Source organism: Panthera onca, chromosome A3, assembly GCF_046562875.1.
Source record: "Panthera onca isolate mPanOnc1 chromosome A3, mPanOnc1 haplotype 2, whole genome shotgun sequence".
Lineage (NCBI taxonomy): Eukaryota > Metazoa > Chordata > Mammalia > Carnivora > Felidae > Panthera > Panthera onca.
The window spans coordinates 78823905-79372217 of record NC_138341.1 but is presented as its reverse complement, the minus strand read 5'-3'; the positions used below and the strand labels follow the sequence as shown (position 1 = coordinate 79372217).

Genomic DNA, 548313 nt, shown 5'->3' with positions numbered 1-548313 from the left:
TTTAGATGATCTGTCCATTGTTGTAAGTGGGATGTTGAAGTCCCCTACTATGTATTGTTATCAATGAGTTTCTTTATGTTTGTGATTAATTGGTTTATATATTTGGATGTTTCACATTTGGAGCATAAATGTTTACAATTGGTAGATCTTCTTGGTGGATAGACCCCTTAATTATGATATAATGCCCTTCTTCTTCTCTTGTTATAATTTTTTAAAAATCTAGATTGTCTGATATCAGTATGGCCACTCCAGCTTTCTTTTGTTGACCATTAGCATGATAGATGGTTCTCCATCCCCTTACTTTCAATCTGAAGGTGTCTTTAGGTCTAAAATGGGTCTCTTGTAAATAGCATATAGATGGATCTTGGTTGTTTTTTTTTTTATCTATTCTGTTACCCTATGTCTTTTGATTGGAGCATTTAGTCCGTTGACATTCAGAGTGAGTACTGAAAGATATGAATTTATTGCCATTATGTTGCCTGTAGCGTTGGAGTTTCTGGTGGTGTTCTCTGGTCCTTTCTAGTCTTTGTTGCTTTTGGTCTTTTTTTTTTTTCATCTTTTCTCTCCTCAGAGAGTCCTCCTTAAAATTTCTTGCAGGGGTGGTTTAGTGGTCATGAACTCCTTCAATTTTTGTTTGGGAAACTTTTTATGTCTCCTTCTATTTTGAATGACAGCCTTGCTGGAGAAAGAATTCTTGGTTGAATATTTTTCTGATTCAGCACATTGAATGTATCCTGCCACTCCTTTCTAGCCTGCTAGGTTTCTATGGATAGGTCTGCTGCAAACCTGATATATCTTCCCTTGTAGGTTAAGGGCTTTTTTTCCCTTGCTGCTTTCATGATTCTTTCCTTGCCTGAGTATTTTGTGAATTTGAATATAATATGCCTTGTTGGTGGTGCCTGGTTGGTTGGTGGTGCCTGGTTGGTTTTGTTGAGTCTACAGGGATTTCTCTGTGCTTCCTGGATTTTGATGTCTGTGTCTTTCCCCAGGTTAGGAGTATTTTCTGCTATGATTTGCTCACATAAACGGTCTACCCCTTTTTCTCTCTCTTCATCTTCTGGGACCCCTATGATTCTGATGTTATTCCTTTTTAATGAATCATGAGTTCTCTAATTCTTATATTTTGTTCTTTTGCCTTTGTCTCCCTCTTTTTTTTTTCTGCTTCATATTCTCCATAAGTTTGTCCTCTATATCGCTGATACACTGCTCTGCTTCATTCATACTTGCCGCCATGGCAGCCATTCGAGATTGCAGCTCAGTTATAGCATTTTTAATTTCATCCCTACTTGCTTTTACTTTTACCCTGTAGGAAGGGATTCTAATCAATTTTCAACCCCAGCTAGTATTCTTATTATAGTGATTCTAAATTCTGGGTCAGACATCTTGCCCATATCTGTGTTGATTAAGTCCCTGTCATTACTTCCTGTTCTTTCTTTTGTGGTGAATTCCTTCATTTTGTCATTTTGAAGGAAGAAAAGGAATTAATAAAGTAAAGAAAAATAAAAATTAATATTAAGAAATTAAAGGAGCACCTGGTTGGCTTAGTCAGTTGAGTGTCTGGCTTCAACTCAGGTCATGATCTCGCAGTTCGTGGGTTTGAGCCCCATGTTGAGCACTGTGCTAACAGCTCAGAACCTGGAGCCTTCTTCAAATTCTGTGTGAATTTGCCCCTCCCTGCTCAGGTTCTGCCCCTCCCTGCTCAGGTTCTGTGTCTCTGTCCCTCAAAAATAAATAAACAAAAAATTTTTTAAAAATTAAAAACAACAGAAAAAAATTAAATAAAGGATGCTAGATCCTAGGTGTGTTTTGAACTGGTTGTCGAAAGAAGCTTGACAGATTAGAGAAAAAAGAGAAAGATAAGAAAAGAAAAAAAGGAAAAAAAGAAAAAAAGGGAAAATGTTTGAAAATTTGAAAAAATGAATATAATAGAATAGAATGAAATGATGGAAGTAAAATAGAATTTTAAAATATTTACAAAAAGGTAAAAAATATAGTAGAAAAAAGTAAAGAAAAATCTTTTTAATAACAATGGAACATAAAAATAAATTTTTTTCCTTTCTGTATTCAAGAATAAGAAAAAAAGAAAAAAGAATTGAATAGATAGACCACTTGAATAAAATGAAATATGATTGAAATTATATCCAGATTTCCCTGAAGTCAAACTGTGAAGCACTTTACAGTCTTGTAAACTAAGCAGGTGGAGAGACTCGTGGTTTTCTCAAGAGCGTGGTTGGCCCAGTTGGGTGGGGCTTAGTGTAATGGCTCTGTCCTCCACTAGATGGCGCTGCTTAGCTTACTGGGGTGGATTGTTGTGGCGCATGTAGGTGTGTATGCATATGCACGGGAGGGGTGAAAATGGCATCACCCAGCTACCTAGTCTCTAGTAGCAGAACTGTGTGCTCTCCTCAACTGGCAATCTAGCACTCCTTTGTCTCCAGCTTCTGTCCACTCCCTGCCTCTACACTGTCTGTGACCACGCTGTCAGGCTGCCAGGCAGCACCTCCCTCCTCAGTTTTATCTCAGATGGGGCAGTGTTTCCCAATCCCTCACTTTTGAGGGACTTTGGCTTTGACTTGTTCTGACCCTTTGAGGGAGGGTCTTGCTTAGCAATGGCCGGGTGCCTGCCCACCTCCAGGAATGTTCGTGAGACCATGCCACTGCCACTACCCAGAGGCTATGGCTGGGCACCAGCCTGCCCCAGAAAAAATTATGTAGCAGCCACATTTCAGGGATTATGGAAAATCATAACACATTTGGCTCTAGGCTTCACCCTTAACTTCCTCGTTCCAATACCAGCAAATGTGGCCGTCCTCTGGGGTTTGCCTGTGGGGAAGCTGCACAGCCTCTACCAAATGTCCTCCCAGCAGGGAAACTGCCTCTCTCCATGTGGCCTGAGGACCCCTCAGACCTTGCTCTCTGCTCCCAGGGATTTGCCCTTCCCACTAGAGCACCACCAGGTATCAAATAAGGAGTTTCAGACTCTGCATTCCCCCATTTACAGAATCTTAATGGAATTTAAACCGTCTTCTTTCTCCTTTCTCCCTTTTTTGTTCAGTCCCTTTTTATTCAGTGGCCATTTCCACTCTTCTTCTTTCTCTCCAGCTTCTTTGGGAGGTGCTGCTTTTCCCATATTCTCCCTGTCTCCATCCTCTCTCTGCAAGCAAAAACAGCTCCCTGACTTCTGCAGCTTCTGTCTCCCCCAGTTCACCTCTCCATGCCATGTGCCTGCTGAAGTTCTGTGGTTCATGTTGTGCAGATTGTTGTGTTAATTCTCAAGTCATTTTTCTAGGGGTGTAGGTTTAGTGTTGATCTGTCTGAATTTCAGGGACAAGAGTCTCAAAAAAAACTTCCATACTGTTCCTCCATTGGCCCCTCCCCCTGATTATTTTATTTTCTTACAATTTATTTTCTTATAAATTAATTTTGCCTACCTGGAGACTTATAAATAGAATCATAGTGTATGTATTCTTCTTTTATTTTTTTTTATTTAATATTGTGTTTTTGAAATGTACCCCTATTGCTAAATTACTCCTGTAGTTTCATTTTGTTCATTTTCATTACTCCATTGTACAAATATGACACAAGTTATTCATTCTTCTGGAAGTGGGCATTTGGATTGCTTCCTAATTTGGATTCTTAAGAATGATGCTACTATAACATTTGTGTGCGTGTCTCTTGGTGCACACGATATATCTAGAAGTGGAATTACTGTGTTAAAGAGTGTACACATTAATAAGAGTTTTCACATTAATAAATAATACCAAACTGTTTCCAAAGTATTTGCATTAATTTACACACCCACCAGCGCAATGGGAATCTAAGGGAGTTCACAATGCCCCACAAGCTTGGTATGGTCTCTCTTTTTATTTTTTGTCACGGTGGTGGGTATAAAGTGGTGTTTCACTGTGGCTATAATTTGCATTTTATTAATGTCTTAATGTGGTTGAACACCTTCTCAGATGCTTATTTCCTAATTGGTATAGTATTTGTGAAGTTTCTATTCCATGTCTTTCACCTAATTTTCTGTTGAGTTTTCTGTCTTACTAATTTATAGTTCTTTATATATTCTATATACAAGCACAGTACCTTCTGCTGAGGCTTGCTTTTCACTCATTTAATGGTGTCTTTTAATAAACAAATTCTTAATTTTAATAATGTCCAATTTATCAATGATTTCCTTGATGAATATGCATTTTTTCTGTCCTGTTTAAGAAATTTTTCCATACCTTAATATCATAATGATGTCTCATATTCTCTTCTATAAACTTTTTTGGTTTTCTTGTTAATTTTGCAACTATTTTCCATCTGGAATTGATTTTTGTGTACAATTGAGGTAGACATTGAGATTTTTAAAAATTCCATTTAGGTTTCCAACTAATTCAGCACCATTTATTGAAAAGATGGTCTTTTCCCCATTGGTATGCATCACTACTTGTCCTATCACCTATCCAAATTTGTGTGGCTTTGTTTTGGGGCTCTATTCTATTCTATTGGTCTATTTTTCTATCTGACAAATACACCTCATTGTTTTAGATACTGTAGCTTTACCATGAAGTTTTGCTATCCACTAGAGTGTATTCCTTCAAGTTATTGTTCTTCAAAAGTATCTTGGCTGTTTTTGCTTTTGCATTCCTACATAATTTAAAAATCATTTAGTGAAATTCCGTTTGAAACCTGTTAGGATTTTTAAATGTATGGAGCGAAATCTATGAATACATTTGGAGAGAATTGGCATCTTTATCATATTGAGCCTTCTAGTTCATGAACATATATTCTATTTATTTGATTTTTCTCAATAACATTCATAGTTTTCTGTGTTGAGATTGATCCACAGATTTAAAAATATTTGTCACTAGGTATTTGAATTTTTTGGTGCTTTTGTTAATGAGTACATATCATTTAAAATTTTTTATTTTTTGATTCTTGCTGATGTATAAAATTCATTTGATTTTCATATTTTCACCATGTACTCTACTCAGCAACCTTGCTAAAAGTCACTGTCTTATTCTAATAATTTAGTGATAAATTCTTTTGAATTTCCTGCATATTTAATCATATCATCCATGGAAAATAATATTTTTATTTTGTCACAATTCTTATACTTTTTATTTTTCCTTGAGTTATTAGTACACTGGATAGGATCACCCATTTGAAACTGAATAGAAGTGGTGATAATGGCACTATTGTCTTCTTTATCACTAAAGAGGGAAAGGTTTTAACATTCCACCATTACATATGTTTTCTATTAGTTAGTGTTCCTTTTTTTAAGGTGCTATTTAACAGATTAACAAAGTTAACTTTAATTTCTAATTCAAGAGGTTTAATCCTGAATGGATGTTGAAATTTATCAAAAGGTTTTCTGCAATATTTTGATCATATTCCTTTTTCCTTTATTATGTTGATGCAGCTAATTTATGTTGATTGATTTTTAAGTTGTAATTTAACCTTGTACTCCTGGAATAAATTCAACTTGTTTTTTACATGTTAACCTTTTCATATATTGGTAGATTTGATTTGCTAATATTGTGTTTGATATTTTTGCTTATTAATTAAATTGAGTATAAATTTTCATTCTTGCAAAGGCTTTATCGGGTTTTGGTATTAAGACTAAGCCAGCCTCCAAAAATGAATTAGGAACTATCTGTTTTCTGGGATAGTATTATAAGAGTTGTAAAGCCATCTGGGCCTGCAGTTTTCATTGTGGGAAGGTTTTCAATTACAAATTCATTTTTTAAAATAGTGATAGGACTATTCAAATATAATCCTTCTTAAATCAGTTTTAGTGTTTTGATTTTTTTAAAGGAATTTGTCCATTTAATCTAAACAAAATTTTAGACATAACATTATTCATAAAATCCTGCAATTATCTTTTTAATATAGCAGGATCTATAATGATGTCCCTTTCTTCATTCCTGATATTGACTACTTTTGCCTTTTTTCTCTCATTTTTTTCTCAAAGTCAATCTCAACAGGAATATAACAATTTTATTAGTCTTTTCAAAGAATCAGTTTCTGGCATTGTTGATCATTTTCACTGTGCTTTTTGTTTTCTATTTTACTACTTTCTTCTCTTTTCTATTCTCCATTTTGAGGATAATTTGTTGTTTTTTTGTCATATTCTTGAGGATGGATGTGTATATCAGATTTTCGGTCTTCTTTTCTAATATATGTGGTTTTGAACAGAATAAATTTTCCACTGAGGCAAAGTATTTAGGTGCATCTCACAAGTTGTGATAGATCATATTTTCATTGATGACTAGTAAAAATATTTCATAATCTCCATTGCAATTCCTCTTTGACTCATGGATTATTTTTTAATTATACTGCTTATTTACCAAACTTCATTTTTTTTTCATTATACCCATTCTTGTGGGTGTGTACTGGCTTTGATTTAAATTTCCCTGATGAATAATGATGTTGAACATCTTTTAATTAATTTAGTAGCCATTCATGTCTTTAGAGAGATGCCTGTTCTATATTTTGCCCACCTTTAGTGGGGTTATTTTTTTATTATTATTGAGTTATGAGAGTTTTTATATATTCTGCATACAAATACCTTATCAAAATACAATTTTCAAATATTTTCATTGTCTTTTTACTTTCTTTTTCTTTAAAATAGTTTATGGTGATTCTAATGTCAGTTTGCTGAACAAAGGTTCTAGTGACATCTATGATATACTATGAAATTCTCACATGAATAGGTAGTTTTGGAGGCAAAAAACACTGGTCTAGCTGCTTACTGCCAACACTTACAGAAAATTCATTTATGCTGTTATTTATGTAACATTTTGTCATACTTTATATGTATTCATACAGATCTATTAAAAGATATCTGCTATAATGATTTCTGTACAATATGGTACAATTAAAATGTATTTTAGGGGCGCCTAGGTGGCTCAGTCGGTTGAGCGGCTGACTTCGGCTCAGGTCACGATCTCGCGGTCCGTGAGTTCGAGCCCCCCCCCCCCCCCCCCCCCCCGTCGGGCTCTGTGCTGACAGCTTGGAGCCTGGAGCCTGTTTCGGATTCTGTGTCTCCCTCTCTCTGACCCTCCCCCGTTCATGCTCTGTCTCTCTCTGTCTCAAAAAATAAATAAACGTTAAAAAAAAAATGTATTTTAAAAGAAGATGAAAGTTGTACCATTCATCACTCTTTTTTTTTAATGTTTTTATTTATTTTTGAGACAGAGGTAGACAGAGCATGACCAAGGGAGGGGCAGAGAGAGAGGGAGACACAGAATCTGAAGCAGGCTCCAGGCTCTGAGTGGTCAGCACAGAGCCCTATGCGGAGCTCGAACTCACCACGAGATCATGACCTGAGCTGGAGTTGGATGCTTAACTGACTGAGCCACCCAGGCGCCCCATTCATCACTCTTTTTACCTTCTTAATGATATACTTTGAAACACAAAAGATTATGATTTTGATGAATTCCAACGTATCTTCCTTTTTATCACTTGTGCTTTCAGGTGTTATATGTAAGAAATCAGTGCCTAACTCAAGGTCACAAAGATTTACTCCTGTGTTTCCTTCTAAGAGATTTATAGTTTTAGCTCTTACATTTATGTCTATGATCCACTGTGAGTTAATTTTTGCATATAATGGAAAGAAAAGATTTAAATTAATTCTTTAGCATATGGATATCCAGTTCTAATAACATTTGTTAAAAAGACTATTCTTTCCCCATTGAATCATCTGAGCGTTATTGTCAAAAACCAATTATGAGTGTTTATTTCTGTATTATCAATTCTGTTGCCTTAATATATATGTCTCTCCTGTGCCAGTACCACACTGTCTTGATTTCTGTAGCTTTTCAATAATTTTTGAAACCAGGAAATGTGAGTCCTCCATCTTTGTTCTCCTTTTTCAAGATTATTTTGACCATTTTGGGTTTCTTGTATTTCCATGTGAATTTTAGCATCATGTGAATTTCTGATCAGCATTGCATGAAATCTTTAAGTCAGTTTGGGAAGTATATCCATATTAACAATATTTAGTTTTCTGATCCATGATCATGGGATAACTTTCTGTTTACTTAGGTCTTAATTAATTTCTTTCAATAACGTTTTCCAGTTTTCAGTGTACTACTCTTATGCTTATTTTGTTAAATTTATTTCTATATATTTCATTATTATTTTTTAATGTTTATTTTTGAGAGACAGAGACAGAACGTGAGCAGGGGAGGGGCAGAGAGAGGGAGATACAGAATCTGAAGCAGGCTCCATGCTCTGAGCAGTCACAGAGCCTGACACGGGGCTCAAACTCACGAACTGTGAGATCATGACCCGAGCCAAAGTCGGACGCTTAACTGACTGAGCCACTCAGGCGTCCCAGTATTTCATTATTTTTGATGCTACTATGAAGTGGATTGCTTTCTTAATATTGTTTCAGATTATTTATTGCTAGTGTATGGAAATATAATAGATTTTTGTTTATTGGCCTTGTATACTTCAACCTTCTCTGACGTTTTTCTTATTGGTTCCAGTAAGTCTTTAGTGGATTTCTTAGGATTTTCTGTCTGCAGAATCATGTCATCTGCAGATATACATTGTTTTACTCTTCCTTTCAAATGGATGTCTTTTATTACTTTTACTGGCCAGTTTCCCTGGCTAGTACTTCCAGTACAATGTTGAATAGAAGTGGTGAGAGTATTTTTGTTCTGATCTTTTTTTTTTAACATTTATTTATTTTTGAAAGACAGAGAGAGACAGAGCACAAATGGGGGAGGGCTAGAGAGAGGGAGACACAGAATCCAAAGCAAGCTCCAGGCTCCAAGCTGTCAGCACAGAGCCTGATGTGGGGCTTGAACTCACGGACCATGAGATCATGACCTGGTCCGAAGTCGGCTGCTTAACCGACTGAGCCACCCAGGTGCCCCTGTTCTGTTCCTGATCTTAAGGGGAAAGCATTTAGCATTTCATCATTTAATATGTTAGCTGTAGGTTTGTAACAGATTCCTTTTGTCAGGTTGAGAAATTTCCCTTTAATCCCTAGTTTGTTGAGTGTTCTTATCGTGAAAAAGTGTTGGATTTTGTCAAATGCTATTTGTCCTTTATTCTATTAATATGATTTATTGCATTGATTGATTTTCCTATGTTAAACCAACCTTGCATTTCTGGATAAATTCCACTTATTCATGGTGTATAATCCTTTTTATATGTTGCTGCATTGATTTTACTAGTATTTCATTGAGAATTTTTGCATTATTCATAAGGGATATGGTCTTTAGTTTTCTTTTCTTTTGTCATTTCTGTTTTTGGTAACAAGGTATTATCAACCTCATAGATAGAGTTGGGAAGTGTATAGGAATGTTTCTTTTCATTAGGCATTTAGTTTGTTGGTATTCAGTTCATAGTATTCCTTTATAATCCTTTTTATTTCTGTAAGGTTGATCATGATGCCTTTTTTATTCCTAATTTTAGTCATATTTTTTCTCAGTCAATGTGGCTTAAGATTTATCAGTTGTAGGGCACCTGGGTGGCTCATTTGGTTAAGTGTCTAACTCTTGATTTTGGCTCAGGTCATGATCTCATGGTCATGAGTTCAAGCCCTTCATTGGGCTCCACACTGAACATGGGAGCCTGCTTGGGATTCTCTCTCTCTCTCTCTCTCTCTCTGCCTTTCTCCCCCACTCACATGTACACGCTCTCTCTCTCTTTCCCCCCAAATAAATAAATATTTAAAAAAATTGTCAGTTCTATTGATCTTTTCAAAGAACCAACTTTTTAAAATCAAATATAGAAAATTTGCATCCATTATTCCTTCAAATATTTTAAAATTTCTTCTCTCTATTCTCCACTGGGAGTCTAATAATATGTATGTTAGAACACTTGATATGCCTCACAGGTCACTAAGGCTCTGTTCAATTTTATTTTTAGTCTAATTTCTCTGTTTTATTTTAGTTAAATTCTATAGGTAGGCCTTCAAATTCACTTGTTTTTTTCTTCCACAATGTTTAGTCTGCTGTTAAGCCCATCTAGTGAATTTTTAATTTCAGATAATGTATTTTTCACTTTGAGAAGTTCCATATACACACCCACAATGAACAAAGGAATAGATGGGACAAACAGAAAACAAATAACAAGATGGTAAATCAATCTCTCATCTACCAAGAAAGAATGAAAGCTAGCCTGTTAGTCTTCTGCCAGAACCATTGGATGTCTGAATGTGAAATCAAATACATTCTAAATGGTTCCATCTTTTCATTTTACTGATAGGAAAACTAAAGTTTAGGAAGTTTTTGAAACTTGCCTACAGATAGGCAACTATTTCAGGGCTGAGCCAAGTCTAGGGCCAGAGCTCTTTTTACTAACATTAATACCACTTACATTGATTTTACCCTTCACAATTTAGGTAGCACCTTCTCATGCTTTTTGACCTTGTTTATTATGTCATATCACTCATCCTATGGAGATGGCATTTCCCACTTTTCTTTAGGAGAGAATCTTGGGAGATTTTTAAATATTTGTTTCTTAGAACGCCAGTGGTTCTGAAGCTGATTCTACCTTATGTTAAAAAAATTATAGGAAAAAAACCATAGCAAGTCTCCCTATGTTGTCCTACTGCAGGCCACACATTGGTAGTCACAAGAGAAATGGTCTTGTTTGAGAATTCCCATTCTGCCTTTGTCACTTCAACACAAAAGGGCTCAGAAGTGATCTTATACTTTCAAAGGGGCCTGGGATTGTTGGTAGTTTACTCTTTAATGACTCTCACTTTGATAAGGAATAGAAAGGTTGGGTTGTCATTCTGCATGTAAGTTTTTGCAGTGATTCCTTCAGAGTATGAAGACCTATTCATATTTCTTCCAAGAGTTTTTCCTTCTTTTTATTTTCCTTTTTTTGTAAGGTTACTATCTTAAAGTACATACACAGTTGTAGATATAATAAAAGATGAAATTGTGTGAGGAAATCAAACAAAATATCTAAAACAACTCATCAGATATTAAAAATTTAAACTCAGGGATGGGGCATAAAATGATATATTCTTTTCAACCTGATGTAAAAGCTGTTACATACAGTCCAACTGTCTCAAAAATGGGAATGAAAAAGATAAGACACCAATTCAGTTGCAGAACAAAGCTGTAATCTTGGATTTACAGCTTTTAAAGTATTAAGAAATTCGCTGGCCATCTAATACCTTCTCCTGAGTAGGCCAAGGAGGATAATTTTAATTCAGTTGTTAATTCATCACACTGCTGTCTGGCTAGCAGTTCATGGAGAGACATGCTGTCATGTGAGTGTATCCAGTTTTTTCCAGTCCAGTCATAACATTTGAGCCTACTGGAAGGAGAAGACAACCAGATTCGCTTTTGGTCTCCCTGTTGATCATGTAGGTCCTCAGATCACAAGTTAAACCACTGGATAAATATCTAGTCAAAACTCCCAAATTAAATATGATCCTTAAACATGTAAAGTTTGTCTGCAAAGTCTTTAAAGAACTCTCCTAAAAAGTCCAACATGTCTTCTGCCAGTCGTTCACAGGAGTATCACCTAGAGATACTTGATCTCTCAAAGTTTCTGTTTTCCTTAAATACATCAAATGGTCATTTGGCTTTTTGATATTTAGAATCTGGTTGAGGCAGAACAGGTACCAATTGGACTAGCTGTGGATGTTTGCAGCATGCAGTATCCCTGCTGACCACGCCCACTCCTCATCCATTTTCAGTTTTTATATATTAGCTCATTAAGGCTGCTGTAACAAAGTACCACAAACTGAGTGGTTTAAACTATATAAATCTATGATCTCATAGTTTTGGAGGCTAGACATCTGAGGTCAAATGTGGGTGGTACTGGTTCCTTCTGAGGGCTGTGGGGCAAGAAACTATTCCCTGCCTCTTGCTTAGCTTCTGGTGGTTTACTTCATTCCTTGGTTGGTAGAAGCATTGCCCTGATCTCTGCCTTTGTGTTCACATGGTGTTCTCCCTGTGGGTACATGTGTGTGTGTCTGTGTTCAAATGTCCTCTTTGTATAAGGACAAAGACTGGGGTCCACCTGACTCCAGTATGATCTCATCTTAACTAATTATATCTGCAACGACCCTTTTCCAAATAAGGTCACATTCAGAGGTACAGGTGGTGAGGATTTCAACATGTGAATTTTGGTGAGGACACAAGTCAACCCATAACTCTCTGCTGGGGTGGTTCTAGGGTATAGTTAATCCAGGGAAAGTTCAGCCCCACTACTAAGGGGTGCTTCCCAGAATAAGCTGTATAATCTCCAAAGACACTCCCTTCTGGTTGGTCAAAGCTTGCCTATATGCTTGATCTGTGTGAGTACTGGGAATTTCTCAGCTTTTAACTCATATCATCCTTTGCTCAGCTTTGTGGAGCCTCACTCTATGCGTCTATGGCCTGGTACAGAAGAGACTAGGTTTCTGGAGCTCTTTGCCCCATGGCTCCCTCCTTTCCAGAACTCTGTCCTGAAAATTCCAGCGTCTTCAGCCTTTACTAATTCTAAGTTCCATTTCTCTTTTAAGCAAGGCTGCCACCTCTGTCTGGAGTCTTTCTGTCTGTACAGCCCCAAAATCACTTTCAGGCAAAGCCAAGGTGATCAAGGATCCTATGCTACCTATATTTAAATGTCTGAACATAATTGTCTTATATCTTTGTTCCAGTTTTTTAGTTATTAAGTCTGGTCCTTCTTACACCATTGTACTCCAGGGCAGAAATTCAGGGTGAACTTTAAAAAAAAATTTTTTTTAAACGTTTATTTATTTTTGAGAGACAGAGCATGAATGGGGGAGGAGCAGAGAGAGAGGGAGACACAGCATCTGAAGCAGGCTTCAGGCCCTGAGCTGTCAGCACAGAGCCCGATGCGGGGCCTGAACCCACCAACCGTGAGATCATGACCTGAGCCGAAGTCGGACGCTTAATCGACTGAGCCACCCAGGCGCCCCTGGGGTGAACTTTTAAAAGCTTTTACTTTTATAGGGCACCTGGGTGGCTCAGTTGGTTAAGCATCCGACTTTGGCTCAGGTCATGATCTCCCCCTCCGTGAGTTCGAGTCCTGCGCCTGGCTCTGTGCTGACAGCTTAGAGCCTTGAGCCTGCTTTGGATTCTATGTCTCCCTCTCTCTCCACTCCTCCCCTGCTCACACCCTGTCTCTCTGTCAATATCTCTCAAAAATAAACATTTAAAAATAAAAGCTTTTACTTTTAAAGCTGAGCTATAAAGTCATCTGTGTTGTAAAATTCACAACTTTTAGAAGTCTTTGGAGGATCAAATACTGGGATGTGCTACTTGCTCAATATGGCCTAACTAAAAGGACTGCAGAGCCACCTTTGAGAAGCTCATTAATGACGTTAATCACAGATCTTCTCTCAGCCATAGCCTGTTTGTGTACGAGTAAGTAGGAATGTGTTAGTTTAGCTAAATTGGTTCTCAGGCCACAGGAGGAAGGTAAGTCATAGGAGACAAAGGGGTGGCATCCCTAAGCTTCAGGCAATCGCAGAGAAGCTTGGGACTCAGCTTCACTATATGAAGCTCACACAGCTGACTGGTTTGGTTTTTTGTTGTTTTTAAATTTTTTTTAATGTTTATTTATTTTTGAGACAATGCGAGAGACAGAGTGTAAGCAGCAGAGGGGCAGACAGAGGGAGACACAGAATCTGAAGGGGGCTCCAGGCTCTGAGCTGTCAGCACAGAGTCCGACGCAGGGCTCAAACCCACAAACCGCAAGATCATGACCTGAGCCTAAGTCGGATGCTTCACCGACTGAGCCTCTCAGGAGCCCCCAGCTGGCTGGTTTTAATATTATGCACCATAGGCTGAAAAGAAATACATTTAAGTTTCTACCAAACATTTGAGTTCAGAACCACCAAATCATCTTAACCCAATTATCAGAATCTCCAAAATCTTTATAATGGAAAGGAGGAGAGGCCCCATACTTACTTATTTTATTTATTTATTTATTTATTTATTTATTTATTTATTTATTTATTTATTTTTCTAGCTTTAGAGCTAGACCAGGTTAGGTCTGAATTCTGTCTTCTTCAATCGTTAGCTATGTGAACTTCGGCAATCCCCTCTGAGTTTCCTAACTCCTGAAATGGAGATATTTATTTCATAGGTGGATTGTGAGAATTAAATAGGAACATGTGTCTACCATTAAAGCCTGAAGTATGACTGGCTCATGGAAAAACAGCTTGGGCTTGGTGTTGTGGTGGGAAGTTACTAGAGACCTGCACCCCAGCATCTGCTCCCCCAATGCCGTCTGGTGGTTTTTACCCATAGGCATGTATTTTCTAGAGCTTTTACTTCAGAATTAAAAAAAATTACACATACCCTTATTAAACGGAGATAGAGGCAGGAATAGGGTAAGTCAATACTTGTCATTTACATCTTTGAAGGGATTGGTTTATTAGCATGTTGGTTTAACACAGGTGTAGGGCACCTGCAGAATAAGTCTCTGAACTGCAAGACGACTCTAAGTGCATCAAAAATGAGCTTCCCTTACATCACAACTTTGCATAGGGCCGGCGCTCCCTGTGCAATTTTGCATAGAATAAATGCAGATCAGGCCATAGGAAACTTACCTATAAAAATACAGTCAATAAGAACTTTCATATACACATGAAATAAATCAGACTCACAGACATTTGAAATGGGAAGAAATCATAGAGATGGCAGTGAAATGATTAGCAGTTGTTTGGAGAGCTATCATGTCAGCAGACACCATTCTATTTCTTTTAAGGAAGTCTCCAAGTCTACCTAAGGCGTCATAGGCACAGTCAGTGGATACATCATTTCCACTTTCCTGTTTTTCCATGGAAACAATGAAGAAATTATTCCTCATCCTACTTTCACTCCAAACACTATTTTTAGTGTCAGCATTTGCTATGGAAACATTCACTTAGTTCTTTCACCTAATGTCATATCATTTCACTGATAGAGACAAGGGGAGCCTCTCCAGCAGTTTCCAGAAGAGAGCATATGTTTTGGGTACCAAACAACTGCTTTATGAACATGTTTTTGTTTATAACTCAGTCAAAAATAAGGAACTGCCCAAATAGCGACAACGTTCCATGATTTTTTTAAAAAGTACATTTCCTTTTTTATATTTGTTTATATTTTATCTTTTATTTATAATCTGTCAAATGAATAACATCTATCAAATGTTGCTAATTTGTTCTACTAAGAAGATCAGCTTTCTGTCAGAATATTACTGGTGATTACCAGAGACTAAGGAAGCTACGGAGTGAGAGGTGGGCAGGTGCATAATACAGCCTCTTTTAGAGGCAGGTGTGAGGCGTAGCTCAGTCATCACTGCATAACCTGTGGCTAGTTGCCCAACGTGGCCCCCATACAGTGGGACTGAAAAACATGATCTCTAAGACCCTGGACAGATCTCGCCTTCCAAATTTGAATTTTAGTCACGTAGCACATCATGCTGAGGAGGCAAGACAAGCTCCAGGAAGCTCCATCTAAATGAAAATCGTGAACCGCATTGGGTACTCAGAAACACAGCAGTGTGTTCATTGGCAGAGATTATCACTCTTATTCAGTGCCTTACATTTATACTCCCACATTTGTTCTCCTTGCTTCTAAATTAGTCAGTGTAAAGACTTTTAAAAGATTAGCTGATTTAAAGCCACATTTGCAAAAGAAGCTATGTGGGCCAGCACATAAATCAGATATATGCTTGTTTTATCTCTCTGCCCAAAAGAAAAGTAGCAGTTTAGACTTTTTCTTCATAAGCTTAATTAAAGTTCTCATTTCTCTTATTTAAAATATGATTGCATACAAACATAAAATGGGGACTGTTATGGGCATTGTGCCAAAATAATCTTTCAGAGTCATCCCCAGTCCCGGAAGCTGATAACTGGGCAAACAAATATTTGTTAGGTTAGAATAAGACTTTTATGGAAAGTAACAATATTAATGTTAAAAACCAGCAAAACTATGATTCTTAGATGGCATAATGAACACACTTTGTTTTAGAGGGAAGGACTAAAAATAAGTCTTACAAAATTTGGCCAGGTTAAAATCAAAAGTATTTTTGAGTTACCAGAAGATACTGTTTGGACATTTCTGAAAGGTCTCTAAATTGCTGAAAGGTATTAAATGGCTGCCCAAGTGTCCAAAATTTCAGACTATTAGTGTTTGGCATTTGTGGGAGGAAAAAAGTGGGAATGCCTGGAAGAGATTCAGCTAAGAGTCTGAGTCCCTTTAGTGCAGTTTGAATGATAACCTCCATTTAAAATATTAAAGTTCTTCAGCTGGAATTCAGCCAAGGCGTGTTTAATGGGACCTCTGCTATAGACTGCGTCAGTAAGTAGGGATGGAGAAGTGGGGTTTCCAGTAATGAGTAAGGAATTCTAAAATAAATTTTGTATTAGTTTCCTATTGTTGCAGTAACAAATCACCATTAATTTAGTGGCTTAAAACAGCACAAATTAAAATTCTAGGGGTCAGAACTCTGATATGTGTCTCATTAAGCTAAAATCCAGGTGTCAGCAGGATTATGAATCCATTTCCTTGCCTTTTTGGGCTTATAAAGGCTGCCCACTTTCCTTGGCTTGTGGCCCCACACCTCCACCTTCAAAATCAGCAATATTGACCTGAGTCCTTCTCACACTACCATCTCTCTGGTCCTCATCCACCTCTCTCTTCCATTTTTAAGCATTTCTGTGATTACATCGGGCCCACCCAGATAATCTAGGAAAATCTCCCTATTTTAAGGTCAGCTGATTAGCAAACTTATTTCCATGCTTGGTAACTTTAATTTTCTCTGAAGAAGGAAACAAAACCATCTGTTCAAAGGAGTATGATGGGGACAGAGAACACACGCTGCATGAGAGCAGTCAGGGCTAGTTGCTCTGGAGAACAGGGGAAGAAGCCACCCACAAACAAATAAAAGTATTGTCCAATTGTGTCCTTTGGGTCTTCTACCTCTGATTCAATCAGACTCTCAGACCCATTCATAGCCATTGACTCAGGAATTCCTCCTCTGGATCTCTCCTAAGGATATAATTATGAATGCAGACAAATTATGTACACAGATATTTGTCAAAGAATGGTTTGGAATACTTTGAAGTTGGAAACTGCACCAGGGAAATGGTAAAACAAATTATGATATATCTACATAATGGACTATTAGCCAGTTATTAAAATTTATTTTTACTTGGTTATATACTTGATTAACATACTTAGCTATCACATGGAAGATACTTGTGTTATAATGTAGTTGCAAAAAAAAAAAAAATCGGGACTCAGAATTGTGTATTTGGCTTCATCTCAACTATGCAGAAGACATTTGGTTTTGCAGGCTAGCTCCAATGCCTTTTTTTTATAAAAGAAAAACTGGAAGGAAAACAATAAAATGGCAACAGTGATTCCTCTGGGGTTGGAATATTTCCTTCGTCCTTATTTTATGTATTGTCCCACTTGTTTTTCAGAGAATGCTTAAAGGTATTACAGCCCACATAAAACTGGAGACTATAAATGCTTGTGGTTTTGGATTGCATGGTTCTGTGATTTTCCTTGCATGGAAATTTCTGGCCATAGGAAGAGAGGAGGTTGATGCTGAAAAGCAAGGCAAGCCACAGACTAGGTGAAGGTATTTGGATATTTGTTCTCTCTCTCTCTCAATACATACACACACACACACACACACACACACACACACACACACACACACACATATATATATTTCAAATACATGAATTATATCTAGAATATATAAGGAGTTCCTACCAACCTATAAATAAAAGATTGCTCAATAGAGAAGTAAAGGACATGAATAGGCACTTCACAAAAGAGGATATCAAAATAGCCAATGAAAAATGAAAAGATGCTTATCATTAGGTATCAGAGAAATGAATATTAAAACCAAAATGAGATACCACTACAATACCCATTGGAATGACTAAAATTAAAAGGCTGACAATACCGCATATATATTGAAAAGATATGAACAACAGAAATTTTACACTAATCATGGTAATGTAAATTGTTCCAACAACACCAGAAAAGTGTTTAGTAGTATTAACTAGTTACACATGCATGTGACCCAGGATTCCACTCTTGGGTAATACCCAGTAAAATTGCTTATGCCTACCAAAAACATGTATGAGAATGCTCATAGCAGATTTATTGTAGTAGCCCAAACATGGAAACAATCCAAATGCCCAGGAAGAGTAGAATGGGTAAAATGCAGGTATATCCATACAATGGAATACTACACAGCAATAAAAAGGAATGAATACACACAATAAAGATGACTCTCACAGACATCATGTTGAGTAACAGAAGTTAGACACAAAAGGGGTGCCTGGCTGGCTCAGTCGGTTAAGCGTCTAACTCTTGATTTTGGCTCAGGTCATGGTCTCATGGTTTGTGAGTTTGAGCTCCACATTGGGCTCTGTGCTGACAGTGCAGGGCCTGCTTATCATTCTCTCTCTCTCTCTCTCTCTCTCTCTGCTCCTCCCCCACTCTCTCTTTCAAAAATAAACTTTATTTATTTTTTTTTTACAAGTTACTTTATTTTTTATTTTTTTTTTTAATATGAAATTTATTGTCAAATTGGTTTCCATACAACACCCAGTGCTCATCCCAACAGGTGCTCTCCTCAATGCCCATCACCCACTTTCCACTCCCCCCCCACCCCCATCAACCCTCGGTTTGTTCTCAGTATTTAAGAGTTCCTTATGGTTTGCCTCCTCCCCTCTCTGTAACTTCCGCCCCCCTACTCCTCCCCCCTGGTCTTCTGTAGAGTTTCTCAGGATCCACATAAGAGTGAAAACATATGGTATCTGTCTTTCTCTGCCTGACTTATTTCACTTAGCATAACACTCTCCAGTTCCATCCACATTGCTACAAAAGGCCATATTTCATTCTTTCTGATTGCCAAGTAGTATTCCATTGTATATATAAATCACATCTTCTTTATCCATTTGTCAGTTGATGGACATTTAGGCTCTTTCCATAATTTGGCTGTGCTGTTTGAAAGTGCTGTTATAAACAGTGGGGTACAAGTGCCCCAATGCATCAGAACTCCTGTATCCCTTGGGTAAATTCCTGGCAGTGCTATTGCTGGGTCATAGGGTAGATTTTTTTTTAATTTTTTTGAGGAACCTCCACACTATTTTCCAGAGCGGCTGCACCAGTATGCATTTCCACCAACAGTGCAAGAGGGTTTCCGTTTCTCCAACTCCTCTCCAGCATCTAGAGTCTCCTGATTTGTTCATTTTAGCTACTCTGACTGGCGTGAGGTGGTATCTCAGTGTGGTTTTGATTTGTATTTCCTTGATGAAGAGTGACATTGAGCATCTTTTCATGTGCCTGTTGGCCATCTGGATGTCTTCTTTAGTAAAGTGCCTTTTCATGTCTTCTGCCCATTTCTTCACTGGATTGTTTGTTTCTCAGGTGTGGAGTTTGGTGAGTTCTTTATGGATTTTGGATACTAGCCCTTTGTCTGATATGTCATTTGCAAATATCTTTTCCCATTCCGTTGGTTGCCTTCTAGTTTTGTTGATTGTTTCCTCTGCAGTGCAGGAGCTTTTTATCTTCATGAGGTCCCAATAGTTCATTTTTGCTTTTAATTCCCTTGCCTTTGGAGATGTGTCAAGTAAGAAATTGCTGTGGCTGAGGTCAGAGAGGTTTTTTTCCTGCTTTCTCCTCTAGGGTTTTGATGGTTTCCTGTCTCATATTCAGGTCCTTCATCCATTTTGAGTTTATTTTTGTGAATGATGTAAGCAAGTGGTCTAGTTTCATTCTTCTGCATGTTGCTTTCCAGTTCTCCCAGCACCATTTGTTAAAGAGACTGTCTTTTTTCCATTGGATGTTCTTTCCTGCTTTGTCAAAGATTAGTTGGCCATACATTTGTGTCCAATTCTGGAGTCTCTATTCTATTCCATTGGTCTATGTATCTGTTTTTGTGCCAATACCATGCTGTCTTGATGATTACAGCTTTGTAGTAGAGGCTAAATTCTGGGATTCTAATGCCTCCCACTTTAGTTTTTTTCTTCAATATTACTTTGGCTATTTGGGGTCTTTCGTGGTTCCATACAAAATTTAGGATTGCTTGTCCTATCTTTGAGAAGAATGCTGGTGCAATTTTGATTAGGATTGCATTGAATGTGTAGATTTCTTTGGGTAGTATTGACATTTTAACAATATTTATTCTTCCAATCCATCGAAAGAGTAAGATTTTATGAAACTTAGCATCTGTGATAAATTTCTCACAACTGGAACTTCCCAGGCCCAGCCAACACTAAACCAGGATTATTGAGTATTCCTATTTCACTAACCTGAAATACCTAAGTACAGATCAATAAACTGGCCCCACAGGATAAAAAGTATCTAAGGAAATGCATTCCACCAGGGAAAATATAGAATGCTCTGAACTTATTCTGAACATAAGTCCATTTGGTTTTATAATCTGCCACCTATTAAAAAATGTTGTAAAGATTTATGAGAAAACATTCAGAACCATGGAAATAAAGATATGATCTAAATGCAGAGCCTCATGACTGTTAGAATTGTCTTGAAAAGAGTTAATCACTAGTTAGAGCTGAAATGCACACTGCTGCTCGATTGTGTGAACAAAACTGTACCTGCCTGGATGTGTGGTGACAGATGATGCCATGTAAATAACAGGTAAGGAAGTAGGAAATATAAAAGAAAGCAAACAGGTGCTCAATGCCTGACTAAATGTTAATTGAATTTCTTAGAACAAAGCATCAACATCAAATGATGTAGATGAGAATCCCTGCCTGATCTCTAGACCACATTTCCAGACTCACATGAAAAATGGGATTATGATGGACCCCCTTTCAAATTTGTAAAAATTCAGCCCTGTATGTAGGAAATACTTAGAAATACTATGTAAATGTCAAGACTTTAGAGTCATATCTGGGCTCTGACACTAAGTCACAAGAGAAATTCAAATGGGGATCTTGGAAAGCAACTAGTATAGTACGATGTATAATAGGTACTCAGGAAATGATAGGTATCATGATCATATTTACATATTTAATCCATCTTCCTAGGTGCTAATCTTGGAGGAAGGAGGTGCAAGCCAATCTTATTTAAAATTTAAGAGTCAGGGAGATACCATCTTACATCTTGGTACAGAGATAAGTGTTGTTGGGGTGGGGGTGGGACACTGAGAAAGTTCAGTCCTGATAACTTTAATTTTCTCTGCAGAAGGAAGCAAAACCATCTGTTCAAAAGAGTATGATGGGGACAGAGAACACACGCCGCATGAGAGCAGATAGGGCTAGTTGCTCTGGAGAACAGGGGAAGAAGCCACCCACAAACAAATGAAAGTATTGTCCAATTGTGTCCTTTGGGTCTTCTACCTCTGATTCAATCAGACTCTCAGACCCATTCATAGCCATTGACTCAGGAATTCCTCCTCTGGATCTCTCCTAAGGATATAATTATGAATGCAGACAAATTATGTACACAGATATTTGTCAAAGAATGGTTTGGAATACTTTGAAGTTGGAAACTGCACCAGGGAAATGGTAAAACAAATTATGATATATCTACATAATGGACTATTAGCCGGTTATTAAAATTTATTTTTACTTGGTTATATACTTGATTAACATACTTAGCTATCACATGGAAGATACTTGTGTTATAATGTAGTTGCAAAAAAAAAAAATCGGGACTCAGAATTGTGTATTTGGCTTCATCTCAACTATGCAGAAGACATTTGGTTTTGCAGGCTAACTCCAATGCCTTTTTTTTATAAAAGAAAAACTGGAAGGAAAACAATAAAATGGCAACAGTGATTCCTTTGGGATTGGAATTACTGAGGGAGGGAGGGGCAGAGAAAGAGGGAGACACAGAATCCGAAGCAGGCTCCAGGCTCTGGGCTGTCAGCACAGAGCTCGATGCGAGTCTCAAACCCATGAACTGTGAGATCATGACCTGAGCCAAAGTCGGAGTCTTAACCAACTGAGCCACCCAGGTGTCCCAAATGTTTGTGGTTTTGGACTGCATGGTTCTTTGATTTTCCTTGGCAGCATGGAAAGGCCTTGCTGTAGGAACAGAGGAGTCTCATGTACAGGTGGGGTTTCAACCAGGAAGGCAGAGCAGGAGGACCAAGAGATGATAGCCCTGGGCGTGCGGAAGAGAACAGTTGGGGTAATATCCATGGGGATCAGGGCTGCAAAGGATACATGCTGTGCAGGTATGACTCTTAGGACAAGAGAACAAAGAGCAGAAGGTCCCTGGAAGGCGAAAGAGCAAGAGGTTTGGAAACAGGGAGCAAGACCAGGGTGGGAAAGAGATGGGAAGAGAGAGTGGGTACTGTAGATTAATGCATTTGAGGTAGATAGAGCAATCCAAGGTTGTGACGAATCACTATGGGAGTTGATGGATTAAGATATTATCAAGCAACTACTATGTAGCAGCACTGTGCTAAGTGCTGGATATGTAACAAAAATGTTCAAAACAGATACAGACTCTGCCCTCTGGGAGTCATGCTCTGCTGGGGCAGTTCAGTATGGAACCAAAAATGACCCCCTACAAAGTGTGATATGTGCTCTAAAGAAGAGGTGCAAGTGGGAAATACAGGCCAGAAAAAAAGACCAAAGGAACTGAAACTCAAGTTAAAACCTGAAGGATGAAAGGGGTGAGGGTAACGTGAAGGGCAGGGGCAAAGCATTCCAGGAGAGGGGGCTGCTCAAGCAAGCACATCAAAGGAGGTAAGAAGTTGAGCTTTTTGGAAACTGGAAGAAGAGCAGTTTGGCTGCTGTGCGGTGAGCAGATGGTGGCACTGAAAGGAAGTCTATGAAAGACATGGGCAAGGAACAGACCAGACCCTCTTAAGGGATTTGGATTTTCTCCTGACTGGATGGAAGCTACAGAAGGGCTTTGAAAGAGGGAAATGACATGGTCACTCATGATTACTGGAGGAGATTGGGAGGGACAGGGGCTGAGATCTGGATACTGCTGGACAGCCAGCCAGTGGAGAAAGTCCCTCAGGAATAGGGTTCATGTGGCCTCTGACTGTGAGGTGGTTCAGTTTGACCCCTGTCACCAAGACTCACCGGGCAATAGGCCTCTTGTCATGAGAAGGATAGTATCGCTTTTTCCTAGATGGTTCCTGGCTGTTCCTTGACTCTAATTCTCTGCCCAGGTAGGGATGCCTATACCTATGGGGTCTGAATTTTTGGAACCCAAAGAAAGACAGGCAGTTTGTCTTATGAAGATCCAAGAGCAGAATCCTGGGATGAAACACTAGACTTAAATACTGTTGTTTTCTGATAATTCCATAGGATTCCTCTTCTGGAGTGTGGGAAGGGCTACTCCTCCTTTCTTTTCTAAACTAAAAGGCAGTTTTCAGTTTGCAGAATTAGTTGCCACTTTTAGAAAGGCAGCCTGTTTTGGTGCTGAGGGTGCAGACTGGGGGTTCAAATCCTAGTTCTGCCACTACTTCCTGCATGAGCACATTACTTGCCATTTTCATGCCTGAGTCTTTTCATCCACAACATGGAGATAATAGCAGAACCTCATATGTAAAGTGGGGGTAATGGCTGGTCTCAGCTCAGGGTTCTTCTGGGAACTGAATGATTTAAACGAGTGATTAATTGCAAATGGCTTAGAACAGTGCTTGGCATTTGATAAAAATGTGTCCCCAGATGAGGTGCAGTATACTTAGAAATAGTATAGTCTTTCTTTTGCCAGATCAGTGAGGTTCTCAGGGATAGCTGTGAAAGGTTTCCTGAGACTTGGAGAGGGAAGGAGGGAGGGACAGAAATAAAACAACAGCTATGCTCTTAGCTTTATGGTTGTCTGTACAGGCTTCTAGAAACTGTACATGGTTCTCGTTTTCCTTTGAACCTTTAGGAAAGCCTTGCTAATATTTTTAGACTTTTCTCCACCCAGCTTCAAGGTTTGGTCCAAGAAGCATTAAGGAGGTAAAGAATTCTCTTGAGCCACATGGCAGGGCCCTGGGGACTGGAGTTCTCAGCAAGAAGGTGCAAGTGCCTGGGAGGTGGGAGAGGGGACATTTTTAAAGGATGAAGGTGACTGCTCTACTAGGTAACAGATAATTTCCCATTTCCCTAACCTATTCACATAGTTCCCTACCACTTTTTAAAAAATGTTTAGTTATTTTTGAGACAGTGCGAGTGGGGAAGGGTCAGAGAGCAAGAGAGACAGAGAGAGACAGAGACAGAGGATCCAAAGTGGGCTCAGCAGCAGCAAGCCCGATGCAGGGCTCGAACTCACCAACCATGAGATCATGAGATCAACCAACTGAGCCACCCAGGCACCCTCCCTAACACTTTCTATTTTGGATGTTGACACCATGTTCGTTCTTTCTCAGCCTTAGCTAATCACCAAGAACTTTGGCTTTTGTTCTCTCAAAACCAACAGTAACTTCAAAAGCCACCCACAGTGCATGCAAATAAAGCTAAAGGCTTAAGATAGTCTGGAACAAATAAAATTCTAAGGTGGAAAGGTGACTTACAGAGTCGATAAATATTTAGTAGTTACAACCCCCAAAAATGTGATTTTGAATAGGAAGGAGCAGAGACTTAAGGTGAGAGAAGGGTGTGTGTAGATTTGCTTATAGTTGTTCAGTTTAGTTTGAGGATTTTGAAAAGAGGACACACACCAAAGTCATTGTCCTGAGGGTGATGAGTCATCTATTTTGAATGCAGGTGATTAACTTGGGGTCCGTAGACTGATTCCCAATATATATTTATTGCTTTCATGCAAGAAATTTATAAAGCTCTTAACCATCAAAACGGTGCCTTTAAGCAAATAGCTTGTGCTAAAAGGATTATAAAAAAATTTTAAAGGCAACTTCTCTTTATATGCTCAAGTGAGTGGGATGTGTCTTTAGCCTTTTTTCCCTGTCTCTTCTTGTATTTGGGATTTTGATCCCACTTAAAGCCAAAGGTGTAGAATGCCTCTTCCAGGGTTCTACCCTGGCTCTTCTGCAACTAGTCGTGCAGACGTCGGCTTCTCGGGTCCTCAGTTGTCCGTCAGGATGTGGTGCAGATTCCGGGTGGTCCCCACATAACAGCGCTGTCAATGATAATTCAGACGTCAGATAACACCCTCTGAACGTTAACTTTTTCTCTTCTAGCTGGAGTGTGAAAGTTTCTCGCGTGTAAGCTGTAGTGGCCTAGGTCTCTGCGGGGATACAGTTCACGTTCATCTTCCTCCTTGCAGGAAAAGCTCCCTGCTCTTGCTCCCTGCAATCAGCAGACCAAGACTTCCATGAGGGCTCTTTAGTTGATTAGCTGAGCGACCACCCGAGGCCAGCACGTTTCCTAAGACAATCTCCTTAAAAGGACCAGCCTGTCTTTAAAAGGAAAAAAAAGGGGGGGGGGGCAGGGGGTAGCCAGCGAGCCTGAGAAGTCATCAGCAGCCTTTCTTCCCACACTTGTGGTATCACAACAATGATTCACCTCAACACAGGGCGGCAGCTTCCCTAATTAGCCTGGAGACGCTCCGGACCCACACGGTTATAAAAAAACAACTTTTACTTTTATTCAAATGTACAGTTCCCACCCACTGCGCCCACTCCCTCCAGCCCCGGGCCCGCGGGCCGCCTGCTTTGCCGGGCGGATCAGGAGCCCCCTAGGCCCCGCGCCGTCGGGCCGCGAAGCCCCCTGGTGACCTGGAAGGTTGAGCCTGGAGTTGGGGCCGAATCCCTCTCGAGGGTATTCAAGTGAGCCGGAACGTGAACGCCTCGTCCTCCAGGCCCGTCGGGGTCGCTGGTGGACCCCGGCCTCGCCAAGGTAGGGGTGGCCTGGCCCGGAGCCCCGACAGCGTCGCCGAGTGGGCCGGCCAAGGAGGGGGCGGCGGGAGCAGCCGCGGGGTGCGCAGGGGTCCCCGCCCGGCGCGTGGGGACAGCCTGGGCCCGCCGGCGCCTTCCCCCACGAGCTGTGGGCAGCGACTCAGGCTGTTGGGTGGCGGCGGCGGCGGCGGGAGCGGCGCGCCGCGGGGGAGGTGCGCGCGGCGGCCGCGGGCGAGCGGAGCCGCGCGGCGTCCGCCCCCGCCGAGCCGAGAGGAGCCGAGCGGAGCCGGCGCGCCCGGGGCTGGGAGCGCGCGCCGAGGCAGGCTGAGGGCCGGCAGCGGGAGCGTCGCGCCCGCGCCCCGCTCTCAAGACCCCGACCGGGGCCGTGGCGAGGCCAGCTGACACCTGCTGCGTCGGGCCGCGGGCCGCAGCGTTCCCGCGCGGGTGCCGGAGCGGTTTCGGGCGGGGGCCGCCGGGCGCGCGCGCCCACGGCAGGAGCGTTCCCCGCACGCTGCGGACGGTGTTCCTCCAGCGCTTCGCCGAGCCCGGGCCACGCTCCTGAGCCAGGTACCCGGGCGGTCTGCAGCGGGCTGGCCTCGAAGCGTGCGTGGGCTGGCGACCGGTGGCGCGGGGAGACCTGGGCGGGGGCGGCGCGGACCCAGTAGCGCCCCGACGTCTGCCCAGGTGTGTGGCCGGCCAGGGCAGAGCCCACGCGGCCAGGTGCCCCTCGGACTGGGGGTTGGGGGTGGTGGGGGGGCCGCGTGGGGCAGCGCGGGCCTGGGCGGAGATGAGCCAGACACGCTCACGCAAGTGCCCAAAGTTTCCCTTTGCTCACTTTGCTGGACTTAACTTTGAATTGTGAGGTGAAGCATAGCAGTTTCAAGCTTTAAGAGGGAAGTCGATCTTGCTGAGTCTGGATCGTTAGTATACGAAGTATTTGTGCCTGCTGTCTCTAAAGGCCATGGCAGGAGAAATTAGTGGACAAAGTCACTAAATGCCTTTTTTATGTGTTAGTTAATGGTTTATTTGTAGACAGGTTTTAGGCTTCGGTTACAAGCCACCAGTAAGGGATTCTGGGTTCCATGTAAGAAATATTCAAATTGGGGGGCGTTGTCTTAAAAAAATTATAGTTGACATGCAATGTTGTATGAGTTTCCAGGGTATGATTTGACAGTTCTATAAGTTACGCAGTACTCACCACAGTGTTCAAAATTTAAATCAACAACATATATCTTGAACAGATGCTTCATATCTGGCAGGGCTTTAATTTGAGGTTAATAACAGCATAGGTAGTTACTCAAATGAGCTAACATTTGGCTTTGAAATGCAGGGAAAAAGGAATGCCACCGTTTGAATCGGACTTGTGTAGGTACAGGCTGACAGCTGGCATCGTGTCACTGCTGAACACTTAATTTTGAGCCAGGAAATCTCTCCAGTGAGAGACAAGCAGCTGTGTGATCTTTTTAGAGGATCACCCCATACCTTCTCAAGCTATCTTAAAATATCCTCCCTTATTCAAGCCTGCAAGCTTTCTTCATTTACATAACGCAGGCAGTGGACCATGGAATAGAATCTATTTAGACCCCTGGTATTCAATCTGGAACTCAGTCACCTCATCCCCCACACACCTGGAATTATGGAGCAGGGGGGTCACTCCTGAGAGCCCTTTGAGGTTATAAAATTGTGGGGGGAAACATCTGGAGAGGGCCCCGCAGTGGTGTCTGGGATCCCTGCCTTTGGGAGCTGGTGGAGAAGGGTTGAACTGGCTGGCTTCCTGGCTCTGCCCCAGTCCTGTGCTGAGCCATGTTGGAGCCTGAGGCAAAAGGAAAAATCACTAATCTGGATCCTGTCTTTAGTTAAAATTGTAATATTTAGCACGACATAGATTTTGTGTTTATTTGGACGTTTTAAAACACTGCATTAAGACGTTTGCCTTGTGGAGCTTTAAATTTTGCGTCTGAGGTGAATGCCTCACTTGCCTCACCGTAGTTCTAGACTTGCCTGTGAGTCCAGGTGCTTAACTTCTGCAAGCATCAGTTTCCTCACCTATAAAATAAAAAAAAAAGTAGACCCTCCATGGATGTTGTACAACTAAAGCGTAGCATCTGGCTGTTTACATAGGACTAGGCATATGGGGACCATGAAAGGGTGGCTGTCCTATTTGTATTTTTCCGAATCTTCCTGAGTTTTGGTTTGCACTCAGCAAAATGGGAGTAATAATAGCCAATTCACAGGGATGCTGTCAGGGTTAAATGAGAGAATGTGTGTGAAGGCGCTGGCCCTCCTGGAGGGTAAGTTTTCTGTGATGGCTTGGTGGGCCCCGGATTTGCCTTGCAAGGTCACAACCACTTCCTTTCCCCTCTGGACGTTAGCCTTGTGCCTTGTCATGCACAGACACTCATAAATTCTGTTTGTGTTGCATTGAGACCCCACAGAAGCTTTTGAATCAAAGTAGAGATGTTTCTTGCCCAGGACTTATTTTGGAGTGGTGAAGTTCACCAGCCACAAGTTGTAGTTAGCAAAATGTTTTATAAATGAACTTAATTTTGCTACTCCAAACAAACGACTTTGGTTCCCTTTTGGTATATTTAGTCCTTGTTTATGATTGTGATTTTCCTGAGCCTAAGTCAAGTGATATTATCTCAGTCACTAGCTTAAGGCAGCTTGGTCCCTTGAGAGTCAGTCTCTCAGTCTCTCTAGGTTACTCTTGGGGGCCCCTTCTCCCCACAGGTGGTCTCTGGGCACCAGGACAAGGTTGGCATTATGTAAAGGTGTGTGGGAGAGTGGCCTCTTGCTGGCCTTCTATTCCTCTTGCTGATGCATTTCCCATCACCACCACTGAGCCTTCTTTTCCTCCTCCACTGAGTGTGGTCCAGCTGGGTGTCACTGGGGTGAGCTACAGCTGGGACCTGGCTCCTGCAACTGGCTGTGAGGTCGGCACACTCTGGCTCTCTTCTAGGTCTCTCCTGGGCACCCGAGAAACTGCCCGGATCATGTGGCACTATGTTAGGCTTCCATTTCTGCTCTACTGAGTGGTCCTCAGTGTTCCCAATAGGAAGCAGGACAAAAACTTCCCATGTTTTGTGTTCCCCTCAACCTTCCATGGATTTTTCTTCCCTCACCACCTCTTCTCTAGGTGGTGCAAAGCGGTGGGGGGCGGGGGAGGGTGCTCAGTCCCTTCAGCTTCCCCTTTTCTTAGTACTGGAAGAGTGTTTTTTTTTTTAAGATTTTATTTTTAAATAATCTCTACACCCAACATGGGCTCAGACTTACAACCCTGAGGTTGAGTTTCATGCTCCACTGACTGAGCCAGTCAGGCACCCCAAGAGCTTTTTTTTTTTTAACCTGTGGGGCAAGAGTCTTAAGTCATATCTTCTGTTCTCTGTGCACTATGACTTAGAATAAAAAAAGAATTAAACATCATCTCACCTCCCCACACCCCCCCCCCCACCTTTGAAAAATCAGATGCATCCTGATGAGGTGGGAAGGAGGCAGGGAAGAACAAACTGGGAAAATAGGGAAAAAGTTCCCTTCCTCTCCCTGCTCTCCGTCTTTCTGGCCACGCTGACCTGGGTTATGGGCACTGGACTTCTTAATACATGAAAAATACTGGGAAAGATATAGAACCTGCTGGAAATACCAGTCACAGGCTGGGAGGAAATGGGGAAAGAGCAGCTTTGAAGCTTTGTTGGTGGGTGGGAGAAGAGACTAGTTTTCTGCTATACATTACTGAGTCCAGCCCAGTAAACCAGTTTCAGGTGGATTAATGTCTTTCAAACCATTACCCCCTATTTATGCTGCTGTTTCTTCATCATCAGAATGATCCACTGTGTGCTTTGCATTTACTAAAAGCATAAGAGAAACAGAAAAATCCAAGTCATAATTAGTTGCTTCTTCAGGGTGCTTAGGAATTATTTGAAGAATAAGATTAGCCTTTAGGAAGTCTAAAGCTGTAAACCCAAGCTCTGGGTTTTGTTTTCACACTCAGTGGTTGGAAGGTGAAGTGGTCAGGGAAGGCTTCTTGGAGGGGGTGACTTTAAGTAACATTAAGACTTTGCCACATGGATGTGAGATGAAAGAGAGCTTTCCATGAGAAGGAGCTCTTGAGTGCCTAGAGACAGAAAGGCCTTCCCAGGGGTGGCCTTTCAGGATGTGCTCATGGCTTGACCCTTCTTGGTGTCATGTTTATCCCTTTTGTTGTCTAGGTACCTGTAAACACTGGCACAGTTACTGTCATCTGTAGGTAGGACAACAGGAGTGGTCAGCTCTCTAAATTCCTTGTGTTTTCCCAAACTAATGGAAATCAGAGGTGTTTTCATCTACCCTGTTTTCTTAGATATTTGCACCTGGAAAATAATTTCAAGCTTTTGGGTCAGGTCAGTGGTCCTTGAGATATGTTTGTGATTCTGATGAGTTAGTTACCTTGGAATTCTTTGTATTGCTTTAACGTGCTATAACCCATAATTCTGAGCTCAGTGGGTCATGAACCAGAAGATGCCATGTGAGTACTCATGGAATTTAGTGGCTAATAGACAGGGAACAGTGAGACAGGTGTGACCATGCACCCAGGGGCTCCTTCTCATTGGTGTCTACCCCTGACTCCATGCAGACACTTGTACTTTTCAGATGCAGATTCCTGGTAGGAAGGACTCTCAAATATTTTTCTTATGATTAAGGTATCTGTGAAAAGAAATTACAGAAGATCTTTTTGAAAGGTGAGGAGTAGACAGTTATTTAGTTGCTCAAGCCTCTTCCTATCCCTGGTGTGTGAGGCTAATTTGTAAATGTATGAAATTTGAGAACTTCTGGAATACTTGGCCTCACGTCTGAGGTCCATTCTCCAGTCTCTGCATCCTTTCTGACCCCCAAATTCTCATGTTTGTGGGAGGCAATAGAAGCATTAGCTGTGGTGTGCGATTTTCCCAAGAAACTGCTCTCTGAATGTGGCATATGAAAATGTCAGAGGTGTTTTGCTTTCTTAAAGTAAGTGATCCAGCCAAGGGGGGCAGTCAGGGCGCTGGTTTCAGCTGTGGCACTTAAGAGTCCCTGTGACCTCAGGCACCCCAGAGAATGGGGGGGGGGTTTACTCATATGCACACACACACACACACACACACACACACACAAGCATTACTTGAGGTATTGTATCAGCAGAAGAAATGCTTCATAAATTATTTATGACTATTCTTCCATTTCCTTTCTTAGAACGTGAAGAGTACTTATTATAATTCCCAATTAGGACCCCTAATAAAGTACCCTACAGCAATAAAGGGTCCTTCTGCATCTGAGATCTGATGGCATTTAAGGAAAATGAGCAAATGTGCTACAGAGTGACCCTGAGAAAAGTTAGTGGTAGATGTCATGTGGGGAAAGGCCTGGATGCAATTTAAAGCACACAGTGAGAAGTGAGGGGAAAGCGATGGGAAGGGTAGCACAGGTAGGATAGGGTGAAAGTGGGTGGAAGACCTTCAGCATCTGGGTCCTGGGGTACACTGTGGTCATGGGCTCCATCTCTCTCTACAGCATTAGCTGTCCCTGCTAATATGTGGTTACAAGGACCAGTTAAAGTACTAGCGGAAGGGCCATAGATGGGACACACACACACACACACACACACACACACACACACACACACTTGTTCTATTGGTGAGACTCATAGGGACATTCTGCCCTGCCACATCTGTGGCTCCTCAGTGAGCCTGATGAACAGCCATGGATTAGAAGATCAGAATGGGTGTCACCAATGGGTAACCAAATTGCAACCAATATTAGGTTCCTCTTATATATTTAATGTTATACATAAGAATACGTCATGAATATTTAGTACCTTTTCAGCAACCAATATTAGGTTCCTCTTATATATTTAATGTTATACATAAGAATACGTCATGAATATTTAGTACCTTTTCAGCATTTAGTGTATCATGAATATTTACTGCCCAGCTACTTTGGGTATATTTAGTACCTCATGAATATTAGGTATCTCTTGTCCTTCCACACCTTTCTGTCTGTTTGATATACACATGTTCTCTTTACTGAGTTTTATCTATACTAAACATATCTTATAAGTCATCCATCCCCTTTGCTGTCTTTTCTTTAGAATTGAATATTCTCAAATAACATGACAAATGTACACCAGCCTAGTCTCTTAAAATAAATTTCCAGGTTGTATATATTTTTGTGAAGCCATTGTCCTATCAGGATGGGTGTCTGAGGTGTGTGGGGGCCTCTGGGACCGGGTGTAGGTCTGTATAGGCTGATAAAGCTTGCTCATGTGCACTTCAAGTTTGCAGATGGACAGTGAACTGTGTGCTCAGGGCTAGTGTCTGCTCTTGGCCCCTCAGGAAAGAAGTGACCATGGGAGAATGTCCATCCGAGAGGCTATACCTGTTGTTTTGAGCCTTGCGCAAGCTGGTCTCAACTCTTAGCTCTTTTTGGTTGGGTGCAGCTGTGTGGCCAGGCACAACATCTGCACCAGCAGGGACAGGGACAGGAGCATTGGATGTGGGGTCACAGTTCACCTGGGGCCTAGGCTCAGCCCTGGGCCTCTTGAGTTCTCCTCCCTGGTCTGCAGCTGATGTGGGCAATGCAGAGCTGCTCTGGAGCACCATCCCCTCTCTGCACCTGCTGTTCCAACCTGTGTCTAATACCACACTCCTGGTCCAGAGGTTCCATCATCTTGCTTTAATACATTAATTACTCCCCATTTCTTCCCCTCTATTCCCTGAAAAGTGGTAGCAGGAACTTTTTCATGGGTCCTTTCTGCATGGACAATTTGTAACATGGAAGCGACAAGCGCGAACCCTGCTGATGGAAATGGGGAGGAGGATGGGATTTGGGGGCGGGTCAGGCCCACGCACTGGACATCGTACCACTTCACCTGGTGCTTTGTTCTCTGTGAACTGGGCTTATTTCCTCAGGAACTGAAGTGGTCACGTATGTTTGGATGGTTGCTGGGTGGCAGCTGCATGCTCCATTGGAAATCAGATCTTTAAATCACCATGTATTAGCGTTTCCAGTATACCGTCTGGGTGAAACAGGCTCTTCACGTACAAACACAAAACATTTTGCAGATCTGAGTCACTGTTTTCTGAGGCTTGGCCTGTGTCATCTTGTTTTCATCATGGCCTCCATGAGCAGAGATGGTTCTTTCAGCTGAGGTGTTCGTGCTAGCAAGGCTTCCCTGGTACCACGTTTAGAGATGAAATTACTGGTTGTGTTTCATGGGCCCTGGGGCAGCCCAGAGGCATCCCTCGATAGTGGAGGAACCACTGCAGGCAAGACTCTGCCAGGCCAGCAGGCAGGGAAGGCCCAGAAGGTCGTGAACTTGGCGTGGGGCAGGCCTGCCAGCCGCCCAGAATGCCGACCAGACGTGTGATTTGTCTCGTCGCAGTCAGGCTGCTCCTTGGCTGCTCCCTTGTGTGGCACAAGGCCAGGTGCGGCACAACAGACTGGCTCCACCACGAGGCAAAGCCGAGGGCAGAACGTGAGTGGGCGTCTTGCTAGATCTGGGGGCACGTCCTCCCAAATTTTTGTCTGTGCTATACCGAATATTCACGTGTGTGTGTGCACGCAAAAGTACCTGTTTAATATGAAGAGGTAATATCTACATTGTTTCGTGCTGCCCTTTTTTTCTTTCTTTCTTTCTTTCTTTCTTTCTTTCTTTCTTTCTTTCTTTCTTGTATATGTCTTTATTTGAGAAAGACAGAGAGAGTGCGCATGCAAGCCGGGGAGGAGGAGAGAAAGAGGGAGGGAGAGAGTCCCAAGCAGGCTCTGCACTGTCAGTGTTCAAAGCCCGATGCAGGGCTTGAACTCACGAACTGCAAGATCATGACCTGAGCTGAAATCAAGAGTCAGATGCTTAACCAACTCAGCCACCCAGGCGCCCCTGCCTTTTCAAAATTAGTATTGTGTGTTGAGTCTCTTTTCCACATTGCTAGATATTCTTTCTTAGTATTGGTTGTGTGGCTGTGAGGAGCTCCCATAGGATGGGCAGGCCCAGCCTACTTAACCCAAGTCCTCTGTTGGATCGATGTCTACTTAAATTATTTTCAACCCTTAGCCACTTAGTAATGGTAGGACGGTGAACATCTTTGTCATGCTTATAATCCAAACATTTGTCTGGTTGGTTCCTTCCAAGTACTATCTCATAAGTAGATTTCCTGTGTATGTACATGCCTCCTCCTTTAATATGCCCTGCCTGGAATAATTTTTTTTTTCACACCAAGGTGTGTGTGTGTGTGTGTGTGTGTGTGCATGTGTGTATGTATGAGAGAGAGAAATTTCCCTCCTCTTGGCCAACAGTGTCTTCAACATCTGTGTTATTCAGGATTTGCTTGAGTTAGTTTAGGCAGAAGAGGATTTAATGCAGGAAATTCAGGGCCAGCAGAATCATTGGAAGCTTGGCCCTTGGCCAGACCTACAGGAGTGACCCCCAGAACAACACTGCAGGGCTGGCTGGACAGAAGCTGCTGCCTCCAACCCCAGACCCATTCCGTGGAGGGTCCCTCCTGCTCAGTGTACATCCATGAAGCTGGGGACAAGGCTGTGGGACTTCCACACCCTTCTCCCCGCATGGAAAAACCTGATGCTTCTGCGGAGGTGGTGGTGTCTGTTAGCAGAGATGCACAGGAGACTCTTCCACGTGGGGAGCCTGGTAGGGAGGGAGGCTAGGAAGTCAATTTATGAACTATATTTCTCCTTGGTTTTCTAGCCTCTAGCAGGCAGTGAACAAGCCAGGGAGTGTGAACAGAATCTCAGCCTTTATTTGTTTTTCTAATGTTGTCCTTTTAGTGTTGTATCTGAAGCAGGCAGAGGTGAGGTTCACAGAATGTAGCCACAGGTATGGTGATGGGCCTGGGTCCCTGTCTCACAGAATCAGTTGTTCTGCTCTCAGAGAAGGCCCAGAATCTTTCACGGATAAGGTTTTCATTTCAGTTGCCTTGGACATGAGCCCCAGTCCCCTTCCTACTCACTCTTAGAAACCAGATTAGAAGCTTCTCCAGCCTGAGCTTTGTGCAGATAGGTGACAAAACAACATGAAGCCATGTACCAATAGTTCCTGCAGACTTGCCTTTTCTATGAACCATGTATTTGAAAATCAGATCCCTGGAGACCTGCCTCAGTGGGAAGGGTGTGGGTTGTCTAGTTGTTTTCTCTTGACATTGGAGACCCTTTGCTCTCTCCCCCTTTCTTGGTGGTGTCATGTTAATGTTGAACAGCCCTGTTATTAGGCATGGGGAGGAAGCAGGAGTTAGCGTACTGTCAAGTTAAGACTCAGATTTTTTTTCATGAGCCATAATTGATCAGCAGTCAATTTATGAACTATATTTCTTCTTGCCTCTCCAAAGAGGCTTTTGTGCATAATTACTGTGAATTCAGGTGTCTGTATAGTGCCAAGTTCCCCCTCTGAGTGGATTACTGCATTTTCAGTTGTTCAGGAAAAGCATTGCTGAGGAAGGGTTCCAGGAAAGACTGTGTCTTTAGCAACCCTCAGCCCATGGGTGGCCCATGGTGTTTTGGTGACTGTGGGGGTCAGCTACCAACCTGATGTGCACACCTTTCTGGCCCTAAACAGGCCCTCCACCCCTTACAGTAAATGTTACCCTTCATAGATTGACTATTTAAAGCAACCTGATGGTCCCTAACTCAAAGCTCTGAGGGAGATGCTGGGGGTGAGGAAAGAAGGAGCCCAGCTTCCTCCCAACTCCAGATGGGATGTGACAGCCTTTGGGACCAGTTCTTGGAGGGTCCAAAAGATCATTATTTTAGAAACCCATCAGAGAAACCCATATCTTTTACAAAGGAGAACGTATTGGTGATTTGATATATCCCAAGTGATTCACTTCGGGTTTCAACAGCACCTTCCTTCTGTAAATTAAAAATAGAACTTGACAGAGCCAGTCACTATATGGTAAAACCTTGGTTTGCGAACACAATTCATTCTGGAAAACATGCTTATAATCTAAAGCTCTTGTATATCAAAGCGAATTTCCCCATAAGAAATAATGGAAACTCAGATGATTCATTCCACAACCCAAAAATATTCATGTAAAAATGATTACAATACTGTAATATAATATAAAGAAAATACAAAATATAAAGAGAAATAAACAAATTAAGCTGCTCTTACCTTTGAAAACCTTCGTGGCTGATGTGAGGGAGATGAGAGAGGAGGGTTATTGTGTAGGATGACTTTTACTATCGCTAACGGAATCACTGCTGTCTGTTGGCTCAATGGAATCTTTTTCTGTATGGAGGCAATTGGATAGTCTCACATTGATATTGACTACAGTACAATATTAATAAGCACTTGTCATATACTGTATTTAATGTAACTGGCAATAGGCAGTAGAGGAAAGGGTCTGTATCTGCAGGAAGCCTGACCTAGAATGAAACAAAGCATCCCAAGCTTACTTGTGTATGGAAAAGCAAAGGACAGTTCATTGGTGCTTTGAAGTGACAAAAAATACACTAGTGCCAGTTGTGGGCACTCTCCAACGTTCTAAAAAGTCACTGATTTCTGCCAAACACTGGGGCCTGAGACAGAGCATCCTAGCATGGGAGATCACCTGTAATCCCACAGAGAGAGAGAAAGAGAGAGAGAGAGAGAGAGAAACCATTGGCTCAGTTGTGATCATGTGATGTTTGGCATCACATTCTGCTCATATCACAAGACATTGCTCATTTATCAATTTAAAATTTATAGAAATATTTGCTCATCTTGCAGAACACTCTCAGAACAAGCTACTTGTAATCCAGTACTATACTTACTACCTGTTGAACACTGGGCACCATTTTGGGTATTTCCCCTTCATCACCTCACTGAAGCCTGTGATCACGCTGTACATTTTATAAATAAGGAAACTGAGGCCCCGAGAGGTGAAGTAACTTGGCCAGGGTTCCTCAGCTAGTGAGTGAAAGAGCTGTGAACCCAGCTCCACTCACTGCTCCCCCTGTTTCTCTCAGAAGATGATTTCCCCTTGAAAATAGCCTCTGTTTCCGAGGATGTGGAGAAACAGGAACCCTCTTGCACTGTTGGTGGGAATGCAAACTTGTGCAGCCACTCTGGAAAACAGTGTGGAGGTTCCTCAAAAAATTAAAAATAGAACTACCTTATGACCTAGCAATTGCATTACTAGGAATTTACCCCAGGGACACAGGAGTGCTGATGCATAGGGGCACATGTACCCCAATATTTATAGCAACACTGTCAACAGTAGCCAAATTATGGAAAGAGCCTAAATGTCCATCACCTAATGAATGGATAAAGATGTGGTTTATATATACAATGGAATACTACTTGGCAATGAAAAAGAATGAAATCGTGCCATTTGCAGCAACGTGGATGGAACTGGAAGGTAATATGCTGAGTGAAATAGAGAAGTACAGATATCATATTTGTCACTCATATATAGATCTTGAGAAACTTAATGGAAGGCCATGGGGAAAGGGAAGGGGAAAAAATAGATACAAACAGAGAGAGAGGGAGGCAAACCACAAGAGACTATTAAATACAGAGAACAAACAGGGTGGATGGGGTAGAGGGGAAAATGGGTGATGGGCATTGAGGAGGGCACTTGTTGGGATGAGCACTGGGTGTTGTATGTGAGCCAATTTGACAATAAATTATAGTAAAAAAACCTGTTTCTCTAGTGTGCAACTGAGGTACTTACCCACACAAGCGCTGTGTGGTTGTTGGCTTTATTGCTGTTACTATTTAGCGAACATGCCCAGATGCTGTCATGATTGCTTTACCCTCACTGTTTTTATCCCGATTTTACAGAGGAGCAAACTGAGGCACAGGGAGGTTATGGGACTTACCTAAATCACCAGTACCCAGTGGAGCGGGGATTTGAACCCAGTGTCCTTTCCTTGTTGCCCTGCTTTTAACCTGTCTTGAACTTTTAACTTGCAATGACTGGGAAGTGTCCTTATAACTCCCCCAGGGTTTTACTTAATGGGAGGGAACACTCTTGGAAAATCAGTCCTGTTGGTGTTCACAGAGCCTGGAGGGTCTCCTTACTCCCCAGTCAGATTCCTTCTGAGCCCACCTCCCTGACATTCCAGCCACAACTGGAGTCTAGGTGGAGACCTTTCTTCCCTCCTGCCTCTCTCTCTCGGCTGCCTGCAGCAGATTTTGCAGGAAAGGAGAGGAGGGGAACGTCACGGATGGAGGTGGCAAGGGCACAGGCACAGGCTGAAGGCTGGGCTAACCACACCCTGGCAGACCCCTGGCTGTTTGGGTGACCTTGAGGACAGCCTTGATCTCACTTTCCAACTGCACGCACTGGGAGATTGAGATACGTGCCTCCCAGGGTTGTTGGGAGAAGAAAAGGCAATAGTTTATGTGGAAATGGCAGACGTGCTGTAACCAGTGTATAAGAGTGAGTTAGAAATGACATTTTATTTTAATTGTTATTATAATTTAGCCCTTTTTATTAATACATTTCTAGGAAGAGTAAGGCCTCGTGACTGGGGGCTCTGGGCACAAAGCCTAACTCTCCTGTTCTCCAGCCTCATGGTCTCTCAGTGCCTGGGTTCCCCATGGGGGTGGGACTAGCATCCCTAGGATTCATGTGGGGACTGGCTGGAGTGCTAATGTCCCAGGGCAAGCACGTACTTAGCCCCAGCTCTTAAGTACTTGCTCACCTGAAGGCCTGCAAGTTAAATGGCTGCCATCTGTGAGAATAAAAACCAAAGTGGCAGTGGGGGAGAACGGATTGGAGCCACCAATGGTTGAACAGGTATGTCTTCCAGGCACTATTAGGCACTTATATGACCTCACTAATTCTGCGAATAACCTTTAAAAGTAGAAATGATTGTCACTCTTTTGAGGTGAGGAAACTAAAGCTCAGGGAGGTGAAGGTGATGTGCGGGTCCCCATCACAGGAGACCCAGGGGGCTGCATTCTGAGTCTTTCTGGCTCTATGGGGCTATTCTAAGTGAACTGTTCACCATGTACCAGCATGATTAACTGCAGGAACAAATACTTCCCCCAAAATCATCTGTTCTCGTTTCTCCCCCATTCCCAGATAAACACTGCTGTTGTGGCATCGTGTTATGCTCTCCTAGTTCTTTGCTCTTCTGATGGACATAGACAGAGTCTTTTGTGCAAAGTGGCAGTTTAAACCCCTCACGGCCAACCAAACTGGAATTCCCATCTGAACTCACGTCAAGGAGCAGTATCCAGGATGGCTGCCGTGGTGTTTGGTTTCTTAAAGGCTGTTGGTTCTCCCCTAAAGCTAGAGTGCCTGGTCTTTCTGAGAATGAGGGTCCCTTTGTAACATTGAACAATTTGGGAAACCTTTCACATGACAGTAACTGTATTTTCATGAGCCATCAAGAAGTGTCACTGCTCAGTATAGCTTTAGTATTAGAAATATACAGGTCATCAGGGCGCCTGGATGGCTCCATTGGTTTAGCATCTGAATCTTGATTATGGCTCAGGCCATGATCCCAGGGTTGTGGGATCCAGCTGATGCTCAGCATGGAGCCTGATTAAGATTCATTCTCTCTCGGGGCGCCTGGGTGGCGCAGTCGGTTAAGCGTCCGACTTCAGCCAGGTCACGATCTTGCGGTCCGTGAGTCCGTGAGTTCGAGCCCCGCGTCAGGCTCTGGGCTGATGGCTCGGAGCCTGGAGCCTGTTTCCGATTCTGTGTCTCCCTCTCTCTCTGCCCCTCCCCCGCTCATGCTGTGTCTCTCTCTGTCCCAAAAATAAATAAAAAACGTTGAAAAAAAAATTAAGATTCATTCTCTCTCTCTCTCTCTCTTTCTCTGCCTCACTCATGTGCTCTCTCTCTCTCTCTCTCTTAAAAAAAAAGGGAGAAAAAAGAAAAGGAAAAAAAAGAAATACACAGGTTGTCTTAGCCACGTAGGGACCCTGAGGCACCTGAGACCCCTCTCTTCTACATGGACTCTAACAGAAGGCTCTGGGACTCTTGCAGCCATGTCTTTCCCTCAGTAACCCAGTCTCAAAGGGTGCCTTGGCCTCCTGTCTACCTGTGAGAGATAGCCAGGTATTGAGCTAATTTGAATACAAAATCTATAGCCAGAAGAAAACCAGGCAAAAGTCCCTGAGACAAACTTGTCAGTTTAACCAGTCCCACTGGTTAAAGTCCTTGTCTGTTTATTCAGTGTTCCTTCAGGACACACTTATTAAGGCCCCTGTGAAGCTCACAGTCTATACAGTAGCTCTAGATATAAAGGCATAAGTGCAGTGAATGTGACAGGTGAGGGCAGTGGATTCCACTGAGGCAGGCTGTGCAGGGTCTGGGTTGTAGAGACACTGGCCAGGCTTGAGCTGGGTCTTCCACAGGGAGTTTGCAGGGAACCCTGCTGGGCTCATGGTAGGATGGAGCTGACTGGCCCAGTAGCTATGGGAGGCTGAGAGTCCATAATAGTTTTAGGGCCCAAAACAATGTTTTAATTTTTAAAATCCAAAGGAAAACATGAACTTTAGGCTCAACAAAATGTGTTAATATATAATAACATCATCTTTATGCTGATGCAACTGTAACATATACTTTTTAAATTTTTCTTTAATAGAGGAAGGGGCCAATTAGGCAAAGGTGCCTAGAGCCCAAAACAGTCATAATGTGGCAGGATGGCAGAGTGACCTCCTGACCCAGGGAACTGCCTGAGCTGAGTCACACAGGCAGGGATGACCCAGGTTAGGAAGGGACCGCTCAGAGGCTTGGCTTAGCAATGCAATGGGGTTGGGGGAAAAGCAGAGACCCTGAAAAGACCGTCTCAACTTTGGCCACAGCCTGTTCATTGAAGGCAAACAGCCCTTGGTTTTGCAGGCTCAGGACCAAGTGTTTGGGTGCCTCAGCCTTAGGCATCACTGAGAGGTAGATGCGAGGGAATTTTAGGACCTTCAGAATATTAGCTAAACCCAGAAAAGGTTGGATTTCTCAAATGTGAGGTATTTGCGGCGGCGGGGCGGGGGAAGGGGGTTCTAGTCCCACCCTGGTCACTTGGGGTTGAGGCTTACACCTTTGAAAACATTTCCTCATCTGAAAGCTGGGGCAGTAATTCATACAGTTTTGCTGAGGGAATTAGATAGCACATGTCGAGTGCCTTCCTAGCCCAGTGCCTGGCCTGTAGGCACTGTCAAATGCTGGTTTCTTCTTTCCTTGTATACTTGGCCTCATTCAGGGCAGGCCAAGGAGATGGAGGTGTGCTTACCTGGGCCGTGCCTTGGCCTGGTACCAGCACCACTTGTGGCTGCCCTAGCCTTACCTACCAGGCTGACTCAGAAGGTCTGGGTGGGACCATAATTTGTGTTTAACAAGCTTTACAGGTGTATCTGCTGTGTGGCCAGGGTTGAGGGCTTTGGCCTTCACCTGAGCATGTCTGTGCCACGGTTTGGTAGATTTGATTTCCAAGACCGAGGCTCCCACCTTTTTGAGGGAGGGAGGAGCCTGAGGCCTCGTGTGGGGAGAGTCCAAGAGCGCAAGGCTGGGCTGGCCTGGGTCCCATCCACCCTGAAGAGGCACAGGCACTCCTTTGTCCTCGGCCCCACGGGCCTCCCCTTCTTCCTGGAATACTTCTTTCTTTTGGCTTGAGGAATGAACAGAGCTGAGTGGCTTTTCTCCACACTGACGTTTCCAGTTTCCCTCATCTACTTTGTCAACACACGTTTGTTGCAGCCATGTGCATGGCACAGTGATTTGAGGCAGGACAGCTTAGATGTGGGCCAGGCCTTCATGGCACCACCTGATAGAACACAGATGTGTGCCTCTTATCATAAAGTAGACTAAAGTAAGGGCTACTCCACAAGGTGCACACCCTGTGGGGATTAATGAATTGAGATTACGGAGGCAGCGTTGATGGATCTGGAGGAGTGAATGCCACTTCTACGGTCAGGGTAGCATGTCCAGTTGGAGGGAGAGTGTGGCATGTGTAGGACAGGCCGTGTCTGATGGCACAGGACACGGACGGTATGGAGGGCTGAAGAGGGCAGCAGAGTTTAAAGAAATGGGCTGTGGCTGGACTAGGAAGGCTGGGCATCCCACAGGAAAGTGCTGGCACTCTTGAGTGGTCATGTCCCTGGGGGCTTGTGGAGGCGACCACTCAGTAAGGGCTTTGGAACCAGCTGTGCTTGGCTCAGGAGAAGTTGTAGAGACAGTGCTTACCCACAGAAGTGTGTGCCGTGAAGCCTCTCTGCCTGTGAAAAAAAAAAAGTCAGGAAATGTGATGGAGAAGCTGTTCCCTTCACTATAGAATCAAAGATGGAACACCTAGGAAAGGCACTCATAGGAAATGTGTAGAACCTGTATGCAGAACACGATAAGGTTGCCCTGGAGACACAAAAGAGCAATTGTATAAATAAAAATGTTCAGCATGCTTCTGGAAGGGAGGGGTCAATATTTTACATATTTAAGTTGTTCCCAAATTATGGATTTAATGCAACTCCCAGCCAGAACCTGGATGGATAACCTACCAGATATTGAAACATTATAAACTTAAATGAAACATTTTGATATTGGGATGATAATATCATGGTAAACATATCCATGAAACAGACTAGAAAGTCTGGAAAATAGAAGTTAATAGATTTAGTTAATATTTAACCCCTTGGGAAACCATCAGGTCTTTTATTCGTATCAAACCTCAAAATATACTCCCTGAAATATATAAATTTTAAAATGAAATGATGAGGGGCGCCTGGGTGGCTCAGTCGGTTAAGCATCCGGACTTCGGCTCAGGTCATGATCTCACGGTCTGTGAGTTCGAGCCCCGCGTTGGGATCTGTGCTGACAGCTCAGAACCTGGAGCCTGCTTCAGATTCTGTGTCTCCCTCTCTCTCTGACCCTCCCCCGTTCATGCTCTGTCTCTCTCTGTCTCAAAAATAAATAAACATTAAAAAAAATTTAAAATGAAATGATGAAATTCACTTTAGCTAAGTATTTGAGAAATTATCAGATGAGAAACATCTTTTTACATGTGATACCAGAGACAGGAGGCACAAGGCTAGAATTGTTTTTGTTTGTTCATTGGGGAGAATAAAAACTGTAGTACACCAATAGGAGAAACCCAAAAGCAAAATCAAAAGTCAATTGATAAACTAAGAAAAAATTCCTGCAATGTGTGTGACACATACCCTCTTACATAAACAAATCATCATTGATATGGAGAAGTGTTATTATGAATAAAGTTGCCAGTAGGAAAGTGGGTAAAGGGTATGAATTTGTTTTAAATGGCAGCAAATGTGAGAAAGAAGGTCAATCTTACAGTAATTAAATAGGTACATATTAAAATTAGATACTACTTTTTTGCTATCAAATGAGCAAGTTTTGGGTGTGTTTTTTTTTGTTTTTGTGAATGATGGTGCTCAGCACAAGTGGAGATGTGTGGCAAGGGCTCTGTTGTGCCTTTAGGAGGGGAAAGTATAAGCGCTCTGCCAAGCAGCTTTGGCAGAATGTCCCAAAACCTGTAAAGGAATACATCCTTTATCCTGGTGATTCTACTTTTAGGAATTTTCCCCAAGAAAACAATGAAATATGCAGTCAGAAAGTTTCTATGCAAGGATGTTCCTCACAATGTTATTTATAAGGATGAAAATTTGGAAGCAATTTAAACATCCAATAATGGGGAATGAGTCATTCGCATGCCAGAGAGCAGTGGAGCCCTTGAGAGTGTTTCTGAGGATGTTTAGTCAAAGGAACTTCATGGTCTCAGGCTAAATGAAGAAGGCAGGAAAGATGGCAGCCAGAGCTGAGAGATGATGGGTGTTCAGGACCCCGGAGGGAGAGAGCCAGAGCGAGGAAGGGAGAAGTTTGGGTGAATAGGCCAGCCTTCACATTTGTTTACATTCCCTTCAGCGACTTTTGATTGAACAGGTACTGGGTGCATGGCATTGTCATTTTGGTTCTATTTAGAGCACAAGAAAGTTTGGGTGGACTGATCGAAAGGAAGGGGTGGTGATACTCTCAGAGGCTCAGGCAGGCTCTCACTCAGGGTCACAGACCCGTGTCCCCCCAGCCCCTCCAGACAGGCTCTGCTGTTCTACCCCTCTCCTGGCTGCTCCCCCCTTCCCCAGGAGCTACTTTTTCCTACTTCTTCTTCTCAGTGTGCCTCAGGGATGGGAGTTTAAAACAAAACAAAACAAAACAAAACAAAATCTGAAAAACCCAAACAAACAAAAACTCAGGAGGTACAATTTTAAATTAAAAAAAAAATCTTTCTGAAAAAGATATTGCCTTCTACATAAAAAAAAAATTTACATGTTATTTATGTATGTGTATAGGGAAAGTACTAGAAGCAAACATTATTAAAATGTTTCTGGTCAGCTCTGACAGAATTATGGGAGATTTAATATTTTTTTTTGTATTTTTTCTTATAATCAGCATGGATGACTTTCTTTAAAAAAAAAAAAGCAGCTGTATGGAGATATAATTGACACACAATGTGCACACGTTTAAGTGCACAATCTGATAAGTTTTGACATATGTACACACCCATAAAACCAACACCACAGTCAAGACAATGAACATATCCATCACCCCCAGAAGTGCCTCATGCCCTTTGTAATCTCCTCTCTCTACTCCTGCAAGACAACCACCCATCCACTCTCTGCCACTGTTACCCAATTAACATTCCCTGGAATTTTATGTAAATTGACTCTTGCAGTATGTAGTCTCCTTGTCTGACTTCTTTGAGTCTCTAATTGTTTTGTAGTTCATCCATATTATTGTGGGTATCAGTGATTTAGTCTTTTTTATTGCTAAGTAATATTCCATTGTGTGGATACAACAGGTTTTTTTTGTTTTTTTTGTTTTTGTTTTTGTTTTGTTTTGTTTTTTACAGCCCAGCGAATTACTTTTGTAATGAAGAAAAGCCCCATTTTTCTAAGCATACCCTGAGATTGGATAGTGTTGTGAGAGTTTGGGTTCCTGCTATCCATCCCTCTCTGGAAGCTTGGGGCAGTTTTCCAGTCCTGACACAGTGACTTTAAGGGCAGCAATCTGGTAAGCCCCGAGGGACCATATGCTATCATTTGCCAAACAAAAGCTTGGCCAAGCCTTTGAACACTTGTGCTGTATATGGTCAGAGTTTGATTTGGGTTCTAAGGAGACTAAGTTTTGGTTAGCAAACATTTTAAAGACCTGCCTTTGTGCTTCACCTCAGTTGTAGAGTTGGAGAAAGCTTTGTTGAAGGAGCTTGACCTCTTGTCACAAATTGGCGTTGAGTTTGTAACTTTCACATGTCACATGGACCCTGGCTGTGCCGCTACCCATCAATGACCGCTCTCCCCCTGTCCCTGCAGCCCTTCTTTTTTTTTTTTTTTTTCAATATATGAAATTTATTGTCAAATTGGTTTCCATACAACACCCAGTGCTCATCCCAAAAGGTCCTGCAGCCCCTTCTGTGCCCCACCTGCTCAGTGCAGCCCCCACCCCATCTCCCTGCCGCTCCTGTCCTTCCCTCAGACAAAGCTGACAGCCCTCTTCCCTCTGCTCTCGGGTGATTTTTGCAAGGTCTCCCTGTCTCCTAGTTTAACACAAACCTACACAGCTCCTGTAGGACTCCAGACTCCCCGAGGTCTTGGGACAGTCATTTGTTAGTCATCACTAGTCCCTGTGGGCACAGTGACAGACAGACACTGGCATGCTCTCACCCCATTTGTTGCTGTGCTCATCACTGGGGGTCCTGGAAGGGCCTCTAGAGTGCTTGGAAGCCAGTCTACTGTGATACTCTGCTCTGGCCTCCTCTAGACCCTTCTAGGCCCAAAGGAAGGACTTAGCTACTCCTGTTTCTGTGCAAAAAGGAGACACAGCAAGGGGTAGCCCTTCTTCTACACTCTGTAAAGCTCCTTGTCCCTGGGCCTGAGTTTCCTAATGTCTGTCATGTGATATCCTTTTCTTTTCTTATCATTCTGAGTAAGGGTTAGACCCAGTCCCTGGGCTAGGCCAGGATGTGGACCCTCCCATCCTGCTGACCTCCTTCCCCCTATTATTACTCTACCCTGAGGGCCCCCTGTCAACTCCTTTACCAAAACCACCCACACTGAAAGAGACCTATGACCGACCAGGTAGCTGATGCCCAGATGCCTGGGTCCCCTGCTGTGGATTGCACCCCTTTGCCCACTGTGCACCTGCTAGTCAGCAGACATGTCTCAAGGGGCTGGGGCCCTGCTCTGGGAGCAGCATCAGGGGCTGAGGGTCACCCTCCCCTTCCTTCTCTCTCAGGGGTCTTACATTCCAGGCATGAGACTGGCAAACAAACACCAGGAGGATGGGTGGCTGGCTGTGCAGGACCTCCTCTTGGAGGGGTGCTGGCTAATGGTCACACCTGCACTCAAGACCACCCTGCCTCCTCCCACAGGGGCCCTCCTGTTAGGAGACAACAAGGGTCCTGTTGGTGGCGAGGGCCCAGGTTTCCTCCTGGTGAACAGTTGCCTTTGTGAACTAGGCACAGCTCCCCAGAAGGTGGAGGAGGGGTGGGGGCAGGGCTCCCCTCTTTCCAGCAGGGACTCCTATTTTTTTTAAAGTCTCCTTCAAGAGGATGAAAACAAACAGTAGGTTTGCCTGGACCATGTCCAGCTCGTGTAATCTTAGAGCCACCGTGGGTGGCGGTGATAGGAGCCAGCCTCTGTAACCCGAGCCCAGAGCCACTCAGAGGCAGCTTGTTGGGGATGCTCCAGCAGGTTCCCGTGGATATCTTTGTCTCTACCGAGTAGTGATGCTGCTTGCCTACCTACACACTCAGGAGCCTTGTGGGCCAGGACATTCAGGGCACCTGGGGAGGTGGCCTGTGCATGGGGAAGCCAACCCAGTGGGCCAGGGGCTGCCCTTAGCCTCAGGGTGGGCAGGACCCTGCTAGGTTTCTCAGGGAGCCCTTCTTTGTGTCTGAAGATGCCCAGGTGTGCCTTTTACACATATTTATACCAGCAGTGCCCACATGCACATGGGTACCATGCCCTGTGTAGAGAGGGGACCTTCCCCCTGGAAATCTGGCTCTGTGACACTTTCTGCCTAGGGTGGAGGTTCAGAGGCCACCTTGAGTAAATTCCATGCTGCTGTTTGAACTGGCTGGGTTGCTGTGTGGTGCTGGAGGAGACCGGGGGATGTGGCCAACTTCTGAAGTGGAAGGTTCGTTAGAGGAATTCCAGGAACACAGTTACCCAGGCTCTTTGGCTTATGCTGCCTTCCCTCTGGCCTGTTCTTGACTTTGAGTCCTGGCTCCTGACCACGAGCAGGGCATGTGTACTAGCCTGTCAGCCCCACACTGGCCAGTGGGTCACGGGCAACAGGACGATAATAAAAGTCTGTGGTACAGAGATGATTTCTAAGCCTGTTAACAGGGCACATATTATTCCTATATTATTACTTACTATGGCTCTGAGGTACTAAGTAATCTTCCCCAGGTTGTCCTGGTTAGTAATGGTGGAGCTGGGGTTTGGAGCCTGTCTGGCTCCTAACTGTGTATTCTGCCCATCGTGTCCTACTAGGTCACTGCAGGATCACTGGCCACAGGCCAGAAGTTTTGCCAGGGGCTTCTACATAGCTTATTTAATCCTCAAAACAGCTCTGCGAGGTAGGTTTTGTTCTGATGGTTTATTCTGATCATTGTGAGTCTCAGAGCATGTGAATTACTTGCCCTGCTGCAAACATTGGGAGGGTCTTTCTGCTCCCGAAATCCACATTCTCTGTGACACCTTAGATGCCCACACCTGCCTTTCGATAGGAGGTGCGGTCTTGTCTTTACCAAGAGGCTTGGCGTCTGGCCAGGTAACCACTTCTGATACCCGCCCCTCCCCTCACTGCCTGCAGATTGCAACTTTTATACTCCTCCAGACAGCCGCATATCCTGCTGCAGACATCAGAGTTATGTCCTTGCTGCCCACGGGCTCCTCACTTGGCCTACCCAGTGGCCTGGCCACAAGATCACTCTTTCTCCTCCCTCACCTCCTGCGCAGAAGTGACTGTCCCTGTCACTTCCCCTCTGTCACTCTGTACATACCTCCATTACAGGCAGACCACAGAAATGGCTGTCTGCCTCCCTGACAGACAGATTTCTTGCGGGAAGAGACTGTGCCTTAGGTTCTGGAAACATGCGGAAGAATAACACATAATAGGTGTTCAGTAAATGGTTTATGAATTAGGTAGAATTAAGCTTTTAGATGTAAATGTTCTTCTTTTCTGATCTAATGCTTTTTATGTTTGATGTTTAATAGGGTGAGAATTTTCCATGTGCCAAAATGGGTCCTGGTGGTAAGTGTAGGACAGGTTTAATTTTTAACTCCAAATTTTAACTGCATGCTATGTGTACTATGAGTATATGGCTATGAGCATATGAGTGTATGAATGTCAAGAAATTCATGGAGTTTAAAATTTGGGCTCATTTACTACCAGTGTGATTTGGTTGGTGTGGTAAAAGGCTTCAGATCTGCCTCTGGGTCCCACTGCCAGGTTTGGGGACCCTGGCCCTAGACTGATGGGGTGCCCAGTGGATACCTTGCAGCCTTTCTCCTGGCCCCTGCTTCTGGGTGCCTCAGAAATGAGTCAGAACATGTGCAGCGTGGGCTTGTGCGGGTGGCAGGGAGCCCAGAATTAGCTCAGCTGTGTTTTAGCAGGGCTGCAGCAGGGAGGAGGTGGCTGTGCCAGGCTGGGGGCCGAGAGGCAGGCAGCCCTTAGCTACATAGAGGTCAGCTCTCAGGAGCCATCACAGGCCTCCAGGCAGTGGGGGGAAGCCTGCTTTGTGCTTGGCACACACCCAATTGCACGTGAACAGTGGGTCAGAGAAGGAGGCCCGTGCAACCAACCACAACTAGTGCAACCCCAGCACAGCTGAGACAAATGTAGATGCCGGGTGAGCATGGCCAGGTCATTCCTGAGGAGTGAGTGGCAGACAGGTGTGGGCATCACTGTGCTCGCTGGTCACATTCTGGTAGCTCAGTGCCTTTACCTGTCTGCAGCACACCTAGTCAGGCAGAGGCCCGCTGAACCTAAGCTGATCCACCACTAGAAGGGAAGGCCTCCTTCTCTGTCTAGCGTTCTTTTACTCTTCACAAGCAACCTTTTTGTTCAAAGGGTGGGAGTGGTTAGCATGGGTATTTTAATAGATTGCAAAATGCTTTGTTTTCCCTTGCCCCTTTTCCTGCTCTCTCCAATCTCTGGCATAGGTGTGTTGCCCAGGATGCCAGTGGTTGTCACCAGAGACAACAGGGCAGTAATACCGCTCCTACTGTTCAAGTGTAAAACACAAGGGCAGGCTTCAGGCTTCCCAGGAGCAGGGAGGGGCCTGGCACTTGTGTTGCCACCAAATGAATCAGCTAGGTGGAACGGTGGAGTATTTAATCACATGTCTGTCAGCACCGTTCTAGAAAAAATATTTTCAGAGGTTCTGGTATGCAGTATGGGTACCCGATGTCACCTCTGTGGTTTCCCCACTGCCATATGAAATGCACGCGAGCAGAGTGATTGGTGTGCTTGAGATTTCAGTGGGCTTAATTAGGTGAGTTGTAGAACAGTTTGGGGAAGAAAGCAAAGCATCCAAAGGTTTTCAGGGTGGCCCAGCTTTGAAGCTCAGCAAGTGATTTCTGCCTCGGAGCCCAGGCCTGTGCTCGATTGTCTGTGTTTGTGTTCAGGAGGCCACAGTGGGCTGGCTCTGAGCATAGAGAGCCTGCTACCGGTGTCCTGTCCTGCAGAGGATCAGTGCTCCCATCCCTGAAGGCGCATCCCCCCTTCTGCCCTTGCACCAGCTTTGATCCAGCCAGCCTCATCAATGCTGGACATAGGAGGATCTCAGAAGGGATGTGATGGACCACACCCAGACCCAGCAGATGAAGGGGCAAGTCAGAGAGCGGGGGCCACGCTTCTGCAGCACACCTAGCTTTGTCCCATTAGTGCCTGATCTAGGGCTCTCCACACAGAGGTCCAGGACTCTTCCTACATGCTCGTGGGCTCACACCCTTTCCAGTCCCTCTCCTGGTACCTGGGGCCAGTCCCTGGGGACATTTGTGCAAGGGTCCCACAAGTCTGAAGAAACTTTCCTCTTGATAGAGCCATATGTTTTTTTCAAGGTACAGTGTGTACCCAGAAGTCTTGTTTGGGCCCCATATCACCTGTGAGGTGGGTGGGTCCAGGGTTAATGTCCCTCTTTGAAGGACAAGGTACCTGAGGCCCAGAGAGTGGAAAGGGCACGTGTGTGTGTTGGGAGCAGAATCACCAACATAGAGGCTCTCTCGCCTCTCACGTAAGCACCTTGCCTGGGGGCCTGCTGCCCGCCTGCTGCCCGACATTGTCCCACCAGGATGTCCTGCCAGACCGCACCCAGAACTCTGGGGTGTAATGACCCCATTGGTGAGCCTCAAACTGGGGAATCTTGGAGGAAAAATAAGATCCAGAGATCAGACAACTTCTGTATTTTCCAAATATGAACACCGAAGCCAAGAAGAGTGAAGTAATTTGCAGTAGGTTGAATGTTGGAAAGAATTCTTTTGGGAAGTTTTAAAGAAAAAAAAAATCGCAGTCAAGTTTCTAATTCTTGGCCAGCAACATCAGTATATTTGTGTCACAGCTCCTCTTAACATTGAGATGCCGCAGGCCTGGGATTTTAGCTGGATACTCCACTTGGTGGCAGCCATCTGGGTTTGAGGACAATTTCTCAACCTTTCTCGAAAAATAGAAGGTTTCTTAGATTGTTCTGATCGTCTGTGCCAAGTTTGTTGAAACCCGAGTCCTGAGCTGCCCCTTTCACTAAGAGGTGGCTGTGTACGATCTTGAGCTGACCAGCTGATCTGTATCACCATATTTAATCCTCCTGTTAACCCCAGTGAGTAGGTGCAGTGACGAGCTCTGCTTTGAACAAAAGGAAACATGGCCTTGCCAGGGTCACCCACGCAAACAGACCCAGGCCTGGCGTACTCTGAAGCCCACACCCTGACAGCGGGTGGACGTAGGAGGGAGGGACGCCCTAACTCTGAGACACTCGGCTCTGAGGCTGTTCCTTGTCTGAGGGAAATGTTCGGTTTTCACTGTGAGCCAGAGCTGATTCTGCTTCTGAGGGGTCCTCAGAGCAGTAGTTTGGGAAATGAGGAACTTCTCAGAGTACATTTTCAGAGAAAACATGCTGACTGCTCTCCTCAAAAGGCATGTGGGGTTTCCTGCCTGAGCTTTGGTCTGTCCCACAGCCCCCTTGGTGAGAGGTCTCTGAAATCTGCTTCCTGTCCATAGGAGCAGCTGGAGGAGGGGATGGAGCTTAGGCAGGGGGCAATGCTAGCCCGGGGGGACAGGGAAGAGAATTCCCACAAGTGTGCTGTCGGGGAGAAAGGACCCAATGAGGAAGACTGCTTGGTGTTTTGTTAAGCTGGAGGGTTGAGATCTGTACAACATGCAGCAGTTTCCTCCTTCAGGATTAAATTACCCCTTTATGAAAGCTGCCAGAGCTCTGCTACCCATTTCTTTTGTTGTTGTCTTCCCTCAGCCCCTTTGCTGGCCCTTTGCCATGCCCTCTCATGGGCTTTGGACCTGGGGACAGGCTCTTTGAGATTACAGGTGGCACTGGAACAGGGTTCTTCTGGCCAAAAGGGAACAAGGCAAAAGGAGCAGCTGGCCAGGTGGCTCGGGGTGTGCTCCCCAGTGGAGTGTTCAGTGCCAGACCCCTGGCTCCCTTGGGAGATCAGTCAGTCTGGGCATCAGATTTCACCTGGCCTTAGCAGAGCAGCAGCAGGAATGTGCGGGAGGGAGGAAATTCCATGTTGCATTGCCAGTGTTTGCTCATGTCATACAGCCTGATGGCTCCTTTAGCTTGCATTTGCCATTTTCATGAATGGTAGTTTGATGGCACTTTCTTGGGTCCAAATTAAATGGAAACATTCTGAACCTCCTCTGGCATCCTTGGTCTAATAATCAGGACTGCCTTCTCAGACATTTCATAGGGATTTTTCCATACCTGCCCTCCTCCTCTTATAATGCACAGCAGTTTACCTTGCACAGCTGTTACATGGAAATCAGAAGAAAATTGAACCCAGTACAGAAAATCATTTTATGAACAAACAGGGATCCCCTGAGAAGCACAGGGGCTCTAATGCAAATATCATGAAGGGGAATTTAAGAATTGGCTACTGCTGTCTAGGGCTCTGGAAAATATGAATTTCATGGTGTGCTCAGAAGCCTTACAGAGAAATTGCCTGACAGCCCTCTGCCAGTCTCTCCTTAGTCTTCATTAAGGAATCCTCATGGGACTCTCTGAGGGACCAGGGTTTCTGAAATGCTGATTTGCTGTGTGAGGCTTAAAATTGGGACACATTTATGCAGCCTGTACTCTTAGAGTTCAGATTAAGCTTTTATTTCTTTTTATTTTTAAAAAATATTTATTTTGAGAGAGACAGAGAAAGTGCAAGCAGAGGAGGGGCAGAGGGAGAGAGAGAATCTCAAGCAGCCTCCATGCTCCGCGCAGAGCCAGACATGGGGCTCGATCCCACGACCTCGAGATCAGTACCCCAGCCAATATCAAAAGTCAGACACTCAACCAACTGAGCCACCCAGGTGCCCCTCGGGTTAGGCTTTTAAACACGGGTGGGGAAGACAAGTTTCAGGTAGTGGGCTTTTACTGTTTCGACCTCTGAACCTTTAGGACTATTCTGCTAGTTGTACAGAAGAAAACAGGGACTCAGACCCAGCTGAGAGAAAATGGGTGAGGTGTAAATGAAATTAATTTCTGTGTAAATGGACTTTGAGTAAAAATTGTGAGGCTCAGTCCACTTCTCCAGGGCAGACTTTGGCCTTTCGTAGATTCTAAATACTTCATAATTCTGCTACTTCTCTGATGGAGGCAGTGACAGAGGGAGAAGGTCATTGGATCTGTAAGCTGCCTTGGAAACCAGAGCCTTTGTCTGTTGTCCGGGACAAGCGGCAGCTTGTACCAGGGAAGGGAGGGGACGGCTTTTTCAGGTATTTATCTGCCTGATAGACATTCATGGTGATAGGGTGAGTTTGAGTTTGAGTTTTTATTTGGGCTGATAAAATCTTTCTGTTCATGTTTAAACAGTTAGGTTGACAAGCCATCCGTAAGCTGTAAATGGGAGAAGCCGTGGAATCATCTAGCTGGGTGGTCGGGAAGGACTATTGGCCTCGCCCTTACTCAGACCCCTAACTGCTGTGCCAGGGCCAGGCATTTACTAGGAAAATAACTTTAGTTGGAGGATTGACTTTGTCCTGCGTTTGTAGGAGAGATAGTGTGTGACCCATTCCTGCCCCTCAGCCAAGGATTTGGAAGTCTCTAGAAGAGACCTGATACTTGAGGTTGACCTCAGAGCTCTCCAGGCCATATATTTGGGTTCCTCTGCCCTCGTGGCTAGTCTTCCAAATGATATGGCCAGTCAGTCCACTGGTTACAACTTTGAACACAGGAGGAGCTCCTGCTACAGTTGTAGCTGGGCTTGTCCAGAAAACTGTGAGAGAAGGTCGTGTTACTCCAGCCTTCAAACTGCAGGTCTGCATCTGGTGTCAGACCCAAGAACTGGCCTCATGTTCCCATGGGTTTATCTGAAGTTATGTATTTTGTTCCTGAAGTCTTGCCAGATTTGCACAGGTGTTTAACCAGTGTCAAAGCATTTGTATTTTCTGCTTCAAGAAAAACTTTATCATCAGTTCTTTTTATGTGGTCTCATGGTAGGTAATTTATTTTATAGTCTCTTCCACACAGCAGCCAGAGTCACCTTTTAAAATATAATCACACTTCCCATTCCAGCCATGATGGGGTAATAAATGTTAGATTTATTCTCCTTTCCTGAACAGTTATGATATCAGACAAAATAATATGAAACAACTGTTTCCAAGAATGGAACATCACTCAGTTCAAGTCTGTGATCCAGATGGAGTCAGGCTCCATGTTCATCCTGGCTTTCTGTTGGGGAGTACCTCTGCAGCCAAGGCATAGGGAAGTGGATACCAACAGAGAGCTGATCAGAGGAAACAGAAATCAGAATTTTGGGGTGCTGAGGCAGCTGGAGTTTGTGGAGCAGAGTGTGGAGAGTAGAGTTCTGAGCAGAGCAAGGACTTCAGAAACCTTCAGTGGCCCCCCAGACCCTTACATAATACTAATCCATGTTTATATAGGACAAGACTCCTTGAGGTTTTAAGCAGAGAACAACTCCTGGGGGCTGGGTATTGAGCTGAATGGGGATTCTGGAGGTCACATGGTGCTGGGATAGGTAGAGTTCTAACCTGCTGGAGTGAGGAGACCTTATGCACTCCCTGATCTTTTACCTGAGGCCACAAAAAAGTCACACCTTAAAAGTAGGGGTTCTCTAGCCTGGACTAAGGACCATACTAAACCCACTGTATCAAAACCTAAAAAGAAGCCTTATTAGGATAAGATGATATGCTAGTCAACTGCCTGGCAGAATAAAACTCAACACTACTTAAAGTATTATCTGTAATATCCAGCACATAATAAAAAGTCACTAGACATGCAGGATATTGTGATTGATAACAAAGAGAAAAAGGTCAATAGATATAAACCCATCTAAGCATAATGGGCAACCAGGGGTTTCAGTAGAGAAATGGAAATTTAAGAAACAACCAAATAAAAATTCCAGAACTGAAAAATACAGTATCTGAAATGAAAAATTCACTGGGTGACTCTAATAGTAGTTTGGGCACTGTAGAAGAAAATATCCATGAACTTGAAAACAGATCTATAGAAACAATTCAAACTGAAGCACAGAGTGAAAAAAAAAAAAAAACAGAAAAAAATTAACAGAGCCTCTGTGACATGTAAGAGATAACATCAAGTAGTCTAACATATGTGTAGTTGAAATTCTGTAAGAAGAGAGGTTGAGGCAGAAAAATATTTGAGGAAATTTCCTCAAATTTGATAGGAAAGAAATTCCAGTCTATAGACTCCCAAATATCAAGGAATCCCAAGCAGAGTAGACCCAGAGAGAACCACACCTAGGTGCACTGGAATTAAATTGCTAAAAACAAAAGATAAAAAATAAAAGCAGCCAAAGGAAAGAAGATGTATTACATGTAAGGGGACAAAAGTAAGGATATGGCTGACTTCTTATCAAAACAATGCAAAGCAGAAGACAATAAGATATTGTCTTTAACATTCTGAAAAAAATATCTCTTTCAAAAATAAATGTGAAATAAAGACATTTTCAGATTGACAAAAGTTGAGAGAAGCTGTTCCCTGTGAACTCGCAGAATAAGGATCATTAAAGGAAAGTCTTCAGCCTGAATGGAAGTGCCACCAGATAGACTGTGGATCCATAAGAAGGAATGAAAAGTGCCAGAAATGAGAGATATGTTGTAAACATAAAATAATTCATTTTCTTATTTTAAAATTTCCTTAAAAGGCAATTTATGGTTTAAAGCAAACATGGTAGCAATTTATTGAGGAGTTTATAACATATGTGACAGTAAAAAGTGTGTACAAGGGACAAGAGGAGGGTAAATGAGGAGTATAGACAAGCAATAGGAAATAATAAAAACAGAAGTTGGCTTTTAAAAAGATGGATAAAATTGATAAACCCCTGAGAAGACTAATCAAGGAGAGGAAACCAAATTTGCCACTATTAGCAATGAAAGAGGGCCTATAACATACATCTTATAGATATAAAAAAAGAGAATAATGGAGTATTATGAACTACTTTGTATCAGTAAATTCAGTAAATTAGATGAAATAGATAAATTCCATGAAAGGCACAAATTACTGAAATTGACACAAGAAGACTTTTTCACAAAGCAAATTCCAGGCCCAAATGGTTACACTAGTGAATTTTAGGAAACATTTAAGGAAGAGATAGCACCCATATTACACAACCTCTTTCAGAGACGAAAAGGAAAGAGGAAAACATTTTCCAAATAATTTCACAAGGCCAGCATAAACATGAGTTAAAAGGAAGGAAAAGAAGTTACTGACCAATATTTCTGGCGAACATAAGGTCACACACACACACAAAATAACAAAACACTAGCATACTGAATACAACAGTATATAAAAAGAATGATACCTCATGCCCAAGTGGGATTTCCTAGGAATGCAAGGTTGGTTTAACATCCGAAACTCAGTGAATGTAATTCACCACGTTAACTGAAAAAAAAAAAAATTATATGATATGTGCTGTGAGTAGATGCAGAAAAAAGCAATTGATAAAACTTAAAGCCTATTTATGATCAGAAACTCTCAGCAAACTCAGAATAAAAGGGAAATTCCACAATGTGTTAAAGGACATCTTTCAAAAGCCCACAGCTGAAATCCTTCTAAACTGTGAAACATTGAATGCTCTCCCCCTCAATCAGGAGTAAGGTGATGAAGTCTGCATGTGCCACTCCATATAGCACAGTACTGGAAGTCCCAGTCCGTGTAATCAGGCAACAGAAAGAAATAAAAGCCATAAGGGTTGGAAAGGAAGAAGTGAAATTATCTTTGTTTGCAGAAGACAGAATTCTATAATCATAACTAATAATTGAATTTAGCAAAGTCACAGGATATATGGTCAATTTGCAAAAATTGATTGTGTTTCTTCACATTAACAAGAGTGATTAGAAGATGAAATTGAAATGTGTCCCAGTTGTGCCAGCACTGTACCTGCAACCTTCTAATGACAACTTACTTCACTCAGAATAAAATTCAAAGTCTTGCCCATGTGCAACAAGGCCCTCTTGCCATGTGTTCTCCTCTCCCTTGGCACCCACCATGTCTCTAATCTGTCCCTGTTCCCTCCTGGCTCCCTCTGCTGTGTTCCATCCTGGCTTCCTCTGCTGTGTTCAGGGCTTTTGACTGTGTTCAGGGCTTTGCACTCCTCTGTGCCTGCATGCCCATCCCCTACATACACCCATGGCTCACTGCCTCACTCCACTCAGGTGTCTGCTCACCTGTCACCTTCTCAGAGAATGCCTTCCTGGTCACCTTGTTTAAAATAGCACCTCCCTACCTCAGTTTGGTTTGTAAAACATTTGGTTTTTAAAGGAAGGTCTTTCCCTCATCACCATCTGGCATATTGGTTGTTTTGTTTATTGTCTCTCTTCCCCCCTTCGAACATTAGAACAAAGATTTCATCTTTTGTGGTTGTTTGTTGCTGAATCTGAAATGCCCAGCACAGTGCCTGGAACTTAACAGTAGTCAATAAATATTTGCTCCATGAGTTATTGAGAACAAAATGTGCTGGTAAGGATGGGGCTTGGGGGTAAACACAAAAATGAAAGTACTTGGTGTGGTAGGCTCTTGAGTTTGCCGTTATCTTTTTTTTGAAAAATCTGTGATTTTAGTGTGAAAGAAAAAGTTTAAAATTGCGATGTCTTGCTGAGTCCTAAAGCAGGACAGGGCACATCTGTAGGGCAACTCTTGTGTACATGGCACTCCATCATTTGCAAAGTGCTTTCTGAACATTGCCACACCAGAGCCACACAGGGCCCAGTGATGCAGTGGGTAGGATGGTGAGGCAGAGAGATATAGGTACCTGCTTAGGGCTGTACAGAGCTGCTAAAACCAGAAGTCCAGGATTTCAATCTCATGTTCCTTTCCACTGCATCCTATCATGGGAAACAGTCCCTGAAACAAAGTTTTTGCGTCGTCACTTGTGAATAGGGCACCCCTGCCCCCGCCCCTCCCAGGTCCCATCTTCATGAGGCTAAATGTTCTGGTATGTCTGTTTTGTGCACATGTGCAGAAGGTGAGACAGCAGGTGGAGCAAGAGAATTTTGCAGATTTTTGTCGAGGTCTGTTTTGAAGACAGGATCTGTGAGAATGGAGGCTGGGGTCAACTCAGCAACAACGCAGATGTTTTCATTGTGAAAAGAGGCACAGGAAGGGCCCTGATAGTCCTGGGGTTGAGTGAGAGCCTCCTAGATCCAAGCCCTAAGGACTCCAGAATGTGGGTTGGCTTCAGCTACGAGGAGGAGAGCCCAGGGAGACTTTTGGAGGAGTCTGTGGGTGTGAGCATTTCTGTTGGGACCTGGCTTTTGTCACATATGCTGCCTGAGCTCTGTGGGTACCAATGGGAAGAAATAAAGGTGGCCTTTTTCTTCGCTGATTGAAATTTGTGTCAATAGACATTCATGGGTACATTGCCAAATGAAGGGGGATTGGGCATTTGTGTGTGGTATCTCATTGGATCCTCAAAATAGACAAGAAAAATGCCTTCTCTGTCTTCTCAGATGAAGAAATAGGCAGTGTGAAATCACGTGGATTTCCCAAGGTCATTTCCATATTAGGTAGCACATCTGGGACAAGGATCCAGGTCTTAGAACTCCAAGTCAAATGCTCTCTGGGAGGGCTCCACCCAAGATGCCTTGAACTTTCAACAGATTGCCAAGAGTGACAGGGACAAAGAGCGTCATATCATGACTGTAATACCACAAAAACTGCAGCAGGGAGGCTTCCCAAAGATTGTTCTCCAGGAAAGGATGAAGGAGTATGGACCCAAAATAAGGAAAGGGATTAAAATAAACTGGTGTGAGGCATGTGTGAGTAGGTAGGGACCTCGATACCTACTTATATATTCTATGTCAGCTTTCCTCAGTGGCCTCTCACTTTTTATAACTCTCTCTCTCTCTCTCTCTCTCAATCTCTCTCTCTCTATCTGGGGATCATTTTACCTTGTCCTCACCAGTATGAGGCTCTGGTCTGCACAGAGCTGACAGCTGACAGGAGCTTGGAGTATTGCTGACAGTCCTGATGGAGAGCGGCTGGGGCTCCCTTACATGAGCCTGCAGCCCTGGATTTTGCAGATGTCACTCTTGGCCCCAGAGACTGGACAGAAGAGTGCCACCCAGACTGAGGGCCGAAAAAGCTTTTAGCATTTCTGACTGCAGCAGCATTTCTAAGTGAAAGGCTACATACCCCTCTCTCTCTCTCTCTCTCTCTCTCTCTCTCTCTCTCTCTCTCTGTGTGTGTGTGTGTGTGTGTGTGTGTGTTTGTAAGGACAATGCTGGAAAGAATGTTTTTTTCCTTCATAACTTAGTGATGCATCAGAAATAAAAAAATTACTACTAAGATAAATTTCCTGAACAATTATGGGGTGAGGCATGTTTAGGATGCTTAGCTCATTGTAGGAATTTGGGGTTAATCAAAATGCCAATGTTTTTCATCATTGGTATATTGTTGCTTTAGAAAAAAAATTGTTCCTTGATTTAAGGGTTTGCAGTAGTTTAAAACTCCTCTTGGGTCCCCATGCCCACTGAGACGTGGCTTCTTCTCACAGGCAGAATTATTTTATACAGTGAAGCATTATGTCCTCTCTTATACTTCATTGAGAAAGCCTAAGAGGACTCCATTATGCTTTTGTTAGGTGAGCTTTTTGAAAGGAGAGGGAAAACGAAGTGGGTGTTCAAATCATGGAATTCTGGAAAGTAATGTGTCCCAGAGGTGGGCACCTGGCAGGTTAAGGAAAGCCAGTCCCTCTGCCTAGTCACTGCCAGGCACTTGCTGGCTTACTTGTCCTTGTGTGAATGTGCACAGTTCAGGAAGACAACGAGTGGGAGGGAGCTGCTTCTGCTTCAGGCTGTTTGGATTTGGGGTGTTACCTCTGCTGGTTTGCAGGAAGCCTTGGGGAGCTCTTGCCTGCGTCTGTGCTGTCCTGGAGATTGGGTTTCCAGAGGGAGGGAGGCTGAGCCCACCACAGAGAAGATGGGAGTAAGCACCCCTGTCTGTGAGTACAGTGCCCCTTATCTGCCGTGCATGAGGTGGGAGAGTGTGCCAGGGCAGCTGCAGAGGGACACCGCGCGGGGAAGGGTTTTGTCATCTCAGGACACCAAACTTCCCAGAGGAGACCGTGATAAAGCTGATTGTGGACACTGGGACATTTAGTACATTTTCCTAAATAGGTCTGGGAAACATGGAGCAACAAAGAATTGCTTGTCTTAGAGAAATGACCTGCAGAGCAGCGTGTGTCCTCCGAATGAAGAGGTGACAGTTGACCCAGGAATACTGAACCCATAGGTTAGGGGGTGACTTGGGGTTCCATGGTTTAGGAAGGCAGGCCATGGTAAGACCCTAGTGTTGGCCTTCTCAGGGTGCTTCTGCCCAGTGGGGAGACCCCTATCTAGTGCAAGACTCTTGGTCCTACAGAACCTTCCCTCCAACTTGATGGATGATCGGGTCATGGCAGTAACCAGGGACCTCTCCCCCACCAAGCTCTTTCAAAACTGCTTTGAAAGCCCAAAGCCTGGTTTGCAAATTTAGGATGGCAGATATGTTTACTCTGAAGACCAGCACACCCATGTCTGCGGCTCCAGAGACACCTTCTCAGCACCCACACACTTGGGGAATCTATTCGGTATTCATAAGATAAACTGTGCATGAAGTTCTCCAGTGAGGGCTTTTCACCATATTATGGAAGGGATTTTTTTTTTTTTTTTCTGGCTGTGGGACATGGGGCATCATTTGCCTTCTCCCAGGCCTAACCCTGGGTCTTGCAGGCCAGAGACTGTGTGAAGGCATCTGGGGACCCCCTCACCATAGGACGGGTGACACCCTGAGAGAGGTGAGCCCACTCCCATTTGGGTGACTGCATCTGCCCTGACTCCTTTCAGTGATGCCCATGGGAACTGACATCCAAATCTCATTTGCACGGGTTTCCAAGTCACAGTTTTGGATCGTTGAGCCTCCAATGGCAAATTCCATCATTTGCAGATCTTCATACCTTTCTATGTTGGTGTCCAGTCAGGTAACATTTTGCCAGGATTTGTTTCTCGGCTTCTCTGCTGTTCATGCCTTACTACTCTCAACTAGTTCTTGGGTTCCTTGCAAGGAGGGGCTGGATTTGATTTTGCCTTGTGCTGCTTGCTGGGTACAGCATGTTCTCAGCCAACTGTCGTTCATATGTGCTGATGCTGGATTACACTTGCTGATGATGTGCACCCACACAGGGTTCACCGATTTTGCCCATTCTGGACTCTAGTAAAGACCTAGCCCCTAACTCTAAGTCAGAACCTCTAGACTGTGTCACTTTGGTGATTCAGGACTTTAAGAAAATATGGAAGAATTCCTCATGTGGTGTGGCCCCTGTGGTCTGATGTGATGGCTTTATGTGTGATTGCATCATACATAGGCAAGCACCTTAGATAAGATGCTCAGCGGATGTGACGTCAGCCTGCGGGCCCCTGACTGAGGTGCCAGCGCTGTGTCAGGACCCCCAGGCCATGTGGGATGTCCACTTCGCCCTCCAGGGCTCTGAGCTCTTGAGAAGGAGAGCCTTGGGACTGTGCTTTTGTAGATGCCCTGTGTACTGTATGTGTATGTAGCATCAGGGTCTCCCTGAGCACCCGGGATAGGCAGACCCTTCATCAGGGGACTGCTTTCTCTGCTGTGTGGGAACCAAAGCAAAAAGCCATTTGTGTTGTGCTGGCAACTTTCCTGCTGCAGCAGAGGCTCCAAGGACTTCTCATGGTCAAAATGGTCCCCATTTACTGAGCTCTTTCTATGACCAAGCCCCATGTCAACACATCTTCATTTAATTCTCAGAGACCTTGCAAGGAGGCATGACCCCATTTCACAGATGAGAGAGCAAAGAGAGGCCACCTTGTTCTAAGTGGCAGAGCCAAGATCGAAACTCAGGGCCTGCAAAGCCCCATGCTTTTAAAGCCCTAACCCAGTGCCTCCCCTCCCCACCCACCTCTTTCCTTGTCGAACCACTCCCTGTCCAAAGTGAGGAGAGGGGTGTGGTTCTTCTTCCTGGGGAACTTCATTCCTTCACCCAAGGACTGCACCTGTCACAGAAGATGGAGCTGGATGCCAGGCTCCTCCTCAGACGAAGCTCTGTCCTGGCAGCCACCATTACAGGTGAACCAAAACCGTCTGATCGTTTCCTTGGCTGCTTAGCTCCTCCCAGCAAGGCTTTGGGAGGAGGTTTGGATCTCTCCTTGGCTGGGCTTGAGCCTTTGAGTCATTTTCGGGGTGCCAGTCAGGATGGGACAGTGTGCTTGGTCCTCCTCAGAACTTTGTTAACAGCCCACCTTCCCTACCCCACATGCACACAGTTGTCAGTCAGGCCCTGAGTCCCACCTCTGCTCTTTTTCTGTCCTGACTTCCTGCGACCTCTCTAGAAAGCCAAGGGGAGGTGACAGGCACTGGAAGAGTTGTTGCTGCCCGGGTTTTGTGGCCTGGCTCTGGCTGCCAAGGGGACCAGGGCACCCTACACACTGAGCCACCAGTCCAGCCCTTGCTTTCCCGTTGGGCCAAGATTTTGCCAAACACATTTCGGAGGGTGGGGTGGGGGTCCTAGACTCAGGCCCTCCGTCATCAGGCCTTCCCTGGCTTTTCAGCCTTTTTTCTTTCATTTCTTCCTTAGCCACACTTTTTCCTCCAGTCTGATTGGGACAGTCTGTCTGCTGACCACATCTTGCCCTTTGCTCTCAGGTGTTCCCCTGTGCTTGTACTGCCACCCCAACCCCCATTTCTTCACCCGGACACACCCTCACCTGTCCTCAGAGTACGGCTGCGGTGCAGCTTAAGAGTATCCCCCCAAGTGGTCCAGACTTAGAGCCATCTCAGCCACTGGACCATCCATTTGGCACCTGATTACGTTCTGCCTTAAGGACATTTTTTCTTTCTCCTGGAGACTTGTTTTACTTATTATGTCTGTCTTTTCCACAAAACTATAAGGTTGTACGAGGACTGTTTTGTAACTTTTGTCATACTTGGATGCTTACTAGAGATTTTTAACTTTGAAGAAAGGATTGAAGTCTTGTCTTTCCCCTTTGCGTTGCCGAGTGGCCAGTGCCATGCTGGGCCCATGGCCATTTCTTGTCAGTGGACAGACAGGCTATGTGAAGAAGAGTGGCTGCATGGAATTTTGATAGAATTGGAACGTGGGCTGAATGGACTGGCTCATGTGGCAGCAGGTGCATTTAATGTTTTCTGCCACCACTCTGCCTGGAGCAAATGTTACCCCTTCTGTACTTGGGCCTCTCTTAGGTTCAATGAAATAGAGGGCATATTTCTGGTGTCTTGGCTTTATGGGGGCCTGGTAGCCATGAGCTTGCACAGGATTTTTCCACTTACCACAAGGGCCTGGATTGTGACTGCTTTCTGGATTTCAGCCTCTGTGTTCCTCCTTTTGGAAAAAAGCACCCTTTCTGGCAGAAATTAGTGCATTCTTCTATTTAAGAAGGAAAAAAAAAGTGTGTAAAACAGACTTCTGCTGTCCTATACAGGAAAACAGTCTGCCCTTAAGCCATTTGAGCACCGTGGTGGCATTTATGTAGCATTTGGTCTTTATGGTTTGTGGTGACAAGACACAAGGCCTCCCTTCCATGCATCCACAGAGGCTGCATGCTGTGCTGCTGGGGTGGAGGAGGCAGCAGGAGGGTGTTTGGTGTCTGGAGGGCCCTGCCGAGCTCTGGACAGTGTGGTGGCCACAGGCAGGTGCTGTGTCTGGGTAGACAAGGCCTGGCCCCAGGAAGTTAGGCCCTTGGCTGCAGCAAGCCCCTCTGAATAAGGTGCATGTGTCCTGGGCCCAGAGCATGCTCACTGTGGCGAGGTAAAAGGACTCCAGCTGTGCCCTACCTGATCAAGATCCTGGAAGAGCTGGTTGGCTTCCGTTTCCCAAACTTCATGACATTTATTATCTGAGGATCACATTGGCACTCATCACATGATGCCATGCTCTGATGCTTTTCTTGTGGGCACACCTTTTTTCCCTCATAATTGCAGGGAAGTGAGGACTTAATTCTCAAATCTCTTCAAGACCCCCATATTGCCTACCAAGTTGACTTGCACATGGCCCTTTAAACGAGTAGTGATTGTTGACGGGTTTTTTTCTTTTTTGTGTAAAAAGGTGCAGTAGAGCTCCAACAGCCAGCAATAAAACTCCACATTCCAGACAAGTGACCAATAGAGAATTTTCCTTCAGCTGATACTGTGGTCTTTGTATCTTGATCTTTATAGATCAATTCTTCATCAGCTGTATGTGAATTCACCATTTGGGAAATATATGTGACAAATGGTACATCCCATATTAGCTTCCCCAAGTTGCTCAGCAAGTTTTGGGGCTCTGTGACCCACCTCGTTGATCATGAAAGCTTGAGGAGCACCGTGATTTAAATCAAACCTAAGCAAGCTGTGGTGGGGGAAGTCTACTGGCTGAAGGAAACCTCACAGTGGGCTCCACAGTTTGGGGACCATCTGGAACCTTGTCCCTTGAGGGCAGAGAGATGCACCACCTCTCTGTTCCCAGCACTGTGCTGTGTGCATGCAGGCACTCAGTAAAGTTTGGGGAATAGATTGTCAAACAAGCATGCCATTCCAGAGTTGCCTCGTAGCTCAGAATTCTATGAATAGCTGAAGACAAGAGTGCCTGTGCTCCTTCTTTCTCGTTTTCTAAGAATGGTAAGGAAAACTGGTAACTAATGCTTAACTGTATCTCCCAAGTTAGGTATGGAAGGAATTAAAGTAAAGGTTAATTGTTCTTCTTTTCACTGGGTTACAGGGATCATCCCTAACTTTAGGAGCTAAAAATGATCAAAAAAGTTATATCCAATGGAACCTTCAGGGCTTTAATGTTTTACTGATCTATTTCAGCAGAAGTCACTGATTTTCTGCGTACTGCATATTATGATTTTGATTTGCTGCTATTGGGGCACCTGTGGCAGAGAGACAACATCTTTGGCATTTATGAAGGAGAAAGTGCAGGTGATCAAAGGAGCAGAGCAACTATACATTTGCAGTGCTGTCAGTGCTTTTGTGTTTAATACCAGAAGGGTAAAAGGAACGACTATTGATTTCTGCCTCATCTGGGATGAATCTCAAAAGCATCATGCTTAGTGAAAGAAGCCAGACTCAAATTGTTATATACTGTACGATTCCATTTTTGTGACATTCTCGAAAAGACAGGACTACAATGACGGAGAGCAGATCAGTGGTTGCCAGGGATGGGGGAGGGGGAACGTGTGAGTGTAAAGGAGCAGCACGGGGAAGATTTTTGGGGGGTGATGGAACTGTTTTGTGTCCTAGCTGTGGTGGTGGCTACATAAATCTATACGTAAATCTATATATTGACATACCCATTGAACTGTGCCCCAAACCACATCAGATTTACTGTATGGTAATTTAAAAATAAAATAATAACAAAGGGGTGAGCAGTGCCTGAATTGTGTGGTCACTGACAGCAGGTTCAGGCCCCCGCTTCTCCCCCAGAAGTAACTGCCTCTGTGCTGAGAAGTTTAGAAAGATCTCCATCCCAGGGCTCACGTCTGTGTCACGTCATTTGGCGGACGGTTGTCGGGGTGTTCCCAGGGTTATGATCTGTGTTTCTCTGTTGTGTGAAAGATGGTGGCGTTTGCACCTTGGCTCCAGACTTACCCCCCAGGGTGTATGTAGGGTGTGGATTTGAGTGAGGTTTTTGACCACTCCCAGGATTTCCTTTTATAAGGGTTTATAGGAACATTTACAGGAATGTGTTTATATGAATCGACAGATTTAGAACAATTACTCTTTTTCGGCTGTTAATGTTTTTCTTTCTTTGCAAACATGCCTGTGTCCAGGACTGCATGCATCTTCATTTCTGTCTGTCCAGCACCACTGGGTCTCCTGTCTCAGGGAGTGATCTACCATCCACTCACTTGCCTGATTCTGAAATCTGGAATCGATCCTTATTATTCCTTAGCAGCCTTGCTTTACACCATGTAAAGCATGTCTTATATGTTCCGTCTTCCTAACAGCCCTCAAACTGGTCCATTGCTCTCCATGGACCTGTGCTGTCAACCCTTCCGCTCCTGGCTCAACCCTTCAACCAAGAGGATCTTTTTGACCCTCAAATATCATTCTCCTGCTGAAAATCTTGTCAAAATATAAACCAAACACCCCAATGTGGCTTAATACTCTAGAATCATCTAGCTTTACCCTGCTTATTTTTCTAGCTCAGCGTCCCTACCATTCCCTAGTCCAGAGCTCACACTTCTTACTGGGTCTTGAACAGGTTCTGTTCACTTGGGCCTCTGTGCAGAATGCCATTCCCTGTATTTGAATTGTGCCCCCCCACCCCTGAGCACACACAGCATTTGTCTGGCAAATTTTCTATTCATCTATCCATCCTCAGCCTACATCTGCTCTCTTCTGTGCTGAGCATCCTTCCTTCCTGGCCTCAGAGTTGCCTGTTCTTCTGTCCTGCCTGCCACCTGCCAAACTGGATCATAATTGCCCTCAGATCTTTGCAGGCAGGGTCCTCCCTGTGCTGTCACTGTTGTGTCCCTGGTATCGAGCACAGTGCTTAGAGCTGGAAGGTGCTGGGGAACATTTTTTACAGTGATGGACAGAGTCATTTATAAATCCCAGAATCGGCAGACCAGCAGAAATCTAATGACCTGGAGGAGCCAGTACCTGTTTTCTGAATTGCTTACGGTCTGGTCAGGGAAAGAGTAACTGTTTGTTAATCCATGTGACACAGACTCCTGATGTCACTGCAGGACAGCACAGGAACTGAAGGAGTTGAGGTGGCTGCAGACCTTCCCAGAGCTCCTCTCCCTACATCTCTCTGCCTGTTGTGTCTGCCTGTCACCATAGACTGACCCCCCCCCCCCCTTTCTCATGCTCACTAACACAGAGCCAAGAGGGCCTGCCCCTTGCCCCCTGTGTGTGGCTTTAGGGGTTTTTCTGTCACATTACAGGGGGGAATCCCATCCAGTATTCTGTTATGTGGCCACTGTGCCCAGCATCTCTCTCTCTCCTTCACACTGTGTTTACATGGTGTGCTTGTGGTGTTGCTTCTCTGCTCTAATCAATGTGGAAACACTGCATTTTGGCCTCTGGTGAGCTATCCCCCTCTTCTAGAGTGGTCCTGAGCCAAATTTCCATAGAGATGTGGTGGGGAGGGAGCATTCTCTGCCTTCTCCCTCTTCCTGCTCCTCTGTACTCATCCTACACCTAAAAGGATGGCTTTCCACTTGAGAAACACAGTGTCTTCAATCAGAGTTTGAGCACACGTATTGCTGATTAGAATTCTTGATGGGTTCCCAAAGCAGTCTCTGTCTTCTGATCTGTCCTGGAACTGTTGCTGGAAGTGCCTGTGTCTAGCTCTGTTTGTCAGGGATTTCTGGAAGCTCTGGGATTGGGTGTTTGGCTCATGTTCTCAGGCTCAATACTGAGGTGATTGTGGGGAGCTAGGCTGGGTGAACCTGCTCAGTCCCCCTGTTGGGCCCCTAGGCAGGATGGTGGGTGTACCTTGTGCACAGGGCTGGCTCAGCCATCTCTGAAGTTGGATCCAGTGCTAAGCTGAGCCAGCCTGCCTTCCTGGTCTTAACATTCCTTTGAGGAAGTTTTGTTTTGCATCTCACAGCCATCAAGGGGAAGGGCAATCCACAGATTGCTGAGAAGCTCTGCTGGCTTCACAATTCTGACAAGGCCAAGGGCATATACCTGTTCTTGTTAAAGCCTTGTCTGATTTCCTGATTAAAAACAGACCTCCAGGAACTGGGAACTTTCAAGGTCTTGGGTTATGACCACTGCCTTTGTGGCAGGACCCTTGATTTGTCCTGGCTTCCCAGTGACCACCCAGTGGGGCACATGGGCAAGTCACTGGCTTTCCCAGGTCTCTGTTTCCTCACCTCCCCAATGAGGGGTTTAGATGAGTTGACCACAGGTTCTCTCCAAAAGTTTGATGTAATGAAGGTATTGTTCCGGGGGTTACGAGTTTGGGGTGGTAGACTAGGTGCACGCATCCACTTTCCTGTCTCCTTGGTCCCAATGAAACAGTAAACAATGAGGCAAAGAGAAATGGAGTCATAATGCCCTCAGCAAAGTGGGAATGCAGAGGAATCCCTAGAAGGTAAAAACAGATTGGGTTGACAAGGAAACTGGAGCAGAAGACACAAAACAGCCCAAAACCCTAGACATGAGTCTTTCACGGGAGCCCTGGAGATGCTCCAAGCACCATAGTGTTAAATGGAATTAGAAGAGTCTTCACGGAAACATACTGCAGAGCAGCCAGGGCAAATCTTGACCCCGGGGTAGAACCCTGAGAGTATTCTCTCCACAATGCTGAAGAGACTGGGAAGTCTGCTTGGGTGGGCTCCTGGCAGTGGTGTTGGGGTCTGAGAGAGAATTGTTGCACAGCCTGAGGTGACTTCAGACCTCGAGGAGAATAAAAAAGTGAAAGATGATGCTGTCCAGGAGTAAAAGACATCACCTGCTTTCTGCCCAGGATCAAGCTGTCTTATTTTTGGCAGTTGTGAGAGAGTCCCAGGCTGCTGGCCTGTCCCACCTACCCAGCCAGAGCCCCGGGCGAGCCTCCCATTCAAAGGAGAGGCCTGAGGGAAATACACTCCAGCAAAACTTTAGGATTGTAAAGGTAAGGAATTTTGTTAAAACTTCTGGAGAGAAAAATCAGGTTGCCCACAAGAGCAGCCTCAAACTGGCAGCAGACTTCTTGTCGGCACCACTGGAAGCCACGGTGGCATCACATCTCACGTTCTGGGGAAGATGGTCTCCAGCCTAGAGTGCTGTTTCCTACTAAACTGTTAATCAAGTGCAAGGACCAGTAAAGATATAGTTTCATTCCTGGAGTAGCTCAGAACTTCACCTTTACATTCCATTTTGTGGAAAAAAAAATTAGTCTTTTAAAAAACCCTCCAGATAAAGCAAAACCCCCCCCAAACACCAAAAGACAAATACAAGGATTACATGGTGTGCATGAAACAGTGGCAGCTGATGATTCAGAACAAGTGAAGAAAGCTGAAGAGAAATGGAAATGCTTTAATAGACTCTGATTCTTGAGGTTCTGAGGTCCAATTGAAAGGGTTTCCAGTGGGCTGTCCACACCATTTGGTGGACAGTGAGTAATACTGGGGCATAATGTCAGCCCTCCCATGTCTACCTGTTGGCTCCCATGTCTTCATCTCTTCACCAAATGCTGCTGCTTCTACCTCTGCAGTGTCTCTCCAGCTCTACTAGGTGAGAAGGAGGTGGTACTGACACAGGTAGGAGAGCAAGAGATGGCTACGGGGATAGCTGGGGGTGGTTTGGGCCCTGATGAAAAGAGCAGGCCCATTGCTTCTTAACCCTGGCTGCACGTTGGAGTCACCTGAGGAGTTTTTAACACATTCTGATGCTGAAGCCCTTCCCTGCCAATTACATCAGAACCTCTGGGGATGGTGCCCAGGTGACTCTGTGCAGTCCATGAGAACTGAGGTAGATTCAGGTGGGCATGAGGATTCAGACCTTGGCCACCAGGCTCCTGCTGATGGCCTGGGTGTCCTGTTCAGACTAAGAATGTAATAAAATAGTCTCAGGAGACTTTTTTTTTCTTTTTAGTTATCTTCTAATTACATGAGTAATTTAAAAAAATCAAACACTACAGAAGCACATAGAGTAAAAAGCTATAATCTCTTTTCCAGAGATAAGCCATTGTGTATCCTTCCAGATCTTTTCTATACTTTTACACAACAGAATGTGAAAATAGAGCTTCTTCTGCATTCTTTTTTTTTTATTTTATTTTTTTAACATTTATTAATTTTTGAGACAGAGAGAGACAGATCATGAATGGGGGAAGGTCAGAGAGAGAAGGAGACACAGAATCTGAAACAGGCTCCAGGCTCTGAGCTGTCAGCACAGAGCCCGATGCGGGGCTCAAACTCACGGACCGCGAGATCATGACCTGAGCCAAAGTCGGACGCCCAACCGACTGAGCCACCCAGACGCCCCTCTTCTGCTTTCTTAACTGAGGACAGTTTTGTGGTGCTGCACAGCCCTTATTTCTACAGCATGGTGAAGTGAGAGGCCACATTGACCCCAGCCACCTCCAGCCTGCCAAAGACCTAGAACATCAGGTGGGGAGAATTTTTTTGGAGACATTATCAGTGAGCCCATTTCATTTCCTGAACCTTCCCACTGGAGAGGCAAGGTGCATTCCTGACACTGTGGGCCCAGAGGGAAGCACTCGGGAAGGATGTCTCTGTACTGATGGCACTCTTGCCAGGGGTGTGGCCAGATTGAAGGCTCCTGCAGAGCCAGAGGGGTTCCTGGAGAGTTTGGGAGTCAGTAGAGGGGAGATGGACCCAGGTCAGGGGCAATACTGATGGAGGAAGGTGGAGAGGGGGATCTCAGACCACCTGGAGGGCCCTGGCCCTAGTTGGCCTGGGCCTGTCCTTGGGGGGGCCCTTTGTCCGGGTTCTAGCCAGGTTGTGGGCCCTGCAGGGAAGTGCCCACACCCTATCCCCCATGAGCCGCTGGGCCTCCATTAGCCAGGGAGTGAAGACACTTTCTTGTGGAAAGGACTCTACCTTCTAGTCGACTGGAACTGGCAGTGCTTGATGCCAAAAATAGATGGTCTATTCATCTATTTCAGAAAGCCTGGAAAAGCTCTGGCTGAGATGTGTGGAGGTGGCAGGAACAGGTCCACAGAGTGCGTTTAGTAAGAGTGTGAGGAAGGATGCCGTAGGTTTCTGCTTTTACTCTGAGGAGTCCAGCTTGGTCTATAAGTAGTTACACTTAACACACACATACACATACACGTGCGTGCGTACACGTGCATGTATTGGGGTTCACATTTTTTGCAAAAATGAAATACTATGCGTATTTTCCTGCAGATCTTTATTTAAACTTCATAATATATTTTATAAATACTTCCATGTCAGCAAATAGATCTACTTCATTTCTTTTAACCATTTCTTTCCTTAGTATTCTAAATAATTCAGATAACCATTCCCATACCAAGGAAAATTTATAATATATGTAAATTTTAATACAGATCTGGCTGCAGGGAACATACTTGCTCATTTATCTGTATGTTTTTCTGAATATTTCTATAGAATAAATTTCCAGAAGTGGAACTATTATGCTACATTTAATATTTTGATAAAAGCTGCCAAATGGCTTTTATTTTAAAAAGGTATATAATTTTTTAACTCCTACCAGCAGCATATGGGAATGCCATTTTTCATACTCTGCCAACAGTGAAGAATATTACCTTTGAAAATTTCTGATAGTCTTGATTGTTACGTTTAGTTATTAGTGGAGTTGGCCATTTTTATACACTTACTGATTATTGCCTATCATGCCAGTTGCTTTTACATATCCTTTGCCCACTTTTCAATGGAATTGTTTGCATTTTCCATATTGCTTTATAAATCAGGAATATATATTCTCTTTCTCATAGATACTGTTTATATAGTTCTTCCTAATCTGACTCATATCTTTTAACTTTATAGAAAGCTTTCACAGTGTAGAAAAGGTTTGGAAGACATGAAATAGAATGTCACCTACTTTTAAGATGAAAGAAAAAGGTAGGGGCTTGTGATTCTCATTATAACCATTCAAACAATGTTCAACTTTACCAAATAAGAAAAAAGATCCAGGAATTACATTGTTACAAATGTACTAGATTGCTTTTGTTTCCCCCCCTTACTTTCTAAATAATTGAGATATAATTTACATATGCCAAAATGAACTTGTGAACCATCACCACAGTCTAATTCGAAAACATTTTCATCATATCCCAAAAGAAACTACATATCCATTAGTAGTCTTCTTTAAACATTTGCTGGAATTCACCAGTGAAGCCTTCTGAGCCTGGGATTTTCTTTGTGGAAGGTTTCAAAATTCCTCATTGTCTCTTTAGTTGTAATAGGTCAGTTCAGAATTTCTTTTGGAGTCATTTTTGGTATGTCTTTCTAGGAAAATGCCCATTTCATCTGGCTTATCTAGTTTGTTGGCATACAGTTGTTCATAGTATTCCCTTATAATCAATTTTATTTCTGTAAGGTCAGTAGTAATGGCCCTTTTTTCATTCTTGATTTTAGTAAGTTGAATCTTTTCTCCTCTTTTCTTGGTTAGTCTGGCTATAGTTTTGTCCATTTTGCTGATCTGCTCAAATAACTAACTTTTGTTTTTGTTGATTTTCTGTATTGTCTTTGTTCTCAATTTCATTAATTTCTTTTCAAATCTTTATTATTTTTCCCCTGCTTTCAGTTTAGTTTGCTCTTTTTTTTAATTTCTGAAGGTGTATTATTAGACTATTGAGACCTGGAGATTGAGACCTTTTTTTCTTTTTAAATATAGGCATTTATACCTATAAATTGCCTTCTAAGCACTGCTTTAGCTGCATCCTATAAGTGTTTGTTTTTAGTAAACTCAAAGAATTTTCTAATGTTTCTTGTGATTTTTTTTCTTTGACCTATTGTTGCTTAGGAATATGTTATTTAATTTATTCCAGACATTTGTGAATTTCCCAACTTTTCTTTAGTTATTGATTTCTAACTTAATTCTGTTGTGGTTGGAGAGCATAATTTGTATGATTTTAATCTTTTAAAATGTATTGAGTCTTGTTTTATGGCCTAAAAAATGGCCTATCTTGGAGAATGTTTCATATGTCCTTGAGAAGAACGTGCATGCTATTGTTACTGAGTGAGTGTTCTGGTCTTTTAGATCTAGTTGGCTTATCATGTGTTCAAGTCTTCTGTTTCCTTATTGGTCTTATGTCTAGGTTCCATAATTTTTTTATTAATTTTTTTAATGTTCATTTTTGAGAGACAGAGACAGAGCACAAGCAAGGGAGGGGCAGAGAGAGAGAGAGGGAGAATCCAAAGCAGGCTCCAGGCTCTGAGCTGTCAGCACAGAGTCCAGCGTAGGGCTTGAACTTAAGAACTGCAAGATCATGACCTGAGGCAAAGTCAGACACTTAACCAACTGAGCCACCCAGGCACCCCTAGTTGTTTCATAATTGTTGAAATGGAGCATTGAAGACCTCAACTATTACTGCCTAATCATCTGTTTTTTCCTTCAATTCTGTCGGTTTTGCTTTGTGTATTTTGGAGCTCTGTTATTAGGTGCATATATGTATATAATTGTTAAATTTTGATTAATTGACCCTATTATATAATTTCCCACATTGTCTCTAGTAATTTTTATCTTGGAGTCTATTTTGTCTTATATCAGTATAGCCATTCCAGCTCTGTTTTATTGTTTGCATGGTATCTTTTTTCTATCCTTTTGCTCTCAACTTATATGTGTCTTTGAATTTAAAGTGTGTCTTGGGCTTGGCTGCAGCACCTTACTTGACGTGTCTCCAGAGGCAATGGAAACAAAAGTAAAAATGAACTATTGGGACCCTCATTAAGATAAAAAGCTTCACACAACAAAGGAAATAATCAGCAAAACTAAAAGGCACCTGATGTAATGGGAAAAGATATTTGCAAATGACATATCAGGTAAAGAATTAGTATTCAAAATCTATAAAGAACTCACCAAACTCAAAACCCAAAAAACAAATAATCAAGTGAAGAAAGGGGCGAAAGACATGAATAGACACTTCTCCAAAGAAGACATCCAGATGGCTAACAGACACATTAAAAAAATGGTCAACATCACTCATCATCAGGGAAATATAAATCAAAACCACAATGAGATACTACCTCACACCTGTCAAAATGGCTAAAATTAGCAACTTGGGCAGCAACAGATGTTGGCGACAATACAAAGAAAGAGGAACACTTTTGTACTGCTGGTGGGAATGCAAACTGGTGCAGCCACTTTGGAAAACAGTTTGGAGGTTCCTCAAAAAATTACAAATAGAACTACCCTACGACTCAGCAATTGCACTAGTAGGTATTTATCCAAAGGATACAAAAATGCTATTTCAAAGTGGCACATGGACCCCAATGTTTATAGCAGCACTATCGACAATAGCCAAAGTATGGAAAGAGCCCAAATGTCCATCAAATGATAAATGAATAAAGAAGATGTGGTATATATGTACAATGGAATACTACCCAGCGATCAAAAAGAATGAAATCTTGCCATTTGCAACAATGTGGATGGAACTAGAGTGTATTATGCTAAGCAAAATAAGTCAGAGAAAGACAAATATCATATGATTTCATTCATATGTGGAGTTTAGGATACAAAACAGTTGGTGAATGTAAGGGAAGGGAAAGGGAAGCAAAAATAATATAAAAACAGGAAGACAAACCATAAGAGACTCTCAAATACAGAGAACAAATTGAGGGCTGCCAGAGGGGAGGTGGGTGAAGGGACGGGCTAAATGGTGATGGGCATTAAGGAGAGCACTTTTCGGGATGAGCACTGAGTGCTATATGTAAGTGGTGAATCACTAAATTCTATTCCTGAGATTATGTTAACTATCTTGGATTTTAATTAAAAAATAATTTAAAAAAGAAATTAAACAAAAGAAAAAATAAAGTGTGTCTTGGGGTGCCTGGGTGGCTCTGTCAGTTAAGCATCCAACTCTTAATTTGGGCTCAGGTCATAGTCTCACACGTGGTGAGTTCGAGCCCTGCATCAGGCTCTCCCTCTCTATCTGCCCCTTCTCTGCTCATGCTCTCTCTGTCTCTCTCAAAATAAATAAACTTTAAAAATAAATAAAGTGTGTCTCTTGTAGAAAGCATATATTTGGATCATTTATTTATTTAAAAATTTTAACATTTTACTTTTTTGAGAGATAGAGACAGAGTGCAAGCAGGGTAGGGGCAGAGAGAGAGAGGGATACACAGAATCTGAAGCAGGCTCCAGGCTCTGAGCTGTCAGCACAGAGCCTGACGCAGGGCTGGAACAGACAAATTCGAGATCATGATCTGAGCCGAAGCTGCATGCTCAAGCAACTGAGCCACCCAGGTGCCCCTATTTGGATCATTTAAACATCTCCATCCTGTCAGTCACTTTTATTTGAAATACTTAATCCATTTTCTTTTAATGTAAATATGTGCCCTTAATTGTTTTAAATAAACACTTCAGTAGAGGGAAAAGGCTTTTCACACTGAGCAAGCTCTGACTCAGGTCAGATTGGGGTTTTCTAGGGAACCACTGGAGAGGTCAAATGACAGTTCTCTGGGGATGGAGCTTAGATGAAGTTCCATCCTGGTTCTTCTAGTGGCTGCCAGGCTGCTGATCTACAGAGTGATTGTGAAGCTGTTGGCTTTCAAGGCTACCAAGGAGCTAGAGAGCAGGAGGGTGGAATAAGCTGCAAAACTCACTTCATACCAAGATTCAGTCATTTCTCTTGGTAATGCTCCACAGAGTGCTGCAAGCCTTTAGTTCATTTCCAGAGTTGTGACAACATTGATTCTAATTTTTTTTTTCACAGTTTTCTCATTGCTTTTGTGGAGGAGAGATTTTTGGGGGGGAGGTCCTTATTCCACCATTTTTAGTGATGTCACTTGCTTATGGTTTTATTATTAAGAAGTATTTTGAATCACATTGAATACTTGGCATCATCATATTTGGTTATCCAAGAGAACTCAGTTTTGGTACTACTTCACTGTGTCCCGAGGCGAGTTACAGTATAAAACCTGTCAGCCTCAGTTCCATTGCTTGAAAAATGATTAGTTGTCCAGTGAAGATGCCAGTTTTGACCACCTTTGAAATTCTGAGCTTCTAAAGGCCATATTTTCATCTACATTTTCGGTTCTGATGCAGCTGTACTGAGTTAATTTTTTTTAACTCTTATCACACTCTGTCAAGCATATTTTTGTAATAATTATTTTATTCTGAATTGTAAATATTCTTCCAATAGCATCACTGTTGCTTTTGGCTTTTATTCTTCCTGAGAAGCTACAATGCAGCTGCTATGAATTCTACTATAATATATATATATGAAAAAAGCAGTTGTTCTTCCCACCAACATCATGGTTTAGCAGCTCCTTAGCATGATGTTGAAGGAGAGGCCTTTAAATTGGCCTTGGTGTGAGGGGTGATGATGTTCAGGTCTAGAAGTAAGATGCCATGTTACCTGAGTTCTCTCTTACAGTTGCTAGAGAATTGTCACTGAGTTCACTGTCCAGCCACAGATTTTCCATCACCACCTTGACTGAATCGTCTCCATAAAGTACAGCCCCTGTTCTTGGGCTTCAGTTCCCTTTTGTTGGTCCTGTGGTACAGATGCCTAATCACATGGGCACATCCACCCTTCCCACCCTCTTATGCCTTTCTTTGCCGGGCACCCTCTCAGTGTCCTCCTTGTGAGGTGAAGTCAGCTCCATGGTCTCTTGTGTCTGGGATTCAAGGAAGGGGCACAGAGTTCGGCACTACTTTCTGGAAGGCCTAGTCCTCTCATTTTCCCCTGCGCAGGTGGCAATCAGATAATCACCCCTGTTTTTCTCTTCCCACTGAAGTGGACTGGGTGGCAGTGATGAGGCAGAGATGTCCTGGTGGTGTGGCTGGGCAGGCTGGCTGTCAGTCACTGTGGGAATGGGTGATGTTCATGTCCATCCTACATCTTTTTTCACCTGCTTCCAGCCCTGCATGTTTCTTTGTTTAAGCCCTGCACATGGGGTTGTGGTCGGTCCCTGGCTCCATCTGGCCATTGCCAGGTCCGTGTCCGTGTCTGTGCTGAGCCCCACCCTGGCTCTGTGAGCTGTGCAGGCCTCTGAGTCATCTGGCCAGTTGTGCAGGGGATTTGCTGCTGACCTGGTCTCTCTCTCCTCAGAGCTGCTTAGTGCCTGGCAGGCGGCAGCAGGTGTTCGGTTCCCCGCACGCCCTCTGCTGGCCTGTGTCTCCAGGTGGATCCTGCACCTGGGGAGCAGACTGCTCCCTGGCCACAGCACATCTCCTGTGGGCGGCACTATTTCCACATCCCAGCAAGTTAGGGACGGGACAGCCAGAGCAGGCCTTGTGTGGAGGTGGTGTGGGTGGGCGCCCATGTGCTGCATTCTGAGAGATGTCAAAAATAACCGTGAGCAGTGATCCCTCCCATTAGCTCCATACTTCCTTTATGCATTACATCATCTCATTCTGTCCTTCACAGCAGCCTGTGCGATAAGTCTTGTGATAAGTGAGAAACTGAGGGCAGGCTGGAAGGTGACAACCAGGACCCCAGTGCAGACAGCAACTTGGTGCTCTTTCTGTTCTACTCAAGCCCAAGTTCCTCCGTCTGTTTTGTTGTTGTTGTTGTTTAGTTTTTACTTAAATTCCATTTAACATACAGTGTAATATTAGTTGCAGGTGTACAATGTAGTGATTCACCACTTCCATGCATTACCCGGTGCTCATCACAAGTGCTTCCCTCTGTTTCAAGGTAGAATTTTATTACTTCTGGTTCTTTGTGCAAGTTGCACTTGGTGTGAGCATTGAACAAATGTGCTGTCCCAGAGTGGTGCAGGACCAGTGGGAGCAATGTGCAGCTGCTTCTGCCCCAGGCTGGGCTCCCCAGGGGCATGTCTCAGCCCCCAGTGTAGGTGCCTGAGAAAAAACTTGGTTTTCCCACAACTGTTTCTTTTCAGCTTTGAGCTCCTGGGGTGCATGGCCACCAACCTTAATTTCAGCCACTGGGATGTTTCTCCCAGCCGTTAGCACCCAGCGAGTAGCACCTGTGTTCTGGGAGGTTTCCTGTGGTGCTTGATATCTGGATGGGAGAAATGCTGCTTGGTGGTTGGCCTAGTACATTTGCCTGACCACCAAGACCTCTATCCTTCTGCTTCTGTGCTGGTCCCTGTGGGTGGGCATTGAGACTTCCCTGTTGTAGTCCCTTTGAGTTTGGTGACCTGCCCCACCCCAGGCCACCCCTGAAGCACAGGGGTTATTCTGCCCTGCTCCTGCTGGGGCTCAGGATGCCACATGACACATCTAAGCCTTGCTTTCCTAAACACCCCTTGTGGCTCTTTTCACCCAGAGATCTTGCTGCCGTTGCTTGGGTCCTGAGTCTGGGTCATTGTAAGGCCCTTGCCCTTCATTCTTTGCCAGATTGTTTTCCACCAGATGGAAGAGGCAAGGCTATCACGATGCAGTGGGCATGTAGAGGGAATGGCACAGAGCTTAGAATTTGCTTTTGCTGGTGACTGAGCTGTTCATTGGTGACTCTGACACAGAGGGATCATGCACTTGCCCCATGCAAATCCACAATGAACACAGTCTCCATTTTTTTTAATGTGTTTTTTTTTTTTTTTTTTAGAGAGAGAGAGAGCACGAGCAGGGGAGGGGCAGAGAGAGAGGGAGACAGAATCCAAAGCAGGCTCTAGGCTCCAAGCTGTCAGCACAGAGCCCGATGTGGGGCTTGAACTCACAAACCACAAGATCTGAGCTGAAGTCGGACGGACACTTAACCAACTGAGCCACGCAGGCGCTGAAACACAGTGTCTGTTTACTGGTACCTAGCATGTCGTTTGGCCCCACCTATCCTGGGTGCAGCTGTCTTGAAGTATACCAAATCCCTTTGTCTTATAGATCTAAGAGTAGAGCCAAACAAAGCATGTCCATGACTTCAGAGGGTTCAAATAGCTTGACATCATTCATCCAGCCCCTGTTTGCTCAGAGTATTAGTTGGGACTCTTTCTTTTGTAAATGAGGCTTGCAGAGGCTTGTCTGGCATTTAAAAATCAGACAGACTTTGTGGCCCCTGTAACTGGAACATCATGGATAGCTGCCTTTAGGAACAGCTGGATCCAGGCCTCTAAACAGAATTCCCAGGTGCATTTGCTTTTCTCTCTTCATATCTTGGTGCTTCTTTCCTCTCTAGACTCACATCCTCCCAGACCCAACAGAAAAGAAATATTTTCAACAATTCCATAAAAGCCCTGAGCCTCACTCTCCTTCGCCTGAACTAAGTCATGTGCCTGTCCCTGCAGCAACCACTCTTGCCAGGGGCTAGAACTACATTCATTGATCAGCTTAGGCCTGCGCCATAGCTGTAGCTCCTGTCTTGGGCCACACCGTGTATTAAGAGTCAGACCTTGGCAGGTTCTTACCAAGTCCCCGAGTGAACACAGTTTCCACCCTCTGAAGGAAGAGTAGCCCCCTCTGCTCAGTAGTGCCTGGGAATGGACTTGCTGCCTCAGCCGATCATTTGAAGTGGCATGCAGCCTAAATGGTCTTAACCTTCCCCTGCTTGGGCTTCTGTTCCAAGGAGGCTGCAGTCCCTCCTTTTTCCTTTGTTTGAACTTCAATGACTCAAAGGAGAACCTTTTGTTAATGGAGGCTGGAGTACGGGATGCAGAACCATGTGCCTCTCACTCCACCCCCCCATTCTGTGCTTTAGATGCATCGCCTCTACTGTTCCCAGGGGTTGGAAGCCCCCCTGGGGTTGGGAAGCATTCTGTCTCTTCCTCTAGAAGTCCAGTTTTCCAGCCCTTCTGAATGCAGCCTAGCCATGATTAGATAGATTAGGTAGATCTTTCTGGGCTCCCGTAAGCCTGTATTGTAAGAGGAAGGGGGCTGGATCCATATGAAAAGCCCTCTTCTCCCAACCAGTGAAGCTGTGTGTCCAGTTCCCACCATGAGGTCATGGACCAGGACACACTGGAGGCCGTAAACATTTCCATTGCCTGGACGGTCTAAGCACCACGCTTGTGGCAGTTCCTTGTCCTTGTGGGCGAACACCATATCCTTACATGCCTCAGCTGAAGGCTCACCTAATGATCTGAGGGCCACACCCAGAGGTCTTGAAGTACCTCCAGAGCAGTGATTCTCTACCCTGGCTGCATTGGAAATCATTTTAAGAAAATACTGATACCTGAGTCCCACTGTCAGCGCAGGGCTGGGGCATGACCTGAGTATCAGGAATTTTAAAAGCCCTCCAGGTGATTCTGATGTGCAACCAAAGTCGAAAACAACCAATCTTAAGCAGTGGTTCTCAAACTTTGACACACAGAGGAATCATCTGGGGGTCTGGTTCCAGTGGGGATTCTGAGCCCATAGATCTGGGTGGAACTCAAGAGTGTGCACTGCTAACCAGCTCTCAGGTGGTGCTGAGGTTGCTGGTCCCCAGGGGCAGTCAGTAGGTACAGATGGGTCTTTCCCTTGGCAGTGGGTATGTCAAACATGGCCAAATGGTGAGCTGATGCAGGTCCCAGAGAAAGCGCTGGTGAGGGAGTTCTCCAGCACTTCTATCCTCTCTCAGACCCCAGTGTGACGGTCTGTCAGGCATTCTGGGTCACTTCTTGCTGCAACACTTTTACCCTTGGAGAGAAACTAGGCGGGGACAGAGCAGAGCCTCCTCACTATGCAGCCATCCGATGTGCTGCCAGAGAACTGGGACCCCGTTAGGGCCGTAGAAGCAGGTACCCAGCAAACACACTCAGAAGCAGCAGTTCCATGGTCTGTGGGCTCATAGGTGTGGAGACCTTGGGGCTCCACCTCTGCCCCATGCCTGTGCTGGTGCTTCCTGCTTTTGCCAATTGCCTCTGGTGACTCTTTCTTTGATTAACGACTCAGTTGCCTGGCATGGATGAAATACTCATAGTAATCAATTCAGTTAACATTTAAAGAGTAAACTATATGAACTAATCACAGCAGTTCTTGGCACATGCTAAGCTGCCGTCATCATTAGGCTTTGGCTCCCTGGAAGGTGGAGTTTGAGAAATCCCCAGTGTCCTCACTTGTTCCTGAGATTTTGCCTCATCAGCATGCCTGCCTTTCTGTGGTCACTTTCCCATTCATCAGCCAAGTAAGGAATGAGTGCAGTGCTCCCTTAATGACTCCATTGCTGTGTTCACTGTTGTGTCTGCAAATGACCCTGGCCAGTAGGAGGAGCACATGGTTTACATGCTGCACCGTATTCATCATAGTGCACTTTTAAGCACCTGCTGCACACTTGGCACCTGGGGATATACAGAAAGAACCACATTTATTGGTATTGTTCTCAGAGAATTCACACTCTGATTGAGGAAGCCAGCTCTGACCCAGGAGACTGCAAAAGTCATTAATTGTTCAATGTTGCGGGGCCTCTATGTACTATAGCCAACGCCCTGGAGATATTTCAGAAAATGCGGATGTTGCTGCCTTTTTAAGGTCTTCCAAATACAGAGAGGCTGGAATAATTTGGAATATTAGACGTCTTCACGTAACCAGCCAAATGTATGTTCGTATTGCTGCATGTCCTTACTCTCCAAGTGTCGTGTCTCCAGATTACAGCATGGGAAGATATTTACGTCAAACCCAACCAGCCCCCACAGCTGAATCACACAGGAGCACTTTGTCAGAGGATCTTCCCAAATGGCTCAATAAAATCAACTACTTGAGAGTATTTTTGTTTTCTTAGACATTCCAAAGAAAGTTAATAAAGTGAAGGGCCTTCTTCAAAGTGATTATGGGCTTGTTACCTCAGGAATGCTGCCTTTGGATTTTATGTACATCGGGGGTGAGGCTCACTCATTCAGAACATATTTACCAAGCACCTACTGTGTGTAGGTAGGAAGGCTACAGAGATAAGAAGATCTTGTCTCTGCCCTCAAGAAGCACAAGGTCCAGGAGTGGAGATGTGTGTGGAATAATGTGATGACCAGCCAGGGGCTCTGAGGAAGGATGCAGGGTGCCTGGCAAGCACAGAGATTTCCCAGGGTTCCCAGGGTGGTGGTAGAAGTTGCTGTTGCGTGTGGGAGGTGAAGAGCAGGAATTCCCTGCAGGTGTGCAGAGTCTCCGGTGTGACTGTGTGTGGGCAGGTGCAGAGAAGGTGGGAGGTAAGGCGGTTGGGGCAGGAGGGGCCTTCTGTGGTGTTACCATTGCACTTCAGTTTCTGGATCACAAATAAGCAGCACACTGAGAACTCGATGCTGAAAATGTATTTTCAGTATACTTTGTCCTCAGCTCAAACGTGTTTTTTATGTTGTCTGACTAACACATCTTCACAGAAAGAGGAATTTGTGCCAATTTTACAGACCTTTATTTTTTCCAGAAGTAATTTAATGGACTATTAGGTATCAGACATGAGTCCAAACCACTCATGTCGTAAGCAAGACTGAGGCCCAGAGAGGGAAACGATTCATTCCAAGTCACTCAGCTGGTTAGTAGCTAGTTAGTGGCTGAACCAAGGCTAGCACTGTTCTGTAGATTTATTGCCATATCTGCCAGTGGTGCTGCTGCCCCAAACAACTGGCAGTAGCTTCCTGGAGTCCTGTGTGGGGAGCAATTCTGATAATGATGCTGTGGTTGATTACTGATGTCTGCCAAGGGCAAGCGGTAGGAGAGTGGCAGCAAGGGTACCCAGTGTTGCCATTCCACCTTATCTTTCTTTGTGATGATAAAAAGGAAGTAGCAGAAACAGCAGAAACCGTGGTTAGTGATAACTTAAACAGTTAGACTTCCAATACATTCATGTAAGTCAGTAACCATTCATTGGGATCTAACATGTGCCCTCAGTGCTTGTAAACACAAAATCTCATCCCACATAGGCTGGCCCATATTACTAAGCTCACAGTCTCAGGGCCAATGCCGTGTTTCATGAGGAATGGCAGCAGCTTGCAACAGAATGGGAAAAATGGGGAAAGTAATTTAACAGATTTATGCTCAGTGGTGCATTTGTAACTGGTTGTCTAAATAAATAATTTTTTAAGTTAACTTAAAAATTAAGTTAGGACCTTTTTAGTAGCTAAACTGGCAAGGTGATTTTAGACCTATAGAGGCATTAAAATAATATTATGTCTGTATCTTTACTCAATTAAAAAAAATAAAGGCAAACAAGTCCACATATAGAATTTGTTTTCACTAATTTTACAGTATTCTCAGATCTTCACATCCAACTCCAAACCTGAATGTTCTCCAATTCAGAAGGATTGCTGGAGCATTCTGGCTTTTGCTTTCAAGAACAAGAAGCTAGTTTGGGGGTTTGTGGCTTAACCCAGGATCAAGCTGGCTGATGGACTATCTGAGAATTGACCTAGAGGCAAGTGAACAGGCCAGCAGAACACATTTGTGTGGTGACAAAAGGTGTCATGCATGCCCATGAAGGCAAGTCTTGGCTACTCAGGTCTCCAAAGTGCAAGCCTATCAGGGGCAAAGGTGTAATTTCATTGGATGTCTGGTTCTGTTTTTTGTTTTTTTTTTTAAATATTTTTATAAATGCAGATACTTGCACCTCTTTATTTCTGTTAGCACGGCCAAAGCCCATTTCCTTCATCATTAGTGGTGTGTTATTTCCAGTGATTCTTGATGCCCCATGTTGATTCATTTATGTGTGTTATTTCTTAGGTCACCTGGTCCTTGAGCAAGGTGTGCCCAGTGCCTTCCAACTGCTAGCATGAATGGGATAAGAGCTCACTCTCCCGGGTTTCTCTGTTCTTTCCTGTGCTGTCCCTCTCGTCTGGGACCTTCCTCTCTTCCCTCTGTCAGAGATAGCAGGGACCTTCCTCATCACAGCTGAGCGGCTTCTCTTTGTATCCCTGGGAGTTGGGAGGATGGGCCAGGGCATGCTGAAGGTGACCAGCCCCAGGTGGCCTGAGGTGGAGTGACTTCTTCCCAGCAGCACGCGCAGAATGCCTCCTGACTCTCAGGGTATTGCCCTCGGGTGTCATTTTGCAGTTTCCACAGAGTTCTGCTCAACTGGAAAGAACTGTGAAGAACCTTCAGTGGTGCAACAAGATCTGTGGCTGCTCTCTTCTGGGTTTGTTTTTTGTTTTGTTTTTTGGTTTTGGTTAAAATCAATGTAAATCATGATGGGGGTTGGATTCTTTATAATGTCACTCTTGGATAGCAAGCAAATAACAGATCACAAACGTGGCACTTACCGCTTTGTAAAGGTTAACTCTGAACAACACACAGCAAAGGAAAGATTTTGGAGTTGCCTAACTTATTGCTGACCCTGGAAAGTAGCTATTCTAAGTAATTTAAGGGCTCAGTTGAACTTTGGGGCATTAATTGTTTGGTTTGACTGCCTTTGTGGCTGAAAATAATTTATTGATGGTGAACCCATCTTTTCTATTTGGTTTAAACAGCCTGAGTGTTTAAAATAGTACATGAGGAAAAGCACATTTTGATATTCTTAAAATCCCAGGAGGTCATGAGGGTTACTCTTGAGGCATGGAGAGACTAACTGGCATGTCGTGTGGGAATCCAGGCAGATTCCCGGCAAGCCCTCAGAGACCCCGGTTCTGTAACCCTGTCCCAGGCCAGTTCAGCGGGGGACTGTTCCCCACCTGGGGCACGGCATGGCGGTCCCTGTGTAAGAGGTAGCAGAGCCAGAGCGTCCTGTGACAGAAGCTCCCTGTGGGCCAGCCCGCACTGACGTGCCTTGCAGCGTTGGCTGAGACGTTTGTCTTCCTTGCTGTTCCATGCTCTGTAGGATCCACGGGTGGTCCTCCAGCTCTGACACAGAAATGATGTGGAGACATGGGGAACAAGACCTCAGGAATGACAGAAACAGCCTCTCACAGACAAGCTCTTGGTTCCAGTGGCCCAGCAGGCAGGGTGGGGGGGGGGGGGAGGGGGGGGGGGAGGAGATCTTGCAGAGAGCAGGAACTTTCCCTCAGAGCTGCCCAGGCTCTCACACTCCCCTTCCTCACACTGTCAAGTCAGGACAACCGAGACTCAGGGAGGGGAGGTCACAGCTCCAGACCCCGGGCCCCAAGTCCTGGTCTAATTACAGCCTCTGTCTTGTCTTCAAAAGAAACTATTGGAACCTCTCCTAATTACGAGCAAAATACATTTTCAGTCAGAAAAGCTGTAAAACTTAGAAAAGCACAAAAGGGAAGGTTAAAATACATATAATTCTGTGACCCAGAAATAGCTGCAGGTCACATGTTTTTGTGGTTCTTTTTGTATTTCTCTTATGCACCCAGAGACTTTAAAAAAATAATGGGCTTTACTGCACACAATTTGTTATAGCATGCTGCTCATCAAAAGAGAGTCCATGGGCAGCGTCATTGCCATCACCAAGGGACTTGTTAGAAATATAAGACTCTTGGGGCACTTGGGTGGCTCAGTTGGTTAAGCGTCCAACTCTTGTTTTCAGCTCAGGTCATGATCTCATGGTTCTTGAGTTCAAGTCCTGCATCAAGCTCTGCATGGAAAGCACAGAGTCTGCTTAAGATTCATTCTCTCTCTCTCTCTCTCTCTCTCTTTCTCTCCCTTTCTCTCTCTCTCTCCCTCCCTCCCGCCACTCCCCTACTTGTGTGCTCTCTCAAAAGAAATAAACTTTATAAAAAGAAAAAAAAAAAGAAATACACGACTCTCAGGCCCCAACCCAGACTTCAGCAGAGTCTGTTCTACAAGCCTTCAGATGACAGGTCTGCGCAGCCGCTTGTGGAAGCACTGCCATCAGCCACTCCCCACCCCTCACCCCCAGGCTGCAGTGCACTGGGGGCACTCTCCTATGTCAATCACTATTCTCCTGTAATGTGACTTTTTGTGACTATGGAGAATTCCCTCATATGGCAGTATCCCAACACCATCACCCATCTCGGGTTGATGAGCCTTTCGAAGTGTTCCCAGGGTGCCGCCATTAACAGATGCTTGATGATCTCCTGAAGGCAGGTTCCCCAAAGCACAGTTACTGGATCTGCAAGGGTTTTGAGGGCCACCAGACTGCCAGCCCAGAGAAGATGTAGCTTGACTGTCAGTTGAACTCTCGAATGCTTCTTAGGAGGCAACTGCTCTCGGGGAGAGCTCACACCTGGGTGAGGTACAGGCCTTGATTTGAGTCAGATTTTCCACTTCCTGGTTCTGTGATCGTGGACTGGTTTGTTTTCTCACCTGCAAAAAGGAGATTTACCGTTTAATTCAGAGGGGATTGTGAGCCTTGAATGAGAATATAAACCATCTGGGACCTGGGACCTGCTTTATTCTCTTCCTTCTGAATGAAATGAGCCCAGGGGCCTGACACAAAGCCCTTTGGTTTCCTTGCTTGAAAATTTTTCTGTTGGGATTTCTAAACTGCATTGTAATAGGAATGCATCAGGAGTGTTACTGACCTTTTAGTTTGGTTCTCCCATGTCCCAAGGGGTGTATGGCTTGGGCACTCCAAAGGACAAGGAGAGTGTCAAAGAAAGGAAATTCCTGAGCATTTTTCTTGAAATTGAGCAGAGATTTAAGAGGTACAAACTGTGCCGTGGAGAGCACACTGGGAGGAGGTGCAGAGGCGGGCGTGTGCAAGCAGGCTGGAGTGCATCTTCCTCGCCTGCTCCTCAGTGTACCTCTCTGTCCCTGAGACATCCAGCACCGCGACCCCATGATGGACTCACATAGCAAGTGGCAGGGTGGGCTCCAGTCTCAGTGTGGCTGATGGATGCCGGCCTCAAGCATGAGTGGGTTGCTACTGTGGGTGGGTCCCTCTGGGTTTGACCAAGCTCATGCCTCTGGAGGAGTGCTGCTCACTGGGACATCAGAGAATCAGCCCTGAGGCTGTCTCTGACCTTCAGTAGTTCACTCTACCACCTGGGCCCGTGAACTGCCTACAGGAGACACAGGAGACCCCTCCCCCATGTTGTCCCTCTTCTGGGAAAAGACTATTCTGTTAGCAGCCAACTCCTCCTGCCAGCATTGAGGCAGCTGGCCTTCAGCCTCTAAAGTGCACAAAGGCGAGTATATATATAAAAACCTTCAAAGGTCTTAGTGATTGTTTTCCAAGTTCTCTAAAACTCACTACTTTCTTTTATCACTATCAAGAGACAGTGGTCAGGCTTTAATGTTTAAGTTATGAACCATCTAACTAGAATTTTATATAGATGTATTTTGGAAAACAGAAAAGCAAGCTAGGACATTCTTAGAACCATCTTCAGAAGTCACCCCCTCCCCCTTGCTGCCCACTTGCTCCTTGGTTTCAGTGATAATACAGAATCACACCTGTCATCTAGAGCCTTCTGCCAGCCCTCCAGGCGTTGCCTGGAAACTGCTGATTGTCCCGGGTTAACAGCCTTTAGACTCTGGACAGATTTGAGGCAGGTGGCACTGCGAAGCTGGGTTGCTGGGGTCCATCGCTTGTAAATGGCTCAACTGAAGGTATCAGAGAGGACATCACCAGGGAGGGCAACTTTGTGCCTGGGAGAGTCCGGGGAGCCTCATCACACAGGCTGCAATTGGTGATTTCTCTCCAGTGGTGTGGTCTGTGCACCTGCCAGGTGTGGTGTCTAGCAGGGAGTATTGGGAATCCTCTCACCCTACAGGGAGCAGGGTGAGCAGGTGCCCCACTCCCAGAAACATTTGGAAGGTCCCAGGAAAGCATTCACAAAACATATCATGGATCCAGGATAACATGATAAGCCTTTAAGAACAAATAACAAGAAAGCCAGAGCTAAGGAGCACATGTTCGGTGGCAGAGATGAGTGTGTCCCCTACAGTGACCCCTCACTCCACAGGTAGTAAGTGCACTTCAAGGAGGGCAGGACTGAATGGATGTGCTGTGTGTCCCTGGTGCTGGAAGGAGAGGGAAGCGTAGGACTTGGCTGTGTTAGGCTCAGAATTTGTTTGGGATTTTTTCAGCATCAGATCTTATTTCTCCCCGGGATCAGCCCTTAACCTAGATAGGAAATGCAACCTTATCCCGTCATTGCCCTTTGCCTGCTTCTGTGGCGAACCCAGTAAAACAAAGCCCAGGTTTGTCATTTTTCATCCTCAGCAATTTGGCAGCGACTCCACTCAGAGGGAGGCGGGTAACAGCTCCAGACCAACTGCCTGCCGTGTCAGGTCATCTCCACACGTGGCCTTCCAGAGTTGGGGTGAACGAAGCAAGTGTATGTGTTTCTTAGCTTTTACTGCTCTGTGCTTCACACCTCCCTCCGGAGTGGCTGTGGTCCGCAGAGGCCCCACTTTCTCGTGCCTGAGGAGGTGGGGGTGCTGCCAGGCCCAGTGATGCTGCTTGGGGAGACAGAGAAGAAGGCTCTGGATCAGCACCCAGTGGTGTCCACTGTGGAATGTGGGGGATGGGACAGGGAAGGCCCTCTCTTCTGGCCCTCTCTGCTGCTGGTTTCCAGCAGGATGAAAGTGCAGGAGGCTTACTCTACATCCAGAGGGTGGCTTCCTTTTAGCAGCGCCTCAGGCCTGAGCCCCCAGGTGGGCTTCTGAGCGCAGAGAGATGGGGGGAGGGGAGTGCCACAGGGACCACCCCTGGGGCCAAAGAATAGACTCTCAGAGTCTATTATCATGTGTTCTAGTAAGTTTATGACCTCCTTCCTTACAGATGTTAATTTATCTCCTGGGATTGTGGCCCCACCCCTGCCCCTGCCCTGAGCCTCACTCTCTTCTTTTGTTCCAAAGGGACAGCAACCCAGCAATTTAGGATTCCTTGTGAACCCAAGCCTTTGTGCTGTGTAAAGCCCTGCGCATGGACGTCCTCATCATTACTGTCTCATAAAAATCTTTTTACTGATAATTACTCAACCTCAGTGTCTGAGTCTGCCTATTTTGCGTGGGCCAGAATGAGGGGTGGTGTTATGTCTCCTTATTAATAGTCCTTGGAGCATGACTTCCTACCAAAAGAAAAAAAAAAAAATCTCAGCTCTGCATCTGCCGTGCTGCAGAAGTGCCAATCACATATGTAACATCCCAGATAAATTAAGCTGTAAGAACTTGCTTCGTGTCATTATTCTTGGTATATGTGCATTTAAAAAGAGAGTTTATTATCTCAGTAAACTGATGAAGTTAAACATGAACCAGCCTGGGATCCAGTGCCCTGTTTGTCAGGTGTGTGTGCAGTAGTCTGCACAAGGTGCACCTCTCCAAGACTGAAGGTTTTAAGTTACATAAGTTACATCCTGGCAAGGTATCCCCAGCACTAGAGTGAATTTGTATTATATTTTTCCAAGAATTATGCAAATACAATTTCTAAATTAAGGCTGCAAAGTTCGAAGCTCTTATGCTTACCTATTTTTGAAATAATGGCTTTGTAAAAGTCCCTAATAGAATTTTTTTTACTCTAATAACCTGAGAATTCTAAACTAATGTTCTTCAAATCTCCTGTGAAAGCATTCACTCCTGGATGTGTGAAAATAGGTTCCTCCTGTGAGAGCTGTCATGCATCACAGTCTGAGGCATGAGATTTATTGAGTATTTGTGTAGGCTCAGGCTTCATGTGTGAACACAGGTGCATGTGCACGTATCTACATATATACACCGCACTGTATGCATTCCCAGCTAAGTAGCTTATCAGCTTGCCCATTTACAAGAATTCAGAATACCGTGAAATCAATTGTTATATAAGTTTCAGAAAATGGTGTAGTTTATCTTACGTAAGGTACTTGTTTATATGCTTATAAACTGTGCTATTTTTCGTGTTGATGATGGAGTTTGTTTGGATGAAGCTATGTTGTTTATTTGTAAAGAAACAGCCCAGTGAATTGTGGCTCACTGCCTCATTCTTTCCAGATGCCCTTGCTGTTGCTGCCCAGCCTATAGCCAAAGGGAAGCTTGAGGATGGGAACAAGGCATCTGGAGCAGGGATGTCCTCTGCATCCATATTCCTTTACTCCCGAAGACCGTTGAACTTCTGCTCTGCATGGTTGTCCCTAAGAAATGTCTAAAGGAAGACAGTGGACAAGCAGAACCCAGGCTGGAGAAATGTGGCATAGTTTAGCTAAGTGGAGTGCTAGATGGCCTTGGGATCTGAATGGGTAGTTGATGCTGTCTCATTTTTATCAGAGATTAGACAGATTCATTTTTCTAGTGAGTATTATAAGTGCCTCTGGTTCATTTGTTCATTCATTCATTCAGCAGTGTTTATTGAGTACCTATTGTATGGCAGTACCATCCCGGTACATATTCCTTATCCTCAAGGAGTTAGTCTTCAAGTTTTACACACTTCACAAGACAGGGGATGATTTGCCTCTCTAGGTCAAGCCTAATTTTAGTTTTTCATGAGATAAGCGAGTCCAGGATACTGGGAACTTCAAAACTTGACCACCCAGTATGCTCTTTTACTCTCTCCTCTTGCTCCATTCAGAGCAGTATGACTCAGTATCCGAGTTCTCTGGTTTTAGCCCTTTGCTTGTAAGACTTCTTGGCTTTCTTTTCCCCCCAAATGTCAAATTAGATCTATCCCTTTCTCCTCCCTGTCCTTTCTGACAGTAGACAGAGAAGGTTTTGTGCACTCATATCTAGGTGTCTGCTTTTTTTTTTTAAAGGGTAGGAGGTCCTCTAAGCACTTCAAGAGAAATGGCTGGCTGTGGTGAGTCCAGCGTTGACACCCCTGTCACTTTGGGGTGGATGCAGTGGTCAAGTCCTTTGCTCTGGAGGATAATAATATCTATCATGAATCACTAAGCTGCCACAATTTTTGAAGAGTGATTTCTCACAGGAACTTTGCGAGCATTACACATCTCATTTGCCTCAGTAACGTGAAACTTATTTTTCTAAAAAAGGTACAGGCAGATCCTGGTGTGACTCACTAGAGAACAATAGTTAAGTCACAGTTTATTTTCATCTTTTCCCCCGAGAAAAGGAAAAATTGATTAAACGTATAGGAATGTAAGCAGGCTTAAATCTATAAAGCAGAACTGGATCAAAGAGTCATGCAAACACAGTTAAGATTAAAATTGGCAAGTTCTATGAACAAAAGGTGCGTTGCGGAGGTCCTAGGTCATCCTGAAGGGGCACATCAGTCTTCTTGGGGAAGCAGAATTGAGGTTGACATTGCAAGGATAAGTAGGAGTTAATAAGAAAAAGGTAGGGTGTGAGGGCAGGGAAGAGCATGTTTGAAGCAGAGGGAACATCTGCAAAGGCCCTGGGCCAGAAGGAAATGGAATGTTTTAGGGAGGGAGAGCAGGCCAGGGCACACATTTGTGCTACTTGTACTCAGGGCCTGTGGCTGAAATCCAGACTGCCTCCCCCTCTTGTCCACATTGAGATTTACCCACATGAGTATTGCTCTCCATCCCTCCAATCCTACCCACACCTCCAGCTTTCATCTAAGATCATACCCGTCTTCTTTAATATTTTAGTGTGGAATTGCTGGAGACAAATTTTATCATGTCTTCTTTTCCAAAAACCTCTTTGTTTCACCTTTTTTTTTTCTAGTAACACTTTTTTTATCCAGGAGTTTTGATGACATGTAATTTATATACCATAAACTTCACCTGTTTAAAGTACACCATCAACATATATTTCTAGTAGTGCAACTATGAGCATAATCTAATTTCAGAACATACTCATCTCACCCAAAAGAAACCTTGTGCCCATTAGCAGTCACTTCCTATTCCACCTCTCCACACCCCCCCCACCCCGCCCCGGCACCCCACTCCACAGCCCTAGTCAATCACTAATCTATTTTCTGTCTCTAGGGCTTTGTTCTGGATGTTCCATAGTGTTTGTGTCTGGCTATTTTAACTGAGCAGAGTGTGTTCACGGCTGATCCATACTGTAGCATGTATCAGTACTTTGTTCCTTTTTGTGGCCAAATAATATTCCATTATGTGAATATGCCACATTTTGTATCTGTTGATCAATTGGTGAATATTTGGGTTATTTCTATGTTTTGTTTTTATAAATAATGCTGTGAACATTGGTGTACAAGTTTTAATGTACACTTTTTTCATTTTTTTATTGTTATAAAATATACATAACAGCAAAGTTCATCATCTTAACCATTTTTAAGTGTACAGTTCAATGGGACTAAGTACATTCATATTGTTGTACAACCATCACCACCATCTATCTCCAGAATGCTTTTCATCTTTTTTTCAAGTTTGTTTATTTTGAGAGAGAGAGAAAGAGAGAGAGAGAGAGAGCACACTTGCACAAGCAAGTAGGGGAGGAGCAGGAAGAGAGGGAGAGAGAGAATACCAAGCGGGTTCCTCACTGTCAATGCATAGCCTGATGCGGGGCTCTAACCCATGAACCGTCAGACCATGACCGGAGCTAAAGTCAAGAGTTGGACACTTAACCATCTGAGCCACCCAGGCGCCCCAAGAATGCTTTTCATCTTGTAAAACACAAAGTATATAGCCATTAAACAATCACTCCCCATTACATCTTCCCTCAGACCCTAGAAACCACCATTCTACTTTGTCTCACTATAATTTTGACTCTTCTAAGTAGTGGAATCATACAGCATTTGTCTTTTTGTGACTGGCTTGTTTCACTTGCATAATGTCCTCAAGGTTCATCCATGATATAGCTTATTTCAGAATCGCCTTCCCTTTAAGGCTTACCTAATGAGGAGAGACTTTCTTCTGTCATTTTGCTTTTTTATTCTATACTTTATAGTTTTTTTTATCACTGATTTCATGCATTACTGTCTTCTTTTGAGTTTAGCTGATTTTTTGGTAGTGAAACATTTCAGTTCCTTTCTCCTTTCCTTTTGTATATATTCCATAGCTATTTTCTTTGTGGTTCCCATGGGGATAAATAACACTTAACATCCTAAAGTTGTAACACTTTAATTTGGATTTAAACCAACTTAACTTTAGTAACACAAAAACCTCTGTCTCCTTACATGTCTGTATCCATTCTTTTCAGTTGTTTATATCACAGAATAATGTCTTTATATTTTTTACGTGTCCTAAAACATAAACTAATAATTTTAAAAAATGCATCAATCTCTTATATAGAAAACAAAATGTGGAGTTACAAACCAAAGTTACAATACTGCTAGCTCTTAGGCTACTAATTGCTTTTTAAAAAATGTATTAAATTCCAGTTCTTTCCTTTTGCCACTGTGGCCATTTCCATGAGTATGATTAGGCTTTAGAAGAGGCTTACCTCTGGTGTCTTCCATTGTGGCAAAAAGGTCTGGTTGGTCCCCATTAGAACAATGTAAGTACTAATGCCAACTCCCATCAGCAGATCTGGAAGCTGATCAAAGATGGGCTGGTCATCCGGGAGCCTGTGACTATCCATTCCTGGGCTCAGTGGCAGAAAAACACTTTGGCCCTGCCAGAAGGTCAGGCTTATGGGCATAAGGAAGTGAAAGGGTACTGCCAGTGCTGGATGAGGAGGATAAGAATTCTGCACTGACTGCTCAGAAGATAGTATGAATCTAGGAAGACTGACCACCTCAAGTGCTTTGAAGAGTGGCTCCAGGCCAAAAAGGAGGAAATTATGATGGCTGTGTCCAAGGAGGAAGAGGCCAAGAAATAAAACTCCCCCTCTTTTGTTTATACATACTGGCCTTGGCAGTTATATAGATCAATCATTCAATAAAACAAACCCTTATCTGCCAAATTACATATATATATATATATATATATATATATATATATATATATATATATATCTCATAAATCTAATATTTTATATTAGGTATATTAGATCATATATATATATATATATATATATATATATATATATATGTCTCAAATCACATAGAAAATAAAAAGTGGAGTTGCAAACCCATGTGCCCATGTGTTTACTTTTACTGAGAGCTTTATTTATTCATATGGCTTCAAATTACTCTTGGGGCACCTGGGTGGCTCAGTTGGTTGAATGTCTGATTCTTGATTTTGGCTCAGATTATGATCTCACAGTTCGTGAGTTCAAGCCCCACATCGGGCTCTGCACTATTAACACAGAGCCTGCTTGGGATTCTTTCTCTTCCATCTGCTCTCTCTCAAAAATAAATAAATAAGCTTTTTAAAAAAATTACTGTCTAGTGCCCTTTTGTTCAACCTGCAGGACACCCTTGAACAATACTTGTAGGGCAGGTCTAGTGGTAATGAACTCCCTCAGGTTTTGTTTATCTGGAGATATCTTAATTTATCCTTCACTTTTGAAGGACAGTTTTGCTATGTATATGGTTCTTGGTTGACATTTTTTCCTTTTAGCACTTAGAGTACATCAGCCCACTGCCTTCAGCCCTCTAGTTTCTGAGAGAAATCTGCTTTATTGAGGATCTCTTGTGTGTGTTGATTGGCTTCTCTCTTGCTGCTTTTGCGATTCTCTTTGTCTTCGGCCTTCAACAGTTTGATTATAATGTATTTCAGTGTGGGTCTTTTTGAGTTTAGCCTACTTGGAGTTCATTGACCTCTCTGGATGTTTATATTCATGTCATCAAATTTGGGAAGTTTTGGGTCACTATTTCTTCAGATATTCTCTCTGCCTCTTTCTCTCTCTCTTCTCAATCTGGGACTCCCACAATGCATATGTTGGTCTACTTGGTGAAACCCCTTATGCTCTATTCTTTGTACTTCAATCTTTTCTCTTTCTGTTCCTCAGACTCAATAATTTCCACTGTCTTCAATTTTTCTGATTCTTCTGCCTGCTGAAATCTGCCTTTGAATCCCTCTAGTGACTCTTTCAGTTATTGTATTTTTCAGCTCCAGATTTTTTTGTTGTTGTTTCTTTTTAGGTTCTCTCCTTTATCCATATTTCTGTTTTGTTCATACATTGTTTTGTTGACTTTCTCCACATCTTTCTTTAGTTCTTTGAGCATATTTAAGACACTTGTATTAAAGTCTTTGTTTAGGGGCACCTGGGTGTCTCAGTTGGTTGAGTGTACAATTCTTGGTTTTGGTTCAGGTCATGATCTTGTAGTTCTGGGATCAAGCCCTGCATTGGGCTTTGCACTGACACCATGGAGCCTGCTTGCAGTTCTCTCTCTCTTCCTCTGTCTCTGCTCCTCTCCCTCACTTGCTTTCTCTGTCTCTCTCTCTCTCTCTCTCAAAATAAATAAACTGAAAAAAGTATTTGCCTAGTAGATCTGCCTTGGGTCCTTTTTTTAGGGATAGATTCAAAACTGGATATTTGACTCTAATAATGTGGTAACTTTGGAAATCAGATTCTCTTAGGATTTGCTGGATTTTGTTTTTATTTTTATTTTTTCAATTGCTGTAGGCTGTCTCTGTGCCGAGGATCAGCCATTAAATTAATTGATTTTCATATATTAAACCAACCCACATTCCTGGGATAAATCCCACTTTTATGTTTGCTGGATTTGATTTGCTAGTATTATCTTGAGAATTTTTGTGACTATACTCATAAGAGATATTGTCTGTAATTTTCTTCTGTGAGGTCTTTGTCTGGTTTGGGTATCAGAATAATACTGGCATTATAGAATGAATTGGGAGTTGTTACCTTTTTTTGTGTTTTGGAGAACAGTTTGGGAAAGGAAAGTTTGCCATTAATTCTTTAAATGTTTAATAGAATGCAACAATGAAGATATCTGGGCCTGGGCATTTCTTTGTGGGAAATTTTAAGTGACCAGTCCCTTTTCTTACTGTAAGTATGGTCATATTTTCTATTTCTTATTGATTCAAATTCAGTGGTTTCAGAAATTGTCCATTTCATCTAAGTTATCTATATTTTTGGAATATAATTATTCATAATATTCCTTTATAATCCTTTTTATTTCTGTAAGGTCAGTAGTGATACTCTTTGATTTTTGGTTTTAGTAATTTGAATCTTCTTTCCTTTTGTTTAGTTGAAGGTTGATCAATTTTGTTGATGTTTTGAAGAACTGACTTGTTTCATCGATTTTCAAAATGTTTTCCTATCCTATATTTCATTAATTTTTGCTCAGATATTTATTATGTTCTTTTTTCTGTTTGCTTTCAGTTTAGTTTGCTCTTCTTTTTGGTTTCATATGGTGGAAAGTTATGATATTGGTTTAAGATCTCTTTTATATAGGTGTTTGTAGGTATAATTTTTCCTTTAGGCATGTATCTTACATGTCTTGGTATGTTGTGTTTTTATTCATCTCAAAGTATGTTATAATTTCTTTTGTCATTTCTTCTTTGACTTCATTGGTTATTTACAGTGCATTGCATAATTTATACATATTTGTAAATTTCCCCAAATTCTTTCTGCTCTTGATTTCCAATTTATTTCCATTGTGGTTGGAGAATATAATTTATTTTTTTCATGGAGATATATATATGTATGTGTATGTATATATATATATATATATATATATATATATATATATATATATATGTTCAAATTGGTTTATACAATTGCTCAAGTCTTTTACGTCATTGATGAATTTCTGCCTATTGTTTTTTTGAAAGTGAGGTCCCCAATTATTGAAATTACTAGTATTATTATTGAATTGTCTGTCTTCATTTTATCAATTTTTGTTGCATGTATATTGAGACTCTGGTTTTAGGTACATACCTGTTTATAACTGTTATGTCTTCCTGATGGATTTACCAATTTATCATTATAAAATGACTCTATCTATGGTTATAGTTTTAAAACCTGTTTTTTTTCCTGACATTAATATAGCCATTTCATTGGTTACTTAGGAAAGTATTGTTTAATTTACACATATTTGCGACTTTCCCAAATCTCCTCTCACTTATTTCTAATTTCATTCCACTATTGCCAGAAAGCATACTTTCTGTAATTTCAAGCCTTTTAAATCTCTCTAGGCTTGTTTTATAGCCTATCTGTGGTCTATCCCATAAAATCTCTCATGTGCACTTGAGGAGACTTTTTATTCTGTTGCTGGGTGGAGTGTTCTATAGATTTCTAGTTGGTTAATGTTATTCTTTCAAATCTTTCATTTCTTTGTTGATTTTCTGCTTAGTTGTTCTGTCAGTTATTGAAAGCCGGATATTAGAATCTTCATCTATTACTTTTGAATTTTATATTTCCATCAGTTTTTGCATCATGTAGGAAGAAAAGCTAGCTCTAAGACTCTGAAGTCTCTCTCAGTGTTATCTCATTTTTAGGACATTGAAATGTAAAAGACTCCAGTGATTAGATGATACTTTCAAGGCATATATTTGGAAATGGTTCTAAGATTTTCAAATGATTTGGCACATGAACACTGGTATTCAGACTTGTTCTCATTTGCTTTTAAACAACGTAAACTGCATTTGTGGATCTGTGATTATTGACTTTAATTTTTTTTTTAAAGTTACTTCATTGTAATTGTCATCACTCACCCTCAGAATCTCAGGTATAACCACACAGGTGTAGGTAGAGTCAGCTTTCTCCAGGACATGGTGACTCCAAATCAAAGCAGCCACAGACACTGGAAAAAGTACAGGAGAAGCACACATAGATTTGGCCTTATGAAATACTATCACCCGGCCCAAATTTAGCTCTGTTTTTAATCTTTTCAAAGTCATGTTGCTCTGTAAATAAAATATAGTTTCCTTCAATAAGGATTATTTATTTTTTACAAAGTCAGGTTTCAATAATTCTCTGGAGAATTTCCCCAGCCTTAAATTGGGTTATAAAAATAGATCTATTTCAGGAACCAGATGATTTACTGCTTTTCATTTTACTGGCCCCTGTGTCAGTCATCTACAGAAGCCTCTCTCATTTTGTCAACTGTCTTGTTCCTATGTTGTGTTCAGTTCCTTGCTCCAGGCACTGTCCTAGGTGCTGGTAGGACCGCAATGGACACAACAGGCACAGAGCTCACCCTTCCAAACTTGAAGTCTTGGAAGGGTGGGGAATGCTAGACAGATATCTTATAAACAAGTCTTTGTTAACAGTGTTGGTGTTAATTTTTTTAATGTTTATTTAGTTTTGAGAGAGAGAGAGAGGCAGGGCATGAGTGGGAGAGGGGAAGAGAGATGGAGACACAGAATCTGAAGCAGGCTCCAGGCTCTAAGCTGCTAGCACAGAGTCTGACTCAGGGCTCTAACTCATGACCTGAGCTGAGTCGTCTGCTTAACCAACTGAGTCACCCAGGTGCCCCAGTGTGGGTGGGCATTATGGAGAAAGGTGCAAGTGCTGAGAAAAAATACCACTGGGATATGAATATGGCCTGAAAGATATTGTGGGATTAATAGGTCTGTAGGGATGTGCATGATTATGTGATCAGGGTATGCAATCAGTTTATAGATATTTTTCTTTGCCTTGTATAGGTAAATATGATAGATTGGAACCTTTAAGATACCATATTAAAATCTATTCTCATTCTTCATGTGAATAAACCTTTGTAGAATTTTTCAATATAAGCTGCAGCTAATGATGAAATTCTTCTATAAGCTAGAAAGAAGCCTGTGGTTACAATTAGGTTTCATAGAGAGGGAGTGGGGCAACCCCCACAGGGAGCCTTCACTGGATGTAGAACTCCCCTAGATTCTGTAGGTGCCCAGATCACACTGATGAATGCTGTGAACTACAGAGGGAGCTGGAGGCTCAGCCCCCTTTTGAGTCAATGAGAACCCCTGAAGAGACCCCCTCAGGTCCAGATTTAAAGAGTAAGTTTTCCTTTATTTGGACTTGAGCTGTCAGAACAACAGGTTTGGGGTTGGTGCAAGAAGGCAGAAAGCTGGAGATAGGCCTGAATTGCAATCTACTTTACTCTTAGGATTGCCTTTGCTGCATCCCAAAGGGTTTTGACTGTCGTGTTTTCATTTTCCTTTACTTCCATGTATTTTTTAATTTCTTCTTTAATTTCCTGATTAATCCATTCATTCTTCAGTAGGATGTTCTTTAACCTCCATGTATTTGAGGGCTTTCCAAATTTTTTCTTGTGGTTGATTTCAAGTTTCATAGCATTGTGATCTGAAAATATGCATGGTATGATCTTGATCTTTTTGTACTTGTTGAGGGCTGATTTGTGACCCGGTATGTGATCTATTCTGAAGAATGCTCCATGTGCCCTCGAGAAGAATGTGTATGCTGGTGCTTGAAGATGAGATGTTTTTAATATATCTGTTAAGTCCATCTGGTCTAGGATGTGAAAAAAGCCATTGTTACCTTATTGATTTTCTGCTTAGTTGATCTGTTCATTGTTGTACGTGGGATAGTAAAGTTTCCTACTATTATCAAAGAGTTTCTTTATGTTTGTGATTAATATATTTATTTGGGTTCTTCCAAGTTGGGGGCATAAATATTTATAATTGTTAACTTTTCTTGATGGATAGACCCCTTAATTGTGATATAATGCCCTTCTTCATCTCTTGGTACAGTCTTTGTTTTAAAATCTAGTTGGTCTGATACAAGTATGGCTACTCTGGCTTTCTTTTGACTCCATTAGCATGATAGGTGGCTCTCCATCCCCTCACTTTCAATCTGCAGGTGTCTTTAAGTCTAAAATGAATCTCTTGTAAGCTGCATATAGATGGATCTTTGTTTTTTTTCCCCCCATTCTGATACCCTATGTCTTTTGATTGGAGCATTTAGTCTACTTACATTCAGAGTGATTATTAAAAGATACGAATTTAGGGGCGCCTGGGTGGCGCAGTCGGTTAAGCATCCGACTTCAGCCAGGTCACGATCTCGCGGTCCGTGAGTTCAAGCCCCGCGTCAGGCTCTGGGCTGATGGCTCAGAGCCTGGAGCCTGTTTCCGATACTATGTCTCCCTCTCTCTCTCTGCCCCTCCCCCGTTCATGCTCTGTCTCTCTCTGTCCCAAAAATAAATAAAAAACGTTGAAAAAAAAAATTAAAAAAAAAAAGATAGGAATTTAGTGTCATTATGTTACCTATAGAGTTGGTGTTTCTGGTGATGTTCTCTGGTCCTTTGTAGTCTTTGTTGCTTTGGTCTTCTTTTTTATTTTTTCCTCCACTAAGAGTGCCCCCCCTCCTTAAAATTTCTTGCAGAGCTGGTTTAGTGGTAAGGCACTCCTTTGGTTTTTGTTTGTCTAGGAAACTCTTTATCTCTCCTTCTATTCTGAATGACAGCCCTGCTGGATAAAGGATTCTTGGCTGCATATTTTTCCTATTCAACACATTGAATATTTTCTGCCACTCCTTTCTGGCTGTCAGAAAGGCTGAAATTAACAACTCAGGAAACAACATATGCTAGTGAGGATGTGGACAAAGGGGGACCCTTTTGCACTGTTGATAAGAATGCAAACTGGTGCAGCCACTCTGGAAAACAGTATGGAGGTTTCTTAAAAAGTTAAAATTAGAACTACCCTATGACCCAGCAATTGCCCTACTAGGTATTTATCCAAAGGATACAAAAATGCTGATTCAAAGGGGCACATGCCCCCAATGTTTATAGCAGCATTACTAACAATAGATAAATTATGGAAAGAGCCCAAATGTCCATTGACTGATGAATGGATAAAGAAGATGTGTGTGTGTGTGTGTGTGTGTGTGTGTGTGTGTGTGTAGACACACACACCTGTATGGATACACACGCAATGGAATACTACTCAGCAATGAAAAAGAATGAAGTCTTGCCATTTGCAGCAATGTAGATGGAACTAGAGATTATATTATGCTAAGTGAAATAAGTTAGAGAAAGACAAATATATGATTTCATTCATATGTAGAATTTGAGAAACAAAACAGATGAACATAAGGGAAGGGAAAGAAAAATAAGATAATAACAGAGAGGGGGCAAGCCATAAGAGACTTTTAAATACAGAGAATAAACTGAGAGTTGCTGGAGGGGAGGTGGGTTGGGGGGTTGGCCAGATGGTGATGGGCATTAAGGGGGGCACTTGTTGGGATGAGCACTGGGTGTTGTATGTAAGTGATAAATCACTGGGTTCTACTCCTGAAACCAATACTACACGATGCTAACTATCTTGAATTTCAATAAATAAATTTAAATATATATAATGGAATATTAATCAGCCACCAAGAAGGAAATCTTCTAGATTTCTAGAGCTAGAATGTACTATGCTAAGTGAAAGTGAAATAAGTCAATCAGAGAAAGACAGATACAATATGATTTCATCATATGTGGAATTTAAGAAACAAAATAGATGAGTATATTGGAAGAGGCAAAAGGAGAGGAGAGAGAGAGAGAAACAAAACACAGTAGACTCTTAATGATTGAGAACAAACGGAGGGTTGATGGAAGAAGGGAGGTAGGAGATGGACTGATGGGTACTAAGGGTACTATGGGTACCCTTAGATGGGTGATGGGTACTAAGGAGGGCACTTGTGAAGAGCACTGGGTGTTGTAAGTGATGAATCACTGAATTCTGCTCTTGAAACCAATATTGCACTGTATGTTAACTAACTAAAATTAACATTTTTTTTAAAAGGGAGAAAAAAGAAAGCTAAGGTTGAGGGTGTTGGGGTAACCTGACTTGAACTTTGAGTTCAAGCAGAAGGGGTGCTGGGAGTTATGGGGTGTTTGCCACATTGCCTTTCTCATTATGGTTTTCCTTCTTCTGGCTTGTCATTGAATTTTATAGGGAGGGTGGGGGAGGTTGTGTGTTTAGAAGGGCAAGTCCTTGGGCCCAGTAGAGAAGACATTCCATGGTGACGGTTGTGGAATGTTTCCCCCTGGAGTGTCAATGAAGAGGATGTCCTAGGTCTGCACACTCCACAGTCTCAGAGGGCAGACATTCCTCTGTGGCCTGGAATGTGTTCTTACCAGTTACCTGGCAGTGGTTTGATTCACCTTGCTGTACACGGTCCTTCAGGCTACAGGACTTTGGGAAGCACAGGTGTCATCTGGGAATCCAGGATCTTTGGCTGATAAAGTTGGCTCTAAAATGAGCTACTTGCATAAGGAGACTATCTTCGTGAGACAGAATCGAACTCACCTGCTACCAGATGTGCTGGTTGTGTGTGCTCTTATCTACATTTATGCAAAGACTTACATAAGCATGCAGTGAGGAACAAGCTTCAGAAACTGACAGCTGTTCTCAGCAAGGGCTTGTGTGTGCTGTGTTCTCAGTCCATTTAATTAAAGTATTACTATCCCCATTTTGTATATAAGAAAACTGAGGCTCAGCACTGGTATGTGGTAGAGTGAGGCTTCAACCCCAGGGCTGCCTAATGTCCCAGGCTTTGCCCTTTTCCTCTGTACTATATTGTATTCTTATTGGTTTGAAGATGTTTGGAACAGAAAAAATGAGCAGGTTTTAAAACTCCTCATGTGAGGTGAGCCTGATTCCCATGTGGTCCCTTCATCTGTGGAGTGACTTTTGCCTCCATCAGTCCATTAGCAGCCTTGGCATCAGGTAGTGCTGTCTGTATCTGGGCCCCACCAGGATGTGCCTTACAGCAGGGTGAGGACTGGGTCATTCTCTTGGGCCTCTCCCCTCCCACCTACTCCTGAACCTCTGCCCTGTGTCACTTCATCACAGCCACATTGTTCAAGCCACGCAGAAGCAAGTGTGAGCATCTAGATCTGCTCCACACTCAGTGGGATGTGGCGCCCTTCTGTACCCCAACCCGTGGGGCATGTGCACGCACTCTCACATAAACCTGCACATCATGACTTCTCAAGAGTGACAGTAGACATATAATGACAGCCTCAAACCCCTTCCCCCCAAACTAAGACCCAGAGGATGGTCTCCTGAGGCCCCTTTAGCTTCTGGGCCCTGGCATGTTCCTGCACAGGAGCTGCTTGACAGACAGAGCCATTTCAGGTGGATACTCGTGTCCTTTGGATTTCCTAGCTTCCTATAAGCCCCTCAGAAGACAGCTCAGGACTCTCGCCTTCAGTGGGTCAGCACCTGCAACAGGCAGGGAGCACATCGATCTCACCTGTCACTGTGTCCCCAGGCCTCAAAAGTGTCTGCCCCTGGTGGATGAACAGTCACACGAGTATACAGGTTGGTATATACTGCTTTGCTACTTTAAACCAGTTAATATGCTTATTTGATATATGTTCTCAATCCCAAAATGTGAATACTAAAGATTCCTGGGGATTAAATGAAGTAACTCAAATGATACACTACATGCTTGATAATTAATTACAATTGTTGTGGTTAACTCCAAATTCAAGCAGTAGAAAGCTCTTGCTCTTGTATTTTCCAGTTCAGTGGCAGCCTTAACAATGGCACCAAGGGTAATCATTGGCTACTTTTAAGCAACTCTTACCATTTTCACTCTCCTTACTACTTCTGACATTTTCCTGCTTTTCCTTCTCTGCTGCCTCTTCTTTCAAATGCCGTGGTAGCTTCTTCCCCCTGCTCCCATCATAGTATCAGAGAACAGCAGGACATTATGGGATCAGGAAGTTTGCTAGGAGTTGCATTGCATCTGTAGACTGCTTTGGGGACATCGTAACAATTAAGTCTGTTGATCCGTGAACATGAGATAGCTTTCCTTTTTTTTTTTTTTTTTTTTGTATCTTCTTTAATTTCTTTCAACAACTGTGTATAGTTTTTACTGTACAAGTCTTTTGTCTCCTTGGTTAAGTTTATTCCTGAGTATTTTATTCTTTTTGATGCTATTGTAAATAGAATTGTTTTCTTAATTTCCTTTTCAGATTGTTCATTGTCCGTGTACAGAAACAACTGATTTTTATGTGTTCATTTTGTGTCCTGCAACTTTTCTGAATTCATTTATTTGTTCGAACAGTTTTTTAATATGAAATTTGTTATCAAATTGGTTTCCATACAACACCCAGTGCTCATCCCAAAAGGTGCCCTCCTCAATACCCATCACCCACCCTCCCCCCCACAACCCCCCATCAACCCTCAGTTTGTTCTCACAGTTTTTTGTATGGGGGAGGGGCAGTCTTCAGGGTTTTCTACATATAAGATCATGTCATCTGTGAATAGACTTACTTAACTTTATTTCTTCCTTTTCAATTTGGATGCTTTCTAGTTCTTTTTCTTGCCTAATCTCCCTGGCTAGAACTTCTAGTACTGTGTTGAATAGAAGTGGTGAGAGGACTCTTGTCTTGTTCCTGATCTTAGAGGAAAAGCTTTCAGTTTTTCGCTGGTGAGGATAATGTTCATTGTGGGTTTGTCACATGTGGCCTTTATTATGTTGAGTTTCCTTCTATTCCTGGGTTTGTTTTTTGTTTGTTTGTTTTGTTTTGTTCTTAGTATTTTTATCATGAAAGGGTGTTGAATTTTGTCAGATATTTTTTCTGGATCAATTGAGGTGATCATGTGGGTTTTTTTCCCTTGATTCTGTTGACCAGATATTTTTAGGGAGCTAAATTATATGCAAACTAAGAAACAAAGCCAGTGGAGCTTTGTTCACCTTTTCAGGAATTGGCTGGTCAGAAGATGGACATTTTGGCATTATTATTAAAGACCTAAATGTTAGACCCAACTCTGGCAAAAACCAACGAGTCCTTTGCTCTGTTAAATATTTTCTTTGTATTTCTCCTATTATTTCTCATTACGCGCTGTGTACAAGTGCTAAATGTTAATTGGTTAGTTAGATATTTGAGCCCCCTTTTAAAGTCTGAGGATTCATAGTAACTGCCAATAAGAAATAGCTTTCCATATATAAATGGTGAGTTAGTATGTGTGGGGTAGAGGACACTGTTTTAAAGTCAACTATGAAAGAGGCAGGGACACAGCTTGAATTTTATTTCCATGAAGAGTCAGGGCTTTTTAATTTAGGAAGAAACCATGGAACTATGTGGATGAAATGATAATAATATCTGGGATGATTTGTTTTGAAATAACCTTGTGGGAGTGGGAGGGGGAGAAGGTGTAAAAATGAAACAAGAGTGACAATATGTTAAGTTCATTATATATTCTCTGTATTTTTGTATCTGTTTGAGATTTCTCATAATAAAAAGTTCAGAAAAGAAACTCAATGTAAATTAATGATGATGTTGCAGCTTTATATGGAAATACTTCATAGCCATTACAGTTAACACTTATGAAGAATTTTAATGATATGATATAAGAAAACCAGGAAGTCAGTCTTCCTAACAAGGTATATGTGTGCATGTACACACACATATCTGTGTAGACAAAAATATTGGAAGGAAATTCAAACATTAATCGGAGTAACCTTGGTTAAGGTGGGATTATGGATGATTTTCGTTCTCTGTACTTTTTACAGTGAATAAGAGAAAAACATCAAGGTATAACTGACGTACAGAGTTATATTAGTTTCAGGTGTACAATGTAATGATTCAACGTTTCTGTACATTGGTCAGTGCTCATCATGATAAGTGTACTGTTAATCTCCTTTATCTGTTTCACCCATGAAAAAAACAATTTCCAAAAAAGCTTTTTTGAAGGAAAGGAATCAAATCTGCATTGTATAATTTGGTCAAACATTTTTTCCAGTTAAATGTTTTCCATGAACTCTGATCAGTGATTAGATAAACACCTATGTGGCTGTTAATCTTGAGCTGTGGGCATGGTTTTGGCCTATACTGTCCTGTACTCTGCCCTGGAATCTGTCTCTGATGGGGTGTGTGCAGGTGAGGTCCTGGGCAAAAAGCAATCACCAAAACCATTTTACTCATTGTTGACTTCTGTTAAGCATGTCCCTTTTAACATGAATTTCCATTTGATTTTAGTGAACTGGATATGATCTCCACGAGGGTGATGGACATTAAGCTTCGAGAAGCTGCAGAAGGCCTTGGGGAGGACAGCACGGGTAAGGCCCTCACTTCTCCTGAGAAGAACCCATGTTTGGTTGTGGGGCAGGGAGAGGGGCTGATGGAGCCAAGCTTTTGGGGTTCTGTGTGTGGAGAGTGGGGGTTCAGTTCACAGTGTGTCCAAACACCCCACACCCTTCACTATGACTGGAGAGCACATCCAGATTATTTAAGGCCACTCAGGGCAGTACTCCTTTGCTTCTTTGTCACACACAGGGAGGTTTTAAAGTCATATTCCTCATTCCTGGAGGCAAATCCATCCCCATGTTTGGCTGACTTGAAAGCAAGGAGGAACAATTCAATGGAGTCACTTATCATCCAAGAACATCCAAAGAATCAGTAGGATGTTGGGAAAAGCATGATATGGCCTGATCATGCAGAAGAAATAATATTATCAAGACAGAGCCTTTGCTGTCTCTCTTTCATGGCTTTGATTCTCCTTCAGAGAACATTATTATACCCCCTACCAAGCTAAATACCAGGCTCCCTACCAAGCCAAATTCCGTCATCTCATTACATGTTCTCAGTGTTACCTGATTAGGTAATTGGTTCACTGTTTTCTATAAATTGCTCTTTGTCTAGACAGAGTTGCAAAATTGACCTTAAAAATTTTGATCTCCCCACAATGTACCTTCTTCTTAGGTTAGCCATTTATACTCCCCTTATCTCAGTAACAAAGATCTCCATCACTTTCTTGTTTAAAGTTAAAATGCTAAAAAGTAAAAATAAAGTTAAAATGCTAGTAGTGATTTTCTTTGTTGTACTTTAGTGGGAACAGCTTCCAATAATATTAAATCCTAGATGCTAACCCTTAGCTTCAAATACTAATTTCATTAAAGAGTCTATTTCATATATTATAGGTAGATTTTCCTTATTATTCCATATTAGAACTACTTTTCCTCTGTCACATTTTGGTAGACACCAAATAAGCCTAAATATAAGGTGAGGTTTTAAAAATTAACTCTGATGGAGGCACCTGGGTGGTTCAGTCAGTTGAGCATCTGGCTCTTGATTTTGGCTTAGGTCTGAGCTTGGATGCGTAGGTCTTGATTCCAGGTTTGTGGGATAGAGCCCCACATCAGGCTCTGTGCTGAACATGGAGTCTGCTTAGGATTCTCTCTCTCTGTCCCTTTGCCCATCTCTCTCACTCTCTCTCTCTCTCTCTCTCTCTCTCAAATAAAAATAAAAAAATAAAAATCCTGAGAGAGAAAATGGAATTTCAAAATTTCTCATATTACAGGATACTGAATTATTTCTGATTTTAAACAAAAAATACTCTTTGAAGAAGCATTTCATTAGTCATTAGTCTGAAACAACCTCCATAAACCTGCTAGTTTGGGATGGTTATGGAGGCTACCATGAAGAATCAGGTTTAAAAAAATTTTTTTTAACATTTATTCATTTTTGAGAGACAGAGTGTGAGCAGGGAAGGGGCAGAGAGAGAGGGAGACACAGAATCCAAAGCAGGCTCCAGGCTCTGAGCTGTCAGCACAGAGCCTGATATGGGGTTCGAACCCACGAACCTTGAGATCATGACTTGAGCTGAAGTCAGACGCTTAACCAACTGAGCCACCGAGGTGCCCCTTTGATAAATTTTTTAAAAATGTTTATTTTACTTTTGAGAGAGAGAGAGAGAGAGAGACAGAGCATGAATGGGGGAGGGGGCAGAGAGAGAGGGAGACACAGAATCCGAAGCAGGGTTCAGGCTCTGAGCTGTCAGCGCAGGGCCCGACGTGGGGCTCGAACTCATGGACTGCAAGATCATAACCTGAACTGAAGTCAGACTCTTAACTGACTGAGCCACCCAGGTACCCCTACAATCAATTTTTAAAAAGAAAGAGAGAAATTAAATATTCTTTTTTTCTGAACAATAGTAAGTTAAGTTATTCAGGTCAACTCCTTCCCATTTAAAATTTGAAATTCTAGATAAGCTTCAACAAATGAGGTTGGGAAAACTGGATAGCCACATGCAAAAGAATGAAACTGAATCACTTTCTTTCACATATACAAAAATAAACTAAAAAAAATCATAAAATTAAAAAAAAATAAACTCCAAATGAATTAAGGACCTAAATGTGAGGCCTGAAAACACAAAAATTCTTGAAGCGAGCATAGGCAGTAATCTCTCTGACATTTTTCTAGAAATGTCTTCTGAGGCAAGGGAAATAAAGGCAAAAATGAACTATTGATACTACATCAAAATAAAAATTTTCTGCACAGCAAAGGAAATAGTCCTTTCCTTTAGTCCAAAACTAAAAAGCAACCTACTGAATGGGAGAAGATATTTGCAAATGACATATCTGATAAAATATTAGTATCCAAAATATGTAAAGAACTGATACAACTCAATATTCACAAAACAAATAATCCAGTTAAAAAATGGACAGAAGACATGAATAGATATTTCTCTAAAGAAGACATACAGATGGCCAACAGACACATGAAAAGATGCTCAGCATCACTCATCATCAAGGAAATGCCCACCAAAACTACAATGAGATATCACTTCACAACTATCAGAATGGTTAAAATCAACAACACAAGAAACAACAGGTGTTGGTGAAGATGTAGAGAAAAAAGAATCTTCTTGCATTGTTTGTGGGAATGCAGATTGGTGCAGCCATTGCAGAAAACAGTATGGAGCTTCCTCAAAAAATTAAAAATAGAACTATCCTACAATCCAGAAATCACACTATTGGATATTTACTCCCAAAACACAAAAACACTAACTCAAAGGGATACATGCACCCCTATGTTCATTGTAGCATTATTTGAAATACACAAACTATGGAAGCAGCTGAAGTGTTCATCAATAGATGAGTAGATGAAGAAAAAGTGGTATACACACACACACACACACATATACACACATATGTACACACACACACACACACACACACACATACATACAGTGGACTGTTTTTCAGCCATAAAAAAGAATGGAATCTTGCCATTTGCAACAACATGGATAGAGCTAGAGAGTATAATGCTAAGTGTAATAAGACGGAGAAAGACAAATAATCGTGTGATCTCACTCATTTGTGGAATTTAATTAACAATACAAATGAGTAAAGGGGGAAAAAAGAGAGAGACAAACCAAGAATCAGACTCTTAACTATAGAGAACAATTTGATGGTTACCAGAGGGAAAGTGGGAGAGGGGATGGGGGAAATAGGGGATGTGGATAAAAGAGTATCATGATGGAAAAAAAAATAAAATGAGAAAAAATTTATCACTTACCATGATGAAAAAAATGAGAAAAAACTCTAGGTAAGACCATTTACCTCTTAAAAATCTTTTTAAAAGTAAGAAATAAGATAGCCAGAATTGAAAGAGAAATGGTGATCTGCAGAGATAAGCGGTCATAGAAACCACTTTTGCCCTCAGATCATTGATCAATCTTGGAAATTTTGAATTTCATTTTCATGTCTTCATGGAGTGGTAGATGAGAGAAAGGGTCAGATATCAAAGTACATGTCTGTATAAGGTGGGCTGTCTAACAGAAGACCCTCTTGACTCGAAGGTGGGAGCCCAAGGAGCAATAAAATCAGAGTAAGTGTGAATAAGAGGTAAAGCACCTCTTTATGGATTTGTAGCTTGAGTTTGTATCACTTAGGTAATTTAGAGAATCTCAACCCTTGAACTTGGCTAATATTCCTAGACTGGATGTGACTATAGGTACCTTGTCGAATCAGACAATCTTTTTTGAAGAAAAGTACCTCTACCTAGACTTCAAAATATTACAGAAAATAATATTTTCAAAAAGTTCCATGACAAACACAGTCAGTGATAACCACATATATAAAGCCATAGGGCACCATGAATGAGAAGCAACATGTTCTAGGTTTAATTAGGTCTCCCCAAAAGTCATATATTGAAGTCCTGACCCCTGGCACCTCAGAATATGACCTTATTTGGAAGTTGGGTCATTGCAGATGGAGTTAGTTAAGAAAAGGTTATACTGGAATATGGTGGGCCCCTAACCTGTGACTGATGCCGTTATCAAAAGAGGAAATATGAACATAGACACGCACACAAGGAGAACACCATATGAAGATGAAGTCATATCAGGGTGGTGGCATCTACAGGACATGGAATGTCAAAAATTGCCAGCAAACCACCAGAAGTTAGAGGATGGAATAGATGTCACGGCCCTTTCAAGGAAGCAACCATGCCAATAACACCTTAATCTCAAACTTCTAGCCTCCAGATCTGAGAGGCAATACACCTCTGTTGTTTAAGCTGCTCAGTTTGTTCTATTTTGTGACAACAACCCTAACAAACTGGCACACAGGAGAAACGGGGTGCCTGGATGGCTCACTTGGTTGTGTCCAACTTTTGGTTTCAGCCCAGGTCATGATCTTGCGGTTTGTGAGTTCGGGCCCCACATCAGGCTCTGCACTGGCAGTATGGAGTCTGCTTGGGATTCTTTCTCTCCCTCTCTCTCTGCCCCTTCCCCACTCATGCTGTCTCTGTCTCAAAATAAATGGATAAAATTTTTAATAAAAAAATACACAGCAGAAACAAGAGAAACATAAAAGATACACAAAAGAATCAAATACCAGAATGATCAAATATATGCTATAAAGCAATTGTGCATAGTAACTATGTTTAAAGATAATTTTAAAAAGCTTGAAAATATTTGGAAGGAACAGAGAACTATGAAAAAGTGTCATAACACTCAGCCAGTGCTCTAAGGGAGATAAGTAAAAGGGATACAGTTAGAAGGAAGAAGTGAAATTATCTTTATTTGCAGATGACATGATTATACAAAATATCAAAAAAGTACTTAGATCTCTTAAGCAAGGTTAGCAAGATTGCAAGATACAGGTCAATATACAAATATCAATTGTATTTCTGTATAACTAGCAGTGAAAAATTATAAAACTGAAATTTTTAAAAGTACAATTTACAATAGCACAAACAAAAATAAATACTTAGGTACATATCTAACAACATGTATGCAGGACCTGTGTACTGAAAAAAAAAATTGTTTAAAGAAAGACCTAGGTCAACAAAGACCTAAATACGTGGAGTGGTATATTATGTGTTGTGGACTGAATACTTGTGTCCCCACATTCATGTTAAAATCCGAATACCACCATGTGATGATAATTAGGAGGGTGGGGCCTTTGGGAGGTAATTAGGTCATGAGGGTGGAACCCTCAAGAATGGAATTGGTACCCTTATCAGAAGAGACCAGAGAGCTACTTGCTTTCTTTCTGCCACTTACAGACACAGTGAGAAGTTGTAATCAGCAACCTATAAGAGAGCCCCAAAAGAAGCCCACCGTGGTGCCTCCCTGATCTCAAACTTCTAGCTTCCAGAACAGTGAGCAATGAATTTCTGTCACTCATAAGCCACCCAGTCTATGGTACTTTATTAGAGCAGCCTGAACGGACTAAAACTACATTTACAGATTGGACGGTTGTGTTGCTAAAAGGTCAGTTCTCCCCCCATTGAGCTGCAGAATGGTGTGTTAGTACATGTGGGGTAGAATATACTGTTGCTGGTTGATAGGAAGATGGCGGCGTAGGAGGACGCTGGGCTCACTGCGCGTCCTGCTGATCACTTAGATTCCACCTACACCTGCCTAAATAACCCAGAAAACCGCCAGAGGATTAGCAGAACGGAGTCTCCGGAGCCAAGCGCAGACGCAGACGAGAGGCCCACGGAAGAGGGTAGGAAGGGCGGCAAGGCGGTGCGTGCTCCACGGACTGGCGGGAGGGAGCCGGGGCGGAGGGGCAGCCTGCCGGCCAAGCAGAGCCCCCGAGTCTGGCTGGCAAAAGCGGAGGGGCAGACGGAGTGTGTTCCGACAGCAAGCGCGACTTAGCGTCTGGGAGGTCATAAGTTAACAGCTCTGCTCAGAAAGCAGGAAGGCTGGAGGACAACGGGAGGGAGAGTTGCTGAGCCCCGGGATGACAGAGCTCAGTTTGGCGGGGAACAAAGGCGCTCTCCATCGCCACCTCCCTTGCCCATCTCCCAGCCAAAATCCCAAAGGGAACCAGTCCCTGCTAGGGAACTTGCTTGCTCCTCGCAAACACCCAACGCTATGCTTCTGCGGAGCCACCCCTCCAGCAGCGGGTCTGACTCCCTCCCGCTGCCACAGGGCCCCTCCTGAAGTGGATCACCTAAGGAGAAGTGAGCTAAGCCTGCACCTGTGCACCTTGCCTGCCCACCCCAGCTAATACGCCACATCCCCAGCACCACAAGCCTGGCAGTGTGCAAGTAGCCCAGACGGGCCAGCCACTCCACAGTGAATCCCGCCCCTAGGAGAGGGGAAGAGAAGGCACACACCAGTCTGACTGTGGCCCCAGGGGTGGGCTGGGGGCAGACATCAGGTCTGACTGCAGCCCCGCCCACCAACTCCAGTTTTACACCACAGCAGAGGGGAAGTGCCCTGCAGGTCCTCACCACTCCAGTGACTATCCAGAATGACCAAACGGAAGAATTCCCCTCAGAAGAATCTCCAGGAAATAACAACAGCTAATGAACTGATCAAAAAGGATTTAAATAATATAACAGAAAGTGAATTTAGAATAATAGTCATAAAATTAATCGCTGGGCTTGAAAACAGTATAGAGGACAGCAGAGCATCTCTTGCTACAGAGATCAAGGACTAAGGAACAGTCAGGAGGAGCTGAAAAACGCTTTAAACGAAATGCAAAACAAAATGGAAACACGATGGCACAGATTGAAGAGGCAGAGGAGAGAATAGGTAAACTAGAAGATAAAGTTATGGAAAAAGAGGAAGCTGAGAAAAAGATAAAAAAATCCAGGAGTATGAGGGAAAATTAGAGAACTAAGTGATACACTAAAAAGAAATAATATACGCATAATTGGTATCCCAGAGGAGGAAGAGAGAGGGAAAGGTGCTGAAGGGGTACTTGAAGAAATAATAGCTGAGAACTTCCCTGAACTGGGGAAGGAAAAAGGCATTGAAACCCAAGAGGCACAGAGAACTCCCTTCAGACGTAACTTGAATCAATCTTCTGCACGACATATCAGAGTGAAACTGGCAAAATACAAGGATAAAGAGAAAATTCTGAAAGCAGCAAGGGATAAACGTGCCCTCACATATAAAGGGAGACCTATAAGACTCATGACGGATCTCTCCTTTGAAACTTGGCAGGCCAGAAAGGATTGGCACGATATCTTCAGTGTGCTAAACAGAAAAAATATGCAGCCGAGAATCCTTTATCCAACAAGTCTGTCATTTAGAATAGAAGGAGAGATAAAGGTCTTCCCAAACAAACAAAAACTGAAGGAATTTGTCACCACTAAACCAGGCCTACAAGAGATCCTAAGGGGGATCCTGTGAGACAAAGTACCAGAGACATCACTACAAGCATAAATCATACAGACATCACAATGACTCTAAACCCGTATCTTTCTATAATAACACTGAATGTAAATGGATTAAATGCACCAACCAAAAGACATAGGGTATCAGAATGGATAAAAAAACAAGACCCATCTATTTGCTGTCTACAAGAGACTCATTTTAGATCTGAGGACACCTATAGATTGAGAGTGAGGGGATGGAGAACTATTTATCATGCTACTGGAAGTCAAAAGAAAGCTGGAGTAGCCATACTTCTATCAGACAAACTAGACTTTAAACTAAAGGCTGTAATAAGAGATGAAGAAGGGCATTATATAATAATCACAGGGTCTATCCACCAGGAAGAGCTAACAATTATAAATGTCTATGCGCCGAATACCGGAACCCCCAAATATATAAAACAATTACTCATAAACATAAGCAACCTTATTGATAAGAATGTGGTAATTGCAGGGGACTTTAACACCCCACTTAAAACAATGGATAGATCATCTAGACACACGGTCAATAAAGAAACAAGGGCCCTGAATGATACATTGGATCAGATGGACTTGACAGATATATTTAGAACTCTGCATCCCAAAGCAACAGAATATACTTTCTTCTCGAGTGCACATGGAACATTCTCCAAGATAGATCATATACTGGGTCACAAAACAGCCCTTCATAAGTTTACAAGAATTGAAATCATACCATGCATACTTTCAGACCACAATGCTATGAAGCTTGAAATCAACCACAGGAAAAAGTCTGGAAAACCTCCAAAAGCATGGAGGTTAAAGAATACCCTACTAAAGAATTAGTGGGTCAACCAGGCAATTAGAGAAGAAATTAAAAAATATATGGAAACAAACAAAAATGAAAATACAACAATCCAAATGCTTTGGGAGGCAGCGAAGGCAGTCCTGAGAGGAAAATACATTGCAATCCAGACCTATCTCAAGAAACAAGAAAAATCCCAAATACAAAATCTAACAGCACACCTAAAGGAAATAGAAGCAGAACAGCAAAGGCAGCCTAAACCCAGCAGAAGAAGAGAAATCATAAAGATCAGAGCAGAAATAAACAATATAGAATCTAAAAAAACTGTAGAGCAGATCAGTGAAACCAAGAGTTGGTTTTTTGAAAAAATAAAATTGATAAACCTCTAGCCAGGCTTCTCAAAAAGAAAAGGGAGATGACCCAAATAGATAAAATCATGAATGAAAATGGAATTATTACAACCAATCCCTCAGAAATACAAGCAATTATCAGGGAATACTATGAAAAATTATATGCCAACAAATTGGACAACCTGGAAGAAATGGACAAATTCCTAAACACCCACACTCTTCCAAAACTCAATCAGGAGGAAATAGAAAGCTTGAACAGACCCATAACCAGCGAAGAAATTGAATCGGTTATCAAAAATCTCCCAACAAATAAGAGTCCAGGACCAGATGGCTTCCCAGGGGAGTTCTACCAGACATTTAAAGCAGAGATAATACCTATCCTTCTCAAGCTATTCCAAGAAACAGAAAGGGAAGGAAAACTTCCAGACTCATTCTATGAAGCCAGTATTACTTTGATTCCTAAACCAGACAGAGACCCAGTAAAAAAAGAGAACTACAGGCCAATATCCCTGATGAATATGGATGCAAAAATTCTCAATAAGATACTAGCAAATCGAATTCACCAGCTTATAAAAAGAATTATTCACCATGATCAAGTGGGATTCATTCCTGGGATGCAGGGCTGGTTCAACATTCGCAAATCAATCAACGTGATACATCACATTTATAAAAGAAAAGATAAGAACCATATGATCCTGTCAATCGATGCAGAAAAGGCCTTTGACAAAATCCAGCACCCTTTCTTAATAAAAACCCTTGAAAAGTCGGGATAGAAGGAACATACTTAAACATCATAAAAGCCATTTATGAAAAGCCCACAGCTAACATCATCCTCAGTGGGGAAAAACTGAGAGCTTTTTCTCTGAGATCAGGAACACGACAGGGATGCCCACTCTCACCGCTGTTGTTTAACATAGTGTTGGAAGTTCTAGCATCAGCAATCAGACAACAAAAGGAAATCAAAGGCATCAAAATTGGCAAAGATGAAGTCAAGCTTTCACTTTTTGCAGATGACATGATACTATACATGGAAAATCTGATAGACTCCACCAAAAGTCTGCTAGAACTGATACATGAATTCAGCAAAGTTGCAGGATACAAAATCAATGTACAGAAATCAGTCGCATTCTTATACACTAACAATGAAGCAACAGAAAGACAAATAAAGAAACTGATCCCATTCACAATTGCACCAAGAAGCATAAAATACCTAGGAATAAATCTAACCAAAGATGTAAAAGATCTGTATGCTGAAAACTATAGAAAGCTTATGAAGGTAATTGAAGAAGATATAAAGAAATGGAAAGACATTCCCTGCTCATGGATTGGAAGAATAAATATTGTCAAAATGTCAATACTGCCCAAAGCTATCTACACATTCAATGCAATCCCAATCAAAATTGCACCAGCATTCTTCTCAAAGATAGGACAAGCAATCCTAAAATTTGTATGGAACCACAAAAGACCCCGAATAGCCAAAGTACTATTGAAGAAGAAAACCAACGTGGGAGGCATCACAATCCCAGACTTTAGCCTCTACTACAAAGCTGTAATCATCAAGACAGCATGGTATTGGCACAAAAACAGACACACAGACCAATGGAATAGAATAGAAACCCCAGAACTAGACCCACAAACGTTGGCCAACTAATCTTTGACAAAGCAGGAAAGAACATCCAATGGAAAAAAGACAGTCTCTTTAACAAATGGTGCTGGGAGAACTGGACAGCAACATGCAGAAGGTTGAAACTAGACCACTTTCTCACACCATTCACAAAAATAAACTCAAAATGGATAAAGGACCTGAATGTGAGACAGGAAACCATCAAAACCCTAGAGGAGAAAGCAGGAAAAGACCTCTCTGACCTCAGCCGTAGCAATCTCTTACTCGACACATCCCCAAAGGCAAGGGAATTAAAAGCAAAAATGAATTACTGGGACCTTATGAAGATAAAAAGCTTCTGCACAGCAAAGGAAACAACCAACAAAACTAAAAGGCAACCAACGGAATGGGAAAAGATATTTGCAAATGACATATCGGACAAAGGGCTAGTCTCCAAAATCTATAAAGAGCTCACCAAACTCCACACCCGAAAAACAAATAACCCAGTGAAGACATGGGCAGAAAACATGAATAGACACTTCTCTAAAGAAGACATCCGGATGGCCTACAGGCACGTGAAAAGATGCTCAACGTCGGTCCTCATCAGGGAAATACAAATCAAAACCACACTCAGATATCACCTCACGCCAGTCAGAGTGGCCAAAATGAAGAAATCAGGAGACTATAGATGCTGGAGAGGATGTGGAGAAACGGGAACCCTCTTGCACTGTTGGTGGGAATGCAAATTGGTGCAGCCGCTCTGGAAAGCAGTGTGGAGGTTCCTCAGAAAATTAAAAATAGACCTACCCTATGACCCAGCAATAGCACTGCTAGGAATTTACCCAAGGGATACAGGAGTACTGATGCATAGGGGCACTTGTACCCCAATGTTTATAGCAGCACTCTCAACAATAGCCAAATTATGGAAAGAGCCTAAATGTCCATCAACTGATGAATGGATAAAGAAATTGTGGTTTATATACACAATGGAGTACTACATGGCAATGAGAAAGAACAAAATATGGCCCTTTGTAGCAACGTGGATGGAACTGGAGAGTGTGATGCTAAGTGAAATAAGCCATACAGAGAAAGACAGATACCATATGGTTTCACTCTTATGTGGATCCTGAGAAACTTAACAGAAACCCATGGAGGAGGGGAAGGAAAAAAAAAAAAAAAAAAAAGAGGTTAGAGTGGGAGAGAGCCAAAGCATAAGAGACTGTTAAAAACTGAGAACAAACTGAGGGTTGATGGGGGGTGGGAGGGAGGGGAGGGTGGGTGATGGGTATTGAGGAGGGCATCTTTTGGGATAAGCACTGGGTGTTGTATGGAAACCAATTTGACAATAAATTTCATATATTGAAAAAAAAAAAAAAGAATATACTGTTGCTACGTCTGCTGTGGAAGGCTGGACCCAGATCAGTGATCTACAGCAAGAATATTGACCAGTGATCATTTATTTAATTTCAATGAAAAGTCAGAGATTTTTTTATTTAGGACAAAGCCAAATCCGTATAGATGAAGTGATAATAGTATCTGGGAGGATTTGCTTTGAAATAACCTGGTAGGGATGAGGAGGAAAAGAAAGAGTAAAGATGAATCAGTCATAATCCCAGCAGGATATTTTTCCAACATTGACAAACTGATTTCAAAATTTACATGAAAATGCAAAATAACCAGAATAGTGAAAACAGTTTTTGAAAAGAACAAAATTGGAGGACTCACATTACCTGATTTCAAGACTTATAAGCTACAATAACGAAGCCAAGTGTGGTAATATTGATGAAAAGGATGGATGTGTAGAGCTACAATAGTGTCCAAAAATCAACCCATACAAATGTGGTAAGTTGATCTTTGACAAAAATGCAAAAGTGATTCAAGGGAAAGAGGACTATCTTTTCAACATGGTTGAACATTTTTTCAGCATGGTTATCTTTTCAACATGGTGCTAGAGCAAATTAAACATCCAGTGTAAAAAAAAAAAAAAAGAACTTTGACCTCTACTTCACAGATGATACAAAAATTAATTTAAAATATATCAAGGGCATAAATGCAGCACTATTAAACCTTTCAAAGAAAACAGAAAATATTTGTGACCTGGAATTATATAAGAGTTCTTAAGACACTTCAATGCCTAAATTGGACTTCAGTACAATTTAAAACTTTTTATCTATGAAAGACCCTGTTAAGAAAACGAAAAGACTTGCTTTGGATCCTGTGTCTCCCCCTCTCTCTGCCCCTTCCCCACTTGTGCTCTGCCTGTCTCTCTCTCTCAAAAATCAATAAACATTTTAAAAAATTACAAAGAAAGAAAGAAAAGAAAGAAAGAAAGAAACAGGGGAAGGAAGGAAGGAAGGAAGGAAGGAAGGAAGGAAGGAAGGAAGAAAAAAAGAAAACGAAAAGACAGAGGCACCTGAGTGGCTCATTCTGTTGAGTGTCTGACTTTTGGTTTCCACTCAGGTCCTGATCCCAGGGTTGTGGGATTGAGCCCTGCATTGGGCTCCATGTTGAGCGTGGAGCCTGCTTAAGATTCTCTATCTCCCTCTGCCTCTGCCCTTCTCCCCTGCTCATATACACACTCTCTCTCAAATTAAAAAAAGAAAGAAAGAAAAAAAATGAAAAGACAAGTCCAAGGCTGGGAGGAAGTATTTATAAATCACCCTTGACAAGCGACTTGTATTTAGAACTCTCAAAATCGAACACTAGGAAAACAAACAACCCAAATAAAAAATAGGCAAAGGTTTTAAAGGATGCTTTACCAGAAGATACACAGATGCCAAATAAGCTCATGAAGAAGTGCTCAACATCTGTAGCCATTAGGTAATGCCAGTTAAAACTACAATGAGATACTGTTGTACATCTATTAGAATGGCAAAGCAAAACAACAACACATCCAACAGTAGCAAGTGCTGGAGGATGCAGGGCAGCTGGAACTCTCATACTGCTGTTGGGAATGCAAAATGGTATAGCCACTTTTGGAAATATTTCAACAGTTTCTTATCAAATTAAATACACTTAGTCTGTGACCCAGCGATCCTGCTCTTAGGTATTTGCCTAAGAGAAATGAAAACTTACGTTTACACAGAAACCTGTACCAACTTTATTCATAATTGCCAAAAACTGCAATGAATCCAAATGTCCTTCAACTGCTCAATGTTTAAATAAAGTGGTACATCCCTACAATGGAATAGGGCTCGGTAGTAATAAGGAACAAATTACTGCTTGACGTAACCACATGGATTGTTGTGCTGAGTGAAAGAAGCCAGAATCAAAAGGACAGATACTGTATGAATCAATCTATATGACATTCTGGAAAAGGCAAAACTATAGGAACAGAGAAGATATCAGTGGTTTCCAGGGGTTAAAGACCAGGGAAGGGTTTGGATACAAAAGGGCAGCCTGAAGGGTGATGGTATAATTCTGTATCTTGAGATCATTATGCAGCTCTATGTGTACCAAAAAGAGTAAATTTAACTTGTAATATTTAAAATAACTTAAAAAATTATATGCCAGATTTGAAAACCATCAAATGGATTTTTTTAGAAATAAGAAAAACTAGGGGCGCCTGGGTGGCTTAGTCAGTTAAGCATCTAACTCTTGGTTTCAACTCAGGTCATGATCTCATAGTTCGTGAGTTCGAGCACTGCATTGGGCTCTGCGCTGACAGCATGGAGCCTGCCTGAGAGTCTCTCTTTCCCTCTCTCTCTGCCCCTCCTCTGCTCTCTCTGTCTCTCAAAATAAATAAAACTTAAAAAACTATTTAAAAAGAGAAATAAGAATAACTGTTACAATTAGAAATTTATTGGATGAGTTTAACAGCAGATTATATCAGCTCAGGATAGATTAATCATAAGAAAGTAGACAGAAAAGGGGTGCCTGGATGGCTCAGTGGGTGGAATGTGGAACTCTTGATCTCAGGGTTATGAGTTTGAGCCCCTGTAGGGTGTAGAGATTACTTTAAAAATTTTTAAAAAGCATACAGAATATAGAATAGAATGGTAAAATGATGGGAGGTACAGAAGAGAAGAGGCATAGAGATAAGTGAAAGGATGTAATGTACATCTGAGCAGTCTCAAGAGAGGAGAGAGTAGCAGAGAATATTCTAGATTTGATTTAGAAAAAGATGACCCAATCCACAGATTCAAGAAACTGAATAAACCCCAAGAAGGATACATAAAAGGAAAATCCGTACAGAGTGAAATTATAGAAAATCAAAGACAAAATGAAAATCAGTGTGAGAAAAAAAGATTACCTTCAAAGAAGCAAAAAGCTGATGACTGACTTCTCAACCACACAACAGAAGCCACAAAACAGTGAAATAATATTTTCAATATTATTGAAAGAATAAGTTTGAAAAACTAACTGCCAACCTAGAAAATTATACCCAGGAAAAATATATTTTAGGAATGAATGAAATATAAGTCTTTTTCAGACAAACAAAAACTGAATTTGTCATCAGTAGACCCTCTCCAAATCAGATTGTAAAGGAAAATTGTCCTAGATGGAAAGTCTGGAATACAAGAAGGAATGGTGAGCAAGGAAACTGAGAAACAAACAGATATATCTGAATGAACATGGAAGAGTTTTTTAAAAAATGAAAACAAAATAGGACATATAAATAGGATTAAAGTATTCTAAGTTCCTTGTTTTGTCCCATAATAGAATGCATAGTATGATTTCTAGGGCAATTACTGAAAAAACAGAGATTAAAGACAGCTTACAAACTCATAGTGGGAAGAACAGAATAACTTTTAAAAGTCAGCTAATCCAAAGGATGGCAATAAAGGAGAGTAAGAAAAAAACACATAAGATGTAGTCTTGTTTTTATTAACGTATCAGTAATTACAGTAAGTATAAGTAGGCTAATTATATTAATTGTTCCAGTTAGACTTAAAGATCATCAGATTGGATTTCTACAACTCTAAGTCCTATATATAAAGATTCAGAAGAGTTGAGAGTAAAAGGATAGAAAAACATGTATCTTGTAAACACTAGGAAAAAGGAAGCTGGATAGATGCGTTAATAGCAGTCAAAACAAAATTTAAGGCAAAAAGCATCACTAAAGATGAAGAGGGCCATTTCACAAAAGGTTCAGTTTCCCAGCGAGATAATAATTGCAACTTTCTCTACTCATTGTAATGTTAAAAGTTATGGAGAAGAAATTGACAGTTAAATAAAACTAAAATCTGCAATCAGAGTAGGTCTTGTTTTTTTTTTGAAAGAGAGTATGAGTGGAGGAGGGGCAGAGGGAAGAGGTTGAGAGAGAATCTTAAGCAAGCTCCAAGCCCAGAGTGGAGCCTGATGTGGGGCTCAGTCTCACAACTATGAAATTGTGACATGAGCCAAAATCAAGGGTCAGATGCCTAACCAACTGAGCCACCTAGGCACCCCCAAGAGAGGGTTATTTTTAATACATTTCCATCAGTAATTTATAGAACAAATGTATTTTAAAAAATTAATAAAGATGAAACGTATTTAGACAACACAAAAAGTAAAGGGCTTGTCCTAATTGACATGTATACAACATTGGCAGAAATACATGATTTTCAAGCACACTGGGAACATTTACCAATTTATGGTAAAGGCCATGAAGCAAATCTCAACAAATTTGAATGGTTTCAAATAATATAGAGCAATTCTCTGACCACAGTGCACTTAAGCTGGAAGTCAATAACAGAAAGATAGTAAGAAAATCTCCAAGGGTTTGGAAATTAAGATCTACTTTCCTAAATAACCTCTAGGTCTAAGAAGGTATTATAATGGAAATTAGAAAATATTTCAACCAAACAACAATGAAAATCTATCAAAACATGTGGATGCAGCTAAACAAGGTTTAGGGGGAGATATATTGCCTTAAATGTGCCTTAAATATAAAATGCCTTAATAAAATAAATAAATGCCTTAAATATAAAAACAAAAAGCCTAAAAATTAATTAGCTAAGTATTCATCTCAAGAAGTTAAAAAGAAAGCACAGTACCTGAAGACGGTAGGAGGAAGGAAAGAGTAAGAACAGAAATTGACACAACAAAAAATAAACATGAAGTAGAGAGAATTAACAAAGCCAACTTTTTTTTTAAAAGGCAAATAAAGTTGACCTCTGGTGAACTCATCAAGGAAAAATGAGGCACAAATAATTAATACCAGAGCTGAGGAAGGGGGTTTTATATCAGGTGGTGTGGATGCTAAAACAATATAAGGATATTATTAATAACTATATGCCAATATAGTGAAGTTGAAAATTTAGAAAAAATAGTCAAATTCCTAGAAAAACGTAGCTTCATAAAACAGATTCGAGAAGTAGAAAATCCAAATAGTTCCTATAACCCACTAGAGAAACTGAATTTAACAGCCTAGCAGTGAACAAACCTAACACGAACAGGCCCCAGTTGGATGGCTGACTAACCAACCACTGCAATTCAGACAAGAGTGTTCCCTTCTGGATCTTTGTAGCCACTCATTTTTAACCCGGAAATACCATGTTTGACTGCATAGGGTAATAAAGCTGCACTGTGTATTCAGACCTTCATGGATGCAAACCTATTTATCAACTAGGCAAAGGTCAGATGGTATCCTAGCAAATGCAGAAAACTCTTAAAGAGTCTTTCCAAATCATAAACTGTCATTGAGAACCATCAGTTAACAACATAAGCATTATGTGATTATTAAGGTAAAGAAACTTCCACTAGAAATTAAGAAAGTTTGGCTACATGTAGGATTGATTTCCCTTTGGGCAGGGATCTGCTCCCCCTAAGGTAATATAGGGACCCCAGCTAGAGTAATCCTAAGTCATTCTGCACATTAAGGCAAGATCATGTAAACTTCCTAAGGGGACATTCAGGGGGGAAGTTAAAAAGGAGTTCAGCTCACAAAATTATTTACTTATAAAACTAATAAATTGTTTCAGCAAATGTTCAGAATACGTTAGACAGTACCCTGGTGATCTCTGATGTTGCATCCTTCTGTTGTTAGTTCTCATAAATATTCAGAAGGAGAGGAATAAAGGTCCCTGAGCTGCGAATGTGATGTCACAGGATCCTGGAGATGATAGAGTTTGTGGGTGAGACTAAAGGAGGCATCAGAGAAGAGATAACGAAATGTTTCAAAGTGTTGTAAATTCTAACAATCCAGGAAACGTGGCAGAGTGGGACTCAGTGTTTCCACCACAATTTGACATGTTTTTTTCACCCAGAGTTGTTAGCTCCTCCTGGCATCGGGCACTCCAGTGAGCACCAGGAGGCTGGCCCTCCTCTGTCCCTGGTGTGCATGTTCATGCTAAATGAAGCAGTTGAAGACTATTTGGAAAACAATAATGTGAGTTATCACATGGCCTTTACCTCACCAGGACTTTTTGCTTTTGGCTATGTATATTTAGATATTAAAACTTACTTTTGTTTGTACAGTGGAATATTATTCAACAAAGTAAGAATGCATACTAACACATGTATCATCAACGCAAAATTCGGAAGCAGTTCATGGAATGAAAGAAGCCAGACCAAAGAGTATATTCCACTCATGCAATACAGTATGTGTTATATGAATTCAAGATGATTCCACTGTATGTATGATTCCACTCATGCAATACAGTATGTGTTATATGAATTCAAGAATGGGCAAAACAACTGTGTGGTGATAAGAAATGAGTGGTTGCATCAAAAACAATAAACTAGGGGCACTTGGGCTTAGTTGGTTGAACATCCAGCTCTTGATTTCAGCTCAGGTCATGATCCCAGGGTTGTGGGATTGAGCCTCACATCAGGCTCCATGCTTGAGCATGGAGCTTGCTTAAGATTCTCTCCCTTCCTCGGCTCCTCTTCCTCCCTTGCACTCTTGATGTCTCTCTCTACAATAAAAATTATTAAAAAAAAATACTCTTTAGGAATAAATTTAACCAAGAAGGTGAAAGATCTGTTTAAAAAAAAAAGAAAGAAACCTGGTTTCAAATGAGAGAATGATTGCTTGTGGTTTGATTCTGTGATCATGCTCCAGAGCTTTCTTGGCTCTCTTATGAAATGTCCAAAATAAACAAATCAGGAATGTTTTCAGGTGTGCAAAAATGGCACTCTGTGAAGTTCCTGTACTTCTGTGTGGTAAAAGAACTTTCCAGGAGTGCATAATTGATGCACAGACAGAAATATTGCTCTCTGCCCTTCTCTGGTACACACCTTGCACATGCTTCATAAGTACTCACATGTGTTCTTTCTGCACAGGGAAGAAAAAGTCCAAGTTCAAAACATTTAAGAAGTTCTTCGGGAAGAAGAAGAGAAAGGAATCACCATCTTCCACAGGAAATAGCACCTGGAAACAAAGTCAGGCGAAGAGTGAGGTCATTGCCATTGAGTCAGGGCCAGTGGGCTATGACTCAGAGGATGAGCTCGAGTAAGTTGCCTTGTCCATCCTTCAGACACATGTGGCCCAATAAGCAGGGGTTGGGGGGAGCATAGGAGGACCCAAATACTCTGTCTCATGGTCTTGAAAATTGACTGGATTTGTGAGTATATTTCCTTCCAAGGGAATTCCACTGGAAGCTCTTCCAAGGAGGTTGTATTTTCTGTCTTTTCTTACATAGGGATGGAGAAAGGGGAAAACATGAACAGGTACCTGCTATGTCCCAGGTGCTGTATTTATTAGAAGTCTGCAACCACTATGGGATAGGAGGTCAGATCTGCCACTTTATAAATGAGCAAACCAAGCTTTAGAGACATTTTGGAGAACTTGCCCATTGTCCTGCAGCTAAAGTGGCAAGATTAGGATATACACCATTATTTTATTTGACCTAAAAATTCTCCATTAGAAGGAGAGGGGCGGAGGGAAGGTTTCTTGCTGTTCAGTCTTAGAAAAATCATCCAAAAGTATTGTTAGATATAACAGAACCAATAAGTATGAAAATTTGGGGAAATCTAGTGAAGAAATCCTTATTTTTAGAACGTGTACTTCATCAAAATATAGTTATAATACACATGCTTCCAGCAGTTATTTCTGTGAATAAAAGGGGGAAAAATTAGTTGCTATGCAAACTTTAAAAAAATTTTTTATTTAAATCCAAGTTAGTTAACATATGGTATAATAATGGTTTCAGGAGCAGAATTTAGTGATTCATCACTTACATATAACAACACCCAGTGCTCATGCCAACAAGTGTCCTCCTTTAGATCCATCCCCATTTAGCACCCCCCACCTATCTCCCCTCCAGCAACCCTCAGTTTATTCTCTGTATTTAAGAGTCTTTTATGGTTTGCCTCCCTCTCTGTTTTTATCTTATTTTTCCTTCCCTTCCCCTATGTTCATCTGTTGTGTTTCTTAAATTCCACATACGAGTGAAATCATATGATATTTGTCTTTCTCCTACTGACTTATTTTGTTTAGCATAATACACTCTTAAGAGTTCCTTGCCTGTTTTTAGAGGAGTAGGAATTACACTGACCACTTGGTGGCACCAAATGACTGAAGAGGAAAGATTCAAGGTTTTTCTTTCAGGGTTTTTGTTTTCGTTGCTGTTTTTCCTGGTGCTAGCAAGGAGCAGGGTGGACCCACATAGCACTCTATGAAGAGTACCAAGGAAGGGCTGTACACACATTTTATTAGGCAGGGTGCTCTATATCCTTGGGCTGCAAGATGTTGTCATGATCATATTGCTAATTATTAAATGTCTTCACTGGGCCAGCCCCAGGGAAATTATACTTTCCCCACCCACACCCTGTCTCTTTACCAGAACACACAGTGGCTGCTCCATCCAGGGAACAGGAACACAGCAGAGAGGCGAGCATGGTGTGTGCATGTGTGCATACGTGTGTGTGTGTGTGTTTGTGTGAGAAATGACCTGTCCACTTGTGTGTCTCCTCTTTGTCAGTGGAGCCCATGGAAAATGGGGACAGTTTCCCTTCTATCTTTATGTTCCCACCAGGGGCCAGGTCCTCAATTACTGGTCAAAGTTCACTGGAGTGATGCTAGGATAGGAGGCTTAGGGGTGGGGTCTGATGAATCCCGGGAAGTACACTGTTTTTAGAGAACAGCACAGAGGATGAGACAAGATCTGTTTTTCCCCCAACTTCATTGAAAAATAATAGATGTATAACATTGTGGAAGTTTAAGGCGGATAATGTGTTGATTTAATACACAAGCATATTAAAAAATGACTACCACCATAGAGCTAATACCTGCATCACATCACTTAATTACTACCTATTTATTGAGGTGGGAGCATCTAAGATCTGCTCTCTTAATAATTTCAAGTATATAATACAATAGTATTATCTATAACTGTACTATACAAACTGTGCTGTAGATCTCCCTAACTTCTTTGTCTTATAACTGGAAGTGTGTACCATTTCCCCCAGCCTACAGCCCCTGGTAACCACCATCCACTATGTGTTCTTATGAGTCTGACTTTTTTAGATTTTACATAAGTGAGATCATACAGTATTTGTCTTTTTCTGTCTTGCTTAATGCCCTCAGTGTTCATCATGTTGTCACAAACCACAAGATGTCCTTCTTCCTCATGACTGACTAATATCCCAGGTACATATATGTAGACACACACATGCAAACTACATCTTTCTCCATTCATCTGTTGATGGACACGTGGGTTGTTTCCATATTTTTGATATTGTGAATAATGCTGCAGTGAACATAGGAATGCAGATATCTCTTCAAGATCCTATTTTCATTTCCTTTGGGTAATACCCAGCAGTGGACTTGCTGGATCCTGTGGTAGTTCTATTTTTAATTTTTTGAGGGGCCTCCATGCTGTTCTCCATGGTGACTGCACCAACTTCTATTCCCGCCAACAGTGCAGATGGGTTCCCTTTTCTCCACATTCTTGCCAACATTTATCTCTTATGGTGATGGCCATTCTAACGGGCCTGATATTTGCATTTCCTCAATGATTAGTGATGTTGAGCATCTTTTCATGCGTCTGTTGGCCATTTATATGTCTTCTTTGGAAAAATGTCTGTTTGACTCCTCTTGGTTAAACAATTAAATCCTCTTGAATTGGTTTGTTGTTGGTTTTTCTTGCTATTGAGTTGTATGAGCCCTTTTTATATTTTGGATATTAATCTCTTATCAGATATATTGTTTGTAAATATTTTCTCCCATTCTGTAGGTTGTCTTTTCATTTTGTTGATAGTTTCCTTTGCTGTGCAGAAACTTTTAAATTTGATGTAGTCTCACTTGTTTATTTTTGCTTTTGTTGCCTTTGCTTTTGGTGTCAAATTCAAGAAGTTATTGCCAACACCAATGTCAAGGTCACTTACTATCTATGTGGTAACTCTTCTAGGAGTTTTATGATTTCGTGTCTTATGTGCAAGTCTTTAATCCATTTTTATTTTTTTATGGGGTAGAATGAAAAAATACTGAAACTGAAATTGCATGTTCAATTTCATTCTTTTGCTTGTGGCTATCCAGTTTTCCCAGCACCATTTATTGAAAAGACTATCCTTTTTTCATTGTATATTCTTGGCTGCTTTGTTATAAATTAATTGACTATGTAAGGGACAAAATCTTAGGGGCAGTCTTTAGCCCCTTTGAGAGTCTGTGTGTGTGCCTTCTAGACTCTACAGCAATTTCTCATCCATCACCATGGGCAAAAGAGTTCCATTTGCCAACATACATTAATGCTGGCAAACCACATGGGACCCTGTGGTTTCAAAACGCTGACACCCATTTATTGTGTCTGTGTTGTTAAGCTTTCTAAGCCTCTTAATCTGTAACGATTTTCCCTCTTCCTCCGCCGCCACCCTGCTTTGTTTCATGTCATTGATCTGATGGAGAAGCAGGGTAATTTTCTCTGGCCAATATCCCACATTCTGGATTTGCTTTCTCTTGGTATGATTGAACTCATTTTTATAGTCTCTGAATCTCTTGCAAAATGTTAGCTGGATCTAGATATTTATTTAGATTTAGGTTCAAGGTGGTACTGGATACTTACTGTCACATCACCTCATGAGGCACATACTCTCCGGTTGCCCCACTTCTCATGACACTAAGACTGAGCAGTGGGTTCAGGGGGTCTCTCTCAGTGTGATAGCTCTACAAACCTTCATATAGTGATTTTAACACCTGCTTATGTTCATTGCCTAGATCCATTCTTTTATTGCACAATGGTGTTTTTTCTAATCCTTTCATGCATTCTGCATGTATTAGCTGGAATTTTTTTCATGAAGGAGACCTTTCCTTCATAAATTCCTTGGTTTCTCTGACATGCAGTTTTTCCAAGAAAGGCAGAATAATACCTCATTCTCCTTTTACCAATCTACCTTCAGAGTAATGACCTGGTACCCGAGCTGGTACCCTAACTTCCAACACTGACCAATGAGTTTTGTTTTTTTTCTTTTCTGTTTTTTTTTTTTTTTTTTTTTTACTTCATTGTGAGTGCATGGATTTTTATATATTTGACTTGCTTTAAACCATGACAGTCTTTATTCATTTTTATGCTCATAGTGTCTCATCTTGCACTTTGGAAGTCACTTCAAATTAGTTCCTGGGTTTTTCTGACATGACCCCATTTGTCTTTGAATCTCCCCTGCTTTCCTGTACAATGAGAAATCCCAGGTTTATTTTGTGCATTTCCTATCCTAGACCTAGTATCAGACATCTCTTCACATGGTCCTGGTTCTTTTTGGTGTGAAATGGTCTTTAGAGACCATTCTGGCTGCTAGGGGTGATGATTGCTAGTTGGCTGTCATTGCTTCTAGACTTCTTCAGTAGGTATATTAGGAAATACGTTTTAAGAGAAAAATAAATCACTAACTCACTGGTATTTCCAGTTCAAGTTTAATAAGACAAAATTTTTACTTTGATTATTTGAATTCACTATTTTCTATACTAGGAATCTTGGTTCCTAGTGATATTAACAAAATTGTTCATTTTCTTTATTGTACAGTATACTAATAATAATTTCATTACCCTGCTTTAGGTTATAGGTTAGAGTATAGGTTACACTCTATAAGGATTGTCCTCTACTCTTTTTAAAAATAGCACTGCTAGGAATTTACCCAAGGGATACAGGAGTACTGATGCATAGGGGCACTTGTACCCCAATGTTTATAGCAGCACTCTCAACAATAGCCAAATTATGGAAAGAGCCTAAATGTCCATTAACTGATGAATGGATAAAGAAATTGTGGTTTATATACACAATGGAATACTACATGGCAATGAGAAAGAATGAAATATGGCCTTTTGTAGCAACGTGGATGGAACTGGAGAGTGTGATGCTAAGTGAAATAAGCCATACAGAGAAAGACAGATACCATATGGTTTCACTCTTATGTGGATCCTGAGAAACATAACAGAAACCCATGGGGGGGGTGGGGGAAAAGAGGTTAGAGTGGGAGAGAGCCAAAGCATAAGAGACTGTTAAAAACTGAGAACAAACTGAGGTTTGATGGGGGGGGGGGGGAGGGTGGGTGATGGGTATTGAGGAGGGCACCTTTTGGGATGAGCACTGGGTATTGTATGGAAACCAATTTGACAATAAATTTCATATATTAAAAAAAAATCAATATTACTGGGATGCCTGGGTGGCTCAGTCAGTTGGATGACTGACTCTAGATTTTGGCTCAGATCATGATCCCACAGTTTGTGGGTTAGGGCCCCTGTGTCAGGCTCTGCAGTGCAGAGCTTGCTTAGTATTCTCTGTCTCCCAATCTCTCTGCTCTCTCTCTCTGTCTCAAAAACAAATAAATAAATAAACTTTAAAAATGTTTTTAAAAATCAATATTGCTACCAATAAAACTGAGTGCAATTTCTTATTTTTGTTTTTTGTTTTTGTTTTTTTTTTGTTGTTGTTGTTCTTGGAATTTATCCTATTATGAACGTAGAGTCAAAAGCCACTTGGATGTTGAATTAAAATCACTTAAACTCATTCTTTTCTCTGTACAGTTATGCCAACAATGTGATATAAAATTAGGCTTCTTTGTTTCCGTTTGTTTTCTAGTTTTAGAGATTATCTTATTTCCCTTTTTGTTTGATTTTGTCTTTTAACTACATAAAATGTTTACATAGTTTCAAAGACAAAATTGTAAATGTACAAGTAAGTACCTGGGAACCCTGTCTCCCAATCTTGTTTTGTCCTTCCCCCTAAAGGTAACTATTTTTATTCACTTATTACTTATCTCTCTATTTTTATTTCTTAAAATATGCACAAACAACACATCTATTCACATATGTTCACCTATAGTCATACACCCCTTCCCCACATAGAACTGACATGTTGTTCTGCACTCTGCTTTATTTTTCACTTAGTGCAGTCTGGTGCTGCCTGTGTACAGAGCTCCCCCTTACCTACTTGGTCAGCTGCAAAGTTTCCATGGTTTATACAGATACCTACTGAAGGTCATTGGGTTGATGATAGTCTTTTGCTTCTATAAATGTAGCAAATGGCCTTGAACGTATGACATTTTGTGTTTTTGCCCATGTATCGTTGAAAAGGCAGAGGCCTTTTCATGCCATCTCAACTCCTACTTACACCCCCAGAGTGGAGGTGTTCAGGCAGTGGTTATGACTTCCAGTGGGCGTGGCCATGGGCTTCCCTACTGTAGGAAGGAAACCCAGGTGTGCCTGTGATCTTTGTGACAAGAGCTGCCATTGGCAGGAAGGGCCCATCTAGTTCTTTCACTTGGCCCGATGCCTTCCGAGAAGTGTAAGGACACACCCTTCTGGGAGCCATAGGTTTCCCACTTGCAGACTCACAACTGTGGGCTAGAAAGAAGTTGGAAAGCATCGTTAACCAACACAATGTGATCTGCAGTGGAGCAGGACCACCCCTAAGAGTGCTCAATGCCTCACAGAGGACAGGATGCCTGGGGCAGCCTGGAGGTGGGGGAGTGTGGAGCACAAGATGGCCAGTGCCTGTAGGGGCGGGCCTTCCTTCCTTCATCATCGGATCTCAATCATCTCCTTCCATCTATTGTTCAGGCAGTCACTGCCAGTAGGAAAATCTGACAACCAACTCTCACATCCTCTTAGGACATTTTGTGAAATGAGTCCTTTGGGTTCAGTTCTGAATTGGAGTCTTGAGCTCAGAGCTGTGGCAGAGGCTGAGATGATGATGACAGAAATGCCCACCATCTGTATTCCAGGATGTAGGCACACAGGCTGGATTGCACAAATCATATCAGGTAATGAAAAGAGGGCATGGCTTAGCAGATTTGCAATTCTCATTTCAAACCCAGCCTGTGGATGTGTGTTTTGGACCACCTTGCAAGGATGCCTCCGTCAGACAGGCCCTCAGCCTGCTGTGCAAAACAGCCTCTAGCCCACTGAGGGGCTGCATGTTGGCCCACAAGGAATGATTTCATCTTCCCTGGACATCCATGCCAGTCTTCTGTGCAACCCCCCAGCCAGCCGAGGAGCCCTGCCAACCCTTCCTTTCTACAGGCTTGCTGTCATGGACCTCACACCTCGTCAGACCCTGGTTTTCCCATTAATGAAAAGAATTCACACAGTCTTCAGATCTGTTAGGAAAATCCCTATCTCTGCAAAGCTCTTAATAGTTGACTGTGGTATTTGACAGGGTTGGGATAAACTGGAGTCAGAAGCTGTTAAAAAAGAAATGTAACCGAAGGCTTATTGTATGATGTGCCATTAGCCCCAACCCCCTTGTTCATCCTGAGCACCCCGAGGGAGAGATGGAGGAGAACAGAGTTTCACAGTGCCTCTTTTATCCTAGGGAGTCGAGGGGTGCGCTGGGCAGCCGGGCCCTGTCACATGACAGTATTTTCATTCCTGAGTCTGGACAGGATCCTACTCGACCTGTGCGGGTGTTTTCCCAAGAAAATGTGTGTGACCGGATTAAAGCCCTACAGGTAAAGTTTTCCTTGGCAGTGACACTTGGTATGTATGTCAAAGATGTATCAATAAGTTTTAAAATTATTTCTGCTTGGTTTATTTAACATATCTTAAAGTATATTTGCATTCCAGACACACCAAGTTAATTACAATTGGATCTTGATTCATGCCTAGTTATAAGCACTCATTTTCAAGATGAGAGCAAGAGAGCTAGTTGCAGACACTCTTGTGCTTCCATCTGCTACACCAGGCTACACCAGGCAGAGGTGTTGAAAGTACCTCCTGAAGGAATGAATTGGAGCAAGAAGATTTGTTGATAAAAAGTTGCTGATGGAAATAAGAGCAAATGTTCTTTATTCCAATCTAGTTAAAAATACAGTGTAATGTGAAAATGGGGCCACCCCCTCCTCCAGGGGGTCTTCCTGCCAAGCGAGGAGATGACACCGGCATGAGTTCTGAGGATGATGGTCTGCCCAGGAGCCCCCCAGAGATGTCCCTGCATGACATTGGTCCCGGCACAACCATAAAGGCAAGTGACAGCCTGAACCACCTCACAGCTTTGTCTGCACCCACTGCAGAGGACAGTCGGGAACTCTGGTGGCCCCTGTTAAGATTCCCATGGGTGGGTGTGGCCGTGGTCCATGCAGCTAGGAGGTGTTCCAGACCTAAACAGTGGGAGCTCACCGTCAGTCCTTGGACTGTATTTGTTTTCATTCTTTGAGCAGAAATTCCTGTTTTGTCAGGAGATATAGTGTTGGTAACATTTTTCATCATGGTTACAGGTCAGATACAATCAACCCTTTCCTTTACCTGGTTTTTTCTGTCTGAGCAGATGACCGGACTGGGCATCCCATCTCAAAACAAGGGAAATACCATTGTATCTGTTTTCTGTTGTCATGACATTTGGCTGGAGGGAGGAGGGAGTGGTGAACATACATGACTTCATCTAGACTCTCAGATCTGAGTTTAGGACCATGAGATCTTGTTGATCTAGGGTTAGAATGTGAGGTATGATGCAGGTAAACAGGGAAGCAGGGAAAGTTTGACAAGCAGGAGGGGTGTTTATGACCTCAGTAGGGCAGAGGAGTTGATCATGGATAACACCCTTCCCCATTAGAAAACAGGTAGAAAGGGGCACCTGGGTGGCGCAGTCGGTTAAGCGTCCGACTTCAGCCAGGTCACGATCTCGCGGTCCGTGAAGTTCGAGCCCCGCGTCAGGCTCTGGGCTGATGGCTCGGAGCCTGGAGCCTGTTTCCGATTCTGTGTCTCCCTCTCTCTCTGCCCCTCCCCCGTTCATGCTCTGTCTCTCTCTGTCCCAAAAATAAATAAAAAAACGTTGAAAAAAAATTTAAAAAAAAAAAAAAAGAAAACAGGTAGAAAACTTGAGCTCCTTCTCCTGTATAAGCTACCCTGCTAATGGTGCCACCATTTTAAGCCCATACAATGTGCTTGTACATAAATGATCATTTTTCCCTTTAGACAAGACTTGCTGAGGGCTGGGTAGAATTGGAGTTCTATGTGTAATGCTGACACTTGAAAAACAAATTAAGGCCAGAGTCCATGTTTTATAGCCACCCACCTGTCCTGTGCATTCTTGGAGCTACACTTGTGCCCTGGTCAAAAGCTGTTCCCAGTAAATCTCAGGGTTTCATTGTGAACCATCATCTTGCAGATTCTGTGCTGATCTGAAATACACTCAGTGGTCACTTCAATTTGGACATCCAGAAGCCCCCCTCCAAAAACAAGGGAAAGAATATTTACCTAATTTATGTGTAGTTGTGGGTTCCCAGAGCATCACTGATGAAAGGCAGAGGAAGGACTGTGGTATAGCTGAATGTAAGTAAGCCCCAGGGCTGGGGGTTTACTCAGGGCTGGCTAGAGAATTCTTCTCTCTGGAATTCTGCTCTAGGGTGAACCTGTCCCTGCTTTCTCCATGAGCAGAGTCTGAGGACAGTGAGCTACCCACACCTGTTCTCCCATGTCGAAGAGAAGCAAGAGAAGACAAGGAAGATGATTTGGCCTATTTCCTGGACTTTGAGCCAACCCTGTACCCCTTAATACCTTAAAATACTGGAAGGGAAGGTTTGACAGGCTATTGCTGCCTATGGTGACACATGAAAGACCCATGTTTGTACTCTGAGATGTGCAGCTTCAGGGTCCCCATCCTCAGGACCAGATGTGACTTTGTATGTTTCAGGGCCATGTGTTGGGGAGATGACCCTCACGAGCCATAGTTGACTGATTTGCCCTCACTCCATCCCACAGTTCTCTGGCTCTCACAGCACCATGGTTCTCTGCATTGAACTGGAAAAGTACAGAAGAACAGGTAGTTTCTAATTCCATTCATTAGGGCATGAGCCCAACTCCAAACCTGCAAAGCACCATGATGCACAAATTCTATCTTTAGCTGCCTGGGAGCCACTCACACTGGACAGGGCTATGGCCTCATCCTTCTCAGCGTCCCTCCTATGGTGGTTATGTTACTGACAAAACAGTGCTCTGAGATTTTATTTATTGGGTAGTATGAACAAGCCACTAGCTTCATAGGAACCTAAAATTGGAAGCTTTAAGACTTAAAAAATATATATAATCTTTATTATCAAGATTTTGAAGACACGGTGATCATATTTTATGCCCTAAAAGTTTTTTGGGCACAATGGACTGACTGAGATGGGGAAACAATGCAGCCTTTAAAGTGTTTTTATATAACACATGGTATTTGATATAATGGTACCTTAAATCCCACCAGGATGGGATTGTGAGCTGTTTAATTTTTTTCCTGTTGACGACTCCTTACACAAGCCCACATGCCTGACAGAAAAACTTAAAGATTATTTTGATACAAGGTTTCCAGGAACAAGTATTTCATGATAAGACCAAGATGATATTTCCTGATGGATGAGTTTTTCAGGAAATGCATGGAATTATTTTTAAAATCTCATTGCCACATTAGGTAGCAACTGGTGAAACTTGGTGATTTTTATGGTAAAATTACATCAAACTAGCCATCTGCTAAGTGTCCTACCATTAAGTAAGAAACACTGGGTAGAGGGTGGCAAGCTGGCAAGTTGTCTTTATCCTGGGGGATGAGGGAAGGTAACATGAAGAGACAGCATGGCTCTGGTGGAAACACACACACTGCTGTGCTACCAGGCAATGGGCAGGTTCTGTCACCTGTAGGAATCTGTGTCCTCAGAGGGTTTTGGAGAGGATTTTGTGAGACCAGGTAGGTCAGTGCCTCCCCTTCCCTCACCAGGAAAGGCCAGCTGGAGTGCAAAGCCAGCAGGCCTCTCCTGCCCAGAAAGGTCCCACTGGCTCTACTTCACGTCTGTGGCCTGTTCCTGCGTGCACCTCCCTCAGCCCACTCCTCAGTGACTGAGCACCCCCCTTCTCTCTCTCTCTCTTTTTTTTTTTTTTTTTTTTGATAGCTACTATTTGTTGGACAAGTACCATGTGCCAGGACTGAAATTTCTGTTTTCCATGTGTAACAACAGTCTTGTAAGGAAGGTGTTACTAACTAATTTAACAGGTGAGGTAATTGTGAACCCCTCTCTTTGAGGACAAACACTGTAAAGCAGCTGTCACTCAGGTTCACCCCCAAAAAAGCCTCTGAACTCCAGGCCATTTTCCCATGTGAGTCACATTCCTCCAACGAAGGGCCTCCTGTTAGACTTTTTAAATCATTCACTTCCAGAATCATCCAGAAGCACAGATTTCAGGTCAAACTGGGCAACTGGGGCAAGCAATGCAAGTGTGAATGCTTCCAGCCCACAGACTAAAATCCAGGTCAGCTTTCCCAGCCTGTACTGTACCCACAGACCTTACCCCAAGTCGCATAGTTGCTTCTCTGATCAAACGCTGGACTCACCGTTCTCCTCAGTCATGAAGGTGTTGGTCTTTTCAGGCCGTAAGAACTCTCCGAATGACAGCAAAGAGTGAGAAGTGGGAGTTCAGTGCCCTTGTAGGAAGACCAACCATGACAACTAGTGCAGGGATTTTGTGGGGACAGAGGTCATTGTGGTCAGAGTTTCTAGGAAGTTAATCTTGCCAGGATCTGCCTCCCCCACCCACTGTCACCCATGCAGGGGCCAGAGTGGGTTTGAACCCAGGACTGTCTGCTCAAACGGTGCAAAGCTAGTGGACGGGAGGCAGGGAAGGTTTTTCCTTTGGGTTAATGGGATGTGTGTGTGGCGGGGGCATTGACCACATCTCATGTCCTCACAGAAGATGTCATCATTCTCACCCGAGAGTCACTGCATTTGCAAAGCAGCTCATCTTGCCTGGTCTCTTGAGTCAGAAAAATCAACAGTCAGAAAAACACAAAAATAAGAGCCAAAATTTTACCAAGTGTATATACATTGTTCCTCTAGACAAGGGTGAAAATGAAGAAGGCTTCTCTATGTTCTTTGGAATGTACCCATTCTACCAGTGACCCTGAGGGAGGACTGCCTGGGAGAGGTGTCATCTGCCCAATCTTAGGTGACTTCCTGAGTCATCAGCTACAGCAGTGGAAGCCAAAGCCACAGGCACAGAGGAAGCTGGGAGCCCTGTGGTTTATTTTTTTAAATAATTTTTCTTGCTTTATTCCCGTAAGAACACAAGTCGCTGAAACAAGAGAACTAAAATAGATTAGGTCCGTTTATAACGCTTTCCCCTTCATTTTAGTAATTGTCTTCTCCTAGTTGGCAGGAATAAACTTAATACTTGCAGGAGAAAATACAACTTTCTGTTAACAGGGAAAATACGTTTCTCTGAGGAAGTTCCCTTGCAGGACAATCCCTGCCTCAGCTTATCTCTCTAATAGTGACACACATCTGGTGCCCCCCTAGTTTAGCAGGGGCTACTGGAGCCTACTCTGTCCAGGGCTCCAGGGCTGTGGAAGAGCTGAGCAGGATGTACCCAGACCCCTGTGAGTCCACTTGCTGCCCACATCTTGTTTGCTGCCTCCCCTGAGGAGACCATTTTCATGGGGGCTTACTAAATCATTGTGAGGTGCATAAAATTATGGTCTTAAGTTAAAATGTGTGTTCCAAAGAACACACAGCACCCATTAGGATGGCTACTATCAAAGAAACAGAAAATAACAAGTGTTGGAAAGGACGTGGAGAAATTCAAGCCCCTGTACACTGGTGGGAATGCAAACTGGTACAGCCACTGTAGAAAACAGCATGGAGGTTCTTCAAAAAATGAAAAATAAAGCTACTCTGTGATCCAGTAGTTCCACTTCTGGGTAGATACCTGAAAGAATTGAAAGCTAGTTCTTGAAGAGGTATTTCTACACACATGTTCACAGAAGCATTATTCGCAACAGCTATAATGTGTAAGCAGCCCAGGTGTCCATTGATGGATGAATGGATACACAAAATGTGGTATTTCCATACACTGGAATATCATTCAGCTTTGTAAAGGTAGGAAAGCCTGACACATCCTATTACATGGGTGGACATTAAGGACATTATGCAAAGTGAAATAAGCCAGACAAAAAAAGCAAATACGGTATGATTCCACTCAGTGTGAGGTAGCTAGAGTAGTCAAGTTCATAGAGACAGAAAGTAGAGTGGTGGTGGCCAGGAGTTGACAATGGGGGATGGTGAATTGTTGTTGAGTGGGTGCAGTTTCAGTTTTACAAGAGTAAAAGCTCTGGAGATGGTTGCACAGCAAAATGAGTATACTTAATGCCACTGAACTGTGTGGTTAGAAGTGGTCACAATAGTAAATGTTGTGTGTATAACATAAAATTTGGCAAATAAAAAACATTGGGGGGAAAATGTAAACTTGACCCTAATACTGAGCACCACAGTAGAACAGAAGTAGGTGGTAGATTTGTAACTGAAGCCCAGCACCTCCCGGATGCTCTCCCTGCTCCTCGCTCATCTGGGCTGTGTTTGCTCAGGGGTGCACGGTGGGTACCCCCCCCCCCAAACACACTATTTCATGCTGACAAATGTCTTTGTGGCAGAACCCACTTAGACCTCACTCAGTCATGGAGTTTGCCAAGTTCAGTGGGCAGGTAACAGCGTGTTGCACTCATCCTTCCACGTGACTCCCCAAATCCCCTTCCTCTCTGACAACACTTTTGCCCTTGCCTGACTTAGTGCCTCCCTGCTGAGGTATAAACTAGTAAAATAATTGTAACTACAGATGGAAACTTAAAGCCCTATGTCTCCAAGAGGACACATGAAGATACAGGAACCTTCTAGAATGAATGAAATGCAGCTGCCGCAATGCGGTGCTGGGTGGTGGGCTTGGCACATCTTTTGCCCCAGCCTGTAAAATCACACATTTGGGCCACCCTCTCAGGACCAAGGCTGCTCTTAGAGAAATCGGGTCGGTCTGTTTCACCAGAGAAAGAGGCTTTTGTCTGAATCACAGATACCTGCTTAGGAAGGTGAAGGCAGGGTTATCTCATCAAGGGTGCCTAGGACATAGGTTCTCTGCACAGCCTTGGAAATGAGTAAGTTGTTAGGGGTTGGCCCAACTTTTAAAGCTGCCAGCTTTTCTAAGGAACACTTTTCTAAGGGGGTGTCCTGGAACCCTCCCTGTTGAGAGCCAGATTTTAAATCTGTCCTTCCATGTAAAGCCCAGAGATGGTATGAGAAGACTGAGCACCATACAAGAAGGGAGTTGATGTGCTGGTGGGACCATTTCATACCACGAAGTTAATGCTTGGTGTGTTTGCTTCTTCTCCCTTGAAGGTCTCTTTAGTATCCTCATCCCGGCCACAGTCTCCAGACCAGCTCTCCTCCAGGCACGCGAGCGATGCCAGTGTCTCCCCCCGCACCTCCGACAGCAGCGTGGCACCCGTGGCTGATTTCGATTACCCTCCAGAATTTTCCTCCTGCCTGGACAATTCTGCAGCTAAGCACAAGCTCCTGGTTAAGCCCCGCAACCAGCGGTCCAGCAAAATGAGGCGGCTGTCTTCGGTAATCGGGCTTTTTCTTACAGGCAGACTTGGTGGCCCCCCACTCCCACCCACCCCCGCCTCTCTCCCCTCAGGGTCACGTGCCCCTTCCGAGAAACCCCATGGTCAGTAGGACCATCTCCAGGAGCTAGAGTTGCTCATCTTTTTCAATATACGTCAGATATGTCTCTTCCTTGCATAAACATGCCATCTGTTCTTTGGTTCTGCAGCACCTCCTGTGAAAGCTGCTACATGCTGTGGGTCCCTTGCCTTCCAACAGCACTGAGTGTAAGGTCCACACTCCAGGCCTGGCATGACCATGCCCTGCCTACCTCTGAGACCTACTCTTATTCTCTGCCTCACTCACTCAACACGATTTGGCCTGTCTCTGGCCTCAGGCCTTGATCTCTTGCTTGAGACATTCTTCTCCTGGCTGGCTCCTTAGCCTTGGAGTCTCAGCTCAGAGGTCTTCTTCCCAGATGGGCTCACTTGACCATCTTATGGAAAGCAGCCCTCCCTTCCCACCAGTGCGTTCACTTTCTTTATAGCACAGGCCACACACATAAGTGACCTTTATAATTGTGTATGCTCACTTGTTTATTGCCAGTCTTCTTGAGACCTTGTCCCAGCCCTACATCCCGCCCCTAGAGCAATGCTAACCACACAGCTGGCATTCAGTGCACATTTGTTGAATGGATGAACAGATGACATGAACCAATGACAGATAAGCTGGCACACTAGCACAGACTTCTGCCTTGGACAAGGACCTACTTATTAGCATGGGGACTGTGCCCCTGTGAGGACAGATCCCTCTTTGGTCACACTGCCTGTGTAGTTGTCAGTTTGTAGTTCTGGGTGTCGAGAACTCATTCGTGGAGTGTTTTGTCTTCATAGTACCCATAGGTTAGAGGTCCACATAGGATTGTAGACTTCTCCACTGCCTGATGCCCACAGTATTCCAGCCCTGGAGGAGCTGAGGGCAGGTGTGGGGCCAGACTGGCCACAGAGAATGAGAGTGCTGAGAAAGAGATGTTCACAGACCAACATTCTCTCCCTCCTTCCTTGGAGACAGTATTGGGGGGGTATTGATGAAGTGCCCAGGATGAGCTAGGTGCTCAGCTAGGAATGGTGGGCTGGGACTTCTCAGGATTCCGGGGACTCCCTGGAGACAGTGGGGTTTCCTTTGGGTGTGTGGAAGGTAGGTGCTTTTTAAACTCAGGCCAGCAGGGTTGACTTTAGAGGGGACTAAGGCTGAAGAACGAAGTCAGCTATGGTTACCCTCAGGCCAATAAGCCTTTGTGCAAGCTGGACACTTGTATAAGTGCTTGCACATCCAATGCATTTACAGGCTTGTTGCTGTGGGACTTGGCAAGGATCAGGAACTCGAACCTGCCTATCCTCATACTGAGTGGGACCACAGGGCAGGGACAGAGCCAGCTCCCTCTGGCCTCAAGTCTAGGGTTTATTCCCATGGGGATGTCTTTTGCTTTGGCAAGGGTACGTGTAACCAGCCACAGCCTGCTCAGGACTTTGTAGCAGAGAGAAGCCGCACTCATACTCCAGATGGGGGAGATAAAACTTCCTGCCTTACTGTCCTCTGGACAAAGCTGTACCTCTCATTCTTTCTTTACATTTAAACTTGACTTAGCTCTTGAACCCCATTTTTTAGAGTAACAGAAATTCTGATTTAGTCAGTCCGGTAAACATTCCTTGATTTAAACTCTGTCATTTACATATCTTCCTTCCTTCTTTGGTTCCCCTTCTTGGTAGGGAGCAGGCATGGATACCTTAAGTTTTTGACTGGGCAGAGGTATCTGGCCAGCGGTCACCAGAGTCACTGTTGGGTCCTAAGGCAGGGCCTCTCTCCTTCGAGTATTCATAGCCCCCTTTGCCCTTCGGTCATGAGGTCCCTCCTCCCAACCATCAGGACTTTCCTGGTACCCTGGCCCCTCTTGGGTATGTGAGGCTGCTGTGAGGGCCCAGGAGAGGAGGGGAGAGGAGGTGGCAGCAGCAAGGGAGTGAGTCTATGCATCCTTCCTGACGATCCCAGGACCAAGCTGACGATCCCAGACCAAGTCAGAAGCCACTTTGTTCCCTCGAGAGACTCTGTTCAGTGTCCGAGTCCATATTCCACACTACCTTTGTTCTGCCTGGCCCTCCACCCTTACCTCCTTGTATCTGCCAGTGGCCCAAGGTGGGACGCTCCCAGCCAGGCCTGCTTCTCAGCTTTATGCTCATTTAGTGAGGCTTACGATAGTTTTAAAGCATGACCCACATCCTAAACAGGTTTCAACATCAGTGATTTCCTGTAGTAGCAAAAGGCCCGTGACACCTATTGAAACTGTGGCTTTTGAAAATTCTTCTGTAGATTTCTTTGCACATCTTCCTCTTTTCAAATCCATGGGAATAGAATTGTGCATCTTGGCAAGAGTTCACTTAGGCGTTGTCAGAGACATCCCACTTATCTGTGTTCTGTTAGCAAGCAGATGCCAGTGGAAATGTTAAAATAACACAGCAAACAAAAACTAAAACCTACTGCAAACACTCCCTGAACGTTTCTTAACATCAAGGAAAGGAGGTCTGATGTCCTGAACTTTTTAAAAAAATTGACCTCAGGGCGCCTGGGTGGTTCAGTCGGTTAAGCATCTGACTTCAGCTCAGGTCATGATCTTGCGGTTCGTGGGTTTGAGCCCCGCGTAGGGCTCTGTGCTGACAGCACAGAACTTGGAGCCTCTTTCGGATTCTGTCTCTCTCTCTCTCTGCATCTCACCCACTTACTCTCTCTCTCTCTCTTTCAAAAACAAAAACATTTAAAAAAAATTTTTATAAAAAGATTGACCTCACACCCTCAACCTTTTGGTCATTTTCTCATGCTTTTGAATGATTCATTGCTACTTTGATCTCCTTTCCTTCCTAAGAGAGCAGCAACTGAGTTTGGGTACAGTAAGGAGGAAGTTGGACTAAATTTAAATTCCAGAGACTTCAAAAAATACAAGGCAGTATTTGATTGTCACACCGGTAGGGCTTGGGGAGAGGAGGAGCACCATAAGCTGCAGGCAATAGGCAAGACTTCCTGTTGGAGTAGAATCTCAGACTGTTCTTGGGGGTTACTGGTAGAACACCTGGAGATGTGGGTAAAGAGCAGCTGGCCAGTCACTCAGGCCCAGAGTCGGGCACATTCACTAGTGGGGGCATGGCTTGACCTGAGCAGGGACTAGGAGAAATAATTTAAGACCAGAGAATATAAGACTTCTGACTTAACTGAAAAGTTTGGACTTTATCCTATCAGCTATGCTTTTGGACTTTATCTTGTAAGCTGTGGTTTGCCTTTGACTGTGTTTGATGTGATATGAAATTACCCTTTAGGCAAACCAGTTTGCCCTCACCTTGGGGCCCATCTCTGTAGAGAGAGAGAGAGAGAGAGAGAGAGAACTGAGATGGAAAACTAGCTCTCAGGCAGCACAGGGTCATGGAGAGAGCACCAGCTTTTCACCTGAGCTAATAAGCTCAGCCTTAACCAAAGTATGGCCCTCTCTGAGCTCCCAGTACTACAAGTGCAAAGAGGAAATAATTCTTCCTTGCTGGGATGAATCAAGAGTAAATGAAATAATAGGTGTGGAGTGTAAAGCATGGCAGACACCCAGCTGATTTGATCCCCTTCCCTTTGCTCTGTAGAGCAGTGTTTGTGGCTCAGCCACTAGAACCTTAAGCACCATTTACCTAGAGGGCATAGCCCATTGTTCTGCTGAAAGCTGAACTTGTAAGGCAAGATTCCAAACAGACCAATATGGGAGTTATTAAGAGACACCCTACCCTGTGTCAGTGCCTGCTTAGGTGCCAGCTTTAGAGACACACTGTTTCCTATTATACAAAATGGGAATGTCATAGGCATTTGACATATTTGACATGATGATGCTGTCTTTGTCCTTTTTATCTCTGGCAGCGAGCACAGTCTGAATCCCTGAGTGATCTGACGTGCACCCCAGAGGAAGAGGAATACGATGATAAGTCCTTACCCAAAGTCAGCACAGAAGAGAACCCCAATTCTGCACAGCAGGATGTGGGACTGGACAGAAGCCCTGAGCCTGGAGGACTAGCCACCATGCTGCAATCTGAGGGGCCACGGGCTAGGCGGGCACGCCTGCAGCACTGCCCTGCACTCAGTGCCAGCGCCGAGGAGGAGAGCTTCCTTGGGGATAACACCTCAAGCCGACCAGCCACCCCCGAGGTCATTGAGTCTGAGTCAGGCCCAGTCCCCCGCGCGGAGTCCCCATCTCTGCCAGAAGGTTCCCCACATCACCACCATAATCCTGACAGCGAAATCCAGAGGGAGGAGCCGTCCCTGGAAAGCACAAGTCCCCCAGCCAGGGAAACAGCTGATGAGGTGATTTGTGCTTCTGGAGACATGGAGATTCGATTATCCCCCTCCATCCCCGAGGGGGACACGACGCCTCCCGAGACTGACCCTGCCATCACCTCGGAGACACCCCCTGGTCTAGATGGGCCAGACCAAAGTGTCCAGAAGGAGGTGGAGCTGACGCTGGAAGCGCCCGAGCCCGAGGGAGCAGGGAAGGGATCTCCAGAGGCCCCTGCCCCAAGCCCCTCGGCTCCCAAGAGCTGCCTGAAGCACAAGGCCCCGGCGGTGAGCGAGAGCCCCGGCGCGCCGGCCGCCTGCGAGCCGCCTGCGGAGAAGCCCGCTCCCGGTCCCCTGGACGGAGAGGCCGAGCCGCCCCGGGCCGAGCCCGCGGAGCCCCCACAGGGGGGACCGGAGAGGCTGGCGCCCGAGCGGAAGGTGGAGCGGGCAGGCAGCGAGCTGCGGGCCGTGAAGTTCTCCGTGTCGTCGGGCCGGGCGTGGCCGCGCTCGGGCAGCGCCCGCCTGTTGGAGCACGCGGGCCCCGCGGGCGCCTTGCCGGTGCGCCTGCCGCTTCTGAGGAGCAGCCTGGCCTGGAGGAGCGAGGCGGCGCTCGACGACCTGCGGGCGCCCCCCGAGCCCCACGGCGGCGGCGGCTCTCGGGACTCGGGGGACGCGGCGGCCGGGCCGGGCCGGAGCCCCCGGGACGCCCCGGGAGACCCCTGCCCGGCGGCTCGCGAGCCGACATCGGGGGAGGACAGAGGCCCCTTTGCCGTCAAGCTGCGCTCCACGTCTCTGTCCTTCAAGCACAGAGAGGCGTCCTCTGCCGAAGCAAGAGGGATAAAGAGATACAGCGCTGAAATCCGGTTAGAAAGAGGGGGGCTGGCTTTGCTCCCCAAAGACGAGAAATGTCAGGTTGCGAAGGCCCCCTCCCCTCGAGGGGCACGGTCCCCGCACGAGCAGGGAAAGGGGAAGGCTCGGCCCTCGGAGCCGCTCAGCTCCAAGCCGCCCCTGCCCCGGAAGCCGCAGCTGCAGAGCCGCCCCCTGCCGTCCCCGGACGCGGGCCCCGGGGAGCTGGTCAAGGCCGCGCTGCCCCAGGACCTAAGACGGGAGACCCGGTCGGCAGAGACGCGGTCGCAGCACAGGGCAGCTGGTAAGAGCTCGCGCCGCCTGGTGGGAAAGGGGCAGGGCCGTGCAAGTGGGGTGTCCGCAGAGTGTGCAAGATCTAAAGGCGAAAACGTCGGAATCCCTCTCGGTACCACTAACACGGTTCATCCAGAGTTATGAATAGAGACCAGAGAAGGGGGAAACAGAGCAGGATTTTGTGGAAGTTCGGAGAAGTAAGGAAAATGTAAAAACCCATCTTGGAGCATATTCCCGGAGAGGAGATGGGCTGCTCAGGGGATCGTTCAAATGCTTCTATCATTTCTTAAGATCGGAAGCTCATTGAGTTCCAGAATCTTGGGATATGTGTACTCTGGTAGAAGGAGGTACTCCTGGGGCCTACAGCACTTCTTGGTTATAAATGAAGCATCTGGCTCCTCTGTCATTTAGTGTCCTTCTGACCTTCCCCCCACCCCACTCCCCAAGAAAGAATTTTTTCCTGTTTAATAATCAGGCTCATGTGGCCCAGCCTCATGCGGGAAGCATCCCATTTATTGGAGTCACGAGCCTTTTATGTAAAAGGAGAGCCCCTCCGGGTGGGCGTTAACTTCCTGTCCCAGAAAGGAGGTGGTGTGAAGATTGGGGCTGAATGGAAGAATCTTCTAAAGCAACTGCCCTTTAAAATGAGCAGAGGCAAAATAGATGACCTTTCTATGTCTTTGACATTTGTCACTTTTTATTTATAGTGTTTCAGATGAAACAAATCTGTTGGAAATGGGTATTTGTGGTAGAGCTAAATCATCTTTCATTGCTGGGTTCTTTTATTAATGGAAATCAGTGTGCCAGAAGCGAAACTACACGGACCAGTCGTGTGTGCATGTGATGAGGGCCCTAAAGAGAAATTTTCCATGGCAAATTTTATTTGAAAAAAACCAAAACTTTCAGGATGTTTTTAAGTGGCTATTCTAAGTCCAGGACTCCACTTTAGTGCTGCATTGTGGACAGAGAGGAAATAGGATGCAGTTGTTCTAGGGACCCCACACCCTAAAAGGAAGGTGAAGTGCACACGTAAGAAAAAATTAGCTCACAGAAAGCAATGTAAAGACAGTTTTCAAAGAAACTCTTATCTTTTCTGCTTTCATCCTAGGAAGTGAAAGTGTGTATGTGTGTGTGTGTATAGTGCTTTAAATTCTTAAGGTGACGGTTCCAGGGAGTAGTGCCAGGAGAACCCCCTGAAGGAGCCCACATGCATGGCCTTCCTGATCCAAGGCCCCTTGGCTCAGCTGTAATTTTTTGCTGCTGCTACTGTCGCTACATTAGGCTAATTAGCAAGGGAGCTCTGGGAGAGGTTCAAGCTGTAGCTGATGATCCACTCTGCAGATTTCCAGCCAGGTTATTGAAGCTATTGTAGAGTGCTTCAAAAACCCATTGAAATATCAAGGGAGGAGGGGGTTTGCTCTGTGCAGATAAAACCCTGACATCAGCACCATCCACCTTCATGGCCTGGAATTGAAAATGTCTCTCAAGGGCTTGCTGACTGAATGGAACTTAAACACAGGATACTTGGGTTCATGGTCAGAGCTGGAAAAGAAGCTTCAGAGGGCAATGCTTGACATATTAATAATTTAAAACTTCCTCAGCCTAAGCTGTGAGAGTTTAGGCTTGTTTATTGTCAGATGACTGGACTGGTCTATAAGGACCTTATTTTTTTTTCTTTAATTTATAAAATACGGTATTTATTACAGCTTTACTTAAAAGTATAGTATAAAAGAATTGTGCACTTGTTAACATTCTCTAAGTGACAGAAATAGCCAATCCAGTTGAATTCCAAGGTGAAAGAATCTAGGTTACTTTAGGGCAGGGGTAGTGATTTTCATTTCAGTGCAGAGAGAGGAAGGGAAGAATTACCCTCATTCTGCTTGAAACCATCTCTCTCAAAGTGTGGGTGGTATTTGAAGGGCGAGTGTCAGGTTAGGTTGTGGCTGCTGCCTGGGACCTTGGGGTCTAGGGCCTGCCTCATGCAGACCAGAACAGAATCACAGGGTCTGTGTTGTCAAATCCCATTAGTGAAAGCAGCTTCTATCTTCCCCAGACACTGGATCTGCTTGTGGTTTAATTCATTCTTATTACTTCTACTGCCATCCTCACTTCTCCCAAAATATAACCACTGGAGGCAATTAAATTCATACAAGACATACATATAATAAAAGTTTCAATATCAGTATTATTCAGTTTTCCAGAAAGGCCTAATTACGGCTGTTTATTATCTTGTGGTGGCAGGCACTTTACCCAGAGCTCCCAGATGGGCTGCCACCCCTGTATGCCTTCCAGGGGTGCACACACCAGAGAGTTAGGTCACCAAGGTGTCCCAGATGGGTGCACAATCCTACTTTCAGGACTCAAGCACTTTGTCCCCCACACTCTGCTTATTCTTCCTCCTCTCGTCCACATTCCCACCTTCCTTCTCTGAAGGCATGAAAGAATCCTTCCGTGGGGGAGGCAGGGAGGATGTCCCAGTTGTTGCAGTAAACAGAGGAGCCCAGCTTTGCCAAGTGGGCTGGACCTCACAGGGCCATGTTGGGGCGGTTCTGCAATCCCAGTACCGTATGTGCTCATCAGTGCAAACAAGACCATTAATAGGAGGTTAACGGCCTGGGGTTACCAGCCTTGTTCACTTGTGCAGGACATTACCCATCCTCCTGGTAAGCCAGTCCATCCCAGAGTCCAAATGACAGGTCAGGAAAAAAGAGATTCTTGTGTGAGAAAATGGTAAAACGTAGGAAGTATATAGAAAAAAGCCACTACTTAGGAGTCTGTTTTCTAGATGTTATCCCTGTTGTCCTTTCCTTCTAGTCATTCTTCTCTGTGTGTGTGTAATTTTTGTTTCATTTGGTTGTGGTCACATGTTGGGTATTTTGGAGAATAGTTGGACAAATTGCCATTGTCACCCAGGAGCCTCATTTGACAATGAGCCTCAGCCTTCTGTCTAAGCTCATTCCCTCCAGACTGGGCGGGTGATACAGTAGCACACGTAGACCTCTGAACCTCTTTCTCTAGACTCTGGTACTCACTCATTCATGCGTTCATTCTTGCAAGAAATATTGCATATATTTCTGTGATACACACAGCACTGTGCTGGCTCCCAAAAGGCCATCAGGAAAAGCATGAGGACCTCGCCCTCAAGGAGCTTACCAGTCTAAAGGGCCAGGTGGCAGCTGGATGCCGCAGGGGAGTGTAGATAGATGCCCATCTTGTCTTTGGGTGTCAGAGGCATTTTCTGGAGGAAAGGAATTCAAAGAGACTGTCACCTACTCTATGACAGTTACTTTAGTTGTATTCAAGTTCATTTGAGTAGAACATAAGGGGTCTTTTTTTGGTATCATGCTAAAAAATGTGCAGTTGATCACTGAACAGTGCAGGGGTTACAGGGACCAACCCCCTGTGCAGCCAAAAAATCCACCTGTAATCCCCCAAATTTAACTACTAATAGCCTACTGTTGACCTTTTATCGATAACACAGTTAACATATATTTTGTACGTTATGTGTCTTATATAGTGAATTTTTACTATTAAGTAAGCTAGCTAAAAGAAAATGTTATTAAGAAAATCATAAGGAAGAGGAAATACGTTTATAGTATTATATGGTATTTAGAAAAATTCTCATATATATGGACCTTGGCACTTCATACCAGTGTTGTTCAAGGGTCAATTGTGTTTATATATCTTGAATTCTTAAAAAAAGAAAAGAAAAGAAAAGTCTGTTCACATCTCCTCCTCTTTTCAGCCTATCCTTCCCTTGACAGTCCCTTCCTGACCAAGTATGGTCAACATCCTGGGCCTCCATTTCTCCACCTTTCCTGTGCTTCTCCAACTGCATATATTTTCTCTTCCTTGGCTGCCTTTCAGTGCACCAAACTCTCCTCAGTGCCCCCAGACAGAACACATCTCATATTCCCACCTGTTTCTCAAGTTCTCTCTTCCTTTGACTCCTTCAGCCACAGCAAGCAGCGCTTAACCGCCTGTGGGCATCCCTGTCTTGACATCTCAACATTCATAATTATCCATACCTCCACCAACCTCAGTCAGTTTCCTTTTCAGTTACCTCATCTATCCAGATAAGCTAAAGAACTCAGAGTTATCAAAAAGATTTTAACATGGAAAAAACACTGAAAAGTCTAAAAATTATAAAGAAAAATCACTTTGTAATCCTACTTCTTTAAAATTCCTTAAAAAGGGACTTACATTTCTGACCAAGGTGGAGTAAACACACACCACCCTATGTCTCCCACTGATAAAATTTAAAAGCCTTGACAAAATGCATGAAGTGAATGTCAGAGAATTCTGAAAGGTAGGTAGGAGCTGGTGGGCTGGGCAGAGAGATCAGGACTCTGAAGACCTGCCTGCCTTGCCTCCATGGTACCAACAACCTCTGCAGACCCCCGCTCTTGTGACTCTCCAGCCCTGCTCCTCCTGCTCCCCACCACCACCAGCACCAGCCCTGTAGGGCAGTTTGTTGGACAGTCCTGGCCCTACTCCATGTGAGCACCAGCAGCTAAGCAGCAAGCCCCTCCATGTGGTGGCACAGCCTGCAGGCTGGAGCCCTTTGGGTTCTCTCATCACTGCACCAGGCAAGTGCCAGCAGCAAACTGGAACTTCTTGTCCTGGCGGCTGTGGCAATGGTATCTTTTAGGGCAAAGCTCTTTTAATCCTTCCAGACCTACTCAGATGAGCACCACCTCCATCCATAGCAGCATGTGGGGTTCAGAGCCCTTTGACTCTCTGGGCAGCATGCCAGCAGAGATCTAGTAGTGAAGCCACAGCCCCTCACAGCAGCGAGCACAGTGACAGGTTGTGCTTGTGGTGGTCCCGCAGGCTTCTTTCTCTTGCCCCCTGCCCTGCGGGGTGATGGTCACTGGAGCACACAGCAGCATAGAGGGTAAATCCTGGTTTTCTAGCTGGAAAACTGGAGAGTGGGAGTGGAAATCACAGAAGGGAGACACCTGAGGAAGGGTCCTTACCTAGGTGCATGAGGTTAAGAGCTTGTCTCTGACATGCATCTGCATGAGACTGACTAGAATCAGTACAGCAGAACCTTTGAGAATTTTAATAGGACCGAGTGTGAACAAACACTCAAAATGTCTAGGATACAAACAAAAATTGTTCAACATATCAAAGAATCAGGAAAACCTAAAAAATTTTCTAAGACACCAACCTTGAGGTGATTCAAATATTAGTATTATTAGAAAAAAACTTTAAAGCAACAATTATACCGTGATCTAAGATGTAAAAGTGAGCACTCTTGAAATGAATGGGAAGCTGGACTTCAAGCTATATTACAAAGCTGTTAATCATCAAGATAGTATGGTACTGGCACAAGAACAGGCACTCAGATCAATGGAACAGAATAGAGAACCCAGAAATGGACCCACAAACTAATCTTTGCCAACTCATCTTTGACAAAGCAGGAAAGAATATTCAATGGAATAAAAACAGTCTCTTCAGGAAGTGGTGCCTGGAAAACTAGACAGTGACATGCAGAAAAATGAACCTGGACCACTTTCTTACACCATACACAAAAATAAACTCAAAATGGATGAAAGACCTAAATGTAAGACAGGAAGCTATCAAAATCCCAGAGGAGAAAGCAGGCAAGAACCTCTTTGACCTTGGTTACAGCAACTTCTTACTCAACACGTCTCCGGAGGCAAGGAAAACAAAAGCAAAAATGAACCACTGGGACATCATCAAAATAAAAAGCATCTGCACAGCGAAGGAAACAATCAACAAAACTAAAAGGCAACCGACAGAATGGGAGAAGATATTTGCAAATGACATATCAGGTAAAGGGTTAGTATCCAAAATCTATAGAGAACTTATCAAACTCAACACCCAAAAAAACAAATAATCCAGTGAAGAAATGGGCTAAAGACATGAACAGACACTTCTCCAAATAAGACATCCACATGGCCAACAGACACATGAAACGATGCTCAACATCCCTCATCATCAGGGAAATACAAATCAAAACCACAATGAGATACCACCTCATACCTGTCAGAATGGCTAACGTTAACAATTCAGGCAACAACAGATGTTGGCAAGGATGTAGAGAAAGAGGATCTCTTTTGCACTGCTGGTAGGAATGCAACCTGGTGCAGCCACTCTGGAAAACAGTATGGAGGTTCCTCAAAAAATTAAAAATAGAACTACCCTATGACCCAGCAATTGCACTACTGGGTATTTATCCAAGAGATACAGGTATGCTGTTTTGAAGGGACACATGCACCCCAATGTTTATAGCAGCAGTATCAACAATAGCTGAAGTATGGAAAGAGCACAAATGTCCATTGACGGATGAATGGATAAAGAAGATGTGGTGTGTGTGTATATATATACACACACACACACACACACACATATATATATATATATATATATATATATATATACACACACATATATATAATGGAATATTACTTGGCAATCAAAAAGAATGAAATCTTGCCATTTGCAACTACATGGATGGAACTAGAGGGTATTATGCTAAGCGAAATTAGTCAGAGAAAGACAAAAATCATATGACTTCACTCATATGAGGACTTTAAGAGACAAAACAGATGAACATAAGGGAAGGGAAACAAAAATAATATAAAAACAGGGAGGGGGACAAAACATAAGAGACTCTTAAATATGGAGAACAGAGGGTTACCGGAGGGGTTGTGGGAGGGGGGATGGGCTAAATGGGTAAGGGGCATTAAGGAATCTACTCCTGAAATCATTGTTGCACTATATTCTAACTAACTTGGATATAAATTTAAAAAAGAAAGAAAGAAAAAAAAAATTTTTAAGAAATGAATGGGTAGATACAAATTCTCTGCAAAGAAATAGAAGCTATGAAAAAAATACATCTTAGAACAGGAAAACACAGTATCAGAAATAAGATTTATTAGAAAAACTTCTTAGTAGAATAGAGATGACAGAAGAGTCAGTGAACTTCAAAACAGATTAATAGAAAATAGCCTGAGTACAAAAAGGGGGAAAAAAGCCTCAAGGACTATTGGAACAATATGAAAAAGCGTTAACATTCATGTCATAGGAGTTCAGAAGGAGAAAAAGACTTGAGCAGAAAAAAATATCTGAAGGAATAGTGACTAAAAACTTCCTAAATTTTTGAAAAACCTGAATTTACAAGTCCAAGGAGCTCAGGTGAATTACTTTTGCACTTTTGTTTTGTTTTTAGAGCTGTATTTACATGCGTTTATTTCATCTTTTCAACAAATGATTCTGGAGCATGTGAACATCTAAGCAAAAATATGAACCTTGACTTAAGTCTCACATCACGTATCACAGTTAACTCAAAAGGGGTTCAATGAGCTAAATGTAAAGTGAGACCAGAAGATTTTCAGGAACTTAGGAGAAAATCTTTGAAACATAGGACTAGACAAAGAGTTCTTAGACTTGACATCAAAGCATGATCCATAAGAGGAAAAACTGATAAATTGGACTTCACTGGAATTAAAAACTTTTGCTCTGCCGAAGACCCCGTTAAGAGGATGAAAAAAGACAAGCTACAGAATACGAGAAGATATCTACAAACCACATATCCCACAAAGGACTAGTGTCTAAAATATATAAAGTGTTCTTAAAGGTCAACAGTACAAAGCAAAGAAATACAATTAGAACAAGCAGAAGACATGGGCAAATATTTCACCAGTGGGAATACAGAGATGGCAAATAAGCACGTGAAACATCATTAGCCATTAGAGAAACGCCAATTAAGACCATAATGAGATAGCATTATACACATATTAGAATGGCTGAAACAAAGCTAATACGACCACGCGCTGGGGAGGAGGCAGAGCAGCTGGAGCTCTCATACATTGCTAGAGGAAGTGCAGAATGGTGCAGTCACTTTGGAAAAGTTTGGCAGTTTCTTACAAAATCAAATACGCTTACCTTATAACATAGCAATCCCACTTCTAAGTATTTATCCTAGATAAATGAAAACTTAGGTTCACACGAAAGCCTGTACATGAATATTTATGGCAACATTGTTCATAATCCCCCAAAACTGGGGACACTCCAAATATCCTTCAATTGATCATCCAAACAATGGAATATTACTCAGCAATAAAAAAGAATGAACTTCCAGTACACACCGTAACATCTTAAATGCATATGCTAAGTGAAAGCAGGCAGTCTCAAAAGATTACAAACCGTATTATTCCATTTATATGACATCTGGATGAGGCAAAAATACAGAGAACAGATCCGTAGTTGTCATGGGCTGGGAATAAAGATAGGGTCCCTACAAAGGGGAGGCATGAGAGAATTGTTTGGGTGTTGACATTGTTCCATATCCTATTTGTGACTTTTTGTAAGAATCTAAGGGTATTAAAACTCCTAAAACCCTGTAACAAAAATGAATTTTACTCCATGTAAATTTTTAAATAATCTCTTAAATGATACAAAAAAGTGACAGTGACCTTCTCTCCACCCATTCTGAATATCTCAAATCCCACCCACAGAAGGAACCACCACCAGCTCTTTCCCATGCCAGTAGCAGTCAGAGCTGCATCAGTATGAACAACACACAGATGAATCCCCCCTTTTTTTAATCACAAAAATATTATACATGTTGGCTCACAATTTGATATTTTCACTCCACGATAAGACATGGGCCTCTTTTCTGATCAGAGTGAGTCACTTGACCTCATTCCTTTTAAGGGCTGCATAGTGCCTGTACCATATTTTATTTAGCCATTCCCTACTGAAGGGCATTCTGAGTGTGTTGAGGTTTTTTTTTTTTTTTCCTTTTGCTGCAGTAACCATTCTTGTCTATTTTATCTCTATGGAGTTACACTGTTCCTTCTGTAGGATAGGTTTTTTTAAAATGTTTTTTTAATTTCCTTTTGAGAGAGGGAGAGAGCGAGCAGGGGAGAGACAGAGAGAGGGAGACAGAAGATCCAAAGCAGGCTCTGTGCTAACAGCAGAGAGCCCAACACGGGGCTCAAACCCACGAACTGTGAGATCATGACCTGAGCTGAAGTTAAACACTTAACCTACTGAGCCACCTAGGCGCCCCTAGATTTTTTTTTTAATTCAAGTTAGTTAACACATAGTGTAGTCTTGGCTTCGGGAGTAGAACCCAGTGATTCCTCTCTTACACATGACACCCAGTGCCCATGTAGGACAGATTCTTAAAAGTGGGCTTTCTGGCTCAAGGGCATGTGCAGTTTTTAGCTTCAGATTGCACCCCCCCCCCCCCATAAAGGTAGTACCAATTTACACCTCTTTGCATAGAGTAGAGAACCTCTCATTAGCACTAGATGAAAAAAATCACAGGTTTTTTTTTCAATCTGATGGATGAAAAAGGTCCTCCTTGGTCAGTGGGTCCTGGCTTTATCTTAATGTGAAGTGTCTTTATCTTGCCCCCACATCAGCTCTTTTTTTTTTTTTTTATGTTTGTTTATTTTTGAAAGAGACAGAGTGTGAGTCGGGGAGGGACAGAGAGAAGGGAGACAGAGAATACCAAGCAGGCTCCAGGTTCTGAGCTGTCAGCATAGTCAGATCTCTTAGTCTTTAACCCAATGCCCACAGCACTTCCCTGCAACTCTCTCTTCCCAGGCCTGGGTCTAACCATGGAGCTTTCCTCTTTAAAACTCTCTATACCTTCCCACTGTATATGCCTTCCTGAGGGCGGGGAGGCATTTAGGGCTTTGTGGATTCTGGCCAAGGTCGACATTTCAGCCTTCTAAGTTTGCCTGCCACTCGTTCACTTCCTCTGACATCTCCAGCCCCACCTGTGTCACCAGCTTCCCTTGGCACTCTGCACACACTCCTGCTTGCCCTGAATGCACTCTGCATTTCTGAACTCAATCTTGAGCTCCCTGAGAACATCCACATTTTTGTTTTTCTCTATGGAGTATCTGTGCTTGGGGGTCTTGTGGCCTGCAGTGGGTTCCCCATGGAACCCCGCCGTGGTTTGCATGGACAGGTACAAGGGCAAGGCAGGGGGCTGGGTGGTAAGATTGAAGAGTGTGGGTTTGGAGGTTTTACTGCAAGGTCCACCTTTCAGGGGCTGTGGGATTTTGAGCAAATGAGATTCCTTAACCTCTGAGTCTTAATTTCCTCCTTTGTAAGACGAAGTTATTAGTAATGCACAGGGCAGCAAAAGCTTTGTAACTACAAAATGTGATGTAGTTTCCAACAGTACAGTCATAACTTCCTAAGGATGTACCAAAATATACTCATCTGAGCTGCATAGAACAACAGTATATGGGAATGGGATTCTCTCTGTCCCTGGTGAAACCAGTGAGGGCACCAACGAGAACCCAGAGAGAGCGTGTGAGTAGAATATTGTGAGGAGTCCACCCCACCCCCTGAGAATATACAGGGGCCCTGAGAGGGGAGAGGAAGAAGGGGGATTTGCAAAACACTTTCTTCCAGGAGCACAGCTACAGTTCTGTGAGCCCCCAGCTCAATGGGGTGGGGTCAGGAGGCCTCCCTTGTCCAGAGTCTACAAAAGGGGCCTTGTGTGGGACTTCTGGGAGAGCTGGACAGGTGTGCCCTGCAGTTGGGAGACCAGTGCTGGATTAAGGCCACCATGGCTGCCACATAACACACCTGTGCTCCCAGAGCCCTGCCTGATGGAGAGGGCAAAGGGACACAGCAGCAAGAGCAGAGGAGGAGCTGAGTCACAGCCAGAGAGGCATAGCTGCAGATGAGCATCCCTGGCTCAGTCTCAGACACCTGCCAGCCCCAGATTGGATGGAGCCCACTGAGGCAATGGTAGGAGCCAATCACAGGAGAACCCTGCCTATTCTCCCCACCTTTCCTCCTTCCCAGACCCTAAGCACTTGGGAAAGGACCTCCCACCCCAGCTCAGACACCCTGCATTCAGGGGAACAGGAGACTTAATACTGACTCAACCTAAAATCTACGTCATATTCCAAAGTGACTACAGTGACTGCTAGGACCTGAGAATGACTAGGAAGTTACTGAGAATCTTCTGGCTCTATCTGGGGAAGGGTGATGGACTGTAGGAGATCAGGGTCATGCTGTGCTTTGCTCTAAAACTTGCCAGCCCAGCATTCAGGCTCCTGCAAAGGTGCAGCCCATCTCCTAGGGTGTGGAGAGGCAGTGCCCCCCACCATCCATCTGCATGCTGCTGCCACTTCAGAGTGCACGGCAGCACTTTCTCCAGGGCAGCCATAACCTCATGTAGGGACTGAAGCCCCCTATGCACTTATCCCAGGGCTGGTGGGAGAAGAGTGCACTTGAAGAGAGACGGCAGCGTCTTCATGACAGAAGTGGGCGAGTGTCCTGGGCAGAGAGTGCCAAAAGCCTGAGCAGTAAGACCATAGTTGAGGACTGTGTGGGCATCAGTGGGGTGGTCCTGGGAGTAGATGTCCAGATACAAGGCAGGGGGCACTGGCTGATTTCAGGAGGGGAGGGTTCACCAGATCCTGGAGCGGTGGGGGGTGGAGGGTGGGGGCATCAATCAGCCCAGTTCAGGAACTGGACCACCTGGTCAGATGGGTGCTCTATGTCTCCAGAAGGCAGCATCATGGGCTCTCCAAGGCTCCCTCAGGCTGGAAGTTTGGAGCAGCATTGATATCACTGCTTCCCAGTGATGGACGCAAATTGGGGTCATCACCCCCACAGGTTCAGGTTGACGGGTGCAGGGTGAGCCCCAGACAATGGGAGTATTAAAGACTCCACAAGTGATTCTAATGTGTGGCTAGCACTGAGAACGCCTGTTCTTGGGCAGCACTTTCTCAAACTTACAAATGTTTGTGAATCTCGTTAAAATGAAGACTCTGATTCTGATGGGGACAGTACTGCTGGTGTACAGACCAACATTTGAGTAGCAAGGATCTAGATCTGCATTAACCAACATGGAACTGTTAGCCTCATATGTCTGTTTATATTACTTTATTTTTTTATGTAAACTCTCCCCCCCAACATGGGGCTCAAACTCACTATCAGTGAGTCTCATGCTCACTGACTGAGCCCACTGGGATCCCTAGCACGTGACTATTTAAATGTAAACTTGAATGAATTAAAATTAAATTTAAAACTTCAGTTTCTCAGTCATACTAGCCACATCTCAAGGACTCAGCAGCCCCATATCTCATGGCTAGCTGACAGCACAGAGATCATTTCTATCGCTGCAGAAAGTTGTGTCGGATGGCACTCTTTCAGGGCAAGTAGCATCTTCTTGACACCCTGTAAGGGTTGTGCTCTGTGCTGTTCCCAAAAATGTGCCTGCTGTCAAAGCATCATTACACTTTCACCTGTGTGTGTGTGTGTGTGTGTGTGTGTGTGTGTGTGTGTGTATGTGTGTGTGTGTCCGTCTCCCTCACTACATCAGCTTCCCTTAGTCAGGGTCTACAGTGGATTTACTCACCACACTTATACACACTCTGTATAGTGACAATAATAGTTCATGTATATTATGCACTCACTAAGTGCCAAGGCTCATATTAAATGTTTTACATTTTAATTTGCAACAAGAATCCTATTTTATAAATGGGAAAGCTGGAACTTAGGCCAAAGAACTTGCCCAAGGGAACGTAGCAGGTAAACTGTGGAGGGGAGTGTGGAGCCACGTAGACTACCTCTGCAGCCAGATGCTCTTCACTGTTATGCTATACTGTGGTGGTTCTCAAGTGAGGACAACTTTGTCCCCCGCAGACATTTGGCAGTATCTGGAGACATATTTGACTGTCATGACTGTGGTAAGAAGGAGGCACTACCAGCATCTAGTGGGCAGAAGTTAAACATACTGCAGTGCACGGGAAGGCCCCCAGCAACAAAGGATCATCCAGCCCCACCTGTCAGTAGTGCCAAAGCTAAGTAACTACTGTTTGCCACTCAGTGAGTAGATTATAACAGGGAGAAAATGGTATATAGGAAAGTTGTGGGGTCATACTCCTTACTATGAGAGGGTGTGTGATGTGGTGAATGAAGAGTAGAGGAAAAGCCTGCGTTTGGCAGTGTGACCCTGGACAAGTCCTTTACTCCATGAGATTCTGTGTTCCTGTCTCTGAAATGGGGATTGAAAGCAGGGTTGTGAGGTTCATTAGGAATATGGTATTGCTCTGAAAATCAAGACTGAATAAACCTGAGCTGTGAACCCTTCTTGGGTGGGGAGAAGTTTCCCTACCTGTTCAGGGGGAGTGAGGGCAGCCCAGAGGTAATAGAGGAGGGAAAAATCTAAGCTCTGTGTACAAGGGCTATCCCTCAAACTAATTACTTGTTCTCTGGTGACCACTTGAGAAAGATCTTGCAGAATTCCAGCTGCTCCTGGAGATCCGCAAAGAATCCAAAGTGAGGTGTTTGTGTATATTTTGAATTATAAGAGGGTGCCATGTAATATAATAGTTTTGCTACCTTTTCTCCATCATCTGCTGTAGCTAAAAATTATCTTCAAATTAACAGTGCCTTTCCATCCCCATATCCTTGTAAGGTCCCCATTATATTACCTGGCGGTTACTGGACAGCAGCTGTCTCTATGCTCAGAGATGGACTTTGGTCACTGCCTTCTGCTTAGAGGCTGTTTTAATTGCACAGACAGTGGCAGTTAAGCAAATGGACTTTGAGTCCAAGCATGTGTATCACAACTCTGTGTCCTTGAACCTGTCTCTGGCTTCCTGGGTCTCCACTTTGAGATGTAGGGATCAGGGTGGGCAGCTTGGGAATGTCTGCCAGCCTTTACATGTGAAGGCTGGGCAGCTGCACCTGAAGTTCAGCAAAGAGCCTGGCAAAGCATCAAATGCCTGGGGCACCCCCAATAAATGTGCTTGCATGTGACCAGGTTCCTGACCTCACACGTCCAAATCCCAATACGATTCACAGTCGTTTTTAAAAATGTTTAGGTTTATTTTATTTTTTAGTTTATTTATTTATTTTGAGAGAGAGAGAGCAGAAGAAGATCAGAGAGAGGAAGAGAGAAAGAGAATCCCAAGCAGGCTCCACACTATCAGCACAGAGCCTGACAAGGGGCTTGAACTGACAAACCATGAAATCAATTACCTGAGCTGAAATCAAGAGTTGGAGGTGTAACCAACTGAACCACCCTGGTGCCCGACATGTATTGATTTTTGTTTATAAATGCTTTTTCACAGATTTTGCCTATGAGCAACAGAGTCTTAAAGCAGTTATAGCTAGTGCTGTAACAAGAAAAAAACCAGGCAGACCCCAGGACCCCCCCTGGGAAAAAGACTCACATCAGTTCCCACTATGGAGGCCTGCACAAATCCCTGCCCTGGGACAAGGACTGACCACTCTCCCCTGGTGAATATGCTGTGACATTGAGAAACCTGACTCCATCGGCCCTTTCACCAGGACTGAATCACTTATACAACCATAACTTTGTTATCAGCGTTGTTTGCCCTTCGTGGGTGAGCAAGTGTAAGATGTTCCCTAGAGACTTCCCACAATACCAGGGTACAGGGCACAGTCTTGGCCTTCACAGGTTTTCACCTGTTATGATAGAAACAAGCTACCAGGACCATTTAAAACAACAGTGGCATTTTTTTTCCTGCCATGGGGTTTGAAGATCACAAGAGAGACAATCTGTAGGTCTGAAGGTGGGTTTCAGGAGCTGGGGTGAGGAGGAGACCCTGGCAGCGCCTCCTGACCTTGGAATAGGGAACAGCGGTAAGGACAGTTTGGCCCCAGTGGCCAGGAAAGAGGCTCCCAGACATAGTAGCTGCCCTCCTTGAGAGCTCCATTTTGCCAGGGGGCTGTGAAGAGAGTGTTTAGAGAGGCAAGTTCTCTGCCCTTGCTGATCTGTGGGGTCTTATTTAGGAGAGGAAATGGAGAACGGATTCAGGATAAGCCTTCAGAGGATGGAGGGAAGAGGGAGATTCGTGGGGTGATGGAGGACAGCAGTAGGAAGGCAAGTGGGCCAAGGACCTCAGGGTGCTTTTGAGGTCTGAGGGGAAGTGAAGAGGATGGGAAGCTTCTGCTGACCAGGGAGAGGGCATCCTTGAGAGAACCTTCACTCCCTCTGGCAGTAGCCTTGCCTAACTGCAGTGTGGAAATAGCTCCACAGTGCAGACTTGCCTCGTTTCTGTATTTCAACAGGGACCCGGACTCCTTCCTGGTTGCTATCCAAGCACCAAGTGAATCCCGGTTATCTTAGAGTAGTTTTTGTGGGTTGTTTTTGTTTTTGTTTTTAATTTTTACTGAAGAGTGATACATATGCAGAGAAATATACAGATCATGTGTGTCTCAGTGAATTTTCACACACCAAACACACCAGACAAGAAACAGAATGAGACCAGTACCCCAGAGGCCCCTTGTGTTTTCTGCCAGCAGGCTCTGGAACTCATTCCCAGACTGTGGAATATGTGCTAGCTATCGAAGGATCCCTCAATCTCTGATTGCCCTTGCAGGAGACCTGGTGTGCAGTGCACTGGAGAGATGTGTTAGATTAGAAACAGCCTTCCTGTCTGTAGACTCAGCACTTGCCAAAGGGCCTGGTGCCTCGTGGGCACTCACCAGGTACAGTTGATTCTCATTATGTGTAGTAGTTATGCTCCATAAAGTTGCTGTGAACAGTGAATTAGTGAATACTGAACCATTGCTCCTAGAAGAAAGAGTAGAAATCAGAGCTAGTGGGCCTCTGATTACAACATTTTGTCAAATGATCAGCAATACCCTTGTTTTATTTGTGTTTGTGTTTAAGACACTGTATTGTATGTATTGTTAATTAATTATCATCCCACTCACAGCCAACAAAACTGAAACTCATGCCTGAATGAAGTTCATTTGATACACGTATTTTCTCTGTGACATACCTAACAGCCTTTTTGTGGTCAGGAACACCAGACAGCACTTTAGCACTAGACGTGGGAGCTATTTTACAGTAAAATCACCCCCAAAACCCCATAAAAATGCAAAAAATGTGGCACCAAGTATACCTCAAAAAGGACATTTGTTCACAGTATGAGAGCAGAAACAGGAAAGAAACAGAGTCTTATCAGCTGGGACCATGCTTGTCCAAAGCCTCGAATTTTTCACTTCTCTGCACATGTCTGCAAATTACCATGAATGGTCATAAGAACTGGTGTGGGCGTTACAAATACATTATAGTGAGTAGGCAAATTCACAAATACGGAATCCGCGAACAGTGAGGACTGACTGTATTGGTTAAATGGGAAAGGTAGGAATGGCAATTAGTTCAATCTGGAGGTGGAAATAGAACACAGCCCATCACACATCATTCAGAATGGGAGCTTACTCTGTGAAAAGCCCTCACTCCCCAAACGCTCAGCACAGTTTTGAGACAAATGCTCACACAAGAGTTAAAAGCCCAAGTTCCACTGTAAGATCACCCAGCCTGGCTCGTGGACAGAACTGGTGAAGAGCGACTGCAGACTTTGCAGGCATGTATTGATCAGGGGCTATCTGTGTAAGCTGAGATGGATAATCACTCAGTAAATGCTTAGAAAAACACCAAACCCTCAGCTTTCATATAGGAAGCCTGGCATATAGGAGCGTGTGGGTGGCTCAGTCGGTTAAGCATCCTACTGTTGGTTTTGGCTCAGGTCATGTTCTCACAGTTCATGAGTTCAAGCCCCATATTGCGCTCTGTGCTGACAGCGAGGAGCCTTCTTGGGATTCTGTCTCCCTCTGTGTCTCTGCCTCTCCCCTGCTCATTCTTGATCTCTCCTCTCAAAAAAAAAAAAAAATATATATATATATATACACACACACATATATATATGTATATGTGTGTGTGTGTGTGTGTGTGTGTGTATAAACATTAAAAAAAAAAAAAAGGAAGCCTGACATAAACCCTTAACATAGATGAGGTCCCATGTGTCCCCAGAGCCCAGGACCCCACCCCCACTCCAGCAATCCCCTTAGTGTGTGTTTAGACACGTCATCACCTCCATGTAAACCAGGTCTGTGGCAGAGGACCTAAAGGGGAGGCAGAAACGGAGGATGTTTGCTGTTATTGAAACACCTAGGCACTGTTCTGGCTTCGGCTAATTATGACAGATGTTAATGATACATGCACGTTAGATCAGAAATCTTAGAGTGTAAACTCAGGCCTCTCCTTCCACAAAGAATGTTTTGCAAAGCTGGGAATGAGCCATCGATACATATTTTTAAGATATTTAAAATGACAGCATAACAGAAAAAGATTCCAAGAAGCGTGCCAAAGTGTTAGCACACTCTCCTGGGTTATTGATTTATGGGAAATTTCCTTCTCCTTTATACTTTCATCTGTTTTCTGGATTTGTACAATGTGCATGTGTACTTTTATAAACAAGGAAGACATTTTGCGAAAGGAAAAAGATTCTTAAAAATTGTGGCTCCAAAAACTTTCAAGAGACGTAAGAATCCTGCTGACCCACTGTGTGTTGGCTTAGGGCATAGATTTGCTTTATTTTTCTCAGCCAAGGGGCAGGAAATCCTGGTAGTTTACATCGTACAGCTCATTGCCTCTCACCCAGAAGACAGTCTTCATGACAACTCCCACCTTCCAGACTCAGCTGTCCTGCATATCATATGGGATGTAGACCACTGTTGGAGTCCCAGCCTCAATCCCTCAGCGGGTCCTTATAGAAGTCTTTCCAAATGAAAGAAACAGTACCTCAAGGCTGAATTGTAATAGGCACCAAAAAGGGGGGGAACCCATCACTGACTAGCAAGTCAAAATGAAGTAGTAAGAAGCATCTGCCTCACAGAGGGCTGGTTGAATATATCTCTAGAAATGGTTTCACACTGAGGATCTTCTGAATGGTTAATTTTAAGTCTTCCTGTATACAAATAGCTCGGTTAAAATGCCAAACATGTGTCCAGAAACTGTGTGGTTTTCTTCCCCATTGTATTTAGAGTTGTGTGTGATGGGGTATTTTCAGAGTGATATATATGGTAGGCTCCTGGGCAGATGGATGAAAATTGGGCTGCCATCTTGGGCAGTGTGTAGCTGCATCAGGGCCTGTCTGCTAGCCAGCTGTCCACAGGGCATAGTGTCTACAGGGAGGAACAGAGTGCTATTCCAGAGAGTGTGGCTTCAGTGGGCACTGGGTTACTTGGGCCAGGCTCGTCCATGGCCTTGTTCAGACCTTGCTGGCCTTCCCACCCTCCCCAGCCCATGTGGGGCACAGCACATGCAGAGATGGCTAGGAGGAGGCCCCTGCACTGATGGTGTGGCTCATGAGGAGACCAGGACACGCAGAGCATCAAGAGTTAGTCTGCTTGGACTATCGCAGATCATGTCCTCAGGAACCAAGAGTCAGCCCGGCCACCTGGCCCAGTTAAAGGCTGGGAGACATCCCGGTGCTTGCTTCTGTTTTCTTATCATGGGAGAGGACATTGGTAAAGGGCTCATTGGTCTCCACCATGTCCTGGCTAGGATTTGACCAAAGTCTACATCTCTTCTCAAGTGGGACTAACAACAACAAAATAACAACAGCACCCTTTGCGAGGGCAGCTCACACTCTTCAGCTTACAAGATGCCAGGCACTGTGCTAAGTGCCTTCTGTGGCTTATATCTCATTACACCTTCACCATCACTAAGGAGGTGTAGACAGCACATGATCTCTTTCGGTCTTCAGTCACATTAGGAGAGGTACACACTGCTCCTTTCCTCATTTGACACCGAAATTGAGTCACAGAAAGATTCTGAAATTTGCCCCAAAGCACCTTGCTAGCCCGAGGCCTTAATCTTAGACATGGAGGCCCCAGGGCCACATCAGTAGCTGCTCCGTTTCCTGGCCCCAAGGAGGAAGCAGTCCTCATTACCACAGCCTACTGAACCAACCACAAGAACAAACTCTTTTGGAGATGAATGCTTGAACAATAAATATACTTTTTAAACCAAACCCTTGAAGAAGGAGAATGTGTTAAGAAGAAAGAAGGAATCTGGAGAAAATCTAATGTATAAACTTCTCATAGCCTCCCTCTTTGACAGAATCATATCCTCAAAATAACAGCAACAAAAATAATTTTCCTGATCAAAAGTTGCCCTCATGTGAAATTAAGTTATTTAGGGCAAGCGTTGTGGCTGTTACAGCTTCCTGCATCGAAAGTGTTGTGTCTTCCAGAAGTTTTACTCTACATATGCTGTACAGCAGATCAAATTTGCTGTCTTCCTTTCCAGGGGAGACGTGTTTGGGGGAGTCCATCTCTTTCAGACTCTCTGTAAAGGAGATCACACAGATACAGACATGAATCAGTGGTTTCCTGTGCGTGAGAAACGCTCCTGGGCTGTTGGTTGCAAACCCAGGCACACCCAACTGCTTAAAAACCTGTTGTCAAGTGGGGAGGAGAAATTGAGATGTCAGAGCCCTTTAGCCAAATCCCCAGAAGATTAAGGTTGTCTGTGTATTGAGGCAGAAAGGAGTAAACAAAGGAGTGTTTTCAGCTCCTTTTATTTAATCTGCTGCCACATCTATATTAGCCTGGGATTAATGACATTTTGAACGTGTTTAATCTCAGAAGCTTTTTTTATGGTTGAACCTTGACCCTGAATATTCATGCAGTAGAGCGGTCACATAGTAAGATACTTGGCACCTGCAACCTGCCTTATCCTGCACATTACCTGTGTCTTCATTCCTCTCCCCTTCCTCCCCTTGTGGAGTATAGCACATGCCCCACAGTCCTTGCCCCTGCTGTGGCACCATGTGCAGGGAATGGGAGTGCAGACCAGAGTGGCCAGCTGGGCAGCTGGGTCTTCTGCCACAGAGCAGAATCGCTCTTTACCCAGCCGCTCTGCCTGCACTCACCTGGCACAGGCACTTCCATGTGGGCTCTGTGAGGCTCCAGGTGGAATCCTGGGCCTCTCTGAACCATGGTAGGAAGCTTCCTTCCCAGTGCCTGGAATTTCTCCCACCATTCCTGTGCCCTCCACCCATGAGGCTGGTCCTGAACTGTCCTGTGAAAGGGTCTGGAGGCCGTCAGGGTCCCTCTGGCCCACTCGCATTCCTGACATGACAAGGAATGAAGGGGTAAGGAGAGAGCACCGAATACCGAATACAAGGAGAGGCCACCACTCAGGGAAAAGAAATAGGAACCAAAGAAGAAAAATGGTTGCCGAAAGATCTCGGCCGTGCGCCTGGCCCAGTGCTTGGTGGCACTGCCATTGTAGGTTGTTTGATGTCACACTGGCACAGCAGGGCATGGGTGCAGAGCTCACTCTGTCCCATGAGCCTGCCCATGAATGCCTGACACAGGTGTACACACTCACACACAAAGTACAGCTGCCCACTGACAGGCAAAGCCGAGGCCAGTGACCCTTCTTTGCTTGCAAAGAAATCTGCCAGCATGCTCTCCATGTAAGGAAAGAAAAGCCACCTCTTGCCAAGCCGAACCTAGCTGCATTGATTACAAGACCGCAGTTCCTATGACCAAACTGGACAGAATAGGATTTGTCTCTGGTCCAGTGAGCTGTCAGCCTTGAGCCTGGTCTAGGAGGGCCCCCAGCCTTGCTGTAGGCCTCCATTTTATTTTATTTTTTATTTTATGTTTGAGAGACAGAGGATGCAAGGGAGTCGGAGACAGGAGGGGCAAGCGAGAGAGAGAGGGACAGAGAGAGAGAGAAGCAGGGCTCACCCAAAGCAAGACTTAAGCTCACCAATGTGGGGCTGGAACTCAGGAACTGTGAGATCATGACCTGAGCCCAAGTCCGATGCTTAACAACTAAGCCACCCAGGCGCCCTTGCTCTAGGCCCCTGATCCACATGGTCCCCAGGAATGCTACATAGCCCCTGTATAACCTTTTCCAGTGAGTTTTTAAATACTCTTTTTTGGCCCAAATAGGGTATAGAAATTCCTCAGAGCTGTCTTGTACCCTCGTGGTGAGAATGACACATGTGTCACTTGCCCTACACAGACCTGAGGGACTGGAGAGCCACCCAGAGCACTGGGAGGTGCGGGGCCACTGTGGCATTTCGTAGCTGCCATTCAGCCTCTAGGTTAAAACTTGGGATGGAAATTTTCTCTCTATGTATCTGTAGTCTTGACAGAATTATTCAGAATATTCTGTTGACTAAGGTAATGAGTTTAAACCTGTAGTAAAATCCCTCTCTCCAGTCAGCCTGTGCTGTGGCAAAGGCTCCTGAGCAGCAAGCATGTGCAGGACAGAGCAGGCAGGACGGCACCACCACACCTCTCATTCCGGCCAGGACCAAATGGAGGGCACAACTGTCATTGAGTGTGAGGAAAATATCAAAGGAGAAATGGAACGAAATCTTCTTAAGAAAAAAGTTAAAAGTCCAGGGGCACCTGGGTGGCTCAGTCGGTTAAGCGTCTGACTCTTGGTTTTGGCTCAGGTCATGATCTCATGGTTCGTGAGTTCGAGCCCCCACATCGGGCTCTGTGCTGTTGGCATGGAGCCGGCTTCAGATCCTCTGTGTGTCCCCGCCCTTCCGCCTCCCTGCCCACTGCTGCTCACTAGCGCACTCTCACTGTCTCTCTCTCTCTGTCTCTGAAAAATAAAAGAAAAAAGTTAAAAGTCTAGAAAGACCATGAGGTTTCCCTAGAATGAGAGATTGAGATTAAGGTAAGAGAAATGCAGACTTTCTGTAAAACATGGAACCACCTTCTGTGTGCTAGGCAATCACTGGGTTCTTCAGATGAGATATAAAACGTAAAACAACATCATAAATGAGCTAATATTAGGACACTACATGGTGCATAGTCTGCAGAGTGTGTCTGTTAAATAAATAAGAAGTTCTAATGACTGAAAGCATATATCAGTGAGGCAGACAGTGAGCCAAGAAGTGGGGTAAATCTCTTAAGAGAGATTAGGAGAGGGAGAGCATATTCATCTAGGCTGACCAGACAGGCTGACCAGAGTAGGCTTCATGGAGAAGGCAGCATCTGGGCAGGCCCTTCATGGGCAAGTAGGGATGATTCTGGAACAGGGTGTCTAATCCCTGTCACCTCCTGGACTGTGGCCATAGCCTCCTTCCTCACCTCATAGCCTCCTATCCCTCCCCAGTCTGACTTCCTCTCCACACAGCCTTCAGAGTGTGCCCTTGGTTCAAACCCCAGGACTCCCCATTACGGACAGGAAAAAGGCCAAGAAGACCCTTCTCAGTCTGTCCCTTCATGATCCATCAGCCCCTCTCAGCCAGCCTGCCTACTGTTCTGCCTTCTGCCCCTTCCACCTAGGAGGCCTTATGGTGCCCCTCTGTTCAGCCTGGAAGGTTCCTTCTCCAGGTCCCAACCCAGACAGCACCTCACCCACCACCTACCAGTGTTAGGCCCTTCATCCACCCAGCACTTGGTAAACTGTAGCATCTTCCAATTTCCACTACAGTTGCTTGTTTGTGTTTAGTTTCCCGCACTAGATTTTGAGATTTTGAAAGAACAGGACAATTGGCTGCTTATTTTTCCACCTTAGCATTTAGCACAGTCCTTGCACATAGGAAATGCCAAAGGGAGGGAGGGATGGAGGGAGGGAGGAAGGACAAAGGGAAGGAGAAGGAGGAGAGCAGAAATGTTGAGATCTGGCTAATAGAAATGATTGTACATTTAGAAGTAGTCTGAGCAAATCTGAGTTTTGAAGTCAAGCGTGGAACAGAGAACATTTTGAAGAAGGAGCGATGAAGGCTGAGGATCAGGAGCAAGGAGGAATTCCCAGGTTTGGGAGCAAGAGTCCGACAAGGACCCGGGGCAGGAGGGAGACACCCAAGGAGGACAGGCCTCCCAGGCAAGGTTAACACAGTTCCATCAGTACGAGGGGTAGAGCAGGTAGAGAACTTGGAGACCTCAGGATTTACAGTTCAATGGTCGGGTGGATGGAGAGAGCAGCGCTCATGTTGTGGCTGAGTCAGGCATTAGCTGAAGAGACACAGGCAGAGACCATTGGAGGTGGAGGGTGGAGGAGAACAGAGGACTCGGGCTTCATGGGGATGATGAGGCTTAGTGGCGACAGTTCTTTTCAACTGTGGGAGACCCAAGCACTTTGCAAAGCAGCAGAGAAGAGGTCAGCTGCCAGGGAGAGCCTGAAGAAGCAAGAAGGGGCAAGGGATAAATGAAAGAGATAGAGCAGGGCTCCCTGGGGACCAGCAGGGTGGAGGCTTCAGGGAGCAGCCAGGAGAAGAGTGGGAGCCATTCCCGGCTGTCCAGTCCAGGAAGAGGTCAGCATGTGAAGCCAGAGGCCCTTCTCAACTCTGACGAGAGACCGAAGCTTGCAGGGCAGGGGCTCCTGTCCCCTGCCCCTCTTTGGTGACCGGGGGGCTGAGAGAAAGACTGCAGGTTAAACTGGAGACAGAAACAAGAACAAATAGAGTAATATCCTATCACGTCAGAGCCAGGGGTGGTATATGTCAAGCCACCAAGAACGAGAGGTCATCACAGATATCTGCAGGCATTGCTGCGACATGGGCCCTGCCTTCACCTTGCTGACCAAGGTGCACTGTGTAGAAGGAAAAGCGGTCAGGGGCCAGGCATCTGGGGATACACTTCTGTCTTTGTTTTCTGAGGTAGCAGGCAAACATTCAGAAAGGCGGGCTTGTGGGGAACCTTTGGATTCGGTGTACTTTTTTTTTTTTAATGTTTCTTTATTTTTGAGAGAGAGGGAACATGAGCGGGGGAGGGGTAGAGAGGAAGGAGACAGTGGATCCAAAGCAGCCTCTGTGCTAACAGCAGAGAGCTCGATGCAGGACTTGAACTCACAAACTGTGAGATCATGACCTGAGCCGATGCTGCTTAACCAGCTGAGCCACCCAGACACCCTGGATTCGGTGTACTTTTGATATGCCTGTGAGAAGCCACTATTTAAGTCATAGATTTCCTTGAAGAGTGTAAGCTTGCTTCTTTTTTCTGTGGATAAAGATAATAAATTTTCATCAAAGAAAATATGCAAATACAGAGATAAAAAGAGGGACTCATAGAGGCTCTTAGGTGGCTCAGTCAGTTAAGCATCCAACTTTGGTTCAGATCATGATCTCACAGTTTGTGAGTTCAAGCCCTGCATCATGCTCTGTGCTGGCAGCTCAGAGTCTGGAGTCTGCTTCAGATTTTGTGTCTCCCTCTCTCTGCACCCCTCCCATACTCACACTCTGTCTTTCTCTCTCTAAAAAATAAATAAACATTAAAAAAAATTTTTTTAGGGGCACCTGGGTGGCTCAGTCAGTTAAGCATCTGACTCTTGATCTCGGCTCAGGTCATGCTCTTACATTTGTGGGTTCAAGCCCTGCTTTGGGCTCTGTGCTGACAGTACAGAGCCCGCTTGGATTCTCTCTCTCCCTCTCTCTCTGCTCCTACCCTGCTCACACTCTTTCTCTCTCAAAAATAAAAAAATAAAGAAACATTAAAAAAATTTTTTTTAATAAACAAAGTCACTATTTCTGTTCTCTCTAGAACATTAAGGAAACCAACTGTGGCTAGTTTTGGTGTCACTCTCCACAAAAGGAAGGTTATGCTTACAATTAAAAAAATAATAATAGTGTGTCTACAAAACTTCCAAGAAAATCAGGAATCACATAGTCTGTACTAGCCCAAAATGCCAGGCTTATATTAAAGAAATCTTATTTATATACTGATTTTTATCTCATTCCAGAAAGTATCCTGTGGGAGGAATGTGGCTTTTAAATGTGCATATAGGAGCAGTTGCATTTAATTTTTTGTGGCTCAGACTAGAGGAGCATCATCTCTTTGATGCATCTTTAAGTGAGAAAACCAAGTCCCCTGAAGAAAAGCAATGGTCTCACCAGAGAAGCTTCCCAGACCCTCTCTCCTCCTCCCTCATACACCCTGGCCTCCAGCTCCTCTGTGCAGTATTCTCTGTGTGGGAGAAGCCAAAGGTGAGACTGGACAGGGGCTGGGCTGTTTTGCATAATCTTGTGTCTTTACCCACAGAGAAGGGTCCACCTCCTGCAGCCGAGGGCCAGCCTGCACCACCCTGGATCACCATTGCTCGGCAGAAACGGCGAGGGACCCCCAACCAGCCCCCTAACCAGGAAGACAAGCCTGGGGTCCGTACCCTGAAGTCAGAAATAGGAAAGCAAGCCAAGGCGCCCGAGAGAGCCCAGGTGCTTAGAGCAAATGCTTTCTGTCTCTATAGATAGAGGGTGGGACCAGCCAGCTAGAGCTGAGGCCCAGCACCCCACACATTCTGCGTGTTCATTATAGAGACCCTTGCTTCTGACGATTGCTAATGGGTGCCCTCGGTGTGAGCTGGACTGTTAGAAGTGGGTGGATCGCTTAGGCAGCTCGCCGCGCCCTGCCCCCTGGGCAACACAGCTCAGCCTCTGGAGAAATGGAATGGGGTTAAAATAACTTCTCAGATGCGTGGTGACCATGTCAGCAGCTCCATCTCGGCTCGTTGCATGGTAATGGACAAGCCCTGCTTTTGCTGCTATGCTGGCCACCTGCTGGGGCTTCTTGTTCCTCACCTAGGGCTGCAGGGCTGGAACCTGGGTTTCCACTTCACACTCCGCACTGAAACAGCTTTCTCAACCCCAGGCATCTATGCTCACAAGCAGGATGAGACCCTCAGCTTCTGTATTCCCCCTAATAGCCACCATGATAAACCCATAAGCGTGTTTCAGCCATGTGAGGAAATGAGCCCCAGCCTCCAACAGCATCTGTTTTCCTTTGTTTGAACCCAAACCTCCATCGTACCCAGCCCTGAAACCCTGCATGCAGACTAAGGGAATTTCTAAAGTGAATACTAACCAATGATGTTGGTTTGGGGCATCCATGTTCATATCAGGTGTCATAAAAATTTCAAAACTATTTCCAAACAATTCATTATGACTTTTAAATGGAATCCCTGCCATCTGACACGCAGGGCTGAGGCCAGGTGTGGGGACAGGGCAGAAGCCACGACATCTGTGTGGGCGTAGCAGAAGGCCCCACACTCGCCTGAGTCTGACATTCTAAAGGCTCCTCTCAGCAAGGGCACAAATTAGAGCTCTGCCAAGAAAGTACCAGTGGCATGACTCAGCTCAGCAGAGAAGTTCTGTGGCCCCGCTGCTGTTGGTCATGTTTGCCCCCTCTCGGAGTGTCAGTGACCAGACAGAGGGTGTCTCTCTTGTGTCCTAATAGGAGCCCATGAAGCAAGCTGACTTTGTCCGCAGCAAGTCTTTCCTGATTGCTCCTGCCAAACCCACTGTGGACCGGAGGCAGGGGACAAAGCTTCGCCTCCAGGAGGGGCTGCAAAGAGGAATCTCCTTGTCTCATCAGAACTTGGGTATGAAACCTGCAAGCAGTACCAAATACAGTTAAAACCTTGTTTTGCGAGCACAGTTTGTTCTGGGAACATGTTTGTCATCCAAAGCACTCATATATCAAAGCAAATTTCAAGAACCATTGGCTCAGTTGTGACTATGTGATGTTCGGCATCACGAACTACTCATATTGCAAGACATCGCTCGTTTATCAAGTTAAAATTTATCAGAAATGTTTATTCATCTTGTGGAACACTTGGGACACTCGCAGAACAAGTTACTTACAATCCAAGGTTTTACTTTGAAATATGTTTCCAGCACTGGTCCTGCTTTTCTTGTTTTGTTTTCTGAATTACTTTGCCACATTGATTTTTTAAATGGCTTTTGCTGAGATGTCACTTCCATGTCATAACACTCACCCATTTCCAGTGTACAATTCAGCAAGTGTATATTGACAGTAAGTGTATATTTACTGACTTGTACAACCATCACAATCCAATTTTAGAACACTTCCCTCACCCTAAAAAGAAACTCATGCCCATTTACAGTCATTCACCGTTCCCAACCCCAGGGCTAGGTAACCACTAATCTACTTTCTGTCTCCATATACTTGCCTTTGGGGACATTTCTTATAAATAGAGTCATAAAATATGTGTTCTTTTATAGGTAGCTTTCTTTCACCGAGCATAGTGTTTTTGAGAATCATCTCTGCTATCCCATCAGTATTTTTAAATCTATTTTTAATAGATTTAATAGATTTAAAATCATACAACAAAATCTACCATCCTGGCCATTTTTAAGTATACAGTTTGGCAGTGTTAAGAATATTTGCACTGTTGTGCAAACTGATCTGCAGAGTTTCTGCAGTTTTATTCTGAAAGTTTCTCTTACCTCACTGTGTTGCTGGAACCATTTTGAGCCTACCGTTCTTAAGTCTTTTTATTACATAAATTATTCTATGCTTGAGTCTTCTTTACGTGTTTACACATTAATAGATTTTGTGTTTGAGACCACAGCTAAGACCTTGACGTATATTTTAAAGAAAAGCAAGAGGCTTAAGTGGAAATCCAAACTCATTTCTCATGTTTCTGTTTGTTTTGTCTTCTTTCCAGCGGCTCAGTCTGCAGTGATGACGGAGAAAGAATTGCATCAGCTGAAGAGAGCCAGTTATGCCAGTGCAGATCAGCCATCCTGGATGGAACTTGCCAGAAAGAAATCTCAAGCTTGGAGTGACATGCCCCAAATTATAAAATAGGCTGACAGCCTGCTGCTAAAGAACGTCCACTACCTTGACGGGTCACTTACTTAAAAACTGCCAGTGAATCAAGGCAAACAAACTGTGAAACCGAAGAGTGATTTTATCAAGTTATGGGAGAGCGAGCCTGGGGAAGAGGAAGGAACCAGGCCAACAAAGACAGACACACAGCCACAATCCTGGGCCAGAGGTGCCCTAAAACAAGAGCACCATTGAAAAGGGCCAGCAACAAGGTCCTGTGCCCAAAGGTATGAATATGAGTCTTTGAGAATTGCCTTCATAAAGAGGGCTTGGCAGGAAGAAAACAGAAGTGAGCAGTGAAAGCCTTAGTCGGAAGCGCCTGCAAGGACAAAGGGGAAGGTCTTCCAGGAGAACGTGTGTCTGTGCTTCCACCTGAGGTCAACTTGTGTCTCCGGGTGTGGTCTTGCCTGTGGATCCTGTCTTCTTTCAATGTTTACTATTAGGCATGACATTTTTGGTAAAACAGTGATGCCGTTTCCAAGAGCAGCTATTAAACAGTTTTCCTGAAGACAGTCTCTCTAAGAAGGAGCAGAAGGAACATAGCCGGGTTCATCAATTCATAGACTGTTTCCAAAAATAATTTTTAAACTTTTCCACAAGGCATCTGTGTCCTTAACCATTGCACAATGCATTGCCTGTTCAATAAAATGTTTCAAACATGCCTCTGTCCTATGTGTAAATGTTCTTTCTAGTCACACTTGGAGAATGTCCTCCAGCAGTGAGTGAAATGCGATGTGTGGAGTTTCAGTTAGTATATGTATCATTCAGAGTCTCAGTTGGGTTGGTTTGGGGGTTTGGGTTTTTTGAGATTCTTTTTTTCCAATAAAATTTTCAGTGTTTATTTTTGGAAATCAGAAGATAATGTAGGTTTTTTTTCTATCTTCATCTACTTGGTGCAACATCTTAAAACATAAAATTTCTAAAAAAGTTGTAATTCTTTAGCATCTAATTAATCTAACCTGCACATTTCTACCGAAAACTAGGTTATCAGTGTATTAGCCAGGATGACCCATGAATGTAGAATGTGGAAAGGCCAGCAGAGGAAGAACGTATATTTAGGAACTCAGAATTGTGTCTCAGTTATATAATACCTCTATTTTTAAAAATATTTCCAATTTGTTCCTTTGAACAAGCTCATCTTCATAGGAATATGTGCAGTTGGGGGCATTCAGCCACCAAAATCAGTGAGACTTTATAGATATTATAATTTGATTTTATACACCCTAAGTTCTACTTTCATTGTATTCTCTATCCTCGTGAGTAATTATTTTTCTAGCTGCTAGAACTACACAATGTGATTAAGCCTGCCTTTATTGGAAAAGTCCTGGGATAGCTTTATTCCTAACCAAATTGATTTATTAATTTCATTCTCTTAGAGAACATCAATACTGAATGCCATGGTGAATGTGTGCTCTAAACAAGAACTCTGTCCATCTAGAATTGCTCCAAAAGCTTAGACATGAATAGTTTTAACTAGAAAATATTTTGGTGGCTAGGATTAACCCAAACCATCATTTCCCCTATTAGCAGGACATTTCAGATGAACAATTTTGAGGCAGTGGATTTTACCATTAGATCAAAAATTTTTGGTTCAGTTTTATTCAAATAGAGAGGTTGGTATTCTCTGTGTGTCTCAGGACTTGGTCTCATTCTCTCTGGTACCTGGTAAGTTAGAAGGGTATAGATTGTTGAGACACTGGGAGAATTCACTGGGGGATGGCTCTGTATCTGCCACCCCCCTGCATGAAGGTTGTGATCTTCTGCCATAACAAGAGAAACTTAAACAGTGGTGAAAATATGGAGATACCGTGTGAAGTCTAGAGTGGCCTCAGAGATGGTAGTCTGCAGGGAATTGACAAATTTGGTTTACCTAGAAGAGTGAACAATTATTGAGTGTCTCCTGTGTGCCAGGCCCTGCTCTCAGTGCTTCATATGTGTTATTTTTAATTCTCTCCACAATCCTATGGGAGTAAGTACTTGTCTCCATTTTGCAGATGAGGAAACTGAGGCACATTAAGGTTACGGTCACCTGTCCAAGATCTCACAAGTGAGTACCTCGTAAATGACTCTAGTCTTTCAACCCTACCCTTCAGTGATGTCCCCATTTATTTTTTATTTCTTATTTTTTATTTTTTATTTTATTTTAAAGGGAGCACAAGCAGGGGAGAGGGGCAGACAGAGAGATAGAACCTTAAGCAGACTCTATGCTCAGTGTGGAACCTGATGCAGGGCTCAATCCCATGACCCTGGGATCATGACCTGAGTCAAAATCAAGAGTCAGATGCTCAACTGACTGGGCCACCCAGGGGCCCCTCCCCATTTTTAAAAAGCATTAGCATGGTGAGTCTGTGTCCTTAAAAGCATAATATAGACAAGGGGACTATGTGGGATCTTATGTGGCTGTAGACTGAATGTTTTCATCTCCCCAAAATTCATGTTAAATCCTGATGTCCAGTGTGATGGTATCAGGACGTGGGATCTTTTGGGAGGTGATTAGGTCTTAAAGGTGGATCCTTCGTAATGGGTTTAGTGCCCTCATGAGAGAGTTCCCAGAGATCTCCCTGCTCCTTCCACCATGTGAGGGCACATCAATAAGATGGCTGTCTATGAACCAAGAAGCGGGCTCTCATTAGACACTGGATCTGCCAGTGCTCTGACCTTAGACTTCCCAGACTCCATCCACATCAGTAAGAAAGAAATTTCTATTGTTTACAAACTACCCAGTTTATGGTGTTCTGTTACAGTAGCCATAACAGACTAAGACATGTGTCCTGGAGACAAGTACATACATACTGCATGATCCTTCCCTGGGTGACCACATTCACCCTTATCCTTCAGTTCCTAAGAGGGACTGGAGAGAGTATGAGGGTTCTTTTGTAATTTTTAATCATGAGTACCTTCGTGAACTATGAGATGTTTTCATTCCCCTGAGGAACAAATGGATAATAGGCCTTATAGTTGTGGGGAAGGAGCACTAAAATAAATAAACATGAAACATGAGAAAAACATGGGAAAACAGAAATACCTGCAGTGGTGGGCCATAAAACAGAGGGACTTGGTTGTGGCAGAAAAAAACTATTTGAGAGTGGGTGGTTAGGAAAGGGTTTGCTAAAGAGGTGACCTAGTTATAAAAATGAACCAGCCTTGCAGAGATCTGGGGGAAAACAGCTAGAGATGACAGCTCTATAAAGCCCCATGCCCTCCCACCGGGCATGTTCAGGAAGCAGTGTAGTCAGCATGTACAGGACAAGGGGGAGAAGCAGGTGCAGACATCAGGAAACAGTCCGGACCACTTGTGGGTGGGGTGGCTGGCAGACCATGTGGGAGATGGATTTTGTTCTAAGTGCTTTGGCAAGTCAGTGAAGAGAAGTGATGGGAGGTGATGTGCTTTACATTTTAAGAAGATGGCTGTAGCTTCTGGGTGAGAATACACCGTATGGGGACACAGGGAAACAGAAAGCTAGAAGCCTATTCCATAGTCCATGTGGGATCATGGTGGTCAGGTCTACAATAATGATGGAGGTGGCAAGAAGTGGATGGATTCAAAATACTTTTTAAAGAGAGTATAAAATCCATAATGCTGGTGGATTTGATTTGGTGTGAGAAGGAAAAGATGAAAGTACAGATGACACCTAGAGTTTTAGTTGGAGCTCCTGGATGAGTGGTGATATCACTTACAGAAATGGAGGTGGAGGGAGGATATGCCACAAAAAGGAGTTTGATTTTGGACATTTTTAAAAATTCAATTGTAATTAACATACAGTGTTCTGTTAGTTTCATGTGGACAATATAGTGATTCAACAATTCTGTACGTTACTCAGTACTCATCAGGATGAATGTACTCTTAATCCCCTTTATTCACCCATCACCCTTCCCTCTGGTAACCAGTTTGTTCTCTATAGTTAAGAGTCTGGTTTTTTGTCTCTTTTTTTCTTTGTTATGTTTGGTTTTTTTCTTAAATTCCACATATGAATGGAATCATATGGTATTTGTCTTTCTGTGACTAACTTATTTCACTTAGCATAATACCATGTAGATCAATCCATGTTGTTCAAATGGCAAGATGTCATTCTTTTTATGGCTCAGTAATATTCCAGTGTGTGTGTGTGTGTGTGTGTGTGTGTGTGTGTGTGTGTGTATCTCACATCTCCTTTATCCATTCATCTATGGATGGATGGACACCTGGGCTGCTTCCATATCTTGGCTATTATAAATAATGCTGCAATATATATAGGTGTGCATATACCTTTTGGAATTAGTGTTTTTGTTTTCTTTGGATAAATAAATATCCACTAGTGGAATTACTGGATCATATGGTAGTTCTATTTTGGATTTTCCAAGGAACCTCCATACTGTTTTCCACAATGACTGCACTAGCTTTCATTCCCACCAACAGTGTGCCAGGGTTCCTTTTCCTCTACATCCTTGCCAACACTTGTTATTTCTTGTCTTTTTGATAGTAGCCATTCTGACAGGTGTGATGTGATATCTCATTGTGGTTTTGATTTGAATTTCCCTGATGATGAGTGATGTTGAGCATCTTTTCATGTATCTGCTGGCCATCTGTATGTCTTGTTTGGAAAAATGTCTATTCATGTCTTCTGCCCATTTTTAAATTGGATTATTTGGTTTTTTGGTGTTGAGTTATAGAAGTTCTTCATATATTTTGGATATTAATATCTTATCAGTTATGTCATTTACAAATATCTTCTATTCAGTAGGTTGTCTCTTTGTTTTGTTGATGGTTTCCTTCACTGTGCAACAGTTTTTATTTTGATGTAGTCCCAATAGTTTAATTTTGCTTTTGTTCCCCTTGCCGGAGGAGACATTGTTAGAAAAAGATTTCTACACCTGATGTCAAAGAGATCACTGCCTATGTTTTCTTCTAGGAATTTTATGGTTTCAGGTCTCACATGTGGGTCTTTAATCCATTTTGAGTTCATTTTTGTGTATGGTGTAAAAAAGTGGTACAGTTTCATTCTTTTGCTGGTAGCTGTTCAGTTTTCCCAATACGATCTGTGGAAGAGATTGCCTTTTTCTCATTATATGCTCACCTCCTTTGTTGTATGATTTTGGACATCTTAAATTTGAGATTCCCATTAAACAACTAAATGGAAACACAAAATAAAGTTATACAGTTGGAAATGATCAGCATGGGATGATTTAGATGGAATAGGAATTCAGGGGTCTAGAAGAGGAAGAGAAGTGTCTCAGAATTGGTCCTAGGACACAGCAACACTTAGGGATTTAGAGACAGGAGCCAGCAAAGGAGGCAGGAAGGGTCTCTGAAGGAGGAGGAAAAGCAGGCAAGAGAAGAAAGTGCTGGAAGGAAGAGGGAGAACTCAGCTGTGTAGGCTGGGATCTTGGAGATCCAGCCAGATGGGAATGAGAGTGACCATTGGGAATGAGAGTTATAGGTGACCTTGACAGAGCAATTTCAGTGGAGTGTTAGGGACAGAAGCGCAAATAGTGAGTCAAGGGCAGCTAGCCTATTGAGACATCAGCTATGTTCAACTTTCAAAATGTTACTGTGTATGGTAGAAGAAATGGAAGTAGAGGGGAGGAGGGGCATATGGCAACAGAGCATTTGTTTGTTCATTTGTTTGTTAGAAAAGACAAACAAGAGTGTGTTTATATGTGGATGGGAGTCAATGTGTAGGAGGAAAGAAGGGAATATTGTGGAAGCAGGTCTTTCTGAAGCACACCTTGCCTTCCAGTGCTTCCCACAAGGATGAATGCCTACACCTGTAGGCTGCCCTTGGTCCTAGAAACAGGAGCCCCAGGTTTTGATCCAGCTGTCAAGGGAGACCCAGGGTGATGGAAATATCCTGAGTGTGTTCTTCCCCTGCTTGCCCTGGTCTTCCATTCCCACAGCCCCCTTCATACTTGAGACTCATGCATTTTTGTTGTTGTCTTTTCCCAGAACTTGACTCTTGGCGGTCTGCAGAAGAAATCTAGGTACACCTGGCATTCTTTGCCTTGGTCAAGTCTATTAAATATTTGATGGTGGAGTCACACAGTGTAGACCAATCCCGGAAGACATAACCCCTCCCTAGCTTCCTAGTTCCATTGTCCACCCCCACCATCAGGACAAATTTCTCTTGGATGTCTCAACCACATCAGGCCTATCTTCTTCGTTCACAGTCATATACCACTTCAAGAGGCTTAACAGAATTTCTTCAAAACAAATGGAGTCATTTTTTAAGGGAAATTTTGATGAATACATTTTTTTCCACTTCATCCAATCCTATCCTTTGATTAATGTTTAAAACCACCAGCAGCAGGATCCTGGGAAGTTCTTGTGACTCCACCCATCCTGAGTTGTCACACCTCGCTCCTCAAAGCATCCATATTATAGGACTCAGTATAAAGCCCTGGAGATACTCTCCCTCTCGACTTCATATAGGTTTGAATAAGTCTCTCCCTAAGACCACAGTCACTGTCTCTGCTTGAGTAAGGCTGCCAGTTGGAGAATAACCAAGGCTCCCTCATCCACACTGAGAGAGAACACTCATCTGTTTCATAGGACACAAGTCATCAAGAAGAAGAAAAAAATAAAAAACATAATACATAAATACATGTGCCCGTGAAATTTTAAGAAAAATATGATCAGTGAGGTGGGCTCTAGATTTGCAACAGTTTTAAATGGAAGATGGAGGAATAAACAAAAAATGGAAAAATTAATTTCTTTATATTAAATCCTAAGAGAAGACAATAGGGAAATATTTCTATGGCAGCTTCAGTGGCTTCAAAATATGTCTACAAATTCTTTGAAATTCTGCCTTCAAAAGTGGAGCCTAATTCCCCTTCCCTTGAGTGTGAGATGGGCTTTGTGCCCACTTATAACTCTAGATAATGTAGCAGAAATGAGAATGTAATACTTCTGAAGCAAGGTAATGAAAGACATTGCTACTTTTACCTTTTGGACTGTTCTCTCTGAGAGAAGCCTGTCACCATGTCTTGAGGATACTCAAACAGCCTGTGGAGAAGCCCATCGAGAAGGAACCAAGACCTCCCGTTATGGGCTGAATTGTATCTCTCAAAAGTTGTATGTTGAAGTCCTAACCCAACTCCCAGTATGTCAGAATGTGACTGTATTTGGAGACAAGAAATTTAAAGAGGTAATTAAATTTTGGAGCACCTGGGTGGCTCAGTTGGTTAAGTGTCCGACTCTTGATTTCGGCTCAAGTCATGGTCTTGCAGTTCATGAGTTTGAACCCCATGTTGGGATTTGAACTGCTTGGATTTCTCTTTCTCTCTCTTTCTCTCTCTCTAAAAATAAACTTAAAAAAAGAGGTAATTAAGTTTAAATGAGGTAATCAGGGTGGGCCCGAATCCAATATGACTAGTGTCTTTATAAGAAGAGGAAGTTTGGACACAGATACACACAAAGGGAAGACCATGTAACAACACAGGGAGAAGATGGCCATCTACAAACCAAAGAATGAGGCCTCAGAAGAAATCAAACATGCCAACACCTTGATCTCAGACTTCTACCCTCCAGAACTGTGAGAAAACACATTTCTGTTGTTTAAACCACTTAGTCTGTGTTGCTGTGTTGACAGCAGTCCCAGAAACTAACACCGCCCATCAATCACCAGCACCAACTTGCCAGCCATTTGAATGAGCCACCTTATAATTGGCCTCTGTGGCCCCAGTCAAGCCTCCAGATGAGTGCAGCCCAGTTGACATACTGACTGCAACCTCACGCAAGATCCCAGGCCCAACTGTCCAGTGAGGCTGCTCCCAATCCTGGCCCACTGAAATTGTCAGGTGACAAATGTTGAATACAGTTTTAAGCTACTACATTTTGAAGTTACATAGTAACCGGTACCTAATACAGCAGTTTCATATACTTTTTCTGGGTCTGAAAGTGAAAAGTCCCTAATTGTTTTAACGTTTGTATTTTCCTTGAGGTTAAGAATGTGACCATAAGCACAGTGTGAGAGATTTTTACTTAACGCCTCCCAAATTGCAGTCTGTCTTAGGGTCTGTGGCAGAGATAGCTGGGGTGGGGAGTGGGCTACACCAAAGACCTGTGAGACCCTTGCATAGTTTTAAGTTGTTTCTAGAAACAGATGTCCAGCCAGAGACTACATGTCCAGCCTCAGCCATCTCCTACCCAACACATACATCTACCTACACATGGGACCCTGTTGTTGAGTTCTGGCTAATGGACTGAGTGGCAGTGATGTGTGTCCCACACACAAAGCCCTAACTTTCTAGAGAGAGTTCAGGGGAAAATAACCAACATGACAAGGAAGTGTCCTGTGCAAGAGACTTTGGAGAAAGGAGGAGTTTAGCTCAGAAAAACCAAGGGGAGGCAGGAGAGGTATCTTCAGATGTTTGAAGAAAGAATTGACTTATTCTGTTTAATTCCCCAGGGAACAAACCAGGACCGGAAATGAAAGTTCAAGAGAAGGACAAAGAAATGTTCTAACTCATTGTCCAGCATGGGACAGGATGTCAGTCAGGAGTGAGCTCCCCAACACTCAAAGTGAGCAAGCTGAGAGAGGATGGCCATCACTCTGGGATGCTGTCCAGACCTTCACCCTGGAAAGGAGTTTGGATCAGGCAGCCTCCCCAGACTAGAGATACTCTGTATTTACAACATGTAGTTGTCTGAGGCAGGGCCTTTTACATTAGTTTTGTAATGTAATTACATTACATTGCTCTTAATACTAATTATTACCAAGAAGTAATCATCCATAAAATGATCCAAATGGGCTTTTATACAGAATGTAGTTGTCCAGAGTGCTCTGAAAGCTTTTTATTACCAGAAGAAGGAAGCCATGCAGAACCAGCTAGTCAGAAGATGGGGCCTTCCCAGTCCCTCCCGACAGATGAACGTGATGGGGGGAGGAATGCAGATCAGCTTCTCCAGCCGCACTCCTGAATCGTCCTGTCAGTTCTATTTAACTCCCATGTGGAGGGAAATATTTATTTATTCCTTGGAAGATGAAAATCATCTCTGGTGAATAGGCTCTTTAGGACCAAATAGCAGAAATAATGCAGGCTGAATGCATGCATTTTGGGTGATAGCACAGGTGCTCAGGCAGTGGTTGACACTTTATATGCATTGTCTAACTTCCTTCCTGCCTTCTCCATAGGGAAATTATCCTTATTAGCATGGAAATAAAGGAGAGATATGTTTGTGATGCCCAGAAGATTATTAACAACAACAGTCAGGCTGGTGGTTGGGGTGTGCTGGAGGAGTTTGCTTATTAACATCACCTAAGAGCACCCTGAAGTATTTGCAGAGAGACCAGAGGCCTCCAGACTTGCACGCCTATGAGCACGAGCTGCCCTCCCTGCCAGGTGCCTAGTTTGACAATTGCTATTACATTTGCAGAAAAACAAATTCAACATTTAGCCCGCTATTCAATAAAGAACAACTTGCATCTGAAAGATTCCCCACAAGGAAAAGAATTCCAGGATCAAACTTAGGAAAATGCAGAATTGCTACGGAGACAAAGACAACCAGAGGCAAATCACTAGGGAGGCATTTAGACAAAATAAAGCCAATCTTTCAGAAGCTGAAGCCTTTAAATTTAGACGCCCCATCTTTTTTCCCAAAGGTAGGGGAGGAGGGAAATGATCAGATTGTTTTCACTGTCACCCACCCCCGCCACCTCATCTACCATCTTGTCTGTAAGGATCAGACACTTCCACTGGGTGGGCTGCCCAGGCTCCCATGAGGCCAGAGCAGGAGGAGAGTTTGGATGCCTACAACCACAGAGTATAGCGACTCTCAGAGTGCCACCCTCTCCTTGACTGAATTACCGTGTCCCTTCAGATCTCCGAGCACAGGAAGAGCTTACAAAGGATGTGGGGCCAAGCACTAAACTCGAAGTGGTCAAATTAGGAGCCAGCTTTCCTGGTAGTGGCTGGAGCCAGACATGTGCTGGGTCACCTAGTGAACTTGGAGGTTCCAGCAGCTCCAGCCCTTAAAGGCTATGGTTCTGTGCATCTATGGGACACTTCTGCACTGGCCATAGCTGGTTTCCAGACATTCTCTTCTATTTATGATCTCTTCCCATAAGGCACTGGACTTGCAAGTTGTTACAGGCTTAACTGCATCCCCCCAAATTCATTGGTGGAAGTCCTAACCCCCAGTATCTCTAAGTGTGGTTGCAATTGGAGATAGGACCTTTAAAGAGGTAATTAAATTAAATGAGCTCACTAGGGTGAGCCAAAATCCGATATAACTGGTGTCCTAAGAAGAAAAGATTAGGGCACAGACACATACACACACACACACACACACACACACACACACAGAGAGAGAGAGACAGAGAGAGACAGAGACAGAGAGAAGGAAGACCATGTGACAACACAGGGAGACCGCCATCTACAAGCCAAGCAGAGAGGCCTCAGAGGAAACCAATCCTGCTAATACCCTGACCTTGGACTTCTATCCTCCAGAGCTGAGTGAAAATTCCTGTGGTTCTTTGTTATGGCAGCCCCCTAGCAAACTAATACACAGGTCTAGTGTGATCTATACTTAGGGGTTAGAGTTCAAGTTCACAGTGGTTTGGAAATAAGTATTGAAAAGTAGGAAGTGGAGACTTTCAGGGGCCAACATGGCAGAGAAGTAGGAGGATCCATACTTCCTGTGTCTCTCAAACAAAGAAGGGAAGAAGCCAAAGGACTTTGAACACCAGAGCCTGGGAGGAAAAGAGACTGAATCTACTAGGAAGAAAATGGGAAAGCTGGAAAAAAGATTAGTGAGTAACTACAAACTGGGGGAGATTAAAAAAAAGGCCATGGGGCATGGAGGGGAGGGACCCCCTTCTGTGGAGAGACAAAGGGAAGAGAAAGAGAGGCTAGGGAAGTGCAGGACCCTATCTGGACAGGAGGAAGACCACGGACTGAGACTGAGAGGGATCCGATCTCTAACTGAAGGGCTTTCTTTGGACTGGAGCCGGCTCCCTGTTCGTGCACCTGGGGAGGAGGGGAGCCAGCTCTGGGTGTGGTGGTAGGTCAGGGGCTCAGTCCGCGGTTGGAAAAAGTGGTTCCCTCCTGGGAAGGCTGCGCGATAGCACAGAAACTGCCTAAGTCCGCCACCCCCCGGGGGCGCAGTGTCTGGGCCCAGGGCGCAGTCTGCAGGAGGAAAAGGCAACCATCTCCCTGGAGTGCTGTGGGAAAAGACAAAGTCTGCCTGCGTCCGCCACCCCAGGGGCTTGCAGCAGCGAGGGCGGTGGCTCAGTCCACAGAAGGAGAAGGCGGTCCTCCCAGAAGTGTAGTACAAAGCCAGCCGGGACCACATATCGGGCCGCACTCAGAGGCACTTACCCAGTGCCAGAGCACACAGAGCAGGACTTTGAATCCTAGCTAAGCGCAGGGTCAGGGGAGTTGGCAGAGCGAGAAGGTCTGCCCTATCTGCGCCCGCAGCACAGTGAGGATGACTCGGAGTCCACCGGGTCCAGCTCCATGGAAAAGAGACTGGAGGATCACCATTCCCCCCCAATCACCACCACAAAGGCAGGGCCTCAGGGATCACCTCCCCCCCCCCCCCCCCCCCCCCCCGCCCACTCCGGGGCCCATAGTGGAGGTGGGTCCACTTTACGCCAAACCACTCCCCTTTGCACTGGGTAACTGCGTATCCACCGGAGCAGCACAGATCCTGGGGACAGCTCCTCGTGACAAGCGATGCAGCATTGCCTGGATTAACTCTAGGTCAGTTCTGGATTTTTAGGTATTTTCTCTCCACCCCCCAACCCCCCATTCCTCCTCCTTGTCTCTTCCCTCCACTATGCTGGTTACTCTGGTTATTGGTCTGTCTAAACAGACATATTTAATCCATTGTCTTGATACATGTTCTACACCTTCTTCTTTACACTCCTTTTCTCTCTTTCTGGAATAATTGAACCATATAGTTTCTCTGTCTGGGTAACTTTATCTTTGTTTCGTTTTCCTCTCCTCCTTCTTTATTTTCCTTTCTCTCTCTCTCTGGATTAAGCTTTTTAGTCTCTCTGCCTAGTCCAATGTTTATTTTTTCTCCCCACCGCTTCTGTCATTTCTCTCTTTGTAAGTGCTCTTCTATCAGCACCGCCTCCACCCTCTTCTTTACTTGTAGTTGGTGTTTGGGTTTTTTTTTCTTTTTAGTCTTTAGTTTTTTGTTTTTGTTTATTTGTGTGTTTACATGTTTTTGTCTCCTATTTGTCTATCTGTTTTCCTTTACAGGGATACTCCAAGGAACAAATCAAAGCACATCTGGTGGAAGGGCCAAAATATCACTAAGAGTAGGGTAATAAAATAACCAAAGTCACAACAGAGAGCAAGTAACAATCTCCGAAAAAACACCTCCTGAAGAGCCAGGCCCTGGACAGTGTATGACCCTCTTTTAATATAGCAGTGCTCACAGGTGCAGAGCACACAACAAGCTTATATTTTTTATTTTTATTTTGTTTTAATTTTTCCAAATTTTATTTTTATTTTCATTTTTTTAATATGAAATTTATTGTGAAATTGTTTTCCATACAACACCCGGTGCTCATCCCGACAGGTGCCCTCCTCAATGCCCATCACCCATTTTACCCTCCCTCCCACCCCCATTAACCCTCAGTTTATTCTCAGTTTTTAAAAGTCTCTTATGGTTTGCCTCCCTCCCTCTCTAACTTTTTTTTCCCTTCCCCTCCCCCATGGTCTTCCGTTAAGTTTCTCAGGATCCACATAAGAGTGGAAACATATGGTGTCTGTCTTTCCCTGTATGACTTATTTCATTTACACAACAAGCTTTTAAAATGCATAAGGGACAGAAAACTAGCCAAAATGATGAAACGGAAGAATTCTCCTCAAAAGAAATTCCATTAACACTAGCTAATGAAATGATCAAAACCAATTTAAGCAATATAACTGAACAAGACTTTAGAATAATAGTCATAAAATTAATTGCTGGGCTTGAAAAAAGCATAGAGGACAGCAGAGAATCTATTGCTACAAAGATCAAGGGACTAAAAAATAGTCATGATGAATTAATAAATGCTATAAATGAGGTGCAAAATAAAATGGAGGCGGCCACACCACAGATTGAAGAGGCAGAGGGGAGAATAATTGAATTAGAAGATAAAATTATGGAAAAAGAGGAAGCTGAGAAAAAGAGAAAAAAATCCAGGAGTACGAGGGGAGAATTAGAGAACTAAGTGATGCAATCAAATGGAACAATATCCATATAATAGGAATTCCAGAAGAAGAAGAGAGAGAGAAAGGGGGTGAAGGTGTACTTGAACAAATCATAGCTAAGAACTTCCCAAATATGGGGAAGGAAACAGGCATTGAAATCCAAGAGGCACAGAGAACTCCCTTCAGACGTAATTTGAATCGATCTTCTGCGTGACATATCATAGTGAAACTGGCAAAATACAAGGATAAAGAAAGAATTCTGAAAGCATCTAGGGATAAACGGGCCTTAACATACAAAGGTAGACACATAAAGGTAGTAACAGACCTATCTACTGACACTTGGCAGGCCAGAAAGGAATGGCAGGAAATCTTCAATGTGATGAACAGAAAAAAAAATATGCAGCCAAGAATCCTTTATCCAGCAAGTCTGTCATTCAGAATAGAAGGAGAGATAAAGGTTTTCCCAAACAAACAAAAACTGAAGTAATTCATCACCACTAAACCAGCCTTACAAGAGATCCTAAGGGGGACTCTGTAAGGGAAATGTTGCAAGGGCCACAAAGTACCAGAGACACCACTACAAGCATGAAACCTACAGATATCACAATGACTGTAAACCCATATCTTTCAATAATAACACTGAATGTAAATGGACTAAATACTCCAACCAAAAGACATAGGGTATGAGAATGGATAAAAAAAAAAACAAGACCCATCTATTTTCTGTCTACAAGAGACTCATTTTAGACCTGAGGACACCTTCAGATTGAAAGTCAGGGGAGGGAGAACTATCTATCATGCTACTGGAAGTCAAAAGAAAGCTGGAGTAGCCATACTTAGACAAACTAGACTTTAAAGGCTGTAACAAGCGATGAAGAAGGGCATTATGTAATAAGTACAGGGTCTATCCATCAGGAAGAGCTAACAATTACAAATGTCTATGCGCTGAATTTGGTAGGACCCAAATATATAAAACAATTAATCACAAACATAACCAAGTTTATTGATAAGAATGTGGTAATTTCAGGGGACTTTAATACCCCACTTACAACAATGGATAGATCACCTAGACAGAATCAATAAAGAAACAAGGGCCCTGAATGATACATTGGATCAGATGGACTTGACAGATATATTTAGAACTCTGCATCCCAAAGCAACAGAATACACTTTCTTCTTGAGTGCACATGGAACATTCTCCAAGATAGATCACATACTGGGTCACAAAACAGCCCTTAACAAGCATAAAAGAATTGAGATCATACCATGCATACTTTCAGACCACAATGCTATGAAACTTGAAATCAACCACAGGAAAAAGTCTGGAAAACCTCGAAAGATCATGGAGGTTAAAGAACATCCTACTAAAGAATGAATGGTTCAACCAAGCAATTAGAGAAGAAATTAAAGAATATATGGAAACAAATGAAAATGAAAATACAACAATCCAAACGCTTTGGGATGCAGCGAAGGCAGTCCTGAGAGGAAAATACATTGCAATCCAGGCCTATCTCAAGAAACAAGAAAAATCCCAAATACAAAATCTAACAGCATACCTAAACAAAATAGAAGAACAGTGAAGACACCCCAAACCCAGCAGAAGAAGAGAAATAATAAAGATCAGAGCAGAAACAAACAATATAGAGTCCAAAAACACTGTAGAGCAGGCCAATGAAACCAAGAGTTGGTTTTTTGAAAAAATAAACAAAATTGATAAACCTCTAGCCAGGCTTCTCAAAAAGAAAAGGGAGATGACCCAAATAGATAAAATCATGAATGAAAATGGAATTATTACAACCAATCCCTCACAAATACAAGCAATTATCAGGGAATACTATGAAAAATTATATGCCAACAAACTGGACAACCTGGAAGAAATGAACAAATTCCTAAGCACCCACCCACTTCCAAAACTCACGGGAAGAAATAGAAAACTTGAACAGACCATAACCAGCAAAGAAATTGAATCAGTTATCAAAAATCTCCCAATAAATAAGAGTCCAGGACCAGATGGCTTCCCTGGGAACTTCTACCAGACATTTAAAGCAGAGATAATGCCTATCCTTCTCAAGCTGTTCCAAAAAATAGAAAGGGAAGGAAAACTTCCAGACTCATTCTATGAAGCCAGCATTACTTTGATTCCCAAATCAGACAGAGACCCAGCAAAAAAAGAGAACTACAGGCCAATATCCCTGATGAATATGGATGCAAAAATTCTCAACAAGATAATAGCATATCAAATTCAACAGCATATAAAAAGAATTATTCACCGCGATCCAGTGGGATTCATTCCTGGGCTGCAGGGATGGTTCAATATTTGTAAATCAATCAGTGTTATATCATATTAATAAAAGAAAAGATAAAAACCATATGATCCTGTCAATCGATGCAGAAAAAGCATTTGAAAAAATACATCATCCTTTCTTAATAAAGACCCTAGAGAAAGGATAGAAGGAACATACTTAAACATCATAAAAGCCACTTATGAAAAGCCCACAGCTAACATCATCCTCAATGGGGATAAACTGAGAGCTTTCCCCCTGAGATCAGGAACATGGCAGGGATGTCCACTCTCACTGCTGTTGTTTAACATAGTGTTGGAAGTTCTAGCATCAGCAATCAGACAACAAAATGAAATCAAAGGCATCAAAATTGGCAAAGATGAACTCAAGCTTTCACTTTTGCAGATGACATGATACTATACATGGAAAACCCGGTAAACTCCACCAAAAGTCTGCTAGAACTGATACATGAGTTCAGCAAAGTTACAGGATACAAAATTAATGTACAGAAATCAGTTGCATTTTTATACACCAATAATGAAGCAACAGAAAGAAAAATAAAGAAATTGATTCCATTCACAATTGCACCAAGAAGCATAGAATACCTAGGAATAAACCTAACCAAAGATGTAAAAGATCTGTATGCTGAAAACTATAGAAAGCTTATGAAGGAAATTGAGAAGATACAAAGAAATGTAAAAACATTCCCTGCTCATGGATTGGAAGAATGAATGTTGTTAAAATGTCAATACTACCCAAAGCAATCTATACATTCAATGCAATCCCAATCAAAATTGCACCAGCATTCTTCTCAAAGATAGAACAAGCAATCCTAAAATTTGTATGGAACCACAAAAGACCCCGAATGGCCAAAGTACTATTGAAGAAGAAAACCAACGCGGGAGGCATCACAATCCCAGACTTTAGCCTCTACTACAAAGCTGTAATCATCGAGACAGTATAGTATTGGCACAAAAACAGGTACATAGACCAATGGAATAGAATAGGGACTCCAGTATTGGACCTACAAAATTATGGCCAACTAGTCTTTGACAAAGCAGGAAAGAATATCCAATGGAAAAATACAGTCTCTTTAACAAATGGTGCTGGGAGAACTGGACAGCAACCTGCAGAAGGATGAAACTAGACCACTTTCTTACACTATTCACAAAAATAAATTCAAAATGGATGAAGGACCTGAATGTGAGACAGGAAGCCATTAAAATCCTAGAGGAGAAAGCAGGGAAAATCCTCTCTGACATCAGCTACAGCAATTTCTTACTTGATACATTTTCAAAGGCAAGGGAATTAAAAGCAAAAATGAACTATTGGGACCTCATGAAGATAAAAAGCTTCTGCACTGCAAAGGAAACAATCAACAAAACTAAAAGGCAACTGACAGAATGGGAAAAGATATTTGCAAATGACATATCAGATAAAGGGCTAGTATCCAAAATATATAAAGAGCTCACCAAACTCCACACCCAAAAAACAAATAATCCAGTGAAGAAATGCGAAGACATGAATAGACACTTTTCTAAAGAAGACATCCAGATGGCCAACAGGCACATGAAAAGATGCTCAACGTTGCTCCTCATCAGGGAAATACAAATCAAAACCACACTCAGATACCACCTCACGCCAGTCAGAGTGGCTAAAATGAACAAATCAGGAGACTACAGATGCTGGCGAGGATGTGGGGAAATGGGAACCCTCTTGCACTGTTGGTGGGAATGCAAACTGGTGCAGTCGCTCTGGAAAACAGTGTGGAGGTTCCTCAAAAACTTAAAAATAGATCTATCCTATGACCCAGCAATAGCACTGTTAGGAATTTACCCAAGAGATACAGGAGTGCTGATGCATAGGGGCACTTGTTGTACCCCAATGTGTATAGCAGCACTTTCAACAACAGCCAAATTATGGAAAGAGCCTAAATGTCCATCAACTGATGAATGGATAAAGAGGATGTGGTTTATATATACAATGGAGTACTACTTGACAATGAGAAAGAATGAAATATGGCCTTTTGTAGAAACATGGATGGAATATGAGTATTATGCTAAGTGAAATAAGTCAGGCAGAGAAAGACAGATATCATATGTTTTCACTCATATGTGGGTCCTGAGAAACTTAACAGAAGACCGAGGGGGAGGAGAAGTGGGGAGAAAAAAAAAGTTAGAGAGAGGGAAGGAGGCCAACCATAAGAGATTCTTAAATACTGAGAACAGACTGAGGGTTGATGGGGGTGGGGGAGAGGGGAAAGTGAGTGATGGGCATTGAGGAGTGTGCCTGTTGGGATGAACACTGGGTGTTGTATGGAAACCAATTTGACAATAAATTATATATAAAAAAGAAAGAAAGAAAAGTAGGAAGTGTACTTTCCCCCTGCCCTTCCCCGCCCAACTTTAATTTTCTTGTTTTAAGAATCAAGATAATGCATGCGAGGCATCTGGCTGGCTCAGTCAGTAGAGCATGCCACTCTTGATCTTGGGTTGTGAGTTCAAGCCTCACACTGGATGTAGAGATTACTTTAAAAAAAAAAAAGAGGGATGCCTGGGTGGCTCAGTTAATTAGGCGTCAGACTCTTGATTTCCACTCAGGTCCTGATCTCACAGTTCGTGCTGACAGCATGGAGCCTGCTTGGGATTCTCTCTCTCTCTCTCTCTCTCTCTCTTCCCTTCCCCTACTCTCTCTCAAAATAAATGAACATTAAAAAAAGATAATGCAGGGTGCCTAGGTGGTTCAGTCGGTTAAGCATCTGACTGGCTCAGGTCATGATCTAGCAGTTTGTGAGTTCGAGTTCCACATCAGGCTCTGTGCTGACAGCTCAGAACCTGGAACCTGCTTCAGATTCTGTGTTTCCCTCTCTCTCTGTCCCTTCCCTGCTCTCACTCTGTCTCTCTCTCTCTCTCTCAAAAATAAATAAACACTAAAAAAAAATTTTTTTTAAAGATAATGCATGCAGTATTAAAAAATCATAATCTGTATCTTAATCCCAGCAAACTTTTTCTGTAAAAGGCCAGGTAGTAATTATCTTAGGCTTGCAGGCCATACAATATCTGTCACAATTAATAAATTCTGCTATTGTTAACACAAAATCAGCCATAGCTAATAAAAGGAGTATGACTATGTTCCAGTAAAACTTTATTTACAAAAATAGGCAGCCAGCCGGAGGCCATATTTTGCTGACACCTGAGCTACAGGATAATATGAAATTAAAAAGTAAAGCCTGGCACTCCCACAGGTAGTCCCACTCACCAGAATAACCACATTTAGCTGGTTTTGTATTCTTTGGGTTATTACACCCTAATTCTAGGTAATATGCTTATAACTCTATTTCCTGATTTATTTAATTTTTTAAAATGTTTATTTATTTTTAAGAGAGAGAGAGACAGATAGAGCACAAGTGGGAGAGGGGCAGACAGCCAAAGTTGGAAGCCCAACTGACTGAGCCACCCAGGTGCCCCTCTATTTCCTGATTTGTTAATTTTACATAGCATCTACCAAGCCCCTTATGGAATGTGAGAAAATTGCGTGACTCACATTACCTCTTCCCTCCACTACTCCCCAAGATTCATCTTCTATAAACATATGTATTTATAGTTTTTCTTTTATTTACCTTTATTACTTTTCGTTTCTTTTTCTGTTAACAGGATAGCACTCCTCTTGATTCTCCATAAGATATGATTCCTTCATCACCTTGTACTCTTCTCCATCCTTGCCCGACTACTGTCAATTCCCGTTATCTTTGCAGTACCCATGTTTTAATGTTTGCATTCCATTTTGTAAATTAACTAGGTCTTTGGTGCTCTGCCAGAAGTTGATTCTAAAAATGCAAACTAAGAAATGGCATTTACAACATTTTAATTATGTAAATATTAATCACCACATAACCAAGTAGTATGATTGGAGAAATAAATATAATTCTCTGGTACTAAATCCATCTCTTCACAGAGAATGTTCCAAGCATCAAAGCCATGTGGATTGTTTTTTCTTATACTCCGGCAAATACTCAAAATCAAATCACATCTTAGTTTGCAGTCTTATCCTGGAAATCCTATCATCAATCTTCAAGAACTCTGGTTCTCTGCTCCTTTTTTTTTTTAATTAAAAAAATGTTTGTTTATTTTTGAGAGAGAGAGCGAGAGAGAGCACATGCACACAAGTGGGGAGGGGCAGAGAGAGAGACACAGGATGTGAAGCAGGTTCTATGCTCTGAGCTGTCAGCACAGAGCCCAATGCATGGCTCCAACCCACCAACTGTGAGATCATGACCTGAGCTGAAGTCAGACGCCCAACCAACTGAGCCACTCAGGCATCCCTGGTTTTTTGCTCCTTTTCCGGGTTAACCTATTCTTGTTTCATAGAATCAGTGCTCTCACGTGCAGCTCTGAGACTGCCATTTTTTGAATCCCCTCTATCCTTTCCCTGGGAACCTCCTCTTTGGGTTTCTTGTCTTAGTTCTTCTCTTTGAAACTGTTGATTATCCTCAAGGCTATCTTTATTGTCCTTTTGTATTTATGGACAAAAGCCAGACTGGTTGATCTAGAGTGTGTGTTGCAGGTTCTTCTGCACTTGTGTAGCCCTTTTCTCCCCAATTCCCCTTCTGGAATAGGAAGACCAAGTCCATGGACAGGGAAGGTCAACTAGCAGGCTTAATTGTGACCAGGCACTGAACTGTGAATTCTGAACCTTGAGGTTTTGGGAGCCAAGACAAAGGCTCTGTTGTCAGGCAGATTTCTCTTCTGTATCTTCTGAGCTGAGGCTCATTCTGTCATTACATCTACTTTCTACCTTCCAGAATTATATCAAAATCTTATCTGCTGTTGTATCCCCTTCTGTTCTCTGCTCTCTTGTGGAATTACTCCATTTCATACTCCATTTTACAGTCTTCTCAGTGAAACTATGGGAAGGAGCAAGGTAAATGTGTGTTTTCCTCTTCTACCTTATCCTTCTTTTGCTTTTAAGCCATCAGCAGGCAACCTAGAAAACATGAAGCTGTGGGGTGCATTTGTCCAATGGTTGAAATACACAAGGTAGATTTAAGATTTGGCAAAATCTTAAACCAAATAATTCATACAAATATACAGCATGAATAAACTTAGACAGTTTCATATAAAACAATTGCTCAGATTTTTTTCATTGTTTAAATATAAGGAATAAGTACTTCTAAAAAAAGAGATTTGTCTGTGCCTAAATGTCTTTAACACAAAAGTTCAACCTGGATTTCCCCTTCTCCAAAGAGTAAGTTATTGGCCACAGTTCTTCATATTTTAGGGGTTATTTGAAAGAATATTATTAATCCTTTAGGCAAAACTGTTTTCTCCTTCCTCCCTGTGCATTGATATCATTAATCATATTATCAGCCTGGAAAGCTAAAAGCGAAGTCAGCAGACTTAGCTGCACTAAGTAAGGAGTAAGTTGATCCTATAGGAGCTTTGAGCTCACACACTGGCTCATGTGATTCCGGTGCTCAGTGGTCAGAGCAAAGGCTCTGGAAACCCTCAGTGAGCATTTGGTAATTGAATGGGTATTTTCTGAGCCAGGACTGTCTCCTTGAAGGATTCTCCCTTGGGAGAAAAGTCCTTCTAGCATCTCAATCCAGATGTCACATCCCCTTTAAGGTGTTGAAAGGGTTAATCCCTTGACCTTCTGAGACACAGAAAGCTGTGTACAAGGGGGCTGAGCAGGATGCACAGAAATGTGAGATGTGAGTCATTGGTTCCAGGAATTTAACATTCTTGATGAAGAACCATCAAAAGCAGCCAGCAGTAATGAAGGCATCTTTAAATTAATTGGACTCCTTCATAAATCTAAAGGATAAATTAAATAAATGAATTGTCTGAGGTCAGTTGATTTGCAGTTTACATTTCTTCTGGAAAGACTGGACTACAGATTTATTACTGTGTTTCTGAAGCCACATGATTTAGTGCTGGTGCCTTTTTGAGCCTTTGATAACTGCCATGATCATTAAGGCCTTAGAAGGTATACAGATGTGTTTGCCACAATATTCACTTATGTTCTCTGTACAAAAAGCATGACCATGTTGCCAAGAATGTTACTTGAAATAGGAAAAAAATGAAGACTTTTTTTTCCTTTTTAATTCTATAATTAACCACTTAAATATCGTCTGCAAATTGGGCCTGAGGATTAAAAAGCAGCTTCTAGTACTGACACAGGGACACGCCAGACAGGGAACTTTGTTTTGAACGTGCCAAAGCGTGTAGGTGTTCATGAGTTTGCATTTTGTACCAGTGTAAAATGGATACTGTCTAACTTTTATTTCAGCCCCTTTGAGGGAGAAAGCCACCATGACCTGTGATGGTTGATTTTGTGTGTCAGCTTCACTGGATCCCCAGATGCCCAGCTATCTGGTTAAACATTACCTCTGGGTATTTCTGTCAGGGTGTTTCCAGAAAGAGATTAGCATTTGAACTGGTAGGCTGAGTAAAGCAGATGGCTCTCCCCACTGTGGGCATCTTCCAATCTGTTGAGGACAAACAAAAAGGCAGAGGAAGGGTTGGATTTGCCCTCTCGCTGCCTGACTGCTGAGCTTGAGCCACAGTCTTCTCCTGCCCTCAGGGCTCCTGGTTCTTAGGCCTTCAGACTTGGACTGGAATCTCCCCACCTGCTCTCTGGCTCCCAGGCCTTGCAACTACACCACCAGCTTGTGGTGGGACTGGGACTTCACAGTCTCTGTAATCCCGTGAGCCAATACTTTAGATTAAATTCAGAAGTAAACAAACAAATCTTACTGGTTCCATTTCTCTGGAAAACCATCTACTAATACACCACCTAACAGTGATTTCAAATGTTGTATTTCAAGGGGCGCCTGGGTGGCTCAGTGGGTTGAGCGTCCGACTTCGGCTCAGGTCATGATCTCGAAGTTCATGAATTCAAGCCCCACATCGGGCTCTGTGCTGACAGCTCAGAGCCTGGATGTTGCTTCAGATTCTGTGTCTCCCTCTCTGTGCCCCTTCCCCGCTCATGCTCTGTCTCTCAAAAGTGAATAAACGTTAAAAAAAAATTTAAATGTTGTATTTCAAGGATAATAACTATCTTGTCTGTCTTTCACACATTTTATTCAGGAATGACATTGGGAAATGTTTGTTCAGACTGATAATTTACCTGCTATCATTTCCGCCCACTTTGGAAACAAGTTAGTGAAACATGGTGGACCAGAATGTGTGTTCACTAAAGGGTGAAGCCATCCCCATTCAGATGTGAGGGTGGGGGTGTGGGGCAAGAGGGGCCTGGGGAGAATGTTTGGATAACTTCCACTTTGAAACCAGAGGCAGGAACAAGGCTGTGTGCTTAATTTGACCTGGGAATTGTCTGGTTAGAAGCCAGCTTGGAGAAAGGTAAGCGTTCACCCATGGATGTGCAAAGGTTTGCCTCCTGCTCAAAAGGAAGGCTTGGGAAGAGGAGGGCATCAATCAGGACTATCATCCCTGCCTCCACCCTCCCACACACAGCTGACTGTCGTTCTCTGAGAGTGTACCTCCAGGTCCCTGAAGTGACACAAGTCTATAAAACCCAGGTGGTCATGGGCCTTCTCATGACAAGCTGTTGGAGTCTTATACCTTCATTAAAACTAAACCACAGCCCTGCAGTATTGCTGTGAGAGCCAGGCTAGAGGGGCTGTAGTCCATGATTGCTTTCTCTGTTGCCAGAAAGCCACCTGCAGGTGACTGCCCAGTGTGGGCCTCGATTGGGGCAAGAGGGTACTGGGGCACCCAGACCTTTCCTGGTGTCTCAAGGCTGTTCTCCTCCTAGGGTACTCTGGAGGCACCTTGATAGTGAGCTAGGTGTATAGCTTAATAAAGATCAGGTACGGAGGTGCCTGGGTGGCTCAGTTGGTTGGGCATCTATCTTCAGCTCAGGTCATGATCTTGTGGTTTGAGCCCCATGTCGGGTTCTGTGCTGTCAGCTCAGAGCCCGGAGCCTGCTTTGGATTCTGTGTCTCCCTCTCTCTCTGCCCTTTCCTTGCTCATTCTCTCTCTCTCTCTCCCCCCACCCCTCTCTCAAAAATAAATAAATAAATAAGTAAATAAATAAATGAACATTAAAAAAAAAGATCAGGTACAGACATTTCCTACTTGATTTGAGTAGCTGATACTGGCTTCCAGGAACCTGACAAATTCTGTTCTGCTTAGCATCTACCACAGCCACAGGTAATAAATCTGGAATGAAGAGACATTCTTTCCTGTCACCGCTGTTATAACTACCCTGAGGAATCCTTGAGTTACCCAAGGAGGCCTCATGCCAACCACCATGTCTGGCTTTCCTGCCAGAGCAGTTTATAACCCAACAGCTATGACACTTCGATGAAGCAGATCAACACTTTGTTGGGTGTAACCAAGCTGTAAATGGATGCACAATATCAAAATAATAATAAGTTGTTGCTTGAGCTCTGAAGAAAATACGTGTGAGAGCCACGAGTGAGAGGCAGGGGTAGCAGCTATGTATTTGCCCAAGGTGGGCCTGGGCAAGTTTCATGGAACGGTCAGGCTTTCAAGACAGGTTTGAGATGTAGCCAGAAAAGGGGAGGTTGACACTGAGGGAGCAAATGGGCACGTGTTCCTGGCATCTCTGGGAGCCTGGCATCTCTGAAAGTCCTCAGGCCTCCCTGAGTACACAGTCCACAGCACCCAGGAGAGACTGGCGGGACTCCAGTGACCAGATGCTTCCAACAACAACAACACTGGGAGTTGCATTCTTTGAGGCTGGCTCATGGCCTCAGAAACTCGTTTCTTTACGGCTTCTTTGGACAAGTATGTACTGACCATCCACCATGAGCTGGGTACTAGATATGCACTGGAGGACTCACAGAGGAAAGATTCAGATCCCATGGCAGAGACAGAGTGCCCCTCCTGTGCAGTGACACAATGTAACAACTGCTGTGGTGACAGAGGACCCCAGGGGGCAGGCAGAAGAGGTGTCCCTGACATTGGCTCGGGGGAGGGCAGAGGAAGTCAAGCCACATCTGGGGTGCTTGCATGAAGCCTCAAACCAGGAGTAGGAATTAGCTGAGGGGAGAAGGGGCACTATGGAGAGAATGTTCAGGAGTTTAGAATTTATTCTAAAATCCACAAAAAAATCACTGCAACGTTTTTGTTTCAATCCATGTGACAGGACCTTTGTCATAGGCTAACGACTCCCAGCTCTGTGTCTTCATTCCAGACTGCTACTCTGAACTCCATCTGCCTTCCCAGCACCTCCAGAAGCCCAGGAGACCTAGACACCTTCCCTACACACAAGTCTGGTCTTCCTAGTGATACTTCCTGTGATACTGTGATATAGTAAGAAATACATATTTGCTCTTTGTCCTGGTTCCTGGCACAAGAGCTCCTAAAACCTTACAATTTCCTGATACAGGGGAGAGGAGAGTCTTTTGCTATTTGCCATAAGTCCCTTTCAAAAGTCCCCAGAGCATGCTAGCAAAGGGACTCTCGGAGGATGGGGGCCAGTTGTCAGAGGAAGGAACCATGCACTTTCAGGCTCACTCCCAGACCTCCAGGAAGGGCTGAGGGGTGGGAGACTGAGTTCAGTCACCTAAAGTCAATGATTCAATATATCGTGCCTACATAACAGAACTCCCATAAAAACTATAAACAGCAGGGTTTGGAGAGCTTCTGAGTTAGTGAGCTGGAGGGTGGCGTGCCTGGAAAATGCACCCCCTTCCCCAAACCTTCCCCTACATATCTCTTCCTTTTAGCTATTCTTGAGTTGTATCCTTATAGTAAATGAGTAAACATAAGTAACAGAGCCAGACTGTGGTGGCTGGAGAACTGAATGGAAGGTGAAAAAGTGGCCAGTGAGGGTGATTGGCAGCAGGAGAGCTGAATGTTACATTTTCAAGAATTTTGTGAGCCAGTTGTAAAATATAGTCGGTATTAAAAATTATGTAAAAAAATTATGTAAAGTTACAGTTAAGTGAATCACATTTTAAAACAGTAATAAATACTCAAAACACATCCCTCCCTAATGATTATACTGCATTTTACAAACAGCTAGTCTCTTGAGGTCATTTTACCCCTATTGTGTCCATATAGGGACACACTTCTGTGCGTGTCTTCATACTCTGTGTTGTAGTGATATCACACTGGTAGCTTGAAATCGGGCTTGATGTGGGAGTATTCCCACCACAGAAATCTGTGGACTGTACAAATCAGAGCTTTCTAGATTCCCAGAGAGCCAGGTGTTAGGCATTCACCAGAACACCATAGGTCCCTGAGAGCACTTAATGGAGAGTCATATTGCTATGGTAGCAAACAAGAAGGAGAAAAGATGGCAACAAACACAGATGGGTTTGTGCGATTCAGGGCAGAGAAGTGAGGACTTTTTTCCTGGTGACTTCCATTCTTGTGTGTCATTAAGGGCGGAGTCAAGGGATGAGTGTGAGGGAGCCAAGGAAGAAAGAAGCATGGAACTGGAGACCCAAACCAGAGAGGCTGCAAGATGAAGAGGTCGGAGGCAGAAAGAGACCAGGCAAGAGACCCAAGGCCATCAGGAGGAATGACACCAGAGTGATGGGAGAAAATGAGGGAGTAAACTGCATGGGAGGGATGGAAGGGGTAGGGAGAGTATCTGGATGTAAGACTTTAGAGCAGTCCCTTTTGAAAGTATCTGAGAGCTGCCCATGTGCAGGCATGGAGCTGAAGCTAGTGGACACACAGTGGTGACTGAGACAGACATGTTCCTCATCCTCCTGCATTCTGGGGAGGAAGACAAGCAATGGGGGAAGACACATAACAATCACAGAATTGTGGCAGACACTATGAAGGAAATAAAAGGATGCTGTGACACCAAGTAATTGTAGGTTTACTTTTTATAGGGTGATGGCCATAAACAGAACTGAAGACTGGAAAGGAGAAATCCATTTAAAATGGCCTTTTTAAAGTAGAAGGTGAGTAAAAGTATCTTATAAAAAGTAACTCTCCCTCCCATCCCAAATGCCACACTCCAATTTCCTCTCTAGAAGGAGCTATGGTTTATTACCTCCATTTCCAGAGATATTCGAGGAAGAAGCTATTTGAAGATCCGTATGTGCAAGGGCCCTGAGGTAGAGTTGGTTGTGTTCTACTCTACCAACCAACTTGGTTCTTTTTTTTAAAATTTGTTTTAATGTTTATTTATTTTTGAGAGAGAGAGAGAGCAAGCAGGGAGGGGCAGAGAGAGAGAGAGAGAGAGAGAGAGAGAGAGAGTGAGAGAATCCAAAGCAGGCTCCAGGCTCCGAGCTGTCAGCACAGAGTCCGACGCAGGGCTTAAACTCACTAATGGTGAGTTAATGACATGAGCCGAAGTCAGAGGCTTAACCAACTGAGCCACCCAGGCTCCCCTGCTTCTCAAACTTTATTTGCATACACATCACCCAGATATCTTGTAGAAATCCTGATTCTGGCTCAGTATGTCTGGAGTAGAGTTTGAGATTTCTAACAAGCTCCAGGTAATTCTGACAGTGCTGATCCAGAAATTTCAGTCATAGTGGGAAAGTCCTGGGGGACCACTGGAGGCCAATCTAGTCAGAATGTCATGAGAGATGTGAGAATAGCTCAAGATGGGACTGGAGAGGTGGGCAGGGCATGCTCAGTCAAGACCTAGGGGTATAATAAGACGCTTGGATATTATTCTAAGCATAAGAGGAACTCATGCAGGATTTTATGCAGAGTAGGGAGTAGAAGTGGTATTACATGGCATAATTTTTGTTTCTAAATCACTCAAGCTGCTGGTTGGGTAGGCAAAGTAACAGTGGGGAGACCCATTGGGAGGCTATTGCAGAAATGTCATCCAGAGATGATGGTGACCAGAATCAGTGTGGTGACCAAAAAGATGGATAGACCCTGTCAGACTCTAAATGGATTTTGAAGGTAGAGCTGAAAGAATTCCCTAATGGGTTGGCGATGGGCAGTGAGAGAAGGAGAGGAATTAAGGATGCTTCTTGGGGTTTTGCCTTGAGCAAGCGAGTAACTGTGTTGCCATTTCCTGGGACAGAAGAAAGAGTGGTGAAGGGAGGGGAGGAGTTTGAGAAGCCCTGAGAATTGAGTGAATTGTAGTGGAGATGTCCAGGAGATAGATCTGTGTGTCTGGGGCTCAGAGGAGGCTCTTGGCTTGACATAGTGTTATGGAACTGGATCACTGGCAGAAAAACCAAGTGGCACTCAGAGATCTTGGTGGATCGGACTTTTATTTTACACTGGCGGGCTCAGAGGAGATCCTTCTCCAGAGATCTGAGTCCCCAGCACAAGCATGGGAGACAATTTATCGTCTGTTACTTCTGCATTCCGCATTAGTAGTAATTTGTTTCACACGGCAAGCAGGGCAGGAAGAAGAACCCAGAAGGAGTTCCTAAGCTAGGAACTAGACTAGCTTGTTAGTCCCATAGGCCATCTTATGGTTCATAACTTTACTTATTTTCCCAACAATGTAAATTGGGAGTTGTCCGTGTCAACATGTTTTAAGGCCAAGAGAAGGGAAGAAACCAGCTAGGAAAAGGATAGAGAGAAGAGCAGAGGCTCTAGGAAGAACGCTGAGGGACACCCACATTTGGAGACTGAGTAGAAGGGCCCACCAGAGGCAAGCTGGGGAGATGGTGTTGCATCTACTGCCCTCACAGGTTTGAAATGGAAAAGGGGCTACGGGCCTCAGGACCAAACGTATTTGCATTTTACCTTTTTTCTTTCTGGCATTCATAGAATGTGCTATGAACCAGAAGAGCAGGGCAAGAAGGTGAGCGAGGACCACACGTGGAACCCATCTCCCGGCTGTGGCGAGCCTAGCCCAGCACCTGCCCAGTGGATGCCTGTCTGTGGTAAAGATGAAACCTAAATCTGCAGGTCAGTCTCATACCAATGCAGGTGACAGGGCAGGAGAAGATGCCAGCCCCTTCCCCTTCCCGTTCTGTTCATATTCTTTGTGTCAACCTATTACTCCAATAATTTATTCATTGTGTACCACAGCATCATTTTCTTATAATTTCTTTATTACTGTTTCTAGATTTACCATTTCACATTCGATTTTTACACATGGGAGCCTAGGGGGGACATCTTTATTAGTTTATAACTTAAAATGAATATTTTATATATACATACATTTAAAATGAAGGCAGGGAAACTGTTAACCCAGTTTTATCTTAATGCTGAAATGTTATTATCACGAATTCTCAAGCCTCCGTGCACTGTGCAAACAATCCTTGAGGAAGGGATGTTATCAATTATTAAGAACAATTAAATTAGCATGGAGTTTGATTCTCCCCTAAGTTCTGTTTTGTAACTATGGAGCAGGGAGAGGACCTCTGTTCCCCACTGGGTCTCCTGCTCAGACAAAACTGAAGCCCATCCAGCAGCACCCCCCCACCCCCGGGGAGGCCAGCCCCTGACCCACAGCTACTGCCCCTATCCTGCAGGGCACCTCAGGCCTAGGACATCTTCTTGGATGGAAGAATGAACCCAACTCCCAGGAAATTCTCCACAGGAGCATGTGACCCTGATGTTTGTCACAAACTGGAGGAGGACGCTGTGTTTGGAGTTTGTCCTCCTCCTCATCTGTTAAGGACTGAATTGTATCCCCCTCAAAATTCATATGTTGAAGTTCAAACCCTCAGTACCTCAGAATGTGACTGTATTTGGAGACAGGGCCTTTAGAGACATCGTGAAGTTAAAACGTGATTGTAAACACCTGCCCTGTTCCCGGGGCATGTTTACAACAGCTGTCCCCAGCCCCAGATGGACACTGTTCTTCCCTAGAAGCCCCTTGATTCTTGACCCTGTGGTTAAGGAGTCAAACATTCCATTAAGAGCCAGATGACGTCTTTGTGAGAAGAGATTAGGAACAAATGCACAGAGGGACGACTATCCATAAGCCAAGCAGAGAGGCCTCAGAAGAAAGCAAAGCTGCTGACACCTTGATCTTGGACTTCTGGCCTCCAGAATTGTGAGAAAACTACATTCTGTTGTTTGAGTCACCAATCTGTGGTATTTGTCTTGGCAGTCTTCACAAACTAATACACAGTCTGGGCCCCCTTCCTTACCATGTTTGGTATTCTCATAAGTGTGTCAGCTTTGCTTCCAAGGAGTCCCTACCTAGGCTTGCCCTCATGTAGATCTATCTCCTTTCTCTTTTTTAAAACAGGCTCTGGGCAGCTGTGCTTTGGAGATTATTAAAGTGTAAGAGACTTTGAATAGCTTAATATATTACTCTGATGATGGCAGTGACCCAGACCAGGAAATGAAAAACCAGGTTGAGAGGTACTTTGAACCTCATCGGCTGCCTTTGAACACACAGTAGATTCGAGGGGAGCAGAGGAACCCATTTGACCTGTCCCCACCCAAGGCCATATCTTGCACCTGCCTTGTTCCCAGGGCATGTTTACAACTGCCATCCGCAGTCCCAGGTGGTCACTGTTCTTCCCTGGAAGCCCTTTGAATTTTGGTCCTTTGATTAAGGAGTCAAATAGTAACTGCAGCTAGGTGCTCCCTCAGGCCACCCCGAGTTGTTTCCTCGTCCTGGGCCACCCCATCCTAATGAAAGGGATTGGGGTCTGTTCTTGCAGTGGGGGATCTGGAAACACCCCTGGTGCGGGGTGGGAGAGAGGCTTAGGAGGACCACTCTCACTGCCCCTGCTACCATGACTGGGATAATCTCTTCACATAAATATGGATAGGGATTCTTTTTATGTTTATTTGTTTATTTTGAGAGAGAGAGAGAAATAGAGTGTGAGAAGGAGAGGGGCAGAGAGAGGGAGACAGAAAATCCCAAGCAGGCTCCATGCTGCCAGTGCAGAGCCCGATGCAGGGCTCAAACCCATGAACTGTGAGATCATGACCTCAGCAGAAATCAAGAGTCAAACGCTTAACTGACTGAGCCACCCAGGTACCCCTATAGGGATTTTTTTTACACAATATTCTACATCCTGCTGGAAAGAGCAAAGGAAAAAGCCCTAACAGTTATTTGCTTTGTGGGAATTTCTTACTCTCTGCAGGCCCCTGAACCCCAACAAAATAATCCTCAATCTGGAGAAAACACATTTCAGGAAGGGTTCTGGATATTATAATTGTATTCATCTAGTCATATCAGCATGAAAAAGCATTTTTAAACATATTCCGCCAAGCCCACACCTCCCCCAAAGTTAAACCAATTAAATGCAGTTATCATGAGGCTATGGATAGCCTTGTCAAAGAGGCCTGACCTAGAAGCGGGACAGGTGGGGAGAATTAGTTCTGGATGGCTTAAGGAGCAGGTGGAAGGTACTAACCTATTGCCTGGATTTCTGGCTCTGCAGAGATTGGGAAGAGCTGGCTACTATCACGGGATGTCTACAAGTGAGAAAACTTCCCTGACCCAGATTCAAGAGGTCACCAACATGGAATTGGCCAAACAGAGTAAAGGCAGCAGATGAAGGACTGTTCCTTTCCCCATTTAGAGTAGACTTGAAGAATAGGAGATCTAACCAGAGTCCTGACCTCTTTCCTCTACACACAAATTTTAAGACCAGCCTGGGCTTTCAAGTGCAGGATGGGGAGGTAAGTGAGGCTGGTGATGCTCAGAGCTCACCTACCTTCTCAGATCCCCAGGGATTCCTCTCTGCTATCAAAACCATGTGAGAAACAACAACAATAAAAAACATGCTGAAAAATGTTAAAAATTCAGCCACTCGGCAGCCTTGCAATAGCTAACAACTGCTAAGAGCCATTTGATAAACCCCAAACCACAAGTAGCCCTCAGCTAAAACCTGGTACTCTGTGTGTATTCTCAGGTAGGAAGGTTTAGAAGAGTCTGATGAAGATTCCACAGTTCCCCAAAAGAGCCGACTCCCTGATTGAAGCTAGGGACTGTTCTTCTTTTAATTTGTGTAGCATTCCATACACTGGGCCTTTGGCAGCAGGCCTTCCTGTTAGATATGGGGACCACTAGGACCTCTGCTGTCTTCTTAGTGCACAGCAGAGACATGGAAGAGCATGGAAGAGACATGGGCTTTGGAATCAGATTTATTTTTGTTTGTGTCCCAGACCTACAATTTAATATATGTGACCCTGAGCAAGTTAATTCTTTCTGTACCTCAGTTTCCTCATATGTAAAATGGAATAATAATGATAACTACTTCTTTTGGTATTCTGAGACCAATTTCACTGTGTGTGTGTGTGTGTGTGTGTGTGTGTGTGTGTGTAGGGCTTCCCCCACACCACCAACAAGCACTGCTCTGACACCAGCTGGATGTTTTACAATTCAACTTGATTGTGACACTATGTCCCTGGAGAAAGCCTCAGGTTCCACAGGTTAAGGGTTTGGCCCTATAAGACTTCCCACCCCCCACCTCAGGTGCCAGTTGCAAGTCCAGATTGTTACCTGTGCTTCTGACTGATGAGGGACCATAAGGCAAGCTGAGGGCCAAGCACAAGCTGGCACACCCCTGCCCCAAAATGGGATATGTGTGATATTCCTCAGGCACTCCTGGCTTCCCAAGAACAAAAGAAAGGACAGAAAATAAATGGAGTCTCCATCGGTTTACAAATATCTCACAATAGCCTAATCTCTAGGAACTCCCCACTATCTTAATGATAATGCTTTGCTAGAGGAAAAACAACCTTAGTTTGACAATAGCTAGGCTTCCAGTAATGTGTAAATCCTCTTTAGCCTCCCCCAACTACACAGTATATAAGCAGTCACTCTGCACAACCCCAGTGCAGCTCTTCCTGCCCATGGGTCCTGCCCCATGCTTTATTAAGATCACCTTACTACATCAGGGTGCCTGGGTGGCTCAGTCGGTTAAGCTTCCAACTTTGGCTCAGTTTATGATCTCACGGCTCATGAGTTCGAGCCCCATGTCGGGCTCTGTGCTGACAAGTCAGAGCCTGGAACCTGCTTCAGATTCTGTTTCTCCCCCTCTCTCTGTCCCTCCCCCACTCATGTTCTGTCTCTGTCTCTCAATCATAAATAAACATTAAAAAAATTTTTTTTAATTAAAAAAAAAGATCACCTTCTGCCTCCAAGATGTCTTCAAGAATTCTTTCTTGGCCATCAGCTCCAAACCCCCACCATCACCCCAAAACCCCGTCACTGATCGCTGGCTTTCAATCAAACAATTTCACGATCTCCTCCTTGTGTTCAATTATTTTGCTAGAATGGTCTACAGAACTCAGAGAAACATCTTACTAGATTACTGGTTTATTGTAAAAAGATATAACTCAGGAACAGCCAGGTGGAAGAGGTGCAGAGGGTGAGGTATGGGGAAAGGGCACAGAGCTCCCATGCCCTCTGGTGCATCCCTCTCCTGGCATCTTCCATGTTCACCAAACTGGAATCTCTCTGAACCCAGTCCTTTTGGGGTTTTATGGAGGCTTCATTATACAAGCATGATAGATTAAATCATTGGCCACTGACAACTGATTTAACCTCCAGCCTCTCTCTCCTCTCGGGAAGCCAGGAGGATGGGACTAAAAGTTCCCCTCCTCTAATCAGGGTGGGTCTCTGGCCCTTGGGTGTGGCCCAAAACCACCTCATTAACATAACAAAAGACCTTTCTCACTCTCCATCCTTAGGAAATTCTGAGGGTTTGGGTAACTCTGTGCCAGAAATGGAGATGAAGATCACATATGTATTTTATATAAATCACCATATCACATGACCTCACAGGGTTAGTGAGGATTAAATGAGTTAGTACTCGACCATAGCACACTGTAAGTGTGTTCAATAGCCATCATCGTCAGGATTAGCTGTGTGAGCCTGTTTCCCCATCTATACATGGAGCTATTATTATAAGGACTAAATGAGATACTAAATATCAAGCACATGGCCCATAGTAATGCTCAGCTAATGTTTATTCCTTTTCTACTATGTTAAGAAAAGCTGGTAATTCAGTAACACCTCATCTGGCGGGAACATCATTGACACAGATGTGCTTACCAGTCTAAATAGCCCAACAGCCAGAATGAGTCTCACCAAGGTCATGCTCTGGGGACTGGCTTCCTCATAGTGACACTTTCACTTCCCAGACACAAAGTTCTTTTCAACACTTACAATGAGTCAGACACAAAGGCCACAATCTGAGCTTTATCTCATTTAATTCTTGTAACAACACTATGAGGTAGATATTATGATCACTATCTTACAGATGAGGAAACTGGGGCTTGGAGAAGGTAAAAAAATTTGCCCACATCACACTGATGGTGTCACAACCCACTCATTAAATCCAGGTCTTTCTGACTACTGAGCCTGGCCTTGAACCTCTGTGCTTTCCAGAACCAGAATCAATTGTAAGCAGCTGATGCCATAGAACCTGTTACAAGCAGACACGAGGACAGGAGGGAGAGGAAAGAACAGAGTCGTCCTGGGCAGAGACTGAGTAGGAGCTTAATATCTCTGGTTCCTCCCCAGCCATGCCATGCAGGCGTCCCTTCTCGTCCTTGCTCAGGTGTTGTCTCTTCCTGTTCTCTATTGCCAACCTGCTTTTCTTTGTAATTACTTTATTGAGATATACTTCACATATGCATAGAATTTGTCCATTTACAATGTAGAGTGCAATGGTTTTTAATATACCACAAAGCTGTGAATCATTAGAACATCATCACTATCCCCAAAAGAAACCTGCACTCCTGAATCATCATGCCCCAACCCCAACACCCATCCCCTCTAAGCCTTAGGCAGACACCCATCTACTTTCTGTCTTTGCAGATTTTCCTCTTCTGAACATTTCATATGAGTGGAATCATATTCTATGTGGTCCTTTGTGGCTGGCTTCTCTCCCTTAGCATCATATTTTCAAAATCTGGTTTTAAAGTAAATGAAAAATGGTTAAAGTTCAATATACAGTACTTGGCACAAAGTAGAGATGCTCAGTAAACACTTATTGAATTGAAATTGATCACAAATGATGGCCCTGAGTCATCAAGAAAAGGCTACATTACACTCATAAAATTATTTTTTCCCCATTTTTTAAATTTTATTTTTTTAATATACATCCAATTTAGTTAGCATACAGTGCAACGATGATTTCAGGAGTAGATTCTTTAGTGCACCTTACCCATTTAGCCCATCCCCCCTCCCACAACCCCTCCAGCAACCCTGTTTGTTCTCCATATTTAAGAGTCTCTTATGTTTTGTCCCCCTCCCTGTTTTTATATTATTTTTGCTTACCTTCCCTTGTGTTCATTGTTCTATGTCTTTTTTTTTTTTAATATATGAAATTTACTGTCAAATTGGTTTCCATACAACACCCAGTGCTCATCCCAAAAGGTGCCCTCCTCAATACCCATCACCCACCCTGCCCTCCCTCCCACCCCCCATCAACCCTCAGTTTGTTCTCAGTTTTTAACAGTCTCTTATGCTTTGGCTCTCTCCCACTCTAACCTCTTTTTTTTTTTTTTTCCTTCCCCTCCCCCATGGGTTTCTGTTACGTTTCTCAGGATCCACATAAGAGTGAAACCATATGGTATCTGTCTTTCTCTGTATGGCTTATTTCACTTAGCATCACACTCTCCAGTTCCATCCACGTTGCTACAAAAGGCCATATTTCATTTTTTCTCATTGCCACGTAGTATTCCATTGTGTATATAAACCACAATTTCTTTATCCATTCATCAGTTGATGGACATTTAGGCTCTTTCCATAATTTGGCTATTGTTGAGAGTGCTGCTATAAACATTGGGGTACAAGTGCCCCTATGCATCAGTACTCCTGTATCCCTTGGATAAATTCCTAGCAGTGCTATTGCTGGGTCATAGGGTAGGTCTATTTTTAATTTTCTGAGGAACCTCCACACTGCTTTCCACAGAGGCTGCACCAATTTGCATTCCCACCAACAGTGCAAGAGGGTTCGTGTTTCTCCACATCCTCTCCAGCATCTATAGTCTCCTGATTTCTTCATTTTGGCCACTCTGACTGGCGTGAGGTGATATCTGAGTATGGTTTTGATTTGTATTTCCCTGATAAGGAGCGACATTGAACATCTTTTCATGTGCCTGTTGGCCCTCCGGATGTCTTCTTTAGAGAAGTGTCTATTCATGTTTTCTGCCCATTTCTTCACTGGGTTATTTGTTTTTCGGGTGTGGAGTTTAGTGAGCTCTTTATAGATTTTGGATACTAGCCCTTTGTCCGATATGTCATTTGCAAATATCTTTTCCCATTCCATTGGTTGCCCTTTAGTTTTGTTGGTTGTTTCCTTTGCTGTGCAGAAGCTCATTGTTCTATGTCTTAAAGTCCTCATATGAGTGAAGTCATATGATATTTGTCTTTCTCTGACAGACTAATTTCACTTAGCATAATACCCTCTAGTTCCATCCACATAGTTGCAAATGGCAAGACATTCATCAAATTCTTGAAGCAAACAGTGAATGATACCTTTTTGAAATTTTTCCATGAAGAATAGATCAAAACCGGGGAGCCTGGGAGGCTCAGTTGGTTAAGTATCTGACTCTTGATTTCAGCTCAGGTCATGATCTCACAGTTTGTGAGTTCAAGCCCAGAATCGGGTTCTGCGTTGACAGTGCAGAACCTGCTTGGGATTCTCCTTCTCTCCCTCTCTCTCTCTGTCTCTTGAAATAAATAAACTTAAAAAAAAATAGATAAAAATCTAAAATTTATGCTTAACTGTATCTCACTTGCTGGAAACTTGGCTTTCTAGAATGATTTGTTCTTGGAGACTCCAGATGGTGAAAGCTTTACTATACTATGTGTTCACTCCATTTTTTTATTTGCTTAATTTGTTCTTTATTATTAAAGGTAATTGATGCTATCAAACCCCATTTCATATATCTGTGACTATTGATTTCCAAGTCTTTATCTCCCATCTTAGATGGATAGTTAGTATGTTAGTAGATTCTAACCCTATACAGGGTCATCTCTGTGATTCATTGATTCATGCACCATCTTTTACCATCATTGACAAAAATTTAAGATATACTGGCCAAGACCAGCCAATGAAAACAGTCTCTTTGTGTTCCTAATACCAACAGTTCGACCGTATTTTTCTGGTGTGTTGAGTGGTTTGTGTGAGATGAGTTTAAACCCCTTGCTGAAGTTAATATGCATCATGTAAATGATAGCCTTTGATTTACCAAACTTAGAACCAGCAAAGTTTTACCAGTCTGGCAGGATTTGTTATTCCCAAAGCCATTGAGTAGCATTTTGTGCTTATTCCCCGGGTGGGTTAAGTAGTAAGGGATCCATAATTATTAGGGTCAGGTATTTTCCTTTGTGACAATTCTGAGAATTATTTTCTAATTATTTTTTTCTTTTTAATTGAAGTACAGTTGGCATACAAGATTTTATTAGTTTCAGGTGTACAACATAATGATTTGTCAATTATACGGGAAATGTGCAGCACAATCTAAGTGTAGTTACCATCTGTCATCACACAAAGTTATTACAATGTTATTGACTCTATTCCCTGTGCTGTACTTTTCATCCCTGTGACTTACTTATTTTATAATTGGAAGTTTGTGCCTCTGTCTTAATCCCTTTCACCTGTTTCACCCATCCCCCACCCGAGAATTATTTTCACCAGTTTCTTATTTAGTTACCTTCCTAATTCTCCAAAAGTTATCAAAATCAATGGCAATTTTAGGCACTCTAAAGATCTCCAGGACTTGTGTTTTGTGCATATCTCTAATTTAAATAAATATGAATTAATTCTTTACTTCCATATCATCTTCTCCAAGAGCCCACTGTTGGCAGTAGCAGCTGCTGGCTCAGGCCAGACTTAGGGTGTGACGCTGCCTCCTAGGTGTTCCCCATATCAGTCAGTGACATCCTCCTAACAGTTCCAGGAACCTGCAGAACTATTCTCATAGAATGCACTGGAGTACCCTCGCCTTTCTGGAAAGTTTTACGATTGGACTCCAGTAGTCTTCGGGCTATGGCCGCAGCAGGATGTCCAGCTGGTCTAGAGGCATGGCAAACCCACACAAACCCAGCCCCTCCTTCTCAAAGCTTCCCCCCACCTCCTCACCGTGACCCCTCTCCTCCAACCCCATGCTACTGTCTCCCAGCCCCTTCTTTGGCTTACTGTTTCTCATGTTGCTCTGTTTCTGTCTGCTCCTAACTGGCAGGCAGCCAAAAGCCTCATCCACCAAGCCCGGAAGTCGAGTCTAGTGCAAGTTCCCCTTTAAGACTAGGGGCTGACCCAGCATCTTGCTAATTGTATGGGCCTTCCTCAGTCTTAGTTCTTGGTTGTGTTTGATCTCCAGGACTGACAAATGTTTACCGTCTTCTATGCCCATGCCAGTCTCTTCTTCGGAAACTATCTGGCTTACTCCCAAATTTCTGCAGCTCTATATTCCTAATTACAAAATGTGGAAAATCACATATAGAGCTCCATAGAAAGATAAATAGAACTCCCATATGTACCTACAATCCATCATTTCTCAATCTATTACTTTCAAATGTAGTTGATCATTCATTTCTGAGACCAGATGGTACAAAAATTATCATTCGTCAATTGTTACGGTCTTTCAGAAGGGTGATTTAGTAGTGTGCCAGGACCACTTAAAAACCCTTAGAATTACTCATTCCACTCCTAGAAATTTGTCCTAAAGACATCAACAGATGTGCACCAAAATTTGTGTGCAAGAATATCATGCAGAGTTTCTATTTTGAGAAAAGTTGGAAACAGTCTTAACTGTCCAAAAATAGGACTAAACAAAATATGGTACATCAATATAGTGAAATATTATATAACCATTATGTTTTTGAACAATATTTTTAAAATAAGAGAAATTCCAAAACTTCTGAAGAAACCTAGAAAAATAAAAATACATATAAAATGAAAAGTGCGATATACCACTTTATATAATAATATTATCCCAATTTTGTAAGAAGAAAGAAAAATATTTCCATGTGGGCATGCTTAGGACAAACACAAAAACATTAATAGTATTTCTCTCTCTCTGTCTCTCTCTCTCTCTTTTTAAATAGTATTTATCTCTGGGTGGTAGAATTACTAGCAATTCAAAAAATATATTTTGTTGTATTTTGCAAATCTTCTGCAACAAATGTGCTATTCTCCTAATCAGAGAAACAATTATTGTTATTTGTTAAAAGAAATTAGGCCACAAGAAAGGCAAAAACAAAACACAAAAGGCCTTAGCTGGATGTTTTTCTTAACCGTCTCACCCCATCCTTTCTCCTTGATGTAGAAGAAAGGGGGCACTAACATTTATCCTGCTAAGATGCTAATTCTGTCCTGCAGCTTTCAAAGGGACATATTTTTCCCATTTTAATTGTAAGGAAACAAATTCACAAAGAAAAGTGTGGAGAAACCAGGGTGTGAGCACAGATCCATCAGCTCTAAAGGTGTGTCTGCTGTCTGCTCTCCCTGATACCAAACCAGATTGACAAGAGGCCAAATGTGAGTTCCAGGCAAGGCTTTATCAGGGCTTGTGCTCAGCACAGGGGAGACGGCACAGAGGAAAGTGTCCTCAGGCTGACTCCCCAAGGAGAGGGCAGGGAGAGTTTTTTAAAGACACTTAGGTGGGAAAAGGGTGACATCTAAGCACGTTAAAGTGAGGATTTAAAGGTCATGCTTCTTCATGTGTCTTGTGTCTAATTAACATGTTCAATCTCCACCCCTGGGGGTGATTTTTAGTATTATAATGAGGGGAAAGTTGATGAAAGGTCAGTGCTGGGGTCGACCTCTGTGCAAACTGGTTTGGTCTTGTCTTCACCAGTCTTTGTAGTAGGTATCCTCCCTCCACTTCCCTGAAAGGTGTGCTACTCAGGAGGCATAGAGTTTGGGCTTTTTTTTTTTTTTTTTCCTTATTATCCAAGGAATACTGGATTTTGTGATCTGGGTCTAGGGGACCTGAATCCAGTCCCTGCTCTGTCTCATTCCCCCCTGAGAGATTTTACCCTCCTTATTCCTAAGGGGAAGGGGACAAAGTTCTCATCTTCTGAAAGTGCTTCCTACTGAGCAGGAGCTGTTGTCCCTCTCCTACTTGGAGGTGTAAAAATCTCTCCCTAACTGTTCTAATGATTTCTAGGGACTCGGATCCTCCTGTATTAGTATAGGTGGACTCCCTTGACTGGGAATTGTTGAAACCTGGAAGACACAAACTGTACCAGAAGGTTAAGGAGACAGGGCCCCAAAAGTAACAGCAATAAAATGAGAGCCCAAGGAAAGGCAAGAAACAAGTAGTGTTTGGTAGATACTGTTAATAGAGTCCCAGATGGTTTGAGTGGTGGGGTTGTTAAAATTACGTAGCCATATAGCCCGTTGGAAGGTGATGTCTGCCCTTTGTTCCATCTCTCCAGAAACATTAATGAAGAGACAACCAGCTATATTTGCTTTTTTTATTTAAAAATTTTTTTTAACATTTATTCATTTTTGAAAGGCAGAGAGAGACAGAGCACAAATGGGGGAGGGGCAGAGAGAGAGGGAGACACAGAAACAGAAGCAGGCTCCAGGCTCTGAGCTATCAGCACAGAGCCCGAAGCAGGGCTCAAACTCACGGACCACGAGATCATGACCTGAGCCAAAGTCGGCCTCTTAACCGACTGAGCCACCCAGGCGTCCTGTACAAGCAAATATATTTGTAATAGCACATATTCCTCTTTGTTTAGCTAGTGTACCATCCAAAGTGAATCAGTGGTCTAAGACTATTGAAGCCAGAGAATCTAATGATTTTTGTATGAGCTTAGAATCTTGTCCTGTCTTGGGTCACTACCGTGGACACAGTGGCTGTCACATTTTGCATGATAGCATTGTTGTTACCCCTGGTTAGTCCTATCAAGGAAACAACCAACCAAACTGACTATTTTAGCAATCGGCAGACCTATTCTGATCTGGACCTTGATGATATCAGCCTTACACAATTGTCGGGGAGCCTGCCCCTTGTTCAGCTGTTTAAATAATCATATGTCCTTGGGGGCCTTTTATTATTCCCACAGAGTAACAGGCATGAAGATTGTGTAAACATGGGCCATTGTGGCAGTTTCTCTGAAGTTGACCTCAAGTTGTCCAGCTTTAGTTTGCAGGGCTTTGGGAAAAAGAACCTTTTTAGCTTTAGTTCTGAAGGATTCCAAGTCAAGAAAATGAAAGAAAATTGGAAGCCTTGGTTTGGAGAGTCATAACCAGATATTTGAGGAAACCAGAACAATTTAGGATCCAGTCCAGTTTTATAGGCAAATAACAAACATTTAAAGACATTTAAAAAACAAACATGCCCAGAACTAGAATCTAATATTCAAAAGGGTGTGTTACTGAAATGTAATCTGTCTCTCTAAAGTTACCCTCACTTTTGTCAAGGATAGCCAAGTTAAAACTAATTTCTAAAAGAAGTACAGTATTAACAAACGTGGCCTAATTATTTACATAAGCCAGCAAGAATAGTAACTGACCATATAGGTTTTAGTTTGTTTTTAAATCTGCTTTGCTAGAATTTTTTTTTTTTTTTTTTTTTTTTTTTTTTTGCTGGAACTTTTTAAAAGGAATTGAGGAATTTTAGATTGAAGCCCAGCCAGATACCTGCCATCAGATTTGCCTGTAATACCTGTAGATTTGGGTGTATTCTCAAGCTCCCCAACATATCCTGAAGTTCTTGCACCTGCCAGGAAGTGACAGTCTTCATTTACCTGGTAAGGCTGCTGGGAACTCTATAAGCAAGGTATCAGGCCAACATTTCCAGGGGGTTCTATTGACTCCATAAAGTGAACCTTAATTCCTTAAAGCTGTCTGGTCATATCTGTGCCAATGTATGTCTCTCTCAAATATGACATTCTAGTCAAAGCCTTGGTAAAATAACCAAAGTTTCCAATGGTGTCCTGTTACATGAAAGAAAGAATACTCACTGAGAGTATCTGGATTCTGGAGGGTTCAGGTAGGGAGAAAAGATAAATGCTTCAATTTATTCACACAGGAATATTTTATCATATTTCTGGAAGTTATGGATATTTTAAGAGAAAAAGTTTCCTCTTAAATCTGGAAGAGTAAAAATTAGAGAACCAGCAATGTTTTAAACAAGAGTCATAAAAACTATATCATCTTTCTTAATTCATTTGGTCCCATGCTACTAATTCTTATTCTGTCTGAATGTGGTTTTCCCATTAGTTCTGGAAATTCTTACCCAATTTAGTCATGATCTTAAAGATAGGGGCGCCTGGGTAGCTCAGTTGGTTAAACATTCGGCTCAGGTCATGATCTTACAGTTCATGGGTTCAAGCCCTGCGTCAGATTCTGTGCTGACAGCTCAGAGCCTGGGGTCTGCTTCAGATTCTGTGTCTCCCTCTCTCTCTCTGCCCCTCCCCTGCTTGTGCTCTGTCTCTCTCTCTCTCTCTCTCTCTCTCTCTCAAAAATAAATAAAAATATTTTAAAAAGAAGATATCAGAAATCTGTATTTGTAAAAACAAACAAACAAACAAACAAACGGTCCTTTTCATTAATCTCCTTGAAGATGAAATGCATTTTCAAGAGCATCAGAACAATAACTATAAAGGACAAAAACTCGAAAAATGACCTGGTTAAAAACCTGATGACAGCTCATTATAAGGCAATTGACAAAGAATTCTAGTTATTTCTGTGACACACATTTTAATAATTAGAATTACATGTGATGACATTCTAACAGGACATATTAAAACTTTAAGAATTTTATGTGCTTTCTGGAACAGTTATAACTATAGCATTTACACATACAATATAACCTAAGAAGGTCTATCATCATTTGTTTGATAATGTTTTCCATGTAACAAATCAAATAAGCAAGCTGTCAAAAAGGACTTTATTCAGAATTTGAGTCTTGGGAAGTTTGTTAAAAAAACAAAACAAAACAAAACAGAAGGTTTTAACACCCATGCCTAAATAGGATCACAGATCATTACAAAACTCAAAACTTAATGATCTATTTAACTGAGGTGGCAATAAGAGATTCTGAAGACAAAAACATTCCTTTTTATGGCTGAGTAATATTCCATTACACACACACACACACACACACACACACACACACGCACGCATACACACACCACATTTTCTTTATCCATTCATCAGTCCACAGACATGTGGGACAGTTTGGATAATGCTGCTATGAACATCTGGGTGTATGTATCCCTTCGAATTAGTATTTTTGTATCCTTTGCACAAATCTCTTGTAGTGCAATTGCTAGATGTACATAGCTGTCAACAAAACTTAGCTCTTTAATTTTGAGGAGATTTAACCTTATTAAGGAATCAAAGACCTGATAAAGACAAAACATTGAAACTTCGTTATCCTGGGTGGATAAAAAAAATAACTTTGTTTACAATTTCTTGCAAAAAAGAACAACATTCTAAGAAAACTTTGTCTTTTTAACAGAGAGAAAAGCCAAATTTTAATCTTATACCAGTGTACTTTTAAAAATTCATTTATTTCAATCTTAGTCCTTAACACACATAAAATTCTTTTCTAAAGATTCTTTTTCCACAAGCTTTCTAAAAATTTTTTTAATTTAGATTTTGCCCTAAGCTTTCTCTCTCAAAATAACCAGTCTCATTTTAGGACAAAATTATTTTCTCTTCCTTCAACAGAAATATATTTTCATTTCTCGTACCTTTCTTATAAAAAACATAGCTTTCTTTCCTTGCCTACAGAGCTGATTTCCTTATCATTTCTATAATATCAGTTACATTTACCAGAATTTTAATTCTTAGAAACCTCAGTTTCTAGTAAAAACCGAGCAGTCAGCTATTGTTACATTCTTTAGGTTGGAAATTTATGCGTACTTTTCATAATTTTTAGAAATGTTGGGTTTCTTTTATATAGTACAACTTTCAATAAAGCATAAGACGTGCTTACTAGCAGACCTAAATTTATCTTTGGTTTCTTTGTAATAAGAAATCAAAGCAAAAAAAAAGAAAGAAAGAAAAGCCAAAGCAGATAAACCTGTATTTAGTAATCAATGCCCTAGTATTCTATCTTATTTGGAAAAGACTTAGATATTTAATGAATATAACCCACTTTATCATCTAACTTAGCAAAACTTCAGTTTCAGGTTATCAAAGATTGTAAAAGCTATAAACCTTTTTGTTTACTCAACCTACTTGTTCTTAACAATCACCCATGAAAACTTTGTGAAACAGACAAAATTAACCATCATTTTCAGTCCTCTTTTTGTTGACAAACCGCAACAGAGATAATACGAGCTTATTTGATTTTGAGTAAACCTTGGTAGAATAAAAGTGTTAGGTTTGCTGCTGATCACTCTAAAGACATGCCTCTTTCAGTTAAACCAACAAACTTAAATTAGCGTTAATACCAAATTATTTAGCTGCGTCCACTAAAAAGTCATCGATTTGTGGCCCGTTGGGCACTGTTGTGGGGAAATCTGAAGTAGACAGTTTAAGTCCAGAGGAGCCCCTGGGCCCCTTCATGTTGAATTGGGAGGTGCTTTAATTTGAACCTCGTAAGGAGGTAGCACAAAAGTTTGGGGTGTTTTGTGCTCCTTGACAGTGAGGGTAGGAGGCACAGGGCTTGTATAGGAGCTGGGTACTCAAGCCCTTCATGTGGTGGTGCAGGTGGTGGTGCAGAAACAGGAGGAAGAAGAGGCAAGGGCAGAGGTGGTAGGGGTGCAGCTGGCAAGGCTGGAGGCAGATTTAAGGTTTGAATTAACTTTCCTTTACCTCTGTCTCCTATCTCTCCCTCCCGCAAAACAGGCTTTTCTTCTGTACTGTTTATTTAAAATATGTCCTGGGGCGCCTGGGTGGCTCAGTCGGTAAAGGATCCAACTTTGGCTCAGGTCACAATCTCACCTTTATTGAGTTCAGCCCCGCATCAAGCTCTCCAGTGCAGAGCCTGCTTGGGATTCTGTCTTTCCCTCTCTCTGCCCCTTCCCCACTGGCTCGCGCTCTCTCTTGCTCTCACAATAAATACATAAACTTTAAAAAATCAAATAAAATATGTCCTAATGGACATGCGCTCCTAATCTTGGGAGGGGGGTGGAATAGGAGTATTCCCCATCTTCCTAGGCAAAAGTTCAGAAAGAACTATAAATGAAGTCCAGAGTACCCCTGTTAACATTTTTTTCTCCTGAAAAGTTGGAGCTTCACTAAGTGAACTAAACGGCTTTCTTGATACGCTAAGAGAATCAAACCAAACCCCCCTACTTGTTACATTTTTTTAATGTTAATAATTTTTGAGAGAGAGAGACAGAGACAGAGACAGAGACAAAGACAGCGACAGAGCACGAACAGGGGAGGGGCAGAGAGAGAGGGAGACACAGAATCTGAAACAGGCTCCAGGCTCTGAGCTATCAGCACAGAGCCTGATGTGGGGTTCAAACCCATAGACTGCGAGATCATGACCTGAGCCGAAGTCAGACACTTAACTGACTGAGCCACCCAGGCGCCCCAAAATCCCCTATTTGAAGGCAACCGAATGGGAACAAGGGATTCAAGAAAGTCATTCTGTGGCCATCTTTTCTTCTCTTAGCTTAACATACACCCAGGCCAGTCAGTGTTACAATGAAAAAAGTCATTTCCTGTGGATATGGGTCATAGCTGTAAGTATGCCCATCAGACAGAATTCACCCCAGTGGCTCTGACATGGGACAAAATTAAGTCCTCCCATCCTTATACAGATTCCAGAAACAGACAGATGAGGTACCTCTCAACCAGACAGATTCCCCTCCTTCAAGGACAGCCTGTCTATGGAGTCACTTCTGAGTTATTCCTCTTTGGAGCTGAATGACTTAGTCACTCATATTTCTTGCCAAAAAATTTATTCAAGCCTTATATTACTAACGTCAATTAGTATAATGCCAATATAAAACAATAAACCCATTAACTTTAGCCCCTCTGGGTTATTCCCACAGAACATTACCAGTAACCCACAATAGCTAGAATAAAAGTCAGGACTGTCAATGCAAATTGAGAAGGTCCAGATATCAGGAGACTATGTGAATACACCTGTGAGATGCTGCAAAGCCAGAGAGGCACAAAGGGCCTTTGCTGGCACCGAATGCCAAGTTCCATGGACCCTCAGGTGTTCTCAGGTAGTTGCTCTGCTATCCTGCCGACTATGTCAAGAAATGTCAATGCAAAATGAACAAACTTTTTTTAATTAAAAAAAATTAATTTAGATGTTTTAATTTCAATTTTTAATTTTTTTTTCAATTTTAAAGTAAAAGGAAACAAGTTCCATTTGAGCACAAGTTAGGATAATTGCTCAGAGTGCACAATTTTCACAAAGAAGAGAGTCCTTCAGGGAAGGAACGTTTGGTGCAGGGTTAACATAAAAAGTTACAAATCATTAGACAAAGGACATTTCAGAAAGTTGTAGACCTCATCTTAACCTTCTAGTATGTGGAAGGCTATATGGCTTCTATCTCATGGGAAGTTGAGAGGTTTTACTCTTTATGTTAATGTTCCATTTTAGTTATTTTTTGAAGTTTATTTATTTTGAGAGAGAGAGAGAGAGAGAGAGAGAGAGAATGCAAGCATGAGCAAGGGAGGGGAAGAGAGAGAGAGGAAGAGAAAGAATCCCAAGCAGGCTCCATGCTCAGCACTGAACCGGACACGAAACTCAATCTCATGACCGACCATGAGCCAAAATAAAGAGTCGGATGCTCAACCGACTGAGCCACACAGGCGCCCCCATTTTAGTTATTTTTAAAATGAAGCAGATGTACAATGTATGCTCAGGGTAGAAATAGAGCCCAGGCTCTGAGGTTTTGTCAAGTCATTTTGACCTTAGTAAATGTTAAAGTATAGCTTCCTTGGGAGCCCAGGTATTATTTAGGTGGTCTTCACAGAGACAATGAGATCTAACTGGGTGACAAATCTGACTAGAGAGGCAACAGGGAAGTCCACATGGTTCCTCTCCCCACATGTGGGAACAGAGGTTGGAGAAGTACCCAGGGGTTTCTTTTTTTTTTTAATCTTCTTTTTTTTAAATTTTTAATGTTTATTTTATTTTATTTTTTAACTAATAATTTATTCATTTTTTATAATTTATATCCAAGTTAGTTAGCACATGGTGCAACAATGATTTCAGGAGTAGATTCCTTAATGCCCCTTACCCATTTAGGCCATCCCCCCTCCCACAACCCCTCCGGTAACATCTGTTTGTTCCCCATATTTAAGAGTCTATTATATTTTGTCCCCCTCCCTGTTTTTATATTATTTTTGTTTCCCTTACCTTATGTTCATCTGTTTTGTCTCTTAAAGTCCTCATATGAGTGAAGTCATATGATTTTTGTCTTTCTTTGACTGACTAATTTCACTTAGCATAATACCCTCCAGCTCCGTCCATGTAGTTGCAAATGGCAAGATTTCATTCTTGATTGCCGAGTAATACTCCATTGTATATATATACCACATCTTTATCCATTCATCCATCGATGGACATTTGGGCTCTTTCCATACTTTGGCTATTGTTGATAGTGCTGCTATAAACATTGGGGTGCATGTGTCCCTTCGAAACAGCACACCTGTATCCCGTGGATAAATGCCTAGTAGTGCAATTGCTGGGTCATAGGGTAGTTCTATTTTTAGTTTTTAAGGAACCTGCATACTTTTTTCTAGACTACCTGCACCAGTTTGCATTCCCACCAGCAGTGCAAAAGAGATCCTCTTTCTCCACATCCTTGTCAACATCTGTTTTTGCCTGAGTTATGTTAGCCATTCTAATGTTAGCCATTCTGACAGATGTGAGGTGGTATCTCAATGTGGTTTTGATTTGTATTTCCTGGATGATGAGTGATGTTGAGCATATTTTCATGTGTCGGTTGGCCATCTGGATGTTTTCTTTGGAGAAGTGTCTATTCATGTCTTTTGCCCATTTCTTCACTGGATTTTTTGTTTTTTGGGTGCTGAGTTTGATAAATTCTCTATAGATTTTGAATACTAACCCTTTATCTGATATGTCATTTGCAAACATCTTCTCCCATTCCGTTTTGCTGATTGTTTCCTTCGCTGTGCAGACACTATTTATTTTGATGAGGTCCCAATAGTTCATTTCTGCTTTTGTTTCCCTTGCGTCCGGAGGTGTGTTGAGTAAGAAGTTGCTGTGGCCAAGATCAAAGAGGTTTTTGCCTGCTTTCTCCTTGAGCATTTTGATGGCTTCCCGTCTTACATTTAGGTCTTTCATCCGCTTTGAGTTTATTTTTTGTGTATGGTGTAAGATAGTGGTCCAGGTTCATTTTTCTGCATGTCGCTGTCCAGTTTTCCCTGAACCATTTGCTGAAGAGACTCTTTCCACTGAGTATTCTTTCCTGCTTTGTCAAAGATTAGTTGGCCATATGTTTGTGTGTCCATTTCTGGGTTCTCTGTTCTGTTCCACTGATCTGCATGTCTGTTTTTCTGCTACCCAGGAGTTTCAAAGAAAGTAACAAAATAGGGAATATCCAGGTTGGAAGTGGGCAGTGGGCAGAGCATAGGGAGCTGGAAGAAGGGAAGGAAGAAGGAGAAAGAAAGAAAGAAAGAAAGAAAGAAAGAAAGAAAAGAAAGAAAGGAAGGAGGGAAGGAAATGTCTTTCCACCCATCCCACAGGGATGTCTATTCAGGCAAAATAACCAAACAGTGGCCAGGGGAGGAAGGCACTTTATGACAGAGTCAGCCTCAACCCGCCTTCCTGCAAGTGTCTATTCAGGCAACTCACAGAGGAGAGGGGGAAAATGGGGTTTCCGGTGACTATCAGATTTCCAGCCACTACATGATGTGAGGGTTACACATCCATTTGTCTCGCCTGTGGGACCCAAGTCTGCGGGTGCCATGCAGCCACCCCTACCTCTGCTGGTCAGTTACGAGGCCCAGGGCACGCTCGCACAGGCTAATCAGGATAAATCTGTAGCCATCTTGTAGCCACCCCAGAGCATGAGAAGGAGGGGAAAGAACCTGCAAAAGAAGAGAGAGGTTTGGAGGTGATGAGGAAAGGAAATTGGGAAGGAAGAGAAAAAGGAAGAGTGTGCGTGAAGGAGAGTAGTGGGAACCACGGGACACAGGAGACAGCCTTAGGTTGTGCAGGGACACTGCAACAGTCGTTCAGGAGTTGGCTAGTCAGCTGCATCTGACTGCCCCTAGGGGTCCCATACTCTCTCCTTGAGGGGGAAAAAGAACCCCTGGGGTCCTGGCAGAGTCCCCCAAAATACAATACCAAACTGGGTCCTTGGGTCTACTGAATAGTAGAAGTTGACAAGGGGCCAAATGTAAGTTTCAGGCAAGGCTTTATCAGGGCTTGTGCTCAGCATAGGGGAGACGGCACAGAGGAAAGTGTCCTCAGGCTGACTCCCCAAGGAGAGGGCAGGGAGAATTTTTTAAAGACACTTAGGTGGGAAAAGGGTGACATCTAAGCACGTTAAAGTGAGGATTTATTAGCACCTGTGCACCTAAAGGTCATGCTTCTTCATGTGTCTTGTGTCTAATTAATATGTTCAATCTCCACCCCTGGGGGTGATTTTTAGTATTATAATGAGGGGAAAGTTGATGAAAGGTCAGTGCTGGGGTCGACCTCTGTGCAAACTGGTTTGGTCTTGTCTTCACCAGTCTTTGTAGTAGGTATCCTCCCTCCACTTCCCTGAAAGGTGTGCTACTCAGGAGGCATAGAGTTTGAGCTTTTATTTATTTATTTATTTATTTATTTATTTATATGCTGGATTTTGTGGTCAGGTTGGAGGGGATCTGAGTCCAGTTCCTGCTCTGTTCCATCCCTATTTGTGATATTGTTTAAAAAGTTTATTTATTTTGAGAGAGAGAGAGATAATGCACAAAGCAGGGGGTGGGCAGAGAGAGAGAGAATCCCAAGGAGGCTCTGCATGTTAGCGCTGAGCCTGCTCTATCCCATGAACTGTGAGATCATGACCTGAGTGGAAATCAAGAGTCAGACACTTTACTGGCTGAGCCACCCAGGCACCCTGCTATTTGTGATGCTTGTAAGTTGCATCTATTCTATACTGGGGCTTTCTGTTTTATCAGAATAAACTTCCCCTTTGATAACAAAGACATCTATTTTGTATAAAATTCTCATTCTAGCTGACTTTTTTTTTTTTTAATATATGAAATTTACTGTCAAATTGGTTTCTTTTTTAAGCTAAGTATACCTTAAGAGTGTCAATTCTTTAAATAATTATTGTAAAAAGACAACCTGATTCCTAGAAACATATAAACTATCAAAATTGAAACAGGAAGAAATGGGAACGAACAGACTGATAACCAGCAAAGAAACTGAATCAGTAATCAAAAAAACTCCCAACAAACAAAAGCCCAGGGCCAGGTAGCTTTGCAGGCGAATTCAACCAAACATTTAAAGAAGAGTTAATGCCTATTCTTCTCAAACTATTCCAAAAAATAGAAAAGGAAGGAAAACTTCCAAATTCATTCTATGAGGCCAGCATTACCCTGATACCAAAACCAGATAAAGACTCCACTAAAAAAGAGAACTGCAGACAAATATCCTTGATAAAAATGGATGAAAAAATTCACAGGAAAATACTAGCAAACCGAATCCAACAATACATTTTAAATCATTTGAGAGAGAGAGCATGAGCAGGGGAGAGACAGAGAGAGAGGGACAGAGGATCCGAAGCAGGCCCCACACTGACAGCAGCATGCCCATGCAGGGCTCTCACGAACCGTGAGATCATGACCCAAGCCAAAGTCAGATGCTCAGCCAACTGAGCCACCCACTCAGGCACCATCATTCACCCTGATCAAGTGGAATTTATTCCTGGGTTGTAAAGATGGTTCAATATTCACAAATCAATCGTGAAACACCACATCAATAAAAGAAAAGAACCATACGATCATTTCAATAGAGGCAGAAAAAGCATTTGACAAAGTATAGCATACATTTGTGATAAAAACACTCAACAAAGTAGGTTTAGAGGGAATATACCTCAACATAATAAAGGCCATATACGAAAAACCCACAGCCAATATCATCCTCAGTAGGGAAAAACTGTGAGCTTTTCCTCTATGATCAGGAACAAGACAGGGATGTTCACTCTCACCACTGTTATTTAACATAATACTGGAAGTCTTAGCCACAGCAATCAGACAACAAAAATAAGTAAAAGTCATACAAATCAGTGAGAAGAAGTCAAACTTTGGCTATTTGCAAATGACATGATACTCTATATAGAAAACCCTAAAGACTCCACTACAAAACTGCTAGAACTGATACACGAATTCAGTAAAGTTGCAGAATACAAAATCAACATGCAGAAATCTGTTGCATTTCTAGACACCAATAATGAAACAGCACAAAGAGAAATTAAGGAATCAATACCATTTACAATTGCACGAAAAACTATAAGATACCTAGGATTCAGCCTAACCAAAGAGCTGAAATACCTGTACTCTAAAAGCTATAAAACACTAATGAAAGAATTGAAGATGACACAAAGAAATGGAAAGACATTCCATACTCATGGATTGGGGAACAAATATTGTTAAAATGTCTACACTACCCAAAGCAATCTACACATTTAATGCAATCTCTATTATAATACCAACAGCATTTTTCACAGAGCTAGAACAAACAATCCTAAAATCTATAGGAACCACAAAAGACCCCTAATAGCCAAAGCAACCTTCAAAAAGAAAAGCAAATCTGGAGGCATAACAATTCTGGACTTCAAGTTATATTACAAAGCTGTAGTGATCAAGACAATATGGTACTGGCACAAAAATAGACACAGATCAATAAAACAGAATAGAAAAATCCAGAAAGCAAATAGTCAATCTTTGCCAAAGCAGGAAAGAATATCCAATGGGAAAAAGTCTCTTTAACAAGTGGTGTTGGGAAAACTGGACAACAATGTGAAAAGAATGAAACTGGATCACTTTCTTACACACACACACACAAAATAAATTCATTATGAATTAAAGAACTAAATGTGAGACCTGAAAAATCCTAGACACCATAAAATCCTAGAGAAGAACACAGGCAGTAGTCTCTTTGACATCAGCTGTAGCAACTTCTTTCTAGATATGTCTCCTGAGGCAAGGGAAACAAAAGCAAAAATGAACTATTGGGATTTCATCAACATAAAAAGCTTCTGTACAGTGAAAGAAACAATCATCAAAACAAAAAGGCAGCCTATGGAGAATACATTTGCAAATGACATATCTGATAAAGGGTTAGTATCCAAAATATATAAAGAACTTATCAAACTCAATACCTAAAAAACAAATAATCCAATTTAAAAATGGGCAGAAGACATGAATAGGCATTTTTCCAAAGACTTACAGATGGCCAACAGACGCATGAAAAGATGCTCAACACACTGATCATCAGGGAAATGCAAATCAAAAGCACAAGATAACACCTAACACCTGTCAGAATGGTTTAAACCAGCAACACAAGAAACAACAGGTGTTGGTGAGAATGTGGAGAAAGAGGAACACTCTTGCACTGTTGGTGGGAATGCAAACTGGTACAACCACTCTAGAAAACAGTATGAAGTTTCCTCAAAAAGTTAAAAACAGAACTACTCTATGATCCAGCAATTGCACTACTAGGTATTTACCCAAATGATACAAAAATACTAATGCGAAGGGACACATGCACCCTGATGTTTATAGCAGCATTATCTACAATAGCCAAACTATAGAAACAGCCTAAGTGTCCATTGACTGATGAATGGATGGAGAAGATACGAGATATGTATATTTTGTACACTATATCTATATGTAGATATAGATATTACACAGCCATAAAGAAGAATGAAATCTTGCCATTTGCAATGACGTAGATGAGACAGTATTATGTTAAGTGAAATAAATCAATCAGAGAAAGACATATACCATATGATTTCACTTCTATGTGGAATTTAAGAAGCAAAACAAATAAACAAAGGGTGGGGGGCGGGGAGAGAGAGAGGCAAACCAAGAAACAGACTCTTAACTATAGAAAATTGGTTATCGAAAGGGAGGTGGGGTGGGGGGATGGGTTAAATAGGTGATAGGGAGTAAGGAGGGCACTTGTTGTGATGAGCACTGGGTGCTGTATGGAAGTGATGAATCACTATATTGTACACTGGAAACTAATATTATACTGTATGTTATCTAACTAGAATTTAAATAAAAACCTAGGGTTGCCTGGGGGCTCAGTCGGTTAAGCTTCCAACTCTTGATCTCAGCTTAGGCCTTGATCTCAGGTTTGTGAGCTTGAGCCCCATATTGGGCTCCGTCCTGGGTATGAAGCCTACTTAAAAAAAATTTAACTATGGGGCGCCTGGGTGGCTCAGTCGGTTAGGCGGCCGACTTCGGCTCAGGTCATGATCTCACGGTCCGTGAGTTCGAGCCCCGCGTCAGGCTCTGTGCTGACAGCTCAGAGCCTGGAGCCTGTTTCGGATTCTGTGTCTCCCTCTCTCTGACCCTCCCCCGTTCATGCTCTGTCTCTCTCTGTCTCAAAAATAAATAAATGTTAAAAAAAAAATTTAAAAAAAAAAAAAAAAAAAAAAATTTAACTAAAACTTAAAAAAGTAGTAAAAAAAAAAAAAGGCAACCTGATTGGTCTGAATAAAATTGAACAAATGAATGTTCCAACAAGCTGAATTATAGCATTCTTGCCTGTGTTTTATTATTTTGGTACAGTAATAATTATAAACAAATATCCAACACACAAATGTTAGACAAGTTACAGTTCATTGTCATAAGGTTAAGGAAGGTTGTCATCTCCCCAGTTCCTCATAGAAGATGCTCGTGGCTATTGGCATTAGAATTTTGCCTGTATAGGTGAAGGCCTGATAGGTTGCGGGAAGCCCCAGGTGGGGACTGACCAGGCCTCGAATACTCCTATGTGTCACCCCGGAGTCCATATGGTTGTGAGGTCACCTAGATTTGAGATACAACTTGTAATTATGTCACATATGTCATTTTGCCATTTGTCTGCACCCGCATTTATCCTGCCACCATGTAACAATGGCCACTGTGTCCTTTGTTGTGCTGCTAATTTGTTATCGTAAGACCTAGGAGGAACTGTGCACTCAAGCCTGAGTTGGGCAAAGCCCAACTATTATTCTTCACATTTTATGATTAGGATACGGGGACCAAAAATGTTAAGCAATTTGCCCAAGGTCATGAGTGCATCAATCTCTCAGAGCTGTACTGTTCAATACGACAGCTTTGTGCTACTGTCACATGTGACTGTTGCTATGAGTACTCGGTGTGTGGCTGGTCCAAATCGAGATGTACTATAAGTGTAAACTCTGTGTTGGGCTTCAAAACTGAGTCTGAAGAAAGAATGTAAACTATATCTTTCATAATTTTTTTGTATTGATTACATATTTAAATGATTGTTTGGGATACGTTAAGCAAAATATATTATTCAAACTCTTTTCACCCTTTTATTTTTACCTTTTTAAAATGCGGCTACTAGACGATCTTAAATTACAAATGGGATTCACATTACATTTCAGCTGGACAGTAGTGTCACAGAACCTATCTCTTCATCTATAAGGTGAAGTTTACAGTGAGAACACATGTAAAGTGCCCAAGTAGCAAGTGTTGTATAAATGGTTTTGTTCCTCCCCCCACCACATTTCCTCACCAGAACACCCAATCGTCATGACTTTGACATAGGTGAATTTCTAGAGGCTTTAATAGGAACATTGTTCTTCTGTTTCCATCCAGATTCCTCTTCAGCAAGGGCATGTTTTTAGTCATGAGTTATTCGAAATCTTACGGTGTACAGTTTGTAAATAGCAAGTCAGAAATCTGAAAACTCAGGCCAAGATCCTGAAACTGCCTTACCTACAGCAGAAGCATTAAGAGAATGTACCCATTCATAAACTTGCCACAGATGCCGGTAAAAAGATGGACTGACATGTAGGCAGGAAATGCACACAGGGTAATTCATTGCCATTGAAGCTCACTGAGCATCTATCTGGTCGTGATATGAATTATTTATGGATTTCCCCTTGGCACCTTTCTGTTGCAGGTTAATGTCAGGACAGGACCTGCACTTCCCTCTCCGGCCCCCCTGCTGAGCAGCTATGTACAGGGTCAGTGCCCCATCCTAGAACTGGCTGTCCTCCAAGTGGACCCAGCAACTGGCCGCTACAATTAGGCTTACTTGTCCAACTGCCAGAAGATGGACGAATTCATCCAGCAGCCAGCCCAGTACTCCTGAACGAGGAACTTGAGATAATTTATAGAATTGATTTATGCTGTTCCTCTTTCCACAAGAATTTGTGGTGGCTATATGATATAAGTGGACTTTTGTTGAATTTACGCAACTGTCCTCTAATTCCATGTTTCTGACGTCCCAGTCAGGAATGACAAATTCCTATGCAGTATGCTACAGTGCCCAGCAGTTACAGTGATGAAGAGTAAGGCAACAGGGAGTGGTGTGAAGAATGCCGGGCCCTCCAGACCCAAGCAGGTCATTGCCTTGTGAGGATGCACATCTGGGGCTGTTACATACTCTGATTTTTCACAAGAAGTCAAATTCCCAGATTTTAATGTGGAAATCTCATGATTTTAAAACTTGGGGACTGGGTCGCCTGGGTGGCTCAGTCAGTTGAGCATCTGACTTTGGCTCAGGTCATGATCTCGCGGTTCATGGGTTCAGGCCCCGCATCGGGCTCTGTGCTGACAGCTTGGGGCCTGGAGCCTGCTTCATACATATTCTGTGTCTCCCTCTCTCTCTGCTCCTCCCCTGCTCACACTCTGTCTCTCTCTCAAAAGTAAATAAAGATTAAAAAAAATAACAATAATAATAATAATAAAAACTTGAGGATTAAGGGAATCCTTCCATTGATCCAATTCAACCAGGCTGTTTATAATTTCTGATCTTGTTTGTTTACCTATATAAATGGCAGACCTTTGTGGGAAGGTACTGTAACTGTTATTCTCCCATATTCTTTTTTGTTCTCTCTCCCCCTCACCACACCATGCACATTGCATATAGCATTTGTATCAGTTATGATTTCCAGGACTAGACACTAATTTGCCACCTTAATCATTAGTGTTCCAGATTCTTCTTTTTTGTGCGTACTTCTCCTTGTTACTCGAAATTCTCCAGACACCAAGAGAGAAGAGGAAGTATGAACAGGAGTCAGTAATGGGTCTTTTCTGACAATACATCCTCATCTGTAAGACAGTGGGGGCAAAGCTCCCTTTGCATGGTTTATGTATAGCATTGCCAAGGCATGGCCCAGGGGGCAGTGGCTTAGGAGAGAAGAAGGGAGGAATTCCAGGTCAGGATTCAGAATTCCTCTCCTTCTGATTGAAGATAGTGCTAAAATAATAAAGGCATGCCTGACCCATCTCCATTCACCCTACCCTATTCCCAGCTCTCCATGGGCCACCCATCTCTGGCAATATGCTCCCTTATCTGGGACTTGTTTTGGGATGAAGGCCTCCTGCCTTCTAATGCTCTCCCCCATTCAACCAGACACTTTGTCTTTGATGACATGCCCTGAGGTCCCAGAGAAGCCTAGGCTATGTCTGCATAAGTCAACAAGACCTTAAGTAAAATTCAGTTAGGTAACTGGCTATGTTGAGCCTAACAGGTCATTTGTTTGGTTTTTGTGCCTTTGTTTGGTTTTGTCGTATTGAGAAAGTCACAAACTGAGTTCTGTCCATAGGAAGTCACTCCAGACCACTTTCTTACTGATGCCGTGAAGCCAAAATTTTGAGAACTACAATGTAGCTGTAAAAGATATTAATTTTAAGGAATTGAAAGAAGACAGCTGTATTTTTCAGGAAATGAATTAAGAAACACTCAGTGAAGCAATATATGCTTCCACCTATGCAAAAGCCCAGACACACAGCAGAAGTCTGCCATGTTTGTGCACTCATGGGCCACGCCACGAGCAGATAGATACAATGCTGATGGGGGGTGGTGGGGGTGGTGGGGGGCGGGGTGGGGATTAGACTGAGTTCTGCCACAGTGCATCTACTTTACTGGTAAAAACACAGGAAGAACAACTTCCTGTGAAACTCCAACTTGGTAGATGAAACATATGATACAGAGTGCAAAGTTTTACTACTTTCAGAGAAATCCAGTGCACAAACAGAATTTGTTCCTTATGACCTTTGTCCACCCAGTCTTGGAGCTCATGGCCCTTCCTTAGATTTCTTCAGCTAATGACACCAACACACACATTCCAAAATTCTCTGTAGGGAACAGGGGAACGGCCTGATCCCCATTTTTTAGGATATGGGTATTCAGAGACCATGTTTTGTATTTGAGGACACATTTTTTGCCTCCATATTTTGTTTTTACTACATGGTCTACATTTTCTGATGCAGGACATGTCTTGATGCTTGACCTTTTCTGTTCTGGGTACACATTGCTTCCCAATCCCATAATTTGAGGTAGCGCTTATAGCTTATGGAGTGTGGCAGTCCATTGTTTTAGGCATCCCAGGCTCTCTGTGGGTATATCTCCAGGTGTGTAGTGACTAGGGGCTGTGGCTGATTTTCTTCCAATTCCAGTCCCCACAGAGGCAATATTAGAGAAACAGTCATACAGAAAAACACAATCACATAACTTGGTGTTCAGTAGGAAAATCTATGTTTCCCTAAACTGAACGTGCTTTCCTTCAGCCATCTGGTGCTCCATGTTTTTTGGCATTGCTTCCCTTAATGTTCACCTCATCTTCATGATAACACAGGAGTGGGCATTTTTTTTTTAATTTTTTAATGTTTATTTATTTTTGAGACAGAGAGAGACAGAGCATGAATGGGGGAGGGGCAGAGAGAGAGGGAGACACAGAATCGGAAGCAGGCTCCAGGCTCTGAGCCATCAGCCCAGAGCCTGACGCGGGGCTCGAACTCACCAACGGGTGAGATCGCGACCTGAGCTGAAGTCGGACGCTCAACCGATTGGGCCACCCAGGCGCCCCAGGAGTGGGCATTTTGAAACTATGCCCCCTGGTCACAGTGCAGACTGGGCTCCAGGCTGGAGCTGGACATTCACAGTGCCTTTGTCAGGTCCCATCTCCAAGCCACAGTTGAGTGGTCCTAGGATGGGGTCTTGACCCATGTGAGCCAATCACCCTCCTCCCCTGGAATTTTAAGACTGGAAATGAGAAAAAACGAGTGTCTTCCCAGTGGATAAAATTGTACAGAGAACTATGTAGACAGAGGCAGGTATGCAGTCAGCAAGAAGGAAGCCACACACGGAGAGATGCAGAGCTGAGGCATCCCAGGGGTGTTTGGGTTCAGCGTCCTGAGGCTGTCTTCATCCCTACTCTCCTACAGCTTCTAACCTAGCAATTGTCCATAAAATCCCCTTTTTGGCTAAATCTTGTTCTAATTGGGTTCCAGCACTTACAACCAAAGTTGTCCTAATCATTACAGTGAAGTTAGGTCATGCGCAATCAATATAAACAAGTATACAGTAAATTGCATTTTACTTCAGGGGTATGTTCCTAAAGACCTTTTGACACTTTATACTGGATGGTATTTGCTTCCTGGCCAAGATGGCACTACCATGTACCATTACTATAAACAGTGTGCAATTTACTTGGCCCTCCAGCTTTTATTTGTGTCAAAGTTTGCAGGGTTGTTTTTCTTTTCCTTTTTCTTTTTTTAAGTAGTCAGAATTTGGGGTTGGGGTGGGATTTTTGGTGGCTATAAAAGGTGTCCAAAAATTCTTCTACATTTCTCCTGTCAAAAGACTTTATAGATACAATTTCCCAAAGTAGTGGTATTAATTACCCTCCCATCAGCAGTATAGAAGGTTTCCAGTTACTCCATATTTTCAGCAATACTTGGTATTGTCAGTCTATTTTATTTGAGTTCTTTGATACCATTATGCAATGGATATCCAATGGTATCACATTATAGTTTTACTTTGTATTTTCCTAATGACTAAGAAAATTGAGCACTTTTTCATATATTTATGGCTATTTGGAGACTGTATTTCATTAAGTGTCTGTTCAAGTCTTCAGCCCATTTTCCTATTGGGTTGACTGCCTCTTAGTGACTGATTGAGGTTCATTGTATACTCTGGACATAAGTCCACCTTACATACATGGTGCAAATATCTTCTCCCACACGTGGCTTTCTTCTTCATTCTATTATTAGTGTCTTTTGGCGAACAGGAGTTTTTTATTTTAACAAAAATGAAAAGAAAAACCTTCCAATTTTTTTCTTTCATGGTTAGTGCTTTTTATATTTTGTTTGAGAAATCTTTGCCCCAAGGTATGAAGTTATTCTCCTATGTTTGCTTCTCAAGATTTTATTGTTTTACTGGTCCCGGCTAGGTCATACATCCACCCTTGGGTCTGATTTTATGCAGAGTTTGTGTGCCCCACATCAACAGCTCTTAATTATCATTCTAACTAGAAACACGCTGGGTGGCTGAGGATGAAGATCATCTGTGAACCATTGCATTTGGCCGTATGTAACAAACATTGGGAAAGTGATGGCTTAAATAGAGTAGGGCAGTAGTTCTCAACTTTTGCTGTGCACTAGAATCATCTGGAAGCTTTAAAACAAAAAACCTGCATGCCCAGGCTGTACCCCATATCAGTTACATCAGAATGTTTTGAGGTGAGATCCAGGCAACAATAATTTTTAAATCTCTTCTGATGAGTCCTATGGGCAGCTCAAGCTGGGAACCACCAGTTAGGGTTTACTTTTCTTTTACATGACAAGAAGTCTGAAGTTAGGCAGTTCAAGGCTGGTGTGGCAGCTTCACAAAGCATTAAGAAACCAGATTCCTCCTAACCTTGAGCTTTACTATCCCTGGGGGTGTAGTCAAAAAATAACAGCTAAAGCACCAGCCATTGGGTCCCTATTTCACACAATAGGAAGGAGGAAGGTTGAGGGTAAAAGTCTTCACTTAACAATTTCTGTGTAACTGTCAATGGCAGGAACTTCATCGTATTGTCACCCACATCTGAAAGGGAGATTGGGAAATGTATTTATTAAGTTGGGATATTTCTGTTCCCAAAAAGATCAGGGTTCTGTTAGTAAAGAAAAGTGGAGAACTGATATTGGAAAGGCAACTGTTTCTACTGTGAGTCTGCTTATGAAACAAAACCAACAGATACCCATTCGAGAGCGTTCTCTTCATATCCCTGGGACCCCTTCAGTGTATAGTGGCAGAAACACATATGCCACACAATCTAATTATAACTGAAATAAAAGTGTGTTTTCTAAAAAGATCAAGACATATTAAACCATATTTTTACATATGTCTTATTGAAAAAGAGGTCTTCAGCTTAAAGAGCTATATTTCTTTTCTCAGACATTTTTATTGCATGAGGCCCCTTGTGAGTTAAAAATCATATTTTTTTCTGAATAGTATCAGGAAAGAGAATCAAAAATGGTCATGTGTTTTTGAGAAAAACTATGATAAGGTACTGTTGGCCAGGCAGGAAACAGCACACCCGTGGCAGGCTCTGAGTGCCACGCTGCAGAGTTTGGGGCTCATCCTCTGCGGTGGATGGAGCACTCCTTACCCCCAACCACTCCCCAGTCCTTCTCTCCAATAGAGACTAACTTATTGCCAGGTGTGCCCCAGTTTTTGGTTCTAGTTCTTGGTTCCATCCCTCAGGAAGCTCAGATGTATCCCTTTTGTATGTCTAAGCTAGACGGCAAGGGTTTCTGTAACCCTTTGCTGGAAGGCTGATGTTAAGAGGTCTTGTCCTAATGAGGAGGCAGGAGAAATGAGATCAAATGCCTGTGCCGGTTGTGTGAAACAGACAGATGGGAGTTGCAGCTGACCCCAAGTGCAGGAAGAGAAAGGGAGAGGAGCAAAGGCTGAGTCTGAGACTTCTGCCTCAGTCACTGTGAGCAAGGGGGGATACTAACCCCATAAATGGGGACATGGGCAGGAAAAGATGTATTGTGGAGAAAGATTTGGTTTGAGAAGGAAAAAACAACCAGAGCTGGTCGCTAACATATGTGGAAAGGGAGTCCCCTCTGGGCTCATTCTTTGTTGGAAAGTCTACAGTGGGAAGAGAATCGGACAGAGATACAGGAGGGGCCATGAGGCCTTACGCTGATTTACGGAGAGGTGTGCTGGGGGCAGAGATGGGGATGGAGGAGGCACACTGGGAAAAAGCAGAGGGAGAAAGAGGACAAAGGGCCTCCACTGAGTAGCAGAACTTGGACCCATTAACACGGCAGGGTGGGAAGAAGGCATAAACTCAAAACTAGAAAGGACACAGAACAGTGAAGTGCTGTGCACAGTACAGCAGAGGGCTTTTCGAAGGAAGAGGGGGGAAATCCAGGCTGAGAACTATCAGGTCGAGCATTCGAGGGTCCTGGGAAAAACTGGCCATTCTGCAAGCATAAAGATACAACTGGAACTCTCCTAGCAACCCCACCCCCACCCTCCAAACACTACCACCACACTTTGGTGTTCTCCACCAGGACAGTTTCCATACTTGCATGCATGTGTATACCTTTTCTTTGTTCAAGGTTGGAATTGTATTTCACACATTGACTGTAAGTTGTTTTTATTAAAGTGAACATAAAGTGATCACTATAGTGTCTGGGCAGGTCTGGGTTAGGGCAGAACTTGATGATACAGGAGCTGCAGAGGCCTTCAGGCTGCAAAGCATGGTGGGAGAAGAAGGGACCCCTTCCTGCCCTGGGTGTGGTTTTCCCAGCCCCTCCCTGCCAGAGCACTCTTTCTATCCATCCTTTGTCCCATCTTAAAGGGTGAATGCTCTTGGAGAGGACACTGTACTGAAGTTCACAAAGGCTCAGCCAGTCACGAAAAGATGAGAACCGAAGATGGGAAATTGTGTCTAATCTTTAGTAATCCTTTCTGTGACTGCTCCAGACTTTCCCCATGTCCATCAGGCCCCTGATCCCATTCCCATCTGCTTTCTGCTGCTCTAAGGACAAGCTATTTAACAAAATATCAAGCCTAGGAGGCCTCAAGTTTCAGGTAGCTCCCCCAGGACCCCCAATCAGAATGGCAAGGAGTGTATGCGGTAAACCCTCACAACATCCCCGCAAGGTGACCAATATCGTATTTATTTTACAGATGTGAAAACTGGGCTTCTGAACATTAAGTATAACTAGGCCTAATTACTTGATATGTTAATATAATATGCATAATATAATTTATAACATATATACTGATATGAGGCACACACCTTATTAAAATATATATCATATATTCCTATATACCACATTGATTAAATGGAAAATCTGGGATTCAAACTAAGCCTGAGGCTCAGGTCCACTGATTCCCACGAAGACATTATGAACTAAGAAGATTTTGGAGAGGTTGGAAGCCAAGATCTACTGTTCAGCTATGGCTAGAAAATGTGTTTTGTTTGGTCCACCTGCTATTTTAAAATATGGAAAATTAACATTAGAATCAGAATTTCAGTTTCTTCTGAAAAAGCAGATCTGGCTCCTCTGGGTCTCTATCCCCAGGAGGTGATAAGTGGTCAGAGCCGTGTAGGGGCTGCCCCTTCACACTGGGCAACTGGGTGGAAGTATACTCATCCCTGACTATAGTCACTGGCTTTGATGACCTGTCTGGGCCCAAAGGCCTGTGCTGCCTTGGTGTGATGCAGTGTCCTTTCCAGGGACATTCACTCTTAAAAAAACAAAAGCACACCCACAAAAACAACTTTGTTATGGAATAACTGACAAACATAATTGTATGTATTTGAAGTGTATGACATGATTTGATAAACATATGTATTGTAGAATGATTACCAACATCAAGATAATTATCAAAGAGAAAGTCCTTATACCTAAGTGATAAGTCATAACAAAATACTAATAATGTTCAGGCAACAGAGAATCACCAAGTATTTTTTGTCTGGGGTTCTCCCCTAAAATTAAGCCCATATAAATAACTTCTGATTTCTGCATACTCTCAAATTCAAGCTGGAAACTTGTTACATTTTTTTATGTAAAAAGTAGGTTGTTCATTTGTTTTGACCTCTTATCTCTGGCTTTTAAAAAAAAACTTGAGGTATAATTGACATATAACACTATATTAGTTTCAGGCGTAGAACAGAATGATTTGCTATTTGGAGATACTGTGAAATGATCACTACAGTAAGTCTAGTTAACATCCATCATCACATATCATTACAAAAAAGTTTTTTTCTTGTGATGAGGACATTGTTTTTGTATTTTCCTCAAGTCATTTCATTTAATCATACAAATAGAATGGTCTCCAAACATAATGCATTGCCAAGCCAAATACAGAAGATGATCACTGGATCATAATGACTTTGCCCTCTCCTGTTTATGAGATTTAACGCCACCCCAAAAGCTTTTTAACAGTTTTGGGAGACGCCGTTATTTTGCAAAATGTACTTTCTGTTTCTGGGCCTTATGTGTAGGGCCATTTAGGGAGCAGCCATGTTTGCACAGTGAGTTTTTCTGTGGAAAGTTGTTTTTGCGAGAGACACTCACTTAGTGTTTTCACATTGCTGTATCCCTGTTGGCAGCAAAATTAAATGCCAGTAAAAGGTGAAAGTTACCAACTGCAGCTCGTATGGTGAGAACCTCAATGTTGTAAAGAAATGGACTTACCTGAAGAAGGACCAGTACCAACTCTGTGTAGCTCGTCACTGGTACAAACCACGTGTTTTCTCTGAGGATCCAAGAGGCCTCTGCTGAAGTTATTTCCTTGCTTCCCCAGTGGATCAAGGGGAAATCCATGGAGCTGCTATTCCTTTGCATGTTTCTCCTATACTATTCACTCATGGGTGGGTCAATTAATTAATTTTAAAACATTCACCTAGCACTTGTGTGCCAGGCCTCATCCACCCTTTCTTCTGGGCATAAATAGTGTAAGACCCTGGATGGGAGTGAGGATGGAGAGAAAGAAAAGAAATTAGAGTCATGCTAAATGGCCGACTGGAACATGCAACCTCAGGGAGCTCTCTCAGGAAAAGGACTGAGCTGGGCGGTAGCCTGTGCATAGGTTGGTACAACTCACCCTCACCCTGACCTGGGTTCTGGGGTGCAGGCTCACCTTTCTGCTTCCTTCCTCTGTCACCACACCCCTCTCCTCTGTCTCCTCCACCTCCAGCTCCTTTGGGTATAGTGGGAAGACTCAGGATATTGAGTTCTGGGCTTTGTTGACCCTAAGCCAGTGATGTGACCTTAGCCAAGCCACCTTGCTGCTCTGGACAGTGATTTCTTTTTATGTGAAAAAAGCACTTTCCCAGAGAGACTTCAGGGTTCCTCCTTGCTCCTAGGGTCCTCAATTCTAGGCTTAGGATGTTGGCAGACTTTTCAGCTTTCCTACATAACTTTTGGCCCCATAACAAGTGAGGATGAACTTAGCCTGAGTCACTCTCTAAAATGAGCCAGGCTTTAAATAAATACCTACTTGAAAGCTTTCTATGATTGTGTTTAGTTTCTGCAAAGTTCCTAGGACTCCTTTTATACCTCATGGGGAAGGCCAGCGTCATGATTAAGGACACAGACTCCAGCAGGATGGCTGGGCTGATTCCCAGCTTAGTGACTTCTTAGTTGCATGAATTTGGGCAAGTTATTTAATGTCTCTTGCCTCAGTTTTCTTGTGTGTAAAACAGGCAAAATGAGAGTTTCAGCCTTTTAGAGTTGTTGTGAAGATTAAATTAAATATTATTATTTTAATGTTTATTTATTTATTTTGAGAAAGAGAGAAAGTGAGAGAGAGCCACTCTACTGAAATGGCTCTTGTGAAGGTGGCCAGTGGCCTAGCTGATAAACCCATGGCTTCTACTCACCCCCATCCCTCTCCATCTTGCTGGTGTCACCTGATCTTTCTTCTGAAGTCTGATGTTCATTTCCCACTCCTGCCAAAGAGCAATAGCTCTTTATCTCTTAACAACTCTGAGGGGAGCAGAGCCTGAATTGAAGTCATCTTCCTCCCATACATCTCCAACACTGTAACTTCTGCTTTGGTTTGGAATGCTAGTAGCAATCAGCCCCATCGCTGGGTTCAAAATCTTTGTGCCACTTTTTCCACTTCCTCTCTTTGGTCTTCTAAGCTAGGACTGATTAGCTCTTGCCCAGAGGATCCAACCTCCTTCCCCCATCCCCCACTGTGCAGGCTGCCACCAGGAGGATCAGGACCCACCTTCTGACCACAGCTCTGACCAGCCATTCTCAAAAACATCTGATGATTGCACCTTATCTACTGAACGAAGTTCATACCCCTTCTGCTAGCACCGAAGCACTCTTCCAGTATCCCATCCCCAACCACCTGACCCCAAACATCATTCTTTCCATGCAACCTCACTTCCTGCTATATTCCTGCCCTTTCCCCACACTCCAGACAAATTGAATAGCTGTGTTCAGTTGTGTGTGCCACCGAGTGCTTTGTGCCCAGAACATAGTAAACACTCTGTAAATATGTGCCAAACAGGAAAGAAATATGATACGTAGTCAAATGACAACTATGGCAAATGCTAAAAGGGGGAAGAAGTTTTCTAAATATTTGTTCTTTTCTGCAGAGGCCAAGATGATGACTTTTCCTTTAGCCTTGGAACTTGAAGAAATTGGCACATGTACTTTCACTGCAAGGTTGAAGCTTTCATTTGAAAGGAGAAATTATTTCACATTGCTGGGCAGGGGGTACTTTCGTAATTATAAAAACATTTGACAGACACTCAAGTGTAATGTCCCTTTATAGGAGGGCAATGAAACAGTAAATTATAAGGACCATTAGATGATTAGAGGAATTATAGGATGGGTTTTTTTTTACCCTTATCAGATTTTTCTAGCTAAAAACTCAATTCTCATTTGAGGCAAGTTCTTTTGGGCACTTTCCCAATACAATTCCAATTTATTTTTCCATTAGCTGGGAGCGGTTCTTATATTTTTTCATTCTAAGTCCATGATGCCAAATCCACATTGTGCTAGAAGTTTGGGACCAGTGAGATACAATTCAGGTTGGAAAACTAGAAGGCTGATAAAAAAAATAATACCACACAGGCAGGTTTTTTTTTTAATGTTTTTATTTATTTGGGGGAGAGAGAGAGGGTGAGTGCAAGCTGGGGAGGGGCAGAGCGAGGGAGGACAGAAGATCTGAAGCAAGGTCCATGCTGATAGCAGAGAGCCTGATGGATGGCTTGAGCTCACAAACCATGACATCGTGACATGAGCCAAAGTCAGAAGCTTAACCAACTGAGCCACCCAGGTGCCCCATACATAGACAGTTCTAATGAATGCTAAAATACAAGAGGATTTATCTGACTGATCTCCTGTTTTGGGTTTTGGGGAAATAAATGGAATGTGGAGATTATGATCATCATTATTAGAAATAGATTATTTCTGGGGCACCTGGGTGGCTCAGTCGGTTAAGCCTCCAACTTTGGCTCAGGTCACGATCTTGCAGGTTCGTGACTTCGAGCCCCATGTCAGGCTCTGTGCTAACAGCTTGGAGCCTGGAGCCTGCTTCGGATTCTGTGTCCCCCCCCCCCACCTCTTGGCCCTCCCCCATCATGCTCTGTCTCTCTCTCACTCACTCAAAAATAAATAAACATTGAAAAATTAAAAAAATTTTTTTAGTTTATTTATTTATTTTGAGAGAGAGAGAGAGAGAGAGAGAGAGAGCACAGCAGGGGAGGGGCAGAAAGAAGGAAAGACAGAATCCCAAGCAGGCTCTGCACTGTCAGCATAGAACCTGATGTGGGGATTGAACTTATGAACCTTGAGATCATGATCTGAGCTGAGATCAAGAGTCTGACGCTTAACTGACTGAGCCACCCAGGCACCCCAGAAATAGATTATTTCTATCCTCTGTATGACAGTTTTAGAATCTGTATATCAATAAGTCATGCCCTTATCAAACCTTGGCCTTGTTGGATCTCTGGCTGCCTTGATGAGGTTTGGTGGCTTGGCCTCTCTATCTCTTCAGCCCATGACTAATTGTTTTAAATTCAAATTTCAAAATGGAAATAAGTAAAATTACCTACTTTTTTTCAATGCACAGGTGACAGGAGAATGGAATAATAGAGCACATAATATACACTGTGGGTAATCTAAAATACAAGTCCTATTTTTGAAGACCCGGCAGCCTTCCTCAAATCCCTGACCCCTCTGCTCTGCCCTTCATGAAGAGTTGTGTGAGGGTAGTTTTAAGAAGGGTAGGAACCAAGCCTTCAGCCTCCTAGACAAGTTCAAGTCTGACTGTCCTTGTCCTGCCTGCAGTACACACTCCCCTCCTACACTGGCTTGACCTGATAGACAGGTCCAACACTGCTTCAGTCGTGCCTCCACTGCTTAGTCTGCTTCTCCCTCAGGCTGCTGCTTCTTACCCTTTTGTGGACTCATTTCTCTTCTCTCTACTTTCCTCTCTACCTCTGGCTTCCTTTTTGCTCAAAGTTTCTGTCTTCTCCATCCTCTGTCTTTCAGCTTCTGCCCTGATACTGCATGACATTGCATGTCCTTTTCATTGTTATTATTATTATTTTGTTTTAGAGAGAGAGAGAGAGAGAGAGAGAGAATGAGGGGAGGAGAGGGACAGAGGGAGAGACAGAAAGAATCCCAAGCAGTTTCCACGCTCAGCATGCAGCCCGATGATGGGTAGGGCCGGGGGATGGTGGTGCTCAATCCCATGGCCCTAAGATCATGACCTGAGCCTAAATCAAGAGTTGGATGCTCAACTAAATCAAGGGAGCCACCCAAGTGCCCCAGTATGTCTTTGTTTCAAAACCCTTCAGAGAAGAGATTTGCTGAGTTCTGTTGGTCTTGGTCCAGTTTAAATCACCTCTATAGGGCAGGGTACAAGTGTTAGGACTCTGTATCCTGGGACACTAGCTAGTCTGTTAATAGCTAGACATGTGTGAGTTGGCCATCACATTGTTGTGAGTCAGAACTCTTGATTATGTATATATCTGTCTATCTGTAGATCTATATATCATTGAATTAAACTAGGAAAATGATTACTCAATGTATTTAGCCTGTTTGATATGCAAAGCTTTAGATAACATGGAGTGCTTATAAGGAAAACCAACAGGAACAAAAGGTTCTCCACAATGAAAGCATGGGGCAATTACTCAGTTGGAGAAAGACATCATCTGAGGAAATGCCAGGCTGGCTGTCTGGGAGATGACACAAGGCTATGAACCAGGCCTGGGAGCCCAGAGGAAAAGAAACAGGGCCCAACTAGCACAAGACTTGAGTTTACCTAAAATGAGGCCTCCGTGTTTCTAACTCAATGGTGTTCAAGTTTTTTGTACCTCTGTTAGACCTGTTCTCTTGCTCCCTGACCTGGGAAAACTTGTTGACACCTCTCTTACCTCTAGGGTATGAACTGAACCTTGCTCCTTCATCCCCTTCTCATACAGAACCAGAGGCAGGTCACTCTTATAGCATGTACCCTCAATAAGCATTTGTTAAGTACACAAAACAAATGGCTGCCCAGAAACTTTTTTAAAACTTTTTTTAATGTTTATTTATTTTTGAGAGAGAGAGAGATGAAGTGAAAGCAGGGGAAAGGCAGAGAGAGAGACACACAGAATCCACTTAACTGACTGAGCCACCCAGGCGCCGAGGGACACAGAATCTGAATCAAGCTCCAGGCTCTGAGCTGTCAGCACAGAGCCCGACGTGGGGCTCAAACTCATGAGCTGTGAGATCATGACCTGAGCCGAAGTTGGAGGCTTAACCAACTGAGCCACCCAGGTGCCCCCCAAAAACTTCTTTTAGAGAATTTCTTAAAAATTCATTTTACAAACCACTCTGTGGAGATTGTCTTGGAATGTCTAAACTGGTACTTCCATGCACCAAGATTTTATATTCAGAAGACCTTCTCAAGTCCTTACACTGTTTCCACCTCCCCGAACTCCTTATAATGAAGATGATCTGAACAAATCTATTGGATAGAGTGTTCAGAATTCTGGAAGATTCTTTTCTCTGAAGAGACACCTGAGTTCTCACTATAGTTCATTTCTGAAGTGATATGGCATTTTCAGTTGCATCTGAGACACCCATATTAGAACATTAATTTACTGAAGACAACCGTCTTTCTCTATTCTCCTTTCGCTTATCATATGCCTTGTGATTTTGATCCTAGATCAATTTAAAGTTTAAAGTAGGAAGCACAAGCAAGGCAAGGAGCAAATATTTACTAAGCACCTCTAGTAGAGGTGTGCAGATGGACTGTATAATAGCAGCTCAGTAAATATTTGTTTGATAATCCTAAAACTCATAAGACCCATTTTCTTTTCTTTTTTTTAATGTTTTATTTATTTTAGAGAGAGTGCACATGAGCAGGAGAGGGGCCAAGGGAGAGAATGACAGAGGATCCCAAGCAGGCTCCACACTGACAGCAGCAAGCCCCATGTGGGGCTCCAACTCAAGAACCGTGAGATCATGACCTTAGCTGAAGTTGGAAGTTCAACCAAAGGAGCCATCCAGGTGTTCCCCCATTTTCTTAAATTCAGATAAAAATGCTACAGCAATTCTGTAGTTGGTATCAATGACATGAGAACTTCTTTACCCTTGAATATTAGAATTTGTTGTAATATTGCTTAAAAAAATTTTTTTTAAATAAAAAAATTATTTATTTTTGAGAGACAGAGAGAGACAGAGCATGAGTAGGGGAGGGGCAGAGGGCGGGGGGAGACACAGAATCCAAAACAGGCTCCAGGCTCTTAGCTGTCAGCACAGAGCCTGACGTGGGGCTGGAACTCACAAACTGCGAGATCATGACCTGAGCCGAAGTCGGACGCTTAACCGACAGAGCCACCCAGACGCCCCTATAGTATTGCTTTTTTTAAAAAAATATTTTATTTATTTTTGAGAGAGAGCACACAAGCAGGGGAGGGGCAGAGAGAGAGGGGGACAGAGGATCCGAAGCAGGCTCTGCACTCACAGCAGTGTGCCTGATGTGGGGCTGGAACTCACAAGCCCTGAGATCGTGACCTGAGCTGAAGATGGATGCTCAACTGACTGAGCCACTCAGGTGCCCCAATATTGCTTTTCAACTCAGAAATCATCAGTGCTTTCCTCTTATCTGATCCTGAGGCTGGAACTCTATTGCATTCTCCTCCGTGACCTGCCCCATTTCCCACAGTGCCTCTGCTTACTCCCTCCCACCCAGGTGTCCTGAACAACCAGTGTGCACTGACCTCTGTGTGTGTGTGCTCCTTCTCTTGTAATGCTTATGTCTTTTCCCCCTACACTTGCTTGAATCCTACACCTGTTCTTGAAGGCTCAGAGCAAGTGTGTCTTGTTTCACAGAGTCCTCCTTCAATCCATCAATGAACCCTTGCAGAGTAGCTCCCCTGTGCCTGCCATACATTGCTTAATAAGATGTTCCCTAACCACAAGCAATAACAGCTGAGTGAATGAGGCACCTAAGTCAGCAGAGTATATTGGGGCGGCCCAGCTGTTTTCACTTAGCAAAATACAGAGAAAATGGTAACATTCTTCATGGCCCCCAGGCTGCCTGCAGCTGGAGGGTTCCGACTGCCCCAGATCTGACCCAACCACTCGAAAGGCTGAGAGGTGTCAAAGCTTGCTCTTCCTCCAGCTAACACCAGCCTGGAATCTCAGGAAAATGGTACAGTGTGATGAATCCATAGGTAGGAGTAGGGATAGGATTGCCATGGGTCCCTCTCCCAGGTTTGGAGGTAAGGACGGGCTTTGCAGGGAAGTGGCAACCAGCTGAATCATGAGGGATGTTAGCTAGCCAAAGAGGGCAGTGGAATGGGGATGGGGAGTGAGTTGCTTGAGCCTGTGCCACTTTGTGGAAGGGAGGGAATGGTTCAGGATGGCATGGCTTGGCTTGAGGGTTAGAAGAATGTGGCTCCAGTGGCAAGCAGGCATGAGACAATGAGAGCCTTGGGTGTTCTTCCAAATAGACTGTGAACTCCTTGAGGGTTAAGACCACATTTTACAATTCCGTGTCTTCTAGACTACTGATCACGTAAGGGCTTAATACAGCATCATTTGATAGAAAAGTCTCTCTTTACTAGCGACAGTGTTGTGATGGCTGCCCATGAGACAGGTTAATGGTCTCTTTTGGGAACAATGTGAATGTGAACTGTGTTTTCTAGAGTTTGTATAAGTCCCACAGGAGCGGAAAGATCTGACAGCCTTACAGTTCTCCATTCCCTCATGTTTCCAGGACAAGCTTCTGGTTTCGCTTTCAAGAATGCCTGACATAGCTTTTTATTCTGACACTGGGTCAGTTATCTACCCATCGTCTCTGGTCTCACACGTGCTGCCTTTGTGTCCTCGGCTCTGCGATACTGGAGCTGGGAGTGAGCTAGCTACAGTTCCCCCGGCTTCCTGGAACTTTCTGTTAGTGTCTGCCAACAGGAGGCACTAGCTGGAGATCAGAAGGCATATGAAAGAGAGAAGCTTCCTGCTTCTGCCACCAACAGTGTGGCAGTTGCTTGAGGTTGTTGGCAACAGCTGCATGAGCTGAGGGGGTAGGGTGATTGCTGCCTGCCACCCAGGTTGAGGAAGCATTTTTTAAGGGTTCCATAACCAATAGCAGTAGTTCTTCAATAGTGCAGTAGCAGATGCAAGCTCAAAGTTTCCACCTACGGGCATTAGCAGCCCCTGATCCTTGGGCATCCATCCTGCTTTCTCTTTGCTCTTCACCCCCTTCTTTCTTCATCCAGCCCTTTCAATACCTTTGCAATCAATCTCCTGTGTATTAATTCCTCTGTCCAAAATACCTAGAATAGTTTCTTTTTTCTTCTCTGACTGGTCCTTGGCTGATACAGACATGTGCTTGTAGGGCTGTGATCAGTCACTATAAAAGAGGGTAAAGAAATACTGGGTTATTATGAAAAAAGGGACAAAGATTATGTTGTCTAGATATCCATAGCTCCAAATGGCATACTATTTGGAAGTCATGATCCTGAGTGTATTTTTGTTAAAATTTTTTTAATGTTTATTTATTTTTGAGAGAGAAGGAGACACAGAGTGCAAGTGGGGAAGGGGCAGAGAGGGAGACAAAGAATACGAAGCAGACTCCAGGCTCCAAGATGTCAGCAGAGAGCCCAATGCGGGGTTCGAACCCACGAACTGGGGGATCATGACTTGAGTCAAAGTCAGACGCTTAACTGACTGAGCCACCCAGGTGACCCTGAATGTATTTTTCGAGCTAAGGTTTTTATTCTGTTTGAAATAAACTGATAGAGTAGCACAGTTGAACTGTTGGAATTGGTTTTATGCATGGATGGATTTCAGATGCAGGTCTGTTGATCCAGCATCTTTTACAAGTACCAAATTCACACAGGAAGAAAAAAGAAAAAAATCCCTAAAGCGTGCTAATTCTCTGGTGCACAATTCTCTTCCACTGTGCCTTCAGAGTATACATCAAATATAATAAAACCAGTGAGTCAGCTTTAATGGTGTGGCTAAAAAGGGAGTGATCCCTCCAACCCTCCTAAACACTCTTGGCAGAGACTTTTCCTGCCACAAGGCATTGCTGATTGTTCTAACAATGCCTGGAAGAGAGCCCTTTCCTGGTAAGATGGTTGGATTTTCTTTTGTCTTGGGGCTTTCCTTGAACAAATTTTAGCTATGTCTTATACACATATGCAAACACCACTGACCATAACACTTAATAGTGAGGTCTTATAATTCCAAAATTACATAGTCACACAAGATGGCTTTTGTCTGAACAATCTGATAGACCCATTTACTCCAACAGTGTGAATGTGAGTGAAATAGGAAAGGCATCTTTCAAGGTTTCTCTCACATGGAGATGAGCAAAGGTGTGAGGAGGAAGGGTAAAAATAAATAAAAATAATTTAGTTCTCTGCTGTCCTTCATCTGGATTAGCCTTAATGTCCACCTAGAGTTGAATATTAAATAGGTTGGTTCTATTTGAATTCTCTTGTTAATTTCTTGGCCTTTGTGTGCTCTGTTTGATGACATGACAGAAACAGTTGGGACACTGTGCCTGAAACACATAACCTTTTACTTCCTACCCTGGTCCTGGTTCCCCTGTAGCTTCTAGACTATAGTGATAGAGCACACTGTTTATCAAGTGAAATGAGAGAGTTCCTGCCACTTCTCAGAAACCATTTAAAAAAGCCAGGAAGGACCTGCCGGTGTGATTCCTCTTGAAGCCTTTACAATTTAAAGAAGATCCCATTTAAGCAAGAAGCCAACAAACCAGAATCACTTTGATAAGCACTCATATATGATGCAGTTTGATTGCTAATGTATGGAAGGGACTGGAGTTAAAGAGGACTAAAGATCATGTGCTTGATTTCTTAGAAGTTGATTGTTGTAGGCATGGCCTCACCAACAACTACGCACCATGAGAGCAATAAAGGGAAAAGATTAGCTTCTGGTGTGTACTCGGCTTTTTGCTCAGGTATTACCTTCAGGAAGACTCCCCTGCCCTGAGAATCTGATTGATGGCCCCATCCTATCTTCTATTCTAGTGCCTTGAATTTGTGGCACTGTCTTGGGATTTAATTCCTTACCCACCACTCCCACTAGTTTGTGAGTGTCCTGTGGTTAGATGCCAGGTGCCTCTGTACCTCATAAATACTCAGAAAACATGGAAAGAACATAGCAGTTTTGTTGGGGACAGAATACAGAATGGTGAAGTTACAGGCAGAACTTCTTGCCTAAGCATTTCCCTTATTTCCACTGACTGAATTAAAGGCCTGGACAAGGCAAAAAGAGAAACTGTAGAGTAGAGAAGGAACAAAAAGGGAATAATAGAGGAGGAGAATCATCACAGAAAAGATAAGAAAAAGAGAAAGGACTCAGTGGGGTTTGGAATGACTGCCTTTATTAAACAGATACCATAGATTCTGGAAAATCCAGAATCGTGTGCTCTGCAGTTAGGATGAATGAACAGCCAATTATGATCAATGCCTTGGAGGCACATATTCCATGTCTTTCCAATTCTTAGGACAATGAACTGAAATCCAGATTTTCCTGAGCTAAAATGTGAATGGTCTGTGACCAGTTTAACTGTATGGCCAGATTTCTTCCCAAACCTGCCCTCCTGCTGACAGGGAGAAGCAACATATTATGAAAAAGGCCCCCAAAGGAAAGCAGTTGTGATTTTTGTTTTTGTTTTTGTTTGTTCTGCTCACCTTCTGTCTTCTGCTGTAGGTTTCTCCACTAACCAGTGTCCAAAGGGAATTCCTGCTGTCTTCCTGAATAAGCCCATTGAGTCTGTAACTGAAACTTGTCCTTCCAGGCTTTCCTTTCTCCTCTGACATATGCCTCTGCTTACAGAATGTTTGCGAATGCTTTCATTTCCTTCTTTCACTGAGAAGGGGAAAAATGGAGAAAGTGGAGAGAAACATATCTTTTTAATATTCATCCATTCAACAAAATTGGTCAATTGCTGAGGGCTTGAGCAGAGAGGTAGTGTGGTGGAATGATGTAGGGGCTCTGGAATCAAACAGACCAGGATGTGAATTCTGGTTCTATCATTTACTGGCTGACTAAATTACTATTTGTATCTGCCAAGTTAGTCTCCCAGGGCCTCAGTTCCTTCCTCTGTAAAATAGGAACAGTAGCTACCTGTGCTATTTGACTTTTTGGCCAATCCTGTGGGCATGGCTTGGTGGCTTTCTTCATCATTTGTCAAATGGCAGAGCTTTCTCCATTTGCAAGAGGGAGTGTGCTTGTCTGTCATTAAGAGCAATGTATAATAAGACCTAGGATTTTCCAATCCCAAAATATATTTTAGGCAAGATGTATTAAACAATGTCTCAGATGGTCTCAGTCTTTATTGCTTACATCTGGTCATGAAATCTTATTGCCAGCTTGCTACCAGGAAATGTCTTTGTCATAGAATACAGTAAATCTGACTCTCAGGCCACCAAAGCAGAGAGAAAAGTTGTCATTTAATGTCATGGCTGTCATGCCTAAGTTATGTTCATGGTGGTGGATAGTAGATGAACCTTTTTGTCTGTTTCCCCTGAATCAAGAGAGGACCACAGGAGGAAGGGAATCATGTATCTCTTCCCTGACCTTTAAAACAGGTCAACATTCAGAGAGAAATATCACCATGGAAGAACTAAGAAACTCATACATATCTTAGCTGATTGTTAATTACTGTTACCTTGAGACAAAAAAAAAAAAAAAGCACGGGGGTGGGGGTTGGATTTTTCTGGGGAAACAAACCATTGAGGTTTGCCTCTTAGTTTTGAATTTTTGGATTGCTGTTTTCTAAAAAGAATTTGGGAGCTTGGCAAGAAGAAGGGTGTCTCCTTGATCTTCGGCCTCTCAATACCCTGTAAATATTAACTTGCAGGGTTGTTGTTGGGATTACTGTAATGGTTAAAATAACACATCTTTGGTGTATTATCCAAAAGATGATGTGCCCAACTGTAGTTACTATTAACCCAAGTCGCAGTACCTATGAATACTAAGCAAAACAGAGGCAGACCGCCCAGGCTCTCTATAGTTGATTATCTAGTTGGTTCTGAAGTTAACTTCAAACGTTTTGACATGGTGAACGACTGGAACACGGGGCTCAGGAGAAAGGGTCAGGACAGGTGATGAAGCGGAAAAATCAAAGGCGTTAACACCCAAATGATCTGCCTTTAAATCTTGTATTTCTCCTTCCTATGCTTACGCTAGTCCTTCTTCCTGAGTCCCAGCAAATTGGGGATAGCGATGCCTGTCGCTGGGGATGCCCTGAAGGTCAGAGATGGACGGTGAGGCTGGAACTACGGGGCCTCGGAAGCTATTGTTTGAATTAGGGCGGGAGCCGCCCCTGGGACTTGTCGCCCGGAGGAATGCTGCCCAGGCTGGACGGTCGGGTAACGGGACAGCAGCTGGGGCTAGGGGCTCGGACTGAGGCAGCCCCGGGTGGTCGGGTCGCGAGCCCAGGCGGAGGCCGAGGGCTCCCTGGGGCCTTGCGTTGGCAGCCTGAGCTGCCTCTGCATACGCCGGGGAGGATTAAAACCAGATGTGGCGGCGGGGCGGCGCGGAGACGCCAAGCTCCCGGAGCCTGGGGCCGGAGACCAACACGCCGTTCCAAACCTCGCCGTGACATTAAATGAAGGGGGAGAAAAGGATCTCAGGAGAGTTATATGGGCTGCGAGACGGCGCCCCTAAATGACAGCCAGGCGGGCCACTGATGCGAGCAGCTCGGCCGCGCGGGGGCGCTCAGTGGAGGGCGCGCAGCACCGGCGGCCAATGGCTGGCGGGGTCGCGGGCGGGGCCGAGGGGCGGGGCGGCCGCGGCGCTCCAGCGGCGGGGGCGGAGTCGCGCTGGGGAGGCGGGGCGCCCGGCAGCGGCGGCGGCGGCAGCGGCGGCCACAGCAGCCTTGGCGGCGGCCGCGACAGGACTGGCAGCGCCAGCGGCGGGTGAGGGGCTTGCGGCTCGCGGCTTGTGGCGGCGGCGGCGCACGGGCTGCCTCGAGGTAGGGGCGCAGGGCGGCTGCGCGGAGGGGCGCGGGATGGAGGGGCGGTGCCGGTTTCTGGGCTCTGAGACGCTGGGGTCGCGGAAGATCCACCTGCTGGTAACGGAGCCGCCCGCGCCGCGGCCCGACCCGGAGCTCGCGCGTCTCAGGCTGCTGCGGGGCCGGCTCCGGGCGCGGGCTGGGCCTCGGGGCGGGGCGCGGGCCGGGAAGCCCTGGCCGCGCGGTCAGCCCCGCGCCACCGCTGCCTCTGCTACAGACCCTCGGTGCCGTGCTCTCTCCCGGTGGCCGGCAGGGCGCCTGGTGCGTTTCCCGGCGCGGCGGGGCTCGTTGACTTTGGGGCAAAGTGGAGGAAAGTGTGGGCTTGGGGGGTACTGGGGAGAAGGGAGAGTTGCCCGCGGAGAAGGGAGAAGGGAGAGTTGACCCGGCAGTCCCAGGGCCCACACCGGTCCCGGAGTCGGTGCCTTCGCCGGGCCAGGGGCAGGTGAGGCGGGGGCCAGGAGGTCCCGGGCACTGAGGCAAGGGCTGCTCCCGCCGTGGCGGAGGAGGCGTGCAGCTGTCGTACTGAATATTTCTACAAAGTGAAGATGCGGGGGTCCGGTATGAAAGAGTACCCCCATCCCCTCAGGCCCCAGTTCCCCCTGAAGGAGGAAGCTGCAAGTGGGACCCTTAGGTTGGGTCTGGGTGATTGCACAGAGTGTACCAGGTGACACCTCCAAGGCGTGTTTTATGAGCTGGCAGTCATACCACTTGCGCGCCCGCTTTTATTTCTCGAAGCGTGTGTTTCTCTGGAGCCCATTCATTGCTTACAATCCGAATTGCGAAATATAAGCAGACATAATATATGTTTTTAATGCTTCCCATGTATCTTGCTGTTGTGCTTTTGCCGTCGGACGAATTCTCATAAAAAATAATGACAACAACGTTCGTTGGAATTTAGAACCTAAATTTAGAATCAATAATGCGTTTTTTGGTTTGGTCTTTCTGAATGTTAAAAAAATAGTTTTATTAACAGGTTATCATGGCAGAGGTTTCTTTAGCCCACACTTGTAAATCTGAAAACGCACTGGATGATGAAATTATGTAAGCTGTATTGATGAAAAATATTAATCATTTTATAAATTTAAAATAAATTAATTTTTCCATAATACTGTGTATAAAGTTATATAGGTTATAGTTATATAGAAGCATTATGGATTTCATGCTTCTGCCTTTCATTCCTCAGGCACCTCTGTCCTGTCTGTGGGATTATTAGGGAATATGCCAAGTGTTCAGCAAAGTGTTCTCAGCCATAAAACATAATGAATATTTAAGAGAACACTTTAAAATACAGTTTCTTGTATCTCATAATAAAATACAGGACTGCAGCCCTTAAAGGGAAGTTAACTAAAACAGACTTTTCAGTTTGAGATCTAGAGTTGAAGTTCCATTCATCTTTGTCAGGGTGAAGAAGATATTAGTAATTTTAGCCACTTCCTTTTTTGTTTTTCAAGATTCAGATGTGGTAAGTAATAATCTCAGGGATTAAGGTGTTAGATTACCATTTTTGCAAATGTGGACATCGATAAAGAATAGGCGTCACTTTGTTTCTTGCCTTAGGCAGTTGGTCAATTCATAGGGCTCTTGGCTGTCCAGCCTGTGACTGCCTCTTCTGGTTGAAGACCGTGGAGATCATTAGTTTTGTTTTTGTGGAGTCTTCACTTACACTGTGCAGTTAAACTTCGTTGGTGTGGAAACTCTAATTAAAATGTATGACTACATTCCTACTGAGTAAAATGCTCTTACATTTCTCCTGCAGAATTTCAGGTCTTATTTGTTAGTAGAATTGATAAGTATCTTCTTCAAACCAGAGCTTAATAGCTTCCTGGATCAAATATTTAATATTCCATATATTTTTCACACGTTATTAATAGTATATCTGTAGTCTACTTTGATTTTAGAAGTCATTTACTTTTACTGTCTCTACGTATTTATACTGAGTTTTATCATATGGGCTTACTTTGTATTTAATAAAACTATTTAAAAATATCCTTTATTTTAGGATTCTTTCTTTACTTCCCCATAATTATTAATTGGATGTTTAATAACCTGTATATTTTTAGATCTTTTACCAGGACAAAATCCTTCCTGAAGTAGGGGTAGGGCTAAGTATATAACAACAGAAAGTTATATGCATTTTTATATAAAGTCACACCAGGATTATAATTCTACGTTATATAATTCACTGAGTTATCATATCTCTTTTTATAATCAGAACTCATTGTGTGCTTACTGATATAAGATAATGCCACGAAGGTTTTAAGTTCTAAACCACTAAATGTGGGTGTGTTTGACGTTCATTTGTCTTAACTATAGAAGGTGAATAACTTTGGTTTTAAAAAATACTGATAACTTGTGAGAATACCTTTGGAGTTCCTTGTTTTCAGATAGTAATAGGAAGCAAGGAAGTAGAGTTCAGTGCTTCTAGAATATTATACTATAGTGAGAGATCTACTGGCCAAGGAAAGTTAAAAGGCATGCTGGGTGTGTATGTGGGATGGGGGGAGGGGTGCTTAGCCAAAGGTTACAGGAAGTGAGAAATTCTTTTAAAGTTTCAGGTTTTAAATTTGGAAATTTCCTATGAAATTTTCATCTTTTTTCATAATAGATCAATATTTGTTATAGTATAGAAAATATTTTAAATTCACACAGTTAAAGATGATGCCTTCAGGAAGGGTCTCTAGACTTTGAGTGTCCCCAGCCCTTCTCTTCATTCTTCCAAGCTGCTGGTCACCTAGTTTGAGAGGGAAAGGGTGGTAGGTCAGAGCTTGAACTTTGGAGTCCTACAAATTAGGGTTCTTTCTCTGAGTTCATTTCTCTTGTGTGTAAAATAGGGTTAGTAATGCCTGTCTCATTAAACCTGAAACAGTATAACCTTGTGTGTGTCAATTATACTTCAGTTAAAAAAATGCCTCCCTCATAGGGTTTTGTGAAGATTTAAAGCATATAATAGATGCATAGGAAACACTTGGTGAGTTGTAGTGTCTTATCATTGATACCATTAGTACTATGCTCTAGACCAGTGGAGATTTCTAGTAATGTTCAGTTTTACAAAGTAGCTCAGATGGTAGTTTCTGAATTGCCTACAAATGGCCACTTTAATCAGCCATACTTTCTTGCTGAGGAAATTGTCCCTTGGGCTTGTTCGGCATTTTTGGAGGTGCATTAACTCAACCCACTAGAGTATGCCTTAGTATATTTCCAAGTGCATCTTGTGGTCCCTTTGAGGCCACTGGGAATCAATGCACATCTTAGAGTGCCTGACATGCTCCCAAGGGAATGACACTGGCTGTGCATAGAGTAGACTAAACCAGTGGCTGGCTGCAGTGTTTTGTTTGTTTGTTTGTTTTTATTTTTACATAGTTAACTTTTATGGAGAACCTATTAAGTGCTGGGTGATATGCGTAAGTGCTTATAAGGACTTGATTTAATTTGATTTTCTCAACAGCTTTGTTAGATGGGTGGTGATCTCCAGATTTTCTGAGTTAAAACAATGCTAACTGATGGTCCTAGGTGATACAGTGCGCTGGTTGGTTGCTGCATTTTCTAAATGCCTGAGTATTCCCAATTTACACCTTAGGAGTAGGTTAGTTACTGGAAAAACTACACTTATTTCATGATTATGATAAATAGCAGTAATAACTGTAACCTGTTATTTATAACATTATGTGTGTCCTAGAGGAGGAGCCAGGAGGGGCTTTTTTCTCACTTTATGGATGAAACTGCAAGGCCTAGATAAGTGCACACTGGAAGTCATATAAGTAATGATGTTGCTGTATCTAGAGCTCAGGTTTTTTTGATGTTTGCATATTGTAGTCTGTCGTTTTTTCTTAATATTTTTAAAATGTTAACTATTACTTTGCAATAGGAAATCTAAGGAGAGCGACAGTTATGCTACTTAGAACTGTTGTGTGATCTTTGGAGTTATCAGCTTGGAATCTTTGGCTTACTATTTGTTTAACAAGTCTCATAACTTCCCCCTTTAAATAATGAACCATTACTTTCTTTTTTTTTTAATTAAAAAAATTTAATGTTTATTCTTGAGAGAGAGAGAGCGAGAGTGAGCATGAATGGGGGAGGGGCAGAGAGAGAGAGGGAGACACAGAATGTAAAGCAGGCTCCAGGTTCCAGGCTGTTAGCACAGAGCCCGACCCAGGGCTTGAACTCAAGAACCACAAGATCATGACCTGAGCTGAAGTCAGATGCTTAACCAACTGAGCCACCCAGGCGCCCCAAACCATTACTTTCTTTTCTGGAGGAGAAAAACCACATAATTCTAGTATATTAAATGAGTTGTTTAGATGTGAGGATAATCTTTGTAGGTAGAGTTTAGCCCAACCAAAAGTCTGTTTATAATGGTGAATAATAAATGAAGAAACTAATATTTTGCATTATTGAACAAGTTTTTCTTTCTTTTTTTTCCCTCAATAGGAAGAAAGAAGCCTGAGACATCAGCCTATGAAGACTGAAGACCATCCTGAATAGCAATTATGAATGGTGTTGCTGCTAGTCTTGTTCTGCAGAGCATCTGAAATGAACCTCTCTTATTGATTGTTTTTATTGGCCCAGAGCCAGGAGTACTGGATTCAGTTGACTTCACGATTAAAAGAAAACAGTTTTGGTTACCATCATAAACATATGAACCATTGTGATGGTGAAATGAGATGAGGCTCCGAAATGGAACTGTAGCTACTGTTTTAGCATTTATCACTTCGTTCCTTACTTTATCTTGGTATACCACGTGGCAAAATGGGAAAGGTAAGGAAAATATCTCCAAAAAAGTGCATGAAATGTAGTAGGCTTTTTGCTTTGTAGATGGTGCTTAAATGCTTAGGTTAAATACCCCAACAATCTGTATGTTTTATGTTCTCTGCTGGTGGCCTGCTAGTTTATTTCTGACACAGCAATGAAACCATGTTCTTGGACAGAGGAGATGGAGAATTTCTAATTTGAATGGGGTTTGTTTTCGATTTCTTATAATTACACTTGGAGAAATGGATACTGATCAGTGGTTATATTATACATGACAGCCAAGTTGAATAATAAAGACTTTTGTTTTGGCATTTTATTTTTATTAAACATCATAAATGTTTAATAAGCTTCCTTGTACTGGATGTTGTATAAAGTACTTAAAAGGACACAATCAGTGCCTTCATGAAATTTACATGCTGATTATACTAATGATTTGGTGCTGTGTAGTTAATGATTTAAACTACATGTGTTGACAGATTGCTTTTTGGGCAAGAGAATTTATGAAGTGGGTGAGGATAAATTCTTATTCAAAAATTAGAAACAAGTTTTAAGTTTATTGTGTTCAGACTTTTGAACTGTGCTTTTAAGGAAGGATATTTGTTCAGTGATATTCAGGGATAATGCCTTTCTTTGCTTTTTTTTTTTTTATGTTTATTTTTTTTTTTTGAGAGAGAGAGAGAGAGAGTATGCCTGAATGTGGGGGAGCATGAAAGGAAGAGGGTCAGAGAGAGGGGGACAGAGGATCCGAAGTGGGTCCTGCACTGACAACAGGGAGCCCCAGCCTGATGTGGGACTTGAACTCACAACCTGCTAGCTGGATCATGACCTGAGCTGAAGTCGGAGGCTCAGCTGAGTGAGCCACCCAGGCACCTAGCCTTTCTTTGCTTTTTTTTTTTTTTTTTTTTTTTTAAATTTTTTTTTTTTTCAACGTTTTTTATTTATTTTTGGGACAGAGAGAGACAGAGCATGAACAGGGGAGGGGCAGAGAGAGAGGGAGACACAGAATCGGAAACAGGCTCTAGGCTCCGAGCCATCAGCCCAGAGCCTGACGCGGGGCTCGAACTCACAGACCGCGAGATCGTGACCTGGCTGAAGTCGGACGCTTAACCGACTGCGCCACCCAGGCGCCCCTTTTCTTTGCTTTTTTGAAGAGAAAATATTTGGAGTAAATTCCCACCCACATTTTTTACTTGTCTCCATTCCTCATGTTAAGCTAAGGATTGTTGATGTCAAAGAAGGATGGAGGTATGTATTTGGTTTGTTAGAATCAAGTTAGAGTAGTCATCACCACCAGGTTCTTTGAGAGTCCTATTGCTGGCAGTATTTTATTAACTTGTGTGAGGATAACTGAAAAGGTGGATTCATTATTTAATTTTCCTCTGGTGTATATATAGATATGTATATATACATGTGTATATATCTGTGTGAGTATGTATTATAAAGTAAACTGATTAAAGTGAAAAATATGATCTGTTCTTTGAGCAAGTATATTAGTTCCCTTTTCTGAGTTGGGCTGTAATTTTGAGAGGAACTATTGGGGGTAAAAATTGATGAAAAACTTGCTGAAGACCTTTATTCTTTGTGGACAAATATATACATTTTAGATGTCATTTTTTAATTGTATCATAAGAAGACATACTTAGGAAGAACTTTAACTAGTTAATTTAATCAAACTGTTAATTGTCCCAGACATGAACAAAACAGATTACTGGCCTTAAAAGTTTACTTATGAAATAAGAGAATTGACCATAGGAGAACATATGGATTTTTTTCTTATCAGGAAACTTATCTAGTCAGAGTTATAGTAATGGAGAAACTTGACCCTTCTTACTGTGTCTTATTTAAAGGATTAAAATTTTTGGAATCTCCATTTCATTCATCTTGTTTCTTAGGTAAAGGCATTGTAAGCATTATTTTCTTTTTGTATTAAGTTGTCTTTGGAATAAAAAATTTAAAAATATAAAGATTCTTTCAACTGTGGTATTAGATACACAGTCTGTTGTCTTTGATTATCTTTCTTTGAACATCTCTGTAATCCTTCCATGCATACTCTTCTGCTCTGTTTTTCTTAGTGTTTTGTCCGTACTTTTTCAGGTGTCAATAGAGGACTCCTGTTATGGTTATGTAAAATCCTCTGTGTTTTAATGTTATCATTTATATAATAGTTTAGCTGCTGAACATTTGGATACTTTCTAGATCATTCTGGTGGTCAGATAGCCTGGATTTTCCAGAGCAGGCCTCATTCCAGATACTCGATTCTAGTTTACTCATAAACCATGTGCTCTGATTTTTATATTGAAAGCACAGTTTCCATTATCACTGACTTTGCTGGGCTAGTAGTTTTTATTTTTCATTCACTCATTGGTCCCTTTCATAGCTACCTATCCTGCCTAGCACTGTGTTAAATGCTATGAATATGAAAAGAAATAAGAAACTTAACACCTCTAAACTCAGGGACTTCTAGGGGAAGATGCAGGTACACAAATATGATACCATCAATAGATTGAGATACAAGTAATAGAACAGTGCTGGGGAAGCATATTACATGTTATGTATGATTTCATTTAATCCTTATAATGACCCTGGGAAGAATTATACACCCTTTCAAAAGATGAGAAAACCAAGGCAGAGTGGTTAAGAAACCTGCCAAGGTCATACATTTAAGTGGAAGAGTGAAGTTTGAACTCAATCATGCTGATTCCAGAGATTATGCTCTTAGCTACTGGTCTGCTGCCCAGAAGAAGAGACAGAGGCTACTAATTCTTGAGTCATTTCACAGAGGAATAATAAATATGAAGGTGATGCTGGGAAGAGTAGTAGACAGTGGGCATATCAGGTGGAGGGAGTTCTATGTGTAACCACAAAGTTCTAAAGTGGCATAAAGTATTTGTGTCTTGGAATTATGAAACACTCAGTTTGATTGGCACATAGGACTCCTAGACTGTCAAAGTTTAGTTGGTAAATGCAGTGCAGTTCCTATCATATTTTTTCACAGGTCTTCATTCAACACTTGGAAGAATACATGAGCTGGTCAGTGGGATTGGTATAAATTTGGGAGAATGTTAGGAACTCAGCCTGAGGAAAGATGGACTTTGGTCTGCAGGGTATGCAGAATTCCTACCTAAAAATGCGGCAGAATTCTAATTACATGGAATGGACGGGTTGGGAAAGTTTTAAGAAGTTGTGAGAGTGGGACTAGAGTTATTACACATCCCACTTGTAGCTGGGGTTCTCCTAATGAACTTTCTCCTTTGGTCAGGAACAATCCAGAAATTGGGGAAGACCAAACAAGCAGTCTGTATCTCCATATATAACATTCATGTACATGTTTCTGCATGGACATATGTTTTCATTTTTGTTGGTATTTGCCTAGGAGTGGAATTGCTGGATCATGTAATAATTCTATATATTTAATCATTTGAGGAGCTGCCAGACTGTTTTCCATAGCAGCTGGGCCATTATGCATTCCTTCCAATAGGGTGTGAGGGTCCCAATTTCTTCACATTCTTGACAACCCTTATTATCGGGCTTTTTTAAAAAAATATTTATTTATTTTGAGAGAGGGAGAGTGAGAGCATGATTGGTGGAGGGGCAGAGAGAGAATCCTAAGCAGGCTCCTTGCTGTCAGTACAGAGCCTGATGCTGGGCTCCATCTCACAAACCATGAGATCATGACCTGAGCCGAAATCAAGAGTCAGACGCTTAACTGACTGAGCCACCCAGGTGCCCCTATCTGGCTTTTTGATTCTCATCCTAGCGGTAGGGAGATGGTATTTTATTGTGCTTTTGATTTGCATTTCTCTGATGACTAATGATGTCCAACATCTTTTAATATACTTTGAACAATTTGTGTATATTCTTTGGAAGATTGTCAGTTCAGATCCTTTGCTTACATTAAAAAGGGGTAATTTATCTTTTTATTAATTTGTAAGAGTTCTTTGTATATTCTAGATACAATTTCCTCATCAGATATATGACTTGCAAATATTATCTCCCATTCCATGGGTTGTCTTTCACATTCTTGATGGTGTCCTGTGAAGCACAAGAGTTTTAAATTTTGATGAAGTTCAGTCTATTTTGTTGTTGTTATTGTTCTTGCTTATGCTTCTGGTGTCATATCTGAAAATTCATTGCCAAATCCAAGATAATGAAAATTCTGCTATTTTACTTGTTAGAGTCTTGACCTTTGATCCATTTTAAGTCAGTTTTTGTGTGTGGTATGAAGTAAAGGTCCAACTTAATTCTTTTGCACATGGCTATCCAGTTGTCCTATCACGCTTTGTTTCAAAGGGTAGTTTTTCCCATTGAATGGTCTTGGTACTCTTACTGAAAAATCAGTTGATCATAGATGTATGGATTTATTTCTGAACTCTCAATTCTATTCCATTGATATTCCTTGTGCTAGTACTACACTATCTTGATCATTGTTGCATTGTAGTAAGTTCTGAAATTGGGAAGTGTAAGCCCTGCTACTCTATACTTTTTCAGGATTTTTTTGGCTATTTTGGGTCCTTTGCAATTCCATGTGAATTTTAGCATCCACTTACCAGTTTGTATAAAGAAGTCAGCTGGGATTATGATAGGATTGCACTGAATCTATAGATCAGATTGGGTTGTATTACCATGTTAGCAATGTTAGTTAGGTCTTCCAGTCCATAAAGCATAAGATTTCATTTATTTAGGTCTTTAGTTTTTTTCAACAATTTTTGTGTATGATTCCACAGTGTAAGTTTTATGATTTTATTAAATTTATTCCTAGGTATTGTATACTTTCTGATAGCATTTTAGAGTTGTTTTGTTTTTTTTGAATGGAGTTTTCTTAATTTTACTTGTCAATTTTCATGTCAAGTGTATAGAAAAAACCATTGATTTTTATATATTGATCTTGTATCCTGCAACCTTGCTGAGCTTATTTATTCCTTAAAAAATTTTTTTTTAATATTTATTTTTGAAAGAGAGAGAGCACAAGTGGCGAAGGTGCAGAGAGAGAGGGAGACACAGAATCTGAAGCAGGCTCCAGGCTCTGAGCTGTCAGCATAGAGCCTGATGCGGGGCTCGAACCCATAAGCTGTGAGATCATGACCTGAGCCGAAGTCAGGTGCTCAACCAACTGAGCCACCCAGGCACCCCTATTTATTAGTTATAATAATGGATTCCTTAGGAGTTTCTGTGTCCAAGATCATGCCATCTGTGAATAGAAATAATTTTCTTTCTTTCTTTCTAGTCTGGATGCCTTTTATTTCTTTGTGCTGTTTAATTGTCTGGCTAGAACCTCCATTTTAGTGTTAAATAGGAGTGGTGTAAGAGCTGACATCTGTGTCTTGATCTTACAGAGATTTGAGAAGTGTTCTCTTTTATTTGTGGAAGGTAAGTATTCTTTGACCATTTGGTGGACTAAGCACTGACGTCATGTGGGCTTGAGCTTTTTTTTGTGGGTAGTTTTGTGATGACTGATAGAATCTCACACATGTTACAGGTCTTTTCAGATTGTGTATTTCTTCTCTGGTCGATTTCTGTAGGTTGTATTGTTCTAGGAATTTGTCCATTTTGTTTAAGCTATCTAATTTGTTGGTGTACAGTTCATAATATTTCTTTGTAATTCTTTCTACTTTTATAAGTTCAGTAGAAGTGCCCCTCTTTTATTTCTTTTTCTGATAGTTCTAGGTTTTTTTTCTTGGTCAAACTATATAAAAGTGTTGATTTTGTTGATCTTTTAAAGAACCAGCTTTTGGTTTCTTGATTTTCTCTACTTATTCTTTGTTTCATTACTTTCTACTCTAATCTTGATCCTTTTCTTCTGCTTCTTTTAGGTTTAGTTTGCTCTTCTTTAGTGCAGGTAAGACTTTTTTTAGAAGGCAAGATTATTGATTTGTGATCTTTTTTCTTTCATGATGTGGACATTTATAGCTATAAATTTCCTTCTAAGGACTGTTTTAGTTGCATCCCATAAGTTTTGGTATGTTATGTCTTGCTTTTAATTCATTTCAAAGTAATTTCTGATTTCTTTTTAAATTTTTTTTCTTTCACCAGTTGGTTGTTGAGGAGAGTCTAGTTTAATTTTCTCATATTTGTAAGTGTCCCAGATTTTTCTGTTATTGGTGCCTAATTCCATTCCACTGTGGTCAGAAGACATGCTTTGTATTATTTCTATCCTTTTAAATTTATTTAGGTTTTTAAAAATGACCTAGCATATGGTCTGTCCTCTAGAATGTTCCATGTGCACTTGAAACTGTATATTCTGTTGTTGTAGTGTAGAATGTTCTGTAGATGTCGGTCAGGTCCAGCTGTTGTATAGTGCTATTCAAGCATTCTGTTTCCTTGTTGACCTCCCATCTAGTTCTATCCATTATTGAAAGTAGAGTATTGAAGTCACCAACTATTGTAGAATTATCTATTTCTCTCTTCATTTCTGTTAGTTTTTGCTGCATGTATTTTGGTGTTCTGTTATCAGGTGCATATATTTTTTATTTTACTTTTAAATAAATTTTTTTAAGTTTATTTATTTTGAGAGAGAGAGAGAGAGAGAGAGAGAGAGAGAGATAGCATGGGCAGGGGAGGGGCAGAGAGAGAGGGAGACACAGAATTGTAAATAGGCTCCAGGCCGCAAGCTGTCAACACAGTCTGATGCAAGGCTGGAACCCATGAACTGTGAGATCATGCTGAGTGAGCCACTTAGGCGCCTCTTATTTTCAAATATTTATATTAGTTTTATTTTATATTATTTACTTATTATTATATATTCCCACTTTATCTCTAGGAACATTTTTGTTTTAAAGTCTGCTTTGTCTGATATCACTATGGCCACTCCAGCTTTTCTGTGGTTTCTGCTTGTATGTTTTGCCTTATTACATTCTTGTACTTTAAACTATTTATGTCTTTAAATCTACAGTTTGTCTCCTGTAAACAATATATAATTGGATCATGATGTTCTGGATCTAGTCTGACAATGTCTACCTTTTGTTTTAGGTTTTTTTAATGAGTCTTTTTTTTTTTTTAAGTTTATTTATTTATTTTAGAGAGAGCATGAGCAGGGGAGGGGCAAAGAGGGGGAATCCCAAGCAGGCTCCATGCTCTGCGCTGAGCCCGACATGGGCTCCATCCCATGATCCTGGGATCATGACCTGAGCTGATACCAAGAGTTAGATGTTTAACTGACTGAGCCATCCAGGTGCCCCTACCTTTTGATTGGGCTGTTTATCCATCCGTGTTTACTGTTACTGATATAGTTTGATTTATATCTGCCATCGTTTTGCTTTATCCTTTTGTTTTTTTAAAAAATTTATTTTTAAGAGAGAGAGAGACAGAGAGAGTGAGTGAGCACGAGTGGGGGAGGGGCAGAGAGAGGGAGATACAGAAACCGAAGCAGGCTCCCGGCTCCAAGCTGTCAGCATAGAGCCTGACATTGGGCTTTAACTCACAAACCATGAGATGATGATCTGTGAGGAGGTCGGATGCTTAACTGACTAAGTCATCCAGGCACCTCTGCCATTATTTTGTTTTCCATATGTCTCACATCTTTTTAGTTCCTCTTTTTCTTCTTTACTTTTTTTGCATTGATTGTTTTCTAATGTAGCATTTTAATTTCATTAATGACTTTTTTCATTCTATTTTGAGTAAAATTTAGTGGTTGTTCTAGGGTTTATCATATACAGTCTCAAGAGAAACTGTTTCAGATTTATACTAACTTAATTCCAGTAATATATAGAAATGTTACTCGTATATAGGGCTCTTTTACCCCCCCTTTTGTGTTGTTGTTGTTGTTGTACACTTCACATCTGTCAATATTATAAACCCAACAATACAGTATTATTATTTTACCATCTGTTATTTTCTTAGCACATTACAGCTTTATTCTCACTTACCTCCTTTGTTCTGTTATTGGCAAGTATATTACATTTCCATGTGTCATAGACTCAGCAATATGTTATATGCATATCATTTTATACTGTTTTTATTTTATTTTATTTTTTTATATATTTTTAAAAGTTTATTGATTTATTTTGAGAGTGAGAGGGTGTGAGCAGGGGAGGGGCAGATAGAGAGGGAGAGAGAATCCCAAACAAGCTCCATGCTGTCAGCACGGAGCCTGACGCAGGGCTCTATCTCAAGATCTGTGAGATCATGACCTGAGCCAAAATCAAGAGTCACATGCTTAATTAACTGACTGAGCCACCCAGGCTCCCCGATATACTATTTCTTTTTATTTTTTATTTATTTATTTTAATGTTAATTCATTTTTTGAGAGAGAGAGTTCAAGTAGGAGAGGGGCAGAGAGAGAGGGAGATAGAATCTGAACCAGGCTTCAGGCTCTAAGCTGTCAGCACAGAGCCCAATGTGGGACTTGAACTCATGAACCATAGGATCATGACCTGAGCCTAAGTGGGACACTTAGCCAACTCAGCCACCCAGGCACCCCTACTATTTCTTTTTTAACTCATTTAAGAGAAAGAAAAAAATATGCCTTAACAGTGTCTGTTAAAATTATGTAATCACTGGTGCTCTTCGTGTGGATTTAAATTACTGTCTAGGAGTACTTGCTTTCAGCTTAATGAATTCCTTTAGTATTTCTTGTAAGGCAGGTCTGCTAGCAATGAATGTTTTCAATTTTTGTTTCTCTTGGAATATGTGTATTTTACCTCCATTTTTTATTTTTAGTTTTTATTAAATTTTTTAAAATGTTTATTTTTGAGAGAGAGCGAGAGAGACAGAATGCAAGCAGGGGAGGGGCAGAGAGAGAGGGAAACACAGAATTTGAGGCAGCCTCCAGGCTCTGGGCTGTCAGCGCAGAGCCCGATGCAGGGCTCAGACCCAGCAACTGTGAGATCATGACCTGAGCCAACGTCGGACACTTAACTGACTGAGCCACCCAGGTGCCCCTTACTGTCATTTTTTTAATATAAAACTCTGCTGGACTTAGCAGTCCTAGTTGACAAGGTTTTTGTTTTGTTTTGAAGTGCTTTGTGTTATCCCACTGCCTTTAGCCTCCAGTATTCTGAAAAGTTAGCTGTTAATCTCCTTGGGGTTCCTTTATCAGTGATGTATTATTTTTCCTTTGTGGTTTTTAAGATTGTCTTATGTTTGACTTTTATCAGTTTTACCATGATGTGTCTTTGGGTCTTGTTTCCTGGATGAGTAGATTACTGTTTTTCAGTAACTTTGGGAGATATTCAGTCATTTTCTTTGAATATATATGTATTTTTTACCATTCTCTCCTCTCTCCTGGTATTCCCAGTACTTTATGATGGTATTCTTAATGGTATTCCAAATTTCTCTGAGGTTATTCATTTTTCTTCATCCTTTTTGCTCTTTCTTCAGTTTACATAATCTCTACTGATCTGTCTTCAAGTTGGCTGATTCTTTCTTTTGCCAGTTCACATCTACTTTTGAGGCCTCTAGTGAATTTTTTATTTGTGTTATTGTACTTTTCAACCTCAGAGTTGGCATTTGGTTCTTTCTTAAAATTTCTGTTTCTTTATTGATACTCTATTTAATGCAACATGGTCCTACCTTCCTTGTTTAGTGAAGTTTTCTTTTAGTTCCGTGGACATATTTATGATGGCTGCTTTGAAATATTTACCTGTTAAATCCTATATTGAGTCATACTGACAGGGAATGTCTTATGCTGCCTGCTTTTTTTTCTGGTGTATGGGTCATATTTATGTATTTCTTTGCATGTCTCATAATTTTTTGTTGTAAACTGGACATCTTGGGTAATGTAGAAACACTGGATACTCTCCCACCTGTACCCCTAGGGCTTGTTATTATTTGCTTGTTTATTTGCTTATTTATTTGTTTAGTTACTGACTGGATTATTTTAGTGTATCTTCCCTCTCGCCCCCACGAGGTTGAGTCTGTGTGTTGTTTCTCAGGGAGACACAGTTTTGGGTATGCCACAGTCTTCCTGAGATGACTGTTATTACTGGTAGGATTCTCTTCCACTCTTTCAGTGACCACCACACTAATTGCTGGCTGATTGTTCTGCTGTTTACAGTAGTGCACTGGAGCATAAATTCTGCTACAAACTAATCTAATCAAATTGTGGTTCCTTTAAAGAAATGTTTCTGAGTTCAGTGATTTTTCTATTTGTTGTGACCACAGGAATGCTCCTCCTAGCTATCCCTTTTCCTAGTTCTTTCTTGCAAACTAGCCGCCAATGCCTACAGTCTAGGTTCCATCTTCTTAAGATCCACAATTTTCCCAGTTCCCTTCACCACAACCTTTGCTGTTTTTGAGACAGCTCTTAGTTTAAACTCCTCAGCTCTCTATTGCAAATGAAGGTAGTTCCTTTGGGAGGAGATTAGGAGCCATCTATTTTGTGGCCCGCTTTTCCACGAGGCAGAATTTCTGAGCCAGGGCTCTGGAGGTGGGGGTGAGGACAATGACAAGTTTCTCTCTGAGTGGTACCCCCACTCTAGGAGCTGAGCACTGGTGAGGGGAGGGGCCCAGCAGCCTGAGGATGTCTCCTGGCATGGAACCACTGCCTCACTAGCAGTGGAATGGCTTTAGGGGCTCCAGTATTCTCAGTATGCTGCATCCAAGATAGAGACTTGGGTGCATGATAAGATCAGATGTCCTATCCTGTTAGGTGTAAAACTATGGAGGCTAAATAAAGCATTTTATTTAAAACTATGAGTCTTACTTGCAAATAAAAGCAGTAAATAAAATTTTTTAGATTTTTTAAGTGTTTCTTTACAAAATAAGAAAGCTCATTTCAAACAGGGTATAAGGGAAATTAATAGAAAATCTAGGATTTGGAGTACACTGTCATAGTTTTGGCTCATCAAAATTGTATAATCGTGTTTGTTGAGTGCCTTCTGTTTGTCAGGCACTATTAGAGGTTTGGGTTATATTACTGAATGTATCAGAGAAAAATCCCTGCTTTAGTGTGTGTGTGTGGGGGGGTGGGGATAAAAGGAGATAGCTAAAAAACAATAAATAAACAGTAAACTGATGAATAATAACTTTAAAAAAATTTTTTTTTAACGTTTATTTAATTTTTGAGACAGAGACAGAGCATGAACGGGGGAGGGGCAGAGAGAGAGGGAGACACAGAATCGGAAGCAGGCTCCAGGCTCTGAGCCATCAGCCCAGAGCCCGACGCGGGGCTCGAACTCACAGACCGTGAGATCGTGACCTGAGCCGAAGTCGGACGCTTAACCGACTGAGCCACCCAGGCGCCCCAATAATAACTGTTTTTTAAGCTTTTTATTTTGAAATAATTTTAGATTTACAATAAATCTGAAAAATAGTATGCAGAATTCCTTTATACCCCCTATATGAACAACCTACATTACCACAGAGTATAATGTTCTAAACCCCAAATTGACTTTGATATAGTAGTATTACATCTGCAAACCTTATTGGAATTTCACCAGTTTTTACCCTAATGCCCTTCTATCCTAGGATCCAGTCCAGGATCCCACATTGCATTCAGTTGTCATGTTTTCTAGTCTCCTCTCTCCTCCTTGATGGGAAGTTACCTTAGTCTTTTCTTTTATGTTCTTGGCACTTTTGAAGCCCTGGCTAGTTATTTTTAAAAATAGCCCTTTGAATTTGTCTGATTATTTCTCATGATTAGATTGAGGTAATGCATTTTTGGCAAGAATACCACAGAAGTGACATTGTATCCTTCATAGTGCATCATATCACAAGGTACATGATGCTGAAATGTCTTAACCACTGGTTATGTTAACTCTGATCACTTGGTTAAACTGGTGTCTGCCTGGCTTCTCCACTGTAAAGTTACTGTTGTTTTCTTTTTCCTTTGTAATTAATAAGCATTTGGTGGAGGCTTCTTTAAAACTAAGCAGATATCCTGTTTCTCATCATACTTTTGCCCACAAATTTTAACATCCATTGATTATTTTTGTCTGCAATAATTATTACTGTGGTGTTTGCCAAATGTGATTTTCCATTTCTGTCATTTCTTCTATATTTAGTAATTGGAACTCTGCTGAAAGGAAGAGGTGTCACTTCTCCATCATTTCTTTCTTTCTTGTATCTTGATATGAGTATGGACTCATTGATATTTATTGTGTTTTGTGGGCTATAATACATTATTATCATTAATTATTTTGGTGTTTAAATTGTTGCAGAGGTGGCCATTGGGAGCTTCAAGTTGGCTTCTGTGCCTTCAACATGCCCCTCTTGTTTTTTCCAAATTTATTGAGGTGAAATTCACATAACATAAAATATAAAGTATGTTAAAATTAACACTTCAGTGGCATTTAGTGCATTCACAGTGTTGTGCAACCAGCACTTCTATCTAGTTCTTATTCATTTTTTGAGTAATTTTTGACTCTCTGGTGCTATAAGATACTCCAGGTTTATCTTGTATTTTCTCTGCCCCAGCCCTGGAAGTAGTCATTTCTTCAAGGAGGACCCTCTAGTTCCTTTAAAGAATGGAGTCTTGGTGTGCTCATTCCTACTATGGTGTCACCACTTATACCCTAAGTAAACAGTGCAAGAAAGTATATGTATGTCTACACATATATTAAAAACAACAACAACACATGAGTTCATACTAATCCTTCTGATTTTAATCCAGTTCATTCTGGTTTCTACATTTCTCCAACAGTAAAAAAAAAGAAAAAAAAGGCTGTTAGTATCCCAATATAGTTACTTATTTGCTCAATTGCAGTATATAAAGATAGTAGTTTCAGAATTTCTAACCGATATCCAAGTGAAAAATTAATCTGTTGGGGTACCATATCTTCATATAGGACTTTTTGTCTTGTAAGTATAGAATGAAATGCTGTTTTCCAAAGTTACCTAGCTTATTTCTTAGCCACTTTCTTTTCAGTGTGGTTATGCCATTCATTTATAATACACATGAGCACATTTATTACTGCTTATATTGTATTTTGGGTACCACTCCTGTTTATTTGCAGTCATTTACATTTTGGACATGTGAAACATCGTGGTTCTGACACTCAACTGTAAAAAAAGATCACCTAAGAGAAATGCCACTCGTCATTCCTTCTACTCCATTTCCCTTCCTTCTACCCAGTTCCATCTATCCCTTGAAGGTATTCAATCTCATTTTGTTTTAACCTTTCTGTATTTCTTGTTGCACAAATTGAGCCGGTACATGAATATTTCCTCGTATCCTTTTCTTTCTTGTGTTATGGGAAGTGTACTATAGATACCCTTCTGTGCTTTGCTCTTCCCACTTGAGCAACATGCCCTGGAGATTATTCCATAACAGTTCATGGAGATTGTCCTCATTCTTTTTTTGTTTTTGTTTTTTGCTTTTTTAAAAAGTTTGTTTATTTGTTGTTTTTTTTCCCACAACTTTATAATACTCCATTGTGTGGATGTACCATAACCATAATTTATCCAACCACTCTCCTCTTTAGGGGCATTTAGGTTTTTACTGCATTCATTTAGTATTTTAAGTGAATGTTTTCTCTCAGGCATTGTGCTGGGCCTTCAGTAAAGGAAATATAGTTTATAGATTTTTTTTTAATCTTAAGTTTAATTTTAGCTTTAATTTTTTATCCAAACCATGAGAAATCAAGAACTTAATTTTTTGGAAGAAAACTGTAGTTGCCATCTGTGATATAAACATGAAGGTCTAGAGGTAGAGTTGATTTGTTTACCATTTAGATTTGAATAACTTATTCAGGAAAAGTAGATTTTGTCTCTCTTTTGCTAAAGTATATTTTGTTTGCCTACTAAAGTTAATATTTAGTTTCAAAACCTAAAGATAAAAGGTAGGCCAATATTTAAGAAGCTTTATTCTATACCTTTCTGACAAGAAGCTATAAAGTAACTTAGAGCAAATGCAATCAGTATTCTTATTTTTCCAGTTTAAAAAGTAATAAATATTCACATGCCAGGTTTTTTACCTTCTCACAGTTTAGGCGATATGATAAAATTTTCTAGCCAAGGGGACACTGAGTTGGCATGTGTATTGATCTTCATTTCAACAGGTTTCGATACTTACTGTCTTCAGAGAAATTTTATTTCTTCAAGTAAATGTTTTAATTGAAGTGTAACATACATATAAAGAGTGCATAATTGAAGGAATATAGCTCTATAAATTGTCACAAAGTGGTCACATCTGTGTAACAAACTCTGGAAGGAGAACATTTCAGCACTACATGTCTTGGTGTGTGTTGGTACCTAATATTTTTGGCATTTTACCTAGAAGTTGCTGATACAGCCTTTCTCACGGTACTTCTCTGAAGGAACCAAATCTTGGATTCATTTCTCTATTGCAGTTTGCATTTAGGCTTTCTGCTTGCCCAGGATTTACTGAATGTTGTGTTTGCTCATCTTGAACCTTCCCAAGTGATAGGAAGGCAAGGATGATTAATACACAAAACCTGCCCCATGAAGGAATAACTTAGTTTCAGGGACCAGACCAATACTCAGAATAAGTATTATTGTTATTTCTGCTCTCATGGAGGTATGGACCCTGTGCTATGATAGCATCAAGGTAGAAACAGTTTATTCTGATAAGGGGTTGTGGAAAACCTTTTAAGAAGTTGTATTCGAGGGGCACCTGGGTGGCTTAGTCGGTTAAGCGTCCGACTCTTGGTTTTGACTCAGGTCATGATCTCATGGTTCGTGGATTCAAGCCCAGTGTTGGGCTTTGTGCTGACAATGTGGTGCCTGCTTGGGATTCTCTCTCTCCCTATCTCTCTGCCCCTCCCCTGCTTGCTCTCCATCTCTCTCTCTCTCTCAAAACAAAACATTTTTAATACAGTTATATTTGAGTTGGTCTGAAAGATAAGTAGGAATTTGATAGGAAAAAGGCACTTCCTGTGATAATAGAGAAGGTAGATGTTGGGTTGAATCAGGTATGTACAAGTGGCAGAAGACTTGAATGGCAGTAACACTTGACCTATTCAGGACCAGAAGTGTTGACCTTATGCATAAAGGGTAGAAGGGAAATGGGAAGAGACTGGGGAATAAGATGGTACTGGAAGCTTTTGTTAGATCAGAAGTAGGTATGATGGTGGTGAAGGAGATGAGAGATCTGAAGAGCTAGGAAAGAGTTGATGATGAAGAGGGTCGTTGTTTTGGGGCACCTGCGTGGCTAAGTTGGTTAAGCGTCTGACTCTTGATTTCAGCTTGGGTCATGATCTTGTGGTTTGTGGGTTCAAGCCCAGCATTAGGCTCTGTACTGACAGTGAGGAAGGAGCCTGCTTGGGATTCTCTGTCTCCCACACTCTCTGACCCCCATCCCCTCTCTTCCGCTGTCTCTCAAAAATAAATAAACATTAAAAAAAAAAAGAAAAAGAAAATACCTCTTAAAAAATAAAAGAGGGCCATTGTCTTATTACTTTGTCCTAAATTTTACTTCTAATAATATATCCTATTTCTTTAGACTTGGGTACATTTTTTTGGGTAGGTGATGACATGACACTAATACATGTGCGTGCACACATCTTTTTTCTCATAATTTTGCTTAAAAGTACAGCTGATTCTTTTGAACTTCAGACATCTCAGACAAAAAAGTACAAATATTGCAAAACTTACTCACATACGTACATACATATATTTATTTTTATTTATTTATTTATTTATTTATTTATTTATTTATTTATTTATATTTCTTTCTAACTTGAGAAAGAGTGCACGAGCTGGGGAGAGGGGCAGAGGGAGGAAGAGACAGAATCTCATGCAGGCTCCATGCTCAGCATAGAGCCCAATGCAGGGCTGGATCCCATGACTGTGAGATCATGACCTGAGCCAAAATCAAGAGTCTGATGTTCAAGTGACTGAGCCAAGCCACCCAGGTGCCCCTCCCATATTTATATTTAAACTTTTCTGAACCATCAGTACCATGGGCTTCACACATTTCTTTATTTCTGAACCTCCCTAAGGTTATGGAATTCTTATTTATACCTTTCTGAGGTTTTAGAAATCTCACCAGCCTGGGGGGAAAAAAAAAGTGACTGTCTGCTGAGACCACTCATGTTACACATGATCAGGGTTATTGACTGAGTCTTGAATGGAGTAGGGGACCTGGTTGCTTCTCCCAAGATGATTTAAATCTGGACTGCTTATTATCTAGTTGGGTCCTTTTTTGCAATTAAACTTAATTTGTTAGGTTAATAAGGCCACTTAAGTTCCCATTGCTCATATAGATTTTCGTTTTTTTCCAGGCTGGTAATTCCATGCTGGTATTTTTCCTCTGGATTAAATTCTTAATTGTCCTCTTATCATTACCCTGTCCTGGTAGAGATTATTACAAATTTAAGCATGCCTTATTAGAATCTTGTGATTAGAAGGCTGCCTAGAATTTTCTTCCTCTGAGATAAGGGATTAGTCTAGGAGTTTGATCATTTTAGGACAGATCATGGAATATTTTTTTTTTTAAACTAAATTTCTTTGTATGACCTTATTCTGATCATTCCCCTTTCCCCTCCTTGTTCTTGTTACAGTTTTTTTTCCTCAAAACTTTTGGTCTTGCACAGAATTTCCGCTCATTTCTTTGTAGACACAGATAGAAATTTATGTCTCTGGAAACAAATACTCCAGTATATTGACAGTCTTCTATTTATTTAAATCAATAAAAAATTAACCATGTTCTGGGGGGAGGGGGAAAATTAACCATATTCTTTTCTTTACCTTTTCCACATTTCAACCTGTTTCTGAATATTTTATTTTTCTCTTTTTCAGTACTATTTACCAAATAAGTGTATATCTACTAAATGTAATTTTTTTTTCTTCAAATGTCCACATTGTCACAACTTGTCCACTGGAGGCCCTTTTAGGCTGTTTCTTTTATCTCTTTAGAACTCTCCCTGACATCTTTATTAGGCTTTCTTAGCCTAATTCCAGGCTTTCTTAGCCTAATTCCATGCTTCTAGACACATCCTGATCCCCACCCCACCTTCATCAGTAGATGTGAAATTAGCTGTATCTTAAGACTTCTAGTTCATTTCAGTAGGAACTGTATTAGAGACCAAAATTTAGGTGCCCATGATACTTAGTGATGGACAAAAATGTTGCCCTTGTTCTTAGGAAATGGTCATTGGTTGATTTTTCTTATTTAACTGATCACATTGCTGTGTCCTACTTTCCCTTCTGTGTAAGGTTTCATCGATCACTCCAACTTTGCTCTATGTTGATGAACTGCAGCTTTCTAAAGAGAAGTTCCAATAGGATTGGAGTTTTGCAGGGAAACTGGCAGTCTGGGACTTGTTACTTAAAAGAGAATGTGGAAAGTTGTACGGGAGAGGAAAAGAGCTTGCCTGCTAGATTATCTCTTTCTTCACTGTGGCAAACAGCCAGTTGTTACTTGAATTTACCTCTTTGTTAGTCCTGGCAAATGTCTGTGCAGAGAAACTTCTGTTGGCACTTGGATTGCTATTTCAGAGTACCAAAACTTAAAAAAAAAGAAAAAGAAAAAAAGTTGCCCACAAATCCTGTGTGTGAGTTATGGAAAAAGGAGGTAAATGTTCCAGGAAATAAAATAATCCTAAACTGGATGTCTAGTGGTTGCTGCCATGACAGAATTTTTCCTGGTACCTTGTTCTTTCATTATGCCAGTTGAGGTTAAGCTTGAAAAGTTGACCTCCAAAACTTGTGGTGTGGTTTCCTGGTTTTGTTGCCTGTCTTAATTTGTATTTATCTCAAGTTACCTCTTTTGTAGCTCTTCAATATTCCCCCAAATCTCTTACCCTTCCTATCCTGCCCTCCACTTTTTACACTTAATCAGTGGTAAGGTCCTATTTGTTTGCATATGATTTTGCAGAGAAATAATAAGACTGATTAGAACTCTGTTATTGCCCTATACTGCTGCCATTTCAGGAGAAATCAGCCTGTAGTTCATGACTGAAAATAAGTACAGAGTTGGTATTTGGGAACAATGAAGAATACCATTTGTCGACCGTGTTTTGCATCCGCGATCTCATTTGGTCTTTACAACAGCTCTAGGGAAGTAGGTGAATATTAAATCACTATTTGACGTGGAGATATTCAGGCAGCCAGTAAATTATTTAATCCCAATCCATTATGAGGCTGGAGAATGATAGAATACAAGACGTGAGCCCAGGTGTGTCTGATGCCATGCTTGTACCACCAGAAGCAGATCTTAGAGACAGACAGCCAGCTACCTCCTGAGTGTGTTACTTAAGTGGAGTCTCCTTAGAAGAACTTGTGGAATTCTCATTTTGTTGGCTACCTAATGTGACTTTTTCATGTGCTTTTTCTAAAGCAGTATTTCCTTCACTAGTACTTGAGTCTGTTGTAACTCTATTTATGTTACATTCTTTTCAAAGGATGAGGTTTCAATTTTTAATAAATTTAGCAAAAATCCATTTTTACTTGATTGTTTTTAGGTTAAACAGTTAGTTCACCATTAGTTAAAGGATACTTAACTTTTGCAAACAATCTGTTGTATACTCTAACAAAGTTACCTTTAAATTGAAATGTCTGTATTATTAGTTGCCAGTATTTCTAGAAGTCTGTGTTAACTTGAGTCATGATGGATTTTTGTTTTGTCACTGAGTAGAGCTGTTAAAACGTTTTCCTAGCAAATTGTGTTTAAGAGTTTAGAGTTTAGAATGGCGTGACTCCCCCCCGCCCCCCAACCCAGAGGTAATTACACAGAATATTAATCTTTAGGAATTTAGGTTTTATTGCTTTGATTCAGAGGAGGATACTTATAAATCTGGTGACTTTGGTTAAAATAAAACACATTGTCCACGACTGTCTGAAATTTAGTGTGTATCTCTTTTTATTATGGATGTGAAAATCAGACCATTGTCAGTTGTGCTCACTGAAATAATCTTGACATTGAGGAAATCACAGAGGGAGGGTGCATAGGCTTGAGTATATATTTTGATCTATAACAAAGTTGATTAAGGTAAGCCTAAGGCAAAATTTTTATTGGTAGTTAGAAAATGTAGGTTTGCAGTGTGGAACTTAAGTTACTTTGAAACCATTTTCTATGAGTGAGTCCTGTTGAGAGTCAGATATATCATTGAATGTGTGGACTTCTTGACTTGTAAGAGATGTTTAACTATTTGGATTAAGTCATGGAGAGATCCAGAAAGAATTCCAGAGATTGCAAATGACCAGCCTTACTCTGGAATTAATAAGATTGTGTCTCTTTCCAGAAGTGAAAGACAGGGTGGGTGTAGAGGTTATTAAATTCTTAAGATGCTTTTCATGGTTTTCTTTTCCTGAGGAATAATGGCACTGTCATCATTTGGGAGAAGTAAGAATCTAGACACCTTGCTTCCCTTGTAGCCTTCCTCCTTGATTTTGGAAAAGTCACTCTAGCTCTCTTGAGACTTTTTTTTTAATGGTTTTTAATTTTAATTTTCATTCTACTTTTATGATCATGGGGAAATTTTAAAGATTGGGAGAAGTGCTAGAAGACAAAATGTAGGCAAACAGGGTTTTGTTTCTTTTTTAAAGGACAAGAAGGTGGATATTGCTGACTACAGAACTTGGCATTTGGGGACAGACACTTTGTGACGATGAATACTTACAAGAATAAGCAGTGATTGCTAGTAGCCAGCAAAATTGAACTAGGATTTAATCTAGACAATCAACTTCCTAAAGACAGAGACCATTTTCTTACCCCACCCCACCCTTCCCCATTTTAAAAATTTAAAAGTATACAGAAAAATATAGTGAGTAATATAGAAGTATTTTCTCTAGATGTTTGTTTGTACTTACTTCCAATCTTTTCACCTTTAATTAATAAAGCATGGCAGACCTACCTAAAATCTCTCACCTATTTTTTTCATTTCATCTTTTTATTAATATTTTGAGCAAAGCCCACTATGTCAACTGTGTTTATTATTCATCCTTTTTCATTCCTTTCTTGCTTATTTTGGATCAATTAAGTATTTTTCCATTTTCTCCCTATGTTAATTTAGAGGATACATACTCTTTTTAAAAAATTGAGATACAATTCAAATACCATAAAATTAACCATTTTAATTTTTTTAGGCTTATTTATTTAGAGAGAGAGTACGCACAAGTGGGGGAGGAACAGAGAGAGAGAGGGGAAGAGAGAGAGAATCCCAAGCAGGTTCCACACTATCAGCACAGAGCCTGATATGGGGCTTTAGCTCACGAACTGTGAAATCATGACCTGAGCCTAAATTAAGAGTCAAATGCTTAACTGACTGAGCCACCCAGGAGCCTCTAAAACTAACCATTTTAAAGTATGCTAGTCAGTGGTTTTAAATTTTTTTTTTTTTTTCAACGTTTATTTTTTTATTTTTGGGACAGAGAGAGACAGAGCATGAACGGGGGAGGGACAGAGAGAGAGGGAGACACAGAATCGGAAACAGGCTCCAGGCTCCGAGCCATCAGCCCAGAGCCCGACGCGGGGCTCGAACTCACGGACCGTGAGATCGTGACCTGGCTGAAGTCGGACGCTTAACCGACTGCGCCACCCAGGCGCCCCTAGTCAGTGGTTTTAATATATTCATGAAGTTGTGCAAACATCACCACTAATTCCAGAACATTTTTGTTAACCCAGAAGAAAACCCTGTACTTGTTAGCAGTCACTTTTCATTCTGTCTCCCCTCCCCCCACACCTGTATTTCACCTTTGCCCCCTACCTTGATCAAGGTAAACATATCATGTTTGTGTACTCTTCTAATCCAGTTTTTATACATTGATTTATGTATATAAATTGTGTGTATAAGTGTGTCTGTATATAGGTGTGTGTTTAAAATGTTTACACAAATAGCTTTATGCTATATATGTACTAGTACTATGCAAACATTATTCTGTATTCATAAAAACATCTTGAATTTTTTTTCTCACATCATTTGTGTTTCTGGGGAAGGACATCCCCTAGAAATCCCTACTCTACCATTTTCGCTGATGTCACACTATAGCCACTTTTTATACCATTCTGTTCTCTAGTTCCCAGCAACATTCTGGTCCAAGTTATTCTAAAGTGGGCATATAACATTTTCATCCTTGTTCATTCAAGAGCCTGTCTTTTAGAGGTTAGGTCATGGCATGGCAGATGTGAATTTTTTGTCCTTACACACTTCATAGGTAATGGTTGGGACATGACATCAAACCCTCTGTGTTATCAGTCTCTTCAACATCCACATTGTATTTCTCATTTTCAGTGCTTGGGTACCCTTGGTTCTTGGTATCTAGTAATAGGAATTTTATTGTTGATTTTCATTAATTTCAGATTATTCAGTGATCACATAATCAGTTGGGTGACCATAAATAACATTTTCAATGGACATTATTTATTTCCTCTGCAATTAGGGTGATGATATAATGTCCAGCCTGAGGCACTTGAGAGTAAAGGGAGTGCTGTTAACAATTACAGTGGGGTAATGGTTGTAAATTGGAACTGTCTTGAGCAAAGAAATATGTAGTAAAGTGAAAGACCGTGATAGACAGTGATTGGCCATGTTTGGACAGAACAGGGAAACTGATTCAGTTGTGCTGGGAAGTGATAGCCCAGTGATCTCGAGCCATCATTCGGAATCAGTGTGAACCTGTGTACCTGAGAGAGTGCATGATCCAGAGTATGAATCAAACATGTGAAACCAGCACAGGATTGCAATCAGTGCTTTAGGAAGGAAGTATAAAGAGTGAGGAGAGGGGAAACATTTCCTGAGGTGGTGGCAAGCATTTGTTGAAGCAATAATGAAAGGAAGTTCTCTTTTAGTGTGTTGATTAAGCTCTAGAAGGTTAATGAACTCTCTTCTCAAGGGAAATGAGTTTTGCCCTTTCTGAACCAATTGGACACAAGAGTAAAGATAACGTGGGTTTCCTTATCAGAAAACCAAGATTGATGATAAAGGAGAAATAAGACACTCTAAGATGTCATCCTGTCACCTTCCTTAAAGAACGTTTCTTCTTGCATGTGAATTGTTCTTTCTATGTTCTTTTGGTGGACTCTCTAGAAGTTAATATGCTAAACTATCTTAGTGGTTAAACTGCTACGGTAGTGAATTAGATCGTGAGGGAAATGTCAGTTACAGGGTATTAGGGTTTTACAGGCATTGTGTTCTTGGATTTGTTAGTAGCTTTCTTCATATTGCTCCTTTTGCTCTCTTTAGCTTAGTTAAATCATTCATTTAGCTAGTGTTTATTGAGTGTATACAAGGTACTGTTCGACTAGGCACTGGTGATAGAGTGGTAAACAAGATAGTCGTTGTGACAGCTACGTTTATAGAGATTTATAGAGATGTTTATAGAGATGCTGAGGGTGGAGGCAGAGAGTTACCCAATAATATTTGAGCAACTGAACAGACTAGATTATTTTGGATAGCAGTGAATACTGACACTAAGATAAGCAAATGTGATGGAGAATGCCAGAGGTAGGAATGAAGGCTATTAAGATACAGATAGTCAGAGAAGGCCTTTCTGAGTAGGTGGCAGTTTCGTTGAGGCCTAAATGATAAGCCAAAGCAGTAGAGTGAAGAGGGAGTCCTAGCAGTAGGAATACCAGGTGTGAAAGTGCTGAGGTAAGAATGCGCTTGGCATGTTGAAGGAACATAAAATCAGTGTGGGTAGAGCCTAGTGTGGGGGGTATGGCAGAGATGGGCATCAAGAGTTCTGTGATAAATTTGAGACGCTTAGGCTAGAGATACAGATTTTAGTATTATCAGCATGCAGATGAAATTTAAAGTCCTAGGAATGGATGAGATAATTTACAGGATTGAGCCCTGTCAACTCTATCTTTGAGGTCAAGTAGAAGAGGAGAAGCAGTTGGTGAAATAGGAAGAATGTTAGGACATTGTAATCCCAAAGAAATCAATTGAGGGAAGTGTTTCAAGAAGGAGAAAAGTGGTCTGTCATGGAGGACGCTGCTGAAAGCTTGTGTGATGTGAGGACAGATCAGTTTTGTGTACAACTCTCATTTCTAATTCTGACATCTCACTGGTCTTCAGGGTTTAGCTCACCTTCATCTCCTAAGTTGTCACCATCCTGAGTACTTACTAGTACCCCAAAAGTGTTGTGTTTCTTACTCTCACAGTGTTCCTCCCCTGACCCTCTTTGCCATAGCCTTGCCTTTCCTGTACACTTTAGTGTAACCACCTTAGCTTCCCCATGATCTCTAGCTTTCCCTTTGACCCGTCACGGCATCTCCTTGCCAGCATGTCATCTGTGTTCCATGGTGGCCAAGAACTAGTCTTGGAGCTGAGTACAGAAATACCCTCACCCTCAGCCTCCTGTCAGTATCTCCCAGGGTGTTGCATCACGGTACCTCCTCATTCTCTCTTTCCAACTCCATTCTCTGAGTACTGTGATCACCACCTTTTTGTGGTTGTTTCTCCTCGGCTTCTTATTAAGTGGAGTGGGTCTTCTGGTTCTACTTTCTAGGTCCTTCAGTTAAAGCCATGGTATTGCTATCTGTTTATGTGTTTTGTACTTTTCTTTTAAGTAAGGTTCACACCCAGTGTAGAGCCCAATGTGGGGCCTGAACTCGTGATGCTGAGATCAAGAGTCAGATGCTTAGGGGCGCCTGGGTAGCTTAGTCAATTGAGCATCAGCTCTTGATTTCTGCTCAGATCATGATCTCATGGTTGGTGAAATTGAGCCCCATGTCAACTCTGCGCTGACAGCATGGAGCCTGCTTAGGATTCTCTCTCTCTCTCTCTCTCTCTCTCTCTCTCTCTCTCTCTGCTCCTCCCCTGCTCATGCTCGCTCACTCTCTCTCCCTCTCTCAATAAGTAAGTAAACATTAAAAAAAAATATGCTTAACCAACTGAGCCCTGCTGTTTTGTGGTTATAAATTAAATAACATTTTTATTAAAGTGTAATATGCTTGTAGTTAATAAAATATATGATTACCCTCAAAGGTTATATTGAAAGAATGGTATCCAGCTTCATTTCTCTGTACTGTCCTAGTCTCATTTCCTAGAAGTGGCTATTTTTAGTACTTTTGGCTGTTCTTTCTGATATTGCCATATTTATAAATGACATATATATGTTATTATTTCTTGATTTTTAAAAACGTTTAGATATAATCTATGGACTTTCTATTATAGATGAGCATTTGGCTCTTAGTCTCTTTTTCTTTTGCCATCAGAAATCTGTTGAGCCTCAACTCCACTATTTCCATTTTGTTTTAGAATTTCTACCTCTTTATTTTCTCTGTTCATTACATCAGTTTTATCACACTTTCCTTTAATTCTCTAAATGTGGTTTTATTTGGTTCTTTTTTAGTAGTTGTTTTGAAGTCTTCATCTGATAAATCCAACATCTGGGAATACTCAGAGATCATTTCTATGGACTGCTTTTTAATTGCCCCTCTCCAATTATGGGTCACACTTCCTTTTTTTCTTTGCATGTCTTGTAAATACATGTTGACCACTGTATATTTTAGATAATATATTGATGCAACTCTAGATTTTTTTTTTTTTTTTTTTTAATCACTGATGGTGGTGGTGGTTTTGCTTGCTCATTTGTTCAGTGACTTGGTTGGGTTAAATCTCCAAAGTCTGTCTGTCCCATAGTATGTGACTACTGATCTCTATGTTTTTATTTTGATTTGTTTTTATTTTTAAGTGCACAGAATAGTGTTCAGTCAAAGACTGATCAGGGTTTGGAGTCAAACACTTTGAGCCAGTAAGACCTCTCTTCTCTGCTGATGGGTGCATGTGGGCTGTGGAGCAGTCCTACTTTGGGCTGTTTTCAAGTCAGCTCTGGCTTTACTTTCCTCTTGCTTCTATTTCAGTTCTTCTGTGTGTGTCCATGGGTTTTGTCAGCTAGGCACGTGTGGGTAGCTTGGGCCTGCTCTGGTCTCTGTTGTGCGTGCTCATAGCCTACAATCAACCTGAACGGTGAAGAGCTTTTTAAGCTCCCTCTCACTAACTCCCTAGAACTCCGTGTTAAGTCTCCTTAAGTCTGCCAGTCCATTGCTTGCTCCATATGGTACAGTAGCCTCAGGCTAGCAGAGCCACTGGTCCACCCTTTCATTTGCCTCAGAGATTGCCACTTTGACCTGTAGTCCCAATCAAGTGAGTCCCCTCTGGCAATGACAGTGAATCTGCTGGTTTCAAGGTCTGCCCCCTCCTTGTTGAACTTCTGAAGTAATATAGCTGAGGTGGGATGAGGCAGCTCCTGGCAAGAAAGCCACATACTTACGCTGTTCTTACCCAAAGTGCAGTCGTTTTCATGAATAAACGCTTCTCAATTTGTTGTATGTCTCTGGTTGATTGCCAGAGCACCAAAATGGTTGTTTTTGACTCGTTTGGCTAGCTTTATAGTTGCTCTTGGGGAAGAGAAATCTGTGGACCTCCTCCATTTGTTGCGCTAGAAGTTAGAAGTCCCCTGGGCATTTTTAAAAAGTCCGTCAGGTGATTCTGTTTGCAGGCAGGCTTGAGACCCATTATACCTAGGATTCTCCAAGCTCGTATAAATACGTACACATAAAATCATGGTGTAAAGTTTTTGCCATAGTGAATTTCTAAAAAAAGAAAAGTCTTTAGTATCTGAGGTATTATAAATAAGGACCTAATGTTAAAATAGGACCTGAAGGGGGTTAGAATATAGACCTAAATTCTGCCAGGTACGCCAGCTGCCTTTCTTGTTTATGTATTAAAGTTGGCAGATTTAGCCCTTGGGCTTGGTGTGGTATTATTTTATGTTCAGCTTAGTTGGCTACCATCCATTTCCTAAAACACTTTCCTAATCTAATTTTTCCAGGTTGGAAAGCTGCTTAAGCATGTGCTGTGTTCAGAGGTTGTCTGGAAATCTACGCTTGACGTATTCTTAACTCTGAAAGGATATTATTCATGGTTGACATATTAGAGGAGGGCTAAATTGAGAACACTGGATTATTACAGAACATTAGCTAACTGAATTTTTTGTGATGCTTTCGAAAGACTGCCAGCCAGGCTTTGGGGATATGAGTAATTGTCTAGTTCTGGGCTCCATTGTTTAATGATGTACAAGGATAAAGTGCATTGCACCCTTAAACTGGCAGTAGACAAGAATAGCATAAAAAAAAGCTAGCATATCACTCTTATTTAATAGAATATAAATGCATGGAAATGTGAAAATGCTGGTCAACAGAATCTATCTAGCAGGTAGAGCTGTGTTAACATTTTTGATATATTTTCCTTCATTTTTCTGGACTGGTGATTCTCAAAGTGTGGTTCAAGGGCATGAGTCCCAACACCTTTTCAGGAGGTTCATGAAATCAAGACTGTTTTTGTAAAAATACTACTTATTTTGTTATTTGCCTTTTTTATTCTCAAAAGAGATAGCAGAAGCAGATATGAGAATTCAGCTGTATTTTGTTAAGACAGACATTAAAGAGATTTGAGCAAATGTCACTCTATTAAATGTTTTTGGTTTAGAAAATAGTTATTTTTGGCAAAATATGTTATTTATGTTAACATGTAGTGGGTTTATTTTTTAAAGAATTTTAAATATTTTACATGTTAATTGGTTTTAATTTCTAATATGAGAAGTGTTGATATAATTCACATAAAAGATCTTTTGGGGTCCTCTAATTTTTGAAAAATTTTGTAAAGGGGTTCTGAGACCAAAAAGTTTGAGAGCTACTATAGTAAATATAATGTAATTGGCATCATATTGGGAGTGTTGGGTAGCTCACATTTTTGCTTAATATGTCACAGATGTTTCCCATGTCATTATTTTTATTGGGTCCATAACATTCTTTTATATAATTACCATCACTAGCTTAACCTTATAAATAATGCTGACAAATTTTGCACATGTCAGTTTCTTATGATAATTTTCTTTTTAATTTAAGAGGATTTGCAGCTCGCTGGCATAGCTACTTATTACCTAGCATTCTACAAGGCATTGACATGAAAAAATCTAAAATGTGATTCCTGCTGTAAAGAGAGTTAACAACAGATCTGAGACTGCTTATTATTAGAAAGACCTGCTTCCAAGGCTGGACCTTGGCTCACATCTGGTAACTTGCTTGGTAAACACTGATATAAAACTGACTCTACATTGTAAGAGTGGTTTATTGTGCCTAAATTATTTATACAAGCAATTTGGTTTATGCTGAACACCTGCTTTCCTTATTAGAGTCAGGAATTTTGGTATGTGCTAGGCAGAGAGCTTACCTACATGACCAGCCTCCAATAACAGCCTTGGACACTGAGTCTCTAATGAGCTTTACTGGTGGACAACACTTTGCATGTGTGTCAAAATTCATTGCTAGCAGAAGTGTGTCCTGTACCACTCTGTTGGGAGAAGCGCTGGATGCTTGTATCTGGCTGCTTTCAAGACTTTTTGTCTCTAGTTTTCTGAAGTTCATTTATGGTGTTTCTTGGTATAGATTTCTTCGGGTTTATCTTTTTTGGAATTTTCTCAGCTTCTTACGTCTTAATGTATGTTCATATCTTTTACCAAATTTGGGATATTCTAGCCATTACTTTTTCTAATACTTTTTCCACCCCACTGTCTTGGTGTTTTCCCTCTGGGACTCTGTTGACAAGAATGTTAGATTTTAGATCTTTTGTTACAGTTTCAAAGGTCCCTGACACTCATAAAAATTTTTTTCCAGTCTCTTTTCTCTTTGTTGTTCAGATTGGGCAATTTTGGTGGTCTTTCTCAAGATTCCCTGATACTGTCTTCTGTCTTCTTCATTCTGCTATTGAGCCCACACATTAAATTTTTTATTTCATTTATCATATTTTCTGTTCTAAAATTTCATTTGTTTCTATAATTTTTATTTCATATTTCTTTGTGTAGGGTTTCTTTCTTTCTTTCTCTTTGTCATTTGTTTAATCTGCCCGTGGAAACATTTTTATGATGGCTGCTTTCAAATCCTTATCAGATAATTCCACCATCTGTGTCATCTTGGTGATGGCATGTATTCATTATATTTTCTTTTTCTTTTTTTTTTAATTTTTTTTAATGTTTATTTATTTTTGAGACAGAGACAGAGCATGAACTGGGAGGGTCAGAGAGAGAGGGAGACACAGAATCCGAAGCAGGCTCCAGGCTCTGAGCAGTCAGCACAGAGCCGGACGCGGGGCTCGAACTCACGGACCGTGATACCATGACCTGAGCCGAAGTCGGACGATCAACCGACTGAGCCACTTAGGTGCACCGTATCTTTTCTTTTTCAAGTTGAGATTTTATTGATTCTCAGTATGATGGGTGATTTTCAGCTGTATCCAGGGCATTTTAGATATTATGTTATGAGACCCTGGGCCTTGTTTAAGTTGTCTGTCTTAGCTGGCCTTCTCTTACACGATTTTTTGGGGGGAAGTTGGAGTGCCACTTTATCACTGCCAGGTGAGGATAGAAGTCCAACCTCCTTACTTTCCCTCTGTTGATACCCATTAGGAAGGGGCATCTCATTTCTGCTGTGCAAGGGTAGGAGGTTGGTTCCCATTAGGCATCTGGTGACGCCACTCTGGTTGGCAGAGGGGGAGGAACCTGTCACTACTTTCCATTTGGCCTCCACTGATATTTCATTGTGGGGGCACTTTACTGTTGAAGGGTAATGAAAGTCCTGGCTCTTCGTACATTTTTTTCTGATATGGCCCGTGTGTGTGTGAGTGTGTGTGTGTGTGTGGGGGGGGGGGGCTTTGTTACACTTGGATAAGGGTGGAAGTCTAGACTCCCCAATTCGCTTTTGCTAGTGAGGTAGGGATTGGACCATGGTGGTATTCATGGTGTTTGGTCAGGAATATAGTGGTTATTGTCTAAAAGGTTTCTCCCTTGCTAGGTTGTCCCATCCTTAGTCCTTTTTAGAGAGAGTGGGTTTTTCTTGGGATGTTTTTGTGTGCTCCTGTTTGTGTTTCCTGGATGGTGGCTTCTCCAGTACTCTGTCTGGAATATATGAGGCAAAAAGAAAACTCAAGAGAACTCACTATTGTGTTGTTCCTTAGGTTCCATTGTCCCTTCTATCTGCTGACTTCTGTACGCCTTTAAGAACCTTCCTTGTGTTTGTAATATGTAATGTCCAGGGTTTTTGTTTTCCTTAGTGGAAAGAATAGGGAGATGTCTATTTTGATCTGTAACTGGAGTCTTGATCTTGAACTTGACAGAATTCATTTATGATGTAGTCATCTGAAGAGTCCTAGTCTGAGATTTTACTTTTATAATCCATTTCACCAACAGTGAGTTTAGGGTAATATTACCTGTCTCTGCATTCATTTTCTGATTTATCTAGTAATTGTGAAATGTTTTCCTGTCAGTTTCCTTTTTGTTGTTGTTGTTGCCATTATGGTTACAGGAAGGAAAAATCCTAAATTCTCAATTGTTTTCAGTGAAGTTTACAAAAGACTACAAAGTTAGTGTTTCCAAGTGAGTGAACTGTATTTATGTCAATTGGACAAAAAAAAGTTCTCAGTAATTCAAAATAAAGACAACAGAAAAGGTGGGGATATTTCTGGGTGGATAGGGGGAACATGAATAATAGGAAAGAATAAAGAGGTGAAAGATGTGAAGTTTGTGGATGATAATGAAAAGTGTGGAAAGAAACATAGAAGAATTTGAAAAGAGTTTTGCAGAAAAGTATTAGGAAAGGTAGATAATAAGGAACAGAGAAAAGTGAAGAGAGGGAAGAAAACATGAAATAAAGCAAAAAATGAATAACCAGATCTAGTGAGGGAGATACAGAAAGCGGACACGACGTTTGCTGGTAGGGCTAGTCCATAGTGTAGGGTTGCCTAGTGATTAGTATCCTGCTTTTTATTTTTTATTTTTTAAAGGTATATAAGTATGTATTTATTTTCTATTTAAATTTTATGCTTTTTAAATAAAGGTGATTCTAATGTAGAATAAATGCTCTGTCTTAAGGGATTTTTTTTAAAATAGTAAATACTAATACTTTTATTCTGGCATAAAGCAGTATTTTATACATTAACTTATAGAAAATGTATTTTATGTACAATTGTAAAGAAACTGCTGCACAGATAACTCCAATGTAAAAATGGATTGTATTTTAAAAGTTCATTGAGTTTGATACTTCATGGGAAAATACATACCATTGTATCTTTTGGAATACAAATTTTTTGTTTTGGGAATAAAGCAATACCTCTTTGGAAAAGTGTCTGCCAGTAAGTTTAAGTACTTAAGGAAAAGAGTTCATGGCTGTCTGATAATTTTTACTCCAAGCTCCTTATAGCTTACTGAATTTTTAAAAATCAGGTTTAATAGAATCATGGTCAATATAATTTAGTAAAGAACAGTTATAAACATATGGCTAAGTATACTCTAGTAACCATTATCCTAAGTTATGCAATTTATTGTTTTTTCATCTCATTTCACTATGATAATGGAATTTAGAACTTTATGATAATTGCTAAAAAGAGATTTCCCTGACTTCAGGGAAATCAAGGAAAATGATTTGTAGCTATTTAGTGGGAAACTACATCTAAGAGTGTTGTAATAGGTACATGCAGCATCATTTGATTATCTTAAGGTGTTGTGCTTTATTTATATGATCAGTGGATAGATTTTAACTTACTAAGCCTTTACCTGGAAGTCTGTTTTGAGTGATATTGTTAATGATTATACTACTTAGGGGACAACTTGGAAACAGTGATTGTATTCCAGAAAACTTCTCACCCATAGCTTCTCTGGTATTCATTCACTAGTTAGGATTCTGTTTTGTAAGCATAGTGAAAACATTATGTAAGGGAACAGAGGAATTTTACTCTTTGCTTTAATCTAAATAAAGTATATGATTTTGTGTATCAGTGGGCTCCATTTTCCCTTTGAGTTTAGAAGGGTGCTGCAGGTTTAATCCGTGCTTGTATGGTAGATCCTGACTGGAATACTCTAGGGACATTGAATGGTCTTGTTAATTCTACATAATTCTTAAGAGGTCCTTGGAAATAGGTGTCCACTGAATATTTTAAAATATGTCTATGCCCCAAGTATAATCTTGAGGATTATGTCCTGAACATTTTAATGCTCCCTTCTCTCCCTGGATCTCTTAACATGTAAGCCAGAGAGAGGAGAAGCAGCTAGTGCATAGTGGAGCAGAACCACACAAATGTCCAGGCTGCCTGAGTCTAGACCTACTTTGAGGACAGTATTGGCTTAATGCTGTTTAGTGGGTAGCTCAGCATCACCTTGGAGCTTGTTAGAAATTCTTCTTTTTTTATTTTTTTAATGAAAAAAAATTTTTTTTAATGTTTACTTATTTTTGAGACAGAGGGAGACAGAGCACGAGTGGGGGAGGGACAGAGAGAGAGGGAGACATAGAATCTGAAACAGGCTCCAGGCTCTGAGCTATCAGCACAGAGCCCGATGGCAGGGCTCGAACCCACGAACTGTGAGATCATGACCTGAGCCAAAGTCAGACACTTAACTGACTGAGCCACCCAGGTAACCCGGAGCTTGTTAGAAATTCTTAAGTACCATGTTAGGCCTACTGGAATCAGAATCTCTTGAGGTGGGGGTCCAGAATTGTGTTTTAACAATCTGTGTTTTAACAATCCAAGTAGTAATGTTAGAGCAGTAATGTTAGAGAATAAGATACTTAGTCTTGTTTGTAACTTTTAGCTGTCCATTCTAATTAGAATTATTCAAATTCATTTCATCCTCTGTCTTTTGGACTCCTATTCACTATGTCTTTTGGCTTTTCTAGACCAGTTCTTTTTTTTTTTTTTTTTTTTTTTAATTTTTAAAAATGTTTGTTTATTTTTCAGAGAGAAAGAAAATGCAAGCAGGGCAGGGGCAGAGAGAGAGAGGGAGACACAGAATATGAAGCCGGCTCCAGGCTCTGAGCTGTCTGCACAGAACCTAACATGGGTCTCGAGTTCATGAACTGTGAGATCATGACCCGAGCCAAAATCGTACACTTAACCTACTGAAGTCACCTAGGCTCCCCTTTTCTAGACTAGTTCTAAACCTTTCTGAATTCAGTTCTTTTATTTTTTAAGAGATTTTTAAGTAGGAAATTGCCCATAATTTCATCTGGGCCTTCTTCCTTTTAAAAAATGGTTGCATAAGAATGGTAAATGTGCAATGAAATGTTTTTCAAAGGCAATGACTTCCTGAAAAATAAAGCTTGTTAAATTGTGGAATCTATTACTAAGGGAGCTCCTCGCTCATATATGTGTATGTATGTCACACACACACACACATATATATTTTAATATTTGTGTGAAGTAGTTCATTGTAGTATTAAAGGACAGAGGGATGGACCAGATGACTTATCAACATTCTTTCCAGTGCCAGGATTTTATTGTTTAATATATATTAAAATTAAGAAATTTAAAAGTGGGTTTAATTTTTGGTAATTTTAAGTTTAACATAAGGCAGTTTTTGTTTTTATTTTTATTTTGAGAATGAGACAGAGCAAGGGAAGGGTGGAGAGAGAGGGAGAGAGAGAATGCAAAGCAGGCTCCACACTGTCAGCACAGAGCCATATACAGGGCTTGAACTCATGAACTATGAGATCATTTCTTGAGCCAAATCCAAGAGTCAGATGCTTAGCCGACTGAGCCACTCAGAAGCCAGTTTTTAATGTTGGCTTATAGAACTCAGTAGTATCCCCCACATCTTGCTAATAAAAAAGTACTATTGTTTGAAAATGAAATTTTTTGTTCTGTTTTTATATATAACATACTGGGTTTTAGTTTATAGCACCTTTTTGTTTGTGTTAATTTTTCATCTATACTGTTTATACATTTTTTTAATTGTTGAGTCCAAAGCTGTTATTTTTAAATTGTTGAATCATATAAAATTGCCATTTTTGTTAAAAATAATCAAATATCAGCGATTTTATATGGTTCAACCTAATAAGTCTTTGAAGACCTAAAGATACACTTTTACTGGAAAACTGGTTTGATTATTTGATTTGAAGGAATTAAAGTGGTTTCTCTGGAAATTTTGTATGTTTCAGAGTCTTAGGTTCACAGAACATGATTTGTACTTTCATTGTCTAATCTGGATATATAATTTTCTACAATTAAAAAGATTCGGGTCACCTGGGTGGTTCAGTCAGTTGAGTGTTTGACTATTGATTTCGGCTCAGGTCATGATCTCATGGTTTGTGAGTTCAAGCCCTGAGCTGACAGTGCAGAGCCTGCTCGGGATTCTCTCCCTCTCCCTCTCTCTCTTCCCTGCTTGTATGCTCTCTCCCTCTCTCTCTCTCTCAAATAAACTTACAAAAAAAATTTTTTTTAAGTTAGGTTCTGTCTACAATAAAACAAAACAAACAAACTAGGCATTTCCTGGTAAGATGATAATATAAGAGTTTCCCACACCGTCTTGCCATGTCCCCTCCCCCATAGAAACTGATTGAAATGATTAAAGAAAAGCAAAAAAAAAAAAAAAAAAAAAGGAATTGTGCTAGTAATGTTGAAAACAGAGAATTGTCAAACACGTAATCACAAATTTGAAGAAACTGTTTTTATGTTATGCTAAAGTGTGAACTTCTGGGATGATACACTACTCTCCTCAAGGGAGCAGTATAGTACTATGGGAAATATAGGTGGAGAAAATTCTAGAAGTCACTAGTGAGCCTGTGTTTGGGTAGATGATGGAGGATGGACTGCACAGGAGAGCTGTGTAAAGATCATATGTAACTCCTTTCTGTTTGGAGGAGCCAACAGCGTTCTGTGGTATTCCTGGCAGGACTAGCTCAAGGCTTTACACCACACATACTCTTTTTCACTGACATGGCTTTCTGGCTGGAGTATGGACTTGCTCTGATGTCATGGAGAGAACCCTTTGAATGCGGAAGGGTGGAGTTAGAAACAAAGGATGGATGTGAGAGATGGGAAATGGCCCAATTGGAACCCTTTCATAGCTGTGGGCTTTGGGCTAAGAGCAGCACTAGTATCTGGCCCTGAAAGAAGATACTTAGGACTCTATCCAGTACTTCATGGGCCCAAGGGATCTTTTCACAAGCATGGCCAGGTCATCTGAAAGCAGGACAGCACTTTGGAATTAGGGATGGGGGTATTTATCCATTGGGACTGGTTACTCTCTTTACTTGGTGAAGCTGGCCTCTGGGAAGTTGGTTTCAAAAAGTACCAAGAAAATGTAGGGACAGAGACTGCCCTCAAGTCCATATCCCATCTTCCCACTCAAGAGCTGCTAAAAGACCTAACCTGTATGTCATCCTGTCCCTCCTGCTTACTTTTTAAAAACTTACATTTTTAAGTTTATTTATTTGATTATTTTGAGAGAGGGGGAGGGGAGGGGCAGAGAGAGAGGGGTACAGAGGATCCGAAGCAGGCTCCATGCCAATAGCAGAGAGCCTGATGCGGGTCTCCAACTCATGAACTGTGAGATGATGACCTGAGCCGAAGTCAGACACTTAACCGACTTTAAGGAGCCCCTTGAAAACTTATTTTCAAAAGTTTCAACTGAAGAAGAGTTACAAGGGTAGTACAAAATGACTTTTCTATACATATCATCTGTTATGAACATAACCTTTCTATCAATTTGTTGTAGTTTCTTTTCAGAACCATTTGGGAGTAAATTACAGAAATCATGCCTTTTTACCCCTAAATAATTTAATGTTTGTTTCCTAGGAACAAGGAATTCTGTTTAAGTACTACAGTATAAGGATCATACTTAGGGAATTTAACATTGGCACAGTATCTACTGTATATTCTGTTATTTTTTCCAGTAATGTTCTTTGTTGCATTTAGTTTGTCCGGTCTAGGATTCAGTCCATGGCTGTGCTTTGCATTTTGTTGTCATGACTCCTTTAGTCTCTTAATCTGTGATAGTTCCTAGTAAGCCTTTGTCTTTGATGACCTTGACATTTTTTATAATACAAGCTTTTTGTTTTGTACATTATCTCTCAGTTTGGATGTGTGTGATGTTTCCTTGAGATTAGATTCAGATCATGCATTTTTTGGCAGGAATGCCACATAAATGAGGTGTGTCCTCTGTGTATCATATCAGAGGCACGTTGTATCTGTTTTCTGGGTGCTGACATGAACTTTGATCACATAAGTTAGATATCTGGCAGGTTTCTTCGTAGTAAAGTTAGCATATTTTTCCTTTTGTAAATTAGTAAGTACTTTGTAGGGAGATACCCTGAGGTGACATACATACCCCATTTGTTCCTCAGAAAACTTTGATCTGCTGGTTTTAGCATCCATTTTTGATTCTTGCCTGAATCAGTTATTGCTATGATAGTTGTAAAATGGTAATTTTCCAACATCCATCATTCCTTCTACATTTATTAGCTTGCATTCTACTAAAAGAAACACATCTCCCTCACCTGTTAATTTTTGTTTATTATTTTATTAATGTTTATTTTGAGCGAGAGAGCAGGGGACGGGCAAAGGGAAAGGGAGAGAGAGAACCCAAAGCAGGGTTGAGAGCTGAGAGCACAGGGCCAGACGCGGGGTTTGATCCAATAAACCATGAGATCATGACCTGAGCCTAAATCAGGAATTGGATTCTTAACTGACTGAGCCATCCAGGTGCCCCTCATTTATTATATATATGAGGTCATGGATTCTTATTTTATTCAATAGGTATAAGCTATTACTGTCAATATTTGTTTTGGTACTTAAGTTGTCTCTAATTTGGCCAATAGGGGCCCATTAAGTACCATGCTGTGCCCTTTTGACAAGTCCTGTCTTTTTGTAAATAACATTTTCTTAGTTTACACCAAATTGTTTCAGGTTCATCTTAAAGTTACTTCTCCAGAGAGTTCTAATTCTCTTTTGGGCAGATGATGTCAAGAAACCACTATCTCAGCACTGTGTAAGTGTTAAGAAGAGGATTTTAAATTGCTCACGTAAAGAGGGAAGAACTGAGAGGAAGTTTACTCATGCTAATTTTGGACACAGCCTGCTTGGTGTAATTGGCCCTTATCCACACTGTCCGGACCTGGCAGTCTACACTGTTTTAATTCCTGTAGCCTTCTAGTGTGTTCTGATCTCAGAGCATATTCCCCTTTATTATTTATTTATTTATTGTTTGTTTGTTTGTTTGTTTTGACTCTTCAGAAACACTCTCTCCTGTAGATGAATTTTAGAGTCATGTGTCAAAACTCATATACCAAAAAAGTTTCAGTGTTCTTTTGAAAGATAATGAATTGAATTTATAATTAAACTTAGGGTAGAATTTATCTTTTTTTTTTTTTTTTTTTACAAGATTGAATCTTCTCGCTTAGGATTGAAAGATGACTTCATTAACTCTTCCATTAGAGGTTTCAGTAAAGGGTTTGTAGTTTTCATCACATGAATCTTATAAAATTTTTTTAATGCTTGTTTATTTTTAAAAGACAGAGAGTGTGAGCAGGTTAGGGACAGAGAGGGAGACACAGAATCTGAAGCAGACTCCAGGCTCTGAGCTGTCAGCACAGAGCCCGATGCAGGGCTCAAACTCACGAACTGCAAGATCATGAACTGAGCTGAAGTCGGACGCTTCACCAATGGAGCCACCCAGGTGCCCCCATCATATGAATCTTGCATATCTCTTGTTACAATTCTTTTAGTTTTTGTTAGAGTATAATTGTTTATAGTTTTGTGTTTGTGAATAGTATGTTTTTAACATTTCTTTTATTATGAATATATGCGCCTAAACTATGAATGTATAGTGATGAATTTTTTTGAACCACTACCCAGAGCAGTCAATAGGACCTAGCTGGCACTCTGAAGCTCCCTATATGCCCCTCCTAATCACAGCCTTCTTTTTCCTTTCTTCCCTCCTAAAGCCAGCAAGTTAAGGAGAATATAGCTGCTTATATGGTGATTGTTCAATGTATGGAAGAATGACAATTGAGCAGGGCAGACTTTTTTTCCCTGCCACAGAATTCTGAAGAGATGTTTATTGTGTGAGCTTTTGTGTAAGGGACAAGGAACAAGATAATTGCCTGTTGTTAAGAATATCTTTATAACCATGCAGGTTTATTTTTTTTAGGTCTGTTTCTTATTGAGTCTGTCCTTGAAGAAGGCAGAGATAATAATATTAAATAAAAAGTAGTCTTTCTAAGGTGTGTTTTGTTTAGATATCAAAATAGTAGCCTTGGATTATCCAGCTTGATACAGAAGTTGAAAACCATTGTTCTGGTTTCTCTTAGTTTAATGAGGTTGTAGAAATTGCTCATACTACTCCCATATCCCTCAACTACCTTTCAGCATTGCTGATCAAAATTAATGAATGGTTTGTCTTCCACCATCTCTTAGATTTTAATGTCAGATTCTGTCCTTAGGCATCGTCTCACTGTGCACTTTGTCTCTGAGCTGTCTGATACTGTTGTTTCAATGCCTGCATTTATCCTCATGAAATACACTTTATTTCCCAAACCAGGTTTTCCTGACCTGTGATTCTCTCAAATTAAAATGGATGACTGTTAACTGGAGTCATTTTACACCTGCCTAATAAGAAGTTTTAGAAATAAGGAATTAAAAAAAATTTTTTTTTGTAATGTTTGTTTATTTTTGAGAGAGAGAGAGACAGAGCATGAGTGGGGGAGGGGCAGAGAGAAAGGGAGACACAGAATCCAAAGCAGGCACCAGGCTGTGAGCTGTCAGCACAGAGCTGAACGCAGAACTCGAACCCACTGACCAGGAGATCATGACCCGTGCCAAAGTTGGACACTTAACCGACTGAGCCACCCAGGCGCCCCTAGGAATCAGGAATTTGACCAAAGTCTGGCTTAGGGAAATCTTTGCAGAATTGGAAGTACAGAGGAAAAAGCCTATAGAAATTAATGATAATGCTATAAAAAAGGTAATATTCATTTTATTAATTATATTATCAGTTTCAATACTTTATCTTAATACAAATAAGGTCTTTATATTTGTTTGAACCTTTTGAGAAATGATGTTAGTAGTATGCCTGAAATGTTAATTCTAAAAACTTTGTCCTTTTTCTCCCTGTCTTTACATTTCTGAAAGACTAAGTAGAAAGTGTTTGCATTCTTACAGATATTAAGAGCATTAGGGTTAGTTGTAGCTTTGCTATGTATAAGGGTTGGGGCTCTTTTTTCAGTTCTGTATCAATACGTAAATGAACATCTTTCTGAAAAATGTGACTTTAAAATTTCTAATCTTACAGTTAGGTTTTATGTTTCTTCTTTTTTTAAAGAAATATATTAAAAACCTTTGGTTTTGCTTCTAGAAAAACTGATTGCTTATCAACGAGAGTTTCTTGCCTTGAAAGAACGTCTTCGTATAGCTGAACATAGAATCTCGCAGCGCTCTTCTGAATTAAATGCCATTGTACAGCAGTTCAAGCGTGTAGGAGCAGAAACAAATGGAAGTAAGGATGCATTAAATAAGTTTTCAGGTACAAATGATATTTTTAGTTTCATAAAAGTTATGTTTTCAAAGGGTTATGTGAAATAATTTATTTGAAAGTTGTATAAAGTAGCTTATCAACCAGCATATATTACTCTTTTCAGAGAGAAACATTGCACAAAACTTTGTATAATGGTAAATTATAAAACAATTTTTATTAATTGCTAAGTTTGATTTTAAGAGAGTAATAATTGATTTAGATTTCAGTTGTGTAAATTTCACCAACTAGAGCAAAAACCCAGATCTCTTCAAAAATATATTCCAAATGAAATTAAAATTTAACTTGGTGTTTTTACACACATAAATGTGTTTTTACACATAAGTCTTTCAAGATTAATATACCTTTTCATTTAGCATCATCTTTTACCATTTATTCTTCTTGTCTTTAGATTCACTACCTAACCTTATTTTAAAAAAAAAAAACTTTTTTTCATAATTATTTTTGAGAGAAAGAGAGACAGAGTGTGATCAGGGGAGGGGCAGAGAGAGAGGGAGACACAGAATCGAAAGCAGGCTCCTGGCTCTGAGCTGTCAGCACAGAGCTCACGCAGGGCTTGAACCCTTGAACCATGAGATCATGACCTGAGCCAAAGTTGGATGCTTAACCAGCCCAGGCACTCCACTACATTACCTTACTTTTGAATTTTCATGCTCTGTCTTCCCCTCCTGATTGTGAAATTTGTGTTGTGGCGCAATAACATTTAAAAGTATGGAATGGAATAGATAATAAAAAATCACCTATAAGCCTGCTGTCGAGTGATTTCTCTTAACATTTTTTCATTTCCTTCTAGTCTTTTTTCCATGCAAGTTTATCTTCAAAATTGTAATTGTTATAGCCTGATTTTTACTTTTGAAATTATGCTATTAGCATTTATTGTGTCATTTAATATTTTTCAAAAATACCGTTTTTAATGGCCTTTTGTCAGTTAACCATATACCATAATATATTAAACAATTTTACTATTAGGCAAATAAGATTTTTCTGTGTTATTTTCTCTCCCTAGTTTATAACTCTGTGATGGATGTCTTTATGTATAACTTGGTCACATTTCTGGTAGCCCTTAAGTTACTTTTATTAGATTATGACTTCCTTAAAAACAAGGATCTATGTTTTAATGTCTGTTGATTTCCAAACACATGACACAGTGGCTGGGACAAAGTAGATGATCGCTAAATATTTATTGAGAGCATGAAAGTAAAATTCCTAAAAGGGAAATGATTGAGTAATAAGACAGAAATGTTTTAGGGTTTTTGATGCTGTCTTGAATAGCTGTAACATATATCAGATTATCACCAAAATTTAATAGCATTTGATCTGCTAACTTGATAGATTGAAATTGGTGCCTTGTAATTTATAATTGTTTCTTTACTTATAAGATTAAACATTAATTTCATTAAACATATCACAGTCATTTGCAGTTTTTGGTGAATTTTTGGTTCTTATATTTTTAATGGAGTCTTCATATTGCTTCACATGAAATCTTTTTTGAAGCTTTAAGTCCTTATTGCTGACTTCCATATTTAAAATGTTAAATTACTGTTGGGATTTTAAAATGTTGCCTACCAGATCAGAGTTTTTATTTCATGTTATATTAAAAGATTCATTAATTCCTCCAAAAAAAACTGGAAAATGATTTGAAAGTTAGGATCTGTCTTAAATTGTGCTGTTTAAATTATTGTACTTGAATTTCTTTGAAAAAAATATCTTCCATTTGAAAATTTGGTAAAATAGAATAGCATAAGGAAAGAGAAAATTATGGGTGGTGAATGTGCTTACTATGTTTTCATAAACGGGTAGCATGTTTAAAAAATTTTTTTTTAATTTTTTTTTTTTTTTTTTTGAGACAGAGAAAGACAGAGCATGAGCAGGGGAGGGACAGAGAGAGGGGGAGACACAGAATCTGAAGCGGGCTCCAGGCTCTGTGCTGTCAGCACAGAGTCCGACGTTGGGCTCGAACTCACGAAGTGTGAGATCATGACCTGAGTTGAAGTTGGACGCTCAACCGACTGAGCCACCCAGGCACCCCAACGGGTAGCATGTTTATTAGTGTGTGTTCTGCAGGGCCTAAATTCTGAACCATTACAATAGCAAGTGATGAAAGCCTTCTACCTTCTCCTGGTACTTTGGCTGACCTTTTTAGCTTCCTTCAAGTGCTGTCAGCATCAGACTCCGAGACTCTGGCTGAAGTGTCTTTTTCATTTTAAAGGGAGATCTTGTTTACCAAAGTATGAAATCAAGAAAGAAAATTCTTTAGTTCTAGTTCTCATAAATTTTTACTGCTGTATTTGCGAAATCAGCAATTTCTGTAAGTAAGGTGACCCTGTGCATTAATTTTGCTTTTTTGTTTTAGATAATACCCTAAAACTATTAAAGGAGTTAACAAGCAAAAAATCTCTTCAAGTGCCAAGCATTTATTATCATTTGCCTCATTTATTGCAAAATGAAAGAAGCCTTCAGCCTGCTCTGCAGATTGGTAATGGAAGAACAGGAGGTATGTTTATTTTGTTCCTTACTGTGGTTGTACTGCTGGTTTTAATTGGATCTTGGGATATAACATTGACCATTAGAAACCTGGCAGGTCAAAAAAGAAAAATTCCTTCTCTATGCGTAGTAACTTAGGACTCTTTTACGTTGAAAGGAGTTGGACATTTTTCTCCATACATCAGACTGTAGAACTGAAAAAGCTCATGAGAAATCTGGTTTAAGCCCCATCTCCAGGCAGAAAAATGTTTAACCTTTTTAATTTTTCAGTTTTAAAAATTTTAGATGTAGAGAGATGACTTTGTTTCTTTTATCATCTTTCAACATTAATAGCTCTTCAGTCTTTTCAAGAGAGGTTTTCTTATGTTTGCCCCTGCTTTTTCTTAGCCAGAAGGCATATATAAACTTTTGTTTAACCTTTCATACAATAATAGAAATACTTTGGTTTGCCTTTTTTTTTCTTAGCCAGAAGGCATATATAAACTTTTGTTTAACCTTTCATACAATAATAGAAATACTTTGGTTTGCCTTTTTTTTTTTTTTGAGAGAGAGATTGAGGGTACCAGTGAGCGAGGGGCAGAGAGAGAGGGAGAATACCATGAGGGGCAGAAGACAGAGAGAGAGGGAGGGAGGGAGGGAGAGAGAGAGAAGCAGAGCTCACCTGAAGCAGGGCTCAAGTTTACCTGATGCAGGGCTGGAACTCACCAACCATGATGTCGTGATCTACACCAAAGTCAAATGCTTAACCAACTGAGCCACCCAGGCGCCCCTGCTTTTTTTCTAATATATGAAAAGGTAGTTACTGCATATTTTATTCCTTTTGTTAGAACCACCAGAGCTTCTTGAATTTTCCTTGTGGGCCCTCTTTACCATTTTTTATGATTTTTATTCTTTTCTTTTGATCTTGTTTATCTTTTCTCTGGAGATTTTAAAATGTAGAGACCAAAATATCATTTTGCTCCCCTAATAAGTCTTTGACAAATGACAAAACCATTACCTAATAGATACACAAAGATATCTTTGTGATAATGTTTTTGAAAAGTTGATTTAATCTGCTTTTGATTCAATAGGATTCTTAGGTATTTTACTTTTGTGTGTTGCATTTACCATATTATTAGCATAAGCTTTTATATTTGTCTTTTTTTAGTTCTGCTATCTTTCTACTTTATGAATCATTTAAAATCTTCCTAAGGAAGTGATAATTCTTAAAATATTAGGTTAAAACTAAATCATTTTTCCATTTCTTTATTGATTCACTAAATATTTATCCAGCAGGTACTGGATGTGCAAAGACTAACAAGATGTGTAGTGTACTCTAAATTATTTTCCTTAGAACATTGATCATTAATTATTTCTGAAGTTGATATTTTGTCTCTCCCTTGAACAATCACTATTTGGGTCAGATGTCTCAGCCATTCAGTACATTTGTTGGTTTAGAGGATACCTTCATTAATAAGAATATCAAATGAAAAGAAAGTGCGAGTATTTTTAAAGTTATTTAAGACTTTAGAACCTCTAATAGGTTCAAGGAGGGGCTCCTGGGTGGCTCAGTTGGTTAAACGCCTGACTTCCACTCAGGTCATGATCTTGAGACTACTCGTGAGTTCAAGCCCCTCATTGGGCTCTGTGCTGACAGCTCACAGCCTGGAGCCGGCTTCACATTCTGTGTCTCCCTCTCTCCTTGCTCCTCCCCTGCCGTCTGTCTCTCTCTCTCTCTCTCTCTCTCTCTGTCTCTCAAAAATAAATAAACAGGGTGGAGGGGCAGCCTGCCCAGCAAGGCAGAGCCCCTGAGTTTGGCTTACAAAATCGGAGGGGCCGGACTGTGTGAGTTCTGATAGCCAGCGGGACTTAACTTCTGGAATGTTAAAAGTCAGCAGCTCTGCTTGGAGAGCAGGAGGGCGGGAGGACACCGGGAGGGAGAGGTGTTGAGCCCTGGAAGACAGAGCTCAGCTCGGTGGGGAACAAAGGTGCTGGCCAGTGCCATCTCCCTCTCCCATCCCCCAGCCAAAATCCCAAAGGGAACAAGTTCCCGTCACCGAACTTGCTTGCACCGTGCAAACACCCAACGCTGTGCCTCTGTGGATCCATCCCTCCGACAGTTCTGCTTCCCTCCTGGTGCTGCAGGTCCCCTCCCACAGGGGACCACCGATGGCAAAGCGAGCTAAGCCTGCCCCTCCCACCCCTGTGCACCTGCGGATCCACCCCGGCTAATAGGCCAGATCCCATCAAAGCAGCACAACAAGCCTGGCAGTGTGCAGGTAGCCCAGACAGGGGCCACACCATATCAGAGTGAGTCCTACCCCTGGGAGAGGGGAAGATAAGGTACACACCAGTCTGACTGTGGCCCCAGTGGTGGGCTGGGGGCAGATATTAGGTCTGACTGCAGCCCTGCGCACGAACACAAGTTACTCCAGACAGCACAGGGGAAGTGTCCCGCAGTTCCGCGCCACTCCAGGGACTATCCAAAATGACGAAACAGAAGAATTCTCCTCAAAAGAAACTCCAGGAAGTAGTGACAGCTAACGAATTGATCAAAAACAATTTAAGCAATATAACAGACCATGAATTTAGAATAATAGTCATAAAATTAATCGCTAGGCTTGAAAAAAGTATAGGGGACAGCAGAGAATCTATTACTACAGAGATCAAGGGACTAAGAAACAGTCATGAGGAGGTAAAAAATGCTCTAAATGAGGTGCAAAATACAATGGAGGCAACAGCAGCTCAGATTGAAGAGGCAGAGGAGAGAATAGGTGAATTAGAAGATAAAATTATGGAAAAAGAGGAAGCTGAGAAAAAGAGAGATAAAAAATCCAGGAGTATGAGGGGAGAATTAGAGAACTAAGTGATGCAATCAAGTACAACAATATCCGTATAATAGGGATACCAGAAGAGGAAGAGAGAGAGAAAGGGGCTGAAGGTGTACTTGAACAAATCATAGTTGAGAACTTCCCTGATCTGGGGAAGGAAACAGGCATTGAAATCCAAGAGGCACAGAGAACTCCCTTCAGACGTAACTTGAATCGATCTTCTGCATGACATATCATAGTGAAACTGGCAAAATACAAGGATAAACAGAAAATTCTGAAAGCAGCTAGAGATAAACACGCTCTAACATATAAAGGGAGACTGATAAGACTAGTGACAGATCTATCTTCTGAAACTTGGCAGGCCAGAAAGGAATGGCAGGAAATCTTCAATGTGATGAACAGAAAAAAATATGCAGCCAAGAATCCTTTATCCAGCAAGTCTGTCATTCAGAATAGAAGGAGAGATGAAGGTCTTCCCAAACAAACAAAAGCTGAAGGAATTCATCACCACTAAACCAGCCCTACAAGAGATCCTAAGGGGGATTCTGTTGCAAGGACCACAAAGTACCAGAGACATCACTGCAAGCATGAAACCTACAGACATCACAATGACTCTAAACCCATATCTTTCAATAATAACACTGAATGTAAATGGACTAAATGTTTCAACCAAAAGACATAGGGTATCAGAATGGATAAAAAAACAAGACCCATCTATTTGCTGTCTACAAGAGACTCATTTTAGACCTGAGGACACCTTCAGATTGAAAGTCAGGGGAGGGAGAACTATCTATCATGCTACTGGAAGTCAAAAGAAAGCTGGAGTAGCCATACTTATATCAGACAAACTAGACTTTAAATTAAAGGCTGTAACAAGAGATGAAGAAGGGCATTATATAATAATTATAGGGTCTATCCATCAGGAAGAGCTAACAATTGTAAATGTCTATGCGCCTAATACAGGAGCCCCCAAATATATAAAACAATTAATCACAAACATAAGCAACCTTATTGATAAGAATGTGGTGATTGCAGGGGACTTTAATACTCCACTTAAACAATAGATATATCATCTAGACACAGGATCAATAAAGAAACAAGGGCCCTGAATGATACATTGGACCAGATGGACTTGACAGATATATTTAGAACTCTGCATCCCAAAGCAACAGAATATACTTTCTTCTCGAGTGCACATGGAACATTCTCCAAGATAGATCACATACTGGGTCACAAAAATAAATAAAGTTTAAAAAAAAAAGAACCTCTGATAAGTTCTCCTGCAGTAGCTCGTTGTTATTTTGTGAATATAACATTCTCTCTTATCCTTTTTGAAGATGGTTCCATCCCATTTGTTTATGACTTTATCATAACATATATAAATATAATGAAATCTTGGTCAACCAGCTCCACTAGTTAACATTCTTACTAAGCTAGCACTATTTTTGAGAGGAAGAAAACACAGAAAACTTGAAAAAAAAGAAAACCCTCAGATTTACATTAAAAATCTTCCTTCCTAAATCCTTAAGCATTGGTTCTTAACTTTTTTAGAGTCACAGAACCCTTTGGATATTGTAGGAAAGCTATAAACCTTCTACTTAGAAAAATGCACATAAGAAAAGTAATTTTGGATGTAATTTCTGGGATTTTGTAGAACTCCCAAAACTTTTTTAGGGACTTTATATTAAGAACTTCTGTTTTTTTAGATCAAAGAAAAACTGCTTCTTGCTACAAATTCTGTTCTTCAGTGGTCAGGCCGATTAATGAACAGCACTCAGACCAGCTAAGTCTTCCTAAGTGCTCCAGGGAGAAGAGTGCTCCAGGAAAGCTACTGACTGTCTAAAGAGGGGCTGGAATTCCTAGTGAAGAACAAAAAAACTGCCACCCCACCCTACCCAAACCACATCTAGATCCTCCCACAAAATTTGCAGAGGAGGCTGCAATAAGTAGATACAGTGTGTGCAGATAGGTAAAAGGGCATATTGTACAACTAGCGTTACAAAATATTTAAGGAAACCCACATCGTGAATGACTTAATACTCAAAGGAAATTGAATTTGCAGAACAAGCACAATATAATTTAGAAATTAAACATAATATATATTAGAAGGATGAGAGGCTAGTTCATAACTGACTGTTGTAAAAGGATCAATTGGAAATCTCTGTGTTCTGATTTCATTGATTATATGTAAAATTTACATATAAATGGACTGGTAAGCAGAGTAGATACAGCTGAAGATCAGATTAGCAGTCTGAAAGTTGAATAATTCTAGTTCTGGAATGCTGCATAAAGGGCACAAAGAATTGGGGTATACAAAAGTTCTAATAATCCATCTAATAGAAATTTCAGAAGTAGAGAACAAAGGGACTGAAGAGAGGAAATAAGCAAATATGTAATAGAAGAAAATTTCTTTGAGTTGAAGAAACTCCCTGCTCTTCAGATTTAGGGCCCATTTAGTGCCAAGCAAGATGGCTGAGAAAAGACCCTCCATAGGTTACCTACCAAAATGGCATTACTGATGGGTAGAGGACAGCGGGTTAAAAAATCCATGAGTACTTGCTATGTGCCAGGTACTTTGCCAGGTACTTAGGTACACAAAATTAGATGGAGTTCCTAGTGTTGTGGAGCTTCAATCTAAATAAGGGAGAATGCATGAGTCAAATAATCAATTATGTAAATAATTATACAGTTACAACTTTGGTGATTTAAAGGATACCTTGATAATGTATAAAAGGGGGATTTGCCTCAATTAAGGATTTCAGGGGAGTCTTAAAAATGCATTTGACCTGAAATCAGTGAAATATGTCATTCAGTGGTGAAGGTGGGTTTCTTAGTTGCTTAATTCTGCTGTAAAAATTTCCACAAACCCAGTGACTTAAAACAACATAAGTTTATTATCTTATAGTTTTGGTGGCCAGAAGTCCTAAAATCGGTGTGTTGACTAGGGTGTGTTCCTTCTGTTGCTTTAAGGGACAGTCCACCTCCTTTCCTTTTCCAGCTTCTAGAGGCTGACTACCTACCTTCATTAGTGCCCCTTGCTTTATCTGCAGATCTCTCTGTGACCCTGACCTTTTACTTACATTGTCACATCTCCTTCTCTCACAGACTCTCCTACCTTTCTCTCATAAGGACTCTTGTGAAGTCATTAGGTTCACCTGGGTAATCCAGGATAATCTTCCAATCTCAAAATCCTTAATCACATCCACAAAGTCCCTTTTGGCATGTTAGGTAATATATTCACAAATTCTAGGAATTAGGACATGGACATGGTGGGGGGCATTATTATGGCTGCCACATGGGAGAAAAAAGTATTCCAGAAAAGGAGAAGAGCATCACAAAAGCCCTGTGATGGAAAGGAGCATGTGTGGAATGTTCTAGAAAATGAAAGGAGGTCGCTATAAATGAAGTGTAGAGTGAGGGAGAAACATGGAATAAGATGAGACTAGAGATAAATTGGAGTCAGACAGTGCAGGAACCTGCAGACCTTTTATTGGTTTTGGACTTTTATCCTACCCAAGAGCAGAAGGAACCCCCCTGCACCTCAGTGGCTCAGTTGGTTAAGCATCCAACTCTTGATTTTGGTTCAGGTCATGATCTCACCATTAGTGAATTTGAATCCCACAGTGGGCTCTGTGCTGACAGTGTGGATGGAGCCTGCTTGGGATTCTCTTTCCTTCTTTCTCTGTTCCTTTCCTGTTTGTGTTCTCATTCTCTCTCTCAAAATAAATAAACTTAAAAAAGTTAAGAAGCCCCTGAAGGGTCTTAAGCAGGACTTACTTAGGATAACTTTATAAGATTTAAATTTTGCAGGAGCACCTAGGTGGCCAGTCATTTGAGTGTCGGTTTCTTAATTTTGGCTCAGGTCATGATCCCAGGGTCGTGGGATTGAGCCCCTTGCCAGGCTTCACACTGAGTGTGGAGCCTGCTTGGGATCTCCCTCCCCACCCCCAAACTTCTCTCTCCCTCCCCCCTCCCCCACTCACACGTATGTGTGTGTGCGCACATGTCTCTCTCAAATTAAAAAAAAAAAAGATTTAAATTTTTAAGAGACCACATTTGCTGCAGTGGGAAGAGTGACTGAATTTGTGGGAAGGAGAGTAGATTTGAAAGGCCCCAATAAGAGGCTACTGTACTGATCCCCTTGAAAAAGGATAGGCGTGGACTACATAATAGTGATAATAGTGGAGATGGAAACAAGAAGATGGATGTAGGAGTTGTTTGAAATGTATGGGGACATATAATGGGAGCACATAATGATGGACAGAGGTAAAGGATGTGGTGAAGGATGAAGTCTTAGGTTTCTAGATCATGTAACTGGGTGGATGGTGGCCACTCTTCACTGAGATAGGGGACAAAAGAAAATATTTTGCAGCATTGGTTTTTGAGATCATAACTTGAATCTGGATATGTTAAGGCAGGCGGTGATTGTGGAGGGTAGTCAGTTGGATATTTAGATCAGGGACTCAAGATCTGAGTTAGATTTAATTTTATGGCTCATCATTTGCGAATAACTGAAGATACAGGGATGGATAGGGCCTAAGCCTGAGCCTTGAAGGTTTTTCAGAGTTAATTTTCAGGAAAGAGGAAGATAAGGCCAAGGAAGATGAAGAAGGTACAACTAGGCAGTAGAGATAAAGTATATTGTCACGGAATATAGGGAAAGGAATGAGAAATAAATGACTAAAATAAAAACCTAAGGACACATGATAGGCTAAAAATACTTGACTAACAACCAATATTTTAAAAAGAGAATAATTTAGTTATAATAGAAGGTAGAGTAGTGATTGAAGATGGAGGATCCAAAATTAAGATTGTTCCTAAACTTTTCTTGATTTTAAAGATTTTTCTTAAGTGTATTTATTTATTTTGGGGGTGGGACAGGAGCAGAGAGAGAGGGTGAGAATCCCAAGCAGGCTCCACACTGTCAGTTCATAGCTCAATGTGGGGCTCTATCTCATGAACGTGAGATCATGACCCGAGCCGACATCGGATTCTTAACCAACTGAGCCACCCAGGCACCCCAGAATTTTTCTTGATTTTAAAGGAAGTACTAGAATTTGAAAACTTATCAGGAAGGTTGAAGAAAACAAAAATAACAACAGTTGATAGCTCTGTCCTATTTTACAACTGTATTTTAGATTGTCTAGTGCATAATAGATGTATCACAGATGCTGCACAATTGAATAGGAAATATTGGACAGTTAATAAGTGGAACAAAGCACTGAGTTCAACCTTTTGGCTCTATTTCTGTTGGGTTCCTTGGTCCACCTTGCTTCTCCTTTAGGGAGATATAGCCTTTAGGGAGATATCTCCTTTAGGATGATATAGCCATTTTGTTCAGATTGCTGATATATTTATTCTGAACTCTCCTGCCTTAGAATACATACATTTTCTAGATTATAAACCATAAAAGTATGTTGTGGACTAGAAGAACAAGTGGACCAGAAAGGGCAATCTTACCTTGGTCCAGAAGGCATGAAAAAAAATTTTTGTGGTAATTTTGTGAATTACCACAAACCTGAATACCTTTAATTCTGTAGGTTTAGCTGGAATTAGTATTTTAATTTTTTTTTTAACTAAAAATTTTTTAAGTTTATTTATTTTAAGAGAGAGAGGGAGAGAATCCCAAGCAGGCTCCATGCTGTCAGCATGGAGACCAATACGGGGCTCGAACTCACTAACTGTAAGATCATGACCCGACCCAAAATCAAGAGTCAGACGCTTAAGTGACTAAACCACCCAGGTGCCCCTAGTATTTTCATTTTTATTGCTTTTGGACATATTGAGTGCCTTGGTTTTAAACTAAAGAATTTACATTTCAGATCTCAGACAGTATATTTGGGGAGAAATGGTTTCTTCTCTACACATGCCTTTTAAACTTAAAACAGAAACAAAACAACTCAAGACCATGATAGGGATAGAGTTTGCATTATTATTTTATATCATTTTTGTTTGCATGCTCTGGGTCAGTATGTATTTTATTTTTCCATAAACAAAGTCTTTGAACTCTGTATCAACTAACATTTCTTTGGAATGCTTCACATGACAGTTGTTACATTTTTAGCCTGTATTCTAAACACTTAAAATATTTTTAATTTAAATTCTGAGGTAAAGTTGACCTTAGAACCATGTGAGGTTAGAGGCACTGACCACCCCCTCATACTGCACAGTCAAAAATGCATGTATAATTTTGACTCCCCCAAAACTTAACTGCTAATGGCCTGTTGACCATTAAGCATTACCAGTAACATAAACTGTTGCTTAACATTCCTATTTTTTATTATGTGTATTACATACTGTATTCTTACCATAAAGTAAGCAAGAGAAAAGAAAATGTTGTTAAGAAAATCATAAAGCAGAGAAAATACATTTATAGTGCTGGACTGTATTTATGAGAAAAGTCCACTTATAAGTGCACCTGCACAGTTCAAACCCACGTTCAAGAGTCACTGTATATGGGAATCTGCTTCCAGGGTAACTCATCCTGCCTGTAGGAATCTCAGAATAAAACAGAAATCTTGATTTAGAACACTTTTCTCCTCAGTTGTGGTGTTCTCATCCATTTAATCAGGTCACAGTTATTCCTCTTTCTTATTTTCTCTAGTCTTAAGCCCTATTGGTAACTGTCTCCAAAATATATCCCAAATTCATCCACTCATCCCCTTTTCCAGACCCTATTTCAGACCATCTAACTTCTTTTTTTAAGAAGTTTTTTGGGGGCACTTGGGTGGCTCAGTCGATAAGTGCCCGACTTTGGCTCAGGTCATGATCTCACATTTTGTGAGTTTGAGCCCCACATTGGGCTCTGTACTGATAGCTCAGAGATTGGTGCCTGCTTCAGATTCTGTTTCCCTCTCTCTCCCCTCCCCTGCTTGCACGTTCTCTCTCTCTCTCAAAAATAAACATTTTAAAAATAATAAAAATAAAATACTTAAAAGTTTTATTTATTTATTTATTTTGAGGAAGAGAGAGTGTGTATGCAGTGAGCTGGGGAGAGGCAGAGAGAGGGAGAAAGAGTATTAAGCAGGCTCTTCACTGACAGGTGCAGAGTCAGACACAGGGCTAGATCTCACGAACTGTGAGATGATGACCTGAGCCAAAATCAAGAGTTGAATGCTTAACCGACTGAGCCACCCTCGTTCCCTGCAGACCACCTAACTGCTGACTGATCTCCCCAAAATGCTTTTACTCTGAATGCTTTTGTATCTGTTTGCCACAAAATTTGGTAGTCTTTTAAAATTAAAAATTGGAAAATGTCATTCCCCTACTTACAACTTTACCATGGCTCTCTCTTATACTCAGTTAAGACTCTAACTAATTCTCTGAATCTAGGCTCATTCCGCTTTCGATACATTCTGTTCTATTTCTTCACTCTGTTAAGATCATTCTTTCTTTGATGCCTTGCTGTTTTTTCTTCTGGAGTCTTCTTCCTCTGCTCTTTCTCATCATTAGTTATCAGTTATGTTGATATAAGAGAGGCCTTCCATTACCTCACTATAGAGATACCTGTCTCTTCCCCTGTTCCCCACCCACTCTTTTTAATATTGCCATATTTTAATTTGTATGGTACATATCACCCTCTAAGATTATATTATTTATCTTTTCCCCTTTTCTAGAATGTAAATTCCCTGAGGGCAGGGACCTCGTTCACTATTATGCCTATCACCTAGAATAATGTCTTGCATTTGATAGGTGTTCAGTAAGAATGTTTGGAACAAATAGGGCAAATCTCTTTTTTAAATAGTTTTATTTTATTTAATTAATTTAATTTTAAAATTGAAGTATAAATTTCAGGTGTACAGTATAAAGACTTAATAATTCTATACATTACTCAGTACTCATCATAAGTGTACTCTTAATCCTCTTTATCTGTTTTACTCATCCCCTCACCCACCTCCTGTTTGGCAACCACCAGCTTACTCTCTGTATTGAAGAGTCCATTTTTTTGTCTTGTTTTGTTTTGTTTTGTTTTTTAAATTGCACATGTGAGTGCATATGCTATTTGTCTTTGTCTGACTTATTTCACTTACCATACTTTCTAGGTACATCCATGTAGTTGCAAATGGCAAGATCTTGTTCTTTTTTATGGCTGAGTAATATTCCATTGTATGTATATACTGCATCTTCCTTATCCATTCATTTATGGATGGAAACTTAGATTGCTTCCATATCTTGGCTATTGTAAATAATGCTGCATTAAACGTAAGAGTGCATATATATTTTTGAATTAGTGTTTTCCTTTTCTTTGGGTACCCAGTAGTGGAATTACTGGATCATATGGTAGTTCTATTATTAATTTTTTGAGGAACCTCCATCCTGTTTTCCACAGTGGCTGCACCAGCTTGCATTCCCACAAACAGTGCATGAGTGTTTGTCTTTCTGTACATCCCTGCCAACACTTGCTATTTTTTTGTCTTTTTGATTTTGGCCATTCTAGAAGTATGAGGTAATACCTCGTTGTGGTTTTGATTTGCATTTCTCTGATAATGACGTTGAACATCTTTTTATGTCTCTTGGACATGTATGTCCTCTTTGGAAAAATGTCTTCTTAGGTCCTCTGCCCACTTTTTAATTAGATTATTTGTGGGGTGTTTTGGTGTTCAGTTGTAGGAAGTTCTTTATATATTTTAGATTATGAACCACTTACTGGATATATCATTTGCAAAACTATCTTCTCCCATACACTGCATTGTCTTTTTATTTTGTTGATTGTTTCCTTTGCTGTGCAAAAGCTTTTTATTTTTTGTATAGTCTCAATAGTTTATTTTTGCCTTTGTTTCCCTTGCCTGAGGATACAGACCCATAAAAATGTTAAGACCAGTGTCCAAGAGGTTACTACTGCCTATCTTTTCTTTTAGGAGTTTTATAGTTTCATGTCTCACAGGTCTTTAATCCATTTTGAATTCATTTTTGTGTATGGTATAAGAAAGTGGTCCAGTTTCATTCTTTTGCATGTAGCTGTCCAGTTTTCCCAACACTGTTTACTGAAGAGACTCTCTCTCTCATTGCATATTCTGGTTTTTTTTAATTAAAAAAACTTATTTTAATTTTAGAAAGAGAGAGAGAGAGCAAGAGCATAGGAGAGGCACGGGGGGGAGAGAGAGAAAAAATCTTAAACAGTCCTCGCTCAGTAGTGGGCCCTACAGTGGGCTTGGATCCCACGATCGTGGGATCATGACCTGAGCTGAAATTAAGAGTTGGATGCTTAACTGACTGAGCCAGCCAGGTGCCATTCCTATTGTATATTGCCTCGTTTGTCATAGATTAATTGACCATATAAGTGTGGGTTTATTTCTAGGTTCTCTATTCTGCTATTCTGTTCCATTGGTCTTTGTGTCAGTTTTTGTGCCAGTACCCACACTATTTTGATAAGGATAGCTTTGAGTATATCTTGAAATGTGGGATTGCGATACCTCCAGTTTTGTTCATTCTCAGGGTTGTTTTGCCTATTTAGGGTCTTTTGTAGTTCCATACAAATTTTAGAATTCTTTGTTTTAGTTCTGTGAAAAATGCTGTTGTTAGTTTGATACAAATTGCATTGACTCTGTAGATTGCTTTGTGTAGTATAAACATTTTAGCAGTGTGGATTCTTGTAATCCATGAGCATGGAATATGTTTCCATTTTTGTCATCTTCAGTTCTTCCTTTCAGAATTGGTTTTTAGTTTTCAGAGTAGTCTTTCACCTCCTTGTTAAGTGTATTCCTCAGTATTTTACTCTTTTTGGTGCAATTGTAAATGGGATTTTCTTAATTTCTCTTTTTTAAATTTCATTTTTTTAATTAATTAACTAATTTTAGAGAGAGCATTCACGAGCAGAGGACAGTAACAGAGGGAGAGAGAGGGACAGAGAGAATCTCAAGCAGACTCCACGCTCAGCATAGAGCCTGACATGGGGCCCGATCCTACAACCTTGGGATCGTTACCTGAGCCAAAATTAAGATTCAGACACTCAACTGACTGACCCACCCAGGCACACCCTGATTTCTTTTTCTGCTGTTAGTATATAGAAATACAACTGATTTCCATATATTTTGTATACTGTGACTTTACCAAATTCATTTGGTAATTCTAGTAGTTTTTTGGTTGAGTCTAGCTTTCTATGTATAGTATGTCATCTGCACATAGTAAAAGTTTTCCTTCTTCCTTACCAATTTGGATGCCTTTTATTTCTTATTCTTATTTGATTGCTGCAGCTAAGACTTCCAATACTGGGTTGAATAACAGTGGTGAGAGTGGACATCCTTGTCTTGTTCCTGATTTTAGAGAGTATCTTTCAATGTTTCACCATTGGGTGTGATGCTAACTGTGGATTTTTCATATATGGTGTTTATTATGTTGTGATATGTTCCATCTAAACCTGCTTTGTTGAGATTTTTTTTTTTTTAATGTTTATTTTTGAGAGAGAGAGTATGAGCAGGGGAGGGGCAGAGAGTGAGGGAGACACAGAACTCAAAGTGGGCTTCTGGCTCTGTGCTGATAGCACAGAGCCAGACACGGGGCTCAAACTCATGCGCCACGAGATCATGACCTGAGACAAAGTTGGGTGCTTAACAACCGAGTCACCCAGGATCCCCGTTGTTGAGTTTTTATCATAACAGATACTGGATTTTGTCAAATGCTTTTTTTTCATCTATTGAGATATGGTTTTTAATCTTTTGTTAATATGATCTATCATGTTGATAGGTTTATGAATATTTTGAACCACCTTTGCATCCCTGGGATAAATTCCCCATGATTGTGGTGAATGATTTTTTTATTTATTGTTAGATTCAGTTTGCTAATATTTTGTTGAGGAGGTTTTCATCTATGTTCATTAGAGATACTGGGTTTTAGTTTTCTTTTTTTGTAGTGTCTTTATCTGGTTTTGGTATGACAGTAATGCTGGACTCATAGTAGAATGAATTTGGAAGCTTTCCTTCCTCTTCTATTTTTTTTGGATAAATTGAGAAGAATAGGTATTAACTTTTCTTTAAATATTTGGTAGAATTCACCTGGAAACCCATCTGGTCCTGGACTTATGTTTTGGGGGAGGTTTTTTTTTTTTTATTACTGATTCAGTTTTACTGCCAGTAATCAGTATGTTCAAATTTTCTTTCTTCCTGATTCAGTTTTGGAAGGAATTTATCCATTTCTCCTAGCTTGTCCAATTTGTTGGCATATAATTTTTCATAATACTCTTATAAACCTTTTTATTTCTGTGATGTTGTTATTTCTCCTTCTTTGTTTTAATTTTAATTTATTGGAGTCTAATTTTATTTATTGGAGTCTCTCTCTTTCTCTTGATGAGTCTGACTAAAGGTATATTAATTTTCTTGATCTTTTGCAAGAACCAGCTCCTGGTTTGATTGATCTGTCCTATTGTTTTTAAAGTCTCTGAGTTATTTCTGGTCTAATCTTTATTATTTCCTTTATACTACTGGCATTGGACCTTGTTTGTTCTTTTTCTAGCTCCTTTGAGTGTTAGGTTAGTTTGTTTACTTGAGATTTTTCTTGTTTCTTGAGGTAGCCTTGTGTTGCTATAAGCTTTTCTTTTGGAGCAGCTTTTGCTGGTTCCCAAAGATTTTGGACTGTTGTGTTTTCATTTTCATGTTCTCCATGTATTTTTTTTTATTTCCTCTTTAATTTTTTGGTTGAATCATTCATTGTTCAGTAGCTTGTTATTTATCCTCAATGTATTTGTGTTCTTTACAGATTTTTTTCTTGTAATTGATTTCTAGTTTCATACTATTGTGGTTAGAAAAGATGGGTGACATGATTTCAGTCTTTTTGAATTTATTGAGACATGTTTTATGGTCTAAACATATGGTATATTATGGAGAATGTTCCATATCCCCTTGAAAAGAATGTGTAGTCTTCTGTTTTTGGATTGAATGTTCTGAATATACCTAATATGTCATTCAAAGCCACTGTTTCTTTGTTGATTTTCTGTCTGGATGATCTATCCGTTACTGTAAATGGGTTGTCCCTTACTATTATTATAGTACTGTCAATTTCTTCCTTTATGTCTGTTAATAGTTATTTTATGTATTTAGGTTCTTCCATGTTGGATGCATAAATATTTTACAATTGTTATATCCTCTTGTTGGATTGTTCCCTATGTCATTATGTAGTGTCCTTTGTCTCTTTTTATAGTCTCTGTTTTACAGTCTGTTTTGTCTAATTTAAATATGACTTTCCCAGTTTTGTTTTCACTTCCATTTGTGTAATAAATGTTTTTCCATCCCTTCACTGTCAATCTTCATATGACTTTAAGTCTGAAATGAGTCTCTTACAGGCAGCATATAGATGGGTCTTGCTTTTTTTATCTGTTCAGTCACCTTATGTCTTTTGATTGGAGTATTTAGTCCATTTACATTTAAAGTAGTTATTGATAAGTTTGTACTTACTGCCATTTTGTTACTTGTTTTCTGGTTGTTTTGTAGTTCTGGTTTTTTCTTCTCTAGTTTTTTCCTCTGTGGTTTGATGGATTTCTGTAGTGTTATGCTTGGATTCCTTCTCTCTCTCTCTCTCTCTCTCTCTGTCTCTCTCTCTCTCTCTCTCTCTGTCTCTCTCTCTCTCTCTCTCTCTCTCGTGTGTGTGTGTGTGTGTGTGTGTGTGTGATAGGTTTTTTATTTGTTACCATTAGGTTCATTTAGAACATCTCATGTGGATGTCAGTCTATAGTAAATTGATGGTTAAGTTTTTGGACCCATTTTAAAATCACTGAATTTTTGCTACCCCATTCTTACATATTATGTATGTGATGTCATACATACTTTTATTCTATTACTCTCTTGACTGATTTTTATAGTTATAATTAATTTTACTGCTTTTGTGCTTTAACCTTCATACTGGTTTTATTAGTGATTGTCTACTGCTTTTATTATATTTTTGTATTTACCTGTGAAACTTTTTTCCTTTCATAATTTTCTTACACTTAATGGCCTTTTCTTACTACTCAAAGAATTACCTTTAACATTTTTTTTGTAAGGCAGGTTTAGTGGTGATGAACTCCTTTAACTTTTGTTTATCTGGGAAACTCATTATCTCTTTTTCTGTTCTGAATGATTGCCTTGCTGAGTAGAGATTTCTTGATTGCATATTTTATCCTTTCAGGATTTTGAATATATCATGCCACTCCCTTCTGCCTTGAGGAGTTTGTTTTAAAATCAGCTGATAGACTTATATGGTTTCCCTTATATAGAATGGTTTTCTCTTGCTGCTATTAAAATTCTCCCTTTATCACTCCTTTTTGTCATTTTAATTATTATGTGTCTTGGTGTGGAATTCCTTGTGTAAATTTTGTTGGGGGCTCTCTGTGCCTCCTGGGTCTGGATGTCTGATTCCTTCCCTAGATTAGGGACATTTTGAGTAATTATTTCTTCAAATAACTTTTCTTCACCTTCCCTCTCCTTCTGGGATCCCTGTAATGTGAATGTTACTACACTTGATGATATCGTTGAGTTCTCTGAACCTATTCTCATTTTTTATTTTTCTTATTTTCTTTTTCATGTTCAGCTTGGATGTTTTCCATTACCCTCTCTTCCAGATCACTGCTTGGTTTTACCTTCTTAATTCTGCTACTGATTTACTCTAGTGTATTTTGTATTTCAGATATTGAATTTTTTAATCTCTGACTGGTTCTTTTTTATATTTTCTGTAACTTTGTTGAGGGTCTTACTGAGATCCTCCATTCTTTTCTCAAGTTCAATGAGTATCTTTATGACCATTAATTTGAATTCTTTATCAGGCATTTGCCTGTCTCCATTTCAATTAGCTCTCTTGCTGTGATTTTGTCCTATTCTTTCATTTGGGCCATATTGTTCTGTCTCTTCATTTTGTCTAACTCTGTGTTTGTTTCTGCATATTAGAGAAGTCAGCTATATCTTCCTGCTCTTGCAAGTAGTAGCCTTATGAAGAGGAGGTCCTCTGGTGCCTTGGAGCACAATAACCTCTGTTTGCCGGAACCAGGCACTTCAGGGGTATCTCCCATGTGGCTGTGTAGGCCCTACTGTGTGACTGAGCTGCATTTGCCTTCAGTCCATTTGACTGCAAAGGCCCACTTTACCTATTTGGGGCACATTGGACAGGATTTAGTGTCTGTGCTCTTAGTGGGCTTTTGTAGTAGGTCAGCAGTCAGACCAGGTGCCTGCCATTAAGTCCATGTGGTGGGACTACAGTCGCAGTGAACCGCAGGGCACTATCTCTGTACTGTCAGCTATAAGGTTTGGCTGCTGGGACCGTGAGCACACTAGTTTGTATGGTTATAACCCCCTCTCTCCAGGGCAGGAGTCACTTTGGAGCGGCTCTGGTCCCTGCTAGGGTTGCTTGCATGGTGCACTGGGGCAGAAGTGGAGGGGCCCTTGGGTGGCTCAGTCAATTAAGCATCCGACTTTGGCTCAGGTCATGATCTCGTAGTTTGTGAGTTCGAGCCCTGCATCAGGCTCTGTGCTGACAGCTCAGAGCCTGGAGCCTGCTTCAGATTCTGTGTCTCCTCCTCTCTCTGCCCCTCCCATGTTCATGCTCTGTTTCTGTCTCTCAATAATAAACGTTTAAAAAAAAAAAAAGTGGCTTTGGAGGGATGCCTGCTAAGTGGGGTGGGTCGGATGGGGTGCCTCTGAAGGGGTGGGGCACTTGGTGGGTGGGGCAGAGGTGGGGCACTTGGTGCTAGCAAGATAAGTGGGGAGTGTTTGTGCTGGTTCCTGCAAGTGTCTAGATATGTAGGCAGGGGAAATGGGGGAGACAGGGGTAAAAGAATGGCACTTGCTAGCACTTCTGTTCTGGGAGAAGTCTCCTGGAGATTCCTTCCCCTGCAGTGCAAAATCTGAGATACCCTAGGCACTTTTCAAACTGCTGCTTCCTTGCAGTGTCTCTGCAGGGTTGTTATGCTGGCTCTTTAAGCATGGGGACTTAGCTTCCTATTGATCTCCAGCTCTCCTGGAGCTAAACCACCTGGTTTTAAAGAAACTGGAGTTAAGTACCTCTTGATTATAAAAACTCTGGAAGTTAAGCCCCACTGGTTTTCAAAGCCAAATGTTATGGGGACCCGTCTCTCCAGTGTGGGTTCATGCCTGTGGTGCTTGGTATGGGTTCTGCTCCTTTCCCTTCTGTTTGGGGTTAGTCTTACTGGGGTTTGGTTCCTAGGTGCGTTTCCACCCCTCCTATGCTTTTCAATGTGGCATTCTCTGTGATTAACTGGAAAGTCTGTTCTGCCAGTCTTTGAGTCTTTTTCAGAGTTAGTTGCACTGACGTAGCTTTTGTCTCAGTGTGTCCATGAGCTCAGGATCTTCCTACTCTGCCATCTTCCCAGATGGGACTTCCCAGAAGTCCCAATATGACAGATCTCTTGAGCTCCTGGAAGCTCTTCATCTCAAAATGGAAGAGAAGACTGTGGCATAGATTTTTGGGGATATCTTTTAAACCATTTGGATCTTAGTATTCTTTTTTTTTTGAGGGGGGGTTGGTATTTCTTTTTAAATTTTAATTCCAATATAGTTAATATATAGTGTTAAATTAGTTTCAGGTATACACTATAGTGATTCAACAATTTTATGTATTACTCAGTGCTTATCATGGTAAATGTCCTCTTTATTCCTCACCACCTATTTCATTCATTCTCCCACTCACCTCCCTTCTGGTAACCATCTGTTTTTGGTTTATCTCTTTTTTTGTTTGTTTTATTTCTTAAATTATACCCATGGGTGAAATCATATGGTATTTGTCTTTCTCTTACTGACTTATTTCACTGAACATTATATTCTCTAGGTCCTTCCATGTTGTTGCAAATGGCAAGATTGTGTTCTTTTTAAGGCTGAGTAATAGTCCATTGTATAAATATACACCACATCTTTATCCTTTCATCAATCTATGGACACTGGGATGCTTCTGTTATTTGGCTATTGTAAATAATGCTGCAATAAACATAGGGATGCATATATCTTTTTGAATTAGTGTCTTCATATTCTTTGGGTAAATACCAAATAGTCCAATTACTGGATCATAGGGTAGTTCTATTTTTAATTTTTTGAGGAATCTCCATACTGTTTTCTGCAGCGGCTGTACCAGTTTGCATTTCCATGAACAGTACATGAGGGTTCCTTTTTTCTCCATATCTTCGCTAACACCTGCTATTTCTTTTGTGGTTGATTTTAGCCATTCTAACAGGTATGAGGTGTTATCTCATTGTGGTATTGATTTGCATCTCCCTGATGATGAGTGATGCTGAGCATCTTTTCATGTACCTGTTGGCCACCTGTATGTCTCCTTTGGAGACATTTTTTTCTTTTTTTGAGAGAGAGGGCACAAATGAGCAAAAGGCAGGGAGATGGGGGGAGAGAGAGAGAATCCCATGAAGGGCAGAGAGAGATGGGTGGGGGGAGAGAGAGGAGTGGGGCTCAAACTCACCCAATGTAGGACTTAAACTCACAAACCTTGAGATCATGACCTGAGCTGAAGTCAGATGCTTAACTGACTGAGCCACCCAGGCGCCCTTTGGAGAAATACTTGTTCATATCTTTTGCCCACTTTTTAATTGGATTATTCATTTTTCTGGTGTTTAGTTTATTCTTCATATATTTTGGATACTAACCCTTTATCATACATATTATTTGTAAATTACCTTCTCCCACTCAGTAGGTTGTCTCTTAGTTTTGTTGGTAGTTTTTCCTTTGATGTGCAGAAGCTTTTTATTTTGATGTAGTTAATTTTTGCTTTTGTTTCCCTTGCCTCAGGAGACACATTGCTAGAAAAATGTTGCTCTGGCCAATGTCAGAGAAGTTATTGCCAATGCTCTCTTCTAGGATTTTTATGGTTTCATGTCCACATTTTGGTGTTTAATCCGTTTTGAGTTTATTTTTGTGTATAGTGTAACAAAGTGTTCCAGTTTCATTCTTTTGTATATAGCCAAATTATGGATCTTAGTATTCTTATTTGCAGAATCATGGTGGTAGATTCATTGAGCTATGATCTTCGAGCTTCCTTCTAACTTTAGAATTTCATGACTTCTAAGTATTTTCTAGCATTTCCAATAAATTGTTTCATTATTAAGACTTAAGCATTTTTAATATTTGTAAAATATATCTCTGCTGTTGTATAACAGCATATTAAGGCTTTTTTAAAAATTTATTTTGAGAGAGAGAGAGAGAGCATGCGCGCACAAGTGAGCCTGGGGAGAGGCAGAGAGAGAGAGAGAGAGAGAGACAGGGAGGGAGAGAATCCCAAGCAGGCTCTGCGCTGCCAGTGCCAAGCCTGATGTGGGGTTTGATGCCATGAACTGCAAGATCATGACCTGAGCCGAAATCAAGACTTGGATGCTTAACCAACTGAACCACCCAGGTGCCCCAAGATACTAAAGCTTTTTCAAAGGTGTTATTTAAAAAAAAAAACAAAAAAACAAAAAAAACAAAAAAACCTTTCTGAGAAATACAGTCCTATTGTAACACAATATATGCATTCCTAAAATTTATGCTATGCTGAATTGTGCAATAAAAGAAGAAAAATGAAGTTAATATCATAGTTAGAAACTTTGTCAATTACACATACAGAAAGATAAGAACATAGTAAAAACAGCACAGTTTTACACATGTTAAATGATTAATACAAAAGTACTATAATCAATATAGTACTCTACCTTGAATAATACTTGAGGTTTGCCTGTTAAAATGTACTTCAGAAGGGTTGCAGTTTGGAAGGTTTTGAGAGGTGATGCAATCTGGTGGAAGTTTCAACACCAGCTGTGGATAGGTGTGGTTCTTAGCATGCAGTGAACTGAGGCAGCTGGTAGAGGTTGGAGGTATATACCATTCATGTATTTCTACATTGCTTAGTTCAGTTTTTTGAACTCATTTCAAGTGGATGCAGTTTTCTGTTTACCTAGTGAATGCTTGTCCCAGAGGAGAAATTGCATGTAAACAAATGTGAAATCCACATTATGCTCAGATATTTGCCTGATGTATTAGTCACTCAGGAAAAAATTTGCATTGGAAAAACAAGCATTATAGTAAAACTGGATGTAATTTTACACTTAAAAGAAGTTGCACAAATATACACAGTGTTTTCATATACCTCACCTGGTTCCCCTAAATGTTCGAATTATGTAACCTAATATAATGATCAAACCCAGGAACTTTGTATTGATGCTATAGTATTGACTCACCTTAGATCCTATTCAGATTTTGTCATTTTTTTCATTGTTTTTCTTTTTCTGTTCCAGGATCCAACTCAGGATTCCATATTTCATTTAATTGTCATGTCTCCTTTGTCTTCTGCCATCTTGGACAGTTCTTTCTTTGTCTTTCCTGATCTTAACGCTTCAGAGAGTACCTGGACAATTATTTTGTAGATTATCCCCCTAATGTGGATTTGTCTGATATTTCTTCATAGTTAGGTTGAAGTTTGCATTTTTGGCAGGAAAACCACAGAAGGGATGTTGTGTCCTTCTGATTGCATTGTATACATGGTATCTGAGATGTTAATTTTTAAGATGTGTTCAGTGTTTCTTGTAGTTGTATAATTTATATTTGTTTACACTTTATAGTCACTGTTTTTAATGTGAGGTTTAATGTCTTCATTTTTATCAGTACCTTGACATATTTTATGGATAAGCCCTGTAAAAAGGATTATACTGTTATGGGTATCCCTTTATATCCTCTGATTATTTTTCTTTGTAAAGTAGTTTATTTTGTGGTTTATTTTGATTCCTTAATTATTGGGTAGTACATTTTGATTTTTCAGTTATTTCTATCAATTTGAGAGGGTATAATCACTTTTGAAATATAGTGTTATTCTATACTGTCTTGTGAAATATTTTTATATAATTACTATCATTATTTTGTTTCAGTGTCAATAGTAATGGGAATTCCCACAGTGAAGAGAGAAGTTAAATCTTACCTCATAGAAACTCTTCATTCCCTTATTGATAATCTGTATCCTGAAGAGAAGTTGGACTGTGTTATAGTAGTCTTCATAGGAGAGGTAATTATTTAATTCTTATTATTTTTACCACATATAATCTATAAGAGTTGAAACCATAATTGAATGTTTTAATATGCTTTTATAAACATCTTTTTAAAATGTGATGAATAAAGTTTAGATAATATATTCCTTCTCATAGTTAAATGTAAGTCTAACTGGTGTTTGCCTTAGCTTCTCTCCTGCAGTAACAATCCACAAACAGTAATCTGTTGTGAATAGGATAATATTATACATGTAAATCTTTTAAGAGCAGTGAATTCCTTAAAAGGATAATGTTCTTAATGTTTTCTTTAATGTAGAAGTGAATACATGCATACTGTTTAAAACTATTACAGAAATGTATAATGAAAATTTACCTGTTACTCCTCCATGTAGATATAACTACTATTGATATTCTGAAATACATTTTAAGATATTTTTCCTGTGGCTTGTATACATATATATAAATGGGATTTTTCTCTATATTTTTTCATATCATGGACATTTTTCTACTAAAACAAATATCATAACATCATTTTTTTATGACTGCTAAATATTCCATTGTATGGTTTAACATAATTGATTTAATTTCTGATTGATAAACATTTAGACTGTTTCCAAATATTTGCTCTTTTTTTTAAAGACTGTACTGTGCATTACCCTAAGTAAATTGTTGGGCACGTGTGTAGTTACTGATGTGGGATCCAGTCATAAATGTGGAATTGCCAGGTCATAGTCTATATACATTAAAATGTTCATACATGGCCAAAATGCCCTGCAGAAGCTGAACCAGCAGGGTTCCACCAGAAGGGAGAAAGCAGTTTATCCCTCTTCCAGCAATCTGTGAGAGAGCCTGTTTTCCTGTCCTCACACTCTGTTATGTAATACTAGTCTTTACATTTTTATGCCAAGTTGATGGACAAAAATAATATACTGCTTTTGTTTAATTTGGATTTCCTTACAAATGGGATTAAGTATTGGTTTATGTGTGTCTTTTGACTATTTGTATTTATGCAAATTTTATTTGTTAATCACATACTGTATGTCAGTAGAGATTGGTACAATATCCTTGGAAAGCAATTTGGCAATAGCTCTTAAAATTTAAAGTGCTATACTCAGTGACCTAACATTCTGCTTCTAAAAATTGATCCAATAGAAACATTTGCACATGTGTAAATATATTCAGGCTCATACACACATTTATATAGCTCCTACATATGCATTAATTAGATGAATAGAGAAAATGATCTTGTGGAATATACTCCAAATGATTAGTAGCAGATATCGTGAGAGTTGGGATTATGGGACTATGCCACCTTCTCTTGTATACGATTTTATAAAATTTTGAGCCTGTACTGATTTTAATGAGGGAAAAAAGCCTTAACACTATGTAAGAAAAAAATATACACTTACATAAAGGAAAACCTCAGTTTTTTTCTTCCATACAGGAAGAATTCAGTTCTTTCCTACTGTGTGTTTCTTCCCTGTGTGTCTCTACTTTTACGTAAGCAGTTTATTGACACTTCTGGTCAGCAAATGTGTGGAAGCTTCCCTCCACACCAAGCAATTCTCTGTGACAGCAGCTAGGTGTCCTACAATTTAACCTAATTCTGATGCTATCTACCTGAAATTAGCATCAGATCTCCTAGGTTAAGGGATTAGTCCCACAAAACCAGCCCCTACCCCCACATATGCACATATTTCTGATGCCAGTTGCAAGCCCAGGTTGTCACTTGTATTTCTGACCAACTAACTACAGGTTGGAGGTTCCAAAGACTCCCCTGTGCCTTCTTGAGTTCAACTAACTTGTTAGAGTGCCTTACAGAACTCTGCACAACACTTACTGTTTGCTAATTCATTAAAGGCTACAGATGCACATCCAGATGGAAGAGGTGCATGGGGAAATGTATGTAGGAAGGGGCATGGAGCTTCCATGCTGTCTGAGGGTGCCACTCTCCCAGCACCTTCCTTTATTCATTCAGCATTGAAGGTGAATGCCATTATTCAGCATTGAAGGTGTCCAACCCTGTCCTTTTTTTTTTTAGTTTTTTTTTAAATTGTTTTTAATGTTTATTGATTTTTGAGAGAGACACACACAGAGTGCAAGCGGGAGAAGGGCAGAGAGAGAGGGAGACACAGAATTGCAAACAGGCTCTGGGCTCTGAGCTGTCAGCACAGAGTCTGACGTGGGGCTTGAACCAACAAACGGTGACATCATGACCTGAGCCGAAGTCAGATGCTCAACTGACTGACCCACTCAGGCGCCCCCCTTTTGGGTTTTTATGGAGGCCTCATTACATGATTTATGAAATAATGATTTATTAAATCATTGGCCATCGATGATTGATTCAACCTCCAGCTCTTCTCCCCTTCCCAAAGGTTGGAGAGGGGTAGGACTGAAAGTTTCAACCCTCTGATCAATGGTTGACTCTCCTGGCAGCCAGCCCCCATCCTTCATTGGGGGGTGTGTCCAAAACTGATCTCATTAACATAACAAAAGACACTTTTGTTGCTCTCATCACTTAGGAAATTCCCAGGTTTCCAGAGCTCTGTGCCAGAAATGGGACAAAGACCAAATATATACGTATTATTATAAATCACAATATTATAACTTAGAAGTAGAATTCTGTATTCAGGCACAGATGTGTGTACATCACTCAGATGTAATAACATGGGTTTTGGAATCAGACAACCCATATTCAGGGCCTGAATTCTGTCACTGCCACTTGAGTAGGTCATTTTTTCTCTCTTCATCCTGTTTTGTCATCTCTAAAATGAGAATTCTGCTATTGAGCCTTTTAAGCTCAACAGTGTTGCCTGCAGGTGCAATGAGATCACACACGGAGAGGTGTCGTGCGCTGACTGCAGTTTAAGTGCCCGCAGTAATCTGATCTCCAAAGACTCCTCTCCTGAATTGCAGTATTTGTATATGTATCTATATAGAATTTCAGTTATTTGTAAGAAAGTCTATTCTGAACAGAATAATTTATAGAATCCATTGAATTGCTTTTAGGCAATTTAAAATTATTAATCACTGTATTTGATTCTGCCTTGATTAGTAGTTTTAATCTAAGTGTCTGGTAACCTGTGGTTCATTAACACTAGTAACAAGTGCATATACTGTGGCTGTGACCTGATCTACAGTTTGCATGGTCCAGATCTAAACTATGTCTCTAGCATCCTTCTAAGCCCATATTTTCAACTGCCTACTTGATAACATTAGTTGAATGTTTTATGAGCAACTTTTAATCTCTCCATAACTAAGTTAATCTGATTTTCTCCAACTGCTTCTCTTCCAGGTTTCCCATGTGTTTATTAAAGGTTCTTTACATCATGGAATTAATAGTTCTGTGTTCCAGTCATTTTACTCTTATTTTGTTATGTAGACCTCAGTGTGTTCTCAGTTCTATTTGTGTTATTCCTTAGCCTGAAACATTGCCTCTTCCTTCCTCTTTTTTTTTAAAATTATTTTAAGTTTATTTATTTATTTTGAGAGAGACAGAGACAGCGTGAGTAGGGGAGGGGCGGAGAGAGAGAGAATCCCAAGCAGGCTCCACATTACCAGCGCAGAGCCCAAGGCAGGGCTCAAACTCACAAAACCGTAAGACCATGACCTGAGCCAAAACTGAGATTCAGACGCTTAACTGACTGAGCCACCCAGGCACCCCTTCCTTTCTCTTTCTTAATCATCCTTAAGCCCCTCTGGGAGGAGAAGAGAGACAGAAAAGTAGTTACTAGCTCTTTGTTCTTTGTTCTTCTCTGGTGATTTCTCTCTTTGGGTCATTTAGGCATAAATGATGAGACATTTATAGAACATGCAAAGTTTTGAACAGTTGACTCTTGATGTATTGTTTGAAAGTTCACTAGCTCTATTCTAGAATTGTAGGAGTTACGAGGAATAAATTCCAGTTGCTCTGAAGGATCCATGATATGATCCAAGTGTGATATTTAGATTTTAAGATTATATCATTTTTGTGTTTACTTTTACTTACTACTTTTACTTTAATTATAACCTTTGTATTTTAATGATCATTTGTTGTCTGTATGCCTCCCTATTATATATTTTATAATTTTTCTTGTACTGTACTATCATTTATATTATTTCTGCCGCTCATGACCATTTTTGACAAAACATTTTCCTATATTGTACTCTGGATTTTAGCAAAATTTGTTTTTCCTGTTCTATATAAGAATAGAAATATAAGTATTTGGAGAATTCTCTATTTTATGAATTTTGGTGGGAGGAAACTTTTCTCCCGTTATGAAACTAAAAATGTTAGATAATTGCTTTACCAGTTCAGGCCTATGACATGAACTCAGCCACTTGATATTCCTATCCTGTACTTTGAGTGGAGCTTAATTATTTTCTGATAACACAGAAAACCCAAAAGAATAAACAAATTATTAGAAATAATAGGGGAATTTATCAAGGTAGCTGGATATAGGTTCAATTTATATTTCTGTATGTTAGTCACAAAAAAATATTTTTTCTAAATATATTTTCTAAAGAAGCAGGGATTGTGGAATATGTATCAGTTTGGGATTGTCTCATGTTTCCTTATGATTAAATTCAGGTTTTACATTCTTTTAGCAAGAACACCATACAAGTGATATGGTATTCTTTTTCAGACTGTCATATTAAGATGATGTTGATATATCTCATTATCAGCATTGTTAACTTATCACACTTGATTAAATTGGTGTCTGACAGGTTTCTCTACTATAAATATACTCTTTTTCCTTATGTACTTAGAAGCTTTCTTTTGGAGTGATACCTTGAGATAATTGCAAATATCTTGTTTCTCCTCATAACTTTTTCCCAACTAATCATCCTTGATGATTCTTGCCTGTAACAATTATTATGTTTGCTGAATGGTGACTTTCTAGTTCCTTTCACATTTATTCATTGGAATTCTATAAGGAAAAGCTATCCTTTTGTCCAATTTTATTTATTTTGTCAGTTATTGATATCAGGGTGCTCTTGTGGATATTACTATAAATTTTTTACTTTGTTACTAAAATTGTTCCATTTTTGGCCATTGACTGTCCTTTGGAGTTGGCTACTCTGTCCTTTCAATATGTCCCATCATTTTTCCTTATATTCTAGCAGTGTAAGATGTTCTAGGCTTATCTTGTATTTTCCCTACCCCAAACCTGGAATCAGCCATGTCCCCAAGCAACCTGGTTCTATTAATTGGAGAACAGTATTAGAAACCAAGACCTGGGTTCTAGATAGGCTCATTGCTTCTGAGGGATCAGTGCTTCTAATCCTTTCAGTGAGCAGAACTAGGAAATACTTGTATGCATACATACACACCTGTACATCTATCTAGGTCCTATGTCCATCTATCTGTATATGTTAAAAATTATGAGTTTGTTATGATACCTTTGATCCCAATGCAGTACTGTAGGGTTCATTCTAGCCTCTTCCAATTCCTTATTCTTAATTTCCCCCTCAGTGGGAAACTTGGCTCTTGTGATTCACAGTATATCTACTTAACTTGCTTAATCCTAAGTAAACGTAAAGTAGTTTCTGAATTGCTAACCTATTTAAATCTACTGATTAAAGTTCATTTTCCGGGGTGCCTGGGTGGCTCAGTCGGTTAAGCGTCCGACTTCAGCTCAGGTCATGATCTCACAGTCTGTGAGTTTGAGCCCCGCGTCAGGCTCTGTGCTGACAGCTCAGAGCCTGGAGCCTGCTTTGGATTCTATGTCTCCCTCTTTCTCTGCCCCTCCCCTGCTCATGCTGTGTCTGTCTCTGTCTCAAAAATAAATTTAAAAAATTACAAATTTTTTTTAAAAAGTTCATTTTCTAATTTCTTAAGAAAGGTCCATATAACCAGTTTTCCCTGAGGTTCTGTGCAGTCAAAAATGTTATCTTCTGTCTTTATTCTTCGCAAAAGTATAGAAGCTTTTAGTCACATTTTCTTTTTTGAGGAGTTGGGGTGAATGGGGAGTAGTGCTTCTGCTGAGGCTAGCCAGATGACCTTCCACACTTCTTTCTCCTTGCTATAAGAAACTCATATTGCCAGTTGCCCAAATGATTCTTTTTCTGTCTTTAAAGCTTAGTCATCTTGCTATAACATGTCTTGGTTTCAACCATTGTGGATCATTTTTCCCTGGCACATAATATGCTCTTTAGGTAGATAAGATCATATCATATCTTAACTTAAGGAAAGAACTTTTGAATGCTCTTTCTATTAGCATTTAAGATATACAACAAAGTTGAAAGGATTTTACAGTTACACCTGTATACATAACACCTGCAATGTACTACTAAGGTTTTAGTATTTTTATTTATCATACCTCTACCTATCCATCCTTTATCCATCATTAATCCATTGTATTTATGTATCTTCCTTGGGGAAGTTTCTTCAAATCATTTGCCCATTTAAAAAAAATGTGTGGTTGTTTTTTGTATTTTGTTTTTGAGTTATCCGAATTCTTTATATATACTGGATACCATTCCTTTGTCAGTTAGGGGTGTTTTGTGAGTATTTCCTTGCAATCTGTGGAAGTCTTTTTATGTTTTTCACATTTTCTTGGTGAGTAGAAGTTTTTAATTTTGATGAAATCTAATTTATCAGTGTCTTCTACATTTGTGATTATTATTCTCTATGACCTAAAAAATCCTTGCTTAGCCCCAAATTGTGAAGATCATATTTTCTGAAAACTTTGTTTTAACTTTTCTATTTTAGGTCTGTTATCCATCTTGGGTTAATTTTTGTTATGGTGTAACAAAGTATTCACTTACATTGTTTTTCATGTTGGGTGTTTGTTTTTCCAGTACCAGTTATTGAAAACACTTTCCTTTCCCAGGTGGATTGCTTTGGTGCCTTTGTTGAAAATCCAGTGACCAAATAAGTGTGGGTCTCTTTTTCTGTTCTGTTCCATTGACCTGTTGGTTGATCCTCATGCAAAGACCTTACTTTCTCGATTACTATAGCTTTGAATTAAGTTTTGAAATCAGGTTGGGTTAAGTCCTCCAATTTTGTTATTTTCAGGATTGATTTAGATATTTTAGGTCCTTTGCATTTCCATATACATTTTAGAATCCTCACAATCATTTCTAATATCTGGTATTGCTTCATGGTGACAAGTGCTTCAGCTGTGTGTTTTTTCTTTTAAATTAATGGGAAATATCTGGTCACAATTTTTTTCTGTTTTGTGGCTCTCAGTATAGTTTTTTTTTTTTATTCGTTCATAGGTTTTGTTGAATTTCTTCCTTTTTTCTCATTTTTTGTACAGTTGCTGTGCTGGTTCCTTTTTTATGAATCATCATAGAAGGAAGTGGCTTTTTTTTCCCTAGGCCACTGGTTTATAGGAAGAGGAGGGGGCAGAGTAGTGTTCCAGACTAGGGTTTTTTTTTTTTTTTCTTCTTTCTAGTCAAAGACTCTCTTTGTGGCTGCTACAGAGTCAGGCTGCTTCCTGCAAATATAGTTAGTCTGTGCAGTTCTTCAGGCTACCTCTGATTATTGGAACCACGCTGGGTTCCTTTTGAGCTTGAGAAGCTTGGTTGTTAATATCGGTAGTATTGAAAATCGAGTTTGCAGTTTTGTATCCATTTCTCATTGATAATTCTGTATAATGTCAATGCTATCTTTATAGGCAAATTCTGTATAAGTGGTTTAGTCTTTTCTAGTTAGGTAGTTTAGTGTGCTTTCAGCCAGAGTTTCGTTACCTGAATGCTTCAGAACTTGTTACCACCCAAAGTACTGGAGGAGTATAGTAGCCTCAGAAACAGTAGTCCTCTGTATAGTTAGGTTTGCTCAAACTCTCATAAATTACCTGTTAGCCATCTTTTTTTAATAAAGGCAGAAGTACAGATATCATGCTAAGTATTCAGTGAACAAACACTTATTGAAGTACCAAAATGAGGAAGGTACTGGAAGAGATTAAAAAAGAAACCCACTGGACAATAGATTGTCCCCTTAACGTGTAATCTAGCATTGCACAGGGACATTTTTTTTTTCTCTACTTTTCTTGTTTTTCTGCACTTCAAAAAAATATTTATTAGTTGTAAATGCACATGGCTGAAGAATCCCAGTAGTCAGTGGAGTTTGTTATACTAAACAGTAGTCTCCTGTCCTCACTCTTCTACCTCCCCTGCCGTTTCCTTCTTTTCCCTTCTCCATTTCCTTCTCCTCTGAGACTTTTTATGTCTTCTAGCCCTGGCTTGCTGGCAATCAGGCAAAGTAGACAGACCTCACTCTAATGCTCTTCAGTTGACATTTTTCTTTGATCTTTTCAAAGAACTCACTTTTAGTTTTGTTAACTTTATCATTTCTTTATTTTCCTGTTGCATTAATTTCCATTTTTTATTTTTCTTTCTTTCTGTTTGCATTTAGTTTGGTTTACTCTTTTTTCTAGAGTGTCTTCAATTTTTTTTTAATGTTTATTTTTTTGAGAGAGAGACAGAGACAGAGCACGAGTGGGGGAGGGGCAGACAGAGAGGGAGAGGTAGAATCCAAAGCATGCTCCAGGCTCTGAGCTGTCAGCACAGAGCCTGACGTGTGGCTCGAACTCATGAGCTGTGAGATCATGACCTGAGCTGAAGTCAGACGCTTAGCCAGCTGAGCCACTCAGGCGCCCCTCTTTTTTCTAGATTTTTAAGGTGAATTCTTACATTTTTGGCTGGAGAACTTTTCTAGTAGAGGCAATTTTAATGTATAAATTTCTCATTAGCTGCATCTCATAAACTTTGTTAAGTTTTATTTTCATTCAGACCAAAATACTTTCTAAATTCCCTTGTGATTACTGGTTTGACCCATGGATTATTTGGAAATGTGTTGCTTAATTTTTACCTATTCGTAGATTTCCCAAATTTCCTTCTGTTGTTTGATTTCTAATTCAGGCTTTTTAAATTTATCAGTACTTGTTTATGGGCCAGGAGATGGTCTATCCTGGACAGGGTTTCATGTGTGCTTTAAAAGAATGGATTCTGCTATTGTCAAGGGGAGTGTTTCATAAGTGTCTGTTAGGTCAGGTTCGTAGTGTTGTTCCAAGTCTTCTGTAGACTTGCTGATTATCTGTCTAGTGTTTCTATTCTTGATTTTAAATTACAGATTACTGTGTTAGTGCATCAGTAGTGTTTTTGACCTATAATTTCTTTAGCAGTTATATTTTAAGATGTTTACTTATACATTTGTTACAAATCATACAGATGCCAATTAGGAAGAAATTGTACATGTATAATAACCTATAAAATTTGCTCATAGTTCAACAAATATTTACCAAAATACTGGTAAGTACCAGGCATATCATTGAATAAAACAAAGCCTCTGCCCAATGAAGTTTACATTATAGAAAAATACATATTAAAAAACAAATATATAATACATTAAATGGTAATAAGTGCTAGAAGAATAAGAGTAAATCGGAAAGGGAGTATGGGATTTCCAGGGGATGGTTTATTAGACTGGTCAGGACATTTGGGAAAGATTTGAAGGTGTGGGAGTTGAACAATCCAAGCTGACTAACAGCATGTGCAAAGACCCCAAGGCAAGAACATTGCTTGGCACATTTTGTGAAACAGTGAGGAGAGACCTGTGTGGTTAGAGCAGAAAAGGTGAAGGGTTCAGTAGTAGGAAGTAGTCAGAGAAGGAGTGGGGTGGGCAAGGTCACATAGGACGCTACAGGCCATTGTAAGAACTTTGCTTTTACTCTGAGTCAGAGGGCTAACAGATTTTTTTTGTAAAGGGCCACATGGCAAATATCTTTGGTTTTACAAGCCGTACATTTTTCAATTCTGCTGATGTAGCCTAAAAACCGCCAGAAACAATATGTAAATGAATGGGTGGGGTTGTGTTCCAATAAGATTTTACTTTATGAAAACTGGCAGTGGGAGGTGCCTGGGTGGCTCAGTTGGTTAAGCTTTGACTTTGGCTCAGGTCATGATCTCACAAGTTTGAGCCCCACTTTGGGCTCTGTGCTGATAGCTCAGAGCCTGGGCCCTGCTTCAGATTCTGTGTCTCCTTCTCTCTCTGCCCCTCCCCAGGCCATGCTCTGACTCTCTTTCTCTCTCTCAAAAATAAATAAATATTTAAAAATTAAAAAAAAAAATTTTAATGTTAAAAAAAAAAAAACGGCAGTGGGGGGCACCTGGGTGGCTCGGTTGGTTGAGTGTCCGATTTTGGCTTAGGTCATGATCTCGTGGTCTGTGAGTTGGAGCCCCGCGTCCTGCTCTGTGCTGACAACTCAGAGCCTGGAGCCTGTTTCAAAACGATTCTGTGTCTCCCTCTCTTTCTGCCCCTCCCCCACTCATGCTCTGTCTCTCTCTGTCTCAGAAATAAATAAACATTAAAAAAAAAAAAAAAACAGGCAGTGGGTTTGTTTTGATATAATTACGACAAAATCATTTGAGGGTTTCAAGTAGGGAAGACACTTGACTTACTTTTTATTCCTTTAATGTTTTAAAATACTTTATTTTGAAATAATTTTGGATTTACAGAAAATTTTCACAAATTATAATAGAGAATATTCCCTTCACTCAGCTTGTTGTAATGTTAACTTATGCAGCCCTAATAAAATGATCAAAACCAGGAAGTTAACATTGTTATAATACAAATTATAGCTAAACTGTAGGTTTTATTCAAATTTGGTATTTTTCCACCTAATGTCATTTTTCTATTTTAGCATCCAGTCCTAAATACCACACTGCATTTAGTTGTTCTGACTCCTTAGTTTCCTTCTATCCCTGATAGTTCTTGCACATTTCTTGTCTTTCATGAATTTGGAAACCATTAGTGACTACACTAGTCAGTTACTTTATAGAATGTCTCAGTTGGGATTTGTCTGATATTTTTTCATGATTAGATTGTAGTTATGCATTTTTGGTGAGAATAATATGACTTAACTTTTAAAAGGATCACACTACTTTGGAAAGGGAAGAAGCAAGGAGATTACTTAGGAGACTTGTAATAATCCAGGTGAGGCTTGGACTAGGATAATTGTAAAGGTGGTTAAGAATTTGAACTGAATGGGTTCTGATTAGAAAAGTTTGAGAACTATTGCTGTAGCATCAACTGTTTAGGAGAAGGAAAGGAAGAAAGGCTATAACAGATATATTAGAAATGAAGTTGTTTTTTGTTGTTGTTTTTTAATGTTGTTTATTCTTTCTTTTATCTTTCAACAACTTGACCATTTTAGAAGCTAGTAAAGCTAACTAGTATTTGTTAGTCTTTGTTGCCATATTTGCATTGAATTTAAAGTATCATAAAGCCAAGCATTAAATGGGTGGGAATAGCTTTTCCTTGGACCTTAGGGAAGTAAAATTTATTATGAGCTGCCAGCCCCATTCTAGCACCTGTCTTTTAGTCCTTTTGACTTGCCACTTGTACACATTATCTTTCTGGAATTTTCATTGGTTTCTTATTACGTAAAGTGACATCTGCTTCAGGCCCTGAAAGAGTTAATAAGGACTGGGCTTATTTTCCTGCTGTAAGTGACTAGAAGGCTGAACAAAATATGATTCATTTGTTCTCAGACGTTGGACAACAGACTGTGCATGATGTGATTCCCAGAGACAGAAAAATAAGTGCAGTGGATACCACAATTCCCCCAACTTTCTGCCTGGAGATGCATTCCAGATCACATTGCAGGAAGGGCAGTTGCAAATAGAGCAAGTGGAAACTGCAGGTTAGAGTTGCAGAAAGGAGACTGCTGCACAGAAAATGATGATGCCTTTTTTGTCTTTGTTATATTAGGGCCACACATATGTAGGGTGAAATTAACAAGTCTGGGGGGAGGGGGAATGATCAGGGAACTATAACCCGAACAGTTCCCATTGCTCACACAGGATGGGTTCTGACCAACTGGAATGGCAGGGCATTTAGTGGCAACTCCAGAGGAGTTAAAATATCCTTGAAACGGTTATTCTAGGCCCATCCCAGTAAAGTTTAAAAAGAGGCCTATGGGGGGTCAACTAATGAACAAATAACTGCCTGTTAAAATAAAGCCCAGTACTTTTTTTAAAAACAACAAGGTTAAGACACTCAACAATGTAACATTTGTAATGTTTATTATCAAATAAAAAATGGTTAATATGCCAAGGGAAAAAATGAGTCATAACTAAAAGAAAATTTAGCTAATAGAAACAAATCTAGAAATTACAGAGGTGATAGAACTGGCAGGAAAGGACAATAAAACAACTATTACAAACATTTTCAAGTCCTTAAAACAATGAGGAATGGAATGGAAGATGTATTAAAGAACCAAATGGTGGAACATATAGCAATGAAAAGTACAATATCTGAAATTTAAAATTTACTGAATAATCTTAAAGGCAGATTAGACCCTGCAGAAGGAAAGGTCAGTGATTTTAAAAATAACAATAGAATGTATCCAAAATTAAATAGGGGAAAAGACTGAAAAAATTAAGAATAGCGCCTCAGTGGCCAATGGGATAATATTAATTGATCTACCATACGAAATTCCAGAATGGAGAGGAAAAAGAAGGAATAATTGCTTTTTGGAAACAAGAAAAGTATAAACCCTTAGATTCAAGAAGTCCAAAAACTCCTAGGCAGAATAAACACAAAACCATTATCAGGTATGTCCTAATCAAATTGCTGAAAACCAGAGATAAAGAGAAGATCTTGAAAGAAGCCAAAGACACATTATGCACAGAAAAAGAAAAGAATACTACTCTAGATTCTTGTTAGAAAGTATGAAGGCCTGAGACAATGGAACATCATCTTTAAAGTGTTGGAGGGGGAGCCCGTTTTTTTTTTGTTTTTTTTTTTGTTTTTTTTCATTTTTAAGGTTTTAGTTGAATTGCCTTGTATTTAATCAATTAGTATTAAGTGTTCATGCTACATACAACCTCATGACACCCAGGTGTGCGGGCATCTGTGAAAGCAGTACACAGATATAGTGCAATCTCTATCCAAATAACAATGACATTTTTCTGAGAACTAGAACAGAGAATCAAAGGGCACCTTTATCCCTTCTACGGGTGGGCCACCTGAGGGCCTTTCCACCGTGCTCACTTGCCTGGTCTCCTGCTATGTCACGGGCTTCTGAATTCTAAGCAAGTTCTTTCACAATATTTGTTTGAGACTTTGTTTCATTTCTTTCATTTCTTGATAGAATGAATAAACAGAAAATGAGTAAGGATAGAGATGATTTAAACAATAGTATCAGCCTAATGATATAAAATCTTAAGAGGTAATTTAGAAGGTAACTATCAAAGGTGGTGGATATTGTTTTTATTTTCATGACATCTTTCCAGAGACTATCTTATGGTCTATTGGAGTGATTCAACCTTTTTAAAAAATTGAATTATAATTGACATACAATACTATAGTAGTTTCAGATGTACAGGATAGAGATTCAATATTTTATACATTATAAAATGATGACCACAATAGATCTGGTTACCATGTATCACCATGCAAAATTGTTACAATATTATTGACTATATCCTGATGCTGTACATTACATCCCCATGACTTATTTATTTTGTTACTGGAAGTTTGTACCTCTTAATGTCCTTCACCTGTTTGCCAATGCCCCCAACCGCATCCACTGTTTTCTGTATCTATGAGTCTGTTTTTATTCTGTTTGTAAATTTTGTTTTGTTTTGTTTTTTAGATTCCATGTATAAGTGAAATTATATAGTGTTTGTCTTTGACTCGTTTCACTTAATGCAGGTCCATCCATGTTGTCACACAGATGGGAAGATTTCATTCTTTTTTTTATTGCTGAATAATATTCCATGTTGTTTCTATACCACATCTTCTTTGTCCATTTATCTATCACTGGACACTTGGGTTGCTTCCACATCTTGGCTTTTGTAAATAATGCTGAATTGAACATAGGGAAACTATATCTTCTCAAATCAGTGGTTTTGTTTTCTTTGGATAAATACCCAGAAATGGAATTGTTAAATCATATGGTAGCAGTATTTTTAATTTTTTGTGGACTCTGTACTGTTTTCCACAGTGGCTGCACCAATTTACATTCCCACCAACAGTGCACAAGGGTTCTCTTTTCTCAGCATTCTTGCCAACACTTGTTATTTCTTGTCTTTTTGATGCTAGCCATTCTGACAGGTTTAACATTGCTTTGATTTGCACTTCCCTGATAATTAGTGATGGTGAGCATCTTCTCATGTGCCTGTGTGTATGTCTTTTTTGGAAAAATGTCTATTCAGTTCTTCTCATTTTTAAATCAGGCTTTTTAGTTTTTTGTTTTTGGATTGTATCAGTTTTTTTATATATTTTGTATAGCAACCTTTTATCAGATGTATCATTTCCAAGTATCTCCTCCCATTCAGTAGGTTGCCTTTTCATTTTGTTGATGGTTTCTTTTGTCACACAAAAGCTTTTTGTTTGATGTAGTTCCATTTGTTTATTTTTGCTTTTGTTTACTTTGCCTGAGGGGAAATATCCAAAAAAGTATTTCTGAGACTGATGTCAAAGTGTTTACCACCTATTTTTTTTCTAGGAGTTTTATGGCTTAATTTCTTACATTTAAGTCTTTGATGAATTCTGAGTTAATTTTTGTCTTTGGTGTAAGATTTTATTCTGGTCCAGTTTTATTCTTTTGCATGTGACTGTGCAGTTTTCTCAACACGATTGAAGAAACTGATTTATACCTTTGTATGTTCTTGTCTCTTTTTTGTAGATTAGTTGACCATTTAAGGGTGGGTTTATTTCGGGGCTCTCTTCTACTCCATTGAGTATTTGTCTTTTTTCCATCAGTGCCATACTGTTTTGATTACTATGGCTTTGTAGTATAGTTTGAAATCAGGAGCATGTTACCTCCAGCTTTGTTCTTTCTTCTCTCTCAAAATTGCTTTGGCTATTTAGGATCTTTTGTGGCTCCATATGAATTTTAGGATTATTTGTTCTAGTTCTGAGAAAAATGCCATTGGTAAATTTGGTAGGGATTGCACTGAATCTGTAGAGTGCTTTGAGCAGTACAGACGTTTTAACAATATGAATCTTAACAAGCCAAGAGCATGGTATATCTTTCCCTTTGTTTGTGTTGTCTTTAATTTCTTCCATCACGGTCTTAGGGTTTTCAGAGTGCAGATCTTTGACCTCCTTGGTTAAATTTCTTACCTATTCTATTCTTTTTAATGCAGTTGTAATGGGATGGTTTTCTTAATTTTTTTCCCTGATAGTTCATTATTAGTGTATAGAAACACAACGGATTTCTGTGTGTTAACTGTGTATCCTGCAAATTTACTGAATTTGTTAGTTTTAATAGTTTGTTGTTTTTTTTGTTTTTTTGTTTTTTTTTTTTTTTTTGGTGGAGTCTTTAGAATTTTCTATGCATAATCATGTCAACTGCAAATAGGACAGTTTTACTTTCTTTCCCATTTGAATGCCTTTTATTTCTTGCCTCATTGCTGTGGCTAAGACTTCTAATACTACTTTGAATAAAAGTATTGACAGCAGGAATCCTTGTCTTGTTTTTGATCTTAGAAGAAAAACTTTCAGCTTTTCACCCTTTTATTGTTAAGTATTATGTTAACTGTGTGTTTCTCAAATATGGCCTTTTTTATGTTGATGTACTTTCCCTTTATACCTACTTTGTTGAGAGTTTTCATCATAAATAGATGTTGAATTTTGTCAGGTGCATCTTCTGCATCTGTTGAGATGATCTTGTAATTTCTGTCTCTCGTTTTTTTAATGTGTATCACAATAATTGATTTGCGGATATTAAAACATTCTTGCATCCCTACTTGGTTATGGTATATGATCCTTTTGATGTATTGTGGAATTTGGTTGCTGATAGTTTTGTTGAGTATTTCTGTATCTGTGTTCATCAGGGAAATTGGCCTGTAATTGCTTTTTTGGGGTAGTATCTGTCTGGTTTTTGTATCAGGGTAATACTGGCCTTGTAAAGTGGGAAGTGTTTCTCTTCAATTTTTTGGGATAATTTGTGAAGTATAGATATTATCTCTTCTTTAAATATTTGATAGAATTCACCTGTGAAGCCATTTTGTCCCCAACTTTTGTTTGTTGGGAGGTTTTTTAAAGATCTGTTTTAGGGGTGCCTGGGTGGCTCAGTTGGTTGAGCGACCGACTTCGGCTCAGGTCATGATCTCGCAGTTTGTGAGTTTGAGCCCCACATCGGGCTCTGTGCTGGAAGCTCGAAGCTTGGAGCTCGGAGCTTGGAGCCTGGAGCCTGCTTTGGATTCTGTGTCTCCTCCTCTTTCTGCCCCTCCCCAGCTCACACCCTGTCTGTCTGTCTGTCTCTCTCTCTCTCTCTCTCTCTCTCTCAAAAATAAACATTAAAAAAAATTTTTTTAAAAAAAGATCTGTTTTATTCTTAGAGTGTACATGAGTGGGGGAGAGGGGTAGAGAGAGGGAGAGGGAAAAAGAGAAGATGAGTGAGAGAGAGGAGAGAGAGGGAGAGGGAGGGAGGAGAGAATATCTTAAGCAGACTCCATGCTCAGCATGGAGACTGACGCAGGGCTTGATCCCTCGACTCTGGGATCATAACCTGGGCCAAAATCAAGAGTCAGGATGTTCAACTGACTGGGCCACCCAGGCACCACAGGAGTTTGTTGTTGTTTTGTTGTTTTACTGATTTTATTTCTTCATGATTTGTAATTAGTCTGTTCAGATTTTCTATTTCTTCATGATTCAGTGTTGGAAGATTATGTTTCTAGGAATTTATCCATTTCTTCTAGGTTTTCTAATTTGTAAATAATTGTTCATAGTATTCTCTTAACATCCTTTATGTTTCTGTGATATGGTTTTTTTTTTTTCCTCTTTCATTTCTGATTTTATTTATTTAGGCTTTCTCTTTCTTGATGGATCTGGCTAAAAGTTTGTCCATCTTTTCAGAGTACCAGCTTTAGTTTCATTGACCTTTACTTTTTAGTTTCTATTTCATTTATTTTTGCCCTGAACTTTCCTTCCATTAACTTGGGGCCTTTTTTTTTTTTTTCTTTTTTTCTAGTTGCTTTAAATGTAAAATAAGATTGCTTATTTGAGATTTTTCTTGTTTCTTGAGGGAGGCCTGTATCACTATGAACTTCCCCCTTAAAACTTATTTTGCTGTGTCCCAGATTTTGGGACGAGTTTCTATTTTCATTTGTCTCAAGCTGTTTTTGGATTGCCTACTTGATTTCTTTATTTGACCCATTGATTGTTTGCTCTCCACGTATTTGGGTTTTTTCCAGTTTTCTTCTTGCATTTAATTTCTAGTTTAATACAGTTGTGGTTGGAAAAGATACTTGATGTGATTCCAGTCTTCTTAAACTTATTGAGACTTGTTTTGTGGCTTAACATGTGATCTATCCTGGTGAATGTTCCATGTTTCATGTTCCATGAAAACAATGTGTATTCTGCTGGTTTAGAGTGCAGTATTCTGTGCTCTGTCTCACCAGGACTGGTCCAGTGCAGCAATATGATCTAAGCTTTTCTGTTAAGCATCCCATTGATTAGGTATTCCCAATTTGTACATAGATATTTACAAATCACACATATATGCTATTAATAGCATATTGTACTCCCTAAAATATATCAAAAATAGAAAAATAGAACATTCTTTTTTAATATTTTTTTACATTTAACTTTTTAAATCACTTTTTTGTAATTTAACTATTTAAAGTCACAGCTATGCAACCACCATCTCAATTTTCAAACATTTTAATCACCCCAAAAAACAACTCTGTACACCTTACCCATCACCCATTAATACCCTTCTCCCCCCCAGCCCTAGGAGACCATTAATCTACTTTCTATCTGTGTAGATTATTCTATTCTGGATGCTTTATACAAGTAAAGGCATATAACATGTGGTCACACATTGAACAAATGTGAACGTGTTCAAGGTTCATCCCTGTTGTAGTATGTATTAATAATGCATATACATACTAATACAATAGCATATAGTTTTAATATAAAATACTTAATTTTACTTAACCATGAGGAACACTTGATTCTCCAGGAAAAAATGCTCTTTCTTTTTCTATGTATGTCCACTTTCCTTCCCACCTTTCCCACGTATATACCATTCACGTACCCCTAGAATACACACATCTCAGTTTTATATTTGTAGATGCATTCCGAGAATTGAGTGATAATATTGCCTTTGAAAAAGTCTCCACACGCTTTTAAAAAAGATTCAGGAAAAAGTGCTCTCTTTTAATTTAATGCAAGCAAGCCCCAAAGATCTGATATTGCCTATCTTATTATCAACATTTAAGAGTGGGGGAGAGGCAAGAACAGTTTCCAACCACAACTGTATAATGGAGATAACGATTTGCCTGGCTGTTTCTAGGCCAGTTATACATTTAGCTTTCTTCAGAAGATTCCCAGAATTCCCTTAGCTGATACCAGAAAGGATTTATTCTCTGGTGGAAAAGTGATATCAATTACAGTCGTTTAAGCAAACCTTTTGTTAGTTCTGTTGATTAGCATAAGGATTACAGCATAAGGATTACATATAATATTAGATTTGGCTCATGTGAATTTCATATGTATTATTACACATTACTTAATGAATCTACATTTACTTTTTCTTCTTAACCTACCTCTTGGACAGCCAACTGGGAATAGGGAGGTGGTCTTGTTCATCTCTGTATTCCTGTTTTCCTTGGATAGGCAAATCACTGGCCCTCAATAAATGCTTAACAAATTGAATTCCAGGTTGTTTTTTAAATTTATTAATATCTATATAAACCAACCTTGATCATATTCTCGAGAATTATAGCTGATGTGTGAAAAGATACTCATTAGTTATATATGTTGGTGATAAATTATTTCAAAAGAGATCGCTGACATTTGGTTCATATAGGGGAAGTACAGAAGATTTTGAGCGGTGTGCCAGTTGTATCTCCATAGTTAAGAGTTTGAAGAATGTGGTCTTAATGTCTCACTCCTAAGTCTTTAAATTTAACAATAAAAATAGGAATTACTTGCAGTCAACAGAAATTAAAGTTAACATACTTTTATAGACCATCTTCTATACTACAACTTTTTATAACTTAATAGTTTTGTAATTTCCAAAATTTATCTTTTTGTTTTGGTTTGTTTTCTTTTTATCAAGTATTAAGTGTTTTGTCAATCTATAACATAGATCATATTTTATGTATGATTGATTCTTTTTAGCATTTTAATATAAACTGTGACTGTATTTAAAATTGGTAGGGGGTATTAGATCTTTATTTGTATATAATTCTAACTGTGTGTAAAGTGCTTTTTGACTTGGGTTCTAATCATTATCAGCCTAATAATGAGAATCATAATAATACAGACCATGACTGCTTTTTATTACATAGTTTCATCATTTAATGTCAGAGTCGCTAAGATATTATCTCCTCCTGCCTTTTATTTTTTTTTAATAAAAATGGAAAAATCTTTCTCTATTGTTTATTCCATTATTTATTCACTACTTCCAGTTTGGATAGTTGAGAAGAGGTAGAAATAATTTCTGTACTCAGTTTTTTCTACTGAATCGAACAAGGACAGTTGAAGGTAATAAAACTGACATCTGCTTATTGTATTAGTAAGTACTCAATGATATATCGTAGTGCAATAAAGTAGAATAAAGTAGAAATGCAAATCTATAAGCTGTCTGAAATTTTAATGCACTGCTTTAATTGAATGCTGTTAATTATTTATTTGAATTCATTATCAAAAGTTAAATAAAAATTTAAAAACATTAATGTATGTACAATTTTTTTTCTTTTTCCCAGACAGATAGTGATTATGTACACAGTGTTGTAGCCAACCTGGAGAAAGAGTAAGTTGTTAAATATGAAAATGATCTTTTAGTTACTGTTACTTCTTGGCTTTTTGCTAAAAGAAAATGCTTTCTTTTTTTAGTTCCTTTCTCTGTGAAGTTCATTTTTCATTGGGCCATCTATAATTGGTCTTTAACCTTATCATAAAGTAGGTGCATATATATCCAGTTTTCTGATGGTGGATAAATTGGTGTATTTCAATATAGAAAAGATTTGAATGTCCTACATATATGACCCTATCCAATAAATTCTTAATCTTGAAGATAGTGAATATAGAGAGAGTCTGTTGACCAAGAAAAAAACTTCTGCTGTCAGGGTAGATAGTCTTGCAGCAGTTTCAAACCTCAGTGCTAAATTATGGCTGAATCTGTACTGTTCTGCAAAAATTGAGTAACAATTTGCTGTGAGCAAGGCACTTAGCAGCTAACAGGTGGAAATCTTAGTAAGTTTCAGGTATTAGTGTTTATATCATCTTCATAGTTTTAATAGTGATATCATAAAACTAGTCTTGATAAGGGTTTCTTCACTGAGTTTTATGTTTTTGCCCCAAAAATGTATCTTTTACTTAAAAAAGACAAAAAGAAGCAACAATTACTTGCCAACTCTAGATTTAAAATAATGCGGCTCTTTCTTTGTCCATCAAAATGCTGAAACCAGAGATTTTTAAAAATATATGCAGAGTTCAGAATTGTGCATTTGTTAGATTTTTTTTTTTCCCTCAAGTGCTCGATTTCTTGGCAGCCTTTATATAAATACAGTTTAGTATAGCCTCCTTAAATATAGGAACAAGGCAGTAACTATTGGCCCCTCCTCCCACAGAGCACGTGGACAGGTCTCTGGGGCTTAAGCTGTGATTTTGTCAGTTCTCTTCTTCCTCAATGTATAGGAAAACCAAGCCCAGAAAAAGGTACATTTAAGCACAAAGGACATATGTGCGAAGGCAGGTAGCTGCACAAGAATTTTGTGCAGATTGGCAAAAACTAAATAAGGGAGAATGCAAATGTGAAAGAAATTACATTTGAGTTAGTAAAGCTGCTTATAAAAACCTTAGAACAGATTTTCTCAACCTTGGCACTGTTGACCTTTTGGGCTTGATAATTCTTTGTTGTGAGGAATGTTGTATGCATTGTAGGATATTTAGCAGCATCCCTGGTGTCTCCCCACTAAATGTCAGTAGTAGTACCCACAGTTAGGACAACCACATCCCTCCAGACATTGCTAAGTGTCTGCTTGGGGGACAGGATGGCCCCAGTTGAGAAATGACTACTTTAGAATGACATATAATCTATAACTCACAACTAAACCTTTCTGAAAGTTGAATAACTGGTTTTTGCATATATATATAGAGACACACAGTCAATAGTTTATTTTTTTTTTTCAATTCTCTATTTTCTGTGATACCTTGATTTGATTTTTAAAAATTCTGATACTTTTTAGGAGTATAATATCTGCAGTTGGCCCAGGATTTCTATGCTTCTCTAAGGATAGTAGCATTTTACACTGTTTTTAAAGCATTATTTTTAAAAAAAAGCAAAAAAAAAAAAACCCCACCAACCCTTTTGTTATTGGAAAAATTTGCATTTTCTGGCAAGTAAAATCAATGATGAGCTACTTCACTGAAGACACTGTGATGTGACCATTACAGTATACGTTACTGATGTGTTTTATGTTAAACACAGTAAGTTGAGCATTAAGATAAATAAAATCCCACAGAACTTAAATGACTCAGCTATCCTTTCTCATGGTAGATTTTCTAAAGAAATCAGTTCTGGTTTGGTGGAAATAATATCACCTCCTGAAAGCTATTATCCTGACCTGACAAACTTAAAGGAGACATTTGGAGACTCTAAAGAAAGAGTAAGGTGAGCCTGTGTTAAGATCCCCCACCCTTGTGAGTATGATACATAATAAATGTAATCCTTATTTATTGAAATGTACCACATTTTAGGGTTGAGCTAATTTGTGAGAGCTAATGAATTTTGGTTATTTTATTGGAAATTCTGATGAGAGGTTGAATTTGGTATGCTCAATAACTTGTATAACTGCTTTTCTGTGGTATAACTTTTCTTAAGAGTATTTTCAATGCAATTCAGAAGCTAGTTCATATAGAAATCAAATGTTTGTATGCAAAATAAATGAGAACTGATTCAATGAAAGTGATAAAAACAATAATACTGTTCTGCAGAATTATATTGTAATAAATGTATTTAGTCAACTGGATTTATTTGTCTCTGACTCTCTCAAATTGAAGGACTTAAAACTTTCAATGTGTTGTTATTAAAAACATTGTAATCTAAGAGACATTGACATTAGTTTTGGATTTTCTATAGGCAGAAAAAAAGGAAAAATACAGTTTTGGGAAGAGACTTACTGTGTTTCTTGAGTGAATTTTTCTGAAAGATGTGTCTACATAGTTGGTTGTCTCAATAAATATAATTTTAGTTTTAAAAAATTTAGGGTTGAATTTGGTAAAAAATTTTAAGTCATCTCATTAAATTCAAAACAGTTTATAAAGTATATTCTGGAGAAGTTTACTTATTATTTAAACCTTTTATTTTTTTTAACTAGCTTTTACAACCACTTTTCTTGTTCAACATTAGTCTGTTTCTGCAGGCTACCAGGAATTCACTGAAAGGACTTAATATTGTAAACCTTAATATGTTTTGGGGTTTTTAAGCATTCAGTACAGTATTTATTAATTTCCACCTGTATGCAAAGCACAGCCCTGGTCACCAAAGCAGTGATCCCCGAAGTATAATTTTTGAAGCACCAGTTTCCAGAGACATTAAAATGTTAAATTTGAAAAAAGGTCCTATGGTCAAAAAAGTTTGGAAAATATTGGACTAAAAAGTTTTTTTCTTTTTTGAGAGAGAAAGAGAGTGCCAACACCAGTGGGGGAGGGGCAGAGAGAGAGGGAGAGAGAAAGGATACTAAGCAGGCTACGTGCTATCAGCACAGAGCCCAATGCAGACTCCGTGCTATCAGCACAGAGCCCAGCGCAGGGCTCAAACTTATGAACCTCACAGTTCATGACCCAAGCCTAAGTCAAGAGTTGGACATTTAACCGACTGAGCTACCCGGGTGCCCCAAAAGTTTTTCCCAACAAATGTATTGACTATTTCAATGCCTCTAATGTATTAATATGTCTCCAGAAGGAGAATATATGTGCTTCCCAAATTTACTTGACACTTGACTTCATTTTTCCTCAGGATGTCTTGAGGATTAGTGTTTTGGGGAATATGTTTTGATAAAGGCTTCATTAGAGAAAAGTGAAGTCTCTTTCATGCTCCTCTACATGTGTATGTATGTGTGTGCCTGTATCTGTGTATCTATAGGTAGATAATTTGCATACATGTATATTATATACTGTGTATATACGTGTGTGTATTATAAAATATCACAACATACAATATGTACTCTAAAATATTTACACCTAATCTTATTTTGCTAAATTTGAGTCTGATTCCTAACTTATTTTTGAAAAAATTTTTTTCAGATGGAGAACAAAGCAAAACCTGGATTATTGTTTTCTAATGATGTATGCTCAGGAAAAGGGAATATATTACATTCAGGTAAGTGTGGTTTTTGTTTTCCTTTCATGTTTTTCACACTTTTGAAGAAGTAGTACCAAGAGTATATGTTCATTGAAATAGGAAGTTTGGAAAGTGTAAACCCTCTAAGATGTATGTGTTGATAATAATATATCAGAAAGCAGAACAGTCTGTCATAGTCACTGATAATGTGGGCTCTGCATTTCCATTCTCCAGTTTAGCCCAACACTAGCTTTCCAGATAACGGTGTGACAGTGGGTGCGCCACTCACCTCTTTTTCTCTCATCCCGCCATCTCTGCTCTCATTCTCCCTCTCTCTACTGTTAAAAAGAACTAAGGTTTAGTTACTTGGCAAAATTTAAAGAAGGATTTTTTTACAGGTTTGTTTTTTTTTTTTGGTGGTCTTACAGTAGGATAGGTTTTTTGTTTTTGTTGTTTTTTGCATGCTACAGTACATTTACATTTATATTGAAGATAAGAATAAGTTTGTTATGATGTGGGTTTTAAGTTAGCCAGATAGGCAACAACTTAAATAATTCTAGGAAGCTCTTATTTCTTCTAAATCTCCTTCTCCTTAGTGACATTACAATTGGAATTTCATTTCTTTAACCAAAGGTCTTTATTCCTTGTTCATATGCAGATACTGCACACTATGCCTGTCATTTTTTTTTAGTTAAAAAGTTTATTAGATATTTCCCTGGAAGTACACTTTGATTGATGGGAGTGGTAAAAAAGGGGCTCTGGGTCCCTTAATCAGAAAGGAAATAAATGGTTTGCAACTGCTGGCATAGGTTTGGGAGGGAAGGAAAGAAGGAAAAGCCTCCTATCACCTGGGAAGGCCGACTTACTGAGGACAGACTTTGTCTCCTTTGATATTTTATCTTGGGCCACCTGTGTTCAAATGTGCATGATGAACCTTTTTCCTTGGTTCTCAGGCTGGGAAATGTAAATGATGATAGGGTCAGAATATGGCATTGTATGTAACAGTATACAAGAGTTATGAGTGTAAAAGCATGGTATCCTAAAATTAGTACATTTCCTTTAAATGTCTTAGAGAAGTCTTTAATTTCAAAATAATAACTTCAAAACATTTTATTAAACATGTCTCCTATTATTGTAGTGGAAGCTTGCTGTTTGTTCTAGGGCCAATATATATTTACACTATGACCAAGAACTTTATAGAGAGAACTTTAAAACGTGTAGTTATATTGCTTTTAAATTTTATTTTAGATTTCTCTCTAAGGAAAGAATGGAATCTTAAAGCTTTTTTTGGTGTGGAGTATAGGAAAAGTAAGCATTTAGGAAATTAAGGAAAGGATGTGGTTAAGAAAGAGGATAAGGAAAACTTTAAGCAGGGCATGTATATATGGTGTTATAACAACAGTAGCTGTGAACTAACATTGCACACTTACACCATGTGTCATGCATTGTTCTTTACAACTTAGACTTTACACATATTAACTCATTTAATACAACTCTTTCACAAGAGCAAGATCATACTGTACATACTGTCTTGTAATCTGTTTTACTATTGTTTAACATATTATAGATATCTTTACATGCCAGTAATTACAGACTGGAATAATTTTTAATCTCATTGAAATATCATTATTCAGATATCATAATGACCTTACTGTTGGTCACTTAGATTGTTCCTAACGTTTCAGTTGTGTCACAGATGAATCCAGTGAACATTCCGGAAATTACCCAATTTTCCCAAAAATCATGCCTCCAAAAAGAGGGAATAGCTTTACATTGAATTCTTGACATAATTTCATTTTACATAGAATTCTTTCAGTGAGTTCATTATAATTTGCAAAATATTGGTGGGAAGGGGCACCTGGGTAAGTCGGTTAAGCATCTGACTCTTAGTTTCAGCTCAGATCATGATCTCATGGTTTGTGAGTTGGAGCCGCGCTGACAATGCTGAGCCTGCTTGGGATTCTCTCTCCTCCTCCCCCTCTTCCCCTCCCCTGTGCATGCAGGCACATTCTCCCTTTCCCTCTCTCCCAAAATAAATAAAATAAGCTTAAAGAAAAAAAAGTACTGGTGGGGAAAACACATTAGCCTGAAAAGCCTTCAGTTTCATACTAGTTTTGAATGTTTGTGAAGGATAGAAATCACCTGGCAAAATTGGAGAAAAATTAATGTGGGGAAGGAAAGACATTCAATCCAGACTTGATAATTATCCTAGGTGTATGACTTCATGAAATGTATTTATTTATTTTTTATTCTTTTTTTTTAAATATGAAATTTATGTCAAATTGGTTTCCATACAACACCCAGTGCTCATCCCAACAGGTGCCCTCCTCAATACACATCACACACCCTCCACTCCCTCCCACCCCCCATCAACCCTCAGTTTGTTCTCAGTTTTTAAGAGTTTCTTATATTTTGGCTCCCTCCCTCTCTAACTTTTTTTTTTCCTTCCCCTCCCCCATGGTCTTCTGTTAAGTTTCTCAGGATCCACGTAAGAGTGAAAACTGGTATCTGTCTTTCTCTGTATGACTTATTTCACTTAGCATAACACTCTCCAGTTCCATCCACATTGCTACAAAAGGCCATATTTCTTTCTTTCTCATTGCCACGTAGTATTCCATTGTGTATATAAACCATAATTTCTTTATCCATTCATCAGTTGATGGACATTTAGGCTCTTTCCATAATTTGGCTATTGTTGAAAGTGCTGCTATAAACATTGGGGTACAAGTGCCCCTATGCATCAGCACTCCTGTATCCCTTGGGTAAATTCCTAGCAGTGCTAGGTGTGTGACTTCATGGTTGCATATGCTGGAGTATGTCCTACCCAGGTTTTTGAGAGAGTGCTTTTAAAAAAGGCAGTAGGGCACCTGGGTGGCTCAGTTGGTTAAGCATCTGACTCCCACTCAGGTCATGATCTTGCAGTTGGTGAGTTTGAGCCCAATGTTGGGCTCGCTGCTGAAAGCATGGAGCCTGCTTCAGATCCTCTGTCCCCCTGTCTCTCTGTTCCCCCCCTCACATGCTGTATCTCTCTCTCAAAAATAAATATTTGGAAAAAAATAAATAAATAAAAAAAGCAAAAGAACCAGAGGTTACTCTGTGGTCATCACAGGCATACTCCTAAAGGTGGAAAAAATGTCACCCGTGCTAATGTTACGTTTTGGCTTGAAATGAAGTTTCGTGTGACAGAATCATACACTTTCATAAAGTCCTGTATCACAGACGACTTGGAATTGAAGACCATGTCTTCTGGAACACTTGTTGGGTGATTCAGGTACTTCCTAGATGGCGCCGAGTAATTCCTGCTGTATCACGTAACAAGGCACATTATGTCTAGTTGACCCACTTGTATTGATGCTGACACTAATCAGTGGGCTTGGTGGTGTCAGCCTCATCTGTCCTTTATAAAGCTTCCCAGCAGCCACTCCTCTGATTTCCACATTCTTTGATTATTTTTCCCCAGATCAGTTATTTCATTAGAGGTGCCGAGTGATAATTTTCTAATTGTGTAACTTGTAATGTTCTTATATGTTGAGTTCATCTGTAAAGAACTTTTCCTCAACTCTTTGGTTACCTTGAAAAATAGTTCACAAAGGAAAGGCAGAATAAATGCCTATTCTTTCTCTTCATTAAATTTCAAAGGTGGTATCCTAGAAATCACCAGTGGCGGTCATTTAAAAAATATTGTTATGAACGCATGGATTTTTAAATATATTTGATTTGCCTCAGACCTTGCAGTCACTATTCATATTGATGCTTACATTGGTACATCATAAGCTGGTGGGAATCTCTTCAAATTGGCTCTTGTAGTCCTTCAATGTAAGTCTAGTAATCTTAGATCATTTCTTTGCTGACTGGCACAAGATTTGCACATTTTCTATGGGAGATCTAGAATCAGCCATTTCTCTAAGGAGCTCTTTTCCATTTAGAAGCAAATAGTATTTAGGACCCCAATCCAGGTGCTCGAGATGCTTATTGCTATTATGGTGTCTTTGCTTCCAGGCTAAACTTTTAGCAAGGGAAAGAGTATTTTTCAGGAGAAAAATCTACAAGCTCATATTAGTGTTCCCAAATCAAATGAAGATTTGGGGGTTTTTACTTGACTTTTTTGAATTTATACATGTATTTCTTTTACATTGAAAGTCTTGGTTTTTAATCACATTATCCTAATAATATTATTCTATAGTATAGCTGAAATACTTACAAAATAATGATACCATTGTCACTACTATTAGACTGATGAATGCAATTTAAATTTTCTTTGTGCTTCCCCCCTTCTTAGAATTTATACCAATATGGATATATTGTCAAAATACTATGTTTTAAAATAACTGGAAATAATTCTTTATACTGTATGATCATGCTGCCAAATTGATATGAAATTTGGTTTGTTTCATTTTGTATTCAGTTTTTAGCATTTTTTATCCTTTTTAGTTGTAAAAAAAATTTTCCAAAATCATAACTTATATAAAATACACAGAAGTCTCACTTTATTTATTTATCTATTTAATTTAATTTAATTTAATTTAATTTTACTTTACTTTTATTTTATTTATTTTATTTATTTTATTTATTTTATTTATTCTATTCTATTCTATTCTATTCTATTCTATTCTATTCTATTTATTTTGAGAGAGAAAGTGAGGAGCATGAGTTGGGGAGGGACAGAGAGAGAGAATCCCAAGCAGGCTCCACACTGTCAGTACAGAGCCTTGAACTTACAAACTGTGAGATCATGACCTGAGCCGAGACCAAGAGTTGGATGCTTAACCAGCTGAGCTACCCAGGTGCCCCAGAAGTCTCACTTTTATCCCTGTTTCCTCCCTCTCCCATGGGTAACCACCATTAATTTTTTATTGCTTTTTATACTTTTAAAATTTTTAAGCAAAAATATAATATATATATTTTTTTCTGATACTGCATTTGCATACTATAAAAACAATATTTTGCATCTTGTTTTTTAGCCTCCCTCTGTAAACTAGTGATCACTAATGAGATGTAAGATTTTATTTATTTTCTTAAATGTTTGTTTATTTTGAGAGAGAGAGTGAGTGGGGGAGAGGCAGAGAGAGAGCAAGAGAATCTGAAGAAGGCTCCATTCTATGAGTGCAGAGCCTGATGCAGGGCTCAAACTCACAAACTGTGAGATCATGACCTGAGCCGAAGTCCAAAACTTAACCAGCTGAGCCCCCCAGGCTCCCTGAGATGTAAGATTTTTTAAAGAATGGCTCTTGCCATGACAAAACACTGATGTCAGAGAAGTACATATGTTCACTAAAAAACCTGTACATAAAGGCTTATAGCAGCTTTTTTCATAATAGCCCAAATCTAGAAACAACCCATATGTTCTTCAGCCAGTGAATGTTACACAAACTGTGTCACATCTATACCACAGAATACTAAATAATGAAAAGAAACAAACTATTGATACACAGCACATCTGGGATCTCAGGTAATTATGGGCACTTTAAAATTGAATCTTAAAAGGTTGCATACTGTATGATTCCATTCATGTGGCATTCTTGAAATGACAAAGTTGTAGAGATGGAGAACAGACTATTGGTTACCAGTTGCTGGAAGTGGGGAAGGAAGGAGGTGGCTGTGAATATAAAGGGTAGCGGTAGCACAAGAATCCTCGCGATGGAACTGTCTCCCAAAAACTACATGGAACTAAATACATACACGAATACATACACAAACCTGAATGCATGTAAAACTGGTGAAATGTAATAAGGTCATCAAATTGTATCAGAGTCAGTTTATTGAGAGAGAGAGAATCCCAAGCAGGCTTGACCTGAGCCGAAACCAAGAGTCCAATGCTTAACCAACTGAACTACCCAGGTACTCCAAGTTTTTTTTATTTTTTTTTTAAATTTTTTTAATGTTTATTTATTTTTGAGAGACAGAGTGTGAATGAAGGAGGGACAGAGAGAGAAAGAGACACAGAATCTGAAGCAGGCTCCAGGCCCTGAGCTGTCAGCCCAGAGCCTGACATGGGACTAGAACTCACGAAGGACTATAGGACAGTGATAAAAGAAATTAAAGATAATACAAACAAATAGATATTCCATGTTCATGGAATGGAAGAATTAATATTGTTAAAATGTCCATACAACCTAAGCAATCTACAGATTCAGTGCAATCCCTGTCAAAATACCAACGGCATTTTTCTCAGAACTAGAACAAATAATACTGAAATTTATACTGAAATACAAAATACCCTGAAAAGCCAAAGCAATCTGAAGAAAGAAGAACAAATCCGGAGGTAACACAATCCTAGATTTTGAGATATACTACAAAGCTATAGTAATCAAAACAGCATGGTATAAGCCCCGAAATAGACACATAGATCAATGGAACAGAATAGAGAACCCAGAAATAAAAGCGAAGTTGTTTGATAAGATGTGAGAATGGAACAAAGCAGTTTTCCTAATTTAATGTAAAAATGTAAATTTATGGGGGCGCCTGGGTGGCTCAGTTGGCTAAGCGTCCAACTTCGGCTCAGGTCATGATCTCACAGTTTGTGAGTTCGAGCCCCACCTCGGGCTTTGTGGCGACAGCTCAGAGCCTGAAGTCTGCTTTGGATTCTGTGTCTTATTCTCTCTCTGCCCCTCCCCACTTGTGCTTTGTCTCTCTCCGTCTCTCAAAAATAAATAAACGTAAAAAAAATTTTTTTTAAATGTGAATTTGTATATGGTAACCAAAATTAGTGTATTGAATTTCAAATAGGCATTTGACTATTTCATCTACATCTCTGTGCATTTAAATAGCTTGTTTTTGGATTTACTTATTAGAATAATTTGGAATGGCCTGATGTTAGGGATCATCTTTCCTTGGGGTATAGATAGTATTTAGATGTGAGTGTAGGCACCTCTTTTTTTCAGAAAGCAAGGTTAGGTGCCAGTATAGCTCTGTGCTTTGTCTGGTTTTCCCTCCAGCTTCCCTGAAGCATAAAACATGCCTTGCCTGTTCACTGATGTATTATTCCCTGGGTTTAGTATCGTGTCTGGAACACAATAGAAGCTCAATAAATATTTGGTGAGTCATTATCATGTCTTTCCAAGTACTCCTACTGTTTCTTCACAGATAGGAAGAAGAAAGCTTGTAGGACTTAAATACCTGAAAAATATAAATACTAAAATAAGTGAAAATTGCTTGGCAGGTAACTGGAAGTGATAATGTGACATTAAGAAAAGGAAAAAAAAATTTTGAAGGTCATTAAAATCATCTTGTGACTTAAAATTTTTATGAGAGGAGATTCTGGGGAGGAAGTCTTTGCATATGCTTGTGATCCTTGATCCTTTGTCAACTCCCAGTTGAATTGGTAAAAATCCCAAGTGTGAATAACACATGGGCCAACTGTGTGGAATTAACTGGCACTCTGAATTGCTACAGCTTCTTAAGTATTTTGAAAATAACTTTTAAAATACAAAAAGTGAGGGGCACCTGGGTGGCTGGTCAGTTAAGTGTCCAACTCTGGATTTTGGCTCAGTTCATGATCTAACAGTTTGTGGGATCGAGCCCCAAGCTGTTAGTGAAGAGCCTGTTTGAGATTCTCTCTCCCTCTCTCTCTCTGCTCCTACCCCGCTTGTGTGTTCTTTCTCTCTCTCTCTCTCTCAAAATAAATAAATAAACATTTTAAAAAAAAATACAAGAAGCGAGCTTTCAGGAATCTATCCTACAGAAATGAAAAGCAGTAATATGTAAATATAAGCAAATTTATTACATCATTGTTTGCATTGGCAAAAAATGAGAAATAAGCTAGATGTGTGTCTATGATCAGGAAAGAGTTGAATGAATTGTTTCACATTTATAACATGGAATATTATGCATTTAGTAAATATCAACCTGGAAAGATATTCATGATATATTAAGAGACAAAAGACAGTTTGATAATATGATCCCTTATTATAAAAACGTACATGTGGATGGGCAAGTGTGTGTGGACCTTTTTGTGCTGTGTGTCCATATAAGAGGTAGCAAATAGATGCACACCCAACTTTTAACATTGGTTACCTCAACTAGCAGCGTGGAGGGCAGAGAAGGAAAGCTGCTGGCTTTTTCTTTGACCTCGAACAAGTATTATATAAAAATTAAAAAAAAAAATTAAAGGCTCACAAAAATTCTTCTCCTTTGAAAAGTAAAAAAGGATAGTGTGAAGTCATGTTGGGTGCTCAGAAAGGACCAGAAAAGAGTAATTTGTGGAGTGGTGCTGTGATCTCCCATAGTAATGGAGTGGTTTAGGTGACTTGCTGTGTGTGCCTCTTCCATTTTATTTTCCTCGTTTTCTTTTAATAAAATTTATTTTTACATTTTCATCATTTTTGGCCATTGTTTTCTTGATTTGTGTTTAAAAGTATGCTTGAGTTTTCTTATAATAAAGAATGTCCTTTAAACCTTTCCATCTCTTTGATTTATTAATCTGATCAACTTTCTTTAGCTTGAAGATGATATTATTGTCAAACAGAATTACTTTAACACTATAAAAAATTTTGCACTTCAACTTTCTTCTGAGGAATGGATGATACTAGAATTCTCCCAGCTGGGCTTCATTGGTAAGAAAAGTGTCAGATTTATCTACTTTTCAGAAATAACTGTGACTTTTGGAATCGTAAACTAATTTCTTTTACCTTCAAACTGTCTTTTTTTTCTCTGGAAATAGATTGCTTGTGAGGAAATTTAATTTAGGTAAACTTCCATGTATAAAGTGATGAAAATCAACCCAAAATAGTATTTGGGTACTTTTAAGGTTGTAATATTTGCTGTGGAGTTCTCCAGGCAGCCCCTCTGGCTTCTTGTGTACACACGTAAAGCCAGCCATGGTCCTGAGCATGTCTGATTTCTTCTCTCACACCTCCAGCTCCCTGTTTATGGCCCAGTGCTTTTGCAGCATTGGGGTTCTTTTAAAAAGAATGCCACACTAAATATTTTCTAGTATGAATACCTAGTATTTGATGTAGTACTTGACAGTGATTCATTCATAATCATTTGTTACTTTCATAGACAAGGTTCTCATTGAAAAATTTTTTCTCACTAAAGTTCATAAATTATACAATTAGAATATGTTTAAAGTTGAAGAATTTCAGGAAGTTTACAGGTTTTAAGAAACAGGATAAAATTTCACTTCTTGTAGTACTTTAAATATTAGAGGCTAGGCCTTTGACCTTGTTGATCATTTATCTCAAAACTTAAGAGTTAGAAACATCTTTATGAAGGTTTCAGTGAAGGCAGAATTGGAATGCCTTGTTTTTTGCATTTATTTATTAGGTTAAATGTTTTCTTTGTTTGTTTTTCTTACCTAAACCTAAAGGATCCTAAAGTTCCTTTTTTTCTAATGGGAAGAATGTTAATAAGACACAAAGGAAAAATCTCTGACTTGCTTCTTGAGCCAGTAGTTGTATGATAGATTTTGTGATGGAGAAAGTCAGGAGTTTTGTAGTTGTGTGACAACCCAGAAATGTTTAGCTAAAGCAAGTCTGTTTGCTTTTGATAAGACAAATAGGGAAATTATTCATAATGATTTGTATTTGAGAGCACAAGCTTTATTTGTTGTATAGATTTCATTTATTTAAGCCATTTTGTTGCTTGGTTTCTTTATGAAAGCTATTGACTGAGAATGTTTTTTTCAGGTAAAATGTTTCAAGCACCAGACCTCACTCTGATTGTGGAATTCATATTTATGTTCTATAAGGAGAAACCCATTGATTGGCTCTTGGACCACATACTCTGGGTAAAAGTCTGCAACCCTGAGAAAGATGCAGTAAGTTAATTTCTTATGAGGGTGGATGTAGGAGTGCTGACCACACGGCCTCCATCTTTGGCCCATCATTGTGTTCACGTTCACTCTATCACCTCTCTTGGGGCTACATGTTCAAGGCCCCATGGTGATTAATAAACGTAGGTTAGAAGTGCCAGCTAAGGCTGGGCTGACGAGAGGCTTGTTTTGGCTTCGCATGTATCTCTTAGAGATAATACAGTCTTTCCCCTTCCTCATGCACAGGTGGTACCACAAGATCTACTTAAAGGTTAGCTGTCAATTAGTGCATGTACACCCGTTGACCTCCCTACATGGCCCTTGCTCACTCCAATGTGTCCTCTCACAGTAAAATCTGTGGACTAAGGTCCAGACTTTGCAGAGAAAAACTGCACAGTTGGATCATCATCCTAGTCAGTTCCTCCCTGACGTCAGTTACCTTGAATAAAATTCTGTGCTTTCTCAGTTGGAGGGACACTTTACTGTCCCTCTCCCGCCTTCTAACCGTGGAAGAGGCTTCTTTTCTGTATCCTGTGAAAGGGACTTGCAGGGAGCCAGATTTTATAAATGAACAGTTAAAGAGCTGAATGAAGTGTTTTCACTTAACATTTGAAGTGCTTGCTTGCTTTCTTGAACTGACAAAAAGTTCCTAAATTAGAGGGATTTTTAAATAACAGTGGAAAATCCTGTAAATCAGTGAAGTCCACCCTTCTTTAAATTGCTGATAAATGTTAGTGTCTTTAGGCTTTGTTATTTGGTTACTGTTGGCTATAGATGGTCTCATAGCTGTCCCAGGGGTATTGTTTCAGCTTTCTTCATACTCTCTGTCATTGTTCCTTTTTCAAACACTTGGGGGACAGAATCAGACCCCACTACATCTGTAAATAAGGAATAAAATAGAAGTAATATTTTATACCAAAACAATAGCAAGGAAAAAAAGTACCTTTTAGTGTATTACTTGCAAGAAACCAGTGTTCATATTAATATGCTGACCTTTGGGATTATGGTAGGTAAGTAACTGAATGATTTTTGCTTTGATTATTCAAATATGTTATTTCCATAGAGATCTTATTGTAAAAAGTAATTAGATATGTTTTCTTTGTCCAATTTGAATTGTACCACTGGAAAAAAAATAAATTTTTATTTATTTGCTGTAACCATAAATGTGAATACACATTCTTAGAAATAAGTCAATTTTGACATGTAATAACAGGAAAAATTTATTATGGGCATGTGTCTTCATAAGGATGACTTAGCATTCATTCTAACAAACATTTAATTTGACTTCATGACTGTATTATATTCTCTAAAATAGTTTAATCATCCTACCTGCCAGTGAGTTTTTAGGACACTGTCTTGTGTTTATAAGCCATTCTTTCTCTCTCTCTCTCTCTCTCTCTCTCTCTCTCTCTCTCTCTCTCTTTAATCACTTTTTTAGAGCAAATCATAGAGTATAGCCAAATAGCAAAGTATCTGCTTTCCAACAGTGATTACATATAAATTGATTTGAACAATTTGTTTTTATGATGTAAGTCCTGACCTGTATTTTCTTTGTACTTCACAGGAATTTGTATTGTAGGACACAAATAAAATCATATGATCTTTATACTTCTGCAGTATACTTGCATTTAATTGGTCCTGTGCAGTTTTATCTAATATATGGTTAGGTTCTAAAATGAGCCTGTGAGGTGAAAATCTCCAATAGTAAAAATTAAAATCATCTATAAATTTTAGCACACAGCCCTGTGGAGAATTTTATCTATTCTGTCACTCCTTCTTAGGCCATGTTTTTCTGTGGCCCATAATTCTTCAGTTGCTTCCTCTAGAATGTCAGGGAAACTGTCCCCGCAAACTTGCTGGCCTCCAGCACAATATCTCTCTGACAGTGGTTTGGGAAACCCCACAGAGCATTCACACATTCTTTCACAGGTTTATTAACCCACTTTGTTCAGGCACAAGTGGGCTCAGTCTCAGGCACTGTTCTTTTCTTCTTCCTCTCTGTCCCACACCTTCCCTCCTTCTACCCCTTGCTCTTCTCCTATCCTCAACCCTTCTCTCTCCTTTTCACTTGAGTAGTTGAATTTTTGTAAAATTTTATATTACCTCTGTTTTATATTTTGTAAAATGTTATATTACCTCTGTTCTAGTGTTAGTAGTAATAGTAATGAAGTAAAACCTTTTGAGAAAAATGCAGCATTTTAATACCCAGTAAATTATTGCAGGCCTTTTGTCCAGCTCTTGGTTTTGGCTCAGGTCATGATCTCATGGTTTGGTGGGATTGAGCCCCATTTCAGGCTCCATACTGGCAGCGCAGAGTCTGCTTGAGATTCTGTCTCTCCCCCTCTCTCTGCCCTTCCCCTGCTTGCTCTCTCTCTCTCAAAATAAATAAACTTAAAAAAAAAAGTCAAATCTACATTGATATATCTTGAAATATGGTTAGAATTAAATCCTTAACTCTTCTCTTAGATGTACTTATTTTAAATTTCCATATCATATCCGTTTATCAAGTAGGTAGCAAACCTATTAATATCTTAAAGAGGACCCTTAAAAAATATGACTTGGAATTATGAGATGAAGTTGGATTTTCTTTTCAATATTCTTTTTTTTCTTTTTTTTAAATGTTAATTAGTTTTGAGAGAGAGACAGAGCGCGAGTAGGGGGAGAGGCAGAGAGAGAGAGAGACACAGAATCTGAAGCAGGCTCCAGTCTCTGAGCTGTCAGCACAGAGCCCGACATGGGGCTTGAACCCATGAACCATGAGATCATGACCTGAGCCAAAGTTGGACGCTTAACTGACTGAGCCACCCAGGCTCCTCTTTCTTTGCAATATTCTTTAAAAGGGCTTCTGGTTTTTCTGATGAGGACAAGATTTCACTTTGCATTGTGACACTTTTTTTTTTTTTTTTTTTTTTTTATTTAGAAACATTGTGATAGACAGAAAGCCAATCTACGAATTCGCTTCAGACCTTCCCTTTTCCAACATGTTGGTCTGCATTCTTCTCTATCAGGAAAAATTCAGAAACTCACGGTTGGTGATTTAATTTTATTTTTCTCATGCACATATAGTTTGTTTCGCATGCACATACAGTTATTGTTCTTCTTAAGTATAAATAATCTATAAGTTGTTTAATAGCATACATGTCTCTCCTCCTAGGATAAAGATTACATGAAACCATTACTTCTTAAGATCCATGTAAACCCACCTGCAGAGATATCTACTTCTTTGAAGGTGTACCAAGGACATACACTGGAGAAAACTTACATGGGGGAAGATTTCTTCTGGGCTATAACCCCAATAGCCGGAGACTACATCTTATTCAAATTTGATAAGCCAGTCAATGTAGAAAGGTTGGTGACTGTTAAAATCTATTTGGTCTTATAGTTTTACATGTCTTAAGATGTGTGATTTATGATGGCTTTTTTGTGTGTATAATAGCTGTGAGGAGGTAGTGAGTCTCAAATGTTAGGTTATAAAATATATTTCCTACAATTCAGTAATCAAATGGATGTATTGTTTTCAGATATAATATCAGCCTTTAGTGTGTTTATTAAATTCTGTTGGTATTTCTGAACATTTATTTAGTATAGTTTTTTAAAATTACTTTTATGTGGAACTCTCAAAATATAAAGTTAGTTTTCATGTCCTTATTATTGGCTATCCCTTAGGATTTAACTGAGAGCTAGTCAGTTACCTAGCAGTTTGGCTGAAATGATAAATTTGACAGACTGTGACTATCCCTGGTCAGTCAGATGCTGGATTACTTTTAGACGACCATGGTAACCCTTTTGTGTTTTTCAGAATTTATGTTCATTTCGCAAAATTTAGGACTCTTTTCTCCCTGTTTTTTAATAGTGATGATTCCTTCTACCTCTCCTCAGCTTTGGGTGTGTTCTCTAGATAGTCTATGATACATTTAAATGTAATCCCCTAAAACTAATTCTGTAGTTATGTTACATGTTCTCACATGAGGACCATCCAGTTTTTAGAACCCGCCAAAAATCATCTAGGATAATTCTATTTAAGGTGGTCAGAAACAGTGCATAGTTATAATGTTATTAATTTTATTTTGTTACTCTAAACTGATTCTAAAGAGGAATTTAAATGTATAAAACTGTATCTGGCAATGGACTATCACTGGGAAAATATTTCTGAGTAATTCTTCGCATGTATGAGCATATAATATTTTTGTTGTTAGTTAATGTTCATTTTCATAGTATATAGTGTGATACTTAGTACTTTGAGGTAGTGTTTACCATACTTAAAAGAGTCATAAATATCTGATGAGGTTTTAATATCTAAAATACATATAGAACTTCTATAACTCACCACCAAAAAAATAAACAATTTGATGAAAAAATACACGGAGGATCTGAATAGACATTTTCCTATTACATACAGATGATGTACAGATACCCAGCAGATGCACGTAAAGAAACTCACATCAGTAATCATCAGGGAAATGCAAGTCAAAACAATGGGATATCACCTCATACCAGTTAGAATGGCTAAAAGCAAAATGACAAGAAATAACAAGTGTTGATGAGGATGTGGAGAAAAAGGAACTCTTGTGCACTGTTGGAGGGAATGCTGACTGGTGCAGCCACTGTGGAAAACAGTATGGGGGTTACCCCCAAAATTAAAAATAGAAATACAGTATGATCCGATAATGCCACTGCTGGGTATTTGCCCAAAGAAAAGGAAAACGCTAACTCGAAAAGATAAAGGCACCCCTCTGTTTGCAGCATTATTTACAATAGCCAAGATATGGAAACAACCCAAGTTTCCATCAGTAGACAAATGAATAAGGAAAATGTGGTGTATATATATACACAAATAACATTACATACCCACATAAAGAATGAGATCTTATTAGTGACAACATGGATGGACCTAGAGGGTTATTATGCTAAGTGAAATAAGTTGGACTGAGAAAAACAAACACCATTTAATTCCACTCATAAGTGGAATCTGAAGGAAACAAACAAAAACCCACAAATAAACAAAAAGAATCAGACCTTTAAATACAGAAAACAAACCAGTTGCCAGAGGAGAGAAGGTGGGGGATAGGCAAAATGGTGAAGGAGAGTAGGAGATACAGGCTTCTAGTTATGGAATGAATAAGTCACTGGAATAAAATGCACAGCATTAGAAATATAGTCTGCGATACTGTAATATTGTGATACGGTGTGGTGACAAGTGGTAGCTACATTTGTGGTGAGCACAGCATATAACATAGAGAGGTTGGATCACTATGTTGTACACCAGAAACTAATGTAACATTGTATTTCGACTGTACTCAAAAAATTTTAAAGCAGAGTCATCATAGAATTAGAAACAATTTTCTTTCATCTCATAAAGAAGAGTAGTCTTAAACCATATCTGTTGGTTTGTTTTTAGCAAATTAATAGTGCCAGCAAAGAATCTGCTAAAGAACTCATATGGGACATCACATTTCTTTTATTTTTTTTTTAACGTTTATTTATTTTTGAGAGACAGAGAGCAAGAGAGAGAGAGAGCACGAGCAGGGCAGGGGCAGAGAGAGAGGGAGACACAGAATCTGAAGCAGGCTCCAGGCTCTGAGCTGTCAGCACGGAGCCCGATGTGGAGCTCAAACCCATGAACCGCGAAATGGTGATCTGGGCCGAAGTCGGACGCTTAACCACCTGAGCCACCCAGGTGCCCCTGGAGGTCACATTTCATAACAAATAAATTTTCAGTAAACCTCTGTAAAGTAATATTTACTTGCCCCTATTGAGAATACATTTATAGTAAAACGTAATTTTATTTTTAATTTTTAATGTTTAATTTTGAGAGAGAGAGAGACAGAATGTGAGCTGGGAAGGGGCAGAGAGAGGGAGACACAGAATCTGAAGCAGGCTCCAGGCCCTGAGCTGTCAGCACAGAGCTCAATGCAGGGCTCAAACTCACAAGCCGCGAGATCATGACCTGAGCTGAAGTCGGACGCTTAACCTACTGAGCCACCCAGGTGCCCCGATAGTAAAACACAATTCTTTTAAAATCAGAGTACATATGAATTTTCTTGGAGTTCTTGGAGAGACCCACCCTTCCTAGAATAGAGAAAAGGAATCACTTTTCAACTTGCATAATAACTTGTTTGCTGAGAAGGGGAGAAGCAGAAGTTGTATTTGTCAGTACATAAATGAAGTGTTAGGAACAGTATTTTCTGACTATATAACATATGTTTTGATTATGTAAAAATTTTAAAATATGAAAAATGAGAAAAACACAGCCTCAACACCACCATTGTGACCTTTTGGCACATTTTTTCTTGGTAATTCTGTGCACTTTTTACTTTGAAAACCATCATGATCTGTATATTATTTGTGTCTTATATTTGCAATTATCCTGTCATAAGTGATTCGTAAACATTTTAATGCTTGCACAGTATCCCATTGTCTGGCTGTACCATCATTTACTTCTTCTAATGTTAAACGTTGCAGATGGTATTGAGTTTTTCACTATAAGCTATCACATAGTGAACACCTCTGAATCAGTCTATCTAAACTGTAAGTTCTGTCCATCCCTCTTTTCTTAGAAGTGGCTTCCCCAGTCCCATATTGTTGTACCTATAGGTGAAATAATGAGTGGTCCATAGCTATAGGAAGCAGCATTCCAAATCAAAGATGCCTTTAAAAAAAAAGAGTGTCTCTTATCTGGAAATGTTGGAATTATTTTTTGTTGTAGCTTAGAGGGAGCTAATCTTAGAGGGTGCCCTGCCCTGTGTAACATTTGAAAATCATGTTTCATCGCAGGTGATTTTTTGCCCACAAATAACATACTATATCATAGCCAGACTGTAACTGTTCCCTGCTGGGTATTTTTAATATGCAAAGCACTTTGTCAGCCTCTCATCAACTCCTTGCTATAGTCATGTGAGCTATGTAGGACTCTCTGCACTGTATAGAGGAAACTCAGGCTCAGAAGGCTAATATAACTTTCTAAAGGTGAAAATTCTATTAAGTGAGAGTCCTAGAATTTGGATCCAGGTCTTTCTGACTCTAAGTATAAACTTGTAACCATTTAACTTAGCTAAACTTAAGTTTTAGATTTAGATTTAGATTTAGATATGCTTTGTATGCCCTGTCTGGTTTTTACCACCCCCCACCCATACTTACATATCCACATTAATTTTCAGGATATCAGAACCTGAGGATATTATTCTCATACCCAGAGAGGATTTTAGATTTACCAGAGTCATTATTCAAATGTTTGTTCATACTGATAAGTGGAATTATTCAGATATTTAGAATTGGTTAATTTGCTTACAGGCTACTATTTGTATTGGATAAAGCTAGTCTTTGAACTTACCATGGATCATGGCTGTCCTGGTGAACGTTTTCTCTGATGCAAGATACAGTAGTATTATATAGGTGCTGCAGCTTTGATTATTCTTCTTGAGAGGTTTATGTATGTAAAGGAGTATAAACAGCAACATAAAACTGTCCTTTAAAAAAAAATCTGTTAAATACATTATTATGTTAAGCAATACACACGACCCTTCTAAAGAAAGGAATTAGCACATCACCGAAAGGTTGAGTCTTTAAGTTTTGAACCTTCCAGCAACTATTCGGAGTACATAATAATGTGCCCTTGCACCAAGTTCTGGTGCTGTCAGCTTTGTAGTCAGAGTCCTGTTGATAAAGCTTACTCAGAGGTAAGAGCATCTTCTTAAATCTTCGTAAAGTCTACTCTGACTCATATTTTTATTTTTACATTTGTATTTTCAGTTATTTGTTCCATAGTGGCAACCAAGAACATCCAGGAGATATTCTCCTAAACACAACTGTGGAAGTTTTGCCTCTTAAGGTATGCCTATTTTCCCCCTGATTTTTCCTAAGAACTAAGATCAGTAGACTTATCTTGAGGTTATTCTTGATTAGAAGATGAGGGAAAATTTTCATGATTGCAGGACCTCAGTGGCAAGCAACATTAATATATTGTCCTATTTGCCTTATTCATAGAAAGAGCCTTCATTTTGTTTCCTGTTGGAAAATAACTTGGAAGTTCCTACCAGGAAAATAAATGAATCATCATTTTACTCTAATGTTTATATTTTGAGTCCCAAAATACCATGTGGTTTTAATGCCTGTTGATTAATACATAAAATTAATTTATTGGTTTTTAAGGAGTGCTTAGATTTCTTTTGAGTTAACACAGTTCCATGTATTTTTAATAAAAAATAGTGCCCTATTAAATTGGTTTAAATTTAAAATTTATTAAAATTAAAATTTTTTAGCCACTAGTATATAGAAATTCAGATAGTTAAAAGAATACTTGTATTGTTAGGCTTTTTAAAGTTCAAGACTCATGACATTTTCCCTTTTCTAAAGATAACTGTGCCACAAATGCCACTTTTCTATTTATTAAGCTAAATTAGCTCTGTTTTAAATAGAAGTAATCATTTGTAAAATTAATGTTTTTGTTCTGTTTTAGAGTGAAGGTTTGGAAATAAGCAAAGAAACCAAAGACAAACGATTAGAAGATGGTTATTTCAGAATAGGTAATACCTCCTACTTTAAACTGGTAAATTGTTTTTGACTTGTCTGGACTTAATCCTAAAGTAATTTTAAACTCTTGTCAGATGTTAAGCAGCTTTAGGGTTACAATTACCAACGTCCTCCAAGTTGTATTCTCATGTTTTAGTACATACTTTTATTATCTTGACCCAACCAGAGTTTCCGATCAAAGGTTCATTTGCTGGTTCCTCTTTCTTTCTCCACCCGCTATTTCATTGTTGATTCTCACTGATAATCTGTCTTCTGCTGCCTTCTGCTGCCTTCCACAGTCTCTTACTGGGTGGGTGACCTTTGCCATTTACAGGGTCTCAGCAACATCCACGTGCCAGAATCTATGCCTTTAGCCTCTTGCGTCCCTCCTGAACATTAGGTCTGTATTGAGATGCTTTTGGACCTGGCCACCTGGAGGTCATACAGGTGTCTACTCTGAGCATCTGTAATGTGGTCATTTCTTTTAGTCAGAGAGAACCAGGGAAAGAGAGCTAATAAGAGCCTTGCTGGATGGGAACAATCCACAAAGACTGGCCCTACATAGGGGCCTGGATTTAATTGGATCAGAGTGTACAGCAATTTATACTTGAAGGCGTTGTTGAAAACTAAACAGTCAGCTGACAGCGGAAACCTGATGGCTGAGGGTGGAGTAGGGTGGATGGTATGGCATCATGCTAAGGGCAGTCTTGTGAAAGAAACCCAAGTTGTGAGGAGAAGAGCCTTTTTAGAGAAACACTGGAAGGAAGGAATGGACCACAGTCAGGGTGCAGCAGGAGAATGGCCACAGGGAGCCTGACCTTGGAAGTCCTGCCCAGTGCCAGAGTTTGGGAATTCTAGGCAGTCTTCAGTAATTTCCTCCTTTATTTTCTCCTTTGTTTATTTCTTTTAATGCTGACCTATCAGACCACCGGGTTAAGGACAAAAGTTAAATTTTTTGTCTGGAAAGATAATACATGCACATGTTTTAAAAAGCATAAACTTAAGTCTCCCTCCCTCTTCTTTTCCCTCCTACCCAGTACTTCCCAGAGGCAATTCTTATGATGATTTGTGTCCTTCCAGAAGTATTCTGTTCATAAATAAAAGTAGGAATATTTTCTTCAAAAACACACAGTAGCACACAAATAACATACATACTCTATGATCTTTGTTCAGCATCTTTTCACTGACTGAAGTACATATGTACATATGGAAGATGAACATTCTAAAAAGTTGTACTATTTCAGGTGCACAGAAGATACAAATAGTAATTGAGTGAATATCTGTGGATCTGGTTTAAGATTTGCCAATTCATTTGTTCTTCCCTAATAACATCTTTTCCCTTTCTACCAAGGGTAATTACTGTCATAAATTTGGTGGTTACCATTTGCATGTACATTTCTAGTACATATGTAGGATATATTCCTGAACAGTGCACAGTGTTATTTTGCTTGTTCTTAAATCTGAGATAAATGATATCATTCTGTAGCCTGCAGTTTGTTTTCTCTCACCATCATGAGATTCATCCATGTGGGTGCGTGTATCTATGGCTCATTTATTTTCACTGCTGTGCAAATTTTCGTGGATGAATATATCACTGTTCTCTTGTTTGGTTATAATGTTTGTTTCCATTTTCTTTCTTTTTCCTTTCTTTTGCTGTTATAAACAATGCTGGTTTGAACTCTTCTGCACATGTAGGGAGTTTCTCTACATTGGGAATGCAAGTAGGTCTTTAGCTGCATTATCTTCAATTTTACTTTATTCTTTGTATTCTTTCTTCACTCTTTTAATTGGCTGCCTAGTATTCCCTTGTATTAGCATATCTTAATTGATATGGCCAGTCACCTAGCGACGAATGGTTGTTTGCAGTTTTTGCTGCGATACATATATTCTTTTTGGACATGCGAGAGTATATCTGCAGGATAAAATTGTGGGGTCAAAGTGTTTGAATGAGACCAGTTATATCGTTAGGTAATTATTTTTCTAATTAACTGAGCTCATCAGATGACAGTATGATGTCTCATTAAGTGTTGTGAGTTTCACAGTATTTTTCAGCCCTAAACCCCCTGTCTAACTTAATAATTCAGTAATACTTTCTTGTAGCATTGCTCCCTACCCCAGTCCAGCCCCAATATGTGTACATACTTTTATGAAATAGTGTATTAATAACTTTTTAATAAACACATTACTTTGTAAGTTGATACATTTAATATTTCTTATACATATGAATGCATGTCTTCTCTAGTATGGTTTTCACTTTAAACGTATCTTATCTTACTAAGAGCCTAATCATTATATCGTAAAACTCTAGAATAGACTGCTGAATAATGAGTAAATGATAGCTCATGGGCCACATCAGGCCCACTTCCTGTTTTTCCCCCCACTTCCTGTTTTTGAATGGACCATGAGCTTAGAATGTTTAACATTTTTTTAATTTTTATTTTTAAATGGTTTGAAAAAATGAATTATATATTGTGGCATGTAAAACTTATAAATATTTAAATTTCAGTGTCCATAAATAAAATTTTATTGGAACACATCCATGCTTATTTGTTTACATATTGTCTGTGTGCTTTCTTTAAAAATATTTTTAATGTTTATTTATTTTGAGAGAGAGAGAGAGAGAGAGAGAGAGACAGCACAAGCAGGGGAGGGGCAGAGAGTGAGGAGAGACAAATTCTCAAGCAGGCTCCACGATGTCAGCACAGGGCCTGACACACGGGGCTCAGTCTCACAATGGTGAGAACATGACCTGAGCCAAAATCAGCAATCAGATGCTTAACTGACTGAGCCACTCAGGCGCCCCTGTCTATGTGCTTTTGTGCTGCAACAGCAGAGGTGAGCAAGTAGTTCCAATAGTGATTGAGGTGGTGCACTGATTGCTTCCACTTGACGCTTAGTGCACTAAAATAGCAGTGATACATTCATAATTTGGCAGTTTCTCTCTTTTTAATGTTTGTTTATTTTTGAGAGAGTGAATGTGAGCCAGGAAGGGGCAGAGAGAGAGGAAGACACAGAATCCAAAGCAGGCTCCAGGCTCTGAGCTATCAGCACAGAGCCCGATGTGGGTCTCGAATTCATGAACCATGAGACCATGACCTGAGCCAAAGTTGGATGCTTAACTGACTGAGCCACCCAGGCGCCCCATAATTTGACAGTTTCAAGTGCCCCCCTGTACCCACACACCACCATAGTGTGACATTTTTTAAAAAATGACCAGTACTTATCCATCATGTCAAAACAATAAAAGTGGACTTTGAATGTCAGTGCTTTTTAACAGTGTGAAATGTAATTATTTCACAAAATCAGTTGACAGATTGTTGTGGTTATTAGGCAGTGATGCAATAGCTGTGCTAGAGAATACATTACTGTTCTAAGCACTCATAATATTCCCAACTCACAGGAATACAATGTTCAGAAAATTAGAATATTTTATTACAGCATAATTTCTTCACAAAAATAAAAAATTCAGATGAGGATATAACCAAAGTGAGTTTCAGAATGGCTTGTGTGTTAGCCAAGTAAAATCAGTTACCAATAGTGAGTTAAATCCTATTTAATTGAAGTAGCCAAAGATACATGTGTAGGTCAATTAACCTTATTTAATACCATTGAGGGGCACCTGGGTGGCTCAGTTGGTTAAGCATCTGACTTTAGCTCAGGTCATGATCTCATGGTTTGTGGGTTCGAGCCCCGTGTCGGGCTCTGCGCTGACAGCTCAGAGCCTGGAGCCTGCCTCAGATTCTGTGTCTCCCTGTCTCTCTGCTCCTCCCCAGCTCACTCTCTCTCTCTCTCTCTCAAAAATAAATAAACGTTAAAAAAATTTTTTTAAGACCATCGAGCTTTCAGCAACAATTGAGTGAAGAATTGAAGACATTGGGAATGGTATTAGTCAAAAAACAAAGCATATTATTTCCTTGGGTCTTGATGAGTTGATAGATATTAACTGGTACTGCCCAGTTGTTATTTGGAGTCAATGCCAAACTTGAAGTGACTAAAGAATTGGCCTCTGAAAAGTCTGCATGGCACCAAGTATAGGCAAGAATATTTTCAAACAAGCTGAGAAAACACAAATTGAGTACAACCTGAAGTGGAATATGCCAGGATGTGTTATAATGAACGGTGGTAAAAATATGTATGGAAAAGAAAGCTTAGTTGGGTAAATTTACGAAGCCTGTGAAAATGTAGGGTGTTTAAAGCCTATGGTTATTTATTTTACTATTCATCAGGTATTTTACAGGAAATAATTGAATTTGCCACATATCATTTTTTTAAAGTTTATTTATTTTGAGAGAGCAGGGGAGGGGCGGGGGTGGGGGGGAGAATTCCAAGCAGGCTCCATGCCGTCAGTGCAGAGCCCAGCCCAGGGTTCAAACCCACGAACCATGGGATCATGACTTGAATTGAAACCAAGAGCCAGATGCTTAACCGACTGAGCCACGCAGGTGTGCCTATATCATTATTTTATTGAACCAGCAGCATCAGCAGTGAACACCATTCACTCTCTTGGACTTTACCATAATCAGTTCTGTGAACTTGTGTCAGAAATAGGAACTGAATAGCATGACTTGTTGTACCATATAGCAGTTCTGGGGCTTAGCACTGATCACATTTATTGTGAAAAAAGAAACCTTTTTTTTTTTAACCTCAACAACAAGATTGAAATTTTTCCCAGTGGCAAGAATTGCCCACAACCACTGTTCTCTCTTTGAAAATTAGTGTTTCCTGCAGGCTTGATAACGTTTCTTAATTCAACCTAAAATTATAAGACCAAATAGTACATGCAAAAAACCTTATGTTTCAGTCAAATCACTGATGACAGTTGTTATTTGAACTATAAGTAATATCAAACTAATCAAGGAGCTTCCACCTAACTTTTGCTTGGAAGTGACTCATCTGCAATGTAGTGACACATACAAGGCAAATATCAAGGAGAAGAACCTAATGGAATTCCATAAATACCTTCCAAGTGATGAATACGCTCCATTAAAATCACGTACTTATGGACTGGTGTCAGTATTTTGCAGTATGTAGGCTGTGTGAAAGGAAATATCCAAGATAAAATACATAAAATCTCATTATAGACCCATTTTAACAGATGAACATTTGCAGTCGATTTTGATGAGGATCACTTTGAATCCCAGATAACTAAAATGTTAACCCTTGCAAAAGGAATTATGATCTCCTTAGTACACCTGTATTAGCAAAAGACAAAAGAACTCAGTGGTAGTTCTTATAATATGAATTTCATCAATAAAAACTTTGTGGAACTTTTTCTTTATATAAGTACCAACCTAATATCTTCAGTTTTCCTCCTGGCCCACAAAGCCCCAAATATTTACTATCTGCCCTTTATTATTTTTCCCCCTAATGTTTGTTTATTTTGAGAGAGAGTTGTGTGCACAAGCCAGAGAGGAGGGACAGAGAGAGTGAGAGAGAATCCCAAGCAGGCTCCATGCTGTCAGCACAGAGCCTGGCACGGGGCTCGATCCCACAAATTGTGAGATCATGACCTGAGCTGAAATCAAGAATCAGATGCTTAACCAACTGAGCCATCCAGGCACCCCTGTCTGCCCTTTATAATAAGAAAAGGGTTGGGGGCGCCTGGGTGGCTCAGTCGGTTAAGCGTCCGACTTCGGCTCAGGTCACAATCTTGCGGTCTGTGAGTTCGAGCCCCGCGTCAGGCTCTGTGCTGACTGCTCAGAGCCTGGAGCCTGTTTCAGATTCTGTGTCTCCCTCTCTCTCTGACCCTCCCCCGTTCATGCTCTGTCTCTCTCTGTCTCAAAAATAAATAAACGTTAAAAAAAATTAAAAAAATAAAAATAAAAAAATTAAAAAAAAAATTAAAAAAAAATGGGTTGCCAGTTCCTGGCATAGAGAAATGTGGCCAAGAACACACCATTTTTCTGTCACTTTTTCAACAGCTTTTTGTTGTTGTTTGAAGAATATTCCACATAGCAAGAAAAAGTAGGTAAAGAGCATGTTAACCTGTTTATAGAACTTCTTGGTCCTATCCCTAAAGAGAGCTTTTTTAGCTTGTCATTTATAATGGATTTTTCTATTAGAACTGCCTAGAGGAGGTATCACTTGTTAATTCCTTCTAAGTGTGACCTTGGAAGGAATACACAAAGATTGAACCCCTGCTCTAAGTCCACCTACTGTATGTATGTCTTAAAAGCATTGAAATTTGTTGTTCTAACGTAACCCTCAGAGGGGTCAGACTGAGTGATGGTATAGGGTATACTTCCTTACTCATAGGGTGAGGTTTGGTGAAGTCACATTTTGTTAAAAACCTGCATGTTAAAACATTTTTGATGCAAGAACAAATAAATATATACCTTCTAATTTGCAATAGGAAAAAAGCAGAGCTCTGCCTGTTTTAATAGGTTGCTTCTAATGAAAGCTTACACTACTTCATGAAAAATTTGAAAGTTGAATAAAAGTAGAAAGAAGGGGAAAAAATTCACCCAGGCCCTGTGTAAAGACATCCACTGAAAATATTTTGTTTTTCTTTCCTGCTTTAAGTCAGTGATGTCCTATGTGTGCTTGTTTCAGTCTACCCAACGTATGTTGATTTTTATTTTGAAGGAAAATTTGAGAATGGCGTTGCTGAAGGAATGGTGGATCCCAGTCTAAACCCCATTTCAGCCTTTCGACTTTCAGTCATTCAGAATTCTGCTGTTTGGGCCATTCTTAACGAGGTAAGACAATATGAAATATCAGTGAAACAGATTGTACTTTCTTTTTTACCACATTTTGATTTCATGTATAAGGCCTTTATTGTATTTCTCATTATTTTGTATTTCAGATTCATATTAAAAAAGTCACCAACTGATCATCCGCTAAGAAACCAGTTCATTTTTTTCCTGTGAATTTGTTAATTAAAGATAGTTAAGCATGTATCTTTTTTTTTTTTTTTTTTACTTGAACACTACCTCTTGTGAAATCTACTGTAGATAAGATGATTGTCATTTCCACTTGGAAAGTGAACCTCCCATGGGTAATTGCATTCATTCGAACCTAAGCTGTCCTCCAATTTTAACTTGACTCAAACATTTTACAGTTATGACAGCCTGTTAATATGACTTGTACTATTTTGGTATTATACTAATACATAAGAGTTGTACATATTGTTACATTCCTTAAATTTGAGAAAAATTAATGTTAAATACATTTTATGAAGGGGGTACTTTTGAAGTTCATTTATTTTACTATTATAGACCCTCTTTTATAGATTATCAGGGATTATATATATATAAATATATAAATATACATAAAAATGTTATGGAGTTAATTTATTAGAAACATTTAAGAAGTACATATTTTTGTGCAGTAAATTTTTGAATCAATACTTTTTTTGGAAAGTTACCTTGCTTTTTTAAGTTCTTTCTATATTTTTCTTTGGAAATGCAAACATTACAAATTAATGCCATTTTTCAAATGCACTGCCATTTAAGAATGATTCTAGATTGATTTCCTAACTGAAGTACTTTTATAATCGCAGTGATTCTGAACAAAATATTTTCAAAGGCATTTGTCATTCCTTAAAGCCAAGATTTTAAAGACCAATGTCCTTCTTGAGGGTTATTTTACTATACTGTTTATGGTGTAAAAAATCAGTCTGATAAATTTTAATGTGCAGGGGTCATGCATTCAACCCAAATTATCATGGACTGAACTCATTACATTCCCTCTGATATGTAAGATGACAGATCTTTTTTCTCTTTTAATCTTTGTCTTTACTCCATGAGTTAGATGCATTATCTCTTGTCGGTCCTTTTGTATCTGCACCCATTTTATGAGTTCTGACAAAATGTTTTCTAGGTAATGTTATTGTATGAGTCAAAATCACTTAATTTTAAAGAAAAATAAAATTGTAATATTGGTTTTTAGGGAGAGGTATTGTAGCAGTTGTATGTTTTTCCAAAGTGGTTTATTCTGTTGCGTTATAAACTTCTAAGTAAATTTATATCTGAAGAGTATTTATTACTCTTAAACATGTAATTCCAAATGTTATTACTACTGTAAACAAAAATACTATCAGCCTTAGCAGTCAGTGATCTTTACAAAAGTATTTTATTTTTAAAAAGTTATGAATTATCAGCATCAGTTCCCAACCAGTCTGGTGTGCCGCAGGCAGGGTGCCAGATGGGTTACAGATGTGCAGAGACTGATCCCCCGAACTCGCAGACTAGCCAGTGGCTGAAGCCTCGGGTGGCTGGAGGTTCCACCTGGTTGCCTCTCGCCTAGAGCAGCTTTGTGTGGTTAGCGAGGATCCTGCAGCAAGAGCTTCCAGACAGCCTTGTTGTCTGTACAGTGTGGCGGGTTAAAGTTGTTGGAAAACACTGAAAGGGTAGTTACTTCCATTACTCACATCTGAATCGTCGTTAGTCACTTTTCTTGATTAAAGAGGTACACTTTGCCAATAATCTTTATGTCAAAGTCTAGTTAAAAATCTTGATTGGGTTTTTAAAATTTACTCTTCGTTTTCTTTAATTTACTTTTTATTTCGTATTTCCCTGGCCGGATCCTTGCAGGCAGATTTCATTTTAAAAACTAACCTTTTGTTACAAAATTTTGGCAGCTGCTTCACATACTAAATGACTGTTGTGACAACTAAGTGTCCGGGGGGAAATTCTGGAGGTGGGTTGAGACGTCCTCGTGTTTCCCTGCTTCCACAGTAGCCCACTCTGATTTTAGAGAGAAAGCCGTGCTCTGAAAATCTAAGGAGGTGACAGTTATCACAGCTTGTCACCATTTGGTAGGGCGTCTGTCTTTAGACTGACGAGCCTTACTAGCCAGCATTTCCCTGTTTCATGCTCAGTCTCCTCTCCCAGGCTTAGCTCATCGCCCCGCCGCCCCCATTCCCAAGAATAGTTTGAACCAAATCTTACCCACCATTCGGAAACTGTCTTGTGTGTTCCTCCCCATGAATTGTTTCCAGTGCCTAGTAGCGCCTGGGACAGTGCCTGGCACATGGGAGGTGCCCAGTCCGGGTCACCCACACTCCTCTTTCTTTTTAACTCCCTTTACCCACGTTCCTTGCCACCCTCTTACACACTCGGCTGTCGAGTTTCTGATTGTTCACAGGGCATGTGTTTGTGTGTGTACGTGTGTGCGCACACATTCTCCAACTGACCAGGCTTCAAGCTCCTGGGGACAAGTCTGTGACTCATCCTTTGCGTCTGTCCTCTGATGCAGCAGGTGCTCGGATCGTCTCATTGTTAGTCTCTCCCTTCCCCCACTTCCTCCCTAGAAGGTTAGAAACAGCCATGCTTTCCTCAAGCAAGACATCATAGTGGTAGCCCTGAAGAGTAGTTGGGACAGAGCCTTCGAGGAGGTGAAGAGTACCTGAGACTGAGGGAAGGAGGTGCTTAGCCTTGAGAGGACATGGAGCCACTTTTATGAGAGCAGTGAGTGGGGAATGCGTCCAGTGGTGGAACTAATTATTAACATAGAGAGAGAAATCAAACATGGTTTGCATCTGGTGTGTAAACATAAACACATCAACTGTTAAGACTCTAGAGCTGCGCTGTCCGGTATACAGTAGTATACAGGCACATGGTAGCTATTTAAATTTAAATTAATAAAACCTCAGCTCCTCAGTCACACTAGCTACAGTTCAATGCTTGTTAGACACATGTGGCTAGTGGCCCCTGGAATGGACAGCACAGATCTAGAGCCTTCCCTCATTGCAGAAAGTTCTGCTGGACAGCGCCATGTCAGGAGTGCTATTATGAACGCTTCAGAAACCAGAGTAAACCGTGTCTGCTAAAAGCAGACATGCAGAATATATCACAGTGCAGATGATGGGTATGGTAGGTGAGAAGGTCGAGGACTGTTCCTAGGATTCTAAGATCTAAGATTTCGGAGTTCTCGAAGTCTCCCGCGTTCTGTACAGCACACACAGTGCTGCACTGTGTAGTCAAAAAACGGTGGTTTCAGGCAGTGGGATTGAAAAGCTTTGGAAAAAGTGAATGCATGTGGATTATTTAGCAGCCAGTCTGTAGACACGTATGTGTATATTAATTCAACCACCGGAGAGGTCTTCAAAAAAGGTATGGCTTCTCAGAGTAGTTGTACCAGCAAGGGATTAGAAGATGTCATTATTTTTAAAAAGCTTCAGCAACATTCTGAAGGCTTCTTTTAAATCTGTCATCGTAATGAAAAGGTTGTCTCCTAACAGTACTGTCCTCAAAGACAAGTTTGGTTATGTGGAAACAGCATGTTGGGAGCGATTGGTAATAGCCGTGTGTATTTGTAGTAGCCGGAAGTCTGCACGTGACCCTCAGGTACCTATAGGAGATTCTCCCCCTTTGTGTGTGGGTGGAACCCATGAATACCATCCATAACTATGTTATACAGCAAAAGGGAGATTATCTGGGGACAGCTTACCTAATCATGTGAGCCCCTTAAAAGCAGTGTTTTCTCAGGCTGGTAGCAGAAGTCAGGGATTGACAGCAAGAGAACTCAAGGCACACGAGAAGGAATGCAGATGCCCGGAAGGAGCTGACAGAGGCCTCAGCCAACAGCCCAGGGAGTGGGTACTCCAGGTCTACAGCCACAGGAACTCAGTTAATCAACAACCTGAATGAGCCTGCAACTACAATCCCCTCCAGCAGAGAACCCGGCCCACCACCACCTTGATTCCAGCCTTGTGAGACCCACTGCCGAGAACGCCAATGAAGCCCACCCTGACTTCTGGCCTGCAGACTGTGAGATAATAAATAGGTATGGTCTTCAGCTTCTGATTTCGTGATTTGTTACACAGTAGAAAATGAATATAATATTGAAAAGAGGTGACAAGTCTTTATACGTGATTGCCTGGAGTTAAGTTGGATATTTCTCGATAACCACAGGGGTCCAGTCTTACACTAGCAAACTTTTACCTGGGCATCCTTTGGAGTTTCCCTCCCAGAGAATCTCAAGTAGTTCTGACTGGAAGTTTGTCGCCAAAAACATCTTAGCAGTGTATCTTAGCAGTGTTTTGTAAAGAAACTGCTAGAGTGGTATTGTGCTCGTACTAGAACGAGGATCCAGTGTATATAGAATCTTTTTCCTGGAAGAGGTGTTATTTTGTGCTGGTTTAGTCTGCTCTGATCCTGTCAGTATACTATTTAAGAATGATGGACAGTGGTATTTTAAATATTAGGAGAGAGAAAAAACTTCTGCCTTTATGTAAGAGATCAGATAATCTACTCCGTACTGAAGAACTTAATTTTTTTTAAACCCACTTGTTTATTGTCTGAGCACAGATCAAATTCTGTAGGTGTCAACCAAATTTTTATACTTTGCAAATATTGTCCAAAATACCTCTCTGCTTCCAAGCCATTAATTGCTGGTGAAGCTTGTTTTTATTTTGTACATTAATTTTTGTGCTTATTTTTACTATATTGCCATACCCTTAATAGAAGAAAAGCAGAGCTAAAGGGAAGAAAATGAGATGCTGAGACTGTCAGAAGGTGAGAAATTGGAGTCATAATCATCTTAAGTGTTCTAAGGGAACTCAAATAGCCCAGCTCTTTCTTTTATAGAAAAAGAAACTTTTCCAAGCTATGTAGCATTACTTACAGTGTGTGAAATTTAGTTTGATAGCTGTACAATTTTAATCTTGATATATGCCATGATAACTAGTATGCTTAGTTTACTTCTTTAATGCATGTAAACATAACAATGCTGAAAAGACTACTACCACAGTATTAAAAAAAAAAAAAGGATGTTATATATATCCCTGTCATCAGTACCTATATATAAACTCTTCTTGCCTAAAACACTCCACCTTTTTGGGCACTAACTAGATCATTTTCAAGGAAACAAAAAGGAAAGAGCTGGCACTCCCGTGCATGTGTGCGCGTGCGTGTTGAGAATTTAAAAAACATTGTTTAGGAAAATAAGCTGGGAATTGAATGGAAAGCACTCTGTGCAAAGTATCCTTCCCAGTGTTGTTCACATTGCAGTAAAAATGTTAATAGTGGTGCTAAACTTGTTCTCCAAATAAGCATTGTTTGTTGTGGGGAATTTTTAATGGTATCTTGGACATTAGGAAGGCTACTTTATATATCTCTTGCTCCTCGTTGTTTTCCAATTAGTAATTAGCAAATCCCCCTGGAGTAAAAGGTTTGGTATTTTAGTTTGATTAGCATTCCATTATTTGAAATGTTCAGTGTTTGCTGGAAATTGGGTGAAAATACCTTTTGAAGACACATTCTTTGAGCCTTAAAAATGGCTGATACCGACAGTACTGTAAGATGCACTGCCAGCAGATTTGATACTTTTCATTTCAGTACAGTGATGTTTTCTAAGAAAGATTTAGAAATCAGTTGATTAAACATAACAATTATGTTTCATTTATGGAATGAAAAACTAATGTGTTTCTGAGAACGCCGGTAAGGTTATGGCTGTTTCTGGAAGCACCTGTTAGAGAAGGTGCCTGAGGAATTGCTTTTCCAGGTTGTACCAGATTTTTGTTTTCTCCTTTAATGTACATATTTTCCTTAAAATGTTTTCATTAGGTGAATGGGTAATATCTGTAGTAATATTTTAGGTACCTGTTAGATTTTTCAAGGAAGATTATTTATTTTCAAATTTGCTGCTATAATTGAAAACCTAATAACTGGTCCTGTTGACTGTGCCTTTCATCACTGTTTCTCTGTGCCACGACCGTTCATGTGTATTTGAAATAAAGAAGTTTAAGAAGAAGCCATGTTGAATTCAAGAGTTCTTCTAATAAAAATAGATAAAACTTTTAATGAGTAGCAAATTTTATCATTAGTTTTAACATTGATTATTTACTTTTAGTTATGTGGGTTTTGGAGGTCTTCAAAGAAAGAAAAAGCCTTAGTGTTAAGAGATACAGGTGTTCAGTCACATGTACACTAAGAAGAGTAACCACCATAGGCCTCTTTGATCTACTATAATTGGGGTTTCTTTTGTAGAGAAAATGTTGTAAAGGATTTTAATTTGAGTTACATTACAGGCTGAGGAGGCTTTTGAAGGTTATAGTAGGATCGTGTGGTCTACAGCAATGTTTAAAATACAGCCCATTAGCAATGGGGCCAGACTAAGTACCTTGGAACAGTGGTGAGGAGCACATGACTATCCCCATGTCCTCCAAATGGTTATTCTTTCAAAAAACAGGTGAAACTTTAGTTTAAAAAATATTTATTATAGAAATGTACATTTAATTAGTTTTAAGGAATGTACTTGACAATAGTGTTAACATATATATTTCTTCAAACTTGCAAACTTTACACCCTGAAGGTATCTACAAAGATGGTTTATTTACAAGTTTCAGGAGAAATCTCACTTCCCCAAGACTGCCTGCTGCACAGGGAAGACAGGATAGTCTCACCGCCACTTTCATTTCACTCTGTACTTGTAGAAAGAACACAGTGTGTGCGTGAAGTTCCATCCTAGAGCTAGTGACAGGCCGTAGAGCAGAATGAGAGGTGCAAATGGATAAAGAAGAATTACCGTATTTTTCAAAAATGGCAATGCTGGAAAAGAAACAAATCCAGATTCAATTTTAAAAAAAAAGCAAATATGACTAATGAACATTCTGAAAGCTCTTATTACAACAGGTGGGGCCAAAAAGAAAGCCAAAAGATGTTTTGGATCCAGGAGATGCTGCTCTAAAGCCAGAACAGACTACTCTCACTGTGTTGCCCCCTCCTCACAGCTGTGAAGAAACCAGGACGAGGGATTATTTCAGCACAAAAGCCTAGTGAGAAGCAGATTCGGGACTTCAGACAGGTTACAAGTAAGGGACAAAACATCACAAATATTAATGAAGACGGTGGTGGATTTAAACAGGTGACTGCCTCAGAAACCTCTAAGATAACGGAGCTATTTGAGATCTCCCAGTATACAAAGCATCACACCTCCACCTTGAGAAGGGGAGAGCTCAGCCGGTAAGCATCCAAGGCTTCAGGAAAAAGCTAAAACTCTCAGATATAAAATCTGTCCCCAGATATCCATGTTTCCTTTTGCTCAGTAGTTACTTAGTGGGTCCCTACCACATGCATCCCAACCTGAACATCTCTCCTCTAGGAAGCCCCCAAAGTGAAACTGAGCCATACACAACTAAATTGGAGGGAGTTGCCAAGAGTGAGCAAATACCCATTTAGAGAAACCACATTGCAGTATGCTATTCACAATTTAAAACTTTCTCAAAATATGTGAAAATTCATTACAAATATGTCACAAACCTGTCCCTTGGATTAGAGAAAGGACTCCCCATGCCCAGAACAAGGTGTTACAATCTGAGGGGGTTATGTGGTCCCTGGCAAAGAGGCCTATGGGGGTGGGGTAGGAAGGGCCAGAGAAGCCAGTCGTACATGAGCACCAGGGGTATTTACAGTAAGGTCCTAATCACTCAGAGTGACGAGAAAGGAAGAACTGAGTAAATTTCTCATTCACACTAAGAAAAAGAAGCTTCTAGCAGGATCTAAGAGTAAATTTGAAAACACATCCTCCAATCAGTAGAGGTTGGGCCTGATCTGTGACCATCTGCAGAACCATAAAGTGATCGTAAAACCAAAGTGAGGCAAAGGTTTTTTAACACCTTGAAAGGCCTGTAAAGTTTTCTATACCTCACGGGCATCCCTGAGACCCAGCCCGTGCCTCACTCTAACCGGCAGCTGGGACCAAGAAACAGAAAGCCAGGGAGAAAAGGAAATGGGTCGTGTGTTTCTGCAAGTAACTTGGGAGATATTGAATATGGTTTAACGTGTGGTTCCTCAGAATTACAAAATCTGTTATCGAGCGGCTGTGCCACTTTGCAGCTGCAAGGCCATGGGGAAAGTTACTCAATTTCTGTGGCCTCATCTGAAAAATGGGGTTAAGTAAATCTGTGAAGATTAAATGAGGCAATGCATATAAAAGCAACTGTGTTACTATTGCAGCAACTTTCGCTTCTCCCAGTTATGTTTTCAGTCAACCAAAATGATTTGTGACTTACCACTGTATCCTAGGAAGGTTACATAGATATAATAGCCAACTGCCACCAACCATAAGGTATTTCCAACTAAATATCCGATAAAGGTGTCTGTCAGGATAACATCTGTGGAAGAGATGCATACATTGAATCTCTTCAGTACATACAGTGATGACCTTTCACGATCATTTGAGAAGCACCTGCTACTTACGGTTGATGAAGAAAAGCTGGATAAAGTGCAGAATGACTAGGAGAGGATAAAAAGCATTCAGATGCACGTCGAAGGCATAGCCCCACTCCACATCATAGTCTCTGCTCTGCCGTTTCACTAAATACTTGTTAGAGATAAACCTAAAGAGCAAAGTTAAAATTTCTTTCACGATACAATAAAGTTAATTCCATAAATATTTACTGACTACCTTCTGTGTACCAAGCATTATTCCAGATACTGGAGATAAAGTAATGAACAAAACACACAAATCTCTGCCTTTGATCTAGTTAGAGTCGTCAGATGGCATTATGCAGAAAAATTAAGCAATAAAGAAGGATGGAAAATAGTTGAAATGCGATATTGAATAGGATAGTCCTAAGAAGGTAATATCTGGGTCAAGACCAAGGGCAAGGAGGGAATTACCTGGGGTAGAGCATTCCAGGCAGAGGGGAGTCCGAACACAGAGGTGGTGGAGGACAGAGGAGGTGGCAGGGTACCTGGCCTGTGTGAGGCGTGGATGAGGAGACGAGTGTGCCTGGAACAAGCGAGAAGAGTAGTAGGAAATGAAGCAGGGAGCCAGGTGGTATGAAGCCTATGGCCACTTTAAGACCTTTGGCTTTTACTCTTGATGAAATAAGAAGTCACTGGAGTTCTCAGAAGAGTGTCTGACTCGCTGTTTGGACGGGGTTCCTCTGACTGCCGATCTGAGAATAGACTCCAGAGACAAGAGGGGAAACAGACCAGCTGGGAGGCTACTGCAAGTAAGAGATGAGCAGGGGTGATAGCAGAGGAGATGGTGACATGCAGGAAATGCTACACCGGAGGGCAGAGCCAGGAGGATGTGTTTACTGCATGTAGAGTAAGATAAAAAATGAACAGTCAAGGATGACTGATTTTTGCCTGAAACAAATGGAAGATTGAGTTGCCATTAACTACAGTGGGGTGACTGCAGAAAGAGTGGTCTGGGGCAGTGCAGGAGTTTGGATTTGGGCCTGTTATGCTGAAGATACCTATTAACATGAAGAAGTCTATGAAATCTAGAATTTAGAGGAGGTCGGAAATGGAGATACTCATCCATGTATAGATATTGAAAGGCATGGGCCTCAATGACACCCTCCCCAAAGAAAGAATGTAGACATAGAATAGGTGCAAGGCCTAACACCCAAAAGGTCACCCCTCTATTAAAAGGTCCAGAAATCCAGAGGAACCAGGAAGGAAAAAGTGGCCAGTGACAGATCTAGCCGTAAGAACAACTGTCACTGGTTCCACAGCATGGCCTATGAGTTTGGTTAAATGATGAGTGAATGAAAAGTAAAATGCCCAGGTAATAGAAAATTAGACTTTCGAAGGAAAATAACAAAGAGGATCATCTGTTTTATAAACACAACTGCAGAAACTCAGTGGACTTTTATGTGTGTGGTTTCATTTCAAGGGTAAAGAAAATGCTATGCCTACTGTGGAAATAAAAAGAAAAACTAAGAGGTATATAATACTAATAAAACAGTCCTGTACATGGTTATCTGAAAATATAAAATAATGCAACTTTGAACAAACTCTAACTTACCAACACGTCTTCCATTTTAGCTAAGAACATGGGCCGTTATAATAAACAGAATAAGGGACGCCTGGGTGGCTCAGTCTGTTAAGCACCTGACTTCGGCTCAGGTCATGATCTCACAGTTCATGAGTTAGAGCCCTGCGTTGGGCTCTGTGCTGACAGCTCGGAACCTGCTTTGGATTCTATGTCTCCCTCTCTCTCTGCTCCTCCCCTGCTCATGCTCTGTTTTTCTCTGTCTCTCAAAAATAAATAAAATTTAAAAAATTAAAAAAAAAACAAAACAGAATAACCATCCAGCTCACTACCCGAGAGCTCCCATGCATTCTGTGATCCTCCTGCTGCTCCTACCCCTCTGCTTATTTCTTACATGAGCGCCTTCCGGGCTTCTGTCCCCAGTCTTATCTCTAGAACACAGACATTCCTTCTGAGAGAGCTCAGACATCTGTGGTTTCCACCTCCCACCTCCGCATTAATGATGCCAGCCATGTCCTCATCTTGGCCCAGACTGTAGTAGGTTCGGAGTCCCCCACCCCAGTGTCTACTGTACCTTTATCTCCAGTAAAATCCTCAAGCCACCCGAACTCAACATGTCCAACATGGAATGCTTCATCCTCATCCGTCACTTCTGAGCCAAAAATCTTGCAGGCTCTCTTCCAGGAGGCCTCTGCCTCCTCCCTACTCTTCCCTCCTCTCACCATACCTGATTACCACAGGATGCTCTCTGATTCCTCTCTCTCTCCTTTCTTCCTGAGTTCCCTACACTATCTGGGCCTGCTCTACATTTGGCCCCCACAGTCAAATCCAGCCTTGCCTCTCTTCTTCAGCTCCTTCATAGCCACAGAAGAGGTTTTTCCTAAATCTTTACCCTAAAGCCTCCAAGTTCCCCACCTCTCTCCACTCCCCAACCAACACATACAAGCTATGAGATAAAGTCCAATTCTTTCTTCTGAACGGCACTGAAGGCCACATACCTTCCTGAACTGGTGAGTGTCACCCTGTGCTACCAGACCCAGCATGCTGTTCCTCATTTCTGGGCCTGTGCCTCTGGTACCAGGAATCAACGATCCCATCTCCCCCAAACACCTCCTCCTGCTGGTTCCTATGGCGCCTCTGGGAGTACAGCAACCACATGTCATCACTCATATTTCTAACACCATTCACAACACAGTGTAAGCTTTCAAAAATATAAAGAGTCCTTTTCTATGTAACCGAAACTGTAATATGGACTCATAGTAAAGGTGCTGAACTCCAGGATGACTTGGCTTCTGTGGCCCTCCAGAGTCCATGTTTGCTACAAACGATTCCTTTGAAAGCCTTATTTATTGGAATTGTTTCACATACCATGTTTTTCATGAGTATTTTCATAATGAATGTGTGACTTACATTAGTTAGTATTATTTTTAAGCCAGATTTTAGAATTCTAAATTGATGACATAGGGTCCTGACTACCAAGCACATACAAAACCTGTACTAGTCAGAAGTTACAAATGAAAACAACACATTCGTATCATCAGAGGTTACAGTCTTAGGATTTTGTTTAAAATCCTGTTTAAAATTGCTATGCTAGGTACTTTTCATACCACAATCTTTTCAAATAAAATTAGATAACTAACTCCATTTTACAAAAGAGGAGACTGGGACTAAATTAACATAAATGAGCTGGCATTTGAACCTAGGCCCATCTGTGACTAAAATTTCCATAGTGTTTTCTCTGATACACATGACCACAACCTCTACTCAACCGCTGGCCCTCTGTGAACTCACTCGACACATCCATTCCCCTTATCTGGCATGCCAACCACAGAGGAGCCTGTATCTCCAAATGCTGGAAACACCAAATGCTGGATTTCTACACTTACACCAGTACACTACTGCTGTTAAACCAAACCCAGAAGTCAGACTGCGCACCTGTTCAGTAAAACCTGTGTGTGTATGAGCAAGAAGGCACCAAAAGCTTAACAAATCCTTTTTCAAATGTATTTCATTTATGTCAGATATTCAGAGTAAGATTCCATGAAATAATCCTCTATAGCTTAAACATCTAGAAATGACCCACTGACAAATGTAGGAGGAAATCGTGCCATCATCCACACAACCTAAGCAGAACTGGCTAACTGCATATTTTTGCAAAACCAGGGACTTTGTTAATATGAGACAATCATGATTTCAGTTCACTTATTTGCTGCACTTTGACAATACAGACCATCCCTTAGAGTATTTTCTGATACAAACGTTGACATAGGAGGGCAAGTTATAATCATCCTGACAGTCAAAACAGATGCTTTCAAGAGACAAGGTCCAGATAGTGATGGAGGAAGACCCTGAACTCCCTCCCCTCCACAGATACACCAAATCTATACCAACATATGGACTAATTCCTTTGGGAAAAAAAAAACTGAGGGCTGACAACAGTTTCTGCACAACAAAGGAGAGAAGGACCAGACAGAGACACAGTGACAGGCACCCACCCCTGATGCTGCCAGCTACAGTGTGGAGGGACAGAGCCACAGAACCAGGAACAGATTCCACAGCTGCGGGGCATAGAAAAAAAGCCTCAGTTTAAAAGGGCCACCTGAATTTAAAGGAACCGGCCCTTGAGCATCTGCCAAACAGCTGGAATCTCAGGAATCGGTCTCCAGTGGTCTGAGAGCTGGCAAGTGCCACCGTTGATGTCTCCTTCCTCCCCCAAAGCCAACACTGACAGCACAGATAGCTGGCCGGCCACTTCAGGGAACCCTGGGACCCTAGCCCACACCAGCCCAAGCCCCACTGAGGCACACACAAAAAAGCAGTGGTTTAAAAGACAACCAGAATATTAAAAAAACCTAACCCTCTGCCTAATGGCCAAGGCCTGTGGGAACACATTCTGTGGCCAAACGGGCTGGTGAGTGCCACCATTTATGTCCCCCCACCTCACCTGATCACTCTGACTGGAACAGGGTATGATGTCCTAACTGGCCAGCATTTCAGTAAACCCCACACACCTAGCCCACACTCACTGCAGCTCCAATTCTACCAGGGCTCCCGCTGTGCACAGCGCCCCGGGATTCCCCCCTGCCAGCCTGAGCCCATTTCGACTCCACTGTCCCACCAGGGCACCCCGGGCCCACGCCCACTTCAGCTTCGGATTTCCCACTGGGGTGCGCCCTGTGTACAACACCCAGAGCCCCTACCCAGCCCAGGCCCACTACAGCTCCGGCCAGCCAAAGTCAGCAGGCATACACAGTGTATGTGGGACATTCCTACATGAATCCAATCCTTCAAGACTAGAAGTAGCTGTTCTGCCTAATTCACAGACACAAATACCGAAACTAAAACAAAATAAGGAGGCAGAGGAATATACTCCAAGTGAAAGAACAAGATTAACAATCTACCTGATAAATAGTTCAAAGTAATGGTCAAAAACATACTCACCAGACTTGAAACGAGAGAGGTTTGATGAACCTAGTGAGAACTTCAACAGAGAGAAAATATAAAAGAGAACCAATCAGAGTTGAAGAATGTAGTAACTGAAATGAAAACTACACTAGAGAGAAACAGCAGATTAAAGGACGCAGAAGAATGGAAGAGTGATCTGGAAGGCAGGAAATGGAAAGCAACCAAGGTGAACAACAAAAAGAAAAATTAAAAACAAAAATAAGGATAGATTAAGGGATCTTTGGGACAATATCAAGCATATTAACATCTGCATTATAGGAATCCCAGAAAGAAAAGAGAAAGGGCAGCAAATGTACCTGAAAAAATAATGGCTGAAAACTTCCCTAACCAGGGGAAGGAAACTGACATCCAGGTCCAGGAGCAGAGAGAGCCCTAAACAAGATCAACCCAAGAAGGCTCATACCATTGCAACTAATAATTAATATGTCAAAGATTAAAGATAAAGACAATCTTAATGTAGCTAGGGTAAAACAACTATTTATGTACAAAAGAAGCACAATAAGGCTATCAGCTGATTTTTCAGCAGAAACTTGCAGGCTAGAAGGGAATGGCAGGCTATATTCACAGTGCTGAAAGAAAAAAAACTACGACCAAAATACTCAACCCAGCAAGGTAAACATTCAGAATTGGAGGAGACATAAAGAGTTTTCCAGACAAACAAAACCTAAAGGAGTTCACCACCATAAAACTGGCCTTGAAATGTTAGAGGAAGCTCTTTAAGCAAGGGGGAAAAGGCCATAAACAGAAAAATGTGAAAGACAAAATTTCACAAGTAAAAGCAAATGTACAATAAAGGTAGTAGATTAATCACTTTATAAAGCCAGTATGAAGCTTAAAAGACAAGTAGTAAAACCAATCACATCTAAAAATTAGTTAAAAGACTTAACAAAAACAAAAGGTGTAAAATATGACATAAAATATGTAGGGGACATAAAAATATAGTGCTTTTAGAATGTGTTCCAACTTAAGTGACTATCAACTTTAAGAGAGACTGCAATATACACAGAATGTTAACATATGTACTTTATGGTAACCACAAACCAAAACCTTTAACAGATATACAAAAAATAGAGAAAAGAATCCAGCATAACGCTAAAGAATGTGATCAACTATAAGGAAGACAGCAAGAAAAGAAAGAACTACAAAACCACCCAGAAAACTAACAAGATTGGAATAAGTCCATACCTATCAATAACTATTTTCAATGTAAATGGTATAAATGCTCCAATCAAAACTCACAGGGTGTACTGGAAGTCCTAGCCACAGCAAATAATAAAAAGAAATAAAAGGCATCCAAATTGGTAAGGAAGAAGTAAAACTTTGTCTGTTTGCAGATGGCTTGATATTATATATAGAAAACCTGAAAGACTCCACCAAAAAACTTCTAGAACTGATAAGTGAATTCAGTAAAGTTGCAGGATACAAAATCAGTGAATTCAGTAAAGTTGCAGGATACAAAATCTGTACAGAAAACTGTTGCATTTCTATACACCAATGATGAAGCAGCAGAAAGAAAAATTAGGAAAACCCATCTGCAGTTGCACCCAAAATAGTAAGATACCTAGGAATCAACCTAACCAAAGAAGTGGAAAATCTGTACTCTGAAGACTATAAACATTGATAAAAGAAGATGGAAAAGATTGATAAAAGAAATGGAAAGACATTCCATTCTCATGGATTGGAAGAACAAGTGCTGTTAAGATATTCATGCCACTCAAAGCAATCAACACATTTAATGCAATCCCTGTCAAAACACCAACATTCTTCACAGAACTAGAACAAATAATCCTAAAATGTGTATGGAGCCACAAGAGACCCTGAATAGCCAAAGCAATCTTGAAAAAGAAAAACAAAACTGGAGGTATCACAACTCTAGATTTCAAGTTATATTACAAAGCTGTAGTGATCAAAACAGTGGTACTGGCACAAAAATAGACACATAGATCAATGGACCAGAATAGAAAACCCAGCAATGAATCCACAACTGTACGGTCAGTCTTCAACAAAGCAGGAAGGAATATCCAGTGGCAAAAAGACGGTCTCTTCAACAAATGGTATTGGGAAAACTGGACCGCTACATGTAAAAGAATGAAACTAGACCACTTTCTTAACACTCTACATGAAAATAAATTCAAAATGGATTAAAGACCTAAATGTGAGACCTGAGGTTTCACTAGAAACCTAAAACTCCTAGAAGAGAACACAGGCAGTAACAGCAGTAACTTCTTTGACATTGGCCGTAGCAACTTCTTTCTAGATATGTCTCCTGAGGCAAGGGAAACAGAAGCAAAAATAAACTATTGAGACTTTATCAAAATGAAAAGCTTCTGCAGAGTGAAAGAATCAACAAAACTAAAAGGCAACCTACTGAATGGGAAATATTTGCAAATGACCTATATGATAAAGGATTAGTACCCAAAATATATAAAGAACTTACACAACACCCAAAAAACAGTCCAATTAAAAAATAGGCAGAAGACATGAACAGGCATTTTTCCAAAGACAAAGAGATGGCCAATAGACACATGAAGAGATGCTCAACACCACTAATCGTTAGGGAACTGCAAATCAAAAGTACAATGAGATATCACCTCACACCTGTCAGAATGGCTAAAATCAACGACCTAAGAAACAACAGATGTAGGCAAGGATACGGAGAAAGGAACCCTTGTGCACTGTTGGTGGGAAACCAATCTGGTGTAGCCACTCTGGATAACAGTATGGAGATTCCTTCAAAAGTTAAAAATAGAACTTCCCAAGGGAAGCCTGGTTGGCTTAGTCAGCTAAGCATCCAACTTGATTTTCGCTCAGATCATGATCTCAGGGTTCGTGGGTTTGAGCCCTGCATCGAGCTCTGCACTTAGCATGGAGCCTGCTTGGAATTCTCTTTCTGCCCCTCCCCTGCTCCCTTTCTCTCTCTCTCTCTCTCAAAAATAAATAAAAACTTAAAAAAAAATAGAACTACCCTATGATCCAGCAATCAACTACTGGGTATTTACCCAAAGAATACAAGAATGTTAATTCAAAGGGATATATGCGCACCCCTATGTTTATAGCAGCATTATTTCCAATAGCCAAGATACAGAAACAGCCCAAGTATCCATAGGTTAATGAATGGGTAAAGAAGATGTGGTGTGCGTGTGTGTGTGTGCATGCATGGGTGTACACACACACAAACACACACACAGGAATATTATTCAGCCATAAAAAAGGATGAAATGTCATTTGCAACCATATGGATGGAGCTAGAGAGTATAATGCTAAGCAAAACAGGTCAGAGAAAGACAACATATAATTTCACTCATACATGGAATTTATGAAACAAAACAAAGGAAAAAAGAGTGAGAGACAAATTAAGAAACAGACTCTTAATTATAGAGAACAAACTGATGATTACCAGAGGGGAGATGGGTGGGGGAATGGGTTAAATGGGTGATGGGGATTAAGGCGTGCACTTGTGATGAGCACAGGGTAATGTATGGAAGTGTTGAATTACTATATTGTACACCTGAAACCAATGTAACATTGTATGTTAACTATCAGAAATTAAAATAAAAACTTAAAAAAAAAGACATAAGGTGACTGAATGGGTAAGAAAACAAGACCCAGCTGAATGTTGCCAACAAGGCTCATTTCAGACCTAAAGACACATACAGACTAAAAGTGAAGGGATAGAAAAAGATACTCCATGCAAATGGAAGCTGAAAAAAAAAAAAGCCTGGGTAGCAATATTTCTATCGCACAAAATACGCTTTAAAAAAAGACTGTCAGGGCGCCTGGGTGGTTCAGTCGGTTAAGAGTCCGACTTCGGCTCAGGTCATGATCTCACAGTTCATGGGTTCGAGCCCTGCTTCAGGCTCTGTGCTGACAGCTCAGAGCCTGGACTCTGCTTCGGATTCTGTGTCTCCCTCTCACTCTGCTCCTCCCCCACTCACGCTCTGTCTCTCTCTCTCAAAAGTAAACAAACATTTAAAAAAATTAAAAAAAAAAAGACTAAGAGACCAAAAAAGGTACTACACAATGATAAATGGCTCCATCCAACAAGATATAACAACTGTAAATATTTATGCATGTACGAACACCCAAATACACAAAGCAAATACTAACAGATATAAAGAAACTGACAGTTATATAAAATAGGGAACTTTAATACCCCCCTTACATCAATGCATAGATCACCCAGACAGAAAATCAATAAGGAAGGAGTGGCTGTCAACAACATATTAGACCAGATGGACTTAACACATATACACAGAATAGGGTGCTTGGGTGGTTCAGTCAGTTGAGCATCCAACTCTTGGTTTCAGCTCAGGTCATGATCCCAGGGCTATGGGATCAAGCCCTGCATTGGGCTCCCTGCTGAGCAGTGGAGCCTGCTTGAGATATTCATTCTCTCATTCTCTCTCTCTCTCTCTCTCTCTCTCTCCCTCCCTCCCTCCCCATCTCTCCCTCTCATCCTCCACTCATGCTCTAAAATAAAATTTTAAAAAGTTAAAAAAACAAACACATATATACAGAATACTCCATCCAAAAACAGTAGAACACACAATCTTTTCAAGTGCATATGAAACATTCTCCAAGACATATCACATTTTAGGCCATAAAACAAACCTCAATAAATTTAAGAAGCCTGAAATCATATCAAGATCTTTTCTAATCACATAGCATGAAACTAGAAATCAGTTATAAGAAAAAAATGGAAAAAACACAAACATGTGAAGCCTAAATGACATGCTGTTGAAACAATGGGCCAACAACAAAAAACAAAGAGGAAATAAAAAAATACCTTGAGATGAATGAAAGTGGAAACACAACATCCCAAGAATCTTTGGGGCACAGCAAGAGCAGTTCTAAGAGTGAAGTTCTAGCAAGAATACCTCAGGAAAAAACAAAAATTTCAAACAATCTAACTTTACATCTAAAGAAATGAGAAAAGAAGAACAAACAAAGCCTGAAGATAATGGAAGGAAGTAATAAAAATCAGAGTAGAAATACACTTGATCTTAGCCAAAAGGCCGAGAAGCGATAAAATCAGAGTAGAAATAAATGAAATAGGAACTAAAACACAATAGAAAAGATCAATGAAACCAAGAGCTGGTTCTTTGAAAAGATAAACAAAATTCATAAACCTTCAGCCAGAGTCATCAAGAAAATGAAACAAAATTCAAATAAGTAAAATCAGAAATGCAGAGAGGTAACAACTCACACTACAGAAATACAAAGGTTTATAAGAGACTACTATGAAAAATTATATGCCAACAAATTAGACAAGTAAGAAGAAATAGATAAATTCTTAAAAAAATACAATCATCCAAACTGAATCAGGAAGAAATAGAAAATGTGAATAGATGTATTATTATAAGTAATGAAACTGAATCAGTAATCAAAATCTTCCCCAAAAACAAAAGTCTAGGACCAGATGGTTTCACAGGTGAATTCTACCAAACACTTAAAGAAGAGTTAATACCTATTCTTCTCAAACTATTGCAAAAAACAGAAGAGGAAGGAAAATTTTCAAATCAGTTCTATCAGGCCAGCATTACCCAGGTACCAAAGCCAGACAAAGACATTACAAAAAAGGGAAACTGTAAACCAATATCCATGATGAACATAGATCCAAAAATACTCAACAAAATATTGGCAAACCAAATTCATCAATACATTATAAGGATATTTCACTTCAACAAATGGGATTTATTCCAGGGATGCAAGGATGGTTCAATATCTGCAAATCAATGTGATACACATTAACAAAATGGAGGATAAAAATCATATAATCATCTCAATAGATACAGAAAAAACATCTAACAAAATTCAACATTCATTCATGATAAAAATTCTCAACAAAATGGGTTTAGAGGGAATGTACCTAACCTAATGAAGGCCATATATGATAAACCCACAGCTAATATCATGCTCAATGGTGAAAGGCTGAAAGCTTTTCCTCTAAGATCAGGAACAAAACAAGAATGTCCACTCTCGTCACTTTTATTCAACATAGTACTGGAAGTCGTAGCCATAGCAATCAAGGAATCAGACAAGAAAAAGGAATAATAGGCATCCAAATTGGTAAGGAAAAGTAAAACTGTCACTCTTTGTTGATGACATGACCCTATATAGAGAAAACCTGAAAGACTCCACCAAAAAACTATTAGAACTAATCAATAAATTCAGTGAAGTTGCAGGACACGAAATTAATATGTAGAAATCTGTATTTCAATAATGAAGTAGCAGAAAGAGAAACTAAGAAAACAATCCCATTTATGACTGTATCAAAAAATTCCTAAGAATCAATTTAACCAAGGAGATAAAAGACATCTACTCTAAAAACTGTATGACACTGATGAAAGAAACTGAAGAGGACACAACAAATGCAAAGATATTCCATTTTCATGGACTGGAAGAACCAATATTGATAAAATGACCATACTATCCAAAGCAATCTACAGATTCAATACAATCTCTATCAAAATGCCAGCAATATTTTTCAGAGAACTAGAACAAAGAATTCTAAAATTTGTGTAGAACCACAAGAGACCCCAAATAGCCGAAGCAACCTTGAGAAAGAAAAACAAAGCTGGAGATACTACAATCCAGGTATCAATATATACTACAAAGCTATAGTAATCAAAATAGTATGGTACTGGCACAAAAAAGGACAGACCAATGGAAGTGGATATAGAGCCAAGAAATAAACTCACACTTATGTGGCCAATTAACCTATAACAAAGGAGGCAAGGATATACAATGAGGAAGACAGTCTCTTCAATAAATGGTGTTGGAAAAAGTGGACAGTTACATGCAAAGGAATGAAACTGGACCACTTTCTTACACCATACACAAAAATAAATTCAAAATGGATTAAAGACCTAGTCATGAGACATGAAACCATAAAGCTCCTAAAAGAAAACATAAGCATTAATCTCTTGGACATTGGTCTCAGCAACATTTTTATGGATCTATCTCCTCAGACAAGGGAAACAAAAGCAAAAATAAACCATTGGGACTACACCAAAATTAAAAGCTTTTGCATATCAAAGGAAACCATGAACAAAATAAAAGGCAATCAAGTAAATAGGAGAAGATATTTGCAAATGATATATCTGATAAGGGGTTAGTATCCAAAATATATAAAGAACTTATACAACTCAACACCAAAAAATCCAATTAAAAAGTGGGCGGAGGACCTGATCATTTTTCCAAAGAAGAAATACAAATGGCCAATAAAATATGAAAAGTTGCTCAATATCACTCATCATCAGGGAAATGCAAATCAAAACCACAATGAGATATCACCTTACACCTGTCAGAATGGCTAGTATCAAAAATACAAGAAATAACCGGCGTTGGCAAGGATGTGCAGAAAAGGGAACCCTTATGTACTGCCAGTAGGAATGTAATCTGGAGCTACCACTGTGGAAAACAGTATGGAGGTTTATCAAAAAATTACAAACAGAAATACCATATGATCCAGCAATACCAATACTGGGTATTTAGCCAAAGAAAATTAAAACACTAATTTGAAAAGTTATATGCACACAAATATCTATTGCAGCATTATTTACAACAGTCAAGATACGGCAGCAACCTAAGGGTCCATCAATAGTTGAATGGATAAAGAAGATATGTGGTGTATAAATATATACATACACACAGACACACAAACACGCACACATTCTGAAATATTACTCGGTCATAAAAAAAGAATGAGATCTTGCCATTAGTGACAACACAGATGGACCTAGAGGAATGCGAAATAAGTCAGAAAAGACAAATACGGTATGATTTCACGAACATGTGAAAACTAAAAAACAAAATGAACAAAAAGCAGAAACAGATTCACAAATACAGAGAACTAGTAGAGGAGATGGAGTTGAGGGGATGGGTGGTATAAGTGGAGGGGATTAAGAGGTACAAACTTCCAGTTATAAAATAAATCAGACACGAAGATAAAAAATACAGCATAAGGAATGCCATCAATAATATTGTAACAACACTGCATGGTGACAGACACTAACTACACTTAGCATTTCACAATGTACGTAATTATCAAATCACTGTGTTGTACACCTGAAATTACTGTAACACCGTATGTCAACTATCCATCAATAGTAAAAAAATGTTTAATTCATGCTTTCAATTCATCTATCTCATTTCAATTTACATCAGCTACTTTATCTCTAAAGGAAGCAAATGTAGTAGGCTCTACAGCAGTACTTGAAAAACTAATATTATGGTACTTACCACATTAAAGTTGATATGAGAAGACCAACGCCTACACAATCTATGAATACAACCCAAAGGAGAAGCTTTATTGTCTCAAAAAATCCCATGTCCAGAACAAAGCCAAATCCTATGGTGGACACTGAAACAAAGATTTACATAATAAATTCAGGTACTCTGCTAAGTTCTGGGGGATGTGGGGCACAATCCCTGCCCTCCAGATGCCCACACGTGTGGTGGAGGAGACAGTCATGTAAACAAAACCCCAAAGACGTGTTATATGTGTATATAACTAACAGAGAAATGCAGACTACCCTGGAACACAGAATGGCTACTGAGGTATCTGAAGTTTACTGTGGAGTCTATGGTTCACCAGAGTGGTCCCAACATTTAAAACACCACTAGTTCTGGAAAGGCACTCACATATTTAAGTCCAGGTAAAGGTGAAAAAGATCTTACATGTTTATATCTAACACCCTAAAGATGGTTAGGACTCTCACACTACCTTATCGGAGAATTTAAAAGTAGTTTCTCAAGTTCACATCCGTATTTTTAGAGCTCTCACTCTGGATTTTGTCTGTGGAATGCAATTTCCAGTCTTGATATTCCTTTTCACAGAAAGTTTGCATTTGGTATCAATTTTTTACCATAGTAGTGGTAAATAAAGACACGGAGTGACTCTGTCCTCTTCCCTTCAAAGTTCAAGGGAACAATTTACTCTGGCATCTGCTTGGGACCGTTAGAACCAGAAAGAATATAACATTCTTTCTTGTGAGATTTTTGAGGCTTCAGAAAGGAAGAAATAGATTCAAATATCCCAAATTCTGACCCACAATATGTTTATAACAAAAGATCCTGCAAATGACAAATTCAATCTAAAACACTCAATTTGTCCTTCAACCCTCTTATAGAGAAACTAACACTTACCACAGAGCCAGATACTTAACAGGACCAAGAAAGCCGGGTCATCTCTGGCCCACTGATCCTTTGTCTGCTTTCGATAATGAAAATTTCTATAAACTCTCTGTGGGGAAGTAAACAGGTAGAGCATCTGCCATGCAGCAAACTCAAAGTCCATCTGCCGAAAACGAAAAAGTCTTCTCAGGTATTTGTAGCGTTTTGCTCCAGCTGTGTGTCTTGCTGCATCCCTGGTATTCAACACTCCATTCCCCTGCACTGGGGAATTCACTGAAGTACTTGGTAACATCTTCCTAGATGGAAGAAAAAAATCTTTTACGTGTAATTTTAAGAACCTATCGGCTACCAACACCCCTCTTGTGAGATATTTAGGAGGGATGGTATCTTACATTTCCATCCCAATCCTTGATAACAGGGGTCAAAAGCTAATGGAGATGGTTCTGAGGTTTGTATGGGGGCTCAAGAACTCATCACTGCTCTTCAGGCAAGGGCAGCAGCACACCCTTCTGAACCGTCATAGCACTTATAACAGGGTCAGTATGTTTCCCACACTTCACCTCTCTCAATAATCAGGCAGCCCTCCCAGGTAACTACTGTTAATGAGGAGAGAGGGAGGGAGGAGGCAGGAAGAAGAGAGGTAAGGAGACAGAGGGCACCGGCAGAAGGGGAGAGAAAAAAGGCACTAGGAGGTAAAATGACCCCCTCATGAGCACAGATATAGCTATGGGTGCAAAATCCTGTGCCTTTAAAAAAAAAAAAAAATATATATATATATATATATATGTATCTATATCTATATCTATATATATATATATATAGATATATAGATATCTATATATATAGTGTATATATATATCTATATATATCTATATATGTGTGTATGTGTGTGTATATATATATCTATATATAGTGTGTGTGTGTATATATACATATGTATACATATATATGTATATACATACATATATGTATGTATATATATATACACACACACTATATATAGATATATATACATATATAGAGACACACTATATATAGATATATATGTATGTATATATATACATATATATAGGCATATATATGTATATATATATATACACACACTATATATAGATATAGATATATAGATATAGATATAGATATAGATATAGAGAATTCCCACCAGGCTCCGTGCTGTAAGCAGGAGCTCGAACCCATGAACCCTGAGATCACGACCCAAGCGGTAATCAAGAGTGGCCCGCCTTAACCAACTGAGCCACCCAGGCGCCCCCAAAATCCTGTGCTCTTAACCATCAAGTCTTTAAGGGAAGAGGTTTGTTGTTGTTGTTGTTTTTTTAACAGCCAATTAGAAACGTTATCGACAAGGTAAAAATAAATGGCCTATTCACACAGGTCCATCAGTGCAAGACCATCAAGCAATTCTCACTAGAATGTGACATAAAAACAAAACTCAAGTCCACAGTGTTTTACTCCCTGAAATAGTTCAGCAGAGGGAATGGCAGCGGTTGGAATCAGTCCAGAAGCCCAGTGAGCGCAGGTCACCGTCCAGCCCCCACGTCCCGGCAGCCCAGTTCCCCGCTCCACTCCCCAGCCCCCCAGACGCCAGCAGCGCCTCGCGGGGCCCAGGTGCTCACGTCAGCCTGGGGCTGCGGGCAGGGTTGCCATATTTAACAAATAAAAACACAGGACGCCCAGTTACATTTGGATCTCAGATACAGGTATAGTTTTTAGCATAAGCATGTCCGAAACATTGTGTCGGACATACACTAAAACGTCGTCCGTGGTTTATGTGAAATTCAAGTGTAATTGGGCGTCCTTAATTGTTTCTGACAACTCTACCGCAGGCCGAGCAGCCGGACCCGGGTATGGCCACTCCAGAGCCGAGGGACATCGGGCCGTGAGGTGCCGGAGGAAAAGACACCTAGCGAGCCCGAGCCGCGCCCCGGCAGAGCGGTCTTCAAGCCTCACCTGGAGCCCCGCTGCGGCCTCCAAGGGGTCCAAGCTAGCCCTCCACCTCCGCCCCGCAGCCCAACCCCGCAGCCCAGCCCAGCACCCGCCGGTGAGACTTCCCTTCCCGCAACGTAGCCGGCGCTGGGGGCCCGACGCGTCACTTGCGCCCACTTCCGCCGCGCCCGCGGCCTCTCGCGCCCCGTAGTTTTCCGGGGGCCAGTCGGAAGTTGTTTCTGCCGGCTTCCGGTTCCTGCCGTCGCGAGTGTCGCTTGCTCCCAACCCTGTCGCAGCCGTTGCGAACGGAAGCGGGTCTCGGCAGCTGGGGCCCCCTCGCAGTCATGCCCCGGTATTACGAGGATAAGCCGGAGGGCGGCGCGTGCGCGGGCGTGAAGGAGGACCTGGGCGCATGTCTGCTGCAGTCGGACTGTGTGCTCCAGGTAGCGCAGCCGGGCGCTCGGGGTGATGAGACGCTGGAACCGGAGAGGCAGGGCCCGGCCAAGGTTTCCCGGTCAGCCTGCGGTGGTGGTCAGGGGACGGGACCCAGAGTTAGAAGTCCTAGGTGTAGATCACAGCTCCAGTTTAATGAACCTGGGCACATCCGCTGTCGGAGCTTCAGCTCCCTCCGGTGTTAAATTGGAGATAAAGATAAACGATTTCGGTTCAAGAAACATGTATTAGATGCTGCCTGCCACTGCTAGCTTCAGGAGGTAGAAAGGAGAATGAGACAGGTTTCTTGCGTATTAGGAAATGAGACTCTAAATTAACAGAGAATTACATAAACCTGGTACACTGTATTGACTAGTAGTTTCTCCTTTCTCCGTTCAGTTATGGCTGAATATATGCTATATTTACTTTCTCTTGGTTTGGGTTTGTTTCTGAGTTGGAGTTCGATACGTTCCTGGATAAGTTGTAAACGAAGCAGCTCCATTTTCCCACTATTTTGTATCTTGCTTTCACTACATTCCCCTCACTACAGCCACGTCTTCTCAATCTTAGTGTAGTGAGGCAAGCAGTGAGGTCCAGAGTTAACTGGGGACCTGGGTAATTTGCTCTTATTTCAAAGGAAAGACAACTGCCCCAAAATGGATATCCATCATAAAGCTGTATCAGTATTTCTACTGATTAATGTTTTACATTTGGTTCACTGATTTTAGCAGTCAAGTGAGACTGGTCACTCCGGTGTGTTGTGTCGTAAAGCTTGAGTTGTTATGAATTTAAGGTTCTCTAGTCCAGCTCTCTTACACAGATGAGGAAACTGAGGTGCCCTGTATTTATACTCCCCTGTCCAGGGCTGTTTCCAATCTGCTGCTTCATTGGTGCAGATATTCAGCCAGCTCTTAGTAAACGCCCGGTAAGTGGCAGGCATGATGCCATGCACTGGTGATACAAAGATGAATTGTTTCAGTCACTACCTTAAATGAGTTTAGTCGGATGAGAAGAATAGACATGTAAGGAGCTAAATTCCTGTAATAAGGGCTGTGTAAGCATTTAGTTAATATTTGTTTAATGATGAGATTTGGAAACAAAATGCTACAGGAGTCCAATGAACAGCAACTTGAGAATTTGGAAACTTCTCACAGAAAAGGTGACATTTGATCTGAGTCTTAAAGTTGGAGTAGTAGATTATCAAGTAAAAGAGTGGGGAATGTGGTGGTTGAGGAAAGAAGCTGAAAGAACAGCATGGGCAAGTCAGAGAGATGTGACCAAGAGAAGCTAGTAGTGCCCTCTTAGGCCTGGGTGATAGGGAATGTGACAGAAAGCTTGAGAGGAAGACTGTCGTGGGAAAGCCCTTGTATGTCAGAGTGAGGGCCCTAGATTTTCTCCTGACACTCAGCATCAGAAGGCCATAGAGATGAGCAATCAAGGGAAAAAAGTACACGATGGGACTGAGAAAAGAAACTGTAGAGGAGGAAACTGAAGGCAAGGAGGATACCAAGTTGCTTTTTTGCAATAATCCATTTATTTAGTCAGCATTTGAGTGCCAAGCTCTAATTCAGAGGATATACAGATGATTGGGATACATTCCCTCCTGTGTAGAAATTAGATCTCTGGAAAACTGGGCAGAGATGATGGCCAGGACACATGGCACAGACTTTGCTTTCCCTAGCTGAATATGTGGCTTTATCGATGCTGGTCAATTAAGAGAACATGATGTTTGTAAAAAGTACTTTAAATGGGAATGTGTGTACAGTTTATGTTAAATTCATCCTGACTTCAAGAGGAGTGTAAAAGGGCAGTATTGAGGCAAAACATTGAGGTCTGTAGATAAGAGGACAGATACCTTGTCAGATAGTGTCACTGGCAGCTACAGCCTACCATGCCCCTCCTAGGGACTCTGAAGACCAAGGGACATTCTGCTGAGGTCTGTGTCTGCCCTGAATGACCTCATTTATGATAAGATTTAGCTCCTTGTATAAAGTTAATCTGATCTTTTAGCAGATGGATGCTGTAGTCTTCCTTGCTAATCTTTAACCCACTGGAAAAGCTGCTGGACCTGACTCTCAGGAGGAATTCAAAATAAATATTTAGTTCTATGTGCTACAATGGGAAATAGTCAAGGAACTATAGGGTTTGAGAGAAGCTCAGGGTAATGGGGGTGAGGATGTCAACCCCTGTGGGGCTGGAAAGGAGAAGCAAGGAAAAAGATTCAAAAGGCAGCTCTTGGATAGACTTCTTAGGATTTTATGACTCCTGGGGAATCAAAAAGGTTGAAACTACGCTCAAGAAACCTGAATCACAGGTCATCTCCTGTGTGTCTCCATTAACAAGCTCTCAGACCTGCTGACTTAATCAGAATTACCTGGAGATGGGGCAGAGAGCTTAAAAGTATAGATCCCACTGCTCCTCCTACCCCTATAAAAGTATCCCATGTTGATTCTTGGGCACAGCCATATTTGGGAGTCACTGATCTTTTAATTTTTTTTTTTAACATTTATTCATTTTTTGAGAGACAGAGTGTGAGTGGGGGAAGGGCAGAGAAAGAGGGAGACACAGAATCCGAAGCAGGCACCAGGCTCTGAGCTGTCAGCACAGAGCCCAATGCGGGGCTTGAACCCATGGACTGTGAGATCATGACCCGAGCCGAAGTCAGTCACTTAACCTACTGAGCCACCCAGGCGCCCCAGGAATCACTGATCTTGCCCTCAGAAGGTAAATAAGCTTGGGAGTGTATTAGTTAGGATATAGGTTCGGGTACATGGTACAGATACCCAAAATAACATTGGCTTGAACAAGATAGGAAATTCTCTTTGGGGTGCCTGGGTGGCTCAGTCAGTTAAGCGTCCGAATTCTGCTCAGGTCATGATCTCTCGATTTGTGAGTTCGAGCCCTGTGTCAGGCTCTGTGCTGACAGCTCAGAGCCTGAAGCCTGCTTCAGATTCTGTGTCTCCCCATCTCTCAGCCCCTCCCATCCTTACACTCTCTCAATAATAAATAAACATTAAAAATTTAAAAAAAAAAAAAAAGATAGAAAATTCTCTTTTGCTTTTTGTGTGTGCCTGTAAATAGGTCCTGGACAGCTCCCCTCAGCCTTCCATAGACCCAGACACTGTTGATCTTGTGGTTTTAGGTGCTGTGATGGGAGACAGGATGTTATTCTCACACGCGTGGTCCAAGATTGCCTTCCTTCCATATCATCAGGCCATGACGTGATGACGTGAAGTGATAAGAGGGGGCAAGTCACTTGCCTTTAAGGACCAACGCAGAAGATTTACATTTCAGTTCCTCACATATTCTAGTGGCTAGAACTTAGTCATATGACCACACCCAGTTGCAAGGGTGGCTGGGAAATCTAGCGCAGCCATATGCCTCACAAGAAAGGAAGAGTTAAATGTTAAGGGACAACTGGCAGTCTGCCATTTGGTGTAGAGGTGAAGGAGGATGAATTAACCTGTCTCTATCTCTCTTAGAATTAGATGGATCTTTCCATTAGGCAGTTGGCAGTCTGGCATGAAAGCTTATGAAAAAGATACCGTTTGGGGAAGCATCAGTTTAGAGTTCTAGTCTTTGGTATAGTTTTATTTACTCTTCTATTTGCCTTCACATCATTCACATGGGCAACAAACATCCCATCGGCAACATCTTATTACAGAGTTTTAGGGTGGAACACAGTGCAGGAAAGCTTGCTACTCTGTTCTGATTCACTTTTGTGATTCACTGATATAGATGACAATTAAAATCTAGAACCTAAGCAGGCAGACAGACTAGAAAGTGGCAAGATTCCCAAGAATTGGGAATGCCACAGATATGGTACCCTGTAGCATTTTTCACAGTAAAAACAAGAAGGGCGACATGGCACTTGCAAAATAAAGGTTTGGAGGAGTGGTTGCAGTGGTGGGGTTGAGGTGCCAAAATCTGCTTGAAGGTAAACCCTGGATGATGAAGAGTTGATGAAATTGGGGTTACATTTTTCCCAGTGCATGAATGCACCAGATGTTTCTATTTGAGTAGTAAGTATTCTAGGTTCCTTATTAACATTCTAAGCATTCAGTACCACACTAACAACGTTCTGATTTTAGGGCACCTAATTCTGGCTGTTTGAGCTTTTAAAATTAACACTGAGCCAGGGTCATTTTATTCTCAGTCAGAATTGCTTGACCCATTTTACACTGGAACTCACCTTGAGTAGGAAGGTTTCATCATTTTCCTTTATATTGCCAAGCACTGCATGAGGCTAATGTTTATAAGCAGTGTATGTTTTATTTCCTTAATAGGTAATCATAATGTTAAGGTTTTGATTTTTTTTTTCTTCACAAATTGCGTATCACAGTTTGATGTAATTAAAGCTCAGGTAATTCAGAAAATTTAAGTCCTGTCAACTTTTTCCAGATGTTGTTTTATATATTTACATTCCTGGGAAACAGAACCCCTTTAGCACCTCTCCCTGTTACCCTCTGGCACTTCTCTACTATGTGACATGCCACACTGCCGGTTGGCATTTCTACATGTATACCTTCTTTGCTACCTGGTTGTAAAAGCCCTGTCTGAGCAGGAATATCTAACATTTTTTAACCTCCCACTGAACTGATCTGGGGCCATTCTGAATATTTTTTAAAGTAAATTAGTTGTTGTGAGGGCTTAGTTAATAGACAAATTAATAAGATAGGGCATCCAAAAAGAGAAGTTTTGCTGCAATTAAATTTTAATCTTGCCACTTTGAATTGTGAAGTATATATATTTTTAAATGTCCATTTATCAATTTTGACAGAGAAAGGCTGAGCAGGGGCTTGGCAGAGAAAGAGGGACAGAGAACCCCAAGCAGGCCCCATGCTGCCAGTGCAGAGCCCAATACCAGACTCAATCCTATGACCCATGAGATCGTGACCTGAGCTGAAATCAAGAGTCAGACGCTTAACCTCCTGAGGCACCCAGGCGCCCCTGAATTCTGAAGCACATTATTGATATTCTGTGTGTCCAGCATATTTAAATGCTTTTGTGTTAAGTTAAACATGTCTTTGTTAAAAAATATTTTAAGATTATGAAGAGGTATTAAAATTTTTGTTCCATGTTTACCTTGAAAAACCCATACTAAATTCTAGCTCTCACCTAGTTTTGCAGATATAATTTTGTCAAGTCTGATTTTTAATGGTTATAGTTTAAAAAATCTTATTTAAGAATCAAAAATAAGTTTCTCCTGTGAGCATTCTTATAGGTGCTTCTTACCTTGGCAGGAAGGGAATGGTTTAGTCCAGTTTGCTTCTTAGCCTTCTTTTAGCTTTCACTGCTTAAAGTTGGGTTCATTTCACATCAGGCCCAGGCAGATCTTCTCTCACAAATATGTCTCAATTCTGTCAACATCTCCCCTTCCTCTTCCAGTTCTATGTGGTTGTGCTTCTGAAATTAGAGAATTTGACCATTGGGTGGGGGGCAGGGATGTGTTGGAGGTAATAGTGCTTGTACTAAAAGGATATATACCTGGAGGCTTTAAAGCCACTTGATAGGTCCTTCCAGAACAAACCCATTTCCCACTACAGCCGGCCTGATCTCTCGTATGTACATGCATGTGTACATGTATGCATGTCCACTCATCTATCTTGATGAGTTCTGGAGTGTAAAAATTTTAGAAACACTGAAGGGAAAAAAAAATATTACTTTCACCTTTACTCTCTTACCCATAAGGAGCTAATAATACTAGTTGCGAGATACATAAAAATTTGAAAGAAAAGTATCTTATGGACACTAGTATTTTCAAGAACTCAAGGGCACCCTAAAAAGTGCTCCAAAATTATTTGATACATTTTTTTATTCTATCCTGTTCTCCCTAAACATCAGCAGTCAAAATGAATCACAAAATATTTTCTCATATAATTTACTACTTTTTTTAACTTTAAAAAAAAAGCACTACTTTCAAAACGATAGTTATTTTGTACTTTGTGAGGAAATTCTCCAGGTATTTATATTGTTTTCTGTGTCCTAGGAAGGAAAATCCCCTCGACAGTGTCTGAAGGAAGGAAACTGCAAAGCTTTGAAATACTCATTTTTTGAATGTAAAAGATCAATGGTAAGAGGCTATATAGCTTTTGCGAAGCTTATGCTAAAAATTTTAGGTATGCTAAAAATTATGTGAATGACCTAGCAATTACATGTATGTTGCAAGTGAGATCATTCAGAAAAAAGAATGTGGATAATATTATTTATGTATTACTTCTACTTTGACACTAGAAAGCGCCATCTAGGGAACTCCTGAGTGGACTAATAGATTCGTACAGCCTTTGTCCAAGAGTGATTCATTATTAGTCCTCTAAGATGCCAATTTGCCTTATATACTGACTTTAAAACCCTCTACGTACCCCACCACCCTTGGAAGAGGCTGCACTGTGAGCTTTAAGTCAAAGAACATGTAGTCATCCTATGAGTAGATACTTTAAACATTTTTAATCCCTAAATGTTAGGTGTGATTTACTGTTTAAAGATTTCAAATACATTTCAATGTTCATTTTGAGTTTATTTTTAAATTTTTTTTAACGTTTATTCATTTTTGATGGAGACAAAGTGCAAGCAGGGGAGGGGCAGAGAGAGAGGGAGACACAGAATTTGAAGCAGGCTCTGGGCTGAGCTGTCAGCCCAGAGCCAGCCCAGAGCCTGATGCAGGGCTCGAACCCACCAACCACAAGATCGTGACCTGAGCCAAAGTCCAACACTTAACAGACTGAGCCACCTAGGCGCCCCTTGGGTTTATTTTTGTGTATGATATAAGAAAGTGGTCTAGGTTCATGCTTCTGCATGTTGCTGTCCAGTTTTTCCAACACCATTTTCTGAAGAGACCATCTTTTTTCCATTGGTGATTCTTTCCTGCTTTGTGGAAGATCAGTTGGCCATACGTTTGTGGGTTCATTTCTGAGTTCTCCATTCTGTTCCATTGATCTTTGTGTCTGTTTTTGTGCTAGTACCATACTGTCTTGATGATTACAGCTTTGTAATACAGCTTGAAGTCGGAATTGTGATGTGCTCTGGTTTTCTTTCTCAACATTACTTTGGCTATTCAGAGTCTCTTCTGATTCCATACAAATTTTAGAATTGTTTGTTCTAGCTCTGTGAAGAATGCTGGTGTTATTTTGATAGGGATCGCATTGAATATATAGATTGCTTGGTTAGTATCGACATTGTAACAATATTTGTTCTTCCAGTCCATGAGCATGGAATGTTTTTCCATTGTTTTGTGTCTTCTTCAGTTTCTTTCATAAGCTTTCTATAGTTTTGAGTGTACAAATTTTTCACCTCTTTGGTTAGGTTTATTCCTACGTATTTTATGTTTTTTTGGTGCAGTTCAAATACATCTGAATATTAACCCAAACAAAACTTAATAAAAAAAAAATTAAGTTTGCTAGAAGCACACATATTGAGTATAGTTGAGAGAAAAATATAAATATAATTCAGATTCTACTTGAGAAGAAAATCCTTATTGGGACCTTAAATGGAACTTTTGTTTTTAATGCCATCTTTATTTTTTTTTTTTCTTGGTAGCTCTGACAGTTGCCTTTTTGACTGTGCTGGAAAGTGGTTTAGTTCTGTCACAGATTGAGACCACTTACCAAAGCTGTGTTTAATTGTGTTGTACAAAATCTGATTTAATTATATGTTTATTTTCAGTTGGATGCCAGATCAAGATTCCGAGGAAGAAAAGGATATTGACGCCAATATGCTGAAACCAAAATGAAAACAACAAAGGATTTTCTCTGATCACTTAAAACAGAGAAACCAAAATAGGAGACAGACTTGCTGTATCTAATGGGTTAGACCAGTATTTCCCTCCACAAACACTGGAGAAAATGGATGAGTTCTGTTTTTGAATATGTATAAAGTAAATGATTCTTCCTCTAAGTTATTTTTGGAAGAAAAATTTAATCGAACCGCTATGAGCTGAGAGCAACGTAATGTGTATTGAGAATTGTTCTAAACCACAAAAAGTGGAAAGATTGTTATTTTCCAACTTGACTCTTCAACCAGATGACTCAGTTGGTACATCCTTTGTGAATATTATGAAGGCCACTGATGGGACTGTTAAAATTGATAACATTCAGTGTGGGGAGAAAATGTCTATTGGGAAAGCTTTGGATAAAGATTTCTTTTACTCAATCTGTCCTATTTAGTTCTAAAAATGTGTTTGATTCCTTGGAGGAGAAATGCTTCATTTGCACCGATTCACTAGAGTAACAACCTCACAACTTTAATATTAATATCATACAGTAGGCGTAGCTGGATACAAACCTCTGATTGTTGCCAGGGCTCTTGTCCTCCATTTTGGGACTGTTTTTCTTGTTTCGGGCTTCATTTTCAGGCTGGTCCTCTCTCACATAATGGGGAAGAGGCCTGGCAGCCAAAAGTGCACATCCTTAAGATCCATGATCCAAAAGAAAGAGCTAACCTTTTCTAGGGTCCACTAATCAAATCCTACAAAAGGACTGTTGTCTTCCCTGGATCACATGCCTCTGAATTAGACCAGCCCCTGTGGAGAAAGGGATGAGGCCACATGATTTTGGCCTGCCCTGCGTCTTACACACGGTAATGGGTCACCCCCAACAGAAGCACATTGGATGAGTGATGGGCCTTATCCCAAAAGGAAAGTATTCAGAGAAAACTGAAACAATAGATGTTCATAGAGAAAGCATGAGCAAAAACCAGGAAATGCTTGAAAAAGTTTAGAATCACAGTAATTTTATTCTGATCACTTAATACAATCAAGAGCCAAATATAATCCAAGTTTCAACTCTCCTTTCAGTGGTGAAGAATAAATGAAGCAGCATAGCTTCTTTATGCGGCCATGGTTCTTTGCAGTTCAAGCAATCAAGGTGTTCTATAGCTCAACTGGTTTTTTAAAGGTTCCCCTAAAGTGAGAATTCCACACTGGTCCCTGTTGCAGAGTATCACTGAGGTCTGCTGTTGTGTTTGTGTGGTACTGCTTTTCACTGGAAAAGGGAAAAATATTTTTTTTCCCTGTTTAAGTGCTCCAACTTTTATTAAAAGAACTTTGATAAGAAACTCCAGAATTATTTTATAGAACCCTCTTTTTTTAGTAGCAGCTTGAAAGCTTCATTTAGAGAAATTCACATTCCATAGATTCATGCTTAAAGCATACAATTTTGTTTTTTGGAGTATAGTCACAAGTTTGTGCAACCATCACCACCATCTAATTCCTGAACATTCTCAAGGGAAATCCCATACCCATTAGCAGTTACTCCCCATCCCTCCTTTCCCCCCAATTCCCAGCAACCACTAATATACTTTCTATATCCATAGATTTGCATATTCTGGACATGTCATAAAAATGGAGTAATGTGTGGCCTGTCGAGACTGGCTTCTTTCACTTATCATGTTTTCAAGATTCATCCATATGTAGCATCCGTCCATTCCTTTTTATTGCTGAATACTCTTCCATAGTACAGATAGACCACATTTTATGTATCCATCAGCTGATGGACTTTGGGTTTTTTGCACTTTGGAGCTATGAAGACTAATGTTATGACTATTCATGAACAAGTTTTACATGGATATAGGTTTCATTTCTCCAGGGTAAATACCTAACAATGGTATTACCGCCAAACTTTTACACAGTGGCTACACCATTTTACATTCCCACCAGCAAAAGAAGATTTCCATTGCTCCAGATCAGCAACAGTTACATTTCATCTATTTGATTATAGCCATTCTACAAGGTGTGAACCGGTATCTAATTGGGATTTTGATTAGCATGTCCCTAATGGCTACTGATATTGAGCATGTTTTCATGTGCTTAATGGCCTTGTGTATACCTTTTTTTTAAAGCATTTCTTGAATTATATTTATTCTGTTTGAGAAACTATCATTATTTTCAGGTGTCAGATTTTTTAAAAATTTTTTATTTAAATTTTAGGTAACATACAGTGCAATATTGGTTTCAGGAGAATTCAGTGATTCACCACTTATATACAACACCCAGTGGTGATCATAACAAGTACCCTCACTATCTTGATTACCCATTACCTATCTAGCCCATCCCCACCCACCTCCTTCCATTAACTCTCTGTTTAGTTTGTTCTCTATCATTAAGAGTCTCTTGTGGTGTGTTTCTCTCTCTCGTTTTCCCCTTCCCATATATTCATCTGTTTTGTTTCTTAACTTCTACATGAGTGAAATCTTCTGGTATTTGTCTTTCTCTGAATGACTTATTTAGCATAATACATTCTAGCTCCATCCACGTCATTACAAATGGCAAGATTTCATTCTTTTTGATGTCTGAGTAATATTCCATTGAATATATCCATTCATCAGTTGATGGGACATTTGGGCTCTCTCTGTAATTTGGCTATTGTTGATAATACTGCTATAAACATTGGGGTGCACGTACCCCTTTAAATCTATTTTTGTATCCTTTGGGTAAACACCCTAGTAGTGTAATTGCTAGATGGTAGGGTAGTTGTATTTTTCGTTTTTTGAGGAAATTCCATACTATTTTCCAGAGTGGCTGCACCAGTTTGTATTCCCACCAATAGTTCAAGAGGGTTCCCCTTTCTCCACATCCTCACCAACAACTGTTGTTTCTTGTGTTGTTAACTTCAGCCATTCTGACAGGTGTGAGCTGGTATCTCATCATGCTTTTGATTTGTATTTCCTGATGATGATGATGATGATGATGATGATGATGTTGAGCATCTTTTCATGTGTCTGTAGTCATCTGGATATCTTCTTTGGAAAAGTGTCTATACATGTCTTCTCATTTCTTAATTGGGTTGTTTCTTGTGTGTTGAGTTTCTAAGTTCTTTATAGATTTTGGATACTAACTGTTAATAGATATGTCATTTGCAAATATCTTCTCTGCAAGCTGCCTTTTAGTTTTGTTAATTGTTTCCTTTGCTGTGCAAAAGCTTTTTACCTTGATGACATCCCAATGGTTCATTTTTGCTTTTGTTTCCTTTGCTTCTGGCAACATGTCTAGTAAGAAGTTGCTCTGGCTAAGGTCAAAGAGGTTACTACCTGTGTTCTTCTCTAGGATTTTGATGGTTTCCTGTCTCACATTTAAGTCTTTCAGCCATTTTGAGTTTACTTGTGCATGATGTAAGAAGGTGGTCCAGTTTCATTCTTCTGCATGTTGCTGTCCAGTTTTCCTAATACTATTTGTTAAAGGGACTTTTTCCCATTGGATATTCTTTCTTGCTTTCTTGAAAATTAGTTGGCCATATAGTTGTAGGTCCATTTCTGGGATTCCTATTCTGTTCCATTGATCTCTGTGTCTGTTTTTGTGCCAGTACCATATTGTCTTGATGACTACAGCTTTGTAATACAGCTTGAAATCCAGAATTGTGATGCCTCCAGTTTTTTCTTTTTCAGAACTGCTTTAGCCATTTGGGGACTTTTCTGGTTCCATAAAAATTTTAGGATTGTTTGTTCTAGCTCTGTGAAAAATGCTGGTGGTATTTTGATAGGGATTGCATTAAATGTGTAGATTGCTTCTGGTAGTATTGGCATTTCAGCAATGTTTGTTCTCCCAATCCATGAACATGGAATGTGTTTCCATTTGTGTCCTATTCAATTTTTCATAATTGTTCTATAGTTTTCAGAGTATAAATCTTTTACCTCTTTAGTTAGGTTTATTCCTAGGTATCTTACTGTTTTTGCACTTGCAAATAGGATCAATTCCTTGATTTCTTTTTCTGCTACTTCATTACTGGTGTATAGAAATGCAGATTTCTGAATGGTGATTTATATCCTGTGACTTTGCTGAATTCATGTATTAGTTATAGCAATTTTTGGGGTTTTCTACAAAGAGTATCATGTAGTCTGCAAAGAGTGAAAATTCGACGTTTTCTTTGCTAATTTGGATGCCCTTTATTTCTTTTTGTTTTCTGATTGCTGAGGCTAACACTTCTGATACTATGTTAAATATTAAGGGGGAAAGTGGACATCCTTGTCTTGTTCCTGACCATAGGGAAAAGGCTCTCAGTTTCTTCCCATTGAAGATGATATTAGCTCTGGGTCTTCCATGTATGGCGTTTAGGATGTTGAGGTATGTTCCATCTATCCCTACTTTGTTGAGGGTTTTTATCAAGAAGGAATGCTATATTTTGTCAAGTGCTTTCTTCTGCATCTATTGACAGGATCTTATGGTTCTTATCCTTTCTTTTACTAATATGGTGTATCATGTTGATTAATTTGCAAATACTGAATAAATCTCACTTGATCATGGTGAATAATTCTTTTAAGGTACTGTTGAAGTAGATCTGCTACTATTTTATTGAGAATTTTTGCATCCATATTCATCAGGGATATTGGCCTGTAATTCTCCTTTTGAGTGGGGTCTTTTATTTTGAAATCAGGGTAATGCTGGCCCTGTAGAAGACGTTTGGAAATTTTCCTTCCATTTCTGTTTTTTTGAAGAGTCTGAGAAGAATAGGTATTAACTTTATTTAAATGTCTGGTAGAATTCCTCTGGAAAGCCATCTGGCCCAGAACTCTTGTTTTTTGGGAGATTTTTGATTACTGATTCAATTTCTTTGCTGGTTATGGGACTGTTTAAATTTTCGATTTCTTCCTGTTTCAGTTTTGGTAGCTTGTAAGTTTCTAGGAGTTTGTCCATTTCTTCCAGATTGCCCAGTTTGTTGGCATATAATTTTCCATAGTATTCTCATAATTGTATTTCTGTGCTGTTGGTTGTGATCTCTCCTTCATTCATGATTTTATCTATTTGGGTCCTTTCTTCTTTTTGATCAGTCTGTCAAGGGGTTTATCAATTTATTAATTCTTTCAAGGAACCAGCTCTTAGTTTTGTTGATCTGTTCCACTGGTTTTTTGTTTCTATATTGTTTATTTCAGCTCTCATCTTTATTATTTCCCTTCTGCTGGCTTTAGGATTTGCTGTTCCTTTTCTAGCTCCTTTAGGTGTAAGGTTAGGATATATATTTGGGACCTTTCTTGCTTCTTGAGATAGGCCTGTATTGCAATATACTTCCCTCTTAGGACTGCCTTTGCTGCATCCCAGAGGTTTTGGACTGTTGTATTTTCATTTGCTTCCATGTATTTTTTAAATTTCTTCTTTAATTTCCTGGTTAACCCACTCATTCTTTAGCAAGATGTTTTTTAACCTCCATGTATTTGAGGGCTTCTCAAATTTTTCTTGTGGCTGATATCAAGTTGTGGTCTGAAAATATGCATGGTATGATCTAGATCTTTCTGTACTTGTGGAGGGCTGATTTGTGACCTAGCATGTGATCTATTCTGGAGAATGGTCCGTGTGCACATGAAATGTGTACTCTGTTGCTTTAGGATGAAACGTTCTGAATCAATCTGTTAAGGCCATCCAGTCTAGTGTGTCATTCAAAGTTATTGTTTCCTTGTTGATTTTCTGCTTAGATGATCTGTCCATTGTTGTCAGTGGGGCATTAAAGTCCTCTATTATTATTGTATCATTATCAATGGGTTTCTTTATGTTTATTAGTAATTGATTTATATATTTGGGTGCTTTCAAGTTGGGTGCATAAATATTTACAATTGTTAGATCTTGTTGATGGACAGACCCCTTAATTATGATATAACACCCTTCCTCACCCCTTGCTACAGTCTTTGGTTTAAAATCTAGTTTGTCTGATATAAGTATGGCTACTCTGGCTTTCTTTTGACCTCCATTAGGATGATACATGGTTCTCCATCCCCTCACTTCGATCTGCAGGTGTCTTTAGGTCTAAAATGAGTCTCTTGTCGGCCACATGTAGATGGCCTTTGTAGTCTTTATTGCTTTGGTCTTCTTTTTCCTCCACTCAGAGTGGCCCCCCTCCACTTTAAAATTTCTTGCAGGGCTGGTTTAGTGGTCACAAACTCCTTTAGTTTTTGTTTGTCTGGGAAAGTCTTTATCTCTCCTTCTATTCTGAATGACAGCCTTGCTGGATAAAGAGTTCTTGGCTGCATATTTTTTTCCCATTCGGCACATTGAATATATCCTGCCACTCTTTCTGGACTGCCAAGTGTCTGTGGACAGATCTGCTGCAAATCTGACCTGTCTTCCCTTGTAGATTAAGGACTTTTTTTCCCTTGCTGTTTTCAGGATTCTTTCCTTGTCTGTGTATTTTGTGAATTTGACTACAATATACCTTGGTAATGGTCAGCTTTTGTTGAATTTAATGGAAGTTCTCTGTGCTTCTTGGATTTTGATGTCTGTCTTTTCCCAGATTAGGGAAGTTTTCAGCTATAATTTGTTCAAATAAACCTTCTGCGTCTTTTTCTGTCCCTTCTTCATCTTCTGGGACTCCTATGATACAAATGTTATTCCATTTTAATAAGTCACTGAGTTCCCTAAGTCTACCTTCGTGATCCATTACCTTTGTTTCCCTCTTCTTTTCACCTTCATTATTTCTCATAATTGTATCTTCTATATCACTGATTCAGTCCTCTGCTTCATACATCCTCATTTTTATGGCCTCCATGTGGGTTTGCATCTCAGTTATAGCATTTTTAATTTTGACCTAGCTTTTAGTTCTTTTATCTCTGTAGAAAGGGATTCTCTAGCGTCTTCTATGCTTTTTTCAAACCCAGCTAGTATCTTTATAATTATTTCAAATTCTAGTTCAGACATCTTATATCTGTATTGATTAAATTCTTGGCTATGAGGATCTACTTCCTGTTTTTTTCTTTTGGGGTGAATTTCTCCATCTTATCATTTTGTCCTGAAAAGAACCACCCCCCGCCCAAAAAAAGAAAAAAACAAAACTAGATCACAGATGTGTTTTGGTCTGCTTGTTAAAAGAATCTAGATGCAAAAATACAAAATACAATACAATGAAAATAAATTAAAAAATTATATATAAAAATACATTTAAAAATTTTTTTTAATTTTTAAAAATTTTCAAAGGAACTGAAAAAAATGAAAAAAAAAAACAATAAAGAATAAAAGTAAAAAGGAAGCTAGATTCTATTTCCCCTAGAGCTGGAGCTTTTCAGCACTCTGTGATCAGTAGACTTAGTGTGAATGAGTTGTTTTTGTTGGTCTTCTGAGGGAGGGGCCTGTTGCACTGATTCTCAGGCTGACTTATTTCAATGGAAATGGGCCTCAAAGGTGCAGCGGGGTGAGGCCTGGTGTAAGCAGCTCTGGCCTCCATTGGGTAGCACTACTTTTTTTTCCTTGAAGGATTTCAGTGCTGATAGGTGGGATGAATATGGCGGTGCCTGCTCTCTAGCCCCAGAGCTGGAAGTTTGCAACTCCCTACACTCCAGGGAACCCTCACAGAAGAGCAATCAATTACCCTTCGTGCCCCCAGCTTCTGTCAGAACCCTGCGTTCACCCAGGATTTGAGCTTTTATCTCAGGTGCACCACTCAGTTTCAAAATTCCTAATTTTAGGGATTCCCATGGCATGGACCCATGCTCGCTGTTCCTCTGGGGTAGGGTCTTGTTATACTTTTACTCTTTGCTGGTCCATGTGAATAAAATGGCCACACGATCGCATAGCAGTTCAGAGCTTATAGCAAAACAGAGCAGAAAGCCGGCACCCCTGCTTGCTGCCCTCAAATGAGTCCCTGCTTCCTAAGCTTGGAAACAGCACAGCAAGTTGGCGCCACCTGTCCTTGCAACCAAAGAATCCTCAGGCCATGCTGTCACTTCTGGGACTCCACTCCACTTTGCCACATGAGCACCTTTAAGTCAGGCATGTCCCCCACAGTACTGGACTTCTAAAAATTGAGATTTTGCTCTCCACTGCTTACAATACGTTGCAGTAGCCTCCATAATCAGGGCTCCCTCCCCACTGCTGTATTCACAGCTTTGTCTCCCCCAAGTCAACTCTCCACACCTCCTACCTTCCAAAAAGTGATTACTTTTCTACTTGTAGACTTGCAGATTTTGTTCTCTCAGACCTCTAACTGATATCTTTGGTGTTCAGAATGATTTGATAACTAGCTGTGTTTTAGGGATGAGGCAAGCTTAGGGTCCCCCTACTCCTCTGCCATCTTCAGTTGTCAGATGTGGCCTTCTGTATATTTTTGGAGAAATGTCTTTTCAAATCCATTCTCCATTTTTAAGTTATTTATCTCTTCATTATTGTGTTATAAGGTCTTTATATATGGTGTATACAAGTTCCTTAAAGACAAATGATTGGAGTTCTAGGAGTTCTGTGTATATACTATTGACCCCTTAGCAGAGATGATCGACAGGTTCTCCCACTTCCTTTCACTCTGTTGATTGCGTTCACTCTGTTGATGCAGTTTTAAATTTTGATGTTATCTGGTTTATCTGTTTTTACTTTGTTGCCTGTACTTTTGGCGTCCTAACAAGTCATTGCCTGGCCTAGTGAAGGTTTCCCCCTAAGTATTCTTCCAGGAGTTGTCTAGTTTTAGTTCTTCCCCTTAGGTCTTCCCTAAAGTTTGAGTTGCTTTTGCATATGGTGTAAGGTAAGGGTACAAGGTCATTCTTTTGTGTGGGGATATCCACTGTTCCCAACATCGTATGTTGAAAAGACTTCTCCTTGCTCATTGAATGGTTTTGGCACCTATGTCGAAAATTACATGATCATACATATTAGGGTTTATTTCTGGGCCCTTTCTTCTTTTTCATTGGTCTGTATGTCTGTCTTTATGTCAGTGCTACGCTGTTTTGATCACTGTAGCATTGTAATACGTTTGGAAATGAGGAAGTGTGAAACCTCCAGCTTTGTTCTTTTTCGGTGGTTTTGTCTACTCAGAGCTTCTTGAGATTCCAGATGAATTTTAGGATGGATTTTCCTATCTCCACAAAAAAGTACCATTTGAATTTTGATAGGGAGTACACTGAATCTGTACATCATTTTAGGTAGTATTGGGATCTTAACAATATGAAGTCTTCAATCCATTCACACAGATGTATTCCCATTCATTGGTATCTTCTTTCCACAACATTTTGTAGTTCTCAGTGTAGAAGACTTTTGTCTTCTCGACTGGGTTAATTCCAAGTATCTTATTCTTTTTTATGTTATTGTAAATGGAGTTGTATTCTTGATTCGCTTTTCAGACTGTTTATTGAGTAATGATGGGTTAACATTTAAATTTTGTTAAATATAATAAACATACAGAAAAGTACACAGGATGTTTGTATAATGCTAACAAATAACCATGAAGTAAATCATCATGTAACTACCATCCAGATCACCAGAACATTGTGTGAACCCACTTTAATACTGGACTTTCCTCAGAGACCCTAATGCTCTTCCATGAGAGAACACCACTGTCCTTGGGTTTGTCACACTCTGCTGGTCTTAAGTTTGCTTTCTCCTTTGAGTCTGTTAGATTTGGCTCCTTGTCATGTATTTTGAATAACGGATTATATACAGAGACAAAAGCAACATGGTCTAGCACTGGAGTGGGAAAAATTTCAGTTGAACACCCCTAGAAACGCAGTTATTTACCTTTTCATTCAGTAAACTTTTTTTTTAATGTTTACTTATTTTTGAGAGAGAGAGAGCATGAGTGGGAGAGGGACAGAGAGAGAGAAAAAACACAGAGTCAGAAGCCGGCTCCAAACTATGAGCTGTCAGCACAGAGCCTGACGCGGGGCTCTAACTCATGAGCAGTGAGATCATGACCTGAGCGGAAGTCAGGCACATAACTGACTGAGCCACTCAGGCACCCCTTCATTAAGCTTTTTTGAATGACAGGAATTACATATTCGGTTGTGAACACAAAATTACATGCTGGACAAAGTAAAAAGTAACACAATGGGCAGAAGATACATGATATAATGGTTGTATTCAAAATTGAATGAGGAAAAAAAATTTTTTTTTAAAGGCACCAACTCGTTCTGTGGAGAGAAATCGCCGTAAAGGAGGACAGGCCTGAGATGGGCCTTGAAGGAGTGATGAGAAGGCCAAAGGGTACTGGTCTGGACAAGAGGGGATAGGATGTGGACCAGGGCTGTGAGTGTGGGGGTGGAATTATGGGATAGGTTGAAGGGGGTACTGAAGAGATACAGATCTTGGTAGCTGGTAGGATGTAGAGGGGAAGGGAGAAGATGACCACTGAGTGGAATGTGGGGTCATTTGTCAGCCAGCTTGGAGAGAAAGCATAAGTTTATTGTCGTCATGCTGTGGACACCAAAGCAGACACTCAAGTAGAATGACTAGGATGTGGCTGATGTGTAGAGGGATGTGGACATAGATAGTCTGGGACAGACCTAGGAATTTGGGAGTTATTAGCAAATAAGTGGCAATTTATTCCATAGGAATGATTCAGACTTTTCAGAAAGAGCATTAGAAATGAGATAGAAGAAAAATATGGACAGAAACCTGGGGATCACCAAAATATTAGAGTGGGTGGAGGAAGACAAGCAACCAGGGGACAGTGAGGACAACTAGGGGACAAATGAGGCCAGGGAAGCCAAGGGAAGGATGAGCAAGAAGGGAGAAGTGGGGAAGTATTATCTTTCTGCATCTGTCTCTCTGATACAGATGTTGTCTTCCTAGATGTGGGAACAAGCAAGTTTCCGGTCCTCTCTAGCCTGTCTCAGTGTTTTATGTCATTAAACGATACAACAGAGAGTGAAGATACCACAGAGGTGTGTCTATATTTGAATTCAGACCTGCCTGGACTGGCCACAAGGCCCACCAGGAGCCTGGTGCAGGAAGAAATCATCACAAAAGTAGTGCTGAGGCACAAAAGGGGTCCGAGGGGGTATTTGAAATGTGGATATTCTGATCCTATGTTCTCAGGAATGTGTCACAGCTTGAGGAGTGACAGCTATATAAAAATAAGACAAAGCTATTTCCCATTTGCTTCATCTTAAGCAATGGGTAGGGCGCTTTCTACCCAGCATGGTGCAGGCTAGTGTAGTCCCTCATTGAGTGCACAGCACCACATCCATTTCACGGACCAAGGACAGGGTGCCCTGTCTGTGTCACCTCCAGTGGGGGAAGCCAGGATTTGACTTCACAACAAGCACCAAAAAGAAAGACAGGCATATTTATTACATAAAAACTTTTCTCGACTCTCTACTATTAACAATACCAAAGACAACTGACGAGCAGGTTTTTTCAAGCTGCAACAGAGAAGGATTAATATACTAAATATTACAAACACTGCATATGAAAAAGACCAATACTCCAATGAAGTCACAAAAGTAGAAATATCAGTGAAAGTATAAAAGATGTTCAATTTTCACAGTCATCAAAGAAATGGAAACTGAAACCAGTTGCCATTTCCAGCATCAATGAGAATAAAGGGGGAAAGGCACATGCTATAGAGGGTAGCTTAATTTTCTGGGAGCACTTTGGTAACATTAAAATTCAAAAAGGTTTAAAATTTTAAATTATCCTTTAATTGTAAATGTCTACTGCCAGGAATTCATCCAAGGGAAATCATTGGCACATGTGCAGAGAAAAAGGGGTAAAAGTACAAGATGCAGTCCTGGTTATAATGAACAATCAAACCACAAATGGAACTACATTTTAGCAAATCACACCAGACGACCAGGCAATCCACAGGAAGACATGATCCATATTTATGGATGTGGGAAGGTAACAACAAAAACAGCTAACAGTTATGAACACTTACTGCCAAGGCACCTCACAACTGCCTTACGAATTGTGTCCACACTTCGCACATGAGAAAATGGAGGCTCAGAGAGGGCAAGCAATTTGTTCAAAGTCACCAGCCGGCGAGTGTCAGAGCAGGATCGGGAGCTCGATCTGTCCAATGCTGAAGTTCGTGCTCTTAATCCCACAGCCCATTGCCCCTCTGCTTCAAATTAAGTGAAAACAAGGTTATAAAACAGAAGTCTGTCATGATCTCATGCTTACAAACACCTGAGCGCTCGATGCAATGCCCACTAATGACGGCCCAGTCAGATGAGGCCATGAAACTAGTCCCCAATTACAACAGAATGAATGAGGCAACGCCAAGTTTAATGTTCTTGTCAGTTATTTATTATTTGTCATTCTAAAGACTAGCACATTTACAGCATACATGGCTTTGAATGAACCCAGAATATATAAAACAGTAACTATATGTTCATATATATTACTACTGCCCACCCAAAACAAATAAATAAAAGTACTTTAATGCACGAAGCTTGGCAAATAACAATTGTGTAGGGACAAAACAGTATTATACAATATTTGTACATTTTTGAAGGAAACCAAAGGCAACTGTGCTGCAGGTACTTAGAATCCACGCCACATCCCGGGGTTTCAGCATGTCTCAACGTTTCTCTTTAAACGAGAGGCCTTCTAGGTACACTGGACGGAACCTCTGTTTTATGGTAACCTGTACAACGGCTCTCCTTGCGCAGCTGGAAACTCAGCGCTCCTACCGGACTCGAGGAGCCCCGGCCACCACGAAGGGCGCCCTCGCGCGGCAAGCGGAAGAAGGGCGTGATGCCGCCCAGAGGCTGCTCTCCCTCTGGGGCCCAGGGACGCTCACATAGAACACTGAAACCTGAACATTCTCTACACGGTTAGCCAAGTCTTCGAGTTTTGTGGTGATCCTTAATATGAAGCTGAAGTTCAAAAAATCACATAAAGGTGCCACATGCAAAATTGCTAACGGATGACTCGACATTTGCTCTATTCCCTTTTGACCAATGCAGGTGCTTAATGCTCATCAGACAAAAAAAAAAAAAAAAAAAAAAAAAAAAAAAAATTCTGGAAACAATATGGGTGACATTTAATTTAAAAAGACAAGGGAATTTTTGAAAGGTAGTGATGTTAACATAAGAAAAGACGGAAATATGTAGGTACTAGAAAAGTTACAAATTAAATGATATGGGGGAGAGGCAGGAGGCCAAATCACCCATACTGGAAACCATCTTTGAACAGGGACTGACACAGCAGGATGATGTGATGCCAGCTGATGCCACCTGTGCAGCGGGTTTGGTGGATAGGAGTGTCTCTACCTGCACCCTCCACAGTGAGCCAGCTGTGGGAGAGGCAGCGAGCTGTGACCATTGCTCCTGGTGCATCCTCCACATCCACTCACACCTGTCCAATGGGCAGGAGGAGCAGAGGCTCTGTCTGCACACTGTATAGGAAGGGTCTGGAAGGTTATGCAGCCCCTCGCCTGCGCCCACCCCTGTGTCCCTGCCTGTGGGTGGCATTGCCTGTGCCTCAGCAACCCAAGTCTGTCACATGTTTCCAACTGGCATTTCTAAAGGAGCCCAAGAATAATATCTATAATTTTAGACCTAGGGATTTCCTAAGGGTTCACAAATCATTAAGATTAGCATCATGGATATGTGCCACATAAATTTTACAGCCTTTTAAATAACATGTAAACATAATTATGATAAACAGAATTGATAAACACATAAACTAAGAAAAATCTCTGCTATGTGCAGATAAGACTCATCATCATCATCTTATAATAGATGATCAGACATAATTTTCTATGAAATTCCTAAGTTTATGGCCCATTAATCCCTTTCAAAATCTCACTGTAGGAGATAATTTCAACTTTCTCAATAGTCATCTTACATAACAGAAGGTAAAGAGGACAGTAACAACTACTGCAAACCTAAGAGACACTTTCATCAGACAATCCAACAGGATTGTCTTCTAGAAGACGATAAATTGGGAAACCCACAAAAGGACATTTGTTCTGAAAATACTTAGGCTTCCAGCACCTACACGCATAAATCCCCCAGTGTTGTCTAAAAGGCAGCAGACACCTCATGTGTGGGGTCCTGGAGTGGCAGAATTCAACACCCAGGAGAGGAAGGGAGGCGAGCCCTGGGGGCAGGACCAGCCACGGAGCTGGGGAGAACAGGCCAGTGGCCTCCTTCTCCAGCACACACCCTGTGCTACAGCGCAGCGGGGGCGGAGGTGGGCCCCCCGCGTGGGCCGCTGTGCAGGTACTACCTTCCAGTGAAGTCTTACCTCGGGCTGATTTAGCAACCTTTACTTCACCTTCTGATTTCACCTGTGATGCTACAGATAAGACAATTTATCGGAACCAACTGCTCTCACTGCTCAAGCTGGAGCTACCTTCTTTCCCCAAAACTTGAGTTAACATTCAACATTTACTGATCTGCCCAGGATCCAATTCTTTAATATTTTACTGTTTTACATTCAAAAATTTTTAAAGTAGACTGTAATTCAATGTTCAATTTTGAGTTACTCGGTAGAAAAATACATTAGGTGTGCAGCTGCCTAAGTGGGCATTTTAAAAAGTCTTTTAGCATTTCAGACATACCTAGCTTGATTCATACAGGTAACTATCGATGATATCTGTGTGGTTATGGCTGAGGCTATTTAAATGGGCAGTCATTACTATCCACGCTATTGAGCCAAACATTACCTCCTATTGATTCCAGTGGAAAAAAACATGCTCCATAGACTTTTTAGTGAATTTTGTTTGAAAACACAAAAATAAAAACCAATCCTTCAGGTCTTCTTGAAGAATTCGTATATGACACTAGAGGGTACCCACATTTAGTATGTGACAGCTAATTAGAGGAACCGTGTGTTCATGTTTCAACTTTTCCGTAAGTCCCTTCGGGAGGCCTGTAATGCTTGGGGAAAGCCTTCAGCTGCAGGGAATTAAACGCATATTTGCGACTTCCAACATTCTTCATTGTATTTTCTCTTCGACAACCCTCACTGGGGAAAAAAACAAGCACAAGAAATGACAGCAGTAAAAAAGGAAAAAGGAAAAGACTTAAACTAAAATGAAATGAATTGATTATTTTCATAGCATTAAAAAAAATGTTGATTAATTCAAATGGGTGCCGGACTCATTTACAACAATACGCACGCAAGATGGCGGGCTTCTAAACAAGGAAGGCAACTAAGAAGCACAGAGATGGACACATGCTGTATGGGGCTGTGAGCCTGGCATTTCCAGAGGCAGCACTGTATCTAAGTAGAAGCAAACTTGTGGTTTTAAGTTGATGGTTTTCACGTAATGGTTTTCATGTCCAGTAATTTGAGGGTTCTATCATAATTTGCAGTTCAAAGGTTCTGTTATGTCACAAATTAAATGGAAAAAGAAATATTGCTACTCTTACCAAAGCTTTTAAAGAGCTGCATTTTTCTTATTAGCAACAGCTATGAGTCACCTCAAATTGAAAATGCTCATTTTCCTTGCAGAATGTAGCAAAGCCATCTGGCCGAGAAGGCTGCTCTAACATGCCGTCCCCAATGAGGAGGCAGCTGTCCTGGGTACAGAGCAATCAGTGGGCTCATGCAGTGGTGGCACGAGGGGTCTGCACAGCCATCAGGGCTAGACATGTCATGAAGGAGTCATCCCACTGAGATCTCCCCGTGGTAGCCAGTCACCTTCTCTAGGCAGGCTGTCCTCATTGTGGTCACCTCTCACAGGGGTGCCGCAGAGCCAGTGAGAGCCCACAGGTGCCCTTCCCTAGAGAACCGGCTACCAGCACCATCCCCAGCTGTACTGGATGGAGGGTTGTCATGGCAACCCAGTGGGCAGAGCAAATGCTGAACAGGAGGATGAGACATCAGGCAGGCCTCACATTCGTTCCCAAATGAGAGCATCAGGGGAGTTCTTTGGGAAATGGTCTGCTGTAGACACCAAATTAACAGGAAAAAGCAATTCTAAATATAAACGGCTTCCTATAAGCACAGTACAACTTTACATTTTTGTATTATTCGAAGACTAGCAATTAAGTCAACTAGTTATCAAATTCAGTACAAAAATCCCCATTTATGAGATGTAAAATTTGGAGTTACCAAGAAATAGTGATTTAAAAAAAATATTTCAAATTTTATGAAGACCATTATGTCATGCATTTTAAAAAAATATCAGTGGCAACTGCTCAAGCCTTTTAAAGTGAAAATGACAGTCTTATTATCAAGAACATGTAAAATATTTTTGGTAAGACAGTAATTTTATTCAAAAGATAAGCTCAGGTATTTTAGAAAAGTATCCACCTGATTTGTTATTAAGTAATTTAGTAACTCAGCTATGCTTCCTTGTCACCAGAGCCTCAAGCCCTCAGCGAGACGTGTGTCATCAGAGCTGAAAGCCTAGGCCAGACGAGCAGGGAGGCCCTAGAATCAATAATGATCATGTTTGTCTAACATCCAGTAATCGGATAAAAATATAATTCCATTTAAAGCAGAAGCTATAAGTTCCTATGCACAGTTAGTCTTAATCTTTGGAAGCTCTCACATTATCAAACTATTTCAGATATGGCTTCTCTATTTATATACAAATGCACACACTTTTCAAACACCACCTATCACTATTAAATGCCGAACTGCTTTGAGGAGCGAAGAAGAATAATTTGTCCACTCGGACATTATCTTTTATTTACATATGTTAAGGAAGATAATTACCGGGTTAACTGGCTGAATTCGTTACACACGAAATTGTAATCAAGATTACACTTTCAATGCAATTTAATTTCTAAAGCACATCGTATTTACTTTTCTCAAATATTTTGAATTTACCAAATCTGCCTGGGTGAGGCTGATGGCACGTAGACACTGTCATCACATGTTTGCATGAGCTCTGGCACTAATGCTGGAGGCTGCTATGTGCAGAGAGGAGAGGGCGTGCCGTGCTAACTGGCACTCCCCACTGAGAAGGCTCCCCACTGCCAGCCTCCTGTCCTAAGGTAGAACACTTCTATAGATCACATTGGCTGCATAGTTTTTAGTTGTCAACAGCACACTTTGAGAAGGTCTTGGGTAGAGTTTAGAAAGAGGGATTTAATTATTTCAAAGCTCCCCGATTGTTTTTATTCTATAGGTAAATTATTTCAAGGACATCCATTTTTTGAATGAGAAATTAGAATGGAAACCCAAATGACAACTGGTTCTAGGGAGTCCTCTGGTTTTCCCTTTCTGGTGTGGATCTTCCACTTTAGAACCCATCTGAACGCACTAGGGTCTTAGTGATCCTGAATATCTAGTGCTGGCAGCCACTGACCGTGTCCCGTCCAGAGCCAGTATCACCTCAGTGGCAGCCTGAAAACCATCATCATGAAGTACCAGACTCCCCTTTCTTGAATCATCTTCCCATGTTTGTTTCATCCAGCCTATTTCTCACTAAAGCAGAAAAGACGTATGTATTTAGTCTGACTTCGTAAGTAAAAAGCCTTAGTGATACTAAAACTCAGCACACAAAGGGCGAGCATACAGAGTCTCTTTCCTCAGATGTTCTGAAGAAAAACAACAACAACAATTCGCAGCCTAGGCTGACCTCCTGGTGTCCTTTCTTGTGCTACCCTCACAAGCATACAGGTAGAATGTACTGCCTTTTGACTCAGCCCCTGAAGAGACAAAGAACCCTGTCCAACTTATTTCTCTGTCAACTTAGCAGCCAATTCTACATGAGGCAGGAAGGCCTGGCTGGCGCCATGGCAGCGAGGAGCAGGCCGGGCTGTCCACAAGGCCCCCTCAGAGGCCACGGCCTCCCCTTGCTGGGTGGGGGTTCCTGGAAAGGGGCTCTGGGGATTGGCACAGGAACACCCATGGGCCTGGGAAGCGGAGAGGACACTCTCTGTAATCAGAAGGGCCTCCCTCACCTGGGCGCAATCTCTGCCAGGCCTGGAGGTGGGCACAAGCACGTGTCACCACCGTGGGGTATCAGGAGCACTTGAGCCAGAGCAGGACTGGGAAGCCTGGAATGGGAGCTGAAAGGGCCTGCAGACTCTGCTTTCTCCCATTCATATAGTGTAAATAAAATGGCCTCGGAGCACTGATGCACATGCCTCAGTTTGAAGGAGGCAGGAGGTGAACACACCTCTCAAAGAATCACAGGTTAGACAGTGACCAGTGTTGTGTTGGCATACGGAGAGACTCCCTAGGGAAGGATGTCAGGAGCTATGCCATGGAATGGTCACCTCAGTTGTTCTAGAAAAGACAGAGTGGCCACACTGTACCTGTGAGAAGACTGGCTCCACCTACAGGCAGGAGCCCTGCCCTGGGGCTCCAGCAGTGCTCAGGGGGTCTGGGGAAGAAGGGCCTCCCAGCGGTGCGAGGACAGTCTTCTATCTTAGAATTTAAAGTCTGAATCTATCATTTTTCATGCTAACTGCTTCTACAATTAGTAGACTCAGAACTGATGGCAAACCAGAGGAGTCCTAGGGTAAGTTCTGGACATCTTGGGGAGGGTCTAGGGAGGCCAGATTTTGTGGTAAACTGGGTTTGTGGGCACAAATGAGTAAAGAGTTTTGGGAAAGACAGCTTCTCTCAATTCACTCCAGTGTTTCTAGACTGGTAAAAAGAAATCCACTTTCATAAACTACAGTGTGTGGGGAACTGGTTGGCGGTCAAAAACAGAAGTATGACATAATTTGAACTAGAAAACAGAGAAGCCACTGAGTATTTCTTATAGAAAATCTGTGGAATTCCCCTTCATTTAATGTATTACCTTTACAGATGTTCAACTACCCTTCTGGCGAATGTAAAAGTTAGGCTTACCAACCATCCCATTTCCTGGACATTGCCGTGTTACACCAAGAGAGCGCTAATAGCAGAAACCAAAGCAACTCCTTCTTTCTCACAGTTCCATCTGTCACAAATGCCCAAAGGTTAGGCCTCATTTTATGGGTCATTTTTCCTTTGATTTTTGCTTATTATTATGAATCACATTTGCTTTCTAAGAAAAAGATGTCTGGACTTTAATCTGTAACTAAAGATGCAATGTTTTAAATGTAAAAATCCTGCTTCAAGAAAAATAAATGTCTATCACTTGAACAGCCTTTTGTTTCTGTATGCGTTCATTCCTGGAGTCAGTTTAGTGATCCTTAGAGATTTAAAAGAGTAAATGTAAAGTCACATGCAGCATTACTTGGATGTGCCCGATTTGGTACAATGTGCTACTACAGTCACAGTTTTGTGTCGTCTTGGACTGGAAATCATGAACACAAGCAAGGAATGGAACGGTTCTGCAAAGTGTTTGCTACTCTGAGTTCAGGGACTACGCTTTGAAATGAAAGCAGAAAGTACATGTCCTATTAAATAGGTTTATCTTGAAGAGCCAGTTATAAAGCATCTATCCTTTTCATTTCTCTTTAAAAGGAAAGGAAAGTTTAGCAGTACATTAAAGAATAGTATCAAATATACAAATTCTTTCCAGACAGAATTCGCTTCTCTCAGAAACACGGCACATGAGATATACAGGTAATAAATAGCTTTACATCAGAAGGTGAGAGATTTGGTACAAGTAATTCCAGGCCAGCTAAACAATACAGTGACAGGGCCCTGTAAGAATGTGTTACAAGCACTGAAAACTCTACGGAAATTAAATGAACAAGTCCTCTTGGTGAAATAATTTGGCAGGTATTTACAGTTCAGAACAACAAAACATCAAACTGTAAGGCATGAGATATTTCTTGGCAGACCACGCTTTGACACATTCCTTCTGTCCAGTTAGGTACACAGGTGGCTGGACATATTCTGGCACTTTTGTTTTTCCTGTGACTTATTACTGATTTTTTGTAATGATACTCATTTGCAACGTAATTTGGTCACCAGGTATGCTATGCTCAGGAAGAGCCACACAATCAGTAAATTGGGGCTCAAGGCTAACAAAGGGATGGAACAGAGGAGGCTGGGGTCTAGTCTTAAGTCTCGGATGGGCACCAGGCCGCTCAAGTTCTTCTGGGTGACTACCTCCCGTGTTCCAATGCTGTGAAAAGGAAAAAGTTTGGGAGAAAGGAAAAGAAAAAGGCAAAGGAAATTAAAAAAAAAAAAAAGAGAGATACATGCAATGGATTTTATCAAAAGTATGGAAAAAAGAGGAGAACCAAATGGTAAGATTAAAAAAAAAAAAATGGGATGAAGCCACAACAGAAAGGAAAGATGATATGCAGAAAAGGGTGTGGAAGGAATACCAAAACAAAACCAGCACAGTCACAAGGAGAAAGGAGAGAAAGAGAAGTGAAAATAAGAAAAAAATACTGTCGTCTACCAAAAACAAACACATGTAGGTTGACTAAATGGTTTTCCATGTTCACCCTCTCTCGGCCGGCCAAGCACGACTCCATGCTGCCCTGCCATGCTCTCACATGCTGCCAAGACATGGGTTCCAAAACGCAAGCTGAACATGAAGAACCATTGAGGGGAGGGGGGTTGACCTTCTCACAGATGCCTGAGCAGGGGGCGGTGCCACTGACTGCCAGAGCTGCCTCTTGATGGACCATCCGAACAATGACCATTTACCTCAAATATCAGTCAAAGGCAGAGCCCTCCTCAGACTCATCCTGGCTGTCAGGCTAAGCAGTGGCAGGGCATGAGCTGCTGGTGTCCCCGACTATCCGAGTTACTGCTCTACGGGGTGATCCCCGAGAATGGAATCCACCCGAGCTCACATTGGAAGTTTTGGGTTTTCTCCCCCTTTAGGTTGTCACAGAAAAAATACACTGAGGTGCAATGGTTCTGGAACCACATCCTCTATGACTGTCCACCAAAGTGGCAACAGTGACACAGAAGCAGAGACGCTGGGACACAGCAGGTGGCCTGAGAGGATCCACGCAGAGATGAGGAGCATGGGGTCCTTCCTCAAACAGAGACCTCCCGGGCTTTCCCAGAAGAACCTGGAAGCCCTAGAACGGCTCTGCTGGGATGTGCCATTCTGACTGGGGCCTCTTTCCAATGTGAGCACTGACTGACTGTCACATTCGCAGCCAGGGCAGTCTCGGGGGTGGGGGAGTGTCACTGTGGCTACTTAAGAAGGCCTGCTCTGTGAGTTTCAGCCTCCGGATTGGGGACAGAGGGGCACCATGGGCGGTGAGCTGGCAGTGGCTCACAAGAGCCGAGTGTACGAATCTCTTCCCAGCTCCATGTTCCATGGTATCACACTGGTAGCTCGAAATCAGCCCCAGTGGGAGGATTTATGCCACAGAAATTGGCAAACACTATTTTTTTTGGTGGGGGGGGGGGGGGGCTGGTTGTTAAACATTTGCTAGCACAGCACTGGCCACTGCTCACCCTGGACCTCTGGGAGAAATACAGCCCGAGTGTCAGCTCTGCCCCTTGACTCCACCCCCTCTCCCCACCCTGCACCCTTGCCCACATGCTCTACTCTTCTATCTGGTAAGATGCAAGCGAGAAAGCAAGAGAACCAAAATGCATTCCTCCACTCAAGGCATGGCCAGTGTTTACTGCTGCCTCCTTCCAGCCCCTGGCTGAGCCACAGGTTCTGGCCACACTGCAGCCAGAACTACTGGCTAGCGACCTGGCCACCTCAGGCTTGCTGTCTACAAATAGACTCATGCCTTCCCCACAGGGGATAATCCAAAAAATCACCTAAAAACAACCACATGCGGTGACAGCCTGAGCTGCAGTGTGGTCAGGCAGACAGGTGGCAGTGAGCATGGCGTCCAGGCTGTTGGGGCTACTGGGTCCTGAGGGTCCCAGGGTGCAGGCGGCCGGGACCAACCTTGGTTCTTATGTAATAGTATCTTACATGATTATAAGGTAATACATCATTACTACAGAGATTTTAGAAAATTCAGAAAAACATAAATAGGAATCTTTAAAAAGACTTCCATAATTGGAGCTGAGTGGGGGCTTTAGAGAGGCAGAGGGAGGCCCAGGGAGGAAGGTCCTTCCCTACTCGGGACGCAGGGTCCCCACCTGGCATACAGGAAAGCAACACCGACTTCAGAGTCAGAAGCGCCCGGACGAGTAACAGGTATGACAACACCCAGAGGGTGGACGAGCAGGCATTCGGGACAGCGGGTGGGAGTGTGGCAATTTGTATTAAAAGCCCTACAAAGGTGTATACTTTCTAACGTGAGGGATCAATGCGGCAAATGTGAACAGGTGCGTACATAAGGCTATTCGCCACACCCTTAAGGTGCTGAAAACCACATATAGCTTAAATATTCCATGACAGCAAACTGGATAATTATGATGTAATGAAAATGGCAAGGTCTCTATTTGTTAACCTGAGAAAGTGCTCACAAGCAGTTAAATGAAAAAAGTAGGCTAAAACAACAGGCATAACTGCAAATATAATTGCATTTGTTGGCGCACACATGTGTTTTGTTCACTATTTAGGGACTTGATTAACCAACGTGTGCATTAACCACACTCACACCTGCATGTATGTGTATGTATGTGACTATGTCTGACAGAGTCAGCATCAAATGTTAGCACCGTTTCTTGTTAATAGTAGGAATATGGAGAATTTTGGGGGGGAAGTGTGAGAACAACTGGTGTAGGGGCTTATCCGTATTTTTAAATTTTGCTACAAGGGGTACCCATTTCTATGTGATAAAAGTTATAAAAATTTGCTGTGTGCACTGAAAACCACAACAGGTGATCTGTGCACATGTGGGTACTGCCCACTCAGCCCCATGGTGGGCCACAGGTCAGCAGATGTGGCAGCCCCTGTGTCTTTCAAAGAGCCCCGTTCTCCCTGGTCTCCTGAGACCTTTGTGCTCAGATATGGTCAGAATGAATTATTTTCATCATATCTGTTCCAGAGGCCGAGACTGGATAGATGTCTACACATCAACTGTACACCTGACTCAGGGCCTGGTTTACTAAGTGGACCTGATCCTCATCTTTGCTCTGACAACCACAGGTATCTCCCTTCTATTTTTCATGTTTCTTCTCTGGTGGAGGTCTGCATCTCACCAGAGAGGTCCCTCCCATCACCTGGCAGCTAAGAGGGTGCAGATGTGGCTGGAATCCCAGGCCCCCCCAGCCCCATGGCATCAAGGATGCTGAGCCTGAAGGGCAGGCCGTGAGGACAGGTCCTTAGTCAAGGGTGCCCAAGCAGGGGTCTCAAGAGTCTCCACTGCTTCCCTGAGGCTCAGCGGAAGGAAACAAAGCCCCAAGGAAACAAAGAGGTCTGTAGGACTGGGGGAAGACAAAACAGGGAAAACACAATTCCATTTCTACAAAATGCGATTATCAAGAGGCAGGAGCTCAGGCATCACTTTTGTGCATTATTGTGAGAAGGTCAAACAGTAGAAACATACAGAAAGGATAAGAGAATTGAACGCTTTAAAGAATTTGGTGAGAGGACAAACGATACAGAACATTCAGTAGGAGTGACCGTTGGGAACGAGACTTGGACAGCATTGGTGGCTACATTGAAGGAGACGGGAAAACCAGGTTTCTTATCCTTTCTTTTGGTATGTGAGGTAAGGTGCTCCCCAGCAGTGCTTGAAACAAGGCATCGATCAACAGTAGACAGTTTTTAGTCCCGGGTTTCATTCTGCAAACACGCCTGCTGCCTCAGAATCAGAACATCATTAGGGTGATGTCGCCACGGCACACGGACAAGTGGGGGCTGCTGCTGTTACCATAAAACACTCATTTGACACTTTGCTAAGAAAAGCAAACTGTGTCGATGGCTAGAGAAGAAGCAGAGCAAACCGGTGCAACCTGCAGACGCGTTTTCTTCACTCAAGTTTGAAAGGGGATAGATATGTGCACGGTGGAAACAGCAGATGCCTGCTGAGGAAGCTCTGGCCCTAATTTCCAGCCGCAGCAAGGCGGGGGCAAGGCAGGGGGAGCCGTGTGCCAAAGGACTTCCACACGGCTGCACGTGAGTCCCCTCGGCAACCTCCTGACACCTAAGCTTGCCCCGAGGTCATCTGACTTCAGAGCAGTCCTGCTCACAGACACTGCTAGCTCTCTTGTCCCCCTGGACTTAGGAGAGAACACGGTCTCAATTTGAAAGTGCCAACAGTTTGACTTGGCAGACATCAGTGAATTTTCCAAAGTCAAACTAGAGCATGCCAGGTGGAGTCAAGGGGACTTGGGCAGGGGGAGCCCCGGCAGGGCCGGCTCATCTGCAGTTTACACGGAGCCCAGGGGAGGCGGGGCGGGCGGCCTGGGCAGCGGGACTCACCTGCGCATGCACTCCAGGGCCTGGGTGAACACCTGTGGGGCCATGCCGTGCTCGTGCTGCAGGATCAGGCACTGCTCCAGAGTCACCGACATGGCCGTGCGGTCCTTGGCGCTCTTGCAGCTGGTGAACCGGACCCCGTTAAGGCGGCGGCAGATCTGCCAAGAGGAACACAAGCTGTGCTCAGAGGGAGACTGCAGAATGTAAACATGCTTCGCGCGGGACACAGGCTTCGGATGGCCAACGGCAGCGTGTGGCAATGCCAACTCCCAGGGTCAGCGTTCCCTCTGCTTCTGCTCCCTGACTCTATGTTCTGCCAGAGCTAGCAGCAGAAATGAAGTCACTGCCCATGGGACCTCCTCTCATCCCTGGCAGTCCCTCGTGTGACTCCCTACCCCCCAGGCCACTCCTTCAAGGCCCAGACTCCCTTATTTTCTGGGGCATCACTGTCTGTTCACTGACCTTACCAGCTGTCCTCTTCCAAACTGTGCCCAGGCCATTTCGTCACATTCAGGCCTTTGCTGCAGGCCCTTAGCAGAGCAGGGCAGCAAAGACCAGCCCAGGAGGTCAGAGCATCTCACAGGATGCCCAGCCCCTGGCCAAGTTTCCAGGGCTTTCTGGAAGGCATAGCATAGACCCATTGTCTCTACTCTCTTCATGCCCCCCGCATAGACCGGAAGAGCTCAGAAGAGCTTCCCCTTTGCCACCTCCTGACCAGCAGGCCCCACAGGCCATCCTCCGCCTCACTCAGGGCCAAGCATGGGGTTAGGTGCCAGTGTGCTTCTCCCTTCACAAGTCGGGGGCTCACGGTGGGGCAGCCTCCTAGCTGAAAAAAGGCTGCCCCAGGGCACCTTCTTTTTCCACAAGAAGGGCTTTTGGGGGCATTTTCTTTGAACCACTAGATATAATTCCAGGTACACATTCCCCAAATGCTGAAAGCCCTAAAATTAAAAAAAAATTTAAGTTTACAGCAACTTCATTTGGCAGCATGACCATATCTGAGCCAATGTGAGACTATTTATAATCTTCATTTAACCCATTTTGTATAAATATTCACACTTTACAATAAAGCAATATTAACGAGTTTAGTTCCAGAGCACTGCCCCAGACTCTCCCAGTTACGTTCAATCATATATATGTACCACATTAACCAAAGGGGATGTGCCACTGTATTACACATATATGCACAACTGTATACCATATCACCTTTCTAAAATACAGAAACTGTGAATTACAAAACATCTACTCACAAGAGCTTCAGGTAAGGGGCTGTGGACCTGTACCAGGTACTGCACCTCTACAACAATACTCGCAGTTAGTGAAAAATCAAAGCTAGATGACAGTGGGCTCCAAAACCCTGTCACACTCCAGAGAAATATCAGAGCCACTGCAGACTGCCCTGGAGACAGCACCACACCTGCTTCTCAAAGCCAAGAACATGTAGCCACTGTCAGGAATGCCTCTAGGTAGAGAACACAGTATGGTCCTAAGCACTGTGTCTAGAGAAAGACAAAAGAGAAGATGCTGAAACGAGTTCAGCCAAGGCCATCTGGAGGAAAACAGCCTTCTTTTGAGAATAGACAAAAAATTTTTAAGGGGGAAAAAAAAGACCCTAAGCATCCCCTAAGCTTGCTGAAGAGTGATATAATCCCAATGCATAAAACCGTAACTGACGAGGTGAGGGTGAATGTACACCTGCTCACTAAATTCTACAGACTGCAGAGTTCATGAACCAGAAATGTGTAGTAAGCACTTACATTCATAAATGGTGCATCCATAACTAAAATGAAACTCCAGAAGGCAGGCAGGGGTGACCAAAGGTGCATTCTTGCCCAACAGGGCGATCTGTAGCACCAGGTTCCAGTCTCTAGGGGGCCATCAGCCAGTTTGAGAGCTCTGGCTGGTCTCCCCATCCACAAAATGAGGGCCTAGACCTGACCAATGATATCCTAACTGTTTAGCCAGGGACCTCTTATTATACACAGAAGTGAAAATAAATAAGACCTAGAAAAGGAGGGCAGCTCTGGCCAAATTGGCCATAGTGACTTGGCATTGCACAAATATCTGTTCTCCCCAGCTGGAAAATATAAGAAGTGATGTGTCCAAGGGCTGCTGAGACTTTTCCACCTCTGAATCTGTACATTGAACCCCTGCTGGGAACAAAAACTATGGGACTGCACGGGCTGCTTTTGGGACCTGGTTACAGAGGATGGTGGATCATTGCCATAGCTAATGATTTTTCTATGGTCTAGAGAGAGGAAAACAGAACCCCAGTTCCCAAACAGGTCTCGGCACCCACTGTCAGATGTAAAGCCATCTGCATGCTTGTTCTAAGGAGAGTGAATCAGGGGGGTGCCTGCCTTGTGCCACTGTAGAGGATTGGGCTGTCACCCCCTGGCCTCTGTGTCATGTGAGAAAAGGCTTGCTCTGTGTCTGAAGTCTTGCAAAGATACCTGTGTAACAGGCTTGTCACAGCCAGCCAAGGGGCAGCCCCCTAAAACATACTAAAAGAAAGTAAGGGGCTCCTCTGCCTTAAAGGAGCCTGCTGCAGAGGCACCCCAGCACCCAGGAGCCCACCCTACACCCTATTTGCTGGGCCCAGCCTGAGCAAGCAAGGGCAGGTGAGGCCCCAGAACCAGGAGGATATTTGAAACATATCCTGTCTTCCTGTCACTCAGTGCCTCAAAATGTGTTCTGTTGTGAAAAGATTCCACGGGCAGTCTGGCCCAGAAAGGGGAGCTCCCCAGCCCACAGTTGTCATGAACAGAGTCTTCCCAGCTGGGGCACTTGAAAGGCTCAATGAACAGATTAATATACAGAGGGGAGCGTCCACTCTTCACAGCTGCATTCAACAGAGAGGCATCAGTGGCCACAGCTACTAACAAAGGCACAGAGTGGGGCATGTTCAAAGAGAGGGCTCCATGAAGACAGGTTCGAAAACACAGGGTCTACCAAACAGCCGGCAACCGGCATGGCCAGCTGAGACCGTCTGCTGCAGTGGAAGAGACCCTTCCCAATGAGGAGAACAGGAAAGCGCTGGAATGGGCTGCTCTGGAAAGCCACTGGCAGCAGGGGACAGCCCTCCTGCTACTTGGGATCTGTGAACTGGGGGGTAACCGGGTGTGAGTGAGCAGTGCGGTGTCTACTCCTCCTCCAGAAGCAGAAGGGCGTGTGTCCATCCCTCCCCTGTGCTCAGGCCAGGCTGGGAGCTGGAATGCCCTCTGGGGATCACTCGTGCTCCTGAGTGTACGCGTGCAGGTCCCAGTGCCTCTTTAACAGGGGAGAGTGAAAGGCTAACTATGAAGCTACACAATTACTTTTATGAGAATATACCAGAAGTCTAAGTGCTTAGGAAAAGAGGAGATCCAAACTGCAATGTACAAAAAATACTGTGTGAAAAGAGATTGCCAAGGTCACTATGGTCTACTTTTGAACCTATTAAAAGATGCAGTCGGCAGTGAGTTTTAGCTGGTATCGATCGCCGAGGCTTCTGAAGGTGACAACTGTCATCAGCTTGGTTATTAAATGTCTCAGGGGAGAGAGTGTGTGTCAAGCTTATCAGAATTCAGGCAGCCCTAAAGTAATGAACTCACAGGAAACTTTCAGTGTCTCTCAGAGTTTTGGACATATTCAGTGACTTTCTTCTGTGTCCATATGGAGAAATTTGCTCTCTCCACTCCTGGCTGAGATTTTTATTTATTAATATAATTATTTTTGGCAACAAGGGCAACAATAACATTCTTTCCCTCACTATAACGAGGTTACTACCTCAGCAGCTTGCCAGAGAATGTCGACGTTCTTATTCTTCCTGGCATGTACGTTCTGGCCCAGAAATCGCAGCAGCTCTGGGAGGCAGGTCTGGCTCCGAGATCGAGGTAGGCCTGCAAGACAGGAGGAGTCCATGAGAGCCAGCGCTGCACCCAGAACTGCGGACCAAGGGAGCCATTGTGGCATGAGCTCCTGGCCAAGCTGACAGTGTAGTGTGACTTAAACAAGAAGGGGGGATGTGCTTAGGGATTGGTCCTGGCTGCTGGCATGGAGAGCACTTAAATAACTTTCAAGGCCACTTCAGGCCCACCTGCAAAGCGCAAACACTCATCTTCTTTTAGCTTGTCAGTGAGGCTGGAGCACAGACATGGGGTCATCCAGGGTGGGAGGGAGTTAAGATGATCCATCTGGTCTTCAGTGCCCCCACAGGGAGAGGATACTTAGGACAGTGGGTCTCGACCACTGAGTGGGCTTGGCAAGCCCTAGGGAACGTCCACTCCGAATGTCCACTCTGGAGTGACCCACTCTGACAGCCTCCCTCTGCCACCATGACAGTCTCCAGCCCTTCCAGGACCACTTGAAGCGGAAAATCAGTCCGATCACCTCACCGAAGAAACCTGGGATTTTCAAACACCAGGATCATCAGAGAAAAAGAGAAGAGCCTCAAGATCTTATCCAAGGAAAACAGCCATGGTGCTTGAATTCCCAAATTAAAACCAAACACATGGAATTTTGAGATCCAGCTGCACATAGAGTTTCTACCACACAAGCTCACCCTGGTGCACCAAGGATCTTATGCTAATAACTTCATGCACCTGGTATGTGCCCAGCACCATGATGATCAGGAGACTGGGGCAGAAACAGACATGGAAACAGGGCTCCCGCTGTGAGGGCTCAGTCTGTGATGGAGGCTGTGGGAGGCCAGAGGAGGCAAGCTTGTCTCCTGGAGGAGACATAGCATGTTATTTCCCCAAATTGGCCGCAGCTTCTTCCCCAGGCCCCCACGGCCCCACTCAGAGCACATCTGTCCACTGATGAACTGAGCAGACTTAGGAGGTATTCACTGGTTGGGCTCCACTTCCTCAGCCTCACAGAGCCCCGATTCTCCTGGGGCTGAAGGCACACTGGGTTGCTGTTCCCCAGCATCCTAGTTCACGGTCCAGTGCTACTGGCCCACCCTGGAGAGGCCCACACCTGGGCTGCTTTTGTCCTATAGGCCACACCCTTCCTTGACTTTCATCACCAGCCTATGTGCACATCTCCTGGGGTCTCACATCACTGGAAACAGGCCACCCTCCAAGATGCTGAGCACAGAACTCCCACTTCCTGACCACATGGCTCACTGTGCCCACTCTATCCTCTGCATGGCCTCTGTCCCTCTGGTCCAAGCTTGGGTGGCTGCACTGTCTCTGACCCCTGCAGCAGTTGGAATATGGGCTCCAGCCTGGGCTCCCTCACTGGGGGACTCACCCTCTGCCTTGGTATCCTCAAATGTCAAATGGTGTGGAATCAGGCCCACCTGCCAAGGCTGCTGTGAGGATCACGTTAGCTAATCCACGTAAAGTATGTAGATGGCCTGGGAAGGATTTGACAAATCTGTAACTTTCAACTATGATCACTGCTGAAGCACACGAGGACGCCTCACTATCTGGGGGTTTTCGAAGGCCCAGGTACTGGTGACCTTCAGCTGAAGCCTCAGGGGATCCTTTGACTTACGGCTGTCAACCCTGGTCACCTGGGCAGTTTCTGGAACGTCTGACGCCCACCAATCAGGCATCAGGACTGTCCAGCCTCCCTGGTGAATCCAGCATACAGTGAGGGCTGGCACTTCTGTAGTTACCTGGGGACACTGATGCTGCCTGACGTGAACATCCTTTATCTCCTCCTGTCCACAGCAGCCCACTCTCTTCCCCTTCCTGACGGGAACACTGCCACCCCTGCAGAACCCCAATCTGTAGTCCTGAGCTGCTCCTGCATCTTGCAGCCAGTATTTCTCTAGCTCCTTCCCTCACTGCCCATCTCAACATCTCTTCCGATCTCTGGGAAGAGTGGACCATCGAGGTAGTACCATTTAGTCATTTACTTGCTCTGGCTGCAGCCCTCACCACACTGAATGAGCCTCAGAAGTCAGCAGGCACTCCTTCTCTCACCCACCTTCAGCGCCCAGGTAACACTGCTTCTCTCCTGCTTCCAAGGACTCTCTCTCTGGCTTGTCTGTTGAACCTTTTCTTCCCAAGCCACCTCCACTGGGAGAAAACACTGCACCGGTGGTCTGCACCCCTCCTCCAAGTCAATCAGCACACTCTAGCTGATTTGAGATGAATCCCTGAAGTCAACTCTCCAGCCCGGTCCCTTGTAACACAGCATCTCCTAACAGGACACCTTCGCCCACTAAGCGCCAAGCCTCAGAGCCAGGCTAACTCTTCCCTGCGACCAAAACTAACACCTACCTCATTGTGCTATCATGGGGAGTCAGTGCAGAATGTGTGCAAAGCACAGCACAGCGCCCCGGCACATCAGTGATCCGGGAATGCAAATGAAGCCTTTTCACATCTTCCCTTCTTGGCAGTCCCCTTTAGAGGACACTGGTGTTACCCAGGGTTGGAGTCTGCCTCCTTCACCTGGGGGTGCCCCCCTACTGGCTGGGACAGTGCCAGCACAGACAGGCAGAGCCTATTCCTATCCAGGCAGGGTCCAGTCTCTTTCATCACTGGGTCCCGTGGTGCTTCATATGGGGCAGGTGCTCAGTAAACATGTACCGGGGTTGACATCAGGAGAGAGTTCCCCATGTACACATAGTGTGCTTAACCCTGGGTTCTTGACTGAGTCCAGCAGCACAGAGAGGGCTGTCAGCTGTGATGGCTACTGTCACTCTCCACTGCCTCCAGGGACACCCAGACAGGGGCCCTCTCGCCCCCCACGGCAATAAGTGTCTGCCCAGCATCTTACTCTATGTGCTATATAGATGCAGGTGCAGGGGGAGTTCACACCAGCGCGGGGCCGAGTGGGGGCCCTGCCTCTGCGATCCCATCTGCCCTACCAGTAGGAGCACAACATGCACCATGGCATCAATGCACGCCAGGGACTGGGACAGCGTGTGACAAAGCCTCGCGTTAGAACGGGCAGGCCAGAGAAGAATCAGCAAGGGCGGCGGCCTGAGGGAAGCTTCTCTGGGTGGGGATTCACACCATGCAAAGTCTGAGCAGATGAACAGGCTTCCAGAGGGACAGGGAAGCCAAGGAGGAGTCGTGCACATGGATGCAGCATCCAAATGGTTGGTGGGCAGGAAAGGCTCAAACACCCAGGGTGACACAAGACAGACAGCAGGTGAAAAAGAAACCTACCGTGAGTGAAGAAATACTTACAATCTTCAGGCAAAACTTCCTTAAACTGCTCGAAGTAGGAATTTAACCGCACCAAACTTTCCACATTGATAACTTCTTGTAAAGACGTATCACCAAACCTTCGGAGGTCATACGGGGACACCATTAGTGAATGACACTTCCTTCCAGCATGAACATAACTGCCTTGAAGCTAACAACATGGATTCTCTCAAGCATTATTTGTGCACATCTATATTCTAAGCCACTTCCCTCCTCCCAAGCATACGGTCATCTCTGCTGTGTTGGTGACATGTTTAAATACATTTCATTAGCAGGAACCACACACATTTGTTACAAATGTGCCTAAAAGATTACAGAACTCCATCTGTCCCAGACCCTGGTGCAGCATACACAGAAACCCCTCTCACAGCCACTCACTGTGAGTCCCCATCCTCCCATCCCTGGGGTGCTTAGGAGAGGGGATGGCAATGGGGCTCTGGCTGGGATGTGAGGACACAGTCCTGTACTTGAAGCTGAAGTCACACTGCCCACTAAATAATCACACCCGACTAGCTGTTCCTCCTGGACTGTATGGGAGGCCCTAGCTCTCTTCTCTCTATGCAGACTCATCCTGTGCATGCCTCACAGGTAGCCAGGACATGCCAGATGTGTAAGGTAGAGGAAGAGGAAAGTCACCGTTGAGAAAGACCCCCAGATGGTCATTAATACTGGCAGGCTCTGAAGTCTAAGGCCCGGATGCCCAGTCCAGCTCCACTACTGCTCTGCTGAGGGACTTCCCTGCACATCAGCCTCTTCACGATCCCATGTCACCCTTAAAAGAGCAGGACTCCCTCCTGTGGGTCCACCACAGTCCATTCACCCCAATGCCCACAATGGCTTTTCCTCTAGGCACCTGCTCCCTCGGGGACTGCCCCAGGACACAGTGAGCTGGGCTTGTTTATGAGCTGAGGGGAGAGTGTCCCAAAAGCAGATAAATGAGCAAAGACCTTGCGCTCACCAAGTCTTCCCCATCCCCACTGTCTCACCCTCCTCTACCTGCCCCTCTGCTCACTGTGACATGGCCTTGCCTCAGCCCTTGCCAGAAACTGCTCTTGCAGTCATCAAGAACGGCAGCTGCCAGACACAGGGAGCATTACCGTCTTCCCTGGGACACCTCCTGACCGGGCCCCTGATATTGCCCACTCTCCCTGAAGTGGGTTCTTCCAGCTCTGCTCGCACCTCAGAGGTCTCTGCTTCCTGAGCTAGTGGCCTCAGCTTAAGGTGGCCCCCATCTGTCCCTGAGCATGATCTTCTTCCTGGTTTCTGGGCTCAGTAGATGGAAACACCCCCTCACCACCAACCTGGAAGCCTGTTATTCTCTCCACCATCTCTCTCATACCCTGCGTAACTACAAACCACACCTTCCATTTCACCACTGAAATAGCCCTCCAGTCTGCCCCTTCTTTACCCGTACTACTCCTGCCTGACCCAGCTCACCACCTCTGGCCTGGACTTTCCAACAACCTCCTCATCACACTTGTCACCCTCATATCTTTCCAGCACATGGCCAATAAGTGAACCACTTAAAACGTAGATGAGATTGTGTCCTGCTCTACTCAAACTTCTTCGATGTCTCCCACCAGCAACCACATTTGCTAAGTGGGGGTGACCTACACCTATGTAGGGGTGATTGGTTTCCAGAGGCCCAACAGGAAGATGGCACATCATCCTAGCGACCAAATTCCCTTTACAGCAAGTGCTTTAAAAACCCACATGAATAAGACATGTTCTAAATTCTAAAACACACATGCCACATGGATGTAATGATACAACAGGGAAGATTTTCACCTACTAGTGGAAGGTCATTACACATGCCCAAACGCTCCTCCTCTCCAGCACACATAAATATGTGCACACACACACTTGCACACATGGGCACATGTGACTCTTCCCTGTTGCCTGGTAGGGGACCCTGGAGGGAGTTTACAAGACAAAGGCCTTTAGAATCAAGGCATGGCTCTCAGCCTGGCATACAGGCCTCTCTAACCTCACCGCTGCCCATCCTGGTCTGGGACCCTGGCCTTCAGCACCCCCGATGGTTTGTCCCCACCTGCATTTGCTCAGGCTTATTGGCTTGAGATGCCAGGTCTTTCCTTCACCTCCTCATCTGACCAACTCCTACTTACTCTTCAAAACCCAATTTAACCATCAGCCTCTCCAGGAAGCCCTCTCTCACACCCTCTCCCTGGGTCTCCTGTTAGGACCCCTACTCCCTGTATTCATCTTCATCCTTGTGTCCACATCTCTCTCCTACCAGCCCAAGTCTCTTGAGGACACAGACCACATCTGGCTCATCTTTGTGTCCCTAGCACCAAACACAGGGCTGGGTATATGGCTGCATCTGAAGACTGTTGGCCAAAAGAAGGAAGGTATGACAAAGTCTACGCAGCACTCAGAGCCTGAAGAGGGCTAAGGACATTTTCTACAGCACCTCACAAGAGCACTCCAGCCACCCCGACCCCCACGAGAGCCAGGCATGCACCTCTCGGCTAGTGTCTGCTGCTCGTTGATGCCCACATTGAAGAGGACGGGCTGCACCCGCAGCAGCATGCCGCTCTGGATCTCCCGGGGCAGGGCGTCGAACAGGGGGCCCGGCAGAGGGATCCGCACGTTGAACCCATCACTGCAAAACAGTGGAGAGAGCCAGAGGATGGGTGAGGGCTGGGACAGGGGAGAGGCAGGAGAGGAGGTAAGTGAGAAGAGGAAAACCAAGCTGGCCTCGATACTGGAGTGCAGACTGGCCGTCCAGCTCAGTGGTTTCCAAACTGCTGGTCATGAACATTTACAGGTCTGTGAAATTAATGTGGAAGGCTAGGATCAAGATTTTTAACTGAATGAAACAGAATAAAACAAAAATGAAAGTACATCACATGTAACGAACATAAATTAAAACACAGTGCTAGTTCTGAGAATTAAAAAAAAAATCTTTCTACCGATTTCCAGTGATGACGGGCAGCATGTCTGTTGATGCATTAGAAGTGGCCTGAGTGACTTTGAAGGTCACGTTCCTCAGGTCCATGATTCCAAGGCTCATGTCCTCCAGCATGGCCAGCTCCTCACCTGGATGCGAGAGACGGATGGAAGGAGGTCAGGTGGAGGGGACCTGCCCCATGGGCTCAGCACAGCCACAGAGCTGTGGGAGGTGATGGGATCAGGCGTGGTGTGACGAGACGGGGACTGTCTCAGCCTCTTCACCAGCTGACCCACTTCTCCATGGGGAAAGGCAGCTACTGAAATCCCCCGCGGCCACATTCAGCAGCTCGGCTGGTGGAAACATGCACCACGACTCACAGCCCTCTCTGGTGAGGGGAAGTGTGGGGCAGAAAACTGGCATGTATGGAGTCTCAGAAAGCAAAGCTGGCACTTTAGAAATGGACAGAGACAGCAAAACAGCACACTGGGGCTGGATCCCTACACTCCATAGTGCTTGGCATTTACTTGACGTCTTATAACTCTAAAGACCGACAAATACTTCTAAAAAGTTATCCATTTTTATCCTCTCAGAATAAAAAAATGAAAGTAGGAAGAAGAGTCTTTTTAGAGGACAATTTGGGAATATCTATGAAATTTAAAAATATTCCTGCCCTTTGACCCAGAAACATTCCTTCCAATAATGTAGTGGCTGCAGAAATGGGCCGAGAGGCACACACAGACTTGTGTGTGGAGACCTATGGCAGCACTGTTTTCATAAGAATAATTCAGGGGCGCCTGGGGCTCAGTTGGGTGAACATCCGTCTTCAGCTCAGGTCATGATCTCGCGGTTTGTGAGTTCGAGTCCCACGACGGGCTCTGTGCTGACAGCTCGGAGCTTGGAGCCTGCTTTGGATTCTGTGTCTCCCTGTCTCTCTGCCTCTCCCCTGCTCATGCTCTGTCTCTGTCTCTCAAAAATAAATAAATGTTAAAAAAAAAAACAAAAAACCTTAAAAAAAGAATAATTCAGAAGCGGCCCAATGTCCCACAGGAACATTGCTTAAATAATTATCATCCATCCTCAACCAGAAGGATCTTTGTAACAACCAACAACAATAAAACAAACTATGGATGTGTGTGTCTGTAACTACATAGGACTTTTATTTGGTTCTTGCATATTTTGATGATGTTTAGATTTATTTTCATCAGCATGCGCAATTAGAAAACTATCTGGGAAGAAAGAATGGGAATCACACACGTCTGTACTGCCCAATACCCCCAGGATCCCGGAGGCATAGGGTGTGTGGGAGCCCCTGGAGCCTCACCATAGGTGCTCAGCAGGCTCTCGAACTGGGCCAGCAGCCCAATGGTGTAGAGCTGGCGCAGGAAGCCATCATCATGCAGGCAGTTCCTCAGCTTGATGATGAAGCCACAGATGAGAGCAGTCAGCTGTGGGGGAGACACGAGATGAAGCGGCTGTGAGGGGGACAGACACCTCCTCACTAAATGGCTACCAGCCTGTGCCTTGCCCTTGGCCCTGAGTTTCTCCACTTTCACGGCTCTGGCTGGGCCGCAGCAGCACCTCTTCCCCCTCCATGTGGGGTGTGGGGAGCACTCAGCTCTGAGGCCATGCGGGGCAGAGGCCATGGGGAGGGCACACAGCACTCCAGGCTTGCCACTCCTATTGCTCCCAAAGGCTGGTTTGGTTTTGGCTAAGCTTCCAACCTGAACTGCCTGGGCTTCCTCCTGGGCTAGAACCTTCTGGAAGCCTAGAATTAATTTCCCACCGTGAAAAGGTCCTGTATACTCACAGATTCATACCAGCTCTGGCTGGAAACTGAAGTGATCATAACAAAGAACGGAAGTGAGAGACAACACGGTCACTCTGCAAGTTACCTCAGTGGGAGATATTCTGTGGGATGAAACAGGCCTCACAAGGATGGGCCGGTGGACCTGCAGAGAACCAGCCTGACCTTCTATCACTGTTCACTTTGCTTTTGGTAACTCGCATCTACCAAACTCGTGACATTCTCCAAAAGAGAACAGAAATTATCACAGCAGTTGTGCACAAGCAGCAGAACTAAGGCACTGACAGCAATAATCGTGTCTCCCTCACTAAACTCCTTTGTAGGAAAAAAGGTGGCAAAGAGGCCTGTGTCATGCACAATGCAGCATGCCTCAGGCTGGAGCCGCGGATGTGCCCAACCCACCAGTGCCACTTCCATGGGGAGGAACAAGGGTGGACTCAGACCCTCTCCTAAATACAGACTTATCGAGTAGGATTCCTCCCTCCATGTTGAAATCTAGACCTCTCTAGTAAATAACTTCAAGAGCCACAGGCAGGTGGAAGTATTGTCAACCTTGGTTTTTTCAGGGTGAAGCCAGAGAACAAGTTCCTAAGCCTGTGTTTTCTGAGGGTGGAGGTGCCCATGGGCTTCCGTGCCACTCCCGGGGCTTACAGTTTGGCAGAAGACCACATCCCGGCGGTACTGCAGGCTCAGGTACGTGGCTATGGTGGGAGCGCTGTCCTGCATGAGCAGGAAGACCATTGCCTTCTTGGCCTTGTCACTCATCATGGCCACACAGTCTGTGAGGGTGGTCAGCAGGGGGTAAAGGGCCTCACTCCATTCACCTGGGCACGAGAAAGGAGACGTGTGAGGAGGAAAACTTTAAGAATTAGGTTCTATAAGTTTAGCAAGTTGCCTGACCCTAACCCTCATACTGCCCCCCTCCCCCTCCCCACCCCTTCTGCATCTTGTATCTCTGCTCGGCCCAAGCTCCGGCCCAGAACTGGCACTAAGTTCTGCCTGGAACCAACCCAGTCTCCAACCTTCTGGCCTGAAGCTTTTCCAGTAAACAAAGAGGGGACCTACTGTGGGACCAATGATGTAGGCCTTGTTTCCCTAACCTACTGTGGGCTATATACATAAATGCTCAGGATGATTCCTTTTGAGGAAAAGACAAAAAAGTTTCTGTGAGTCATCTGCAATTCACCACTGTTCCTCCACCCAGGGCGAGAAGGGCACCCAGAAAAGTGACCTGTTATCTTGCTTCTCTTGACCCAGGTATTAAGGCAAAAGCCCCCATCCTTCTAGAGCAAAGGACAACTCCACCCTTGCAGAGCCAGTGTGTGGCTGTGGTACATTCTCGCTTTCCACGTCTGGAGGAAAGACCGTTTGTTCCACATGGTTTCCCGTGTTTTCAGCTCTCAGAATATCCCCTGCTTCTGTGCTTTCTTCCCCGCCCCCAAACTCCCTGCCCGCTACCCTCTATTTCTAGTTTAGTTTTCTCTTAGAGGTATTAGGAAATTGTGACCCTGTACCAAAACAATTTTTTTTTAAAAAAAAATAGAACCTCAGGGTAGAAAAACAGAGTCAAAGGTATTTTGGGCTTTGGCTCTTTTTTTGCCTCCCTATTTAGAAGGCATTTAAAAGAGAAAAGACATGCCCTCATCAGTTCTATTTATAACAGGTCACCAAGCCCAGAAAGAAGCATTTGACTGTCACCACTGGGTGAGCCCACCACAGCAGAGGCTGCGCAGGCAGGGAGTGGAGCCCAGGCAGCACACGGCACTCAGGATGAGGTGCGAGTGACACCACACCCACAGACGTCACCGCACTGGGGAGAAAGGGTAAGCTCTGTCTTAGACAAACAGAGTCCAAAACCCTGAGTGAAGGGAGACGAGCTTCACTCTCTCAAACTGTATGGGTAGCACTTTGTTGAGACACAGATTTAGAGAAATGCCTAAACCTTGCAAAAGGACTTCCCTATACTCAGTGTTCAGTTGAGGCAGATTTTCAAGTACGTGAATCCATTCAAAGTCTGGAAATGATCTAACTGTGTATGCAGGCACACCGTATGTGGACAAGGATTTATATCTGTAATTTAAAAAAAAAAAAAAAAAGGCAGGCTTAAATTTAGAAAGTCTATAGCAGGAAAGGTCTTAGCAAAGAACTCATGGTGACAGAGAACACTGGACCGAGGAGTGGAAAATATGTGTCCTGGGCCCCAGCTGCCGCTGAGCAGTGCTGGCCATGGACAAGTCTCTTGACCCCTTGGCCACGTGAGTCCTTTTTAGTAAAATGGAAGAGCTCTGCTGGATAACATCCAAGTCTCTTTCTTCCTCTGAAAAATCTCAGAGGCCATGTTTTTGTTTCTTTGAAGAACTCTGTTGCATGCAAGTTATATTCAGCAACGATCAAAAAAGACAATGGCAACTAAATTTTCATAGCCAAATAATTGGGGGAAAGGTAGACAGTCATTAACTGAGAAGTAAATGCTCTTAGAGCAAATGCTGCCGGTTTTACTTTGCTTTTCCATTAACGTGCAGGTACCTATGCAATTAATATGCAAATTATCATCATTTTAATCTGAAAATGATCAGAAAGTACAAGTGGTCTTAGCTGACTAAGCAAATCTTCTCCATGCAATACTTTTTCATTTTACCTGCTTCTCTACTTCTCTTTCAAAAAAATCCATTTAAGTATGATGCAGTTTTGTTACATTAGGGGGGAAAAACTCTGAAAAAAATTGGGAATAAAGGAAGAATGGTTAAGAAGCACTGGGATCTTGTCCTGAAGAAAAGATGTGGGTCTGGATGGGAGAGGAGCCTGGCATCTTCCCAGAGGAGGGCTCACACACGCCTGGATGGCTCCAGAATTCAGTAAGAGTGCCAGCCACTGTGTACATAAAACCAACCAGTGCTTTGGGGCTCCTGGGTGGTTCAGTCTGTTAAGTGTCTGACTTTGGCTCAGGTCATGATCTCATGGCTCGTGAGTTTGAGCCCCACATCTGACAGCTCAGAGCCTGGAGCCTGCTTGGGATTCTGAGTCTCCCTCTCTCTCTCTCTGCCCCTCCCCTGCTCACACTCTCTCTGTCTCTCAAAAATAATAAATAAATATTTTAAAAAATTAAAAAAAACCTGTCAGTGCTTTACCTGTTTCCTCATTTAATCGACAGAAAGAATATTAATAATACAGGTAAGGAAACAGGCTCAGAGAGGTTAAGTGTCTTCCCAGACACAAAAAGAACTGGCATTTGTATGTGTCTGACTGACCCTAAGCTCCATGTTATTTTTATTGTGTCAGGTTGCTTCTGCCAAATAGAGAGTAGGGGTTGAGGGGGAAATAAATTTGGGGGGAATATGAAGAAAAATTATAATTAGAAACTTCCAGACAAAATGGATTTCAGGGACAGTAATGAGACTTCTACCAGGACCTAGCTTAGTAAAGGTATCTGGGATATTACATTTGGTGACGGTGTCATATTCTGCTCCCTTCGTCGAGAAAGACTTGCTATGAAAAAAAAAAATCAGCCCAACTAAACATTGTCCTTAGTGATGCAGCTGATTCACTTCTGGGTGGGGAGGGGGGGTAATAAGCTCCTTGTCTAGTTGACAGTCTGTTAATGCTCACTGACTAGTGGTCAATCCATGGACCATGCTACTTTGGATAACTTTGAAGAGTTTTTTTTCAAATCCATACCCTGCTTTTGCATTTTTTTCCCCTCATTAACAGAGGAGGGAAGGAAGTTGGAAAGGAGGGAGGAAGATTGAGAAAGAGTGAGAGAAAAAAATGTGTGTGTTAACCAAGATAAAATATGGCTCTCCAGGAAAAGCCAAAGGAACTCTTGGCAGGGAACCATTTTAGTTCGCTGACATTAACTGTGGACAAGCCACCAGCGCTTCTAGAAATGACACAGCTGATATAAAATTCATGGTGCTATGTGAGCTGAGAGGGTTCACTAAAACTGACAGAGAGTTTGGTAAATTCCCAAATCACCAGTTCGCTGTACTCTAGATATAACACAGGTATCCTGCTACCTCACATTTATATCCAGTCAGAAATATGCAATCATCAGACCGATTGGGTAGCTGGTTTTTTGGGTGTAAGCAAAAGCATATTATTTGGGGGGTCTCATGCTCACTCTGGGAAACCCACAAGCCACAACTAGGAAACTCAACATGAACTAGAGCAGGGGTCGGCACACTTTTTTCTGTAAAAGGCTAGATAGGAAGTATTTTAGGCTTTGAGGATCATGGGGTCCTTGTCACAACTACTCAATTCTGGCATTGCCCCAAAAGCAGCCATAGACAATACATGAATGAGTGGACATGACTGGTTTCCAATAAAATGTTATTTACCAGAGCAGGCAGTGGACAGGATTCGGCTCAGAGCTGCAGTCTACAGACCCCTGAACTAGAGCCATGCACATTGACTTCTACGTGCAAATGCAGCAAAAAGATTCCGTTTTTAGCACTATCTCCAACTGAAAGCTGCCAGCAATGCCTACTAAGAATTCTAAGCTGCATCCAGACTCGGGAGAGAGGATGCTGTGTGATTATGAATACTGCAACACTTGGATGGCTACACCCCCTCCATGTAATGCTCACATGCTTCACAAGTTCAGGTGAAATCATAGGAAGTACCATTTACAAATATGTACTGTTCTGAATCAGGAAGCCCAATGCCCTCACGGATGTTAATCATCTGGAAAGGTTACATGATGGGAAAGTGAAAAAACTGCATGTGGTTGCCTGCTTCAGGCCACAGTCCCCAGCCCAACTGGTCCCTCACCAAACCTAAGAAAAGTTGCTACGTGTCTCAAATGAACAAACTCCTAAAATATTTTCCTAACTCTGGAAGCACAGGGGAATCTTGGATAATTCAGCTACAAACACTACCTGAGGATTATAAAGACATCTGCAGAAGCCTTGAACAGAAACCACGTACCTGGGCTGGATTCGTCAGGAGGGGGGCTGCAATCTGCACAGAAATGGAGGGCGACATGGATGATTAAGGAGCAGCACAAAGTTCAAACACGAACAACTCAACGCTTACAGCAACTGCATCAAGCAGCCGGCAGTAAGGAGGCTCAACTGAACACAGAAGAGGTCGGAGGCCTGCCTGCCTCTTCCCCCAAGAAGTCCCACGCAGGCGCGGGGCTGCTCCGACGCAGCAAAGCCCTCCTGGTGGTAAACACTGACCGACTCCGTGATTCGTTCATTCATGTTGCTAAGACTTCAACATAAAATGCTCTTCAGGACGAGCAAACTAACATATTACAATGTGATAAAGTGCCCACACTGATCACATTGTATGTGACGGAGCCCATGTTGGCTCACGGCATCTAGAAGCACACTTGTAGTGAGAGAGACTGACCAGCAAATTGATCATCCCCAATTCAGAGCCCACTGCCCTGACTCTCGAGTGGAACCTGGGCTGCAGACTGACTGCTGAGACCCCAAGGTGAGGATCCAGCGATGAAACCAATATACCAACCAATGTCTATGCCAATCTTTAAAATTTAAACCAAATTTAAAACGTCTACGATTTGGGGAAAGACTAGAATTATAATGTCCCTCCAGGTGGCTCAAGGAATGCCAATTTTAATTCAATTTCACCTACAATGAATCGCATTTCAGCAAGTGAAGTACTCATTTCAATATTACATTTCCCCTGAAAACTCTAAAATTCCTTGGTTAACTGGGCGTGCCACTGGAAAAAAACAAGTCTGAAAAGGGTCATTTATTTTATGTCTTCAGGTGGGTGGTTTCAGAGCCCCATGAATAGCTGGAACCAGCTTTATGGAGACTTTATAGTCTGGATTGTCCAGAGGTAGGAGTGCCAAGGGATCCTTCCTCTCTGGTCACCTTTGGCAGTGATTTCTTCAACTGGCAAAGGGAATAGAAACAGAGCAAAATTAAAGGCTCCTGTGACTTAAAGATTTCAGCCTCTTCATTAGAGCCCAGATATCCTGAGACTACCTATCTAACAAAGACAGAAACCCACAGCAGTGTGCAGTAATGCAGAACAGTCATTCCTGTTTAAACCTCTGTCCAGCTAATCAGAATTACTCCAGGCCTTGAAAAAAAATACAGATTTCTGCCTCCCATAACCCTTCCTCCAAGATTCTGGGTCTGAGTGAGCAGGAAGGTCCAGGAGCCTGTTTTATGATCTTCTGTGGTGATCCCAAACGACTGGGTTGTGGCCATTCCCCAAAAAAGGGCACCAGGGGTTAAACCTGGCTGGGTAAATTCAATCTTTCAATCAAAGCAGGAAGTGTGTGTGTGTGTGTGTGTGTGTGTGTGTGTGTGTGTATGTGTGTTGGGGGAGGGGTCTCCTCTGGTACTCTTGTACCAGTGACTGGTAACTTAGGCCATGGAGTCCCCTGAGATTTGATTAACACATAATCTCGAGGGCATACAAACCTGAGACCCCGAGACCCTGGTCCGGGGTGTGAATGGCTCTTCAGCAATGAGGAGAGGATGAGAATGTGTGCAGAGCAGATAATGGAAGCCACCAAACGGGGAGGCTGCGGGTGGTGGTTCAGAAGAGCATGGGGCACTTGTGCGGAAAGCGGGAGAAGGAAAGAGGCTCACGGAGCCTCTGTGGTTCCAGCTGGCAGGGACTTGTCAGTGGGTCCCGCAGTGATCCGTGTGTGCCAGGCACGGCTCTGATGAGTTCTGCAGGACAGCAAGCTAGAAGGCAGGGCAACTCCTTAGTAGAATATGAAAACCAAAGACCTAGGACAGGGTACAGAGCTAGAATGAAAAGTGATGATGCCTTTCAAAGAGGTATTCATATATAATAAGCTGGTGTGAACACAACCTGCTCATTAGGCCAAAACCACTACCCCAGGAGGTTGCAATGGTCTAAAAAGTCATGGCAGAGCTGAGGTCTGGCCCTTGAGGATAAGAGACTGAGTAAAATAAACAGCTTGCAGGCTCATTTTTTCTGAACCTCCTGATCACGCCCAGGTCTGAACAGCTTCCTAGGAATGTTCGAGATTTTTAAATTAAGGATCATCCACAGTTAATTTAGTGGCAAACGGTTTCATATGTTTCTTTGAGTACTGATCAGCAAAGTTAGCCTCTCTCAAATGTATGCTTCATATTCCCATGATCACAACAGAGCTGATCTGCATGGCAAATACAAGTCATGCCCTAAATACCATAAATAAATGCTCATTTAAATAACTTTAAAACTGCATTTAAATGTGTCTACATTTGACCAATACAGTATGTGCCTAGAAAGAAAGTGACATTTAAGTTATGGCTATGACAGAATATCTGATTAAATAAACTATGTCTGGCATTTTTTAAAAAATCCAATAAATTACTCTTTTTATATCTGCAGGAAAACTTGAAAATTACAAGCAAGACTATATTGAAGAGAAATGAGCAATGAGCTTTCCAATTTTTTTTTTTAAGCACAATTTACATTAAAAAAAATGAAAAGACAGACAGGACAAAAGAGCTCCATGAAACCAATCACAGGTTTGGGGAACTGAAACTATAGCCCTTCACAGATGGAAGGGGTGGAGGATGTGAACACTGTTGAATCAGAGGCTCAAGTGAAATCGCGCCCTGGAAACAGACTGCAGGCAGATTGCGAAGGTGAAGGGCATCTTACAAATGAAGGATTTACCAAGAGGCTCTGATAAAGGAGCATGGTTCTGCCTAGAATGAAAGTTGTGCAATTTAGAAATTAAAAGTCCTCACTGTATGAAGCCTAAGCCTGGCACACCCTACTAACTACAGTTAGTAGGCCCTACTAACTACTAACTACAGTTTAACACTCCCAAAGGTCTGCAGCCAGCTCTCAGCTGCCTGGCACATAACCCCACCCCCATCAGCTCTTACAGGAAAAGGTGGCAGGGAAAGGTCCCTGAGTGGCAAGGATGTGCCTATTTAGAAAGCATGCAGCCCCTGGCTTTAGGGCTATATGCAGGACAGAGTGGCTGATTATGCTCCGGGTCTCCACAGGCAGAAGACGGTTTCTGAAGCATGTTGCTTCATGCCAACGTCCTACCATCTACTGAGGGCACTGCCTCGGAGGTGGTGCTGGACAGAGGAACCTAAACTCAGCTCCAAGAACAGGTGCCGCCATCTGACTGAGTTACCAGCAATTCCCAAGGCGGCATGCCCTGCTGGAGAAGAGCATGCCCAGCCAATGACAACCAGACTTTAGACAAGTGTGCTGAGCCTGCTAACAGCTCTCATCCAGCTGTGTCCCTGCATGATTCACCTTTTCCTTGATTCTATCAATTCCCAATTCAATAAACAATCTCATCAGAAAAGCATCTGCATCTCTGCTTCCTTCAGGTTCTCAGATTGGTTTGCAAACCAGCAAAGCCCAGGAGCACCCCCTCACTGATGTGGCAATGAGACCCAAGAGGGCCTTCTGATTCTGCCTTAGCCAGACATGCAGATTCACACGTGGGCTCCAGGGGCGTGGACTACAGGAGCCTCTGCCCTCATTGCCCGCTGCTCCACACAGTGACCTCTGGCTCTGCCTGACAGCCCTCCCTGCAGTCTGTGTGGGGGAAGAGGTCATGGAGTCAGACAGACAGACATATGCAGCGTGAGGTGGAGGCAGCGTGAATGGGAAGCGTGGATGCATACGCACGTGTGGTCAGGCGAGGATGGCATGCAGCAGAGGAGATGGTGGAGGGGCATGGCGAGGAGGGGACATCATAGAAGGGGTCTTCCGGTTTGATCCAGTAGGCGTGGCTGTGCTGGTTACCTTTCTTGCTGGTACAGCTGCCTGCGCAAGGGAAGACATCCTCACAGCCCTCGCCATGCAGGCGCTCCTTCTGCAGCAGCTTGTCCACCCGCTGAATGATGCACTCCAGGCTCTTGTCTACGTTCAGCCACACTTTCTCCTTCCAAACCAAAAGGGCCCATTTGGGTCAGCTCTCCCAGTGGGAAAAACAGAACAGAGCACAATCTACCCACCCCCACCCCTGGTGCCCCCACACACTGATTCCTCTGCCCTGGGCCACCAGGATCATTAAAATACCACGAATTTAGAACATCAAGATTAATTCAAAGTTCTCCATTACCGTTGCATTTGCTTTTCAAAACACAAATCAATGTACTGCGCTCATTGTTTTTAAAGCTGGGGACACGTTTGCTAATAACTGTCACGGAGGCCAGCTAGGACTTCCCAGTGCCTTCCAGAGCTGGCAGAAAGGCCACAGGGCCCAGGGAGCCAGTGCGTCCGCTCCTCTTTCCACCACACACCTCCTACAACCATCAAACACACGAGACTGAGGGAAGGTAATGGAAACTGCTGATCACTTCATACGGGGGAAGTGGGAAAGCAGTGAGGCAGGGCTAGCAGTGATTTGCAGAAACCCACGCAGAATACAGGACGCCAGGTCAGGGCTGGAGGAGCACTTTGCTGGTGACTAGTAACTCAGTGCCTCACAGAACACTGCCTCCAAGCAATAGTCCCAACAAAAGGCAAAAACGGCCTGTGTGATGTGTTGCTTCCACAGGAAAGACAGATGCTGCTCTCAGGGCCACTCCGTCAGGAAGCAGAATGCTCTGTGTGCAATGTCCGGGTGCATCTCCAGACTCCTCACTATCCCCCCAAATACAAACGGCCCTAGGAGGGCTGGCTGCAAGCAGAGCTTTGAGGAAGCAGGAGGCCTTGTGAGGGGAGAGGCCTCCAGCAGGGCAAGGGCTCCACAGAGAACACTGCCCCCTTTACAACCAGGTCTGACACCAGTCGGGCCTGCAGCAGCCCTGCCCCTCAGATGGACACAAGGTGTGAAAATGCCATCTCTTTCCATAAATCAGGCAGCCCTCCAGAAAAGAGGTGTGGAGCACGTCTACGAAGCAGCTGACATGTTAGGCACTTCCGGGTGGGGAGGAGCAGGCAAGAGGCTCTGAGTTCTTCAACCCAAGCTCAGTAGCAGAATAAGGGCCACGAGCAGCAGACTCACCCACTCCTCCTCGTGCCAGTCCACTTGCAGAGAAGACCGGCTATTCCTCCCCGTCCACCTGGCCATGAGGGTGTCCTGGTCGTTCCTAAGCATCACCTGCTCCTCCTCACTCGATGTCGGGGAGGCCTTGGAGGCAATGTAGTCGGGTCGCGCTGCGTTCAGTCCGTGGATGGAGTTGGCCAGCAGCTTGCAGTCGCACACGGTGACCAGCTGCCGGGTCTGCAGCATACACAAACCAAAGCTGCTGAGCCCCCAGGTGAGGGGCTGCAAGGCCGGTCCTCTCTAAGGGCTCAGAACTGTCCTGAGACCCAGCTGCATACCCTTCTCCATAGCGCAAGAGCCCTCAGGACGGCAGAGTTTAAAGGCTGCCACGTGAGCAGTTTAAAGGTTCCTACAAGAAGTCTGGAGGACACAGAGAGAATGGACGGAGGTCGAGGAACCTCTGACTTTCTTCGATCCCTGCCTGCCTCTGAGCCTGACAGGACTCCAGGAAGGGCCTGAAGAGAGCCCCGGTTCCTTGTCTTCACCGACTCCCTGAGCTGTCCACTCTGGTTATAGGGGACAGGTCTGACATTGGTTCGCTGACTGAAGTCTTATCTTTTCTGCATCTAATCCTTGAAGCCCTGGGCTCTGAGCAGTGGGGAACTCAGCACAGCATTGTGGTTCTGGGGAATTCTGTATGCAGAATTCTGTATGCTCATAATTTTCCTTCTGATAACATCATCTTTCTTTTCTAAGTGGATCTAATTCCCAGCTCTCAATCTTTTTGCTAAGTGAACACATGTGAAGGATATAGCACATTCTGATCAGGAACAGCATCTCACCCCACCAAAGTGGGTGAGTGGGGAAGTGTGATCAGAATCTGTGTGTGTGTGTGTGTGTGTGTGTGTGTGTGTGTGTGTGTTGAGAGACTGAGTAATTTGAAAAAGCATCATCCATCAAGATGATCTGGTGTATCTAATCCCCCAGTTTAAACCAATATTTATATATTTTTAATCAGGATCAAATTTTGGTTAATTAGAAAACAGCTTACTGTTTATATTTAGGCCAATGAAGTTGTATTTTCCTTATTGTATGTTTGTGTAATAATTCAGCTTCTTTTTTCAAATTCCAAGTCAATAAAAATGTGGCAAAAAACATACTGAGTAGGCAGTTGCTAAGAAAGCTGTGGAACTATGCCAGATTCAACAATGAACCCCATGGATTTGAGGGGAGACATATCTGCATGAAGTAGCAGCTGGAAGTCACATGCTCTGGGATCTGCCCTTGGCCTGCCCCAACCAGTTCTGTGGCCACAGGCAAATCACCTAACCTCCCAGGGCCTTTGGGGGAACCAAACCTGAAACTAGATCTTCAAGGTCATCCCAATGTCACCCTTTCTGTGGACACCTCCAAGCACACATGGGGTGTCCCAAGTGTTTCTAGAAACCCAAGGGAGCCCCCATCCCACATGCAGCAGGGTAGTCCCTCCTACCTTGTCTGCTAGAATGGCGAGGGTTCTTTCAAGACCTGTGGCAGACCTGTCCTTGGCTGCCCTGGAGAGCCGCTCTGCATAGTAACTCACTTGGGTTTTCAGGGTATTGATCTGGGCAATGATCTCCTTGGCTCTGATGATGTCCTGTGGTATGTAGATTATGGACTGGCAGCTGGATGGTGTACTGTAAAGGATAAAAACAGATTCTAAGGGCTTTCCTCAAATGTATGAAGATGGCAGCAGTATCCCAACCCTAGCCCACAACCAACACAAAGTTAAGTGTTCTGATTCTCAGGGATGTTCTCCTAGGCTAGTCTACCTGTGCAAAAGCACATCTCAAGAGATTTCTTCTGTCCATATGGTAGAAGCCTTAAAATATTAAAACAATGAAGTCTTTTATCTCCATTTGTACATGTCTATATTCTTATGTAAGTGTGCACACAGATACTGAACCCAGTAATTACCCAAATACTAATAATCTTTCATCTAAGAACCTCACCTGTCAAGTTCTCAGCAGTACAGAAATGGAGACACGGGGTCTGCTAATCCCAGAGGGGTCAGTTTACCACAGTGAAGGGAGATTGCCATGGGTGCTGGACTTTCCACAAGAAACCTATTTCTCCATTTGGCCAATCTTCAAACTTTCTGTGCACACCCACATAGTTCTCCTCCCTCACACCTCTGACCACAGCAAACTGGACTTCCTTCTCCAGTGCTTCTCTACTTGGAAAAACAATGTCCCATCAGATGAAGAGGAGGTACAGAACGTGCCAGGCCAGAGGCCAGGCCTGGGCACCTCAACAGCTTTGAAAACCTGGCTCTTCCTCCTTCCCTGCCTTCTCACCATCAAGCAGTGTGTGATCTTAGGATTGATGTCAAGGCTACAGCCCAGCCCCTGCGCAGCACAGACACGGGCCTCTGGAGAACTGACTCTACATCCTGGCTGTGTGGGGCCTGGCTAACGTGTCTGGCCATTCTAGTATATGTGCTGCCGAAGCGAGCACCATGTTTGGCCATTCGAGATGGAGGTGATAGATGGCAAGTCTCTCAGTGAAGATCCGAAACGATCTAATATTACACATTTATTTTTCAGACCATCTGAGAAAGCCAAAGAAAGCAGAGAGTGGTAAAGCACCGATGAGGAGGTCTCTTGCAATCTGAAGTTGTGAGCTCTAGTCCCCATCCTTATCAGCCCTGACTGGTTCCCTCAAAGGGCTGTCCTTTGGGTTTTGGGGAAGAGAGTGAAGGTGGAGGAGCACAACCTCCATAGTTCCCCCTGGAGATGAGGGCTGGAGATCCTCCTCTGCCAGGCCCTTTCCAGGGTAACCCGAAGGCAGGTCACCAAGAAACTTCCCTTGACAGACTATGGTGTAAACATGCAAAACCCAAAAACCAAAGCACCCCAGAAAGAAACAACACCCCAAGCCCACACACCACAGTAAAACACAATGGATTTGCCAGAAGCCCATGCAGCAGACCGCAACCAAGCCCACGTGATCTGAGAAGTCATTTCACAGCACGATGTGCACATGACTACTTTCCAATCTGCAATCACTCTTCCAAATGAATAGCTGCCATTTCAGACAATTTAGTCTTAAAAATACAATCTCAAATAGAATTTTTAAAAATCTGTTTTTCCCTGGCCCCAATATTTCGAGCACACATGCAATGTGTGCTTCATGTAGATACACACGTGTGTATGTAGATGGTCGTGTACACTTCAACCAATACATACCATCCCCCAAGTCAGAAGGAAAGCACCACCCCCTACTCACCTTGTGTTCTCACAGGCCACGTTCTAATAACAGTAATCCAGGACTTACACAGGAAGCATATGGCGGGGGTGTGGAAAAGTAAATTTCAAAGAGCTGCCGCTCAGTGATGATCGTGAATATACAGTCACCTAGTCCTAAAAGTGGGGAAAGCTGCAGAGGCCTCAGTGTGGGTGGGAGGTTCCTCAGCACCTGCTGTCCCCAGCAGAGCCCTGACATCTCAGGCAGGGCCCAGCCATGGCCCCTGAGCCTCACCAGCTCTGAGATGGCAGCAGCTCCAAAGGGCTGCAGGGGCTTCTGGGGCCTGTCACCAAGTGAAGGGCACTGCACAGGCCTGGCTATAGCCTGAGCCAGCACGTCGGGCGTGACCGCGGAGGGCCTGGGGGAGCGGTGGAGACCCCAGGCAGCAGTGATTTCCGGCTGCCATCTAATTCTTTGGTAGAAAAAGTCACTTGGTTATATTAACTCTTGGTTTGCCCTCAGGGGGAAAATTGACCCAAGGAACACTGTTTTAAAAATCTGCATAAATTATTAAGTATTATGAAAATGTAAGCTGGCTTCATTCCCGCAAGAGGCGATGGGGAAGGGAAACCTGAAGCCCTAAGACTCTTGTAAAAGAAGCCAGAAAGGGATTCCCAGCCACACCAACGGGTTGACTTGAAATTCCAGCTCCCAGGACTTGCCTGGCCTGGGAGGAACAGGACTGGTTCTTCTCTCGGAGCGGAGCGCACACAGCAATGAACTGCTGCCAGATTTTAAAGGTAAAATGGTGGACTGGAGACACGCTATTCATTATCAAAGAACATTGCAGTTGGAAGGGAGAATTCTGTCTACGAGGCTCTAACTAGGGGCCCCCGGCGGCACCGAGGGGTGAAGCACCTCACAGAGGAGGGGACAGCACAGGCTTTCTCTACATGAGAGCAAGACCCAAACAGACACTCTCTCCACAGACAGAAAACTCACCAACACTCCTCAAAACTGCTAAAGAAAAGAACCAAAACGAAATATTAGGAGTTAGCAAACACTAAATGCAAAACAAAAAATTAAAAAGCCAAGTTATCTTTTGTCAAAATTCTTCAAGTTAAGTGTCAAGGCCCCCACTGCAGGGACAATAAAACTCATGAGCCCAATGTGCTCAGTCATCAGAGCAACATCAGTGCCGTTGCACAAGCCCCAGGGAGACATTTCACCTGTGGGCAAGTTATGTCTGCATTTAAAGGAAAGTTCAAATAATGAAAATCATTTCTGCAAGCAGTTTTATAATGGGAATAGGAAATTAAATGAAAATTTATATTATTTATGTGAAAAAGACTCCAGAGGCATTTTGAAAATAAGTTCTAAAGTTAACATACAGAGTAATCAGGTATTAACATCCCGACCTTTCTGGGACAGGGACAGCCAGTGGTGAGCCCTCCTGATGGGCTTCCCCCACTAGGGCCTGTAGCACCCTCAAATCTCCTACTCTAACCCCCACACAGCCACATGCAATGGAGTGACAGACACGCAATTTCTTGGCTGGCTGTGCAGAGCTGCGGTGGGCCCAGGAAGCTTCCTCTTCATCCTAATTCCCAGAGAACCCTGGAGTCAGTGACTCCTCAGGCGGGTCTGGTTACATGGCTTGTCTGGGCAAGGAAGAGCCCTTGAGGAATCAATCAAGGTCACACAGACTGTCTGGGGGCTTCCCAAGAATGTTGCCTTGCCCTTAAGGCTGAAATTCCTCTTCCTAACCCCTGGCCCTTTCTTATTCTTCCTGCATCTGGCTCCGGGGCTCCCTTGGTTTTGGGGTAACCTGTGCACACATCCCAGTGATGATTTCTCATGGTGTGCTCTCTTCCACCTGCCTGCTTATCCTCGAGCCTCATCCCATGGGTAGAGAAACTCCTACCTGCATCCCTGATCCCCTTAGCCCACTGACCGGCCACTGCACCCGACCTTTCACCCCCTCCTTGACCCAGTCTGCGGTCAGTTTTCTCAATCTGTGTCCTGACTCCTGGCCACGGAAGCACAGAGCCCCCGACTTCCCCCAGCAGGTGCTAATGCTCTCCACCTGGAAGCCTTGTTGATTCTCTTGACACCCCCTGGGCCTTTGCTTCACCTTCCTTCCAGCTGTTCCATTCTCCATTGATAAGTCTGACACTTTCAACTCCACATTCTCCAGAGGCTGATCCATGGTATCTGCAGCTTGTTCCTTCATTCCTCAAAGATCTCTCTGCATCTCACTTTCTTCTCTAGTCCCTTCTACGACTACGTGCCTGGTCTGGCCTTTGCATCTCCAGATGATTCACTTTCATCTTCCCTATCAGCCTGAACACATGATCAAGTAATAACCCTTCTCCCCAAGGGGACACCTTTGTGCTACTTCCTTTACTTCATGGTCCCCGGATCTTACAGGATCATTTACACTCTTGCCCCTACCTCTTACACTCGCATCCCTCACCTACATAAATCCTGATGGGTGACATTCTGGAAGAGTACCAACACTTCCCACATATCCAACACAACAGCTGGGATTTATGGCTGTCTCCATGTCACCCATGCTCCAGGCATGGCACTGCTTGCTCCAAATGGTGGAGTTGACTTGTCTGCTCCCAGGTAAGGCAGGGAGCTCCTCAGGGCCAGGGCTACATCTGTCAGCCCCACAACCCTGGTCACCAGCGTGTGGCCCTGCACTGCGCAGGCTGCCAGCGAGGCCAGCCCTCTCCCTCAGCTCCTCTCCTCAAAACACCATGTCTCAGCCACACCTCACTGCATCCTCCACAACACCCTCCCCCACCTGCCTACCTGGCAATTTCCTGCTTGGACTGCAGCTGTGTGCAGCTCCCACCCCCACCCCCTCTAGCCTTCTTAAAACGGGGAATGTTTACCACTGCAGTCCTTTTAGGAAAGGAAACGATCTCTTGCAGGCTTCACACTTTGTGGCATTCGACACACACCACACACCTGGTGTGACTGACTAGGGGCTTTAAGGGACGGCTGAGCCAGCGGAGAGCCCACAAAGGGTAGCCACCTTCCAGGGGGATTTCAATTTGCTGTTCACTTGCGGGGTCAGGACCACTAATCAGGTGCCCTCATCACCACCCAGCTCAGCCACACACACAGAGTAGCACAGGGGCAACGAGGCAGCTCCTCCCGCCACACAAAAGCACAGTGGATGGCTGGATTTTTGCAGTCATATTTTGATTTTTTTTTTTTTTTTTTTTTTTTAGCCTAGGAAGCACCAGACAGCCATACAAGGACCACAGACACCCTCCATATACTTACTGCTTCTTGGTCTCTTCAAATTTGTGCAGCTTTTTGCGGAGACCTCCTGACTTAAAACCTTGGCAGTGTGCTGCTGGCGCTCCGATGGTGACGATGTCATAGTTCTGATCTGAATGACAGAAAGCTCTCCTCCATTACTCTGGGCTCAGGCCTGTGGACAAGCCAGCTACAGGGATATGCACGCAGCTCTGGGACCCCGCCCCTCCGGCCCATTTCCAAGCAGCCTGTTCCCTCAGTCCCATAGTTTGGATTGTCTGCGGGGCCCCTGGAGCCCAGCACCATCATCTCAGCAGGGGTTCCTACAGGTCTCGAGATGGGGCCATAAAGGGCCGGAGGCAGCCACCAGCAACACTCACCTTGTAACCCTCCTTGGGAAGGGTAACTGACAGGCGACTTTCTGCCACAGAAACACAAAGGCAAGCTGGAAGGAGGACAGACGAGGGGGCAGGAACAAAAGGAGGGAAAAGACGAGGGCACAAAGACCTTACAAAGGTCCTGTAACATGTCTCTTATTTCATTTGCCGGGCAGAAGAACATACAGGGAAGGCTGGACATATGCGGGGCAACTCAGGGGTCAGGTGCACAGGGAGAAAGGAAGTGAAGTGTGATTCAGCGAGAGGAACAGAAAAATAGTTACCTGACCCCCCATCGTCTTGAACTCTCATCCTCTGTATGTGCAAGTTTGTAGGAACAAATTCTAACTTTTTATCTGCTTTCAAACTGCTTGCTTTAAACGAGGGACCTAAAGAAATGGAATATGAGAAAACAAGGACCATTGACATGTACCCTGCACTCAGGAATGGCAAGTAGAACAGAGATATTCTGAGGAAGTCGCTACGAGTAAACATGAACGCGCTGGCAGTGGCCTAGGAAATTCTGAATTACCCATGAGCACATTTCATTTCCAGATGGCAGGTGGGTGAAACACTGGAGGGAGGGCGGCTCGCTGGCCAGAAGACTGGCTCTAGGCAGTCAGGTGGAGAGCAGAGCCGGGCAGAAGCAGCTTCAGAAGGCTACGGTTACTGGTGCCCTGCCTTCCCATAACTCAGCTCTCAAATGAAAGGTCCGCCACAAAGACTGATTTTGTGCAACACGATGTCAGCGCTGCTATAAAAAGCAAATGGGTCCATGCTAGGGACTGCCTGTTCCAACTTTAGAGACTGCCATCATGCAAGAGCTGAGAAATTGGTTCGACTAGAGCAACACATCTCAATTCTACAACGGGTGAAAAGGTCTGCTCATCACCTCAGATCTATCAAGATGAACAGATGCCACACAGCATGGATAGCGACCCTCTGAAACACAAACCTAAATGTGTTCCCTTGTTTACACAAAGGGTGGCGGGTGGGAGGGGGCGCAGTTAAGGAGGATGATGTTTTGTAACTACCAAATACGATCTTGTTTCTCTGATCAGAATCCAACACTAATTAAGAACTACACGCCTAGAAAAGAAAGGGATTATAAATTAACCGACAATCAGAAGAACAGAAGAAACAGACTTTTTCTCTAGTGATAAAAGGTGAATTTTGCCAGGATACAAAATGCAGACCAGCCGATGTCTGCTTTGCATTTTGCCCTAGGAGACTGTCCTCCAGGACCTGATACTCACAGTGGGCCAGAAATCAGCAGTAGTGGCATCCTGAGAGCCTGTCAGAAATGCAGAATCCTAGATCTGCACTGCAGCAAGATCCTCAAGGACCAGGATGCACACTGACATTTGAGATTCTCTGCTCTGGAAAACTCAAGCTCGTGTGGGTTTCCTGCTTTCTCAGGTAACAGGTACCTGGCATGGGTAGGTGCCTAAGTTCCTTCAGTCATATGCTGCCAATATACTTAGACCTGCCCTTCAGATTCAAACCAAACCCGGGACACCATCATCTTGTCCTCATGCCTGTATCTGGCTTCTTCTCAGCCAAGTTCATGGACAAGTTCCTATGTTCTGTGTCAAAACCACAGTAAAGACTCGAGATCTTCTTTTAACCCCAAAATTCCCTTATGTAATCGGGGAGAAGGAAAGAATGTGAAGATAGAGAATAAAGAAAAACCAAAAAATTCATTCTGTTTTTGAATAAAAAGGGAATTAGTTAAGAATAGTCTTCTAAATCTACCCTTAAGAGTGTTTTGAAAATCAAATAGCATCTTTCAAGAAGAAAGGTTTCTGTACTCCACTCCTTTTTGAGTCTTAAAATGGAGAGCTCCACTTAGACAATTCAGATGTTCAATGCAAGGACTGTTAAATATTTAAACTGGGAAGTCTAGGAAACCACTCTGTCTGAAAGTAAATGGTTTATGTCTTTCGGGCATTTCCCTTGGGCATTTTAGACAAAGATGAAAAAATACCTTGAACCAACAGCCTGTGATTTCATCTCTCTTAAATTTCATCCTACGTTAGTTGGCAGATGACACCAGAGAAGGAATTTTCAATGCATTTCACATACTTGTCTTCTTAATTAAGATCTGAGAAATCCATATTCTAAGGAGTTCACACCTACATGAGAATCTATTTTTAAAAACCCATTAAGAGTGTCTGTCAGTGACAGTACTGGAGCCAGGTTCTGGTTTTCTAGCTGGGAAAGGGGAGACCCAGAACCCACCTTTGTACTGATGGAGGTCAGTGAGGTTCTCCTGGTACGTGAGGATAATGGTCTGGTACTGAGTGACAATCTGGCGCCGGAGGCTCTCCCAGCAAGGGGACAGATCCCCCAACTCCTCCAGTTCACACACTCTGCAAGACACACATACATCAGGCCGTGCAGCCGGCTCACTTCTCTGCGAGGTGCACAGGAGTCCTAACCAAGCAGGAGAACAAAATGGACATGGACATATCGCCGATGCCAGGGAAGGCCTCGCACAATGGCTACACCACAGGTCTACAGAGCAAGCAGTGGGGCAGCATGACAGAGCGCTCTAAGAGGAATGGCCGTGTGAAGGGCAGGCCACTCACCATGTGGGAAAACACCCAGAGAAGCTTTTCACAGAAACTCTGTCAAATGTCCGGGGAAAACCAAGTGGAGGAGAGGGGCTTTAGGGGAGCGGTTCCTTGCTGGTACCCACACAGGCCATGCAGGTGAAGGCCTGGATTGCAGCCCATGTGAGTCTGGGCAGCACAGAAGGACGTGGGACCGTCCTGGAAGACGAGAGGAGTGGAGGCCTGTAAGCGACTGCATGAGGCCATCTCATTCACCTGTCTCCCCCAGGAGCTGCTGAGACAGCTTCTCACTGCCCCCACGTTCTGGGGAGGCCTGGGCCTTCCTGCCCTGCCCCTAAGAACATTGCAGCGAAACATAAAGCTGCCGAGCAGCAGTCTACAGCTGGACGGCACCAGGTGGCCATGCTCTGCCGCACTTACCCAGCCCCCTCTATTTCAGTGCCATCCCTCAGGGTAAGGGGCCAGGGCCACGGGGAGCTAGCAACTTTGGCTGTGCCTCCTTTGGCTGTCTATGGGAGTAATGAGTTGTTTAAATCTAAAAGTTACATGAGGGCAGGAAAGGGAGAAGAAGAGAAGAAAAAAGAGGATCTGTCACCTCCAGAAAAATTAAAAGCTGTATAAAAACTGAAATATAAATGTATTAGCTCAGCAGTAAAATAACAGCTACATAATCAGAATAATGAAAACACAAGATGGATTTTAAAAAAAGAAAAAAGGATAACCATATTAGGAAGCTGGGTAATGGGAAACTACAAAAGACCTAAAATCTTTATCACAGGGAATGAGTAGCTAATCCCTGAAACTGGTTAGTTAAGAGAATACTATATTTGGAAACATAGTGGTAAACAATGGCTAAAAGTGGATGTTTCTGGGAAGTAGATCAGAGAGGAGAAGGCCTCAAGACTTATGTTGTTGGCACTATTATGCTGTTTTGGCACTATTTGTTTTTTCATACTGTGCATGTTTTCCTTTGGGGGGGATTAAAAAAAGCTAATTCTGTGTAATCTACTAAATTCTCTGAAGGTAAATAGAGAGTTGTACCATTTTATTATTATTAAATTAGCAACATCAAAGTAAAAGAACACCAACGTGGGCAAGGCTGTGGTGAGGCCTCCGTCCCTGCTCACTGCTGGCCAGCTCGCCCACCAGCTGTGGGTCTGCTCACGAGCACATGAGCCCCGTCTGCTGCAGCTGCTGCTGGGCTCTCTCTGGTGTCTACCCATGCGTCACGTGGCTCCTTCTCATGCTCTGGGTGTCAGCTTAATGTCACGGCTCACAGAGGCTTGCCCAGACCACCCTCCTTCTCACCACCCCTTCTGATTTCTGTACGCAGCTCGTGCAGCCGGGGCTCTGTGCACGGCCCCTGCTTCTCCGGAGGGTCTGTCTCTCACGGTCTGTCTTGCTCCTCAAGAAGCCTCCCATACCAGGCACACCACCAGCCTCGTGTGTAAAACGCAACAACGCCCTCAAAACCAAAATGCTTTTGAAATGAATAAATGCTTTCAAGTTATTGTCTGAGGGGCACCTGGATGGTTCAGTTGGTTAAGCATCCAACTTTCAGCTCAGGTCATGAGCTCATGGTTCGTGAGTTCAAGCCACACATGGGGCTGTCTGCTGTCAATGCAGGGCCCACTCTGGAGCCTCTGTTCACTAGCTCCCCCCCCCCAGAAAAAATAAATAAACATTAAAAAACAATATATATATGTATATATATATGTATATATATGTGTGTGTGTATATATATATCTTATATACATCACACACACACACACACACACACACACACACAAGATATAGTCTGAATAATGGGAATTTGTGCCATAGTTAAAAATTATAGCACAAAAACCGAAGATCTATGCAAAAGCAGATGGTAGCTAGGAAAAACTGAACAAATATGGAAAAGGTGAAAGGAAAAATGTTAAAATTAAAATAACTGTAAAATAGTACATGTAGAGAGATAAAGCAGCTTATTGCATTATTCTTGTCATTTTCCTCTGAGGTTGATTTCTTTTTCAAGATAAAAAAATTTTAAAAAATAGCTGTATTAAAACAGTGAGATTCTGACTGCATTGTTTCCTTTCATGCTCTGTCATATTGTGTTCACAATTAACATCATTTTATGATGAGTAGAAATGACATCTGAGGAAGACAGGAGACACAATCTGTGGTGCTGAATCACCTCTCTGGCTTCTCCCTGTCTTGGGACCATTGGAATATGCCCTGGGCTGAGATATACGGAGGAGCAGAGGGCCCCAGTGGGCTGTACTTAGGCTTCTGTAGCCTGTATCATTGTGGCCCTACCCTAGGAAACCACTGACCCAGGCAGCCAGGACCAGAGAACTATCAGCCAGTCCTAACTCTCTGAAGGCCAACTGAGGGGAAAGGAGAAGGGAAGGGAGCAGGTACTGAGTGCTGGGCACACATCTGGTGCTTCTGGCACCTTGGCTTGCACAGGAACTCCAAGATACAGGTGAGCAAACGCAGGCTCCGGCAAGCCCAGGCCACAGAGCAGGCAAGTGGTGGAGGCTGGGTCTGCAGTCTGGTCTCTCTGCTGCCAGTGCTCTACCCACCACATCTAACTTTCCAGAAAGGAAGGGGCATACGACATGGGCATTACAGGCGGCTGGTCTCTCCACATGGCCTCACCTGGCCGCATCTTCTTCCAGTAGGAGCTTCACGAACTGCCGGGGCACGTGCAGGGAGAGCACGCTCTCTGCCATCTGCTCCAGGATCCGCAGGTGGTTGCCGTCGGTGGTGGGGAACCGGTACATGCGGCAAATGGCGCCACCGAACACTGAGGTGAGGTGGCAGGGGAGACCGAGGCTGTGTGTGAGCTGGCTGCAGGCCTGTCGCACGGGCCCTCCTCCCCAGGCCCTCAGCAGGGCTTCTTACTGCTCATCTCAAGGGAACGAAAATATTTAAACCAAAACCCGCCAGGGGACAGCCTGCATGCTCCTCCCCTGCGACATGCAATCTTCTTGTCCCAGGATGTGTAACTAACTCTAAAGTGCAGGAGCTGGGGTGGGGAGGTTTTCAGTCACAAAACCCAAGGCAAAATGAGAAAGAGTGAAATGAAGGAGGAACCCTCGCCCCCTCCCCGCCTTGCTTGGAGTATTACTAATTCCATATGCTGGTAAAAGGCACGGCCCTTTGAAAATGCGGCACAGGATGCCTGGCCGTGATAACCAGAGCAGGTGGGGAGGAAAGGGTGACCGCGGGCCCAAGAGGACACTCACAAGAGTGGCAAGAGTACCAACGGAGGAAGCTGTTTACCCGATTTCAGTAAAGTGTCTTTTCGCAGCGAAGCATATTTGGATCGGATTCCCAATGCCTCAGTCAAGCTCTCATCAACGGGCAGAACCATCTGAGGATGTGTACAGAAAAGCACAGAGAAGCAGTAAGGCCCAGACAACTCCAGAACACCCAGTAGGAATGTGGCCTAGGTGCATCATATATTACTCTTAAAAAATTAGTCTCCACCATTTACTCTACAATAAACACACTGCCCAAGCCACAAATTAATCCACCTCCCAGTATACTGAACTTAGGCCACGCACACACCATTTTCTAGTGACAAGCTCAGTTCACCTGGTATTGCATTGTTGTGATGTATAGAATGAGAGGGAGGAAACAGATGATGCCCAGGAATGTTATCACAGCCTGATGTTCTGGGCTTATTTGGAGTAATTTTACGGCAATGACCACTTACCAGTGTTTGGACTCTTACTTAGAACTGTAGTCTGAGAGCATGAGAGGGTCTGTGTGAGCAATGATGCATGGGAGACAGGGTGACAGAGAGGGAGGGGAGGAGATGGAGAGAAGGTAGGTGAGAGGGTGCAGAGGTGCACAAGGTGGCTGTGGGGCACGTGTGTGCCTGGGAGGGAAGATAGAACAAAACAGCAAAGGTAATCCCAGTGTCATTCCATACCCCCCACGAGTAGCCCCTCTCCCCTCCTGACTGCAGACTCCCCAGCCAGGCTCCCCCAGCAGAGCCTTGCATACCATGCTCCCTGAGGGGACCCCCTTCTATTTTGAGAAGTGCTTGGGGGTGCTTGGCACCTCCTGTCTTGGGGGCTCTGTCTTTCCCTTCCCTGAGGCCAGAGGCAAAGTCGACTTGGACAGGTCCTCTTACTCCTTCTAACAGAGAGGGGCAAGGTGGTGTGCTCACCCTCCCATTGACGGTGTCCAGAGACCGAGTCACAGGAGGCCGCTGGTCCGACTTCTCCTCCATCTGCCAGCCAATCACGGTGATGTTACCCACGCGGTCACTCTCTGCAGATCTGCAATGAGCAATGTGCTCTGGTAAGAAGTGTTGTGCCTGCACTTCATTTTCTGTTTAAATGCAAAACTCAGCCATCCTGGGTCATCGAGGGGTGCCAGGATCTGGCCTGCTGGTCAGCCGGCCAGCATTCACTATATACACAGGCTCCGGGGGAGGCAGACAAGGAAACCATGAGAGCACAGAGAAGGGCTGCATCTGAGAGGGGACACAGCACCACAGAGACCTGTGGATGTGCCTGGTAGCTAGTTGGAGGGGAGGTGCCCACCAGCCCCTGAGCTGACCCTGCCCCAGGGAGTGATGAGGACACATCTCAGAACTAGGACTGGAGAGTACTTCCTTCTGGCACTGAACCCCCTTCTGCTCCTTCCCACCTATCCTTAAGCTCTGAGTAGACCCAAGACCTAGATCTGGACACCAAGTATGCTGAGGTCACCCAGGGTTTCCCAAAGCCTCTGAAACCTGCTATGACATAGTTAATGCCACTCCAGCCCTGGTCAGCTTTGCCCCTAAGACCCCTAAGACCCCTAAGACCCCTCAGGGTGGCTGCCAGCTGCGTGGGTCCATCTGATTCATCCAGGGAAGCCCCAGGGATACCCAAGCCTCAGCCTTTTTATTTCAGATGTCTGATTAGCCACGTTCTCAATTTTTATGTGGTCACATATACCGACAATTTCCTTTGTGACTTTTTCTCATTGTTCTCATGCCTGGAAAAATGTTTCCCCATTCTCTCTGCACAAGAGTCGTACATAGCTCCTTTTCAAAAGGATGAGGTCCTTCTCTTTCATTTAACTCTAATCTAATTAGAATTAGTTCTATCACAGGATGTACCTGAATATTTTTCTCTAGCAGCCCTTTGCCCCACAGTACCCTTTACGTTTTCTCTTAAGACTCGCCCTTTATCCTGAGTCAGGTTCCCTATGCACACTGAGGACTGCAGCCCAATGCCTGCCACGTGGCCGTCACCACAGCTTCAGAATTGTGCGCTATCCAGCAGGTAATTAAATCGCCATCGCCAAATTCCTTTTGCAATTTCGGACTATTTTCCAAAATTCTACATTATTTTGAAAAAGAGAACACCATTTTAGGGTTTGGGTGAGAACTGTCCCCAAAATGAATTTAGAAACGGCTGACATCTTGACCTCTTTCGTCTTCCTTCCAGAAATACAGTACGGGTTCCCTTCCTGCTTTCCTTCCATAAATATTTATGGAGTGCCAGGACCTGTTCTAGGTGGTTAGGATTCAGCCATGAAGCAAGACAGACAAAAACCCTGCTATCTAGCAGATCATATTCTATTGGGGAGAGAAGAGACAACAGACAAAAATAGTATGTATCTAGACTTCCTTTAGGTCTGCTGGGCACATATTCCCTTTAGGTACAACTGGGCTCATATTTCCTATGGACACCACGCATTGCCATTCCCTGATAGGCCCACTTCAGTGAACAAACCACCTCCTCACTTAGGTCAGCCTTTGGGACAGGGCTGGGCGCTCTTTCCGTACAGGAAATGGGGCCTTTCCCCACATCCGTGCCTGGACATCATAATTCCAGATTATTTCAAGGGAATAAAATTAAACACCAACCTTAGTGTCAAATGCAACCTATGATGCCTGTCTTGGAGAAGATCTTTGACAATGAATGTTCCAGAGCCCAGTAAATACATCTGAGGAAGAGGGGGGAAAGAAGGCATTAGTACGCTTGTTTTGCCTCTGGTCCAAATAACAGGTCTCAGAGGAGTCCAGCTGGCTGGTTCCCATAACACATCTGACCCTCATCTCAGGAGCCCAACAGGGAAGAAATTCCTAAAAACAAATATATTTGGACATCAGTTAATTTGTGACCAAAGTAATAATGTTAATCTGTGTTCAGCTCTCACTCAAATGGTTACAGAACTTAAAAAAAAGGGGAAGAAAAATCTCATGAACCACAACATGTTACTTAACTGTTCCCTGAGATCTATCTTTGACATCATACACGGAGAGTTTGATTTGTGTCATCTGATTGATAAGGGAGTCTTGAAAGAAGGCAATACTGCTTAGAAATATAGGATTGTTGGTTCCCTGGAATAGAAAAGAGAATAATCAGAATACAGAGTTTGATTTTTAAAAGTAAATGCTTTTGAAACACACCCAAATTTTCAGAACAAGACACTAATGTTCTTACCAACTTGGATCAACACAAACGCTAATGGCGGTTTAGATGGATGCATACAAACCAACCAAAATGTTGCTTTCCAAAAAGACAAAGTTGTCTGACAGACCTCTATAGATCCAGGCACAAGCAGGCTCACCGCCCAAGACATGCCTGAGGGCTCACTCTAAGGGTTTCTCACTCAGTAGAAGGGATTTTCCAAAATTGAAATAAGTTGGATGTACATGTGTATTCTTAGTATTAAAACTTCCGATGAGTTATATACTTGGATCTACCACTGTGGGTTGTTCCTTTAAGATGTACAAAGACAGATGAAAATGAATGGCTTGAGTCGTTTCTTATTTCCAGAATCCTGTAGTTGGCATAATTAAGGCCTGACCTTTTGAAGGCTATCCCTTTCAAAGGACTAGCTCTTGGTTTCCAGATCATAGGTAGTCATTTGCTGGCAGCTTAGCCCTGCCCACCACCCCCCCCAGAGCCCCATATCATATTCTCTTTCCCAGGTAGTGGTTAACTATCTTAGCCAAATGGTTAATGGTTCCTGTTTGTACCTGCTGTGGGTTCCATGCTTCTAGCTGCGCTCCCTCTGCAACTTCAGACCTAGTCTCTAAAGTCTGCCGGACAACCCCTCCTGGGTGGCCTGCTGGGGCCACAGCCCACCCAATCTCACCCTCCATCTGCCCTTGGTTAAGCCCATCTCTGCCTCTCTTCCCAAGGAGGCACAAATGTCTGCTTTGGTGCCTCTTTCTCCGTCATTCTCAACCACCCAGAGACAATGAACTGCTCCCACAAACCCACCTCCAGGGCCTATCACAAGCACCCCTTCTTTCCACTCCTTCCCACTGACAGTAAGGCCCTACATACTTCTGCAAATGACTATCAACTAAGTACCTCCCTGAAACACATCTAGTCAGGTGACTCCCCTCGGAAAAGCCTGCACTGGCCCGCTACAAATGCCTGCCCTGACGTTCAAGTCTTCTCTCCCTTGCACTTCCACTTGGGCCTTTTGCATACACAGAACAGGATAAAATTATTTCCCAAACGACATGACGCTTTCCTATCACTTGCCTTTGCGTAACGACCACAGAACTCTGGCGTGATCTTCAACACATGATCCCCAGACTGGCAGTATGGGTATCACCTGGAAGCTTGCGAGAAGTGCAGGGTCTTGGGCCCCACGCAGATCTCTTAAGTCAGAATTTCACTCAGTGCCACCCAAGGAAGCCTCTCTAATCCTCACAGCTGGATGGGCCCCACACCCCACGTGTTGACCTCCTCTCTCTACTCTACCCCTTCCCACATAACTGTGCAGAGATGGACCATGTTCACTCTCCCTCCCTGCCCAAAGGATGGTACCCTCCTTTAGGACAGGGACTAGGCCTCCGAGGTATTTGTATGATCCACAGCACCTAGCACTGTGCTCCGCATATAGGCAGTGCTCAGCAGATGCCTAGAAAACAAAATTGTTCATTTGAACTTGGAAATAAGTTTCCAAGAGAATGAAAAAGGGTAGTCTATCTGACATAAAATGGGAGAAGAGGAGGAAATGTAGTTTAAGTTTGTTTGAGACTGCTAGGGAGGGGTTAATTCGCATAGATGCTCACATCACAAACAAAATCCGGTACAATCTCATATAACTCCTACCCTTAGTTCTCATAACTTACATAAGGTACAAAATTATCTAAAAGAAGTTTGTAAAATTCCCAAGGTGAAAGCATAACACACAGTGCAAAAGGACATACCAAAAAAGCCAATAAAAATGGGGGTATGTCCAGTAAGAAGGCTAGTTAATAGTTAACACTCTCCAAACTTTGATTAATGAACACAATTCTTCAAAAGTAGCAGCCAAATGAAAATTACAAGGAAGAATGAGCTCTTACCTCTTAAACGGCAATAACCTTATGGGATCGTTGTTCAAGAACAACCAGCCAATAGCAAATCAATAATTATAAATAACTTGGCAAATATAAATGCCAGTCAGATGAATGTGAAGAAAAATGTCAATGTACTGAAAACCCGTGGGGAAGCAGCAACAATTCACATAAACATAATTGTAGCTACAGGTGTTCAGGTCACTCACAGCCCTCCCATGGGGGCTACAAACACCATGCAAGTCCATCGCAGAGCTCCAGGGGACAGGGCTAGCAGCACCCACCTCGATGATCTCCGTCTGTGCATGTTTTGTCCAGAATGCCTGAGGAGGGGTGGTTACACTCACTGCTACAAAACTATTTGGTTTTCGATCTAGCGATGGAGTATGCAACTCACTGCAAGCTACAGAATCAAGATCAGAAAGAAAAGAATCCATTAAAATCAGGCTCCAATTAGTTCTCTGTTCCAAACACACCCAAAGAAACCCCCACCCCCCAAAAAAGTAAATGACACTAAAGTGATGAGACACTTACATTGTCAGTTATCACATGAAGGTGATCTTTTAAACTAGAAGCAATCTCTTTGCATGTGCCCACACCCCACCCCCAATCTCTCAGCCCTATGACAGCAAGGCTGTAACTGTCAGTAGAAAGCTGGGCTGAAGGGGGCTTTCTGTGTCCATGGACTAGAACACAAAGCCAACAACCTCACATGGGGTCTGACTCATAACATGTGACCTTAATAACTAACTGAACCGTTAACTAATTGAGCTAAGCCGCCACACAGTCTATAAAATCAAGACACAGCTACACATGCCTGCATCCTATGACTGGTGGCTAGCCCTGAGCTGTGGTGCCCTACAGGTCTCTGTGTGAATGTATGCTGGAAGTAAATCCAAAATTCTGTGGCAGCATAAACAAAGTTTTGTTATGTTTTGTTTTTATTAAAGAAGTTATTGCTCATTTTATTCTCCTTATAAACCTCATATCAAGTGCAATATTATTATAAATGTTACTTTTTGGAACTAATGGTACCAAATTTATTGTACTAAGCATTTTTAATAGATAAGACTCAGATAATTCTATCACAGAAGGAACCCATAAGAATGATGATCACATTTCACTGAAATGAACATGCTATCTGTGAAATGCACTCTGAAAGAAAAAAGACCCACTGCCATTAGACTATGCCATGCTATTGATTGTAAGATATTTTCTGATTAAAGAGTAAAACATGAAAAAATATACATCATAGAACTGATGAAATACGTGGCCAATCAAACTTCAAAACTGGTCCAAACAACCACCTTTTTTTGAGGAGTAATAAATGCTTCCCAGACCACTTCAAGTCTTTGGTCAATTTCCAGAGATCTAAAGCAATGGACTGTGGCCATTTTTGCCAGTGTTCTCATTGCCTTTATGGAGGAGAGGATCTTTGGAGGTCCCTACACTATGCCATTCCTGCCCTCATCATTTCCATTTTCTAAAATGTTCACTGGCGATTTACAATTTAGAAATTGATTTTTGCTTCTGAAAAATAATTCCGGTTCACTAATTATCTACTTGTATCATCTTCTCATATGACTTTATGAATTTTCATCATTTATTGAATGTAATAAAATACAAAAAGCTTAGGTTTTTAGTTCAGTTAGTTTTGACAATCATATGCACCCATGCAACCATCACCACAACAAGATAGAGAACTTTCCTTCAGACTAGAAATTTCCTCTTCATACTTCCTAGTCAACCAATTCTTCCCCTACCTCTGCAACCAATTTCTGATTTCCATCATTTTTGTCTGTCCTTGAATTTCATATAAATGGGAGGTATTCGAGATTCATCTATATTGTTGTACGTAATCACTCTTATTTTATTTTATTCTATTTTGTTTTTTATTTTATTTTTTTATTTTTTATATTAAACAGAATGTATTGTCAAATTGGTTTCCATACAACACCCAGTGCTCATCCCAACACGTGCCATCCTCAATGCCCATCACCCACCTTCCCCTCTCCCCCACCCCCCATCAACCCTCAGTTTGTTCTTAGCATCCAAGAGTCTCTTATGGTTTGCCTCCCTCCCTCTGTGTAACTTTTTCCCCCCCTTCCTCTCCCCCTTGGTCTTCTGTTAAGTTTCTCAGGATCCACATAACAGTGAAAACATATGGTATCTGTCTTTCTCTGCCTGACTTATTTCACTCAGCATAATACCCTCCAGTTCCATCCACGTTGCTACAAATGGTCAGATTTCATTCTTTCTCATTGCCACGCAGTATTCCATTATATATATATAAACCACATCTTCTTTATCCATTCATCAGTTGATGGACATTTAGGCTTTTTCCATAATTTGGCTATTGTTGAAAGTGCTGCTATAAACATTGGGGTATAAGTGCCCCTATGCATCAGCACTCCTGTGTCCCTTGGGTAAATTCCTACCAGTGCTATTGTTGGGTCATAGGGTAGATCTATTTTTAATTTTTTGAGGAACCTCCACACTGTTTTCCAGAGCGGCTGCACTAGTTTGCATTCCCACCAACAGTGCAAGAGGGTTCCCATTTCTCCACATCCTCGCCAGCCATCACTCTCTTATTTTAAATTGATGAGTTAGATTCCATTGTGTGAATGTATTGCATTTATTTAACCATTCTGTTAATGGACATTGAGTTGTTTCTGGTTGTGAACCACTGTAACTAAAGCCACTACAGACATTCCTGTTCATCTCCTTTCATGGACATAGGCTTTCATTTCTTTTGCTTAAGTACCTAACAGAGACATTTCTAGATTAGAGCAGAGGATATGTTTAACTGTGTAAGAAGCTAAGCTTTTTTTAAAGTAGTTGTACCATTTTACAATCCCGCTAGCAATGTGTGTGAGTTCCAGTTGTTCTGCATCCCCACTAATATTCGGTAGGGTCAGTCTTTATTTCATAGTTATTCTAATGGATGTGCTTTAATCTGCACTTCCATGATGGTTAATGATGCAAGGCATCTTTTCATCATGTGCTTGTTCATTTTTAAAACTTTTGTCAAGAGTCTGCTCAAGTTTTTTGCTCATTTGTAAACTGAATTGTTGACTTTTTTATTGTTGATTTGTATCTTACTCTGGATCTGTCCTTTCTCGGGTGGGTATATGTGTTGTGAATATTTTTCCCCCAAAAGATTGATATCTTACAATTTATTTTCTTAAAGACTTTTGGTTGTTTTCTGTTTTTGTTGTGTTTTTTTTAGACTTTTAATCTTAGGGAGTGGTAGGCAGGAAAAATGTCCCTCCCTCCAAAAAAGTATCCACATCCTAATCCCTGGAACCTGTGAATATATTATGTTATGGGCACCACAGATGTGATTAAGGTCATGGAACCTTGACATGGAGAGATGATTCTGGATCATCTGGGTGGGCTTAACCTAATCACACATGCTCTTAAAAGTAGCAGAGGATGGTGGAAGGGTGAGTCAGAAAGATGTGACTATGGGGAAAAAAGGGCAGGAGAGAGTCAAAGCATGAAAGGCATTCCACCTGCCATTGCTGGCTCTGAAGATGGAAGAAGGGTGCCACAAGCCAAGGAATGTGAGCAGCTTTGATAAAGTGAGAACCAGCCTCAACTGGCTGCTAGCAAAATCACACAAAAAACTGAATTCCACCAAAAACATGAAAAGCAAAGAAACAAATTCTCCCTGGAGCCTCCAGAAAAGAACACTGCCCTGCAGATACCTTGATTTTGGTGTTGTAAGACTCTGAGCAGAGACTCCGCTGAGCCCAGTGGATTTGTGACCTAAGCAAACTGTAACGTAGTATCTTTGTGCTGTTTCAGGTGTTCCATCTCTGGTAATCTGTTCGGCAGCAGCAGCAAACTAAAGCACAGAGTTAGTGCTTTCTGCATTCTGCCCCAGAAATCTTTGCCTCCCTGTTGGGAGTGATCCTCTGTTTTCTTCTAAAAGCTTGAACGTTTTATTAATTTTTAAAGTTCTCTTCTATTTCTTCTGCTAGGTCAGACTCAGCAGGAGTCAGGGATTTGACAATTTCACTTGCTCTCTCTCTCCTTTAAGCTACTGTTTAAGACCCTCAAGGCCTGGTTTCTCTGGGCGCGCCCCTTCATCAAGCATGAGTTCTTAACAACCATGTGAAGCTGGAACATTTGGGTCTTTCAAGCACAACTGACAGCGGACAGACTGAGGCATAACAGGTGGCCAAAGCTTGGAAGACTGGTATCAGTTTAAGGGCTGATGGGCCAACTGCCACCTTCAGAACACACCTTCCTCTCTGGCCCCAACCACTCTCTGGCCCCAACCACTAGCCGGCTCAGCTAAGTCTTGCTCAGTGTTTCCGTGAAGCTTTCCCTCAGCAGCCCACAATCACATCTCCTGTCTGTCTCTTACATTGCTTTGGCCTATTTCCACAGAAGCCACGAGTCTGTAGTATATATGCCTTGCCTCTCCAACCAGATCATCTATAATCCCAGCTGAGTAAGTGCTATCAAGGCAAAGCAGTAAAATGTATTTCAAGTACATAGCCTTTGACTCAGCAATTCTGTATCCAAGAGTTTATCCTGAGGAAATAATCAACAAAGCGTTTGAAAGATCTATATACAAGCATGTTCACTGTGGTAGTGTTTATAATGGCAAATTGGAAAGAACCTAAACATCTGACAACAGGAGACTGGTTAAAACAAATATGGCACAGCCATACAACAGAGTTACATAAGCACCCGAAGTGATGGGGCAGATCCCATGTTTGTTTGTGTTTTTTTTTTTTAATTTTATTTTTTTATTTTGCGAGAGAGACAGAGAGAGACAGCATGTGACAGGGGAGGGACAGAGAGGGAAGGAGAGACAGAATCTCAAGAAGGCTCTGCACTGTCAGCACAGAGCCTGCAGGGCTCAAACCCACAAACCATGAGATCATGACCTGAGCCGAAACCAAGAGTTGGATGCTTAACTGACTCGGCCACCCAGGTGCCCCAACTCCTGTGTTTATTAAGATGAAAAGATGCCAATGACATTTCTGCTACATGAAAAAAAACATGTTAAGAATACCAGCATGACATTTTTGGAGATAATCCCATCACCTCCACAGGCCAAAAAAAAAAAAAAAAAAAAAAAAAATCATTAAAACTTCTGTATAGCACTGAGTGGGTGTAAAAAAATATTTCTGGAAGGATCTATACCAAAATGCCAACTGTGATTCTCTCTCTGATAGGGTACTCTTTTCCTCTAACATTTTCTGTATTATAGGTTTTAAAATGAGCACTTCCAAATTTTAAACTTTTATTTTTAAGACAAAATATTTGACCATTCAATCATCTGGCTCCTGTTTTCACCTTTTTCTTTCTTTCTTTCTTTCTTTCTTTCTTTCTTTCTTTCTTTCTTTCTTTCTCTTTCCTTCCTTCCTTCCTTCCTTCCTTCCTTCCTTCCTTCCTTCCTTCCTTCCTTCTTCCTTTCAGTGTTTATTTATTTTGAGAGAGAGTGCCCATGCTACCAGCACAGAGCCAAACGTGTGACTCAAACCCACGAACCACGAGATCATGACCTGAGTGGAAACCAACAGACACTTAACTGACCGAGCCACCCACATAGCCACCCAGATATGTTAAGTGATTTTTACCACAATTAAAAAAAAAAAAGGTAGGGTGCCTGGGCGGCTCAGTCAGTTAAGCATCCAACTCTTTCTGGATTTCGGTTCAGATCATTATCTCACCGTTTGTGGGATCTCGCCCTGCGTCAGGCTCAGCACAGAGCGTGGAGCCTGCTTTGCATATTTTCTTTCTTTCTTTCTCTCTTTCTCTCTTTCTCTCTCTCAAAAAAAAAAAAAAAAATTGCTTGACATAAAATTCACACTCATCTTTTTAAGCTATTTCTTCCCCCAAGTATGTAATTCAAATGACAACAGTACTGTCCTTGATTTGCCAAATTCAGAAAAATCTTGGTTTCTGTTATAGGGGTGAGGATTTTTACCTCAAATCCATTGACTCTCATTCTCTCTCTACACTCAATCAGTTTACCTTGAGATGTTTTTGTTAAATCCATGTTCTGCATTAATAAAGCTAAGAGAATATTATTCATTATGAGCCAACTGGGATTTCCTTCACTTCTGTCCTGTGCTGGGCCCTGTTTTCTGGATCCCATGTCTTCTTTTTTCTCAATTTATTCCCTCTTTTGGGTAAAACACATCCTCCACTAATTTCCAGAGAAAGGATGTGGGAGAAGTTTATTTGAGAGTCTGCAAAGCTGAAATATATTTCTTTCTACCCTCACATTTGGCTGATAGTCTGCTTGAGAATTCCGGGTCAGAAATATTTTCCCACTCACGTTAAAGGTGCTGCTCCCCCGTCCTCAAATTTCCAGTGCCACTGAGAATCCCCTCCACACTAGTTTGACCCCTGATCCTTGGATATGACCTGTTTTGTTCTCCACCACACCGCCCCCCCCCCCCCCACCTCTCTGGAAGTTTTGGGATCTTCATTTTATTCCCAGTGCTTGGAAACTTCCCCAGGATGTGCCTTGTTATGGGTTTTTTCCAATCATTATGCTGGGCCTTAGCAGGCATTTTTAACCTAGAACCACACTCTTCAGTTATGAGAGACTTCTTGTATTATTTCTCGTTAATTCCCTCCCTTCTATTCTTTTCTCTCCCATAAATGTTAGGTCTCCTGAATTTGCTAATTTCCCATTTCAATTTCTCTCCCATTGTCTATTTTGCTTTAAAATGTTTACTTTTTGGGATAATTCCTTGAATATCTTTGAATGTTTATTGAATTCTTAAAGTTTTCTTTAAATCATATTTTAACTTTCTAAGGTTGCCCTTGTTCTTCAATTTTTTTTTCTTTACAATATCCTGTTTTATTTTATGGGTATGCCATATTCTCTTGAGGGTATAAATTATATACCCAAGAAGATGTTTTCTTCCACTTTCTTCAATATCTGTATTTCTTCCAGGTTCTATTTTTTCTTGCTTCCTCTTCCATGTGTGGGCCTTCCACAAAGCCCTTCAAACTTTAACCATTCTTGCATTTTGTTTTAAATCAACTTTGCGGTATAATTTATATATAAAATGTGCCTATTTTAAGAGGAGAGCTCAATGAGTTTGGATAAGCATAGACATCTATATAACCACCACAGTCAAGATACAGTACATTTCCATCACCCCAAAGAGTTCCCAGTCCCCTTTCCAGGCAGCCCTCACCAGCACTCCTGGACAACCAATCATTGATCTGTCTTCTATCACTGTGGATTGGTCCTCCTGAGTTACACACAAACATAATCCTATAGCATACAGCCTTTTGAGTATGGCTTCTTTCATTCTGCACAAGGCTTTTGAGATTCATCTATGTGTGTATCAGTACTTCATTCCTTTTCCTTGCTGAGTGGTAATCCATTGTATGGATGTATCATAGTTAATTCTGCTGATGGATATGTGGGTTGTTTCCAGTGTTGGCTATTATGGATAAAGCTGAAATCAGCATGCATGTACCAATCTTTATATGCACAAAAGAATGTCCGTTTGTCTTTAAGAATAAGGTATCAAAAAGCTGAGTATGAGAGTGAGCTGAGTGGCTGGCGAGCCTACTTTTGGTTGGGGTCCAGAAAGCTGGCATCTGTCTCTTTGCAGGGAGTGGGAGTTTCCTTTTTCCAGAGTGAAAGCCTCCTGCCTGGAGGAATAAGCCTGGTAGAAGTAGGATAAGAGGAAGAAGGCTGGAGAGGGCGAGGTAGGGGTTGTTATTCAGTAGACTTCTGGCCCTTCACCATGCTTTCCTCTGTGCTAATGGACCTCAGCCCAGAGCCTCTCTGCCTCCCAAGTTTCTCATGAGAATAACCACCAGTCCCTGCAGGGCTGCGTGTGGTGGGAACCTGAACCCCCAACTCTTCCTTATACAAGCTTTCCAATAAGCCCTTGCTTTTGTCTCGGAGCTCCCCAGTATCTCTCGGACAAATCCAGCACCTTCACAGACATGCAGGTGTGACCACGTTCCTCTCCGCCTGTTCCCTCCTCCTCACAGGTTACAGTCTGGGGGTTCCAAAGATGTCTCACTGCACAGAGTGTTTCTGTGGCTTATTCTTCCTGATGTCTGTGCTGATTTAAGATAAGGGGGTGGAAATAAGTTCACTGTTCCCTTGTGAAAGTGGAAGTCCTTGGGTTAGTATTATAATTTGTGAAGAGCAATAAAGCTCTAGGTTGGGGGCAGGCAGTTGTGGGAATCCCAGCAGGGTTAAAGACTGCTTCCCCTACCCTCCTGTTCCCAGTTCACAATGCAGGACTCACTCTCACTGCAGAACTAGCCACTAAGTCAGGGTTGGGAAACCCTCTGAACTTGTTTAAGGACATTCAATCTGAAATGGTGATGTTTTCAAAGTTTAGTATTAATTTGATAATAACGCCCTTACATTTTTATGGAGCTTGCCATTAGTCAAAGACATTGGTCTGATTTTGCTGTTTTAACCACCATGATCTTCTTTATCTCTCAAACGGTAACACCCCTTATTATAGCACATGAGAAAACTGGTCAGGCAAGGTCAAGGCCATGTGGTTAGTGTGTGGCACAGTCCGGACTAGAATCCAGGTCATCTGGCTCTCGAGGAGGTATTTCCTTTATGTCCCACTACCTCCCGGACACCGTTGCCAGGCCAGGGGCCAATGCTGAGCACTGCCCAGGGGACAAGGGAAGGGGAGAAGGACACAGGAGTGTGTCAGGCTATGAAGGAGAACCATCTGTAGGTGACCCCACCACACTGTCCGATCTTCTGGGTAAGCCACAGTAATACCTTACTTTCCTGATCCCAGAGCCAGGACATACTACTAGAGTTTTATAGGATAATCTTAGGGCATTCAGGACAGTTTTTAGGACATTCTGATGCTGCCCAAGAGGGAAAGCACTAGGTATCATTGCCTCCACCGACAGAGTAGGGAACCAAGGGCCAGATGGCTAAAATCATCTGCACAGGGCTGTATGGTCAGGACTGGCAACGCCCGCCCCGAGCCAGCTTTCCCACCCCGAGCCAGCTTTCCCACCTCGTGGGCACATCCCTAGGAAGGCTGTCCTCGAAGCTCTGGGGGGCTCACCTCCCGCCCCTGCCCTTCCCCCACCCCCACTGCCAGCCTGGAGGGAACATGTGCTGAGGAGGCTGAAATCTGCAGGCTCCAGGCTCCCTCCACCCACAGGACATTCACACCTGCCCGGTGGCTTCATCTTAGAGACACTTCAGTAGCAGCAAGTGCTCTGACACAAATCTGAGCCAGGGTCGTGTTTCTGTTTTTAAGCAACGTATATTGCAAAGCAAACGAAAAATGCAAAAAGATACCTACCTAAGCTGAATTCTAAAATGGGCTCATCTGGATCTTGGATATTTCCTGAATAAAAAGGAAATGACGGGAAAAAATCATGCTTAATAAACTTTTCCTTGCATTTAGATTTTATTCAAAAGAGTCAACATTCTACATTTCCCCCCCCCTCAGAAACTATTATATGAGATAGGTTTTTAATTTTCTAAACATTTCACTTCTGAGATTCCTAAGAAGTCTCAAACTCCAAGACCAAACCCCCCTCCTATTAAGCTCTGCAAAGCCACAACAAGGAGGGCTTTGATCATGGCCTGGGCACTTGCCAGACAGACACCGTGGACATTCCCATATCATCTACTGGCAAATGAGCCCTGGAGGTGCCCACTCAAGCTGGAAAACTGACGGCGGTCCAATTCCAATGGAAGTGGTTCCCAGGAAGAGGGCTGACTTCCCCCTCCCTTACGCCCTGATTCAACCAAAAGCTTGCCCTCCAGCCACCTGGAGTGGGCAGTCACTGGGGGCTCATTCTGGCTGTCCACAGGGTACCCCAGGAGGCAGGCATACAGGGTGTGTGCCACGACCTTGCACCAGGAACCTGGCGCAGGCCCTGTGAGACTCACCTGCCAGAGAGAGGCCCAGCATGTCAGCTGCCACATCAATGGTAGAAGCCCGCTGCATCGCACGGGCCCTGGCACCATGGCGAGGGCTGTGCTCTCTTGCTGTCATGATGTCATTGGTGATGATGTGTTTCCTGTTCCTGGGTCAGACCACGCCTGATTCCCTGGGACGCGCTGTCACCAAGCCCTAATCCCCTAAGGTGGCAGTAGTCCTGAGAAAAAGGCACCGACACTGGTAAGAAACATAGGGATGGTGACTGAGAGACTGTGCTCTCATGGACAGTATAAATGCCTCACACAGGCAAGGGAGGAGCCAGGGGTGGAGAGTCTGATGACCTAGGCCCCTTCGAGTGCTTCCCCTGCACTCCCCAACACTCATACACCAACACATATGCTCATGGGATCCCATAAGGAAATCATGTTCTCTTCAACAAAGACATACCACAGTAACTGTTGGTTTAGATACAATCATGAAAGATGGCTTTTGAAATGTTCTTGTTTTACTATGCTTTTCTGTTGACAAGTCTCATAGAATCTTTAACATAAAACCAATTCACCTCTGTCAGAAGGATAGGAGATGCATGAAGGGTCTGCCACCCACTGGCATGGTGAAACCCTGGAGAGACAAAGGCACGTCTCCAGCCTGCTCTCTTTCTTTCCACAGCTACAGGAACTTCACAGGTCTCCTGGTCTTAGAAAACATGTGCATGTAATCTATACTTAACTAAAGTGGATAGTGCTGTGCTATGGATATGGAAACTTCTGGGCAAAGTGCCACCACAGGCTGAATCAGAGGGATACCCCGGCATGGCACAGAACATACATTTGCTCTAAGAAGTGGGTTAAGCAGCAAGAAGTGAGTTTCACGTTTTTCCAGCCCATGTATATGCTACAATTCCTGTTGTCTCCAGAAGGAACCAACCTCTCTTGTTTAAAACACCTCTCTCAAAGCTCTCCGTGTATCCAGACACTCTTGTCTTCTCAAAGTATGTCAACACCTGTGTACCTGAAGGCCTGTGTTCTCGCTCTTGAGTTAATATTCAGCCAGCAACTTACTGGACATGTTTGTTCTTGGGCCAGTTGAGACACGTGGCATTTCTTCATAGAAGCACATCCAAATCCATCATCTAAAAATGGAAAATTATTAACTTAACAAGTGGCCAAACATGAAGTTCTCGAGAATGCATATTAATAGACGCTTATGTTATAATCTTAATGCCTAGAGATATGGGGAAGCCAAGAGTTACTACATGTTCCTGTGAGCTCCACACAACCATCTAACTTTTTGGCTCAAAAGCAAAGGTCTTGCTCAAGCCCAAAAGAATGAGAAACAGAAATGCACATTCCTATCCCCATCCAGGGGTGATCCAGGGGAACATGGACCAGCCCTAAAGCACCCACTGTGTGGCTGAGGGAAAATGCAGAGATAAGAATCTGAGTCTTCAGTAGTCCTGCTCACAAATGTCAGCTCAAGGGAGAAGTTGCTGGGCCCCTCTGAGGCTTTGCTTTCTGGTGTCTACAATGAGGCTAGTTGTACCCATCTCACAGGGCTGCAGCGGGAGCCAAATGTGCAAAAACAGAAGAGGGCTCTGCCCTGCTGTGGCTGCCTGGCCCTTGGGTGCCTTTCTGTGGAGAAGAGAACAAGCCAGGCTCCAAGTCAGTCCCGGGGGCCCAGCACATGAGCTATCTGAAAGGGCCAACATCCGGGGTATAGATGACAGGCAGTGTGCTTGGCACTCAGGCAAACTCAGTTTCCCTTGAAGACTGGGCTCCTCCTACCCCTCCCACTGGAGCACCTGGGGACCTTTAGTCCAGGCATCTCGGCAGACATGGCAATGGCTCAGGTGGGGAGTCACAGTAAAAGTCTCCAAGGGGAAGACTGACGAGTTTGCTGACATCAAGAGGTATACAAAGTCAAAATATGGAATGAAAATGATAAAGACAGGGAAAGTACTTGCAGTACTAATATCTATAGTTTATAGTAATGCTTGTACAAATTAACAACAACAAAAAACCTCACTAAGAATGCAAGTGGCAAAGGTATGAATACATAGAAGAGGAATACACACGGTAAACATTTTGGAGAAGTGACCAAACTCATTCATAATAATTTTTTTAATGTTTATTTACTTTGGGAGAAAGAGAGAGAGAGAGAGAGAGAGAGAGAGAGAGAGAGAGAGAGGCGCAGATACAGAATCCAAAGCAGGCTCCAGGGTCTGAGCTGTCAGCACAGAGCCCGAAGCGGGGCTTGAGCCCACAGAGCAAGAGATCATGTCCTGAGCCAAAGTCAGAGGCCCAACCGACTGAGCCACCCAGGCACCCCGCCCTCATTATTAATAATTAAAGCAACGCTAAATATTCCTATATTCACCTAAAATTGTCTTTCAAAAGAGGTTTGTCTCTTCTCATGAGAATATGTTTTGTTGGCAGACCTAGGGGAAACTCTGTAAGGCTCTTCTATATTGCTGATAACATTTTAAAGTCATACAAGCATTTCAGAAAGCAATGCGAAATTATTTACCAATATATTTATAAACAAAAACAAAATTCTTGCCAACAGTCCAAAGATGCTTATTGTAGCATTACTTATAATGACAAACACTGGAACCAATCAAAATGCCCAGCTACAAGTACATTCTGGAACACCTATAAGATGCATTACTATATGGCTGTTAAAATGATCATGACAAAGTTCATGAACATATGAAAATTTCTTTAACTTCATTAGTCATCAGGAAAACACTAATTATAGACATGAGATACCTCTGCACACTCATTAGAATAGCTAAAATGGAAAAAAAAAGACAATACCGAGTATCGGTGATGATGTGATATAAATGGAACCCTGATACACTGCTAGCAGAGGGTAAAATGGTGCAGCCGTGCTGTAAAACTGTCAGTGTCTACTCAAGCTGAACATATACCTACACCGTGACCTAGTATGTAACTCAGAGTGGAATTGCTAAGAGAAATGCATATTTATGTTCACCAAAAAAAAAAAAAAAAAAAAGGTAGAACATTTAGAGCATAATATTCATAATAGTCAAACACTAGCAACAACTCAAGTGTCCGTCAGCTATAGAATAAACAAAACAATACAGATGCTTTTAGAAACGATGTCAAGGGGGAAAGCCAGTCAGACGAAAAGCATAACTAGGCAATTCTATTTCTATAAAGTTCAAGCACAGGCCAAATGAGCCTGTGGTATTAGAAGTCAAGACAGTGGTATCTTTGAGGGGCAAGTACTGACTGGGGAGGGCATGTGGGGCATGAGAAGGCTTGTGGTCTCTTGTTTTGGGTGCTGGTTCTAAGAATTTACTGTGTGAAAATTCAATGAGCTGTAAATGAATGATTCTTCTACTTCAATAAAGAGTTTAATTATTTTAATGACTATAATAAAGACAACATAGCATGAAAAAATGTTTATGTCAGCTCTGCAACATGTGTGCTTTTAATGAAATATTCTACCTGTGCTCTGGTCACAGCCATTTAAAAAGACAAGACACAGACGGAGACCACGTGGAGAAGAGGGTGTGGGACCACAGGGAGCCGGTCCCTTTCTTAGCTTAAGGTCATCCTCTTGCATCACTGAAAGTTGCATCCCATGCTGTCCAGAGGCAAAAGTGGCACCCTGGGTGTGAAGCAGCTTGAGGAAGGAGCTCTTCTTTCTTGAACTTCTTCCCAGTGTATCTCCAGCATTCCACTGCCCTGCCTGGATGTCCTGCTCAGCTTGTAGTGAGGCTGCAGTCACCCCCCTTCACGTGGGACAGTACAGATATGCCTCCTGACAGAAGGCAACAACTGTACCCTGACAACCTGCCAGCCCTCCCCTCCCCCTCCCTTATCCCCTTCCTCTTGCCCTTGCAAGGCCCCTTCACCTAAGGAGGGTGGGGGATATTACAGGCATCATGGGGTCCTGGGGATAGAAATTCTTAAAGGGGAACATCTACAGACTAATTTTACACTTGATAGGGTTCACAGACCAGAGAAGTTTTGAGTCAAGAGAGCCTCAGAAGCCACTTCATGGTTATTTGGGGCATTTAATTAGGATCTGCAATTTAAGTCATCAAGACACAGAACACAGAGCTGATCTGCACAGCTGAACTCGATTTTCCTTATTAGTCTCATTAATTTAAAGTAATTCGCCAAGGATTCTTATATTCCCAAGGTCCCTGGCTTTCCTCCTGGCCCCATTTGAAGACCGGAGCTCATTAGGAAGAAAAACTGCACTAACATCAAAGAGGATGGATAGAGCGTGGGAGTTGTTCCGGGGACTGGAATTTTTTTTCTTGGGGGCAAGAAGAAAGAAAGAAGCAATAACTCATGAAACTGCCTCCTCTCCTCACTCTGTGAGAGACGTGTCATCCTTTCTGACAACAGGACACAGGTCATCAACTCAACAGCAAACCCAATAATGTCCCTTCCACCAGGGGGGCAGGAGAATGGTGGTAGAGGGAGCATAAGCAAGACAGGAGGCTTGTGGTCGTTCATACAGGTCCATGGGATTTGTGACCAATGGCAGTGACTGTCACAAGCTTCTCAGGAAGCCAGTCTAAGGTCTGCCTGCCTTCCTCCTCCACAGAACAAGGGCTCCCAGGCCTGGAAAGGGTTCTGGTGGCCCCTCTAGGCCTCAGTAACCTCTCGGGGCTGCAGAGCTGGAGCTGAGTAAGGAGGACTGGCCACAAAACTCCATTTTCATCTGTCTTATATGATGGGGGTTCTTCTGAGAACAGTCTTAAAAAGGACTTCTATGGATGACGTCACAGAAGTCCAGACGAGGTAACTTTCTCAAGGTCACACAGAGCTAAAGGATGAACTATCAGAATCAACCCAAGGCAAAAGCCCAAATACAAGTAGAGGCGCTCTCCCTGCCCAGCCCACTCTATTGCTGTCACTGTGGGCAGGAAATAGGCTCCTAGCAAACCTTCTCCAGGCCTCTGCTCTCCAAACACAGGCAGCACAGGAGAGAAAGTCAGATGAAAGGCTTGCGTGAGTCAGAGCATGAATCAGCAGCCCCTGGGGAGGAGGCTACTTCAGGAGGCAGAAAGAGGCAGAGTTTTCTCTCAAAACCCCTAATCCAGGACAGCCACAATCACTGATCAATGAAGTGTCACACTGCTCACCGGCAAATCACTACTAATAACAACCTGAGAGCAACAGCTGCCGCCTTCCGCACAAAGCCCCTCAGGCAGACAGTGCCCAGCAGCCGACGACCTTGCCTCAGTCTCCCTAACACAGCTAACCAGTCTGTACCTCAAGATAACGTACTTCCTGGTGTGACCATGGGATGAGCAGTGGGGCACCCTGTGTCTCATGAATGCCAGACTTAAACTCTTGGTTTCTTCCAAATCATCCTGGGTACCTCATTCAAGCCTAAACATAGACCACGGGCCTAACGAACCCCTACTGAGTAAACAAACTGTCAGCTTCTGTGGCAGACTGGCCCTGCTCACCAGGTACATTCGTCCCAGGTACACTGACAGGTGACCCTCTCCAGCACCCTTCCAGTTTGGTGCAGCTGTGTGAGAGTGCAGAGGGATGCACACCAGCTGAGATAAAGGTGAGAAAGCCGCTCATGGGATTCTCCAAGTCTCCCTTCCCCCCAGATTCCCAGCTGGATGCAGGGGGATTGAGTGAATAATTCCAAGGCCCCAGGGTAAGGGAGTGACTCTGTGGAAAGAAACTAGGTCCCTGAGACCAGGAAGAGCAGAGGCCCCGCCTCCCACCGACGATCTACACTGAGCTTACCCTGAGTAAGACCCTTGGTTGTGTGAAGCCACGGAGATTTGGGAGGTGGTTGTTACAACAGCTAACATTAGTTACTGTGACTAAAGTATGGCACATACCAGGCACCCAAGAAATGGTTATGATGAAAACAGAACTCAAAGCCTCCAGTTAACACTTACCACACAATGCTTTGTTCTCTAAATGAGGTATGCCCAGTTCATGAGCAAAGAGCCCACAGGTGGCTGGGAGACTACCACAGGGGTCAAGAAATGAAAGCACAGAGAAGTAAAAAACCCACTTTAGCAGATAATCAACGAGGCAAGTCTTTTTTTGTCCCCTCTCTAATTGCAAGTCAGGCTTAAGGCATGCTGATAGCTCTCCTGCCCTCCCCCACCCCCAAAATCACCTGGCTAGCCCTGGACTTCATCATCCCAAACACACACTATGATGGAAGCTGGCATTAATGTTGAGAAAGCAAGTTCTCTGATATGATCCTAGAGCTGCTAATCCAACCAGGAGAGAAAAAGAGACCCATCTCTCCCACTGGACACCCAAGATCAGCCTATTCCCAACAGTCCTCTGGAGCCAACTGGGAATTGAGGCTACCCAGGGCTCTATCCAGAGCTGGTCTACATCCAACAGGGCCTTGGAGCCCTTGGGGCTTCAGGACCACTAATTCCTTCAATTCCAGAAAATAAGAGAATGACAACAGCATGGGTGCAAATACCACAACATGGGCATAAACCTCAGGTGGGCACAGGGTAGGTGGGGTGCAGATGCCCATGACAAAAACTGAATGGGCCAGAGCCATGGTGGCTATGGTAACAGGCATGGGCAAGGCCAACACAAAGGAATAGGAGCAGTGTCTCCAGAACAGACAAGGGCAAGGGTGACCAGCGACTTGGAGGCCCCCCTCCCGGGAAAAGGCAGCACTGGTGTGTGAGGCTCAGTGCACCTAGTGTCAAAACAGCTCATATTCTGTCTCCAGGTTTCCAGCCAGGTCAGTCACCAGCAAGGGAAGATTCGGCATATGAGCAAGGACCAGGAAGGCCTGGCTTCCAGAACAGCAGCCAATGGAAGCAGAAAATTCCTCTGGCTTATACTTGGAATGAATGAATGAATGAATGTGTGCCTCTATATGACATCCCAGAAATTTAAGTGCAATGAATCAAGTTTTGGTGCACAGAAAATTACAGAATGGTTGTCAACCGAGGAATGGGCCACTGGGGTAGGGAGATGTACTAAAGACTTAAATAACACAAACTTGAGCAGGCTGCCTAGAAAGGCTAAAAAAGAGGGTGTTGAATGGTGGAGACAAAGACCAGGTGATGTAGGGGTTGTAGGTAGGGGGTTCAGGTGGGATGAGCCATTGTAAGCACAGCAGAGGGACAGGGTCTGGGAGGCAGGGGCAGGCCAAGCTGGAACTTAGCAGTAAGGGTTCCTTGATTTTAATTTGCCCATTTAGGGGACTTCTTAACCCACTGAATGTTCCACCCCCTCTGTGCCCCCCCCCACCCTAAAACGCAAGAGAATCATGGAAGCTAGCAGATCTTTCATCTTTTTCTCTTTCAAACAAGTTGCCTAGGAAAGATCTTAATCTTTTAAACAAAGTCAAATATGCCTCCTTACCATAAAAAGCAAGGAATGCTGCCTGCCTCCAAGACTCAGGTATTAACAGGGCAGGAAATGCCAGACACCCCAGGCACAAAGACAAGGGTAGAGGGCAGGGAGCCTTAGTCTCTTCCCTCCTGTGCCCTGGCCCCAAGCCCAGCAGGCCCCGGACACCCTGGTCCACAGAGGGCTCTCAACACCTTCCCTCCGGTGTCCTAGACCCTTGGATCAAACTGCAGAGGCCCTGAGCTGGGTGCAAGAGGCTGGGCACTTGATCAATTAGGATCACTCCTCTCCAGGGGGCTGGGCAAGAGCTACTGAGCTTCCCTAAGCCTCAGTTTCACAATCTGTAAAACAGCAGTAACAACACCCACCTCACCAGGACACACTGAGGAGCAAGCTCATACATAGAGACATGTAAAATACCCACACAGAGCCTGTGCAGAGACTCGAATCAGATAGAAGAGTTTCTCTCCTTGGCTCTACCTAACCTCTCATGTGTCTAGTCCTGAGCTGCAGTTTTACTGGGGCCATCTATGAGCCTGGAAGGCCTTTCCTTCCCTCCAGCTAAGTCTACCAACATTTTTACCCAACTCTCCAGCCGTCTGAACTTCAACCAGAATTCTTCACTCAGGTCCATGGCACTCTGCCCGTGCTTCAGTTTATAGTGACTGTGTTTTCTAAACCCAACATTTAGGCCCAAAGGTTGCTATTGGGGAGGGACAGGTGAATGGAGTACCATTCTGTAGGCAGTCAGCCACTGGGAGCAAGGTCACCTGCACAAGGCATCTTCTATGGGCCTCAGTTTTTTCATTTGTAAAATGAGGAGACTGCCAGGTGTAAGGAATCCATGGTCCGAGCCCACCCCAGACCCCCAGGGAAGAGAAGTGGCTGCTCTGTGCCCCCGAGGCTGGACATCCATTAGGATCCTGTTCTGAGAGGCAGCAACCACAGCCTTCCTACTATGGAGCCCTGCTTCCTCCTTCCTCTTCTGGGCCAAGGACCCAGCTCTCTCCTACTTCTCACTCCCCACGCTACACAGGGCCTTGGACCCAGGAGAGGGGTTCACTGTGAGTACACCTCCTACATGAAGAAGACCGCCAAACCAGCGAGTATGCTGCAAGAGCTGTCCAGGGCAGCCAGCGATGAAATGCAGGCAACAAACGCCTCGGAAAGTGAGGCACAGAGAAGAAGGTTTGCGCTGCAGCTGGTGTATCTTCTCACCTGCAGACACAAACAACCCCACTCAGGGCCCCACTGGGCCTGCGCTCCGCAATCTTTTATCTGCAGCTTCCCACTTCCCCAATCCCTGTTCTCTGCTGGTGACACTGAACAGGCAGCAGTGGCCATGGGTTCACCCCAGCTAATTAACTAGCCTGCCTCATCCACTTAATGAATATGGTAGCTGATATAACACAATGCCTTAACCCAGATTCAAAAGCACATCTCCGACTCCAACAGGAAGAGTCAGTCACCGTGCATATTCCCCTAAACAACAGCAGGGGCTAGAGCCCAGGAGCAGGACAAGCCCAGACTGTTCCAGCTCCCCTCCAGCCCTCCAGTTTTCCCACCTCAGTCAATGGCAGCTCCATCTCTCCACTTGCTCCAGCCAAGAAACAAAGTCAGTGCAGACTCCTGAACAACGCTCTCACAGCCCACACCCAATGCATGGGTGATCCTCCCGCTCTATCCAGACTTCTGCCTGCCTCAGCACCCCTGCCCCACTGCCCTGGCTTCTCTGACAGTTACTCTGAAGCCCCCAGTCTGTCTTTAGACAGCACTGGCGAGGCTGTGAACCCCTCCACCAGCATCTTCATCTGGCTCCCACCTGGCTTCCTTGCTGTTGAGACCTCCCTGGCTGCCCACCCTCCTTGAGGCTGCGCTTCCATGGAAGACATTGGAAGGCAGTTCCCTCACCCCTGGTATGTCCTTCCTAAAAACGAGCCTCTCCAGGAGGTCTTTGGGACAGCCTGGTTTAAAGCTGACTTGTGGCTCATCTATAAGCCATGACCTTTGGGGGATTTTCCGTAAGAACTAGCCTGAAAATAAATCACCCTGCAAAAGTGTTTAGAAGTGCGTGTGCTGAGCAACACAGGTGCAAACCCTGGGTCTGGGGGCTCACATCAGGGAGATGAGAGAGACATGTTAACAATAACCAAGTGCTGGGTGGGGGCAGCGGCAGCAGCAGCGGTGGGATGGGGGGGGGGGGGGTGCCGCTGGCTATCTCTGCTGTACCGAACCCTCCACACCCCACACTTCTTAAGCCCCTCTTCTTAAGCATCTACTTTCTTTGCTTCTACATCTCATGCTGTTTCTTCTCTATAAACTGACAATCTCTTCAACAACAGTGAGGGTCTCTCACGGACTAGGCCTTAGGGATACAAACATGAACACGTGGACTTGGTCAGCAAATGCACGACAGGAATTGCAACAAAAACATGAATGGGGGACAATCTGAGGGCCACAATGGTGCCGGTGAAACCTCTTCCCAGACCTTCCTTTGTGTGAAGGGCTGGCCTGCTGCTCCCCACCCCTCCCTTTCCTGGCAGGGGTGCCTCATGTGCTAGAAGCACGGAGCCTCTTTCTCAGTGAGAATCAACCCAGTGTTGATTGAATCCTCTCACTCCCAAGCACCAGCCTTCACGTGTCACTTGACTGCCACGGAGGCTTACCAGAGTAGCACAAGCAAAGATAGTGGGTGCACTGCACTAAGCAAAGCATTGTAGTCCATTGTTAAGAGCTGCCTCTTTATTACCGGAGACAATGCACGCCAGTGTCAGTGCCTTCTTCTCTCTCCTAGAAATGTCCATGGTGTTGACAAGTCTCATGTCTTGCTCCATTGTCAACTCGGCCACTCAAAGCCCTCACATAATTAACTGAAAGTTCGCCTATATGTTGGCCAGGAAGGCCTCTCAGGAGTGCCAGAGAAATTTCCAAATAGGTGCGTAAAAGGACTGGATCCAGTATCTATCAACAATCACTGTCAGTGTAGACATGCAGTTCCCGGAGGACCAACAGCCAAAGAGATGAGGGCAACAGCTTCCCTGTGACCTGTGGGTCAGCTTATCTCCACGTGAGGCTCCATAAAGGACCTATCAGCCAATGAAGGCAGGTATCACCTCAGACCCAGATGCCCCTGCCCCCAAGGCGCTTACTCAGAGCCTGGTTCCAGAAGATGCAGCTAAAAGAGAACTCTCTGGCTCCTCGAGGGCTGGGTGTGCCCTATTCACTGCCTGAGACTGTTCTTTCTCTTCCCTTTTCTTTTTCTACCCAAACCCAAGGCTGTAAGGTCTGGCCTGGTGCCTACTTCCACCCCTCCCCCAACCAGAGCTGGCCACCTGGAAGCTGGGCCCTGACTTCTTTCAGCCAACAGGGCAGATGCCACCCCCAGACTCTGCTTCTCTCCCCTCTCTCCTTTGGGAGGGGGTCGGTCCTTTCAGACAAGGGGATGTGGGAGTGAGTGTGATCACGCTGCTCAAGGCTCCTCAGTATCACAGAGCAAAGAGGGTGTGCCTTCCCAGGGGCCGTGGCTTACACCCCAGCTACAGCAACTCCCTTTCCCTTGCCCTGACAGTGTTTCCATTCCATCCCCCCAGTCCTTGGGGTTCAGTGAAGAGGCTATCATGGGGAAGGAAGGTTCTGGGTACTCCTGCTATCATGGCCAAAACACCACACTTACCAGCCGGGACGCTTGTACTGCAGCCTGGAAAACCCAATTCAGATGAGTTCAAGCAGAGAGGCATTTGTCATAAAGGTTCAGGGTTGACTTATAAAACTTGAACGGAAATATGGCTGAGCTGGCCCAAAGACCCCAATGTCAGCAGCACAGACAACTCTTCTCGGCTCTCCTCTGCTAACCCATGCCATTCTCCTCCTCCCTGCAAATGAACCTATGCTCATGGTGGTGTCAAGGCAGCTGACAGCCCCCCAACTCTACTCTCCAGGTCTAGCCACTGAAGGGGTCAAATGCATGCACTCTCTCCCAGTCTCCACTCCGGCTCACTCTGGGGAAGGCAATCCAAGGATCTAGCTTGTCCAGGTATCCCTGGGCTGGAGGCTGGGGTCACAATGTAGCATGAGTGCTCCTATGAGACCCAGTAAGTTTGGCGGGAGAGAACCCCACAAAGGGGCTTGGGGGAGGATGGAGAGAACCCTTACAACTCATCACAACTTTTAGGAACCAAATGGAGAGGCCCTATAGCAAGTGTTCCTCAACCTTTAAAAAGTCAAAGGGGCACGTGGGTGGCTCAGTTGGTTGAGCGTCTGACTTCAGCTCAGGTCATGATCTCACGGTTCATGAGTCTGAGCCCCATGTCAGGCTCTGTGCTGACAGCTCAGAGCCTGGAGGCTGCTTCGAATTCTGTGACTCCCTCTCTCTCTGTTCCTCCCCTGCTCACACACTCCCTCTCTCTCTCTCAAAAATAAACATTAAAAAAAAAAAGTCAAAGAACTCCCACTGGTTTTTTTTTTTTGTTGCTGTTTTTTTTTTTAACATTTTTATTTTTGAAAGACAGAAAGAGACAGAGCCTGAGCAGGAGGAGGCGAAGAGAGAGAGGAAGACACAGAATCCGAAGCAGGCTCCAGGCTCTGAGCTGTCAGCATACAGCCCGACATGGGGCTGGAACTCATGAACAGTGAGATCATGACCTGAGCCAAAGTAGGACGCTTAACCTACTGAGCCACCTAGGCGCCCCCAAAGAACTCCCACTGTTAAGTAAATATTTTTTTATATTGTTTAAAATAGAGAACATAAACATAAAATTGGGTATAAACTCTTTCTTCTTAGAGCTCTTCAACTACTATAAAACCAAAAGAGATCTATAAATTATCTACAGCAAGACCTCCACAAAAATGAACTCACATTTATATTAATGTAACGTGGCAGATGGGGACAACGCACAGAAACCATTACACAAACATAACCCTGACTGACTCCAGAAGGCCTCTCTTGCCACACTCTCCACTCCACCCTTGCCTGGACTGAGTCAGAAATGCCCGCAAAGGCCACTCAGTCCACCCAGCAGCCATGTGGTAATAATAACAGACACTGCTCTCCAGAAACATGAGTTGCAGAGCAGGGCAGAGGAGCGTAGATGTGGTGACACTTCCCTGGACTGTGAGCAAGGACTCTCTGGGTCCTGGACAGCAGGACATGTTGTTTTGCTCTTGTGCATGACATCAAGAGAGTTATAGGGAAAAACAAGTACAAAACACAGCTTGATGGCTCACTGTGTAAAAATGCAAGACTGAAGAAGCTGGTCACCTTCTTTGAGTCTCCACAGTGGAGAGCTCCCGCTATGGGCCACGGAAGGTGGCCAACAAGATGGTGGCTGCAACACTTCCCTGTGTGAAGAGAGAGCACCGTCTGTCTTCCCTCCCTTCAGTCGGTTCACAGCGTTATGCTCCTCCAGGACTTAGTCAGTATCTGCTGCCTACTGGAGTTTCTCACCATGTGGGAGAAGGTCACGAGAGGAGACCAAGAACTGCTCAGTCCAAGATGCCTTCTGGCTGCTCACCTGCCTCATCTGGCATCCAAGGAAAGAAACACCTTGTCCAGAGATTCAGGTAGAAAAGCTCACAGGCAGAGGTGTGAGCAAGAGCAACAATTCTACTACCAAGTTCCTCCCATGCCCCCTGGTTCCCGCAGTCCTCACACCTCACTGCCAAGGGGGCTGTCTGAAAGATGGGAGCCGGCAGATGACTGACTGAGCGGGGCTTCTTCAAGGTCATGAGCCCCAGAGCAAAGTCAGGACTAAAGTCAGCCCTTGCTCCTCCTGCATTCTTTCCAACACTTGAAACAGCACGCAGGGCACACTAATTCAAACTCCAACCAGATGCAGGTAAAAGGCACAGTCTTTTCCCTTGGCAAGTTCCTCATTTTTAAGCACTTTCACACATATATTATTTTATAATGTTTCCTAGAACATTACTTTCTTCCCTCCATCCCTTTTCAGGACCCAGGACCCTGGAAGAAAACACTTCAGATCCAAGACATGCTAACCAATCTTTCCCTGTCCGTCCCCACCCACAGTCTTTACAAGGCCCTCTGGTCACAGTCTCTCCTCCAGCCTTCATGTTAAGCAACACAACAGACCAGAGAGGAAATGGACCTTCCTAGAGAAGGCAAAAGAGAGAACTTCAGGATGTGGGTGACTTCTTTTTTTGCATCATTCATGTTTGATTTCCTTTTCAAAGCTGAAATTAAGCTCCTTGGGAGAAAAATAGTGTCAATATTTTGTCAAAATATTTCAATATAAATTTTTAAAAATATAAATCTCGGGGGGAGGGATTAAAATTAAAAAACACAAAGCTTTGTGAACAGGGTAAAAAGACAAAACCTAGCCAACAATACCAACAAATACTAAAGTAAAAAAAATATACATATGTAATGCTCTGTATCTTGATGGTGGAGAAAGGACTTATATAAATATTGCACAGAAGTATGTTTCAGAAGAAAAGTAGAATGGGAACCCCCGAACCAGCAAGTCACGACTCAAGACCTAGTTTCTGTAGTGACACGTTAACCTGATTAGCAGGGGTTCCTCTGTTCTTTTTGTAGGACTACTGTGGCTTTATTGCCATTTCCTCCTCTTTACCGTTCCCAACAGGTTTTATTTATTCACTGTAGAATATCCTGGTTGAGCAAGTGTAGAATATCCTGGTTGAGCAAGCACCTGGTACGTCAAGGTGCTTTGGCAAATAGTTGCTGTGCTGTCCCCAGCTCACACTGGTGACACACACTCCACGATTCAAGAATAAAACACGCATCCTTCCTCTCCTTACAAAAACTCCCACACCCTCTGTGAGGCTTGTCAGCGCAAGCAGTGCAGGGAAAGTGAATCAGCTCACCACCCAGACAGTGGCTGGAGACATACAAATGGCAGGCTGAACGTGGGGAAATGCAGGCCTTGAACAAGGTTAGCCTCCTTGGAAGATACTACAGTCCCAAAGAGTTGCCGGTAATTTTGGCAAACCTAACAAGCAAAGTGTACTTTTGGAAGGGAAGCTGGGCACACATACCAGCTCCCAGAGGGGTTAGTGAGATCCAGGCCTGATGTTGCCTGGGCCTTTTCAGAACAAGAAGCTCTATGATCTGATTTATGCCAGGTCAGGGAGCAACCATGAAGCCAGGCTTTGGTTTTGTTTAACGAGAACCAAATATCCAGGCAACTTTCAAAACTCCTTGCTAACGCTAATGGAGTTTTGGGAAAACAGAGGAAGATCCAACCTATGGGGTTAATCCAAATAAGATGGCCTCAGGTTTACTTCAAATTCTGGTATCTGTGCACCTGCACCACAACATGCAGTTTCCAATCCAGCCCCACCTGCAGCACCCCAGTGCCCCTGTCTTGCTCCTGCTGAACCCCTCACCAGCCTCACTCCAGCACCTCCAGCAGCATGGTACATGGGGCCTAATGAGGCGCTTACTTACAGGCTCACTCCAAATACACTATTTCCTTCTCGACCACTGACAGAGCAGGATTGACAATAATTTGAAAGTTCCAATGTGTCTCAGATGACTGGAGTTGGGTGGATTCAGTTTATTTTCATAATCACTAAAAAAGCATGTTTTCTAATTCAGAAGTGTAAGGTTGGGCTTCACAAGAGAATGTAAAGTTTTCAGAGCAGCCATAAAATTCCATAAAGGGCTATAAATATGAAGCAACGACCACAGATCAATGAAATTCTGGGAAGACAAAGTTATTTCTGGAACATGGCAATAAGCCAGGAGACTGAGGATGCCCAAGGCCTCCAAGTGGGCAGCACCGATGAAGCTGGTTTTAGCTTCTGCACCAACAAACCAAAATTATTGAGAGAGGTCTCAGTCTTGGAAATAAAGTGGGTCACACATTCTGTAAGCCTTACCATATATAAATCTCTGGCAAAGTGGTATATTATCAGCTTACTTTAGCTACAAAAGAGGAATATTGTTTTAACCAATCATGTTGGGTGGAACACATAGAAAAGACTCTGAAAAGACTTCCGTGCTCCATATTTTTACATAAAAATAAAAAGCAAGCAGTCCTGATTTTTATATGAGACTTCTCTGGAGAGAAGATTTCATAGCTTTAGCTACCCACTTGAGTTATTTGGTTGTTTTGGGTTTTCTTGGTTGTTGTGGGGATTTTTTTTTTTGTTTTTTGAGAGAACGTGTGTGTGTGTTTCTCTGAGGATGTGATATGATAGGATTGAGACAGGGAAACGAGCTCTCTAACCAACCAGTTGGAAGTCAGTCTGTCACGAAAGAGAGACTTTTCAAGGCACCTGGGCAGCTCAGTTAAGCATCCAACTCTTGATTTCAGCTCAGGTCATGATCTCATGGTTCATGGGTTCAAGCCCTGTGTTAAGCTCTGCGATCGCAGTGTGGAGCCTGCTTGGGATTAATTCTCTCTCTCTCTCTCTCTCTCTCTCTCTCTCTCTCTCTCTCTCAAAATATACAAAACTAAAAAAAAAAAAAAAAAAAAAGAAAGAGAGAGACAGACCTTTCTTTCACATATTTCTCCCACGTGTCTGTACAAGGAGGAGAGGGCATCACCAAAGCTGGAGAAGTCGGGATCTCTCCCCAGTATTGCCTACCAGTCAGCAGAGGTGGAGCAGGGTTCCAGGGTTCCTCCACTAATCAGTTTCCTCTTCACAGGTAGCCCCTAAAAGTGTGGTCTGGAGTGTCTGGCTGAACAGGCCAAAGAGAACCCTCCCATGGCAGCTGGGTCACAGCTCTTACTGCAAAGCTGAGAGTGGCAGGAATGATGGAAACCCAAGAAAAGTAATTTTAAAAACAGAACCACAAACGGTGACTCTAGGACCCAGGCATTTCTTCAGGCAGTGTTCAAAGCAGGTTGAGTGAGCTCTGCTGGGCAGGGAAAGGAGCCTATGGACACTCAGGGTCCTCATGCTAAACAGCAACACCTGCCATGGCACGTCTTCCCAACCACCAGCGAAGAAAACAGCGGGGGAGAGGACAGAGGTGTTTCTGTGCTCAGCTGGCAAGCCTGGCCCTCCAATGGCCTGCAACACCCTCTGACAGGAGATTGTGGGAGCCTGCAATCTGGAACTGCAGTTGTTCGTTCATTCATTCATTCAACAGGTGCAAAGCCACGCACTTAGAGGGGACACACAGGTGAGTCCGAAGTGACCCCTACTGCAAAGAGCCAACAGTGTAACAAAGGAGTAAGACATTCAGGTAAGACAAAATGAAACGCATGCCCTAGGCTGTGAGAGAGGTAAGTCAGATACAGAGAGGTGATCCAGACACAGTGTGGACAGATCTGACTTTAAAAGGCACAAGCACACTCAAGGACAAATTAATTCAGGGATCAGGGAGGCCCAGCATGCTAAGGGACAGAGAGAACAGACTGGAGAGCCAGGACTGGGTCAATTCCAGGGAGCCACTGATACTAGACCACAGCACTGGGCTTCAGCTACTAGGCTGAAGAACTCACTAGAATTCTAATTGTTCAAATAAATTGGAAGAGTCTCAGTACTTTCTTGAACTCTCCTGGGCTTCTGAAAACAAACCTCTTGCTTACTTTGTACAAACCAGGGCAGGCCTGGTAAGGCTGGGCCAAGATGGCACCTGCACAGAACAGATGGACAACATCTACAACCAACACTTGAAAAACAACTCTCCTGTCCTGGCAGGTCTCCAAGGGGTTCCAAAGGTCACTCTGTCATCACAACAATTAAACCTAAAGCCAGGACACACTCACTAGCTCGAAGGAAGCACTATTCAGTTCTGAAAATAAAATAAAACCCAACAACATCAACAACCACAAAAGGAGCTAACACCACTTGATAACTGAAGAGGCCAAGCAATTCAGGTCTGTAAGCAAACACCTGACACCAGGGCCATGTTTCTCGCCTTTCAGCAGGCTGCCCCAGATGACCTCACTCTAAGCTCTGTAGTCGAGAGACTGCTCAACAACGTTGCCAGCAACATCTTCCCTTCTTCTGTGGCCTTTTTCCAGAAAGATTTCTAAGTTGGTTGCGCTTCTGTTTAGAAAGAGAATGCTAACCAGTTGGGCACCTATGTAATAATAAGGAAAACGTCATATGGTACTTTTGCCATTATTTTTCTCCAAAATTTGCAGCTAAGTTCTGAAATGTAGAGAACACACTGAGAACAAAGGCCCCCATAAGATATCTCCCTGTCATATATCATATGTAAAATTACCATCACCAAGAGCAGTGACAATGAAAACTAATTAAAATCTCTACTGTGCTTTCACATTTTTTTTTAAACATTCTTGGCAGTTAAGTAATAGATCAGGAAAAATTTGCCTTCAAACTTTACTTCTAGAACTGCTCCTATCTCCCACTAGAAGAAATTTGTAGAAAAACTATAAACTGGAAGCTAGCATGTAGCAGATACATCTTCCAAGCCACTTCAAACCCCCTTGCCAGGCGGCTTCAGGCCCTGTCTCCTTCACTGGAGGCCAGAGTGCTGACAAGAGAGCCAGGGTGGGAGGCCTCCACCAGATGGAATCTTCTCATCTGGAGAATTAAGCCAGCCCCAGAGAGGTACCACCTAACACTTCCAGGACTATTATCCAGGCCCATCACTAGGGTTCAGTGAGGACTAGGCTCTTAAAGGGGCCAGATGCAGGTGTGAACATATCTTTTTTTTTTTTTTTTTTTTTTTTTTTTTTTTCCAGAATACTGTGCAGGAAGGAAGCAGGCACTGATATATGAAGACAACTAACGTCTTGGGTCAGTTCAGAGACACCCTGCACGGGGCCAGAGCTCTCCCAGCACTGCTCAGCTAACAGTGTCAGATGCATCAGTATACTTATTGGCTACAAATAAGGGGCAGAGAAATGTCACTGAAACACAACTGATGAAGACTCAGATCCCTTGGGCACCTGGGTGGCCCATGACTTCAGCTCAGGTCATGATCTTATGGTTCGTGGGTTCAAGCCCCACGTCGGGCTCTGTGCTGACAGCTCAGAACCTGGAGCCTGTTTCAGATTCTGTGTCTCCCTCTCTCTCTGCTCCTCCTCCATTCACAATCTGTCTCTCTCTCTCAAAAATAAATAAACATTAAAAAATTAAAAAAAAAAAAAAGAGAATCAGAGCCTTTGGGCTCTTGGTCTGTTTTGGGTTTTAATTCAGCTATTAGGTCTTAGGATCACAGACTCTGGCACCCCACAGCTGGATGTGGCCTTTCCTCCCCATCCCTTACCCCCAGTCTACTATCCTACAGTGATAGAGTGTTCAAAATGGTCTGAATTGTGTTTATTCTGCTCTGTCATTTGCTCCTCCCAACAAAGCCTGCCTCAGCCACAGGGAGTCATTATTCCCCATCTCTGTGGACAAACAGCAAGGCTGGGGCAGACAACAGGACTCTGCTTTCCACTCTGGTCATCTCGCAAAGTTAGCACAGATACTGCAGTGCTTCCCAAATGGCAGGCACACTGAGGTCATGACTTCTATTGTGACCTTGTACTGGTGTCCAAAGATTTTTCCTTAAGTAAATTGTTTAACTTAATTTCCTGCATGTAATATTTGAACTAAATATTTAAGTGTGTGCGTGTATGTATATATGTACACACACACACACACACACACACACACACACACACACCAAATTTATTCAGATATAAAGCTTGCATCCATCCCTCCAGGGGCAGACATGGCCCCTTCAGGCCACGAGGCCTCAAGCAGAGTGAATGGAACACAGCATCCCATCTCCAACACTACCACCAACCAGCTTTTTCACTGTGGGAAGGCTGGACTCTAAACCCATGTCCTCTGTCATTAAGCTGGGGAGACAGCCCCACCTTAGAGGTTTGTTGCAAATCTTGATTAAGAAAGTGTGTGTGTGAAGGCTTTGTAGACCACAAGGTACTAAGTAAAATTTAAGTGACACAAAGACTGGCTAAGGGTCAAATGAGACACAAAGGCAAAAATGCTTAGAAGAGGCAGCAGTCAGGGGGCACCTGGGTGGCTCAGTTGGTTAAGTGTCTGACTTCAGCTCAGGTCATGATTTCATGGTTCATAAGTTCAAGCCCCACGTTGGGCTCTGCGCTGACAGCTCAGAGCCTGGATCCCGCTTCGGATTCTGTATCTTCCTCTCTCTCTGTTCCTCCCCTACTCTCACTCTGTCTCGCTCTTTCAAAAATAACTCAAGAATTAAAAAAATAAATTAAAAAAATTTAAAAAGAAAGAAAAAAAAGGCAGCAGTCAGGATTTTAATCTTTAAATGACACATTCCATCTGGAGAATGATACAGCCTGAGGTGGTGAGCAGTAGTGAGGCATCCCCTAAGGAACTAGATCTGGGCCTGCCAAGGGCATCTCTTGTGACACACCACTGGGCCCACTGTAGACACAGTGATGTTCTGCTAGGTGCCAGACCCAAGCTACATTCAAGCCAAAGACTGAGGTGGGCAGGCTGTCACCCTCACCCTCCACCTGATCCCTGAAACTCATCAACCTGGCCGAGAAACTTCCTGCTTCTCTAGGATGGAGAATCTTCCCCTACTGTCCTTGGAAGATCACAAGGGCACAATTAAAAGGCTGTGTGGAGACAGGGGTATATGAGAATTGTCTCTACTTTCTGTTCTACTTTGCTATGAATCTAAAACTGCTCTAAAAAACAAAGCCTATTAAAAAAAAAAAAAAAAAAAAAAAAGACTTCCTGACACTAATTTGGACAGGGTTAGCTGCCCTGTCCTAGATGGTCTAGGAAAAACAGGGAAAAATAAGTCATAAGAATGCCTACCAACAGTGCTCTCTTTGGCACTGCATGTACTAAAATTGGAACAACACAAGAAGATTAGCACGGCCCCTGTACAAGGATGCCACGCAATGTCATGCAGCGTTTGATATTTTTTAAAAAAGAATGCCTACAAACATACCAGTAGTTAAGCCTTTTAAGGCATAAGTTCTAGAGTTCTGTAGGCATCAGACTTCTTGGAGCAACATTCTGAAAAGCCTGGAAATTTCAAGTAAAGTCAAATAAATATAGCACTCTGTAGATCTTAAACAAGGCTGGATGAGAGGATTAAACCATGTACCCGGGAAAGGTTTGCACAGAGAAACTGCAAAGCAGTTCTAAAAATACCAACATGATTATCCACCATCACTGTTTTAGGGGGAAAAACAGGGAAGGGATCACAATCCAATCTAAGCCTGGCATTTCTGGGAGAACAGCCGTATCACTGCGCATACAACCAGACCCTCAGTCCCCTTCTGGCAGGGTGATAACCACCACTCAAATGGCTTTTGTCACCCAGCTGTCATTAAATAGATCCGAAAGAAGACAAAGAGAAAACAATCTCCAAAACTGCCTTCTTGTTTGTAGTGATCTTGCATGCCTACACGTTTGTAATTTTGAGTGGGACTGCTTTCCCGGCTCCTCAGTGGGGCAGAACGCGGCAGTCATGCTGGTGGGTATCAAGAAAGAACAATTAAATAGGTTTATTAGTCTGATCCAGCTGCCGTAACAAAACACCACAGCCTGGGTGACTTAAACAACAGATATCGGTCTTCTCACAGTTCTGGAGACCAGAAGTCCAAAATTACGGGGCTAGCAGGTAGGTTCCTCCTGAGGCCTCTCTCCACGGTATGCAGATGGCCACCCTCTTGCCGTGTCCCCACATGGCCTTTAATCTGTATGCCCCTCCCTGGTGTCTCTTCCTCGTCTAAGGACACCAGGTGCATTGGATTAGGGCCCTGCCCTTATGACCTCATTTAACCTTAATTGCCCCTTTAGAGAGACTCTGTCCAAATACAGTCACATTGGGGGGTCAGGACTTCAACATGAATGCAGGGAGGAACAGTTTAGTCCATAACAACACGCCTTACAGATTGTACCTGTCATCCTCTAATCTACTGCAACCAGCATGTGGGGTGGTGGATGCCGCCAGTAAGAGGTCAAGGATGAGAGGTGGCAAAGCAACTTTCTGCTTGCACAGGTGCACTGCTCTCACAATGAGGCAGAGAACCCAAATCCCCTCTCTCCCCTCCCCACATCTGACCTGCTGCGATGGGGCTGGGGGTGCCTGTGGCCAAGCACACACCAGTCACTACCTCACCGAGTGCTCAGGGTGACCTTTTAACATTTGAGATCCAGTGTCAGAGACAGAAAAGTGACCAGTTCAAGGCTACAACTCAGACAGTACCAGAGCCAGGACATACCAATCCTGCCTAAACTCTAGGCCCCAAGCTTCTCCCTCACTCCATCTTTACAACCTCCAGGTCAGGACTAGACATGTTCTGAATGCAACATTTAAAATCCACCTTTGACAAAAAGACCCTGAATGAACCAGAGCCAGATGAGGGCTCTATCCAGAGAAGGCCGACAATGTTTCTCTTCACGCAGAATTAAAGCAAGCCAAACTCGAATGTTTAGTTTATGCCTGGATAACAAAAACCATCTGAAGGTGGTAAGAACATAGATGTCTGTCTTTTTTGTTGTTTCCTCATTTACTTCTCTCCTTTGCATTAAGCGATAATATTTTCTAGTGTAACCTTTAATTACCTTATCCACACTATTCCAGTGAGACACAGAAACATTCCTCCTATATAGCTCTATTCTCTTTGTTCAATTATTTCTACACATATCTATACATGCTAGAAATCCAAAAATATAGTGTTACTATTTCTTTACATAGCTTCGTGTTTTTAAAGAAGCTTAGAGAAGGAAAGCAAGTATACATTTACAGAGTCTGTTCTATTAACCTTATTATTTCTGGTTCTCTTCATTCTGTCCTATGGATTCAAGTTACCTAATGCAGTATAATTTCCCTCCTCCAATAAGGCTTTGCTTCCATTACCTCCTTTATGCTGTTACTGCCAAATACATTACTTTTCTAAATGTTACAGGCCCAAGAACATAAATGTATGCATATCATTTAATAAAATTGCTTTTTAAATCAGTTCAAAGAAGAAAGGGGGAGAAATACACATTCACCCTGCCTTTTAAATTTTTTTTAATGTTTATTTTTATTTTTTGAGAGAGAGAGAGAGAGTCAGAGAAAGAGGGGGACACAGAACCCAAAGCAGGCTCCAGGCTCTGAGCTGTCAGCACAGAGCCCGACATGGGGCTCGAACCCACGAACCATGAGATCATGACCCAAGCTGAAGTTGGACACTTAACCGACTGAGCCACCCAGGTGCCCCTACACTGCCTTTTATAATCGTATGATAACCTATGCTGTTGGCGCTCTTGGTTTCCTCATATGGATTTGAATAATCGTCTGTGGTCATTTGCTTTCAGCAACAACTTTCTTTAAACATCCTATAAGGCAGGTCTGCTGACGATAAATTGTTCTTAATTTTAGAATCTCTTTCTTTCACTTTTATTACTGAGAGAGAGTTTTGCTGGACATAAGATCCTTGGTTAGTGGATTTTTTTCTTTTCAGGACTTTGACTAAGCCATCCCACTGCCTTCTCCATCCCACATCCACTGTTTCTATGAGAGGTCAGCAGCTAATATTACTGGGATTCGTTGGTACAATTTGAGTCATTTTTCTCTTGCTGCTTTCAAGACTTTCTCTTTCAACGTTCTTTACTATGATGTGCGTAGATGTGGACTTCTTTGTATTTATACTATTGGAGTTTATTGTGTTTCTTAAATGTGTAGATTGTCTTTCAACAAATTTGGGAAGTTTTCAGCCATTCTTTCTTTTCTTTTCTTTTTTTCTTTTTTCTTTTTTTTGTCCCTTTCTCCTCACCTTCTGGTACTTGTATTAGATGGATGTTGGTGTGTTTAATGACATCCTAAATTTCTCTGAGGCTCTGTTTTCTTCATTTTTTCTCTCTGTCATTTGAAATGCATAACCTCTATCACTCTATCTTTAAGCTTATTAATTCTATCTTCTGCTAGTTAACATCCAGTGCTGTGGCCTTCTAGTGAATTCTTCACACCAGCTATTACTGTTCAACTCCAGAATTTCCATTTAGTTTGGGTTTTTTTGGTGGTGGTGGTGGTGCTGTTTTAGGTAGGCTCCACGCCCAACATGGGGCTTGAATTCATGACCCTGAGATCAAGAGTAGGATGTTCTACTGATTGAGCCAGCCAGGCACCCTAACCATTTGGTTCACTTTTATACTTTCTATCTCTTTATTGATTTATTCCCTAATTGGTCAGACGTTGTCATCATATCAGGTCTTTACCCGTTAAGCATGTTCCTCTAGTTCTTTGAATACATTTATCATGGCTGCTTTGAAGTCTTGGTCTGTTAAACCCAGTATCTCAGCCCTCTCCCACACAGTTTTGGTCACTTTTTAAAAATCCCATCTCAAATTTCTGTTTCTTTGCCTATCTTACCTTTTTTTTTTTTGAAAGCTGGACCTTTTAAATATATTGTAGCAGTTCTGAATGGTGATCCTCTCCTCCCTGAGGGCTTGTTTTTGTTTATTCTTTCAGTGAGTTGGCTGGACTAATTTAGTGAAGTCCATCCCTGTCCCCCCTCCCCCAGAGGGCTCAGCTTCCAATGGTATTCCCCAGGGGGCCCAGTCTCCCTGGGATGACATGGTTTTTTCAGGACTCTCCTCTTCCCTGGCCTCTTTTAGGCTGCCTGCCTGCCTCTGATGTTATCATACCCAGCTGTTTTTGACAACGATCTGGGGCATCAATTGTTACACAGCCTGATCCAATTAAATGAAGCCTTTGTGAAGGGGTAATTTTTTATGTCCGGGTATGAGGTCTGTTCTGACCCCAAGAGGGTTCTTCCTTGTTGTCTCTTTCCCTGGTTGTCTCTAGCCTAAAGTTTCAACTCTTGCTCTCAGGGAGCTACCAGCCTCCTTAGTTACTTACCACCAAAATCTCTTTGTTTTTTAGAGTATCATTAGGTCTGAACTTCCCCCATGCTCTGGCGTAAATAAATTCAGCACCTTTGGGGAGAGCCCCAGAGCTTTCTCTTCTTATGGACTACCTCGTCCCCTCCTTGGCAAAATTTCTGAGCCACTGCCCTAGAGCTGGGGTAAAGGATAGTGGCCCACTTCTTTCAGAGTGGCACCCTCATTTTATGAACAGAGTGCTGGGTGAGGGCAGTAGCTCTTGATCTTCTAGGCTTGACTCTTCTGGAATTGAGCCTCTGCCCTACAAGTAAACTGGGGTGACAGAGGGCAATTAGGGCCTCAGGATTCTCAGTTTGGTGAAGAGCCTCCACCCTACAAGCAGAGGCTGGCTATATTTGCCTGGAATTTAGCCTGTGCAACATGTAGCTAGAGGGGAATGAGAAATGCTGGCAGCTGCCCCTCTCAGGGAGATGCTGAAGCCCTTGATGGAAACCCAAAGGAGAGGGAGCCACACCTTCTTGGCCACATCCAGCCAAAGGTATGGCTTCTGTCATGCTGACCTGGGCAGGAAAAAGTAGGCCACAGCTCAAGTGCCACGAACTTTTGCTGTTATTACTGTGATTTAGATTTTCCTGAATAAATGTTTCTTCATTTGTTGTATGCCTTTACGGCAACTTCCAGATACTTTAATTGATTTCCTAAAAACAATTTTCATCAATGATTGTTGTTTTGCTGAGGAGCAGGTCTGCAGAACCCCTAATACTATATCATTCTAGAAGTGAATCCTGATAGAATGTGTACTTAATTTCTAACAAAGAACAAAATACTACGTGCAAGCTCCTTTTAGTCTAATATTCCATGTCAGGGAAGCTGACATCAACCAGCAGAACAGGAATTCTACACACTAAGAGGAAACTTCCCTCAGGAGGAACTAGGCCATACCTTTAAAAATACATTATTTTTTTTTAGGGGCGCCTGGGTGGCTCAGTCGGTTAAGCATCCGACTTCGGCTCAGGTCATGATCTCGCAGTCTGTGGGTTCAAGCCCCACGTCGGGCTCTGTGCTGACAGCTCAGAGCCTGGAGCCTGTTTCAGATTCTGTGTCTCCCTCTTTCTCTGACCCTCCCCTGTTCACGCTCTCTGTCTCAAAAATAAATAAATGTTAAAAAATTTTTAAAAAAATAAAAATAAAAATACATTATTTTTGAAGGGGCACCTGGGTAGCTCAGTCAGTTAAGCATCTGACTCTTGATTTTGGTTCAGGTCATGATCTCACAGGTGTGTGAGATCGAGCCCCACATGGGGCTCTGAGCTGACAGAGCAGAGCCTGCTTGGGATTCTCTCTCTCACTCTCTCTCTCTGCCCCTCCCCAACTTGTGCATGTGCATGCTCTCTCTCTCTCTTTATCTCAAAATAAATAAACATTTAAAAAAATAATAACAAAATAAAAATACACTATTTTTGTTAATAACAATAGTCATTTATACGACTTGCTGAGTAGCAAGTCATTTATAAAATGTGAGGAAACACTATCATGCATGGTTGGTGTGTGATCACAAATCAGATCATCAGGAAGCAGATGAACCACGTATATCCCTCACAATAAATACCCCTCAAGTAAACCTCCTCTACACATATGAGGCTCATTTCATTCTGGGCCACTCAGCTGAGAAGGCCAAAAGGGTTCCATTCAACATCTGAAAGAAATGTGGTACTCCTCCCTCCCAAAAAACAACTGGTTTGGGATAATCAGGCAGGGGAGAAAGGAAAGTTGCTAGCACATTCTTGGAAATCACCAACTGTTGTCCATTCCCCAAGAGCAGCAGATGGCATTCTGAAAATGAAATTGAGGAGAGGGCTGGGAATGTGACAACACCAGACAACCATCTCCACCTGACGGGCAGGGGGTGGGAGGCAGGATGGCTCCAGTGCTGGCTCTGCCATGCAGGAGCTGAGAACTGGACTGCACCCTGGAACCCTTCCAGCCTCAGATTCCTCATCTATAAAATGGAGCTCCTCAATCACCCACAAAGCCCAAAGTCAGTACTTAGCAAACTGCCATCACTCTGGACAGAGCTCCTCAATAGGCTCTTTTTCCCCTACAGGTCCCTCCAGACAGCAAACTGATGCCAGAAGGTTGTGCTTCCTATACAGGCCGGATGGGCACCCTTTCCAGAGTCAGCCAGTGCCTGGACCTCCCCCAGGACCTGATTGTGCTCACCTTCATGAAGGTACCAACGGAGTCATCCCTAAAGGGTCCCCTGATATCACAGGAATCCAGATACCTGCCCTCACACCCTTCTGAGATTTCCTCCCGGCCAGCTGAGGCAGGAAAGATTCTAGGTGTGAGATGGGAATCAGTGATAAAGGACATAATGTACTGGCTCCCAGAGATAGCATATCAGCAGGGTCTACCCCTTCAGACAATAAGAGAGATGTTCCAGTAGGGAAATCTCTAGCAGCTGCTTCTGGCCAGTGAGATTATCAGCTGGGTGGCAACTTCAAAAAAGCAAACCACACTAGAAAAAAATGTTGTAAAATATACTGTACTCTTCCCACAACACAGATCCAGTCCTGTCCCCTACCTGCATGCCCTGACAGTCCCCTCTGTGGGGCCTCCTTTCCCATCTGCAGTATGGGGATGAAGAGAAACACAACTCAAGTGTGTGACTGTATACAAAGGTGCAGGCTTATCTCTGTATTAAGTGCATTAGGCTTGCTGCTTTTTTTCTGTTGTTCCATCTACCCATTAGGATGGCTTCCCTCTCTTCACCCTCCCTGTCCTTTTAATGTTCTTGTCAACTGAAGTATACTGCTTTTCCCTGGTCCCCCTCCTGAGGGCTTGGAAACCAAACCATCCAGATGACAGCATGTGTGAATGCTTTAAAGAGACTACCCACCACATGAGGGCCATAGGGGCTCACGGGCACTTGGTTTACCTTCTGCTCCCCAGCCCCCGCCCTGCACTGGCTCCATGGTATCTGCTCATGAAACAATCTTGCCTTACATGTTACTGGGCTACTGGGTCAGGGAGCAGCACGCTATCAGGAAGGCAGTTGCTGAAAACAAAGACTTTAACCCAAACTTAAAAAAAAAAAAAAAATCCACCATCTGACTATGTGACTACTCATACTGTGAAAATCTTCTAGAAATGCACAAAGCTCACCTCCCACTCCTTTTTGGAAATACAATTTGTTTTTGATTAACTGGGTCTCAACTGAAATTAGATACAGATGGAACTTAGTGTTCCTACTATTGTCTGTCTGACACAGTTTGGGTTTTGATTTTTTTTCTCCACCACCATAAAGAAATGAAGCTTCATTTTATTCCCCGCCCCCACTACAATTTTCTTTCATTATGAAGTTAGAGTTTAAATGCTTCTTTGGAAAGTGTTTTATTTTGTTCTAAGCAGAAAGAGTCCACATATTGTAAAATAATAATTTTAGAAAACAAACAAACCCTTCAAGATCTATTGTGAAACCCGAAGGAGCGAATATTTCACCTCAAAGTGTTATCTGGCCAGATTTGTGGCAGGTGTCCCCCCTTCACCTAGCTGTCACCACTGACAGGGCCTCTAGATTCCCACCTCATTGACTGGAAGGCTAGTATAGCCTGTGTGTCACAGGCTAGTATAGTCCTAGTTCCAAACAGAATGCGAGGAAGGAAAGGCTCCCCACAAGGACAATAAAGGCTCAGGACCAAACCAGACCACAAATACCTCTGGAAGTACCTCATATCTAACCAATGAGAATCAAACTCCCTTCCAGAAGCCCCAAGCTCTTCCTCCATGTTTACCATAATACCACAGGCGTGGGGACTTGGGGTACCTCTGTGAGGCCCAACTGAGAAGACCATCATAGGATGGACACAGTCCCTCCCATACAGTGTCTTCATCTTCACATGGGGATCCATACTCCAGAGCCAGGTACTGTCTCTTTTTAGAGATTCCCGTGTGACGAGCAATATGGTCAGGAAAAGGAAACCAGCAGAAAACCTCAGCCCTCAAGAGGACATTCTTGACTTTTTGGGGGTGGCAGCGCTGTTCCTTTTCCCTCCTGCTCCAGTCTAGTCTCCTCCTCCTCCAAAACATGGAGTCTTCCTTCCTTCCTCCCCAAGCCCTTCCCTCCCCCACATCCAACACACCACCAAGTCCTCGTGACACACCCAGAACCGGAGCTCTGCTCACTATCCCCATAGCTCCCACCTCACTTCCAGCCACCACACCTTAGGAGGTCACAAGGAGTTCTGGATGAACTCCATCGTCCTGGGCCTTTCTAGACTGTGCACATCACTCCACAGGCACATGGGTCCTACAAAGATGTTAATTCCAAACAGAGGGAGTGGAAAAGGCAGACGGAATTTGGCAGCTGCACAGGGCGAGGGTGTAAAACCCTACACAAAATTCCATGTCAGCCAAGGACAAAAATTCAAACCAAACAGTTAAAGACGTCCCTACCATCTCCCTCTGGAAACAAGTTACGTGCCCACAGTTATGGCAGGGAGGCGCGTTCCTGTGCATCCTCTCAGCTTCAGGGAGGGGAGCCCCTTCCCCTTTCTTTCTCTGCCAAGAAGAAAACTTTAGAGCCAAATTTCCCTCAGAGCGAGACTGTCAAAGGAGTCAGGCACCTCGGGGTTGCAGCACAGTGTTCCAAAATCTCCAAGATAAAAGATGCTGAACCACTTGGTACGGATGGTGCCAACAGATGGAGTGTAAATGACAGCTCTCATTTGGTGCTTCAGTGAACCAGTGCCCATCAGAGTCATTCAGCATGATAGGGCCCTTTGCCAGCATCGAGGACAACCACAAAGACAGGGAAAGGTTGCAGGCCCGGCCTAGTCCTCAGTGTGTGCCTCCATTCTCCTACACCATACCAATTTTATCCACTAAGCCATCCAAAAGATGATGCCTACATCCCTCTCCCTTGAGGCCCAATATAGCATTTCCAAGTCAACTAGCCACCAGCTGTGGACTCACAACACCCACTGAAGTGTGAGGCCACATTCTCTTCAGAATTGGCTTCTCCTGGATTCTTTCCCTTTGGGGCCCCACCATGCTCAGGAGCTCAGACAGATCTGACACAGCTTTCCAATCATCAACCGAACTGGTCACTCAGTTCTGCCCCCTCTTCCTTTGAGGTTTATCTGCTCTCATCACCCTCTTCTCTAATACCACTGGCATCCCACACAGGACTGAGGCAATAGGCCCATAACTGGCTTCCCAGTGAGGCTGAGAACCAAAACTACATCATGTACACACTCATGCACATGCATATGCACGCACTCACTTAAAGGCAAGGGCCTGGAGTCTTTAGGTCAAGATGTGAGGCTTCTATCTTATAGCTCTCACATCAAGATCCCACAGCACTCCTCACCACACCCAGAGGCAGGAGCTGGCTCCAAGCCCAGCCCCTAGACCTCTTTCTGAACCTCAGCCTCAAGTAGCCCTCCCTTTAAGGAGCTCTGGCTCTGCTTCCTGTTTACCCAGCTCATTGTGTTGGAACTTCTTTTCCATTGGGTTCTTTTCTTAGGTTAGACTTTATTGCTTGTGACCAAGAGTCACTATAAGACTCAGGGAGCGGGGCGCCTGGGTGGCGCAGTCGGTTAAGCGTCCGACTTCAGCCAGGTCACGATCTCACAGTCCGTGGGTTCGAGCCCCGCGTCAGGCTCTGGGCTGATGGCTCGGAGCCTGGAGCCTGTTTCCGATTCTGTGTCTCCCTCTCTCTCTGCCCCTCCCCCGTTCATGCTCTGTCTCTCTCTGTCCCAAAAATAAATTAAAAAAAAAAAAAAAAAAAAAAAAAAGACTCAGGGAGCAGGAATCATTCATTCAGGACATAGCATCTCCACCATGAACTGGCAAGAAAGTATGTGACTTCAGAGTGAGAGCCTACGCATCATGATAGCACCGCTAAAGTGACAATTTCAAAAACGGAACTCAGAATGAGGGGCACATCAATTTATAACTTTAAGATGGTACATATAGAGCCCAAGGAGGCAGAGCTGGTCAATGGAGAAGATTTTCAGTTATCCGCTACTAGTATTGCTACTTACATGTTTTGCTTTGGTCATTGTCGTTCAGTTGAGTACACAGGAACTGAAATTATAACACTTTTAGACACTCAGTGCCCATATCCTAGTTTCTAATACCATTCTCCAATAAAAGGGATGAGGGTTCTTTGTAGAAATGGCTGATTCTAGGGCTGGGGCAGGAAAGTAACAAGATGAGCGTGGAGTATCTTGCAGTGTCGAAAAGACGTGTTAAAACAACAACAAAAAACAAAAACCCAGTAAAAAGCCCCATAATAATGGAGTATGTCAAAGGGTCCCAGGAGCCAACTGAAAGAGCTTCCAGCGGCCAAAGCTGGAACAATGTGAGCAATGAAATAATTAAGCTAATACTGACTTATAACCCAAAGTCTAAAATAAATATCCATGAATCCATACTAACATAAATGAATGAGTGAATAAATAAAATTCTTCCCATACTGAAGAATTCCAAATAACTTATGTCCTAACCCTTCAAAGAGGTAAAGCCACTCACTCCTTACCTGTGGGCTGCATATGGCAACTGTCTTCCAGAAAGAATGTTACACAAGAGGTGGGGAGTATACCTTTACAAGGGAGAAACCTGATAAACCTTTCCTGAGCCCGGTGCTCAAGGTCAGCATCCACAGTGATAAGTCATGTTGACAGTGTGTGCCCTGCTGTGATGTAACCAGAAGGGTACATCATCCTTGTGGCCTTCCCCTCCAAATCCCACATCCCCAACATTACATGAGGAAAACATCAGACAAACCCATGACAAGGGTGGGTTATAAATATCTGGACAGTACTCCTCAAAACTGTCAAGGTCATCATAAGGGAAGTCAAAACTTCTCACAACCAAGAGGATTCTGAGGAATTAAGATAAGTGTAATGTGGTGTCTTGGATAAGGATCTGGGGACAGGAAAAGGACATTAGGTAAAACTAAGGAAATCTAAATAAAGCATGGAGTTTAGTTAATAATAATATATCAATGTCAGTTCATTAGTTGTGACTAATGTACCATGATAACAATGTTATGTAAGATGTTAACAATATGGGAAATGGGTGGGGGCAGGAGATATAGAGGAACTCTGTACTATCTTCCCAACTTTTCTATAAACCTAAGACTATTCTAAAATTTAGAAGTTTATTTAAGAAAATAATCTTAGCTCTGAATCAACTAGGCTTCCCTCCGCCCCCACCTTTTCTTAAAGCAGGAATGGTAACCTATACTTATCTCCCCACAGCACTTAACTACCTCTGGCCTCCTTAGGAGCCAATCACGGCACATTTGGGGGCTTGCTGAGTGTTCACTTCCAGTCTCGCCCATGCCTACTTCCTGCTGTTGGCTGAGGTCACTAATACAATGGCTCCAGGTCAAGGCGGGCAGACTCCTCACACGACAGTTCCCACCGGGCTGAGGCCCTCAGAAGTAGAGCAATCAGACATTTGAGAAGCAGCTGCCTTCCCCTTCATGCAACCCAGCCTTCTAAGAATTGGCTTCTATTCCTAGACTCCTCTGATGTAACTCATCTGCAGGAATCCAGCACATGATCTAAAAGCTCTGTGGTCTGGGCCTAATTCACCCACCCCAGCTGTAGGGCCTCTGGGCAACTCTGGGAAGCCCCTGCCTGGCCTGAGCCAGGTCTCCCTTCTTCTGGCTCCCCTGCAAATCCACCAGTTTCCACCTTTTTACGCCACTGAGATGCACCACTGCTTGGGTACATAGGCTGATGAGAAATGGAAGGGGTTCCTCTTCCTTGAGGAACTAAGAGCAAGGAAAGGAAAAGGACAGGAAAAAAGCAAGAGAAAGAGAGAAGATGAGAGAACAAGGAAGCGCTGTGCTGGATTAGGAGCAAGATTTTTCAAACTGCCCAGACTTGCAGAGCCCCAGGAGCGTTCATAGCACCTCTGCTGTTTCACAAAGCGTCACTGTCATCACTGTCAACAGGATACGTCGGATTCTTGGACCATCTTGTAAGAGCGCCCACAACGTATGTGTATTTCCATAAAACTTGGCCTAATTCATTACTGAGACTTCGGGAAACAAAATAAAATCAGTCAATGTCATTACAGTTCCCCAGGAAGATACCCGGAAACAGACCAGAAAAAGCTAGAAATTGAGCCTTCTGTTATAGGGAGGAATCAGGAAACACAAACCTGCTGCCAGGGACCCTGGAAAACCACAGTCCACTCCATGGGGCTGTGGCAAATTTCCCATTGAAGGTGGTGATTCAAAACTTCTACAGAGTTCTGTTTCTAATTTAACTTTCTCATCAGGAGGCACCCCTCCCTTCATTTTAATGAAACTTAAATAATTTTTAAGAAGAAGACATCATTTAATTTGGGTGGGTTAGCAAATGGCACATTTTAGTACTTTAGACAAGGTGTTTCCAACAGATTACTATTTTCTCAGTTACAGACTTACCTCAAGATAAGAATATTCTACAATGACAACAGAACTCTGGGTTAACCCATTCAAAGTATGATGAATGAAGAAAGCTCTCAAAAGTCTCACTTAAAAATCAAAATACTCTCAAATTAATAAGATGCTTAAACTCTGAAATCAACAAAATAAAGGAACCCACAGCTGAACTGCCATCACTAGAAGAATGGCAGCAGTGGTCCCTAAGTGACAGCTGGCCCTACAGGTGGGGACAACAAGACAGACGCCAGCTGCCCAGTACCCACGTCATGCCAGGACCCACCCTGGGGGTTTTTGAGGAATCCGACCCTGTAGTCAGCCAAGGAAAGCAAGCACAGGAACGCTAAAAGGAAAAACCACCACAGTTCTCTTACTGCAAGTTTGGAAAGTAAAGGAGGAAATTCCCACTCATAACCACACCTTCACTGCAGTTAGCTCTCCAGTTTTACAGATAAGACCAGTGTGTACAAAAGGTAGAGCAGCCTGCTTTTTCATTTGCATGTTAGATTGTAAACATATCTCATGCTTGGCCAGGCTGCATGAGGCTCATATATTAAAGACCACATCAACATCTTCATGCACATTCAGTTTTTAACTTAATCTAAAATTATGTCTAGGGCTCTGTCAGTTAAGCGTCTGACTCTTGATTTTGGCTCAGGTCAGGATCTCACAGTTTGAGATCAAGCCCCACGTCAGGCTGCACTGACAGAGAGAAGCCTGCTTGGGATTCTCTCTCTCTCTCTCTCTCTCTCTCTCTCTCTCTCTCTCTCTGCCCCTTCCCTGCTCACATGCAGACACTCTCGTTCTCGCTCTCTCTCTCGCTCTCTCTCTCTCTCAAAATAAATAAACATTAAAAAAAATAGTAATAAAATAAAATATGCCTTACGAAGAAGATATCATGTGGCTATTTCTTCAGCTCTAAGGCAGCCACCAGCCGGGCAGCAAGGCTATAAAGACCCTGCATGGTGGTGATGGTGGTGGTGGTGGTGGTGGTGGAGGCAGGGATAGTCTTTGCTGGTGCGAAGGCCAGACCTCTTGGTAGAATGCAGTTACATCCCTTCGGGTCGGGCCTGTGCACAAAGCATCCATGCACAAAGCAGACTCATAGCAGAACTGGAGTGTGCTCCGCCACCATGTGTATGTGTTGGAGGGGTGGGGGTACATTTGCTGCAAGAGTGAGCATGAGAAGACTGGAGCCCCTGCTCTCTGGCAGGATCTCAGGCAAAGCCATTCACTACAGCACTGCCAGTAACGTATTTTATACCATAAATCACAAGATTTAATAGCAGCCTAAATGCCTGTTAGGGACACAGTAAATTATGGTTCAGTCATATGGTAAAATATGGTGAAAAACCGTGTAGAATTTGAAATGGAAATCACTGAGTTTATAACAACTGACAGGTGAAAAAGTAAAATTCTAAGATCTACCAGAATAAATACACAGAAGTGCACATACATACACACATACACACACACACACACACACACACACACACACACACAAAGTGGAAGACGTAAGAAGAAAATATATTAAAATGTTAACACTGGTAATGGTTGTGCCATGATTTTATTGTCTATCTACTGGACCATGTTTTTCTAAACCTTTACAATAAGCATGCAAAATTTTATTAACTGTACCCACATTAGGTGGTTTAGTATCTCCACACTATTTTGAGCCTTCTTGTAGTACCCTACCCTTCCCACGCTGCTCCTGGGGATAATTCTTCCTCCTGCCTCCCAGACTCTGCTGGAAGAGCTCTGCTGAAAAGAGGGGACCTCAAATGCCTAACCCCTCCCCCAATCTTACACAGTGCTTGGCACACATCCCCTCCATCACCCTAGTCACATGGCAAGTTCACACCTCAGACTCTCAGCTCTCAGGGCAGTGATTGGGGCTTGGCCATGCCTGTACTGCAGGGCCAATGGACATAAAGCTCCAGTGAGCCTGGCAGACAAGGAGTAAGGGGGAGCCAAGAGCAGGCTACACAGCAGAAGGGGAGGCGGGGATTCAGAGGGCTGGGATCCAGGGATGGGCACCCTGGGGGCAGTTTTAGGAATAACCACAGAGAGGGAAGCAGAAGTCCAGAAGTCTAGCTTGGTGATGCTAGACATCCCTGCAGACATAAGAAAAGTAAGGAGGTAACAGGACTTCAGAGGCAGGTGCTGAGTCCTTTCTGGAACCCAGGGTAACCTGAAGTGACAGAGGGCAGTGACTGGAGGTGGAGAGTATGGCACAGTCATGGGTCAAGGAGGAAGGGACTCCCAAGCCCACTTCTGGAAGGAGATGTAGGATGAGCAGAGAAAGAGCCCCCAACTTCATTTCGAGGCCTCTGGCTCTCTAGAGAGAATCATGCATATTTAAGTTTATGTGAGGAGGCAAAGGGGGGAGTGAGGTGGGGAGCAAGAGCTTCTTTATGCAAAAGGAAAGGCTCCCAGCAGATAGTGGGAAGGAAGACTTCACTGAATAAAAACACAGGCCATCTGTCAGACACAGACCATTTGTTCACCCAACCCTGGATGGCCGCACAGCGGAGTGTGTCCCTGTCCCACCGTGAATGGGGACAGAGCAGCTGACAGGAAGGTGGGACAGGCCTGGGAAGAGGGGGGAACAGAGAGCCTGTCTGAGATGCTATCTTTAGGGCAGGGCTCATGAGCCATGTGAGTGACAAGTGTTTAAAGCAGAGACCAAGGGGATGCTCAGTGGCAGACAGAACCTGCCCAAATGAAGCCAACTCTGCAGCAAAGGTGGACCCAAGACCAGCCTGTGCTTTGCCATGGGAATCAGGGCAGGCCCATACCTGCCCCAGCATGCTCCCAGTACAGCAGGGCAGGCAGGATGAGAAAGAGGAGGGAGCACAGTCCATTGGGACTTGGCCCCACCCTGAACTTGACTATTCCCTTACCACTTGGGGGGCCAGGCAGCCAGAAGCCCAAATACAAGCTATTTCTGACCATAGGCATCTCAAGACTGAAACTGAGAATTAATAAGCAGTGCTTGCTTCCCATCCCCCAGCAACCAAAATCTGTGAACACTGAGTCACAAAATACAAAGGTTTAAGTGGGTAAAAACAATAAAATGTGAATTGAGGACAGTGGTAACCTCAGGGAGAGAGTCGGGGCCCATGTAGTTTCTGTTGTATCAGGAATTAAATTGTCAAGCTGAAGACATTTCCGTGTATTATTTTTCCTGTAGGTTTTCACATAAAGCATCACCTAAAAATTTTGTTATTAAAATAAGGTAGATCCCAAATCCCTATCTGTATTATATTTTCACCAATCCTTTTACTTTTCTTTCAAAAAAGTAACATAGGTGTAATAAAATTCTAAAGCCATGCATTTCTGTTAAATGAGAGGATATGCACCCATCATTTTAGATCACATCCCTGGATGTCAACCACACTTGCCCAATGTCAGTACTGACTTGCTGGTTGCTGGCATCCATCCCCCATGACAGGCCCACTTGGGAGACAACTCCATTCAGGCAGCAGTGACAAGTGGAGGGGCCACCGCACAGCTGCACCCAGCCTGCCCCTTTCTACCTTCCAGGAGAGCCAGTTACACCTGTCTAGAAGTGCCCACCTTTCATTTTCAACCCGCACCAGCCTGCCCTCCTCGTGGGGCCCTCACACCCTAGACCAGGCTTGACTCATCCTTGACCTCCACAAGGCCCACCTAGACTTGCACCAGTAAGTTAAAGCATTCCTGGCCAAGAGGTTCCTAAGTGGCGATTTAACCTGCCATCCCTGGGGTGGAGGAGTGGGTTTACCCAGACCTCCAAGGTCTTCACCCCCAAAATGTGATAATGTAGGAGGTACAGGCACAAAGCAGGGGAAAAAGGGATCAGAAATCAGGGCCCCTCACATCACCTGCTGTGCCACTTTCTTTACCACTGCTTCTGTTTATCGAAACTTTTCCAGTTTTTAAAGTACAGTGTTGAGCTAATAGGCCAGGAAAAGATATCACACAACCCAACTCCAATGTGGTAGACCCGAAATAAAGGGGAAAAGAGAAGCAAAAAGTGCTATTGCTGCAGCCTTCACTAAAGAACAGAAAGCCTGGCGCGGAGGCAGGGGTGGGGCGCACCCTGAAGACCAGCTGCCAGACGCTCACATCCAGCAAGCATCCCACTGCAGACTGCAGCTACCTTCCTCCCCTTCCTGGGGTTCTGCAAGGCACCATTTTAGCAGGAAGGACAGCCAAATGTCTAGAAAACCTCTCCAAGGATAACCCTGCTTGCTTACACTGGGTCACTTGGAGATATAATAAAACGTCCTCATAAATCTGCTATCGAGGCTCAACGTAGTAAGATCATCTCATATGGAGAACTGTGGCATTAAATTACATGAGGGATGGTGTCAATGAATCTTTATACCTAAAACCACTTCAGACAGGTAAAACACATGCCAACCTTAAGCCAAATGCAGCTCCACAAAGAAGCCAGCACCCTCGCCGGGCCACGAGATTACCCAGGGGTCGATGGCAACCAGACCCAGTGACTGCAAATGAATAAGGGTTCTGGTGGCCAAGAGTGGTATGTTTGAAACATGCCAAGTGACCGAGCTGGCTCTGCCACATAAAATGCTTTGAGGCTTTTGGGAAAGATATGCAGTTTCTTTCCTTCTGGAGCATTTTCAGAGGAAGATATCTTGACCCCACTCAGAGGCTCACACCATGTCCACAGATGCTCCTCCAACCCCTCCTATTCACAATCCCCTGGCCTCTCTGTGGGGCGAGAACTTACACTGAGTGACACACAGTGACACCCATGACCTCACGATAGAAGCACCAGATGCAGGAAAATTTTACAGGTGCTCTACTTAAATTCTGTTTTGTCAGGATCCCCACCTCCAAAGAGTTTGGAGTTGAAAGGTAACCAGCAAGTGAACTGGCAGCACGCCTGGTGCCTGGCATGTGAGCATGGGAACAGGTCACACAACTCCTCATTCTGATGGCTGGAAGGTCAAAGGCATGTGGCGGCCCTGCCTGCCTGCTATCCCTCCAAAGGGGAGTGTGACTGGAGAGACAGACACACGGGCACCAGGGCCACACCTAGCAACAAGTCAGGCTGGTTGAAGATTCAGTGCCCTGGAGGGGCTAAGGCTGCAGCTGGCTACTCAGAGGGCTGGAGATGGGGCCCGTTCTGCCTGACAAGGCTGCCGGCCAGGCGCAAGGGACCAAGTGTGCAAATGCACAGTGGTTGGCTGGCCACCTTGGTCATTTAGTCTCCAACACAAAGGGAGCCTACCAAGACCTGAGACCGCATGAGAGGGAGCCCAGACCGAGGCCCGGCTCTCCAGAACTGACAGTGCAAGGGAGCAGTCAGCAATGATGTTCCTAACAGGTAAAGTTACAATAGGAGTCCTTTCTGCAGCAAAAACTATACTGAGCCAAGAGAAACCATGACAGGACACTGGATAAAATCTAGGCTAGTCACCTGAGCCTCCTGTCTCTGAGCCTCCCTTCCTTCCTCTGCATTTGGAAATAAATAATAACCACTTCATCAGGTGGCAGGGGATTCATGAACAAAGCACACCTGACATGATGCCTGGCATGTGAGCCAACCTCTCCGGACAGGGGAGTCCTCCACCTGTCCAAGACAGTGAGGGCACAGGATCCTCCAGGGGCTCTTCCAGGTATCCTTGCAAATCAGGAAGAAAGGCTTTCTGCTTCCCAGAGGCTGAGAGGGGCAAGCCCAGAGGGAAGGATGCTGACACTGCTAGCTGAGGAAGCCCTGCAGCTCCCACTGGGAGAGACTGACCTCAGGCAGACAGACCCCCAAAGACAGACCCACCCCCCACTGGACTACGTGGAGGCAATTTCTAAGGCCATAAGAAGATAAAAGTATGTCTAGGAAAGGCATTCTAGAAAGTCACATACAACAGGCCTGAGGGAGAGGGGCGGTTTTAAAACCTGGTATGGCCCAATGAAGACCCTGAGGAAGGAGTCCAGCTTAGGGCCAGGCACAATAGGGCTCTAAAGATCATCACATGGTAACAGCTCAACCCAAGTGGCCACCCAGGAACCAAGGAGACTGGGCAGGGCTCAGTATTTTTTTTTTTTTTTTAAATGACTATCCCTTGGGGAAGAGGAGAGGGAAACAAGTTTGTTGGTATCCTCTGTACCCCAAACTGCATTTGTGATTGTTATTTGTTTCAGAGAAGCTGGCACATGACAGATGTTTTATGTATCAAAGTAAACCAAATGGGACCTCATCTTTACACTCTGTCCACGTGGTTTTTGCCAATCGACCACCTGCTTGTGTCACAGACAATATGGATTCCAGGCCACAAGTGGGTTCTGTGCCTCTTGACACACTTGAGAAGAACCTAACGCAGCACACCTTGCCAATTTATAAACAGCGGGGTCACAACTCTGGTCCCCATGGCTGGGACAAGCTGGCTCAGACCAATTATTCCCATGAAAATATGCCAACAACCCAACTATCCATTCATGTCTGAGGCCTCTGTGAACTAGAATTGGCATGTGATTATTACAGTGAAATAAGTGGGCTCCTAGCTTTTAAGCCACCTTGCTACCACTCATGGTGGTGGGGTAGCCGTTGGGACATCTCATGAGGCACAGGCAGGAGGAGCTCCTGCCAGAGTACAGCAGATTCTGTCTCCCCCATCAGAATGGCTGCCCACAAGAGGGGGCCCAGGAGCCCCTCCAAACACTCCTAGAATTAGAAGTGTGAGCAACTGGCACTGAAAGAAGTAGCCCAATTTGGGGAAGGTAATACAAATAAGGTAATATCTCTAGTTGGGGGTTGGAAGAGGGACAAGTGTCCAGGACAACTTGAAGTGCAGTCCACAGACCAGCAGCATCAGGGTCATGCAGGAGCTTGTAGGAAGTGCCTGACCTATTAGAGCCAACTCCCTGAGGGTGGAGCCCAGGAATGTGCCTGGAACAAGGCCGCCAGATGATTATATGGCACTGAAGCTGGGGCACATATGTCTGGTTTCCTGTCTTAGAAAGAGGCTTGAAGCTTGAAACAACTGTTTCAATTAAGTCCTCATGCTCTATGAAAAATCAGACTTCCCTCTTTTCAATAAACTGAAAAAGCACAAGACAAAGACAAGGGTGTGGGCTATATCCATGTGCAGTGATGGAAGAATGGAATGCAGAGTAAGCCAGGACAGAATGGGACTGGTAGCTGCACCCTCCTCAGCCGTCCCACTCCAGCTTCCCACCGTCCCCCTACTAGGGCACCCTCTCCAGCCACAAAGTTGGCCAAGAAAAAGATCAAAAGAGAGATCACCGCTGTTTGGTGCAAGGTGTGTGTGTGTGTGTAACTCAACACCTCCCCACAGTTAACTCAGAATCTGGGCTAAGCGCTGCCCTGTCCCCACTCTGACTGGAACTTCAGCACAGCTGGGTGGAAAGCCACTCAGCAACTAGGCTATAAGGAAGGCTCTTTGCTGCCTATGCTCTGGAATCCCTCAGGTCTTGGGCAAATGACCTGGTCCTCAGATCAACAGATAAGAAACAGAATGTTGCAAAAGCTCCCCCCAGACACAGAGGCATCCTGGCTCCAGACAGAGCAGGAGGCCTCCCCTCACACCTTGAAGAGAGAGGCCTTCACCAAGCCCAGTCTGTCTGTTTGGCCGGCCCAAGGCTATCCTCTTGGGTGGGAGGGAGGATACTATGACTTAAACACAGTGTGCTTGAGACAGGAAAAGGAAATACCCACAAATTAAAAAGTACACCCTATTTTAGCTCTAAACACACATCCCTCTCATAGAAAGCAATGTCCAAAATAACACATCCTATTTTAGGGAGATCAAAGGCAGCTTCTAAATGGGCCACAAAACAGACCCAGAGTTTGGAAAGTCAGGACTATGTAATAACACAAGGTTAGAGGCTATAGATGGTGTATAACCACCTCCCACTCCAGCCCACTTAAGGCCCAGGAGACTGAGACACTAAGTCCTCCTGACTCAGATTCTATCCTCCACGGCTCTCCTCCCATGTGGGGGCTCAGGCAGTGGCAGTCAGAGAAGCCCCCAGCCTGTCCTCCCTCACCCACCATAGTGTCTGGGGCAGGAGCAGCAGACCCTGATAAATGGACACAGGCAGGAAGAGGTGGGAGCAGGGTGTGGCAGAGGGAGAAAGCCCCTGCTCATCAGCCAAACTTTTGGCCAAAGAGGGTGAGTCACTCACGGAGGGACTGTGACTAGCATAATCTTATTCTCTCACAAAGGGAAGGAAGTTCCCATAACACCAACATTGTGTCCTGGGGACAAGGGGCAGGGAAAGGTGACAACCAGCCAAAATGGCTCAAGATCTGCTGGAATCAAGGCTCTGGTTAATCCTTTCTTGTTAGGCTGTGGTCTGCGAACATGGTATTGTACCTCATACAGAGAGAAGCTGCAAAGCAAAGATGCCCCTAGAACTGGGGAACAGAGCCTGGAGCAGTCACTTGCTGAGACCATGGTTTCCCCAATTCAGGCAGGGTGACCAGAATGTGCGACCACACCTGCTCAGCACCACTCAAGGCCACAAGTGTGCTGCTGCGGGTACCTCAGGGAGTCAGGACGGCAGGTGGACTGACGCAGCATGCCTCCTGTTCCTGGAAGGGGGCCTACCCCACAGTCAGGAGCATAGCCCAGAACCAGACCATCTGTGTTCATTTCCCAGCCCTGCCACCTCCCAGGCCACACATAACCAGGGCTGAATAGCTCAACCTCCTGCTCCTCAGTTTCCCCCTCTGAAACTGTCCTACGAAGCATCTACCTCATCGGCTGTTGCATAGACAAGATGATTTCATCCCCGTAAACTGTACGTGGCACACACACAAGCGTTTGCTGCTATTCTATCACTACTACCAAGGCTATGCGACATTCCCAAGCCCCCGGGACTCTTCCATCCATTCAGAAACAAGGGTTCTGGAAACACTCGTGCCAAGCCACTGGATCAAGGACAGCAGAGAAAGACTGTAAGCACCCGGAGAACACAGAAAACTTACAACAGGAAATAAGGCCTTGATGAAAGTCGATAAATCTATTAAAAGCACCCATTAAAAACCTGGCTAGAAAAGAATAGGCCAGAGGGCCCCCTGAGAATTTCTACTCTGGCAACCAGGAACTCAGAGGCAGGCCCCACTCCCTTCTGGAGCTGGACAGGTCTCCTGGAACTCCACTCCGGACCACACCCTCAGCAGAGTTAGGCCTCCAGCCCTTTCCTCCCTGCACACACCCAGGGCTGGGCCACAGCACTGTGATTAGTGCCTCCTGAACTCCAGGACTGGGGACTGGAAACCTGATGGGGCGTGGGGGGAGGCTGCTGCTCACCCCCAAAATAAAGGGTACAACCCAGCTAGAGACAGTCTCTGCTCTGAGGAACTCCTGGGCTTGAAACCTCCTGAGGGCAGACCAACAGGGCAACCTCCACTCAGTGTGGAGCCATGTTGAGACTTGACCGAGAATCCAGTCAGGGGTGAGTATATACAGACCCTTAGACCCCAGTGCAGTTAGCACAGCACTGTGTGTGTGTCCTAGCAATGCCTGACCAGAAACCTGGGGTTACCTAGCACTGAATCAGCAAAACTCAAATTCTAGGAAGTATCAAGACTCAAATTTTAAAAGGTTTCTGCAATCTTGATTTAAAAAAACAAATCAAGCTAATATGAGTCAATATGGGGGCGCCTGGGTGGCTCAGTCGGTTAAGCATCCAACTTCTGCTCAGGTCATGATCTCACGGTTTGTGAGTTGAGCCCCGCATCAGGCTCTGTGCTGACAGCTCAGAGCCTAGAGCCTGCTTCAGATTCCGTGTCTCCCTGTCTCTGCCCCTCCCCTACTCGCACTCGGGGTCTCTCTCTCTCTCTCTCTCTCTCTCTCAAAAATAAATAAACATTAAAAAAAATTTATAATATGAATCAATATGAATCCTCATTATCCTATGTGCCCATTCTAATTAAATTCTTTTAAAAGTTTTGTTAAAAAAAAAATTCAGGTGGCAAGTATGACTCGTTTTATTATGGAGAAAAACGTGGGCAAAATCTCATTGCTAAGGACGCTTGTTACCACCAAGCTATTTGGAGTTGATTTTAGTAAGATTCTACCATCAGATCTTGACTACCTGTGGGTGGATTAAACATTTGTGGATTTAGCCTTGGTAAACAATGAGAAAGCAGTGTATCTGTGGGAAAAAATTAAAACCATTACAACTGCACTCTACAGTTATTTGGAACTACTGACAACAAAGGGGGACACACAGGGCCCCCACAGAAACAGGTCCTTCCCCATCATGGAGAGTGCTGCTCCCCTCCTCCCAGAATCCCCACCCCAGTAAGGAAAACTGGATGAGGAGTGGGCTGCCCTGTTTGCCACAGCCATAACCATTTTTGGTCATGCAGTGAAATACTGATCTTTTAAAGTATAAAAACAATGTATCGGTGAAGTTCAACGTGCTTCTCAATTTTACATCTAACTTTTACCAAATTAAACTCATCTTGAACCACATTTTGACTCCTTTTATATTACCTGTGATTTTGCTTTATCCAAGGTCTGCCCCTTCCCTTTCCGACCTCATCTGTCTTCCTGGTTGATCAAGAGTTGAGTTTCAACAGCTGGGGGGCAGAGATGATTTCGGTACTTGAACCACAGCCCACGGATGGGGTTTTGGAAGGTTCTCTGTGACCTAGAAATCTGACAGGCTAACTCTATGACTCAAATGAAATCCGTTCCACGGCTTTCTCAGCACGCACAGGATGCAATCCAAAGTCCTTCAGCAGCATGAACCTGCGGCCCAGCTACCTTTCCCAGGCTTACTAAACACCACAACGCAGGTGGTTTCTCTCAGGCTTTCAAGTATGTATCTCCATGTCTTCTCTCAGGCTGTCCCTGTTCTTGTTCTTGTGGGCTTGGGCTTGACAATTCCTACTCATGCTTCATGACCATTTTAAATAGCAGTTCCTCTGTGAAGCTTCTCCCACATCCAGGCAGAAATAAATACCCTCTGCTCTTTATGACACAGCCTTCTCTATAGCCATAAAGGAAAAAACCTTTAATACCCTGTAAATCCCCATCTCCCTTGTACTCAAGGGAAGGGACTGAGTCATCTCCATCTTTAACCCTTCAGTGCTCAGCACAGAGCTGACCCACGGAAGCAGCACCAAACAAGATTTTATTAAATGACTGACTGACTGAAAAAAATAACTTTTGTATCTCCAGTGCCCCAGATGGGTTCAGTACATTAGAAAAATTATTTGGAATGGTTTTTTTTTTAATCAATAAAATAGATGTTTTCTTAAAAGCCATGACTATAAAATAATGAAACTGATTTTCCTGCACTTCACTTAGGCTGATGCCAATGGCAATGGGCAAAGAGAGGCTGCAGACTGCCAGGGAGATGGCAAACTGCCAAGGTAATGGCAGTCTCGTTGAAATGGGTCTGCAGTCTCCAGCACCTCATGGAATACGAGAAGGCCAAGACCTGGGTCAGGAGCTTGGTTTTAATCTCGTCTGTCACTCAGCAGCCAGGAGAGGGTGGGCAGCCAGTTATCTGCTCCAGCCCTCAATGACGGCTTTGGAGTGAAGGTCACACAGCACTAGTCAGGGCTCATGTCAGCCCAGGCTCTTCAGAGCACAGTGAGGTCTCTCTGAGGCATTTCCATGTTGCAAAGAACACCACACTCCTCCAAGCCCAACCACTTTGGAGGACATCCTTGTATGCAGGAGTGCTACCTAAAAAAACAAAACCTGCCACGGACCCCACCAAGCACCCAGAAGGATGGGAGATTGCCCACCTACTGCACCATGGACACCAAAATCCACTTGGCAGCAGGCTAATCTTGAGACTAACAAGGTAATTTTAGATACTATTAACACAAAAAGAGAAATAAAGGGAGACTAAAACAAAACCACAAGTGATTCCATAACCTGTGTGTATGACTTTCCACACAAACTATTAAATTGATGCATGCTTTAGAAGGAAGAAGACACAGAAACATACATGTCTGTATATGGCAGACCACCTCCCGAAGGATGCACAAAAATGCTGGGCCCACTGGTTGCCCCTGGAGAGGGGAAATGGAAGACAAGACAGGGGCCATGATTTTTCTCTCTATACCCTTTTGTAATTTTTGAGTGAGATCACAGGTAAGTAAACACCCTCATAGCATGTTACTATGTAAGATAGGTAATAGCCTCAAACAAATTTTGAAAATGACCCACAGTGAACAAATTGTATTTTTCCCAATATCATATGTATTAACTCTCAAGCATGTTTCATTCAATTCTGGTGAAGTGGAAAGTCAAGATAATTCAAGACCCAGATCAGCTTTTTAATGCTGTGTGACCTTGAGCAGCCATTTAACAAAAGTGTCACTTCCAGCTTCTGAGAAACAAGTAAACCATGCCCTTCTGTTTCCAGGGGAGGCTAGATGGGACAGAAGGACAGACATAAAGCACCCTGTCCACTGTGCAAATGGGAGTTGGTGCACCCCCAGGACATGAGATGGACAGATGAAGGCAGGATGAGGGGATGGACACGGGGAAGGTGGGGTAGTCCATGGGCCAGGAGTGAGGGTGCTCCAGACTGCAAGGTGTCACGTTCTCCCACTGACTCACCAAGGCTCAAGAGGCAGCAACCAGCCCTGCAGCCAGTGCCTGGCCTGTGTGAGGCTTCTGACCACACCACAGCTTTCTAAAGCAGCCCACCACGACCAGTGCCCAGAGATTTCGGGAGAGGCAGGAGTCAACGACTTGGCTATTTCCCTTTCTGTACTGCACCTGTGATGCCTTCCCTCCCTCTGCTCTGTGGCTAGTGAAAGAGCAGCTCAGCATAGCAGAAAGGAGCACCTCATGGAGAGAGGGAAGCCAGGAGCCTAGGCTTGAGATCCAGCTCCATCCCGGGCTAAGCTGCACGGCTCTGGGCAAGTCACTCAGCCTTTCTGGCCTCCGGATCCCTCTTCTACAACAGGAGTACCTCGGATCCCTAGTCACTTGCCTGTTTCTGCAGATGACTTACACCAAGGCCCACCACAGACGGTCAGTGAAGTGGGCCAGGCCTGGGGGAGGTGATGCAGAACTCCACTGTGGCCCCTCCCTCATGAAGGCACAGTCTGCAGAGCAGGGTGACACACACGAAAAGGCTAAATGAAGGAAAAAGCGCCTGGGCAGAAGCAACTGGAGAATGGAATGGGCATCTGCACCAGGTCCCTTTGCAAGAACCGCCTGGTCCCTCGGATATTTGCCCCAGTGCTTGCCTCTTTCATTTTGGGTCAGTTTCTCCCCTGTGCTTTGAGCTCCCACAAGGAGTTTTATGCTAACGCCATTCTCCCTACAGTACCCAGAGGTGCTGGGGGCAGGGCCCTGCATGGGGAATGGCAGGGAGCACCTGCTGAAGGCACAAGGTTCTGGGTGCTACAATTTGTACATGTTCACACCACTGACCTTTCTGCTCCGCATAGGCTTTGAGGGAACTGCCAAGGGGTGCTGGGTCCAAGTCCAGCCATGTGCCTTACACCCTCCTCCCCTCACCAAGGACCCCATCCGTGGCTCCTTATCACCACCAAGGCCCTCCCCAGCTCTCTGCCAGTGTCCTGTGCAAGGGAGGTGCGGGCAGAGACAGGCCTGGCCACAGAAAAGGAAGAGAAAACAGAATCACACAGGAGATCAGAAAAGGGGCCTTGTTGGAGGGGCCTGCAGCCCAGTCGATACTCTTGGTCCCCACATACTCCTGTGGGGCACAGAAAGAGGGACAAGGACAGGCAAGTCTCAAATATGAGCATAGCACCAATGCCACAGTCAGGAGGGCCTCCCCAGCACTTTCAATGTCGCCCATGATGTTCCCCGCTTAAATCAGCCCACACCCCTACCAGACCCTCCAGCACAGTTTGTCCGGCACAGGGTGGAATTGCAGATCCATAACCTGATCTCCATGTGCCATGACTTTAGCCACATGGGGGTTTCTCAGGCCCTCCTGGGGGCCAAAAGGGCAGGGGTAAATCCACTAATAGGGTCAACGACATCTTGGGGGCCTCAGTATTTTTTTTAAATGTTTATTTATTTTTGACAGAGAGAGAAACAGAGCGTGAGCAGGGGAGGGGCAGAGAGAGACAGGGACACACAGAATCGGAAGCAGTCTCCAGGCTCCGAGCTCTCAGCACAGAGCCCGATGCAGGGCTCGAACTCACAGACCACGAGATCATGACCTGAGCCGATGTCAGACGCTCAACCAACTGAGCCACCCAGACACCCCTTGGGGGCTTCAATATTTATGGGATATTTGGGAGGATGGAGGGAAGCTTGCAGATAACTGGGCTAAGCATGTCAAACCTGCAGTCCACTTAGCAAACACTGAGCTCATCCCTGATTCCTGAAAGCTCAACGTAGGATTTTAGCCTCTGAGAAGCAGTAGATTCATAAGCCTAATGTCCAAGCACACCTCACCATCATCCACACCCTCATCCACAAGAGTTTAAACTTCTCAGACAGCCTAACATGAATATTCCAAATGTGACAAAATATGACAGATATCTTATGTTAAAAAAAAATACTCCCACCTGTTGCATATTTTAATTCTACATTTTCCCCTGATAGCTTAGTGAGATTGCCAAGTTTAAAGGAAAGAAAAAAAGCTTTGCAAAACCCAAATGTTTTTTTAACCCCACAGGGTCATTCATCCCATACAGCCTCCCACGGAATGGCTGTGAAATAATGAAACAGTGTCTCTCACAGGGAATAGATGAGACTGTCATTCACATTGGCCATCTGCACACACACATCTAACACCCATGGCTAAAACCTTTTAATGTGACCTCAAATCAAGAGTTTGCCCAAATCATTCTGGTTCCTGACGCTACTGATTGAGTGGGTTACAGCAATAACGAAATCCATATTGAAGCCTATTCAAAGAAGGTCAGCAAAGTTTTCCCTGAAATGTCTTTTAGTTCCTCCTACAGCCTCGCCCTGCACCATGCCTGACAGGAAGCAACATCCAAGGAAGTGACCACCCAACTCACTACCACTTCTTCCAGAGTCCTGGAGTCATACTTCTTCCCCTTCTGCTCCTTAAGTGCCTGGCCCAGAAGGGAGAAACATTCCACCAAACTCTCCCTGCATGGGGCTGAGGCACAGCAGGTTAAGGCTCCGGGCTCCAGTTCTGCCCGTGCCCCCCAATGGAGGGTAAGGGGAGGGGTGTCCACTCAGGGACACAGACCCACAGGCAGGCTCTCAGCTCCCTTAGAGCTCAGAACTAGTGGCAGATGGGCCTCCCCTCTCCCGTTCATGCAGTGGGCGCTTACAGGCATGCAGGGCTCCAGGCAAGAGGCATCCAGATGGGGGTCATGAGTTCAGGAGACAGCCAGGGTGGGGTACATCTGTGCTTGATCAGCCCCCACAGGACAACTCTCCCCACTTCCGCACCTCCAAGTCGAGGCTGCGCTCCCTAAAATCCAGGGACATGACAAGGCAAGAGTAGGATTATGAAATCTCAAGATGTGAAAAGGAGAGGAAAAAGGAAAAAAAGAAAAGGTGGAGGAAAGTCTTCATAGCAGCCACAAATCCTATGGGATACAGACCCTGCCAGATGGGTTAATACTTCACAGCCTCAACCCACATACTATTCCTTTATATGTCTAAGAGGAACATGATCTTCATAATCAATGTCACTAAGAAGACTTTGTGGCTGTAATTCCTAAACTCTTAATGAAAAATAAAGTAGCCTTTGTTATTAAGCAGCAAGCGGGGCTTTCCTGCAGCTGTTCCCCCTCACCTCCCAACACTATGCCAGGCACTTGGCTGAGCTATGCCCGGGGCCACTCACATGACGCCTGCTACAAACATGGCTGCACCTTGTTGCAAGAGATCTGGAGACAGTTGCTTGGGTGTGGGCCTCATGTGGGTCGCATCCTATGCCAATGCCATGGTATCAGGGAGAGTACCCAAGATACCATTACAGAGAATGATTTAAAAAAAAAAAAAAAAAAAAAAAAGCAGGGATTAGGGGAATCACAATTCTAAATACAGTTGTCAGGATGGGCCTTGCGAAGAAGGTGCCATTTGCGCAGAGACCCACGGAAGCTCTGAGAGCAAGAAAGCCATGTGGGTATCTGAGAGAAGAGATGCCAGGCAGAAGGCAAGCTGGGGCAACCTGCCCGAGAGAAGGGACAGTAGGAGGAGATGAGTTGTGCAGGGGGGGGGGGGGGGGGGGGGCAGGTGGGAGGGAGGGAGGATGCACTGTGGAGCCTCATGACCACTGCTCACATCCATGAGAAGCCTCTGGACGGTTCTGAGCAGACAAGCAAGCTCATCTGATCTTGCTCTGAAAAGTCCTCTGGCTGCTCTGCTAGAAAGAACCTGAGCAGGTGCAAGGGCAGCAGGAAGGAGAGCAGATGCCCTATAGCCCATGCAGTAACCAAGGCAAAGGTGAGGGCATGAGGAAAGGAGATATGTATGTATTCTGAAGATGGAGCCAGCAGAACTTCCTGCCAGATGATGCAGAAAGTCAAGGGCTGTCAAGGACACTTCCAAGGCTTCGCTGACCACTATAGCAACAGAAGGAGCATGTGGTCATTCATAGAGGTGAGGAAGAGCAGGTGAGTATGACAATGAGTCTGGTTTGGGATGTCATGGGTGAGATGTTTACTGTCAGGAGGGCAGTGGATACAAGAGCCCGGAGTCCAGGGGAGACACCTGAACTGAAGTAGTATATTGAGGGACTGTCAGCCTGTAGGAAGTTAAGTGAGACACCAGAGTGGATGACCCCACCAAAGAACGGAGCAGAAGACAGGTCCTAGGACTGGGCCCTGGAGGTATTGGGGAGTAGAGGAGAAACCAGCCCAGGAGACTGAGTGAAACAGGAGGGCAATCCAAAGTGAGGGGTCCCGGGAGCTGTGGGGAGAATGTTCCAAAGATGCGGGAGGGAGTGATGAAGGCTGGAGACCGGCCACCACTGGGGGTCAGGGAGTGGTGTATGAGAGGCTGGCCCCAGACCATGGGAGCAGCACTGATGTTGGTGGCTGGTCTACGGAAGTACAATCCAGGCTGCTGGAAGAGAGGCCAGCAGCGATGAGCAGGGTTGGGTGAGGTGGAGACCAGAGGTATTAGAAGTTTGAGGAGAAGGTATAAAAATGACCGTCTAGGATAGGAGTCAGCCACATCCTGCCCACCATTTGTTTTTAGACAGTTTTAGTGGAACACAGCTGCATGCATTTGTTGCCCCTGTCTGTGGCACCTGTCACACTACAACAGAGCTGGCTGGTGCTGTGACAGAGCCTGTATGGTCCACAAAGCCTAAAATATTATCTGGTCCTTTCCAGAAAAAGCAGGCCAACCCCTGGTCTAGGATTGTGGCGAAATATGCTCTGGATGCCAAGTGGTCCCACCCACGCTCTGTGGTTGTGAATTTAGAGCCCTGCGCACATGGCCTCATTTCACCTTCCAGCCCAAGACATGGGAGCACTGAGGCTCAGCACTTAAAAGACTGGACGCCATGGGGATTCAAAACAGGCTGGCCCCAGGGTAGAAGCCCAAGTTCTGAGCCCCCAGGGCCCACCCACTCCACCCCAACTGCACTTCAGAATTACCTAATGGAAAGGTAACACATGCCAGTGCTGGCCCTACTCCCACATTATTTTACTGGCCCTGAGTGGGGGGCAGGGGGTGGAAAGCAGGCTTCCGTGTTTGTCAAAAGCCCCAGCTGAGTGTAATGTGTAGCCATGGTGGAGAAAGTTGCAGTGTCTCCATCACTCCCTAACCCCCAGCACCTCCTTCCCCCAGGTTGCCCACAGGTGTTCGGCCGGGCTGGCTCCTCCTCTGCCATCTCAGCCACGATCTCCAGAGGCATCCACCCAATCCCCAAGGCTGGGAGTTCCCAGTAACAGGGGTCTTTGGTGACCCGAGATCCCTCTTGCCCTCAATGTCCAGCCGTGAGCCCTGTGTCTGGTCTCAGCAGGATTTACAGTCCCCTTGTGAACCATGAAGGGTAATAGACTTTAACCCTTCACCATTTAAGACTGTATTGTTCATCCTTCACAAACTGAAGCCTCACTGGGTTCAGGATTGAGACTATCAAAAAAGAAATGCCGCAGGTCTCGGGACCAAAAACGTGACCCACCAGTCTCACCCCACACAGTACTGACTCTGGTTTGGGTTTTATTCCCCTCCATTCCTTTATTACACCTCCCTGATGGCACCTTTAGATTTTCTGTTCTCTTTACTGAGACATCAAAATTGGGGTGTCTCTCATATGAGGACTTTAAGAGACAAAACAGATGAGCATAAGGTAAGGAAAGCAAAAATAATATAAAAACAGGGAGAGGGATAAAACATAAGAGACTCTTAAATATGGAGAACAAAGGGTTACTGGAGGGGTAGTGGGAGGGGGGATGGGCTAAATGGGTAAGGGGCATTAAGGAATCTACTCCTGAAATCATTGTTGCAACATATGCTAATTTGGATGTAAATTTAAAAAAATAAAAGTAGGGGCGCCTGGGTGGCGCAGTCGGTTAAGCGTCCGACTTCAGCCAGGTCACGATCTCGCGGTCCGTGAGTTCAAGCCCCGCGTCAGGCTCTGGGCTGATGGCTCGGAGCCTGGAGCCTGTTTCCGATTCTGTGTCTCCCTCTCTCTCTGCCCCTCCCCCGTTCATGCTCTGTCTCTCTCTGTCCCAAAAATAAATAAAAAATGTTGAAAAAAAATAAAAAAAAAAAAAAATAAAAAAAAAATAAAAGTAAAAAATTGGGGTGTCTTACCCCTTACTGTAAAACCTCAATATTTTACTATTATTCCACTTATTTATGGCTATCACATGCTAAATTAGTTCATGGTCTCATTGCAGTGGAAAGTAAACAAAGCACTATAATTGATAAATATTTTAAAACTCAGTTCTGGAATTCCACAAAGGAGAGGTTGAACTTCTGGGCAGTTCAATCAACAGGCTGCATTCCAAAAGTCCATTTATAAGTTATCTGGAACCCAGAGAATATTTTTCACATAAAATTACCATTAAGATGGTATTTAAGCTTCCAAGCCAATAGGCAAATACCTATTTAACTCATTTGTTCTTTTGCTCTTTTAAATAAGGAAAATATTATTAGAATACAAGAAAATCAAGAGTGTGTTCACATGTGCACATACAAGAAAATCAAATGTGAGTGGATGTGTGCCAGGTATATGCAAAACATCTGTTACTTAAGGAAAAGAAGCTTTCCATCACTCAGATGCTAAACCACAGAGGTTAAGAAGAGACTTTCTGCTTACTTCCGAGGGTGGAGGACACGATGAATCTGAGTCTCCATTGTACCTGTACCACATTGGGGGGAGGGGGGTGGCCGCTAACACTGCCAGAGAGTTCTCAGTCTAAACTGTTAACACAGACAGAGAAAGGAGGTAAACAGATGGACAGATCAAGATAACAGAGTGGTGACGGGTAAACAGACAAGGGGGAAGGAGAGGCGTGTACTGCATGGGCTCCAGCCATCCAAGGGGAAAACTCAGCAACTCTGTCTCCCCTGCTCTACTCGAAGAGACTCAAGAGTCCAAAAGTCTGGCATGCTCATTCAGTGACTGCCAGAACATAGCATGAGACAAGCATTTAAATGAGAGATGGAGGGCGCCTGGGTGGCTCAGTCAGTTAAGTGTCCGACTTTTGATTTTTGGCTCAGGTCATGATCCCAGGGTCGTGGGATTGAGCCTAGCATCAGGCTCAGCGCTGAGCAGAACCTCCTTAGGATCTCTTTCTCTTCCTCTCCCCCACCCCTCTGCTTGTGTGCATGTTCTCTTGCTCTTTTGCTCTCTAAAAATTAAAAAAACATTAAAAAAAATAAAAGAGAGCTGGAAATGAAACTGTGGGTCCCCATCAAAAAGCACGCAGACAGACACTGTCACCTGTGGCACCTGCCACTGCTATGCATTTGGTGGCTGGTCTATCACTGGGCAGGGCCTACCTGGCTTAGCTGTAAGTAAGGAGCTACATGGACAGAACGACCTGTGGTTGGTCCTGCCCTGCCACTGACCAACTAGGTGACTGAACTTTTCTGCACCCCAATTCTCTCATCTGTAAGACGAGTGGTGTGCACATGGATAGAGCACAGCAACCAGCATTCAGCAAGGCTCCTTTAGTAGCTCATAATTTGTGACAGGGAATGCAGGTCACCCCACAGAGCCGTCAGGCCCTGTTATACAGTGAGTGCAAGGTTAGCTTAAGAAATACAACAAGACAGGTGCCTTCCTACCTGGGGAGATGTCGGAGCAAGACTTGTGGGGGACAGAGAGCAGACTGAGCAAGGTGGGCAGAGCTGGCCTGGGTGTGAGGCCAGATGATCAGAGGGAGGTCAGAGGCCCAAAGGCCAGGGTAGCCTGGGAGAGACCGCAGGCCCCACCCACCTGAGCAGGGGCTCAGCGTGGAGAGGAGGTAGGAAGAAGGCTCCACTCTCTGGGGAAGGAGATTAACGGGGCCCAGTCAACTATCAGGGACCTCCAAATAGCCACTGAGGTAGGTGGTGAGAGAAGAAGGAAGCTGAAGATATGAACCAGACTCAGGAACATGGGCTATTGTCAATTTTCATGTTATTTATAATATATAAATATAAATAAATATGTAATGCATATATCTGTTCACACACACATCAAAGACAACTTTCCTCAGTCCACAATCGTGGAAAGACTGTTCAAATATCTGTCCTCTGGCTCCCTGGCCCCCAACCCCAAGGCAGGAAGAGTATGTTCTATTTGCTGTTCTTTTCCTTCCACCTATCAGACTGACCGGCACAAGGAGGTATTCGAGAGATGTTTGTCCTATCAGTGAGTTGGCTATCTGCACACCTCCCAATGCACTATTTCTTTCAGAGATTAACCAAATCCATCCTAGACATCACCTGGCCTCCATGTGACTTCTCCCTGGCTGGGTCCAGGAACTCACACTGACTAAGGACACAGCACACATGCCCATGCTGGACCATTTCACCCATGTGATACCATCTTATTTACACCAGGTTGTTCTATCATCAACGTACGGATGAGGAAAACGAGGCTGCCCAAAGCCATCTGGCCACAGTGAAACAAATTCATTCATTTAACAAACATGTCCCTAGCAAGGTGCAGCGATGACACCTGACCCCGAAGCTCGTATTTTTTCCAAACCAATGTAACATCATGGGAAAATGACAGGGGCTTATCTGTTCATCAGTGAATGTCCAGCAACATTACAAAATGTGGCATCAGAGAGAAGAAAGAACCGTGGCCACCCAAAAGCTGCTCAGCCTCTCCAAGCCTTGGCTTCCTCATTACAACCACTGAGTGTCCTCCAAAGGCTGCTGTGGGATGTGACAGGGCAAGTAAAGAGAATGTCCATGCTCTAATCCCTGGAACCTGCGAATGCTATTTATATGGCAAAGACTTTGCAGATGTGATTAAATTGAGGACCCTGAGGTAGACAGATTACATGACACGGGTGGGCCCTAATTCCAATCATAAGTGCCCTTACAAGGAGGAGACTAAGAGAGATTTCAGACAGATGAAGGGCACATGATAGAAACAGAAGGAAGAAGTCACAGAGAAGATGCTACACAGCCGGCACTGAAGATGGAGGCGGGGAGGTAGGGGAGGTGGGGAGGGACCATGAGCCAAGGAATGCCAGCAGCCACCCGAAGATGGACAAGGCTCCCCACTAATGCTACCAAGGAGAGCATGGCACTGCTGAACCCTCGATTTGGAGCCTGTGATACTTATTTTAGACTTCCAGCCTCCAGAACTGTGAGAGAATACATTTCTGTTGGTTTAAGCCACCAAATCTGTAAGACTTTGATACAGAAGTCCTAGGAAACTAATACAAGGACACTAAATGCGGGCATGTGAAGCAATCAGCAAGGTGCCTGGCACAGCAGGAACTGAAGAAATGTCCATCGGTGAAGGACAATCGTTGCCACCCTCCCTAGACCACCAGCTAGCGGTACTGAAGAACTACTGCCTTATGATGTGATTATCTTGCTTACATTTTTTTAATGATTATTTATTTTGAGAGAGAGAGAGAGAGAGAGAGAGAATGAGTGGGGGAGAGGAAAGAGGGAGAAAGGGACAGAGAGAGAATTCAAGCAGACTCCACACTGTCAGCACAGAGCCCAACGCAGGGCTTGATCCCACCAACTGTGAGACCATGAGCTGAGCCGAAATCAAGAGCTGGATGCTTGGGGCACCTGGGTGGCACAGCGGGTTGAGCGTCTGACTTCAGCTCAGGTCATGGTCTTGCAGTTCGTGAGTTCGAGCCCCATGTCGGGCTCTGTGAGGACAGCTCAGAGCCTGGAACCTGCTTCAGATTCTGTGTCTCCCTCACTCTCTGCCCCTCCCCCACTTGTGCTCAGTCCCTCTCTCTCAAAAATTTTAAAAAATTAAAAAAAAAAAGAGTTGGAAGTTTAACCAACTGAGCCACCCAGACACCCCTAGCTTGCTTACATTTAAAAAATACTCTCATATTTATTGCTTCTCTCAACTACATCCCAAAAGGGAGTTTCCAAAGCTATTCAAGGACTCTCTTAGCTCATCCCATACAAGTACAATATTGCCACAGGCATGTTACACGTTGTAACATCCAGTACAATTAACTCAGGTATTCACAGGGAAAGCTTTCCTGATGTCTCATGGACTAGACCCTCCTGGCCTCAGGCATCACAAGCTGTTATGAGAGAACCCTTACCTTGAATAAACACAGCAAGAGAACTTCTCCCAGCCACAGGCCTTGAAGCTGGTGTGGGGTGAGATAACTCTGCCTTGCCAGGGCCAGCCCAAGAGAAGGGCCAAATGGGTGAGCAAAAGACAAAGCAGTTAACGTTCAGCCTTCTGCCCACTTTTCATTTCTTCAGCCCGGGCGCCACGCACCCCCACACTTGGTTTTCCTTCTTGAGGGTTGAGTCCCAATGTCGAAATGCACCATGTGCAATAATTCCACTTCCTCCACTGTTAGCGACCTCCTCCTGGGCTCTGTGTGCAGGAGGCCCCATGACCCTGACAGCAATTCTGCCTCCCCTCTGCCTCCATTCAGTTTCAGAGGCAGGACTGAGCTGCCCCAGGACCCCGCCATCCAGACTTAGGCTAGCACAAGATTTGAAGACCATCCCTTCCACCAGGACAAGCAACCCTCGGCCACACAGGGCTCAGGGTGGAGCCTCAAAACCTCAAGAGTATTTTAGAGAAAATATGAACATGAATAAGCCTGTTCACTTCCTGAAAGCAGTCATCGGCGGGCCCCCTGAACTGCCTTCTTTGCTCCCATTCTTCTCTGACCTTCTGCAACAGCTGGGTTTATCCAGCAGACTGGTGCCCTGAGCTAGCTGACAGCCACTAATGGGGCAGAAAGAGCCATCTCAGCGCCCCTTGGCCACTGGCACTGCACACAACAGACCCCAGGGGCTAACGTCTAACATCTGCCAGCCCTTGGCTCCCTCCCACAGAGGCTTCATGGCTTGAATGTGTCCTGCTGACACCTGCACAGGGGCTGATAAGCAGCCTTGCAGCTGTGAACCCTCTGGGGGTGGGCTACCATCAAGTCCTGCTCTCTGGAGCGTCCCCACATGCGGCAAGAGCCCGCCACTGCCCCTCCCCCAGGCCTGAAGGTGGGGCCCTCAAAGATGTCCGCTGCCTCTACAATGCTGCCATGTGAGATGACTGCACACCGGCTCCACTGTGGTAAACTACCAGGACTGTCTTGCAGATCTGGAAGCTGACAGGGACCATCCAACATGACTCCAAGACATATTGACATATTTACAATGTCCAGGCTGTTCCCTTCCCTCTCAGACACATGGCACGGTGGTAGGAGCAACTGATTCACTGGGCGGGAAGAAGCAGCCTCAGCTAGATATCATCATGTCACAAACACGATGCCACAAGCACTATGCATTCCTGGTCCTGGCTGTCAGAGACATCCCTCCAGAACCATCTGCAGCACCTGTAGTAGCTCAAACGTGCAGTGGGCCCTGCAAAGTCCCTCGGAACCACTGCTCTGGAAGCTCGGGTCAAATGTGGCCTTGACAAGCCTCATTCAGGATGCTATGGGTGGGTTTAAAAGGCCTATGTGTAACGAAAGGTAATATTCTAAAGAAGCGTATCTTACAAATAATAGTATCTAACCATTAGCTGCCCTCTACTCCCCAAAGAAAGTTATAGTCCAGATGAGAATAGCAGTAAATGGGAACTTCCAAATATCACCCAATCCCACACTTTCCTTCCAGATAGGGGGATACTCTATCCACACCTTAGGGCAAGGGTGGGGGGTGCTCTTTCAAAGAGCTAACACATTAGTCCCGGCACAGACCAGGAAGAGCCTACCAAGCTCAAGAGAGCACTAGTCAGGGGCGCCTGGATGGCTGAGTCAGTGAGGTGTCTGACTCTTGATTTCAGCTCAGGTCATGATTTCAGGGTTGTGGGATCAAGCCCCACGTTGGGCTCCATGCTGACAGCACAGAGCCTGCTTGGGATTCTCTCTCTCTCTCCTCTCTCTCTGCCCCTCCTATGCATGTGCACTCTCTCTCTCTTTCTCTCTCAAAATAAATAAATTAATTTTTTTAATTAAAAAAAAGAGATAGAGAATGCACTAGTCAAAGAATCTACAGCACAGCCTGGCAGGGGGATGCTGTGTAGCTGGGCAAAACAAAGAGAAACTCTATGCAATGAGTACCCAGAAATAGTAACGGGAGATGGTGAGGGGTGCAGTGGACATGGAATGTGACACTGTGGGCATAAAAACATTTTAATGTGTACACACACACATCTGCTGGCATATACACAGAATATCTTGGGAAGAACACAAGAAAAGCACATGGCATTGGTGTCTCCAGGAGGGGATCTAGGTGGCTGCGGCAGGAGGCTGACTTTACCATATACCCTGCTGTACCTTCTAATTTTTGAATCATGAAAATGTATGCCTATTTAAAACAGAACATAAAATGTTATCAAATGTGGCAAATCAAGCTAAGTACAAGCAGGTTTTGAGGACTCCCACCACGTGATATTAATGTATAGTCACTAATAAGAGGGTGGGAATTCAAAGGGGTGCTTCTCTGGGTCAGTGTCACCCCAGCAGGTGAGGAAATCGACAAGGCTGCACCTGCTGCTGGCAACAATTTCCATCGCCTCGTCCCTTGCTCTCTGCCCTTCACTTCCTTATTCTCCAGCCTTGCCCTTCTGCCACATTTTTCTCCCTGACCACATCACCCCACTATATGGCACAGTGAAGTTTATGCTCCTAGTCCCCAAGTCACAAAATCTTAGAGCAGGAGCATGTCCTAACACAACTACAAGCCAAGTCCTGTCCCCATAATCTCTCACTACCTCATCCCCTCCCCCAGCCACTGGCCATCAGGCTTGACTATGTTTTATGTCTATACTGCACCCCCCTCCCTGCCCAGTGTAGAGATCCCACAAGGTCATAGCAAGAGCATGACTATGGAGGAGGTAGGGCCAACTGAAGCTGCCCGCTCAGCTGTTTCAATGTGCAGGGAGAGGACCCTGAGACAATTAATATTTGTTTCCAGAAACCCAGATTTCTGGGGTTCTTCACACCCCAATACTTTCTTTTCCTCACAGCCAGCTCAATTTTTACAGGTGGTTTAGAATATCCTTCCCCAGTCCTGGTTTCATTTCCATCATGTCACAGACATGGCTTCATCGCCACCACTATGGGCTCTGGGGACCCTGCATCAGGATTCAGTGAACTGCAGTGCCCACACCACTGAATGGAAATGAGGGAGCCCATCTTGGCCCACAAACCTGGTTAGAACACAGGTATGGTTACAAGAACAATTACCATCTAAGAAAGGACCTCCTCAAACCCCTAAAAAGACTTTGGAATTGCTTTTTTCATTTAAAACAATGATATAAGCAAAACAATAAAAAGCTTTTTAAAAAGTCTGAGAAACCTCCTGTGTGGGATGAAGTCCCAAACTTGAAAAGGACCTGATGATGGACCGTGAGCCCCTCGGTGATCTGACCCTGCCTCTCCTGAAACTCCTTCCTGATGCGTTATCCCTGTCCTCCCCAAGCTTCTCTCTTGAAACTCCCAGCTCGAGCTATCACCCCCACCCTTGACACATAACTCTACGTGAAGCCCTGTGATGTCCCCAAGGCCCAGAAGAGGAGGAGGCCACCCTTCCTGTGAACCCCACCCTACTGGGCTTCTCTTTTAGCACCTATGATACCACACTTGCGACCCTGTGCAGATGTGAGAAAGTTGATAAAATTTAGAAAGAAAATAATCCAAGACGACTGAGCCCTAAGGTGTGGTACTTTCTTCCCAGAGGAACAGAAGCAGCTGCTAGGTCACAGCCAGCTGGCTGACAGGGCTTGTGTGCTAAGGACACGAATGCCACTGCACAGGGAGGACATATCAGGTACAGGGACACAAGCTGCCAGGTTTGGCTTCACCCAAAGATTGACTGCAACACCAGGTGTGCCACAAGCCCCAGTCTCACTTCCCTCTCCTGAGTTAGACCAAACCCCAACTTGACCTCCGGGAAATGGGCTGTCTTCCCAGGACAGGCTGAGCCTTTTCTTGCACTTTCCACAATGAAATGGCAGCTTTGTTCATTCATTCACTCGACAAACACTAATTATACACCTATACTGTACCAGGCACTGTGGGATACTCTGGAGATACAAAGAAAACAGAGCTGCTGTTCCTTCCCTGAAGGACATTTATGTCCTATGACACTCCAGATCTGTTATGTTCACTGGGAACGTCCCCAGAGAACAATCTTCACAAATGTCAGTACCACTGTGGGACACAACACCCTCCCTCTCAATAAAACACAGCAAAGAAGAATTGAACATTTTAAGTGATTCCTCTAGACCCCTAAGGAGTTACTGTCAAGGAGCTATACACCAAGAAGGAGAGGGTAAGGGGGCTCCCAAACAGGGGGTTCAGGGGAGCCAGGTCTTCAGGGTGCCTGGACTAGGTTAGCTTACTCTGATGCTGTTTTCCTTTTGGCAGCCCAACACTCACTCCCTAATTACACTCCATTAGCAGAAGTGTGTACCCACCCTCTCTCAGGCCACTCAAATTGGGGGCGCAGGCGATCAACAGACCCAGGCCAGGCAATCAGACTGCCAAGTTCCCAGCATCGGGAGTGAGCACTAGACCCAGGTCTACTCAATCAGTGTCACTCCTTCCCCTGGGACAGTTCAGATCTGCCCCATCCACACTGTTTCACAGTGAGTGTCACTCCCACTGGACAAAGCTCTGCTTGAGCATCACATGATCCTGACCTAGGACTTTTATTCTTTTTTTTGGGGGGGGGGGGAGAATGAGAGAGAGAGAGAGAGAGAGAGAGAGAGAGAGAGAGAGAGAATCTGAAGCAGGCTCCACACTCAGCACAGAGCCCAACACAGGGCTCAATCCCACAATGCTGGGATCATGACCTGGGCTGATATCAAGGGTCAGATGCTCAACAAACTGAGCCACCCAGGTGCCCCGACCTGGAACTTTATTCTGTGCCCCATGGATGCTCCACTTCAGGTGTCTCTAGGCCTGTGGTGGTCACCATCTTGAACTCAGATGCTGCCCAAATGCCTGCTACGCCCCTGGCAAGGGTTACCGGGCCAGGGGCCACATGACAGCAACATTCTATAGTCAGCAATGCGTTCAAGAACTTCTGCCTTCTCTGCACTTCTCTCCCCTATCATACTCCCTTGAAAGTGCTTTCCCCTTTAAGAGTGGGAGATGAAACATGGAAATCAGAACCACTTCCCTCCTGGCCAGGGCCTCACTTTCTTCATTTACATTGCACACTTAGGGTGTCCCAACGGTTTTTGTTTCTTCTGAAAAAGTACAGCATCTAGTTCACTGGGGCCAGACACCCACCCTTGGCACCTGTGGAATGGGAAGGCAAGGTCCACATAACACATGGACCAGCACACCCATGAAGGCGGAAGAAAAGTAGTTTTATGAAGTTTGACAGATACCTCCCTTAAGTAAAATATCTCACTCTCAAAGATGAAAAAACAAAACAAAACAACCTATGTTTATACTGAGAAAAAAGTGGATAGCAAAACAATCTGAAGATAATCACCAGGAAGTGATGATTACTGCTGGGATACAAGGAAAGATGCTATGTTCATCCATTGCCTACAAAAGCCACTCATAGGTAGAGAAAGTGAGAAAGGGCCATTTGATAATCCTTGCCTTTTTAAAAATGTGAAGTTAAAAAAATTTTTTTAAGTTTATTTTTATTTATTTTGAGAAAGATAGAGAGTAAGCAGGGGAGTGACAGAGACAGAGAATTCCATGCAGGCTCTATACTGTCAACACAGAGCCCAACGTGGGGCTCAAACCCATGAACAATGAGATCATGACCTGAGCCAAAATCAAGAATCAGAAGCTTAACCAACTGAGCCACCCAGGCACCCCTAAAAAAGTTTTCTAAGGCTAGGAAACATTACTACAGATTAGCAAATTTTCATCATTAGTTTTGGAAACACAAAAAGAAACTTCCGTATTTCAGAGGCATGAATTCAAAGAGTGTTTATAAAGATTCTTGAACATACATGCACGTCTATACCCCTAACTCCCAGGGATTCCAATCAGACAGAAAGCAAAGCATAGCTCCTCAGCAGCTACTGCCTTTTTAGGATGTGTGTGTGTGTGTGTGAACACAAAAGGTGTGTATGCACATGTGCAAATGACAGCTGTAAGTACATGTGTGAATGCCATGTGTGAGCACACACAAGAGGTGAGAGAGGTGTGTGTGTCATTCACACGTGCTGGGTTGGGGTAGAGGGAAGAGGACAGGAACAGCTGGGCTGGCCAGCATTACCCAGGTGTGCAGCAGACAAATGCTTGTACCCAGTGACTGGCAGGCACAAGGAGGGCCCCAACTTCTATCCATGCCTGTTCCTTGGCCTGACATCTGACCATTGGAGAGGCTCTCTTCTGAGTTTAGGGACTGCTAGCACATATATCCTTCTTAAAATCCAAATGCCTCAGAAAGAACACATTAAATTTCGCTGACACCTAGAATAAACTGGTTATTTGATCCCTTTCATCTGACAGAGCAGACACTTGGGATCTCCCTTCTGGAAGGAAAGCAAGGCAAGGAGGGAAAGAGGCAGGAGAGAAGCACAGACCCAGGTGCCACCCTCAATTCCACTAATGAGGCTGGCCCTCCCCATACTTGGGGAGGGGACCTGCCTGTGGTGGGTTCAGGGTGGGGAAGGATAAGCCAGCCCTGGAGACTATAATGGGGACAAGCTTGTCTTCCTCTTCCTGGGCCCCAGGGCATCTCATCCACAGGCCCTTGCCTGGATCTCACATTCTTCCTGAAATCCCCCCACCCAAGCAGCCCCTCCCTCCAGACACACCCACAGGTCCAGAGGCACCAGAGGGACTACTGGTGGGAAGCAGCTCTGGTCTGTAAGCCTTGGCACTGGCCCTGAGAATTTAGCTCAGAACTTGGCCATTTCTGTTTTCTAAATGAGGAAATGAAGGAACAAAGGGATCAAGTGACCTCTTTCAGGCTGTCGTATGAAAGAAGTGTGGAAGCAAGAAAGGTCTCAAGTTCTCAACTTTTTAGTTAGCTCTCCATGCCTACAGCCTCCCCAGAGAAGTTTTCCCAAAGTTTTGCCAACATTTTTCCAACAAGCATTAAAAACTCACCTTCCAAAAAAGACAACTTGCAGGAGAGACACAGTTGCCTCCAATGTCTATTCTTTGCTTCCTCCACAGAAGCCCTAGGATCCTGATGTTTAGTTGGCCCAGGGCCGTCCGCCTCCCTTGCAGCTAGGTATGGCCAGGAGTTCGGTTCTTGCCAACAAGACGTAAGGAGAAATTTGATGAGGAGTTCTTGGGAAGTGTGCCTTCCTCCAGCCTGGTGTCTGGAAGGCCCATGAGCTGACCACACCTCTAGCTGCCAACCCAGACAGGAGGCACTGGGCCTCACCACAGGCAGGTACAGCACAAGGTCTGACAACAAGAAAGACATGCCTTCTCTGACTAGGCCTCTTTTCCTTCAGATGTTTTCCTGTTATATGCAGCCAAATATTAATCCTCACAATTTTACCATTCCCCACTTATATCCAATGGTGGCAAAGGTCACCGTACTGGGATGCTGACAGAGAAGGGTACTATTTTAGATTTAAGTTCATGAACAGTCCCCTTCTCCTTCTTTAATGCCTTAAATAAAGCATTCTCAAATTTACCCTAGGCCCTAGGCTCAAGTGAGTGCATGCTCACAAGACCCTACAAGCATATTAAAATTCATTTTGTTGTAGAGTTATTTTATAAAATAGCTTCTCCCCAATATAATCAACATTTATAATCTAAAAAAGGCAACCTATCTTATTTCTAGGCCTGTCTGAGTAGTAAATTCAAAAAGCCTTAATATGCCGAATTCCTGTTGACTGCCCCAAACATTTAATAGCTTGGCTTGCATATTTAGTGCAGACGAATCTAGGTTATGAGGCAAAAATAGCCCGTTTTGGTTTTTTGTTTTTTTGTTTTTTCATTTCAGTGAGCCCATTAAATGAGGTTCAGAGTCTAAGCCACAGGCTGCTAGTGGCCATGATAAATACGGGTGCGATCCTTAACAGTTTACAAACCAGCCAGCCTGAGCGTATGTAATACTGGTGAGACCCCGCGATGCCCTGCTCGAAAAGGAATGACACAGAGATTACTGCCCTGGGACTTCATATCTCATCTAATCCTGTTTGGAACGAATCTGTTCCATGACAGTTTAGAACCTTCTCTGCTAGAGATGGGGCTGAGGCTGTGCTGGCTGCTGTAATGAGGACAGACACGAACGCCAGACAGGGGGGCCTGAAGCCCCTTCAGTGCAAGAGTGGCACTGCCGTCACAGAAGCATCCTTTCTCTTTGAGCCAGTCCACAAGCTGCAAAGACTTCTCACTGCTTCACAACCTGTCTGCTGGCTTTTCTATTCCTTTTGGCCAATGAGGCTAATACCTAGCTTGGTAAAGATATCTGACTAATTAAGGAATGATTAAATAATCAAGTTGACTCAAAATGCAAACATCTTTCTCCCTGTAGGAAGGTTATTCGAAAGATCATGTAGTTTGAAGGCGCCTACAATGATAATCAGAAAATATGTATCTTGGGCAATCACTGGTACGTCACCCACTATTTGCAAGACTATTTGCATTATCAAGAAAGTCAGGTTCCTCTTCTCATGAGTTCTGCAGTGTTTCAAGGAGAAAGACACACAGATGAAGAACGTGACAGCTTCTGGTAACACAAGCATCCCTGAAATAAGTTCAGGGCTCTTCTTGAAGGGACGGCACTCATACGGTTGTATCCATTTGAAGCTGTCTTTAATTCTTTTTAATCAGTTTATGCTTTAACTGATAACTTTAAATCCATGCACCCTTTCTGTAAAATGTCAGGAATGAATAATAGAAAATAAAATAGGTCAAAAATAGTGTAAAAGGAGGTCACAGAGAGGTAGGTGAAGTATTCAGGGGAGGATATCAAACTGCCAGAGAGAGACAATCCAGATCCGAACAGCTGTGCATACATTATCAGGGGAAAACTTCAGGGAGTAAAGTGGCATTCATCAGTTCATGGAAAATGACAAGGATTTGAGCATCAACATAAAGCCTATAGCTGTACTGGGGGATTATATGCAGTGGGCCTCAGAAGGCGGGTGTGGGGATGGAGTGCAGGGTAGAAGAGCCAGAGAAAGGTACCAGACACTCTACTTGGACCAGGAAGAGTTTGGTCTGCATGATATACAGACAGCTTCAACCTTCATGGACATATCCAGGGTATTCCAGGGTCTCTGACACTAAGTTTATGTACTCTAGAAAGATACTCATAAATCACTGCAGAGGGGAGCCAGAAAGTGAAAGAAGAGTAGAGACAGGACCTTGATTTCCAAGGCCACAGACTAAACAAGTACTTCCCTAAATACTGTGTATGTATGTGTGTCTCCCTCGATGCCAACTTTACCTATGCAGCCCTCAGGCACAATCACAACTCTGCTTCATTGTTGGACTGGGGGTCAAGGGAGAAAGAAATGAGGGATTCACCTGCTCCAGATGAATGAGGAAGGAGGTCAGATTCAGGCATGATTTCACCAAGTCACCAGCAGGTTAGGGGCAAAATCCAAATGCACGCTTCTCCTCCGCCTGAGGTGGGCACTGTCTACCAGCACGGTATTTCCCTAAGGCAATCCATTCACCCATCACTCTGTCCTCTTCAAAACCAAGGAGCAACAATGTTAGAAAGATTCTGGGTTACCCTGACATTTTTTGGCACACAGTCCCATCTTAATTGGGCTCTATTACCGCATTTTATCAGCCATTTGATTATTACCCAATTACATAATGTGATCATTTTAACATATGTCTATGCAGAACACAGTCAAAGCAATGAATAAGAAATGTGAAAATACTCAACATCCACTTCACACAATCACAAGTTTTTATGTGCTTAAAAAAAGTGTCAGTAGAAGAGAAGGCTTAGCTGGGTCAGTGATCACCTGACAAAACATTATGAGCCCAGGCTCCTCCTACTTCCCTGTTCTGCCCACATCCTTCTCTGACCTTTACTGGCAGTCCCCTGCCTCTCAGAACCTCCTTCTTCTACATTTCCCCTCAGAGGTGCCCTGGGCAGGAGTCAGAGATTGATGTACTTTAGCCTTCTGAATACATTTCTTTATGGCTGTTAATGCTTTTTTTTTTTTTAACATTTATTTTTCATTTGAGAGAGAGAGAGAGAGCACACGTGCACGTGCACACAGGAGAGGGGCAGAGGGAGAAGGAGAGAGAGAATCTTAAGCAGGCTCCACGCCCCTACAGAGAAATTTCTTAAAGCATGGACAGGACTTGAAGGATGTTGAGAAAACTGAACACAGTACATTTTTTAAAATAGAGGCACTATGGAGGTGCCTGGGTGGCTGAGTTGGTTAAGCATCTGACTCTTGATTTTGGCTAAAGTCATGATCTCTCGGTTTGTGAGTTTGAGCCCTGTGTTGGGCTCTGCACTGACAGCATGGAGCTGCTTGGGATTCTCTCTCTCTCCCTCTGCCTCTTCCCTGCTAGTGCTCTCTCTTTCTCTCTCAAGGTAAATAGATAAACATTTAAAAAAAATAGGGGCACTATGGGAAAAATGGCTTTCAAGACTGTAAAACTGAGAGGAAAGATACCAAGTCTCCTGCAAGACTGTAACTTCCCACCTGCATTGGTCCAGAGCATTGCAATGCACAAATCTCCTGCTTATCTCAACCTACATAACCCGCCATGGGTTGTGGAGGCATATTCAGGTTCATGTCTCATAATCCAATTTATGCCCCCTCAAAAAACATACACAGGCACCCCAAAGAGATTATTACATATGCTTTGTAACACAAACCAGACTAACACCTACATTAATGCATCCCAAAGGCAGCCAAGGTGACTTGGAAGTTTTCCTGTTATTAAGTCACAAAGGATTGCAGGGGGATCACAGGCAGTGATGGCTCCAATGGGGCCAGCCTCAAAACAAGGGAGATCCAGATATCAACCTATTTACCTATCTCATATTCATTCTCTCTGTCTCTCTGTCTCTCTCTCTCTCTCTGTGTGTGTGTGTGTGTGTGTTTAGGTAGACACGCTGATCCACCCTGTTAGGAGAAGGATGAGTCAGGTGTCCATGGTTAAATTTTAAACCTCTGACAAATCCACACACTCCCTGCCTTGCCTCCTCACCTCAGAGTAGCCATGCTAAGGACTCTCAACATCATCAGGAGGATTGATCAAATACCACAGATAATAAGTCAGAGCAAGACCAGAACATCTACGCCTTTTTTTCTTGCTGTCCCTGGGCTCCAGCTCCACTCCCACTGGCCCACACCACTAAAAGTCCTTTTTTGGGGACATTCACTTTCGAATGTCCTCTCTCTGTGAAGAGAGCTTTCTTACTACTCTTACTTTCTAATCTTATACTCTAATAAACTTTTGCCTGCTGCTCAAGAAAAAAAAAAGTCCCCTTTTATTTTAGATCCGTGGTTCTCCAACTGTGGTGAGTCACAGACCTCTGAGGTTCTGATGAAGGCCAGAGACCCTCTCCCTGGGGAAAGACCCCATATGTGTGTGCATGTGTTTTTGTACATGGCCAGGGTAGCCCCCTCCACTATGTGCTCAACTTCCAGATTTTACACCTTTTTGCCAAACCCACAGTAGGAAGCATTCACAGTGAAACAGTACCCGAACATACACCTCATGCACATAGCTACATTTTTACCAAAAAATGCCAACCCTTTCTATAAGAAATGTACTTGGATATTTTCTATTTTATTTCAAAAAAAAATGTTTAATTTTTTTAATGTTTATTTATTTTTGAGAAAGAGACAGAGAGAGTGTGAGCAGGGGAGGGACAGAGAGAAAGGGAGATACAGAATCCAAAGCAGGTTCCAGGCTCTGAGCTGTCAGCACAGAGTCCGACATGAGGTTCGAACCCATGAACTCATGAACCATGAGCCGAAGTTGGATGCTTAACCCACTGAGCCACCCAGGCATCCTTCAAAAAAAAAATATGTTTAAATGCTGGTTACAATCTCAAACTGATTTCAGAACCACTGCTGTTTGAAAAACACTGTTCTGGACCCTGGCCCACCCGGTCTCCTCCTCAGGTGCTCTTCCTTCCTCAGCAATTAGCACTGATGTGGTACAGCAGGTATGAGATTGCCTGGATTAACAGGAACCTTGGAAAATCAAGAAAATCTAGAAATACCTCAGCTCACTAGTTTCTGGAAAAATGTGGAACAGTGAGAGATTTTGAGCTCACAGATTACACCATGGAGGTGGCTCTTTCACTTCACCTAAACATAAAGTTGCAGCTGTACTTGCAAAAGGGAACAACAAAGCAGGTCACACTGGGCAAAGCCAGAGAGAACTACAAATTGCCATTGAAAGTAGTCCCTTAGGCTGTCCCCAGGCCAACTCCTTAAGCATTCTCAAGCCCCTACTAACTGTACTGCTTTCTATTTTTTTCTAACTGAGCAAGGAGTAGCATGGTAAGCAAACTCTATACATCAGAACATACTTCCAGAATGCCTCTGGAAAGGGAGTCATAAGGGCCGGTCTAGATCCACAGCAGCTGGTCCAGTGGACTCCCAACCTTGCTGGACCAGAGATAGAAGCTGGGGCTGGGGTATAACCATGGTGATTCCTTGCAGGGAGGATTCCATGCAGGGAGGATGTGGGCCACTCTCAGAGGAGCTGAAGAGGCTGCAGGCATGGGGCTAGGAAACAGTTGGGCCAGTAAACTGGGGCCCAGGCCGGGGGCGGGGAGGGAGACATGGAGAACAAAGGTGCCCACAGGTTCCTCAGTTTACGCTGTGGGCTGACCACCAGCGCTCTTCTCCCTTCTTCCTATTCTGGGAGCAATCCTCTCTGGATTCAGGAAAAGCCAGTCCCAACTCCAGCTGATGAATGGGAGTGGCCTTGATTACACTAAGAGCAATTCTCAAACTGGAACTTGCATCACAATCACCTGGAGGGCCTGCTACAACAGAGTGCTGCGCCCCAGCCCAGAATTTCTAATTCAGTAGGTTGGAGTGGGGCCTGAGCCTCACACCTAATATCTTAAGGGATGCTGATTCCACTGGTCTGGGGCCCACCCATGGAGGAACACTCCTAAGCCAATCAGCACACAGCATCCTCGCAGCCTCCTAGTCCGGGTCCAAGGGAGGCTACGTGGTCCTCACTGCTCCCACACACCAGAGTGGCTGTGGCTAGAGACTGGCTGGTGTCAGGAGTGGGGAAACATGCAGTCCCACTGACCATAAGGACAACCTCATCATCATGAGGAGGCTCACTCTGGGTTGACACCAGCAGTGATGGCTGCAAAGAAGAGAAGAATCCAGGTCCTTGATGAAACTGCAGAACTGTTGATAGAGTAGAACTCCGATTCTATGAGATAATAAATGACCTTACTGTTTACTTGTCAGCCCAAAGACCCCAAATGACACACCCCACAATCCAGGGAGACTCATGAACTGCTGGGCATCCCTGTTTCCTAAGAGGACCCTGTACTCCAGAAATATACACCTGCCTAGATGTATTTCCTTCACACTTCAGAATTTGTACACCTAGGTCATCCTCCTTAAAAATTCTAATTAGCAGGTTAGAGAAGGCACCATTTGAAATTCAAGCAACACAAAACAAAAGAAAGAGTTCCACATCCTGGAGTGAATGAATTTTATCAGACAGCAGCTGATACCAGCTGTACAAGGGCTATGGTGGAGGTGTGGGGAACAGGGAGGGAGGCGGGGGATTTCGGCCTCAGAATTCTACCTGGTAGGTACAACAGGAAGGGCACTGCATAAAGGCCAGGAGAATTACTATATGTCTGAAGTAAAGGTTCTGATGGTGTCCCAGGAAGGGAGCTGCAAGGAACTGAATGCTTTTCTCCTCCAGAGGTCCCCTCCCAGAAGACACCCCTCTGTCTTCCTGACCCCATACCAGAAAATGGACACATTTTTATCACCACAGACCCTCCCCCACTGGAGACTTCTGCTTCTGAGTACTTCACCAGGTGAGCCTCAAGAACAGATTGCACGTTGAAAGGGCTGCAAGGTCTCACCTGCCCCAGGTTAAGGGCTGTGAGCAAACGCTAGGGGCCAGCTGGGCTGAGTATGAGCAAGGTGTGTGCAGAGACCATATTGAAAAGACAAGCACACAGCACCCAGGGGCCCTGATCCCCCATTTCCCAGACAGCTTATGATGAAAGAGATGGTTAAACCTGCAGAGAAATGGCTGCTCTAATTCCAAGTTCCACACTGCCTGCACTTGCTACACACATGAACTCATCATAACGGTTCATGTTGCCGAATGCTTAGCCGGCAACAGGTGCCATTCCAAGCCCTTGATGTGCATTAACTCACTTTACCCCCCCCCCCCCAACAAGACTCTGGGGTTGCTACTATCATCAGCCCAGTTTTGCAGATGAGCAAACCAAGACACAGAAAGATTAAGCTATTTGCCCAAAGTCACAGAGCTGATTGGAAGCTCACAGGGACTTTGGCTCCAGAGTCTACAATAGTTCCAGAAATAAAATAAATGATTTTGAAAGATGTATATGTTCAAAGCTCCTTACTTACAAATCAAAATATTAGAAATAGAAATTACTGATATTGGAGGCTCCAAGTAATGAATTCCCGGTCCTACATTGATACAATAAAGTACAGCAATTATTTTCAAATCCTGTGCAGGAAGCTATATGCTTTAATGGAAATGGCATGAGATCCAGAGAGACCTGGGTTTGAGTCCCAGTTCAAGCTCTTACAACCATTTTTAGGTGGATACCTTAACCACACCTCACTAAGCTTTCTCAACACCACAGCTCAACTTCCCACAGGACTTGCAGGGAATGTATATAAATAAATACTCGGCCCAGAGCCTGGGATGTAGGGGGGGCTCAGAAAATGGTAGTTTCCTTGTCCTCTCGAATGAAAAATGGATCATCCTTAAAGGAGACTTCTAAGGCTGCCAAAAATAAAGTCTAAAGTTACAGTAACTTCCACAATTCAGCAATATAAAGAAGAACCTAATGAGAAAAAAGTGGGCAAACGATATGCACAGGTAATTCATAGAAGCAAAAGTATAAGCTAGCACAAGAAGGTTTTCAATATTTTTGGTAATTTGAGAAACATAAAGTAATAATGCCTTCTTTACCCATTAGATCGGCAAAAATTGACAAGATTTATACTCAGTATTGGCAGAGTTAAAAAGAAATAGTTTCACACCCTAATGGAAGGAGTACAACGTGAAAGCCTCCTGGAAGTGGGGGCAATTTGGCAAAGCTCTCCATTTAAAATTACTCTTTGACCCAGAAATCCTACTTCTAGGGAGCTAGAAGATGGAAATATTAGCGAGTATTAACAATGATTTGATTCACAGATTCTCCACTACTTTTAGAGCAGGACATTGGGAATAACCTAAGTGTCCACTGATAAAGGATAGTTCAATAAATTGTGATAAACCCATATTCTGGAATACAGACCAAAAAAAATATTTTAATGTCTGTAAATACAGATCTCCAGGACACAGTGACATAGCATTAAATTTAAAATGCAAATCAGAGAAAATTTTGTGTAATATGTAAATGAGAGCAATACGTTCACTAAACAGGCCTAGAGGCAGCAACACCTCAGTAGCAATGAGCACGCCTAGGATCCAGATCTTGGTTTTTAAATACCATTCATAAATACATAAATACCATTTAAATACCAAGACTCTTTGGAGAAATGGCTAATTCCAAGGCTGGAAAGTATAAGCTGAGTCTTGAGGGTTTTGTACCAGAGAGTAAAGAAGTCCTCAAAGAAGGATGAGGGTATGTCAAAAGGACATAAGGGGCTCCTACAAGCCAAGTCCGGGATAATTTAAGCAACAAGATGAATAATGAGCGTAAGAGACTATAATCTATTGCATAAAGCTGGAATTCATGAGTGCAGAGGTATAAATCAAAGGATAAACAAGGAAGAAATAAATGTTCTTCCTTGCAGTATAATTCCAACTGGTAAGTATAGAAAGAAATACGGAATTAGAAAATTCACCATCTGAGGCACCTGGGTGGCTCACTGGTTACGCATCCAACCCTTGATTGCCGTTCATGGTTCATGAGATCAAGCCTCAAGTTGGGCTCCACGCTAATCAGCTCAGAACTTGGGATTCTCTCTCTCTCTCTCTCTCTCAAAATAAATAAATAAACATTAAAAAAAAGAAGAGGAGAGAAGACAAAGAAAAATCACCATCTGTCAGCCAGAATAACTGGTTCAGGTAAGAATCATCAATGGATTCGAAAACTAGTGAGTCAGAATATGAGGAGTAACAGTATAATCACAGAGTCTCAAGTTATCTTACTACCAGATACATATTAAATACAATGGGAAAATGGTAACTTTTCTGTAAGGGAACTTGGCAGACACCACGTTAACCAAGTGATCAAAGTTAACCTGACCAGTGAATGGGACTAATCAACAGCATATGCCTCCTTCTGATAGGACACGCTGAGATCACTGCAGGGTCACTCCTGTGCTAGTCCTGCCAAAAGTGCATAATCCGAATCTAATCACCAGGAAACTGCAGGCAAACCCAAATTGGGAGACTTTATCCACAAAATAGGCAGCAGTCTTCAAAAATGTCAATGTCATGGACTACAAAGAAAGATTCAGTAACTGTTCCGGATGAAAGCAAACTAAAGAGAGAGCACAATCTGACATAATGTATAATCTTGGATTTTTTTTTTCTCTAAAGGACATTATTGGAGCTATTGGCAAGATCTGAAAAAGACCTATATATTAAATAATAGCATTGTATCAATGTTTAATTTCCTAATGTTTAATAACTGTGCTGTTGTTATGTAAGAGAATGTCCTTGTTTTTAAGATATACATAATAAAGTATTTAGAGGTAAAAGAGTATCAAGTCTGCAGGTTACCATTAAACAGTTCAGAAAAAAGGAATCACACACTAACAAACATGAGAGAAGAATAAGGCGAATGTAGTAAATGTCAACATTTGGAGAATGTGGGTAAAGTTTATCTGGGAATTCTTTGGATTATTCTTGCAACTCCTCAGTAAATCTGAAATAATACTTTTTAAACAATTTAAAGAGAGCAAGGGGTGCATATGTATAGAAATACAGGTAAACTCCTGGGAATTAGATGCATGATGGCATTTTCCTTAAAAGCACAGACAAAATAAAGGAGGCCTGCTTTGGTGTTAATATTGGTCTCCCCAGAATATGCTCTCCTCACAGAGCTTTTGTTCCAGGACACTAGAAAAATATGTTTTGAAGGATCTCTCAAGACCAGCTCATTAATCTACAAAAGAAGCAACCACATAATCAAGCCTTCTTCCCTGCAGATTTGTGCTATTTTCTCCTCCGTGAAAGTCAAAGCATCCTGATACCATGAGTAGCTGATAATACTATGAGGACTTTCGTGGAATACGTAATCAATAAAGGAGTTTTTCATAAGAAGCTAAGACCAACCTTGGTCCAAAGTCGCCACATCCCTCTGTCTTACTGGATTCTTGAGATGCTGTGAGGTCGGGGTCAGGGGTCAGCTGGTCCCATGTGCCTTTCCGTTCCAATCCTCAGCTGCATTTACAGGTTTGCAGGCTGAGCAGGATGTTCCCAGGTAGGCCGCTGGCTAAAGGGACTTGCAGGGTCAGTAGTTCTGACCTCTGACCTCTTCCCCACCTCTGTGGTGCTTTACAGTTTACAACAAGCTCTTGTGTATATTATTTTATTCCTCCTTTCCTGAAAGCAACTTTTTAAAAAAAATCCTAATATTCAGTTTAACAGCAATACAAGAAAATATCCAGTTTCCCAAACAATGGAATAAAATGTAATGTCTACCCTTGACTTCAGAGTCTAAAGCAGATAAACACTGAGATGTCATAAGCTTAATGAAAAACAGAAGTAGAGCAGCCACTAGAATCAGCAGAGCCAAATCTACTGCTGAGCCCAGGAGAAATAAATACAGCCTTCCCTTCCCTCTGCATCTGTCGGGCGTCCTTTCATTTAAGCCCTATCTTCAGGGCACATCCTCCCAGTAACTGTGGCTTGTTGTTACAGAGGTGTGTTTACAAGACACCACAGGGAATGAGGCCTTGTGGATCTCTGTTCACATGCAATAACCACCCCTGGGACAGCATCACTGTCTTCTGACAGCAGCCCTCCAACAGATCACACTGGCCTTCCCACGTGGGCACCATCATTCATTTTCTTCAGAGAAACCAACGGATTCCATCTTCCAGGAGTAAACATTCTAGCAAAAATCCCCAAAGCAAAGGACCTAGGTCCAAAAACAAAATTCCTCTTAAAGAAAGCCTGTCTTCAACCAATGAGAAATTCAGTTTACTTCTAGGACAACCTACAGCTATTCTATGTGCATTTACCAATGCCAACAGTATCTCCATTCCAAAACAAATGGCAAAGCAGGTTCTGTTCTCACCTTTTAGAGGTGAGAAAATTGAGAACCAGAGTTAGCAAGTGAAAGATCCAGGATTCACACCCAAGTCAGCCTGTTCAGGCCCCAATCCCACTGGCTTGCCCACAGTCCACACAATCCACTGTGAACCAAGATGAATCAGGCAGAATTTCATCGCAACATTCAAAGGGCCACCCCACCCCCAAATCCCTTGGTTTAGATGTGCTATGGGCATTCTACTCTTAAGCAGCCTCCCAACAAAAACACATTCAGTGGCAAAGCAAAAGACAAGAAAATGGGCTTTACAACTGCCTATACTTCTTTCTTAGCCAGAGAAATATTTTCATGATCTGTTATTATGGATGAACTCGGGGCAGGAGGAACACAACATTATGTAATGTCAGAGGGCAGGCGACAAGACCGAGGGAAAGCAAACCCATCCCCGCTCCCTTCGCCCACAAAGACATAAATTTACTTTTGACATTTTGAGTGTCTCAATCTTCTATGGCCTACATGTTCATGATTGGTTTTTCAAGAGACGGTCACAGATCTCTGCAAATTTCTCAGGCCTCAATTAACTGACTAGCACTGCCAGAAAAAATTAACATACAAAAAGCAAAGATGCCAGAAATATCGGGGGACTATGGGCAGGCAGAAAAGGGAAGAGTTGAGAGGACGGGGAGACCAGATGTCCTACATTGAGATGCATGCTTATTTTTACCCGGTTCTGTTTACACCCAATGCACAGAAAGGCCTTCAGCGTCTGAAGTCACTAGATCTAAGCAAGAGCCAAGACATGGCCTCGGAGTCGCCGCGTCCTGCATCCCGGCTCCCCACCTCCCGCTCCAGCCCCGCACTCCCCTCAGCAGGAGACTGCCCGGGTCTCCCAGTTAGGGGTCGGCCAGGCTTGGATTGTTCTCCAAAGACGCAACCGCCGGTGAACCACAAGGCTGTGGGATCTCCATGACAACCGCGGGCGCCCTCCCAGTCCAGCACCCCGGTATCAGGATGCGCGCCGCGCCCCGCCCCGCCGGGTGCATCATTGCGCCCGGCAGCTCACCGCAGCCGCGTCGCCCCCAGCCCAGCCTGGCCCACCTACCTGGCGCGCCCCGGCCCGCGGCGCCCGTGCCCTGCAGCCCCGACGTCCTCAGTCCCGCCAGGCCGCGCGCCCAAGCCCTGCAGCAGCAGCGCCGCTGCTTGGTCGCCAAGTCGCGGGCCGCGGCCCGGCTCTACGTGCTGGTTCTCCTGCCCAGGTCGGCCGCGAACCCGCCGCCCCAGACGCAGCCCGAACTCCGCTGCCGCCGCCGCCGCCACTGCTGCTGCTCCGGAGGTTGCGCGTAGCCCCGCCCCGGCCCCGCCCCCTCGCCGCGCATGCGCGCTCCGCGAGCCCCGGCCGGGCCGCCCCACCCACCGGGTCCGCCTGGCAGGCGGTGGAGCAAGGAGTCCTGGCGTCCGAGCGCCTCGCGCTGGGTTGAACTCCTAGGTTCCCGCAAGACCCCACTCTCAACTGGGACTGAATCGCCTGTAAGGAGTTCTTGAACTTCTGGACTTAATCGGATGATGGCATTTTCGCCCTCGCATAGACTGAGCCTTGTGAGGCCCTGACACATCAGAAGACCGGGTGAAATGTTCTGGCCCTTTGCCCCAGTGGTGAGCGCGCTTCGCGTGGTGCAAGTGTAGGCAATCCCTAGGAGACATTTAGGAAATGGAACATTCAACCCAGCAAAAATTAAAATCATACTTTGAAAATACAGATAAGCAAAAAGAAGAGAGAAACTACTAACATCCTTGCAGACCTGTTCTGGCATAACTGTATGAATATTCATTTATAGACTCTCACCAAATATCAGCTCCTTACGCTTCTCCCCCAAAGTCCTGTGTTTTCATAGGAAAACAATATGTAAAATAAAAGTTTTGGAAGAACTTTTCCATTTTAATATGACTTTAATTAAACTTATGGGGCGCCTGGGTGACTCAGTCTTGGTTAAGAGTCCGACTTTGGCTCAGGTCATGATCTCAGGGTTAGGTTCCTGCGGGGCTCTGTGCTAACAGTTCAGAGCCTGGAGCCCGCTTTGAATTCTCTCTCTCTCTCTCTCTCTCTCTCCCTCTCTCCCTCTCTCCCTGTCTCCCACCTGCCCCCTACCCCACTCATGCTCTGTCTCTCTCAAAAATAAACATTAAAAAAAATTTTTTTAAACCTTAAATATTTCTGCTCGAGCAAGGGTAAATCCCAGACTAACTATAAGCATGTATTTTATTTTGAAGTCTTTAAATTTTATCAGAAAAAATTATCCTTAAAAAATTTTTAATGGAAACTATTTTAATTCAAAAAGCCAGAGCACTTATCAGAGTTCACATCCCTCCAGTGTAAAAGCAAGCATTTATAATTTGCTTTTAAAAGAAAAGACATAACTTGTTAGAAATAAAAATGAAATAAGGACAAGTTCTGTAATCTCATTTAGATTTAGATCTAGGGGCGCCTGGGTGGCTCAGTCGGTTAAGTGTCTGTTCGGCTCAAGTCATGATCTCCTGGTTTGCAGGTTCGAGCCCTGCATCAGACTCTGCGCTGACAGCTCAGAGCCTGGAGCCTGTTTCAGATTCTGTGTCTCCCTCTCTCTCTGACCCTCCCCCATTCATGCTCTGTCTCTCTCTGTCTCAAAAATAAATAAACGTTACAAAAAAAAATTTTTTTAATAGAATTAGATCTAAGCCTCCCTGTGTCACCAAAAACCAAATGCAGGCAATAATTTGGAATAAAAATAAATATAAAACTATTTTTAAAGTTCAATTTTCTTACTGACTTTTTATTTTACTTCTCTTCTGAAAAAGAATTTATATGAAAAAGAAAATATATTATACTTAACCCTAGTATAAAATTAAAGCCAAGAAAGCCAAATAAACTTGTGGAAATGCAAAAATGTTTTTATAACTTATTTTCTAAAATTAGGGTGACCAATATCCCTGGTTTACCCGGAACAGCCCCAGTTTACAACTTTTATCCAGCAAAAGTATTAATAGGATTCCCTTTCCATCTCAAAAGTGGTCTTAAAAGTGTTCGGACAACCCTATGGCCATACAAGCTTTAATCAAACCAAGAGCATTTTTCAATCATAAGCTTTAAAAAAAGAAACAAATATAAATTCACAAACATTTAAAGATAGACATCAGTGCAATTTCAACAATTCATTCATTTAGTGTAGTAACAAACACTGAATGAGGATCGGGCTTCTGATAAACATTTGCCAATTAGCCGGTATGTAATTTGGGATAGTCTTAAAAGCAGAAGAACCATGCTTCACTGTGACAAGGAATGGGGCCCCAATTCCACTGTAGAGTGAACATTATCAAGTGAAAAGGGAACCAAGCTTGTTAGTAAATACGGTGCTATGCATTCCCTTTAGGTCCCTAACCAGCAGCACTAACATCCTCTCAGTACTTACTAGAAACACAAGATTCCAGGCCCATCCTAGACCTGCTAAATCAGAAACTCTGAAAGTGGGACCTTTCAGAGCAATTTGTATGTTGACAAGCCCTCCAGGGGATTCTGATAAACACATGGACCTAGATAACCTATATACAAATAAAGAACTGATTTAGATAATTTGCACATGATAATTAAGAGCTGAACAGTGTTATTTTGGGGACTAGAACCAACCAACTTAAGAATTTCTTTTTGGGCCACTAAACATGATATGTTTACGTTTATATATGTTTTCATTAGAGAATATATGTAGCCTTGAAAACCAACAGCCCTGCTGTCATAAGAGCTGTGAAAACCAGTAGCCTAGCAGCCACTGGAGGGGACAAAGGTATTTGGAACACCTCAAAAAGTCCTATCTCCAGAGACATGCACTATTTGACTGGTATGGCAGCTCACAGGTAAAGCTCCATTCTCAGGGCTTGTCTTTAACTGACTTGACTGAGAGCTTACTCTCCACAAATAGTCCTGTGCACAGGGCATTTGGTAAAAGCAACCAGCAGCAATTGTCTAACACTGCAGCTGGCTAAGGTAATGACACCAGTTGGAGCTAACAAAAGACTGACCAAAAATCTTAAAAGGAAATAATCAGGCATTGCTATCCCTTGGGGAACTTCAGAAAGATCTGACATACTTCTGAGAAGATTCTAGAATCTTTAGATTCTGGGACTCTAATAGGACATGTGGACATGTACACATGTCCAGGAAAGACTTGAGAAGACCATAATTTCTCACTTTCGGCAGACTTTGAGGCTTTGAGCAAACAAGAAGAAGGCTGAGGCAGAACTGTGGAGTGCCTGCCTAAGCATTGAAGACATGCCTCAACATACACACACAGCTGTCCATAAAGACAGGAAGACATACTGGTTCCAGCATTTGAGAATATCCTTGTCTAATCATTAGCAAATCATTAAGCTAGCCAAGCAATGATTTCAGTGGCTAAAAATTACAAAGAATACAGACTTTAGAGAATTATTCCAAGAGAGTCACTAAACAAACAAAAAGTAACAACAAACCTTGAGGTAGAAGGAAAAATGATTTCTAGAATTGCCATATTATATTGTTTTAAGTGTCGTGTGATTCCAGGGTCATGGGATCGAGCCTGCATTAGGCTCTATGCTGAGTGTGGAACCTACTTGGGATTCTCTCTCTGTCTCCCTCTGCCCCTCTCCCCCACTCACACACCCTCTCTCTAAAATAAAATTTAAAAAACTTGAAGGAGAAATTAAGATATTCTCAAACAAAAATCTGATAATTCATTGCTAGCAGACTCACTCTACAGGAAATACTAAAACTGAAAGGATACTGGAGAGTAACTCAAAATCACACAAAGGAATAAAAACTAAACTTTTACAAGATAAAAGTTAATTTCTGACACTCTTCTTTCTGACTTAAAAGATAACTACATAAGGGGTGCCTGGGTGGCTCAGTCGGTTAAGCATCCAACTTTGGCTCAGGTCATGATCTCCTGGTTTGTAGGTTCGAGCCCTGCATCAGGCTCTGTGCTAACAGCTCAGAGCCTGGAGCTTGCTTCAGATTCTGTGTCTCCCTCTGTCTCTGCCCCTCCCCTGCTCATGCTCTGTCTGTCTCTCTCTCACTCTCTCTGAAATAAATAAATATATATTTTTTAAAAAGACAACTACATAAAACAACAATATAATCTGTGTTGATGGTATCATAATATGAAAAAGATATAATGTGTATGACAATAATAGCATAAAGGAGTGGGAGAAACTGCTTGATTGGAGCAAAGTTTGTGTATACCACTGAAATTAAGTTAGTATTAATCCCAACTAGATTGTTTTAAATTAAAATGATAATTCCCAGGACAAACACTAGGCATAGGTATAGACAGATACAGATATAGATACAGCTACCGATTAAAAGAAAAGGAATTAAAATAGCATACTAGAACATAACTATTCACAAAAGAAGACAGTAATAGTAATAGGAAGAGAAGAACAAAAGAGATGTAAGATATAGTATAGAAAACGAATAGCAAAATGCAGACATAAGTCCTACCTTATCACAAGTCATATTAAATGTAAATAAACTCAACATTCCAATCAAGAGGCAGAGATTGGCAGAAGCGTTTTTAAAAAAAATCCAACCATGTGCTGTCTACAGAAACAAACTTAAAATTCAAAAGTATAAGGAGGTTGAAGGTAAAATAATGGACAAAAGTATAACACGGAAACACTAACCAACAAAGTGCTTCAGTGATTACACAAATATCAGACAAAATAAACCTCAAAACCAAACAAAACAATAAACAAAGAGGAACATTTTATAAGAGGGTCAATCCATCAGAAAGATATTATAATTAGAAGGATCATGCATCCACGAAAGAGACCCAAACACATGAGGCAAAACTGACAGAATTTAAGAAATGGACAATGTAATAAAAATAATTGAAAATGTCAATACTCAACTTTTAATGATGGATAAAACAATGAGGCAGAAGATCAACAAGGAAATAGAAGACTTGAACAACATTACAAACCAACTAGCCGTAACAGGTATCTATAGAATACTTCACCCGACAGTATCAGAGCACACATACATACTTCTCAGTTATACATGAAACTTTCTCCAGGATAGAATATGTGGCAGGCCATTAAGAAAACTCAGTAAGTTAAAAAGGATTGAAGTCACACGTAGTATGTTCTCTGATAACAATGGTATTAGAATAAAAACCAAGAGCAGAAAGAAATTATAGATAGGTGTAAATTAAACAATACAGCCCTTAATAACATAGGGGTCAAAAAAGAACTCAAAAGGAAAGTGAGAAAATATTTTAAGAAAAATTAAAATAAAAACTCAACATACCAATACTTTTGGGATGCAGCTAAAGCAGTGCTTAGAGGAAATTTTATGGCTACAAACACCTATATTAAAAAGGAAGAAAGATCTAAAATGAATAACCTAACTTTTCTCTTTAGAAACTAGAAAAATAACAAAACCAAAAGGAAAAAAAAGGAAATAATAAAGATTAGAATGGAAACAAATGAAATACAAGTGGAAAAACAGTACAGAAAAATCAATAAAACCAAAAGTTGGTTCTTTAAAAATATTAACAATTCTGACAAACTTTTAGCTAGTCTGACCAAGAAAAAGGAAGAGAAAAGGTACAAATTATTAAAATAAGGAAAGAGAAAGGAGCCATCACTACTGACCTTACATAAATAATCATTACAAAGGAAACTCTGAACAATTTATTTCAACAAACTGTATAACTTAGACCATAGGAGAATTCCTAGAAAGAAACAAACAAATAAAACAGACTCAAAAGAAAGAGAAAGTTTGCTTGATACCTGGGTGGTTCAGTCAGTTAAGCATCTGATTCTTGATCCCTTGATTTCGGCTCAGGTCATGATCTCATGGTGGCTCGTGAGTTCGAGCCCCACATCAGATTCTGAGCTGAGAGCATGAAGCCTGCTTGGTATTCCGTTCTCTCTCTCTGCCCCTCCCTCACTTGCTCTCTTTATCTCTCAAAATAACTGAAAATAAAATTAAAGAAATAAAAGAGATAGAAAACCTGCATAGACTTATAACCACAAAAAAATAAAAAATGAATTAGTAACTTTAAAACCTTCCATTAAAAAAATCCTCAGGCCCAGATATCTCCACTAATGAATTTTAACAACTATTTAAAGAATCCTTTACAAACTCTTACAGAAATTAGAAGAGGAGGAAAAAAGTTCCAAACTCTATGAGGCCTGTATTGCTCATACTAAAACAAGACATAGACATCAGAATAATAATTCTCAATATCTCTTATGAATATAGATTTTAAAAATCCTCCAAAAAAATATGCTAACACACTGAGTCTAGTAACATAGGGAAAAGGTTATACACCATGACCAAGTGGAATTTACTCCAGGAATCCATGGTTACTTTAATATCTAAAAATCAATTAAGGTAATATACTATATTAATAAAAGACAAAAAACACATGATTATTTCATTAAAGGAAGAAAAATTATTTAACCAAATTCAACACCCAAAACACAGCAAACAAGGTATAGAAGAGAATTTCTTTAAGCTGATAAAGAGTATTTTTGAAAAACCACAGTTAACATTATACTTGATGAAAGACTGAATGCTTTACCCCTAAGACCAGGAGCAAGAAGATAAGGATGTCTCCCACCACATCCATGCAACATTGTACTGGAGATTCTAGCTAGAGCAGGTACGCAAGGAAAAAATAAAAAATAAAGGCATTCACACTGAAAAGGAAAAAGTAAAACCATTTCTATTTGTGGGTAACATGATCTTATGTATAGAAAAGCCTAAAGAATCCACTTAAAAGAATTAGAATAAACCAGATCAAAAAGGATGCAGGATACAAGATCAATATTCTTTATAAACTAGCAATGACTAATCCAAA

General features: G+C 42.5%; 5 protein-coding genes, 1 long non-coding RNA gene, 1 other non-coding gene and 1 pseudogene across 27 annotated transcripts; 5 read left to right on the top strand and 3 right to left on the bottom strand.

Moving 5' to 3' along the window:
- The first annotated feature begins 25618 nt into the window (after positions 1–25618).
- Positions 25619–170716, top strand: CRACDL (CRACD like). Of its 3 annotated transcripts, none has more exons than XM_078444400.2 (10): positions 25619–25708; positions 104282–104361; positions 122631–122799; positions 130094–130229; positions 130580–130741; positions 136908–137135; positions 141057–142617; positions 167406–167578; positions 168597–168741; positions 169831–170715. In XM_078444400.2, the coding sequence occupies exons 2-10, from the start codon at positions 104292–104294 to the stop codon at positions 169971–169973; spliced, it is 2787 nt and encodes a 928-aa protein (XP_078300526.1). In that variant the 5' UTR covers positions 25619–25708; positions 104282–104291; the 3' UTR covers positions 169974–170715. The 3 variants fall into 3 exon arrangements, with proteins under 3 accessions (XP_078300526.1, XP_078300525.1, XP_078300527.1); XM_078444399.2 differs by lacking the exon at positions 25619–25708 and adding an exon at positions 25863–26274 and having other exon boundaries at positions 169831–170713; XM_078444401.2 differs by lacking the exon at positions 25619–25708 and adding an exon at positions 26284–26391 and having other exon boundaries at positions 169831–170716.
- Positions 29833–42279, bottom strand: LOC132662819 (uncharacterized). Its single transcript, XR_009602733.3, has 3 exons — positions 41847–42279; positions 35840–35956; positions 29833–30387 (listed from the first exon to the last, which is right to left on the bottom strand). It is a non-coding gene; the product is annotated as an uncharacterized LOC132662819 (long non-coding RNA).
- LOC132662814 (large ribosomal subunit protein eL19 pseudogene) lies at positions 91913–92322 on the top strand (annotated as a pseudogene).
- A 74704-nt stretch (positions 170717–245420) lies between the features above and the next one.
- Positions 245421–361109, top strand: MGAT4A (alpha-1,3-mannosyl-glycoprotein 4-beta-N-acetylglucosaminyltransferase A). Of its 3 annotated transcripts, none has more exons than XM_060608241.2 (16): positions 245421–245559; positions 250027–250353; positions 288307–288447; positions 290837–290977; positions 312595–312728; positions 332371–332417; positions 334167–334280; positions 335915–335990; positions 344389–344503; positions 345578–345708; positions 348623–348730; positions 348857–349050; positions 353452–353530; positions 354158–354224; positions 360796–360908; positions 361016–361109. In XM_060608241.2, the coding sequence occupies exons 2-16, from the start codon at positions 250260–250262 to the stop codon at positions 361040–361042; spliced, it is 1581 nt and encodes a 526-aa protein (XP_060464224.1). In that variant the 5' UTR covers positions 245421–245559; positions 250027–250259; the 3' UTR covers positions 361043–361109. The 3 variants fall into 3 exon arrangements, with proteins under 3 accessions (XP_060464224.1, XP_060464195.1, XP_060464215.1); XM_060608212.2 differs by having other exon boundaries at positions 245422–245559; positions 288307–288474; XM_060608232.2 differs by lacking the exon at positions 245421–245559 and adding an exon at positions 246536–246639 and having other exon boundaries at positions 288307–288474.
- A 6242-nt stretch (positions 361110–367351) lies between these two features.
- Positions 367352–385581, bottom strand: UNC50 (unc-50 inner nuclear membrane RNA binding protein). Of its 2 annotated transcripts, none has more exons than XM_060608261.3 (6): positions 385456–385581; positions 383500–383783; positions 382594–382714; positions 369354–369493; positions 369167–369268; positions 367352–367703 (listed from the first exon to the last, which is right to left on the bottom strand). In XM_060608261.3, exons 2-6 carry the CDS (start codon positions 383777–383779, stop codon positions 367567–367569), a joined length of 780 nt encoding a protein of 259 aa, XP_060464244.1. In that variant the 5' UTR covers positions 383780–383783; positions 385456–385581; the 3' UTR covers positions 367352–367566. The 2 variants fall into 2 exon arrangements, with proteins under 2 accessions (XP_060464244.1, XP_060464252.1); XM_060608269.3 differs by having other exon boundaries at positions 383500–383779; positions 385456–385571.
- Positions 385582–385662: 81 nt separating this feature from the next.
- COA5 (cytochrome c oxidase assembly factor 5) lies at positions 385663–394011 on the top strand. The gene is made up of 3 exons (XM_060608301.3): positions 385663–385874; positions 391853–391936; positions 393526–394011. The coding sequence occupies exons 1-3, from the start codon at positions 385776–385778 to the stop codon at positions 393565–393567; spliced, it is 225 nt and encodes a 74-aa protein (XP_060464284.1). The 5' UTR covers positions 385663–385775; the 3' UTR covers positions 393568–394011.
- INPP4A (inositol polyphosphate-4-phosphatase type I A) lies at positions 391099–541799 on the bottom strand. 16 transcript variants are annotated; one of them, XM_078444402.2, is made up of 26 exons: positions 541545–541798; positions 468113–468183; positions 467060–467268; positions 466464–466508; positions 457452–457570; positions 455089–455205; positions 454729–454808; positions 453034–453145; positions 452139–452229; positions 451512–451659; positions 448531–448661; positions 446574–446678; positions 445937–446045; positions 443639–443656; positions 440904–441087; positions 439430–439648; positions 438106–438361; positions 434428–434460; positions 430156–430328; positions 429022–429145; positions 427720–427846; positions 427269–427409; positions 424769–424866; positions 421404–421516; positions 417639–417793; positions 391099–391269 (listed from the first exon to the last, which is right to left on the bottom strand). In XM_078444402.2, exons 3-26 carry the CDS (start codon positions 467163–467165, stop codon positions 391254–391256), a joined length of 2820 nt encoding a protein of 939 aa, XP_078300528.2. In that variant the 5' UTR covers positions 467166–467268; positions 468113–468183; positions 541545–541798; the 3' UTR covers positions 391099–391253. The 16 variants fall into 16 exon arrangements, with proteins under 16 accessions (XP_078300528.2, XP_060464122.3, XP_060464157.3 ...); XM_060608139.3 differs by lacking the exon at positions 391099–391269 and adding an exon at positions 405762–408454 and having other exon boundaries at positions 541545–541797; XM_060608174.3 differs by lacking the exon at positions 391099–391269 and adding an exon at positions 405762–408454 and having other exon boundaries at positions 438223–438361; positions 541545–541797.
- On the top strand, positions 487122–487225 carry LOC132672566 (U6 spliceosomal RNA). The gene has a single exon (XR_009607578.1). It is a non-coding gene; the product is annotated as a U6 spliceosomal RNA (small nuclear RNA).
- Positions 541800–548313: the final 6514 nt, after the last annotated feature.

Bases quoted from the DNA above. Each gene is read 5' to 3' on its own strand.
- CRACDL (XM_078444401.2), top strand. From the start codon at position 104,292: ATGATCTCCACGAGGGTGATGGACATTAAGCTTCGAGAAGCTGCAGAA. The intron at 122,800-130,093 runs GTAAGTTGCCTT...CTTTTATCCTAG, and splicing joins GACTCAGAGGATGAGCTCGA to GGAGTCGAGGGGTGCGCTGG. The intron at 130,230-130,579 runs GTAAAGTTTTCC...ATTCCAATCTAG, and splicing joins ACCGGATTAAAGCCCTACAG to TTAAAAATACAGTGTAATGT.
- MGAT4A (XM_060608212.2), top strand. From the start codon at position 250,260: ATGAGGCTCCGAAATGGAACTGTAGCTACTGTTTTAGCATTTATCACT. The intron at 250,354-288,306 runs GTAAGGAAAATA...TTTTGCTTCTAG, and splicing joins CACGTGGCAAAATGGGAAAG to AAAAACTGATTGCTTATCAA. The intron at 312,729-332,370 runs GTAATTATTTAA...TCTTTTTCCCAG, and splicing joins TAGTAGTCTTCATAGGAGAG to ACAGATAGTGATTATGTACA.
- UNC50 (XM_060608261.3), bottom strand. From the start codon at position 383,779: ATGTTACCAAGTACTTCAGTGAATTCCCCAGTGCAGGGGAATGGAGTG. The intron at 369,269-369,353 runs GTAAGTAGCAGG...TCTCTTCCACAG, and splicing joins CCAGCTTTTCTTCATCAACC to ATGTTATCCTGACAGACACC. The intron at 367,704-369,166 runs GTAAGTCACAAA...TTTCTTTTCCAG, and splicing joins AACCTTCCTAGGATACAGTG to CATTGCCATTTTTGAAAAAT.
- COA5 (XM_060608301.3), top strand. From the start codon at position 385,776: ATGCCCCGGTATTACGAGGATAAGCCGGAGGGCGGCGCGTGCGCGGGC. The intron at 385,875-391,852 runs GTAGCGCAGCCG...TCTGTGTCCTAG, and splicing joins AGTCGGACTGTGTGCTCCAG to GAAGGAAAATCCCCTCGACA. The intron at 391,937-393,525 runs GTAAGAGGCTAT...GTTTATTTTCAG, and splicing joins TTGAATGTAAAAGATCAATG to TTGGATGCCAGATCAAGATT.
- INPP4A (XM_060608092.3), bottom strand. From the start codon at position 467,165: ATGACAGCAAGAGAGCACAGCCCTCGCCATGGTGCCAGGGCCCGTGCG. The intron at 455,206-457,451 runs GTGGGTGCTGCT...TTTCTATTCCAG, and splicing joins CACAGACGGAGATCATCGAG to GGAACCAACAATCCTATATT. The intron at 427,847-429,021 runs GTGAGGCTCCAG...TCTCGCATCCAG, and splicing joins GAGCCTGCTGAGCACCTATG to GTGAGGAGCTGGCCATGCTG.